This window comes from Gobius niger, assembly GCF_951799975.1.
Source record: "Gobius niger genome assembly, chromosome: 18".
NCBI lineage: Eukaryota > Metazoa > Chordata > Actinopteri > Gobiiformes > Gobiidae > Gobius > Gobius niger.
The window spans coordinates 13,985,760-14,451,590 of NC_136869.1; the positions used below are offsets into that span (position 1 = coordinate 13,985,760).

At 41.3% G+C, this 465,831-nt stretch overlaps 8 protein-coding genes across 12 annotated transcripts; 2 read left to right on the forward strand and 6 right to left on the reverse strand.

Annotated features, from left to right (window-relative positions):
* Window positions 1-70,012: 70,012 nt before the first annotated feature.
* cntnap2a (contactin associated protein 2a) lies at window positions 70,013-398,118 on the forward strand. The gene is made up of 26 exons (XM_079575788.1): window positions 70,013-70,487; window positions 187,613-187,723; window positions 206,151-206,344; window positions 225,513-225,660; window positions 232,332-232,384; window positions 232,715-232,865; window positions 233,373-233,557; window positions 236,438-236,581; window positions 238,977-239,238; window positions 256,742-256,891; window positions 267,427-267,589; window positions 272,579-272,685; window positions 274,550-274,669; window positions 278,144-278,259; window positions 279,911-279,995; window positions 328,181-328,337; window positions 329,902-330,029; window positions 345,504-345,674; window positions 356,387-356,605; window positions 362,621-362,857; window positions 370,288-370,518; window positions 371,718-371,851; window positions 382,362-382,455; window positions 395,715-395,990; window positions 396,674-396,745; window positions 396,959-398,118. The coding sequence occupies exons 1-26, from the start codon at window positions 70,394-70,396 to the stop codon at window positions 397,156-397,158; spliced, it is 4,002 nt and encodes a 1,333-aa protein (XP_079431914.1). The 5' UTR covers window positions 70,013-70,393; the 3' UTR covers window positions 397,159-398,118.
* Window positions 398,119-400,606: 2,488 nt separating this feature from the next.
* Window positions 400,607-401,865, reverse strand: ptgdsb.1 (prostaglandin D2 synthase b, tandem duplicate 1). The gene is made up of 6 exons (XM_079576387.1): window positions 401,708-401,865; window positions 401,425-401,564; window positions 401,268-401,347; window positions 401,085-401,198; window positions 400,919-401,020; window positions 400,607-400,844 (listed from the first exon to the last, which is right to left on the reverse strand). The coding sequence occupies exons 1-6, from the start codon at window positions 401,801-401,803 to the stop codon at window positions 400,825-400,827; spliced, it is 552 nt and encodes a 183-aa protein (XP_079432513.1). The 5' UTR covers window positions 401,804-401,865; the 3' UTR covers window positions 400,607-400,824.
* Window positions 401,866-403,322: 1,457 nt separating this feature from the next.
* c8g (complement component 8, gamma polypeptide) lies at window positions 403,323-405,994 on the reverse strand. The gene is made up of 7 exons (XM_079575837.1): window positions 405,811-405,994; window positions 404,184-404,332; window positions 403,958-404,028; window positions 403,756-403,893; window positions 403,559-403,663; window positions 403,438-403,473; window positions 403,323-403,358 (listed from the first exon to the last, which is right to left on the reverse strand). The coding sequence occupies exons 1-7, from the start codon at window positions 405,976-405,978 to the stop codon at window positions 403,339-403,341; spliced, it is 687 nt and encodes a 228-aa protein (XP_079431963.1). The 5' UTR covers window positions 405,979-405,994; the 3' UTR covers window positions 403,323-403,338.
* Window positions 405,995-406,045: 51 nt separating this feature from the next.
* msrb2 (methionine sulfoxide reductase B2) lies at window positions 406,046-409,017 on the reverse strand. Its single transcript, XM_079575838.1, has 5 exons — window positions 408,726-409,017; window positions 407,965-408,062; window positions 406,821-406,897; window positions 406,574-406,721; window positions 406,046-406,495 (listed from the first exon to the last, which is right to left on the reverse strand). Exons 1-5 carry the CDS (start codon window positions 408,838-408,840, stop codon window positions 406,370-406,372), a joined length of 564 nt encoding a protein of 187 aa, XP_079431964.1. The 5' UTR covers window positions 408,841-409,017; the 3' UTR covers window positions 406,046-406,369.
* A 1,522-nt stretch (window positions 409,018-410,539) lies between these two features.
* armc3 (armadillo repeat containing 3) lies at window positions 410,540-415,026 on the reverse strand. The gene is made up of 17 exons (XM_079575809.1): window positions 414,729-415,026; window positions 414,446-414,563; window positions 414,227-414,352; window positions 414,035-414,103; window positions 413,790-413,965; window positions 413,520-413,714; window positions 413,260-413,443; window positions 413,032-413,184; window positions 412,842-412,950; window positions 412,493-412,742; window positions 412,275-412,411; window positions 411,898-412,066; window positions 411,689-411,792; window positions 411,465-411,542; window positions 411,195-411,374; window positions 410,842-411,004; window positions 410,540-410,771 (listed from the first exon to the last, which is right to left on the reverse strand). Exons 1-17 carry the CDS (start codon window positions 414,774-414,776, stop codon window positions 410,592-410,594), a joined length of 2,439 nt encoding a protein of 812 aa, XP_079431935.1. The 5' UTR covers window positions 414,777-415,026; the 3' UTR covers window positions 410,540-410,591.
* Window positions 415,027-416,076: 1,050 nt separating this feature from the next.
* Window positions 416,077-432,676, forward strand: pip4k2aa (phosphatidylinositol-5-phosphate 4-kinase, type II, alpha a). Of its 5 annotated transcripts, none has more exons than XM_079575778.1 (11): window positions 416,077-417,030; window positions 422,962-423,059; window positions 423,369-423,465; window positions 425,367-425,519; window positions 425,763-425,909; window positions 426,046-426,084; window positions 428,107-428,223; window positions 429,909-430,022; window positions 430,100-430,340; window positions 430,579-430,682; window positions 431,613-432,676. In XM_079575778.1, the coding sequence occupies exons 1-11, from the start codon at window positions 416,890-416,892 to the stop codon at window positions 431,691-431,693; spliced, it is 1,332 nt and encodes a 443-aa protein (XP_079431904.1). In that variant the 5' UTR covers window positions 416,077-416,889; the 3' UTR covers window positions 431,694-432,676. The 5 variants fall into 5 exon arrangements, with proteins under 5 accessions (XP_079431904.1, XP_079431906.1, XP_079431905.1 ...); XM_079575780.1 differs by having other exon boundaries at window positions 428,107-428,214; XM_079575779.1 differs by having other exon boundaries at window positions 428,110-428,223.
* A 3,709-nt stretch (window positions 432,677-436,385) lies between these two features.
* On the reverse strand, window positions 436,386-439,702 carry spag6 (sperm associated antigen 6). Its single transcript, XM_079575849.1, has 11 exons — window positions 439,577-439,702; window positions 439,414-439,509; window positions 439,173-439,339; window positions 438,906-439,089; window positions 438,612-438,817; window positions 438,342-438,515; window positions 438,115-438,267; window positions 437,809-437,997; window positions 437,616-437,732; window positions 436,678-436,823; window positions 436,386-436,562 (listed from the first exon to the last, which is right to left on the reverse strand). Exons 1-11 carry the CDS (start codon window positions 439,599-439,601, stop codon window positions 436,499-436,501), a joined length of 1,521 nt encoding a protein of 506 aa, XP_079431975.1. The 5' UTR covers window positions 439,602-439,702; the 3' UTR covers window positions 436,386-436,498.
* Window positions 439,703-442,206: 2,504 nt separating this feature from the next.
* Window positions 442,207-452,179, reverse strand: bmi1a (bmi1 polycomb ring finger oncogene 1a; the record flags this gene model as incomplete). Its single annotated transcript, XM_079576352.1, has 18 exons — window positions 451,989-452,179; window positions 451,172-451,283; window positions 450,321-450,384; window positions 450,222-450,256; window positions 449,878-449,938; window positions 449,748-449,804; window positions 449,629-449,685; window positions 449,113-449,161; window positions 447,752-447,968; window positions 444,767-444,900; window positions 444,581-444,677; window positions 444,258-444,313; window positions 444,117-444,164; window positions 443,919-444,042; window positions 443,648-443,687; window positions 443,414-443,512; window positions 442,942-443,022; window positions 442,207-442,563 (listed from the first exon to the last, which is right to left on the reverse strand). The coding sequence occupies exons 1-18, from the start codon at window positions 452,125-452,127 to the stop codon at window positions 442,207-442,209; spliced, it is 1,827 nt and encodes a 608-aa protein (XP_079432478.1). The 5' UTR covers window positions 452,128-452,179.
* Window positions 452,180-465,831: the final 13,652 nt, after the last annotated feature.

Sequence of the window (465,831 nt, forward strand, 5' to 3'; positions counted from 1 at the left end):
AAGAATTATTCAAAGGTGTTTTGGTTATTACTTGTACCTCTATCCTCCTGTAGGTTTCAGGTCTAAATCTCATCTTTGTATGAAAACGTAATTATGTACCATGCTTTACTTCTTACATTTAAATTAGTGAGACGAAGCCTTAACAGTCAGATAATTAGTCGCTCCAGTGATTTCTCTGCTAGAATCTGCACCGGGTCCTTGCTTTGACACAAATCAGGTAGATCAGGCAGAAACTTTTGAGAGCTGGCTATGTACTTTTTCTGACATTCTGCACCGCTAAGGTTATGGCCTATGTATTATTTCAGGAACGTAGGAGTTACCGCCGCAGAGAGGATTTTTATACGCGCTGTCGATATTTTACAGGATGATTTAAGTATTTATATCAACCTTATGTAAAATGTACAGCCAATGGGGCATATACAACTTTTACGTTTACCGCAACCTCACCCCCTTATCACATTAATAGTGATACAGTGTAAGAAAAGGGTACGAACAAACAAGCACAGGCAATAAGGTCAAGCTGTGGCTTCAGAGTCTTGATGTTTTTTCGACATCTAAAGGGTCACGATCAATAATTTACAGAATTGGTGCTGGAACACACCGTTTCCTCTATAGTACCCACAAGCACTTGCCCCAAAACGCAGATATAACAATAGCTTAGAAGCCCATTCAAGCACTTAGATGGATTGTGTTGAGAGTGTGCTTTCTTGTAAGACAACTGTTGGGGTGAAAGCAAAAATATCGTCCTCAGGGAAGGGAGTTGCTCTTTAAGAGGAGCTGTTTGGGGTTTTTACGCATTTATTTACATCTCTCATGGGAAGACTGAGCGAGATTACATGTTCTTTTAAGGAAAAAAAAAGGAAAAAAATGTTTTGATAGCTGGATAAAGAGAGAAAAAAACACACACATCAACACTGTTATGTAGAAATAAAAGCACTTCTCCATACCTGGTACAGAAGGCGAAGGTGAGTCTTTAAAACAAACGCTCTCTCATCATTACGCGCCCTTTGTCGTCCCCAATAGTCGACCGACGTTCTGCTCAGATCTACAGACGCCCAATCAGTGAGCGTCAATTATAAAAATGTAAATCCCTTGGTGACTGCATTCTTCATTAGAGCGGGTTTCTACAACGCTGCACACCTGAATGCATGATCAGATCTGCGTCTCTCTCTCTCGCTCATCATGTTTGTCTGTTTGGCTTTACACTCTTTTATCTGTGTCACTGCTGATTTCCAAACTGCTCCACTGTTTGGTCGAATCAATGATATTTGTGCAGCCTGTGAGGGAACTGCTGTTGTGGTATTGGGCCACACACTAACAATTTGATTTGGTGAAAGTCAAAAAAAATCCTTTCATGTAAATTTAAACTTGACACATCTTTTTTTTAATTTGCTTTATTTAAGATATTTGCGAGCTTGACTGGATTCAATTTTGCCGTTTTAATTATGCTTCGTTTTTTTTCTGGTGCTGGAGGGAAGCGACCATCTGTGTATGTCTGTGTCATTACCGGAATCCAAACTGCCTCTGTTTGTAAATCAGTAACATGTGTACAGCCCTGTGAGGCCTCCTGTTGTGATATTGGACTATGCAAAAACAATTTGGTTTGAATTAGAAAGTGTCTTTATGAGAGAGCCATGCTTTCTGTTATTAACAAACTCAAATAATGGTACTGATGTATTTTTTCTTCTTCTTTTTAAAGCTGCAGTATGTTGTAAGGAATGTATTTTGCCGGTGTTTTAATTCATGATGATAGAGGAGACAATAGGCCGAATGCCCATCTCGACTGTGCATGCATGGTCAATCCTAATTTTGGCCCAATAGCGGACCATAGCGGACAGGGGGACAACAGGACCTGGGATCGGCCCGACACAGACATCAGTCACTTTTTAAATCATTTAAATTTGTCTTGGAATCACAGGGAAAAGTTTCAAAACGGTGTTGGTGTTAAATATAGAGGGTAAATTTCTGTCTGTCAAATTAGTGATCGATTAACTATGTTGTTCACCATCAGCTTAGTCATAAAAAATATGCAAATAAAGTACATTTAGATGGCCTAGCTTATGTGTATGTGGATCTCTCTGGTCACAATAAAAAAAAAAACATATATTGTGTTTACTGTCCACCTCCTTATGGACAAAAAAAAAAGAAGGATTCTATGTTTTTATTTCTCATTCCTGTTTAAATGTTCTGAATAACAAGGGTCAGAAATGTTTTTCTCATATACTATGTGAACAAGGACTGGTCGTCACTTTTGACAACATCTCTACATATGAACAGCCGTTCAGTTCTTCCCGTTTCTGTCCATCTCCGTACGCAGCCCTGGTTGTAGAAATAGACTTTAAGCTAATATTGTAACAAGCTCCACGGCGACGCCAAAAACACTTTAAATCATCAACTTTCCAGTGGTTAAAACGGCCCAAAATAGAGCTTTCTTCGTTGCTTTACGTTACCTATCAATATTGTTTGGTAGCCAAAAGAACCCTTACCCATAATGCAACGGGCGACCCGAGATGGGCTTACAGACATGACAGTTTTGGCTTCATCAAGGCCCAGTAACCACACAAATAAGGTCAAAGCATCAGCAGTAAACTACAATCATCCCACTTTTGTTGCCTCATATAAAAGTAACTTCAACTAATACTCTTCCTGTGGACATTTGTTCCCATTTGTGTGAGTTCTCTGTTCTTTGGACTCAACATTAGAAAAAAAAACAAAAGTGCGTAAACACAACTGCGGCACAGGCATTAATGCACAGCTTGAACATCCTCACAGCTGGCAGATGGCAACAGCACAGAGCCAACCTCAGCCGGGCACTCATCCGCTCTCCTTACTTCTCCTGTAACAGTGAAGTGTATCAAGATCTCCTGCCAATTGCTTTTTAATGATATCTTTGTGGAATATGCGGAGTCTCGAGGTTTGAAGCTTATCCACGGTGAGAAGCTAATTGCCTTCATAATTGGAAACATAAGGAATGGTGATGATTTGCCAATTCTTCACCTGCCTGAGATGCAGAGTTACAGCGAGGCTATGAACAATTAAGTCTAAATCACATGTTTAAGACTCACTCAGATAAAACACTTTAGTATATTGCATTTTCTAAAATAATACAATAAACGTTCTTTTTATTTCTTGATTTGTGAAAACTATACTGCACGTTATAGGGAAATTACAATTACAGCTCCTATGAAATGCTTATTGAATGTTTTCCCCCCCGTGTGTATCTAACTTCTGCAGAGACAAAGCACCAGCGCCGGGAATTTGCCTTTTATTTTCCTCCTCAAGGTCATTCCTCTGTGAAGCGACGGTGTTTGTCTTGCCTCAGTCTCCTTTATCAGCTCACAAACCGGGCCCAGGCATCATTATCCAGCGCAACCCCGGCAAGAATACAGCTGTTATTGTGCAAGATAATACACAAGGAACCAGACAGGTGCCGGGTGACATGCAAATTCCGCACACGCTTTTTAATCCCACCTATCATTAGCTTAACTCCTTTCTGTCACTTTTCCTTCACCTGCGCATTCTTCCGCTAATGCGATTTCTCTTTGTCTCCGCTACATTCCTTTTATCTGTCAGACTTTGCATCCCAAATGGCCCGTGCCGCTCTTTCAGCTCCTTTTAGTGGCTTTGAATGCATTTGTGCCTTTCAGTCAAAGCTGCAAACTTTTCTATTTGGGCTTTTAAGACTCGAGTTTGGATTAGTTTGGTGAACTTTCCCAAATTCAGAACCAGGTTGTAACCCCAGTAACTTATAATTACAGTGGGTATAAGGGGCTGAACACGGGAGAAGTAGGTCATTTTATTTTCTATCTGCCAATGCTGATGACCCATTTTGAATGAACAAGACATAAGGGCAGCCAAGAACAGCCCGTTTTTGTGGTTGTTTTTGAAGAAAATGTTGTTAATGTATAATGGTGCAAATGTCTTTCAATGAAGATGAAGGAGAATGAAATACTCAGCATCCAAGCTACTGCAAAAGAAAGATCCACTTAGACATGTAAATGGACCAGCCAAGCAATGAACCAGCACTACACACCTGTTCATACTACCTTAAAGAAGACATCACGCATTATCTATAGGCCTATCTATTAAAATAGACCTATCATTTGCAACATAATCATGAAATAGTAATAATGAAATACAGCCACTAGAGCAGGTGAAGCTCCTCTTGCTGGCATGAATAACTTATTAAAGGTGCACTATGTAACTTTTTATGCGGAAAAAACACCTTTTAGTGACTCAGTGGCGTTATGGGTGCAGCATGGCACCTTTGCTTTTCTCACAGTGGCCTCTATGGTGCTCCAGAATCAATCGTTTTGGGGTTTCTGGCAAGTTTCTGGTATGAACCTCGAAAAACAATTGATCCTGTAGCGTCATTAAAGCCACTGTGAGGGAAAGCAAAGGTACCGTGCTGCACCCATAATGCCACTGAGTCACTAGAAAGTCAAATATGCATAAATATCAAGTTTCTTTTTCCACATAAAAAGTTGCACCTTTAAAAATTAACTCGCAGTTTCATTTTACTTCGTGGTTTACTGTTTCAGCGCAGCTAAATAAACACACTTTGATTGCAGAACAGCACAGAACCAATATTGAATTATGGGCTTTAATCATTTTTGGTGGTTTGGGGGTTTTAACAATGATTATATCCAGGAAGTACAGAACAAAGTGCTGACACAGTAGAAGAAGAAACAGCTCAATTTAACAGCTTTGCCTGAGGATTAGTCAAAACCGTGTGAATGTCATGAAAGTGAAATACTACTCGTGGTGTGTCTTTGATGAGGGAGCAACATTATAACGCGGTATAAAGCTCGAAAGAGTCGATTTTGGATTTTATGTTCACTTTAACACTGCATGGTGACTACTCATTTAAGTTCATCACATTTAATACGTCTCAAAAGTTCTATCGAGTGGTGCTTCTCAACTGGTGGGTTGGGGACCAAAAAATATGTTTTGAAAGAATGCTTCTACTATAAGACCATCACCATCTTTTAGCATTTTTTTATGACAAGTTTTTTGAGCGTAATTCAAATTGAGAATACATTATTATAAGAGGCGTGGAGGTCACATAATAACAGGCCTTGTGGGAAAACTCTTGCGATGCTGAATGAAATCTATGTTCATATACTTGTAATACTTACTTATAATTCCATCTTGGAGCCCAGGGGTTCTCAAACTTTAAATCAAAAGGTCCAAAAATAAAATTCACAGAAGTCAAAGGTTTGTATAATTTATTCTGTGCTCATTGCACTAAAAGAATCAGAATCAGAATTGGTTTCATTGCCATGGTTAGGACAGCACAGGTTCACAAACTAGGAATTTTCTTTGGTTCAATCGTGCAACATGAAACATAAAACTTAGATCACGCAAATTAGATTAAAATAAAATATGATAAAAAAAACAAAAAAACAACAACATTTTGACATGATTTGAGTGTGGACATAAAAAAAAATCAACATTTAAGGCGAGACACTGCGCAGGTGAATGATGAGATATCAATTTGAAACTTTTGCTCTAGATTAGTGACATAATTATGAGGGAAAAAAATATTGCAAGTTTTTGGTCATTTTATGGCTCTTGAAACTACAATTTTCCATAAACCTATGGAGAAACATTGAGTGAGCAATTTGATTTTAACGCATTTCAGCCACAATCATACAGGAGCTGCGGCTTGCACTCTGTTCAGCTGAGAGGGTAAATCTTTCTTTGCAAAAGCAGATGCATAGCGAGCATCAGGTTAAAGCCTCATTAGAGATGGCTCTTTACGAGGAAAAACTTCACTCACAACGTTGACAGTGAGGCCCTGAGGGCGGGCAGAGCACAAGCCCAAGCTCTACATGCCCAAAACGAGGGCCTGCAGGAGGAGAACAACAGGCTTCAAGCGTCCGTGTCAGATATGGATGCTAAAATTTCCCTCCTTCAACAGAAAATCGATAACCAGAAAGACAGTGCAAAGATGGTTATTGAGGTCCTGAAGACAAATTATGGACAGCTCAAAGCAGCAAACGCGAGTCTTCGTGAGAAGAATATAGACCTGGAAGACCAGGTCGGACAAAAATTGCTTTTGCTTCAAAAGCAGGACCAGGAGCTGACCGAGAATCGTCTCAAGCTTGAACAGTTCGCGCTGCTTGAGATGAGCCCCACCACCCTGACGGAGGACGTCCACCAGATGGAGGGGAAAACTAAGACTCTTCTGAAAGAGCAGCTGTCCATGAAGGCGGCAAATAAAACCGCTGCAGAAGAAGCTAAGGAGACAATTTCTGCATTGACGAAAGAAATAAAAGTCCTCAATAAAGATCTGGATGCACAGCAGACAACAAACCAGACACTGCAGCTGACTCGCTACACAAAAAGGGTCTCCTGCAAGAGGCTTCAAGACAAGCTCCATCAGACGACACAAAAACTGATAAAGGAGCAACAAAAAAACCTTGCACTCCAAGATGAAGTTACCGGACATTATGACAGCATGCAGGAGAGCATGAGAGACAGACTTAATGCTCTAGAAGAGTCTAACCGTGTGTTTGAGAGGTTTCAAGTAGAGAAACAAACAATGAAAGCTGCCTGTGAGAAGGCCACAGCTGATCTGGAACAACTACAGTCAAATCTCCAGGATGAAGTCAAAATAATCTGCGAACGGAAACCGACCTGATTCTTAAGAGACTCCAAGAGGAGAAATTAGAAATGAAGGTGGACCGTGACAATGCTATGCAAGAGGCTGACAAGTTGAAAGAGGAAGCAAGCGATCTCCGGCTGACAGGTTAAGGAACTGTATGAGAAACATGGCAATTCAGAGAGGATAAATGATCCTTTTAGACAAAATCATTCAGTATGAGAAGGCATAGCAAGAGACGAACAAACTACAACCAGATCAGATGAAACCCGTGGCGACAGAGTGGAGCAGAGCATTGCAGGGCAGACGGGGCAAAAACAACGTCTGGAAAGACAACAGGACGCAGAGAGAGAAGGTCAAGAAGATCGAAGCCGACCATAAGATGCCTAACACTCAAGACCAGAAGAGGATTAATGCCTTTAACAGGAGGCGTCAGGAGAAGGAGCAGTGTTAGAGGAAAAACGGTTACCGGGTCTGAGGGCAATAGATCTGTCTCTCTTCTATTCTCTTACTCTTTCTTCTCCCCTCTTCTCTTTCATTGTTTTCAATTTCTCACCTTTATTTATTTTTTCACTCTCCTTCCCGTCACCCTTATTTCTTTTCCCCCATCTTTCTGTCCTCTCTTCTCTCCATTACTGTGTTCTCTCTTTCTCCCCAGTCCTCTCCTCTCTCCACTCCTTTCTCCATTCTCTCCTGAAGACCATCTTGTTTTACATACACAGACCTCTTCTCTCTCGCCAACAGAGCCTGTAGTCTTCTTTGTTCTCAAACCGAACCTGTGTGTCCTCATCGCTGAACATCACACTCCTCAGATGTGACTCTTAATGCCTGACTTCTCCCTTCATCCCTCATTAATCTCTCTCTTTCTCTCTCTGTTCCAGCTGGCCGGTGGTCGACAGTCTTCAGCTCTGTTTAGCAGCGTCCAACAGCGACTGGACAACAAGGACTGAAGCACCATCAACTGGACGTTCTTCCATCATGGTTAGAGGAACAGAGGGACTCCCATCAGCCCCAGTAACTTCTTCTTATTTGCTTTATAAAGAATACAAACAACTATGTTCTTCCTGCGGCAGCTGAGGAAATTTAAGCTGCCAATCAAGATGCTGGTGCGGTTCTACACGGCCATCCTCACTTCCTCCATCACTGTGTGGTATACCGGCTCCACAGACTGAGACAAGCATCGCCTCTGCAGCAGATTGCTGCGGAGAAGGTGATTGGCTGTAGGCTCCCATCTCTCAAGGACCTACACGCCTCCAGGTGTGTGTAGGTCAGATCACAGCTGACCCTTCTAACCGTAGATACGACTATTCACCCCTCTCCCCTCAGGCAGGAGGCTATGGTCCATCTGGACGAATACCTCTGCCATCAGACTAATGAATATAATACCATTTGCACTGCTCTATTGCACTATTGCAATATTTTTTATACTTTATTATTCATATAAGCTATGTGTAATAGTTGCATGATTGAATCGGAAAAAAATCCTGGTTGTGAACCTGTTCATTAACAATGGCAAATAAAAACAATTCTGATTCTGATTAGTCTAAGTGTGCTTTCTGGTCATATTAGCATAATTTTTCTCAGCTGAGGGCTTTACTTTTGTTCATTTTCTTTCAAACAGCTCATCCTGGCAACTGAGGGCCTATATTAAATGCTTGATGTCATTAAACAGGGTTGAATGAAAATCTAAACTACAGGCATACGCAGGTAACAAAATCCGCATTGAGACGGATTAGTAACTAAAAGAGACCCGCCATGACTTTTTTTAATCTGACGGACAGTTAAAAGGTTCTTCCCTGATGATCTGATGGTCTGTGAGGGTTAGATTACATCAAGGACAAATCTGATAGGTAAATAAATAGGACTAAGGCCATTAAGAGCTTTACAAACCAATAACAGAAAATCTATCCTGAAGCTCACCATAGGAGCCAGTGCAGAGACCTGAGCACTGATGTGATATGCTCACTCTTTCTGGTCCGTGTCAGTAGGCGGGCTGCAGAGTTTTGGAGCAGCTGCAAAGGTATAGCTTTATATAAGCTATAGCTTTTTTGGTAAGACCAGAAAGGAGAGGATTACAGTAATCAATACGGTTAGTGATAAATGCATGTATCAAAATCGTTTTGTTTAGTTAGACTAGAATGGTGGGACTAGTGCAATGTCTCGAGTTCATGTCTCCGGGTCCCGCACCAATGATACATAGCGATTTAATGTTATCCTCTCACACCTTACAATGATGTTTTGTCACTCATGCAACAAATTAGCCACTTTAGTAGCTCCTACAGACTCCAAACTTCCCAGTCTCAACAAGATTTCAAGTTTTTTAATATCTAACAATATCTTTACCGAGCTTTGAACCCCAAAAAACAAGGGAAATTTTGAGTTTTTACAGATTTTTCAATTAAATTAATAGCTTATTCAAAAACTAAATACGATCAAAAAATGTTCCAAATCTAAAATCCTACATTTATATCTGGGTATATCCATTATTTTGATTTTGTTGCTGAAAATATCCTCAATTTAAGTGTTTTTATGCACAAAATGCATAGATTTAATAATTTGAGATAGCCGGTGTTCATTCAGCTTCATTCATTGTAAAGGTTCCGAGTTGTCTGTGAAACTTACATGGCTGCTCGTCTCCTCCTGAAGCCTCCACAGAGCTCCAGAGTGTGATTGACAGGCTCTGGATCTAGTCAATGCACTGAAAAGGCTTGCACTTTTTAGGGCTGAAACCATGGTTAAAAAATGTCATGGCGTTGTCACATGGGTCATAGCGTTTTTAACTCTTTGGAGCCAGGCTTTTAAGCCGTCCTAGGGAGGTCTGAAGGCCCATTAGAATCCTGTTAATCAAGTGTCTTTTAGAGTCGCTCCTGACCACAAGGGGGTGGTATTACAGCAATATCTGCTCCCTGCCATGAGGACCATCGAGAAGCACCCGTCGCCCACTGACAGAATGCCTTATTATATCCCCAGTGGGGTCCGGACCAAATAACCTCGAGGTCCACATCCGGACCTGAGACTAGAGTTTGAGAAGGCCTGATGTAGCCTATTTGTGTAACACCAGGGCACACATTTAATTATCAAGCAAAGCTCTGTGTGGATTTTCCTTATTTCTCTCTTTTTTATGCGCTTGGGAACACAGCTCATGGTCACGGGCGACAGGAGACCATAGCAGCTATACTATACTTCTAGGTGAGCTACTTTTACCAAATAAAAATGGCAGAGTGCAATCTATGCAGACACTTTTAAGAGACGTAAGCAGAGTCCAAATAGAAGCTAAAATAATAGTAGAGAAATGCATATAATAATGACTTGATTTGAGTTGTTTTTTCCAAGACAGTATTTCAATTCCACTCCAATAAATGAAGAAAGTCTTTGTGAGCTACCGCTGTAAAGATGATATTGCACAATATCAAGAAACAGTGTTTCAATGATCTGAGACATAGCTGGCACAGGTCAGTGAAAACAAGGAGACATATAGAGTTAAAGTTAGAGTTGAGTTTTGGTCCTAACAGTGGACACTTCCTCCCCGTGGAGTTACTGAGCTGCTCTTAATCCCACCTCAGGCCCCAGACTCATAAATCCAGTTGGATGTGCAGCTATCACAATATCATGGCAAGGGCTAAGGGCTAACATTTTGAAACTGGAAACACCCAGGCGGCCCCAAGTTTTCCAGGTAAAATCGAAAACTTTTTAACACCACTTATGATAACAAATTTATATGAAATTTCCACTCTTAAAATGAAATGAACTGTTTTCTCATTTGATGTGTATCTTGCGTAAACGTAAGCAAAAAGTCCAATAAATAAATGAATAAATTGCAGGTGATTTTATTATTTGCACTTGTCCCACTTGAGGATTAAGGTAAGGCCATCAGTAATCACTGGTATAAAAATCACATGCACAAACTATGGAAAAGGATGTACCAAAAGTAAATATGTTAATATTGGTTTATGTCAAATGTCTGTTTAATAAATTTACAACATAGGAGAGTTGATTTACCTTGCAGTACGTACTCATATATTCAGTAAATGTCCTCTTGAAGAGAACTGAGCAAATTTTATTTCTCCAGAAGCCAAAATTGAAAGCAATGGGTATTCATGACATATTTCTCACATATTTTTCTTTGGGTTTCTCTGCTGAAGTACACATACAGTAACAGAATGGTGCAGTGTGACTTTTAGATGTGTGAGCCGTGATGTGGGAGTAGCCTGGTGTCCAAAAAAATTAATATGTTGTGATCTCAATATAGGTGTGATGGCTTTTATATCTGGGAGACTAGGGCCTTTCGTCACCTCGGGGGGACAGCGGGCTGGAGTGACCTCCCTGGGGCTTTGCTCAGGGGCTGGCAGAGGGGCAGTGCCAGACTCGGTGAGCGATGATACAGATGGTGCAGAGTGGAGCCATGGGGGCAGAGGAGGCTTAGGGGAGCCCCCACAGTGCAGTGTACCAGCGGAAAGAGGGCCTTGGCAAGGGGAAAGTGGGTGAGTCTCTGAGCGTCTCCGAACCAGAGTGTTATTTTCAACCAAGACAGAGGGGGATTGTAGCAGCGTGAAGGCAGGTCAAGAAGGCGGTACACTTTGAAGTGGAGTGATGGAAATGAGAACAAAAACTAAATACAGGATAAGATGGATGCCGTTCCTTCAGAAGCATCACTGGTGGAATGGCCTCATTAACGTAGAACACATCATGTTTAAATTTAAAGGAACAGGTCACTGTTTTTACACACGAGATATGTTCTTACCTGAGTTTAGACGAGTTGATGTGTACCTGTCTGGTCTTTGCGCCTGTGGAAGAGCTTAGTCACTTCTAACTTCACCCCGTTTGGAGCTATAGGAATATACTGGGAGAGGCCACATGCTAACAACATCTTTGGTCTTTTTGCGTGACTGAGGGCACACAGCTCTTCCATACTGTGACGAGTTGATACGTACCTCTCTGGTCTTTGTGTGTGCCCGTGGAAGAGCGTGGTAGCTTCCAACTTCACCGCCGTTTGGAGCCATAGGAATACATTGGAAGAGGCCAGATGCTAACAACATCTTTGGCCGTTTTGTTTGACTGAAGGCATGCACAAAGACCAGACAGGTACGCATCAACTTGTCTAAGCTCAGGCAAGAACATATCTCAGTATGAAAAAATGGTGGCCTGTTCCTTTAAAGAAAAAAAAATCCCTATAGCTTGATATCTTTTGTTCATTGAATGTCTTTTTTTGAACATAGGCAAAGGATGTGAGGTAAACATTGCCCCACTGTAGAAGGATCAGTACAGTACATTGTTTTATTCCAGTCAAAATGAATTATCCTATTTTAATTATTGTTACATGGAGTCTTACTGGCTTTGAAAGTGGCGATCATTATTCAAAGTAGGTTGAGTAACAAACCATGAATACAATGTCTTTTTTCTCGCTGCTGCTGCTATTGCTTTAACCAGATTGCTAAACTATTTCATTGCTTAGACAGTCTCAAGCAACTGATACGCTCTGCTCGACAAGTGCAGTATGCTTTACGTAAAAAAAAGAGGATTTCATTTTCTGTATGGGTGCCAACTTTGGGTGATGCGCAGGATAAGACTGAGTGCGTGGGTCTAGGGTGAAGCTAAAAGAGATGGTCTCAGCACGCCTCAGGGTAGAAGAGGAAATGTATTTTTCTCTTGAATTGATATCATCACTGGCCGCTGTGTTTGGACCCTGTGGACTGTTACGATACACTGGAGTGTGGGGTCGGACTGTTTGCATTCCGTTGTCAGGAACTGGTTGGCTTCTTGCTGACCCAGTGGATTCCTGCCTTCTCTAATAAGTGCTGTCATGAGAAGATGTGCGCGGGGTGAAAAATCTACCGCACACATTTGCAGCCGTGTATCAGCTTTCTCTTCCTCTCGCAGCGTGAAATAGGTCTTGGTGGTGCGGGGACTCGGCTCACTCTTACAGCTCACAAAAACAGTCATTGTGGAAAGAGTGAATGATCAATTTGCATGTCGGTACAGAAGAACAAAAACTGCACATGACAAAATGCTCTAGTTTTGAATCGGCAACACTAAGATGGATTGTGCCTTTAAATGCATCGTCAAAAAAGTGTGTTTCATCCTGCCCTCCTTCCTGTCATGGCAGCTGCACGGCTCTCTTTTGTGATGCCCTTAAAACACCATTGATCTATGGCTGCCTCGGACACACACTCTCTGGGCCAGTGTGATGTCTAAACACACAGCGACAGCAGCTCTGACGTCTGATCAATCAGTTTAATGAATGGACTGTCTGAGGTCTCACCACCGCTCTGCAAGACTTTCACACTGTATTGGAAGAAACCAGTGGAGCAGAACTCAAAATCTACAACCCTGGACTTGTCGTCGTGCTTAATGTTACATTATCTGAGTGGAAATGTGCTTGAAAGGGATGAAAGGACCTCCTCGTGGCCCTTATGTACAGTATTACTGCGCACACTGTAACTATTATGGAATGTTTTGACTCAATGAGGAAAATAAAAAATGTAAAATACTAAACATTACAAAAACATATCAAACCAGAAAAACTGTGTAAAGCTTTTGCTGAAATGAGAATCTGTTGTGTCTCAACAACAATCTGGACAGGGCCCATTTGACCGACTTTCCTGCAGCAGACCAAATCACAGACTTTTCGGTTCTTCAGAAGAGTCGAGAGTCTCGATCCATGCGAGGTCCTCCTGACTGACGAACAACTTCATCCACCAGACTCTTTCTCCTTACCTACTGTATACCTCTTCTGCCACCAATGCATTTTTGATCATGCTCTGTGAATAGTGTTCATTTCTTTTTTGTACCAAGGGTCTGAAAGCAATAACATTCTGATTCAAAATACATACATTTTGCATGCCTCCTCCTGAACTGAGCACATTTTCTCCAGTTTGGCTTTACCCAAATCTAAAATCTTCAAAATGAAAGCATCAAAAATAGCAACAAAAACGAGGATGAAAACACAGCAAAAAGCGACAAAAAAGTGACAAAAAATCTTCAAAAAAGGGACAAAAATTCATCAAAATAGTGACTCAAAAACACGACAAAAACATGACAAAAACGTGACAAAAATGTGACAAAAACGCAGCGATGTTGTAGGTCTCAGCTTTCAAATGAGGCATTACGCTGTTGCTTTCCAGTCGAGAAACTTTTAGATATGGGTAATACCGAACTGGAGAAAATGCACTCGGTTCAGATGGGGAGCAAGAGGTTAAAGCATTTGTACCATGCCACAAATACCACTGTTGCCGTATGTATCTTGTAATTCTGCAAAAAAAAAGATTCCAACTTGAAAAAGAAATTGTGCTCAAAAGCTACTTAAGGTCTTACCTTTGACTTCAATGTTCTGATCCAAAATGCCACATCGAAGCCTGTTCTTCATGTATTTTCAGTTTAAAATGGAGATTTCATATATCAGTGACTATAGCATTCTTCCTTAAAAGTTACCTATGATAAGGGGATGGACCCCAGGAAGAAAAGTCTTGCTTTGGTAAAGACAAAATAATAGGTGTATCCATTATTAGACAGGCAACATACAAACAGTAGTTGTTTTTAATTGCCTGAAGCATCTTTAAACACTTCATAGGATTTCATTCTTAAAACAGGCCTTTTCGAATTGTAAATCTGGTGTAGCATCATACTCACAAAATTATTTTCCAGGACCTGCCTTGATAAATGACCACCTTAGTGAGTTGTAATGACTTTTTAAATAAAACATAGAGCTGTAAGATGTTATTTGTATAGTATTTGAGCAAAAAATTCTTCTTAAGTAGTATGTTTTATGCTTGCTACTGTAAGTAGTACTGTAAACATCAATTCACACTGACCTTCCTGACTGCAATGAGTAATTCTTTTCATCTGAAATCAATTCACGGATAAAGTAAGAAAGCATGCATAAAGCCATAGGCATTTGTCCCTTTGGTTATATTCATTACATTCATGCAGTCTCGCGAGGAGCATTTTGCAGGTATTAACCGTATGCGCGCTGTGTAAGCACCCACCAGGGGAGCCCACTCATCTAGCCAGTGTTTGGGCTGGGGGCAGCGTGCTACAGCCACATTCAGAGCCCGGCACTCAACAGCTGCTCTGGGAATTCACTGTAAAAAGAATATCAACGCAAACAAAAGGAGTGTGAAAAGATGACACAAGGCGGGAAATGAGTTTTCTTATAAAAGGCCAGATTAAAACCACAGGAGATAGTGGACACAGAACAACACATGGATTTGGTGAATGAGCTTCGGTGTAATATCGGCCTGCTGAGATGATGCTCCTTCAAGGCACAATGTGTTCAGAGATCTATGAAAACACAAGACACATTATTAGGGTTCATAGAAATCTGGCTGCGGCTGCACACTCTACTACTTTGCACTTATGGCGTTGGTTATCAACATTTCCAACAGGTTCCTGCTCTTTAAACCCCGAACCGACTGGGGCTATGGTGCCACTTACTTTCTGAGGCTGTGCTAAATGATAGAAGGATTCTTCCCTCTGGCACATTTTACACTGCCCATCTCACACTGAAGTGACTAAGTCCCAATATACCTCCGGCTTTCACTCCCTCAGCCCCGAGTGTAGCAGATGAGGGTCAAGTGTCTCGCCCCAGGCCAATCTTAAATGACACTTTTTCAGCTTAAATAAAGAACTTCTCCTCCACACAACCCCACATTTTTACCGGCTGTCAGATGGATTCCAACTTTGTAATCTTAGGGAGCGAAGCTAATCTTCTGGTTAGCCCAAAATATGCAGTAAAAAGTCTAGACCTATGAAATTCTTAGCATTTGAGAGAAGTCGGGAAGGAAACGGAAACGTAATAACTTCTCTTCATAAAAAAAGTCCTCCGGCGATGACTTAAATCTTCGATCAGTATGTGCTGCTCACTCAGATTGAGTTTTAAAGTCTGCCTAGCGAGGTTTGTTGGGTGTTTTAACTTACATTTGGGAGCTGTGGGTTCTGAATGGTGACTCTCCAAGTCAGCGGGAGTGTCAACATATTGTACAGCGCTATGGATGGGGGTCTAAAATGTAATAGACGGTGACAGACATGATTGCATATGTGGGAACTTTGCTCAATTTAGAATAAATATGAATATCATCACTCAATGTGTCAGCTGCAAGTGTTAAAGGTGATAATTGGTGATAGACAGATGACAAGTTCTTTTAGTTCAAATGTATTTTTAAACTAGGTCTTTACACGAAACTGCTCTTTTAGTGTGAAGATGTGAAGATTTTGGTCCAAATGCTTTACTGGACAGAGCAGAATAGTATGCAAAGATGTTCTGCAGATTGTTAGACCCGGGGGAGTTGATCTCATGAGGCTGAGGCCGACATCTCTTGCATATGGGCTGCTGCTTAAGTCACTGGAGTTCTGGGCCACACCTATATTGTTCTTTTATTTATGAATCTTGGCAGTTGCTCAGGGGTAGCGTATTTGTTCATTTATATGAGGGCGGTTCAGTCTCAGCTATGAGTATTATTGTTGTGCCTTTTGACTTGACACTCCGCCTTTTCCTCCAATATCTATGGGTGGCACTGAATAAATGTGTGGGTGTGTGGGTGTGTGTGTGTGTGTGTGTGTGTGTGCGCGTGCGTGTGCGTGTGCGTGTGCGTGTGCGTGCATGCACAAATAATAACAGTCCAATCAACCTCTAACTGCAACATATAATTACAACTGATTTAAAATAAGCATTGTGAGTATATGTTTTGATTGAATTGGCATGATTTACATTATGCAGCCCTATTGTACCATACTACTCTACAATAATTGTGACAATAATGTTTATTCATACATAAGAATAGCTTCCAATCAGCAATCTGGATGCAATAGCTTCAAGCTCAGTGTAATTGGAGTGTACTGTTTGTGGTCTGAACAGATAAATATTCTTACTGTGATGTCACGATTTCTAAATCAACAGTGATCAGTATTTTGTTATGTTTGTCAAGATTTACTGCATTACAACCCAGTCCACAAGGGAAAACTGTGTCAATTTCACATTATTCTACCGAGCAAAGTGGGAGTTGGCTTTGTGAAAGAAAATCATACACACAAAATTACGACAAATCAGGACGTTTTCATAAAAGTGCCCTCAAGTCTGGTTTGCTCTGATCATTGATCATCATCAATAGCACAAGAATGATGTTATTTTGGTGACCTTTTATTACCACAAGAGGTGTGGCCAGTGTGCTCTTTGTGCCAGTGCTATTGTTTCGGGATGCTGATTAAAAAAAACTAAATAAAATCAATAAGCAAGCAAGCGGTGTAGGAGATAAATGTTAAATGTCATTGTCTGATGAACCCAGAAAGGAAAAGCCAAAAGAATTAAAGCACTTTCAGCTATAGATAAACTTTTTTACATATTGACTAAAATCCTACATAGAAAAACATTAAAAAAAAATCCCAAACTGCCTGTAGCGCTGTTGATCTTTGCCCTGGAAATCAGAATTAGTTGTATAAAGTAAAGTAAAAGCAGAGCATAAACCGCGGAGATGTTGTAAGCCCTACAGCGCTCTCTAAGCAACTGCTGTGCCAACTGCTTTATAACTGCTGCTAAGTTCAGCACATGGAGGGACAGCTCATCCTCTGCCTGGGTACCGCATCTGAGCGCTGCCTTAAAATGGGTGTCTACTAGGCATTAGAAAGTTCCATATGCATGTACTTCACAGGGAACTTTTCAGGACACACCGCTTATATCATAGATGAAGAAGTTATTTTAGTGCAGACTAAAACACTAAATTGTTAAAAAATGAAGCAATACGTTGAAGCAATGATTCTCTTTCAATCAGCATTTATATCAGAGGTGAATGCTTTTTATCTCCTCTTCAACATACTGTACCTGATCAATTTACTGATTTTGGTTTGTCAAGATGGCCTTTAAAATGAACGCAATCTGAAATAAATTACTGACCTTTCACGAAATTAAAGCTGTTGTGACGCATTGCAGCTTTTGCACAGTCCCATACAAACAACAAGTTAAAGGAACAGGCCACCGTTTTTACATACTGAGATATATTCTTACCTGAGCTTAGACGAGTTGATGCGTACCTGTCTGGTCTTTGTGCGTGCCCTCAGTCATGCAACACGACCAAGGATGTTGTTAGAATTTGGCCTCTCTCGATGTATTCCTATAGCTCCAAATGGGGGTGAAGTTGGAAGCCACCACGCTCTTCCACAGGCACACACAAAGACCAGACAGGTACGCATCAACTTGTCTCAGCTCAGGTAAGAACATATCTCAGTATGGAAGAACTGTGTGCCCTCAGTCACGCAAAACGACCAAAGATGTTGTTAGTATTTGGCTTCTCCCAATGTATTCCTATAGCTCCAAACGGGGTGCAGTTAGAAGCTACCACGCGCTTCCACGGGCACACGCACAGACCAGACAGGTACGCATCAACTCGTCTAAGCTCAGGAAAGAACATATCTCAGTATGGAAGAACGGTGGCCTGTTCCTTTAAGAGAATGGCTCATGATATTGAGAAATTGCACCAGATGAAGAAATTAAAAATGTTGATTGCAAATTAGGTTTGCTAGTTAAATCAAGCAAACTCAAAAGAGAAAATTTGTATTTGATTAAATCGACAGTCAGTTTATTACCAGAAGATTATGAAAATTAGTAACCTTTAAAAGCAACAACTGTGGCAATGATCTGAAGACAATCTCCCAAAATGTGTATTTGGTTATGAAATTGACACTTCCACTCTTCATTCAGTTACTATGAGGTTTAGAGGTACTAGTAAATGTGTCCACAACCCAACTGAAAACAGCACTTTCTCCTCACACGCACACGGAGGATCAGGTCAGTCTCAGCCCTTTAGCTATTTCCCTTTGACTTCTTCCACTAACCAGTCATGTGTTTCATCTGCCAACCTTCAGGTCATGAAACAACCCGTTAATACATATTACAGTAAATTCACCTCACACCCTTGTTAGCATCTTAGGGTCTAGATCTCACACAAATCTTAGATAACTTGGATCAGATACAGAGTCTCCAGGGGCCGTCCTTTCATCCCTCCCTTGCCTTCGCTCTCATTATTTTGAGAAAGTCACAGATGCAAAAACACACACAAATTGCAGTTGCTGTATTTGTTTGACGCTCACAAACCCCCAGGGACAATGCATTATACTCTTATTGCTGTTTGTTCACCTGCTTTTTTAATGTATGAATACCACAACAAGAATCAGAGGTCATTATATCATTATCCAGTACTCAAAGTGAAAATGTTATTAATTTATTTTAAGGGTCTTAGTCTCTCTTAAGGGTCTCAAAAAAGCAAAAAGTTATGAAAATGTGGCAAAAATGTGATGAAAATTCAACAACAAAAAAAGCAATGAAAATAAAAGCCAAAAAAATGAAAAAGCTCCTTTTAGATGTTGTGTAGGCCTTAGCTTTCAAATGAGACATTACACTATTGTTCTCCCGTCGAGAAGCTTTTAGATTTGGATAAAGTTGAACTGGAGAAAATGCACTCGGTTAATGTGGGGAGTAAGAGGTTAATGGTATAGGTTTTTGTTGTTGAATTATGTATTAAATTCCATTGTCTCTCTCTCTCTTTTGAAATGATCCTTGTTGGAGAAGAAACTGTGGTGTCCGAGAGGATAGATGAAAAATATTCAGGTCTCTGAATGTCTTATGTAGAAGTTCATTTAGCAACAGTGCGGGACCCGGAGACATAAAATCAAGACATTGCGATAGTCTGACCATTCAAGTCTGGCTATGCTTCCACATGAAGAGGGATAAATACACTCTGTTGCGTGTCACACTGACATGCCTGACAGCAAAAGCTATGGCTATTCAGCAGAGATGGTACGACTGCACAGCATGACCCAATATGATGAATAGCAGTTTCATTTCATCCTATTGCAAGTTACAAACTCCGCTCACTAGGGGTCAGCATACAAAAAATGTAGATAGATGGATAAAAGTGTCTTATCTTTGAAATTTTAAACAACTAGTGGTATCGTTTTCCTATCGTCTAATTGGTTTCAACAAATCCAACAAGATCTTTGACAATAAGGGTGGACAAAACAGGCGCTGTATGTCTTGTACAGAAAAGCAATATCTAACAGGATAATGGCCGTCCACGGTTCAGTGGAGTGGATCCTTGGTAAATTGTCTCTGCTGTAACACTTGCATCTCGCTTCTGTATGTTCATTAGCACGTGTACACTTGGCCTGAAGCACGTCACAACATCATACAGAAAAAACCTCTTTGTTTTCCAGAGAAGCACAACATGTACTGTATATCACAATGTGTACAAAGCAGTTGTTGCTTGGTTTATCCATTGGTGTGATTGACGGACACGGTGTACTTTCGGTGAGGTAGCGGAATTACAATGCTCTACATCGCGCCCAGGAAAATCCATATCTATTCAGGAAGTGTACATAAAAGCAGCTTTACTGTAATTTAACAAGTATGGATTGTTTTCTCCAGAGCTTAGTTGTACCCTGGACTCTAATTACTCAAACATATGATTGGGGTTTGGAAACATTCAAGGCTGAAAGGTTTATTATTTTACAAGACATATTATCAGGGATCAAAATGGTCGATATTTTATTAATGTTTACTCCGCTCATGGTGCCGTAAGCAATAGTTACATGAGTCCACAACAAAGCAATGTGTCCCCCATGGACCTAGATATTTTGACTTTGATATCAAGAAAAGCGTTTTTATGGACACATCTCGTACAACCTTCAAGTCAATTTAGTATTTCAAACCAAAAAGGGAACTTTCCATCAGCACAGACTATGTACATTTCTAATTTTCCCCCCAATCATTTTCCTTTTCACATTTGCCATCTCCAAGGAACCCGTACACTGCCATCTCTTAGTTCATTATTAATTGCAACCTCCAAGTTTGATCAAAGATTCCCAGTTGCAGTGAGAGAAATCAAACCCAACACTTGTTTAGCCGTTTTCCAAAGCTTTCCCAGTCGGCATATTGAGCAGTGTGGGGATTTTATTTTCTTCTGGCAGTCCATTAAACCAAATATAGAAGACAGTCTTACAATTACAGCAGAGTACTCCCAGTAAGTGCAAAGACGTGACACATGCAATTTATCCCACTAATGTGCCTTGAGCACCGCGCTGTGTCTCCTGTACATTCAATTACCGAGGAGTTGTGGCATTCTGACAGTTCTCTGAAATGTTACAGTGTGGAGCATCTTCATTGTCACCATTGGCTGGACGCAAGAGACAGTGTTGCCCAGCAAAATGTCAATATAGATCTGTAAGGCTTTGAATTAGAACAATCATGCTTCAAGGGATATTTCAGGATTTTTGACACATTGCCTCATTTAGTTATCCAGTGTTGTTGATTTCAGGATATATATTTTTTTATTTTATTCATACAAACCTTGTATTTGAAGAGTTGGTGCTAGGCTAGTGCATGTCTATGGTAACTAGTAGCCTACATTAAAAACAGTCTGACCCAAGCAAATCACTTATAACACCTACTACCGATATAAATGTCTGTGTTGACTGAATGATTTTAAAATTATGTAACCATTTTGCATTTAAAATAACTTATATTTGAGCAGCATCAGCTTTGTAAGCTACGCTGCAGCGGAGTGATCTGCTAGGTCACCGGATCTACAGTAGTTTGTTAACCTGCATTACTACACGTGGAATTCACAAAGGCGCTTTCTACAAATCAGATATGGCAATGTTTGGCGGACTACCCGATGATTTTGAAGAGGTTTTTTATACAGGCTACTAGTTACCATAGACACTCTTCAAATATATATATAAAAAAATCTCCAGAAATCAGCACCACTCTGGAAAACTAGGAAATGAGGCCCTGAGTCAAAAAATCAAATATCCCTTTAAGAGAAATGCAATTCGAGGAAATAGTATCTTCTTTTAGAAAGTGGATGCTACATTTCACTATTTTAAATCTCCTTTCTTACAGCCAAGGGGGTGGCCTTTAAGTTGAAGGAAGAACATGTTTTCTTCCTTGTTCTGTCTCTGCAGGTAACTGGGCGGGGTCTCCAGGCATCAGGTCCATGTGTGGCTCTTGAAAAGGGCCTGATTGCCGCTTCCTCTCTCTCTGCTTCACTCCTGCACTGGCCACCATTTAGTTTGATCAATCTACACATTCACTCACCACATGTACCTCAGCACAACTGCATACATACTGACCCACATGTCACTTTATTTAAATAAATATTCACTTTTGTGTGGTCTCCTCTCTTTGCTGCTGCTCATCAGAGTAGTAACACTTTAAGAATCCTTGATGTTGGTAAAACTATAACCCTATAACAAAAGTCACACCTTTGACTAAAACTCCACCCGTTGAAACTTTCACAATTTAGCATAGTCTTATAGGTAATGATGTCACTCTAACCCTGACTAATTTCAGCCCGGTCCACTCCAATGAAAAACGTTTGAGCAAAAGCGAAGAACACACTGATTCGTTTGAATTTTAATGTCACGCGTCTTCAAATTTAACACAAACACAGTAAAAGCGCCTGATACCATCTTGTTCAATATTCTTTTCGACAATGAAATGTACTTGCATATTATACAACACTGTTACATAAACTTTGCAACCCATTGAATTCAGTTTTATCACCATTTCGCAGCATCCTAACTTTGGGTTCAAAGCGGCAGTCAGCACTTATACATTTTGTCAAATTCAGCAATTCTCCCATACTTCCCTGTAGCTAAGTAAATGTGTTTTGTACCCTGGCCTGCATGGCTTTGCAAATGGTAAAATAACATTGTGACTTGTGAGGCTGCATGAGACGCTCAGAAAGGTCAGATGTCACGGCCAGTATTTATTAAAGAAGCTTGTGTTTATATTGTCTGGTATCAGAGCGGCTATGACTTCTGAATAAACCAAAGGGCACAACCATTCATCAAGTGGAATCTGGAGAAAACAGAATCTGTATTTGTCATGCAGTCCTTTCCAAAAGCACCTTTTCCCACAGGACACACACTGGCCAAGACAATTTAACCTGCTTTCAGACTTAGGTCAAGGGTTTTCAGTTAAAGATGTAATAGAATGGCTATATTGGATGCACAACTTTGTCCAGAAGCACTTGTTTGTTAGTGGCCCAAGACTGTGCACAAAAGAGACCTTACTGACTAAGGCGTGGGATGCTAAAAGGTCCCAAAGGGTTATTATTTTTTTCCCTAGAAAAGTGGATATCTGTATGAGACCTTTGGCCATTCAAATACTGTTTTCAATCGAGTCATATAACTTTTTTTTGTATTGCTTGGTGTCTGAGAATTTGTGCTTTTGTCTTTTGTGGCCTTTTCAGGTTTGGTTAGTAATTAATTATGGAAATCCCTCATAACTGTAAGAACTCAACAAACACTAGCAAATTAGATTGTTTGCACATGCAGTATTTGAGATTTCAGATTTGCTTCAAATGCGACCTTGGCCACTTTGTTATGTGGTTCTAAATCCATCCATCCATCCATCCATCCATCCATCCATCCATCCATCCATCCATCCATCCATCCATCCATCCCACTTTATCCAGGGCCGGGTCGCGGAGGCAGCAGTCTCAGCAGAGATGCCCAGACTTCCCGATCCATGCACACCTCCTCCAGCTGTTCTGGGGAGACCTCGAAACAACACCAGGCCAGCTCGGAAACATAGTCCCACCAGCGTGCCCTGGGCTTTCCACGCGGAGACCAGGAGGCATCCGAAAAACAGATGCCCTAGCCACCTCAGCTGGCTCCTTTCGACGTGAAGGAGCAGCAACTCTACTCCGAGCTCCTCCCAGGTAACTGAGACCCTCACCCGATCTCGAAGGGTGCACCCAGCCACCCTGCGAAGGAAGCTCATTTCGGCTGCTTGCATCCACGATCTTGTCCTTTCGGTCCATTCGTTCTAAATCCACTATACTTATCCAATCTTTTGCAATGCTATCCCTTCCACAAGGAGTGAGAACAAATATGGAAGGACATGACTGTAAAAAACAAACAAACTCATCAATACAGGTGCATAAAATGTAGGACACAAGACAAACCTTATTGAACACTTTCAAAACAATGCATGCTCTTTGATAGGATGGTCATGCTGCCCTTTGTCTCATGCGGTCAATCGAGATTAGGGAGGAGCTCTGAAGTGGAACATTTTGGCCTTATCATCTCCGGAGCGCCTCCTGGCAGACAACACACTATTGATCTGTTTCCATTACAGCGGTTCCACAGCAGCACGGGGCGAACACACACAGGAAAACCCAAACCGTGATCTATTGGTCGAAGCTTGCATTTACAAAACTGCAAAAAAAAAAGGCCCACGTCAGCTGATCGGAGCGAGGTCGGATTAGAAACTGCAATAACCGCATCCATTTAGCCTCGCCGCAATTGTGTAGTTTGTTCATTGCCAACCGCTGGGATATTAACTCCCCACCGACGTGCATGCGAAATGATGGTTCCTACCGCGCCGTGTAATTTACTCGGGACTTGCTTGCGTTTCTGCGAGGCACTAAACTTGATATGTATCATCAACATGACCCCGAGAGGCAAAGCGGCGCGAGATCATTAGAATACTTGGAAGATGAAAGATAAAAATGCAGAGTGATGGTTCTCTTCTCACTCGGTGCATGAAAAAAAGACGCAATATGCAAGCAATATTAGTTCAATGCGTGAAATATTACCAGAAAAAAATAGTTGTTATTGTCAGTGGGTTAATACATTTACATATACTGTATTTCAATCTGTTCACACTTTTAAGCAACTATTATGACTCTTTGTTTCTTGGATTCTAACTTTGTTCAGTCATGGGTTTTTGCATTAGAATGACAAATTTAAAACATTCTTGAGTACTTACATGAGTGCATATTCTGAATACGCCTTCCATTTCTGCTCCTTTCATACGCTGCAGTAAGTTTAATATGTCAAAAAGAAAAAAACATCTCATCTATTAATTCATATTGGTGGCAAATATTGATGGTTTTTCTCATATCACAGAATTATTATACCGAATATGTGCAAAATATGCAGTGAAAATTGGTTCTATAACCCTGTGGCGATAACAGGTGTGAGATTTACATTCATCTGGTATATAAAGAAATGAGAGGTGACATCAAGCAAGCAAGTGCAGACGAACAGTGCTCGAGACAGGACTCTATATAGTGATATCCACCTGCTTTGTGTGTGATCCCGGTATAATGGCATTGGGGAGGCTCTCCAGGAGGGCACAGTTCTCCTCACCCCAGAAACAAATCAGGTCTCAAGGAAGCTCTAATGCCAATCTTAATGATACATCTCAGTCAGGGAAATGCAATATACATGAACTTGTGGCTCTCGGACTGGGGGTGGCGGGAAAGCAGTCGGAAGGATTTTTGTCTCAGCAGTCGAAATATTACTATCTGTAGAAGGAGAGTCTGGAAGGTTACTCAGAAAGAGACGTCGGTCACAGGGAATAAAAGATGGGCTGTGCATTGCCACTCACTAAAGCCATACACAGGCTGCTTGTTATTACCACCACAGTATACGGATCGCCTTACAAGAAAACAAATTCACCTAAAACAGCCAATCCTCAAATCTATAAACAAACACAACGGTGAAACGCATATATCTCTCGAAAACCTTGAAAATCTTCTCGAAAAGCTAGTAGGTGATTATTCATTCACCCTCCATATGTCGGTGCAAAGCCTCCGCAACCACAGCTGTCCTGCGGGTGGCTAACAGATCAGAAACCACTCTGACCACCTGCAATCACTCTACACATCGCATTCATAATTCATACAGAACATAACAACATAACATGGGCAGCGTGGGTGAGATGTCTTGCCCAAGGACACTGAGACGATATTATGATAGTCGGAGCTGGGATTGAACTGTCAACTTTCCGTTAAGACTCCACCGTCTAAAACACTGTTCATTAAGTGGAGCACTGTTGTTTACGTTTGATGCCAGGTGACAGATTGTGACTAGGCCTGGCGTCAGAAAGGGCCACAGTAGGGATTTCAATTGCTAACACCCAAGTTATTGACACATTTTTGAGCTTCGCTGTTAATTACTGGCACAAATGTGATGTGAAATATTACATTTTTGTTTTTTGGAAAGGTTATCCGAGGCATTTTAGATCTTATATTTTTGTCAGCTTGTAACATCCTTCATGGCAGTGGCAGTTCTGGTACATCTTAGGAAAGTGCCTCGCCTTCAACATAATAACTAGATGCAATCCAAATCTACAGTAGAGCTCGACAATAAAAATAATTTGCAGTTCAGCAAAGCAGGATGAGTGCATGAGTCAGTCCAGATTTATAAAAGGTGCACTTTGAGGACAAAAAAAACCCATAATAAATCAGGACACAGCAGGAAAGGCCCTTTTAGGGGTGAAGCAAAGTGTTCTGAGAGAGCTAGAAAGTCCCATGATGATTAAATAAAAGTCCTTTATTGAACCAGGGCCATTTCCTGCTGTGTCCTCAAATTGCAGTTTAGCCCAGTTCTAGTGTAGTTATTATGAGAATACATGATTTAATGATTTTGAAAACATATAAAAACAGTACATTTGACTGTGATAGTAGGTAGAGGCCACTGAAACTCACTGAAAATGGTGCCGTAACCCACATTTGTGTCTTGACCCACCAGTTGTGAACCACTGCTTTATGGGTTAACTCAATCAAAGCAAGGTTTTGAGACGGTGGTTGTTTAGGTCTTTGCTCTTGGTAATCTGATGCATGGTATTTTAAAATTGTTGTTATTAACCGGATGATTTAGAGTCACAACAGAAAGACGAAAGGGTGTGATTGTCCGTTGGTAAAGTAACGTCACCGTGTAGCCAGCCTGAAATCAACAGGTGTCAAGAGCCAGAGGCCTGTTCCCGACTCTATTCGGTACAAGCTAATCCACTCTGAGAATGCCAATCTTTAAACCCGCTTCCCAAGCCCACATACGCACAGAACAATGAGGCGGATTTCAGCTTGTACCCCGGAGTGACAACCTATAACCACAGCTACTGACAGCACACCACACATGTATGCAAATCCTCAAAGATATACATTCAGTAAAACCCCGGCAAGTACCAAATACACCCACTGATGTTCACGGCTACAGCGCTGTCGCAAAGGCAGTGCAGTAACCACTCGGCTGACAGAAGCAGATGAGGCGACGGTGTGAAAACGGCTTTGTCAAAATGTCCTCGTGGCACAGGCATAGACACACATACTCATCCTAATCTGCAGTCCTATAGCGGGATTTTTATTATAACTGATGATAGCGCTGTTTTGGGAGATGTGAAGTTTCAGGCACTTTCATGAGGAAAAAACACAGTCTCTTTTAAAGTTATAAGTCAGTTAAATTGTTTGCTCGGGGGCATAAAGCAACGCTGTGTCAATCACCGAGCGAGTTTATTATCCGTACAACTCCGCTAGGCACAAGCCATTAATGAAGACAGCGCAGTTTAAAAATACACACCCTCTTTCCAGCAGTGCGCCCGCTTCAAAGCAGACCGATATGGTGATGCAACTGTGGCTTCTGTAGCTCAAAACATGAGCAAAATTTTACTTAGGTTTGAGAGTGAAAAACAATTATACGCCAGTTAATGAAGCGAGAATAATGAAGCGAGCTCATGCAGGTGAAAGCATGGTGGATTTGTGGAGTACACAAAATTATGCACCAGGGAAAGCTGGATCTTAACCGCCGATGTTTGGTGGTTCTAACCCAACCATTCCCAAAGTAAGAGCAATGTGGGCGATATTTTATGCTTTCATTCATCAGTTAGTGAGAAAATAACAATAACTCAAGGCTATACACTCATTCAAGATATTCATATTTTTACGTTTTCGACAACCTTTGAAGGCCCTCCTGCCGTACCTCTGGGTGACCTCACAGGGCCCAACCAGAGGCTAAAGCTTAAACAACATCTGCTGATATTCCCTCTCGGTCTTCTAAAGTTTTAATCAGTCATGCATGTACTGTGCTTTGTTTTGCTTTTTCTTTCTTTGTTCCATGCCCGCACAGTTTAAGTAATATCGTAGCTCTACCACTGTATGAATAATGTATTTATGTCCTCCATGTTTACAGTATGTACCGCGTAGTGTAAATGATACATACATTGATTGGCTCCCTCTTCATTCAGAATCTGGTCTCGGAGGATTGGGCCTGTTGGAGAAGCACAGTCTCTCACAACGTTACGTATCACAAGTCATTAAATCACAAAGCTGTTCGCCACTATTTAAGTCAAAGCTCGGCAGAAAAGCGGCACATATGTTGAAAAAGCAGCCACAAAGAGACCTTGGATTGGTGGGTTAAACAGAATGAAATTAGACAGAGGGTGGGTACTTTTAAAATCCCATCTGGGACTCAGTCAAGCAGTCATGACACCGAATTAGCATTTATGGCGAGGAGCAATTACCGATAGAAAAGCTAACTGTGCTCAGCGTTCTGCAACCATACCTGCCTTTAAAACCTGGGACACACAGAAGCTTAACACGCATACTCACACAAGCACGCTCACACAAGCACGCTCACACACGTCTGCTCTGTGGCTGTTTCACTCAAGCCATTTCAGGGAAAGGCTCAGTATTTTAATAATTTCTCTCTACACACTGCATATATGAATGGTGCAAATCCATGGGAAATATGGACCAGACGACATTGAGCATGCTCAGTTTGTGACGTCCCACAGGAACATAGTAGTAACTGTTTTGGTGATGTTTAATAAGGCCTACCTATAAAGCATTTACAAACACAAGTCATTAAGTAGCAATAGACTAATAATAATACATCTTGAAGTAGATATCATTAATTCCATGCTTACTAACATTTATTAATAAGTCCAAATAAGTACATTATTAAGTTGTGTTTGTAAATGCTTTTTATGAATGACTTATTCCACTACAACGCGTTACAAAACATTGTGGAAAAGTCAAAACCTTAAATGGGGACATTATGCTAAATTGACTTTTTAGCTTTTTTACCTAGTTTCGATTTTTTTCCCCCTCATTAAAGTCCTATCTGGAGTTGTGTTTTGAGCCATTCACACGTTTAATCTTCTGCAGCCACTCCTCCTCCTAAAATGCCCCTCCAGTGTCCCACAAGCTCATCTCTCAGGACTTAACCGGGAAGAGCACCACCACATTAAATAAATCTTGGATATGACGAAACAACACGCCACAACCCGCTCTAATACAATTGCTGATGTGTGACAGTAGCAGAGAAGCAGGGGAGCATGCTTTAATAGGGGGGTTAAAGGGGTGAAGGAGGGGCTTTACGGGAGGGAGACGATTTACAGCTCACGTCAAAGCAGAAACCAACTAAAGTCAAAGGAAACTTTGAATGAGTCCATTTAGATCAATGCAGCATGTTCTGATGCAACAAATGCCCCCTTTGAAAGATACAGTAAAAGATGTCAGAGGATACTGTTTGAGCTATGAGGTAAGTAAAAGACTCAGATATAGTGAGAGTGGCATCATAAAAGAAGACATGTTTTTGTAAAGAATTTCTGTTTTTTAAAATGCAAAGAGAATCTTACAGTCGCTATACCAGAAACTTTATCATCTTAACATTGGTTCTTTTGCGCCAATAAACTAACTACCTAATATTCCATTACTCAACTATTATGTATAATTCTCATTTTTATTGAGGAAAAATAATGCTTTACGGAGAAAAAGTTAATTTGTGGTGTGGTGCCGTGACCGCCTGCTTTACTGTCTCTCCACTGCAGACGTTGTGTGGGTTGAGAGCATCAACATCTTGTCAAAGCCATATGCTCCAAACTTACATGTTAATATACATGCATGCAGCAATCTTCAAAGGTTATTTTTGCAGCCGAGCAAGCAGTAATGAATTCTAAGCGTCTCAAAGCAGTACCAGATAACTTGACCTATCGGCTATGATTAGCTTATTCTGCCCCCCTCCTCTCAGTGTTGACCGCCATTGCTCCCTTATTAGCAATCTCTGTTTACCGGCTCATTTACATGCTATCCACACACATACCTTTTGCATATATATGAGTCAATTTCCTCGCCTCAACCCTTGTTTAGCGTAGAGACTGGCAATCGGAAGTGTATTGTGGAAGTTTACAGCAAACTTTATACAGACGTTATCATGTTTGTGCGTAATTCTGACAACAGCTGGTGTTTTGAACAAGCCACATCACGAGATTGAGAAGTGGAAAGAAGACAGTGTTACCTTATGGTTTGGTAGGTTTCAAATAGACGGTTTTCTGAAGCATAAAGAAAAGTGCGAAAAAAACTTGAATTTTGTTCAGTACAAAGAAAACATCCTGGTGCTTTACAGTCTGTGGTGCAAGGACACTAGGTCACGGGTAACACTACAAAAGATTCATACTTGGTTTAGTCCTGGTTTAGATCGGTGTCCACATAAAGATCTGGGTTACTCTCAAGATTTAGAGCAGCGTATCCCAACCTGTCCAGCACTGGGACCCGCCATTTTCCTAATGTGTAACACCATCAGTGTTTTATTATTTAACATGAAGACAGAAATGAACAAATTTGCTTTTTGAAAGATTTGACAGGGGATTGGTGTTCATGGCCTGTGCAAAAAAATGCGATATGAAGGGCTTACCCTGATGAAGGCCCAATAAGACTGAAACAGTTTATCAAACGTCCACACTACAATAAAAGCTTCTCATTTGCTAATCCTTGCAATGAAGAGCACCAAAGCCAGATCTTTTGAAAGTATAACCAGTGTATATATATATGTAAGTAACCAGTATGTCCAAGTAGCACTCCTGCAGGTTTTCGCTTATCCTACGGTTAACTAAATACACACTCGGCCTGCGTACCCAGCAGTGAGATAAAGCCCCGGACTGTGCCGTCTTTTTTGTTTAAAATTGTGAGACCCGAGCTCAGAGAGATGTCTTTAATCACACGGAGCGATCGACAGGATGCCACGCACCTCACTCACATGATCTCTGCACATGTGTCAGAGCTTGTCACATTCAGATGGCCATTCCCTTATACCCTCACTGGTCCAGTTAAGGCGATTAAGCGTTTTTGTCCTTGATTATTTTACATTTTCTGGTCCCGGTTCAGTCTGAGTTTAGTCCTCATGTAGTCCTTGTCAACTGATTTACTCCCTTTGTGATGGTGATGAATTGTGAACATTATCAGAACCAGCACTTTACAGGCCATAAAAATAAAACTCCTGAATGCAATCAAAATGAGCGTATCCCTTTTGCAAACAATAAAACAAATAAACAAAACAAAAACACAGAAATATTACTCTGAACTGATGCGTACACCATTGTGACGACAAGCAGCATCTGTCCTTGAGCCACATTACAATCTTTAATATCTTTTACCTCAAGGACTATAATAATACACTACTTCACCTCCCACTAAAAGCACTTATGATGCTAATGCAGCCACTCGAGTTATTTTCTTCTGCTATGACATTTGTCCACATGTGTTTTGCATTATACATCGTATTGTCTTGCTGTGGATTGTGAAAGAAAGCTTGACCTTTTAGAAAAATGCATCTCTTCCCCGTCTCAACCATGAAAACTATAGCATTATAAAGACCTCTCCAAGTAGTAATAGCTCTCCTTGCTTTGACCATTTCCGATAAGAGTGCCATTGTAATCACTTTCTGGACATGTCACACCTTCAGATTTACAACATCTGTTAAATCCCTTTGTTACCCATGGGGTTCAGACGACATTGTTATCCCAGCTCCTATGTCTATGTTCTTCAGTGCTTCCCCAGCGTCTCACAGAATCACGTCTAAAATCTCTTATTCGCCATCTTGCTGACAAAAGCAGAGAGGATCACCCAGGATTGTGCCCCCTGCCTCCGGGCGACAGTTCCACCTTCTATCCCAGATTTGCGCTGTACTTAATAGGTGCTCTGCGCTCTCTCCCCTGTGGCGACTGGACTATCAGTGTCTTGGCCATAACCACCTTCCCCCCTCTGGTTTATCATGATTCTCCTGGCAGGTGTCGCACTGCAGCCAAATGAGTTCATTTTCACCTATTAACTTGAATCTAGGCTAAGGCTGGTCCAAGACCTACTTTTGACACTTAGAATAATCAATTTATGAGGTGAAAAGATGCTCTTATAGATCAATTATCTCAATACATCACCTATTCAGAGCAGCATTAAGAACTGTAAATGATTCTCTGCACAAAAGGGAATAAATTGTGTTCTGGTATTATAATTATCTCTAAAAGCAAGACACTGAAGGTGAATAGAAAAAAATACTATTAGAAATATTGAAGTTGATATATTTTTAAAGGAACAGGCCACCGTTTTTACATCTTACCTGAGCTTAGATAAGTTGATATGTACCTGTCTGGTTTAATTTTGCTCCCGCTTTTGGGGTTACAAAGTTTACAGGTGCTTGTCATACAATTAGAATATCATGAAAAAGTATTAGCTAGAGTTATTCAACTCAAAATGTGAAACTAATATGATAGACTCATTTCATGCAAAGTGACTTATGTCAAGCCTTTGTTTGTTTATAATTTTGATGTTTATGGCCTACAGTCCTTTTTTTATTTTATTTTTTTATTTTATTAGATTTTTAATTTAGGGGTTGAGCTATAATAATCAAAATGATAATAAATAAAGGCTATAAATATCTCACTTTGCATGTAATGAGTATCATATTAGTTTCACAGTTTAAGATGAATAACAGAAGTAAATGCACTTTTTCATGTATTCTAATTATATGATGAGCACCTGTATAAAAAATCAAGCGAGAAATTTGTCAAATGTGTTTCTATGTCAGTACATACTACACATTACTGGCCACAATGTGAGAAAATACATTTTGAGTAATAGTTCTTGAGGGTATAATTTCTAATAAATACGAAGAAGAATTGAATTAGTGTAATAATGATATACTTTGTTGTGACGATTACATCATTTAGTTGTTTCCAAGTTAAAGTTTTAGGGAGCAAACTGGGCCAAAACCAGAAAAAATAAATAGATAAATGAATCCCTGGATGAGAGACTGTGAGCGTGTGAGTGGTTGGTGGTCGGAGGTCCATCGGTGTAGATCGGTGCAGCTGTGCTTCTGTCAGTCTTTTCCCAAGACATCTCTGAACTTTACCATAAACTTTTTGTGACTCTGGTAGTAATGACGTAATGATAGTGTGAGCAGTGACAGCATTGACAGTCCCATCTTTAGTTTTTATTATTTCATAACATTCCCCTGTGGGGAGAGCTCTATAGGATCTGCAGGCGTCAAATGTTTGCTGAGAACATGTCGTCCATCATAGATTATTTATAATTGTGAGTGATATTGTGTTCAGTTCATCTGCTGGCACCAAGTGACTGAATAAATGTATAATAATCAGTCAGTTTCTTCTGCTAATTCACAACAAGGGCCAGCCTAAAGGATGAACAATGGGCCTTCATGGTTGTACAAGGGCAGTGATTTACAAAAATACAACAGCATTTCCTCTGCATTGTTGTTTTTCTTACGCAACTGACAGCTTACACAAACGCTTTGCTTCAAAGTTTGGGAAAAGTGCTTTACAAGTGACACACAGATATAAATTGCAGACCAGAGGAACCTTGTGATGAAACCTTCTCAATTACAAACAGCCCAGGGAGAGCGACCACTTTTTGAGAACCTCTGAATGGACAACTCCTGAGTTTTGAGTACTTTTCCAGAAGCACGTATTGGCTGTCACAAACCCCCCTTGACTTCTCTATTTCAGACTATTAGCACTTACAGTAAGCACTATAGGTCCAGACTGTGGGATTATTCAAAGCAAGAACACCCCCCAGGTTAAATATGATCAGGCCTTCACATCCATCCGGCTCTCCCTCTATCGCGGCTGACGACGAGCGAAGTGCTGACACCACTCTCCTTTGAAAATTGAACTTGTGATATAATACAATCTCCTTTTGAAAATGAGTGCTAAATCATGTGTGAACAAGCCACGCTCGCTTACTTTTGGGCAATCCCTGTCTGTTTTTCTGGATCAGTGGCTGGATAGATAGGTGAATGAATGGTGAGTAAAAGAAAATGCATCGTCCCTTTAGACCAAATACCAGGAAGTTGCCAGTTAAAATACTGGCCCTTCTTAAGACAGGCTGTGGTCGTGTCCTTGCAAGACATTTTGGGACTAAAACCTATGGTGCTGAGGCTGGAACAATGTTCCATGTACAATCACAACCGCCTGCAAATACAGTATGTTGATTTATAGTCAGGCTTAACTTTTTGACCACTTACAAGCAAAAACATAAGAAAAAACATGTCACTTGATATCAAATCTGCAGTTCTTGTATATATTCCTGATCTGCACTTGTCAGTTTAAAAATGACCCAAAGAGAAAAAAGGAGCCAATAAATGTGATGAATATTAAGTAAGTTGTGCTGTAGTTCTTCTTTGAAATGTAAAAAGAAGCTTGCCAAAAGAAGCTGTCAGTTTTATTAGTTCATACACTTGTCATTTTCACCGAAGATCTCATTGGGTTGATTCTACTTTGTAACATTTTGTCTTGCAGTGTAACAGCCCACCAGCAGCTGAAACCAGGTCACCCGTGCTCCGTCTCCTGCATCAGTCACTATAATGCCTCTGAAGCCACATTGACAAGCTATTCTGTGGAAAGGACAAGATTTGCAATCCAAAATAATAAAGGAATTAATGCAGCATTCAATGTGCAGCTTCTCAGCACTAAATGCAGAGAGAGAGGTGATCTGAGCTGGAATGGGCAATAACAATACACACATCCACTGGAACCAGGCAACTTTAAACATATCTTTCTTAGGGGGGAAAGGAGGAAAGAAAGGATGTCTAGAACAATGGGCTCAATCAAGTCCATGGAAGCCTTTGTGCAGTGGTTTTGATCTGCTGTTAACAATAGCTATCAAATGTGGTCAAAAATATAAAGTAGGTCATGTTTGACCTAAGAATAAGTTATCCCAAAGACATTCTGCAAAGTATGGAAATGAAGGTAATACTAGCTCTGATGGCTCGAAAATATATCAATGGCTCTGCAACATTAACAGGACAGCCATGACAAAACAGTGCAGTTGCAATTGCTATTCTTTAATACAAAGTTCCTGTTTATTCCAATCCAAACATAAGACGTCCTACGAGCTCAGTTAAACAGAACCTTTTGGCAAAGCAGTGACTCTGTCCTGTGGCTGTTTGCTTGTATCTTGTAAACTGATACACATGTGTGGCTCCCAATAACAGATGCTTACACATATATCCCCCAAACTGATGCCCTACATACACATTGGCTGCAAGTCATTCCCAGCGTGGAGATAATTACTATAAGCAGAGATTCAGAGATGCCTGCGGTCTTACCTGGCTTTCACTCCTCTCAACAGGGCTTATGGAGACATTAGGCAGAAGTCATTAACTATAGCACAGACAGGACGAGATGGGCCAGTCACTCCAACGCGCTCACGGTGTTGAATTGGAGAAATAAAAAGTCGCTGGAGCATGGTGTAGCCTGCGTAAATGGTTCTGTAAGGGAGCATGCATCTTCTCTATGTGTTTGCCTGAGTGCTAAAGAGGAGCGCTCAATGGCTTTACGCTTGCATCAGTAATCCTGATTTATGATTCAAAGTAGATACGCCGCAATATTTCATTTATACAGGACGCTATGGTGGTATCTTACTAATATAGTGGTTGTAGTGGTTATTAAGTCGGCTACTTTCTGTTTGCTCAGACTTCCTTCTTGTGTAACAATGATCTAACATCACAGTTCAATCTCAAATAAGATTCCATGACTGTAAGTGTAGACGATTCGGGGCCTCATAGCCTTTTTATCAGCATTGGAAAGAGCTCAATCAGGGCTTTAAAATGAGCCCGCACAAGTTTGTACAACTATTTCATGTGTTTTATGTTGTAGACTTTTGCGTATTATTTCGGAACCCAAAGAGATGGACACTTTTTGTTTTGTTGTTTTGGAATCTACAGATTCCTCTAAAGTACCAACATGAATGTCCTAAATATATCAGCCCTGTGCCCCTCATACAGCACCCCTTGCTGTCGGTTTGCAAAAGTATCTACCCCCTGAGTCAATACTTTGTGGAACCGCCTTTTGCTGCAATTACAGCTGCAAGTCTGTTGGGGTATGAATCTACTAGTCTTGCACATCTGGACTTTGACTTGGCCTTTCTAACATACGGATATTTTTTGTTTTCAACCATTTCATTGTGACCCTGTGACATCACTGTGTCTTGCTGGAAGGTGAACCTCCGCCCCAGTTTCAAGTCTTTTACAGACTCCAATATGTTTTTGTCCAAGATTGCCCTATATTTGGCCCCATCCATCTTTCCATCAACTCGAACCATCTTCCCTGTCCCTGCTGAAGAAAAGCAGCCCCAGAGCATGACGCTACCACCACCATGTTTGACAGTGAGGATGGTGTTTTCAGGGTGATGAGCAGTGTTACTTTTACGCCAAACATAGCATTTTGCCTTTAGGCCAAAAAGTTCAGTTTTGGTCTCATCTGACCAAAGCACCTTCTTACACATGTTTGTTGTATCCCCCATGTGGCTTCTGGCAAACAGAAAACAGGACTTCTTATGGTTTTCTTTTAAAAATGTCTTCTTCTAGCCACTCTTCCATAAAGGCCAGATTTGTGCAGTGTATGACTAATAGTTGTCCTGTGTATAGTTTCCCCAATGTGAGCTGGAGCTCTCTGCAGTTCATCCAGGGTCATCATAGGCTTCTTGGTAACAGCTCTGGTCAGTGCTGTCCTTGTTCAGGCAGTAAGTTCAGGAGGACGGCTTTGAGAGATGTTCAAAGCTTTGGACATCTTTATATAACCTAACCCAGCTGTTTATTTCTCAATAACTTTATCCCGGACCTGTCTGGTGTGTTCTTGGACTTCACGATGCTGTCTGCTCCACAATAGTCTCTTTACAGACCTCTGAGACCATCACAGAGCAGCTGTATTTGAACTCAAGGCAATTGGATGCAGTAAAAGGAAAGGGCTTTAGATACTTTTGCAAACCCCACTTTTCTGTTTTTTATATATAAAAAACAAGTTAAAAATCATGTATAAATTTCATTTCACTTCGCGATTGTTTCTCACTCAATGTGTGTCTTTCACCTAACATTTCAATGAAATATATTTGTGTTTGTGGACCACAGTGTGGCAAAATGTCGAAAAATGTAAAAGGGGGGCCGATACTTATGCAACTTGCTGTATAGAAATAAAAGTATAAGCAATCCTTATCTGAGTGAAGAAAACGTCTGGTAATGTTGCATCAGTGCAACATTCTGAGTTTTTCTTGGTCTAAAGCCTATGGTATCATCTGAATAACAACTTATTCCCCATCTAACAAAATTGCAATTTCTTACTCCCTCATGTTTTGCCATAGTGCAGTTCCATCAGTAATGCTGATCTTTAGCTCGAAGTGTGTGATACAAGACACAATTTGTTTATGCAGCGATGATATTGCTCCAAGCGATGTTAGGTCGTCTAAATAAATCTGTGTTCTTATTTTTATCCCAGCAGCCTATAGACACATGCATGACTAACAATATATATGCGCGCTGACAGCGAAAACCTGACATTCAATATGTTCACATATAAATAGTGGTTAAGTCTCAATGCACATTAGCATATGCGTTCATGTTCAAATGTGTGCTATGCCTTTATAAGACAAAAACAGCCTTGCAAAGCATGTATTATAAGGATATACAGTATTGAATGCTGGATCTGGTGTTATGAATGCACTCTTCTTTGACACCAGGGGATCAGTGATGCGGCGGAAACAAAATGTATAGAACAAGCAGCATTTGTACACAACTGTTGGTGAAATGCTTTGGGGTGATAGAGTAGAGTATGTATGTGTGTGTGATGTACGTGCACTAAACTGGGCTAGAATGAGCAGGACTTGGCAGCATTTATCATGATTAGTCTCTCATCAGTCGGGCCAAAGGAGAGGCCTTTAATATCACTGGCAGTAATTTTCTGCTTTTTTCCATCTTCATTTTTTATCCTCAATGCACTCAACCCCCACTTTCCACCGACAGTTTTCATCAAAGAAGCTCAATAATCAGCTGCCATCACCCCCTGATCCACAGACCCCCACCCGCTTAAGAGCACTCATTACAGTGACCTTGTTCAGCATTGGGGTATAAGGAGATTCTATGTGAACCTCAATTTATCACGTATGTACAGCCATACAACATCAAGAAATGGGGAGTGTAAACAGTGCTCAAGCCCGGGGTGCAATAACCTCTCTCACTTTCCCTCATACATTATTTAATGTACAGTAGAGCGAAGTTGCACACAGGAATTGATCTGGTAAATTGTAATTTTAAATAAGATGCGTTACAGCAGCAGCAAAAACACTGCATGTAAAAATCATTATTCATTTGCAGATGCTATCAATACTACAACATATCACTAAAAGGATGGTATATTTTTTATTATTATGCTGATGCAGTTTTGACAAGAGAAGCACAACATGTGGGCAAACAATTGTAAAGATGTGCTCAGACTACGAAAGAAAAATGAGCCTCTTGGATTCGGTGGTGAAAGCCATTTAGCAAAACTCTGCGAAATCGGCTTGAGCGTTTATCCATGTTGTTGTTCCCTCATTAAAAACATTGAGTATTTCAAATATCTTTCGAACTTCCACTTATCATTCATGCACTCATACACACAAACACACTTCATAGTTATACGCAGGCAGCAATGTGAGTGACGTGTCTTGCCCAAAAGACACAATGACCGTATGTACTGATCAGAGTTGCCAACCTTCCAAACCTTCTAAAACCTACATGGAGATTCAGAATATAGTTATAGTCACTTAAAGGAACAGGCCACTGTTTTTTCCATACTGAGATATGTTCTTACCTGAGCTTAGATGAGTTGATGCGTACCTGTCTGGTCTTCAAACATGCGCTCATTTTTGTGTAACTATACTTGGATCGTGTAACTTTTCCTGTAACCGTAGTTAAAAAGGGAAAACGTGGAAGAGCTTGGTCACTTCTAACTTCAACCCCGTTTGACTCCATAGAGGAGAGGAGGAGAGGCTAAATGCTAACAACATCTTTGGTCTTTTTGTGTGACTGAGGGCACGCACAGTCGTCTATGTTCAGGTAAGAACATATCTCCGTATGGAAAAAACTGTGGCCCATTCCTTTAAAATTAGCTATATAGACCAAAATTACAACAAGTTGTCACGACCCCAAAGCTACTCGTCTACCTCTGTGCCACTCCCAAGTCCAAGTCCTGCTCTTTTGGCTACTTTCCTCCCCTTTCTGCGTTTTCTGGATGGGCAGGGCCCGACCGAGCTGTTATATTCGGGTTTTCAGCAACACCCGGCCTGCTTAGCCCTGCATTTCCCATTTCCCTGTTGTTTGTTTTTGTAAAGTCACCTGCCAATCCTGAGAAAAAAAGGGGGGCTTACATTGTCATATTTCATTTCTTTGTCATAACAGCTAACGTCATGTCTCATTCATATCTACTATCATTGGTTTGATCCCAGTCTGCCTCTTCTTGTATTCGCTCATCTTTCCTTAAGCACATCAGAGCACACCGAAGCTGCAAGACATCAAGCTCCCTTATCCTTCTCTTTTCAGTTCTCCTAAAGCAGTCGCTACTATTTGGCCCTTTATGTCTTTTATAACTACACTGTATCTCGTCTTCTTCTCTTCAGAGACAAAGAGGTGGCAAAGCAAATCCCTTGCAGTGGTTTTGTACCTTTCCTCCGAGGGCTGAGAAAATCAAGTGTGGTGTTAAATGTGATCCTGTCAGAGCAGTTGACGGCTAAAGGGGGCTGTGTAAGAAGCTTTAGTTCTGCTGGAGATGTGTTGTCGAAGGAATTTCTTTTTTAAAGGGAAAACGACAGAGAAGAAGAAAGAGAAAGAGTCTGGTAGCCTGATGGAAATGGCTTTGTCAGCACTGCGGAAAAAGCAAGGAAGATTTGTTTGATTTTTCCTCATGGTATTGGGATTAGGACAACAAAAGCTTAGCACCTGCTGCTTCCCCTTTGCAAAAACGAACATTTGTACACAGAAGTTTTACATCCAATTTGATGTGCCCTGTTTTCTGACATGTTGCAGCAAATGAGTGGAACGTGTTATGATAATTATTTTCAGTGAATTCCTTGCCATTGTGTGTTTTAATTGCCTTTGCAGGATTGGAACACTGCTTTAGTCGATGGCTACTTTTTATTTTTGTATTCACATTGCTTGGTTCAACTTGTCTAGGACTTTTACAGCGCATCGCATTACCATATTAACTTTCTGTGGGCTTCTTTGGCTGCTTTTGTTTGTAAAAATCTCAGTGTAGGTCTAACTAGGAAAGTCGTTAACCAGAGGCAGCCTGACAGATCGTCCGGGCAATTGGTTTTAACAAGCTGGAAGGAAAAGTAGGGCAAAAATACTAATGTCTTGCCTCAAAGATCCATTCCACTTCAATACATATTTTCACTGCGGTGGCTATAATTACCTTGACTAAGGAGCCTCTGTTTTCCTTAGCATTTGTCTGTCCAGTGGAGTGTCGAAAATGCAAAACATTGACACAGAAAACTGGGCAAAATTATAGTTTGTGCTTCCAAAAAAACAGTGGGACAAAACAAGGAAATATCAAACCTGTTATTAGAGAAACTTACCCTTAAAAGACTTTGAGCTGACACTTCGCACAAATTGGGCTTTTGTGATTTCATTGAATATGATTAAACCTTTGACATCCTTGTACAAAACATATTCTATTTTTGTTGTTGTACGTATCTGTTTCACCGTTTCCTGCCATGATTCTAATTCATATTTTGTCAAGTCCCCACTTTTCTGGAAAGTTTTGAGGCACCTCCTTAGCTGATTGTGTGTTGGGATAGCTATGTGCACTGGCTTTTTACCTTTTTTTTTTACCTGTTGCACAAACTGAATCATATTTCAACAACGGGACTCTTTTGCACATTTGCCAGGCCACATTTTTATTAACTGGCCCCTCTGAGTCATTGTTGTCATTGATGCCATACCGCCCCATTCAACTACGTCCCAATCACGTCCACTATGCCTGAGCCGTAGCCCAGCTGGTCTTACAAGTGGTCCTAACAAGCCTTTAGTTCAGAAGTGGAGACCATTGTTAACACAGTTGCACACACAGAGAGGAACACAGCAACAAATAGTTTCCAAACAGCGGGACAAGATCTTTCTCTGCTGGAGGTTGCTTAGTAAGACACAAGAACCCTTGAGGGAACACTTTGGTTACACCTCTATTTAAAGATAGTCTGCTTATCTTTCTGCAAAACTCCAGGATATAAGACCAGCCACTGAGAGCAAGGCAGTTAGAATCCAAGAGTATCCTCAACATTTTTAGCTGTGTCCTGCAACATGCCATTGGGGACACAGTCTATTAGGTAAAAAGGACTTATTAAAACAACAACAAAAAAACATAGAGAGCTGAGGTAAATCCAACTTCCTATATTGAGACAGGAGGTAGGACTCCTTTTTTGTTTGTTCTACCTGGCAGAACTGGAAAATAAGATATTGACTGTAGAATAAAGTTTTTCATTTCAGTGCAAGTCATAAAGCTCTACCTTTTCTTCACACACACATCTCTGTTCATAGAATTAATCTAAACAGTAAGTCTGTTACAGAGTTTATACTGTTTTGCCAGCATTGGTTGGGGGTTAGTTATAATGGTATAATATTCACATTGTATGGTTTGTGAGACAAGTTCTGTGCAATTCTAAACCATTGCAAGATAAGGTTGTCTCTTCACACTCCAGCCACTAGAGATCAGTGCTGTGTTCACTCTATCTCACCGGAGGAGAGTTGCGGAGACTGTCTCCACAACAATCTCACTGGCCTGGAGACTAATTGGGGACTCAAGTTGCCACTGGTCACAGAGATGTCTCAGAGACGTGCCCTGGTGAAAAGGCAAGTCGCCCGATATACAACTTCAATTTCATTGGAGTCTCCACGTGGTCTCCGAGAGGTGTCCGAGAGGTCTACGCGGTCTCAAACAACTGTGGCAACGTTGTGAACACTATTTGTTGTCCTCAACCTGTGAGACGTTTTTGTGAGATCTCAGAGATGGAGTCTCTTTGAGATCTTCTTTGCCTGTGACAGGTCTCGGAGATAATCCAGGGACGTCGCAGAAACGTCTCGCAGGCTGAGGACAACAAATAGTATTTGTGACACAAGTGCTTGAGACCGCGCACACATGGAGACTGCATGGAGACTGCATGTAGGCTTAAAAACGTCTCAAACACTGAGACTACCTGGAGATTGGTCCTTTCGAAAACTTGGACCAGTATGGCCACTTCTGTTCCATTGCAGTGAATATTGAGAGAATGAAACAAGGATAATCTTTTCTTTGTCTAAAAGGCAATTACAAGTGAAACGGCTGATGAATGCTGTCAAAAAATTGTGTACGATCAAAAGTAGCTATATTTGGAGCACATGTATGCTATGCACTATGCAACAGTAAATGCTGCATAGTTTGGATGCTAAAAATGGTTAAAAACCTATGGCTGGCAACAATAAAAGGAATGAATGAAATTGCATATTCTCACCCATAATTACCCATTTCATACTCTTTTGTGGAGTGCTTGACTAGTGCACAATGATCTTTTCTTCGTTGTACTGATAAGGACCGGAATCTCAGCTGCTGTTGCTATGGAGATCACCAGTGTGAGAGAGAGACCACCATCATTCAGTAGCCTACATCTGAAGTGAACAGGGCTTTTAGTACAATTTTCATAATTTTTACTAATTAGTCATTTCCACAAGATTCGTTAAAGCCTCTTTTCAATCCCTTGTGATAAATAACAAATTTCAGTGCATTCTCAAACAAAGCCTTCTTCTCGGAGCTGAACTTGTATATAGATCTTTATATCTAGGCCTTTTTGATCATTTCCTTTTCTTCTGTAGAACAATAAATGCATTTACAGCCCCGCAATGAGAATTTTAACAACTACTAAATGCTACTTTTGAACATAATTTGTAAAATCCAAACTCTAAAAGTTGGATCAGAAAAGTTTGAACTGTACAAAGAAGTTTGTTTTTTGAGGGGGAAATAATTCTATATTATTCATTTTCAAATTTAAAAACACAATGACCATGCAGTAAAATTAGCATTCATTCCTTCACATCTTAAAGGTTAAGTTTCCATTTTCCCTCTACGTTGACTTTTTCCACATAATTACCATTTCTTGCCCCTACTGTCCAAGGTGTGCCCAGCTAACAACCAGAGGTGGTCAGTAACAAGTAGATTTACTTGCCATTCTTAAGCAGAGTTTTAAAGGTCTGTACTTTACTTGAGTAGCGTTTTTGTTGAGAATGTATTACTTTTACTCCACCACATTAATTCTAAAAGCCTAATAAGGCAACTCTATGAACAGTAGGTGGCGCTGTGCAGATGTTCTCGGATTGTCCCCATCATGTTGCTTGCACAGGTGTGGAATTAATTTTTTTTTCATGTATTAGACTAATCTATAGCCAGTAGTACCTGTACTTTTGCTCAAGAGGTGAAATCAAATACTCTGACCACCTCTGCTATTGGCCATTACAATAGATAAGCCAGATGTTTCCTCATGGCAAAACAAATTAAAAAAAGGGACGAAAGGCTAAACAGGCCACAGTGATTAGTGCCGTGCTTCATAGCTAAAAGGTCCTGGGTTCGGTCTTTGGGTCCCACAGGACCTATTTTGCATGTTCTCCTTGTGTCTGCGTAGGTTTCCTCCAGGTACTGGTGATGTTCGAGTCCTGACCAGAACCAGGAAATACAGCGCTCTGGTCTCTGCACTGGCTGGAATAGATGCTAAAATAGCTCTGCTTGTGTACAAGTCTCTTCATGGTTGGGCACCAAATTATATTTTAATAATTATATTTTACAAGTTACAGGCGTATGAACCACCTCGGGTGCTGATCCTCAGGGAGGGGTCTCCTGGTTCCATGCAGCAAAGGTCTGGAACAGCCTCTGTGTCAATGTGAGACAGGCCTCAACTTCGACTATATTTAAAGCAGCACTGAGTAACTCTTGCCCCTAGAGGCCATAAACGCAACTGCAGGTGTTGTAGTAAGATGCGATTTTTTTAACTTATTAATTGTCCGTGAGTTGAACCTCGGATCCAGGAGGAACAATGCGGTTTTCGTCCTGGTCGTGGCACACTGGACCAACTCTATACCCTTCATCGGGTACTCGAGGGTTCGTGGGAGTTCGCCCAACCAGTCCACATGTGTTTTGTGGATCTGGAGAAAGCGTTCGACCGCGTCCCTCGTGGTGCCCTGTGGGGGGTGCTCCGGGAGTATGGGGTCCGGGGCCCTCTGCTAAGGGCTGTCCGTTCCCTGTATGACCGCAGCAGGAGCTTGGTTCGCATTGCCGGCAGTAAGTCAGACCTGTTCCCGGTGCGTGCTGCCCTTTGTCACCGGTTCTGTTCATTACTTTTATGGACAGAATTTCTAGGCGCAGCCAGGGGCCGGAGGGTGTCCGGTTTGGGAGCCTCAGAGTCTCATCTCTGCTGTTTGCGGACGATGTTGTTCTGATGGCTTCAACGAACCAGGACCTTCAGCACGCACTGGGGCGGTTTGCAGCCGAGTGTGTAGCGGCCGGGATGAGGATCAGCACCTCCAAATCCGAGGCCATGGTTCTCCACCGGAAAAAGGTGGCTTCCCCTCTGCAGGTCGGTGGGGAGTCCTTGCCTCAAGTGGAGGAGTTCAAGTATCTCGGGGTCTTGTTCACGAGTGAGGGACGGATGGAGCGTGAGAACGATAGACGGATCGGTGCGGCGTCAGCAGTGATGCGGTCGCTGTATCGGTCTGTCGTGGTGAAGAGGGAGCTGAGTCGGGGGGCAAAGCTCTCGATTTACCGATCGATCTACGTTCCCACCCTCACCTATGGTCATGAGATTTGGGTAATGACCGAAAGGACAAGATCGCGAATACAAGCGGCCGAAATGAGTTTCCTTCGCAGGGTGGCTGGGCGCACCCTCCGAGATCGGGTGAGGAGCTCAGTTACCCGGGAGGAGCTCAGAGTAGAGTCGCTGCTCCTTCACGTCGAAAGGAGCCAGCTGAGGTGGCTCGGGCATCTGTTTCGGATGCCTCCTGGTCGCCTCCCGCGGGAGGTGTTCCAGGCATGTCCTAGTGGGACAAGGCCTCGTGGAAGGCCCAGGACACGGTGGTGGGACTATGTCTCCGAGCTGGCCTGGTGTCGCCTCGGGGTCCCCCCAGAACAGCTGGAGGAGGTGTGTGTGGATCGGGAAGTTTGGGCATCTCTGTTGAGACTGCTGCCCCCTCGACCCGGCCCCGGATAAAGCGGAAGAAAATGGATGGAATTGTCCGTGAGAGTAAATACTACACTGACAGAAAAGCTGAAGGGAGAGAGGGATATTGTACATCCAATCACACAATGGAAATATTTCTTTTCACTCAAACTTGGCTGTACTGTTTAAAGTGGCACTAGCCGGCAGCTAGCTTTGCCCGTTAGCCTGTTAGCTTCTTCTTCATGATTCTATTAGTGTGTATTGGGTGCTCCGGTCTGGTGGCAGAAAAATTGCAATTGTGGTTTTCTGACCGGAGACACCAGGGGGAGATGAATGACCCCCCAATCATCCTATCAACACTTGTATTACCCCCGGAGGCACTACGAGAGGGATTTATTAAGGTAAACAAGTTACTTATTGCTTAAGTCCATGTTGAAAATGCACTTCTTTACTGCTGCCAATAGCAATTGAACCTATTTTAACTAATTTTAATATATACATATATATACAGTATGTATATATTTATATTTTGCATTGATTTTTTTAATGCTTTTTATGGTATTTTTTTATTGTGTGTTTTAGTGTTGTTGTGACGCAAATCGAGTTGTCTTGTACATGAAATGTGCCATACAAATAATTTGCCTTGTCTTGCCTACTCCGGTTTCCCCTACCACTAAAAACATGTGCAATAGGCCAATGGGATGAATGAGTGTGTTTGAGAGTGCGAGTGGTGAACAACGGATGGAAAGAGTCTTGTGTGTTCATTAACATGCACTGTCCAAATAAACCACACACAAACTTTTTAGAATTCCACCATATTATGCTTCATTTGAGAAAGAGTTGAAACATTTTGTTGTTGTTGAGTTTGTAAAACATTTATTCCGTTTGTCTTCACACCACTTTTCAAACTAAAACACAAACTCTTTTTTGTGTGTGTCAAACTTATCAAAAAAGGTTGATGACAGAGAAGCATGATATTTATGCTGATTCATCCATTATGAATGCTGTGTTATTTGAATATGTATTTGTTTATAAACATGATTATTCTTCCAATACTTTCCCATCCGTCTCCTTTTCTGCTGTTTTCTGCTCTCTTTGACTCGCCCTCCGTCCCTGGTGTGCGCCGTTGCAGCTCAGGCGAAGTATCAATCCATGCATAAATGATTAGAGAGTTTTGTTTCAAACGGATTATCATTTCTATCCCCTCTGCGCGAGTACCTTTGATCGCAGGCAGGCACGCACAATCGCTACCTCACACCTGCTTTTCCAGCACGCAGACATACATTAGAGAGGCCCGGGGCAGGCGCGAGCGATGCATTAACCCGGAGGTCCGCCTGTGTGGCAATGCGAGGGGCGACGCTGGTCATAAATAAGTGGCGATGTCTTAGGTGTCAGAGAGATTCAAAGCTTGAGTGCACTGGGAAAAGAAGCCATAATCTTTCTCCGCCATCATTTTTGCATAGATTAAAACTGTGTCCTCACATTGCTCTCCAAAGGAACTAATATGTTTTTAGTATTTAAAGATCCCTTTTGAGCCTTGCAGTGGGTTTGGTTTATTACCTTTCCATTTGTGATTATGTTGAAGTCTGTTACTGATTAATGCACAAATTACTAGTTCTATTCTTTAAACATCTACACTCAAGCCTATGAGGCTGTTTCATTCTGTATTGGGGTCAATGAATGGAGTTTAGTGAAAAAGTTTAACAAACAGCACAGCTGGTCGAGAACAATGTTTGTTTATTGTGGATCTGAATACTGAAATTTTGGCTGTTATTTCCCCCACATTTTGTCCCAAACGTTATATTTTCTATTTTGGATGTGTTATTAGAAAAGTACAGGGAGACAAAGGGAGAGAGGGATATTTTACATCCAATTACACAATGGAGATATTTTTTTCACTCAAACTTGGCTGTAAATACTGTTTAAGTGGCACTAGCTCGCAGTTAGCTTTGCCCGTTAGCCTGTTAGCTTCTTCTTCGTGATTCTATTAGTGTGTATTGGTGACTCCGTCCCGGTACAGGGAAAGTTGCAATTGTGGTTTTCTGACCAGAGACACCAGGGAGAGATGAAAGACCCTCCAATCATCCCATTAACACTTGTATTACCCCCAGAGGGACTACGAAAACAAGTTACTTAGTTCTTCTTTAAGATGATTTTCAGAAATGAGATTATTGCAGACAACTATGATCAAATACATGGTGAGGGGAGGAGAGGCCACGTGAGATCCCCACATTACGCCAGTAAAACAGTGCTTGACCACCATCAGGAAGTTCTGTCCTTGGTCTTTGGATGAGGCAAAAAAATCGTCCTATCTAGCAACTTCTTTTAAGGAACTTTTTGGTCCATAGTCATTGGATAGGGCTACACAAGGTGAAAGGGGGTGAGGCGCAGAATCACCATCAAGCAAACTTGCCGGGCTGGTGTACACTGTTTACCAATAGAAAAGAAATATGTGATTATAGTATCAGACTGCATAATGACATATAAATCAAAAGAGGTCTTAAAACTTTCTGAAGCCACTCGAGATAGGTGCTGAAATTCAAAGCTCGAGTGCACTGGAGCCATAATCCTTCTCCTCCATCATTTATGCATAGATTAAAACTGTGCCCTCGTGTTGCATTCCGACGGTAAAAGATGGCGTCTGCTCACATTACTAATATATGGATTAATTTCGAACTGCTGTATAGCAGCGAATGCAGCTCTGAAGATAAACCAACTTCAAAAACACATGGAGAAAAAACATCCAAATGGGAGCAGCATGGGGTGGTGTTTCAAATTTAACATCGCTGCGAGAGATGCGGCGTTTACGTGTCAAGTTGTCAACTGGTCCGTTTTGATATTCAGCATCAAAACATATGGATATAGAGGTCTTTTATGCAACATGAGCAATAGGTAGGACTGTATACATGCTTTCTTGGTGCCTTCTCCATCCAATGCTTCTTCCATGAGTCTTTTGAAATGGGGTAAGAATTTGATCATTTCAAGCACATTTGCAAAAAACAGTAATACACGAGTGATGTTTTTTAACACGTATTTAATTCCATCTTAATTCATCAATTTATTCATTTCAAAATATAATACGTCTTGGTTCCTTTATGGTAATTTGCTTTGGACTTTTCGCAGCTCTGCCCAATAACAACCTCATTAATTCTTCATGCGCGCCGCGGATGGTTTCCCCGGAAATTTGTGTTAATATCAAAATAGGACAGTATTTTCTGATCCCAACCTCATTTTCACTCGTACTGTGTTATATTTCGGCAAACGAGATCAGACCGAATTTTTTGATAAGAAACTTTCCAAATCCTCTCTCTCCCCACTAATGGAATGGTTTCTACTTGTGCAGAAATCTGGATCATTAGTGGGAAAACGTGTGGGCTCATAGTGGTGAGAGATTAGCGATTGCCTTAGCGCATGTGAACTGAGGTGCGAGCTTAAGTAATCGTTAAATCGTTTTAAAACGCACAAAGCTCGGTTCTGCTTTAGAGTTGGAATCGATGCATGGCAAACAAATTATGATGGAAAGCTATGCATCCATTTTAGGAGGACTGTTGTGAAAGTCCAGGGTGAAGTGGTTCAAATGTGATGATAGTCCTTGATAGAGGTTGGTAATGATCTTTTTTGTGATTGTGGTATGTGATAATCTGCCTATTAATATGATCCAACAAATCTCAAACAGTGCGTCTGCCCCCTCAACAACACAAACATATGGACTTTTATTTAATCTTACAGAACGGTGGATGAAAATGTAGGAAGGAGGGAACAACGGACAACAGGTTCAGAGCCGGAGTCAGAACAAGCGAGTGGATTTGAATATTAAAGAAAGCAGGTTAGAGCAGAGAATGGAGGGGCACGGGTGATAAAAGAGACGCAGCGAGACTGTGAAATGGAACGAGAAAGGCTGAATGGACAAGGCCAAAAAAAAAAAAAGAAAAAAAGTGCAGCATCAGGACCTTTCCATACAGCAGCAGGAGCCAGAGGTGATCAGCCTGAAATTCACATTCAGACACGTACCCACAAGTGCACCAGGACTGTGTGCAGAGACAGAGGGGGGTATTAGAGAATTTAATTGTGCAAATTAATTGAGGAGGCAAAAGCTAACTGAGCTGAAAGTTGGTGATGTTCTTCATTTTCTCTATCAAATAACACAGACTACAAAAAAAAAAAAACATACAGAATGTTACTTCAGAAGATTAAGTCATTTACATTCAAAGTCGGTTACTCAAGCATCCGATTCAACAAGACCAACTGACCACCATTAACATGCTTATAGTACAAAGGCTTAAGTTACGTTGTTACTTAAAATATGATTAACTTCATATGAAAAGAGTCTAGTGCATTGAGTACAGCTTCTCATGCCCCTAGAGGCCATAAGCGCCACTGCAGGTGTCGTAGCATGTTGCGTTTTTTTACTCATTAATTGTCCGTGAGAGTAAATACTACGCTGGATATTGTACATCCAATTACACAATGGAGACAATTTTTTTCACTCAAAATTTGCTGTAAATGCCGTTTAAGTGGTGCTAGCCCACAGTTAGCTTTGCCCGTTAGCCTGCTAGCTTCTTCTTCGTGATTCCATTAGTGTGTATTAGTGACTCTGACCCAGAGGCAAGAAAGTTGCAATTGTGGTTTTGCAGGATTTAGAGGCAGTTGTGGTGAATAGGTCTGGGCTCATTCTACATCTTAGAACATTGTTGGAACATGTAGGGGGAGGTAAATATCTAGTTTTAACATTTTTAAACTCTGCATAGTTCCTTTAAGGTAAAGGAGCTACTTACTTCTTCTTGAAAGGTGCATTCTGCAACTTTTAATGCGGAAGAATAATGTATATGTGTATTTGACCTGGTAGAAGTTGTAGTGACCCAGTGTTTGAATAAGTGGTCAGCATGGTGCCTTTACTTTCCATCACAGTGGTCTCTACAACGCTCCAGGATCAATTGTTTTATAGGTTTTCGGGTGAGAGGGTCCATCAGCAGTGAAAACCTTCCAAACATTTGATCCTGGAGCGTCCTGGAGACCACTGTGATGGAAAGTAAAGGCGCCATGCTGACCACGCATACAACCGCTGGGTCACTACAAGGAAATGTGTTATTAAAACTATTATCTGTGAACAATTATAATTTTTTCTTAGCTGATGAGTTTGCCTCCCTGTTCAACTTCCCCACTCACACTCAACAACTCTATCGAACAAACTTAGATCGTTTCCATACCGACCAAAATAAAATCAACACTAGCAATGCGTTACTGGTTGAACGCCTTTCTACGAAGTCACTTCAGCAGCAAATATTTCTTTCCCCATACACACAATATTGTACGCGTTAATAAGTGAATGTTTGTGTTGCTCCGATGGATTCATGTTCAACGTGTGCAGGGAAATTAACTGCAGCCCGTGGCAACGTGATGGCCCAGCAATCGATGTGCGGCCCTATCATCTGATTAGGCTCCGTAATGTAAGATATACCCTATGTGATTTCTATATGTGGGATAACAATATACTGCCTCTTTCTAAACAACACCAGCAGACCCGTATCTCCACGCACACAAAGATCCTGATAATCCAGTGGGCTTTCTATTCAATAGACATGTAAGCTAATACATACAGGCATCACCTGGACATAGCTGGTGTAAGATTTCTCTCGTGTCCTTGGACTTTCTCCAGGGAGTAACTGCGAAAATGGCCCTATTGTGTGCATGTGTTAGGATTTTTATATATTCTGGTCATGAGTTGCCAGTGTAAAGAATATTCAATGTAGCACGGTAAAGCCCTTATGATTTGGATGTTACCATGCTCTAAAGAAATGCTATTTACGTACTGTATATAATATTGCCTCGATCAATTTTCGCTATTTGAGAGAGTGAAATTCACATATCAGTCACGCAAAAACATATTAGAGGCTGAAGGAAAGCAAGTGATTTCTCCAAATTTTCAGCCCTCACACCTCAATCATGAGTTGATGTCTTACAATTTAATTTCATATTGTCATACAACCCCTCCCACGACGTTATTACTTTTTGTTTCGTTGTGACTTTGTTGTTTTGGGACACTGTTGGCTCGTTGTATTTAATTTTATCTTGTAACTCAGACAACATGCGGTTGAAACGGAGCCACTCGTAATTTTCGCCATGTGCTGACCCATTTGAGCCAGTGATTAATTTGTAATTATCTTCCTGGAACAGAGAGAAAACAGCTCCATCAGCAGAGTAGACCTGTGTGTGCGGGGACTGTGGTCCCAAACACAGCTACATCTGCAACACTGAATGTCGCACCCAGGTACTACACAAACGGCACAGCCCTCCACCGAGATGTTGAGAAATTTGGCCACTACAAGGGTGTTTCCTTAAAGAGGGGGTATTATGCTTTTTTCAATCACATGGCACCAGTCTATAGCACACTACAATGATGACGAAACCTTCTGTTGGTCTGTAAATGCAGTAAATTAGAATAACTGCCTTGTATAAAAATGCTCTTTCAAAATGGTTGTAGCGAATGTCTTGAAATCATGGATCTATTATAGGCCTCTGTCTCTTTAAGAACCTCTGACCCTTTCCGACACGCCCCCTCCACACACTGTCTGTGGCATCAGTGGGGAGGGGGTTCTGCTGAGGAGCAGTGGTTGGTTACTCGGCTGGTGACGAAAGGTCGGAGGCGTCTCCAGGAGGTGGGGCCGTTCCTAGGAGTAGTAGGAGGAGTAGTAGGAGGACTCAGGCAAACCTATCCCTAAAATGGCTGCCATCAGAGTTTTTACAGATTACTCAAAAATACGTGAATGTGCCAAGGCAACACTTCGGGCATGTTTTTTAATGAGGGAATGACATAATAACATGATGTAAAGCTTGAAAAAGTCGATTTTGCATAATACCCCCCCTTTAACTTTGCGAAAGGAGTGAAACAGCGCCCCCAATTTGACGCTAGCGGTGAAAAGGTGTACTGCATCTATATTTACGATTGAGAATGAATGGGAGAGAGTCGATATTAAGCAGATGCAGGCCCCACCTTGGGCACCTCTAGTTTAGTGTGAAAGGAGAGGAAGAGCAGGAGAGACATGTCAGCAATGTATTGAAGCCAGATGCTGAACGCACAACATGAAGGCAGACAAAGTGCCCAGCATATGTTCCACACCCTTAACCACTAGTCTATAGTGCAGCACACGCCTATACACAAGGTTACAATATCTTAATGTCCATTTTCTTTTCTTTATTTGATTGGTGAAACTACTGAGTGAATATTTGCATGTAAGATTTGAAGCTCACTGAACAATCTTGACTTGGCGTCTTTACGATCAAGTAGACTACGTGTCCCACATGCACAGGAAATAGTAAATATGTTAAATTAGCAGTTAGTTTACTCTGAGACATACCTGCCACTGTTACCCGCCACTGTTACCCGCCTCTCTTCCATTGTTGTGTGGATAAGTGCCAGTCACCTGCAAGCAAAAGAGAACAAACAAATGCATAATTATTGGTAAGTAGGTTGCACTATTATTAATTCAAACAAGGTGCAATTTGTTGAAAGCACAAGGTCAAGACACAGTTTGCAGCGGCGGGGCCTACACTTACAGCAACACACACACACACACACACACACACTGCTCGCAGAAGAAGGCTATTCTTTCCTGGCAGCTGTACATGAGGGCTCCCCGTGGCAGGGAGGATTTAAATGGAAAACAGATGTCTGCAGTTGGAGCCGAGATTGAAGAAAATACAGTCTGTCAAGTACAATTAATAACAACAAGCAAGCACAGGCAACGGCGTGTTATAAATGTAACCACCGACGGAGACCAATCACTTACAGTGGGAGAAAATGCGAGCAATGGTGAAGCATCGGCAAACAACGCAGCAACGTCTCGAGCTACTTCAATCAGGTGCCCATTTAGAAAATAATCACACATTGAGTACATATATGGAGAATACCACTATAAGAATATGAATATAAGAATACCACTAGTAGAAATCGGTGTGCCACTTGCATAACTGTGTGTCACCTGTATCTGTTTTATAGCCCCATTACTCAGAAGTCGGGAAGTCAAACAATACTTTACTTGTGCGGGCTTCACTGTGCTGTCTCACTTAGCTCTGTCCCTCCAAAGCCTCTACGGGGAAGTTAATTTCGTGCCACACAGCAGGCAGAAAAGTTACTTCAAGGGCAAAAAAAAAAACCTGGGAGACAGTTATGGGCTATGCGTCACAGTCCTTTCAGGTGTTCCCATTGTGACTTTAATGTCTGATGAAAATTTCCCTGGCTCCATCTGCCCCAGTGTTTGCTCTTCAAGGATAACGGCTCATCGTGCGAGACCACATCTATCCCTCCATCCAGATCAGCTGAGTGTGACGGTCTTTTATTCCAACGTTGCCCCAAAGTAAGTGCAGCAAATTAACCAACGATTTGTTTGCCGTCAGGAAATCAAAGTTATCGCCACACTGTGCGCCTGGATGTATAAGTAAGATAAACTGCAGTCAGGACTTGGGTATTTTATTTTTGTCAAGCTCCCCCGCTAGTCCGTCGCTGTTGTTTATTGCAGTTTAGCATTGAACAAGTGTAGCGCTGTGTGCCTGTGCTGCTAGCTGCTGTAGCTGGCTCATTAGCTTATTAGATCATTATACTTTAGCCTGTGGCAGCTAGTTTTTGGAAAGAAAAACAACTATGCAACGATGAGTTCCCAGGACTTTTGCCAGCGCCGGAAAAGACAGGAAAACTTCACTGTCAGAATGTCCAAACTTCCAATGTCAGTATACAGAAATACCACTGTTGAATCTATTTACCATACACGGATTATGCTCAAACAGGTCTTTAAGATTCTTATACTTCTGTTTCTTATTCTAGTTGGCATTCAAATTCACTGCTTTAAAGGTCTTAAGCTATATGTAAGAACAAAGCTATTAGTTATTTTTATTTTTTTGTGTCGGCACTTTTGTATTTATTTATATTTATCCCCACCTACTCCAGGTTTTGTGCGTCGTGTGCAGTGTGTTCGTCTCTGATAGTGTTTCCAGTCGTCTGTAGCGGCTGAAATTGTATTTGCTAATGGAGCCTTTTCGGGACAAGCCGGCTCCGAGTGAAACACAGAGATCTGACCCGAGATAACACTTTTGTTTGCTGGCATTTTTTTCCCGCTGCTGCACCTAATTCATCACACCTTCGGACTGTGCCATTTACTCTCTATTAAAGTCACACAGCATAAAAGTGCTTTGTTTCACCAGTTTTTGGCCTAGTTCTTGGATCAATATTAGCAGTGTTAACTTGGATTCCCTCGAGTCAGACATACATTTTTAACCTTACCAGCTTGGCATATCCTATGGGCCTCCTATTATTATACTATTCTATAAGTGCCTTGGTCTCGCTTCATCCGCCCAGAAAACCCGCCTTTACAGAGCATATGCTGTCACATCTGGGACTGACAAGCTGCTATATGTACACTCACACAAGAGTCATTTCATACATACTCACAATGTGTTCTGTTCAGTTCAGTTTACTTTGTTGTAATATTTCCCACTTATAGAGAATAGAATTAAAGGTTTCTAACAGTGCGCATTTATTAAGAAAGAGCTTTGCAAAATACCATTGTAATGTAAATTTACATGCTTCATCATTTATGTACTCAATTAGGAAAAGTTACACTCTGGGTTGGAAAAAAGTGAAACCTTTATCAATATGCCAGCGGTTCCCAAACCTTTTGGAGCCATTTATCCCCTGAGGCTTTGGGTGACCAGTCCTGCCCCCTACTTCGACGCAATTGACTATTGCAATGCACTTTATGTGAGTGAGAACCAGGGCACTTAAACCGGCGACAGTTGGTCTGCAGCTCGTCTGCTCACAAACACTCGCTGACGCAGTCACATCACTCCGGTGCTGCACTCCCTACACGGGCTCCCAGTACATGCGGGGGTTGTTTTTAAACTCTTAATGTTTGTTTTAAATCAATTTATGGACTTGCACCTTCCTATTTATGTGAACTGCTCGTTGCACATCAGCCGAGTAGAGCGCTGTGGTCTGCAGGACAACACCAAAAGTAAGCAGTGGGGTGATCGTTCCTTTTCAGTGGCTGGTCCAAGACTCTGACTCTCTGCCTCTGGAGTTACGAGTCATCACTGACCTGACACGGTTTAAAGCTCGGGTGAAAACATACGTGTTTAGATCTGCTTTTGACTGATAATTGCACATTGATTGATTGATTGATTGATTGATTGATTGATTGATTGATTGATTGATTGATTGATTGATTGAAAGAAAGCACATGTGTAATAAAATATCTATTTTATCCATTATTAAAATGAACTCAAGCAAGTTTTCCACATGAAACAATTTTGGCTCAACTGGGTAATAGGCTATTAAAAGTATGTAGGCCTAATTTAATACAAAATTAATTAAAGGAAATGTCAGTCTTGAATGATTTTCTAAAACAAGGCTGTTAGTGTGAAGAGGTGTAGCTGAGTGTTTCACTTTGTCCCAGTGGACCAGGGCCTGCTCAGACACTGTTATGGAGCTGGACTCTGCCCCTTCCCCTCTGCTGTACGTGAGCATCTCCGTCACTGTCAAACCGCCGGCAGCTACAGATCTGAACGCGCTGGTTTAAGTTCTTAATGCAAAGATTAGTAGAAGCTTTGCACCCATGCATCAACTTGTAACTTAAATGTGACAGATACAAAGCCGTCTCCTCTCTGTTGAGCGTCAGACGAAGGAAATGACACAACCAAAGACTCTTCTCTTTCTCCTCGCACCAGAAAGAGCGGAAAAGTCGTGTTGAAAATCAAAGTCTCCAATTAGTCTGACAGCCCACGCATTGGCTCCTCTCTTTCTATGACAGAAAGTAAAGACATTAGAACTTTGGTGCTGCATGGCAACAGGCCATCAGATTGTGAATTTTTCAGAGTTGCCCTGTAGGTACGCATACCAGAGTTTGGAAACCACTGCCATCGGTTATTGGCTTTTAATTAGTGAGCTTGTTTATGTCTCATATCATCAGACTGCATTTTTAAACTCCTGTTTTTAAAGCTAAATTTGATGCTCCAGGTTGAATTGAGACACTTCCTAAAACTAATCTAAACTTGTGCGGTTATAATGTAAATCTCCTAATCACATAGGGTAGTAATAATTCTGCAAGTTGATGCAATTCTCGCCGCTTTATCGCTCATCGGAAAAGCCCTCCCGGCGTTTCTATGAGGAAAAATAGTGCTATACATGACTGTGGCACCGTCCCAGCTCCCTGCTCCAAGATTATTATGCCGTTATTGCCATTCACACATACAGTGAAATGAGTCGTCCTCTCACCTCTGCTGTAATTGAAAAGGTCTCCATCTTTCTTGGGCCCTGGTCACTTTCCCATTAGCCCCGCTCTCCTGCACAAAAATGAGTTGTCAGGCTTCCAAACTGGAATTACCGGAGACAAGGCATTACCATTATTGTTGGAAATATCACATTGGTATATTATAGTCTGGAATGCGTGCGGCTGTGAGATAGCAGAGGTGCTCGTAATGATATTGGAAAAGGGGTGTGTGTGTGGCGCGTTTAAGTTCATGGTTAAAATAATGAGGGTCGAAGGTGAATTAATATTTTGGGGGCAGCTGCAGAAGTGAATACATGAATGTCAATGGAAAGTTGTTCTGAATTTCATACCCGCAAAATCAATGCGTGGGTCAGTAATACGTGAGAAGGCTGGAGTCATTTGCCAAAGGGAGTGGTGGCCGTAACCCGTAGCAACTTACAGTGGAAATAGACGAATTTTAATCAAGCTGTGCCAAAATGTTATGGTCAATCTTGATGATCCGCATGGACTTCATCATCATCAGCCGGCCCACAGTCAAATGTGACGGCAGCAGCTCTCATGAACTATGTAATAGCTACATGTGCTCCCTATGTGAGGTTTTCTTACCAAACAATGTAATGCTTGTGTGGCACCATTTGAATAAATACAATTTGCAATAACAAATCATTATGGTTTTGGCCACCGGCAATTAATTCATTACATGTGCTTAATATCAGTCTCTTTAAGGGGGATTTCTGTTTTTTTTTAAATGTAGTAATTAGAAAACACAATTCGCTAATAGGCTGAAGGCTAAAGTGGGTTTTCTGAGTTTTGAGTCAAGCTAGACAAGTTAGGAGTCGTGGGTACGTTCATTATAGTACCCTACATTGTGGCACCAACAAAATAAGGTAAAATAAAGTAATACTGAAAAAAAAATGCTGTTCATATAGTTTAGCAGGTAAAACTATTACATTACTATTCTTTATTGTGGTTCTAGATAAGAAAAAGAACAACACAGGCAATTTAAAGCAAAGAGATTCTGAAAGCAGGACTGCGACGGTCTGTGTGTCGCCGTTAAAAGTGACAGACCAAGAAAATATTTAAGACCTGCATCATTGAAAGGTTAAAAGGTCATTGGCCCATATTAGGGTGCAGCCATTGCCGGCCAATCATAATGGATTAGGTGGCATCACGACCTCCAGCCTCCGGGTAGAGGTAAAATCCATCAGAAATACAACACGCACGCACACACACACACCTTGGCCTCTCGGACCAGACATAAGTTGAGTGTAAGGACAGACTGGTAAAGAAAGCCTTGGATTTGCTACAATAAATCCAGCTTATGGCCAAATAGCCGCAACAAAGAGAGAAAATGCCTCAGCAGCAAAATCATAAATGCCGCAGGCTGGAAAGAGCATGGGAGTCCGTTTTGGGACTTGGGGCCGACTGATAAAGAATGCAGCTATGACAAAAGAGAGGAGGAAGTTTAAAGAACGATGAAGCGCTGAGATAGGTCCACGACAACGTCAAGTGGAGCATTACTCAACTTTACAAAATAGTGCGAAACTAACTTCATGCTGATATCAAAATAAAGAAACCTCTTTGTGATTATTTCCATTCCTCACACAAGATGGGTGCTGTATTGAGCAGCCTCGTCCCCTGCCTGCACTTAGCTATATGTAGAGCAGGACGGTAAAGTTTTGGGGAGTGTCCTCTGTGATAGCAAAAAGGTCTCACAGGTACGAAGAAGACTCAACGACCACTTTCATTCCATGTATTTCAATTGGGTTATTATGATTTTGAAGCTTTTTCAATGGATTTTCAGTCAGTTGTTAAAAACTACTGATGTCACTTTAACTATATGCAAACCCCATTGTACAACTGTTCGACTTACTTGCTGATATCATCATTCATTCATTCCCATAAATAAAGGCTTAAACCTGTATTGTGCTTTTCAGGCTTACTTTTATTTCTTTTTTTAAGGTAAAATAATTTTTGCCCCATAAAAGTATGTTGTAAAAGTAGCGTGACATTTGCGCCATATTATGATTCATTGTATCGTAGCATGTTCCGTTTTTTTACTCATTAATTATCCATGAGAGTAAATACTACGCTGACAGAAAAGTCAAAAGGAGAGAGGGATGTTGTACATCCAATTACACAATAGAGATCATTATTTCACTCAAACGTGAACTTTTAAAAGGGACTATACAGAGGCTAAAAAGTTCCAGCAATGTCCTAATGTGTAGAATGAACTCAGATCTATTCACCACAACTGCCTCTAAAATCCTGGTTTATTCGGGTCCGAAGTGCCATTATGCCAGAGACACCAGGGGGAGTTGAAAGACCCCGGAATCATCCCATCAACACTTGTATTACTTCCAGAGGGACTACGGAAAGGATTTATTAAGGCAAACAAGTTACTTAGTACTGCTTTACGAGGCTCAAAGCGCTACATTCACTTGGTGGTGGTGCGACAGCTGTTCTGGTGTAGACTGGATATGATGCTGGATATGACAACTACCAACAACTCTCACTCACACCCTATTCGAGAATAGGCAAGGTGGGCGATAGAACACCAGTCAAACCTGCAGTAAATGCTTTAACCACTGAGCCACTGTCACCACTGACCTTAAGACTCCGCATTGATAGCATCAGTTTGCTCCTTGACCTACATGCATACAGTAACATTGTCCATGAAGAGAATGCTCCATCATTTCTACCCCGGCGGCGCATCCCGCAAACATTCTTGCAGCCACACAGCGCAAGTTTATTAGTTGCACGCTCATTAATTATAAAGCTATGAGATGACTGCACTTGAGGTTGCCGTGGTCCTCGAAATAATTAAGTAAAGAACTAATGCGGTTGACTCTTAACAGTTAGCAATGGAGATTAAACACAGGGTGGAGTAAGTACTGATGTAAATGTGCAAAGTTCCGTCGGTGAAAGAAGAAAGAAGAAGCGCGATAGGGCAATGAACAATCAGAAGATCCGAGTCCACGAGGAGACAAAGCAAAGAGGTAGGTGTGTAGGAAGGTGGAGAAGTTAATGAGCCCGGCAGCCTGTTATTACTGTGGCCATACGAGGTTCTATACAGATCCCTGGCGCTTATGCAGTTGTCCTTTTTATCATGCACTGAGAACGCAATTAGTGTTTTCAATTTCCAAGGCACTTCTTCTCCACTCAGCCGGGAAAAGGCTGGCACGGGCAAGTAATGTCCCCAAATGTCCACTTCATAAATAGAATTGCCTGACCGCTTCCATAAAAAAAAAAAAAAAAAAAATAATAATAATAATGGACTTTCCCTTCATTCATTCAGAGAAGAATTCAGAACCATTTTGCTTTTGAAATAACACAGCCGAGGATAAAAATGTGGCATGAAAGATAAAATTACATCGAGTCACAAGGCCAAGTTAGCGGCAATTACAGGAGAACTGTTGAACACTTTGGGAGCCGCAGTCATCACACAGTCACAACATACTTCGTTAAGTTGATGACCTGGTCAGAACCGGACCTAGAAACGCCAAAATATGTAATCGGCAGAATAGAAAGAGGCTGTAATCTATGATTTAAGGGAATGTTAGGAGTGGAAGGGAGAGTTAGGGAAAGGCTGCAAGATGTGCTCTCGGTGGTTCAACAAAGGCACTGAAATTACAACTGAACTCGGTTTGCTGTAAGCAGAAAAATGAGAGCACAAGTTTTTAAGTAAATATGCGATTCCTTCTTTGAAAGCTAGAACCAGCAGTCACTGAGTTTATCTAGCACTTATCTGGGCTTGATTGGGGACAAGTGGGAGAAAGACGTTCAAGTTTTCTAATGTATATTCAGCCATACGACGTTCCACTTTTTCATATTGCACTGTGAGAATAACTTCATGGAGAAAGCAAAAGGAAAAGTATTAATTGATTGTGGTGAAGCTGCCAATCATATGCAAGCTATCTATTTTGTTTACACAACAGCTGCATAGTTACGTAAAATGGATAATAGTTTATGGACGGATTTTTTTTTCTCACAAGTGGTGTGACAAGAAACACGCAGCTAATTACTGGAAATATAAAGAATGTCACGCTCAAACGTCAACAAGATATAGCATCGTTGGCAGCAGCATTTCTCATACAAACATTGCATTAGATTAATATCTCGAAAAATTATACTATTTACCATTAAAAAGGAAAATGCTCTTCCTGCTAAGCTTCTGCTTGCTCTGTTTTCACATTTGGCCTCCAGCATTGAATCATGGCAGGGAAAAAAATGTAAAAAGGACTATTTTGCACTTCAATAACTTCAATTCTGTACATGGGGCCATGGTCTGACAGGGCCCTGTGCATTGGTTGTCTCAGCACCAGATTTCATTCTGATGATTGTTGCTTTCCGACATTTTACATAAACCTCTTAAACACTTACTCTTTTGAGTTCTTGAATGTTTATATGACTCAGCCACAGCCCACCGACTGGTTCGTTTAAATAGACGATGATTAGAGAGGGCAAACTGCAGTGAGATCAAGACCTCTTCATGCCCTAAATTTGTCGTACAGAAGACTGGGAAACGGCGCCATCTTTAGTTGAAAAAGTTAGCTCTGAATGATGCAAGATTTGAGAGAGATTTGAGTGACACTTTACAAATTAGCATGTGTGATTGGATCAAAAAAAAACCTTAAGGAGAAATTAATGCCTAAAATCTGACCCTCAGACACGCTTTCTTTTGAGTGGCTTGCGGCTGACCATGCTAAGTAATTGAAGTGAACAGGTATACAGTGAGGTGTTGTGGGATTAAAAAAATAATAATAAAGTAACCCTGCATATAGGGAGTGTAAAAATCTCCAACCAGAAATGCAAATGGATGAGCAAACCATTACTTCCTATTCTTCTCAACATGATTCTATGCAAGCCTTCAGTGAAGAATGGAGAAAGCCTCACCGAAGAGAGAAGCACATCAAGTGTACAGAAAGCATGTGAATATGAAGCAAATGAATTTGCTACTGAGCACATGTTAAATTAAACAATTGTATCCAGGCAGCAGACTCGAGATAGCCTATAGACACTCATATAGCGCTACTCATAGACCTTTCGTCTCACAATCTTTTTTCTTAATTTCCACCTACCTTTTTTCCTCGAGGCTCATTTTGTTAATTAATGCCATGAAATGTCTCGGAAACCAATTACTTCCTGACATTATTAAAAGCCTGTCCTGCCTCTCTCCTAAGTGCAGATTGTCTCTTTCTCTTGTCCTGCGGCCGGAACTTGCCTAACCTAAGCCACTGCGAGGAGACCTACATTCATATTGTGAATGGCAACATCTGCAACATGCAATTTGTTCTTTATGTTTCATTAATTTATTTTCCAGCTCACGTGTGTCTTGCGGTTTTACCTTACCGATAATAAGACAATCTTTGACATCCATTATAGCAGTCTTCCATTTGCGATGAGAAAGGTCGGACTCCAGATAAGACATAATGCGCTGGAGAGATAGCATCTCTGTAGCTAATATTGAGAATGAATGTATAGAATATTGAAGGATTTATATTAGACACACATGCAGCACAGCCAATTTCAGAATTATACTATCTATGACTACATTTAAGGCTAAAGTGGAACTATTATAGTAGCAACAGTAGGAGTAAAAGAAAGGTCTACAAATGACAGTGGATGTGGTCGCTGAAGTATAAGCAGCAGTGGTATTGGTAAAGATCTTGTGCCTGGTGCAAGGACAGCACAAGCTCCAAAGACAATAGTTATCTTTCCTTTGGCACAGCTGTTGGGCTGTGTGCCTGCGCCACTGATGAGAGGGCGGCGCTTATAAAAAGAGAAGAGGTCGACTGAGGTGTGGTTTATTCCGAGCAGCACTGAGAGAGGTTCTCTGACGGCAGCCTCACATTCATTTCCTCGTTTACATCACGCTGCCTTGTGTTCTTCCTTAAACATTACAGGCTCTCGCAGGTCAAACTAAAAACTTTATCAATTACATCGTGAGTAAGACAATACTCGTGTCCTGAGAGAAAGAGATGCAGCCTATACCGGTCCAGCTGTGGCGCGGATCGGCACTCGCTCGGCAGTGACTACATTCACGCAACCAAAACAAAAGTGAGTCAGTGAGTCAACTTTACAACAAATACTGTACTTTCAATTGTCATGTTTATCAAACTGTTGCTTCTAACCTATAATCTATTTTTGCTGTACTATAATACTCAAACAAAGAGTGCAAATCCAGAAAAACTAGAAAAGGAAAACGGCAAAGAAGCCATATTCCGAAACAAGTTTAGACAAGAAAAGCACCGAAAGCAAGAGCCAGAGAATGTGCTAATGACAGTGGATGTTGATTTGTTCAACATGAATAGTCATTTGTTATTGTATGTACGCAGGCAGGAAGAGCATAGAGAGAGTCCCACAGTAGTGCAGATGTTTGATTTTTCTTCTTCTGCAGCTATTTTGAGAATATGCAAATAATCCCTGGAACGATTGACACCAAAGGTCGTTAATTAACATAAGTCAATTCCTCTGTGTTTCTTTTGGGGAAGAGGAGGAGAAAGTAGCAGTATTCAGCTGTAGCTTAGGCCCACGGGCAGAGAGGGGGACAACACTTTTACTTTGCAAAGAAGTACGAGGAGTATTGTGTTCAAAAGTGGGAAAACAACTATTGCTTGAAGTGCCAGTACAAGTGGAAGAGAAAGCTGTCAATGGCAATATGAGTGACACTAATAAACAATCTAGAAAACAATCTTCCCCCCAATACATCATGTGTCTGCCTACTCAATATTGTTGCTATATCAGTCTTCTATAATGGACAGCTGAATGTATCATGCAGCTCAATGACCCCACAGACATTGTATGTAGGCTAGTTCATGTTACTTCCCCTGAGATAGTGCAGACTTTAGCAACAGTGGAAGCAAAAAGCGTAACTGTCTGGTGCTCTAGGCTTGTTAATAAGTCATAAAGAACAGCTATATAAAGAATCCTACTGCTGCCACAACAGAACATTGATCTAAGCGAACTTCACTTGAACCTGTGTCTATATTATTTAAACTGCACGGAAAGAAAGGTAAGCTATGTAGACATTGCACCAACAGTTAATTTAAAGCAAGCAAAACTTACGACGCAGATCCATGGAGCGCATGTTGTTTGGGGATGATGCTGCCCCCTAGCTTTGAGAAACGCGGAAGTGCACTTTGCCCTTTGTGCTGACGTAAAACACAGAAAAAAAACCCTGTATAAACTGGGGCTGCACGTAGATCATTATTTGTATGAGTTAAATGCCCTATTCCACAGATGACGGGCCACCAACACCGCTGCTACGGCCACGTGTTGCTGACGTCCATTGGTGCCGCCATGCGCGAAAGGTTAAGATAAACATGAGACTTTCTAGCTACTACAGGCGTTCTTAGAAAAAGGTTTGTATCATATTTTGGCTTTTATACTCATTTCTTGGGCGTCTTGTAAGAGGTTCAAGGTGGTTCAGGTTCAGCTGAAAGATCTCACAGTTATCCAACTTTCCCAAGGTAATGCTGCTGTTTTGTTTGTGTTATACTTGATATTTCAGCACATTTATCACTATAGTATTCTCGACTGTGTTTTCCAGACAGAAGTTATGTTTGGCACCATGTGACAAGACTTTAAAGGTGACTATTGTGCATTATTGAGCATCTTGTGCTCTTCACACGAGGTAGGATGTACTTAAGAAGATAAAGAAATGGATGTTTGGATGTTTTATTTAATGTGTCCATTTGGATAAATGGACAGGGCGTGGAACATGGTACATGAAAGGATTAGAATAGTTTATTTGAAAGGGGTCAGAAGACTATTTTTCACCTGTAACCCCCCCTCAGCCATGAAGCATTGAAATACAAACATAGGTTTAAAACATTTAGCACTTTTGCAAACAACAAACATTTAAGGGGGGACTAACAAACATTTAAAAATCTCATATAATGAATTAATTATTGGTAGTTTCCGGTGGTGAAAGTAATTGCAGAAGCTTCGATGACACATGGGATATTACAAGTATACACACTAGAAACATATATAGTCTAGTAAAAAAATCTGAAAAAGGGCTCCGTTAACACTTTTGTGGTTCCGGAATGTTAGGGGTTGGCAACCTTGTTTTTATGTTAATATAGGATGTTGGGAACATATTTCATGAATATGCCAATTGCGTATCGCCTTCGTTTGTTTTTTATTGAAGAAATAAGAAGAGAATGTTTACCAAAAAGTCGCACCTTAAATCATGCACTATCTGTCAGATAAAATGAAATATCTGCAATATTAAACAAGATTTTTTCATGAAATTTGCACTGTATGTGTAGTTTGACAATATCTCACTTCACAGGAAATCTTAGGTTTATAGATTTAAAAATAAACAAATTATGTCAGTTTTTTCATAGTGGAAACAAGATGGCTGCCATAACTGAACTGGCTGATAGTCAGTTCAATTGTTGTATCTTCAAAACGATACCAGATTTTCTGAAATAATTTACACAGTATATACACTATATCAGCCTCATGAAGTATGCAACATTCCATCTTCATCGGTTAATGCATCAATAAATTACATTAATTTAATCTGTGAATGTTAGCTGAAATGGCTCATTTCCATCGATGTGCTGTTGTCACATAAAATGAAATATCTTCAACATGAAATTAGATTTTCTCATGAAATTTGCACTGTATGTGTAGTTTGACATGATATCACTTCACAGGAAAGTTTTGCTTTATAGGTTTTAAAATAAACTAATTATGTCAGTTTTTTCATAGTGGAAACAAGATGGCCGCTGTAACTGAACTGGCTGTTACTCAGTTCAATTGTTGTATCTTCAGAATTATGCTAGATTTTCTGAAATAATTTACACTGTATATAGACTGTATCAACCTCATGCAGTATGCAACATTTCATCTGCATCGGTTACTGCATAAATAAATTACATGAAATTTAATGGGTGAATGTTAACCAAAATGGCTCATTATCATCATGTACTGTTGTCACATAAAATTAAATATCTTCAATATAAAATAAGATTTTCTCATGAAATCGGCATAGTGTGTGTGGTTTGATGTGATACTATCAACTCTCAGGAAATTTCGGCCTTACAGGTTTGAAAATCAACAAAATATGTGAGTTTCATTAGTTGAAGAAGCAAGATGGCCGCCGTAACTGAAACGACTGCTATTCAGTAAAAATGTAATATCTTCGAAATTATACCAGATTTTCAGATGAAAATCTTACAGTATATAGAGTCAATCAACCTAAAGCTGTGTACAAAATTTTATCTTCATACATTAATGTATATGGAAATCACATGAAATTGAGTTTGAGTCTAATTATACTATATAAAGAGAACACGGCACAGAGAAGCTTTGCCCCTCAGAAAAACTCCCTCTGTGACCAACATGTCTCACAAACATTGTTTTGGTGGTGCTGATGTTTGAATGTGTTAGTGTGAGGCTGTCTCTAAAGGTGGTCGATCGGCCATTGGCACAATATCACCAATAATCTCCCTCAGACCAGTTGTGGCTGTGTGATAGTGTATAGAGTCAAATGACCACACATCACATACAGCTTTATGCATGAACACAGCGTAAGAATTTGATCTGAACAATGGGTTCTCTAAGTAAAAATATAAAATACAGAATGCATTAAAGGATTATTCTTAATGAATACATGAAATATACAACTTATTTCTAGTCACAACAAGTATCATCAGCTTTTAGGGCATTTTGATGAATACTCCCATGGCGTCCATATCCACCTGTGCCTCTCACATGATTTGCTTCTGCATTTTGCTTTATTACAGCAGCTGCATTGGCATTGTGTTATTTTAATATATATACCAGGAATTACACTTTCATTAAACAAACATGGAACTTTATTCCCATTTTTGGACAATGGGCAAACTTTATGATGGACTAATCTCTGTCTCCAGGCGTTAACTGGCTAGAAATAAACTTTGATTTTGACCTGTCGAAAAAATTTTCTATAGTTTTGCTCCTACTCCAGACAGATAGGGAGTAGCCACACCCTTTCTGCTCAGCTCTGTAACCTGTTTGCCTTGCTTTTTGACTTATTGGACTTTGAACTTTGATTGAGTACTGTCCAAGGTTCGCACAGACTGCTAGAATCCTAATCACTCATTGTGAGCTTCCGTAGCTTAAAGGGACTAGATGCAAGTTAGCCATTTTATACTCACTACTGCCACCTCAGGTCATACATGTAACTGCACCTTCTATATTAAGCTCGTATATGATGGCAATTTGGACCCGAAGTAATACAGTTTTGGGTGACGGTGCCAGATTTTAGCAGCAGTTGTGGTGAACAGGTCTGGGCTAATTCGACACATTAGGACATTGCTGGAACATGTAGGGGGATGAAAATACATAATTTTAACATTTTTAAACTCTGCAAAAGACATCTCCTTAAAGTGACTATACAGACACTTGATTTGTGTTTGTTATGGGACACCTATCTCAATTCGTGAATGCAACAGTGTAGCGTGGTTGCGTCCCATATTGCTTATAATTGCTTCCCATAGGCCCCATATTGTGACCCCTTGTATGATGTTGCCCAGTTGGTCGTATGTGACATTTGCCGATGGTGTTCTGGGAAGTGACATCCGTGTTTACTTGTTTCACCGTCACAGAGGCTGTAACAGCAGTGAGACAGAGACTGCTTGAGAAGGTCAAGTTAGCACTGGACCAGATCTGCCAACTGCTGGAGACCTGTCTCAATATAATTTTTTTTTTTCATTTGAAAAAAGTTTTATTTTTTTCCTAGTGCATGCCAGCTAAAACCTACTACACTGTCCCATCGATCCATGTTCCTACCCTAACCTATGGCCATGACATCTGGGTAATGACCAAAAGGACATAATTGCGGATGAAGGCGGTCAAAATGAGTTTCCTCCCCAGGGTGGCTGGGCGCACCCTTAGGAGATAGGGTGAGGAGCTCAGTCACCTCGGAGGAGCTTGGAGTAGAGTTGCTGCTCCTTCATTTCAAGAGGAACCAGCTGAGGTGGCTTGAGTATCTGTCTCTGATGCCTACTGGTCGCCCCCGGGCGGTGTTCCAGGCATGTCTTATTGGGAGGAGGCCCCCAGGCACGCTGGAGGGACTATGTCTCTGTGGCTGTGTGCCGACTCGCTATCCCCCCAGAACAGCTGGAGGAAGTGCCCTGCCCAGAACAATGTAGTGTACTCAACTCAATCTAAGGAAGAGTGCAGTGAGCAATGCATGTGAAAGAAAAAGCAGCCTCTGTTCGAAAGGAGGTACCAACACCGTAGGGGGCAGCAGTGGCCCACTGTCAAGTGTTCACCCGCATCATAAAGCCACAAATACCTCGAATACTGTGCACATTGTGTGGTTTTCATCTTTGAAAGCTCAACTGTTTGCCCATTGTCCAAAAATGGGAATAAAGTTCCATGTTTGTTTAATGAAAGTGTAATTCCTGGTATATATATTAAAATAACACAATGCCAATGCAGCTGCTGTAATAAAGCAAAATGCAGAAGCAAATCATGTGAGAGGCACAGGTGGATATGGACGCCCTGGGAGTATTCATCAAAATGCCCTAAAAGCTGATGATACTTGTGACTAGAAATAAGTTGTATATTTCATGTATTCATTAAGAATAATCCTTTAATGCATTCTGTATTTTATATTTTTACTTAGAGAACCCATTGTTCAGATCAAATTCTTACGCTGTGTTCATGCATAAAGCTGTATGTGATGTGTGGTCATTTGACTCTATACACTATCACACAGCCACAACTGGTCTGAGGGAGATTATTGGTGATATTGTGCCAATGGCCGAACGACCACCTTTAGAGACAGCCTCACACTAACACATTCAAACATCAGCACCACCAAAACAATGTTTGTGAGACATGTTGGTCACAGAGGGAGTTTTTCTGAGGGGCAAAGCTTCTCTGTGCCGTGTTCTCTTTATATAGTATAATTAGACTCAAACTCAATTTCATGTGATTTCCATATACATTAATGTATGAAGATAAAATTTTGTACACAGCTTTAGGTTGATTGACTCTATATACTGTAAGATTTTCATCTGAAAATCTGGTATAATTTCGAAGATATTATATTTTTACTGAATAGCAGTCGTTTCAGTTACGGCGGCCATCTTGCTTCTTCAACTAATGAAACTCACATATTTTGTTGATTTTCAAACCTGTAAGGCCGAAATTTCCTGAGAGTTGATAGTATCACATCAAACCACACACGCTATGCCGATTTCATGAGAAAATCTTATTTTATATTGAAGATATTTAATTTTATGTGACAACAGTACATGATGATAATGAGCCATTTTGGTTAACATTCACCCATTAAATTTCATGTAATTTATTTATGCAGTAACCGATGCAGATGAAATGTTGCATACTGCATGAGGTTGATATAGTCTATATACAGTGTAAATTATTTCAGAAAATCTAGCATAATTCTGAAGATACAACAATTGAACTGAGTAACAGCCAGTTCAGTTACAGCGGCCATCTTGTTTCCACTATGAAAAAACTGACATAATTAGTTTATTTTAAAACCTATAAAGCAAAGCTTTCCTGTGAAGTGATATCATGTCAAACTACACATACAGTGCAAATTTCATGAGAAAATCTAATTTCATGTTGACAATATTTCAATTTATGTGACAACAGCACATCGATGGAAATGAGCCATTTCAGCTAACATTCACAGATTAAATTAATGTAATTTATTGATGCATTAACCGATGAAGATGGAATGTTGCATACTTCATGAGGCTGATATAGTGTATATACTGTGTAAGTTATTTCAGAAAATCTGGTATCGTTTTGAAGATACAACAATTGAACTGACTATCAGCCAGTTCAGTTATGGCAGCCATCTTGTTTCCACTATGAAAAAACTGACATAATTTGTTTATTTTTAAATCTATAAACCTAAGATTTCCTGTGAAGTGAGATATTGTCAAACTACACATACAGTGCAAATTTCATGAAAAAATCTTGTTTAATATTGCAGATATTTCATTTTATCTGACAGATAGTGCATGATTTAAGGTGCGACTTTTTGGTAAACATTCTCTTCTTATTTCTTCAATAAAAAACAAACGAAGGCGATACGCGATTGGCATATTCATGAAATATGTTCCCAACATCCTATATTAACATAAAAACAAGGTTGCCAACCCCTAACATTCCGGAACCACAAAAGTTACAATTTCAGATTTTCGTACTAGACTAATACCCGGTGATTGAGCTATAAATGACTGTTTCGATTGTATTGTTAACTTTAGCCCATTATATTAATTGCCCCTCCCAACTTTCCCTTTATTCAATCAGTCACTTCTATTTACATGCTCTGCCCACAAGGAAATGAAGTCTACAAGAACTTGTCTAGAACTCCATTTAATGATTTGCCAGGAAAGTTTTACTAAGTAATCATAAATTGTGATTAATTTAAGAGCTGTCTCATATTTGTTCATTAAGTGGTGGAATGGAAAGCATCTCTTTATGTGCTTATGTGTAATAAGCTACTTATTCATGGTGCATAACAATTATCTGATAGAACAACTTCCAGTATTGGAAGTTCAATACTGAGTTGATTCAGCCCAGCCTGAATCAGCTTTTAGAGACTGAACATTGACACCAACAGCAAACGACAAATATCTGTTTTCTTTCCTTAAAAATAAATGAGTTGCATTACACGGAGGCGCTCCGATCTAACATTTCCATTTCCTGCTTCCTGCTTCAATGAGAAGTCATTATGAACTCTCTGCATGGCCGAGGCATACCCTGAGAACATTTGTTTTGTCATGATGAATTTTATTATTGTATACTTTTTCAGGATATGATTAGGCCGAATATTGGTCTCTCATGACAATTTACTTTCAATCAGAAGACTTTAATGCAGCACATGTTTTAAAATATATATTTTTATGATCATACAGTTAATACAAAATTATTACTTCTTTTTGTATCTTTGTATTGGTTAAGCCTGTTCATATTATTGCTAATTTGGAAAACATAGATGAGTTCTTGCCCAGGTTAGAAGTAGGGGGGCAGTGTCTGTCTAGAAACAACAAAGCAATAGTAATGGGACGGGATGCCTGTGCGATCAGCACCACGGACAGCGCACCAGAGCGCGGGAGTGGATACAGCAGCTGAATGGACATCCCCGACTCCAGCGTCTGCACAGTCCTGTGCTGTAGAGAAAGGGAATAGTTTTTTGGTGGCTGTTGCTGGTTTCCCGGGCTCTCTAAAGTGAGGCATCTGCAGAGAGTGCGCTCCTCTTATTTGCACGCGCAGGGCAGTCTTCCCTCTACGCGATCCTTACATCATCTCCCCATTGGAGGGAGCGGGCAGAGACTGAGCGAGAGGGAGAGAGGCAGAGAGCCCGTGCAGCCCTGCTCCTCTCATCAGTGCTCTCCTGCGAAGCCACTCTGACGGACGGCTGCTGTCAGCGCCGCCACGCAGTGTTTCTGACTGTCTCCCCACTGCGTCCTGCGCGTCCGCACGCCGTGAAGATGCACCGGCACCAGCCTGCCCGGGGATTGACGTTGTTATTGCCGGTTGCTTTCTGGATATCCAGCGGTGTGCACGGGATTTCGCAAACAACCCGTAAGTTGTCATTTAATTCTTGGCCGGTTCCTTGGCTTACAAAGACTCGGTCATAGCGGAGGCAGTTGCAGGTACTTGCTGTGTGTTGGACTCAAAGCCGCGGTCGAAACCAGCCAAGCCCAGATTCCGTTGCATACATGTGTCAGCCCGGTGTGAGTTGTTTTCAGGTAGCCCAAGTGGAGTTCTCCAGTGCATCCATGCCTCAGCTGCTGGCAAACTTAACGCATACAATACATTTCATCAGCTTTTTGAGAGAACCGGTTATGGATAGGCTATAAGTATTCAACTTTCTTTAGTATTATGAGAGAAAACCGACTTGAGAACGCTGCGATTATCAAGTCCTTTAGGGTGTTTGTAAACGTGTTTCTTGTTAAAGGCATATCTGCCTGACTTTTGGTTTACAAACAATCAAGAGGGAGTGTGTGAATTTTTAATAGTTTGTTGTCGCCTTGACTCGTTCCTAACTTTGCATACGTACATCCCAATTCTTCACAAGGATGAGTATTACGAAGCAATACTGTCACGGTAATGGAAACAGCAATACCTCTCCTGCTCCTTCACTATCGATACATAATTAGATGTACAGCGCACAAAGGACAACGGTCTTTTATTTGCAATATGCTACTGAAAGGACAGAACCAATTGTATTCTACTACTTGGCAGATAAACAAGGTAGAATAGGGCCTTTTGTTTAAATGGTAATGATAAAGGTGCCTAAGTTTATTCCGTAATGAGCCGTGCGTAAAAGTTTAGAGGACTGAAATACGTTGTCCATTGCTACGAAAATGACCATCTTTCAAGCATCCATTCTCTTGTTGCTGCACTTTGAATTCTCTTCAGAAACGGTGCCATCATTGAATATCACATTATTTGACAGTCTGAAATATCAGGAGTGTATGTTGAAGCTCTATGTAATGTGTATACTCTGTCACGTGGACGCATCGATATCGCCGCTGCCTTCGCCTTTCCGCCGCACAGTTGTCTGTCCTGATTGTCTCATTCATCTCCGTCGTGATCGGGCATCCGTCTCGTTTTGCTGACGGCTGGGGATATTGTGAGGCGCGCCGTGCAGTGTGACTGAAATCCCGCGGTGTTAGTCGGGGCTTCTCGGGTGCCGGATGAATGTGTTCGGGGACGCACCTCATTAATCATCACCGACAGACAACAACTGATGCGCGTGAGCCGGCTGTGCGCGCGCGTCACAAAGTATGACACAGGCGAGAAACTGAGACAGAGACGAGCGCGTGGACCCTCTCGGAGCTGTGGATCATAGAGCGACTTCGGCGCTGTGTCACAGCAGTGGCACCGACTGCGTTATTTACAAAACTTCATCGATCCCCCTATAAATGACCAGCTCTTTGGCCTCTGCTGGCACAGATCCGGAGTCCGGGTCGCTCTGTCCCTACAGTCCTCAAGAGAGGTTCAGAGGGCATGCCCTGGTTCAAACGTCTTTGTTGTGAAATAGGACAAAACGTTTTTACAGTAGAAGAACTCAGCTCTCTGAAAACAACCTCAGTTTAGTCCATGAAGGCTGCTTTGGAGCACATTGTTGAACTGAATTCTCCAAAACATAAAATTCACAATACATTCATGATGTTTTCATTGTTCCAGACGTAGAGTTTTTAATCATTATTCAAATGTTCTTATGTCATATTGCCTGACCCAAAGCCTGCCTTTTCTTGTAAGAACGGGGTGCTACCATTCATACAACATACAATACCTTTAATTTAAAAAAGAAAAAAAGGGGGAAAGAAATGTGGGGACATGGCATCAGTAATGATTGACGTGTATGTAATTGTCACCGTGGGAAGCTAACTAAGCTATGCTCTGAAAACAGATTAGACTTGCTCCATTAAACATGTTCGCCATCCGTCTGCTCAACAGGGCAGGAAAAAGTGTGTCCAAGATAAGTTGTTCTGTAACATAATGACTCAAGAACATTGAAGGTTTTCTTGTAATGAGCATAAATGAATTCTCCCTTCCAGGATTCTATACAGTATATACCTGTCTGGTGACTTGATTGTGAGTGATGTCACATTAGAGGTGATCATAATTGGAGATGAGGGTTTTTCAAATCAGCTTTGTACTTGGAACTATATGTCACCTTTCTGCACTAATTTAGGTGGTATCTATATGTATCACACACAGAAGTGTTGCCTGTAAGACTTTGGAAAAGCTTTGGCTTCTGACCTAATGTGATCTATTCTTCAATGCCATGACACCAAACCTTACACAAGCTGCTTCAATTGCTTTGGAAGACTTTCTGCTCATGAATTTTGAAGTTAAAGTTTGTAATTAAAAAGATGCAACTATCACAAACTATCACATTCATTTTGAAAGCCACGACAACGACAAATGCCTGAACCCCTTAAACACAACTTGCATAACAATATTACTTACTCCCTCGAATCAGTTTTTAATATTTCATCTGGTAAGTCTTGAATATGCTCCCAACTTCTCTGCAGCTTTTTATCATAACTTTTATGTCTCATCCTGCAATGAATAATTCACTATGCTTATTAAATTAAAAAGCCACTTTAGTGTTAATTTCAGTGTCAAATGTCATGGCAAGAAGGCAAGTTGTTTATTTATTACCATGATAATAGAATAAAAAAAAACATTGAGATGCACACAGAGTCTCAAGTGTTTTGCGAAGTAAGTGAAAAATTAAAGCCACTTTCTCTTTTAAGTGGAAGCGCTGTGGGGCTATCCTTTTCATTCAGGGACCAGGCGCCGCCGTGACACAAATGTACAGTGACATGACGCGCCGCATAATTCTTTTATCATTGTCAGTAAACCCAGCTCAGCTATCACATATCCTCATGTCTATCTTTTTGCCAATACTGAAATCTGTATTTTTGATGCAATTGTAGCAACTTGTAAAGGCTGGAATTTTTACCACAATATCTTTCAATGATAAATTGTTTCCATTCCTTTAATATTGATCATTTTGTCATGATGTAGGTCCATTTGCCTTTGCGTGTGACAAGTTTGAACAGTGCACTTACTGTAAATAAGGGCATCTTGTATCAGTGCAGGTTGGTTCCACCAGTCATCCTCACCATCCTCTCAAAGCATATTTGCACACAACTTGTGAATGGAACATATACATAGAAAGGGAAACAGTTGGGTATTCCCTCCTCTTTTATGGTTAACCTATATTCCGCACCATCAACCCAGTGATCTGTAAATGCCTGCTGAGTGCCATGGTGAAACTACGGATTACACATTAGAAACATCGAGCCAGCATCTGTTCAATGTCTGTCACTCACGCGCACAGCCACAATGTAATACTGTGCAACCTCCTACCATTCATGTGTATATCTCATATAGCTATGCAGCGGGTCAGAACTAGGTCAGAGAGAAGTGTGCAGCTGTGCAATGGACTTGCGTTCAGTATTGTGTGGAAAAAGTTATAGTGAGGTAAAAGAAAGGCTGTCCACTTCCATTAGGGACGGAAAGGTTCCGGGGGGGGAAAAATCATAATTTGACTCACTTAACAATCTGCACATTTCCTCCAGATGATACAGTTTCTCCTAAATATCAAACTCCATGGCCAGAACTCCCTTTAAGCAGTATTGGAGGGTAGATCAGATATAAATGACAAAGTAACCAAAGAGAGATCAAGTTTCTTCTTATTTAAAAAAAAAAAAAAATGCTGTATTTCTTCGTTTATGCCTCACCTTCTATCATTCATATTATTTTGAGATGATAATGTATGTAAACTAGGCTATATAGTGAAAGTAGGTCAGGGTGAAGTGTTGCTGTATATCATGCCTGTACTGTATACTGTTTGTCTAGCCCGAGTGAGGAGCTGTCAAAATAGTCCCACAGCAGCTCATGTGGAAGACTTGTGAGGAAAAGAGCTTTGTACCGCTACGGCCAAGACAAATGTTGTTATTACTTTCCTGCCTTTGCATTCAATTTGTTTTTTAAGCCGCTTGAATACCCAATTTACAGGCCAAGATTAAGTGAATTAATCTTTGGGCTGGTTCGATTGAAGAAATGCACTGCCTTTTCTCCCAGGACCTCATAGTAAAGCTATTTGGCGCACCTGTGTGCATATGTTATTGTGAAAGATTATAGCTGCAAACTGCTACCTGTATTATGCATTAGTTTTAAATGTGTGTTTGTGCTCCCACTTGTAGATTCAGGAGGCTTGAGACTAGACAGGACATGCACCGTTGTCCGTATAATTGTGAAACCAAATGAGTGTGAAGCGGTCAGGGGTAAAGAGTGGTTCCGGTGCACAGTAATTGGGGAATGGCCAATTCTTGAAGTCTTGAATGCTTGCAGAGAGTGAGAAAGGCATCCTGCTGAAAAACAGGGGGTGTTTTTTTGTTGTTGTTGATGGGTTTGATTAGCTGTAGAGCCGTGGCAGTACAGAGCTGGATTAGTCAGTTAGCTTGCCCACACTTTAAGTTCCTTTGGCCATATTTTGCCATTTGTCATTTTTTGGTTTTGTTTCTCAGTGTGCCATACATTGCATTTATTAAGTTCTATTTCTGTCTGCAAAGGGTCCAAATACATCTTCAAAACTCTTAACGTCATGTTTGATAAGTTACTGTAAATAATAATAATAATAATGATAATAATAATGCATCGGTTTTATATAGCGCTTTTCTGGACAATCATAGACGCTTTACATTGCACTATTCGTTCACTCCATGCTTGGTGGCTGCCCTGGGGTAGAGTGACGGAAGCGAGGCAACCAGTCTGCGCCATCAGCCCCTCCGACCACCACCAACCATTCGCTCACACACTACATTCGCTAGGCTTCCGGGTGTTACTAAACAGTCTCCCATCCAAGTACCGACCAGGCCTTTCCCTGCTTAGAGCTTCCAAGGTCTGACGGGATTGGGCATAGCAGAGGCGGTATGGCCGGGAAAAAAATCTGTATTTACTCTATAGAGTCTGGTTTACCAATACGAGCACCAGAATTATTATAGCTGTACATGGTGGGTGAAAGGCCCAAGGGCATGTCTAGTTTTGGCAAAGTCATGGAAAGTACGGCAGCCAAATACATAGAAATCGGGGGCTTCATTTTAATATCATTACTTTTTATCATGATCATCCGGTCTGCTGGCACCACTGTCAGTCATGGAGAGATCAAACGATGGCCAAAGCGGAGATTAGCGCAGGACTGATCTCACGTCAGTTTCAGCTCTTTAATCTCTGGCGTAGACAGCGGACACAGGCTACAAAATGCATCCACAGCACACCCACACTCGAGTGGCAGACAGGAAAATCAAAAGTGTCTCATAGATTTACCTATTAGTACAGCGGCCCGAGTCCCAGCAGAAAGCTTTGTGCTAAATTACGACGGCTAGCGTGAGAATAAAATGGTTAGCACATGTGCAGCGTGATCGTCAGAATGGGTGGATATGCACATTTGCACACTGCATTGCTTTCGAAGATATTGCTTTTTAGTAAAGAGGCAGAAAAGTGAGCTATCGATCGGGAGATGGAGCAGAGAAGGCCCTGCTCTTTGGCATTATCTGAAGGACACAGTGCAGAGTGCCGCCCCAAGCTCAGCATGGGGTCCTGTGCCTTTCATAGTTTCAATACAGACAAGCTGATGTAGTCTACAAAAGGTACGCACACAATTGTATGTCTCGAATAAAGGTTGAGGATAAGTTGTACTTTATTGTCGCTGTAGGGAAATTTGCCCTCTGCATCTGATCCACTGCTGATGTCACTGCTGCGTCTGGGGGGGATCCATCTCCAGACTTCGAGCCAGGCGAATGGTTAGACCTGGCTGGAGGATAAAGCTGTTGTGCTTATTTTTGTTACACGGGGGGAAACTGGAGCACCCAGAGGAAACCCATCTAGACACGGGGAGAGACACATGCAAACAGGACCAAGGCCATTTGCCATGTGGCATCTTGCACACCAGATGGGAAGCCGATATGTCCTGTGCTTTCATTGTACAAGTTGTTCTTTTACGCTAGAAACTTGTATCATCAAGTCTGTGCCCCTTTCCCAAACCCAATCGATCCCTTCCATTCACAGAATTGTGGTTTACCCGGTCCCTTGTCTTCTCACATCTTGTCTGAAGACCCACCCATTCTGTATAGCTTGCTATTTTGATCTCTAGCAGAGAGGACACGAGGGAGAGCAGAGGCCAAGGGCAGTGGAAGTGCCATGTTTACTCAGCGCACTGTGTCTGCTGCTTAATGGACACACAGGACATGCTGGCTCCCCGAATGGCCTGCAAACGCATTAGCTGCTCTCACACTTCAAAGGCTGCTAATGGGGAATCTTGTGAAAGTGTCTCTAATGTGCGGTGTGAATTTGTGGACAAAGAAAAAAACATATATACTATCTGTGGCTGTATTCTGTCTTTTCATTTGTAAAATTAATTATAAAATGTCCCTCTGTGATAAACAGAGTAACACTTTTAAACTGCTAACAACAACAACAGCAACAACCATAATAATAATCGCACTTGTATTACGCTTTACAAGCCTGTGTTACCAAGTTTCTCAAAGCGCACTCACACTGTAGTGTAGCCACACTATTGTAGCCACACAGCTGCCCCTTGGGGCAGACTGACAGAAATGACCCCTCTAGTCTGTGCCATCGGCCCCTCCGGCCACCACCAGCCACTCTCTCACACATTACATTCATTCTGGCCTATTGTACATGTTTTTGGAGGTAGGGTAAACCGGGGAGAACATGCAAACTCCACACAGAAAGCCGCCCTCTGGCCGGGGATCGAACCTGGGACCTTCTAGCTGTGAAGCATGAGCACTAACTGCTGTACCACCATGCCGCCACGGTAAATACTACACATACTGGAATAGACTGGCGAAAGCTAGGCTGCCAATCTGCGCCATCGGCCCCTCAGACCAAACCTTGCGCTGCAAACTGGATTGACGCAAGAATTTAATTTTCAGTCTCATGTATAATCCATATTGGATGGCTGGAGCTGATACTTTGGGATTAGATCCCCAGGTGTTTAGGACCAATCATGTATTGCCATGAGTGGATGGGTGTTACAAAGTCGTCAACAGCAAGTAGTTTTATCAATACTAATTAACAACACTGGGCCGCTTTAGTGCTGTGCTTTAGTGCTTTAGCTATGTTTTGAGATTGGCTCTAACGGGTGTGCTTGATTGAATCAGCAATATACATAAATATCTTTTTAGATCTTCTGTCCATTTCTATTCTTTACTAGTCAACATTACCAGCAAGTGGCCCTTCTGCTGTCCCGTCCTACTGCACCTTTGGCACCTTTGGGACCCTTTTTCTATCTTCTTTTACTATTTCCAATACAGGAAAATCTCCACAAACATCTGTCAGCTTCACAAACGATTTAAACAGGAGCATTTTCTGACTGGTATAACTGTGTTAATGATATTTGCACTGTACTATCAATCTGGCTTTCTACTCACACGCAGGCACTGTAGGTGACGTGCCTTGCCCAACGACGCAGGGACAATAAGCACCTGCGGGAGCTGGGATTCAAACACCAACCGTCCTGTCATGAGACAATCCAATATAACAACTGAACCACTGTCGACAGTGAGAGGAGTAAATGTGTGTGTCTCTCTCCAATGTAAGACAAAGTTACAATTATGCTATTATCCATGAGGTTTTAACTGCTGATTTAAAAGCTCTTCTCACAGCACAGGTTACATAATTTAGCATATCCATTTCCGAGTTCTAGATTCAGGTTCACTACCAGAGAAAATATGAATGAAGTGAGAAAATGCACACTGTTATGAATTAGCATTACTGTGAGAGTAAAGCTCCCTAAACGCGCTCATAAGGTGAATATGTCACAATGTGTTTGGAAAAATTGGAAGTAGTTAAGGCCACAATATAAACTCATTGCTTTGCCCATTTGCCTCTCAACTGAAGTTAACCCAGGTTTCGTATTGTCTTTATAGTATTTGTATTATGGTACAATTTCCGCTGTTCATTTCAAACTAGCGACTTTGGGCTGCAAATTCTTGGAGAGCTTGTGTTTGTTCAATAATGCAGCAAGTGGGCTAATTATGAATAAAGTATCCGCTATTCTTCAAAGTTCTGCTCACCCCACATTGATTAAAATGCCCTCTGCCCGTCCTCTCATCCCTTCGCCTCGCATTTTATCTTTCATCTTGCTTTGCCGGAGATTCCTGTCCTCCTTTGTCCCGCTTCTTCTATTCTGTTGAGCGAGGATTCATCACTGTTCCTTCCCTCTAATAAGGGGGCAGAGCAATGCGGCGCCCAAAATAATTATCCCTGCCGTGATAAAAGATTTGACTACGCCATTGTCATCACCTTCTTTTTTCCCCCAAATTCCCCCCTTTTATTGCTTGGCCTTATTACGGTGTTAAAAAGCCCACACCACTTCCTTTGACTTTTTGCTTTCATTTTTTTTTTCTTTGTGATTGCGGTCCACTCATCGCCCGAGAAAGCGGCATCTCTCACAACTTGCACTAATCTTCCGTTCTTTTAATTCATCCTTGGGTTCTTCGGCTTTGTGCGCCTACCTGTGCTGCCTTCTAGTCCTTGTTACGTGCCACAATGAATACATTAAATATTCGCTTGCAATCTTTGTACTTCACTTGCTCTCGCACTTTCTCAAGGCCAGAGCTCTATAAGGAACAGACGAAGACGAGAATGACACGCTTGCTTTGAATGTGCGTACACTGTACAAATGTACTTTCGAAATGTTCATGGGTGTCAATGATCAAATAGCAAAGGCTGAAATTATTATTATTATTACAAAGTGCTATCTCCATGGGAAAAAAGTGGAAATCCTCAATGTCCAGGACATCACGGACATGTTCCGTGTTGTCTCAGTGCCTCTGTTAACCTCTTAACCCCCACCTGAACCCAACACATTATCTCCAGCTTCTTGAAAAAAGCGACAAAAACTAGAAGAAAACGAGGATGAAAACGAAATAAAAAAGTGACCGTAAATCGACACACAAAAAAATCAACAGGAGCGGACCAAGAAAGCAGTAAGAATGTGACAAAAATAGCGATGAAAGTGCAAAGACTAAACAAGAAAGTGGCAAAAAACTAGAAGAAAACAAGGATGAAAATGCAACAAAAAGTATCAAAAAGTGACAACAAAAAGCCCAACAAATGTGCAACAGTGAAATGAACACGAGCAAAAAAAAAGTGGCAAAAATGGGATGAAAAAGAAGACGACAACATGGCAACAACGCAAGGAAAAAGATCTGTTTAGATCAGTTTTGTAAGTCTTAGCTTTCAAATGTTGGCCTTATTAAGCTCTCCAGTCAAGCAGCTTTTAGATTTAAAGCTGTGTTAAAGATGTGTTTGGTTTAAGTGGGGGTTAACAGGTTAAAGTAGTGATAGAACTTTCAAAAAATCAATTACAATAATATATGATTGAACTGGAACTGGAGAAATATCTTGGAAAAAAATATATATAATGTTTCTTCTGTGTAAGGCAAGTGATAATTAATTTACAGTAGCACACAAACCATAGACTTAGCTCTACCTGGGCAGCAACATCTAATTTAGTAATTAATAACTGTTATCTGGAGTGTAGACTCTCTAAACCATGTTACCAACGCAGCAGAAAACAAGCTGAAACAGAACAATATATATTTTCTGGTTCTGAAGAAAATCTGCTTTGTCTTCTCTTCTACCAAGATGTTCCCAGATTTATCTTCATGAAGTTCAGATTCATCTACATCATTTACCCGCATCTTCTGCTATCAAACAAATAATCATAAAGGCACTGATAGTCGCAGCACTGAAGTAGAAAACTTCGGAAGAGTCATTGACTGACTCATCGTCTTGTTTATACTTGTTGTTCTTGAGGTCACTATCAGCCTCAGACCTTCACTGTGCTTATTCATCATGCAGAGGTCAGGCAGTGACAGCATCACTGTCTCCAGAGGAACGAGTGTCAACTGCAACATGCTCATGTGATGAATAAACCATATCATATACTTTCATAATGCGGCACGTAATGCGTCCTGAACAATCCTGTCGTCTGGTCTGGACTCTCTAATGAGGCGCCGCTTGAAGTATCACTGTGAGCTATTAGGCTTCACGGAATTTACCAGCAGGTTTGATATGAAAAAATGTGTATCTTATGTCATTCAATTGTGCTCTTGCTAGTCTTTAGGCTGCAGCTGTGGGTTGTGAGGTTGCAATTCTCATTTTAATGCTTGTTAGAACAAATTGAGGGTGCGGTGCCGTCAAGTGCAGAGACACCATTTTCAGAGGCGTAATCGAGAGAGGATCGATTTTATTCAAATAAAACAAAGGATTGGTCCAAAACACATTCATGCCTAAAGGGGTTGGATATAATGAAGCAGAAACGTGAGACAATTTGCAATGCATCATTTTATACTGCTTGAATTAGTTTATGATTTAAAGGCATTAGTTTATGTTTTGCATCTATACTGTTTCAAAATCACATTACAATAAAAGCAGCTGGGTTGCTATAAACCTAGGCTTATTGCCATTGAATGTGGCAACTCAAAGCATGGGGCTCTGTGGGCTGTTGGATTGGATAAATGCTTTTGTAAAGGTAATTGTGAATAAATCAGTAGAAATCAGAATGAGTATTTGATATCCACTTGTTGACTTGATATCTGGAGATACATGTCATTTCAACCTGAGAAGACTCAGAATGGCGACATGAGTGTTTTTATTCGCGAACATGAATCATTATTGGGGCTCAGACCCCAGCGGAAGATTGAACGAATAAAATGTATGCTTTATTGTCCCTGGTTGATGGTCAGAATCACCGGGCCGGAGGATTCACCTATTTCACATATTTTTAGTGTTAGTAGACATTGGAGTAGACAATAGGGAGACACACATAGGGAGAACATGCAAACTCCACAGAGAAAGGCCCTGTCCTGGTGGGAATCGAACCTTCTAGCATTGTTGCATGATAGCCAGAATCTTCCCCGGAGCTTGGACCCTGGCGGTGGTAGAAGAGGAGACCTGGGTTGGTCGGTCGATGACGAGCAGAGCCGAGGAGAGGCCAGGCGGAGAAAAGGGGTGGAGGAGGTTCGTTGCACGGGAGGGAAACAGCTGAGTGATTGACCAAAGAGCTTAAAAAGGGGATCCTGGGCGATGAGCGGCTAAAGCGGGGACGAGCCGGTGCAATGATTGGCTGTCGTGAAGGTGCGGCTTTAGCAGGGTCTATGATTGGATGATTGGAGAGAGCAGCTGGTGATGAGGTAATGAATGAATGCAGCTCGTAAGTCTTCCAGGCTGAATTTGCAAAATAAAAACAATCGTACATACCTTCCCTACCTATTACAAGGATTTAGTATGTGACATGTGAGCTCCCTTTTTGAGCTTTGTTTACATAGTTTGCAGGGGGAGCACTTTTATTCTTGCCTTTAACTTCACAACATTAAGCAACTGTGGAATAAAACGTAGAAATGCTTGTTGAAAGAAACATACGACCTGCTTTTGCGCTTTGAGCTACAACAAAGCAATATGTGTGAGATTGCACTCTATTACAGCACTGAACTTGCAAAAAGTTTCAGGTCAGACCCACACTTTGGTAAGGGGTGAAGTTTTTTGTCAACTGCAACTTTAGGTTTACTCCGACTGCAAACTATTGCCTCATGCATAGCTTTTTTTTTTTTTTTTTCCTACCACAGTGATGCCATATTTAAAACTTTGCACTACAGCAGATGAGGTGCGGCTAATTTAATCGAGTTAGCTTTACTTTACACTTAAGTTTAAAGCACACAAGGAGTTTGCTTTGGGAGTAAACGGTAAATTTAAGTGGATGGATAGCGGCCAGAGGATTCACATTATCTGGGCAGCCGGCTCATTAGCAGCGCTGCTCTCACTGCTGCACAGGCTGGACCCATCTGACCCACAGATACCATAACAACACAACCTCTCACAATGTCACCCGTAACTAGAAACAAATCAACTACTTTACAGCGCAGTAAGAACCAGAACGCCGCCAGTTCAAATCCCAGCAACTAATTATTTGCCAAACTATTTGAATAAGAAACTGTTTTTTTTTGGTGTAACTTGTCTCTCTTTGAAGCCATCCTGAACATCTCTTTAATCAATTTCCATCTTTGGACAGTGGCTGTTGTCAGAGATGTAAGCCCCAAATCTCCTCCCAACTTCAAAGGCAGTCTGTGTGTGTGAACCCATAAAGGCTGTCTAAACCCCAGCTTTATCACTTCAGCTTCAAGTCTCTCTCTCTCCCTGCGCCTCCCTCGCTGCCTCGCCGCTGACTCCGGTGCCCAATTTTATTTCCTTTTAAGATACTTGGCGGGATTTGCTTCTTTACGTGACCTGTCAGACAACCCCCCCGATTGTTTCAGCGGCATCATCTATAGCCAGTCATACGTTCACATTTCAAAAGTTATAGCTCAACTTTTGGTGAGCATCACGCTGGCTCCCAGACTGTCAGGCTTAAGCTGGGTTTGATTTGTGAGTAATGTGAGGGCAGAGCAGGTTGACGGATGATTGAAATATAACATTAAGGCTTTTCTTTTCAAAGTCTCCTTTCTATTCCCTCTTCCATGCGTTTTGTCACTCATCGACTTATCTTTCCTCTTATTAAGAACTCTTTCAAAAGAGTCTTGTCAGTGCCTTTTTGTTGAAAGAGAAGTTTCATTTCAAAAGCCAAAATGTGTATGTTATTTTAAAAGCCGCACTACGACAGAAATAAGGCAGAATGTCAGAAAGTAAAGTGTTGAAGATTTTTAGCTGAGGTTTATCGAACAGGAAAGCACAGGGTGAACAGGGGTGAAGAGCGGGGAGAGACATTCAGCAAATGTTATTATGTTATGTTTTGTTTATGCATTTTTCTCCCGCTTTGCAAATGGCTAGCTTTGTGTTGGTTGATTTTCTGTAGAACTTGGATTCCTTTACTGACTTGTGTGTTTCCAATTTCTTTGTTCCAATTAAATAACAATTGGGGAGCACTTCATGTGCATCTGAGCAGGGCTTGTCATCACTGAGACATATTGGTGCATTTTTAAAAATGAATAAGCCACATTTGAAACAAAGGCTTTCTAACATTAGACTGACAGAGTGCCTTGTAGTTCTTTGTCTGCACTTTTACAGCAGGCAGACGGCAAACTTTATTCCATTGTCATTTCATGTCATTCCGATGATTGTGCAGTGTTTCTGGCATTTTGCCATTCAGCACCACCAAGTGCCACCTAGAGTGCTTCTAGTAAGTTCTTATTCAACTAAGGCTCTGTCCACACTAGGGCTGCAACTAAAAATTATTTAGTAGATTATTTTCACGATAATCACCTGGCTATGAATAATGGAGGAAAATTTGATTTTTTTCACATAGCGCTAAATAAACAAACATTTTACAAACTAAGGCAGAGAGTGGAAAGATCTCAAAATACGTGGCTCTGTTGTTACGACGTCTCCAGAACTTTTCCTAAAACGTTGACAGCACCAGTGTTGTGTATCCATAATCTACTGACCTTATGAGTTTTACTCCACTCCTCTTTGCTCCACTGCAGTCCGCGAGTAGAAGTAGAAAGTAGAAAAACACGGCAGATTAAGCCTGCATTTAGTCTGTGCTTTTGGTCTGACAGCAAAAGTCTGGTCAGGTTTTTCTGCTTTAGTCCCGTTTTGTCTTAAGAATAAACTCGCCTCCTCATCTCCTCTGTAGATCGTAAATACTTGAATCTGTTTCATTTTCATTTTCAAAAAGTTTGAAAATGGGTCATAAACAGCTTCTGTTTCTGAAAATATAAGCGTTTAGTTTTTGTGAGGAAATAGCCTTCTAACTTACCTTCTTACTTACATTACTGTTGTCTGAAAGAAATCGTGAAACTAATGCCAAATATATAAAGATGTTTTTGCTGCTGCAGTTGGCATGAAGACACTGCTGATGTACGGCCAGAGCAGTTGAATGCAGAATTTGTCTCAGTGGAGGCTTGTCATTCAGCAGTTTGATTCACTCTCATGCCTTGAAACTCAGAGAGAGACAGCGATATCCTGCAGAGAGGACACAGTCAAGCCTTCCAAGTACGTTCTGCATGTAAACATATGTATCTGTTTTACGCTGCTTTTTCTCTATTGGTTTCAAACAAATGTGTCGTTTACAAGTGCACTGATTCATAGACAGACTGGCACGGTAATCTTTATGTATTATGCGCGAGCAAAGCCAATCATTTTGAGAAAACCTGCATTAAACGAGCACAAGTTGAGCAATTATTTTCTTTTGCTTCAGAAAAGCAGTTATTGGCTGCCGTCTCCACGGCTGGTGCCATCTCAGAATGCTCACTCTGTTATTAGGGCAGCGCGCCTTGTTAGCCCTCATTCTCTCTAAAGCACTTCATAACTGTCTCTAATAAAGTCTTCAAGTCCAATTCTCCTCACATTCTTTCCCTTCAACTCAGCACAAAAGTAATGGCTGCTGACTACAAAGAAATCAGCGCGAGCTTTTGAACGACACAAACACAATCAATCCTCTGCTCTTGTCGATTGACTAAAAACTGGACAAAGTTTTATCAAAGCCACAGAAAAGCAAAGTAAAACTGTGAAGTGTGATTTTAAGAGCAGGGACTGATAAAAAGAAAAAAAACTGTCTACAACTCAAGTCAATTTCATGTGCAGTCAAAATAACCTGAGTGCGTGTTCAAGTCTGAGATGAATCAGTTGGTAATATTGTAACTGGTGCTCTTAAGAAGATGGCACGATTAATGGTTTCAATAGACACAAGCAGGGGACGTTCTTTCCCTGGAGTTTGGTAGAGAGGCACCATGTCTTGAAGGCTTTAAGCAAAATGTTTGTGTTTTGACGCATTTTTCACAACAGCTGTTTTATAATAGCCTGTCAATGGCACAAGTAAGAAGGGCATCAATAATTTAAGCACAAAACTCAGCACTTTAGAGTCAAGCGTACGTTTTTTTCCCCACACTGACCTCTCTACATTGGGCTCTGGAGTCCTGAAAGTGCAGGTTAATTGTCTTGTCATGTGACATCTCTGCAGCAGAATGAGGCCTCACTTTTAAACCTCTCACCAGTGTGTCTCAGTGTCCCAGATGCCCTAAACGCGCTGCCTCCGGTTTGGTTATTTGAGGAAATCTGTGTCACATGTGACCTTTGCGCACATGGACTAGATAGCTGTATCATTTCCATAGATCGCCAGTGGTTTCTTGCTTTCTGTGCGGCGTCTTTGAAGTCCAGTTCACTTGTTGCATTCTTTGTGATGCTGTTGAGCTTTGTAAAAGGATGTGCATTCACAACTTGTATGAAACGTTTTTTCGTGTCGAAGACTTTATCCACTGCTGCGTTTTGTCCGTGACGTTGAGTGCTTCTCCTGGCTGTGTTCACACCAGACTAAATGGACTTCCTTGTTCACAGGTTTCTTGAGCTTCTTTGACAAAGGTGAAAGAAAGGACAGAACAATCTTATTGAGAATGGTTTGAACTGGCTCAAACCCACAAGCTATTGATGTTGTTTATGGCGTCAACTTAAGTGTTGGTTGATGGAAATTAAGAAAGTTATGAGGATTCTAACTTGTTGTGAATTACCGTACAGTTTTATATACTGTATTGAATTGAGAAGAGTATAATGTGTTTGTTTTTTTCTTTTAGAGAATGATTAAATCAATTTGCCCCCATTAAAAGCCCCAAACCAGATTATTTGTTTACATGCAATGCCATTCGGAAAATGTTAATTTAAAATCATTAGCTTTGGTGCAAACTCGATAACAACTTTCATAATGCATTTCTAACATCCCAGTCCTCACAGGGAATAGTTTTTGAGAACTTTCAAAGAACAAAACTGTCGAGCCTGCTAGTTCACGATTAGTAGAAAAGGTGCATAGCGCTCAAATGTCTGTTTTTGCAATATACTGAAGGACAAAACATTCCATAGACTATAAACAAAATCAGGTTAAGGGCCTTTTAAGTTCAGGAGGAAAATACAAGTGTTACTATATCCTGTGCAGTTAGATCAGTATAGATTCGTACAAGAAAGCCTGCTTCTTTTCAGACGACGTTTCAGTCCAAAATGGCTCTTCCTGAGTTCACACTGTGTCTGTATCCCACTCCTCTGCTCCCTGATTGGCTGACACATCCACAGGTGAGCAGCATGAGTTATGGACACACATCAACAATGATTTAAAAACGGATAATACTAATTAATTTGCTCTTATATGCGGGAAGATGTTGTCTTTGTAATGTATTTAGAGATAAACAACACAGCTTATAGAAATACTAAGTCATACATACAATAACTTGAGAGCAGAGAAGTGTGTTATTGCGGACAGCTTTTAAACTATCCTGAATCTGACCCACTGAATGAGCGGATTAAGACCATCATCTGCTTTCACTGGCCTGGATTTACCCCTCACCCCTCCCCTTTGAAGCACACACATGTAGTACTACTGCTACAGCTGTTCGCCCTCCCCCATGTACTGTATCGTCTCTGTCCGGAGCAGAGGTATTAGGATAAGGTTAGAGGTTGTAAATGATGAGGATCGGCTTTAGGATGGAGCTTCTCATGCATAATACCAGTTATTTAGGTGTGTCTTATTTGTGCTGTTTCCCCATGAAATCCTTTGTGACATGATATCATTCTATTTCTTTCGTTAACATTTAAATCCACTAAATAACTTTATGTCTGTAAGATGCCACTGGCGGCATGTTTTTTATTTCATTTTTGCGTCATAAGTGCATGCTTGAGATGGGTCATAAATCACTGGCTGTGCCCCTGTGCGTCCAGGCGCTACCATGCAGACAGCGTGATTAGATTTAAGTGGCCCGGGCTGTTCTCCTCGTGAACCCTGACAATGTGTCCTGAATAGAAGAAGCCGCACAGGCCTGAACTAGGGAGGGGGGGAGACTTTTGCAGGCTGTCGGGTCACTGGTGAGGAGGGTTCAGTGGGAGTGTGAACGCTAATGCCCTTACCTTTAACGGAAAGGTTCCCAATTGCTGTGACATCAAGTTTTTTTTTCTTTTCTTTTTTTTCTTTTTTAAGGGAGTGCGCCACATGTGAATAAAACATGTTGAGTAGGCGACTAGAGATGTGAAAAGGCAAGGAGACATTGAGATGCGCGGTCGGAGCTGGTCCCATGATACATGCAAAGTGCAATTGTGTGTGAGACGCTCCCATCATTGGAAAGGGCTTAACAGAGCACATTGTCATTCTTATAAAGCGGTGTCTTGCAACATAAATGAACGTACAGTATTCTTTTGGCGAGTGGGTTAAAGTTGTATGAATACTAATTTGTAAAGCCTCGAACTGTTAGCCAATCACAGCCTGCTCCTCCCGTCTACCACCACCTGTCAAAAATGTTGCATTTTTTTTTTTTTACTTTAAAGTACTTTAAAGAGAGAATTTAAAAATGTTAAAATTAAGTATTTGCCTCCCCCTACATGTTCCAGCAATGTCCTAATGTGTAGAATGAGCTCAAACCTGTTCACCACCACTGCCTCTAAAATCCTGCACTGTCACTCAAAACGTTTTACTTCGGGTCCGAATTGCCGTCATGCACAACCTTAATATAGAAGCTGCAGTTACACATGTGACCTGAGGTGGCAGTAGTGAGTGTAAACTGGCTAACTTGCATCTAGCCCCTTTAACAACACTTTCTCCGATACCTATACTGAAATATCTGTCATCTAGAACCTGGAAATAGAACAAAAATGTCTCCAAGATCTGCAAATTTACTGTTTTTATGTCCAGCTCCTATGTCAAGAAATGTGTGGAAAAATTGGGAATGATTTGGGGGAAATGGGGCAAAACATAGGGAAAAAATAGGGGGAGAAATTGGGAAAATAATAATTAATTAAAAATGTGCAAAAATTAAGGGGGAAAACAAGACAACATTGGGGCCAGAATAATTGATATAATAGGGGGAAAGATATATATATAAAAATTGGGCAAAAATGAATGCAGTCCCTTAACAGCATCACAACTTGGATCTAAAGATGTAAGTTTTTCTGTTTTTCCCCCATCCTGTAGTTTATGTTTATGTGCTACAAACTCCCTCTACCTTACCACAACAGCAGGAGAACTAATTGCAATTTTTCTCAACAATTTTGTAATTCCAATTCAATTTCACATTTGAAGTCAAGATTTAGTTCATAGGGGACATCTGAAACACATCCAGGAGCATTGACATTTGAGAGAATACTGTAATATTAACAGCTAAACTTATATATGAATCATGCATACATGTGAAAACGTCTTTATGCGGTTTATAAATAACTTGCCCATGAGTCTCTTGCAAATCCTACTTTTTCCCCACTGTAGACGTCTGGGCGTGGAACAGTCACGTTACAGAGGCAGCAGGCATATGACAGTGGCCCACCTCTTAATGCTGTTTAGACACTACAGTGTTCGCCGAAGCAGGGAAACGCTCCTGATGTTCCATATCAAAGGGGAGGCTGGCACACACGCTGTTACCTGTCAACTAGCAGTGCGAGCAGAGGAGACGCAAGAACAAGGGCAAGAAGTGTCAAAATACACACTTGTTTTTTGAATATTTATATGGGGAAACGTACCTCTATTTTATCCAGTGGTAGTGTAATTTATGAGCGCCAAACTTCTTGTATCACTTCGCAGCAGTGCCTTTAATGTTACATTTTTACCTTTAGACGGTTCTGGTTGGACTATCAGAGAGCGGATATGATAATCCCACTTAGCTCTGTTTTAGGGGGCCGCCTATAGCACCGCTGTAATCCGCCAGTACTTCCCCTCTCTCGTGGCCTCTTCAGCTATGGGCATTCATGCAGATCTGGAGACGGGGCATCGGCAGCTTGTAGCTAAGAAGACAGACACTGCATAAAAAAATAAAAAATAAAGAGGAAAAAAAGTGAATGAGACACAGAGATGGAGAAGAGGGGGAGACTGTGGAGGTGCAGAGGTATAAATCACTCCTGCACAATGTGTCAGACCAAGGACAAAAACATCTCCAGCAGCCCTCTGGGAGACAGACTGTTGGAGCGAGATGAGAGGGGAGCATGGACAACACGGAATACATGACTTCTAAGTTTACTACAAAACAATATGAAAAGCTGTATGGGCTGTAGCTTTCATTGAAACTTTTAAACTTTTCTGATCATGATGAGAGTGAAAATAAATATTGGTTAGAGTTGAACAGGACACCAAAAGCGAATGTAAAAGGCAAACACTTTCACACAATGTCGCCAAAAAAACAAATAACAAAAACTCAGTACTGTGCCCTAACCGTATTAATATGCCGCGTCTCACAGCCAGTCATTGTCACCGTCATGTTTTAGACTCTTAATCATTTCATTTTCATTGCTCACCTCAATGCGCTCTGATGCAACACAGAATCTGTTTGAGCAATCACTTATCACTTCCCACAGAGTTGACTCCAGCTCCAGGCTCCGTTTGTTCTTATAGCTGCAGAGGCCTGGAGACATCACTGCATTTGCTGTATGCCCAGCCTCTGAGGAAAGTCACTCACGCGTTTCAGAAAATCTCTTTAAACATTCTTTGATCTTTGGCGACATGTATTGCGTTTGATAAGTTTGCACTTTGCAAATATCTTCTTTTTTTTTCGCGAAACACCTTGACACTGCTGTTTAGAAGGGAGGAGGATAAATCGTCTCAGTGTTGTTAATGTCATAAGTGTAATGCATTCTGTATCAACACACTTTGGCAGCGAGAACGTTTTGTTTTTATTACCTTCAGAAAGACTCGATCAAAAATAAATGTGTTGGTGAAACGGCTCCAAAAAACTCAAACATTTCAGTCAAAAAATAGATTTTGATGCCCCCTGTTGATGTATCAACAAGGGGCATCAGGTTTAAATACAGTCATTATAACCCACTGTGAAACAGCATTGGCAATGTCTATTAATCATGAGCATGCAGGTTTGATATTGCCGGTGTAACGTCGAGATGCACTTCTTTGTCAAGCTGCACTGACAGTATACGCGCATGTGCACATGTCTTTGTCTCTCATTAAAAACGAGTTATTAACAGCTGGTAAACTTTGTCTTTCATAATATTACGTAACTAAAGAGCAGTTGACTCTTTCCTCAGCAACTTTTATTACATTTAAACGGTCATGCTTTCTGATTATTGACAAAACTTGTACTATTTTTTGTTTTTAAAGCCTATATTTTCAACAGACAGATATTTAAAGGCAAATTGTTTTAGCAGCTACGTCATTTACTAATTACATGTAGAATAGACTGCTTAATTCGACAGTAAAATTTATGAAATCATGTTATTTGCTGAAAAAGCGGAACTCGATGGCTGAATGTAAAATGACTCGATAGTTCTGCACATGCGCAGCAACGAGAAGTAGTGCAACTCGACAAGCCGTCTGTTTCGATTGTACACCGGCATGTTTGTTTATGCATCTGCGTCCTTTGACAGTTTAGTCTCTGGAGTAGCATAGCCGCAGTGTGGTTTTTAGTCATTCATTAAGAGTTTCTAGTCAATGTACTGTATGCACATGACCCTAGCCTGGACAAATGTTGCTTTAGCAAAAAGAACTGTACCAATGAACACTCAAATGATTTCTCGATGCAACACACTCAAACACTACTATGTCCCTGTAAAACTGGACTGTGGACTATAGGCACAACTGGCAGTGTAGTGAAAGTTTCAGAAGTTACAGTCTTAGAGGAGAGATACTCCTAATGCAGGGATGATGGAGGGCTTAGCTTGTAATTGTTGACAATGACAAACATTGATCTTCTCTTTAACACAGTGACGGGTGCCAGAAACTGTCCCGCTACTGAAGCCGAGGAAATTTCCAAGATGGTTCGATTCAATGTACTCGTATAACATTAAATAGATATCACTTTAGGAGGAGATTGTGTCAAGTCATGCTAGGGCAGTGCTTGTCAAGCTGTGGTTCAGGTACTGGAGCATTTACTTTTTTTGGTGGTACATTTAGACACTTTCAGGGGTTAAGACCACTGAACCACTACTTTTAATCCAGTTTAGTCTTGAGTTTGTCTTGATTTAGTGCTGTACGTGGTACTTGGAAAGCCAAATCTATTGTGCTGACATTTAGAGTGAAAGGTTATGACTCACCTTGAGCAAGTTGTGTTCATGGTAATGCTCTGATGTATCTGTGTACAACTGTGAGAACACTTTGCATCCAAATGCAGCCTGCTCTTATTTATGCTGCATCCTTTAGAAGTATAACTGTCCATTACCTGCTCTTATCCCGTAGTCGTTAGCACATTAGTCAATGCATTTTGGCTCGCTCCTCTCTGGCGCGGAGCCGCAGGTGCTGAGTCAGCAGTCTTTGGCCTGTGTGAGTGGGACTCTCCTCTCTCTGTTACAGGAAGTCCAGCTGTAAGCAAGTGCTCATGTTTCAGACACTGAATACACTGCTCTTACTCTGTTGTGTTTAACCGCCTGCAGTGTTTACAGTATGTCTACTATACATGGAGACCAGACCAGTGGTTCTGATAGCTGACTGTGGCTTATCACTTTAAAACTAGCTCAGCACTTTTCCCTTACTTAGGAGTGGGTGATATGACGATTTAATATGAAATCGCAATGTTTACCCTGTGATGCTCTACCAGTTCAATCCTTTTCTGTTTATCACAGCTTTATAGGAACTATCCATGCACTTTTCTCACCATACACTGAGTGAGTCACAGGCAAATTAAGTGTGAACTCTCCGGGGAAGAACATATCTATACTGTAGTTGTGGCTTAAAGACAACATAAAGCTATGAATTGTGGCCAAGAGAATTGAGATAGGACTATTTTTCTAATCAGATTACCCCAACCTTTTAATGCTTGTTTCATGTACAAGACAAAAGTCGTGACAGTGACAATGATTTAAAGCAGAACTAAATAACTCATGCCCCTAGAGGCCATAAGTGCAACTGCAGGTGTCGTAGCATGTTGCGTTTTTTTACTCATTAATTGTCCTTGAGAGTAAATACAATGCTGACAGAAAAGACAAAGGGGCATCCAATTACACAATGGAGATGAAAAAAAAAATCCACTGAAACTTAGCAGTTAGCTTTGCCCATTAGCCTGTTAGCTTCTTCTTGGTGATTCTATTATTGTGTATGGGGGCCTCCGACCCAGAGGAAGGAAAGTTGCAAATGTGGTTTTCTGACCAGAGACACTAGGGAGAGATGAAAGACCCTCCAATCATCCCATTAACTCTTGTATTACCCCCAGAGAGACTCCGAAAAGGATTTATTAAGGTAAACAAGATGGTACTTCTTTAAGAATATGAGAAATTGTGCACTGACCCAACACTGAAATGATGAATGAAATGGACCCAATCAAATTTTTGAGTCTTTACCAACTATGCCGGCGCCGGATTCTCTCTTTAAAAAATCCACTGTTTGTGGAACTATGTGCTAATAAAGCTGTAGGGTCATTGAAAATATCCAAAGAATGCTGCAAGCGGAAGGAGCAGTTTGATGAATGTGCAATTATGAGGGAAAAAAGCAAAGATAACAAGACCTTTTGAAGTTGTCTTGCTAACAAACAAAACAACCAACAAAGGACAAACGCTGTAAAAATAATAATGCTCAAAGTTGGTAACTTTTTGGCATTGTTTTGTATGGAGATTAGTTTTGGCTATTTTACAACAAAGTATGTGCTTATTAAACATGCGCCTCATTCGTGACAAAACTGTTTACCCGTGTCTCGCCGGAGTCATTAATTGGTGTTGGGGAAAGTTGAAATGCCCCCTTTCAACCTCTGCCCGAAGCAATCTGCGCGGTGCCAGGGTTCAGAGTTTAAATTTGAACTGTCTAGACGTGGAGCTTTGAACCACAGGGGCCGACGAACGAGAGGCCAAGAGGTCCTCACCCGAGAAAGGCAAACAGACCGTCTGCAAATGGGCTGAATATTAAAACGTTTGGACACATCCCCATTTTGATTGTGAGGAACTTTTAGCAAGATCAAGTCAGTGAAGAAACTAATGGGGGCTTCAGAGCACAATTTCACAGTGTCCCGCAGATGCTTAACCCGCTGCCTATCGGGGCATGATAATAAACAATTTCAGTGATAATTGGTTGTGTTAGCAGTGACAAGTCAAGACATATTAGAGTATTTTTTCATTATTGTAACTTTGGTAAAGTCATTGAGTTTGATACTTAAGATTCTTCTGTTAAGTACTTTTCCTTCTTTCCTTGGGGTTTCTCTGTTTCAAAGTCGTTGTTTGAGTTCAGGACATTCAGCCAAACCCCCTGGACGACGAAGATCTTATAAGACGGAATGAAGATTGAAACCGTTTGTTAGATGTGTTATAAGACCTACTTTCAATTGTGTGTCAGCTCCTGGTAGATCATCCTTGCGGTTCTGCTGTGATGAGAAAAGTAGAGCCAGGGAGAGAAAATGAAAGAGGCAGACAGTGAAAAATAAACAACTGCATAACAACAGTGAGATAAAAACGCAACTGAGCGGGTGGGGGGAAAAATCTGAAAGAAATACCTGTGGAATAAATCCTCTGTCCCAGGGCTGTTTGTGAAGGGAATGATGTACTGTAGAGGCCCCCTTCGCACAACACCAGCTTTGTCAATATGAACCAGTGCAGCTGGCTTCTCCACTTTCGGTTCACTTTTGTCCCTCAGCGAAATTCACCTCCAACTCATAGCTTCTCTCATGTGCAGCGAAACTCTAGAAGTTGAGTCAAAATCACAATATGCACTTATGGTCTTCTTTTATTATTCTCCTGTTCCGTCTGTGAACTCTGTAGCTGGACAGATTTGGCATGCCGTGTTTTACAGTAATGCACATACAGTATATTTGTCCCAGAAATATAATGAGTTACAGAATCCTGCCCTTTATGTATTTACACTATTATAAGAAAAAGCTTGTACTCCCACGTGGCTTCTGTTTCTGACGCCCTCTTGTGACCTTCATTAGAGCCACTTAAGAAAGTTGGCATTTCTAATCTACAGTTAATGAGGTAAAAGCTTGTACTGGAGAGTTTGCAGACACATTGTAAAAAATAATGAGAAAACAATGTCAGTGTAAGAGTGTATTGTGTTCACTCGTGTTTAAAGGTCAGGTTGATGTGAGGTTTTTTGTAAAGGTTTGAAATAATGACATTTTATTTTAGCACAAAAAACATTTTTTTTCTGATGGCTTTTGTCTTTTTTTACACTTGGTAATAGTATCTCGTTGGTGGCATGATGCAGATCCAACACCTCCACTCAGTCGGGGTGCGTAAATCCAGTTTGCATCCATGTTTGGTTGCAAACTAAATACAAACAGTCAAATGTTACAAATTCTTTTGAACAAAGCGACTCATTAGTATTATGGATCAATTAAGGAGCTGCAGTGCCCCAGACTTTGAGAAAGGCTGGCTATGTGGGTAAGGGAGATGTGTCTAACCCAAAGACCTGCTCTTCACACTCTCCACACATTTCATCCTATGCTGTCTTATCCAATAAAGCCAAAAATGGTATAAAAGTAAAACCTAAAAGTCGATCCTTCAAAAGCAAAAATTCCAAAATGCAAAAAAGTGCTCACAGGGGGTGACAACGCAGGATTTGCCTCATTTGTCCTCAGTCTTGATGTTGATTTCAAGCCTTAAAGCAGTACTAAGTAACTCATGCCCCTAGAGGCCACAAGCGCCACTGCAGGTGTGGTAGCATGTTGCATTTTTTTACTCATTAATTGTCCGTGAGAGTAAATACTACGCCAACAGAAAGACAAAGGGAGAGAGGGATATTGTGCATCTAATTACACAATGGAGTTCATTTTTTTTCACTCAAACTTGGCTGTAAATACTGTTTAAGTGACGCTAGCCCGCAGTTAGCTTTGCCCGTTAGCCTGTTAGCTTCTTCATCATGATTCTATTAGTGTGTATTGGTGACTCCTATCTGGAGGCAGGGAAGTTGCAATTCGTGGTTTTCTGGCCAGAGACACCAGGGGGACACTTGTATTACCTCCAGAGGGACCATGAAAAGTATTTATTAAGGCAAACAAGTTACTTAGTACAGCTTTAGAAGGATAGCAAAAAAAAATGAAATCACAAGTACAAGAACAGGATGATGACTATATTTTGATGAGGAATTAGCTAAAAGCAAGAGAGATGTGTTTTTTGGTTTATAAGAAAACCCCAAAAAAACACACTCCTCTCTAACATCACTCCTCTCCAGTCTCCTATTAAAGCAAGTGCTACGAAGTTTCTCTTCCGGGCCCCTACCCCACGTATTTCTTTTGTGCTGCCACACTTTTCAGCTTCGGAAAAAGAAAGGGCCCCTGATTTTGCAGCCCGCTATTTATTATGACTCACGGCTTTATCTCTAAGTACTTGTACACGCTAGCCGGCGAAGGAGCGGGCACACTTGCAGAGTTCTCCCGGGGATGCTTGCTTGTCACACTGGCACAAAAAAAAAATCAGAAAGCCATTGAGATAGAGGGCCCTGCTGATTCAGCTCACACCAAGAGCAGCGTATTGGGGAAATTGCCAGATAATACCTTCATTGTGTCAGCTTGTGTGGGAGTGAGATGGAGACAAGTGGAAGAAGTGAAGAAAGAATGGGTGTTCAAAACAACATAGGGTAAAAATGGAAACACTTACAGCCGAACCGCGCTCTCAGTTTTGGTTGTAACGTGATTGTCACCAACTGTGTTTTGAATTGTCAATCACGGATCTATATATACAGTACTCCCGTCGCTCCCTGATGCAGGTATAGCCGAACCAAAGTGCATCAGCGTAGCCAGGAATAATCTTAAAAGCCCGTGTAAAGATCTAGCTTTGTTTCTCCCTCATAGACTTTTTGTTAGCCAGTCTTTGATAATGGTGTCTTTGTAGTTACCGTTTCTGTCTCGTACCCCCATTGCTTCCTCTGCCATCCCCTCTAACTTCGATTTTGTTTTGGTTTGCGAGTTTGCAATCCACTGCGCTGGAGTCCACAGTTTATGCGAATGCGTGTGTTCATTAGCTTAGTGTTAAATTCCAACCTCCGAGGAGACAGCTGCTGAGCTGGATGCTAATTTGTGCAAATCTTTGACATTGGCTGGATGATCGCACATTGGGTAGGTTGTGTTGTATCTATGTAGCGGGAGGGGAGCTGCTCGCCCACTGCGGCACTGCTGTACTGTTATGAGCTTCCTGTGACTTAATAGATTTTGCCAGCTTTGATAGGCACTGAGGCCTCAGGGTTACAAATGAGAAGAAATGAAAGATTGAAGGAAAAAAAAGAAAAAAGAAAAAGAATCTACTCACTCAGGCTTTGACAAAATTACCATCTTTATGAAAACATCACTGAAATTTTCCACATCTTATTGCTAAGGTTATAACAATGTGTCATATTGTTTTCACTTGATAATTCAGATGTTTTTTTTTCCTGCCTGCAATTGCACCAACAGTAGCTGCCTCTCAGGGCGCAGATAGTGTGTGCTTTTGTGCCTCCGGGTTTCTTTTGCGGAGCAATAAAGAGTGATGAGAGGCCTCTGGGAGGTACTACTCCACTCACATTACAGATGATGCAGGCAGTTGGCAGGTTGCTGTCAGTCCTGTCCTGTTAAATGCTGGCAGGACAGTCAAGTACGCCGACTCACACGTCCAGGAGGCTAACATAATGACGCGGATAGTTCAGAGCCAGCAGTGGAGGGATCTTACAGTCTAAATTTAATCAATGCAAGCAATTATGTACATCAGCAGTTAGGTGTGTGGTTGCTAACTGTCTCATTATTTGGTTCACGATCTGGCTTGTTTATTGGGAAATGTTGGCCAATTAAAATGGTTTTCACCAACACATCATCTAGAACACCAGCCTGTGAAGTTTCACGATGCAGTAAGAAACTTCTTCAGTGTGTGCCCAAGTCAGACCATTTCTGAAAATGTATGTTTTAGAACATTTTAGACCAGTTGTATGTGTCTTTTTGGCGGTCTGATGTTGTTTATACAGTATTGCTTATAGGCTTTAGTTGGGCGGCACAATGTTGCTGTACAAAGTTGTGTGGGCAAAAAAAAAAAATCTGTAAATCTGATGTGATGTATGGTTGCTTCTTATAATATGGATATTGCGAAGACAAATTGTTACTATATGTTGTGCAGCGCTATATTGACTATCTTTCTGGCTCTGAGCGATAAAGTGATCACATCATAATGTTCAGTCTGTTCCAGCGTTCAAGGAGATGCCCTTTATCTCCTCTCAGCACCAAGTCCCATCTTGCCACGTTCTTTTATCTTCCCTTGATAAGAACTTTTCTAGTCAAGAAATGGAAAATGTTACTGCTCATGTGAGATTTACAAACCTGTCCTGCTGTGTTCTACTGGAGGCTGCAACTCACGCGTAGATATTGATGTTGCTTTTATGGCACACAAACATCTATAGATCTCCTTCAAAGCCAATTTACGACACTGTTAAGCTGTTGCTATGGGGAAAGGAAATAAATTTGATTGTGCAATTGCGATTAGCTTTCCAATCCTTTTTTTTGTAATCTAAAATCAGTACTTATGAACCAAAGTTACATGGAAAGTTGTATGCACTTGTGTGGACCATTGTGTTCCATTTGCAGTCAGAGGATTCCTGCTACATTCAGTGAAGGCAACCATCACCAGTTCAATCTCAGCCCTGACGAAAGAGCCAGTGGGGAGGCCTCACCGGGAGACCGCAGAGACACAGGGTTTTGTTTAGACGGCACAATGCGAGGCTGTTGAGAGTGAGAGAATGAGAGGTGAGAGGAGGAAGCAAGGAAGTTGGAGACGGGTGATGTGCGGGGATGTGCTGAAAGGCCGAGCACAAGAGGAGAATGCGTTAGAGATGCTCGACAGAGTGAGAAACAGGTGACGCCAGAAAAGAGAAAAGCACTTTCATACATAGAGGAGACAGCAGGGACCTTTCAAGCCTTGAGCTGGAGTACCTGATTCTTCCAGTCTTCAAACCATGAAAAGAGGATGCAACTGATTACAAACTAGCTAGCAAGAGCTGCAACTCATTACTAGCTTTCACAATAGATAGCGTCGGCATCTTTAGGCATGCAAACAACTTGCATTACAAGCTGCTGTGTGTGTGGACGGGAGGCAGACTATGCATTTATAAGAGCAAGAGAAGAAAATGGACCAAATGGCAAAATTTGCACATAAATAGCAGGCAATGCTAAACATGCTCACATTAGCGACTTGCTACATACGGTACGATCGGTCAAATGGAGACACGTGATTCCTGAAGGTTGTGATTGCGATTCCAAGTCATGTGACATCAGTCTCAGCCTATTGACACACATAATTGATACAGCATGCCGCGGTTGCGTCCCATATGTGTCATTGAGAGGATCCAGCATGGCATCTCCAGGCCTCGAATTTGACGTTTTTAGCTTTGAGTGCTGGTTTTCAAAATGTGGAAAAGAGTTGCTAAATATGCTTGGAGTCCACCAGAAAATGTCCAAAAAGAGAAGAAATTATCTCCGTAACAGGCAGAAATGAGAGATTTTCCCCAATGGATCATTCCGTAGAAGAGCAGTCCTTCTGCAAAGTGTCAATTGTTCATTTTCATTCCATTTTATTTATTTGTTTCATTCAAAAGTGATGTCATACAATCACAATAAAACCGCAAAGCCACCAACAAGTCTTAATAATAGAATATATATATATATATAATATCTGCCCCTTTTGTTACTTCACACTTCACCCCGTTGTTAAATAATAAAACGTCATACGCATATCATGATTCGATTACTCATTCAATTATTTAAAAAAAAATTAGTAAAAGTAAGTAAAATGGTTATGTAGTTTGTGCTTGTTTATTTACTTTGGATTGTGGCTGATCCCTATACATAACCAAACTCTTACCCACGCAAGAGGCAGATTCAAGAGCAGCAATTTAGACAACACATAATTGATTTATTTGGTTGGAATTAACCAATTCGACATGCTCTTCTCCCTTTCACTAATTCCAAACATTCATTGACTGTGAAGTTAATTGAATTTTTGGCAAGAGCAGAATATGCACTCAGTGCACACTGAAACATGCATATAATACAACGTTTGCCAAGAGATAGGCAGCCTGTTCCCAGTGCAGCTAAATGTGCACCTGCCGAGATATACATGTGCGTAATCTAATTATTCTTTCAGCTGCAGTATTTTATAAGCTCCAGTGAAATTCATTGAATATATTTTGAACTAAAAATCTTTGTATCTCACACAATTAAAACAAAATGAAATGTGTCAGGTAAATTATGGCAAACTTTGGGTGTGGGTTAAAAAGTGCACTTACACTCAAGTAGCTCTTTATGTGTTGGATGTCCAGTTTTAAAGGGGCTGGAAGCAAGTTCGCCATTTTATACTCACTACTGCCACCTCAGGCCATATGTGTAACTGCACCTTCTATATTAAGCTCGTGCATGGCGGCAATTCGGGCCGAAGTGAGACATTTTTGAGTGACCGTACAGGATTTTAGAGGCAGTTGTGGTGAACAGGTCTGAGCTCATTCTACACATTAGGACATGGCTGGAACATGTAGGGGGAGGAAAATACTTAATTTTAACATTTTTAAACTCCTTATAGTCCCTTTAAGGAGTAATGAGTAATGTATAATTTGTTTCTCATTGTGCCGAGTATACATGTGTCCTACAGCTCTTGTATGACTTTATTCACTGCTCTAAATGCGTGCACAAAGGCGCACATGGGCGACAGGGACTGTTGGATGCAAATGAGCAGCAAGAAGAAGCAAGGCACAGATAACATAACAAAGCAACTACTTCTTACAAACCTGAAGAGAGAGCAGCTTCACACGGCGTCAGGTCGGCTTCCCCTGGACCACTTTAGTTCCATGCTCCCGTTTAGTTTGACAGAAAGAGCTGTCCATGATGTGGTAAATGTAAAGCCTCTTGGTAGTTTCCTGCTCCTCGTTTCCATTAGTGATTTCAAAGATGTCCTCGGCGGCGCGGCACCAAAACAAAGCGCCATTTCGCGTTCACTTGGCGCACCCTGGTTTGAGTGACAGCCAGCTGCAGAGTGGCTCACGCTGTGGCTCTTTAATGTGTGTGGGTCACTACTTCACAGGCAAAAAGCAACCAGTAATGAAACCAGTAGTTCAAGAGAAAGTGGGTCACTCTCTATAGATGATCTTTTATCTTGCAAATCTTTATATTGTCGTTATATGAAATTCCTAAATGAAAAAGTTTAAGGCCTTACACCAGTCTTCCTTTCATTCTCCCTCCTCATCTTTGCATGCCCATGACTTCAACTTGCACCATAGACCTCTGGGGATTGCCTGCTTTTATCGGTAGGTCAAAGGTGACTGACAGCTTTTACCACCATAGACCAAATGCTATTAGCGCCGCACTCCTGCTAATGTGCCGCGGTTATTTACAGAGATAGCCTGTTTAAACTTTCAGCACTTCACCCTTTCTTTCGAAAGTTAACAGAAATGCAAGGTTACAGATAAAGCTACTACTACGGGGTTAAACGTCTTGCCCTTTCCCAAAAGACCTCCCTACCAAAATTCAATGAGCAACCCTTTTATAGGTGTCTTGGTGTTAATTTGCTGCCCATTTCACCGGCCACTTATCGCCAACGACCCGTGAAGTGGTAAAATGGTCAGAGTTTTTCTCTGCTCCGACGTCTCTGAGTTGGAAGTGTGGGGCGCAGAGAAAGTCTTGTGTACATCTTCAATGCACAGCTGCCATAACATGCTGCCTGCCTAATGAATACAATGAATCCTGATTAGGTTTGGGGCCCGGGGACTCAGTCAGTGTTCTGGAATAATAATACAGCAAATTAAAGATGGCTTCTTTTTCAAGTCAATTAAACTTTAATGGTGAGAATTTTTAACAGATTGACTATTATATCATTATATCTCTAATGCAATCGTACAGATGAAATGTATACTGCACTCGAAGGCCTGACATTTGAAATCCCCATTAGGCAAGCAATCGCAATGATTTCTGATGATTTTACACTTCGGCTAATATCTTGTAATCGAAGCAGCTGTGGTGCAAGTGCTAATAAAAAAGATTTCTTCCTTGTTTTTCACTTGTTGATCTAGTTGGCAATTATTGGTGTGGTCCGCATTCACAGGGCGCAGAAACAGCACGTATATCAGCAATATATCAAAAATAAGAATTACATCTTAAATACACGGTTAGGCTTTGGTTTGATCATATGAAATAAGTTTTCATGTTTTTGCCATCCTGCCGTAAAGTGCTACCAATAACGTCCATTATAGAATAGTGCTTTTTAATGCTAAAGTCTAGAAACAGACATATATACTGTGCTGTGACTATAGTATCATCCTGTTTTCATTCACGAAGCACATATATCCTGGTGTTCCTCTACATGTACCGCATCACCTCCTGGGTGCTGATGACTCAGGCTCCCTGCTGCTGCTCACTGAGACGTCTTCCAGATCACTGCAACCTCATAAGGGGACAGTAACACAATTTGACACCTTATGATTTGTAGAGATGTTTTCTTCTCTTTGATAATAGAAATTGTGTAACATAGTAATCTTCTATTATACAGACAAGCTTTTGTCTTGGCAGTTTATTTTTTGTCATTTATGTTCAGCAAGGACTGAGTGTAGTTATTTGGACTCCAAAAACCTACGATCAGTGGAGGATGCTTTGACTTGATTTGGCAGTTTTAAGCTCTTGTCATATTATACTGTGCATGGCAGCTCTGAAATTCTGTATAATCTTAAACAAACTGCCAAAGCCCTGACTCAACTTTATAGAACCTTTCTCACAACCCACTCACATCCAGATTTTTCACTGAATAGAGAAATAAATTAATGATAATAAGAAAAATGTGGTGAAGCTATAGAATTTTGAAAAAAACAATCTACCTTTCAAGAAAAGTAGAAGGACTGCAGATATCAAAAATGTAAAGGCTATGCTGTCTTATGCGCTTCACTTTGTTTGACAAGATGCATAACCTTGTAGTAGGCATGTCAAAAATGAAGGTATATGGAGCTCTATGCATATACATGCCTAGCGGAGGTGTGCAGGGAAAGCCCACAGGAGCTAAACTGCTACATCTTTACTTTCTGCCTCGGGCTGGGCGCACAATGCTATACATACGACAGCACCGACATACATGCAGAGTTTTATAATCATCATACACGTCGGCATCACTTGTAAAAGACACGGACGGTTTGAAATGCAAAACGCATCCACATGCTGTTGTTGTCTGGAGTAGCGGGCCATTTCGGTGTTTCCAAGCGTGATTTGAAAGGTGGGTCTGCATCTGTCTTTGCACATGTTTGGCCAAGTTTATGTTTCCCTCAAAGAGATTAATGTGCTCATGGTTTCAGGTGTCAACTCCAAAATATGAAGCTGGAATTTCAATAGGATTTCTGTTTATAGCCCTTGGCACAGAGTGTTGTTTGAAATCTCTGCCACCACCTCGCTGAATGTTGCCTCTGAACAGGACCGGTTGGATATGTTCATAAAGAAATAGAACTGATGATTTCTCAGAATTGCACCTGTACAGAAGTGTGAGATGATATTTTAGCTGCAGTTTAATAGCAGAATAAATGTGGGCAACATAATTCATTTGAGCAAGTTTTTTTTTTTCATATTTCAATATTCATTTGAGCAGCTCTTGTGGCTTGTTCCGGGTCTGTACAAAGTTGTTTGAACAGGATATACCTCAAATTACTGAAGAAATTGATTCTTATAAAAAAAAAACTGTTTTCAAAAAGTTGTCAGAATTACAGGACTGCATTGTCGACAGGTAATGTTATGCCCCGGTGATGTAATTTGCAGAGAATGTTGCATGCCAAGGTTTATTAGGAAAGATTCAGCTTATGCAAACTTTATTTTGGATGTTGTGTATTGAGGTTGTTTGTTAAATAGAGCCCTGGGGATTAGTGAACCCTTTTATGAATATAGTTACAAGCAATCTCTCCCTTGTCCACAAACCTCAGTTGGTGCTAAATTCCAATTAAGTGATTCAACATTTGTTCAGAAAACCAATTAGGACAATCTGCAGCGGGTTGTTCCGCAGGTAGTGGCTTGGCCCGGGCTTTTCAGAGTGCGGACCGTCCCACGGGACTCCACTAACTCCAGGTTACCTTTGTCTCTCAGAGCTGGGCTGCGCTCCACACTTGGTTTCCCCTCATTTAAGCGCTGTGCCAGCAGTATAAAAGCTTGGCGGGCTCCGTCGCTCTGGGGGGCGGTGCGGGGGGTGTGTGGAGGGTGAGGGGGGTGAGTGGCAGGGGTCTGAGAGCAGGTAAACATCTGTGCCAGTGGGCGCAGGGATGAGGGAATGACTGGTTTTCAAAAAAAGAGGGAACAGAAACACTCAGTTGCTCGGTGTGGAGCGTTTGTCTGACATTTTGTTCCAGCTTATTCATTAGTTTTTTCTGTTTTTGCAATACTGAAACCGATAAGGTTGAAGTTTAATTTAACTACCAACAGCCACTGTCTCTCAACACTGTATAGTAATAGGATGACTCCTTTTCACTGAATTCATTGAAATGGCCCATTTATAATCCAATATTTGTTGCGGAGGAGCAGGCAAGTCCCAAATCAATCATTTCCAAACATAAATTAACACATTTACTAAACAGTGACAATATTAAAATAAATTGTAAAAAAACAACAAAAAAAACTTTAATTCCAGAAACGCAGCAGCTGAAAACGCAAGTGCTTTTAAATCCGAAACAAGCCTGTATCTGAATAGACAAGGGGATTCTTTCATTGAATTATTGTGCCCTTGTGCTTCATCCGTGCGCCGCAATTTCCGACCTCATTCTCGGCACAATGGAACAAAAATCCTGATTTATTCTCCCGCCTGATTGTATCATTATAAATCCCACTTTTGCACCGATTCATTTAAATTTTATGAGCTGTCATCGCTGTGACTCATTTGGCCATAAATCCCACATTGAAATGATTCTGCTTTTTTTACTCCAGTGGTTCCTCTGGAGACATTTGTTTATCCCCTGTCTACGTTCACCCAATTCACACAACAAAAATGTGCAACATATCTGTGAATTTTTGTTTTTATTATTTATTTTATTATATATTAGAGTTTAAAAATGCTAAAATTATGTATTTTCCTCCCCCTACATGTTCAAGCCATGTCCTAATGTGTAGCTGTTTTCCACAACTGCCTCTAAACTCCTGCACTGTCACTCAAAAAGTTGCTACTTCAGTCCGAATTGCCGTCATGCACGAGCTATATATAGAAGGTGCAGTTACATGTTTGACCTGAGGTGGCAGTAGCGAGTATAAAATTGCCAACTTGCATCTAGCCCCTTTAAACAGAACCTCTTTCATCACAGAACTTCTCCATCTTTTCACGCTTGTTCTGCAGTGACTGTGTCTCCATGTGTGGCCTTACATGACGCCACATGTGAGCACTCGAAATCTCTAATGAGCACTCTGCCTTTGCTCCCGACTGCGCAGCAAGTGGATGATTTTTTTTTTATCCCCCCTGTGCTCAAATTCAAATTTTATTATAATTATTTTAGATGAAAAGATGAGTATTTCCTGAATTATTACTATATTCAATTTTGAAAACGTCAAGGATTTCCGTCGGTGCAAAGTAAGTAGTAGTAGCCGTCATATATAGTTACAGCAGTCACAGAAGAACTTTGAGACCAGAAAGTGTGGCTTTCCAGCTCCAGTTATGAGCAGAGTTTCAGCCTGGAGTGAAAGCACCTCAAGGTCTTGTTTGTGAGTGAAGGATAGAGACTGACAGACAGCTCAGCACAGCATTGACAATAGTTCACCACCTTTCCGTTGTACCAGGGGAAATTGTTGTGTACAGGCAGTGCGCTGGGGTGTGACCAAAATAATAGGATTTTATACCAATAGTTAAAGTTGGACACATGAGGAAGCACTGAGTTATAATGGCATTTTCTTAAACCAGTTGTTGAATGTGTCAGAGAAGAGGGAAGTCTTGCCGTAAGAAAACATTGTGATACCAAAATAATTTGCTAACTATGCGATCGTTTAAATAGTTCTGTTTGATTACTTGGGTTGACCAATTTGTGTCATGATAGATAGATGATTATATGTTGTGAAATGACAAGGAACTGCAGTCAGTTCTTAGCTGGGCAATTTTAAACAGCAGAAACAAACATGACAAGAAAATCTACGGCTCCATAGTGTTCATGAGGCATATAGTCGGGGGGAAGACGCTCTCAGTATTTGCCCTCTTTCCTGAGGGAAGCCACACTCCTCACACAGCCCTTCTGGTACAGCTCCTCAGGTGAAGCAGAGATGTCCTTGTGATGCGCTCAGCACTGCTCCTGAACGCTTTCTTGTCCCTCTCTGTGCCATTCCTGTACCGCACAGTCAGACAGTAGAAGAACTGCAGTAGAAGTTCCTCGGCATGCCTTGCTGACATGTTGAACGGCCTCAGATGGTAGAGATGTGCAGGCTCCATTTCATGTCCTCAGAAATGTTGACTGGTATTTGTAAATACTAACTCTCTCTACTAGATGTTTAAGGGAGTGTGATGGTGAGTCCCCCTTTCTCAGATTCATGTCCTCATGTCCTTGGTTTTGGAGATGTTGATGTGTTTTCTATACACCAGTTTACAAGCAGAGCGAGTGGAGGGGACTCAAAACACATCCTTGGGGGACCCCGATGTTAGTCCAACAACTGGTGTTATATGGTCCCTTTCTCACTACTGGTGGTCTTGGAATTAGCCTAGTATTAAAGGCTGAGCTATAGGCACACATACACCCACTTACCCATATGTAGATGTGAGAGCATGGAGTGCAGAACACGGGAGATGGCGTCCTCTGCGCTTTAATTCAATTCCCTTCTATTTGCTCCGATAAGCAACGGGGAGAAAAGCAGGGAGAGAAGAGCAGATCATGTTCTTTTCAATAGTGCGTTATTTTGAAATGCAATGCTGTAAAAAAAATCCTGAGTTCTGGTTCACCTGCACAAAAGCAAACTATCATGTGCAGCGCGGGGCAGGACATAAATCAAAGTTGCGGGGCCTGTCTGACAATATCATGGCGACTCATCCTCTGCTGCCTTTCTTCCCTCGTCTCCGCTTCAATCTCAGCTAATCCCCCTCTCATTTGGGCTGCACTGACACTATCACCGCTCACATCTCATCGCTCTACCCCTCGCTTCCCTTTTACTTTGGCCTGAAATTACAATCTGACAGTGCTGCTTCATGTCCAACATCTATCTATCTATCTATCTATCTATCTATCTATCTATCTATCTATCTATCTATCTATCTATCTATCTATCTATCTATCTATCTATCTATCTATCTATCTATCTATCTATCTATCTATCTATCTATCTATCTATCTATCTATCTATCTATCTATCTATCTATCTATCTATCTATCTATTTATCTATCTATCTATCTATCTATCTATCTATCTATCTATCTATCTATCTATCTATCTATCTATCTATCTATCTATCTATCTATCTATCTATCTATCTATCTATCTATCTATCTATCTATCTATCTATCTATCTATCTATCTATCTATCTATCTATCTATCTATCTATCTACTGTATCTATCTACTGTATCTATCTACCTATCTACTGTATCTATCTATTGTATCTATCTACTGTATCTATCTACCTATCTACTGTATCTATCTATCTATCTACCCATCTCTATCTATCTATCTATCTATCTATCTATCTATCTATCTATCTATCTATCTATCTATCTATCTATCTATCTATCTATCTATCTATCTATCTATCTATCTATCTATCTATCTATCTATCTATCTATCTATCTATCTATCTATCTAGCTATCTATCTATCTATTGTATCTATCTATCTATTGTATCTATCTATCTATCTATTGTATCTATCTATCTATTGTATCTATCTATCTATTGTATCTATCTATCTATCTATCTATCTATCTATCTATTGTATCTATCTATCTATCTATCTATCTATTGTATCTATCTATCTATCTATCTATCTATCTATCTATCTATCTATGTATCTATCTATTGTATCTATCTATCTATCTATCTACTGTATCTATCTATTGTATCTATCTATCTATCTATCTATCTATCTATCTATGTATCTATCTATTGTATCTATCTATCTATCTATCTACTGTATCTATCTATCTATCTATCTATCTATCTGTTGTATCTATCTATTGTATCTATCTACTGTATCTATCTACTGTATCTATCTATCTATCTATCTATCTATCTATCTATCTATCTATTGTATCTATCTATTGTATCTATCTATTGTATCTATCTATCTATCTATCTATCTATCTATCTATCTATCTGTCTGTCTACATATCTGTCTATCTACCTATCTACCTATCTACCTATCTATCTATCTATCTATCTATCTATCTATCTATCTATCTATCTATCTATCTATCTATCTATCTATCTATCTATCTACATATCTGTCTATCTATCTGTCTGTCTACATATCTGTCTATCTACCTATCTATCCCGCCCTCCCTCTCCAGTCTCTATCCAAACAACAGATGGTCACCTCATCCCTCCCACAGACACAGGGATAGACCTAGACCGAGATGCATAGGAGAGAAAGAGAGGGTGATGGGGGAGGACGCTCGGAAAAAGTAGAGCAACCAGCTGAATGCGCGCCTGACAGACAGAACAAGAGGGGATTGTGTTTTAAAGCGACATATACAGAACCTCAGGGATGGCGCAAGTGACATTTCGGCAAAACCAAGATGTGCCGCCCACTGTGAAAAAGTTTCTGGGGATTTGGGGAAGTTGCTAGTCTGCAAAAATACACAAAAAGTGAGATCTGGTAAATCAATGAGCGCTTGGATCCGACCTCTAACGTTTTTAGGGAGCAACATTTACTTGTGTTTTCTTTATCTAAGGATTTTTAGCCGCTGGTTGTTTCGTTAGGATAGTAGGGTGAAAGTGGCTGAAGAGCAGGAAGAGACATTCAGCAAATTGTTCGAGCCGGCAAATCTGTGATACTCTTTCTGCTTCCATAAACTTTATTTTTTTTGCCTGCCAAGACCATACCACTGTTGGAGGATTTTTGCCACTGAGTGATTACATCCTTCCCCCAGTGTTACTCATTCATGTGACTGTAGAGCCTGATCAGGCTTGCACAGGCTGCACACTGGTTGTGTTTGGATCTTATTTATGAGGTTTGTCTCCGTAGGCAGGAGGCAGTTTGGAGCAGGAGATGGGACATAAAACCCAGGACCTTGCTCAGGGGAGTTTGCCCCAATGGAGACTCACTTGGCTCTTGGAGTGGTTAAATGTGGTGAATAAAGCAGCACTTCCACAACAGTAACAGAACCATGATGTCCTACACGCTTTGCTTTTTTCTTCCTCTGTTTTAAAATCAATATTGCATTTTCTGGGAATTGCTATTTTTGTATTGAGGATGTTAAAAGTTTCCCTCTATTGCATAATGATGGTTGCACTGACCTGTACGGTATTGATTTGCTCTGTAAGTGCCAGTCTTTCCATTTTAGTGCCAGTTACACAGCTTGTGGAAACATACAGTATCTCAATGTTTTCCTCATGGTAGTGATATTGCACTACACCGGACATAGTTGACAGGCAGGCACTCTGAATAGTGGCCGCGAGAGTGTCAAAGATTACTTAATATGTGAGTGACTCTTGGTATGGTTTTTTACAGTCACAAAACTTCTTATATGTAGCCTACTACTGCTTTGAATGTTTTTATTTTATTGCCACTGAACAATCGCTTGTTTAGTAGTAGTAGGGATGCACAGATCCGAGACTGGTATCGGATATCGTAGCCGATGTTGGAATAAATACGATATCGGGTATCGGCTACAATACATATATCCGATACTGAACCGATACCAGTTTTGGCTCTGAACGCCTTAAAAACACAACTTTTATCTAAGTGAATATGGGCATGGTGTATGTCATTTTAAAGATAGCTGATAGCTGATTGCTGATTTCATTTGAACCACCACAAATGTGTTTTTGATCACCGCGCAAAACGCCACACTAGCAATGGCATGCTAAAGCTAGCGGGTGCATGCTAATACTAACAAAACCTAATGAAGGCTGGGTCAGAGACTATGATAGAAATACCTAGAGAAGCCTAATACAATAAAGTAACCACTGCTGAAGTCAAGTGTTTGTAGTTTAGTTTAAACGGGCTAGATGCAAGTTGGCCATTTTATACTCACTACTGCCATCTCAGGTCATACGTGTAACTGCACCTTCTATATTAAGCTCGTGCCTGACATTACTTCGGACCGAATTAACACCTTTTTGAATGACAGTTCATGATTTTAGAGGCAGTGGTGGTGAACAGGTCTGGGCTCATTCTACACATTAGGACATGGCTGGAACATGTAGGGGGAGGAAAATACATTATTTTAACATTTTTAAACTCTGTATAGTCCCTTTAAGATAAAACTGATCGAACAAATTTGTAATGATCAGATCACTTCATGTGAGTTGTTTATATCCACGTAATATGCCCAAGGATAATTAGTGTAGAAAAGTCCAGTGATCCTTGTTTAATGTTTATCCATCAGTTTGTCAATAGATGTAATTGATAATTGATCTTTAGCATCATGGCAATAAAATATGACTTTATTGATCTTGAAATTCAATTTTTCACTCAGAGAGAGCCACGTTTAAGAAAGTCTCTTGGTATAGATAAATATTGGATTACGGCAACTACTCAAACACCAGTATCGGTATCGGAAGTAAAAAGCTGGATCCTGGATTGGTACATCTCTAATAAATAGGCTCCTCTCACTTTTAGGACTAAGGTGTGAATTAGTCATTTTCTGGACCGTTTTGAGCAAAATAAAAAGTAAAGGTTAGGGTCAACTCTTTTCTTCTCGTCATATGGGCTCTAGGCTACTTGCTCTCGCCCAAAAAGAGAGAGCATGTTCATGTTCATGTTTTTTTTTTTTTTTTTACACGGTCAAGGTTCAGGTCCGGACACTTTTTCTTCATGTAACGCCTTGAGCCAAAGCAACAGTTCACAAACACACTCAAAATCTAACACCAAGTAGTCCAAAACATCCTGGCAGAGAGCGCGTCCCCATCCCACCAAAAGCCAATAGGTCACTTCATTATTTAAGCATCCTTTAACATATGAATAATGATGAATAAAGTGCCTGGGTGAAAGGGGCAGAAGGGTGAGGAAGACGTATTGACAGCGGAGTAGATGAAGAGCGACGCACGCACCAGTGGCAGATTGAAGTGCAGCGTTGTGTGGGATGAGACAGGGGTCACGCAAGGTGAACTGAACTGGCGCGGGCGGTGCAGAGGCGAAACCAGGCCAAGCTTCTGTTCTGTCCCCTCTCCATTTTCACTGTGGAGCAGGATTTAGGACCACCACCACCAGCCCCCGTCCTCTTCCCCCCCGTACCCTCATCTCCACTCCTGAAAATTGGTATTCACGCTGCTTTGTGGTCAGTCCATAATTGAGCTGCTATCAGGGCGACTGAATGATGACAGATGAGGAGGAGGAAGAGAGACGAGCGGTAGTCAATCATGGCAGAGCGTAAAATGGATCGGAACTCATATTGTAATTAAAACTGTATTTTAAAGATGTTGATGTTCACAGTCGGTCAAGGGTGTTCCATGACAAAGATCTTAAAAAAAGTGGATCTGGACTCAAAAGTAAAGGCATTTCAACTGTCATTCATTGGTATGGCACAGTTGTTAGCGCGCTATACCGTTCTGTGATTAATCCTTAGGCAGGTGAGAGTTTTCCTGCGTGGAGTTTTTATGTTCTGCACCTGATTTTATCCAGTTTTGCATTACCCAAATCCAGAAGTTTCTTGAAAAAAACATCCAAAAAGTGACAAAAAGAGATGTAATCGAAGAGGAGAACACAGCAAAAAAAAGCATCAGAAGAGCGACAAAAACGCAACAAAACAGGCGACAGAGAAGTGATGAAAAACGTGATGAAACGTGACATTAAAAGCACCAAAAATATGACGAAAAAGAGTGACGACAACATGAGGAAAAATCTTAGATCGGTTTTGTAGGTCTTAGCTTTCAAACACTGGCCTATACGCTGTAGGCTCCAGTCGAGACGCTTTTAGATGTGGGCTCGGTTTAAGGGGTTAAATAAGTTTGTGGTTGGATAAAGTTCAAGAAATAAATTCAAGAGGCAGAGAAAGGGTGGTTTAAGAGAGTCATCAAAAAGGCAATATTTCCAAGTGTTTCTGAAGGAATCGTGCGGCCGCAGGTTACTGTCATATCTCTTGGTTGTTCACTTTGCCCTCTGCTGTCGCTGTAGTGCGGTTGGTTGTGACATGGCATTTGGAAGAACCGCAAAGATCACCGTAATAAAGGCTGAAAAAAGGCGTCTCAGAAACTCAAAGGTGATTCAAAGGCCAGTGTGTTTTGCGCCCATCCCGATCTTGGATAAAATTACTTTGCCAAGGGGTCCTCTTTTTGGACAACCTAAAAGTGGAGGATTAAGACATTGTTCCCAGTAGAGCGTGGGCTGCTAATGAGTTGATTATTCATTCTGAAAGATTGGTTGTGATAAAATAAAAAGAAGCAAATAACTTTTCAAAAGACTTTAAAGAGATTGTGTAACCCTCATGGGGAACTGTACATTCCCCTCTCCGTCAAGATATAACTTCAAGCATTTCATAAAAGGAACAGCGTAACCCATAAAAATGAAGCATTTGAGCTACAATCCACACATCACTGATCCAGAATGTTTTCTTCATTATTACCAAGGCCAAGGAAGTTGCTGTCGGATTTTGGCAGCGATAGGTTTTTAACTTGTTCCCCTGTTCAAAGATAAAAACTAATGTTCTGAGTTTGATTAACTTTTCATTAAAACAGATCAGAAAGCCTTGAAATTGCAGACACGCTCCAGCCAAACGGTGTTATTGTGATATTTACATCCAGTCCAATCCTGTTCTGGAAATATGTATGTCAAATGCTTAACCTCTTAATCCCCACCTGAAACAAGAGCATTTTCTCTGGTTTAGCGTTGCCCAAATCTAAAAGCTTCTTTAAAGTAGTGACAAAAGCAAGAAGAAAACGAGGATGAAAATGCAACCAAAAAAGCATCCAAGAGTGACCAAAACAGCCACAAAAGAGCAAAGAAAAGTAACAAAAACACAACCAAAAAGTAATGAAAGTACAACAAAAAAACTGACAAAAAGCTGCTAAAGAGAAAGTGACAAAAGAGCAACAAAAAAGCAACAAAATGTGACAAAAAAGGGATGAAAGTGGAGCAAAAAGGTTTGTTTGTTTGTTTGGTTTATTTGGTCGGGACAGTGCATGTTAATGAACAAGCCGGATTCTAGTCTTGGGCTAATTTCCATCCGTTGTTTCCCATGTGCATTCTCAAACACACTTTCATTCATCCTGGCCTATTGTATATGTTTTTTAGTGGTAGTTGAAACCGGAGTACCCAAAGGAAACCTAAGCAGACACAGGGAGAACATGCAAACTACTACAAAGTAACAAAAACTCAACAAAAAAGTGGCAAAATTGTGACAAAAACGGCATAAAAAAGCAACAAAAGAGCAGCAAGAAACGGGTAAACTGGTGAAAAAATTGACGCAAACAACGACAACGCGAGGAAATAGGTCCTAGCTTCAAATGAAGCACTGGCCTATAGGCTGTAAACTCTCCAGTCAAGAAGCTTCTAGATTTGGGTAAAGGTAAACTGGAGAAAGGCAGTCAAGGCGGGTGGTAAGAGGTTAAGGCTGACATGGTGAACAATAGGGCAGTGGTTCTCAGACAGTGGTACATGTGGTCAAGTTCAGACTTTATTCATTTTAATGGTAAAATGGTTTACCGTGTTAGTCTCCTTGTATTGTCCAAATATCTGATAAGGTTGGATGGCTGTATCTATATAACTCTCTGTAGTAAAAGATAGTGACTGATATGTTGTTTTTCTGCAACAGTTTCTTTGTGAAAGTGGTCAAAACATCTCCTTGTCACTCAAACGCATGAATGCTTTGAATGATCGGTTAATGCTTCGTATAAAATGTGTAAACTTGCAATCGCTATTTAATCAAATATTACATTGAAAGTTACCTTGAAAATGCCCATGATGTCGATGGCTTCAGATCAGCAGAAATGACTTTATTGCTGATGTCAGTCTTTGAGTTATGTGCGCCTGATTGTGCTCAATAGAGAATCTATGGGGACTAATTACACGGGGCTGAGATTGAGTATTGATAATGCTGTGAGCCTAATGGTGTGTGTAAAATGGTGATTACGTGACGGCGCGTGTGGTACTTCATGCATGTGGCTGTCGAAGTTTTGTCCCTTACTTTGAAATCCCGACGTGAGGCTCCCTGATGGACAGTTGGAAATGGAAGGGTCCAGTTTTAATTTGCTGCTTGGATACCCTTCCCAGCTCTCCCAGGACACTGCGCTCACACCTACTCACTTATACCAACTCATTTTGAGATTGGGAAAGCACGCAGAAGTCCTTTTGCGTTGCGTCATCCTGCTTGTTTATGGAAATTGTCACAATATTGGATTTTTCTTGATGGAAGGGTCCTCAGAAAGCACTCCAAATTTGAGGGGATTTCAAGCGGAAGAAGAAAGAAAGAAAACTTAAAAGGACGCAGCCAGTCAATAAAACCAACCATAAGTAATACCCAAAACACTACAGTGTAATATTGCAACAGCTAAACTGTATGCCCAATAGTTTGCACTGTCACTTAAAACTGTGAAATGTTTATGCTATAAACTTTACCCATATAAAAGTAATCACCGCTCTAACTTTTCATTTCCAACATGAATCTATGAAGAAATTGAAAGCGACTTCGCCAGTAGAACAAATAAACAAAGGTCAAATTTATAAAAAATAATAATAAAAAAAACGTGTGTGAATCATTTGAGATAAAACGAATAGATAAAACAATTCCAACAGATATAAAAATGCCACAGACTCTGACACTGTCTGACAACATTATCCTCAGTAGACACATCTTCATATTTCTTTCATTATTATCACAATAACACAATTACCCTGACAGTCTTGTGGATGGGGAATAAAAAAATATTGTACAACATCACTCTAAGCTATGCACACTGCAATGTCAAATAAACTAACGCAGGAGCTTCACTCTCAGAATAATTTGATGACAGTGACAAGCATTTTTATCATCTTCAAAAACAGCCTTAGTCGCCTCCTTTCTATTATTGCGACAGGTTAAAGCACTTGACTGATTGACATGGAGACTTTTGAAAACTTTGTTGTTATGAAAACTGGTGCGTGAATAATTTTGTGTACATTTGTCTCTATTATAGTTGACCAGGTGGGAGGAGTTTATGTTTATGTTTCTAGGTAATGGAGCAACATATAGTTGAGCAGTCAGTTGGCCAGTTGCGACTGTCTGCGTCTGTATATGAGATACCAGACCTTTGTAACACATCGAAGCCACATAATACAGTCCTACAATCCTGAATATTGGTCCTTCGAGCCGGATCCGACAATCTTTAATATTGGTCCGTCAAGCCGGATCCTACAATCGCTAAAATTGGTCAGTTGAGCTGGATCCTACAATTCACAAATATTGGTCCTTCGAGCCGGATCCGACAATCTTTAATATTGGTCTGTCGAGTTGGAACCTACAGTCACTAATATTGGTCCTTTGAGCCAGAACATACAATCCCTAATATTGGTAGTTTTATTAGTACTTGAAATGGTGCTCACAGAATGACATCTAAACACACTTTTGATGAAGTTGGTTTCTCTACTTGTCTCTGACATAAGTAAGATAAAGCTTGGATTTGGTGATCTCCAATGATTCGTGTTTTTCGGTGAATGTAAGAAGACGTTGACATTATGGCTTTCTGTACAATGTTTCATTGTATAGGTGGGCTTGCTACAAAGGCTTACATTCTTTTCTATAGATACAGGTATGATTGCTTAGCTGTGTGGCGCAGTACATTTTTACTGTGTTTTTCTCTCTCTGTCTGCATGAGGAGTGTTTATGACTTGTGCTCCATAAAAAGCTTCTCGGTTGTTCACTAAAGACTCATTCACTCTGTTCCCGAGTTTCAAGTTCGTCTCATAATTATATCCCCACACCTACTCTCCATCTTCATTCATTTTTCTTCCCTTTCTCCTCAATTTCCGCGCATTTTCTCCCGTGCACCGCACTCCCCATCCCGCCGGGTTTCAGAGCGGTGGCGTAGCATTCAAAAGCAGTGTGAAGTAAGTAACACGCAGGACCCGTTTACAGTGGGGCCCAATTAAAATGCGCCGGGAGATGCAGCCGAAATACGCGGCAGCGATCAACATCACAGGCGTTTTTGGTATGCTGATTTAGGGCTGCGGAGTTTCTTGAGACACTTGCAGAGTTATATGGGAGAACGCTGGAACCACTTGAATGATTAAAACACCTGCACACAAAAAAAAGAGAGATAAACCCACCCTGTGGGAATGAGTTGCTATCTTAATCCAATCAACCATAATTGTATGAACACTTGCCAATGTGCATCACCATTTGGTACAAGACAATCATGAAATTAAGTATAAACTCCCAAAGGATGCGCTCAAACATCAAGCCTTCCTTTATGCTGTGGGTCAGAGTCCTGCGCCAACAGTTTATAGAAAGTCTTCCCCTGTTCTCCACTCTGTATACTATACTGTCCTAACTCATGAAAATTAAGTCTGTGGCTCAAATGAAAAGTGCCTTCTGTCTAGAATGCACATTGTAAACATAAATAAATGTATTTTTGTGGCAATTGCAATAACTTACTTCTAAAACTGTTCATCCCTAATCTGTGCATATTGGTATGCAACTGTCACTGCAAACCAACAACACTTCCGAAGAGTATTGGGAATGTCCTTACCTGGTTATCAGCAATTTCTATATAATCACTTACTTTAATATGTGTTTGCCCATTTATTTACTCTATTTACGCACATTTTCTCCAGTTTGGCTTTATCCAAATCTGAAAGCTTCTTGAAAAAAGTGTCAAAATATTGACAAAAAGAGGATGAAAATGCAACAAAAGAGCAACAAAAATGTGAGGAAAAAAAACAAAAGAGCAACAGAAAAGTGACACAAAAGCGTTGAAAATACAACAACAAAAAATCCATTAAAGAGTAACAGAAAAGTGACAAAAATAAGTGATGAAAATGCAACAAAGAGTGACGATAACACGGCAACAATGCGAGGAAAGAGCTCCGTCTAGATGCGTTTTGTAGGTCTTAGCTTGCAAATAAAGCGTTACACTGGCCCATAAGCTGAAACCTTTTAGATTTGGGTAAAGCTGAACTCGACACTTCGTTAAGATGGAGGTTAATAGACGGAAAATAGTTTTCCAAGTCAACTCTTTGCCAGCACTTTAGTCATGTGGCTCACATCTGTTTGACTACATGCAAATCTCTTGGTGAAAGAGGTGAGAATAGCAATAGTTTTCAGAGTGCAAAGAAGAAAAAAAAACTTATATCGCACTTTCTGCACATACTAATTTCTTTGAGGAGATGCACAGTGAAGGGGATAATTGCACACCGCTTTTAATCGGTTTAGACGAGAGAACAGATGTGAGGATTGGAGCACTGAAATTAGGAAATAGAAAGCAAAGGCAGAGCGGTGGAGGCACTAAGAGAGATGTTGTGTGAGATAATGCATACTGAGAATAAGGGAGTAGGAGATGATAACGATGAAGGTGTGTAAAGAGTTGAAAGGAAAGTCCACTGATGTTAAAAATCAGAGCTGTTTATTATTTAGTATACTATTTGTGCTGCCCCATTACGATAATCCAGTATTTCACCTCACTTGATTTGAGGTTTTAGAGTTTACGCGCCCCTTATTCCTTTATGTGCTTTCCCTTTATCCAGCAGCACCTGCAGGCATCATCGCTCTGTGTACAAAACACATACCAGTGAAAAGCCCTCCTCTGTGAAGCCCTCGCCATTTGCAGGGGACTTGCATCATGTCTTTCTTCTGCAGCCTGTAGTCTGTGGTGCACCACCTACACAGCAGGACTGCACCGATGATGAGAAACCACTGGCTTTAAAGGTGCTTAAGCACAGCGAAGAATGATGGCTAATTGGCCTGGTAAAGTCTATATATAGTTGTTTATAAGAGGGCAGATTCGTATATTGTGTATTTATTTATTTATTTCTGAGGCCAAATTCTGTTCCAGGTTTAAATTACTGGAACAACCGGGCTGGAATAGGCAATGTGGAATTTCATGCTTGATTTAAGTGTGGTCATATTGTTGAAATACATTTTTCCATCTGAGTTTTCTGTGTGTTGCGCATGCTATGCCGCTCCCGCTTGTCGTCCTCATTCATGACATTAAAAGCAGGAGCCACCAATTATTATCAATCCTTGGCAGTAATTGGCTGTTTTCAGGTTGAGTCACGGTTTGACAGAGAAATATTTTGTCACTTTTAAAATGTTATACAGCAAAAAAAAAAAAATCATGCATATCAAAGCGTCACGTTGCTGACAGAAACTACAACTCCTGCACATTTTGACACACTTTTCAAAATGGGATCGTGGGCTCATCTGGGCTCATGGGATGTGTCATACATACATTCATACAAACACTGAGCTTTAAGCTTTAACTGAGCATGAATATAGTGCCTCTATTGGTCATGTACTTCCAAGTGCATGGGGGTCAAGGTGTAAGGGCAGATGAAGTTGGCGCAAGGCGAGAATGATGGTTTGGAAGTGTATATCTGGGATGCACGGCCTCGATCTAAAGCGGGTTCAGCACATGAGCAGAAAGGCCAGGGGAAAATCAGAGCCTTTTGAAGTGTGAATCACAGCTGCAATTTTCCGGCAATTCAAACCATTAGGTCTTTTCCCTCTCATACAGGACTTGATAAAGAAGTCAGCCCCCTCGGTATCGCTGCATAATGCTTTCATCCGGACTATCCCTGCCTTAGCATTGTTCTCTCGATAATGAATGCCAACTTCAATAGAGACAGGCCATTACAGTGACACATTGGGATTGACTATTAAGCCCAAGCGGTGGAGTGTGCTGCAGGGGTGTATAGGCTACTTATGCACTCCATATGATCCACTCAGCATAGTAACCCATTCTGAACTTGTCGCCTGACCCTTCCATATAGTGGTGGAAATTTTGGACAACACTGTGACATGATAGTTTTGAGTTTTGTAGCTCAAGAGAAAGCCTACAGATAGCTGATCTTTGGATTTGACTGAGCACAAACTGTTTATCATCGTAATACCTTTTTGCTCTGAAGATTATAGTTTTACTTTATCTCACATTTTGGAGATTTTCTAACCTTCTAACCTTACAACAAACAATTTTATGAATTGATACTAGTCAGCGGAGTTTTGTATATAAATAACATTCAGCCTTTACAGCGATGTGGCTAATTTATACATTTTTACAAGCTATCGGTGTAGCGCTTAGATCTTATGCCCGAGCCTGACTGGACATTGGGCCAATATCATATGGAGGACTCGGAGTTATCATTCTTTTTCCTACTTCGACTGCTGCCAGACTGCGGTGCTGAGTGTATCGGTCACGTTTCTAAAGCATGGCGAGGCCAGCGCATTGATTATGCTGTTTACCTCACAGTTTTAACTCTCTGTGGGCTAAAAAGTAGTTTGGTGTCCATTCAGTGCATAAAAGTATGGAAAATGCTGCCCAATGTTTGTGGAAAAACGAGCGAGGAGGAGATGAGAATGGCGCTCAATAGTCTGGAATTTATGGTAATTGCCTCCTACATCACCACAAACACAAACATACTCACGCACTCACAAAACATGTAGAAAATAACTTCCTATGTCAGGTATTTTTTGCCATAAAGGCACAAGCCAACACTTTACAGACTCCACTTTGTTTTCCGGGGGTTGCCTTTTTTTTGGAAAACAACAAGACATTTTAACTCTGGCTTGAAGTTGTTTGGAGCTGTCAAAGTTTGAAGAATAGTCTTCATAAAAGTAGGTGTGCCCTCCTCACCCCGAGCCCGCCTGCTTCTGTATGTGACCCAAATGCTGCTGTGTTATTATCATCTCGAGCAGACAGTTGGACAGAGGCCTCTCAACCTAGCTCTCCATTCTGATTATGTTGACAGTGTTTTAGCGCCAGGCGGCTTTTTGAGGCATCAGCCGCCGCACGTCTGCCTGTGTGATAGTGTTAGCCTTTTTATGCACTCTACTGTATATCTCCCGTCGGCAGCTCTATACGTCTGATAGAGCCGTTATTCTGACTGCGTGCCAGACAAAGTTAAACTCACTCACTTTTGAGAGTTTACAGTTCCCACGGGCAGCGCAGTAAAAGAAAACAGCAAAACCGATTGAGCCGTTTTGTAATATTGAATTAAAGCGACGAACAGTATAGCTATCCACTGAATAGATGTATGTTTTACTTACATCTTCCTGCAGGAGATGTTTGAGAGGGACAGAGCCTACTCAAAAACACAAGGTACTGCATTATTACTGCTTTCTCTATTCCGCGATTGTTCCTATAAACCTTTTTTTACTGGACTAGTGTTGAATAGGCCCCCCAGTTCGAAATAATTGTCCTCTTTTTGTGATAAAGCAGAATCTATTTCCCCAAAAAAATGCCCGAAAGTTCCTTGTTTTGTAACTTCTTCAATTAGTTTCCCATGAAAACTCGCCTGCTTCAAATCTAATCTCCGCTCTGCATTGTTAGATTGGCCCTGAATGAAACACAATTAAGGCCTTTGATCACCTGGCTGTTGAGCAATGAAAAGATTGATGGCACTTTCAACTCATTTCCTCTCAGTATCTGAACCAGATCAAAGGGTGTATTTGTCAGCCAGACAGTGTATTAATATCACTGTCTCAACCTTTAACAAGTGTCATAAGAAATGCGCAGTCGGCGAGTGTCTTTTCCAACTCAGCTGGGAGACCGGCCCCGCGTGACTCGAGAAGTGTCTAATCTTTTGTCAAAGACGGGGCTCCATTCAGCGCTTTGTACTGCACTCCCTACATGCGCATCAGAGGTGTGCAACACTCGCTCCTACTGAAGTAAAAGTACTGCATTTTTGAAGTACTAAAGTAAATGTTGCAACAGTCGGTCAATTAATGCTGTTTCTGTTGCACATTCACAAAGCAGTTTCCAGAGTGTTGCACCAGAAACTTTCAGAGTAATTAAAATGCTTTAGTTTTTGTAAAACAATGGTGCCTGAGAGGATAGATGGAAAATAGGCAGGAGTCCGGACGTCTTATGCAGGAGGAGTTTATTTACCATCAGTGCGGGACTCAGAGACATCGTGCACTAGTCTGGCCATTCATTCTGGCTACACTTAAAGAGATAAATAACCTCTGTTGTGCGTCATACTGATATGCAAGCCAAAACATACAGTGCCTGAGCGACAAAGTTGTACGACCCAACACGATCTAACACTAAGCAAAGCACTAAAAAGTGTCAAATCGAGTTATATTGACACCAGACAATAAAAGTATGATATGGTCAGCCTCTTTGCATCATTTCCTTAGTCATATTTTAAAGAAACAGGCCACCGTTTTTTCATGCAGAGATATGTTCCAACCTAAGCTTAGACGAGTTGATGCCCTCAGTCACGCAAAGCGACCAAAGAAGTTGTTAACATTTGGCCTCTCCCAATGTATTCCTATAGCTCCAAACGGGGGTGAAGTTGGAAGCTACCACGCTCTTCCACGGGCACAAACAGGTACGTGTCAACTCGTCTAAACTCAGGTAAGAACATATCCCAGTTTGGAAAAAACGGTGGCCTGTTCCTTTAAAGAGGGGGTATTATGCTTTTTTCAGCCACATAGCACCAGTCTATGGCACACTACAATGATGACGAAACCTTCTGTTGGTCTGTAAATGCAGTAAATTAGAATAACTGCCTTGTATGAAATTGCTCTTTCAAAATGGCGGTAGCGAAAGACTTGAAATAGGCCTCTGTCTCTTTAAGAACCTCTGACCTTTTCCGACACGCCCCCTCCACACGCTGTCTGTGGCATCACAACACTGCGCTCGTTGTCTCAACTGTATTGAAACTACGATCGGTGCATTTTAATTTTTATTGTTGGAAAGGAGCTACTGTTTATCACTTTGTGAACAATGGCCACACAGGATATTATTTGGAGACGAACCCTCCACACCGGACGCTTGGAAGGGGCTCTTGCCTGAAAAATAACTGCTGTTTGGAGGCTATCTCTTTGCATCCGCCATGCCCTATGGATCTCTAACTATACCCCCATGGACGACACCAGGATCTGCAGGAGCCCATACGATTCAAAGACGGACATTATCTGTGCAAGTGGACAATGGTTTTTCGAGGTTACCCGTTAGCTTGTTATAATCGACTACAGCTCATTGTTGATGAAAAGTCTGCAATAAACCACAAATGTGTAAAGCCAGGCTCATTGTGTGATCATCGTAAAGGCTGCTTCAAGTAGTTGCCTGCTTTATTGACGTTATTTGTGCATAATATGCTGCGTATTTTCAATGAATGTTGTGAAGGTGAAGGTTGTTAGCTTGTCGTGGCTAATAGTGCCTTAGCTCCGGGAGAAAACCACTCGGCTACGACTCACTGTAGATGAAATGTGAGCAGTAAACTACGAAATCAACAAGCCAGGCTCAGTGTGTGATCATCATAAAGGCTGCTTCAAGCAGTTGCCTGTTTTAGTGACGTTTTCAATGCATAATATGCTGCTTGTATTCAGTGAATTTTCCCGTTAGCTTGTCGCGGCTAGCTTGTTAGCTCCGGGAGAAAGCCACTCGGCTATGACCCATTGTAGATGAAATGTGAGCAATAAACTTCCAAATCAACAAGCCTGGCTCCGTGTGTGATCATTGTTAAACGGTTCTTTATGTGTGTGGTGGTTTTATTATTTTATGTGTGCATATTTCTCGTTTTCACGTGATGACTCGAGGTTTAGCTTAGCATTAGCTTTCTCCGGAGGCTCTGTGCATCATCAAGGCCCAGCGCAGAACCAGACACTGAAATAAGCGTTCTTGTCACCGGTTTTAATCCTGGGTGTTTCGGTAACAGAAACACTGATGTGTGTCTTTGTAAAAGTCTGCTGTGGCTCCGGTTCACAACACATGAAGCTAATCCTCCATGATGACTCTGTTTACATCTTAGGGCTAGACACTGCGGGGAGGGGGTTCTGCTGAGGAGCAGTGGTTGGTTACTCGGCTGGTGACGAAAGGTTGGAGGCGTATCCTGGAGGTCGGAGGCGTTTCCTGAAGGAATCACGCATTTTATCCCTAAAATGGCTGCCATCGGAGTTTTTACAGATTACTCAGAAATACGTGAATGTGCTAAGGCAACACTTCAGGCATGTTTTTAATGAGGGAATGACTTAATAACATGATGTAAAGCTTGAAAAAGTCGATTTTGCATAATACCCCCCCTTTAAGGTTTTGGGAAAAAAACATGAATAAGTAAATATAAAACTTACTTGGAATCTTCAGTGAGATAGACGAGATGGCATGGCTGAGGACATAGCCAGTGATACCTTGAAATGCAGCTGTGTTTGGAGAGTCGTATGAAAACAAAATCTCAATTTGGACACAAAATGACTTCGACAATTGCGTTATGTGGATGTTTAAGGAGGATATTTAAATAAATAAGTTGTAAAAAACAAAGTAAATCTAAAAAAAAAAAAAAACAGAGAAAGACATGAGAGGATAACGCAACATATGTGGAGCCAGGGGGAAAAAGTCAGTCTCAAAACCAGACTTCAAACACTGTTCAAACGTAAGGAGGTAAACAATATACTGACTTGAGTTGCGTCATGCGAGTTTGTCCTTTGTGACGAGACCTGCAAAGGCTGTCTTGTGATTTCCCTTTGTCTGCTTTTTCTTTTTTCTGCTGATCCCTTTTCCTGTCGCAACCAGCCCCCATTACTGTGAGTGGAGAGGCGACGTCAGTGAAGGGTCTCACTCAGGAAGGCATCAACAGTGTGCGCCGTGAGAAACCAGCCTTAAACTTTAGTGAAGTTCGGTTTAAGTTTTGTTCAAAAGACAGCTGCTTCTTTCTACTTTCTACTTTCTACTACAGATCACCCAGCACTAGCATGTACTGTTCTGAGCTACGTAATTGAGTAGTTACTTCCCACCACTGGCATAGCTTTAATTCTTGCATCATCCGTCAGTCTGTGAATACTCCTTTTGTAGTCACACAGATCTACTCACAGTCCTTTACTGTTATTTCATCTGGGAAAGTTAGACACCACATCACAAGAAAACACCATATGATCTTTGACTTGTCTCTCTGTCTTCCCCTGTATCTTCCCTTCAATCCATCTTTTAAGTGTCTATGTGGCCTTTTGTCTCAGAGCGCTCTGTGGGTGTGCATACATTATGTGTAATCCTGCCTGCAATAGGAGTGATGCAAAAAGAAGCTATCCGCTTTCTTCCTCCTCCAATAAATTACTATTCATGGCTTTCTTTTGGGGAGCTCTCGTGGTGCTGTGTGGCTCCACTCGCGGCCACACTGACCTGCATACAGAAACGAGAGAGTGAATGAAAGAGACACAAGAAAATGAACTACTGGAACAGGGAGAATCGGGTGGCGCAGGAAACTTTTGAACCTGAAAGACACAAAGAGTAGTTGCAAAGGTAGATGCGAGCATTAATGAAGGGAAGAGAGGCAATGAAAGGGGCTCGAAGAAGTGGATCGGACCAATTTTGAAGCAGTTTTTGATTTGTTTTTTGGGGGTTTATTTTCTTTTTACAATGTGCTGTTTGAAGCTAAAAGGACTGCAGCCAGGAGCAGCTCTGGAGCGATAGACAGAGCCCATTCATCCCCAGTCCAATTTGTGGCCACAAATTGCATTCTTCAGTCACCTGTACAATACGAGAAATACTTTTGTTTGTTTGAAATTTAGGTCCAGATTTTTCTCTTTCATCGTCAAATTTACACTACCTTCAATAGTGCAACGGTTTTATTGGGTTGTCAGTTTTTTTTTTTTGTTCAAGCAACAATGAGCTTTCGGTAGGAAACATCATGGATACTCTGGAAGATTGTTTGTGTCATAAAAATGTGAATTTTAAATCTCTGTGAAATGTATGCTTTGAATCTTTTTAACATTGAAATAACGTTGCAATATTAAAAAGACAATATTCACTGCTTATTTTGCAAGGGTTTTAAATTTAAATTCACCTTTTAAATATACACTGTCTAAATTCAGTGTAAAGTTTGCAATAAAAAATGTAAGTTCATAAAGTCGCCCGTAAAATCTTTGAGGATGTTTCCTATTGGTTTGTGTCTTTAGTGGGCGGGACTTACAGATGAGGAAATGAGTCAAATCTGAGAATTTTGATTGGTCCCGTGCACTGTTGCTCGATTGCTCATGCCTTGGTGTTCAGGATGTTCTGTGTGAATTTTTCCCCTTCGAATTTCACTCTCTGAATCTCTACAGTTGAATTTAAGGGCTTTGATTTTTTAAACATTGAATATTTCAATTGTGAATTTTTCAATTTAAATTTTTTCTCTGAATTTAGACTGTTGAATTTGAAATATTTAAAACAATGCAGTGTATATTTTCAATGTGAATTTTTCCATTTTGAATTATGTGTTGAATATTCAGTGTCTGAAATTCGAGGACGAAAAATATTCAAAGCTGGAAATTCATGGCATTTTCCTTTTATTTGATTTGATTTATTTGAGCAACTTTTGCCGCGTATTATTCGTTGTTGTCGGCTGTAGGAGGCCATTTGCTAAAAAGCAGGCTGTGTTGATGTTTCACCAAAATGACCTTTCAAACTTGATTCAGCCTGCCTCCACCAACCTTGGCGCCTTGATCATTGATTTGAGAATGGATACAAATTCATTAAGCATTTTGCGTTTAGCAATTTTGTACACGCCAACAGCAAAATGCCTGGCCTTAAGTAAATCACGGGGAAACGGATAAATCAAAGAAAGTGCCCATAGAGCTCCTGAGTGAAACTTTATAGTCTATGTGTCCTCCTCTGCTGGCTTCTGACCTGCCTGTCTGAAAGGTGGATATGTGCGTGCAGCTCCGCCAGAGCCAGTCTCAATTCGTAATCAATATCTCTGTTAAGCACGCAATGAACGATCAATAAGGAGCGGAAATAACCAGCGCCTAATGCAATGAGGCCCCGTGCCCCATGCTGTTTTATTGTGCAGTAGCTCTTCTATAGTGCATGTGCTGACACTTTCCATTATCTGTTACACAAAGTCTCAGTTAGCACCTAGCATCACAGAAGTATGAAAGTGCTCCAGTGTCTCTCACTACGCCACACTGTTCACTCCGTTCAGTCCCACAGTAGGGAGAACACTTAATGTGAAATTTATATATTTTTTCTGTCCTTTTCACATGCTTAGTTCAACAGGCACAGATCAATTAATACATACATTGTGGGAATTTCATTTTGGAACCTGCAGCTGAAAATGTTCCACAATGCTGTCGGCAATATAGATATTTCTATGGGGATACATGAAGTGGCCTTTTGAAAAAAAATCCAATTGTGCTTAGGTGCATAAAAGATGAATGATTTTATGTGCAACAATGCGGCATACGTTGGAGTGCGTGAGCTGAGAATGGTTTGAAGTGTGCAGTGGAAGGTATAGAGGCTCTTTGTAAGGAGACGTTGTGTGGGAGACGAAGAGTAAAGACTAAAGAAACCAGCGCTGGCACTGCACTCCAATGGGCCTGCTCTTATTGCACTTTCAGGAGCACTACTTCTGGCAGAACAAGAAAGTAGTCTGGGGACCAACAGTTCCCTACAAATGGACTCTTTATTGGGTCATTTCTGTCTGTATAAAACATGGATGTGCAGCAGAATAGCAATTGTCCATTCAATAGAAGAGGCATAATGAGAATAGAGTGTAAAATTATGCTTTGTCACAGTCACAAAATGTCAAACGTTTTTTTTTGGAATATTCAGAATTTAAATGTTCCTTTCATTCATTTTATCATGTGAGAAATTATGTTATTCAATGCGCCTGCGGGCACACAATAGCACCACAAATCCCATTTCTGAAAAATTTGTGTGAAAATAGTCACTGTGCACACATGGCAGGTTTAGGGGATTAAAGTGAGAATCAGGTTCAAAGCGCTGGCTGTGAAAACTCTTATGGTGGAATTAGCGTCGACAAACCCAGAAATGGCCCGGTCAGCCCTGCACCAAACTTTTGTCAGAGGCATGCATGTTTTATGTGCCCATTTTGTACTGCTACCTGCTCCCCGTTTGATTCATCTCCTTTGGTTTAATCATTTGTTAAACGGTAATAAATTGCCTTTTAAAGATGCCTTACATATTGTCGAACAAGTGCTTGATATATTCCCAACACAGTCTGAAGGACAATAAAGAAAGAAGGAAAATTAGATATATTTCTGACTATTCCACGCAACTTGCTAATTTGGTTGGCTCACATCTCCACTCTTTGCCCTGGCATGCTGGAAGTGCTTGTTTCACTATGAGCTGTGCCCGAACAGTGTCAGTGAATTACATCATTGAGGTGGTATTCCAAAGCCCCTTTATCCTCTCATCGAATATTAACCTGGAAGAATGAAGAATGTATGACCCTGTTAATAATATATCCTTTCCAAACGTGGGAATTTGTGTCCGTAAATTCAAAGCGCGATGGGTATAATAAACAACTATCGCTTCTCCATATTACACCCGTTCTCTTACTTTTTTTTTTTACATGCATCCCGCTACATGCTTTCTGTGCCGACTCCTCCGGTGGAAATCTTCGGCGCTAATGCTCCCTCTCGCTCCGTAAAAGCATGTTGAGGCAGCAGACACACATTCACACTTTTCCCTTTGGTTTGCACTTTGCCTCCCTGCACTCGCCTGCTGTCAGCTCTATCTGTGACTGAACAGGAGGTCTGACTCTGCACACTGACTGCAGGCATTTACTGATAGAAGGAAGACCACTTAGCGAAAAGGCAAAATTGCGGTGACATTGCCATCCTACAGCTGTATATATATAATATTAAAGTGCATCTTTGAAATGTAATTCTTTTTTTTTTCAAGATCAGTGAAAACAATAGACTACTGCAAATAGGGCTATATGGGGCTGGGCAATGTTGCAAAAGAAGAAAATAAAAACTTTTCCTAATTATTATATTGATTGATCTCGATTTCGATGCAGGTGCTCACACTGTACGAGTGACATGACACGCATCACCATGGATACTAGCTTGGTCTGTCACATCATCCCCTCAAACAGCGTGTCTACATCAGTCAAAGGAACAGGCCACAGTTCTTCCATACTGAGATATGTTCCTACCTGAGCTTAGACGAGTTGATACGTACCTGTCTGGTCTTTGTGCCCGTGGAGGAGCTTGGTAGCTTCTAACTTCACCCCATTTGGAGCTATAGGAATATATTGGGAGAGGCCAAATGCTAACAACATCTTTGGTCTTTTTGCATGACTGAGAGCACACAGTTCTTCCATACTGAGATATGTTCCTACCTGAGCTTAGACGAGTTGATACGTACCTGTCTGGTCTTTGTGCGTGCCCGTGGAAGAGCGTGGTAGCTTCCAACTTCACCTCCGTTTGGAGCTATAGGAATATGCTGGGAACAACATCTTTGGTCGTTTAGCGTGACTGAGGGCACGCACAAAGACCAGACAGGTACTGAGGGCAGACAGACCAGACAGGTACGCATCAACTCGTCTAAGCTCTGGCAAGAACATATCTCAGTATGGAAAAATGGTGGCCGGCTCCTTTTAAACAGTTTTGGCGACACATGACAAGTAACCTAGCTCATACCTGACAAGTTTTGGTTTAAAATAATACGGAACATTTTCTATAGCGGCCGCTGTGAGCCCATTTGCGAGCCAAACTCCAAGACGGGTGAAATGCGGTTGTTTCCCGGCCAAAACGGGAGACTTGACAGCTATGGCCTAAGTTATAGCCACTAAACTTTAGCAGACTTTCGTGTCTGTTCGGGAAGACGTCATCAGCGTGTTTCGCCCTCGCTCACCGCTCTGTCCGCTCTGTGTCTGCTCTGCGTCTCCCCTCCATCATGTTCGCGCTGCTTTCCGCCGGCTTCAGTAGTGCTGCCACAGCGTCAGGACCGCATGACTTGCGGAAAAACAATTTTGAAGTTGCGCGATCAAAATTTCGTGCCAAAATCGTGTCTTTATTTAACTTTATCCTCGAAATAAAACTCCACTCCGAATGAGCCGAGTCGAGGGGCTGGGGAAAGTTTGGTGTTCTTGAATGCAGCGCCAAGGAGAGGGCACGGAAGGGGGAGAGTTCATCTTCCTGGCAGCCTCATAAGCTAAGATAAGTAAGAAACATCAGGCAAAGTGCAGCCGCTGGGACTCGGGTTCTTGTCCCTTAGGCAGACGTGTTGCCCTAAATGCACATTGTAGTTTCACCCTTGGCCGCCCCACAGTGCAAATGTTGGACTCTTAATTAAACCTTTCAAAATATTTTGTCTATGCTGGCTTTACTTTACCAACTCCTTCTTCGCTGAAAATCCTACAGTGTTTTGCATGTCTTACATTCTCTCCAGGCGTGAGTCTCCAGACACAGGTTTAGCAACTTACTACTGTGAATATTTCATTACCAGCCTCTCTCTGGAATATTAATCCTCTCTGAATAGGGGCTTTATTAAAGGAACATGCCAGCACTCGTCTGATAATTGTGTTTGCTCCAACAACTGCCAGATACTAAGACTCTTTCCTGTTAATCTCTTTTGTATTTTTTTTATCCTCTGCAGGGCATCACCTCCAGATCTAGAGGATTTCAGGAAATTACCAAAGCAGTTGATACAGAAAAACATTCACAAGGCAAATCTCAGTGGGCAATCCCAATTATGAATAGGTCTGGGCTCTTGTCATTGACTACAGATTACAACCATATTAGGAGAAAGGAAATGTTTGGTGCTGATCCGGACTTTTATTGCTATTTAATGACCCAATTATTTTCAACAGCAGCAATCTATTTCAAACTAGTTGGAACAAAGTCTGTTAAAAGGCCCAAGTTGTCTGAAGGTAAACGGGCAGGATTCAGTAGCAAATCTTGGCCCAAACTTGGTACAATAAATTGGCTGTCAACTTTTCGCTCTCCATCCAGAGAGCCGCCAGATATAGATGACTGTATGGATGGTGACTTTCCAGGAATGTCTGATGACATCATTGGAGTGGCCTGGAGCCAAACCTGGAGCTATCTTTTCAAAAAACTCGATTGCTATTTTTTTTTTGCAAAAGCTATAAGAGAAGAAAAAGGATATACAGCGCTCGCAATGCAAATGTGAAATCCGTATGTAACATTTGCTTTTTCAGTGCCTACTTATGGCTCTTTGAAAGAACCAAAGTCATTTTGTTGACAAGGTAACGATGTCTCCTCTGTGTTAGTGTGGGTTAGTGAAAAACCCAAACCTCAAAAAGCATTAAATGCATCCGTAGAAAATAGAAACACAGAGATGGCGCCAATGGTGAAGTCAAGGCTTTTCGCTCTCACTCTCTGACAGTAAATAATCTAATCATTTGGAGACTTGGATGCAGTGTTTTGGTGTTGCATTTGTGATGTCAGACAGGCAGGAAAAACAGTGGCCAGTGCACCAAATGGGATCGGATTTGGCCAACACCAACTCTAACTGCTCTGCTGTGTCACTCCGGCAGTCATTTAACATTTGACTGTGGCAATTTGAGCGTCCATTTGCATTGATTGATTTTTTCCACTCAACTTGGGAGCTGTCAGGGGATTAAATTTAGATGCCGTTACATGCATCCCCCAGTGTTATTGCTTTCCCATTATCGGCTCGCTTCAGCGGGCATGTACAGTGCGCGTGTGTATCGGAGATTTGAAAGCTTGTAGAGGTGCTCTGGCTTATATTTTAGCTTTGGGAGTTGTTTTTGTGTCGTTATTTGTTTGGCGAAAAGGACTTTAAAGAAAATCAAATGAGGCTATTGCTGATGAAGTTGCTTTTCCTCTGGGTCATACTTGGATCTTTGATTGACTTGGGGCCATAACAGAAACATATATTAATAGACAGAAAGCTTCAGGAAAACACATGCCAAAAGATTACAATTATTTTTCTTCAATTCCTCTGGCAACCAATGTTATGGCAAGTATTTCTCCTGATATACACAAAATAAGACTTGGTTTAACTAGCCTAATAACTAGCCTAACAATCCCGCCTTAATGGGTGACATGTTGGTCTGGCTATAAGAACATAATAGCAACACTACAAACCACTGCATGACAGGAGCAGGATGATTGTTTTCTGGAAAAGTCAATAGAAAGAAAATGCAATTTGTATTCTCATATGGATCATAACTGCAGAACATCTAGCAACAGCAGTATTAGCTTATAAAAGTTACCATTGGATTTTCTCCCCACATCGCTCCGCCTCAGAATGTGAGACTTGCTCAAATGCAGCATTTGGTGGTGGACCCCAGTCTCCCCACGATCAAAGAGCCTTTGATCAAATCATGCCCTCAGATCGCCCACTTAGTCTCTGCCGCAAACACTGTAGGTCCACATAAATACGCAGCAGTTAGGCCTCCAACTCCCCGTACACACACGCGCACACACACTCTGTCATGGCTGTGCTAAGATGCCCCGCTTCAAACAGCACATATTTGACACTTCCCTCAGAGCCTTGCTGTTCATGACACTGCCTCTTCCCCCATGTGTGCCTCATCGCTTCAGAAGTTCAGCCCAACTTTCCTTTCTTCACACTCTACAAACTTGTGTCCCCTTGCACTCACTCTCATTATCCTCTCCCCCCTCTAGACTGCCTCCGGCGTTCCTCTGTCTCTGCTAAGTCAAGGCACTAAACAGGGAATTATCTATTTGGTTTTCTCATATATGGCCTTATAGAGTCTGTCAAAAGAGACCTCCTGCTGTGAGCGCAGATTGGGTGCAGCTAACTAACTTAGCTGTACATGCCTTCGGTAATGAACATCTGAATGCATGAATGTCACAGCCTGATCCGTGTGTGCGGCGACTGCGTGGGTGTGACATTTCGGTTGGATCCTGGTTTTGAGTTTAATCTAATGGATTTTAAATGTAATCAATGGCACTGAAAGCCAAGCTGCCATTTTGATTCACATGTGTGTTACACTTTTAAAGCTGATGGAACTTAAATTGAGCAGAGCATTTTATTTAAGATGCTGTTTCTTTTATCATACACTACCTGTGTCAAGGGGAAATAGTATATAGGAAAATGTGGCACCTAAAATGTTTCAAATTCACACAGTATCTACAAATCTACTACACTGTGACACTGTTTGTACCGAACAAAAAACAAACAAACAATAAAGTATGAAAAATACAGAGAGGTGGTACTTTGAGACTTGCATAGAAAATCAACAATTTACACTTGTAACTTCAATGCAACAACATCTAATAAAAGGAGTTATATTCAGTCACCCTGTTTGACTGACCTGAAAACTCTTACAGTGCTTGGTCAAACATTTTTTGTCCTATTTTGTACAAAGGTTTCTGCAATGAAACTGATGTAACTGTTTGTTTAAACATGGAGGTTTAGCTGTGAGCGACTCAAGGCTCTAACCTGCCCACACCAGTCAATGAGAGGTGATGAGGAAAGCCTGGGGAGCTTGAGTCTGTCCCTCCATGTGTTAATGGTTCTTATGAACATTTCCTGCAAATGTCAGGCGCCTGTGGGAGAGACAGTGTAGCAGAGTCTGACAGCAGCAACGCTGCGTCTGACCTTTGTAATTACTACCTCAAACCTCCACCGCTGTCTGATGGTAACTGTCCCCTCGCCTCTGCTTTCACCTAATGATTCCTCCATCCACCATAAGTAAATTGTTAAACAGTTCAGCTGATGCCTTTGTTGTAACTTTGAACTTTGCTAATCAATGCAGATTCTTCAATATGATTCCTCCTTTCACACAACAAAAGGAACTCATTCTCTCCATTTTATGACGCAGTATTGATCTCTCAGTACAAGTATCTCGACTTCCCTGCCCGGTCCTCTTCTATTGGGAGTCTGTAGCAGCCAGAGAACAGTAAGTCAGTGAGTGAAGTCCTGTCCGAAGGGCCTTATGGGTTAAAGGCGCAGTGTCCTGTCCTGTTGTCGACATAGCAGTCTTACAGGCACGCTGCAGCTAAAAGAGTGGAAATGTCTTTTATGTCAGTGAGCGCTGCCGGTGCTAGTTTGTCTTATTAATGCAGCAGTGGTGCCCCTATTAATACTAAGACTCTATTGATCCTCGCAGCCCCTCTGGCGAGAGATGAATGGCGCTCACACATTATCACAGCTCCAGAATGGGCCCTCACACATCTTTGACATTTCCCGCTCAGACGGCTGTAATTTCCCTGCCACAGACACACCCGTCCCTCGCTCTTTTAGTTCAGCCGTTCTCTCTCTCCCCTTCACTTCTCAGCTCACCTCTCATCTCATCCTACCTCTGCCCTTTCCTGGATTTCTGCTCTGGGCGACTTCATGTTATCTCTCCTGTCGTCCTTTCCCTGTGTGTTGCCATTTCTCCTGCACTTTCTGTCACTGGGCTCTGTCTGTGTGACTTTTTTACATTAATGTCTTGTAATGCCTGTCTTTGAGTCAGCGGGCACCTCTGCTTTAATATGTATCTGTGCTCCTCTTTCATTGCCTTTAGTATTTCCCATTGAGGAATGAGGAGGAGGATATAGATGTATTTATCCATTATTCTTAAAGATTGCTGATGGTCTGTTGGTCTTACAAATTTCATACATATTTTATATTCTAATGATATCTTGATAAATTAGTTACATCGTTAATAGAGGCAATGAGGGACGTCTTTGCTTCAAAAAAATGTGAGTGCATTTGTCTCTGTGGGAAACACTGCTCTTCATTCCTGGCACCTCTCAGCCTTGACCCTTGCTTTTCATGCAAGTCTAATTTGTTTATTATTTACTTATTTATCTTTCACCATCTTGTTTTTTTCAAATTCTGTTTTTGGATTTCCCCAAGTCGCTCCGCTTTGTTTAGCACCCAGCAGACAAGGCTGATGACAAAGGTGAGCGAGAGCATATTTAAAATGTCACTGGCAAAGTGACCAAAGGTCATATGGAAACTAAGAGACTCCCAGCACAGTTTGGACTGACTGCTAAACAGGGCTGCCCGCATGTTTGTGTTTGTTTTCACACATGCGTGTGCGTGTCACTGCCCAGAGGTGTGTGCAGCACAGCCTTGTGTCTATGCGCGCCTATGTGCATGCGGTGTGAGCTGTTTATGCAGCTGCTGAGGTAAAATGTGCTCTGCCGGAGGTGAGGCCTTGAGCAGCTCCAGTGATGAATCTTCTTCTAAACAAAAGTTGCAGCTTAGACTCACTGTTGCACCAAGACATTGAGGAACCAAGGCTTCAACACCATTATTTCTGATTAAAACGCTATGACTCAAGCCCAACAAATCTTTGATCGCTTTTATTCCGTGTCATAGAGAGCTTTCAAGACTTCTTTTAATATTTATGCTGGGAAACAAATCTGTGTGTTCTCTATTTCCTGCTTTCTCTGTCAGCCTCTCCCACCCTCCGTTTTGTCAGTCAACATAGTTATATCCTAATGAACTGCATAATTACTCTGCTTACAGGGGTGTTGTATCACACTTGTACAGCTAATGGTGAGCAAGATGCCGATATAAATCATATTAGTGTGCTTTGTGAACTTGAACTGGAGTCTTCCTGCTCTCAAAATCTGTATTGCACCTCTCTCTTGAAAGAAACCTGTATATTTACACCTTATTCCTGCAAAATCAACATCAATAGTCTGATTTGAACCCCTTCAAATAAGACAAGCAAACTGTAAACTATCACCTCTTTTGTAGTAGCCCTATTAATCCAAATCTTAACATTTAATAGTAGTCCTTTACTTCTTGTGGTATTATCCCACCCGAAAATAAACAAATAAAACCAAATATTACACGAAGCATCAACAACAAACAAGTGCCATTGTGATTTCTCTCCATTTCGTTCTTACCTCTAAAGTAAGTTTGAAGGTAGCTTCTGTCTGCATGAGTCACTCCCAAATGTGCCTGTTGTTCTAAAGCACTTTGTGCCGCATTTTAGGCTGTCATTTTGAGTGTTTTTGCCACCGGCGTTAATGCGTGTGTGTCTCATTTGCACTGTGAGGCTCTCTCCTGGTGCATGTATATATAGCCATCTGTCTGCCTTCATGTTTGCAGCACTGTCTCCAGCAGCCGGTATATACTGCTTTCACAACGTCCCAAAATGAAATGGGAGCGTAATTCATTGCCAAGAGAGAAAAGTACTATATTGCTGCATTCACTCCTCAAAGGCTAGTCTGAGATTAGAATTACTTTGTGGTGTTTGCTCAAAACAAGTGCTATGCGGGACAGATAATTAGCAACTGTCTGGGCAGTCTAAGGGAAAAATATTATAATTTTCTGAAATACGGGCTAATAGTTATATCAAAAAGAAAAGTATTTCAGTCATAACTTATAATGGTTCTTGTTGTTGGGAATATACACTCCCTGAAGTCTGTTATACTGTTTATTTCATCACAATTCAAATGCTAATATTTAAAATGTCGCTCTGCTCGTCTAAGTGAAGCTCTCCTGGTATCTCACACAGCGAGCATGTTGACTGCCCCATGTCGCTGTCATGATTCATCCCCGCGCCCCTGAAGACGGATGAGCATGTCTGGGTATGGCCGCTGTACGTGGGGGTCAGTGATGGAGCAGAGAGAGATGTCAGCAGAGTGTCAGCGTTTTCACTGAGCTGATGATGACACAGCAGCAGAGGAGGCAGCCAGTGTCCACCCTCCGCTCCCCTCTGCACCCATCAGTGCGGGGCATCCAGACGTCCCCATCCCGGCCCAATCACTCACATTGTCATCTCGGGACAAGGGCGCGGTGCAACAGATGGGAGGTTAAAAGAGATTTGGGATTAAGTATTTGTATAAGACTCCAGGGAAGGCCTTTGACTTTCCCTTTTGTGTTTCACTCACTGGTTGAGTCAAAAGGGTCTTTAAGCGTAAGACTATTGACAAGTCTTGCGCTTAAAGGCCCTTTGATTTTGTTTTGTCCTTTGATATCATGTAAAGACAAAAATCTTTGTGCACCAAGATTTGTTTGTGGGGATATATGCTCAGTTTAGTTATGAAGTTATGAATAGTGATTTTGAGTTCGAGCAGGTCAGGAGGAGGATGACCTTGCTGTGCCTCATCCTTTCCAAGCCTTTTCCCCTGACGCTCCAGTCTCTGTCCAACTCCTCAAATCCCAAGAAGGCGCAGTCAGCGGAAAAAAAAGAAAGAAAAAACTTGGGAGGGCACATCCTGAGAGACCCATGTCCTCAGCGAAAACGTACAAGTGCAGCTTCAAATTTATTGGCGACATAAAATTTACCGCCTTTTGGTTGCATATTTTATACGTACTGCATTTGCATATTCTTTACAATCGTCAATATAGCTGCCTGTGTTGTTTTATGCTCTACATTTACCACCAGAGAACATTAAAAAATAACAGGAGAGCAAAGCTTCAGCAGATTGTGTGCATATCGTCTGCTGTGGTGTTGTTGCCAATATAATGTAAAACATATACAGCGCAACCTGCTGCAGGATCGGAGCCACATTGTGAGAATTCTTCTGTCGTGCCCTTGTCATCAAACTTCAGCTTCAAAATTTAGATTGATTTTGGAGTAAGTGGAGATGTTGCTGCATTGAAGTTACAAGTGTAAATTGTTGTGTAAATGCACCGTGTTGACAATGGATCCATTTTCCATGTTTGAAATCAAAGCCGTTTTCACAGCTGAAAGTCTACACTTAAAGGGACTAGATGCAAGTTGGTCATTGTTATACTCACTACTGCCACCTCAGGTCTTACACGGAACTGCAGGTTCTATACTAGGCTTGTCTATGACGGCACTTTGGATCCGAATTAACACCTTTCTGAGGCAGATGTGGTGAACAGGTCTGGGCTCATTCTACACATTAGGACATGGCTGGAACATGTAGGGGGAGGAAAATACTTGATTTTAACACTTTTTAAACTCCGTATAGTCCCTTTAAGTTCAGACTTAGAACTTTGAAAAGAAACTTTTGGTTTTACCTCATGTCCCTAACATCCATTAGACCTAGAGCCGCTTCTTCCTCTGGCATGAACATAGAGGAAACATACTGTATGTAGAAAGTTTAATGATTTTCAGAGCAGAAATCAATCTTTTTTAACCAAACAGATACAGAGATATCAGAGACATTGATGTTATCATTGAAATTATATCAATCAAATGATACCAAACATTTTCAGGCTAAAAGCCTTAGCGACTGTGAGTCTACTGTATCTTAAACCTTTCAGCGGTCTGTCTCCCTCTCCCCACCCCTCGTTTTGCTTGTCTGTGTGTTTGACTGTGTGTCACTTCCTGGATTTAATCCAAAAGACAGAACCTTTGCTTTCATCGTACAGTTGGCTGCTGAAAGAACAAAAATGATGGTCTCCAAGGGGCATGACGGCGCTGACTGGGTCTGAGTTTAGTCATTACTTTTTCAGGTTGTATTTTGAGTTTGGTTCTACAAACTGTGAATTATGTTGTACCAAAGCAGTGGCGGGACTGTGTATTGTAGAACTCTTGTATTTGTGTGACTGGACGGATGACCAGGCCAGGAAGTAATGAAGCTAACCATCTGTTAATGAGCACATCACAAAGGCGACCCATGACAATTATCTCTTACATGTGAGGCACTTTGGGCAGCCGTGGTTGTTGCAAATGTGCTACAGAAATAAAGTTGACCTTGTGATTCTGCACAATATTACGGTTTAATCTTCACCCTCTAGACCAGTGTTTCCCAAACAGCGGTACGGGGACCTGGGAGTACTTGAGCACTTAGCAGGGGGTACCTTGAATTAATTCAGATTAAAGAAGAAAGTGAAAGAGAATAGAATTTCAATGTTTTTCAGTAATTTAGCTTCATTATGAACACAACACACTATTAAATACTGAATAATCTTAGTTTAGTTGGTCACTTAGTAATAATATTGACAAGATCCTGGAGATAGGGGTACTCGTAGAACACAAGACAAAAAATGTTGGGAACCAGACCCACTGCTCTGGACTGTCAGGAAGCTAAACTCTATACCTTTGTCCCAGGCTGTCCACTCCGTATACTCTATATAGCTTGTGCTGAGGAATTGAAAGTGCCATTATGTCAAATTACTCATTTTACATGTAATGAGACTGACAATAGAGCTTAGACTTGAACTTGAACTCAGATATTAGAATGCTGATCATCTTTTTTGATATGCAGTAACTTTTTTTTTTTAAACAAATCAAAACAACAAAATGCTGTGGCACTCACATGTCCCTCCTTAAACAGCATATATGCATTTTTTCAAATGTGTATTTGTGGGCCAGAATGTAAATAGGTCGAGCTGAGACTTTGAGTCATGCCTGTTTAGTCATCAGTTACATGTGTATGTGAACAGATGGCTGGTATAGAACATTTAAAAAAATCAACTATTCGTCTACAAAGTGTCAAGGTGTAGCCCATTTTTATTCTCATAAGCAAAAATGTCTACAATAAGGAAAATAAAGTTGTGGATATCTTTGTTCGTGATTATATTGCAAAATCATAACTGATTAAGGTTTGTTTATTCTTCTGTTTCCTTCAACATGCTTTTTCGCTCTGGGATGAAGGTGTTAATAGTGAAATTCAGCTTTGAGTCACACTCTAAAATTAAATTCAAATCACAAAGTTCTGAATGTGATGCTGCATTTTGGAACTGTTTATTCATGATATTTGAATATGCAGTACAGTAAATCCTCCTTAAGCCTAACCAAATGTTTCTTCTTTTCTCTCTTTCCATGGCTGCTGTTGATCTCTGCTCCCATCTGTAGGTAAGTGACGTTTTTTTTTTTTTTTAAATAAACCCAACATGTTCGTATGACTTGGCCGCCTGCCATACAACACGTCAATAGTGTCACTTTTGCTCACACAGTCATTTACATGAAAAGAGCCCATTAAACATCGTGCTCTCACTTTAAAAGACAGGGCAGAGATGACTTCATCGCCGCTCGCTCATCTGTTGGTTGTGTGGGGGTGGTTGGCAGCTGGTTTCAGAGCTTTTTGGTGGAGTCTTTTTCTCGCTTCATTTTTAAGATATGTAATTATTAACATCAGCAGGTGTTATCTCTCTTACTTTCTAGTTCTCTCTTTGTCTGTGTCCTTTTTCAAGCTTTTGTTTTCGGGCTACTTTGTTCTTTTACTCCATAATCTCTCTCATTTCTGTACGAGCTTTTGGTAGTACAAGTTTTTTTATACTTATCTCACATTTGGACGAGTAGACCTATTGTTTGCACGAATTACTTGTCACAGTGAAGGTCTGTACGATTGTTGCTCTTATTCATTTGATGAAGCATTCATTTTCTGGTATAACAAGATATCTGGACACTTTGCTCATTTGAAGGCATTTATTCTCTCCCCAGGGCTGCACAGAATTTATCAGCAAATTACTATTATTAGACTGTGCAAATTCCATATAGGAATGATGATTTACCTCAGAATGTACAAAAGTTATTTACTCAGAGGGAAGGAGGGCATGTGTGGAGAGGAAAACTTAATTTCATACTTCCGATGGTGAACAGTAGGAAGAAAAGTGTTTGAGTTTCTGTACAAGGGGTGAAACTGTGAGAATGTATGAAGATATATGTGCTTGTGTTTTGTAAGAAACGACTAAAGCATTTGTATCAGATTGCACGCTAACTTGTTAGCATTTCTGTGACAATAAACCTGAATAGTGACCCTGTAAATGGTGAAATGTGTTCATAAACTCATCCCTGTAAAAAAAAAAATCAAGTATATGGCCTTAAAGTTTGGTCAAGACTACCTACAATAGGATTTGGTCTGTTGTGGATATTGTGGATATTGTGGATTATGATGTGGATTGTTACTATTATTAGTGTGAAACTTAACTGCAACTCTGTGTATCCTAGCAGACGGTCTTATAAATATTGTATTACATTTTTTGTGCACTCTACAAGCTATTTCTTAATATATAACTTCCCATGCCCCTCTGTAACATCTCCATCTTAATACATTCCATCCCATTTGAACTTTTGGCTTTGGCTCAACTTTCCTAAGTTATTAATGGTATTCATCGCCTCTTCTCACACTGAAGCCAGGCCGCTGTGCAAAACCACCTTGAGCGTGTCCAGATCAAGCCCCTTCTAATGCCATTATACATTTATGGCCACCTTGTAAGGACATTGCGGGCAGCGGCTTGTCAGCAAGTCATTACTGAAAAACACCAGCAAATGGAGCAGCTTGATGCCCAGCTCTGTCACCTTCCCCTCTGCAGGCCGCACCCTCCACTTTAATGAGCCACATTTGCAACGTGTGAGACGAAAGGTTCCCGCTCCATCCACATCCGCATGACGGCTATTAGGAGACTCCAACAGCTGGTGCGAGGTGGAGTTAGAGAAGAGGGCTTGGATGGGCAATGACAGCTCGGTTAAGTGCAGATACTTCAGAGGGAGAGCATTTGTGGAAGCAGCCAGACTGAACACATGAGGTGTATATTAAGATGATGTGTCCATGTTTGTCCTTCATTAGACTCTACACTGTGCAATCCAAGCAAGGGAACCTATACTTTAACTCTACTATGGGGGAAGGTAATTGCCCAGAGTAAACCCGTCAACTCAAAATGACACCATTATAAAGCTCATATAATGCTAAAGAAGAAGAATATATGTATTTATTTGACACTAAAGGGGTTGGAAATGCTTGTACTTATTCTTCCTCCAAGGAAAGCACATAAGGAGAATGGCTATCGCTGGTCATCTAAGTGTCCATACTTAATACATGGAAATATTGTGACTGACCAGAACAGGGGTGCTGTCGGAGCGAACACAAATATTGTAAAATATATAGATTTAAATTAAATGGCATTTATAATTGTGTCTTGTCTGTTAAAAGCCTTAATCAGACTAGTTGTTTTGAGAGTTTTTGGCAATTGGGCATCAGACAATAAACTTTATTAGTCGAGATGGGGCTGCATGTACTTGCCTGTGGCTCATAGATGCTGGGACAGACTATGACACATCAGGAATAAGAAGACGATGAATCTACACTCATTGTTATGAGGTAAATTTGGCACATAAAAGTGTACTAGAAAGGTTGTCATGGTTTGCTGTAACTCTAATTTTCCATCGTCGTCCCCCGTGCACACTCTCAAGCACACTCTCATTCATCCTGGCCTATTGTGCATGTTTTTAGTGCTAGGGAAAACCGGAGTACCCGGAGGAAACCTATTGAGACACAGGGAGAACATTTAAACGCCACACAGAAAGGGCTCGTCCAGGTGGGAATCGAACCCGGACCTTTTAGCTGTGAAGCACGAGCACTAACTGCTGTCCCATTACAACCAACTAGTTGTGGTTGTAATGTACTATGTTTTAAACTAAAGATCAAATGTATTGCATCTATACGATTTGCACATTTTGACCTTTACATTTTGTCGATTGTGCAGTCCTGTAACCAGCTGGCCTTCATATTGTGGAGGATGGGAGATTAAATTGTACCAGACCAAACAGTGAGGGGTCTGGAAAGAGTTAAAAAGTAGCAGCAACACTACGTATGGAATGGATCCTCTGGGCACAGACATGAATACACAATGTCCAATGCAAATACATCTGCAGTCGCTCTCACGGTGGTGTCTTTGCGGCACTGCTCTCATTAGTCCTGTCATTGGAAAGCCCGCTCAAGGCTGTTGCCATCATTAGCAATTTAGAGAGGGTTTTAAGTGCACAAAAAGAAAGCAACAAAGAGAGAGAAAGCTGGAGGAAAGATGGAACAGATGAATGAATGCAAAAATCTGTGTCCACAAACCTCAAGGCATGTTTTATCTATTTTTATAAGGGAAGTAGTGATAATTGAAAAAGCCATTCATAAGTGCACAAAAAAAAAGTAGTCAGGCAAGGTTTGAATAGGCATATTTAGCTGTAGTTTTAGTATAAACTGTTTCCAGCCTCGTCACAGGAGTGTGTGCATGTCAAGAGTAGAAGTGTTAACGGCAAAATGGTGTTCTTACTGTTGCGGTCTTTTAGAAAGGGTGACGGCCTGGGCTTGTTTGAATAGGACATGAAGGCCATTTTGTTCTGTGGGCCAGCAAGCCAGTGGATGTTAGTGTCAGTCAGCAGAGTACACGCTGTGTGCACAGAACTAGCCCCTGTCACAGAGATTGGTGCCTCTTTGTTAAAATACTGATGATTTTGTTGACTTTATGGACGTGCACTTTAATACTCCGCTTTTGGTGTCAATAATGTGAAAGTTATCCAATATTCAGTATGTAGGACTATTCATTGACAGATAGAACTCATGCGTCTTTTATTCTTAGCTGAAAGTGGTATCTTAAACTTCAGACACAAGAGCAAACAACTGGCGATGTGAACTGAAGTTTCTGTATAAAAGATATACCAAGCAACCCAAAACTGACAGACCAGTCTTGGCACTTTTGTGACATCTGTGAGAAACCTCAGATTTCACATATTTTCAAAGCAAATAACCGCGCTGTGGTACAGTCACAAACACAGCAAAGGCGAGCTCCAAGTGCTGACTTTGGCTTTCACCCCGGTGTGAAGACGTCTGTTTGACACTGAGTAAAGGAACAAGTCTCTCTGCACCCCGCTTAGAGGCGAATAATGAGCACACCGGGACACAATGTAAATCTCTCTATACATTATTACAAAAGCTGCAAACAATTACCATTACCATTCATCTAAAGTGAATTCTGCACCACAGTGACGGCTCACCTGCCTGATAGATGACAGCGCAAATAAAGTATTTACTGTAATCATTCGCGCTAAATGGAGGCGCTGCTGCATGGAGGGGGGTGAGGAGGAGTCTGCTGAACTCCACCCAGAAGTGGTGGGGATGAATGGATAGACTCAATATTCAAATTCTAAATGGCTTACATACTTTGCAGAAGGTTATTAACTTAAGGCGAGACACTGCAGGTGAATAGGGATTTTTTTTTTTATTTACAGGTATCAATTTGAAACTTTTGCTGTAGATTACTGGCATAAATGTGAGAAAAAAAATACATTGCAAGTCATTTTATCTTTTCATATAAGAACAAAAAATGCCCCAAATTTCCCATCTTTTCGGCGACGAAATCTGAATAATGGATAGAGCTACATTGAAATTTATGGTTTCATTTTATTGATGAATGAGTTACCAAGACTTTCTCTGAGGGGATTTTGGATTTCTTGTTTAGTTTTAAAATAAGCTGTTTTTTAGTGTAAAATTTTCGCCTTATTTTTTGACATTCAAAACTCAATAAATGGGGCTAGGGATTAGATGATAAAAAATCCCTCTGAAAAAATCTTCCAAATATTGTTCAGTCCAAGGCTGGAAAATTTGAAGTCTTTAGGTCCTACTGACGTGGACATAGCGTCGCCACAATGACAGAAAAATGTGTTTTGAGAAAAAGGCCCTTGAAATTGCATTGTCCCATATAAGTCTCTGGGGGAACATTGAATCAGAGCAATATTTAAACATGTTATTTTGAAGATTAGGCATATTTTCTGTTTCCGGGTGAAAGCTTATATGTCCAATTTGGCCCAAAACCTGAACACTGAAATTTTTTTGTTTTGCCTGTAGTGTCTCCCCTTAAAATCATGCTCCTCTTACTTTTCAAATATAATTCAAATGAGCCACATGCTTCCCTTAAAATTGCGGTTTTCAAAATAAATAGCGCCCTATGTCGATTCAAGCATCACTGTAGTTACTTTACTATTGTGTAACTAAAACAGGCCAAGCCCCAATGTATTGTAATGTATTATTGATATTTGACTTGGTTCGCTTCTAACTTCTCCCCCGTTTGGCCCCATAGAGGAGAGGAGGCTAAATGCTAACAACGTCTTTGGTCTTTTTGCGTGACTGAGTGCACGCGTAAAGACCAGACAGGTACGCATCAACTCGTCTAAGCTCAGGAAAGAACATATCTCAGTATGGAAAAACGGTGGCCTGGTCCTTTAGTTAGCACCCATTCATGGGCTCAAACAGATCAGCGTGAGAACTAAGAAGGTTGAGTAATAAGGGTATTTATTCAATCCATGTATATTTATGTATTACCTTTGTTTGTGCTGGGATAAGCTGAACTCATACTGAACCTTCTGAGCGGGAAAGAAAGCTCAGCAGATGAATAAAACTAAAACATTCCCATTGTAAAGTGTCACAATAAATCACATAATCCCATGCCTTTTGCTTCCATTGACGCGCAGTTGTTTTTAAATTTTTTTGAATATGAAAAGTTATGTTTCTTCTCTGTCACTTCCTGAAGCACCTTCTCTGAGGCGCCGCAGATAAAGCCGCGCTTGTCAGATGCCTGCGCTTAGATAGACATGAATGAATGAGTCGCTATAATGAATTGCCTTGGGGGATCTCATAAGATAAGGTACACCAAAATGATTTCCTTCTGCTTTGTTTGTCAGCCGTTGCACTGTTTTTGTTGTTTTTTCTTACCTGCCCAGCGTGGCTGAATTGATCTGCTCATTTAGCGCCTCTCCGTTTGAAAGGAGAGGTCACTATAAGAGAACAGTCTTTCTCTCTCTCAGATGAAAGAGGCAGGGGAAGCCGTCACTTCATCACTGTGACGCTGCTGTGTGTATGTGCGGAGCCGCTCTTCGCACATTAATTACGCTCAGAGGAAGTGCGGCTTGCGTTGGTTGACCTCGTGTCGCGCTACGGGAAAATGAATGAGAAACTTCAATGGAAATTCGTGATAAAGCCGAACGTGTGGCTTGTGGAGCTTGACGAGTAAATAAAACATGATGCAATTATGAAAGGAATATTCAAGTGAACACAGGCACGATAAGGCAAGCTTTATTTATACGAAACCATTATAACTATAATTGACACAAAGCTTTAGGCGTTTCCTGCACCTCACCTTCCAAAACATGGTGTAATCTTTAAATTTTGTGTTTCTGTCTGCTGGTTTGTATCATTTCTTGTAACAGGTACTCATTTTGAATAAACCGCGCTTTAACTTAAGTAAACATTGTGGCTGTTCCACCCACCTGTGACGTGAAGTTGAGCATGGCTTCCTCCTCGAGTTGTGGAAAGTGCTGAAGTGGACAGTATCAGCAGCTCCGAGTGTCGTCCCTCCCGTCAGCCGCTCTGTCCCATGCTGCTGAAGCTTCTGCTCGCTCGGCGGTGTGCAGTCCCGCGCCATCACTGTGATAGATCACTGTTATTACCACATGTTCTCCATTACCGCCAAACAGCAGGGGGGAGTACAGGCCACTCGCACTCACTCTCTCGCACACGCTCAGATTCATACACACAGACACAGGCATTAACCTTGTCCTGACCTCGCCGTTAACCCCCAAATGCTCTGATTCATGTGATAGGGCCCGACCATACTGAGGGACGCGTCAGATTCATGGGCCCGTAAATAAACTGAGACCCTGCTCAGTCCAGGGGAACAAAGAGTGAGTTCAGGAAGTATTTACCGTGTTGACATTTGAGACTGGCGGTGTCCATTTTTGTTATTGTGAGCAGTTCTGAGCTCAGAGAGGGCCAAGTGTTTGCTGCTTATCCACTTCTGTATGGGTGACTCGTTTTGCACATGAGCAGAGTCGTTTGCATGTGTTTTAGTCATGCGTCAGTCTCTCATTTACCCATCAGATTTGGGGCTCTAAAATTGTAATGCAGGCAATTTCAAACAACATGGTGCCAGCTTGTCTTGATAAATGACCCTCAAATCATGTTTTACACAAATGTTTTAATGCCTAAATTGTGTTTGATATGTCTACTTTAAGAGCGATACGTTTATTAAGTGTGACATCACACACAGTGATAAGCCACCTCCGGGTCCAAACTGTTGAGAATTCCATAAACACTGCAAAAAATTCAAGTTTTCTGAATCTCCTGCTGAAATAACAACAGACAAAAGGCCATCAACTGTTTTACAAAATAACAACAATAAAGCTGACTATTTCTCCAGATAAAATTAAGATATTTTTATATATATACAGTATAAATTTGCCTTCATTGTGTATGGAAAAATAATATTGATTAATAATGCCAGAAAAGCCTTACTAATGAAAATCTGTAATATAATAAATGTAATATTTCTGCAATCAGATGTTTAAAAACAGCCTTGTAGTCAGCTCTATAGCAGGTTAAAATCAGGAAAATCCCATTATAGTGAATAGGGCTAAAGTTGGACCCAGAAGTGGAGCGATGACATCATCACTTAACAAACGTATGGAATGGGTCTGCAGAATATCTAAAGTTCTGGTTTCCATCCATCAATTTTCTTCCACTTTTCTGTTGCCGGGTCCGGTCGTGGGGGCAGCTGTTGGAGCTGCCCAAATCACATTGCACCTTATGGCTCCACAGAAGGACGGCCTCATGGTTCTCAGGCCTGTTGGTCTCTCATAAGGGGCTTCTGAACCGCTCATTGTCTGACCCGTCACCTAGGACCTGTTTGCCATGGGACAACATAGCTCCATAGCATCCTTCGGGTGCTCAAACCCCTCCGCCATGTTAAGGTGGCGGTTCCAGGAGGGGAGTTCTGGTTTCCATTTCTTTCTATATTTATTTATTCATTTATTTGACAGGGACATTGCAGTTCAACATCGTGCAAAATCAGCTTGTAGCCGATGCGATGCAAAAAGTTTATAGCTAGTGCTAATTTTCAACTCCAGTCCCTTTCTACACTACATTAAAACGTACAATTTCCAAAAAAATCAAAATAAAAAAAAATAAAAAAATGTTGAACTTTTACTGACAGATGACATTTAAAAATCAGACTCCAACATATTCAACTAGAAATGTTACAACTTAAAAGCAATACTGAATGTACATTAAGGTAAAGAGAACAAAGTGACCTACCACAGCGAGGCTCACTCCTAATAGCAGCAGTCAACAGTGTTGTTTCCACTGCACTTTCCACAAAAGGCTGCATAAATCCTGCAATTACATTTCATAAGCTGTTGAGCACATAACCTTGCTCTGATTTAGTGGATGCTCGGACAAAGGGCCACACATTTATAACACAAAATTATGTACACTGATGCAGTCTGTGGGCGCAACACAGTAAATTTAGTTTGAACCTCTTCCACCCCGGTGTCCCAATAATTTACAAGCTCCTCTGACCCCGGGTCGGGACACTGTCTGCACTCGCAATGCGTCCACAGCAGGTCAATATTCAGCCAGAGGACATGCTTTATTTTCAGATCACTGTACTCAATGCTCTTTGGCACTTTCTCCTGGCACAGCTCGGCTAATAAACATAAAAGACCCATAAATAAATACAGCTCTTACTCTTTGTGCATGTGACTGTAATGTAAAACGCTTGGCTTTAGGCGCCATGTCATTTTTTTCACTGTTCTGTGACATTAACCTAGTGTCCAGCTCAGCTAAACTGTGTCCATTAGAAGTGAATGGGGCATAAAATGATACTTTGACTTGGGCGGAGGTTTTAGCATAGATCATTTAGTCTGTAAAGTTGTGTGACAGGAGCTTACGTGGGACTTTTTATTGTACAATGGAATAAGGAACCTCTATTTTATAACTTAATGATCAATATAAATCGTTTTTTTACAATATGAAAGAAATGCAGGCCTGTACGGCTTCAGAATCAGACTGCTCCTTATAAAATAGCTAGAATTTAAAGTGTCCGAGAGCTTTCTGAACCCACAGAAACTTCCGTCGTTATAAAATTCTTCCCCGGGATTGACGTTTCACCCATTTATACATCCCAAATCAGCGCTGGTTGGCCTTCACATAAACAAACTTACCACACGCAAGAAAAGCCGACTGATTTAGGCAGAGACACTGAGGGAACAGCGCAACACGTCTTACTTGGAAGTCGCTGCAGAACATGCCCGGGGCCTTGGCTTTACTGATGGAGATTTTGCGCGAACACATTTACGGCGCTGCGGGCGAGTGGCAGAGACAACTCAATGTGTTACTACAACCCACTCCGCTTTGACACAATGACTGTCCCAATTCAGCTCCCGTACATTAACAATCAAAGCATCAATATTGGTATTAGAACATGAGTCACCTTTCCTGCTGCTGGGGAGAGATAAAGCAGACAATGGCGGAGCGGTGAGTGAGCGGCGCGGCTGTCAGCGCGGAGTGGCGGATGGAGCGGGAGTCAGCCCTGTACAGTCAGCAGGAAATATAAATACAATAATGAGCTCTCGCCGTATGTGTGTGTAAGTGCTAGGGCATTACCTCAACACATTAGGGGAAAGAAATTGCTCACCGTTGTGCCGCACAGTCGAGTGTACAGGGGAAGAAAGAAGGTGTAGACTTTGATTGATTGATTATTTTTAAACTGTGGTTCTCCTGGGGCTGCCTGGGGGACCTCAGAGGCACTAAAGGGGGCCCCCAAAGCTTGTCTACAAAACAAGCGCTTTGAAAATAATTGATTTTGAAAGGAAAAAATACATCTACTTTCTATAATGTCCCATTTAAAACCAGTGTTTAGCCTACAGTCATTGCTACATATTGCTTTTTTATGCAATTTAGGCTGTAAAATAAATACAGTTCCTTTGATGATTGCAAATTATAGTTATTGGGGGGGCCCTGAGACAATTTTGGATCAATAGGAGAGCCGCAGTGTCTTTGGGAATAGGTTTTGAGTTAGTCCTCTAAATAACAATTGCAGTCACTGTTTACATCTAATTTAGCCAATGTTTTGTCCAAGTTTTGACCTGGATATAGTCCATGTTTTGATTTGGTGGCACCAGGGCAGCCGCCTGGGTCGCCTATGTCTAGGGCCGACCCTGGGAGGCACTCACAAGAGCTACATATTTTTTAAGATGTCATTGGAGTGAAATGTTTAAGAGCCAATATCCTATAAAATATGTTTTTGAGTACATATAGCATTCCTGCGTTTATGATCTTTGCCTTAATGGAATCTACTTTATTTTTCAACTAAATTCGCTTTTATTTTTGGCACTATTATAAAAGCAACAGCTGAGTAGAGCATTGCTGCCACATCTTCAAAGTAAGTGATACATCATCATCAGGTAATTTAGTGGTAACTGTCAGCTTCTAATGATTGGACTGGACTGGAAATTATGTCTTTGTATTTTGGTATTCATACTGTATCAAAGTACTCTGCAGAAAGGAGAAAAAAAGTACCTTAGCTTTTATGGGCCTTTGCAGAGTTCGGTTTCACTTTGTCCTCTTGCCACCTTTAGACCCTTTGATCTCATGGCAATTAATTTCATCTTTTCAGTGCTCCGGCCAAAAGCCGCCTCTCGCTTTGTTACAGGCTAAAGCTGCTCTCCTCTCATCTTCTTCCCCGTCAATACTGAATCTGCATAAACGCTAAAAACTTCTGGGATTCTGCACTCTTCTCTGTGCCTGTTATTTACTGCAACTTAAGGACAGTAGCGATGCATTTTTCATCATTTACCTGATAGTCTCTATTCTGTGCTGTATTCAGGCTTTTTTAATAATGCATTTGGATCTTCTGTTTTTTGTGTGTTTGGGGATGTTTTGTAGCTTAAAAGACTCTTCCTTTGCTGGCACAGAGGGGAGTGCAGCAGATAAAAAAGGCTATAAACAATTGCTGGCAGCTTGGTGAAGGTGTCTGGACAAAACACACATGGAGCACCGCCCTGTGACATAATGAAGCGGTGGAGGGCAAGTGTTTGACCCATTTAGAATTTTCTAGATGGACTGAAGACGCACGACTACTCAAAGACACCGCAGCTACATTTCAGATTGGGGTCCTCAAACTTTTTTCTCTGGGGGCCACATTATCGCTCCAGACTGTGATGGGGGGCCGGCCGGGTTGGCTATAACATAGAATTGTATTACCCAGAGCAAAATGCAGCTGGCCTCATTGTGAAGTAGAGACTACTCGCCTGGCACAGTCGTCCCCACTACTATATCCACAAGATCAACACTTGATTCCAGGCACATATTTGTTTAGCTGCCGTGGTTTGCAAAAATAGTCATCAAGTCTTCACACTTTGTTTTAATTTGAAATAGCAATAGGTATTACATTTATTTATTACATTTATTTTTATTTAAAAAAAAACAAAAAACATCATTGTGTAATGTGACTAAAGTAATAACTGCCTACACTTGTATTGTGCTTTACAAGCCTGTGTCACAAGTTTCTCAAAGTACTGTAGTCATTATTCATTCACTCCACACTCGGTGGTGGTAAGCTTCATTCACCACGTGGCTATAATGTGTTGTTTATATCCTGATCTCTTCATGTCGGTGCCCCTGCTGGACATTAAGTTGCCCCCTGGTGGCTGGAATGAGTATATTGGTTATTTAGTTTAAAAAATCTGCACAGGAATGGGCTAGATTGGGCTACATACTCAGGGATTTGTGCTCTACAGGTCAGGGGCCGGGTTAAATCTTAGTTTAAGGACCCCATTTTAGTTGAACTAATAACATTACACACCATAGTGAAAAGCTCCAGAAAGTCGGATAAGCATAATGTTCTCTGTGGATATCACGTGGTTTCAAAATCTTATGTGGCGAAGCATGTGTGACCCCAATCATGCAATTTTCCAACCAATTAGCTCCTTGTTTTACATCTAGATAGATAGATAGATAGATAGATAGATAGATAGATAGATAGATAGATAGATAGATAGATAGATAGATAGATAGATAGATAGATAGATAGATAGATAGATAGATAGATAGATAGATAGATAGATAGATAGATAGATAGATAGATTGTAACCACATTAAATGATCAAACCGTTAATCACTGTTATAGTTAATCACATGGGCTTCGGGGCCTACCTTTGACCCTCAGCGCTGCCTCAGCCGACTATAATATAAAAAGTATTTAAAGCCGTGGAGCTGTGAAGGGTTTGTTTAACTTTACAGTATTACCATGCTGATTTCCCACCTGAGAAGTCCTTACCGTAATGTCTTATCTCCGAAACCCACACCGTACCAATTAATTTCAGACCACTATACAGCCACGCGACTTACGGAGAAAGGCAATTCTCAAAGGTCGTTCACTTTTTAACCGATTGTATAGCAGGTCGAGCGTTTTGGCCAGAGCGGTTGAGCTGTAGGTTCATGGTCTTAGGACATTCTCAGAGGTGTATCCCGCCCTCTGCCTGAAGCCAATAACTGATAAAGTAGACCTCTACGACCGTTAAAGCGAGCGTCCACAGATGAGGGACTATTCCTGCTCTGCATATACCTCACCTCTTCAGCGCGCGCATGCAGAAAAATGGTCTCACTCGCAGCCAGCCATCTGACTGTGCCCGCGAGCTCCCGAGTCGACTGTTTCATCCACACTGCCAAAGGGAAGCGCCTTGCATCTTCTTCTGTCACACTGACACAACAAGAGAAATGCAGCGAGCTATAGAGCCAGAGCGAGGGAGGCAGGCAGGGGGGAGGGACTGTAGAGGCATGGGGAAGAATACAACCCAGACACCGAGGGACAGCTGGACTGAAGGGGCCCATGCCGAGATGTCTTAGTTTCTACTATAAACATTACTATAGAATGGCCACTTTCTGAGCACATAAACACAAACTTAGTGGGAACAACAGCGTCACATCCTGGAAACATAAACGTCCCGGATCATCTTAGGAAATGAACCCACAGCCTTCTTCACGGCAGCATCACGCGCACTTTTGATCATTCACTGCAGGCGGAAAGCCGCGCAAACGATTTTTCTCCTGCGTTTATCCGTTGTTTATTCAGGCTCACACTGGGCTTGCTGACACTCATAATTGTGCTTAATTGTGTTCCTTAACATGAAAATTAACAGCCTTTGTGTGCTCTGTCAATGTCATGCACGTCTGTCACGATCACAAAGCACGAGAAAACGGGGAAAGAGTTGTTAAAAGTGTTTATTTAGGGCAATTTTGTTTCTTTTGTGTCTGATGGGGCGAGAATGGCATGTTTTTTGTGGGGTTTTTTGGAAAGATCTCTGTGTGAATGTGGATCCTGTTACATCTCCGAGGGTTAGTCCTGGTTAGTCCCTGCTGGATCGGGGACCGTGAGGGAATATCAGGCAGCTTGTGTGAGCGGTTGATATGGAGTCAGGTGGTCTGTCGGCGCAGATGGGTGTGCTTCTGCCAGTCAACCCAGCTCACCATCACCAGTTTGGAATGAATGATGAATTGCCCCTGGTGAAGAGCAGTGGGTAGCTTTTTGTCCTGTGAAAAGGTGAAAGGGACTATTCAACAAATAAGACTCCCTTATCTTTGGGTCTTAAAGCACTTTCAGCTAAACTATTGAGTGTGATAGACAGGTATTTCACATTAGGTCATGTGTGTTGACAGAGAAGGCATTCTGAACTCTCTATGGTGTTTTTGCTTCATGTAGATAGCCAGTAATTACAGAAACTAATTCTGCCTTAACTCCACTTTAATACCATTGCACTCTTTAGAATGTTATGGTACTATAAGGTAAACCCAACCAAGTAATGTCTTAACCTCTTAACCCCCGCCTTAACGGAGCGCGTTTTCTCCAGTTCAGCTTTCCCCGATTCTAAAAGCTTCTTGACTGGAGCTCACAGACTGTAGGCCAGAGTAACGCCTTATTTGAAAGCTAAGATCAACAAGTCTGATATAAACTGATCTTTTCCCCTGTGTTGTTGCCGTGTTGTTGTTTTTTTGTTATTTCTCACTTAGTTGTTGAGTCTTCGTCACATTTATGCCCCTTTTTTCTTCTGCTTTGTGGTCGCTTTTTTGGTTGCATTGCTTTTGTGTTGCGTCACTTTTTTGTCACACTTTCATAGCTTTTTTTCCCCACTTTTGTTACTCTTTTGTTGCTCTTTTGTCATTTTCTTTACGCTTTTTTGTTTGGTATTCGTTTTTGTTAAGAATTGTTTTGTCATGAGCTTGAAATCTATCAGTCAATCAAATGTAATCGCGACACGGCTCTTCATATTATTGCACTCGTCCCACTCAATAACACTTGAGTAGCTGTTCTAACTTTGAGATGCCCGACAAATACTGTGTGGAATTTTCCTCCCTGCGTGTCCCCCCTCTACTTATTAACACTGAGGAGAAATATGGAGAGAAGATTCAAATGAGATGCTGATTATGCACTGGAATGTTTTAAGCCAAATAAATAGCAGCCGCCTCGCTAATGATACTTACGGAATTGGAGTTTTCCACCAGAAACAGTCTCTTTTTCCTCACAAAAACAAGTGCATTATAAAAAGAGCAACGTAAAGAGGCATGTGTTCTCTGCCTCGCTCAGTCCGCTTGTAAAATGCCAGGGATATTTTTAACAGTGGGTTGATTTGTTCTCGGAATTGCCATTGGTTTTCTAGAAGGCAGCTTTCAGTGCATGAGTGTAAAAAATGTCAAATCCTTTTTCTTGTGTGTTAATGAAAAAAGTAACAATTGGTTGCAATTCTACTTGTTTTATTGGAATCAGATTAAGCATTTTCAGTAATTTTACATAAAGCGCTAATTTAGTTGTGTATTCTATTCTACCTTTATTGTTACAGCAAAACGTATCTGCCTGTGGGCAAATTTGAATATGCAGTTTACTTGATATTATTTGTATTTAAAAGAAATAAAAGAGATTTTGAATGAATTATTTTTGTAGATTTATGTATAGATATTGACTGATATATCGTTTGGCAGCATCTGAAATGAGCATTTTTGGTTTCAGCTATCAGGCTTAAAGGGACTAGATGCAGGTTGTAATTTTTATACTTACTACTGCCACCTCAGGTCTTACGCGTAGGCTGCAGTTTCTATATTAATATAGATATTAGTAATGTATTAACATCTATATTATATTAACTCGTGCATAACGGCACTTCGGACCCGAATTAAAGGGACTATACAGAGTTTAAAGGCCTGGGCTCATTCTACACATTTGGACATTGCTGGAACATGTATATAGGGCGAGGAAAATACATAACTTTAACATTTTTAAACTCTGTGTAGCCCCTTTAAAGGACCTATACCTGACATTTTTTTCTTTTTGCCCCATAAAAGTATGTTGCAAAAGTAGTCATTAGTGAAAAAATCAGCCTGATGCGAAGTTTGTGCCATATGATGTGTTGATGTTGTGTGTGATCAACCCAAACAGTCAATATGTGACAAAAAGGGGTTTACCTTTTTCATCACATAGTAACTCCGAAGGACAGCCGTGACAGTAAAAATACCCATTTCGTCACATTTTGACTAAAAAGGTTCAAAATTAGGTATAGTCGCTCAATCATAGGCTGACACTTTCTTCAGGGGAACCGTGTGATTCACACAGATTACAGCATCATTTATGGGTTTCAGTACGTCCAGAATTTAAAAAATGTTTCAAAACTACGCTGACATGTCGGTACAGGCTTTGAGCTCTGGATATTTTTACTCCTCTGCCTCGGTGCGTTCATGTGGTCGTGTGGTGGTGGGGGTGTCTGTGGGTCCATTTCCGGGGCTGATGTGCTGTGCTGTAATAGAAAGTGTCCTGAGCACACAGTCTGGTGTTTGCAGCCGGAGAGCTGTCATAAACAATCTGCTCCGGCGTCACTTACAGCGCGGCGCGTGGGACGACTACTGCTGCTCTATAGGCTACAACCAAAGCCTCCACTCTGCAAATAGACCAACCCCATCTGCCTAATGCACTGCCTCCAAAATAAACTACCCATCTGACATCCCCACAACAACAGGGGGCTTAGGGGGTTTTCATTGACACCGGACGCCATTGCAGCACCAAGGATAGGAGACAAAAGTTCTTAATCTGCCCAGGAATAAATACAGTTTATCGGAGCGCTCGCCAGATGTCTTCAGTGATCTAGTGCTGTTCAGGGTCCCATGGGGGCAAAGATGTTCTCACAATAAAAAAAAACCTGAATGGAATCTAGATAGGCATCCATTCGGACTTAGAGGTGAAATTGGTTGAAGATGGTTCTTTCATCACAAAAAACACCCCTCTCAAACCGTCTCTCTCCCCGGCTAAAGTTTTGACATCACTGTTCTCAAAGGAGCAGTCGGTGGCTCTAAGATGTCTGTGAGTGGTGAAAGGTCCGCAACAACAAACACAGCACAGTTGACGGCTGAAGAACCTTTGTCTATACGGTGGGAAGTCCTGTGGATGGAAACTGAGAGCTGTGAATATGAATGTGAAGTGGGTCCTGCCGTAAAAGACATGAAGAGGTTGTGAATGTACGTCTCCTACAAGTCGAAATGATTTGTCACTTAAAGGCGATGAGGTGGTGGAGAAATAAAATGTAGCCCTCAAGTCAATACAGCCATACATCATTGTAAGTGCAGCCGGACACTTGCACTACGCCACATAAATAAGGCCAGTCCTTGAAGAGTGGGAGTATTCATCTGCGTGTGACCAGGGTGAGCCTGGGGTGAACACTGGGGCTTTGCAGCTTATGGTTGGACAATGTATGGCCTTTTTTCAAATAGAAAAGTGTCATCACTGGAGAGGTGTTCTAACCGCATGTGTCAGTGCTGTCCTGTATAACAAAGGGTCTCAACTGGTGGCTCTGGAACCAGGAGTGTGTCGCGGGACCATTAAACATGAAATATACATCATTGAAAATATACCCGGTTTAGTTCTGCTATTGCTATTCTCACTCATATGCCCCAAAATGCTCTATTTTATCTATTTTTCTCCAGTGAAAGTGAGTTTTTTATGACAGCACACTGATGTATTGGTGTAAAAAGGCACGAAATGGAGCGTTCTCTAGTGCAATATTTCAGCATTTGTGACTCAAAAGGAGACTGGTGCCATTTAAATGCCCGTGGCTGTGTGGAGAAGTGCCTCTCTCTTTAAAGCTACAGCTGTTGTCTTCTCTGTGACATGTTGGCGTTCGACATCTCAGAGGGTGGATTGCGGAGCATGCATTTGCACACTGGTTCAACACTGTGCCATCTGTCAAACTGTTATTCCTCCTTCTCCTGCCTGAGTCGCGCTGGTGGGAGCGCGGCTCTAAATGATGTACCCTACGACAAAATATATTACTGGCTACACGCACACATTTGCCTACATTAGTGTAATAAATTCAGCATTATTGCATTTCGATACGTCCTTGTTCAGCAGGTGTTTCTGTGGGCCCGATCCAAAATGAGGCCTGTGGTGCACGACGGCATTTGTGCATACTGTCCTTGTGTCCATGAGCATGATGCTGTACCCATATAGTCATCACAGCATCAGGAAAGAGGTCCCCCATCTTAGCTCAGAAAACAACAACTTGTTCACTTGTTCGTAAGCATTGTAGTCGGTTATGAATCTCTACAGAGGAGTGTCTGTCATTATTTGATCTCGAGTTGGCTTTTCTGTCACTGAACTCTCTTTGTTGACTCTTAAGGTGTCTCTTGTGTAATTATTTTTGTATATCTGTCTCACATAGCGGTGGTTTTACTGTCCTCTCTAATTAGGCCCCTTATTAAACCAAGTCCCTGAGCAGTTGTATTTACTTACGTGTTACCGTGTCGACTTGATTTGAAGTGATAGGAGCCCGCGCCACCCTTCTGATTGTTATTGATCGCTCGTCTCTCAAACCACACAAGAACAGACTGTTGTTTTCTTTCTTTCTTTCCTTTTCTTTCTTTGTCTTTTATTTACTTTTCCCCCTTTCTTTGCTCAATACCCTCAGTTCCTTTTGGGCGCACACCTGCTCCTCACAGCTGGATATGTGACAAACACTTCCAGATTTAGAGCTCCCTGTTGTGGTGTTGTGAAGTCTTATGGGCTTGAGTTTTACGTGACGCCGGCGAGGAAAGAACTAGCTTTCAATTTGGCTACGTTGTCTTAGACGAAGTGGACAAAATATTCTTGCTGTTTGTAGCCAGGTGTAGGTGAAAGGCATTATCGGACAGACTCAGAAGCCTTGTAACTTAAAGTGAGCCTATTTTGAGGGAAAGTTTATGATGCATCGAGACCACAACTTTACATTTTGTTTGTAAGAAAGCACTATACACACCTAAACAGTGTTTAACAGTGTTGCATGATTTCAGTTCAGATTTGCCCATGTTCTCTTTCTGACCTTTAGCGATTACCGATCATTGCAGAGCTGGTTCGGGAGGGAAGCCCTGCAGAGGTCTTCTTCCTTATACAGTGTAAACAAGGCTTTAATGATCTCTCAGTGGAGAAATTCACCATGTACGGTTTCCGCAAATGTCTGCACTATGGACTGAAAGTGAGGAAAGGTAAAACGACACCTTGAATAGCTGTTGTGGGAGATTGATCCGCTCTAGGCAAACCCTGATGCACTTCCAGGGGACAGTGCTTCTGGACCAAACTAATGGGAGCACCAAGTCCTCGAAGCAAATTGTGAATGCAAACATAATGATGGCTCTATTGAACAAAGAACACAACAGGAAGGCTTTTGATATCGAAATAACAGGACCCAATGTTAGATAAGCTCTACGTAGAAAGTTGATTTCTAAACCCCCAAGAGGTTTGGAGTTCAGCCCAACTTTATCAATCTGAGTTCCAGTCTTACATTTGTTTGTTCGGAATCAGAGAGGCCAACGGTGGACTATGTCAAGCTTCTGTCAGCTCCCTCTCTGTGCGAATGTCTGCATCCTACACTAACTGACCCATCCACAACTCTTTTCTGCATATTTAATGACGCCCTCGAGCCTTTGCATGTTCCTTCCATCCTCTCCATTCCCTGTTCCCCTGAAATGGCCATGCTAAACCTCTCACCACCGGCTCTGTTCCCATGACGGATATTTATGACAGGGATGTGATCCTCATTTTTCCGCACCCCCACGTCCGCGCAACCTACACGCGCTCTCGCACGGACAAAGTGAATGACATTCCAAAAGAGATAATTCATTGTTATGGTTTTCCGAAAGGAGCTGACGTGCCCGTTTCCCTGCGCTCCGGCCTGTGGGGATTTATAATGGGATGCTTATCGTTATGCAGCTTCGCCAAGGAAGACAGGCACATTTGGGGAATTAAATTTACACAAAAAGACAGCGAGAAACAACTAACTGTCAAGGAAGTGCATCCAGATTTGCATGTGTGTCTAGCCTTTAATCATTTGCAACACTCTATTGGTAGAAGTAGTTAGTTGTTAGTATAATTATATTTGACAAATTTAAGTCCAGTACTTCAGTCTCCCAGTTAGTAATTAACATTGAAGGAGTTGAGCAGGAAATTAGTCTTTATAAGCCAGAGGCATGGCACTGTTGCGGCACAAAATGAATGTTTAATATTTGCAGTAGAGTTTTTACTCTGTCTACTGTGACCACTGGTTCCCTGATGAAGCAACCAAAGCACAGATCGTGCACAAGGCTTTTACATTATTTTTGCCACTTCATTTTATCTCTATTGCTTCTTGTTTTCAGTGAATGTATGTGTTCAAATTGCAACTGAGCGAAAGTTTTTCATTTTGATTATTTTGATTAAGTTCAGTATGTGAGAGCATGTGATTGAAGAACCGTCATTCATCTCCTTTACTCCATTGGCATAAAAAAGTGAGTTATTTTTATCTAATTAAGATGGTTTACACGATTCATTTGATGTTTTAGGTCAAGGGTATACGCTCTTATTCCTGCAGTTGTAAAAAAAAAAAAGAAACATATAGAGAAAATAAACCTGTGCTGGATGATGTTATTAACTCTAACCCTAGACATGTAGCTTTACTGAGCCTTTCCCATTCATCATTCCACACCATCTTTTTACCATCTGTAGTCTGCTACAGGTAAAATATAAGGTGGGGGGGGGGGGTTGAAATCTTAATGCTCGTAAAGGCTGATACTATTCAGGTAATTGTTTTTGTCCCCTGCAAAGACTATAATGTACAGTTTCCATGAGGTTTTAATATGTGTAAAATCTCCTTATCCTGCAGTTAAAGCAGTACTTAGTAAATTGTTTACCTTAATAAATCCTTTTCGTAGTCCCTCTGGGGGGTAATACAAGTGTTAGTGGGATGATTGGGGGGGTCTTTCATTTCCCTCTGTTGTCTCTGTCCAGAAAACCACACTTGCAACTTTCCTGCCTACGGGTCAGAGGCCCCAATACACACTATTAGAATCACGAAGAAGAAGCTAACAGGCTAACAGGCAAAGTTAACTGCGGGCTAGCGCCACTTAAACAGTATTTACAGCCAAGTTTGAGTGAAAAAAATTATCTCTATTGTGTAATTGGATGAACAATATCCCTCTGTCTCTTTGTCTTTTCTGTCTGCGTCATATTTACTCTCACGGATAATAAATGAGTAAACAAATGCAACATGCTACGACACCTGCAGTGGCGCTAATGGCTTCTTCATGAGCTACTTAGTACTGCTTTAAGACCTCTTCAAACATGTTCTGAAAACCATGTGATTCTTGTGTTAGTCCAGAAGTTCAGACAAAACATCAACAGCTAATCAGTAGGAAACTGGAGATTTTTTTACATTCAACATAACGTTACAGTTACAGTCAGCCGTGCTCTGTCTTCTCAGTGGTGTGACTCAGGTTTACTCTCTCTGCAGCAGCACTGCAGCTCCATCACTCAGCCTCACACAGACACCAGTGCAGCAGCTCCATTGGACAAAGATGCCTCTGTGATAGACACACAGGGAGACGTCTTTGAGCTCTGATACACCACTACACACACTGTCAATTAATGAGGCTAGGAGAGGCCCAGCAGGGAATTAATTATTTTCAAATGTGGTCACATTATTTAAATGTGGGCCCATCCTTGTAGATTTCTATGGCTGACTGAAACGTATACTCAATAAAAATCTGTATTAAGGATCTATTTAAATAGTTGCGTGTTTGTTTTGTGCAAAGAAGTATATTTGGCTAAAGAGAGAGTTGCAGATAGTTGTGGGGAAATCGTGTTTTTCTAACCCTCAGGCAATTTAAAGCAACATTTGGTCACTTGGCAACACTCCTCCTCTACATTTGGGCACACTACAGTATGTTTTCTTAAGTGCTGCTTGTGTTTCCAAGAGATAAAATAACTGCACATTTGATTAAAAGCACAAATACTGAGTTCCACAAAGAGAACTAGACTTACATTCTGAAATAGAAATGGCTCGAGCTAAAAGAGGAAACAAAAACGTCTTCAATCCTCTGGTGAGCCATGATGAGTCCAGTATAGTCTGCAAATACTTAGTTCAAAACTGATTTCCGGATCGGCTGGGCCTTTCTGTGTGATGTTTGCACGTGCTATCTGTACCCTGGGTGGTACACTGCAGGATTTTGGTTGTCTGAGACGAAAGATCACCCATGGTGGGGGAAATCTTATATAGCTTAAAAACGCAGGTAGTTTGTACAGTGAGACCAACCCGGAAAAAATCCACATGAGGACAACTAAATACACTTAACATGTTTAAAGGAATAGGCCACCGTTTTTACATACTAAAATATGTTCTTACCTCACTTTAGACGTGTTAATATATCCCCGTCTGGTCTTTGTCCGCGCGCTCTGTCACGCAAACGGAGCACATACGCAGCCTCTCCCACATGTCACATAGCTCCAAAAAAGCTCACGATAGAAGCTACCAAGCTCTTCCACGTGTTCCCTATTTAAATAAAGTTACGTGAAGTGTTTTCATGCGAAGTATATTTACACAGAAATGTAACATGTCGATTTTATAAGCAAATAAAAAGGGGGACTATATTGTGAGGCGTAATGATACGAGGAGTAAAACGTCCGCGCAGTAACTCCTAAAGACTTCCCCCGCTCACTTCCGTCAATAACCTTTAGGAGTTACTGCGCGGACGTTTTACTCCTCGTATCATTACGCCTCACAATATAGTCCCCCTTTTTATTTGCTTATAAAATCGACATGTTACATTTCTGTGTAAATATACTTCGCATGAAAACACTTCACGTAACTTTATTTAAATAGGGAACACGTGGAAGAGCTTGGTAGCTTCTATCGTGAGCTTTTTCGGAGCTATGTGACATGTGGGAGAGGCTGCGTATGTGCTCCGTTTGCCTGGCAGAGCGCACGGACAAAGACCAGACGGGGATATATTAACACGTCTAAAGTGAGGTAAGAACATATTTTAGTATGTAAAAACGGTGGCCTATTCCTTTAATCACTCTGGACCGATTGCCAATAATACCTGTCATATTTATGCAGCAATGAAGCAAACAAATCAAGAATGAAGATCGATTTGTGTTAAAATAAACAAGTTTATTCATGTTGAGCCATATAAATGTACTCCCATAATAGCATCATTGCGGATTTCATTTCATGCCTGTTCCGTGCGGTAAATGCCAGGGAGAAAGAACTGTTTTCTGCGTGGTGGGACTAATTTCACATGAAAGCCAAAGCATCTCTGGACAATATTGCCGGCTAATGATACGGCATAATGCTAATTAAAAATGTGAACATTTCTCCTGTGGCGGATGACACAGCAGCAATGCAGCAATTACTGAGCACCATACTAGTGTACAGAGGATTTTTAATCTTCATAGGGAAAGGCATAATACTGTTTGGCTGTTGTTTTTTTTGTCTTTAATCGTTCAAGCCGAGGTTGTAATTACTTCCTTTTCAAATATTTGATCTTGTTGTACTTCATGGTGTCAATGTTTCATATTTCTAAGCTTGAAATGTTAATGAGTGATTAGACCGGGTGCACTTTTAGCATTTGTTCCCTTTCTGAGTTGCAAAACTGAGTTAATAGGCTTTAATTGACAAAACTGAACATAACAAGGCTTTATGTGCAAAACTACCATCTCTACAAGGCGTTATTATTGAACATTTGTTTTCCTCCTGCTCCGGTGCTGCATCACTGTGGCACTAAACCATCACACACCTACACAGGAAGCAGGAAATCAACAATTACCTGCAATAATTGGAGAAATTCTGCAGAGGTGAAAATTTGACAAACTTTTTCACCTTTCACTTGTTTTTTGTTCTGTAATCCCATTGATTTTAAATGTGAAGAAAGATGGGCGTTTATGACATTGACTCCAGGCACAGGCAGTAATATTTTATTGGTAACACTTTATGATAAGGTCACATGATGTCATGCATGAATAACATGAATAATGCATAATTTCATGATGTATTTATGCAAGACGATATAATGACTCATCTTGAGTGAATGACTTCATGTTCTTTCATAGATGACTTCGTGCATGAATTAATGAAGTAACTACTTTAATGAATTTATGAGAAAATCTTGTTGATATATCATGATCTTAGAATCATGATGAATTCACTAAAACATTTATATATTTTTCAAAAAACATGAACTTATAATAATTATGAAGTATATGCATGAATATCATGATTCATTATGATTTTTAAGCACATTTGTTTGCAGGTTTTACCTTAATACAACATTTACTGCTGTAATGAACTCATCATTAGCTAATGATTAGTTCGTTCATAAATTCATGATGATTGTGTCCCCTATACCAAAGTGATGCACTTTTATGCTTTTGACATAATCAAGGTGTTTATTGGACAAAACAAACACGGACATCATAGACATTATCATTTATAACTGTCCACATTGCATTATGTGTTTAAATGAAGTTAATGTTTTGTGGGCCAATAAATTTCACACATTTACAATAATACTGTTTTATAGTCAAGACATATTTTAAAATTTGGACAATAATATTGGTGGTACATATCGGCATTGGCCTGAGAAAAACCCATATCACTCGACCTCTTTTTGTAACAATAGGAGGTGTTTATGTTGATGTTATGGAAATCAAAGTAAGTACATTAGTTTCACTCACTGTAATGCTTTTATAACGTTTCTATCTTTGTAAAGACAGGTATGTACAGCAAATATAAACAGTTGAATATTCTCTTCTCTTCTTCTGGTTTGACTTTTTTGAAATGACTCAACAATCGGTTATTGTTTTAAGTCACCCATGTCTAAATGAACTTTTAAAACCCCAGTCTAAAGGCTGTTTTTGTGAGAAGCAGGATGGTGTTTGCTGAAGTGTGGGCAAATGTCAGTGTGTTCACGTGTCATCAAAGCAAATATCACCTTCCTTCCTGACATGTGGATAAATAGTCCAAAATGCAATCAATGAGACCTGGCAGTGCTTTGAGATAACTTTAAACAAATGGCAATAACTCTTTATATTCTGTCTCATTTTCTCACTTTTGTTTTGGAGCCTTATTATAAAACTGTAATTTCCCTGACTGACGTTGCCCCCGTTATCTATCCTGCATTCCCCACTTCCTCTCCTCTCCCTATCTGCCTTTGAGTGTCCTTTCTTCCTGGCTCTTTCAGAAGCAATCCACTTCCTCCATAGCGCTTTTCAAGACATAATTACCCAAGGATGGAAGTCGGAGCCGGGCGAAGGGGGGCGGAGGGGGGGGGAACGCATGCCAGGTTCGAAGGCAGGCGCAAAGGTAAAAAAAAAAAAAGAGTGAATCAAGCCTGAGATGAGGAAATGTTTTACTGTAAATTGGCAAGTGAACAGAAAATGAGAGATATGAAAGACGGCCGTTAGAGTTGGTGTGGTTAATGTTACATAGACGAGGCTGAAAACCACACTGCCTTTTTAACTGCGACCATTAGCAGCCACATAACCACACATTCAGATTTTTTAGTCAGTTTATTCAGTTTCAAATCCTCACCATATCAATTTCTTTCGTTATTATTATTTTTAATTCTGATGGTAGCGTGGCTGAGTGACTTTCAACCTCATCTCACAACCCTTTGCGTGTTCTTCCCATGTCTTGCTGCCTGTCCTTTGGTCGTTCTGGTTTTGTCCATTACCCTAAAATATGCTTTTGAAAACAGACGATGTGTAAAATGGCTAAATCGTGAAAACCGCGTCCGCCACTCTATGCCCCCATAGCAATTTAGAAGAGTTTTAGACGCTTTGTAATGACTGTTTTCAGAAATGACACCAGCAGAGAACCCAGCGACGTTCTGAAAAGCTCTGCTGCTTTACAAAGGCCGCATGTTGTGTTTCCGTAGTGCACGATGGAGTTTTCTTGCGCTAAAAGAAAGTTTCCCACAGTCTGGTCCTCTCTTCCCTTCTCCCACTCAGAGCGGAGACAAACATGGCGGAGCTGCAGCAGCATCAACTCCGCCCCTTTCACAACAGCGCTTGAGGCAGGAGGATAAAAAAACGCTTTTAAAAACTTGGCATATTAAGAAGTTTTACTTTTGAGAGCACAAAAGGAGTATTTAAAACAGAAAACAAACATTGAATGGGAATTGTAGGCTATATTATAAATCTAGATGTTAATGAGCTGGACTCTGAGTAGTTTTCTTTTTAAGTTTATTTCCAATAAAATCGATTTGTTTGGCCATGTTGCCCAGCCCTACTTTCTCCATAAACTTATTCGGGAAATTGTCATTTCAAGAACCATTTTCTCAAAAGGCATCTAGTATCTCCACATAAGTAGCACCTACAGACTTCAAACTGTAGCTGAAGTCTGTAGGTGCTATTTTCAGTCTTAGACTCAACAATATTTTTGAAGGTTTTTTCAGAGGGATTTTCTTTCTAATATCTAATTCCTAGCCTGATTAATTAAGTTGAGATACAAAAAATCCACCCTGAAAAAAGTTTTTTGTAACTAATATGTCAACGAAATGAAATCTTTTTGGCATGAAAGGCCTTATTTTTATATGAAAACATAAATTGACAAAAAACGTCAACTCAAACAGTATTTATGTCAGTAATCTACAGCAAAAGTTTCAAATTGATATCTCTAAATGTAAAATGTTTCCCTATTCGCCTTCACTATTATGTTTTGTGAAATAAATGAATACAATCTCAAAAGCCAATCCAGTATCATTTGTGTCAGCCCCAGATAAAGAAACAATTACTTCATGACAATATGATTAGCGATGTTGAACGCAGAAGAGCAACATTCTGAGCCCCTGAAACATTAATAAATGATAATAATAACATTAATAAGTGCTAAACAAACATTGTCAAAGGGCTTCATTGTTGCGGCACAAAAGCAAACCGTCCTAAGCCTCATTTTGAATTGGCCACGAGCAATGCATATCCCCGTTAGCGCTGCCAGGTATTAGTGACGCACAGAACAATGCAAAATCCCCGTTAGCAAACCCCAGGGGGCTTAGCCGAGCTTGGGTTTCCATTAGCCTGGCACTACAGAATGGCATACATAGGCTACACACATGTACGCAGACAAAGGCAGAAGCATTGTGCGGCGGACTCACTGGCACAGCCCCCTGATTCCCATTAACCTGTGGGAGGCCCAGCGTGGCGGGGAGAGAAAACCCTAATTTGTCAGCCTGCCGTGGGTCCGGGAACTGAAGGTCGTTAGCAAATAGAGTTCACCTCTAATTACTGCTGGACTTCCCTTAGCATGAGAGGGCATAATAGAGCATGCATTATAGATAGCCACCTATGTGCGTTACTGAGCATCCACTCTGAGGGAAATGTGCAGTATACTGTGATGCCAGCTCGTTAAAATGCCTTAGTCATTGTGTGAAAATATATATATTTAATTCATCCAGACTGTCTGAGCTTTTATATCCTCACCAAGGAAATGATGTTGGCTTGTTGTTCATTTGTTGTTAACACAGTGGGTGGGAAATACTCAAATAGTCCTGTAAATAAAACCTCTTTTTCGCAAGTTACTCCGTTACAAGTAAAAAATGATTACTGAAGTGGACTATTGGCTGTAACTGCTGAGCAATGTATGCTATTATGTTCTTATAGCCAGACCTACCGCCGCCCACTGCTCCTTACAGGTCGTCCCAGCGGCGTTGAAAGGATGGGTCAAATGCAGAGGACAAGTTTTGTTGAATAGTGACAAATAAAGCACCTCAACCTTGAAGGAATAGGCCACCGTTTTTAAATACTGATATGTGTTCTTACCTGAGCTTAGACGAGTTGATATGTAGCTGTCTGGTCTTTACGCATGCCCTCAGTCACGTAAACAGAGCACAGGCGGCGTTAGCATAATTATAGCCTCTCCTCTTCTCATCTATGGATCCAAACGGAGGGGAAGTTAGAAGCAACCAAGCTCGTCCACGTTTTCCCTATTTAAATATGGTTACATGAGCCTGTACACAATCCAAGTAGTCACACCAAATTAAACATGTCGATTTTCTAAACGAATAAAAAGGGGAACTACAATGTAGTAGTAAAATTATATTGTATCCGAAACTGTCAGGTACAAAATAACATACAGGTCTAAGAACATCATTGATAGAAGACCTAATGAACCTTATTGGACTGCTGTGCAATACACTTAAGTATTTAATGTAGATAGATAGATAGATAGATAGATAGATAGATAGATAGATAGATAGATAGATAGATAGATAGATAGATAGATAGATAGATAGATAGATAGATAGATAGATAGATAGATAGATAGATAGATAGATAGATAGATAGATAGATAGATAGATACTTTATTGATCTCACAGATGGAGAAATTACATAGAAGAAGTACAAGTTGGTATTTTCACTTATTTATCCAAAAAATATGATGTTGGGTGGTGGTCGGGGGCTCGCCAAATGACCAGCCCAGTGGCTAATGCCTTTGAATATCCCTGTGTCATAGCTTGTGAATGTTGCTGCACTGACAATGGCATATATAATAATATACTGCTTAAGTAAATGACTTTGTTACTGGGCACCTTTAGATATACAGTGGCGAGAAAAAGTAAGCACACCGTTCACATTTCTGCCTAAATTGGTCACTAAATGAGGTCTGATCGTCATAAAAATCACATTAATGATTGAACAGTGTCTGCTTAAACTAATACCACCCAAACATTTACATGTGATCATATTTTTATTGACCATAACATGTTAACATTCACATGAGAGCGTCAAGTACACCGCCTGAATCTCACTGTTTCGTCATTCCTGTGATTTTGATGAAGATCAGACCACACTTAGTGACCAATTTAGGCAGAAATGTGAGAAATTCCAAACAGTGTACTCACTTTTTCTCGCTACTGTATAACACAGCGCTTTATCAGGTAGATAAATGTGTGTATCACTTTACAACAACACAAAGAACACCAGAGTACTTGAAAGATAATAAATCGACTCCGTAACAAAGAAGAAAACTACAAATTCCTCCAGAGCTACAGTATAATGGCAGTGCTAGGTATGCAAAGCCAGTCTGAATACTTTGTATATAGTATCAAGGACTTTGTCAAACATTTTCCCCTGAACTGTCCTCAATTAAAAGAGCTTCTACCATGTCCCACCGGGGTGAACTGAGAACATGCCCAATTTTGACTGCGCCGTGTTGTAATCTGTCCTCGGAAAGGGGGAAGATGGATAGGAGATCTTGCGCATACTAAATAACATATCAGAGCATATCCAGCCTGGGCCGTGTGGTCCTGTAATGCTCTATACCTAAAGTTAAAAAGAAACATTGAATTCATCTGGTATCTCTCCACTTTTTCTGATCTTCTTCCCCTGAACTGTCCCCTCCACAGTGCAGGACACGCGGCGAGAGCAGGCTGTATTGATTACAGGATTACAGAGGCCTTAAGTCCCCTCTCCCGCTGTTCTACTGTCCCGGAGTCAGAGGAAGAGGAGACAAGTGGTACCTGTCACGTCCTGCTAATCGCCCACACTAATGTTTAGCCCCTATAATAACCGCAAAAACGATGTAATATTTAACTTTCTTTAGCGTGATTAATGAAACAGATACGAGGGCCTCAACAGCACTTGTGGGAATTCAATATTCTACTCAAGGACACTTAAAGCTGGCAGAGTTGATTGAGAATGGGGTAGAATGGGCAAAGGCAGGCACGGTGGCACTCTCTCGAATCTAAGGCACTCTTTCAGTCAGTTTTGCACCAGCTTGAGAGAATCCGCCGCACTCTGTGTCTTCTAACAACTTGCATGCATCATCCCTTCGCCCTGTTTGTCTCGTACTGTCACCCAGGACATATTGTCGCTCAGAGTGCCAGGGTTTAGGGCTGACAGAGAGTGGAAGTCAGCGGAGGAATGTGCATTACGGGCTTTGGGTGCCAGATTGGTTGTAAATCATCTTTGAGAGAATGGAGAAGGGCACATTGGAGATCACGTGTTTTGCAAGTATTTTATGAGGGGATATTAACTATTGATATGATGTTGTGACATTGTGCAGAAGAGGAACAAGTCATTTCTGAGTTTTACTGAGAGGAAATTGAGTTGAAGCTGCTTGTATTGCAGGCGTGTAGACGAAAGCTCTAAATGTGTGAATAAAATGTTGTAATTCAATATCATTGTCCGCATTTTTCTGAGCTGTTTGGTATCATTTATCTTTGAGTTTTACTACATTTCTTATATATAACCTGGAATGTTCCCCAATATGGCTTTAATGATTCCTGATGGTATTGAGAAAAAAGCAAAGCTTCATTATTACACCTTTACTATAATTTACAGTATCCATAAAAAAAAAAACAGGCAGCTGCTTTCCACTGGCTGTAGTTACTCTCCATGATGTACCAGAGACAATTTCACACATGGGATCTCGCACTACATTTGCAAATAGCATTGCGTTGCGGTGATATGTGGCACATACGCTGTTTGTTTGTATCTGTGAATAAGGAAGTCCTGAGTGCAAGAATGGATGCAGTATTGCTAAAAAAGCAAAACACTCACTTGTAATTCCTAGCATATTGGAATATTGTTGCTAATTAGATTGAATCATTTAGACATACAGATTTAAATGCAAAGCTGAAACTGGAAACTCTGTGAATAATTAGCAGTTTGTTTCAATCTGATTATTGGGTTTTGCGCGTCGTATTAATGTATTATACGTCTCTCCCTGCTTTGGGGGTTGTGTGAGGCCGGATTTGCATTAGTGGCTCCAGACCAGCTCTTAATTTGAATCCAGTAGTTTAATTGAGGGTATGTGCAGGTAAAGATTATCTATCCTTTCACTTGCTGCTCATGATACACTGTGCTTATCAAAGTAATTACAGTTGGCATTGAGAGGTTTGTCCGCGCCGCACAGCTTCTCTCAAAGACGATCCTCATAGAGCGATGCTAACTCACCGGCGCCTGTTTGCCGCTTTGTTATGAAAAGTGCTAACTGGTTATATTTAGTTCTAATGGATGCATAATTGTTGCTCATTTAACTTCACTTGTTGAAACCTTTGATATACTTTATATGCAATTATCGCTTGCAAGGTTGGAGTATCAACCTTACTCCAGTACAGAGCTATAATTAGCTCTGTACTGGAGTAAGAAAAATGAGGTCACTTCAGTCACCACTTACAATTTTTGGTACATTAGTCAAGCATTATATGTCATTTATTTTATTATTATCATTATTATTTTACCATGACAAAAGTAAGGTAAAGAAGCATGTAGTCCTCACTCAGCCAATCAGAAGAGATCACCCTACATCACAGATCCCACCTCTGTGGCATTTGACCAATCAGCAGAGACCTGTCGAGCTCTAAACTTCTGCTTTCTCTGAAGTCTGAAAAAGACCCAAGTCTAGATAAATGTATGGTACATTTATTAACATAACTATGATAAGTTGATGAAACTTACACATTTTTTTGGTGAAGTGTTGTTTTTGGAGGGTGTAGTGCAGGGGTGTCCAAAGTGCGGCACGGGGGCCAAATGCGGCCCTCAGACCAATTTATGGTGGCCCTCGGCCTCTTGCTGTATCGGTACACATCACCAGAGATGGATCTTTTTATTTGAAATGTAATAATTCTATACAATTCTAACCGAACAACTAACATTTTATTGTGAGACAGAGCTGTCATGAAGGTTTTAAGCTTAAATAGAGGTATGGGGCACAATTTAAACCTCTGCTAGTCGAAGCTTTTGCGGCACTAACTACCGATCTACGGCCCTTTACCCCGTGTACGCTTCAATATGCGGCTCCCCATGAAAAAGGTTTGGACACCCCTGGCGTAGTGAAATAATTGAAATTACAGCATGAAAAAGGCAGGCACCATATTTGATCATATGCCCCATTCACTTAAACCTATAGTTAATGAGTTTTGTCCATGACCCCTCCCACTGCACGTAAAGCACAATCACATCAGAAAAACTCTTGCCTTTGACAGTCGTGATCATTCAAACATCAATATCACAAAACACAACATCTCCTGAATACCTGAAAGTACTTTTTACACGTCTCATATATAAACTGTTTTTCAATGAGTGTCCAATAAAGGGTTAAGGCCGTCCCTCATTTTGACAAATCGACACTGATCATGCAACAAATATTGCTGCTCTCAGATTCAGCGCTGACCGCATCCATTCCTTCATTTTTCAGAGCAAACTGCGAACCTAATTACAGTCCACTGAAGCCCAGGTTTAAAATGATTTGTTCACATCACGACTAACCAACCGTAGTGCTAGTTATTGAAATAATCAATAATTGCACGGCTTTCCCTTAGACACCTGTGCAGGCACTAGCCAATAAGCCCGAGCTCCAGAGCTCCGTTTGCTTCTCTGATGGTATTTTAATGGCCTCGGAAATGAAAGCCATTCCCACCTGAGAAACCATAGGAGGTACTACTGTTATGAGCAATGTGCAGGAGCCTTTCATTCACCGCGAGAAAACACAATTGACCACGCAGTCGTTCTTCTCGCCTCCCAATATTAGCTCCAAAAACAATATTATTCACCAAGATCTCTCCCTCGGCAGGATTTGCTTAGCTGTTTACTTTTCTCAGATGTTATTTGGTTGTGAATAGGAAATGCGTGAGGTATGAGTCTGGGCGCACAAACTTAGAAGTACCATTTATGTGTTGACGTGGAATGTATGGTGTAATAATGTGTAAGTATTATTTGTTTTATGTGAAATGTGTCCAGTTTAAAATAATTTTGTAATGCTTAAGATGAAGCTAAAATTCAATACCAAATATCCATACAAAGCAATACCGTTGAATGATTTGTTCTGATGTGCTGGCAGTTTCCGTCTTCAGAAATTCCTCATTGTCATTTTTCATCTTTCTGTGCTGATCCTGTACTTTGGGTGCAGACGAGCCTCCTGACCGTATTTGCTGACTAGGTAAATTTGGTCTAATTCCATGAACTTACTTAAAGGCAGTGTGAAAATCTCGCCTTCCAGGATTATTGAGCGCTCACAATCATTTATCCTTATCATTTTTCATTTAGCGATCCCCATATTCTGCTATCCCAATGACTATGGGCTCTGTGCAAGATAGTTCCGAGAGCTGACACAGAGATATACGCTCTGATGGACGAGCTCTTTGGCCATTTTGTCATCCATGTGTTAGGAGGCAGAAAGGCCAAGCCGCTGCGTGCCCTATTTTCTTGTATTTCAGATGGACGAATTAACCTCTTAACCCCCACCTTAATTGAGCACATTTCCTCCAGTTCGGCTTTACCCAAATATAAAAGGTTCTCGAGGAGGGAAAAAAGGTGAAAGTAGTGACAAAGTGACAAAAAAGTGGTGAAAAAGTGACAGAAATGTGATGAAAAAGTGGTAAAAATGTGATAAAAAGTGACAAAATATGTATGGAAACTAAACAAAAAAAAACAGCAAAAGAGCATCAAAAAAGTGTCAAAAAAGCATTGAAAAAGTGACTGAAATGTGATGAAAAAGTGGCAAAAATTTGATCAAAACTCAACAAAAAAACAACAACAATAAAACAACAAAAAGTGACACAAATCTGATGAAAAAACCTCAAAAGTGGCAATAACTTAAGGAAAAAGATCTGTTTTGTAGGTTTTAGCTTTCAAATGAGGCGATACACTCAAGCTCCACTCAAGAAGCTTTTAGATTTGGGTAAAGCAGAACTGGAGAAAAGGTGGGTGTTAAGAGGTTAACAGTAACTGATAGTTATGACCCATCCAAGATCTGTGGATTATAAACTGTCAGTCTTGACAGTAAATGGAAAAGGTTGTGTTTGTGACGTCATGCAAAATGCTGTTTGCAAGAGCTATAAATAAATTAAGGAACCTTTTGTGCAAAGTTATTAATTATCTTGGCCAGGACTCCCTTGAAAAAAAGTTTTTTAATCTCAATGAGACTTTCCTGGTGAAATAAAATAAATTCCGAAGCTTAGCTGTGCCTGTTTGCTAAAAAGAGAATGGGTGGCTGCCTTTTATGGTGCAGAGTTTGGTGAATCAGGTAGAAGTGATGGGAGCTGGCACCGCGTAGACAGGTCAAACAGCCTACGCCACAGGGCTGAGATTCAGACAGGGCCTAAATGCTGAAAGATGGGCCGCTCATGAGGTTGTTGCTTAGAGACAAGTGGAGAAGTGCTTTCTTTCAGAAGAACTACAACTATATGAGCCAAAGGTGAAGGAGAAGGTTTATGGTTTGTCATCAGTCTGCAGTAAAGACGCGGAGATGCTTTTTTAGCACGGCGATGCTCATAGTTCAGAGTCTGTGTTTACCTTGACTGATCAGCATTCAACAGTATTTTGTTCTACGTCAGAATTTTACAGAACAAAAAAAAAAGCAGGTAACATGACACTCCTGTTTGGATCAGCCGATAGAGCTTCAGCGTAGCTTGGTCAGAGAGGCAGCTGGGTAACTTGTTGACCTTGGTGTAATGTCCCATCTCTGCTCAATGTTTTTCTCGTTTTTCTCCTACAACAAGCATCAAACAAAGGTTCATTACGGTCTGAATTTCCTACTGCACCTGATTCAGCATCACCAAAGGGTCTCCACATGGTCCGTCCTTTCCCCAGCGAACATCCATAGATCAGCGCGGGCACAGCAAATCAGTTATCCCGCGCAGACCTTTAATTACTGAATAAATAATAGATGAAGTTACACAGACACAGAAGGATTTATCGAGCTGGCCAGTCCAACTCCATGTAATGATGCCAAAGTTTCGCTCGCTCAGTGTAGTGCAGCCACACAACGTGCTCGCTCCGAGGGATGGATAAGAATGCAAGAAGCGTTGCCAGATTTAATTTTTTTCTTCTTTTGGATAGGAAAGAGAGACCACGATTGCTCCTTTAATTTGTTTCTGTTATGTAAAAGAAGTCACACACGCTGTCGCTTTTGTCAAACTTGTGAAAAATGGCGTTCGGTATTTAAAGAAGAACAAATGGTAGTTTGCACAGTGCCTTAGTTTTCCATTTTCAAGCACATTTTGTTATCTTCCTTTCGTGTTAATGTCTGCACAGAGCCTCTTTCAGCACCTTTGGGGTTTGGCTTTGAGGGTTTTCATAGAGAAGTCATCTGCAGAAAAACTGGTGATAGAAATAAAAATATGTAAGATCTGAATTGCATTATCCTCCTCCACCTGATAAAGTGGTGGAAAAGGCTGAAAACAGAATGTAAATATTGTACGTGCTTTGTCTGTCAGTTGCTAGTACATCCAAAACATCTCATTACGCACTCAATCTGCATTCACATTGGCACGAGCCGCCGCCGCTGTTGACAGAAATTGTTTGGTGAAGCTTCCTACACTGAAAAAATGACTCCAGACCAAAGTGTAGATGCACGTTTATGAAGGACAGAGCATAGGTCTTAACGTCAGACAGGGCTGGACTGGCCATCGGGAGCACCAGGAGTTTTCCCGGTGGGCCGACTTTGGGTCGGTCGGACCTGATGAGAGGTCGAGAAATACTATCTATTATAGAAAACGCTATCTCAATGGCCGCCGCCTGGGCGCCGCCATGTTTATTTCCCATACCGACTTTGAAGCTAAGCAGGAAAGGGCCTGGTTAGAACTGGGATGGGAGACCGTTCCTCCGATGCTAAGCAGGGAAAGGCCTGGTTAGGACTGGGATGGGAGACCGTTTGGGAACACCAGGAAGCCTGGCGACAGTACTGAGTGTGTGCGTGGTTGGTGTTATTACATCCGCGGCCGGCCCCCACGTGACGAGTCCCACAGCTCGCGGGCATTGGCCACGGGTCCATATGGACCGCGGTGCTGCTGTCCGAGGACAACCCGCCGTCACACAAACGCGAGTGCACGCGATCTGACTGCCGTGCGTGTGCGCGCGTACAAACAGGGCGATGTGTGTGTGCGCGCGTGTGTGTATGTATGTGTGCGCGTGCGCATCCAAACAGGGCCATGTGTGCGTGTGCGTGTGCGTGTGCGTATGTGTGTGCGTGTGCGTGCGTGCCCAAAACCTCCTCAAACACGAGCCTCTAATCACACGCGCTGCTCCGACTGATTTATCCTCCGTGTGCGTAAAAGCGAAAATGACACTACAACTTCACGAGCGCATGGCCTGCACTGCGTAGTTTTTTTTCTTTTTATCTTTTTTTTTACTTTGCTGCTGGACCATTTGTTTTCTATTTTGCTTTCACGTATTGAGCCCAGAGGTACATTTTATTCTAAAGCAGCTTGGAAAGTATTGCCAATTTTATTGTAAGGTTATAAATACTGTCTAACAACGATAATTAGGCTATTTCATTTCAAAACCTGCTCATTATTTTTTGGATTGTAAACTACCGTGATGCACCAAACCACGGGTCCTGCACCGTGAACCAAACCGTTAGAGCTGAACCCCTAATATTTATCCATAATTATTCCACTGTCTCTTGAATTCTATTCCCTGAGTTTAGCGAAAATATTGTCGTTGTAGTTTATAAGAAAGGAGCACGGGTGCATCAAACACTCCAATTGCAGTTTGTTTGACTTTTTTTTTTGCATTCATTCTTTTACTCATTTGTAGTGGCCATAGTTTTTGGAATGGGTTGGGAACCACTGGTCTACAGCTGCACTGTGTGACGGGTTGGACATTTCTTTGTAATCACTCATAATCTCAGAATATCAAATGTGGAGACTAGCGAGGCCCGGCCGAAGGCCGGGTCTCAGCTAGTACTATATATTCTATCGAGTGCTCCTCACTATATGGGTCCAATTTCATGATATGTCCACTAGTGGTTTCGAACGCTTTTTATACCCCTCTGTTGGCATGCTTTCTTGAGTTATGGTTCCCAGATAATCTCATATATGAGCAGTGGGCCTCTCGGATATAACATTACTCAAGTCCTGCCCCTCACATCATATTATTATAAGGGAAAATAGGTTATTGTATCGCCCTACAGGACACACAGAACCCCAGGCCTCTCTATTTTTATATACATTTATATTTTAGATAAATATGTGCAAAGAAGTGCATGTTGGGAGTTGTCAGGTGACTCCCTCCTGCCCCTCGTCTCAGTGCACGCAGTTTGGAAAAAAGCTTCTGGTTTTACATTGAAAGGATTTACAATGTTTGAAAAAGAACAACGATTTGCTGTCTCAGAAGAGCAATGGATATATATCTGGAGAACACAACAATCAACTGCCTCTTCGAGAATTTGGAGGGAACATTGCTGGAAAAATATAATTAGATTTTTTATCACTCCTAAAATTACAGCCAAATATGTATCCAGGGTTCAACCTTGTTGGAGAGAATGTGGAGAGGTCAATGTGAATCATGCACACGTTTTCTGGTTATGTCCAAAACTCAAACCATTTTGGGAAGATGTATATTCAACAATTGTGAAGATATTGGGCTATATAATCCCTAAAACATGTTTGCTGTTATATTTTGGTTATTTCATGGAGGGTAATGTGGAAAAAAATTATAAATATTTACTGAAAATACTGTTAGTAGCTTGTAAAAAGGCTATTACCAAGAAATGGTACAGAATGGAACCACCAACAACTAAAGACTGGCTACAAATTGTGAAAGGAATTTTGGAGATGGAGATTTTGACCCATAGACTGAGGACTCAAGAAGAGCAGTGTCAAGAAAAATGGGAGAAATGGACAATTTTCACTTCAACTTCACATTGTTAAAACCATTTTGTCGGTAAAGTTTTACTTTTAATATCCCAAGTATCCCATGTTTGAATTGTTCAAAACTTAAAAACAATAAAAAGAAAGTTAAAAAAAAAAGAAAAAAGAAAGGATTTACAATGTTTTGGCCTTTTTGGGAACTTCTATTTTCACTCCACACTTCCCCAACTCCGTGGTGAGTTTTACCATTTCTTTACCTAAATCTACAGTGGGGTGATTTGATTGGTTTTGTGAAGTTTAATTGTGTCATAGTCGCAAGAGAAACCTCCTTAACAGAACGCGCATTTTAAGATTGTTTAGAAGTGTTGCAGCAAGTTGTAACTGACCAAGATTAAAGCTCTGGTGCGTTAGGTCGAATTCGGCTGAAACAACATGCAGCTATTGTCCTCGGTTTTGTAGCTTATACTGGTTTAGTTTGAGGGCTTATTCTATTTCTAATGGATTCGACAATTGCATTACATTATCATAACATTAATTTACGTATAAAATCAGTGATGTTATAGAAGGCCGGTCTTGACCCAAAAGTCCCGGGACGATTTTTTCTGCCAGTCCAGCCCTGACGTCAGAGGAGGACGTGGATCAGGCTTACACACCGGGTCAGTCACAAACAGTGAGGATACTGTTTCACTTATGACCTGCAAACATCAAAGCTGGCCATCCACGATGTGATGCAACTGCTTTTCAGAGTTGGAAGTTTTGCTGCTAACTTTGCCTGTACTCTAACTGGAAGCAGCTATTGTTTTCACATTTCCTCAGCTTATTTTGAGCAGATTTTAAATCTAAAAAAAAAGAAAAAAAATCAAAAATTGGCCTCATGCCTAACAAGTGTAATGACCATTTTTAATTCCTGCAGGCGTATTGTGCAAATAGTAATTGAAAAGGCTCCCACCCTGGGGCCCTGCACATTTTTATTCACCACACAATCCTCTTCTATTTCACGGCACCAGGCAGTGGAAGTCATGTGCAAAAAGGTGCATAATGAGACTTTAGTGAATTTACAGTAGGGGCACAACTGCGAGCACGCTGATAGATACACAAGTTTGACGAATGCATGCCGAATATAAATGTTTTACAGTTTACACAAGACATTTTCATCTAAAACAAGCCTGGCGGGAAGGGCAAAGGATTGCAAAAACATGTGCATTATTTGATAGTCTCAGGGAATAGTTATCTGTATTCAGAGCTATGCTGAATGTTGTGCTTTGAGATCTATGTGACTCTGCCTTATCGGAAACAACCAGAGTGACTCCTGTTTTATCACTGAGGCTCAAAACCATTTATTACACGGTCTCTGTCTGTTGTCTGCTCCGGTCTGGTCCCGTCTTTGTCCCACTGAAAACGTATTTCAAATTTGGACCGCAGTGTGAAATATGCTACGTGAAAAAAGACAGAACAGGATGCTTCGTTTAAGATGCTGCTTTTTGGTCGCGTCTGCAGCACATCATCGCATGTTACTTTTTGTCATTCTTTTCTCATTTGGTGCGAAGATTCCGGGAAAATGTCAGAAGCCGCCATCTGCAATGGCAATTAGAGGAGCTTTTAGCATTCTGTGCAACATCTGTTAATCTGTGTCCTATACTTCTTCGCAAAGCCCACAGGGGACCGCTGTCACCTTACTCCAGGTGTATTCAACAACATGGATCCAATTAGGCAATGGCCGTTTGACCGCGGATTAAAACCCCCTTCCGAGTGACTTTAGGAAGTACGGACGACTTCAGATCATTTCAGAAAACATTTTGTCTCGGCATTAGAGGAGCATTAACTCGGCGAGCGCACAGCTGTGACTTTGTTGTGGCAGTTGTTCGGTGCAGAACTCTTCAGTGGAATGGGATCGCTGCGTGGAATGTTAATTTCTCTCCACAGGATGGTTGCTTCGTGACAGTGGGGATGCTAGGGTGGTTTTATTGCACAGCGCTTGTGTAAATACTGTATGTAAGATGTATATGTTGCGTTATGGCTGGACAACTTTGGTGCTGAGTTGGGTAGGAATAGGGCACTGACTGTTTGGGTTAGCTTTGTGGTCACTATTACATTTACTATTACATACAGAGACTGGAAATGCATGAAAACAATAGTTAGCATTATGGGCAACAGCAGAAGGGAATGGGTGAATTAAGCTGTCCTTCAGTTAGTTGGAACTGGCACAGATCTAGACTCCACAAGTCTTCTCCCCAAGACTGAAGAGGCTGTGATGGATTCTTCATTTTTCTTCACAAGATCTTGATTTTAAACTTCCCACAAACAAGGTTCTTGCTTTATGTTGTAAAAGGAACACTTTGTAATGTGGCTTACTTGTTGTTTTATGAATATTTGATCTTTTGTGGCCCTCAAGTTTCTAATTACTTTTATATTTTCATTATTCAACTAACGGTTTACCTGCTCCCTCTCCTTGTCGTGGGCAAGAATGGGAAACCATGCTTTGTTGTTGCATAAAATGAACATCACACATGTTATTGTATAAAAAAATAAAATGCTTGGGGCTTTAAGGCATGAAACCGGCCCTGCTGTAATCGAACACGCCTGACTCCGCACTCACTGGGCTCACAGTGCCTCGGCAACAAAGAGCAAAGTTGTACTGTATATTAAAAATGCAGTATTTGGCTGCCTTCGCTGCTCCCCCTTCATACATACAGAGTACTTGCTGAATACAGATGGCATGTACCTCTTCATGCTTAAAGTACTGTTCTCAAAACCAGCCTGAAAATCTCTGTTGGTCAGGTGCTCTAGTCGCCAAAATCCGGATGGAGATGGAGCAAATGAAGTTTATAAATAATGCAGTGCTGGGGTCACATAAGAGGAAGGCTACTGCTGCAGAAATATTGTTTGGTTATCTCTGCATGTGCACTGGCCGGACACTTCATATTCCTATACCCACACAGTTCATATAAGTAATTAGGAAATACTGTAAAACATGCTCCCAGCTGGAGCGCCGAGCAAAGACTGACTCTGGGCTTGTAGTGTGGAGAAATGCACCGCTCCCCTATGCAGCCGTGGCACTTTTGACAGCCAGAGCGTTGCATTCATGACTTGAGTCTAGAAAAAGCCCCCTAGTCCCCAAACTTCAACCTTCAGGGTTTGAGTGGACTGACAACATGAAGCTTCTCGCCGTTCATCTCTGACAAGCCAACCAACCTTATTGTTTAAACATTACAGGAGCAACACAGGCCACTCGCTCGCCTGTTTGCAGCAGAGTGGGGGATAATAGTGTAATTATTTGCACAGTCGTTGAAGCCCCATTTCCATTTGCAGTCTGTGTAGTGCCAAAATGTTAAATATTTCTATGCTCTCACCGGACATAACTTCCTCAAAGGTAAAGGAAAATTACTGAAAAGATTTTTTCAGTAATTTTGATTGATTGTTCAATCAATCAATCAATCAATCAATCAATCAATCAATCAATCAATCAATCAATCAATCAATCAATCAATCAATCAATCAATCAATCAATCAATCAATCAATCAATCAATCAATCAATCAATCACTCACTCAATCAATCAATCAATCAATCAATCAATCAATCAATCAATCAATCAATCAATCAATCAATCAATCAATCAATCAATCAATCAATCAATCAATCAATCAATCAATCAATCAATCAATCAATCAATCAATCAATCAATCAATCAATCAATCAATCAATCAATCAATCAATCAATCAATCAATCAATCAATCAATCAATCAATCAAACTTTATAAAGAGCTTTTCATACCGAAAGGTATCACAAAGTGCTTTACAGATTACAACATTTAAAACAATACTCCTGGCACAACCTCCCATATGTATTATATATTAGGACTAAATAAATAGATGTCAGTTGAAAGCTAAGCTAAAAAGGTGGGTCTTGAGCCTGCTCTCAAAGACATGAACGTTCATGTTTTTAAAAGCCTGCCAGCGAGGGCGTAATATTGGAAAGACGCCTCGCCGTGAGTCTTTTTATTGACTTTAGGAATAACTAGGAGACCCCTGCCGGAGGAGCGAAGGGGTAGTGAAAGTTCATAAGGTAAAAGCAGTTCTGAAAGATAAGAAGGACCAAGACCATTAAGACATTTAAAAACCATTAAAAGAACTTTAAAGTTGATCCTGAAACACACGGGGGGGCCAATGAAGCGATTCTAAAACCGGTGTAGTGTGGTCCCGCCTCCTGGTCTTTGTCAGGACACGAACTGCTGAATTTTGTAAAAGTTGTAAACTTGAAATAGTCTTTTTGGGAAGACCTGAAAGCAGGGCGTTACAGTAGTCGATACGACTGGTGATAAGAGAGAGGATGGCGCGGACTCTGGCTATGTTCTTTAGATGATAAAAAACTATCTTTGTGATGTTCTTAGTGTGGAATAAAAGTCAGCTCAGAGTCAAAAATCATACCCAGGTTCTTCACCGGTGAGGAAGGATTAATAGGCAGTGACTGTTGAAAAAAAGTGCATCTATGGGTCATCAGGAGACATGGAGATGTATAACTGTATCATCAGCATAACTTTGAAAGTCGACCCCGTGTCTCCTGATGACATCACCAAGAGGGAGCATATACGGATTATAAAGCACTGGGCCTAGAATCCAACTCTGGGGCACACCACATGTAATTTCATGGACCTTAGAGGAGAAGGTATCCACACTTACCATGAATGTCCTGTCTGTGAGGTAGGATGTAGAACATTGTGGACAGCACCGGAGAGGCCGATGTGTTTTAAACGAGTTAAAAGAATAGTGTGGTCAACTGTATCAAAGGCAGTTTATAGTGGTACTTGCTATTGTTATACACCGTCTGATGCTTTCGGGTTGTGTGGTTTGGTGGCCTGCAGGTGTCGTGTCCAGAGAAACTAGGGTGCATGTCTAGCTGATGAAAAAAAAAAACGCATGCTTGCCTTGTTTGTGTTTCACTCCTTTGTGTGTGTCTGTATGGTCCTTTTGTGTCTAATCTATATATACAACATACCACAGTTTTTTCTCTCTCTCTGCTTGCACTGCTTAGAGCAGGAGAATACCTGCTGTAGCAACAGAAGGCTTTTATTGAGCTTGACAAGGGCCAAATTGTGATGGCCCCAGGTCAGAGCATCTCTAAAACTGCAGGTTTTTTGTCAGTGTCTGTCAAACATGTTTCCAAGGAACAGAAAGATTGACCAAGATAGACAGGAAGTGCACGGGTACAAGTAAAGGCTGACCCTAAGAGGAACTGCAGCTCACATTTGGATTTGTTTTCTTTTATCTTGGTCACAGGGCTGCACAATATATTGTCAAATTATTGTTGTCGCAATGTGGAATAATAAGATGCCACTATATTGCAAAATCACTCATATCGTCTACCTAAATGAAACAAAAATGTTTTGTTTTTGTCATGAATAACCAACCATTGCTCCATTTTAGCCTTGTTTTTGTCCTTATTTAGTTAGTTTTGATATAATTTGATGATTGAAAACAAATCGTATAATGTTTTAGTTTACATTTAATGGAATGCACTGTGTTTATGAAATGGGTTGGTAAAATATTGCAGTAATATCATTATCTCAATATTCAAGGCTGTTATTGTTATCGTTCCGTCTTCACCATAAGTCACAACAATATGAAAACCAACAACAAGCAGATGGACTATGCTCAGTGTACAGGCATGTCTCTGTGGTTTCCAGATGTCACAACTCATGTCTGATGTTTCCCATATCCTGGTTATTTACCAGTAAATCCTTAAAGGCCACTAAGAATCTCATTTTGTTTGCTTTGTATTCCCTTTATACTGTCTACTTCTGCAGCTATCTGCTTCTCTCCCGGCCTGCCTCTGTTTCTCTTATCGTCTTGTGTAAAACCATCTGTCCGCTCTCCCCGCTGAAAAGACTGACATTTGCTCTTGGATATTGTAGTCACTTCTTGCCCTCGAGTCCCTGAACATACAACGAGACAGGGGCAAACAGCAGATGCCTCTCTCTCTGCCACACTGCTGCGCCATGTTTGCATGCGTTCATGCGGGGGCTGGGCTTTACATGAGACATTAAACACGCGTGTGGTTTTAGCACGTCTAACCAGGCATGTAACACGGTTAGGTCTTTAATGTGAATTAAAGCACTTGAACACTGTTTAGATTATTCGATTCTGTAGTTAGCTGCATACTGGTTGTTGTATTTGGTGGGAAATGTAATGAGTTCGAGCCAACAGTGGGGCATCACAATCACCTGTGCAGATCACACATAAGCACTGTATAAAAAAAATCAAGTAGCAATACTGAACGTCAAGGTCAAGGTCAAAGTTTATTCATATGGCACATTTTTATTCAGTCGACACTACCCAATGAAAAGCTGCACAAGTTTCAGACAAGAAAAAATAGACAGTATACAAAAGTACAAAATACATATAGAAGCTAAGAAACAGTAATGACAAGACCATAAGGGCCAGATGTTGTGCTTGGAGAAAGGACAGCAGCTAAAACTAAACACTTTATTAACCCTATCGTGAGCTAAACAATGTTCGTGTCTCGAGAGAAAGAGATGCCGGTCCCGCTGTGGCACGGATCGGCACTCGCTCTGCCAAAGAGACCAAAACAAAAGCCAAAACATAAACCAAAAAAAGCACACTATATCCCTTCATCACTTTATACACCTACACATCTGTAAATACAATCCCACTGTTGTTCTATGTCAAATTGTTGTCGTCTACCATATTTCACTTATTTACTTACTTATTTATTTTAATATTCTTCATGCATGCCCCTATAGCCTTATAATTTTAAAGTTGTATAGCTTATTTTTGTCTAAATTCTTTGCTATATGTTTTATGTTGCAGGAAAAACAAACAATGGCAATAAAAACTAGAAATGCAATGGCTGCGCCATTGCGATTGACTGCGGAATTGCGGGAAGCGAATGCAGAAATTGCATAAACTGTTCAAATTGCATAAATTGCTTAATTTGCATAATCTCATTTGCATAAACTGGTAAAATGCATATAATGTCATGTTGCATAAACTGTATAAACTGCATAAAGTGGTAAAATGCATAAGCTCTTTAAAATTCATAAATCCTAAATGGCATAAACTCTTAAGTTGCATAAACGGTTTAAAATGCATAAAGTGGTTAATTTGCATAAATTGTTAATATTGCATAAACTTTTAAATTCCATAAACTGGTCAAACTGTTGAAAGTGCTTGATTGGCAGAAGCTGCACAAATGGCTGAAAGGCCTGGAGTCTCCTGATTGGCTGGATTCCCCCATACACACCAATGCAAAAATTTCAAACTCTCGTATAAAAAAACTGGAAAACTGCAGAAGGCCAATTTTTTTCTCAAAACCCACAAGTTGCAGAAGCTGAACATGCACAAAGTGCAGAAATTGCATAAAATGCAGAAAAAAGTGCAGAAAAGCATGGATTTGCGGGAGCCCCATTATAAGTCAATGGGAAAAATCTCCAACATTTTGGCCGATTGCGGAAAAAACGTAAATTGCAGAAGTTCCAAAAGTAATAGCACCCTTCTCCTCAACATGCGGAACGTTTTGATGCATAACTTGCATAAATTGCACAAAGCATGAAGGTGCTGAAAGCTCTAGAAAATCGGGAAAAAGATGGAAGAGGAATAATAATAAAGAACATGAAAACCAATAATTGACTGCGGAAGAATTCCGCAGTCAATCAATAAAGAACATGAAAACCAATAATTGACTGCGGAATCAACTATTCTGATTGTGATTCTGATGTCTGGTTGGATGAAAAAGGCTGTTGGACATAACACTGCCATTAGCCATGGGTGTTTCTCCACCCCACGTACTTCCCTTAAGTGCAATAAGCACAATATGTTACGCAATAGTCTGCGTCTAGAAACACAAGATCATGCCCTGAAAGTGCAATATTCAGCTCAAATTGTGTTGAAGTCATTTTTTATGAGTGACTTAAAACTCAATGTAGGAGGCAGATTGAAAGCTCAAATGAAGGTTGTCCATTTGGTTTGGGTCCAGTGACTGCAAACGCCCTGTCACCTATTTTCTTTTCTTCTTTTTTTCAATCAGAGACTTGATTAATTCACAGTGTGGGTTTTTCTCTTGTAACAATAACCCAGACAGTTACACTTTTGTCCTTTTCACAATCCTGGATAAATTGAGTGTTCCATAATATTTTTCAGAAAACGGCTCTTTCCCTGAAAAAAAAAACACAACGACTGCAGAAATCTCCTTTCTCATCATCTCTACGCCATACATCATCCAAGTCTATTACAATTGTTGCTAAAGCAGGATTCCTCAAGGGCCTAAATAACAAAGGAAAACGGACATTGCTCAGATTTATTGCTTGTAATTTCAAAGCTGAAGCCAAACACGGATTGCAAGTCTGCTTTTAAAAGTCCGCCCATTTCGGTGGGTGTCGAGGTCACCTGATATATGGCACGACTACAGTCTTTTCATTAAGATTTCTCATAGGTTGACGTTTCTGATATATATATCCACATCAGATTTATAGGCCAAGATGCATTCTCTTTTACGGCGCCACTTAAACTAGCTTGATGGAGGCTGTTAAAGTTTAGCCCTTCAGTTTTACTCAATAGTTTCATCTGTCAACAAAGGGCTCAGGGCGTCCTAAAACACTGACGCAATGTTTTTTTTATTTGTTTGTTTGTGTTTTTGAATTAATTCATTTTGAGCCAGGGGCCATACGTGCCCTATATGGAAATGATTTATGTTAAGAAATATCAAACATATATAATACATAGGAGCCGGCCGTGACGTTGCAGCTCTGATTCATGACAGTCGACCCAGGAATAATGACCGCCATTATCAACCGTATGTATCAGAGGGAGCAGGTAATAGCGGCGATGAATTATTGGAGAGCAGTTTAGTGGCCTCATTGTTAAACCGCCACATGTGGACACTTTTACATTACCCTGTATTACATTACACCGACGCACATCACCGCGGGTGCATTTAAGCAGCCGAGGGTCTTAAATTTAACCAGTAATGTCAAGAGGTTTTCATATATTCTTATTTTAGCAGTGTAGCAGTGTGTGATACTATGATAATGTGGGTTTAGATTCTACTGGAATATTTGTACACTGATCATTACGCTACTGTGACACATCATTCATAAAAGCTCAAATACCATCTACATAGACCAGACTACTGTACATAATATACAGTATTTCAGAGCAGTGGCGGCTGGTGATGTAAACTCTAGGGCCGTTGCTACTAAAACGCATTTAACACCACGTGTCAGACTAAAAAGAAGCATGTAACCACATATCAGCAAATACCCACGGAACAAGCATTACAGACAACGCTTATTCCCAGAGCATCAGGGAATAAGCGTTGACAACAAGGCAAAAGTTCACTCTATTGGGAGGATCGCTGATTTCACAGAAGCAATGCTCTGTTTGTGAACGATGCTTAAACCCCACCATAGAACTATTATTATCTATTTAATACATTTGCCCACCAGTGCCTTGGACGTGACAGCCCTAATAGACGGCAGTCAAACAGCTCCAAAACAGTGCGTTTACCCTCAGCACAATGATATGAGAGCATAAAGGAGTCGTTTATGTCCCGCTTATGTTAACAAGAGCTGAACCCGGACAGATGTGAACTGTGGTGGACTCACCCGTAGCATTGAGGAGCATCGTGTCCTCCTTACATTTGTTTAGCCTCATTAAAACTCCGTAAACACATGACAGCTTCCTCACTTCATCTTGTGTCGCCAGTGAAAAGTCCTGTTGTGAGGAGACATCCAAAAAACGATTATCCAGTTCAATCCACCGGTATTATTAGCTAGTTTACCCATAGTGTTTACAGAGACCGCGTGCAACTTAAGTGAAAGTAACCAATGAGGACTGTTCGGCGTGGTTTGCTGCTCTGTGATTGGGTCAGGGGCTAAATCCGGCGCAGTCCCAGAGCCATGTGTATGTGTGTGTATGCGCTGTGGCCCTGCCATCTATCGATCACTGTCATATTCATGTGCGTTCTCGGGACTAATGACTAATCAGCCCTTTTTTTTTTTTTATTGTGATCAGATGTATAAAACTACAATGATTATGCACAGTAATGACATTAGACAATTAGTTATGATATAAAATTAGCTATAATAAACTGTACAGTGATGATCATTTCAACACAATTATACGGGCTGAATTGAGCGGTATCGAATTCCTTTCCCCGAAGTGCCCTCACACTGTGCCGTGTTAGCTTGTAGCATGCTAAAAGTACTTGGTGTTTTCATTTTTATTGGATGCCACGATCACAGACTCATGTCATACCCCCATGGTTGTGCTTATGAGTTTTTAAGTACGTGACAGGGGCATTAACTCACTGATTACAGGTATCACGCTTGATAATTTCATCAGTAAAATTATTCACATGGCATTTTTCCCAACACCACAACGCTTAAGAGGACCCAAAGGAAATAACCGGAGGCACGAGAGAGCGCCGCTATATTTTCCTTCACGGCTCTTTCACTCCCATTCCTCGACAATCCACTTTCTCTCCATTAACTTCTCCTCTTTTCTTATAATGTTCCCCTCCTACAGTCTGGAATTCCGGACTGGAAAGCCACAGGGACATATAAAAAAAGCAGCATGGTTCAGTAAATAAGTAAGTAGAGGCAGAGTAACTAGAGGCATTCAGACTCCAAGGTCAAGGCTCAAATTCCTACTGAAGATGAGCGGGCCTAGCCTTGAATAGGGGATAAGTTCAGGGGTAAATGCGTGCACTTAAGATGTTGTAATTGCACAGTATATTTGAAAAAGATCGTCGTTCCAAAATGGTGTGGCTGCAGGACCCACTTTTAAATGTCCTTTTAAATGTCTGTGCGACGCCCTCAAGTTTCTCCTGATACAATTAAAATCAATATTGTGTCTCTGGAGCAATAATGTGTGTCTGCCAAGCGTGCCCAAACAGAACCGAAAATTAGACATGACGGGAGACACTTAATCTGTGACTAGGTCTAAATGTATTTCTCAATAAAGCAATCGGCGCTGGGCAATTTATTTTGACAGTGCCCTCCCGTGTATTCGAGCCAGTCCAGTACCAGCGCGCCAGTCGACTAATGACTGCTCGCGGATGTGCCACAGTGCCAGCGCCAGGTCAGTGGCCAAAACGCTCATTACTTCGGGATGTTTATACAGGGGAACCAGGGTGTATCAGCTGTCAAAACACAAAATATGGGACTCAACTGCCAATGGGTGGGGGGGGGGGGGGGCAGTCTCTTCCTTCTGGCTTCTACACTCGACCGAATTCGCCCAGTAGAGGGAAAAAATGGTTTAGAAATACCAAATGAGGTGGATTTGTATGACGTCGCTTGAATTGTGCAGTGCATGGTCGTTTTCAGTTGTAGCTATTATAAAAAAGTGTGGTCCCTGTGAGTCGCTAATTTGCACACCGCATTCATACATACCGTGGACAAGGTGTGGGTGTAATGTCACGGGATACGTGGACGAACCACTGGGCAACTGCAGCCTTTGATCATGCGACATTTTCACTTGCTATGGAACAAAGTCGTATGTTTAACTAACCAATGGACCAAGAAGCCAATAGGAGGGCTTTGACTTTTCCCCACCGCGCCGGCTGCAGAACACGCACCCCACTGTTCGCAAACCTATGAAAGGATAAAAACAATCACATACCAGGGACATAGGCTTTGATAGTGCGCCCCGACATCGAGATATTGACTGCTTTGACGGACCATTCACAATTGCTCCCTGTGTGAAACCTAATGTAGTGGAAGACTTTGATGTGTTTGTGGAGTTAAAGCCTAGAGAATGGAGTGTGGCTGCTGTTTTTGATGTCTGTCAAGCAGAGATGCATGTTTGGTTGTTAGGCGAACACAAACAGAGACTCAAAAAGAACTGACCGAGGTATGATTACAATCTCAGGTCTCTGAAAAACACATTACTGGAACCAAATAATTGTGGAAGACTGCAATGAAGAGAGACAAAAATGATGTAACCAAAACAAAACGGCCATCTTTGATTGATCCTTAACAAATTCACGTTGTTTACCCTAACATTTAACTTTATGCGGTTGCGAAGTTGGACATTTTGTGTTATTTAGTGCTTTGGCTTTGTATTGCTTCCTATCTTTTGGCCAGTGCTGAATATGGTTGATGCCTCTTTTCTCTGCTTGTATTTGTGTATTTATTCATGTATTACATACAGCCCGCTACAGTTCTCCGGCCTGGGGTCTGCCGAGAGCTCCGTTCCTGGTGGGTTGGCAGCAAGGTCAGCAAGGATTGAGTGATGCAACACTGCTGAACTGCTTTCCATTTTCCCCTTGGCTACTCAATGGTTTTGCACTTCATCCATCCTGACAAGTGGAAATACTGTTTACGATAAATGTGCATACACAATCAATGCTTTATGAGACAGAATGCAGGGCTTTGACTCTATTGGGGGGAAAAAATGATACAGTCAACTTTTTGCAGCCGGTAATTTCAGCATGTATTGAGTTGTTATGGCCATCTTTAGAATTGGTTAGCGTCCAGGGGAAACCTTGGGATCAAGTGTAACCGTGTGAAAAGTAAGCCACCTCTGATTGATTTGTTCTGTGATCGGAGCTGAGGGCTGCCTCCCTCGAGCTCTCTCTGAAGTTGTGCCAAGGGGGGCCCCCTCTTTGACCCAAAACTGCTGGTGCAATGTTTTTGTTTTTTTTGTGCGGAGACTGCAGTACAATGCGTTTACGCTGAAAATCTGCAGAATGTTTAGATTTCAGTGGTGCCCTATTATTCCTTGCGTCACCACATTCTTGCCAACACAGCCATAAAAAATAAACTCATTGGAACCTGTTGGCTCACCCTGCATGTCTTTCCAGTGTTTCTTTACATTCAGGATTTGTGAATGAATGAGAAATGTCCAGTCTAGTTATTACGCATCCAAGTTGATGACTGTATAAAGCTGGTTGTACTTTGCCTTTTTATAACTACACTCATTCCACAAGGCGGTAATAATTATTTGCAAGAGTACTACTAACCAGTTTCTCATTTTCTCTCCCCCCCTCTCTGCTCCCCTCCTGTCCTTCCTCATTATTCTCTCTCCGTCTCGGCTCATAGACAAATGTGACGAGCCCCTGGCCTCCCCCTTGTCCCACACAGCCTTCACCAGCTCATCTGTGTTCTCCAACGGGTACGCCCCGGGATACGCCAAGCTCAACAGGAGAGGAGGTATTCCCACTCAAACACCGCACTTGAATAAAAAGTAACAAGTTAAAGCGCACGGGCACGCACGTTTCTGGATGATTTTTTTCTCTTTTTTTTTTTTTTTTACCAATGACACACTCAGAAGGTGAATGCCCCAGCCCTCTCCGCCTGACACGCTTTCACAGAGCCACGCAGCTGCACTCAGAACTACTTTTCTTTCGATTCTCTATTTCTCCTATTTTTCTCTCCATATAGTCATTATCTGCATGAGTCAGGCCCCGGTACAGAGAGGCAGTGCCAGGCAATTTCACCAATGCAATTAATCATTCATACATTTCTGTTGGATATAGTTGTGCTCCAGCTGCAGCGACAACGACGGCAAATAAAGGGGTAATAATCTGCTGTGAGTTTGTCTGATTCTAACTTAAATAACCCCTGATATTAAAAGGGAGCTCGGCAGCGCCGCAAATCCCATCGCAGCTCTTTATGTCAGATGGAGACGAAAGAACAATGGAATTATTTGCATTTTTTATTTCGTTCATTGTACATTGGAACTGTGGGAAAAGAATGACTTGAAAGACTGATCCTTCCACAGCAGTTTCTATACTCCTCTTGTGCTACTGTGGATTGTTATGTTCAGGCATGCTTCATAGAGCTTTTTATTGTTTGTAATCAGACACCGTTATCTAAATGCTACATCACTCCCATAGAAATAAAAAAGAACGGTCGATACTAACAGTTAGCACGAACCAAGGTGAGTTAGAAATCATTAATGAATGTACAGACCTACTAGATTTAGATAGGTTTCTGCTTTTTGCGTGGTCAGACACACATCTGAAGGCCGATAAACATCATCTTACAATATGTTTTTGATGGAGAAACCACAGAAATGAAAGAAATCCCATGAAACGTATATGTCCTACCTCACCATACATATTATAGGGCCTGGCTTCACCATTCATTTGTTTGGGGATACGCCGCTTAATTCAAACAGGCCCAGTGAACCATAGGTGTATGCATTGGTAGGACCAGGCTCAGATATCTAAAGGTATTAATATGATTTCTAAGTATCACTCCATTGTCACTGGTGTCATACTAACAATAGATAGATTTTTTGCTACCGATACTGGGTTTTGAGCATTTGCAGATTTTCGATATTTACCGATACCAAGAGACACCAGAGAAAGTGGCTTTCTCTGAGTGAAAACTTGACTAATTTCAAGATCAATAAAGTAATATTTTATTGTCATAGGATCACAGGTCAACTATATCGACTGATAAACTCTTGGATAAGGTAGGCTACATCAAGATCAACTCACATGAAGTGATCTGATTAATACAAGATCAGTTATTTCTTAAACTAAAACACAAACAGTGGACGATTTTATTTTATTAGGCTACTTTAGGTATTTCTATCATAGTTTCTGTCCTAGTCTTGATTAGTTGACATTAACATTAGCATGCTTCTGCTAGCTTTAGCATACTGATGCTAAACGAAGCATTTTGCTCAAAAATACATGTGCAGAGGTTAAAACTTAAAACTAACTCAGTGATTGATTTCTCCCGGTTCTTAGCTTTGTAATGATAGCATGGTCATATTCACTTAGATTTAGGTGGTTAAAGTTGTGTTTTGAAGGCGTTGAGAGCCAAAAATGGAATCGGTTCAGTATCGTATATTTGTAGCCGATACCCGATATCCCATTTTTTTCAGGGTCGGCTCCGGTATCCGATACCAGTATCGGATCAGTGCATCCCTAGCTGTAACATTACACTTATGTTAGCTAGTTTTCGTTTAATCCCCTTTACTTCCTGCCTCCAGCTGATCACATGATGTAAGCAGGAAAGGGTCTATTGCACTCATACGGAAATGTGACATCTGAATGTCTCCAAAACCAGCCACAGCAATTAGGACGACCTCTTCAGATCTTGAGTTTTGCTTTGGGCAGCACTACCTCGCTGGAGAATTAGCCCAGTCAAATCTCTACTATTGGAGGATGACATGCAGACGACATGCTTGCCACTCAGCCTCTGGTTTATGCTCGCAGTGTAATGATATCCTTGTAAAATGTATAGCCTCTTAATTGATGATGATCCAAAGTTGAAAGGTTGCCATTTTATTGTGGCTTCACCCTTAATTAACCAGTCAATTATTGCACGCCGTAAGTCATGATCAACCCATCCCTTTACAATAATAATTTAATAGAATACCATACAGTTTTCCATACATGTTATCCCACTCAAATCTTCTAGTTTTGGCAACTCTTGTCTCAACAGTGGTTCCAGTCACAGCAGCTCTAATGTATACTTCAACCTGTCACTGTTTCTGAATTTAGCCCTGAATATTTTTTGTCAAAACCCAAGTGCTCCGCTCTCTCCTTCCCGCACCACTTGTCACTCTCGGCTTGTAATTAGGAGCCGACATATTCCTGCGAGACCGGGGGGTTTCCTGTCTGAAAGCTGGATTCTGTGATACACTTGACATGCTGCAGACAGGGCAATGGTTAGAAGAACAACATGGCGGAGGAGTGTTTTAAATGTCACAAAAATAGTTACGCGTGAATCATGCACATAGAAATGCAGGTCGGAGCGGAAAGCAGCAAGGGTGATGATAAGACACTTCTCCTTAATGCCTTGCAGGTAATAACGCTGTGTTCAAATACGGGGTTATCACCATCGGGCCTCAGCGCATGACAGGTACAGGCTAAAATTGGATTTAACAAGGAGTGTAAAGTATTCGGAATAAATCTTGGTGTCTTAGATAGGATTCTTTAAAATATGTATAGAGAATACAGTATCATAAAACAGGAAGTAAAAAATCGCATTCCCAAAGATTAACACCAAAAGGAAACGAGTGCACGCAAATGAATAAAAAAACAAACCTGCCATATCACATCTCAATCTCACTGGATCACAAACAAGGAAAGCATTTGATATGTTTAACCTTGAGTAATAAATGCTTGACACTCTGAGTATTGGCAACACTTTCCTTGTTAAAAGCGGCACAGAGACGAGAAGAAAATAAAACTTGACAGCCTTAATTTTATTGTACAGAAACATACTAGCACGTGGTACGGGGACGTTGCTGGGGATGAGCGATAAACCAATCTACCCTGATCGTCCCGCACTATGAAACAGAGAAGACATGAAATCAATGGGACACTCGCTGTTACTGTGAATGCTGACGGTGATTACAGTTTTAGCCAGTGTAGCGTGTGCCTCTTTATGTGTGACACAGCTTCTTCCATTATGTGTTTCCAGTGTTTAGTGCACTGTCTTAGTCTGTGGTCTAGCTATCTAGCACTGACATACATTCAGTTGTATTAAGGAACATTTAGCAAAACGTGTAGACATTTTGGAGTATTAAAGACGAACTTTGAACACTTGTAACTAATAAATCTGAGTTGCTGTCAGTCACTTTATGAAAGAATCAACAACACCCTCGAGATGCCCACAGAAATGGCCAAGGGGTACATAGACAAAATAGTTGAGAACCACTAAATAATTCAACATTTGTACATTTCTCCAAAAACAATGAGACCATAGCCTTTGTTTATTGAGTTATCTGTCAAAAAACCTCAAAGCTATATGCTGGACATTGTGTGGACTGCGGTGTGATATCTTGACAGCTCGAAACGAAAGCCGTTTCCACCGGTTCAAGCGCAGGTAACTTCCACACGTCCCGTACAAGATCAACAGCTGCAGCTTTAATTTTTGATCAAAGACAGTGTCGTAACCGGGACTCGATCCTGGTGTGCACATCACAGACCTGTCTGTGGTGCACATCGCAGTGATTGAAGTTGAGCCCTGAGCAACAGGGGGTTGATGGCAACAAATAGGCGCAGCAGCACAAAAGAAGTCAAAAACTATTTCTAAAGGATGAAGAGAAGTTAATATTAAACACTACAACTATTACAGAACACATGAATATGGATGCTGTCCTTAAAGAAACAACTTTGTTAGACAGTATACAGGAAAGTCCATTCAATAGCCACTTCTCAGCGCTAAACATATAAGCTTTTAAGCCCCATGTTATTTACTTAAAAAATTGGAAACTAATGCAAGGACTAAATGTCATGACCAAACCCATTAGCTTTAACGCACTGCAGTTGTGGATTCAGTTTGTCCTTGGGGTATTTTTGTAAATAACACAAGGATGAATCAACATCTGCAGAGTGTGCAATTGTCTCCTGATTTCCATGGAAACGAAACAACATCCACTCAAAATTCTTTGAGAATTGGGAATGACTAGAAAGAAGAAAAAAAAAGTAACGTCGGACAAAGCATCGCACCTGCAGAGAACAATGAATATCTTTTGTGCAGGAAAGTGTGTGCGTTTGAAACCCTCGTGGGCAGACTTGCATGTGTTGTACCGATGTGACCAAGCATGAGATTGGGCGGCTAATCACAAACACGTGGCCACTGATCCTTATATTCCATTTTCTTGTCTCCTCCTCCTCCTCCTCCTCCTCGGTTCCCTTCTGTCAGCTCTCCGCTCACCCTCCATCACGGCCCTGTCTCCTGGCTTCTTCCCTTTCGCCGTCTCATTTTCTCTACAGTAACAATCGCAATCCCACACCCCATTTTCTCAGCCTGCCCCCTTCTTCTTCACACCAAACCTGATTATGTTTTTTTCTCCTTCTCCGCGCATGATAATATATACTTTCCCGAGTTCCCCCCCCCCAAAGTTTTCCGAATGCGCTTTCGTTCTACTCCAGAACACCCGAAGCAACACGAGATTCCGCTCTCTCTCTCTTCCAAGTTTTTGATGTTTTATCCCCCACTGCAGTCATCCATCGATAATGGCGGTCCGCTGCTAATTAAATTACTCCGTCTCTATCGGCTCTTGTTGCTTCATGACAGAAAGATGAAGCGCAGGCAGAGGGCTAACCAGCTGTTTTCTCCCCATATCCTTTTTTCCGGCAGCGCTGAGTCTCATTTATTAAGATATTTTGTCTCAGTGTTGTGTTTATTCGAAACAACCAACATATGCTGAATAGATTTGGCTAAATCATGATAGCCAGCCGCGGTCAGACACTTCACGCCCATTCCTCTCATCTATTAGATCTGGAGTCTTACTAAGCTCAACACAAAATCCACTTGAGAGCGGCATTCTGTGCCTTTTTACTTTCATGGTAGCGCATTTGAGAAGCTGGAGTCGTAGCCTAGACAACATGAGTGAGAGATGCTGTAGAGACAATTAGAGACTGCAGAACAAACGGTTGCATTGTCTTCAAATGGAGCTTTCAAGTTGGATTTTGCCCTTGTCAAAGAACATGCATTTAATGTGAAATAAAGAAACCTGGTGTGTGATAAACAGAAACATTTTCATACAGATTGCATTAGCTGACAGCGTTTACAGATACAGTTCCCAGAAGTGTCCTCCTGTTGTTTCATTGCTCTACTTATACCTATTCTATAATACTAGCTGAGACCCGGCCTTCGGCCGGGCCTCGCTAGTCTCCACATTTGATATTCTGAGATTATGAGTGATTACAAAGAAATGTCCAACCCGTCACACAGTTCAGCTGTAGACCAGTGGTTCCCAACCCATTCCAAAAACTATGGCCACTACAAAAGAGTAAAAGAATGAATGCAAAAAAAAATGTCAAACAAACTGCAATTGGAGTGTTTGATGCACCTGTACTCCTTTCTTATAAACTACAACGACAATATTTTCGCTAAACTCAGGGAATAGAATTCAAGAGACAGTGGAATAATTATGGATAAATATTAGGGGTTCAGTTCTAACGCTTTGGTTCAAAGTGCAGGACCCGTGGTTTGGTGCATCACGGTAGTTTACAATCCAAAAAATAATGAGTAGGTTTTGAAATGAAATAGCGTAATTATCGTTGTTAGACAGTATTTATAACCTTACAATAAAATTGGCAATGCGTTCAAAGCTGCTTTAGAATAAAATGTACCTCTGGGCTCACAATACGTGAAAGCAAAATAGAAAACAAATGGTACAGCAGCAAAGGAAAAAAAAGAAAAAAACTACGCAGTGCAGGCCATGCGCTCGTTAAGTTGTAGTGTCATTTTCGCTTTTACTCACACGGAGGATAAATCAGTCGGAGCAGCGCGTGTGATTAGAGGCTCGTGTTTGAGGAGGTTTTGGGCACGCACACACACGCACACACATACGCACACGCACACACACGCACACATGGCCCTGTTTGGATGCGCACGCGCACACATACACACACACACGCACGAACACACACACATCGCCCTGTTTGTACGCGCGCACACGCACGGCAGTCAGATCTCGTGCACTCGCGTTTGTGTGACAGCGGGTTGTCCTCGGACAGCAGCACCGCGGTCCATATGGACCCGTGGCCAAGGCCCGCGGCCGGTGGGACCGTCACGTGTGGGCCGGCCGCGGATGTCCACGCACACACTCAGTACTGTCGCCAGGCTTCCTGGTGTTCCCAAACGGTCTCCCATCCCAGTCCTAACCAGGCCCTTCCCTGCTTAGCTTCGGAGGAACGGTCTCCCATCCCAGTCCTAACCAGGCACTTCCCTGCTTAGCTTCAAAGGCGGTATGGGAAATAAACATGGCGGCGCCCAGGCGGCGGCCATTGAGATAGCGTTTTCTATAATAGATTCTATAAGCCCCATGTCATAATAGTAGTATCTGACAATGTACACACATTTTTTCCCCCTTAGCTGACGTGCTCACACTACCAAATAGTGTCCTTCCAAACCTTTTTTTTTTTTTTTAAGAAATATAAAAAAGGAGCCAGACCTGTGGACTGGATAAGCAAGTTCCATGGTATACTTTTACAGCCAAAAACTGACTTGACAGGCTGGTCCATTGTGGTGATGAGGGCTGCAAAGTAAGAATCAATCCCGCACAAATACGTACAAAACCTTTTTCTCCTCTGTGGTTGAAGATATGTACAATGTGTTTTTCTTCTTTTTTTGTGTGGTTATTCTGACACCTTGAAAGCATCACTACTACCTCCCGTTATTTTAGCTACAGTCGTTTTTCTGCTGGATGGGATCACAGTCCGAGCAACTATCACCTGTTGCTGGATCCCCCATGTTTCTTATATGGCCAATAATTATTAGATACCGACCACAGAAGGCCAGGAATACTCAACACAATAATACACAATATTAGGGCCGGGCAATTTTGAAAAAAAAATAAATAAATCACGGTTATTTTCCCCATATTGATCGATCTCAATTTTGATTTGATTTTTTCCATTTAAAAGGGGAAAAAAAACCTGAAAACTCCAGCTAACTCAGCAGCAAAAAGAAACTCCACACTTCTAGCGTCACAACATCTGCAAAGGAGACGCAAAAAATGTGAATGTTTGAAGAATGGAAGCACATGGTTTGTGTGCGGAGCCTCAAAAGGCCTCGATGTCACGGAATGAAGCACAAACAACTTAATATGTACATAAAGAAATGAGTTACGCATTTATTAGTAAGAAAGACGATCAAACTTACAATTCACTGTTAGCAGTCCAGCTAATCCACAACTGAAGCCTCAAAACAAACAAGTCACAAGCCAAGAAAACCATAAGAAGTCCTGTTTTCTGTTTGCCAGAAGCCTCCATGTGACTTCTGGCAAACAGCAAGCGGGACTTTTTATGGTTTTCTTTTTAAAATGTGACTCTTCCATAAGGCCAGATTTGTGCAGTGTACAATAATAGTTGCTCTGTGTACAGTTTCCCTCACCTGAGCTGTAGCTCTCTGCAGTTCATCCAGGGTCATCATAGGCTTCTTGGTAACAGCTCTGGTCAGTCCTGGCCTTGTTCGGTCAGTAAGTTTAGGAGGTCTTGGTAGGTTTGCAGTGATGCCATACTCTTTCCATTCCTGGATGGTGTATTTAACTGTACTTTGGAAATCTTTTTATAACCTTAACCCAGCTTTATACTTCTCAATAACTTTATCCCGGACCTGTCTGGTGTGTTTTTGGACATCATGATGCTGTCTGCTCCCCAATAGTCTCTTGAAACCATCACAGAGCAGCTGTATTTGAACTGTCATTTAGATTACTCACAGGTAGACTCTCTTTAGTCATTGGGTCAACATGTGATCATTCAGAAATCATCATGCAACTTATGAAGGCAATTGGTTGCACTAAAAGGAAAGGGGGCCTGTACCTTTGCACATCACATTTTTCACTTCACGATTGTGTGTGTCTTTCACATAAAATTTAAACTAAATATACTTATGCTTATGGTTCATAGTATGGCAAAATGTCGAAAAGTTAAAGGGAGGCCCATACTTATGCACACCACCGTATTATAGATGGATCACACACAACATTCACACATTGACCGACACAGTGGCAGTTTCCAGTCACAAGACGACCCGCTCTTCCATCTGTGTTATTCACCTGTAAGTCATATTCTTATTCCTGACCTTGACTTTATTTGTGTGTATATCTGCTCCACCTGAAGGAGGACATTGTTATCAGTACAGTTATTTGTTTTGGCCAGTGCCAGTGTGCAGTGGATCTCTTCACGCTGTAGCGGCAGCAGTGGCACAGTGCTGGGTTATCTGGGTCATCGTCTGTAGTGCACATCGGCCTCAGACTTGGAGCGAGTCCCGAACATTGTTGTTTTCTTTGGCTCCTTTTCCCTCAGAAGCCGCCCTGCTGTGTGTTTGTAGAGCAGACCTTTAAAGGGCACTGGGGCAGTTTCACCAAAGTAGCATTTGTGTAGCTCATTATTGTGCTTTCTGACAGCCTTTCCGGTTTGATGTCTGTCTGAGGCTTGAAGATAGAAGTTCAGCTCATCTTTCCTATAGACAGGCAAAAGCTCTTTCAGCTTTCTGTTTTTAACTCATGTTCACTTAAAGGTGCATTATGGAATATTCTACGCGGGGAAAAAAAGTTGTTAGTCGTCCGCAATTGACCTTGTAGTGACCCAGCGGCTGCATGAGGGGTCAGCATGGCGCTTTTACTTTCGATCACAGTGGTCTCTACAACACTCCAGGATCACTTGTTTTGTAAGTTTTCTGGAGACATGGTCCTTCAGCAGTGAAAACCTTCCAAACAATTGATCCTGGAGCGTCCGAGAGACCACTGTGATGGAAAGTAAAGGCGCCATGCTGACCACTCACACAGCCACTGGGTCACTACAAGGTAAAATATGCACAAAAAACAACTTCTTTTTTTTCCACACAAAAAGTTGCATAATGCACCTTTAAGGTCAAGTAGCAATCTGGACTTGGTTGTTGAGAAGTAGAATTCACAAAAAATGTGGCTGTGGTCATGCAGGACAATAGCTAGGTTAATAATTAGTCGAAACTGGCTTTGGATTAAAAACAACAGGTCAGGGCTATCTAACTTCTGCAACTAATCCAAACACACTCTAGGATGAGAGCCTAAACATGCGTTCTGAACAGTTCATGTGATTACTTTCTGAAAACATGGCTTAAAACACTGTTGCTGATTCATATTGGCTCCAACATTCAACTGGTCTGCGTGGAGTTGGACTTGGACTTTAAAAAATCATAAGCTGAGTTCTACGGCGGTGGAACAGCTTGGCTCGATGGTCAATACCAGATCATTTCCCAGGTGAAAATACTGACTGGATTCTCCACATCAGTTTCATCTGATCTGTCAGTCTAATACAACTCAGGCTGATAATAATAACATATTTATTGATCCTTTAAGTTTTAATCCAATAATACATATGTGAGATAGTGCTGCCCAGGGCGATGTACTTTTTGATTTAGTTTGCTTCTTCTCTACGCTGACAGTTGTTGGATCTGTTTGAAGCACATTTATTATTGCATTATTTATTCAAACAAAAATGAAAAATGAGAACCACGAGATGAATGGCTAAGTTCCCTGGCATACCTCTCGATGATTTATTAGACAGAGACTGGTGATTAGCGTCTTGTTGTATTTAAAAAGTTTATGCCAAATTCAGTATCAAAATCGATCTTATTATCCCTTTGCAACAGGGTCCAAATAAAGTATGCTTTACATTAGGGTTTTTAGGACCCCTTTTAGGTAAATTATGTATGTGTCTGGAAAATGCGATGATGTTTAAAACTGTAGTGATACAATACAGTCTGTAGAGGCAGCGCAACCCATTTCTGTGGTTCAGATAGAAGAAATAGCAAGGACGGAGCTTGGATGAAGCATGCTGATCTGCACAGGGAAAATAGCGTCTTTATATGATCTGTTTTGAGTTGTAGTACATGCCTGAATCCCTCTAGCCTGATAAACCACACCCACCTTCTTTCTGCGCGAAAGAAGGTGGGTCTGGCCACGCACGGTAGACAAGTTGTTATTGGCGGCTAAGGCCGAGCCGAACCAATCACGACCGTCACAGAGAAATGAGAAGGTTACGTCACTCGCTGCACCTCTATGTTTTTAGTTCAATTAACGTTAACATCAGCCAAAACTAATCATTGGATGAAGTAGTCAAGGATTTTGCCTCGCGTTCTCCGCGTGAGTTTATATTCACTTCATATTTTTTTAATTGGACACAGCTGTCGTCACGTCCGCTAATCGCTAATTGGTTTATTTCACTGACAATCTGTGCGCGTTAGGCCCGCCCGTTCAAACTGCTCCAATTGCTCCGTGACCAGACTAACTCCCTGCATGGAATGAACAGGGAAGTGTATGGCAGAGCCAGGCAAGAATCCCTCACACCTGTCTCTTCTTTGTATTTCTTGCATCTCCCTTTTTCTCGAGGTGTCTCCTTTGACCTTCCCCGCTCCCCGCTCGCCCCCTGTCCTCCCGCTGCTGCTGCTCTCCTCCCCGAACATCTGCGTGTGTGACAGCCCATAGAGCAGTGGCAGCCCCCCTGGCTCTCCCCTCTCCCCATTCAGCAACCCCACACATCTCCACTTTCTCACTCTATTCCGCCAGCTTTTTGCCGGCAACATGCTCCGGACCCACTTTACTCTGTCGTCCTCACCTCTGTGCCTTCCCTCCCTCTGGCTTTCACCTCTCGCTGCAACACTTTCTTTCTGATATCACTGCTCAGCCCCTGTCAAAGCCCTCGTCCTCCCCTTCACCTCTCATCTGTTCTTTCTCTGGTCTATGACAGCATATGCCCGTCTCACTTTGACTGCTTTGCTTGTGCTCTTGAGGTCCCCTGTTCTCTGACCTGTAACACTGCACTCTTTGGCTAATAGCTCTCTGTGCTCTTGATTTTTGTGTGAAGTCTTTACCAAGCGCCTCTGCCTGCCGTCACATCCCTGATCTTTTGAACTATAGACATCTCTGTGGTCTTTAATTTGTGTGTCTCTCTATATTCCCATCTGTCCTTTGTTCTGACCCAATAACCCCGACATGCCGTCAGTTCACCCTGACTCTCTTAGCTGTTCTCTTAGGCATGGAACTGTATATCCGCAAGCTTTAAACTGCATCAAACTTTAAATGGCACTTTTATTCTTTTTGCCACAAGCCTGGCTCATTTGGGTTTGGCAGAGATTGTAAAGAAAGCAAAGAGGAGCCATCTGTTGGTGCTTTGAATTGACCATTATAATAATGAACAAGGCTGCAATTTATGCTCAACAGTCAATTAGTCTGTGAGCTCACACACACACAAAGGTCAAAATGCACTTGCTTTCATAAATAGGACGTCATTATGATCAATCAGGAAAGTGTTTAGTTAATATGCATAGCATTGGCGCAGGCATTGAGCTTATATAGCCAACATGTTATTGACAACCAAGCTTTCTCGGAGTGTCTTTTATGCAAAAGAAAATGTGCCTTTGAAATGTATAAACATGATACAAGGGTAGCCTATATAGTCTTCTAATGTAAATACTAGAAACCTTCAAATCCAGGAAAAACAGCAATATGTTTCCATTTCAGAAACTAAACGATAGTGACATTTTGCTTTTATGACTTTTCATGTTTAACAAATCAAAAGATGAAATGGTCTACATTTTACATCACTGCGGACGTAATCAGTACAACTCAATTTAAGGTTAAATTATTGATCATTTTTTGTGGGACCAGTCACGGCAGATTGAAAGACAAAGTAAAAGTATAAAGCACTTTATTATCATTAAACATACTGCACAGCACCGTCTATGAATATGCACTTGAGTAAATTCAAAAGCGCTTTTGGAAACTTGCTTGAACTTACTCGAGGACTTGCTTTTCAACTTGTGACGACCATTGTTCTTTGGTATGACCTTAATAACATGTTCCTGTGTGCACAACTTCACTCTTGTATTTCTTTTTTTTTCTTTTTTGGCATTTTACCATTGTAATTTGGCGAAGGCACACTGCTGCAAGCTGACCTCACTCTTTTCGTAATAGACATTAAGAACTCTGCAATCACAGTAGTTCACAGTTTGAGAGAGAAATATCAAATGGCGCTTTCTTGCTTTTTTGGTCTTTATTATAGACCCGAGCACCACCCATAACTTTTCCAATCTTCACTTTCTGCTGTGTATCATTTGAGCCCACCTGCTGCCTCCCCTCACTTGATGGACCCTGGCTGCCCTGGTGAACGAATTCGCTCTACCCCTCCTCCTCCACGCTCTCCCTCTCTCCACTTCACTCCGGCTCTGAATCTCAGCGTTGGTCTCATCTATCACAGTTTTACCATAACTACATCTCTGCTTCTGCGCTGGCCTTCTCTCTCAACATCAGTATGGCATCTCATCTCCTCCCCATCACAGCCATAAAAAAAAAAAAACTTCTTCTCCACTTTTGGCCAAATCATCCATCTCTTCGATTTTTCTGTCCCATCCCTTGGCAGCGTCTTCCAGCTGTGACATTTGTCATTCTTTTAGATTTGATGCTGCTCTTTCTCATATGCATACTGTGAAACCTTTGAATACATTTGAAAGTCAAGCAATTTAATGGTCTAGCTAGGGCAGGGGTCGGCAACCTTTAACACCGAAAGAGCCATTTGATCCGGTTTCCACGGAAAAGAAAACACTGGGAGCCGCAAATACTTTTTGACATCTAATGCTGGGTTTACACATAACGACGACAAGTCACGAATGCCACGAATCCACATTCGTGGCATTCGAATCCACATTCGTGGCCACGAATCCACATTCGTGGCCGAGGATCACGAATGTGGGTGATACGGGGTAGAGGTTTCACGCACTGCCGCGAACTGTTGCGACCTGTTACTGCGTGTTACGATTAATGCACGAATTATTACGCATGGTCACGAATATGCGTCCCGCTCTGCTGCGAGCTGCTGCGAGTTATTGGGAATTGTCGCGTTCTGTCAAAAATCTGTCAAGAATTGGGCGAATGTGGACAAGATCGCCTGCCGCGCACACCGGGTTGGAGGCGGAGCAGGGACGTCTCGCTCCGCCGTGCGCCCCTGACTCGTTGGGCTCTCGCCAAATCGGGTTAAACAAAAAGCAAATACACCAGCTCCGGCCTGTCAATATACTGGAGAATAGCAATAGTTTTTCAGTCTATGGGACAGTCACACCAGTTCAACCCCGCTCCTGTCAATGTGTAACACGGGCAAACGCATCAACAAACGCACGCGCTTCATGTCAGATAAGTCCGTGCAACAGCCGCACAATTTGGGCTGACTTTACTCCACAGAAAAGCATAAAAACACTACACTCACTGTGCACTCGATCTTCTGAGGATCCGTCGAACTCGCTGCTCTTAAACCTCTTTATCCAATGATTCTCACTCGTCTGGTCAGTCATCAGCTCCAGTTGAAAAAACTTTATAATCCACAAAAACAGGCCTGTCTCCACCTGCCCCGCGCCCATTGCCGCTTGCTTTACATGTCTAAGGTTGTAAATAAGCCTTAACGTATCCATGGTGTAGCTGCTGGAACCACGCGCTGTTGTTTTGGTCAGTGGAGGCAGCGTGGGAGATGCATTCAGGGACCGCGGGAAAGGCGCTTCTTACTGTCCCTTTTTCCCCACAAACGCGGGGAAAATCGGGACAAATATACAACAGTGGGGTTCTCCAGCGGTGTGGCAATAGGGGTGGCAGGGACTGGCTCCCAAGCATCAGGAGGAACGACCGCAGGAGGAGGAAAAGGCGGCGTTTTGGCGGGTATACCGGCTTTCACGAGTATGACGTTTATTTTGAGCGACGAAAAACAATAAAATATATTTATTCTAACATGTCAAGATCACAATAATCTTCCAATTTAGAACTAAAATATTAAAGAACTAACACAAATAAAACACACTTCAATTAAATATTTAGTTTTTTTTTTTTTTTGTAATTTATTTTCCCAAGCCACTCAGAGCCGCAGTGTAAGGATGAAAGAGCCGCATGTGGCTCCGGAGCCGCGGGTTGCCGACCCCTGAGCTAGGGGAAACTGTAAATCTACACAGGTGTAGGATTCAGTTAATAACTACATTATTATTATTATTATTATTATTATTATGTATTTTATTTACTATAATTTCACTGTTGTCTTTATTCACAGCTGCTCCTTTTATGGAAGCTTGTTCCGCACCATGCTGTCATTGTCATTCTGATCCCGTTTGAATTGTCACACGGTCGTAGCTATTGCCAATTTAGCTTGCATAATCTTCATTTCGAGTTTCCTGTTTATACATCGCCACTGCCCCCACCATAACCCTGTGTTTTCATATCTTTCTTTTTTTCCCCCTCTTCTGTTTGATAGTGTTTTATACCCTGAGGGATTGGCTTTGCAGCTTTTTTTTTTTTTTTTTGAGGTATTGACGTTTCCACTGATACGGTGCTGGTTATCTGTCAAAGCCAGGGCTAGAGTGTAATGGCTCTGTAATTGGGTAAGATATAGGATTTTTGTCATGGCAGCCGGAGGGGGCGGGACCTAAAGTACAGTCATCTGTTGATCTAGATTCAGATGGAGGGCCTGGATTTCTGGCACATGACTGTTTCCTTTTATGGATACCAACTTGGGGACGCTCGGCCTTTCAAAAGATACACTATTTGTTTTATTTGTTTTTCTCTGGACCTTTCAATGGCAGAGGCACGTTGTGTTTGTTCGCTTTGTTTTTCGTGTGTGTTTTTGTGATCGTCTCATGGATTGACCTCATAGTAAGCAATCTTAACCTTAAGCTTCTGCAAGGCAACCTAGCCATTCAAGAATCATTTTTCATGAACCTTGCAGTTGCACATGTCTTACAATATCTCGTATGTTCGCCCTGTTCCTGTTTTCTTCTCCACAGTCATTTCCCTATCCGTCTTTCTCCGTCACCCATCACTTCCCTTATCTGTATTTGTGCGCTTTAAGAAAAATAAAAAACATTACGCAAACTCAAAAGACCAGCCATGACATGTCCAGGGTCCAGGCGCCGCCCGCTCGTCCCGATAATGGCTCCACTCTGGTGTCCTGTCACACGTCTTTACGATCAGACCTCAGCGGCGCAAAGGATGCAAATGTGGGCATCGCCTTCGGTAGCAAGAGCAATTTCATGCTCTATGCAAGGAGTTATCTTTGCGACGATTCTACGTAGGAGGCCTGTTTCTCAAGTAAATAAAAGAAACAACATAGTAATAATAAGTTCTATTTTCTATGCTTCCATCCTGTTTTCGTGACTATAAAGTAGCTTTTCACCATGAATGATACCATGCAAAGAGACTGTTTACCCAAGCCTGGTACACACATTCACAAAGTGTTCCCATATTCATTAATCTTACATAAGGCTAGGCAACTACTCCCAGCTGCACTTTACTTCCCTTTATAGAAAATTTAGGCAAGAAGTTGAAAAGACATTAATACCCCCAACCAAAAATGAGCTTAGCCGAGGCTTAAATGTGTTTAATTGATCACGTCGTGTCTTGTTTCCCACAGTTTGCGCTGCACCTCACATTCATTGGTTTTGTTTTATTCATCTGGCTCTTAATTGGGATGTGGATCTGGTCAGCAGGGTCTTGTGCAGTGTTTCCGCTCTTTACCCTGCAGCGCTTGGCCTCCTGCAGGGGAACCGCTGCCGCTTAACCTGAGGTGTATTTAACCTGAGAGGCTCCGTGTCCAAAGACCACAGCCCCGCCAAACACCCCCAGCAATATGCATGAGAACATTTAGACATTTGTAATATGTATTCCTAACGTGTGCAATATAATGCTGAACATTGGACAGGAATTTTAGCCAATGAAGCGCCCATATCTCAGAGCATATCTTAAAGCACTAAGTAACTTGTTAACCTTAATAAATCATTTTCGTTGTCCCTCTGGGGGTAATGAAAGTGTTAATGGGATGATTGGGGGGTCTTTCATCTCCCCATGGTGTCTCTGGCCAGAAAACTGCAATTGCAACTTCGCTGCCCCCGGGTCGGAGGCGCAATACACACTAATGAAATCACGAAGAAGAAGCTAATAGGCTAACGGGCAACGCTAGCTCCGGGCTAGCACCACTTTAACAGTATTTACAGACAAGTTTAAATGAAATTATCTCCATTGTGTAATTGGAAGTACAATATCCCCCTCTCCCTTTGTCTTTTCTATCAGCACAGTATTTACTCACGGACAATTAATGAGTAAAAAAAGCGCAACATGCTACGAGACCTGCAGTGGCGCTTATGGCCTCCAGGGTTACTTACAGTGGGGGGAATTTGTTTTATTATTTTTTTTCCCCCACTGTAGTACTGCTTTAAAGCACAAATTGTGTAAAACTTGAGATTATTATCCATACCAGTTAACTTAGACATGAAAAATATATATATATGCGTCAATCTTCTTTATGTAACTATTAGAGGAAAACTTTTTTTTTTTAGTTAGAAGTTAGACTAAAAACAAACTCTAAGAACTGTTTTATTTATCTCTCCTTGGAGTTGTGTTTGAAAGAAATGTCTGGAAAGAGCTCCAGACATAAACACGGCTTCTCTTATCCAACGCTGAAGAAATATTTGACAATAATGAACTTTATTTCAACTCGGGAGAAGATGACAGGCTTTCAAAAACAATGATTTGATTGATGTTGGGTTTAAAACAGGTTCATTTCTAGTCTGAAAACTTAGTCAGTACACGGCATAACACAACAACAGACGGCTGCGCGGCATACTGAAAGAAAAGCTGTCTCATTGTGATCTGCTCTCAAGGATGCTCTGAGTCGGGGCTTATAGAAGAGATCACGTGTAAGTCACACACAGTGCTCTCTGTTTGTGCTGAGAATATTTGCATTTCATCCACCACCCGCTTAATTACATCTGCATCTTGACAACAGAAAATCCAAACAACAAAACATTTCATCTAATAAACACAATGTAATCCAAGCATTTAAATGATTAGGCTACATGTTTGTTTTTTGTACAAGCGGAAAGGATGTTTAGTAATAGGGATGCACCGATCCGATACTGGTATTGGATATCGGAGCTGGAAAAAATACATAATCGGGTATCGGCTACAAATATCCGATACTGAACCGATACCAGTTTTGGCTCCCACCCCCTTAAACCCACAATTGGGGGGAGGGATTAACCTCTGCTAATGTATTTTTGATCGCCATGCAAAATTTTGTAGTTAGCATCAGTATGCTATAGCTAGCGGGAGCTAACACTAATGCTAACAAAAACGAATTAAGGCTGGGTCAGAAACTATGATAGAAATACCTAAAGAAGCCTAATAAAGAAATAACTCATCTGACATTTTGTAATGATCAGATCACTTTATGTGAGTTGTGTATATTGATGTAACCTAAAGTATACCCAAAGATATTTAGTGTAGAAAAGTGCAGTGATCCTTGTTAAATTGGATATAGCCAAAGTGATAATTGATCTGTAATATCATGACAATAACTTCACTGATGTTAAAATGGAGAAAAGAAAAGAGAAAGCCACTTTTAAGACAGTCTCTTGGTGTCAGTAAATATCAGATATGGGCAGATACTCAAATCCCAGTATCGGTATCGATAGCAAAAAAGCTGGATCGGTGCATCTCTCTTTAGTGAGATGTTGCATTTGTTTCCCTTTTTGGCTTCTACATTATATATAACTGTATGCTGTGTATATCTGCTGCCCCCACACTCGCTTGTAATCTCCTTAGCTGCAAAAAGTTATACACTACTATCATAAGCTGCCCTGGACATTAGAAATCTGATGCTATGATTTGTTTCATAAGAATCATGAACTCGCCCTCTAACTAATGGTATCCTTTCTTATGCTTCTGGTGTCTGCAGTGACATTTTAATTAGATGATTGTAAAGTGGAGTTTATAGCCACAGGCCGTATCTCTCTATGCAGAGCTCTTAATAAAATGCCGCTTATGCTGAACTATTTCAGCTCGTGTCTTGGGGCAAATGTCTGGGCCCCATCTCTGCTGGACACTCACCATTAGTAGCAGAATGGACCTTAACCTTGTAACCACACATTCCTTTTTATAAAATGTCATTACGGCAGCATCACGCTGCTCTCTGCCTCCTCGGCCTTGGACTTAAAGGCTATGTGCAACCACTCTGACGCCACATTTCTCACTAATAAGACCACAACACCACCTCATTGGCCGGAAATGTGCTTTATCTTATATAAGGCATCAAACTGAATTGCATTGACCTATTTAGCTTATAATAATAATCTCTGTTTTACATTCTAGGGGCTGGAGGATGGTCACCTCTGGACAGTGATCATTACCAGTGGCTACAGGTGGATTTAGGTTTGAGGAAACAGGTGAGCGCCATAGCAACGCAAGGCCGGTACAGCAGCTCTGATTGGACGACGCGGTATCGGCTCCTCTACAGCGACACAGGCAGGAACTGGAAACCCTACCACCAAGATGGAAACATATGGGTAAGTGTCAATGTATCATGTTTGTTTTTCACTGGTGGTTTGTTGCATGTGATGAAGTGCTCTGATGAAATTTTCAGCAATGGTTGAGGCATGCACTCAATAATGACCGTCGACCTGGGTTGCCACGACTTACTTAAAGGGATATTTCAGGATTTTTGACATAAGGCCTCATTTCCTAGTCATCAAGAGTGTTGTTGATTTCTGGAGATTTTTTTAATTTTATTATTCATGCAGTCCTTATTTTTGAAAAGTTTAGTGGTGCTAGGCTAGCGCATGTCTATGGTAACTAGTAGCCTGCATTTAAAACCTCTTCAAAATCATCGGGTAGTCCTCCAAACGTTGCCATATCTGATTTGTAGAAAGCTCCTTTGTGAAGTAGTGCCAACCGCAGGTAAACAAACTACTGTAGATCCGGTAACCTAGCAGATCACTCTGCCGCTACGTAGCTTACAACCAGGAAGCTAATGCTGCTCAAATATAAGTCATTCAGTCAACACAGACATTTACATCGGTAGTCTGGTGCTATAGGTGATTTGCCTCAGGTGCACTGTGCTTGGGTCAGACTGTTTTTAATGCAGGCTACTAGTTACCATAGACATGCGCTAGCCCAGCACTAGCCTAGCACCACTTAACTCTTCAAATATAAGGACTGCATGAATTCAAATGTTTATATATATATCTCCAGAAATCAACAACACTCTGGATAACTAGGGAATCAGAAGAGATGAGAACAGATTACATAACGTAACACAATTGCATTTTTTTTTTAAGTTGCCATACATTTTTTAGGCTGTGTGTTAGCAATCATAAAGTCAAGTCAAAGTGGTTGTTGCTTTATTGAACATTGTGATTTCGGAAGGTTGCCGTTGTGATTCCAAATCATGGCGTCTCCAGTCGCCGAATGTGAAGTCCCAAACATTTAACCGTTTGGGAAGAGCATTTCTTGTTTGGTTTCAGATGCCTTTGGTTTGGGTTCTCATACCGTGGTGGTGTGTGTTTACTGAGAATGACATTCATTGAGTCTTGCCAATACATTTTCACTTAATTTATTCTTTTTCATCAGTTGTATATTATCCATAGCAGAAAGAAGTGCTCTACATGATTCCGGGATCAATACAGCTTTACATTCTGACGAGCAGCAGGCATTAATAACACTTTTCAACGTCAAGTGACAGCTAGAATAAAGCGTTAGCGCTATGCCTTTTACTTTTTTTTAAAATATTTATAGCTTACAACGGAGAATAGATGGCCGCTCATTAGCTCAATTATACAAATGTGGCTGTAAGGAATCTATATGTTCTCTGTAAGTGATTCTTAGCCTTCGCCAGAAACGAGGGTTAAGATTAAGACTCATTTGTGAGATTTTGACAAGTTGCTGCATATTTCTGGCTCTGCATACTGTATATTAAGAACTAAATAGACCAGTCTTCTTCCCCTGCTGGTGGTAGAAATCCCTTCTGTTCATAAATCGTTGTCTTATCAAACCGATATTATTTGTCTAAGTCTCTAAGTTAATATTACGAGAATAGAGGCAGCTGTACTGACATAGATGTAATATATCGATCAAATAATTACTGCTAACTTACTGTTTCACGATGATATTTTTTTGTACTTGTAATTATAATTTTTCAACAATGCCTCAGTACCTGATGAAGTTTTTCTCTCTCTTTCTGCTTTGCTTGCAATACAATTACATAACACACACAAGTTTGGCAAAGGTTCACAGCCAACTGTCCGCCCACACACTCAGAAAAAGGATTTAAAAAAAGAAAAAACAACAACATCATCACAGTAAAAGCTGTAGTTAGTGCTGAGAAATTAACGCTTCTTAATGTGCTGCTGTAAAGCCTTGCGTTTGGCAGAGAGAACCTTCCCATTCTTTCTCTTTAGGACTGTGGGGAACGGCAAAGATGACAAATATGGATGTTTTACAGTAGAATTAAGCTGTTGTTTTTGGGCGCTGCATCTTAATTACTCTACAATTATTATTTATTCAGTAGTGTTTTCCTTCTGCCATTAACTTTGATTCATTGGCTTTTAGATTTCCGCAAAATTCTCCAAAACACATTCATCTCGAGGGCCTCTCTGCAACTGAGGCCGGCTGTTTTTGCGCCCAGATCTGTGACATCTATATTGCTTTTTAATTTATTGCTACTGTGATTCAGAATATTGCCTATGTAAATAAATACATAGCCAATATTTCACGAGAGGCCGTACCGTTCATAATCCCAACGTTGTAAAATGTTGTGGCTTTTAAGTTTTCTCTGGCCACTTTCATATTTAGTGCACGGTGGAAAGAGCACGGCCGTAAACAAAAGTTATTCTCGCAGGCAACATGCAGCCTCCGAGTGTCTTGTTTTATTTATTTTTTGCAGGTTAAGTTGGTTTGGGTTTTTACATAAAAAGCTGATTTTGTGATGGACTATGTTTGCTTGCACTTCCTGCAGATTTCTATGGAAACTTCTTCATTTACATCATCTCGACCTCTGTAGCTCAGCATGTAAATCTCCTCACTTTCATCATCACTCTCGACTAGTCCACTAATACCACGCCTGGGTGATTTACGACAGAGGATAATTGGTGGAGACCTGACAATGCGTTGGTGAAAAATAATGTTTTTAATGTCTCATTTAGAGCATGTACTCCTGAGGAGGCGCTCTGGCATTGACAAACGACTGCGATAATTAAAACGCAGATGCTTTGCCAGAAGATAATACTTAAGGAGCTGCCCGTGGTTCTGCTTAAGTCCACTGCAGCTGAGGCTCTTTGAACATGCAGCGTCTGATTACCAATGTATTTGAAAGTACGGAGACCTGCTTTGTTCCCCATGTTGAAGGAAATGAATGTGCCTTGTTTACAACGCCTGTAATGGGAGGTCTTTGTGCCCGAGAGCTTGTACTGTATGCAGTATTTCTATTGAGGATTTAAGTGTGGATGCACAATGGTTTGAGTGTGGGGAGTATTATTCTCGTATAAAATAGCCCAAATTAATTTACCACCTGAATCTAGGGTTGCTGCAGTTGGTCAGATCAAGGTTCAGCAACAATATGTAGCAGAAGAATGAGGTCAGCTGAACTGAATACTGAATGACCAGGGTATGCCATTAATGGATTTTTTTTGTCCTTCCCTGATGGCACGGGCATATTCCAACAATGTGAGAATTCATCAGGCTGATAATGGGAGAGTGGTCATAATTTTCACACAAGGCCAGAACTGAGAATCTTGTGCTGAAGCGTGGTGCAACTGTCCCTTCATGAATACATCATTTGGGTAAAAAAAACAAAAAACAAGTGGAATAAGATAAGATACAATAAGAAGCCAACTTTTCACTCTCCATCTTGGGAGCTTCCTTATAGCTGGTTTTAGCTTTTAACAGAAGCTAAAACGTCATGATTGTGGCTATAGTTCTAAGCAGTAAGTGTTGAGTAATTTTTGAAAGAGACTTGACATTGAAAAGAATAAAAAAAAAAAAAGGCAAGGCCAAGTTGTTTCTTTATTCTTATGCATGTTGAAAAGATACTTGAACTTATTATTTACAATTTAAAACAAAGCTTTTTAACTTCCTCACAACCCGTCTGCATGTTCTGCAACTTGAGGATTAATATTGAGAAAGAAACGCATCAAATCCTTCATTGAGACTGTGAATCCCTTCGGTGTCACGTTGTTAGTAGATCAGCCTTTAAATGTGTGAGGTTTTTCAGTCTGTTTTTCTGTACACTGTACCTCATGGGTCAATATAGAGGAAAAACGGCCCTTTCCTCCTTTCACCTCAACACTCATTTCAGAAGTATTTACAACGTTATCTGAATGGGGCATCAATAATTTTCATAAACAGCGACTTTTCTCTCCACGCTGTATATTCTGTCCTCTATAATGTTGCCGTAATGGCCCTGGGGTCAGTGATAATTCATGTGAACGAGAGCTTCAGGTCAGCTGACAGTAATGCATGTATCCAATATAAGGCGGTGTCAGGGCTGCAAATCCTCCGCTGAAACATGAGCGCACCGCCAGCAAACCTTTTATACTGCGCAAATAGCCCTATATATAACATGGGATAAGCTACTGCTGACCCCAAGCCTTCAGATTCCTCACAGAAGTTTTTTTTTGGTTTTCTTGTTTCTTTTGTTCTTTGTAGACTGTGGCTAGTCAAAGCATAGCAATGTGTGGCCAGTAAGATTTGAAAGACATTATCCAAAGAAGAAGAAGAAGAAGAAGATCTTTATTTATATAGCGCCTTTCACAGACATATAGTCACAAAGCGCTTTACATGAGACAGTTGTACATTCACTCCACACTCGGTGGTGGAAAGCTACGTTTGTAGCTTCAGTTTCCCCTGGGGGAGACTGTCAGAAGCGCTTTCGCGACTACACACGTCTGCGCCAACGGACCCTCTGACCACCACCATTCACTCACACACATCATTCATCCTGGCCTATTGTGCATGTTTTTAGTGGTAGGGGAAACCGGAGTGCCCGGAGGAAACCTACGCAGACACGGGGAGAACATGCAAACTCCACACAGAAAGGCCCCGTCTCTGGTGGGAATCGAACCCGGACCTTCTAGCTGTGAAGCGAGAGCACTAACCGCTGCGCTACCGTGCCGCCCAAAGTGGCCAGTGGGGGGGAAAAAATGTTATGTCGAGCCCTGTTGAGATAATTTACCTTTCCACAAACCAATATACCACTTGTTCTCGCCCCAAGCATGAAGAAAAACAACAACAAAGAAACTGATCATGGAAAAACATTTTTTCTTCAGCGTTAAAGCAGTGCTAAGTAACTTGTTTACCTTAATGAATCCTTTTCGTAGTCACCTCTGGGGGTGATATAAGTGTTGGTGGAATGATTGGGGGGGGTCTTTCATCTCCTTCTGGTGCCTCTGGCCAGAAAACCGTATTTGCAACTTTGCTGCCTCCGGGTCGGAGTCACCAATACACACTACTGTAATTACGAAGAAGAAGCTAACAGGCTAACGGGCAAAGCTAACTGCGGGCTAGCGCCACTTAAACATTATTTACAGCCAAGTTTGAGTGAAAAAAAATATCTCCATTGTGTAATTGGATGTACAATATTCAATATGGCCTCTAGCGGCAAGAGTTTGTCTCAGAATACATAAGGGCTGGCCACAATAACTGGTGTCATTGCATCAAGACTTTCTTTTCTTTTTCATTTACAGAAATTGTTGCATTTTCATACAAACACAAAGGTCAAATATAGGGGGACAATGAATGCTGGTACAATCTCCTTAAAGCACACACATTGTTGGACATGCTTGTAGTTGATTGCTGTGTTTTTACCAACCAACTACAGGCATGTCCAAAAAAACAAAAGATATACAACGCCCCCACATAGAAAGCCAAACAAGCAACATAAAAAGATTTCCATTTTAACAAAATTACCTTCCTAGCTAGAAGGGTCAGAAAAGCAAGAGAATCGCCATGTGAGGTGGAGAGAGAAAATGCTCCAACAAATATTCCAAACAAAGCACTCAACGGGTCTGTTGTCCTGCCAATCAGTTTAGATATAATAGCAAAAATGTAAGTCCGTTAAATAGAAGTGGACATAGCTAAAGCATGTGTATAAGATAACCTGGAGAATGTTGGCGCAACATGAGGACATACTGTTGGATGAGCAAGATTTCGCTTGTAAACTCGATGAGGAAGTTTACAATGTCTTGCACATATAGAACCTTTTGTATTTGAGACCACTCCTCATCCGATATGCTTTAATTGAGCCAAGAGTGTCGGAACGTAGTGATGACCTCCCATTATAAATAAGAAATGGACCCTTTCAAGTTAGGAGTGGGCTAAGGCAAAGAATCCCAAATGGAATCATTAAGATCATTTCGATGTGAATGTAACAAAAAATATCATCTAGATAAGTACTACTGACAACTCCTTGTACAATACTGGAGAAAATGTCAAGTCTGTGCTACTCCCACGGCAGCGCTATTAGCACTTTAGCGCAAGAGGCACAGAAAAACACATCTCTGCCCTTGTTATCTTGTCTGCTGGCTTGTGAGACTGCGGCCACACTTGAAGAAAACAGTGCATGAAGCCAGTGAAAAATAGTTAGCAGTAAGTCTCTGCCAGCCCTCCTAATCTATCATGCAGCTCTGGCTATTTAGCTATTTATCTTTCCTGGCAGTGTCATGAAAAAGTGCTGTCAAAAGCTGAGGAAGTCTGTACAAGTTTTAGGCTCATATTTCAACAAACACATGTGGCTTTTTTTAAAGTGTCATTTCTCTTCTTTTTCCACCTGCATTTTTATGAGAGCGTTTTCTGGCAACCGGGTTTAGAGCTGTAGAATTTATAGCAAATTTATAGTCCCAGTAAATAAACTCCAATATGAATGATGTGTTATAGTCACACAATTTTGAAAACACTGTTGGACACCATAACATTATTTTATGTTTTCTAACAGGTTGTGTGCTGATACTGAGGCAGCTACTTAACAACAACTGTCAGCTATTAGTATGAAATTGCATTTAAAGGCAATGTAAGTACAATGTAAAGAGTGAATGAAAGCTTACACAGCTACAAGTTTGGTCTATCACATCATCTACCTAAACAGTGCCTCTAAACACCTTAATATTCACTAAATAACATTGGCAAGGCTAACTTCAGCAACAATGACAAGTATCCTTGTTTGAATTAGAGCCGGACCTCACGCCTAACGAAAACATATCAAACATGTTAGAAAACCCTGCGGCTGTGCCATTTTCAGTCATATGTCGTGAGCAGTTAATCGCGGTTCGTAGCCCCCTGGACACTGCACGACAGGAGGCTCTCACGACTTTAAAGCAGCACTAAGTGACTTGTTTACCTTAATAAATCTTTCTCGTAGTCCCCCTGGGGGTAATACAAGTGTTAATGGGACGATTGGGGGGTCCTTCATCTCCCCCTGGTGTCTCTAGCCAGAAAACCCACAATGGCAACTTTGCCTACACCGGGGTTGGAGCCCCCAATACACACTATGGAATCACGAAGAAGAAGCTAACAGGCTAATGTGGGCTAACATCACTTAAACAGTATTTACAGCCAAGTTTGAGTGAAAAGAATTATCTCCATTGTGTAATTGGATGTACAATATCCCTCTCTCTCTTTTGTCTTTTCTGTCAGCGTAGTATTTACTCTCACGGACAATTAATGAGTAACAAAACACAACATGCATTGACACCTGCAGTGCCGCTTATGGCCTCTAGGAGCACAGTGTAAACCACCTTTACATGCATATTTGGTGGTAAAAGCGGCATTGTAATAGCTTTATAAAGAGTGGAGAAAGTATGTTAAGATGACTTTGTTAACCTAAACTCAATTTGCCTGTGATACAGACTATGTACACTGAACTTAATGGTGCTGAAGAGTGCATGGGCGAGAATGTGTGTGTGTGTGTGTGCACGATTCCCTGTTTGTCCAACTGTGTGCCTCCAGAGGTCTGAACTGCTAGACCAAGCTTCGTCAACTAAATGAATGGTGAAGCGCGTGTGTCTCAGCGGTGACGGCTAATTCAGTTTAAGAGGCTGCGGAGCGTGCTCTGATAAATCATGCACCTGGATTTATGCACCGCTGGAGCTTCTGTCTCAACCTGCTGCCGCTCTGCCAAAGTTACACTCTCAGTCATTACGCTGGCTTTTGTCATCGTGGGTCTGCTACACTGTGTCAAAGTGGCCCCTGTCAGCTAAGTAATCCTTTTCATATTGCCTCTTTGGAAAGGGAAGGGAAATCCAAAACACCCAATCAGTAACAGGTTTGACATGCACCTAAAATATGCAGCCAAGTGTAGACGCGGCAGTGGCTCTTAACCGTCCTTTCACCGGACCTGGGATTTCAATTATTGCAAGAACAAACGGTGCGAGGACTTGGATTACCTCTTCTCCTCGTGTCTGTGAAGGATGTCATGAACTGAACCAACAAGCTGTTCTTGTCGCTTAGCTGACTCCCCGCCTTATGTTTCCCTTTTGCAGTGGTCACTTAATTTACTACTCAATTCTCTCTTTAAAACATGTTTATACATTCTCCGTCTGCCGTAGCATCAAGTAGTTGTTTTAATAAAGTCAAGCCAGACATCACAAGGTTGTTTTGTCTTCGATAAATAACTGTACGGTTGACCTTTTGATCCCAGCTTTGGTCAGTGCATATAGTAGCTCCTCATATTGCTGACCACTGGGAATAAACAAAAAAGAGTGTATTTGAGTGAGAAAAATGCAATATAAATGCAATGCAGTATTATCAACCTTTAGCTGATGCTTTGTTATCTTGAAGGACATTTTTATTATCTAAAATATGTACTGTATCTACTGTATCTGTGCACAGTAGCAGCAGGAGCATGTACTTAGATGAAGGGCTAAAAAATGTTCTCTTGAAATTGTTGGGAAACCAAATAGCAGGAGGGCTTTATAATTGCCCTCCTTCTAGTCTCAGGAAAAAAACAATAATTATTTACACTATCTACAATAGAGATATAAATAGCTGCTGCAAATGCAACTGTATTAAATATTGGCCAACCAGGGTTTATCTAATTATTCCCGGTGTTTGTGCAGCTTGCAAATAGAATTATTTGAAATGTGCCGTGTTGCTTCATTGGGTAATTTATTTATTATAGTATGTCAGCTGATGCTAAAATCGTTTCCTTGGGCAGTCTGTGAATTTAAATGAGAGTGAGTGGGAGAGCGTTGGCTTGTTGCGGCGATGGGAGGAGCATAGGAGTTCTTATGTAAACAGATATATATAGCGGTCCGTCTAATAATAGAAGCCAAAGTCGTCGGCATGTCGAGAAAAGCCCCCGGAGCTTGAGAAATAATAGCCTTGCGTTATTTTGAGAGCATTTAAAGGGACTATACAGAGTTTAAAAATGTTAAAATGAAGTATTTTCCTCCCCCTACATGTTCCAGCCATGTCCTAATGTGTAGAATGAGCCCAGACCTGTTCACCACAACTGCCTCTAAAATCCTGCACTGTCACTCAAAAAGGTGTCACTTCGGCCCGAATTGCCGTCATGCACGAGCTTAATATAGAAGGTGCAGTTACACATATGGCCTGAGGTGGCAGTAGTGAGTATAAAATGGCCAACTTGCATCCAGCCCCTTTAAGAGAAATATATATATATATATTTTTTTTAATTAAGTCACTTTTGCCATTTCCAGTATCACTAAAAGACTCGATGGATTTTATTTTTTCCCCCTCAATGGACAACCTTTGATAATGTAGCCTATTTGGACATTTTAAGAAATTAATGAACTTGATGAGCAGTGTTGGGCAAGTTACTTAAAAATTGTTATATATTCTATATTAGTGATTACAGCTCTAAAAGTGTATGTTTGTATGTTCATGTTGTTTGTGTATGTTTATATTTCATTATTGTTTCCAAACAGTAGCTGAGTTACACTACTTTTAGTTACTTTTGAGTTACTTTTGGCAAAACTAAAACTTGTAATAAAGCCACTGAGCGAAAGTGCAGTGGAAGATTTCCTTTTCTTTCGTTTTCCCCCATTCTCTCGTGTTTTGTTTTGACGACATTAACTACAGACTGCAGATCTTATACACCAATGTCCAACTTGATTTGGTGTTGCATTTTATTTGGGGGAGTTTTTCGTTCATACATTTAAATGCACTTGTAACTTGAGTTACTTTAAAGGTCCTATATCATGCAAAATCGACTTTTCGGAGCTTTTAGCCATGTTGTTATGCTATTTCCTTATTAAAAAAAACACCCCCAGAGTGGTTTGTGGCTTCATTCACGCAGCTCTCAGTAATCGTCCTGAATCCTGCTCTCTGAGCAGCTGCTCCGCCCTCTCTTGGTGAACGACTGACGTGCTCAGTTGTGTCGTCACAGCGGAACGGAAGTGCTCGACGTCTGTAATGTAATGTCTTAATTCTATGCTTACGGCCTGATTTTAATTTGTGAACCACCCTTTTCATTATTTCTGTTGTAATAAATATATAAATAAAGGAAAAGGAAAAAAAAAAAAAAGAAAAAGAAAGGATGTGCCCGAGGTGCTTCCAGGTCAGCTGTGGCCAAAACAAACACATCCCTGAGCGTCTGAACAGACGTCATGTTTGCGCTGCAGCTGTGAAGATGGAGCTCGTTATTCTGGACACACCTGTTCTTCATCCTACCTAACGATCATGTCACGGAGAAAAAGAAGCGTTTGGCTACGTGGACAGGAGTATATATAGTCTATGATTCAACCTTCCTAAAGAAGAGGCCACTCCCGTCAGAAGTTGTTTTTTTCTCCGGGATTCAGCGACTTTCACCAAAATATTGTTTTTCTGTGACTGTCTCTGATGGATGTTTGGTGAACCTTCGCCTGAATCAAAGTGGATTAACTTTTATAACCAACGCGAGTCACATAATGTAAACAGCGATGGACCAGAGTGGTGAGTCAATCCAAACGCGGGTTAGCTTGTGTGTTAGCATATTAGCATGTGTGTTAGCCATTTATGAAGCTGTGTTGCAGATGTCAACTCCTTATAACTGCATTGTGAAGTATCTTCACTTATTGCTGTTTATTTATATTACGGTAAAGTTATATGTGCGGAGAGAGGGGGTGGAGTTAACTGAATTGAAGCGTTGTGTCTTCCGGATTTGAAAAATACCTCCAGAAAACACTTATATTTATCACAAAAATGAGTGCTCAATAGCGGTAGAGGTACAATCATTCATATAAATGCCTATACTTAACTTTGGAATGGCTAAAATAGCATGATACAGATCCTTTAAATGTAATGATTAATACATTCCCGTATTTTGTGTAAGAACTATGTTGTATTCCTTAGTTACTGAAAAAAGGAATACATTTTGGAACTCATTACTTTTGTAATATGTTACCCCAACACTGTTGATGAGTACAATGAGTGCAATTCAGATTTTTTCTTTTTCTTTTTGCATGCATGCATCTCCTTGTACTAAGTTCATAATGCTTAGGCACTAAAAGGATTTTTTAAAGCAGTACTAAGTAACTCATGTCCCTAGAGGCCATAAGCGCAATTGCAGGTGTCATTACAAGCTGCGATTTTTTTACTCATTAATTGTCCGTGAGAGTAAATTGGGATTTATTAAGGTACCCAAGTTACTTAGTACTGCTTTAAAGGGACTATACAGAGTTTAAAAATGTTAAAATTATGTATTTTTCTCCCCCTACATGTTCCAGCCATGTCCTAATGTGTAGAATGAGCCCAGACCTGTTCACCACAACTGCCTCTAAAATCCTGCACTGTCACTCAAAAACGTGTTGCTTCGGGTCCGAATTGCTGTCATGCACGAGCTTTATATAGATGATGCAGTTACACGTATGAAAAAATCTTGAACAGTGCTGTCCCTTCTTGAACTAAAACCTGCTGAATGTGAATTTCCTCAATGATTCAGAACATCTTCTCCTGTGGCCAGTAAATATGATATGCCTGAAATACTCTGAGTTAGCATGGACGGCTGTTTGTCCACAGGGATTTTGATCCACAGCTCGCCCGACAAACACAGGGAGGACCAGCACAGCTTCACGGGAGTTGTGGGGGGGGGGGGTTGATTTCAGAGTCAGAACAGTCCCTCCATCAGCGCTGGTCCCCGGTGAGTGGAGGAAAGAGACGGTGCCAAATGTTCACAGTCTGAGTAATGGGCTCTTAAAAGTCTATTCCGTCCCTGTGTTTGTGTGTGTGCGTGCTTGTAACATGCAAGAGAGAAAAAATGGCACAAGGAGAAATGGTTTATGGCATTGTGCGGCACAAACGCTCTTGAACAAGGTGCTACTTTGTTTTTCCAAATTAAGCGTGAAAAATTGCCATTCTTTTGCTTTGTTGCTAGTGTTTCCAATTAAAGTGAGTCTGAATGAGCCCCAAAAGTGAATTTAGCAAGTGCACATAAAGCTCCAAGACTGGATTACAGGTGAGACAAATGTTAGATTGTAAAACAAAGTAATGTGCAGTTTTGGGTTTGAAGTTATAAACAATTTTAATTTGAACACAAAGACAGTATTTTTTTGTTGTTGCATTCTTATTGATACTGAGTAAATGGTGTTAAGATATTGCAAAGGACTACCCGTGCTTGAATTTGGCTGATATCAACATTTGCATTTCTAAATGTTACTAATGGTCTGATTTGTTCCAGAAAAAGGTCAGAAATCCCCTCATCACTTCGTGCATCAGGGTGAAACCGCTTTGGCAGACGACTGTGCTTCCAGTAAATTAGGAGCAGGAACAGATGCCACGCAGAGGCAGGGGTTTAGCCCACGACCAAAAAAATAAAACTGGTTGGAGGGGCTTTAACTTCATAATGAAACTCGGTTAATGTCACGCTGTGATGTTTGCCGCAGTAACTGTTTCAGGACACAACGCCATGCACTTCCTGCTCAGCCCGTCTGGAGCTGTAGACCAAGATCAAAAATCCATTTCAGTGGTGCCTGCAGCGGGACGGGGCGGCAGCCGGCACCCCTAGTGGGAGAGTGATTGATTGCGAGGCCTGAGATTTTAATTTCATGAGCAAGTGTCAAGACGTGGTTAGCCAGAGGAGATAAAGAATCTCTTCCCATTTGTGCCACTTTTTCTGTCAGTGTACTTGCAGACTTCACTTGTATCCTGTTCAGTTTTTTGAATGAGACTGCAGAAAGTGTGAGAGTGTGTTTTGGCACTGAGTTGATATATTGCTGTTAAGAGATTTGGGGATTTTGATAAATACATTGTATTGTTTTATTGGAGAATTTCAGCAGGTTTTGATGTCTAAATCTGATTGTCAGCTGTAGCTTCTGTGGGATTTGTCGTCCATATCCAGCAAAGTTTCCCCATACAAAATAACAGGAATAAGGAAGTTAAAGACACTTGTTACATGGGACATACATATGGGTCGTAAAGGGAAGGTGGTCGGATACACTGGGTCGAAACACTGGAGTAATATTTGACTTGTGTATATGTACTTTTACTCAGTGGTGAAATAATGAATCAAATACATTGACTTTGAAACCCATGGAAAACAAATCAGTCAAAAACGTCAAATTGCATTTTTCGATTAGCTCTTACAGCCTGTTTTCTTGGCATGTTCCACCTCCCACTGAGCGGCACAGAAAAACACCTTCCTTTACAGCCCGTCTGTTTTTGCCCCACTCGCTTGTCGATAAAAACAAAAGAGCAGACCAGGCCGGACTGATTTCCCCTGCCTCCGGCCCAACGCACCGCACACGCCACACAGACGCGCAACAAAGGGCCAAACCAACTCCACTCATGGCCCAACAAAGAGTCCAGCAGCAGCAGCAGTGAGCAAACGCCAGGAAATGGATGTTGTTGCTGTTGTATCTGGAGATCTGAAGAAAAAAAGAGAAAAAACCTGTGTCTGTGCGTCAAAACAGAGGAACAAAGGCTCGCTAAATGACAAACATACTGGGAGGGGGTAAGTTTGGGACATGGCAGAGAGCAGCGTACATGTGTTGGGGCTGAGAACAGTGAAAGACCCAGCTGTAGCCGGATTTGCTGGCTGTTTCTTGAATGAAAGAGCCCAGTGATCTAAACACTCGACAAGGACACACCGGCGCCCAGCACTCTCTCATTATTCCCAGTCTTCCACAGTCAAACTGCGCGGCACGCTGCTTTTCCATGATCACATGGATTATTATAATGTGACAGTATTGTTCCAATTTACCAGGTTCATCATTCATCATCCCGTGGATACCTGAGATAAACCAAACTGTGCTGAGGAAGTGAGAGTTAAGCGAGCTGTGCATGATTTTGTTCATAATGATGGCCTCACGTAACCTGGCTAACACCAGGCTGCTGTGTGCGCTCGAATTATTTCGAACTGCACAACAGCCTGGGGACCATGGCCAAATCTCCGGTGGATTTGGGAACCAATCACAGAGCGAGGAGGGACGGCAAGACGATGACGCGCTATTCGATATACGGAAGCTTGTAGTTTATTTACGGATAATTTAAAAAAAAGTTTATTTACGGATCCAACATGACAGCAGCAGACACGATGGTATTTTTTGATCAAGCTTTAGACCTTGTTCTAAATAATTTAGCTCAAAAGTTTACAGCGGGTACGTCATACGTCATCTCATACGATGATATGATTGGCTGGGGCTACGTGCAGACGCATGAGACTTTTTTTTTTTTTTTTTCGTATCGCCCAATAAACGACTATGGACGATCGTAAACCACACCTCTCCTACGAGAAAATGAATTGGTGGTCCCCAGACTAAATATCACTTGTGATTTTAGTCTGGTGTTAGCCAGGCTAGGCCTCACGAGTAGTTGTGTTGGGCTTTTGCAAAGGCACTGACATTTTCTATAGGCTTAATAAAATGGTATAATCATATGCGATAACAGGCCTTTGTCCTACTTTCTTGTTGACAAGCCTGCTCTGTTTTACATAACCGTGAACATGCAAACCTACCTGGGTTGTGAGTATTTTCAATAAGTGATAATACAGTTGTGCTCAGTTCACATACCCCAGTTCTGTGTATTGACCCCTTTAACATCAATGACAGCTTGGAGTCTTTTGTGGTAGATGTGGAGAAGGTTCTGTATATAATCTAAGGGTAAAGCGGCCCATTCCTCTTGATCGTAAACTTTTGATCAGGGTCTTTTGATTTAAAAATAGCAAACTCAGTTGTTTCACCATAAATGGCTTCACACAACCACCAACGATGAGTGAAAAAAACTTTTTTGTGTTATCTTTCATATTCTTTGCAAAATAGTAAAAAATATATACATATATTCTGCCCGTGTAAACTTGAGCACAACTCCACTTGGGCCAGTGGTTTTCCCCGTGGTGCAAAGCGAGCAGAGCATTGGCTCAGGATATAAGAGTTTATGAAGGTAGCAGCATGTAGCAAGTTTATTTTATAATGATGATTTTCACATAGTGTCAACAACCTTTTTTTGTCTTTTAGCAGCTTGTTTCTTCTAGTTTTAGTCTTGGCACTCCTGAAAACTAAGCGAGCTTTTGTCAAGTGTTTGTCTCAAAGTCTGAAACCTATATTCTGGCTGCATTTTAGGCGGAAAAAAGCAAGCAATTAAAACCTCTTTCCGCCTTTCTGTTCAGAAAAACAATATAGAAAACCAGACTAGCCAGGAACATTCCAAGTAAAGCTCGAAGTCTACTTTGCTGAAGGGTCATAAGGTCATTTTTGTCCTGACACCTGTGGAGAACATGCTTTCTTTTTTAGAATACGTTCAAGGTATATATTTAAACTGATGCACCATGACCTTGACCCTTTTCAAACCCTCTGAAATACAGCATTCTGCTGCACAAAGCATCAATCTTTGGCTGTCGGGGAGCAAAACATATTTACAGACATGGTGTTTGCTCATAACAAAACAGAGAACGTCGCCTGCAGCAATTTGTGGCCTTTTCTGCCGTAGATTACCTCACTTCTTGATTAAACAAAACGTCAAAGTGTCTAAGCTCTTAAGTTGCCCCGCCGTTCACACACCCACATGCTCTAGACACGAGATCGCAATTACGTATTGGTTTGCTGGTTAATAATTCAACTTTTGCAGGAGAGGGAATTAAATGGTTGACTTGGCTGACTTTTCTGTTTTCTCCATCCACAACTTCATTCCTTCCACTCTCCCTCTCCCTCTCGCTCTCTCTCTTTCCAACCTTATACCTGCTGCCCTTCACTCTGCATAGTAATGTCTTTGAATTGAGTTGTTCATTCAGCCAAGCCAAGATAAGGGCAGAATAGTGGCTAGAGCACAATGGAGAAATCAAAAAGTGCTCCAAACTGGTAGGAGAGGGAAGACTTTTAGGACTAATAATAGTTTTGTTCTTTTACATCTCGGCAAGGACAGAGGAAAGCGGCAGCACCTGAACCCACACAAATGAATTCTTTTGCCTGGATTTTCTTATTAGTTTTATCTCAACCTACTATGGAATCGGCTTTAAGAAAAAGGTTTTTGTGTTGCAAATAGGTTCTATGAAAAGGTATAAGTTACCGGTATTGTGTGTCAAGTGCTGGACAGCGGATTGCTGCTGCTCTGATTAGTCGGTCTGTTGTTGTGGGTGGATACCGACGTTCCCTTATTCAGCGGATGGGGAAAAGAATCTGCCCAAAGTACTTCAAACGGGACAATTTTTATTTCACTCCATACTCGCTATCTCGTTTCACGGTCTCCCATCTACTAACCAGACTCAGACCCTGCTCAGTTTTGGGTATTCATGAAGTGGTATGGCCGACACTTATACCGAGGTGCTTTGACATTCAGAAAACTACCTACAGTATGTTCCTGGCTTGGTTTTTCACCTCCACTGAGCTCTGCCACCAAGCCTTTGATATTTTCCATAAACTTGACCCCAAAGACAGGACCCAAAGGGAGTTGGTCGCTATTTTTTGCCTCAAACTACACGTGCTGGATGCTGAATATGGTTTGTAAAGTGTCCACAATGTGAAGGTTGGAAAGGTTCATCCCACTGTTGCGCCAGATCGACAAAGCCGCGACAAACACCGCGTTTTCCAATCATGTTTCAATGTCGAGCTTAAAAAAACTGTCTTTTACGGGCGTGCGGACTGTTGCGCGCATGAATTCTTAAACCTGCCCCGGAGCGAGTCACTTAACCCAGATCTTCAGGCCTGCGGTGCACCTGCCGAGACTGGAGCCTTTAGCGTTTTAAGTCCACTCGCCGACTCCCTGGCGAGCGGGGTGGCGGTTAGCGTTTGAAGCGGCGCGCTAATACTGACAACAGTGTGTGTTTGTGAGAGCAGTTAACCTTTCCCGGACAAATAAAGATTATAAATGAAAGCAGAGGGAGGAAGACAGAGGAGAATGAAACACTTACATCATCTTGTGGAAGTTTAGTAGCTTAGGGCTTAGCGTCAACCCTTGACCATCTTCCTCTGTGCAGATAGCGTATCTTCACTGGTACATACTTAGGTCAGCATGGAGTCAACTCAAAAGTGCACTGTCTGAGAATAGATTTTTCCTTTCTTTTCTTGGCTGCACACTCGCGCTGCCCAGCTCGCATCCTGCCTTATCTGGAATAGCACATGGCGGTAGCTCCCTCGCACTGGTTTACCTGCTAAGCTATTAACAATTCTCCCCCTAATGGTTTGAGTCCAGTGTAAAGCATGGGTAGAGCAGTGAACAAGTGTAAAAAGCCTTGTTCTTACATTGTTTTGTTTTCAGCGAGGAAGACTGTGCAAAGGCAGGTAATTAGCGGGTGCAGGATGGGTTCGGAATATACTTGGCCGGGGATTTACTTATCCAGAACTCCACAACAGGTTTTCAAATAGGGTTGGGCAATGCACAATTAATTGTCAGTTGACGATGTTTCTTGGGGGACTGCGACTTCAGTCTGAATGGCCAGGTCGCATTTTTCCGACCTACACGCCATTGATGCGTTACAGATTCCACTCATTCTGTGTTAAAGTACAGGAGCCGGGAGGAAAACAACACACGCACTTGTTGTGAATAAAGTTTGAGTGAGTGAAGCCTTGCCTCCCTCTCCTCAGCGGCACATTTCCACAACAGTCCATAGTCCAAAAAGCTGTCTCTCTTCCTTCTTAAAATGGTTTGGTTATTGATGTTCTCGCTCCGTTAGCTTCCTAAAACTTTACATTGCCAGATCTGCGGTGCTTTCTTCTGTTTACTTCCTCAAACAGCAGAGCGCCGTGCCGTCTACTGCGCATGCGCGACACATTCGAGCCGAATCCCGTTCAGACAGGAGAACACATACAGGTCACATTTGAGGTACAGGGACAGTTGTATCCCAGCAGCAGTTGTTCTTCATAAGGGCAGCTCGTACTCTGCACTTTGTACTCACTTATTTATATGTCATTTTTTACATGTATTGTTTGCAGTAGTTGTTGAATGTGCGTGTGTTTGTTAGATGCCTGCCTGCCACTGCAATCTAACTTACCTATGGATACTAATAAAGAACCCTGAACCTGAACCTGAGAGTAATGTGAACTAGCTTGCAAAAGAATTAGATTTATTTTAAAAAAAAATCGGTATTGAGTATTAAATGGGCTCTAGATGCAAGTTGGCCATTTTATACTCACTACTGCCACCTCAGGTCATACATGTAACTGCACCTTCTATATTAAGCTCATGCATGACCCAAAGTAACAACTTTTTGAGCGACAGTGCAGGATTTTATAGGCAGTTGTGGTGAACAGGTCTGGGCTCATTCTACACATTGCTGGAACATGTAGGGGGAGGAAAATCCATAACTTTAACATTTTCAAACTCTGTGTAGTCCCTTTAAGCCCTGCAGTCTGCAATGCAATCCCTGCAAAAATGTTTATGTTTACAAGGCCTACAGAAGATCAGTGCGTGTTTCTGACAGGAGGGGGCGTGGCATCATGATGGTGCCATCGTGATGATGGTTCATCCATCACGATCACATCACGGAACAACCCTATTTTCAAATATCGTTAACAGTACTATGTTGATTGAGTTGGGAACGTTTCGTATCCAGAGGCTTTTCTCGCTCTAGTTAGATGTAAGATTATACACAAGCTAGAGGCCTATTTAAACTCTGGTCAGGGCTGCCAAATCCCTTATGATGATGCTTGTGCAATAAAGCATACATGGTTTTCTTCTACTGTGACTTTTTGATCTTCTCACTGTTTGATTCCTTAATTGTCCTTGATCAATGCACTTTATTTGCCCTGTCTCTTGGCTAAACTGGTGATTCAGCCCAAAATCCAAACAAATTCATGTATATTTTACCTTTAGCAACACGATTGGCGCTTTTCCTTCAAAAGAACAATCCATTAATGCATGTTTAATATTGACTAATAACTGCAGTATGCTTCAAATATGCATGCTAATGGGCTACGTGAGTAATCTGTGCTGTCCTCTTTACAGTTTTGATGAAAAGTTTTCCTACCGGCTAAGATTACAAAGTTGCACCAGCTGGAGGCTTTAAGATGGCAAACTCTAAAAAATGACTGGTTTTGAAATCCAGTGAATCTTCATTTACATACAAATGTGTAGATTTATGAACTACAGGCGAACTTGGCATTTCTTTCTTCAAGTTAAACACAGTGCATTTCCCTTTACCAGCTCCCTGCAGCGAGATTGTATCATGAAAGCTGTTAATTATTATGTATGTGTTGTGAGCGCACACCTTAAGGGCAGGATGTTACGAGTGAAACAAATCGTGCGCGTTGAAAGCCTGGCTGTAAGAACAAGGCTGTGTATTTCTTTTCATTAACGTCTTCCGGTCGGTCTTTTCTACAGGCCTTCTCCGGGAATTCCAACTCGGAGAGCTCCGTACGGCACGAGCTGCAGCAGGGAATAGTGGCCCGCTTCCTGAGACTCATCCCGCTGGACTGGAGCGAGGAGGGCCGGATCGGACTACGCATCGAAGTCTACGGCTGCTCCTACTGTGAGTGCATTTGTGTCACAGTTTTGTGTTGCCCAAGGAAGCAACAACAGTGGGTAAATATCTCCGAATAATCTAGTTCTAAATAAACTGGATAATTGTGTCTGATGTCCTTGAAAGAAGTGGTATAAAAAACTTGAACCGTTTGAACCATGCAAATTACAGTCTTAATCCCCCAAAGGTAGATATATTATGTTGTACCCTAATCTGTGATTCACACTGGCAGGGGTGGGGTAAAGTGCCTTGCTCATGGGTACAACGGTACAAAGTCTGCAGGGATTCCCTATCCATGCAACAGTTTGTAGTTTTATCAGCTGTTTTGACTATGAATGAAAGTAATCCTTGCCGACAACTCATTAACATTTTACCTCAGAGCCCAAACATTCCTCTTTTCTTTTTCTTTTTTTACCCACAAGCAACTCCATCAAACTGCACTCGTTAAAAGCATAAAGTGCTGAACTATGGTCATTTGCACAACTATTAGTTCTGCCTTTACTTGCTGTCGTCCTGTTCTATTAGTCTCTGTATAAAAAAAAATGATTTGAAAATGTTAAAACCCACTTTGTGATCACTCATGCATATTTACACCATAGATAAAGGTTTATTTTCCTTCATTACCTGCTAATGCAGTGTAGGAATCAAACACGACTGGTCATGGATATTTGTAATAGGAAAAATGTGGCGGCGCTCGTGCAGGTGGACTGTCGTCTGCTTTAGACGAATGTATCAACCAGGGAACTGACGCCGCGGCAGCCCCTTCGCTCTCATCCTATTAGACGCTGCCAAATTGATTTTGATAACAATTTTCAATTAAGGCTCTGCATAAATTAGAGTTATAAGTGACACACGTACATATTTCATTTAGCAGATGCGATTACCCTGCGCACCGATAGGTCCGGTGTGTATGTGGGTGTGCGACTACCACAAGGGCGTGAGCGGTATTCCGGTCAGCTCTCGGCACTCGGGTTGCACTTTCCTTGTTTCATTTCTCCGCGGTGGTCAAAGAGCGAGGTGTCAGCGGAGGTGACGTGTCCGATCGAAGGCAGCATGCAATCACAAAGTCTGCGTAGGCCAATATACATTCCTCTGGACTGAGATCTGAATGAAAGAAAGCGTGAGATTGGCACTAACACCTGAATGCCGCTGTAGCCTTGTATTGCATTTGTCACAATATGTCGACTTCCAATTTTAGTTTATTTCCTACGTTTAAAAGAGGACTGTCCCTGTGAAAGGGGTTAGAGCAGATATATTGTGTGACAAATCAATCTTTCTTTCCTTTTATGAACTATCATTACAAGATTAGGCATAAGGAATAATCATAAACATGCCCTAACGTTATTCTCATTCCCCATTAAGTTAAAGATGACAGGCTGACAGTGTGTGCGGCAAACATCCAGTGTTAATAGCGCATTCATTTCACTGACTTGAACATTTCCTGACAGATATGAACATTATGCGCCGCACCTTGACATCTGTTAAATAGGACATTCAATAAATACACAATCAGCGGCGGGCAGTTACCACTCAGGTAGCTGTAAAATCAAGACGCACAATGTGAATTATTTGCGTGCGTCACGTCTCAAAGTGTCTGGCAGCTGCGTTTCGAAAAACCTCGGCAATGATCGCGCTGTCACCGTCTCTGCTTTCCGCTGTTCAAAATGAGACGCCATCCCAACCAATCAACTGCACTCCTCTGCGGAAATCAAGTTCTTTATGATGCTTTCAGTTTGCAAAAGTAAGTAACTGTCAGGGGAGAAGGTCAAATTGAGTTAAAAAAAAAAAAAGAAAAGAAAAAGAGTTTCTCAAATTTTATTATCAAAACTCTTTATGGGAATTGCCTCGATTCTGGTGAAAATGGTGTCTTTTGAAAACATTCTCTGTAACAAATTTGGTAATTTCGGTAAAGATATGCACAATGTCACATCTGCTGGGGACCAAAACAATCAGTTATTAACTTACTGCTAAATGTTTTTCAGATATTTTTTTTAATTGTGATTGTTTTGGCAGCACAATTGTCCTTGAAGCCTCCCTAGGATACTGTGGATTATGTGGGAATAATCAGCCTATAATGCTTGCAAAAGATAATGTTTTTTTTGTTAATTAAATGTCTCACTTTATGATGAGTCATCTGGGCCTATAGGGCCTGACATGCTGCATATCCAATTATGACACATAAGACAGCCAGGATTCATCTCACAATGTACTGCATTTTTATTTCAGCATATTTCAGCATTTAGCATTGTGCCTGAGGGGTTATCATTGTAGCTTTTATGCAAAAAGGTTGTTGGTTAAATCCTTGAAGTTAGAGATAAGATCCTCAGAACAACTCAATTGGCTGCCTGGTAACAACTGAATACATCTTACAGCTACAGCCCGGTCAGACTACTTTTCCTTTTCTTTCCAAAGAAGTGTATTCTTGAAGTAATTTTTCTTCACGAGTTCCGATGGCTGTAATTGACGGGCAGATTAACTAATCAAAGAAATGCTTTGTCTGTCCATGGTGGCTTAAAAGAGTATGAAATCACAAAGGAAAAAAATAGTATTAATAAAAATCGCATTGGAGACGGCACAAACTTCTGCCAAATCAACAGAAAAGCCACTAAATACTTTTAATCACAGGAAAAAAGAAGTTATTAAGTTTGTTTTGAATGTTATGGTATTTGTTCATTATTCAGCTATCTGTTATTGGATCGATTGGTTTTGGTGTTTCCGACAGGCTAACACGATGTAGTGTAATGACTCCAGTATTTTACATTTTAATAATCTTCATTATTTTACTTTTTAACACACAATCCTGAGCTCTATAACCGCAGTGGCCAGTGAGAAAATGTCAAACCGTGGCTTCTTGATTGTCCCCCAGTGTCACCATGATGATGCTTGTTGCCATAGCTACTCTAAACACACATACCGTTGCGTGATCATGTGTTAAGTGGGTATTTCTCTCTGCCCTGTGGCGGAGCTGGTGTACAATCCGAGGCACTTGGTTCATACAGGCTGATTATCAGAGCAGCAGGGAGCAGCTGATGGTGGTGGCGGTAACTGAGTCAGTAATGCGTCTCTATTAAGGTGTGTCAGGGGGCACAGGGACTTCCATGCTCTATGATTAATAGAGGTGAATGAGGTGAAGTATTAAAATGGCTGCTGAAGGTCTTTCCTTTACACGTGTCTATGCATTTAAAATCATGGCATTATTGACAAGTTTCCGTTTAAATTATTTAAATATATATTAAAAAAAACCTGTGCCGACACCAAAAACAAAGAACAGAGTCGAACAGAGTCGACACACAGAGTTTTGAACCCTTGACAATAACACTTTATAATAATGATACATGAGTTCATGCATGATTTTCATGCATTACTAAATCATGACTTCTCAGGAACAAACATGATTACAAGTTGGTTCATGGAGGACTTCATCCCTGAATTAAACGTCAAACTACTGTATTGTATGTACATGAAAATCTTAATTCACATGATCATGAGGATCACATAAGAATACCATGAATTCACTAAAACTACAATGAAATGACAATAAAATAATCAACCAATCATGATCATGAGGATCATGCATGAACATCATGACTCATATGGTGGAAATCTACTTGCAAATTATAGACAAGAAGACAAAGTGTAACTTCATAGGAAAAAATGTATGGCAATCATGATCTTGTCATTTCATTATGATTATGTCCCCTCATCTAACGTCATCATGATCATGACTGGTTGATTATTTTATTGTCATTTCATTGCAGTTTTAGTGAATTCATGGTATTCTTATGTGATCCTCATGATCATGATGAATTATTACATTTTCATGTACATTCATTACAGTAGTTCGACATTTAATTTCTTAATGCATGAATATATCATGAAATCATGCATTAATTCATGCATAAGTTCATGAAAATCATGCATGAACGCATGTACCATTATTATAAAGTGTTACCCAATCGACTGAACCAAAAAATACACAGTATTGTAAGAAAATACCAGGTACTGTACAATAAATCATAAATGCGTTCTTTCCAATTCCAGAATAGGTGAAAAACATGTGATGAATTTTAATTATAAATGTATTTTTTCCCTAAGCGCAGCCAGTGTTGTCGATAATCCTGGCCAACATCTGCATTTTTGTGATTGGATTAATTAGACCACGATATAGTATTAATTTATTCCAGAATAGCCTCCTTTATGCAAATTCTCCAGATTTTTATCCACGCTACATCTGCCTTGGCTCAGTGGAACGATGTGGAGGGTCCATAAAGTCCACCCCTCAACATGTTGAGCTGGCAACCCCGTTTCCTCTCGGGACTGCACCTATATCTGCAACCAGAGATTACGAAACAATTGGAGTGAGTGAGCGCAAGTCGATGAAGACAGAGGATAAAACATTCAACAAATACAAAGATATATCAACTTATCCATGAATGCAATAAGAGTTATGTGGACAGCATGGAGACACTTAAAGAGAAAATGTCTTGTAATTTCCTCTACGCTTGCTTGGTAGGATGAGCTGGGAAAAGCATCTTATTGAGATGGAAAGAGAGCCATAGTCGGGTTGTGAAATGGCGTGACAGTGCATAAGTCAGTCCATACATGAGATGATGGGCTTCTCCCGGAGCACCGTTATCCAATCACGGCAGAGGGACATTTCACCCGCACATGGAGACGATGCTGAGATTGAGCACGTCTCCAGTGTATGGCACTTTAGCGGATCTCCTTCGCAACGCTGCCGACATTCTTTCCTGCCCTCTGTAGCACTCAACAGCTCTTTTGCAAATGGAAATGTGTCAAGGAGATGTGTTAATTTCTGCTGATATTATACTCATTGTCAATGGATTTGGGGCAAGACGCAAGCGGAGACAAAGCAGGAAGTGAAGATTGATATAAACAGAGATGCTCCTGGATGTGTATTACGAATAAATCTCAATACCTGTCGGAGAAAGTGCATTTACATGTTTAGTAAGTGTGTAGTATGTGGGTGTAGAAGTGTACAAGAAATGCTGTTGGTTTGTTTTGACTGTAGCCCATTTGCCTGCTCTTTAGTCAACTGCTACTCAGATGAATGCGAAGTTTTGGGAACAGCTGCAAAAGAGATTGCCAGTGTCATTTTCGTTAGTTTTTGTGCCGCGGCGAAAGGATGTATCGTGTTGTGTGCCGTTGTAAATGCCGCCACACTTGCGCAGGTGTCGAGCCCTGACTGTTAAACATCAGGCAGCTCAGACGGAGCCTCCTCACAGCTGCACTCAGCGAGTCATCAGCAGGAATAATGAAACACACCTGCGCGCGCCAAGCGCCGCACAAGGCACTGCCACACCAGCGCAGGAGAGGCTTGACTGTGAAAGATAAGGGGAGATTGTGGCAAATTGACTTTTTAACAGTTTTTGAGCTTGTTAGAGTTGTGTATTGAGCCACTCTCGCATGATTGTTTCTTCTTTCGATCTTCCGCGGTGGCTATTCTTAATGCCGTGGCGATTGTTTACATAATGTTCTTCCAACAGACGAAACCATCCACCAAAGCTTCACTACTACAAAGCAACACGCAGCAGCTCGCTCTGAGACTGGTTATTATTAGTTTCAGATCAATGTACAGATGTGCTCAGAAGTTTACACACCCTGGCAGTGAAAGATAAAGTTTGTGTAGTTAGTGGTTGTGTGAAGCCATTTATGGAAACAACTGAGTTTGCTATTTTTAAATCATAATGATAAAAGAAAGTACCAAAATGACCCTGATCATCAATGACAGCTTAGAGTCTTTTGTGGTAGTTGTGGATGAGGTTCTTTATTTTTTTCTGATGGTAAAGCGGCCCATTCTTTATATTTATATCCATTTCTTATAAGTTCCTGGGCTGTCTTGCATGAACTGCACGTTTGAGCTTTCCCCACAGTGGGTCAATGATATTGAGGTCAGGAGACTGACTTCAATAACCAGCTCCATTTTTCACAGTAGGTATGGTGCACTTTTTTGTTGTCAACAAGGCCTATGATGGTCTATGAAAAGTGCACCATACCTACTATGAAATATGGAGCTGGTTCGCTGATGCCACTGGCTCCAGCAGAATAAAGTGAAGGTCCTGTTAGTGCCATCTCAGTCTCCGGAACCTCAATATCATTGACCCATTGTGGGAAGAGCTCAAACGTGCAGTTCATGCAAGACAGCCCAGGAATTTACTGGAACCTTAGGCTTTTTGCCAAGAAGACTGGTCTGCTTTACCATTAGATTGTATACAGAACCTTCTCCACAACTACCACCAAAGTCTCCAAGCTGTCATTCATGTTAAAGGGACAAATACACTGTATTAAAAACTGGGGTATGTAAACTTTTGATCAGAGTCATTTTGGTACTTTCTTTTTTCATTGTGATTAAAAAAAAAAAAGCAAACTCAGTTGTTTCACCATAAATGGCTTCACAAAACCACTAACTGGGGTGAACAAAAACATTTGCATATAATAACAAACTGTGAGATGGTGATCAAGGTGTGTTTGAAATGATTACCAAATAACTGCAAAAAGCCTTTAGTAAATGCCACTGGGAATAGCACGGAATGTGCTCACACTTGATCCTATTTGTAACAGTGGATTGATCTCTCACAGAGGACTTTGTGTCATATTTTTCAGTCAAATCTCTGTTTATGCCTTGATCTGAGGTGTTAATTATGTTTCGTTGTGTTTAGGGTCTGATGTGATCAATTTCGATGGACAAGGTGTAATCTCCTATCGCTTTAAGGTATGTACGTATTATCTTTCTATTGTATCATAGAACAGTGGTATTTCAATGAAATATGCAGTATATGGCCAACCAAGCCACTTCACAGCAAAAGAGAGAAGTCTTCAGCCCAAAAGTCTTTTTTACGAAACAACCATAAGCAGTTGTCACATGCACACTTGCTATGATTCCCTTGCATTTTGTGTCCCGACCCACCAGTTGAGAACCACTGCTTGAAGTAGCACTTGAGTTTGTTAAAACCTATAGGTACCTCTGTTTTTCACTGTCGTAGAATCGAGCTGCTGCTGAATTCTAAGAGCCGCCGCGTTGCTGCTTTTCCTCTGTGTGCAGGTGAAGAAGATGAAGATCATTAAAGACGTAATTGCTCTGAGATTCAAGACTTCGGAGAGCGAGGGCGTGATTCTCCACGGGGAAGGCCAGCAGGGAGACTACATCACCCTGGAGCTACGCAAGGCGAAACTCCAGCTGCAGATAAACTTAGGTAGGCAAAAGTACATGTCATCCTTTAGACAAAATGAAACAGTCTCAGTGCCCGACTGTGGGCGTCCCTGACAGATACTTAGTTTGAGGCGGAGTTCTCCACTAGCCACAGAATCTTAATACAGATAGCAGAGGAAATAGCTTCTTTACTGTCCACTGCAGAACAGCCATAGCAGAGCACAGGGCTATGGGACATCACTGACGAAACACTAGTGCTAAAAATAATGTATTGCAGTGATACAGACAGAGAACCATTATGTACACTTCAACAGTAAACATGCTGAGCTGGAGCTACTCAAAATTGTAGATAGTATTGTACTGATAGAATGTAAATATTGTTCATTCATCCACACTGAAACTTGCTTACCTTGGGGCATAGGATTTTCATCAACCTTTTTCTTCAAACAAGAATTCTTCCTCTCTTCTGAAAGATGTGGCCTTGTCATACCTTTAATCAAGTACCGAGCATCTGTTCCTGTTGTACTCAGCTTTTCTCTGGCGATTGCAGGCAGTAACCAGTACGGCTCCATCCTGGGACACACCTCCGTCACCACAGGGAGCCTCCTGGACGACAATCACTGGCACTCGGTGGTGATTGAACGCTATAGAAGAAACGTCAACTTCACTTTGGACCGGCACACGCAGCATTTTCGAACCAATGGGGAATTTGACCACCTCGACCTGGATTACGAGGTATGTACTGTATTAGGATAACTTAAACATCCATAATACAGATGCCCTTACATGTGCTTGGGACTGTTTGCTTTAAAACATATTTGTGGCTTTTAATATATTCACCACTCTCTCAAGAAGAGGGGCCATGTGTTTGGAAAGGATGAAATTGTGCTTTTAAATGCTGTTTTGTGGGCATATACAGTATACACATTTGGCAATTCAGTCTATTATAAGTGCCGTTGCAAGCATTTTTTAATTTAATGTATAAACCCCTGAAGATACCACCACCACAGATGCATCAATTTACCGTACCAATCTGATCCACTTCTTGGCATCCTTTTTCTGCCTTCTGATATTCGCACCACTTGAATGAAAACGGAAAAGTGGAAAAAATGCAATTACGTGTCTTAGCAAGCTACCACTTGCTGCCAGGACAGCTTACATGTGCTTTGGCAGTGATTTCCCAAGCCTTTTCAGAGGAATAGTATCTCTCTGGGTACTCAGACAGCCAAAGACGTGAATGGGTGACTCTAATTTATCTATATGGAGCGGATGTAAATTTGTCAGTGTCCTGTTTATTTCTGTTTGTCTGGAAGGAACTATGCAAAGGATAAACGGAGGTCAAGTCCAACCAACCCAAAGTAGAAGGACAGGCCTGAAAGCAAAGCACAGCATACGCCCGATAGCTCTGCCTCACTGACTTATCAAGTCTAAGCTGTATTTTAAGCATTTCATCTACTTCAACACACTTATCTATTCATTGTAGCCGTATTGAAGCTGCTTTCACTTTGCAACACATTGAAAGCACACAGGAAATTAGATATTGGCTTTATAATACTCTACTGTAATGCTAATCCATGAGAGTCTCGTAATTAATGTCACTGAGTAATATGAGGCAGCGCAATCAGCTAATAATAGTTCAAACAGGAAATTGAATTTTGGTGTGTGTAATTCTCTAAATGTGCTCATGTAATTTGAGCTGTGTGCGTTAGAATCCATAGAATCCATCTATGTGTTGCTGCGATGCTGCTGTTACAGCTGAGGCTGGTTGTTAGGATGGGGAGAAGTGGAGCATGACAAGCAACTGGCCAATTAAAATGAAGCATTTGACCTAATAATTCTCCGGGCAGATCCACACCAACAAGGTTGACTGGAACGTTATGCCTCCAAGCTGAGATACTCGCTTTTATTAATGCCATCCCAGGCGTTGTTAATAAAAAAAAGTTTTCTTGAGCATTCCTCAGTTCGACAGCCGTGCAACTTTCTTTCTGTAACAAATACTAAGTACATCTTGACCGGTTTGACTCCTCGAAATACTCAACACTTTATGAGGAGTCCAAGTTTTGCAAATATTTACTGCCCTCTTAGTGTTTTTGTGCGCACTTTTTTTTTTTTTGTTTCTCGTCCCATTTAAGTCCATAGACCGAATATCCGGAGCGTTTGTGTTTCCCCACAAGCAGTAATTACTAAAACTACTGAAGCGTCGCCGCGTTCACGCACACAGATAGACAGACACGGATCTACTGGTAATTGCACACAGCGCTCTCCATCAGCCAGACTTTTCCTCGAAGCTGCAGCCGCTACTGCTATGTGGAAAGTCAATACATGCACAGACTGCAGAAGAATATGCAACACGTTTTACATTTTCATTAGTTCTGTGTCCTTGAGTGCTGCCCGCCAGATGTCTGTTTATTAGCCTCTTCGCTCTTCCCTCATTGCATCTGTTCCAACAGGTTCACAATATTTTATATTCACAGATTTGTCACAATCTATATGGTGAAAGCACGTGGCCATCTTTTTTTTTACATACCTCTTAACTATAAATGACTTCAAGAATTATCATCAATCAAGGAAGAAATGACATGAATGTACTTGAATTAAGGGATCAAATCTAAATCCTCTTATTACCAATGGAGCAAGCAAATTTTTTCTTAATTCAGAATATTTTGCACCATTTCAAGTGAAAAAGACAGTAAGAGTGAATTTGTCTAAGTGGGATTCATGCTTAAAGTGATAGTCTGGAAGTCTAAATGTTTTACAAATGTTACAAAAATGTGCTAAATGGGTCACCTGGTCTTACATTTTTATATAAACTAAGTAATAATATATATGTTCTTTTTTGTAAAGTCCCTCCTTTCCCGGATCTCAGCAAGTAATCTAGTATCCTCCCGCGTTGACCAATGAGACGAGCGTTTCCAGTGTAGCACCCTGTCAGGTCCAATCAGGAGGGAGGGGGAGGAGCTTGATCATTTACTTTTGAAAATTCTGTTATTGCTCTCCTCGTTTTGCAAACTAAGAAGGGCTTTCTGGTCGAAGAGGGGAGGATATTGATTGTTTACTTTAAAATTTCACTGCATCTCGACTCAACTTCAAGCCATTTTAAGTCATTTATCTCATAAAGATGGTCCTTTTTCCGGTATCGTTGGGTTTGCACAAGTAATTAAATCCAGATCCACGCAAGAATATATTTAATCTGTCAAAGCATTTCATCAGTTTGCTATTACAGGCCTTTCTGGAAAACATAATGAGTTGCAGACAATTAATTTGACACACTTGGGCATGACTTAATGCAACTTAATGAGAAAAAGATATGAGGAAAAAGGTCAGTTTACCTCAAGATACTGTATGTGCTTAAGAGAAAAAATAATGTCTCCTTCTCTGAGGCTTTATTAATTAAGACAGTATAATGTTAATGTAAATGTTGTGTCAAAGTAAAAGTGCAAATACGGGCAAAAGTGATGCATCTATATTTTTACACTTTATTCATTTTAATTAGGAATTGAATTAGGAATTAGTTAGGCGGTATATTCGTGATTTGATTTTGGAGGTAATTAATTTTCTGTCCATTTGTGAAACTAAATCAGAACCTCTCCTTGTCTCTCATTTATTTTTGCATAGCTGAGTTTTGGGGGGATGCCGTACAGCGGGAAGCCAGTCGGAGGAGGCAGGAAGAACTTTAAAGGCTGCATGGAGAGCATCAACTACAACGGGGACAACATCACTGACCTGGCCCGCAGGAAGAAGCTTGACACCTCCAGCTTTGTAAGACACCGGAGCACACGCACATAATCCAGAAGTCATTGAGTGGTGTACTGACGTAAACTCCTAAATGTGAACCAATCTAGTAATGGGGCCGCGCTGCTGTATAACCATGTTTGTGCTGTTGGAACTCAGTCTAAGTAAAGCACCAGGAATAGTTTGCCGGTGGCTTGAGATTCCTTGGAAATTTAGTTTGCTAAGGATATAATGGGAGGAAAATGTATGTGAATGCCTTGGAATTTCTTTTCTGCCTAAATTGGTCATAAAATGTGGTCTGATCTTCATCAAAATCATAAGAATGAGTAAACAGTGTCTGCTTAAACTAATACCACCCAAACATTTACATATTATCATATTTGTATTGGCAATAACATGTAAACATTCACAGGACAGCGAGAAAAAAGCAAGTGAACCCGGGAATCTCGCTGAACTGCAACAGTTTTGCAAAGAGGAATGATCCAAGATTCATCCTGATTGTTGTGAGCGTCTAATCTGCAACTACAGGAAAGCAGTTATTGCTGCAAAAGAAGGATCAGCCAGCTATTTAATACAAGGGTTCACTTACTTTTTCCTCCCTTTCCTATTAATGTTTATATGTTATGGCCAATAAAGATATTGGAGGAAGGGCCAAGGCGCGAAACGTTACATGTGGTGTAAGTTATAAACACTTTTTCTGGGAGCGACTTTTTTCTTTCTCATCTTCATAGTCTACTTTGGTTCTGCACACTATTAAGATTGGATGTGTGTGTTTTCCCTTTTTTTTAAACAATAAAGATATGATAACATGTAATTGTTTGGGTGCTATTGGTTTAAGCAGACACTTTTTACTCATTCTTATGATTTTGATGAATATCAGACCAATAATAGGACCAATTTCGGCAGAAATTCCAAAGTGTTCACATACATTTTCCTCCCACTGTATGGTAGTAGGGATAGCAATGGCATTGTAAGCTGCAAGTAAGATTAACATTAATATAGTCAAAATAGTATTTCATGTACAGAAGTGGCATTACTCCTGGTAGTAGCCTTTACAGCTGCCTCCATGTATTGAGCACCGCCATTATTGTCACACTTGCTCTGTGCCTGACCTGACTGAGGGTGCACAATATTCACCGCACCGAAAAATACAGCCAAACGGATTCATAATTAATCAGATGCAGCTGCCCTATCTGTGGCCCTCTGTGTGTTTACCTTCTGTACCAACTCGCTCCCTTGATATCAGCGCTGGCATTTTCCCTCCGCAACTAAAGACACGTTTTAATTGCTACACTGGCTAGAGGTTTGTTTTTGAAGCATCTTAAGCAATGTGTTTCCGTGCTCATCAAACGCTCAGCTCTCAAGACGAACCGGTGGATGTAACCTTTGCTTTGCTCTTCCTGTGGAGTGGACAGCCAGCGCGTCTTCGATCCCTTTCCAACTGATTGGACAAATGGGGACTCTAATCAAGTGCATTAAAGCCTCAGTGATGACTCACACAATTCATTTGTAATCAAAGCAGATCCCAGCGCAAATTTCACACAGCCAAGCAGACGCAATTAAGAATCATCTATAGTTCAATACTGTGCGTTTGATTTCATTGGGCGGAAGGAGCTCAACAGCAATTAGTGCCTAAAAGGCCATAACAATGTTTGTTTTTATCAACACTTATTTGTATCAAGCACGATCAGGCTTTTAACTCTGGCGTTACCAATTAATACCAACTCAAAGTCCCTTAAGCTTTTACTGTTGCATTTTATTCATCAGTTCATTCAGACGCTTCTGTCAACTCCATTTCAATAATCTTCTAATATTAGCCAGAAATCTTTCTATTTTTCATCTGTCAGGCATATAACAGACAACCGTGTTTTATTTATTTTGATCAATTCTGACCACCAAACACTCCAGAAGACTTGCATTATTTATTTTGTTTATCCTGTTATCCATTTTACACATTTCATCCAATCATTAGAACAAAATAGAGGCATTTATTTTATTACGCGTAGTATTATTATTGAAAAAAACATTTAAAAAAAACAAGACTAAACAAATGTGTCATTGCTGTGAGCGACTCACCTCTCCTAACACCTGACTGACATTTCCCTGGAGATGTTGACTTAAGGCAGCCAATATGAGATATAAAAGGGCTAGGTCCTCATCCAAATTAATTTTTTATTGCCAACTGCAAAATAACATTTTGTGTGTCTAGCTGGTCATTAGGAGCATGCTTTTATATTACTGGCAGCAGTAGAATCCAAAATGTTACGCACTGTGCCTCAAAAAAAAAAAAAATCACTCTGTCTGCATCACCCAAGAACGATATTGTGTTCTTGACTTAACACGTCGAAGGTCATAATGTACGAGCTGGTGGTCATAATGTTTTGGCTGATCTATGTATATCTATTGTTTTGTGTCCCAACAGCGTAACCTGTCCTTCTCATGCGTGGAGACCCACACCTTCCCAGTTTTCTTCAACGCGTCCAGTTTTCTGCAGCTGCCGGGACGAGCCAATCACAACGTGGTGTCAGTGGGTTTCCAGTTCCGGACGTGGAACCCTGACGGACTCCTGTTCTTCAGCAACCTCGATGACGGGATACTGGAGATTTCTCTTGAAGAGGGAAAGGTCATAGTGCACATCAACGTGACGACAGCAACCAAAAACTACAGAGTGGACTTGTCTTCAGGTAAGGCGCTGTTTTATGGGGTTTTGACATCATGAGAAAGCACAGTGCGACTCTTGCTTTTTCTTGACGGCTCAGCGAGTCTGTCAGAGTTTGCTGTTTACAGTGTCAGAGCTGCACCATTTTAAAATATTTAATTACATTTTTTTTCTCCCTTGTTTCCAGTTGTAATATCAAAATTCAGTACAAGATTCACAAGCATTTCAGAACATGTTTGTAGAGATCTAAATATGGGTCAAGTGTTAGCAGGTTTCATACATGGACTGTTTGTTCGGCAAAGAAAATAATAATTGGGCTGTTTGTGATGTGTGAAGTATTGTGATTGATTGTGCAATCTTGAAGTACATGTGCCATTGATTTGAGTAACTAATTTCAAGAAATCTGTCCATGGAGCAAGATTTTTTACTCTTAAGTCAATTAAAAAGTTTCCAGCACACTCAAAATTAGATAAAAAAAAAACGTTATTGGGTTAAAATAAAACTCTTGTAGATGTTTTTTCTTCTCAAAATCTTGCCTCACGGACAGATTTCTTGAAATCTGTTACTTAACACGATAGCTCTTTGCAGTCTAGGTGAATGCTTTTAGACCGTCTATTTTTTAACGTACTAGCACCTTAGAAAGTGCACCTCATCCTCCTTTGAATTACACAGTGCTGATCCTTGGGCATTTTAAATAGGAGTAAATGCCATGATTGAAAGATTGGAGGACGTAAATTCAGAGCAGTATACTATTCGAACGTCTCCTTCAACAGTGCTGCTCCCTCCCCAAGTCAGTCAGTGGATGCACTCACTTTCTCTGTCCACTGCTGGTTTAATCGGCCATTATGCCCTGGGGTATTGGGACTATCACCGAGTTACCCCCTGAGCTAATTGGGCTTGTGACTACGACGACTTCTGTGTTAGAATTCAAAGAACCAAAACACTGTTTTTATTTTGCTTCCGCTGTAAGTGAGTTCACCTGAAAAATGAAAGGCACACTGGAAGACTGGTTGTGGCTCTAATCAGTTGCTTATACGCTGCGTGGAGTATTCGGTGAGTGAGATTTTGTGTCCATGTTGTTAATGACTTTCCCGAGACCAAATTAATATAGCACATGCCCGATAATTCTGCGCACAGAGTTGTAATGAGATTCTTATTCATAGATCGTAGTGTTTGAGTGCCAATGATATAAAAGACGGGCAAATAAAGGAGAATGTGGTACACTACTCCCGTTTTTAGGCATTTCCTCATGTAAGCGTGGATCATCGTGAGGTAAGAAGATTTCGATGGCTAAGTGTATGGTAATAGGGATGGCGGTTATGACATTGTAAGCAAATGAGATTAGCATAAAGATTGTCGAAGTAGTATTTCATGTACAGAAGTTGCTTTATTCCTGGTGGTTAATTATTGAGCACCATCATTGTTGTCTGTATTGAGGCCATAGACTTTTTCTCTGTTGCTTGATGTGACAATCTGGACAGTTCATCTGGGCATTGAATCACAACGCGGCAGAAATGACTATGCCTCTTGTTAGTTCATCATGTGTTTTCAATGCCCCGCCCCTTTGGTCCTGCGGCAGAGGGGATCTCCTACACAGAACTATGATCTCCACACCTGCTTCAGATCGCTCTTTATGTTTTTTTCAGAAGACCAATGAGGTCAACAAGCCGACAGTTTTGTATGATCTCAGCTCTATGTTCACTTAAAACAACGTAAAACTCACAGCCAGACATTCTCAATAGTCGATGTTCTTTTCTTAAAGGAAAAGGCCACCGTTTTTCCATACTGAGATATATTCTTACCTGAGCTTAGACGAGTTGATGCGTATCTGTCTGGTCTTTGTGTGTGCCCTCAGTAACGCAAAACGACCAAAGATGTTGTTAGCATTTGGCCTCTCCCAGCATATTCCTATAGCTCCAAACGGGGGTGAAGTTGGAAGCCACCATATCTCAGTATGGAAAAATGGTGGCCTGTTCCTTTAAGCCCCCGTTTTCAGCCAAAGCCCAGTGAAGAGAGTGAAATGAGGGAGACAGTTGTGTTTCATAAAACACGCAATATCTCCGAATCTAGACAAAAAACTGTGATTTTGATCAAAACCAGCCTCTGTTAACAGGAAACGAGGCACGTAGAATTAAACCGTTTCCACATACGGAAAGCTTAGAATCTCATCTTTCAAACGAGCCATAGCATGTGTCTATAGCTATAACATAGAATACGCTGTGGTGCTACAAATATCATGAAAAATGGTCTGGATTGTTGGCACTCTACAGCTAAATCCCAAAAACGGCACTCAATGTGTTAAGATGTCGGGTTTCTAATCTAAAACATGAACTCGAAATAAAACGACTGTCATATTCCTCTTGTTTGTTTGGAAACAAGGGATGAAACTAAAGAGTCAGCTGAGCCCGTGGAGAGTGTGTAATGGATCGGTCTGTCGGAGGCGTCTCTGCGTTGTGTGCATTAGGACGAGGTACTTAGCTGAAATTCCTGTGGGGAAATCTGATTTAACTCATTAACTCTGCAACTGCCTTTTCTGTCTTCAATTCATCACCGGCGTTATTTTCCAAGCTTTTAGAAATAATAAAACAACCCTTTTAGAAAAATAATCAAACAACCAACCCACGATGTTTAGTAATTTTAGCAAAGCACAACACAAAAGAATCCAGCGCTGCATCACAATTCAAAAACATACTTTCTATTAGTTTGTATTGTTATATAGTTGTACTTTTATAGAGATGGTTATCCAAATTTAGTGAATCGTATACTTTCCCCTATACTGAGCCACTGCAGGCATGTTTGTCCAAAATTATGCAGCCGTGTGATTCCCCTATGAACTCCATTACCAGCCAGTGTGGGACATAATACAAAAAAATATATTGTCTGTAAAATACGGAAACCGCTATCTCTTATACACAAAGTTTTCATTTTCAGCTCAAAGCAACCGCATCAACCCTGGAGATCCCTGACACACATACAGTCGGGCGATTTGAACAGTCCAAACAAGAAGAATAGAGCATTATAATGATGGAAAAGCCTGAGGCGCTGGTTTGAGGTTGAAAACACACTAGCTTTTCTCTTTTATAATGTTATACTGTTTCATAGCTGTGGCTCGAGACAGGCGGTTATTGTGTATGTGCGGCCCAGGCTTAATGTGTCATATAGCCGGATTTGTGGTGGTGTGTGAAGCCGCCATTCCCAAAGCCACCGAGGAACCGGGGTTTCTGAGAGCCGGGGCCATGAGAGGGTTGCTTATGAATAACAAAAGTTCACATACATTTTTGAATTGCATAGAAGGAAAATGAGAAATTATGGGGACAGAAAATAGGTTGCATACAGACTATAGCACTGATGTGTTGTCAATTACAGAATCTGATCCTTCGAATGGCTATTTAACGTCAGCAGTTTTAACAGGTTTTATTTGGTTAAAGTGCCCAATTCATACCTGTTGAACCTGCATTTGTGGCACAAGGTACAGCAAACCAACTCATTGTTGTATAGTTTAAGATACAGATGCATAACCATAATCAAACTGTGGAAATCAGTTTACATAGTCTTCTGATGTATAGAATCAAAGTTTACAAGAATACTGTCTTACAATACATTGCACTCTATTTCCATCTTTATCCAATAGTACTAGATTATCGTTGCCATCTGATACTGCCCCGTATAGTACCATCATCACCATATTTATATATACATACACAGTGCATGTAAATACAAACACACAGTTATCTTCTTGTTTGTCTTGTATGTTTTAGCATTTGCGATTTTGTGAATACATTTCAATGTGTCCTGATCTGTGCATTTAAAGAAGCAAGGTTTGGTAAGCTGTTGCCAGAAGGGGGCACCCTTCGAGCACCAGCCCACCTCCTGCTCTGCCGATCCTTAGTTGTTTGTCACCCTAATATTGTGCTTGTATGTATTTAGTTGTATATTTATTTCGAGTTGGAGTGTGGAAGGACAAGGACATGGACAAGCAGATACGAGGCAACAACAACTGCAGCTCTGACGCTTTCGATTCTCATTGTGTTCTTGAACAAGTAGGTTTTTGTACATGCATTTTTATAGTTTAACTTAGTTGAACTTGCAAAAACTTTCTCGGCTTTTCTGATGCCCATTGTATAGATACATGCTCCATTTATAGTTTGATAGTTATTACACTGCATGGGAAAAGGATGGATTTCTCACATTGCAGACATTAACTACCTGTATATTATTCCTGCAGACAAAACTAATGACAACAAATAATCCCTAAAAGTATTTGTGTCTTTTCTTTCTTTTATGATATGTGAGTAATTGTTTTTCACCTGACCAGCTGCTCCCACACTGTTTATGAACCCGCCCCAGCTTCCCTAAAGAGCCAAACATCAAGCGAGCACCGTCCCGTGATTCATTATGAGGCATCAGCTGCTGAGCCCTCGCTTAAGGCTTTTGTGATGAATACCTTTTTTTAATGACTATTTATTCGTGTGTGCTCATTGTGGTTAAAAAGAATCAAATCCACTGAGAGATTGATCGGGAAAGCACATAAAAAATACTTCACCCAATGCTCCAGGTGTAATGAAGTTGAGATTAGCACAAATCGTGTCGCTTTTGGTTCAGTGGTCAATGTTTTTTTTTATTGAACAGCAATCAGTGTCAATTTTGTCGACCGTAGAGTTAGCCAGATATTCTCGCTCGCTAGCAAACAAATGAAATCGAGGTACAGCCTCCTGGTGACACAATATGAGTTAAATTGTCATTCCCAGCCATAACTCCCAAACCACACTGTCTTCATCCCAGGGAAAAACCCATTTAAAAAAGGCCCAAAAAATAGTGCTTGAATTTTTGTCCAAATATTAAGACTAAAGCTGTCTGCAAATGTTGTTGGGCTGGAATCTTTTACTTTTCAGGTCACTTTTGGTCATTTATGGGTCTCATGTGGCTATAGATAAACAAATCACAATAAAATAAATGACTTGTCCCCGTGCCAATGTTTTATTTTAATTTTTATTAATTTCAATGCTCTTTAATTACTATTCTGTCAGTGCTTTCATTTACACATAAACAAAGTATTTAGCCAGTCAAAGGATTTAACTGCTGTTGATGAAGTAGTGCCTCTGTACTATCAGGAGGCTATTTCTCCCGTCACCACACTCCAGCGATCTGTGATTGGCCTCTCGGTCCCTACAGTCATCTGCAGCACAGACAGCCTCTTAACAAACATGCTTTGTTAGGGCTGTGGGGAAAAGAACATTATTATATCAAAAATGTCATTATAATGGGAAGTGCTTGAGTGGAACGAGAGGGGGGAGAGTTTTGAAATCCCACGTAAAAACACGGGATTGGAATTGACGGCAAGTTATAAACGCACCGACACATAGATTTTACTGCTAATTTGGAAGCAGCAACAAATACATTTGGCGTCAATCCCTGATCAGGTGGAAATACTTTAGTGTTTTTTAAAGATTTGGAAAGATCTGAAACAGTTTTAAATGAGCCTCCATAAAGATACCAATACTGTGTCTAATCGAACAAAAGACTTTTCACACGTTATTGAGAAGGTATCAAGTTATTTCTTTGACTCCTCCCAGTGCGATCATCAGCTGTTTATAAATGGTCAAAATCAATAACATACAATGGCCTCCTGAGAAGCGAATCAGCACTAATGCACCGGTCAAATTTGAGCCTGCCCAGTCTAGACTCCAAAATATCACCTTTGGAAAAAAAGATATAGTTTTTAGACTCTTTAAAGCGTGACATAAAGCTCAACAACATACCTGAATTCACATACTTTTCTATAGAGGAGTTTTTTTTTTGCTTTTTCAACTAGTATTGAAGTTGGGCAGAGTCATCCTTGAACAGGATGCTGATCAAATATAATGAGAATATAATGTTTGGAATGAAAACATGAGCAAAAATAGATCTTTGCTGCTGAGAAATAGATGTGCATCCCTCCCATTTTCCTTTTACTGACTCAGAGAGACTATTCATGTTTAGAGCGAGATTAGCACCACCCACTAGGATACAGAGAAGCACAAAAAAATCTAAATGAATGCTGTAATTTATGGACTATAAGCCACTACTTTTTTCAAACGCTTTGAACCTTGAAGCTTGTGTAATGGTGCAGCTAATTTCTATATTTTTACACTCATACTGAATATTGTCATCAATAACAATGCACCTGGGTCCAAAAACACTATTTCTAATGAAAGAACTCCGACATGTGAAAGATGCAATAACAGTTCCAAATCCAAACATAAAGTTGTGGTTCCCTTCGCACTCATCTGCACAATAACTGGGACAGGTGGCAAACCCTATCGATGTCTTCTGCCCGTAGTGTTTACTGCTCACCGGGGCGGGGGCGAGGGGATGCCCTCCCACGCTTATAACGTGGCTTCAGGTGCAAAATAAATGCAATTCATTTTCTCACTGCTGAAATATTATGGAGGGACAAGGCTAAATTCATCAAAAGTCAGCCTCGAACCATTCACCAGGGACCCACCTCTGCCACACTCAGAGCGGCTTCGAACACCGGGAAACTCCGGAGACCGTGTGCGCAGACGAGGAGGGCAGCTCTAAATGTGACGGGAAGAGCCACTGTGCAGACAGAACTTCAGCTTGACTGAACACACGCAAGCTTAAAGAATAATATTATTGAATTTATACAGTTCTTAACACACTTTTATAAAGATCCTGTTGATCGACTGTGCTTTGTTACAATCTGACACCTGCGGCTAATAGACAAGTGCCACCTAAATATGTTTTTTAAAATGTGTTGGTGCAGCTTAAGCTCCGGCAATAGTCCAAAAAATACAGTAGTACCAAAAAATGTACATAAAAATGTCTAACATAGGAAGGATTTAACAGAGAAATGAGAATTGGTTATATATGTGTTTTTCTTCTTCTTCTTTTTTTTCTTCTTCTCATTCTGACTTCATTGCCCCCATAGGGTTATTTATCCTCTGACCCATCACTCCACCATTTCTTTATGTAGAACCAACTCTGAGTCATGATTGCAGGCCAGGCCACCTTTTTGACAGTTCCAGTACTAATAGACAGACTGCAAATGCCAAGCCTATGTTTAAACCTGTTGACACCCTTACACGGCCTGACATAATGCCTTTACAGTCGCTGCCGTAAGGATAAAAGGCTAAAGTGGGCCCTATCATCACATGTAGCATCCGTTCTCTGGCTTTCTGCCAATGATTCTGAGTGGTGTTGACACGGCGCTCCACCCTCGCACCCTCCTCTGCTCAGGACCGGCCCAGATGTCAGTATGAGAGTCGCTTGTCTTTGCTCCGTTATAACTTAAGTCTGTTTCTTATGAGACTTTCTTTGACACGCTCTATTCCCAGGCCCACTTTTGTCGCTGACTGTCGGAGGGGAAATAGTGATAGGGTCTGTTTAACCTGACGGTGACATATGGTGAGAGATGCCAGGGACTTGGATGTCATAACTCTTTTACTTTTGCCTTTCCCTTAGTGAAAAAAATCCTTAAAGTTCTGTTCAGGCTTCTTTAAATACATACAAGGTTTAGTGGGGGTCCTAGGTCCCAAAAAGTGTTGAGAAGCCGTGCTTAAATTATATAAATCAATTTAAAATGTTTATGTATCTCACAGTCCATGAAAACTGCTTAAAAAGATAATGCACTATCTTCTACCGACGCTGAGATTATGAAGCAATTTCAGATTAAAAGTTTCAAAATAATTGGCAAGCTATGCATCCGTTTATCCCCTGATAATTCTATGCTGTAACAGGCTTAATGTACATTATGCCCTGAATAATACTGTACAAGACACAAGTTTCAGAAGTAAAGGTGAACTCCATACTGTAGATAAAGCAAAAGTAATTAGCGTCCCACAATTAACATGCATATGCCACTGTACAGCACTTAATCATCTTTAATAATCCATCACAATTAAAATGGGCCTTAAGTCTGGGATTTATGCTAAGCTCCCCTGTCTTCTGAGTATTGCCCCACTGAGGGAGGCTAAAAGTGACTTTGTGGACTGTATTTTTTAAAGAACATGCAACATTTGTTCCATTACTTTTGTTTACTTTGATCAAAACATAGATTGTTTAAGTGTTTTTTGAGGAAGGGTTCATCCATCAATTTCTATATTTTCCAGAGGGCTCGCAGACGTCCAAAGCATAACTATCTATACGTACAAGAACCCCCTTTTTCTCACCATCTCATCCAATTTGTGGCTGGTTTGTCTCGGTAAGTCTCGGCTCCCCTCAGTAAGAGCTGTCATCTCCCTCTTGTGCTCCTTCTCTCCCAAGAACCGAGAGCCTGAGAGCTGCTCCACTTGTTCTCCCGGAAACATGAAAGCCCCGCGATTTCATCCCCTCTTCTCTGTTTTTTTTTTTTTTTTGTGACTTTCTCAATTCACCGGGATTTTTTGATTTGGGATAATTACGCTGTGAAGCTCCGGTCCCTCCGCATCTGCCACTTGTCCATATGAATCTACGGCTCTGTCCGAGTTGCAGCGTGCCGTGTGTAATTGCTGTCACTTTGTTTTTTTGCACCTGCCAGTCTGGGGCTTATCACTGAAATATCTCGAGGAAGGAGCTCTTTTAAGTCGGCCTGTCTCAAGTAGAAACATGACGTCTTTGAATAAATACATGGCTGCGCTGCTTCCTGACGCGCTGCTATATTTGACTGACCATAACTTTCTATTGAGCATTTTTTACGTCCTGTCATAAACATTTTACATCAGGCTATGAAAACGTCAAGCGGGTGTGTTTGAGGCTTTGTGATGCTTGCTATTTTCGGTAAATATAGAATTGAAAGTCTGCTTGATTGTGGGTGCTGTAGTAGTAGTGAAGCAGTAATAGCGTTGGTAGTAAAGCAAAGGTACATCTTCTTGATAAAATGTATGTTTCGAATAATACTTGAGCCCAGCTGTGGAAAAAAAAAAATGGCAGCCACCTCGTGTTGTTTTACCCTGTCCTGTGTCCCGGTGTCCCCTCCCCTGTGGACTTGCTCTTCAGCCTTGGTATTCTTGACTCGCCCTCTGTTCTCGCCAGTGTCTCTGGGAGCTGTCGGCTCTGTCCAGCTCTCCTCACTCGCTCGCCTGCGAACTGTCATCTGCTGCTCCCCGCTCCCCCCCCCCCCCCCCCCCCTTTCCTTGAGTCCATGTCCCAAATCACAGCAGCGCTAGTCCACTAGCCCACATACATTCTCAAATTGTACCCTTTCCCGCGCTCTACCAAATCAGATGCAATAGAGGATAGGCTTACACTGCGGAGAGAAAATATGGTTCTGACTTTGTAAGAGAGGATTCAGCGATCCCAGGGATAAGACACAATCTGAGCAAAATGTCGACAAGTGAAGGAATTTGTATTGGTGCTTTAGTCCATCCAACTCTCAGCAATACATGCTTTTAACACAAAGCATGTATTGCTGAGAGTGTTAAATGTTACATATGTAATATGTGTACTATGCTAAAAGCAAAGCATCTGTTGTAAAAACTATACCGACTGAGGGGGAACATTGCGTATATTGATAATCATGAAATATTTTCTGAGGCTATTGACATAAGTTTGAAAGAGGATAAAAGAATAACTCAATACCTGAAGTGAGTGGAACATAATGTCTCTGGCCTTGCTCTCTTCATGAGTTATCAAAAAAGGTGAATGACAACCGAGAAATACTTGCGAAATACCTTATTAGACGGCATAAATTTAAATGCAGAGATGGTTCATTGTCAATAGAGACATTGAAACTGTATTGCTCTCAAACACTGAATGAAATTTCAAAGTATTTACACATTCTACAAAATGTGGGATACGGTGGGGTTAGGCAGCAAATGGTTTGCCTTAAAGCAGAACTCAGTAACTCATGCCCCTAGAGGCCATAAACACCACTGCAGGTGTCGCAGTAATTGTCCGTGAGAGTAAATACTACGCTGACAGAAAAGACCAAGGGAGAGATGGATATTGTACATCTAATTACACAATGGAGATATATTTTTTCACTCAAACTTGGCTGTAAATACTGTTTAAGTGGCGCTGGCCCACAGTTAGCTTCTTCATCGTGATTCTATTAGTGTGTATTGGTGACTCCTACCTGGAAGCAGGGAAGTTGTAATTGTGACACCAGGGGGAGATGAAAGACCCCTCAATCATCCCATTAACACTTGTATTACACCCAGAGGGACTACGAAAAGGATTTATTAAAGGAATAGGCCACCGTTTTTACATAACAAAATATGTTCTTACCTCACTTTAGTCGAGTTAATATATCCCCGTCTGGTCTTTGTCCGTGCGCTCTGTCACGCAAACGGAGCACATACGCAGCCTCTCCCACATGTCACATAGCTCCGAAAAAGCTCACGATAGAAGCTACCAAGCTCTTCCACGTGTTCCCTATTTAAATAAAGTTACGTGAAGTGTTTTCATGCGAAGTATATTTACACAGAAATGTAACATGTCGATTTTATAAGCAAATAAAAAGGGGGACTATATTGTGAGGCGTAATGATACGAGGAGCACAGTGTCCGCGTAGTAACTCCTAAAGACTTCCCCCCGCTCACTTCCGTCAATAACCTTTAGGAGTTACTGCGCGGACGTTTTACTCCTCGTATCATTACGCCTCACAATATAGTCCCCCTTTTTATTTGCTTATAAAACATGACATGTTACATTTCTGTGTAAATATACTTTGCATGAAAACACTTCACGTAACTTTATTTAAATAGGGAACACGTGGAAGAGCTTGGTAGCTTCTATCGTGAGCTTTTTCGGAGCTATGTGACATGTGGGAGAGGGTGCGTATGTGCTCCGTTTGCGTGACAGAGCGCACGGACAAAGACCAGACGGGGATATATTAACTCGACTAAAGTGAGGTAAGAACATATTTTGTTATGTAAAAACGGTGGCCTATTCCTTTAAGGTCAACAAGTTACTTAGTACTGCTGTAATGGTGATACTGACACTGTAAATTGTGTTTTTTTTATAGTGCAGGTTGTATGTTTTTTTTTTTTTTTAATTAATTCATTTGATGGTATGGCGGTTTTATGACGAAAAGTTGGAAAAAAGTTCTTATGTTAAAAGCATTTTTGTTCAGCACACTGGTCAAATGTGGTGGTGCTATAGAAACCATTATTATTATTATAAAAATGTGCAAAGCTGCAAGGACATTTTGTTGTAATTTCATGCTACACAGACAGTGGACAAAAGTGGCCAGGCTTGTTCCAAGGCATGTGAATACAAATGACAACTCAGCGGGAGATGAAATGGTCTTGTCTTTTTCAATCTGCACTATTCTACTTCTTCATTATCAGTGCTCTTCTTTTTTTTTATCTTTACCCGGCGACTGGCACGTGTGTCGCTTGAGTGGAAAATTTCTGTGGCTTTTTTTTTTTTTTTTTTATAGCCGAGTTTTTTTGTGCTTGCTTGTGCTCGTGTGAAAGGCTTCAATGACAGCGCGCCGTCTTAGATAAGCTCATCATTCAGAGCTATTGCGGGCGATGTAAAACAGATGAGAGGACACCAGCTTATGCCGTATCTATTTTCCATTACATTGAAGAGGTTATGGAGGGGGAACAAGGGAGGGCTGGAGAAGCAGCGATTACATCAAGCCAATATGCAGTCAGTTAAGGAGCGCATCAAGGTCACTTACTAGAGCAACTGCTTATACCGGCATTCACACAAAAACGTAATGTCATTGACGGGATTGGACCGCAAAATGCAGTGCTAAGCAGAACGATGATAGGATAATAGCCATGAGGTTTCCTATGTGGTATGCAAGGGGTTTTACTAGTGGAATACAAGCTCATTCTCGTGGTATCTCGGCGATATCAAGATTTGTGAAGAGGAAACAAACAATAAAACTAAATCTTTTCATTAGACTTGGTGGCTTAAAGGTCGGACAGATACTTTAGCCTTGCACCAGAGTGTCAGCCCAACCTTCTTCAGCTTTATTCTCCTGCTCACAGCCTCCGGTCGACAGATCACTTTTCGTTAGTGGTCCCAAAGGCTAAAGGAAACTGACAGGGGACCGCTCCTTTTCAGTAGCAGGCCCAATTTTGTGGAATGCCCTGCCTTTGCATCTTAGACACATTGACAGTCACGTCATGTTTATAAGATTATCCTGTTCCTTGATTTTATTGATTCATGTCTGAGGGAAGAGGATCAAACAGTCCAGGGTGAGAAGGGTCAGCTGTAATCCGACCTGCATGCCCCCTGGTCCTGGAGACGTACAGGTCCTGGAGAGACGGAACGGAAGCCTACTGCCAAACACCTTTGCGTTATGCATAATAATCTTAAATCCACCCCTCTTGAATCCTACAGCTCAGGATCTGACTGTAGGTCCCCAAGCGCTGCACTGCTGTCAGCCACTGCAGTGACCTAGCAGCAAGAATGGGTCAACAGCAGAGGACAGATTTTTCCTATGGAGAAAACAAAGTGCCCTTAACCCTACATCAAAGTTACTTCAGTTTTATCGTAGGGCGGGAAACACTGTTGTTTTAGCCAGTATAAAGACTGGATACACCGCCTTCCAAATGAGTCTTTAACTGCTAGAGGATCATGTAAATGTGGTTGAAAAAACCTCCCAGTGATAACAGTATATTTTCAATCGTTTCAATACATTTTAAAGCTTGTAATTAACTGAAAATGGTAATTTGTTGAATTTGTAGCATTAGGAGGTCATATTTACTGAAATCAAAAGCTATTTCAATCCAAACAATCTTCTTTGATAGCAGCTTCAAGATTCTTAAATCCATTAAACATTAAACATGAATCATGTATTTCTGAGCCAATGCAGCCGTTTCTGTTCATGAGCATTCAATTGATAGTTTAGGGGAGGCTGGATAGAAGGTTTATACACAACTGCCTATGGAGGGTCCTACACCTTGATGTTCGGGAGACTCCAGAGGCACCAGCAGCTTCAAATACCTGTCTGCTGCGTTGTTGCCGCTGTTCTCTTAATCTGATGTGTTTGTCTGGCAGAAACCGTCCTTATTGTGCCTTTATCTGCACAAACGAATGTGTGCTCTGAATCAGCCGCAAATCTCTTAACAGTACAATGATTAAGCTTAATCTTTCATGAAATATCGGTTTTCATACCTAGACCAAGGCATTCAACTATTTCACGCTTTTCATCAGCAGAGAGATCCTTTTTCTTTCCCTTATTGCTTGAAAATGGTGGTCTGCTTAATAATGTGAACATCCTTTTTCAGTAGTTTTTCCTTTAACTGGGCTTAAACGACAACTAATCATCCCAGGCGTCTGAGATTGATGTCAGTGATTCAAAGAGCCCTGAGACACTATACCTTTTTCTTTTTTCTTTTTTTTACCTTTTTGACACTGAAATACAATTTGCATAATAATTTGGAACGAAGTGTATATATGGAAACCAAACCAATTGTACCTTGAGTCGGTGCATCATGTGTTTGTGGTTTGTTGTGGCAACCTCAGGCAACAAAAGCCTAAATTAAAGATGACTAGATTAATAAAGGCTAATATGCTGTTGGGTGTTTAGTCTAGCTCGAGCAATCAAGCCTCTGGACAGTGTAATAGCCAATGCAGATTTAGCAGGTGGCCATCCCCATTCTGCAAACACACAGTGGCCCTGCTGATAGAGTTTAATTAGTGTCGACCTCCCATTGAGATCCAAATCACCACCTCAGAGTGCATTTGGGGACAGAATACACAATAAATAAAGTCTCATAAATGGAGACTGCCACTCTGTTCTGTTTACCCTGGAGCCTAACCTCTTTGGCTATAGCACTGCATATTACAGAACGTTGTGCATTGATTGTGTACATATATCTACCCACAGTGGACTTCTGAGGGCGGTTTGGCCGTACCTTGAACTTTGCCACACTGTCCTCCCCATTGATGTGGTATAAGTGGCTGAAGCAATGAACTGAGCCGGATTGAAGAGATGGGCATTGCAGGAGTAGGATATAGAGAGGTAAAGGTGCATACGGGGGGTTTCAGCTAAGGAAGCCAGGGAAGGGAACAGTGCACAGAGATTGGTGTCAGTACAAAGGTGATGTATAGCGTTGCGGGTGATGAGACTGAGCGGGCTTCTCTCTTGGCTCCAGTAGTAATGTCCCCTTCCAAAACATCACTCATATTTAATGGAGAAGAGAAAAGAGACGGGAGTAGGGGGAAAAGGCAGGGAAGCTCCAAGAGTGCATGAGCAATGGCAAGCGCGAGAAGTGTCATAGACGAAGCCATGCACTTGAAAATGGTACGTACAGGGGCGCGCGCGCTCCGCCACCAGGATGCAAACAGGGTTCTCTCGGAGTTAATGGAGTTGAGACATAGGGGCCTGGAGACTGGCGAATGCACTCCCTGCTCTGAGTGAGAGGCAGAGCAACAGAGGGAGGAGTGCATATGATAATGCGTGGAGAAACTTACCAGGAGGAAACAAGTAATGCCACGATGGAAGTGGGTCTGAACAAGGACTACACCAGGTTATATCCAAACAGCACTAAATTTATATTCAAAGCCTGTGCTGCATATTGAATTCATATGCATATGAATCAATGCATTTCAAACTACTGAATTAGGTGCAAGGTTGAAACCATGGCCAAACCAGGACCGGAACTCATCCAAGAACTACTCCAGGTCTAAAAAAGGTTGATGAATATATTTGTCTCACATTGTGCAGCCCTAATAAGGACTGACTCACAGACAGAATGTGTTAGGAAAGTTTTATTGAACGTGAATCATGATGGAAGATTGCAGTAATGATATGGAATACATGACGTTGATGGATGATAGCCAGAATCTTCCCCTGGAGCCCGGACACTGGTGATGGTAGGACAAGACCCAGGGCGGCCAGTTGACGTCAACGAACAGAGGAGGGGCGGAGAAGATGCGCAGCACAGCTGGGAAGCGGCCGAGTGATTGACCAGGGAGCTTAAGAAGGGGATCCTGGGCGATGATTGGCTGAGGAGAAGGTGCGGCTTGAGCTGTGGTCTAAACCAAAGGATGAAAAATGATAATACTTGTCTTAAAGGATCTGTATCATGCTATTTTAGCCATTCCAAAGTTAAGTATAGGCATTTATATGATATATTGTACCTCTACCACTATGGAGCACTAATTTTTGTGATAAATATAAGTGTTTTCTGGAGGTATTTTTCAAAGACACAACGCTTCGATTCAGTTAACTCCGCCCCCTCTCTCCGCACATACAACTTTACCGTAATATAAATAAACAGCAATAAGTGAAGTTACTTCACAATGCAGTTAAAAGGAGTTGACATCTGCAACACAGCTTCATAAATGGCTAACACACAAGCTAATATGCTAACACATGTTTGTATTGACTCACCACTCTGGTCCATCGCTGTTTACATTATGGGACTCGCGTTGGTTATAAAAGTTAATCCACTTTGATTCAGGCGAAGGTTCACCAAACATCCATCAAAAGACAGTCACAGATAAACACTATTTTGGTGAAAGTCGCCGAATCCCGGAGAGAAAAAAACAACTTCTGACGAGTGGCCTCTACTTTAGGAAGGTTGAACAAAGTCTTCGTAGTCAAACGCGCTTCTTTTTCTCCGTGACATTATCGTTAGGTAAGAATAAAGAACAGGTGTGTCCAGAGTAGGTTATAACAAGCTCCATCTTCACAGCTGCAGCGCAAACATGACTGTTCAGACGCTCAGGGGATGTGTTTGTTTTGGCCTCAGCTGACCTGGAAGCACCTCGGGCACATCCTTTTCTTTTTCTTTTTTTTCTTTTATTTCTTTCTTACAACAGAAATAATGAAAAGGCTGGTTTACAAATCAAAATCAGGCCGTAAGCATAGAATTAAGACATTACATTACAGACGTCGAGCACTTCCGTTCCGCTTTGACGACACAACTGAGCACGTCAGTCGTTCACCAGGAGAGGGCGGAGCAGCTGCTCAGAGAGCAGGATTCAGAAGGATTGCTGAGAACTGCGTGAATGAAGCCAAAAAACACTGTGTTTTTGGCTGTGTTTTTGATAAGGAAATAGCATAACAACATGGCTAAAAGCTCCAAAAAGTCGATTTTGCATGATATAGAACCTTTAATGTCTTAAATGGGATATTCCTTTAACTATTTCCAATTAGTTGCAGAGTTGCCACATTCAGACACTGCATATCATCTGTGAGTTTGCATCTGGATTCTCTCAGAGGTAATGGAGTTGGGACACAGGAGCCAACACACAGGCAAAAAACGCTCCCCGCTCCAAATGAGAAAGAAGGAGAGGCATTCACATGAAAATATATGCAGGAAATACTCGAACCACTGAACATATTTATATTCTCTATTGACAATATAAATATGTTCTAAACTTACCCTGAAGCCAATTGCAAGCGGGAGCGGAAATACAGAAATGAAGCATGGCTGGGGATGATTCATTTCCATAAAAACAGCGATATGTCAAAGTGTAATGTAAACATGTACAGTAGAACGCACTCGACAGATTGAGAGTTTGTTTACCAGTGTCACCGCCTACTTTCTGCCCCTCAGTGATTGAAAAAGCATTTGTCCTTATTGTGATCCCGGATACAGATTCTGCACCAAATTTTTTCTCATGTTGTAGAGTGAAACGCATTACCTCTCTTGGGCTGCAATCTAAAAGCTGCAATTTGTGAAATAATGAGACTGCGTGATTTTGGTGGTGTTTCTGAGACGGTCAACCCAACGTCTCAGCCTGAATGTTATGTATTTACACATTTATGCATGTGAAATGTAGCAAGGAAGCATTTTGAAACTATTTAAAGAGGGGGTATTGTGCTGTTTTCAATCAAATAGCACCAGTCTATGGCACACTCCAATGATGACGAAACCTTCTGTTGGTCTGTAAATGCAGTAAATTAAAATAACTGCCTTGTATAAAATTGCTCTCTCGAAATGGTTGTAGCGAATGTCTTGAAATAGGCCTCTGTCTCTTTAAGAACCTCTGACTCTTTCCGACCCGCCCCCTCCACACGCTGTCTGTGGCATCAGTGGGGAGGGGGTTCTGCTGAGGAGCAGTTGTTGGTTACTTGGCTGGTGACGAAAGGTCTGAGGCGTGTCCAGGAGGTGGGGGTGTTCCTAGGAGGACTCAGGCAAACCTATCCCTAAAATGGCTGCCATCAAAGTTTTTACAAATTACTCAAAAATACGTGAATGTGCCAAGGCAACACTTCAGGCATGTTTTTAATGAGGAATGACATAATAACATGATGTAAAGCTTCAAAAGTCGATTTTGCATAATACCCCCCCTTTAAATTCATCGTCCTTCCTGTTGTTGTTTTTTAATACAGTATTTTCTAGGATAACTTGAAATACTGTGTCTAGAAAATACCGCGACTTCAGATATTATCATATGTAGTAATGCATTATGCCAGCAGAGGGCGTGATGCTACTTCAGTCTTCTGTCGTGGAAAGGCAGGTGTCTCAAATTGATGCAAATGTCAACACAGCAACCTGTAAGCATGCTCGTGTTTTGATGTGGATATAACATAATAACATGACTAAAAGCTCAAAAATAAGCTGTGGATGTAAGATCTATTTCTTTGCTCCCTTGACTCGTGTTTCATCGAGTGTTTTGCTTGTGTGCAGGTTCGGGGCTTAACGACGGACAGTGGCACGCGATCCGTTTGGTGGTCAAGGAGAACTTTGCCATGCTGACTATAAACGGAGAGGAGGCGTCAGCGGTGCGCTCTACCTCGCCGCTCAGCATCACCACAGGAGGAACCTATCACCTCGGAGGTAAGGGTCACATAAAACCGCAACACTTCCTTTAATCTGCAATCCCCAAAAGTCTGTCCCAAACTGCTGCGTTGCAACCTGAGATCTAGAGTAACTGTGTTGCTATGAATAAGGCATTATATCTTTTATGTCTGTTGTTGTGTCCTGTGGCCCCGAGTTTTGAGTCTCAAGTTGTTTTGATCAAAAGGCTCGGTTAAAATTAGCACTGAGCTATACACGTTCAAGGTAGTTTTGTACAGCTATCACATTATATTATACATAGTTCTTTGCATTTGCTGAAATAACCCTATTGTTTGGTTTAGTCTAGTCTGAGGTGTGATTTTTATTACCAAAATGTCCTTGAGCAAGAACTCAATCTTGCCTCTAATGTCGGTGTATCTGTTGAGCGAGAGAGTTTGTGAAAGCAGATGGGTAAATGAATGCTTGATGCAGAGCAGTTTGAGAGGCAGCGATGGGAAAAACTGTTAAATAAATTCATCCATTTAACAGATGTTTATAGTCCTAAGATTGAGGCTGTGTCTTGAGTCAGTACTTTCTGAATGAATTGCATTGCAACGCTTCTCAGCACTCCTGTAAACACAAGCAGAAGTTTTTGATTATAAAAGAAATGATTACAGAAAATATACAGCTGAATTTGTTACGTAGCTGTGGAGAAGAGTTTTTCCAAAGAGGAACAAAAGGCTTCACCTCCCTGTATAGTCTCAGAATAAGCAGTTTAATTATCTACAAAAAGCGAAGGCGCATCACAAAAGGAAAACACAGGCTCAAACTGTTGAAAGCCTCAATCTATCAGAATTAGGAGGATGGTGGGTTAATGATGCCAGACAGTATGTGTCTGAGTCTGGTGTGTGTCTGGCACCTGTATGAAATTACAGAAACTGAGTGAGACAGATAACTGAGGCAGGTTTATCCCCCTTCACTCACTCATCCCTTCAATCAGCCACCCCGCACCACCACCCACCAGCCCACCAGCCCACCCTCACTCTCTTGCGCTCTACACCAGTGGTTCCCAGCCTTTTTGTCTCATGCACCCTCTATTCCTTGTGATGTGCTCAAGGTGCATCCACATCCATTCTGATTTTATTTATGTTGCATATTTAAAGTAGCCTCACAAGACATTCTGTAAGTCACCTTCCTTTATAATCTGAAATAACTCCAAGGAACCTCCCGTAAGTACCCCCAGGGGTCCGCTGAACACTGCTCTCTCACCATCCTAACTCGTTGTCGTCATAACCCTCTAACCCCCTCACCCCCCTCGCTCTCCCAGTGTCTAAACTGAATCTCCTCCATCAAGTCAAACCATTTCCCTGGGCCGGTCAATAAGGATCAGAGCATCGCACGCACACATCCAGACTGCTTCATTTCGTTGTCCATCTTAATTTAGTCCTCAGTGCTGAGTGAAAATCCCTTATGCTTCTCATAACTGTGTGCTTCATATTTATGAATCACGTCTGACTGGTCTGCGCCGCATGCAATCCTAACCAGATGAAGACAAAGACTGTTCTAGAATGAGTTAAGCAATTACACAAGACTCACTAGGCATGTCACCATAATTACTGGATCACTCAATGTTAAAAAGTGTATTATAATTGCACAAGTGGGGAAACATTTTATATTGACTAGTGGTTGTGGCAGCTGCAGAGGATTGAATCATGAATATGCATCAATTTCAATATTTGCACGGATTTCTTTTCACGTTGTGAGGTCAATAAGCAAACGCATGATATTGCTGGAGTCATTAAATCCTAAAGTGTAGCTTCTTTTTCGAAACTCCAACTTTCTTTCCAATCTGCCATATCGGTTTTCTTCACTTCCCTCTTCTCCTGTCTCGCCTCCATTTTGATCCGATTGATGATTTATTGATTTGTGTAAGCGGAGTGGGGAGTCAATAGCGGCTGGTAGGAAATTTTCTCGACAGTGTTTACCCCTTATAGATGGCAGGATAGAGAGCCCCAGACAAACAAGCAGTAATTAAAGACCGGTGGGATTTAAAGACATTTGCAGAACTTAAATGCATTGATAATGAGTGAATGGAAGATGTGCTTGATGACTTACATTTTAGATGTATTTGAACATGCTGAACGATCTGCAAACATTTTGGTTAATATACTAAATGATGCAATGGAAACTCATGTCCTTTTGTTGAAATATCCGCTTATACTAACTTTACCTGAGTCTAGTTACTGTGTCTTTGAAGCACAAGTAGCTCTCTGCATTTCCTGTTACATAAATATATCCCACAGGGTAAAGAAAGTTTGGAAACCTCTGCTCGTTGGAACCTGAATAAGTGTTTTTTACAATGTGGTGCTGAACCTGGCAGTGTGTGAGCTGGACTGGCAGCTATAGTGCAGCGGTACATTTACCTGGAGTCAACAAATGCCAAGAAACAGAGAACAAGTGACTGCTGTAAACAAGAGGCTAAAGGCAAAAGCGTCGGTGCAGAGTTCAGAATAAAGTTATATTGAAATATTGCACTTTCACTTCTGTGAAAGCTGACTTGATTCTATTACTGTTTTACATAACGTTAACCACCCCTGCCTTAAAGCAGTACTAAGTAACTTGTTTACCTTAATAAATCCTTTCCGTAGTCCCTCTGGGGGTAATACAAGTAAGATAAGGGATGATTGGGAGTCTTTCATCTCCCCCTGTTGTCTCTGGCCAGAAAACTGCAACTTGACTGCCACCAGACCGGAGTCACCAATACACACTAATGGAATCATGAAGAAGAAGCTAACAGGCTAACGTGCAAAGCTATCTGTGGGCTAGTGCCACCTAAACAGTATTTACAACCAAGTTTGAGTGAAAAAAATGGTGTACAATATCCCTCTTTCCCTTCGCCTTTTCTGGCAGTGTAGTATTTACTCTCACAGACAATTAATAAGTAAAAATCGCAACTTGCTACGACACCTGCAGTTGTGCTTATGGCCTCAAGGGGCAACAGTTATTTAGCACTGCTTTAACCAAGGGCATTTTCTCCAGTTAAGCTTTCCCCAAATCTAAAAGTTTTTGTCATTCTTGAAACGTTTTCATCTCGTTTTTGTCTGGTTTTCGTAGTATTTTTTTGTGTGGATTTTCTGCTGCTTTCTTCAGCTTTTTTCTTCTTGCTTTTTGATGCTTTTTTGTCATGTTTCCATCACATTTTTGTCACTTTTTTATTGTGTTATTGATGCTTTTCCGTCACTTTTTTGTGGCTCTATTTTCAGCTTTTTCATCACTTTATAATCATGTTTAGCTTTTTTTATTGAGTTTTTGTTGCTTTTTTGGTCACTTTTTCGTTGTATTTTCATCCTCATTTTTGATTAAAAAAACCTGTCATATGCACTTTAAATGGATGAACCGCACTTTCAAATAAGTATAACCAGAGCCGTGGGAACATATTTTCATTGTGGCTTTCCACACAGATTTCCACCAAAAATGCTTTTTCTGTGCTTATTTCCTATTTATTATCATGGCCTGCGATGTGCAAATCATCCACCGGGGGTTGCAGCAGCACCCTCAGCACCCTGGGTTCCCTCGGCCTTGAGTAAAACAACGAAACTATAACTGCTTTTTAATGCTCTACCAATCCACTATTCATGTTCATCTTTTTTCTTAGCCTTGGCTTCTTATCATTCTGCTACATCTAAATGCGCAGGCGTTTTACCATCTGGACATACATTCAATTAGATCTTATTTCATGCAGCTATTTTTCCCTATTCATGGGCCATGTCAAATTGAGAAGCTAATTCCATCCATGTGCAGGGGTAACATAATAATATAGTGAGTGTACAAAAGATAGTTTAGCCTTTAGCTTGCCCTCAATTACTCTGTGTGATGGCTCAGCCTGATGAGTCAGAGAGGCCAAGCGCATTAAGCTCTCCACTGTGCTCCATCAGCAGCTTTATGTATGTAAGTAAATCTACCCGGCAGTGCTCTAATTAGTGAATATTCAAATGATTTACATGTTTTATTTGAAAAACAAGCGTTCAGATTGTTGCTTAGAGCTATTCTACAATGAGTTCGTATCCATCTGCCTGAGCTCTCGTTGCCGCGGGGCATTGGTCTGTTGTTTTTCTGCTGGAAAAAGTCCTGATTATGGTTCGCATTGTGGATAACAATTCATAAACGCAGAGAATGGGTTGGTGAATTTCGGCATTTTGACTGTTTTTTTGAAATTCGTGTTGAGTTATATTATTTCTGACATTAATGTGCTAATGTGTTTTAATTAGGACACTCAGTAACTAACTTTTCTTATTGCTCTCCTTTCAAAGTGCTTTTCAGGGAGTCTTTGTTATGGACATTAGAAAACCTCATTATTCAATCAACACAAGTTTAAAGTAATGCATAAATGCACATGCTGTGGAAGTCTGACTCACAGCTTCTCTTGGCATGTGAATAATGAGAATTAAAAGCAGTCAGCATGGGAGAAATGGGTAATTTTGCGTCGGCCATTGTGTGTATTAAGAATGATAAAAGAGAATGGACTGGATGCGTTGCCGGCGGGGGGGTTGATTGCCTCTTTTAGAGTAAATATATTATCAAAGGGGCTGATTTACTGTTAATGGGCTTTGTGCTTGCTTTTAGCATTAAGTTATGGCCAAGGTTTTACGCCAGATGCCCTGCCGGACACCAATAGGGTTTGTAAACCGCTTCTTGACTGGAGAGCAACATTTTAACGCCTCGTTTGAAAGAAAGCTGCCTGTAACATTTTTGTTGTGTTGTTGCCGCGGTTTTGTCACATTTTTGAAGACTTTTGGCGTGTTTTTGTCACTTTTTTGTCACTTTTTTGTTGCTCTGTCGTTGCAGCTTTGTTGTCTTTTGTCGCTTTTTGGTCGCTTTTTGGTCGTGTTTCTGTCAGGTTTTTATACATTTTTTGTTGCTCTTTTGTCACTTTTGTGTTGTGTTGTTGCTGCTTTTCTTGCACGTTTTTGTTGCTGCTTTGTTGACTTCTGTCGCTCTTATGAGGCTTTTTTTGTTGCTTTTTTTCCTCACATTTTTGTCACTTTTTTGTTGCTTTTTTGTCACTTTTTTGCTGCGATTATGTCACTATTTGTTGCTTCATTGTTGCTTTTCCGGCACCTTTTTGGATGCATTTTCATCCTCGTTTTCGTCTCTATTTTTGACACAAAACAGTGGTAAAATGTGCTCTGTTCAGCTGGAGGTTAAGAGGTTGAAGTGATCAGCACCTGGTAGCCCCCATGTGGCTTCTTTTTCTGCTCCTAAAAAAACAGTTTCAATTCTGGGTTCACAGTTAATCAGCCAGAGTGAGATGGCCACCCATTTCAAAATACAAAATTGTCTGTCTCCATCATTATGTACAAAACCCGCTAACCCCGGAGCCGCACGCTGGCCGAGGGGTTTTCATGTTTTTTTTGTGAGTTTAGCAGTTCATATTTCAGCCTTCTCTCAAATGTCAGTGCTCTTGGACATGAACACTGTGAACCGAATCTTAAGCATAATAAAACTTGCAGTGCTATAAAATGTATCCTTTCCTTCCCGTGGCTTATTTTCTCTTCGTCTCCGCCCCTCTCCCCTTCTCTCTCAAACACCACGCCCGCGGAAACCCATTTAACGGAGAATGCTCCCCAAAATGTGACACCGAGCTTAAAGAAATTAATAAGTGACTGATACGTGACAGATTGGATTTTTCATTCACGCTAACAGGGCACGGAGTCACACAGTTCTTGCGCAAATAAACAGAAAGTTCCCCCTAACAAGCAGCAGGAATTGATTAGACTTTGCACAATAAAGCATGTTGAGATTTAATAAACGTGAAAGTGCATCGTTAGTGTTGCTGCGTTTGCCTCATTAGCTATTTTAACTTGATTTGATGCTTCAAGACCCCAAATTTTAATTGGATTTTTCCCCACGGTTTTGACTTGTTATTCATTTTTTTCGTATTTATTCCAAATGCTGGCAAATTAACTGTACACATTGCTATTTGTCTTAAAGGAATGTAACCAGGAACTGTTTTGAATACAGATTAATGAAGTGTTTTCGGGAAGCGCATCGGACGTATTGGAGATACTGGCTTGGTTGTTTTAGAGACTGTGACTCTTAGTTTAAAGCAGGAGACAGTGAGATGAAGTCTAAGAGAGAAGATTGCGTGGTTTGTTTAGAGATACTGAAATAGAGCAGTGTTGATAAAAACAAACAGAAGTAAGTAAAGATAAATAAATAGAATGCTATGGATACTTTTTCCTTCCTTGTCAGTCAAAGCCAAACCTAATACATCTTAACTCCCACCTGAACTGGGCACATTTTCTCCAGTTCAACACAATAAAAAAGTGTCAAAAACACACGACCCAAGAGTGATGAAAAAGCGACAAAAAAGTGACAAAAATGTGATGAAGAAGAGATGAGGAACAGGACAAAAATGTGACAAAAACGCAGCAGAAGAGCAACTAAAACAAGACGAAAGAGTGATGAAAAAACACGAAAGAGCGACAACAAATTAAAAATAATAATAATAATAATAATAATGCATCGGTTTTATATAGCGCTTTTCTGGACACTCAAAGACGCTTTACATTGCATTATTCATTCACTCCATACTTGGTGGTGGTAAGCTACTATTGTAGCCACAGCTGCCCTGAGGTAGACTGACGGAAGCGAGGCAACCAGTCTGCGCCATCGGCCCCTCCGACCACCACCAACCACTCACTCACGCACTTCATTCGCTAGGCTTCCTGGTGTTACTAAACGGTCTCCGATCCAAGTACCGACCAGGCCCTTCCCTGCTTAGCCTCCAAGGTCTGATGGGATCGGGCAGAGCAAAGGCAGTATGATTGACCACTATACGAAAATACGTTTGTTTTGTAGGTTTTAGCTTTCAAATGAAGCGTACCACTGGCCTAACGGCTGTAAGCTCCAGTTGAAAAGCTTTAGATTTGCGTTAATCTGAACTGGAGAAAATGCACACGGTTAAGACAGGGGGTAAGAGGTTAAGGGGACTATACTGAGTTTAAAAATGTTAAAACTAAGTATTTTCCTCCCCCTACATGTTCCAGCCATGTCCTAATGCGTAGAATGAGCCCAGACCTTTTCACCACAACTGCCTCTAAAATCCTACACTGTCACTCAAAAAGTTGTTACTTTGGGTCCGAAGTGCCGTCATGCACGAGCTTAATATAGAGACTGCAGTTACACGTAAGACCTGAGGTGGCGGTAGTGAGTATAAAATTACCAACTTGCATCAAGTCTCTTTAACCTCCCAGGAAATGTGTATATTTACCAAAAGATCAATAAAGCTGTGCAATTGGGCAGTGCAATAAGTGGAAAATATAGCTACTATACTGATATTACTGCAATATTTTACTAAACCCTTTAAGCACAGTACATTCCATAATTAACAAAAACATAAGCAATAGTTTGTCATCGAATTGTGTCATAGCAAGACTTACAAAAACAAGATGGATGAAACTTGCCAATAAATTATATTGTGCAACATTTTTACTCAGCATGTTTGTTATAAAGGTTGAAATCTCTTGGTCGGTCGGTTGAGTCGGAAAGAGGTGCAGGACAGGGTTAGAAGGAGGCAGACGATTCACCAAAAAAGAGGAGAATGTGTAACTCATTGTTCAGACTTGGCATTAATAAAATGCACCTTCCCGATTGAAATGTCACAGTGCTCCTTTTTACCCCTCTGCAATAATAGAATAAATGTGAATCATATAGTTCAGATTCAACACCCACGCAGCCCTAATGGTGCCGCTCGCCGTATCCAACCCGTACCCGGCCCGGCCTCCACATACGGGGCCGCTCCAGCTCTTAAAGGTTCTGATGAATTAGACATGAGACACTGAAAGGCACATTTATCACACAGCAGCCCGTGTTCCCTTGGAAAGGAGAAGAGTGTTTTTTTGTGTGTGCGTTTGATGCATGTACTTCAGCCTTCGGCGCTACAAGGTGTCCGTGACTGTGCGCACCGCAATGCCTCACATGTCGTCACGCGTTCTTAAAAGCGCTTTTCATGGTTATGGCACAGGAATGGAAGAAAGCTGGGAAAGATAAGAGGCGCTTTACATAAGACCCTTTTGGTCTTCAGATGAATATGTCACAAGACTTCATTTTCCAGGAACTGCCGTCAACATTCAAACACTGTATACATTCATACAGATGATTAACTATGATGTTTTGGCGGACTTTTGATTGAAACTTTAAAAGAGTGTGCTTTGTTTTTGGCCCATAGCGCACTATACAAACACCCCCCTGCTATCATTGGCAACTGTTCTCTCATTTACAGATGTGGCAATGTTCCTCCTGTATTTAATTTTTTATTTTTTTTACCTTCGGGTGCTTTTGGCTGAATTCCAGTCCAGCCTCTAAACACGCTCAGCGATACAGTGTGAGGAGAATACTGCCCACCTCCTGTGCAGACAGTGAGAGAGGCTTTTTGGACCAACGGGGGGACTGTGAGCGTGCCAGGACCACTGCAGGGGGAGTCATGGGTACATGCATACACAGACTGCTTTCATCAGGCAGCGTAAATGACACCCCTACAGTGCCATTATGCCTCTCGTCAGTAGGAATTATGCCACAGGTTTATGGTTACTGAACGTGGAAATGATTTGTGCAGAAAAAAAAGTTTACTCATTTCAAACAAGACACGCATTTGAGCCACCACAGTATGTTGGTTTCATTTGTTATTGTGTCACCCCATAGTAAATATTAGTAAGAATATTGAATCAATGAGCAGGAGGAAGTTGTTCCATAAAAAAAAAAAAGTTGCAACATTCGTCAAAAGATTATGATTTGATGCACAAATTTGAATCTTCCACATCTCCCCTGATTTCCGCGCAGTTCCTCCGCTTAATGCCGCTCAGTAGAAAGTGTCGAGGAAGCTGTATTTCCTGTGGATCCGTGGGTTTCTCTTCGGGCAGAGAGCGTTGCCAGCTTGCCGCGTTGCATGTCCCATCTCTCTCCCCATTCCCTGCTCCTGTGTGGAGACAGCAGACAGGTGTACTGCGGAACAGGCAGATGGCAGGGATGACAGGGGGAACTTCTCGGGAGGAAATTCAAATCAGAGCAGCTAAAGCACAGCCGCATTTTACTTATCAGCTCCCCTCATTTTTTGCTATCGCGTCACCCAGGCATATAAACTACAATTATGTCCCCCCGTACACACACGCGGGTGGCGCATATGCCCTCTATAATAAGCCTCTTTGATGGTTTGGCCTTGCGGCTGATAGCCACGCTCCTGCGGTGTGACAGCTTATAACATCCCCATGATGGAGATGTCATTGAGCTGTAGTGTTTTATGGCCGACCTGCACGCTTGAGGCAAAGATTGAATTCCGAATGCCCGTATCCTACATCCTATAGTGGCGTGTGATGTGACTTTTGTGCCTTGCTGCAATGTACATGTGCAAAGGTCCACTGTAGCTACTTTTAAGCCCCTTTGCGGATATGAGTTGTAATTTATCTCATCAGTATTCCCTCGTTGTGTACCGTTGTCCCATTGATGCAGCATAAAAAGGCAATCCGCTGTGACCTTTTAAAAGTGTGGCAGCCGTGCATTCATAACTAGTCTTATGCGAAAGCCATTTTGGAGTCACTGGCCTCCCCCTGGTCATAGAATGATACGATGGTAAAACTGTAGATCTGATCTCAAAGATAAGAGCTGGTTCAGAGTTAAGGAGCTTGTTGCACAGAGCTTTGTTGCTTTATCATATTTACCTCCTCTTCTATTCTGCGGCCATGAAAGTGTACCATGGTTAGAGTTTGCTCGCACATGTCGATCAAGCAGACATGGACTGTGCTGCAATACATTCTGGAGGCCAGTGATATACTGTAGTGTTTGCACAGTTGTGTCCTCTCCTTGTCCCTGCTGCATGTGGATGGCCCATTGACTCTTGTATCACGTGTATAAAGGGCATATAGTGAAACCCTCTGTGCCCTCTGTGTGTTATGGCCTCAAGTCTCGTATGAGGCTAATGGGCCTTGTGGATCAGCTCTAAAACACAGGCGGATGAAGGTTCACGGCTGTAAAGAGCCTCCATGATGCTGCGTGGCTCAGCCCTGTTGTGCTCTTTCAAGGTCGATGTCTTAAAGTGCTCCAAGTTGTCGGATTAAAATCTTTTTTTTCTTTGAACTAGCATTTTGGAAATCTACTTTCTTTGTATTTTTGTTTAAAGATGCCTGATGGAACATTTTATGGCAGAAAAAATAAAAAAGATATTTGTGCGTAATTTACCTTTTTTTTACCCAATGGCTGCTGTATGAGTGGTCAGCATAGTGCTTTCACTTTCGATCACGGTGGCCTTTACAACACTCCAGGATCAATTGTTTTGTAGGTTTTCTGGTGAGAGGGTCCGACAGCAGTGAAAACCTTTCATAGAGTTGATCCTGGAGTGTCCTAGAGAGCACTGTGATGGGAAGTAAAGGTGCCATGCTAATCACATGCCACCGCTGGGTCACATTAAGGTCACATGCACACTAATCTCAACTCTTTTTTTCTCGCATCAGAGTGGTTGGAAAGACCTTTTGACACCATCTACATGTTTAAGCCTTTGTTCTCCACACTATTGTCATTGTTCTGTTCTCTGTATCTTTCAGGATACTTCCTTCAAACCCTGTACCCGCCCACCCAGAGATCCTTCCAGGGCTGCATGCAAGCCATCCTAGTGGACGACCAGCCGGCAGACCTGCACGCCGTGGAGAAAGGCACAGTGGGGGCTTTTGAGAACATCAGTCTGGACATGTGCGCAATTATCGACAGGTAAAATCCATACAACATTTACAAGCCTCCGTTAACAAGTAACAAGGCCTTCCTCATATGCACTATTAACAATACACCAGACTGCATTTGCACTGTACATAAATAAAACATAGTGAATCAAAGGCTCAACGTTTGCAGCATTCACTTATTCAAGGTAGATGTTTGGTCCGTGAATTTCTGCACAAAAATCAACAAATTGGTGTGTCTGTTTTGAAGAATGTGACTGCCTTTATACACAGAAATACAACACTGGAAGTAAACGTCCCTTAAAATGAGATCTGAACCTTCTTATCCATGTAATAAATTCATCTGCCTGCACAGCCACTTATTTGTCACATTGGACCACATCTGTTTTGTTGTCAAGGTATAGCTTATCCTTTTTCGATCTCTCTCAAATCCTTATGCTATACACAAACAGACGGCATCTCTGTTTGTGTTCTCTGTTTGAAAACAGTTAAAGGGGAAAACAATTTGCAATTTGGAGAAAAATCTAAACTTTCTGTAATTATTCAAAAACTACCTTGACAAATGCTGAATTTTGAATGCAGTTTTCTACTAAATAAAGATACAGGAGACATAGAGAGGAGCAAAGTTCTTCAACAGCCCATAAATACATATGGGCTGTTGAAAAACGGAGAATGCTTACACGATGCCGCATGTTAGCATCGTGCTAATGCCGTTTTTCTGCTTCTACTGAACAATCTGCTGTGAATAAACATCCATATGGACCCAATTTAGACTTGACTTTATTTGTATGTGATAAATATGTTTATATTTCGCCAGAAATTGGCTAAAAAGAGTGAAAAATTGTGTTTCCCAAAGATTCTGCTTTCCCCCTCGGTGAGGCCACGCCCCCTTCTAAGACGCGATGCCGTCGGTATATGCGTAGATTTCAATTTTGAATGGAGAAATCCTTGCCACTGAATCCCGTGATACAGATGCTATGATAAAGATACATATCGCCTCCCTATTCTTATCAGTGGTCATAATGTTATGCCGGATCAATATCACTGACAAGTACAAACGGTTATCCATGAACAACTCGTGGCTAGCATGACTAAAAGCCATAATTAAGACGTGACCTTGCTCTCTTGAAAGCTTCCGTCTCATTGAATCGAACAATCGGTTTTCCAGTCAGCACCATCGGTTACATTTATCCTTATACCTATCTGATAAGGACACGAGAGCGTGCTAACTTTTTAAAGCGAATAGTACGAGATAGTTTTATATAAATGACAATTGAAAAAAAAGGTCTGTATGTGAAACGAATGTGCTCATTTTAAAGTATAATTTTTAAACCTTTCCTGTCTCAGAAGCTTCACCCGATTTTTTCAAAGCTACATTAGTTTTCATGGCTTTGTGTAATTAATGGAATTGCCTGCAGCCTTCTGTTATCATTTGTGTTGCTATGCTAGTGTGAGGTAATGTAGTATGAAATTATTATTATTGTAGATTGGCGTGCATTAGCCTTGCACACAAATGACTCCTGTTGGAAGCTTTTGTCAAGGTCCACCGCTGTGGATACAATGCTACACTTTACCATTGTTCATTTTGCTATAGTGCCAATCTTTACTGTGTTAAAATGTTGTCTATATGAGAATTATAGCTCATTTTCGGTCCATGGAATCCATTCAAAAGGCCCATTTATTTTGAGAAACCTTGATAACTGACCTTTACCCTCTGACATGTGTGAAAATGGAACTTCGTGTCAAGATTCAATACTGATTAAAGAACCCATTTCTACAGAAGTTCAACGTTTCGTGTAGAATAGTTTTCATGTCGCAGAACCAACATTCTCTGCAGATACAGACTTCCCTCTTCATGAACTTTTTCCCCAGCTCTTTCAGGGATGTCCCATGTTGTTCCCAAGTCAGCCAAGAGATACACTGTAGTCCGTAGCGTGGGTTCGAAAGAAAGAAAGGCGAAAGTTCCTTGGAACATTCTCCCTATGAGTGTGTTTACAAGGCCTCGAGATTACCGGTTATGGCAGTTTTCGAGATATGGTGAAATATTGGGAAACATACATGATCAAATAAGGAAACTCGGCTTTTTGTATTTAAGCTCTTGCCACACAGGAGCATACATTATATTATTGAGAACAATATGGTGAAAATATTAAAAGCATAAATGTGTGGCTGGTTCTTTTGAATGCCCACTTTGGGATAATTGTTTTGCTCATCCTCTACATCCTGAGCGACGGCTGATTGTGGTTAGTTCTTTACCTTAAAGGAATAGGCCACCGTTTTTACATACTGAGATATGTTCTTACCTTAGCTTTGACGAGTTCTTTAGGACCTGTCTGGTCTTCACCCGTGCCTTCAATCACGTAAACACAGCGCAAACGGCGTTAGCATTTAGCCGCTCCCCCTCTCCTGTAGCTCTAAACGAGGTCAAGATAGAAGCTATCAGGCTCTTCCACATTTTCCCTATTTAAATATGGTTACGTGAAGTGTTACACTACAAAAGTATAATTACACAAAATTAAACAATGTGGATTTTCTAAGCGGATAAAAGGGGGAATTATATTGTAAGGCGTAATAATACCAGGAGCAGTTTGAAATCCGCGCAGTAATATTTTCACTTTACTGTGCGAGGTATCCTGGGTGAGTCTTTCTCACCGACGGACCAGGAAGCACTGGGAGAAGGTTTGAGAGAGTGAGAGAGTGGAGCTGATGGAGTTCACCGATGGTTTGTGGAGGAAAAACTTTATCCAGCTCTGTGTTGTGGCCGACTCCTCCCGAGGAAACCCGTCCGCCTTGAAACGGTCACCGACACTTTCGCATAAATCCGAATTACGATGCTTTTCTTAAGTATTCACTACTTTTAGTTATTTCATGTTTAAAATATAAAACTCAGTCTCTTCTTGACTCCAGAAACGGGAACTCTTCAGACAAGCCACCGCCATGTTTGTTTACAATTAACAGCGTATGCACAAGAAATGGGAAGTTTCTTAAAACCGGAAAATAGCGTATACATGGCGTTATATTCTGATTACTGACGGAAAATCCCAGCCAGAAAATCCTTGTTTCTCAAAACTGGAAACTGCTATTTTCGTGTTTTTATAATCGGGAATATTAAAAACTCCTGATAATAACCGGGAAACTCGAGCCCTTGTAAACACACTCTTTTCTTCTTACCACTTCACTTGTGTAAAACTATGATTATTACTTACCACAGACATTATCCCATCAAATTAAGTAATGATCACTCAGCGTACACTGTGTAAAACGGCAAAACAAATCAGAAATAACAAAGATCCGTCTCTTTCCACATTCGAGAGCCGTGCATGTTAAAGATCCTATTGGCTCCTGAACGTCACATCACTTGTATCCATAGGGCAGGCGCAGAGGCGGGGCCCTGACCTGCGCTGCCATGGGAAGATGAATGTGTGCACTGTTACCGTCTAAGTAATCAGAGTGTCTTTGAAGGCGGCTCGATATCCCTGTCTGACCCGTTTTTGATCAATGCCGCTGCACAGTGGGATGTTGTGATGGAGAGAGGCGCATGGGGCTAAACACACACAAACTCCAACTCGCAGCTCGCATGCAAATAACATCGCACTGTCCTCTCTCCTTAAGGGCAAGCGGCCGATCGCAATGATACACGAAACCGAATTTAAACGTGCCCCGGTCTCGTAATTGATTTTTCTTTCTTCACGCACAAAAGCCGGGGCGAGAAGTCAGTGTCCTTTTAATCCTCTCGACGTGATCTCGGGTGATTGCGGCCGCTCATCAATTGCGGGCCTTTGTCGTCGCACAATACCTTTTATCTACCCCTTGTTACCTCACTGGAGCTGCGGGACATTTTGACATTTCAATACAATGCAGTTCTTTAATTACATTGATTTCCCATTTTCTTAAACTACTGCTTCTTATCATATTGAGTTCGTTGCCCATTTTTTTTCCTAGTGTGGCGGAGACCTTTGGAGAATACAGTTGAACTAGACGTTTATTATATAATACCATAAATCAAATCTCCTTCGAACCTTTTCCAATCAGCTCAAATATCTGAAAACTACATGGGATCTGAGCATTGCATACTCCCATGTAACATTCGAACAGAGACAAAGTAAAAAAAGCTACAAAACGTTTATTTCAGTGGAAGTAAACCATCAATAGGAGAGGTGACATAGAGCAACTGTACTAGCACAGGGAGCTGAACAAGAGTAAGCCGGAGAAGCCTCAAATACACTTTTTGTTAGCGCACCACTTACTGTAAATGTGACAACTGTGTCCCTCTTGGATCGTAGCATCTTTGCTTTGCTAACAGCACAACCGCTCAGCTTTTTAAAGAGCCCCTGCAGCTACTATGTGACAGTTTCTCTCTCCGCCAAATACTATTGTGACTAACACGTCTTTGATACGTACAAGAAGGCTGATATTTTTTAATCAAAACGCTGTATGTCGCTGGTTGTACTGTATTTTCGAAGAGTAGCAGTACATGCTGTGTCTTGGGATTCATCCCCAGTGGACCTAGAGGCAAACAAAACACGTATTTTGTGTATTCACTCAGAAACTACGAAGGAAATCAAACAAGAGAAATTCTATATCCCAAAACAGCGGCAACAGCTTTGTCAAAACCTTGTCTTGTCTGTACTAGCATTATCATTGAATCACTCATTTTGGAAATGTATGGCCAACTATACATCTACGGATCAGTAGTTAAAGCTCTTTGCCCTTAACCAAATGAGGACCATTGACATCGCAAGTAAGAATAAGTATTCATTCTAACTAATGGCAAAAAAATCAGGTCATGAGACTAAAACATATCCCTACACACAGTATTTCCTCCATAGAGTTAATGTAATACATTTAACGTTAACACAGAAATCTGACAACTTCATTAGCTGCCGGGTCACTGCTGGTAATTACGTAGTCCAAACATTTCACACATCTCTTCATTGCGAGACAAATCCCTTGTAAAGATGTGCTTTGTTCTGTTCATGTGTTGAAACACTTACTTATTGATCCTTATATTTGATGTTTGCAGGTGTATGCCGAATCACTGTGAGCACGGCGGTGGCTGCAGACAGACGTGGGACAGTTTCAGCTGCACGTGCGATGGGACTGGGTACACCGGAGCGACCTGCCACACTTGTACGTATCCTTTTCTGTAGCACTTTCCTTTTTTTTCTTCTTCTTTCGGCTTCCCCTTCGCTTCACTTTTGACTTACGACACTGTTTCTGCCACAGTCTCAATTCTCAGCAGAGGGACAGATGAACTTTGGAAATGCTCGGAAACCCGACGCGGGTCCTTCTGCTTCGTGTGTTGTTGGTTTGAAAAAGAGGCGAAGCACCAGAGCGCGGTGTCAGGGAGCAGGGGGAAACCGCATTTTGACATTCAATGGCCTCTCTTCAGTCCCGTACTACATTAAGAGCAGTGCTTTCTCTTAGCCATACGCACACAATAGCAAGTAAAATATGAACTCATAAAAGAAAATGCAAGTTTGTGGAGGAAAGTTTTATGGTTTATACAAAACTACAAGGCCACAAGTCTCTTAAATGGAGCACAAGATATAACATTATAACCTCCCGCTGGTGCAATAAAGAAGCCGAACTACTTTATATTAGTTTGGGAGGAAAGTATTGTTCAGGGCCAGTGGTTTGTATGAATTTTTAGATAGACTTTTATATGTTTTGTCTGAATGCTTCTACAAAGGTTGCTCTGAAGTGATGCTGGGAAATTATTTAGCCTCTGAAATTTCTGTTCTGCTGTTTTCATTAAGCCAGAGCCATGAATCAGTCTTTCCATACTTCCTAATACAACCCTCTCTATTAGGACACATTGGTTTAAGCTCTCACTCATCCAGAAGTGGAAACGTTCTTAGCATAAACAACAGGCCAGACCCACACACTTTCGTGGTATCTCAGCAAATGTCCTGACCCGTGACTTTGAAGGCAGACAAATCTTCCCGATTTCCCGGAGTTTAGTGCCGCTCTTTTGAAAGTGGTTGTGCAGGGTCAGTCTCACCAAACACAGTTTCCTTGAGGAACGTGCTTTCACAGCAAGTAACTCCATCACTAGAATCGAATGAGCCGAGCCACACAACACAGAAAGAAAACTGTAATCAAGCCGTCCAAGGATACAATGAAAAAGAATAGTGAAGTTTTAAGGGAAGACAATAAAAAGGCCTAAATCAAAGGCTGCGATGAAAAGGAAGGTGCTGCCAAGGGAGTAGAGGAGATTTTTTTCTTTTCTTTTTTTTTTTCAGTTTAAAGCTTCATCGATTTTCTTTTTGATCAAAACAGTCACACACATTTCTCTTTTCAAGTACCTCTTCCCTCTGTGCACTTAAGGTCAAGGGTTTACGTCAGCCTTGTGCAATCCATTCGCTTCTGTTCAGGAGAGATTCAGTCGACGAAAAAAATAAACACTGATTTTACCCACACTCACACACTCATCAGTCAGGGAAAGCAGGCACACATTTTTTTTTAACCTAAATACAGAGGAAGGAAAAAGCATATGATTCTGCCTAAATTAGTCATAAAATGTGGTCTGATCTTGTTGCAGCTCGGGCAACATCAATGCGATAAGAGACTTCCTCCCAGGCGAACATGACAATCCACTTAATTGATCGCTGTTTTTATTCGATCTTTCAGCAGCCATTCAAAACATAGAAAATTCCTCTTTCAAATGGCAAGCAACGTGTTATTGGTTCACTTTGATGTTACAGCCTTATCATTTGACAATAATACAAATGGCTAGAGTTGTTTTTTATGTTTATTTAATGAAACATAAGATGCTGAAATGGTGTAGGTAAAAGTGCACTGTCATTATAATGTATCTTGGTTAGTTGTAAGGATGACATATTTTTTTATGATGAACTGATAAAGTGCTCGACAATGATGTGTTATAATTCATGTAATAGACAGAGTACTAATTATTTTGTTGTATCTGTCTGAACATTATCCTTTAGTATTAACCCTTAATTTCCTTGTGCTTATTCCCGACTGATTGCAGCGATCTACGAGCCGTCCTGTGAAGCCTATAAGCATCTGGGCAGGTCCTCCGACACTTACTGGATTGACCCCGATGGCAGTGGGCCCCTCAGCCCCTTCAAAGTCAATTGCAACATGACAGGTGTGTGCTTTGTGTCATATGGGGGAATCCTTGACCACTGTTGATCCCTTTTTCGAAGAAGAATCGGAGTAGTAAAGTAAAGTACTCTGCTATCTTAAACGCCGCCACTCTTAACCTGCTATACCTTGCGTTTCCATGACAACTGGGAGACAAGGGCAACACAAGATACAAGATACATGCATACATACATGCAATCTTTACTCAACTGGAGGTCGTGGCTTTTGCAAAGAACTGTGAACTAAAGCTGTGTTCACATTTGGTCAACTTGAAGTGAATCTCGGTGCAAAATCTTGATTCTAGACTGACTCTGGTGTTCATGAACAATTACCAATCAAACAAGAAACCAATGGAAGCAAATATAGACTAAAATCACAGTTTTAAATTGTAAGACATAAAAACATATGTGTATCTGACAGAAGCGTCCTTCTAAAAGTCTGAATGAAACAAGTGGGCGAAGTGCAGATTAAATATAGCTAAGATGTGTGACTAGCATCGCATCAATGATCTGTGAAGAGTGTCAACTTAACAACATACAGCGGGAACCATATGTTTACATACACTTTATAAGAAGATACATTTGCATTTTTTTTCTCACTGTCTGACATGAAACCAGAAACCAGAAAAAAATATTTCTATTTGTCAAATTCCAGAAGAGTGAGAGATAGATAGATAGATTTCCAACCATTTTTTTTGTTATATTTTACAAAATCAGAAGTTTACATACACTAAGATTACTATACCTTTAAAGAATTTGGGGAGAGCCCAGATGACGATGTGATGTCCTTGGAAGCACAAGTCTGGTTCAGCCTTGGATGCAATTTCAAAACGCTTGAAGTTGCCAGGTTCATTGGTTAAAGAATGATGGAAATGACCAGTCATCATACAGATCAGAAAGAAGGCGGGTTCTTTGTCCCAGAGATGAACGTGCTGTGTCTGAAATGTGAATATCAACCCAAGAACAAATGCAAAAGACCTGGTGAAGATGCTGAACCTGGTAAGAGTTTGTCATTATCCAGAGTAAAACAAGTCCTGTTCCGACATGGGTTGAGAGGGAGCTCTGCCAGGAAGAAGCTCTTACTCCAAAAGAAACACAAAAAGCCACTTTGAAGTTTGCAAATAGAAAAAGGATAAAGACAAGAAAGTAGATTTTTTTTTTTTTGACATATACTGTGAACTGATGGAAAAAAAGAAATGAAAATTTGGCCATAATGACCATCGTCACATTTTGTGGATACCATCCCAACTGTGAAATACGGGGGTGGCAGCATCATGCTGTGGGGTTGTTTTGCTGCGGGAGGGACTGGTGCACTTCACAGAATAGATGACATCATGAAGAAAGTAACACTATGTGGAAATATTGAAGTAACATCTCAAGACATCAGCCAGGAAGTGAAAGCTTGGGCACAGATGGGTCTTTCAAATGGACAATTCCCAAAGCATATGGCCAATACTGGTTACAAAGTGGCTGAAGGATTACAAAGTCAATGTTTTGAAGTGGTCATCACAAAGTCCTGATGTCAGTCCAGTTGAAAATATGTGAGCAAAGCTGAAAAGGCATGTGCACGCAGGTGGCTGACAAATTTGGCTCAGCTACACCAGTTCTGTTTGGTGGAATGGACCAAAATTCCTGCCAACTATTGTGAGAAGCTTGTGAAAGGAAATCCAATACGTTTGACCTAAAATATACAGTTTAAAGGCAATGCTACCAAATATTAATGAAATGTGCACACAGTAGGACAGCGGTTAGCGCTTGTGCTTCACTGCTTGAAGGACCAGGTTCGTGTCCCACCAGGGATGGGGCCTTTCTATGTGGAGTTTGCATGTTCTCCCCATGTCTGCGTAGGTTTCCTCCGGGTACTCTGGTTTCCCCTACCACTAAAAACATGTACAATAGGTCTGGATGAATGAGAGTGTGTTTGAGAGTGCACATGGGGGACGACGGATGGAAATTAGACCAAGGCTACAATCCGGTGTGGCTTGTTCATTAACTTGCACTGTCCCGACCAAAAAAAACAATAACTAAATAAATAAAAATAAATAAAAAATAATGTTGTGAAAAACTTTCATTCTTCTGGAATTTGACAAATAGAAACATTTTCAATTCTAAATGACGTTGAAGTTTATTCTGGTTTCAAGTCATTTGTCTCTATCCAAGGCCAATATGTTCCCCCTTTTTTGCTCATGCTGCTGTTACAATGCAGACTGATGCGGATTAACCAAGTAGACCATGTACTAATTGTAACATGCCCTAAGTGGAGTACAATATGCAGAAATGAAAGAGGATGAGTAACCAACAGACCAGAAGTAAGAGCACTTGTTTATATTTCGAAAAGGTAGTACATATGTTTATAGTGCTCAATGTATTATCAACAATCCCATGAACTGCAATAAGTTGTTCTCAAGGCCCTGGGTATGACTGCACAGCACTTACTTAAGCTGGAAACATGAAACACATGGCAACTTAATTACAGTATTATTCAAGCCAGGGAACAACAACAGTTCTAGACCAGATGAGAAAAGTATGTCCTTCAACTGTATGTAAAAAAATAAAAAAATGCGTAAAATGCATTGCAGAAAGCTGTTATTTGAAGTGTGTTGTCTCTTAGTTGTGTTTTTTTAGCTAGCGGAATAAGCTACTTAACTTTCTAGCAACCAATGATGATTCAGATCTTGACTGAAAATCGTCACTCCCATTTATTGGCGCATCCGGTTGCATACAAACACACACTCACACACGCATACAGTACATGGGATAAGTGGGTTGGAACAGGGGAAGCGTGCGGGCATAGCAAAGGCGACACCTTTAATGAAATGTCACTGCACTCCGCTGGCTTGGCCCTTTAGTCACGCTGAATAGTCCACACTCACTTCACCACACACACCTGAGGAGCCTGAGGAGTGTCTCTCAGCCTGCTCCTCTGAGCCTGCACACGCTCCAACACACACCTGTCTGACTGTGTGAACGACAGGCTCCTGTTATGACACCACAAAGTGTCTATTAGGCCCTGGAGTCTTGAAGCTGAAATTCACATGATAAAAAATTCCTCCTGTGTGATAGAGAAAACATTTTGTCATTGTATCCGCTGTGAAATGATGTCAGATGCAAACTTTACTTATTTACTTAACTCATTTTTGTACTTTGAGTGCCTAAGTGGAAGTGCACATGAGACAATTTACTATTTTTTACTTAAAGTGTACTTTATTAATGGACTAACTGTGGTTACTTTATTTGTGCTATAAACTATTGGACAAGGTTCAGGCAATATTGCAAAATGCTAGAGCTTCCGCCGTACAGGTTCATGTCAGTTGCCGGTAAGTGGCCAAAAAGCTATTTACAGCCAAAGAATTGATTTTGTGTATAAACCACACTTCAGTCTAAGTCCAGCCCTGTGAGATCCACGAGTCTGGCTTAATGGACAATAATTGTTAGATGCATTTTGCATCATACTGACCTAAATAGTTTTTGTTTTTCAGAAGACAATGTGTGGACGACAGTCATGAACAACCTGCCTCCCAGGACTCCCGTGACCGGCTCGAGTCGAGAGAAGCGTACGGTTTTACAGGTGAACTACAGCGCCACTATAGACCAGGTAAGTGCCAGCACAGACACTGGCAACGGTGCAATACAGACGCTCCTATCTGTAACTACAGTATCCTATGTCATGGACTGTAATTCACAATTTTCAATTCTTTGCATAATCAGTGCTGGATATAAGTTGGAGTATAGGTGTTCAAAGTGCCTTATTTCATTAAATCAAATGTATTCATATAGAACAACTGTTGACCAAAGTGCTACAGTGTCTACTGTACAAAAATATACAAGCAGCAAACTTTATTTCTTAACCCCTTATCTGAGCGCATTTTACCCAAATCTTAAAGCAGTACTAAGTAACTTGTTTGCCTTAATAAATCCTTTTCGTAGTCCCTCTGGGGGTAATACAAGTGTTAATGGGATGATTGGGGGTCTTTCATCTCCCCCTGGTGTCTCTGGCCAGAAAACCACAATTGCAACCTCACTGCCTCCGGGTCGGATCCACCAATACACACTAATGGAATCACAAAGAAGAAGCTAACAGGCTAACAGACAAAGCTAACTGCAGGCTAGCACCACTTTAACACTATTTACAGCCAAGTTTTAGTGAGAAAAATGATCTCCATTGTGTAATTGGATGTGCAATATCCCGCTCTCCCTTTGTCTTTTCTGTCAGCGTAGCATTTACTCTCACGGACAATTAATAAGTAAAAAACGCAACATGCTACGACACTTGCAGTGGCGCTTATGGCCTCTAGGGGTGTGAGTTACTTAGTACTGCTTTACAGCTTCTCAACGGGAGCGCAACAGTGTGATGCCTCATTTGTCACGTTGTCACCGCATTTTTTAAATGTTTTCGTAGATTTTTTTTTGTCGTGTTCCTGTTGCTTTTTCATTGTTTTCTATGTTGCTTTTTTGTCACTCTTTAGTAACTTTTTAGTTGTACTATTGTTGCTTTTCCGGCACGTTTTTGTCACTTTTTTGTTGCGTTTTAATCCTTGTTTTCGCTATATTGCCAAACTGTAGAAAATGTGCTCGGTTCAGGTGGAGGTTAAGAGGTTCAAATGTTCTTCACACTCACTTTGGCAACTTGGTCATCAAGCTGGAGGAGTCAGGCCTGCCATAGCTCCACCTAGTTCTTGTTTACCTTTAGCCTGTTTCAGTGTTTACTACACCCGGATGACTGAGATTTACTCAACACCTCCTTCCTGTAACATTAATTTTACGTGGCACATTTTCCACAGTCTTGTAAAGTTGATCTTGATGCGCTGCGGCTTGACCTGTGTATGTCGGTACTGCCATTACCTTTCATGTGCTTTCTCACAGTCTAGAGTCAATACTTTAATCTTTTTTGGCGAGCGTTTATAGATTGCACTTGTCACCCTCACCCAATAGCAAACTATGTCAACTTTTACAAAATTCAATAGCGCAGTGAAAACCAGCGTTCACCTGCGATGTGCAGCAGCCAACCAGATGTCGCACTCCATCTCGTATATGATGATGATGTCCCTTTGTGATTTTACACGGTTGGCTTGGTCCATTCTCCTCAACCTGTAAATTAAAAAAGGTTTAATTAAGAACAACATTACCGTACACTTTGTTTTAATTTTCTGCTCGATAATTTGTCCCTTACATGAAATTGACCTGTCCGCCTGAATAAGATAAAGTGCAGAAACATTATGGCGCGTCTTGCTTTGTGTGTTTTGCAGATGACAGCCATCACCACCAGCGCGGAGTACTGTGAGCAGCACATCGCCTACAGCTGCCGCACGTCCAGGCTGCTCAACACTCCAGGTAAGGGCTTCATCACTCACGGTGGTACTCAAATTATTCACGTGTACGATGGGCCGCCCTAGAGATGTTATTTCGACACTTTTTAGTCATAAGTCATGCAAGTGTTTCACGCTCCAGCTTGAATATAGTACGTAGATGTTGTTGAAGACATTTTGGCGACATTCGGCTGCCGTGCTTTTTCTCAAGCTTGGAACTTTTTGGATTGTCGTTAGTGTTGCCGCAAAAGCACCTTTCTATGTGGGCCCTGATCTTGATCTATGTGTCTATCTATGTGAAGATTAACAGAGCTTAAGTTTATTGCTTACTGGCCTTTATGAATAGTACTATAGCCACTTAAAGAGACTAAACAGAGTTTAAAAATGTTAAAATTACGTATTTTCCTCCCCCTACATGTTCCAGCAATGTCCTACTGTGTAGAATGAGCTCAGACCTGTTCACCACAACTGCCTCTAAAATCCTACACTTTCACTCAAAAAGTTGTTACTTCGGGTCCGAAGTGCCGCCATGCACGAGCTTAAAGGGGCTTGATGCAAGTCGGTCATTTTATACTCACTACTGCCACCTCAGGTCAGCTTTTTGAGTGACAGTGCAGGATTTTAGAGACAGTTGTGGTGAATAGGTCTGGGCTCATGCTACACCTTAGGACAGAACATGTAGGGGGAGGAAAATACTTACTAGTTTTATTGTTTTTAAACTCTGTATAGTCCCTTTCATATAGAAGGTGCAGTTACACCTATGACCTGAGGTGGCAGTAGTGAGTATAAATGGCCAACTTGCATCTAGTCTCTTTAACTTTGTTGAACCCATTACCCCGCCTGAACCAACAGCATTTTTTATAGTTCGGCTTTACCCAAATCTAATAGCTTCTCGACTGGAGAGCAATAGTGCAACGCCTTATTTGAAAACTAAGACCGACCAAAAGTGATCATAACTTTTTTGTTACGTTGTCGGCGCGTTTTTGTGTCACTTTTTAATCCCTTTTTTCGTTACTTTTTATCAGGTTTTTGTTGAGTTTTTGTTCTGTTTTGATGCTTTTTTTAAGCTTTTAGGTTTGGGTAAAGCCCAACTGGAGAAAATGAGGGTTAAAAAGTTAAAGAAAAGTTACCAGTGTTTGGCTAGTGTTAAAGCCCTAGTCACATGGGATTACCCCCTGAATGTGTCATATCGTAGGTAATTTTGAGGTGAATAATTACCCCAATTATTACCTCGGGTTAATTGGAAAATTCAAAGGTCCTCAGATAATTCTAGTCCTGTGCGAATAAGGATTTAGGCCAGATCTGAACATGAAGTGTTGTTTGTTCTGTCTTGGCAAATGTCATCAAAGAAAGTGGACACATTTAATTAGCCAAAGAGTTGAACTTCAGTGTAAAGTAATCCAGGGAAATATCATGCTGCCATATATATGAACATCTGAATTAGCCCCAAGCGTAATTTCCTTTTCACAGCTTAAAGGTGGTGAATGTTACTGAAAACTGGATGGATTTTGGCATTGACGTGCGGGCCAGTTATTTGCCTCAGTTTTGTGTTAATTAGTCAGCCATCTGCACATTGAACTGTTGCCTGTGTCTCCCCCTCTCTCTCTGTTTCTTTTTGCCAACACTAATCTGCAGAAAGTAGTATTGAGAGGGACCACTGGAACCGAGCAGGCAGTGGTCTGGCTCAGCCCGTGCGGAGTAGATTACCTTGGATTAAATTCATTTGCATTACATTTGTTTGGACTTGTACTCAGGCTGTGATGTAATGGGCGAGACGCTGGGAGGGGTCTGTGTCCGTTTGGTTTGGAAAGTGCTGGAATTGTGGGAGGTTTGCACCGGATTAGGCTCATTCGGGTTTACTTTACAGATGTTTGAACAGGGATTTCAGTTATGCATAAAGCCTGCTATAGCAAGGAATACACTGTGCCCTCCTTTTTTACATCATGTTAGAGTAATGGGGAAGGCTGTGTTTTGGACAGTGACAAACAAACAATGCCAAGAGGGATTTGAACAGCCAGGCCTCTTATTAGACCAGCTTAACCGAGAAGTAATCAAAATACACATCTCTTCATTCTCGTGTCCTCCCCTTTGAGGATACATAATTTAACCTTTGTTCCTGTTTGAGAAAGTTCCTCTTTGCTTATGTGTGTGTGTCCATTTCACAGCTAAAATAACAAGCTCGCTGTCACTTTCTAAGGTTCTGCCTGCCATTTCCCCCTCAGTTTCTCGGAGCAACACACACTGATTGCGCACATGCAAAAAAGAAAGCGCCCACCTTTGGGAATAGCTTCATAAAGACACGACACTCGAGGCAATTAGACGCGGTGAGAGGAGAGAGGGAAGGAGAGCAGAGAGAGCGCTCAGAGTTTGTTAGTTTGTGAACAAGTGTGCAGTTGTGTTCCCCGGCAATGTGTGGCTGTTGCTCTTGATTGACTGAAAAGGAATGAAATAGGTTGTTAGTAATAGCTGGGTATTAGAGCAGCCAACCACAGCTTTGCAATTACCATTTTGCTGCTTTAAGAGCTGGCACCTGAGCGCAAAATGAGGGTGAAAAGTATAAAAAAATAAAATAAAATTCCGCTCTCTAAAAAAGTCACACATTTTCACTCTTTTTCACCACTTTGCTTCAGTGCTCCTCCGCTCCACCGCTTGGCTTCGTGTTTATTATGATAAATATTAGAACGCCAATGCACAGCAAATCTATTTTGGAAGATTCAAGCATTTTCACTTCAGTTTGCCCATAATTCTACCTATAATGTAACCTCGAACACCTTTTCATGGATAAATCACACAGTCTGGGATGTTGACTGTATTTTTGATTTGTTTACAAGAGGATTTGTTGACAGCCTTTCTTTTTACACCTAAAAAGTGTTTGGTTTTTTTTCTGCCAAATTTCTCAAGCGCATTCTCAAAAAGCTTCCAGAAATGTACCTTTTCGAAATATTTAACATGTCAACAAGTGGACATCAAGATACAGCAAACTCGCAATGCATTTTTCTCTTCTGAACCGGGAATCAATTTAACCCGTTTTCAATGATATTTTTGTTGAAAGGGTTGTCCCATTTACACATATTTACTTCCTACTCTCAGTGCCAAAAGTGCACACACACATTTTGTCAACAAGTCTTCTATTAGCTAGTTTATTTGTGCGGTGCAACTTAGAGGAAATCCAATTATCACGAATGGCGCAGAAAGTCAAAGCAGGGAAAAAAATGATTTACACCAAAATATGCTCGATAAATTAGCTGTCAGCTTTCGTCAAAATGACACAGTCAACAGCATTTCCACTACAGAGACTCGCGGGCAGCCACACACTCCCCACTCGCCTTTGTTCTCCCCAATCTCATCTATTACACCAGGGCGGCCATTTTGAGCCAAATGAAGCGTTAAATGGGAATTATGCTCTGCCACAAGTGACATCCCAAATTTGGAAGTTGGGCCCGTAATTGCCCTAATTGTGCGACTCAGTCCTCACCTCTTCTAATTTGCAGTGAACTTTGTCCCACTGCGACACATCCTGCACCTGTAGTCAAGTGCGAGGGAGTGGATAATGAACTTGCTCACTTTCAAACAAACAATACACTTTAGTTTGACCATTTTTTTTAGAAAGGAAAGGGACTTTGTGCTGGTGCAACAGTGGTGGCAGTAGTAATGCTTTAGTGTCTCCATATTCGGTAGTCTAGCCAGCCACTACAACTTTTCCTACTTTCTGTTCAAAAGCATGAGCGTCTGGAACAAAAGTGATTTTCATTGGTTCTTTTTATTTCTTCTAATATAAGCCACTATGTTTGTTTGGGTACGGATGAACCATGACTCCCTCTGATTGGTTAATTTGCCTGTCAATCATGCCGATCAGAACTCGCTAAGATAAACCATGTCTTTGTAAAGAATTTATTCTTTAAAGCAGAACTAAGTAGCTTAGACCCTACAGGCCATAAGCGTTGATAGCCTGATAGCTTCTTCTTTGTGATTCTATTAGTGTGTATTGCGCCTCCGACCTGGAGGCAGGGAAATTGCAAGGGTGGTTTTCTGACAGAGACAGAGACACCAGGAAGAGATGAACTCCCCCCCCAATCATCCCATTAACACTTGTATTACCCCCAGAGGGACTACGAAAACGCTTTATTAAGGTAAGTTAGTTGGTGGCAAGTTAAATTTGTAGCCACAGCTGTCCTGGGGTAGACTGATTCAAGCAAGGCTACCAATCTGTGGCATTAGCCCCCACCAAAAACAATGAGAGAGCAGCATGGATGGAAACTAAAGTTGTAACGCTGTTGTTGGTAGACATCAAAGAGTAGAGAATATTTTGTTATTTTGAGGTTCATTTCCTACTTCTCCCACCTGTGTCCTAATACACACACGCCTCCCTCTTCTCTCTCCACTGTCGGTCCTGTTCGTCTAATGTGGCTGTTTGATGCTGATCCATGTGGCTTTATACTCACCAAACGAGCTAACACTTCCCCTTTCTCTCCCCCATCGAGCGCGTCGTCTCTCCCCCGCTCCCCCTGTCCACCTCTGCATTCACATTTATCAATTTAGGCCCATCTACTCCGCCTGCTTACTCCTCCATTGGCTCCTTTGCACTGCTGTAGTTCCAGCTTCCAGCCAATTTAGCATTTCCATTTTGCAACACCCATTTTTCACCTTGAAAATACACCGTGCATTATGTTTTCCTCTGCTATCTGTCTTTTATCTGCTTCCAGTACAATAGCTGTGACATTAGTGTTATTAAGAACGAATAAGTCAAAGATCTCACATTTCTCCCTTTTCCACATTAAATTCTTACCTTTAACTTGCTTGTTACCCTCCAGTATATGTACTTTCCGTCAATACAGAGATTTAAGCTTTTAAAAGAGAGTGGGTTCCAGTTGCCAATGATTAATCTTAACCTTTCAAACAAACTCTGAAACATCTCTATACAACAATCCGACTGAATTCTTGACTTGGAACTTTCTTGTGCAGTATATTCCACGTATGGACAAAGAAGCGAGTGTACCTTTTTCCATCAAGAATTTATGAAGAGAAGAGAAAAAACATGTTTCTATCAACTAAGCCAATTATTGTGAATATTGTGCAGAACCAAGCAATTCTGTGAGCTTGACCTCAGCATTTAAAAGAAAGTTTGTGGCATGTTCAGTCATCACCCTCTGCGTGTTCCTAAAGGCACACAATACTCCATTTTTACATACCTGGTTTTAAAAATGCTTCTCTTCTTTGAACAAAAGTTGTAAAAGTGTTGCTTTTTACCCAAGGCTGTGGTTTAAAATGCACTTTATTCATTCACTGCTCTTGCCAATTCTGTGGGAGACAGAGAGTTCTAGAAATTCTATGACTACTATAAGGATTTTTTGTTACATTCGCCAAGTATCTTGCCTTCGTTGGTTTATTTACTGAACTTGTGGGTATGTGTGTATTGTAAAAAGTGATGAACATTAAATGTTTTATAAAGATTGGCAGCAAATGTGGGTTTTATAAACATTTAGCAGTTCTAACACACAGAATATGTTTGTATTGCAACTGTTCGAGACCGACAGCAGATTCAAAGTTTAAAGTGGATATGAGGTTTTAAAGCTTTTGAAAATATGACTTATTTAGAAAGACAACATCAGTTGCAGGTTCATCAGTTGCGTAATTATCCATTTTATTACATTTTTTAAGCTGCTGACAGGATGTGAAATAGATAAAGGTAAAACACCATAGCAGTTGGACTCATTTCCCATTGACATAACATGGTCGGCACGGCAACAGTTTAAAATGGTTTGTCTTCATCTACGTCACTTCCTGTTGATGTCCAATAAGGAAGTGAAACTACTGTATAAACATCACAAAAAATGGCCAAACGGAAGAAAGCTGGTGCAATCTTTTGCAAAAATCTTAAACATAATTGTGTTGAATATGTTTTAGCAAAAATTGTGTCTTAATGTGTCATATGCACTTTAAAGGGACATTTCAGGATTTTTAACATAGGGCCTCATTTCCTAGTTATTCAGTGTGTTGTTGATTTCTTGATATAACATATATACTGTATACATATATATATATATATATATATATATATATATATATATAAAAATATATATATATATATATATATATAACTATGTGTGTTTTAATGCAGGCTACCATAGACATGCGCTAGCCTAGCACCACTAAACTCTTCAAGTATAAGGACTGTTGTTGATTTCTCCAGAATCAACAACACAAACAAAACAAACAACAAAAATCCTGAAAGTAATTGGGCTCATAAAAGAGGTCAAAGTAACTGTAATGTAACTCCTAACGTAACAAAAAAAAAAAAAGTCATGATAATAATATGATTAATTAGCAGAAAACTCATTTAACATATAGAAAATAAAGCTAACCAACCCTGCCTGCCTTAGTTCATGGCCAGGTTGAATCCTGGAGGTCACGCCCAGGGCAGGTTGAGTGACTCCAGGCTCTTCATGTTTGTCATGGTTATCACAGCAACTTATATCAATAACGACAGGATTATTGTCTTCTTTCTATTACAAAACAGGACAAAGTGTGATGTTATGCCTATATACTCCCATCCGCTACATCAAAGTAAGCTGTTTGTGTTTATGTCCACACACATAACCTTCTTTAGATGATGTTCTTTTGCAGACATACCTGGAGGACAATTATAAGCTCATTTATAGCTTCCAGACTAATGATGAGAGAAATGTGTGTATCACATACTGAAAATGGGCTCATTAAACCAGTGAGCTGTTTAGAAGCCTGTGGCTACTGTGGGGCTCGTTTTCGCACTTGAATCAAAAGGCACTTTGACATTTACAGAAATCTTCCTCAGAATGTAATTTGTCTTGATTTATCCGAACCTGCCGCCTGAATGCTCCTAATGAATGACGGTAATGTAATTAATAAAAGCGCAATCAAGTCGGTAGCAAAACAGTGTGATGAGTTTATCAATTAGGATCTGCAGATGTGCCACATGTACCCACCAAACTCGTCCCGTCGTGAGAGAGTAGTCGGCACAGAACTGTTCCTGTAATGGGACAGTGGCTGGGGTAATAGCAGTTGTAGTTCTATGGCTGTATAGCAATGGTGGGTATTCATCACATTGATTGTCTCTTAAATTTTAACAGGCAGCTGAGGGGGAAGATGATCAGAGCAGATGATATAGGATTTGTCCAGGCAGCTTCAGAGAGAGGAATTTGCAGGCGAGTGATGTTCCCTTCACACTCGGCGGCTCTCAAGGCTGAGCGCTGGGTTAAAGGCCTGGCCTGTATCCAGCAGTTAGACAGCAGCCCTAATATCACAGTGTAAGTGCCCAGAGCTGTGGGTCACTCAGTCTTCCACCACTGCTGGGAGAGGCGCAAACACAAGAAACCCAAGCATCTGCCAGCATTTCAGGCATGCTTGGAATTGTTTCCATATACTGTATGTTGTCTGGTTATGTTGTTATAAATAAACAAATGTGGCGCTGGCCTGTTTTTCCCCATAGCTTTTGAGTGCTCAGTTGGTGTTTTCAAAGGATTATGGCAATGTTACTGTATACTACAATACAACTTGTTTCAATCTCCAGTTGTCAGTCAATCTCTCGACAGGGGTCTCCTATTGTTTGATTGTTTTTGTGTTAGAGGGAATGCAATTGGTAGCAACAGCAAATGAGTGGCAAGTTTGTTTTTTTCTTGGTGGTTTTTCCCCTGTTGCGGGGGTTCTGTTTAGAATAATTATATCGGATGTAGACAGACACTATAAACAAGGCCAGTGAATTAATGGCAAAGTGTATATAAAAGAATTGGTGTAGGAGAGAAGAAGAAGATGGAGGAGGTGTGGTGCTCCTCGTCGGCCGGTGGATAATGAGCCTTTGTGGAAGCACGTGTCAATTCTCCCTTGAACATTTCCGGACTCAATTATTGCCCAAACAGCTGCAGCGTGGCAGCGGCGCTAACGCGGCGAGCTAACACGTAGCGCTATACGCTGGCGTATGCATCAAAGCTAATGACTATATTCTGCCCCACCGGCTAAAGCGCTTGTTTGTTGGGGCGCTCCGTTTCTGCACTCAGATATTCATCATTAACCTTTACAAACGCAACAGCAGCCCACGTTTTCCTCTCATCATTCTCGCCTTCACCTCTCTTCTCCAGGCTGCGCTAACAAGTGCTACCTGTGTGATAGCAGCAGGTGTAACCAGGGCTGAGGGAAGATTCAGATACACTGGAACAAATTGTAAGCTTAATTTCTGTCTGATACCATTTCCAACCCGTGCATGCTGTCATTGTGTCTCATTTCCATCAGTCAGTCCCAGGGCATATTAGAATACACAATAATAATAAACCCCCCTACTGTTTATATAGGCAACTTCAGCACAAGGTTTCCAGCGAGCATTGACATGTTTCCATCTATACACATGCTTCTTTTGTATGCTATGTTTTGTTTTGTTTTCTGTAAATGGCCTCCCACACAGCGCTCAATTGCTCTTACATTACGGCACTAATGCTCTGGGTACAGTGCCATTAATTCGCTGAAACACTCGAGGCAATGAGTCAGAGAACAAGACCTAATATATCGAAAAGACAAGAGAACGAGGAACTATCAGGAGCGTCCCGGGGCGCATCCTCACCCCTGTGCCACCCCCCACTTTCCATTCTCTCTCCCTCTCTAATTAATGTTCAGTTCAGTTCAGTTCAGTTCAAGTTTTTTATTCAGCCATGGTGTTATTACAGACACAATAATAACAACAACAGCAAAAGCAAAATATTCAATGCTGAATAGGAGCATGAGGAAGACATTGTCTTATAAATTTCATGCCCCTTTTTTTTTTTTTCTCCAAAATCTGAGCTGACTCTGAACAGATGGCTCACCGGTTTTTGGTGTGTGTTAGCCTATATCAAGGTACAAATAATACTTTACATCTAAATCAATAACTGTTTCAAATTCAACATTGGTTCTTATGTTTCGTTGCTTTCGTATTTTCCAAGTACTTTTTTTTTATACATTTGATTGAATTGAGTGATTGTGTTACATGATTTTTGAACAATGTCCAAAGAATTCCATAAACTGATCCCTTTTACAAGAAACCCCTTTTGTTTTTGTGAAGTGTGTGAAAATGGAACCCAGAAATTGCCCTTTCTTCTGTTGTTACTATCTGTAATTAACACAAATTTGTTTTGAATATGTATTGGCACCAACTTATTTTTCACTCTCCACATAATTTGTAGTATTTTAAATTTGACCAATTCATTAAATTTCAAGGTCTGCAGTTTTATAAACAGTTTGTTTGTGTGATCTCGTGGACCTTTGAGAGTCACAATTCTTATAGCTTTCTTCTGGAGTAAGAACAACCTTTCTGTATAACTGGTGCATGCATTTCCCCACACTTCAATACAGTATGTTATATAAGGAACTATTAAGGCTGAGTATAAAAGCTGTAATGAAGCCTCATCCAACGTGTGTTTAACCTTATATAGGATACCAATATTTTTACTAACTTTACCTTTGATGTGGTCAATATGAGGCTTCCAGCTAAGTTTGCTGTCTAGGATAACCCCCAAAAATTTGATTTCTGAGACACATTCAATATTTACATCTTCAATAACTAGTTTTGTACATGCATTTTTCTTATTTCCAAACACCATATAATTTGTCTTATCCCAGTTTAAGAACAATTTATTATAATCAAACCATGTCTTTAATACTGTCATTTCCCTTTCGATATTGGCCATTAATTCATTTAAATCTGTTCCAGACTTGTAATGTTAAAGTATCTCCTCTCTCTTGTTCTATTTTAAAAGCACTGATGGCGCGAGGACTGAAAGCTGCAGGTGACTTTCAAGACGAATATTCGCGGCTGATCTGTGAACGACAACCACTCAAACAGGAGGGTTTCTGGAAGTTTTCGGGGTCGGATTGTTTTTAGTGACATTTAACTGGAGACACTTTCGGTGACTGTGATCCGTCAAAGAGGTGCCCGGGACATTTACATCCCAGTAATGGCGGCTGCCGCGCTTGCCGTTACTGTCGTGATGCGTCATTGCCCGGGATAATGCCGTCATATGTTGAGCTGACAGTGCCGTGCGTCTTTCCCCACTCCTGTCTGTGTACCTACAGCTTAGATCACACAGGTGTCAGGGCCCCCGCCACAAAGACCAGCACACTTCACACTACATTAGGCTGAAGTAATAAGGTTTTTTACAAGCATCTCTCTCTTTCCCCCGCAACACTCCTATAGAGATCATGTTTCTTTTCTGTTTCTCGCTCTGTCTTTTTTACGGATCAGACCTGGTGGCAAGAATGAGGTGTGCAGCCCTTCACTCTGCAAATTCATTTAAATTCCAGTCTGGGATATATTCTGGAAAAATAGTTGCAAATGAGAAGGGCAGTTGCATGTTGCTCGCAATTACCATACTTGCTGTCGGCAAATCTAAAGCCCGACGGTAGTTTAGAAGCGCATGCCCAAATGAAATGAGCTTTAACCAGGGAAGATTATTCTTTTGAGAGATTGTGGACTTGCAAACTAACTTTGGAAACAGCTAAAGGTAACGTTGGACCTTTTGACATATCGATGTGGTCTGAACAGATATTCAAAGTTTGGAGAGTTTTGTAATGTTCATTCAAATTAGGAAAATGTAACGTTACACACAAAGCTTTTCGACTCTGCAGCTGCAAAAAAAAAAATGTCGTTATTGTGGGATTGTGTGTGAACTCTGTGTAAAGTTTTCTCAAGTTCCGCCTTCTCAATCGAGATTTGTATTTCATCATGCGTCTGTGCACTGGAGCACCGTCAGGACCAGCTGCTGCTAATGCTGCGGCTGTCTGTCTGCTCTGGGTGTGCTGTTTCTTAGGCCATATGGTTTACAAAGGGTCTATTTCTCTTTGTAACTTCATGTTTATTAGCATTGCCTCAGAGTACACAGTGTGGCTGCCCGCTGCCCACTGGAGCACTCCCTCAGCATTTCAAATACCCTGGCTCCACTTCTTATAGTGCGGACGTGCTGTAAATCAAATAGTCCTTTTACATTTATACAGTCTCATACAGCTTTATCAATTATTAATGCACAAGATCATCCAGATGCATTTTAAATTCTCCCAAAAGTCATTCTCGACAGTAGTTTATACATTTTTATAGTTCAATTTTCCTCTAATATTTCCTTTTCCGAGCAGTGAGCCAGAACTCAAATAGTCCAGGGCTATTCTATCTTTCTTTGCTTTTGATAATTTGTGCAGAGTACTTTTACGAAGTCGTAAAGGCACTTTTATGTTGACTTGATGCCCGCACTTGTCTGGAACAAGAACAGATTGAATGCTGGTGAGTGACTTCTAATGAAATTCAGCAATTATAAATCTTTTGGATCTTTAAAGTGGTTGTCAAATTGGTAAATCACTTTTCCACCTATTAGCAGGTTCGGGAACATCTTAGGGCTCTTAAAACTATTAACATTGAAACTGAAACTGGCACCGAAGAAATTAATGGAATATTATTTTTTGTCACAGTGATATTTCTGTTTTACGATGACGCCTCTCATCTCGATGATCCTCTGCTGTTTGAGCAATTCCAAATGACACATGCAACATTTTACTATCTTCCACATTTCTTCAAAATTACACATCAGTCAATGGAAAGAGTCTACCTCTATTATCATTGCACAAAGGACAGCCCACAGTTTGCTAATGGTTTTGCTACTGCCCATTGTGTGCAGTACATTTCAGCATAGGACATTAAACTTGTTAATTATCTTCTGGGACTGCAGTGCAGGCTGAAGGACAAAATAGGGCAATTTACTCTTTGTATTTGCACTTTTTTGAGCAAATAGTTTACTCCAAATTCGTGAAGTTAACAACATCACATGGGGAGAAATGTTGCAAATGTTTTAGTTTTTCCCTTCACATACATTAAATGGGAAACCACAGTGACCTTGTTCGTCATGTCAGACAGTATTTTGTGCATCGATGGCACATGCAAGTTCACCCCTTTCCTTGTCCTTACATTGTAAAAGAAACATATTGAAAGATGCTGCAAGCACCATTTCATAATCCATGATTCCCTTTGCACCCAGCACACACGAATGTGTTTGAAATTTCTCCTAGTATTGAACCAGCTCCACATATTTAAGGGAAAAGTGTCATCTCGTCCTAAATGAATGTGCTGTGTGGCCCTTCTAAGGTGGCGCTGTATTGGATTTTGATGTCTTCATTTGAGCCGGTGTTGATATGTTAAGGGAGAATGGATTTGTGAGTGGGAGAGAGGGACAGGGTCCCAGTGGAGTCCAGGCTCCTGATACAGTATTACTGTGTGGAGATTGCCATCAGCACCAACATTAAGTAAAGCCTCCAGAGAGAAGGCTGTGCATGCTTAGTGCCCAAACGGACGAGGTTCAGATGTATGAAAAGTGCCTGATGATAAAATGATAGTTTATCGATCCCTGGTGGGAAATTCTGAGTTTCAAAGCACAGTGGGACTCTGCGCTGCAGGAGAAATGTGCTTTAGTTTAAGATATCTGCCAGTTGCAGTTCTTAGGCGTTAATTGAAAGTGCAGGAAAGGTCAGGCATGGATCCCTGGATACGATTTTATAACTTTATCACACACTTTGTGCGCACACAGAAATGACCTTTTATCTTCGCACACGGTTCATTTGTTCTGTCTTCATGTCACATAGTCACAGGAAGTCATGGCCACTCTACATGTTTGAGTATTCAAAATATAGCGTATTTTTCATTTTTCACCACTTGTTTAAGAGCTTTCCTCAATTTTTCACTCTTACTCCGACTTTTTCCACTGACGTTTATGTATAGTTGGTTTCATCACTGTCCATCTATAGTTACTGAAATAAGTAAAGTATAGTGTGTGTCCAAATAAGATATTGTCTGGCTATTCAATATATTTCAATTATGTACTAAACGGTATGTAACTGACCTGTCAATGGTATGTATATTTAGCTGCTCGAACACTCGTCAAGCATTGCGAGACCTGTTTTTCTTCTGTGTGTGAGTCCGCATGAGTTTGTTGGTTTTGAACTTATCCGCTGAGAACAAAGCAAGCACCTGAATCTCCGTGTACACAGCGCATAATTGCGCCTAATCCTTTGTGTACTCCTGTCAGACTCCGACACATTCAAGTAGGCTGCGCAGTGTTGAGGATTTGATTGTAGGAAAACAAAGTTGATCAAGTATTGTCTGAATACTTTTTACCACCTTTCTCACAGATTGACAGCCCGAGTTGTCTCTCTCTCTAAGTAAACTGAAAGCTAATTACTGTAAATGCACTCATAGATAGAAACAACAAAAGAATGCGGACAAAGGCGGAGTGCGCCAGTCTCGCAAGAGATTGAGAGAGAAACGATGGAGAGAATTGAAAGAAGGCTATATGTGGGACAGTGATTGATGCGGAGTGACATAGAGGGAAGAAAACACATAAAAAAGAGAAAGGGAGTAGAAGGAGAAGAGATTAGTTTGTTTTCTCGCCGCTTGCTTTGACATTGAAAGATATGTCACCACTAATGTCCCACAAAGCCTTGAATAACAGCACAAACCAATACATATCCTTTGTAATGGGTTTTTCCTTCCCTATATACACCCACAAGCAGAGCATTAGCAGCATCCCATATGGCTCGTGCCGCCTCGGAGAAGATAAAACGGCCATTGAAGAAAAATGCAAGTCTCACGTGAGGAGTAATTATAACATTGTCATGTTATTTGCAAGAAGTTAAAGGGTGACCATTTCATTCGTTCTACTCAAGGTTGCCGGCGACATCCAACCAATCTGTAGACGGCAAACATCAAGCTTTGATGGAGATGCCAGACCATTATGAAGACACACATCCGTGCATTTGCATATAGATATACTAATGGAGCTGGGGAAGTGCTACCTGTCCCCTCCCCGCTGATGTATTTGCACTATAGTTTATGCATGCAGCTAAAATCTCTTGGAAGGCAAGAGTGTGCCGTGTATGTAGGGATCACTGACGGCATGTTCCAAAGCAGCCCGTGGATTACAGCTGGATATGGGGGCACGCAGAGATTAGGCCAATTGCAAAAACAACGGGAGAAAAGACGCAGGAAATTTCACTCAGCGGCGCTAATGAAGCAACACAGGGAGGAGAGCTGATTATCCAGCCTGACCTTGAGGGGCTCAGAGCACACCCACGGAAAGTTGGAGAGAAAGAAAGTTAGAGATGCTTCTAGTGCTGGAGCTGAGTGTGACTGTGGTTTACAATAGTTAACAATTACGTAATTACAGGAGTCTGGCCACTATATTTGTAATGCATACAAAGATTCTAACTTATATTTTTGTTATGCAATAATAGCTCACAGGGTGAAAAAGTTTGCCCTATGGAAACAATAAAGAAAGCGTGGGTGATTAGCCAAACACGTATCACCATTTTCTAAGAGCCTATTTTCCAAATTAGTGCATTTCATCACAATTCATGTACCTTTCTTTGTACCGATCGTAACATTTTAGACTCTTCTGTTGGCAGCAATACAAATCATGCTCCTAATGAACTATTGAACTAAACTAAACTATTTTTGTCTTTTTTTTTTTTTTTTTTTTTTTTATATAATATATTTATTGGATTTTAGTTTACATAAAGCAAAACAAAAATAACATAAAATATAAAATAACTAAACAAAACCAAAACAGAACATTCCGACTCCATTCAAAGACAAGTGGAAAGCTCGCCATGTGAGTTCACATGATGCCTCTATGAAGTATAGATGATATGTCCATGCCGATGTACAACATAAAAGGGTCCCATATTTTGTAAAACACATCGTCTCTACAGTGCAATTTGCTGGTTAAATAATCCAAGGACACATATTCAAGTATGGTACGATGCCATTGACTTTTGCAGGGTGCTTTATCTGTAATCCAGTTGAGAAGGATACATTTCCTTGCACAAAATGTAAGCATCCTGTGAAGTTGCCTCCCATACTTCCCAGTGATAGTGACATCTGTTACACCAAGTAACATGGTCAGTGGATTGCACTCTTTAGTAGAAAGAATGGGGAATATTTTACTAAGTTCACCTTTTATAATATGCCAAAAATGTTGTACTTTTCTGCAGGACCAGTAGCAATGAGTGAGAGTAGCCACTTCGGTTTTACATTTTAGGCATAACGGAGAAAGGTCTGAATTAAATTTATGACGTTGGGAAGGGGAAATGTGAACACGATGTAAGATTTTGAGTTGTAAAGCTTTTACCCGATTACAGACACTTAGAGAATTTGCATTTTTCCATGCAAGATCCCAATCATCATCATTAATTTCCAGCTCTAATTCCCGTTCCCAAAGCCGTTTTAAATGAGAAGTGTTACTAAACTATTGAAATGTCATATTTGGCTGCCTTTAGTCAATATCTCCATGGAGACGAGCTGGAGACGTCCCCACTCACAGCAAAGTCACATGTTTTTTTTTGTTTGTTTTTTCAACAATAAAAAGTATTTGTAATGAAATAAATGCTTTCATTTTAATCTATTAATTGGGTGAAATGTGTGGCTCACAGCTCACTATAAACGGATAAATTGGCGAGCTGCTCACTCATAGCAAAACAAGGCTGGTCATATGAGGAGTGAGTGGAGAACAGTGTCTGCGTTTGATCATAGAAAGATGCACTGACTCACAATATAATGATCTCTCCAGTTTGGAAGATCATCACTGGGGTCAGTTCAGCACTTAATTTTTATTCTCACATCGCCCTACAATAAAAGGCCATTATTGCTACATTGTAACTTTCCTTTTCAGAAGTTTGAACTAATAATTCATACTGCAAGGATGTTTTAGCTTCTTCTTTATTACAAAGAGATTACGGGGTGCATGTCCTTTGCTGCATGGTCTTTATTAAGATTTGAAATACGTGAAATGTGTGCTGTTTTCATTTTGCTGATGTGCGGAGTTAATATCACCCGAAGACAAAAGACTGTGCCGCACAAAGCGATGACACATCTTGTATTTGCTCTCATCTGTCACACGGGGAACATAAACAAACTGATGAATATTCACGCCGTGCGCCTTATCAAATGGTGATGTAGCGTGCGACTTTGGCTTGTAATTACTGCGCACCGATTGTTTGTGTGGGCGCGTCTCCAGCTGAAGCCTTTGATTTCTGAGCGAGGTACAATGACAGCTTTGTGATCAGCTGACATAGGCCTAATATCTGAGTCGCTCTGGAACCTCCCTTAATTAATATGCCTTGGGAAAACAATAACAAGTGCAGGGGAGTGGTGGAGCTGCTACTATCTGTTTTATGAGCGCAGACAGTTTGGAAAAGTTTTACGAAAGTCAGTAGCCTCAGCGTCATATCTATGGTCAGCTAAAGACTGTGTTTAATGGATTTACAGTAAATCAGCAAAACAAAACAAAGAGCATACGTTGTAAAGCTTTCATCAAGTCACTCATACTTCTTCTCTATCTTAATGGCCACATGCAAAAGTGTTTCTTATTTTTAATCTGACCTGGAAATGTTGTATGTAATATCATTTTGTTTTACTAAAGTGCTTCACAAATTCAAGGTTTTATTTTTAGGCGTGTGCCTTTTTCTGCTGTTGACAAATGCATAAAATACAGTAGATTTCCTGTCCAGCGTCTGCTAAAAGTTTTCATGTAATTTGTCTCATTCTTCACAAATTCAGTTTGTTTGTTTTTTTTACAAGAACTTTTGAATGACCTTTTCTTAAGGTGGAGAGAACTTTTGGCTTATTTTTCTATATTAGAAGCTTTTTCTGTTTGTTTGGCTTCCACTGATGGAGAGCTGGCACCGGGCTTGCAGCCCTGTTCCCGGCTCGGGATGACAGAAAAGAGCTGGATCAAGTTTAAGCACATATTCAGTCTTACAGGTAGATTCTGACGGGATCCGGGGCTTGGCAAAATGCTGCGGCGAGAGACACGGCTATACCAAACTGAATAAAAAAGTGGAACAGGGACATAACAGATTCTCTTTGAGCCACTGCTCATGTTAAGATGCTTTACACGATGGAGAGCTGCTCCTCGGCCAAAACGCACTTAACACAAAGAGTAAAAGTCAACAGACGAGAGAAATGTTCTGATCTGGGTCGTGTATGACAAGTTGTCCAAGCTGATATAGTTTTTTTTACATTTTTGACTGGAAAGGTCTAACAAAACACAATGGGAGTTGATTTTGTGTGGTTAAAGGTAAATAAAAGATTAAATACTATTGTTTTTATACTACTGTTAATGGGATGATTGGGGGGTCTTTCATCTCCCCCCTGGTGTCTCTGGCCAGAAAACCACAATTGCAACTTGACTGCCACCGGACCGGAGCAACCAAAACACACTAATAGAATCACAAAGAAGAAGCTAACAGGTTAACGGGCAAAGCTAACTGCAGGCTAGCACCACTTTAAACAGTATTTACTGCCAAGTTTGAGTGGAAAAAAATATTTTCTTTGTGTAATAGGATGTACAATATCCCTTTCTCCCTTTGTCTCTTCTGTCAGCGTAGTATTTACTCTCACGGACAATTAATACGTTAAAAAATCGCAGCATGCTATGACCTCTGCAGTTGTGCTTTTGACCTCTAGGGGCATGAGTGACTTAGTTCTGCTTTAAAACGGCCCTGCAACTTACTTTTGGGTCCCAGCACCAACTGAGAACCACTGGACTAAAATTGTAATCATAATAATTGTGAAATAAAGCAGCTCTGAAAATTATTTTATTACATTCATTGTGTCTTCTTGAGTAATAAACTTTTTCTGGTTTCTTTTTAAAAGACACTAGGTTGGAAACAACAAAAGCTGTTCAATTACCTTACTCATGCACGTCGGGAGACGCCTCTGACGAAGACGGAAGTGGTTCCTTGTCCGTCGAAACGCGTAAGGTAATTGAACAGCTTTTGTTTGTTTCAACCTAGTGTCTTTTAAAAAGAAACCAGAAAAAGCTCTGAAAATTCTTGACATCCTGGGGTTAGAGCTAAAAATGAGGTAAAAATGAAGCACTCTTCCACGATGCTTCTTTCAGTGTGTTTACATGCGCTTGAGTAAACTGGATATTAAGCTTATCCAATATGTGTCAGAGGAACCAGGACACTCATATCCCTGTTTACATGAGCAACTAATGTATCCGGGAAATTTAGGCTATAAAGAGGGGCGGAGCTAATGACAAATATGGTAAGGAGCTAAATGCTTTAGCTACGTTTGGCTTTTTCGGACATGGACAATAACTATCTCGAGCACAGGGACAATAACTATCCAAGGGAGCACTTATAACAGTAGAGCTCTGTCCCAGTTTCAGCGACAGATGTGAGAAATGAAGAAAAGAAATAAAATTGATTTGATCTGAGAGCAGTGCTGACTTCCACCTGAGATACCACAGAGCAAAAAAGTAGTTGTTTTTTTAAGGTTTCTTCAATATTATGTTGGAAAGTTTTTGCTCCTGCCATATCTGTTTCAAAAGTTTGCACATGCTCAGTTCCTCAGCAATGGTGAAAAACCAGGATGCTGTGTTTACATGGTATCCAGGAGACCAAGTGAGAATATCCTGGTTTCTAATAACCTGGAAATTGGCATGATTCTGTGTTTACGTGAACGAGACGAAACCAGGAAACTTAAAAATCCCCATTAACAACCTGGATACTGGAGTGCATGTAAACACTTCCTCCTGAAACCTAAACCAGGTTAAGGAGTTCTTATAGAGGCCATAGTTATTGGTGTCTATGAAGTAACTTTCTTTTCTTTCAAATTATGATTAAAAAACATATTGAGAAGCGGTATTCTCAAAGGCGTTTGAGGAAAGATCCGCTCAGTCCCAGAGGGCTTTCGATTTGGATTGTGATCAAAGAACAGCAGCACCTGGGCAGCAGCTTCCTAGTCGTATTTTCAATTCAAATAAACAACAGTTGATGTTTGGCTGTGCACATGCATCAAGCGAGTGTTTTAATGTGGTGGAGATTGCTCGGATTTAGTGCCAGCTTAGTAATGCAGAAGAGACAGAGAGGAGATAGGTGTTTGGATAGATGCTGGGGTAGTCATTAACCTGTTATATCGACAAACAGCTGGGAGCCACTACCATCTGCGCGTTTTTTCAGCTTTAATATTGTATAACTTTAAGTGTAGAATTGTGGGTTTGTGTATGGTTAAGTAATTCCTAAAAAATGTTTAGCGATTTGGACATATTGCTGGTAATTTTGTGACTGAAAATGGCAGATGTGTAATGTCATTATTATCAGCAGCCTGTATTCTGCCTCTAAACCCCTACAAGCAGCGCCTCAGTTTATGAATAGCGGTTGTGGACACGCTAATGTGCACACACACAGTCACGTTGAACTCGCTGCCCTCACAAGTCCTTAATTTTCCAGCTGTGTAGGCAAGCAGCGGTGGGCAGTTTGTCCCCGCGTCAAGGGTCACCAGCCTGGGGTAGCGAGCTCTCTCCGTCTCTCCCCTCCCTCCGACTGCCTGGAAGTCTGGAGCACAGCCAGCGAGATAAACAGCGGGTGAGGGATAGGGCAGGCAGGGAAAAAGGCGGATGGGCGGATGGCACTTTATAGCGGGAGGCAAAAGGAGAGGGTCAGTCTTTACGGGAAGGTGAGCGGGAACATGGCGTCAGGGTCTTCCACTGATCCACAGCATGATGGATTACAATGTGGACTACAGCGAAGGGGCTGGCCGGGCAGGTCGAGAGCTGCTTTTGTCAAGACATGCAGATGCACACTGTCACATCAGAGAGCAGAGAACAGGAGAGAGTTTTTTTGGTTTTGTTTATTTATTTTGGTTTATTATATTGGGATGGGCCAATCTGGGACTGCAGCGGTTGATCAGGTTTAGGTTGTTACGGCTCAAAATGGAGAACCCAAAAAATAGACACAAGAGCTCAAAAATACAACTGATTTATTTAAAGCTGGACTGGAGTCTTCAGTGCGGAGCAGGTGGTGAACTAAAAAAACAAGAAACGAAGGTAAGTATCTCAAACAGGTAAGTATTCAGAATATCTTAAAGTAGCCGATCAAAAATCACCATCTCACAGGACGGAACAATCTGGCAGAGTCTTGCTGGAGAGCATGGTCTTTGAATCAGCTTGATTGCAGATCTTACGCAGGTGCTATCCAGAAAACTCCGCCCATGCACACACACACTCGGAGGGAGGAAAACTCAGCCCCAGAGGGAGGTGTGACATAGGTTCAGTAACACTGGCTGTTTCTCAATTGCGAGGATCCGTCCTCCGTTTGGCCACTTCATTGACGTCCTCGGTGGTGGCTCCTCCAAAACGGAGCGGAGTGTCCTCTCCCTGCCGCCTTTGAGCTCAAATGGAACGGCCTCCGGAGCGAGCGGCTGCGTCAGGTCACGTGTCAATCTATGCTCATTAAAACAACTGTTTTATGAATAGCAGAGGCCAGGAAACTGTTTATGTGGAACACAACTTTGTTTAAAGTGAGTTCAAACTAATAAAGTTTTGCGAGAAAAGAAAAAAGAAACTATGCTGCAATGCATCATGGGTAATTTCAGCTCTCCGAGGCAGCGGAGGATCCACTGCTGTATCCTTCGTAAATGAGCCAAACGGAGGAGTCGAGCTGCGAGGGGGCGAGTGGTCCAGGTGAAATGGAACACCACTTGGCGGCGCCGTGATGACGCAAATGACGTCCGAAGTGGTCGAGACGCCGAGGATCCTGGCAATTGGGAAACAGCCATCATGTGCCCCAAGAATGAGATCAGATGAACATGGCCAGGTTATTCCATCAATGGGACAACCTGGTCATTCAGATTATGAAAGAGTGGTTCTGGGAGCATTAAACATTATTTTCACACATAGGTTGACCATCCCAGAGTCCAGATCTTAATCCCATTGACAAACATTTAGTGCAGTGGTCACACTCTCCCATCATCAATACAAAATCTTGGTGAAACATTGATGCAAAATTGGATTTTCTGACATTGCAGAAGCTTATTGCAAACGGTGCCAGTCATTAAAGCAAAAGGAGGTCCAATGAAAGAAAATATTGTAGCCTGTTTTTCATTTTATGGTCAGGGGGTGTATTTTGGTCTGCCTTGTGATCAATGTTTGAATCGACTGAACTCTTGTGAATATTCTAACAAAAACTATAGTAAAAACTTCAAAATTAATATGACAAATTACTCTGGGAGAGAAAGGCTGCAAGGCGTAGTCTGATTTATGTTCCATCGTGAAAGGCATATTTTGTATCTAAAACATTCAACACATTTGGGAGATTTGAACCTCTAAGCCTTCCACGTTTTCCAGCGCTTGAGAAAGCACATTTCCCGTCCCTGTGTTTCAGTTAAAAGTCACGCGCATAGATCGTTGACCTGACAAAAGGCGCGAGCCATTTTCAATTTAGTTTTTCATTCGGTTTGTGCCGGAGTGATGCATTGCGGTGGGTGCTCCTTGCGTACCTTTCGCTCAACCTCAGCCTTGGCAACAAAAGCTGGTTAATAGAGCTGAGGTGAAGGACGGTGAAGACAGTGAGTGATTAAGCCTTGTACAGCGGTGCAGTCGATGGAAGCAGCTGTTAAAGGTTCACATGAGCACACAGATGATGGATCGGACAGAGAGCCGAGCTTTCCAGGGTTGAGTTCTGTGATTTTCTTTCTGTGATTCTTCTTTCACAGGTTCTTTGTATCCTTCGCCTTTGTATAATGTGCCTACTAATTAAATAATAGCTTACAACATATGCAACAGTTTCTTAGTTCTATATGTCCAAGCTATGGAAGACTTTTGGTTGTCTCTATATTTTCCAGAGCCGCAGCCTGTTTTGTGTAGAGAAACTGACTGACTTTCTTACCCCTTTCCTCTGGAGTATAAATTAACACAGTCAAATCTGCCTGACCATGACTCGCAGTCCTCATCCTCCGCCGCCTTGATTACCTGGGCCTTCTACCTATAACCAAATCCCCTCCGCTCCGTCTTTGTACTGTCTCGTTACAAACCCCCGCGGTTTTAAATTATGTAAATTTTGCAGTGGCTCGCGCCGTGTTTGGGGGTGCCTTTTCTCCCGCTAATCCAGTCCAATTACAGAGGAGAAGGGCCCGCATCATTCGCGACTGTGTCTTTTACTCACTCAGGTGCGTGGAGCCCGGCCCGCAGCCCAGATTAGGCACCGTATCGGAGTCCCACGTCCAAACGACCGCCTCAAGGAGAAACTCACAAATAACAACACAGTGTGCACCCAGAATGTGTAGACATTAAATGCAGATCAAGGTGGACACAATTAGAGATACAGTTTATAGCAACAAATACCTTGACTTGCATGTACTCACATGTGTGTGCTCGCATGTGTGTGCTCGCATGTGTGTGCTCGCATGTGTGTGCTCGCATGTGTGTGCTCGCATGTGTGTGCTCGCATGTGTGTGCTCGCATGTGTGTGCTCGCATGTGCTCACGTGGCGTTTGGTACAATGTTAAAGTAAGTATTGATTTCTGCATCTGTTGTAGGTCGATGATAGTTTATGTCGATATTATCCAAAGTACTTAGTATTTCATTTACATAAATCAATTAATCCAATAAACAGCTAGAGGAAAGAAAGGACTTTATTTGAATAATAAATATTTATGTATATTTCCTTTCTTTTAATAAAGTTGAATACATCCACTACATTTCTACAAAGTGGATTAGAAGCACATCCATGGTTTTTCAATCTGAGATCATTGCTCAAATCTCCACTTAATGCAGTTCAACGTGGGTAGACTCAGAGACAAAAGCAGAGATTAGAAAGATTTATTGACATAAATATTTTGGCGATCAGAACCCGGGCAGTAGACATCGATATACGGATTATGGTTAGTATGGATGGGTAGGTTAGAGCTACAAATATCTTCCCCCTGAGCCTGGACACTGGTGGTGGTATGGGAGACCGGTGAAGGATATAGCAGCTGAAGTCATGAACAGAAGAGGCAGGGAAGGAGCTGGAGGTGGGTTGCAGCACAGCTGGGAAGCTGATGAACCATGAACGCTGGAGCTTAAACACAGGACCGTGGTCAATGATTGGCTGCAAACGAAGGTGTGGCTCTGGGTTGGTAGACTGAGGTAGAGGTGGCACCCTCGCAGACACGATCATTAGCAGGAAGGTGATACTGGAATTTGTCTTCCAGGTTGAATTTATGCTTAGGCTTCATGTGTAAGATCATTTTCAAAACGTCGTAATAATATGCTTTTGGTGCTCTTCAATGCAGGGATCATTCTTAAAGAAGAAGGCCTGTGAGCCGTAAGGGTTGGCTTTTAATTCAGTTAGTCTTTTAAAATAAAGGCTTTGTAACTTTTCTAACCATTATAAGTGTCTCCATGTTTTATTTTTTTTTGCTTTTTCGCAAGTACAAGATCATTTGCATACAGGTGTTCTTCAAAATAATCATTGTTTTATATTTGAAGTGATTTGTTTTATTCTAATGGTATTCCATTATGATAAAAATAGACAGTACCTTCTTTCTGAACATGACAAATACATAATTCACTCACACTGTACTGCATGCATATTCCCTGCAGACTAATGTCCCCTCCATTTGCTCCATGTGTCATTGCCTGGCTATTGAAGAGACGATGATTGCCTACAGTAACTACATTTTTGTGATTTCTTTTTGAGTTTGTTGTCATTCGAGGAGAGTGCACTGTTGATTGTGTGTTGGGCTCAAAGAGCCTTGTGGAGTAGAAAATAGCGTGGCATCACAGAACACTTGTACAAACATTACAGCCACACAGCCAGAGATGCCACGACGCTCTCTCCATCCGTTCTGCCTCAATGTGAAGTCATGGGCTTTTTATTGTCCCTGTTGCCAGCGACATTGCACTCTCACAAAAGCCGCCGCTACAGGACTCAATGTCGTCACCAAGCTTTCAAAAGAAGCGATGACTGTGTGTTTAAAAGTGTCTCCTGAAAGAAGCCCAGCGAAGATTAGAAACAATGAGTAAGACCGTGCGAATGAGAGGGATAGCGGAGCACAAAAGTGAGTGGAGTAACAAAGGCAAAGGCGAGTGGGGAGCGTGCGTGTTATTGAATGTCTCCGATGCCTCTGCCTGCTGCGCACCTCTGCGGGAGGGTGCACCGACTCCACTGATCCCTGCGCCAAACTCCTCTGACTCTCCTGCCGACGCCGTTTTGGAATTATCATAATCCATTTTCAGGGTGCGCTGAAGACTGGAGCCGTGCGGTGGGCTGTAAACTGAGATTAGATTCGCAGCGTGATAGCGAGACACCTCTGCGCCTGAAAATGTAGATGGGATGTCATCATTGTCCCATTTCAGAAGCCGCATCCTAGGACTTCACACTGGCGCCGCGGCCCTAAGCTCCATTCTAATTCATGGCGGGAGTCGCGGCTAATGGTGGCTATAGGCTGGTCCTGTCAGCGTGGAAAGGCGCAGAGCTCTTGCCTTACATGCGGGGGTCACACTTCATAGATGGTGGAAATACTTAGGCACGATCCAGCATTTGTCCTCTACTTTGAGACTAAACAGCTTCTAAACAGTGAGGGCCAGCGTGATTGTGTGCGTGGCAGGATGTATAGCACGAGTTGATCTCTGAATATGCTTCGGCGCAGCTTGCACTCCCATATAAGGGTACTTGTCTGTGGCTCCCAGCGTGCCTTGGGCCATCCTGTGATGTTTAAATCTGTGTATCATCTGTCATTTAGCCGTCTACCCTCGCGGCTCTTTGAAGCTTTGGAACCTCCTCTTCTCTCAACGCCCCACAATGCTTCAAGTACAATAACTCGGGCGAGCTAACAGGATCATAACGTAGCATGACGATTCCGCAGCCCTGACAGTCGCATTAGCTTTTGTTGTTCAGCCTCGCTGCGTTTCCACCTGCCATTTCCTGTTCATAGTTGTTCCACATCAAACTTTGTGCATGAATGTTTTTCCTCTTTTATGCAAACACTGCTATTCATCTTGTCCTACACAGTTTTCAGGACGTACAGTATTGTTGTTAGTAGCAAACTCCACCGTTATTGAAGTCAATAAGGAGTTTGTAAACTGATCATTTTGCACTCAAACTTACTTTCTGATACCTTTTGTCTACTTATATTTAGTTTGACAAGCGTTTAAGCGATAAGTGTTACATTTATAAAAGGCGTCACACAGGATGAGGATCACAGTTGCTGATTCCTGTGTTATTTGCTTAATGCTGTTACATGCTTCTGAGCAAAGGGTGTAAATGTCGCCAGATGCCATTTTCCCGAAAGATCTCTTTGTATTTATTTATACATTTATTTCCCTATGTAGCGGGATGGGTTTGTCTGTCCTGCAAACCCACCTATAAAAGCAGCAGAGAGGACGATTATGCTCACTAGGGCCATTGTGTAAAGCCATCAAGGCCAGTGACTGGGCAGTGCTGTGGGGAATCGTCGCATGTTGGTGACTCCTACTACGTGCATTAGGTTGGCCACACTTGATGCTGACACCAACTATCGGTATGTGACGGCGGTCGATGCATTATGCAGGTTATTTCCGAGTCTATGCAGATTACCAATTATGAATTGACTGAACTTTATCCTAGGCTCCTGCAAGCGGTGAGCCTTTCCTTATTCCACGTCTCTACCTGCACCTCTTTCACGTCGTCTGATACTAAAGGGCGCTCATGTTTGCTTCAGGCGCACGGTCCAGTTTCCCCACAGAGTTGTGTGGAGGTGGATTGATAGGCGTTCGTTTGGTGGTCTACCGACTGGAAAGCAGTTGGGAAACAGGAATGGACACTTAACATCACGGACAATTAAAGCGTTTATTCTGGATGTATGGACTGATTTGTGCAAATGCATTGTTTTCCATCCATCCATCCATCCATCCATCCATCCATTTTCTTCCGCTTTATCCGGGGCCGGGTCGCGGGGGCAGCAGTCTCAGCAGAGATGCCCAAACTTCCCGGTCCACACACACCTCCTCCAGCTGTTCTGGGGGGACCCCGAGGCGACACCAGGCCAGCTCGGAGACATAGTCCCACCACCGTGTCCTGGGTCTTCCACGAGGCCTTGTCCCACTAGGACATGCCTGGAACACCTCCCGCGGGAGGCGACCAGGAGGCATCCGGAACAGATCCCGAGCCACCTCAGCTGGCTACTTTCGACGTGAAGGAGCAGCGACTCTACTCCGAGCTCCTCCCGGGTAACTGAGCTCCTTACCCGATCTCGAAGGGTGCGCCCAGCCACCCTGCGAAGGAAACTCATTTCGGCCGCTTGTATTCGCGATCTCGTCCTTTCGGTCATTACCCAAATCTCATGACCAGAGGTCATCCGTCTGTCGATCTCACGCTCCATCCGTCCCTCACTCGTGAACAAGACCCCGAGATACTTGAACTCCTCCACTTGAGGTAAGGACTCCCCACCGACCTGAAGAGGGGAAACCACCTTTTTCCGGTGGAGAACCATGGCCTCGGATTTGGAGGTGCTGATCCTCATCCCGGCCGCTACACACTCGGCTGCAAACCGCCCCAGAGCGTGCTGAAGGTCCTGGTTCGTTGAAGCCATCAGAACAACATCATCTGCAAACAGCAGAGATGAGATCCTGAGGCTCCCAAACCTGCGCCTAGAAATTCTGTCCATAAAAGTAATGAACAGAACCGGTGACAAAGGGCAGCCCTGGCGGAGACCAACACGCACCGGGAACAGGTCTGACTTACTGCCGGCAATGCGAACCAAGCTCCTGCTGCGGTCATACAGGGAACGGACAGCCCTTAGCAGAGGGCCCCTCTACACAAATGCATTGTTTTGATTTTTTTATTGTTTTGAAATATCTCTGTCAGTCAGTTAAACGTATCTGTGTTGCCTTGTTTTGTCTTGGGGCATTGGTTTTGTTTATTTAAATCAAACTAATTTAAGTTAATTCTCCTACCCCTTCTGTTGGTCACACCTGTTTTCTTGAAAGTCTTTGAATTTACTCTGATGGAAACAGTTGTAAAATGTGCAAGGCCTGGCCAATAATGCATTTGGACTGACATTTGCTTCATGTATCGAAAACTATGGTTGACAGTGACATTAGTTATGTCAAAGACTAGGGTGTTTATGGCTGTTTTATTACTTTAACATGTGGTGTTGAAACATATGGTCATGAAATTGTGTTTGTTAAAGTCAATTTTAGTGACTTAAGTGCATTATTCTGATTGAGCTTTTTTAGTAACTTTCAGGTGAAGAAAAATCCCACTTTAAGATTAAAAGTGATGGGTCTTTCAATTGGGGCGTAAAACACTTCTCTGGGCTCCAACTTATGTGTACACCTCACTCCTACCTGCTCTATAACATGCCTCATGTCTCGGGGCTCCACAATGTCTCATTCTGTCAGAGTAACACAAGTTGAGTTAACCAGCAACTTACTTTGTTGGACAGCTTGATTGAAGAAGCCCCGTTTTTTTTTCCTTCCAGGGAGCGATAGCTTAACTGCCCCGCCTGCCGCACGGAGTCGGGTGATGAATTGCAAAAGGCAGAGAATTGAAATACCGCCTGCGCTTCCCCCCCCTCTGCTTCCCTGGTGGTTAGCCGCGGCCGCTAGTGGGGTTTAGCTGCTGCTGTGGAGGTGGCTCGCGGAGCAGACAATCAAGCCCACGGCGTCACCCCCAAAGGCCCACAGCGTCGTCTCAATAAGCCCCTCTCCTTTTCAGCAGCTGGAGAGAGGCGAGCGTTTGGGATTTGCGCGGCATTCAGAGGTGTGTGGGGCGCCAAGACAACAAAGATTTCAGGGATTTGAGCCGCAGCAAAAGGTCATGTTTCATACTGTCGGGGAGACTACAGCGGATAGGAAGAAAAATAGACCAATGTAAAGACAAATAAAGAGCAAGGTGAGGATATTATCAGACTGCACCAGAGAGATGGGGGAGAAGGAAACATCTGAAACCTTTTAGATCTGGTACAGTTTACCATAGTTAGATCTGGCAACCCACTGATCTTGTTTGCATGTCCACTGCTGTGTGTGTGCTGCATGAAAACATCACAACATAGTTAAGAAAATATCATTTTGGCTGAACTTTTTTGTTGTAAATGTACATTTTCTAAGTAAATCAAAGGGGTAGATTGTTAAAAGGTGAAGGAAGGAAGGGACAATGCTGCAAGAAAAACGCTGACAATGCTGAATGTGCAGGAGATGTTGGGAGAGCACTGGGTTGATCGTCTAAAAATTGCAGACTGACGTGACTTGATTCTTGGCAATGCTCTCCAAACTAGCCTCCATCTGTACGCAATAACAACAAATAGCAAACCAGTAGAATAGCACACCCCTCTTTTAGCCTTTAAAGTTTGGACAAAGGAACTCCATCGCAAAGTAAAGACGTGAACCAAACTGTGCTAACGAAAGTAGTTGTTGCCTAGAGGAGCTCAGAATCGCAGGGCCACGGCACAGAGGAGGAGACAGTGACAGCAAAGTCATGCCACTAAAGGCCTTAAACTTCTACATTTTCCTCCCACAGTTTCCCCAGATCCTTTCCCATGTTAGAGGTCACTTGTGCACAAATGAAAAGAATGCGCTGTGGAGGTTATATAAGAGGCACAGCTCTATAAAAGGCACAAAAACAACAGGCGGAACGGCTGTGTGCTGTCCAGGCTTGTTAGTGAGGAGGCTGTGTTGTTTGATGGCTTTAGACCCTTTACCGGTTTAAAAGATGTTTTTCTCACAACCCATCAGGCCAATTGCCTCTGTAGACGAGAAATTCGTGTTCCCTTAAAGTTATAACCAAGCTTTAGGTTTTGCCAATCGTCCAAAAATTGTCGTCCATTTCCAAAACAAGACTTAGAACAATACAAAAACATGAACAAAACAAGGCTAAAAAACAGGAGAATCGTGACAAAAAATGAACGTGTGCACCTTTTGATGTTACTGTGCGTCTTTGTTTTAGAAAAAAAATAACTCAAGACAGATGGAAGACCGTTGTGATTTTTCGATACTATATTGTGGCTTCTTGCAATATGGAGATTCCACCGCCTAATTCTGATAATGATCATTTTGCAAGAATCCATTCATTCAAATTCAGCCTTGCGAGGGTACACTTTTGAATACTCCCTGTTCTTCGTTGATGTACTGCACTGATTTTTCATTTCCCCCTCAATGCGTTGCTGAGACAAATAGGCTTTTTCAATATAGACAAGGGATATTAATTCAATTTTCGGCACAAATGATCCTATTAAAGACAGTATTGTGTGGTAAGAAATGTGATCACAGTATCTGAAACGCTTTGCTTGCTCTCACCGCGCCCTTCCATCTTTCTCAAAGTGATTGTAATCAGCCGACGCTTATTACATTCATTTTCACATCAGCAGCGCATTGTCTCTAACCAGCAGTGGACTCAGCTTTATAAAGAAAGACCTTTTAGCTTATCAAGATGTTTCGTGCAATAATGCAGATTTTGAGAGGGCATGATGAAAAGTGTAGTGAAGGAATAACGTCAAACTTGTCATTTATGAACATAAACAATGAGGCAAGGGTAGCACAAGCCACTCCTGGAATCAGACTTGCCCTCTCTGCTGAGGCAGTATATTATTGAGTTCAATAAAAAAAAAATCAATTGTCCTAATCATATATAACCTGGGTATATCAATCAAAATCGACCGCTATTCGTTGTTCCGTTATTTACATTATTAACATGGAGTCGAGAGATGGCACTGGTGCCATCATGGATCTTTATTTATGACAAACGACTTGACTGAGGACAGGGGCTGGGATTTTTGTCACAAGCAATTTTACTGGGATATCATTTTAAAGCAGTACTAAGTAACTCATGCCCCTAGTGGCCATAATTGCCACTGCAGGTGTCGTAGCATGTTGCGTTTTTTTCACTTATTAATTGTCCGTGTGATACTACGCTGACAGAATAGACAAAGGGAGAGAGGGATATTGTACGTCCAATTACACAATGAAGATATTTATTTTTACTCAAACTTGGCTGTAAATACCGTTTAAGTGGCGCTGGCCCATAATTAGCTTTGCCCGTTAGCCTGTTAGCTTCTTCTTCGTGATTCCATTTGTGTGCATTGGGGCCTCCGGGTCGGAGCTGGGAAAGCTGCAATTGCGTTTTTTCTGGCCAGAGACACCAGGGGTAGATGAAAGACCCCCCCAATCATCTTCCAATCAACTTGTATTACTCCCAGAGGGACTACGAAAAGGATTTAAGGTAGACAAGTTACTTAGTGCTGCTTTAAAATTTTAAAATGTAAACAAACATTTTTTTATACTCTACCATGCAATACCGATTCAAAACTTAAATCGTATTTGACAAAATTCTTTTCTCATGTGGATTCATTGCTTGATATATAATAGAAATAGTATATAATAGTGGCTGAATTAAGGTTATTAAACATCAACATAGTTTTTCAAGGGCAGGTGAGTATTTTCAAACACTTTAAGGAATATGTGTTCCTGTCCCGCGTCATATGTCAAGGTAGCCAATTCACCGAGTAGTGTATTTTGCATTACAATCAGGTCGACTCCTTCCACGTCCTTTGCTGTCTACACGAGTTAACCTTGTCCACTATATAACATTTACAATCACTGTCATGTCCGCATGTGTGCCCTTATCTCACGTATGATGTTAATGTGTTTGGCCATGTCAGTTTATCCATGCATTTAGTAAAGCTTGATTGAAATATGCACACAAATCCACGATCTGTATTCTACGTATGTGCGAGGAAACGCACCAAATCCATCACGCTTATTCTCGAGAAGTGGCAAAAGACCTGCGGGACTTATGATGTTTTTTTTTTTGCCATTTGGGAATGTCACCGCCTCGAGATAACTTCCTCTTAGCGGTTGGTTGGTGATCATGTCCCAATAAGCAATCATTCCTACCTTCTCCTTGCACTATTCCCCTCAAGCGCAGAGAGAATTGCATTTTCATTTTGCAGCAAGCGCCCTGATGCATTGGTGTAATCTGCCAAGTGGCTGAAGTGCAACCCACGCAAAGGCTACATCCAAACATCATAGGCGCCTAACTCCCTCTTTTATCACCGTAAGCTTCTCAATATGGGACAATGAAATCCTGTCTTGCATATATTTTAGTGGGTAGCATCTTGTTTACTCCTAGTCTATGTGGCTATGATCATTTCCAGCCAAGGAGGTACATTTTGAACACAATGAGTGGTAGAAAATATAGTAAAGTTGACCTATGCCCTTACTGGATCCATGGATATATATTTTATAGTAACTCCATTATGCTTTTTCTATGCTTTGTAAGAGGCGAGCATTTCGTAGAATCTGCTCAACAAATATGTTTCATAATGTGTTCATGTACCTCTTGTTCTTCAAAGCACTTGGCATTACTTTGTGTTCGTGCTACAAATAAACTTGCATTTGCCTGAACATCTCTTCGCAAAATCAAAAGTAGCATTGAAGCCGTTCCCTTTCCCAAGTCTTATTTACAAACTTATAGCGTTTTCATTTTGTATTGCTTATGTTAAATTTCCAGACCAGTGCCTGCACTCGATTCCTTTTACATTTTACCGCAAAACAGCACAGTACGAATCACTCTGGAGCCGCTGTTCAAAGCGGAGTACACCTCTCTAAAAACAAAGAAATGGGTTGTCCAAAAAGCTGTCTATTACGGTAGAGAGCGGAACAGAAGAAGGAGAACATTACTTTTAAGAGGAAAGAGGAAAAACATTGGTGTGTGGAAAATAGTGTATTACTATTGTGACAAGGAAAGTAACAGTCGTGAGTGAGGGGCCGGGGGAGCTGGCTGGGTACCGCGAGTAAAGTGGCTGAACAGCAAGTCCGGAGTCGTTAATTGGAAACACACATGACTGACCAAGGTTATAGCTGTGCTCCTGCACGCTAATAAGTGCATGGTGAGACACAAGTGGCAAAGTCTAGCTCCCAGAGGCTCCACTCAAACTGACAGCAAACTTGACAAGTGAATATTGTTTTTATGTTTTCTTGCCAGAATTTGAGATCCCTCTCTACAGGTTTGTGATGAATCTGTGGATATTTATCAGGCAATCTGTGTGGGGCGGCCAATCAAAAGAGTGGCCTGCGCTACCTGTCCAGCTCCTACACCCACCCCTGTTCTTCCAAAACTTTGTGTTTTTCAGTTGTTAGTGCTATATTCAAACTCTGTTTTGTTTGGAAGTTGGCCTTTTTTACCTGTTTTACCTTAATGGGATTATACAGTCAGAGTTTAAAAATGTTAAAGTTAAGTATTTTCCTCACCCTACATGTTCCAGCCATGTCCTAATGTGTAGAATGAGCTCAGACCTGTTCACCACAACTGCCTCTAAAATCCTGCACTGTCGCTCAAAATGGTGTTAATTCGGGTTCGTCATGCACAAGCTTAATATAGAGACTGCAGTTACACATAAGACCAGAGGTGGCAGTAGTGAGCATAAAATGACCAGCCCCTTTAAAGTGAGATGTTCTTAACTGAGCTTAACTGTCTGGTCTTTGTGCATGCTCTCTGTCACGCAAAAAGACTAAAGATGTAGTTAGCATTTAGCCTCTCCCAGCATATAAATGGACCCAAACGGGGGAGCACTTCGACGTCCGTGCAGTATTATCATCACTCCTGAAGAATTCTGAAGATATTACTGCACGTACATCGAAGTACTCCTAAGGTGTTATTGCACCTTACAATATAGTTCCCCTTATATCTGCTTAGAAAATCGTCATGTTTAATTTTGAGTAACTATACTTGGATTGTGTATCTACTCACGTAACCGTATTTAAATAGGGGAAAGTGTGGAAGAGCTTGGTCGCTTCGAACTTCACGCCCCCGTTTGGCCCCATAGAGGAGAGGAGGAGAGGCTAAAAGCTCACAACATGTTTGGTCTTTTTGCGTGACTGAGGGCACGCACAAAGACCAGACAGGTACGCATCAACTCGTCTAAGCTCAGGTAAGAACATATCTCAGTATGGATAAACGGTGGCTTGTTCCTTTAATTTCGACTTGATTCCCGGTTGATAATGATGTTTTGTCAAGATTAGACAAGTGAATCTTTAACGATTTGTGCTTCAGTCCACTTTTCCCGTTTTCTTTTCTGTGTCTCCTCCGCTAAAGTTGGTTCTGACCAAGGTTAGAGCTGTTCTCCAAGGCTGTAATAAGTTCGCGCTCAAACTTCTACTTCCAGGAGGGATCTCAAACTGACAGCTTCTTGACAACTCTAGATTTTTTTTGTTTTTGATGTGTTTCTATTGTTATTTTGGCTGAAGTTGCCCCGCACTCTCCACAGGTTCGTCATGTAAATATAGCCCCATACGGAGTGACGGCTTGGATTGTTCTGTCACTCATTACCGTATTTGACTGACAAGCGCTCCTCATCTCGGGGACTCTGCTCCCTGGAGTTGGCTAGTGTGACCTCGGTACGGCATTGTTCCCCTCCAGCTATAAATGAAACATTACGGAAATAGATAAAGCTTTGAGGCTGTGCCAAATAAGAATCAAAGACATGTCCACTTATTATTTCATGAGATTCCCAAACTGCTTTATACACCAACTAAAGAATGGGGTTTTTCACACTCTAGAAAGGCAAAACCAATGTTAATTTTAAGATACAAACTACTCCATTGTGGTCTGTCAGTGTCATCTGAAACCCAGCCGTTGTAATTACACATAACGTTTGCACCATACCATAGTTGTTTTCCCATTAATCATTTGTATATAAGGTTACACCTGCGAGTGCTCTTCATGTACACTAAACGTGTATAAGGGCACATGCGCGAGAGTGCGCGGCCCCCTGGGAAGGTCAGGGACATTAGTGCGATCAGTAAAGCAGTCTTGTTCATTTTATTAACAGTCTTCCTGATTACATGTGGCCCTGGGGTACGGAGCCTCCATTAGCAGGGTCACAGCATGATTGCAGCAGAATAGATTAGCGCTCTATTTTGCCCATGCCCAAACCACGACGGACTCACAGGACCTTGGCCATTGAGACTTAAAGGTGAATGCATGCATGCTGTGGTTCTCGTACAGAAGGTTAATTTGTCTTGGTTTACGCTTAGGTTAGGGAAGGGGAAGGGAATTTTATGGTGAGACATTAGATTTTATATGTTTAAGACTTGGCTTTCCCTGACTTATCCATAATACTATGAGTCATGGCCTTGACCTGAGCAATCTGCAATGTTCATGAAATTTTATGAAGCATTTTGTAAACATTTCCTATCTGTGTCCCCGGAGCAAATCCGAGATTAACTTTACTCATTACACTTATACATTCTCAGTTAAAAAACAACAGAAATATATTTTTAACGATTTTGATATTTGGGTTTTTATTGCTTTTGAATTTCTTAATATAGCCACCAATGAAAAATAACAGGGGCTAAATAAAGGTGAAAATGTCCCTATTAAAAGTTTACTAGGTTTAATAACAACATTTGAAAAAAATACTACTCCAAGGTCCAACTCGGGTATTGCTTTTATTACCTCGAAGCAAAGACAGTCCCACTGAGTGGATGTTAGAGCGTTGTGCCCGAAGCCTACTCCTGTCCAACATTTCTCTCATTAAAAATTAACTAATCCCCATCTGGCGGTCGTCGCTATTGACTAAAATGCTGAACTTTTGGATTGATAGACACACTGTCAGTCCAGAACATGCTTCGACCCAATAGGGATTTCCTTCGCATTGAAATTCAGATGGACAGATACATGTGACATTTCCAAACTCAATTTTCAATTATGGAGGAGGCCGGCGGTGAGGCGGCCTACAGCTCGCCCTGATAAGTGCTTGACAGGTCGAACAAATGATGAAGGCCTGTCCTCTAGTGATTGAAGTCTCGTCATGATTTGCACCAAAAACTGGGCCTGCAAAGTGCCTCCTATTAACCAGCACACAAACACGCGCTGTGGAGGCTCTTACAGGAATACATATGAACTGCTCTCTGCAGATATGAAAAAGAAAATGCTCCATATTCTAATCACTTTTTAATGGACTCTGTTTAAGCCAGACATTAAGGCAGTAAATACAGAGCTTTAATATTACAGTAATGATAATGCACAACTGTATGGATCAATGGGTATGTTCATTACCACCAAACCACGCTTATTAAGATGGTAAGTTTAGTGGTCATAAGACTGCATTTGAATCTGCAAAAGCCTGTTACATTAGAAAGGGCATCTGACGTTCAACTGCTGCTAAATGAGTTAACATTCTTCAACCTGGATAGACTCGAGCAGACAAAAGCAGCGATTAGGACGATTTTTTGACATGTATATTAGTTTTGGCGATCAGACCCCGGCGGGAAACATCGGTGTATGAAAGCCAGTATGGATGAACATCTTGGAGTTAGGGATGTCTTCCCCGGAGCCTGGACACTGGTGGTGATATGGAAGACCCGTGAAGATGTAGCAGGTATAAGCCGTGGACGGTAGAGGTAGAGATGGGGTGGAGGCGGGTCGCAGCGCACGATCTATGATTGCTGGGGCTTCAAAGCGGGACCGAGGGCGAGGATGATTGGCTACTACGGAAGTGCGGCTCTTATGCTGAAGTGGAAGTGTGGCCCTCTCGGAAGCGACCATAGCCTGGAGGTCGATGATGCTGAAATTAGTCTAGCAGGTTGAATTAACGCCTCGGCTTCATATCTTCTTAAAGCAGAAAATCAAGTTGCAGACTTATTAGCACTCTCCACTAATAATGACTGCATTACTTTGAGTTAAACTATATCTTGCTATAGAGATTCTGGGCAACACACCGCTGTAATGTTGAGGCTAGTATCTTGACTAGCTTGATGATCTGCTGTATAATAAAAATAATGGTTTGCACTTGTATTGCGCTTTTCACAGCCATCCATTGGGGTTGACTGATAGACGTGAGCCACCAGTCACACTCTGTCCTATTCTGTCCTGTTGTACATGTTTTTAATGGTAGAAACTAGAGTACCCAGAGGAAACCTACGCACCCCGGGACCTTCTAGCTGTGAAATCCAAGCACTGCATTGCCACTCAATCAAGAACCTAAAATAGTTCATTTCTGATACTCCAGTGCCGTACTCTTCCATCTTGTAAGTTTCTGCTTGGCCAAAATAAATTATAGAACAAAAATCTATTTCATTGCAAGAACCTTCCTCCTGGTCTTCCTTGCAACCTTTTATCATCTCGTCTCTGTCTCTCCGTGAAAACTCCTGCGGACTCCATCGCTGGCAGATCCTATGAGCGCTGCCCAGATCTCACTCAGCACAGTACGCGTTATACTGTCAAATCAAACCGGAGTCCTCTCGCTGCCCTCGGCTTACGCAGCATCCAAACACGCAGAGAGACTGGACCGAGAGCTAAAAAAGTTTCCTAATTATGGACATCATTAAGGTGTTGAGATGCTGTTTCACCTGTCAGACCCGCACTCATTACGCCCGTGGTCGCCGCGTCCCCAGAACTTCACGGACGGGTTATTATAGTTGATGGGCAGGTGGGCTACAATTACTATAGTGCCAAAGTGGGATAAATTGGCAATTTGTTGTGAAACGCTTTAAAATGTATTCAACCTGACGAGGACAAAGGGACATGTTTGACGATACATGATTAGATTTTCTAGATCGTCATGTCAATAAAAGAAGGCTGATGTATTCAAATAAAGATTTTGGAGAAAATGTTGTCTCCCAACTCTGCTTCTTTCGTCTTTGTCATCTCGTTGTTTAGTCATAACAAAGCAGTGTGGAGCAGAAAAGTACTTTTATGAAAACATTTCATTTTCCTTTGCGCACACTACGCTGGTTTATTTGCAATTTTTCTTAGTCTTTTCAAACATATTTTAGGGCATGTTTTACGGTCTGAAAACCCACTTTGGTGCACCTTCAGGGACTGTGCTTCTTAAGTTAGAGCGAGTTAATTCTCTGTTGAAGTCTGGCTGTTTCTTTTGTTTCCATTCTCACTGTTGAAATCCCCTGCTGCGCTGTAGGAATAGGATTAAATTTTGTTTTTTAAACAACTACATTAGTTTCGTGAGACATTTGCGCCTGGCCTACAAACAGTTCAAAGAAAATACGGATTTGTATTCTCATTGTTATTGTTGAGCAGTGCGTGGTTGAACAATGCAGCCGACTATTACTGTTCATTAGTATTCTGTTGTATAAATGTTTCATCTATTGTTTTACTTATTGGTGGATATAAAATCAAATTCATCAGACCAGTTAAAAAATGTTAAAATTATGTATTTTCCTCCCCCTACATGTTCCAGCCGTGTCCTAATGTGTAGAGCCCAGACCCATTCACCACAACTGCTAGATGCATTTGCCAGCAGTAACTCAGCAGCTAATGGAGTTGTTCCACAGCTTTATTTCTCCACTTTTTTATACTGTTTTTAGCTAGTGTTAGTTGATGGAAAATGTATGCTGCACAAACATGGCGGATCTCCACGGTTACTGTGGATTTTCCTGAGCTCTATAGGGTGTGGCTCGATGCATCACAGGACGCCGTCATAAAGGTCTATGGCAAACGTAGGCAGCATATACGTATACAACATACTGTACATCCAAAACAAAAGCAAGCCAGGATATAGTGACACTTAAGTGAGTAAAGAAAATATACGTATACAATAAAGCATTTAGTAGCACATGCTATACATATGGGAAATGGATATACAAGATAGACAAAAAACACATAAATAGAGAAGATCTGCCTCATATGCAAATCAATTTGTACACCAAAGAGGTTAAACACAGCCTGAGAACATTACATGACATTGGGACCTCTACAGAAAAATATTTAAAACAAAGTCATAATTTAATCCCTTGGGTGCTTCGAGTCTGCAAAGTTTCAATCCAGTAGGCATGAATAAATAAAATTAATTGAGTTTTATCTTTTCGACATTAATTTTACAGTTTGTGTAAAACTTGGAAAGAGCTAGGAAGCTACTGGCAGCTCCCAACCTATGACTCGTGTTCCCCTGCGTTACAGTTTGTACGGAGGAATTAATAATGTCAAAGAGTTGGCATAGATCGTGTTAAAAAAGCTTTCACATTGGCAATAACAGCTGAGAGAGAATTCTCTGTGGTTAAATGGCTTTACTGAGTGGCTGAGTTTCCATTCTTATTTTAAAACCATAGCCACTTTCACACAGGGAGAACTGTACTCTCAGCCCAAAGTTTTTTAGTATCCCCAGAGTGAAATGGGAAAGATAAAGCAGGAAATAGTGGGCCTCCATTAGTGAGAAAGTGAACTTAAAAGTCTATCGGACTGGGCGAAGGTGCGAGGCCTGAATGATCGCGAAAACAAGGGAGAGGAAAGCAAGAGCCGCAGTCAAAGTTTAGAAAAATCAATAAGTCAAGCCGAGGCGGAGACAGCGGGGCCAGAAAAGGGAATGGGAATACCAGGAGGTGAAGGTGGGGGTTCGGGTCCCGAATCAGATAGAAAAGGTTTGTGAGGTTTTTTTCTTAGTGTCGAGGGAGAAGCCCAGTGGACTCACGTATGCTTCGTTTGGGTCAACCTCAGCACCTGTGGAACAGCGGCGAACAAAGGAGCCGAGCGAGGGAGGAGAATGCAGCGGGCCGGATGAGAGGCGAAGTCATAGGTCACGTTTTGTACTGCTTTCAGGCTGGACAATGCGCACCTCTAAATGTCTTCTCGGGGGGAAAAAGGAAGAGCTTTTGTCACGGGGGCTCTTTCAGGGGGAATAGCAGACAGTTTAAGATGTTTCCGAGGCCTGCGTGGCGCCGCAGTAGAGAACTTTTAAGTAAAATCGCTTTCAGGAGGGACAAGGCAAACCGCACTGTACCCAACACCCCCCCGAGGCGTGAGCGTTTGCATTTCGCCAGTGTCAGGGATTCACATGCAAACAAGCAGTAGTTTACCTGAAGATTTAGGAGAGCACTGACAAGCAACAAGTGCAATCCAGGCATAAAACACAGAGCTAAAAAGGTTTGTCCACTCAAGGAAATGACGATAAACGGACTCAAGATAGAGGTGTTTGTTTCAATATGTTAAACACTGGTGCAAGTTGCTGTAACCGGGTACTACTTTTGCGATTTATTTGAGGAACTTTGATGTAACTTTATGGCTAGTTCTCTGGGTGAAAGATTCCGCTAAAGTGCACATCTTTCACAGACTTTAACTTGAGTTCTTCCTGTATTTCTGCTAAACCTATATTTCTGACAATGCTCCTAAGATAATGAGAGATGATGAATCACAGCGCTGAAGCTCATTAAGAATGTCTATAAGGAACCCGCAAAGAAGCGCAGTGATGAACGTCGAGGTCTTGTCAGCCGAAGCCAGCCCTTTCAGCAGCGAGACTAAAAGGAGGATACTTCGTGACATTGATCGACACTTGAGAGAGACTTTCTGTTGTTTCTGCGGTTTGCAACATGAAACACATTTAAATTTGTGAGTTGTGGGTGTATGCGTTGTGTGGGAGCAGATTATAGCTGTTTATTCGCCGCCATCTTGAGCTGGGTTAAACCTTGTCAATGTCATTTCTTTCTTAAATAAATTATGCGAGCCGGTGTTCACTGCACATAAAAGTAGAGGCGCGTTACAGCCTGTGTTCATGATTTATGTCGATTACAAATGCTGGAAAACGGCATCAAAATAAGGCTTAGGGAATCTGCAAGGTTTTTTCCATAACAACGGTACAAATTGAATCTTCGTGCCTTGCATAATCCTAATCCTCTTAACTTAGTCTTTATTAAAAACAGACAGCATAGCGCTGCATTGGAGAACTAGTCATGTGTCTAGATAAATTAAAAAGGTTTAATAAAAAAAAATTCAAGGGTGAGGTGATGAAGACGATTCCTTTTTTTCCAGTTGAAAAACACATGGTAATAAAGACGACACACTGGACAAGAATCATTTCAAGACCTGTTTTACTGATATACATTTATTTCCCTCAGTCAAGACGGTCTTGCTCTAATTATTGAAGTCGCATTCGACAGTGAAATATTAATTACCACAGATATTCACACCTTATCTGTGAGTTTTCGCACAGTCTGTTTGTTACTTCAGCAGTACGATGTTTTTCTCAGGTCTTGCATAAAAGTTAAACTTGAAGTTTATTAATGTCACGCTGTTGCAAAGTTCCCTCTAGTTTTATTGACTTTTCGCTCATGTTAGCTCTGAATAATGCAACATTATCATTTCTACAATATGTTCAAAGTAAGTGGCACTTGGGAGTATTTTTGGGGTGATATAGCTTTATTCTGGCTCTCATCAAGTGATGGTCCAATGCGTTGGTGGAGGTCTGTATTCTTTGCTCGCCTCTTGTGTTACTTTTAAAGCAGTACTAAGTAACTTGTTTACCTTAATAAATCCTTTTCGTAGTCCCTCTGGGGGTAATGCAAGTGTTGATGGAATGATTGGAGGGTCTTTCATCTCCCCCTGGTGTCTCTGGCCAGAAATCCACAATTGCAAGTTCGCTGCACCGGGTCGGAGTCACCAATACACACTAATAGAATCACGAAGAAGAAGCTACCAGGCTAATGAGAAAAGCTAACAGTGAGCTATCACCACTTTAGCAGTATCTCCATTGTGTAATTGGATGTACAAAATCCGTCTCTCCCTTTGTCTTTTCTGTCAGTGTAGTATTTACTCTCACGGACAATTAATGAGTAAAAAACTTAACTTGCTATGACACCTGCAGTGGCGCTTATGACCTCTATAGGGGCATGAATTACTTAGTTCTGCTTTAATGTAGTAGGTATGGTGTTTGGACACAAATGACACAACAGAATTAAAAAAGAACTTGCCAATGCTAGAAAGTATGCGCGTATGCTTAGTGTGAGCATGTGGCAGTAAGACTCGCTGGTTTGCCCCGTCCCATCGGCAAACCAGTGCAATCACTTTTCACTTTGTTTCCTCTTGTAATATATTTCATGGCCTGTTCTCTATCCTCTGCGTGATTAGTGTTATCTACAGCGTGTGTCCATATCTTTATGATCACCGTTGACAGATTTACGCCAGAAGACAGCAGCCACGCCACAGACCCAAGTGAAAAACGATTTAGCTTTTATCCACAGAAGCCATTTTTCCCCACGCCACATCTGTCCATTGGCCTTGACCGGAGGAGACGCTGCTCTCAATCTGACTTATGGCTTTGAAACAAGACACGCTAATGATGATTATTGTTGTTTACGGCCCTCAGCCCACTCTCCTGTCACGGCGGCGGTGGAAGGTGCGGTTGTATTTGTAAATTTAATGCGTGCCAAGTCAAGTGCATATTTTAAAGAGGCAGGCACAGAGGGGGTAATTGCCATGGAGTTGGGTTATTGTGTCCTTTATCAAGCAGACAAGCCAATTAGGCCCACAACCATTGATATTAATTTCCCCCCTCCTACTCTCCCTTCTTCTCTCCCCTCCAACGCTCTACCCTTTTGAGGTGTTTTTCATTAAATGGCTCGGTGATGACCTGTGAAGACTTAAGATGCGTGGAAGGTATGCTGAGTGAATTTACTGGAGCGTGAGAGAGCAGGTCGGGACGGGGGGGGTAGAGAGGTAGCTTCAGACTGTGTTATGGAGGCTCTCGAGTAGAAAGTGTAGAAATAACTCATTATCTGGATGTGGACAGTGGGGATGTCTCGGGTGACATTGGGCGAGCCACGGGGCATCCAAAACTCACTGCGGTGGCGCTTTTAACTCCGCTAATGACAGTGAAATGAGCAATAGAAAGAGGTTGGTGTTTGGACTCCAAGCAACGGATGACTTACAACGGCCCTGTTTGAACCCCAGCAAGGCATGGGACAGCTGGGACCTGCGGTTTGCTCTACTTCACTTCACAGGGCACACAAGTGGTATTTGCACAAAGATTATGGCCTCAAGCCTTTCAGTGTGGTATTGTATATTCCACTTGTTTTGTGGTTGTAACATTCTTTGAATTACCATTATTAGGTGCTCTTATCTTATCTTATCTTATCTAAGTTAAGACAGTTAAGTTAAGGTGTTAGCAAGTGTTAGTCCTGAGCCACTGTGACTGAGCGTGCTGCCATTGTGGGCCAACCTGGAGGTAGAGGGTATCTGTGGGAAACCTGGCTGCCTTCAGCGATCCTCTGAAACAGTGCACCGCCTCCTGGGTTTGTCCCTGTTTCAGAGCGTGGTGTCCTGCACTGGTCAGCTGCTCCATCTTCTCCTTCCGCGACTGCTCAGCTCCCTTCGCTCCACAACAGTCTTTCGCCATCTTCTGGGATGAGCTTAGCAGTTTGTTGTTTTTTTCTCCAGTGAACGTCCATCAACCAGAACGATAGTGACGGAAGGCATGTGTGGCTTAGCTGGGAGTCTTGCCTGGATACCTCCTTCTTTGTCCCTTCCTTGTTTCCAGTAGCTCCTCTTGTGACGCCTTCTCTTGTACTGCAGGTGTGGGGTGCTCATAAACTAGCTTTTATTTACTTTTAAAAAGCTGCTTTCTTCAGGACGAGTATTGTTTGTTTGTTTGTTGATTGATTGATTGTTAACACGTCGCCATGACCCCAATTCTATTAATAATGAATGGTTTTAGGCTGTGTTTGCAAGAAGTGTGTAAAATCTCTATCAGATGGAGGACCTCAACAATTTTATTATATGGATATTGGGTCACCTAATATTGTTGGCAACATTTTGTGCAGCATTTTGCTTTCACCAAATTCTTATCGAGTCTTTCTCCTTTCCCTGTAATATTCTCAATCTGACCACGTAGACCTCAAACACTTCTGTTATATTTACCTATCAACATGTACAAGGCGGATCCGATGTGTTATCCTGAGATGCGGATCAGAGCAAAGGGGGAGGTTGCAATTAACATGGATTAGAGGCCAGATTATTGTGCTTCTAATGAGAGCATAAAGAGATAAGATGAAAGAGAAGCTCAGAAGATAGATAGAGGGAGCAAGCAGCAAAAGGCCACTGGGACCGACAGGGATCAGAGCTTTTTCTGAAGGTGAAGATATCCGAGAGGAGAGGGGGGGGGAGTGGAGAGATCTAGGAATACAAGGAGAAGGGCGACATAATAGGGCATGAGATAAAGCAAAGATGCAAGTGAGACCGGCTGATACTAGAGAGGGAGGGAGAGAGAGAGGGTACTAAATATGTGGCTTATAGGAGAAGGAAAGGTGTCAAGGAGAGATGGGTCAGCAGTTGATTGACAAGTAGGTGACCTGATGAGAGATGAGATGAGATAGCAGTCACAAAGGTGGTACAGTGTAACTTTCTAACCTTTTTAACTCAAGCAGGTGATGATAACCTTGCAACCTTCTCAGAACGCTGTCTAATTTGCACCTGAAGGATAATATGATTGTTAATTGTGTCGCTCTTTCACACATTCTAGATGCAACAGCTGTAAATATGACGGATTCAGATCAGAGTGCTTCGCCACAATCACGTTTAACTATGCTGGACACATTTGGTTAGCTCATTCAAGTCTAACGATTTAAACTTTTATTTAAGGTCTATATGTGCAAAGTATTTTCAAAACACAAGATAATTAGTTTTTGCACCAGGCTCGAGGCCCAGTTTATAAATGAGTACATTACTGGAAAAGTACCTTCTTTAATCTTTTATTCCTTGAGAAAAGGGCTATAACACTTGCTGTATTGTTGTGGTTCCCCAGTGAGATTTTGCAGCATGGCTAATATGCTTCTCTTTACTGCAGCGATGTTAAGAGGATATAGAAGGCGAAAAGTGCACTTCCTAAGACCACAAACAAACAAACAGCAAATGGCCCAAGCGAACCGTGCCCTGACAAAGTCCAATTGATCCACGATGGGGGAGAAAAAATCTTGGGTGACTATACTTGTAAAGTTCCGGCACACCATGTGACAAGTTTGTGGCAAGTATTTGACCATGGTGGTAGATGAGATGCAGTTTACCTGGATTAAGGAATGCGCTAAAGTACTCTGTGGCAAATAGTATTGGTGTGTATGGTGTCCAGTAGAATGAAATGTTAGTTGTGGGACAAGCATTTCTGACATTTTGGAATCTCCCGACTCTTCAAAGCCATCGCATGCCAGACCCGGGGTGAGAAGCAACTGAGCATGTCGGCTGCCATTTTGGATCTAGTGACATTTTATTTCATGGTCTGACTGGCATGATATTGACGAGGTGGCGTTGTCTATGGCAATGGTTCCTAACCTTTTTTTTGTTGTCTCGAGCATCCTCTAACCTTTGTGTTTAACTTCCCAGAGTGTTTTCTAGAATGCTAGTAAGGGCAATTATTATAATGCTTTCTTGTTTGATTCGTTTTTAATTGCTCAAAATCAAAGTCACTTTCATCCTCTTTTTTTAATCCTGAAATAATCCCTAAGACCCCCAGTTTAGTGCTTGCATACCCTCAGGGGTCCTTATACTTCTGGTTGGGGAACACTAGAGAAAAACTGTAAAAGTAGGCGCTAAATACACTGACAATATCAGTTGTGCATTGCTAGATTTCCCCTATCTCGAGGATTTGTTGCCCTCCTCGAATTCAAAATATTCACCTGTCTACAATTTGTGTTTTTTCACTTGGGGATTTGTCTTTTAGAATATTATAGTCACTGTCCCATCTATTTCCGAGTTAGTATGAACATGAACCACAGTTTGCTTTGAAGTGACAGTGTCTGATGTAAAAGGTCTATAATACAACACAGATACTCTCCTGTCTGATCGAACTTTATGGATGGCACCGATAGAGCCTTTTGTGTTCACAGACACTTGTACAGCGCCATTTTGATTGAATATCTCTTATGAAGCTTTGAGAGGATAAAACTGTCACAAGCCTTATCACAACAAAGACACTGTCTCACTCCATACCCTCCGTTTTTTTGTCCTTTTGACTTTTGCGATCCCTCTTATCTCACGGTCTCCTCCCTGTATCTCTCTCGCGGCTCTTTCTCTTTGCTGCCACTCTGTCTTTGCTCAGAGTGTGTGTGGGTTATGGGGGGGTGCGTGTGACATGATGAAGATTTGAGCGTTAGCCTCCTTTTATATGAGAGAAGAAAGATAGGTGCCTGCCTGTGTGTGTCTGAAATAAAGACAGATAAAGCTATTGTGATAAGTGCCGCTGCTTATGTCCCCCATGACATGAGTGTTTATCACGTCGCCTCTCCTTTTTCTCTCCACTGAACGTTTAATAACTTTGAGAAGAGATCACACTTCAATGGCGGCTTGTGCGAACTTAGGCTTTTATAACTTTATGCACCTTAGCCATGGTAATTAAATGTAGAAAATATCTCTAGTAATACAAATGTGGTTAAATGTAGTTATACATGAGGCCAGCAGAGGGAAGGCGCATTCCTGTGACCTTTGCCAAGCAGCTTCCTAAAAGTGCTTTTGTTTTGTAATTCAGACATACACTTTCCTAATGTCCACTGTCTAAGGCCCACTGTTGTTGCCTCATAAACGGAGGAGACTACGCTGAAATCATTGCTCAACGTTTGACCATATTTGTGTGACATATGTTGGAGTGTGGGCTGGTGTTTTGAGCATGGAAAGAGGAAGGATGTAACATGATAACTTTGCATGATATCGGCCTGTCAAAAATAAAAGATATTGCTGGGAACATGCCTGTTAGAGAAAAATAAAATATTGTAAACATGGAAACCGAAGTTGATTCAGCTTAATAAAGTGGGTGTGGCCAAAGGTCAATTTACTATGTATAGTCCTTGGAAAAAATCTTCTCCAGAATTTACCATAATTTCAAAAACACAGTGGGCCAGATCTTGTGCTGTTCACCCCCCACTCGCCCACAACCTCTCCCACGACCACGGAGTCGATCTGGTTGGAGGAAAAAAAGTGTCTCCACCCCAGTACTTCCCACTTAAATGCGCTAAGTCTGGAGTGGCAAGATCACAAAGTGCGCTCCTACTGAGTGCAGAACGTTATACTATCATCTGCGTTTTCGGGGATCGGGCCCAGTCAGTTTATTCAGGCAGCACCTGTAATGGAAATAGAACGATTTCACAGCAGTTTGGAGTAACTCTTGAGTTTGGAACGCAGGTTCAAAACTCATTATACCATAGAGCTCAAAGACTTTTTTTTTGTTACTATTCCATTGCATAAAATGTAGCTCCTTTGGGAAAAAGAAGTGAAAACAGCTCCCATCTGTAGTCCAAGCTGTTGTCCAGACATCTTCATGAGCTGTCCTCAATCATTTCTTTACAATGCTTTACTACCTTGTCCAAATAAAAAATCATTCAAAGTGCTTTATTTACCATGTCTTAGCGGCAATCAGTAATTGAAACAAGCATAAACACAGGAAAATGTCCAAATGTTCCTTTTCCCCCCGCAACCTTATAAACTGTGAGCTTCTTGTGCTTGTATTTTTGTGTTACCTGACTTGCCCCTTATGAGTGCTGTGATAATAAGTGCACCTGTTTCTCCAGCCCGTGGTCTCTTTTCTCTCACACATTTAGCCCAGACTCCACAGTGGCTGGTCAACCGCTGAGCCTGCTCTTGGCACTGGCCTGCGTCTCCATGTGAACTCAGTGCCAGTGCGATGCTATCTCTCCTCCGTCACATCTCCATCCATCCTCCAGCCTCTCATCTTCTCCTGCTGCTCCTCACTATCCACTCTTGTTTGTTTTGGCAGGGCTTAAGCCCAAAGTGCGCTGGAGACTTGGGGTTGGCACACAACAGCTGTCCTATTCCAGCTAATACCACTTAAAAACCTCCCCCCTTTCTGTCCTCTTAGTCCTTTGCTCCTTGTATTTCAGGGGAATGTGAAATGAATGGATTTATCAGGCAAAGGTGTAGGTAACAATTATAGCAAAGCAACAAAGATTATGTTTTGGCGGGACAATAGGTGAGCGGTTAACATTCCTGCCTCATATAAGATAGTCCCCGGTTCAATAGCCAGGTTGTGTGGGACATTTGCTCCAGTTTTCAATCAATCTGAAAAACTTGGCCATGGATAAGATAAGAAAAGATATTAGGATGGGTTAATTGAAAAGTGCCTTACAAGTTAAAGTATGTAGCATGGGTGTTGCGATTTTCCCGACTATAAGTGAGTGAGTATAAGTCGCACCAGCCAAAAAATGCAAAATGAAGAAGAAAAAAAAACATATATATGTCGCTCCCGAGTATAAGTTTCACCAGCCTTGGCAACTACCTGGACATGGAGGCACTGTTGACAAGCCTCTCCCGGCAGCACGTGGTTCAAGCACCCGTTGGGGAACCCGTTCCTCTAGCTGCTAGCCCGCGATTAGCTTTTTTGTTTTCCTCATTACAGTGAGATTAACCTCCGCTTTTCAGAAGTCCATTGCAAGTTTCTCGCTCACTCCACGCTTCATTTCTGCTGCTCTGTTACCAGGTTTTAAATCTTCATTGGTACAGGAGTAGCAGATACTGGTACACAAGCCTAGAGCGACCTCTAGTGGCTGTCAGTGTGAAAATATCTAACATTGTGAGATTATATATTTTGATATATAAGTTGCACCTGAGTATAAGTCAGGTGCGACTGACTTATACTTGCCAAACTATGAAAAAAGTGCGACTTATAGTCCGGAAAATACAGTACATACATTTTGACTTTTTGTATGTGTACGTTTATTTTACAGTCAGTAATAGGCTTTATCTTCTCAATTCTAACACAATAAACTCACTAAGCTCTCCACAAAAAGAAAGCGCATTGTTAAATCTCTGGAGGTTCTTGTAACACTGTTAGCGATTGTTTGTCTGAATGCTGGCCTTTAGAGAAATGGGGCTAATTGTCTTTATGAGCACAATAATCCCTGAGGTCAGCCAGGCCAATCACATCTCTGTGCTCACTCTGGATAGGACAATAGCGTGCCCTTTTCTCACCCACTCCATCAAAAGTCAAGTCAGCTCCGATTTCCGCCAGTAACTCCATTGTCTTTGATTGAAGTCTGCAGAATGGTGTTGACGGCACAGTCCTGCTCTAAAAATAAAGTCAGGAAACTCAATTTATTTCCAATTTTGATGTAATATATTTAAACCCTTCCCTCTCTTTACTGTACCTATCGCGTCATCTCTGAAGGGATTAAAGAATACAGCATTCTGGATTGAGTGGAGCAGTTTTTCACCTTCCGTTCAGTCTTTAGGAAAGTGTCGTTGCTTGTGTGTTGACAGATGTGTGAGGAAAAAGAAGCCGACATGCCGTATTGCAAAAGATGGATTCCAGTGTGTTTATAGATGTCTTAAAATCACAGGTGTGATCGGTGACAAAGTGCGCCTCACCATACCGCCGCACGCTAACCAAGTAAATTAGATTCAATGCGCATCTGCTGCTTGTCAATATAAATCACCGTGTTTCAAACAGTTAATGATTTAGCAATTAATCACTCCTAATGGGCTCAATACGGTTAATTTAGCACCACGAAATATTGTGTGAATAAAAGCTAGAGTTTTACTTTTTCGAACAGAAGACATAATCCTACGCCTTTCCGTTCTGAATAGAAAACAAAATGGCTGTTTTAAGGGATATTGTGGTTTTAGAGCCACGACTAACATCTGAGTCAGAATTCCATACAGGCCTTTCACTTTGCATAACCCCGCCTTTGTGTCTGTTTTTTTCCTCAGATGGGACGCCCTACACCTGGTGGGTGGGCCGGGGTAGCGAGAAGCACTTCTACTGGGGCGGCTCTGGGCCCGGGATTCAGAAATGCGCCTGTGGCATCGACCGGAACTGCACCGACCCCAAGTACGACTGCAACTGCGACGCCGATCACAAAGTCTGGTAAGAGAAATTTGACAGATGTCCGAAAACTCACTATATGGCTCCACTTACAGTAGAATCAGTTATTGTTGTTGAGCCTTTTCAAAGAGGGTTGTAAGTATTGATTGTGGTACTTAATTCAGACGGGACATATTAATGAGGACACTGTCTTTAATACATCACTGTACGCAGACACAAAATGCTTGCCCAAAGACACAATGGCATCATGGTTAGAACTGGGATGAACCTGTTATCCTTCTAAGGGAGACCTCTCTAATATGTATCATCTTACAAGTCCAGATAGTAGGCCTAGTGGTAGTGATAGTTAATAGGACAGAAATTACTAAACTGGGGATCAAAACTTCAAATATCGGTTCAAACTAGATATAATTTGTGTTGATTATTATGATATAACTTTATTAAAGCAGAACTAAGTAACTCATGCCCCTAGAGGCCATAAGCGCCACTTCAGGTGTCGTAGCATGTTTCGGTTTTTACTCATTAATTGTCCGTGAGAGTAAATACTACGCTGACAGAAAAGACAAAGGGAGAGAGGGATATTGTACATCCAATTACACAATGGAGATCATTTTTTTGACTCAAACTTGGCTGTAAATACTGTTTAAGTGGCGCTAGCCCACAGTTAGCGTTGCCCGTTAGCCTGTTAGCCTCTTCATCGTGATTCTATTAGTGTGTATTGGGCAGGAAAAGTTAGAATTGTGGTTTTCTGGCCAGAGACACCAAGAGGAGATGAAAGACCCCCCAATCATCCCATTAACACTTGTATTACCCCCAGAGGGACTACGAGAAGGATTTATTAAGGTAAACAAGTTACTTAGTTCTTCTTTAACATTTATATAAATGACTTTTCCCAGAATAAACTAGTTTGCTCTGTTCTGTAAAAGGATGTTAGGATCGCTCATGTATCCTCTGGTAAAATAGGGAGACAAAAGGGTTGGGAAGCACTGGTCTAGTAGATCAAAGAATATGTTTGATCATATGAACAAAGCTCAACATCAGCGTACAGTTTACCAACTCTCAATTACTTCACTGACAAAGACATGATTTGCCTAAAATTAAGTAATCTGTAATTCCATACCATTTCAAATGTTACTGTCTCGTTTAAATGTCCACCCTTTATGTGTAATTGGACCCTGTGACATGTTGCTACATTTACAAGGAACACAACGTTACGCCGTAAAATTGTATCATTTATTTACAGGCATACTCGCCTCAAGAACAAACAGTCTCTGCTTCAGAGCCCTTTAAGCGCCTGATGGATATTGCCATTAAAGCAGCTGTTGTGTTGGCTGTGCGTGCGCATGTGTGTAGCCGTGAGTGACTGATGCTGCACATTAGAGAAGACACACTGTTCCTGAAAATTATGGGATTGCAATTAATTATCATTAAATGTTATGTTTTTATATGTCTCTTTGCAATTAAATTTGTTGTAGCTATGCAACACCTTACTTTAAACCTACTTTACATTTGACCTGTTGCAGTCTTATTATTATTATTATTATCAGATTGAGCGGATATTTAAATGAGTGCTTATTTCATGTCCCTCTGCGTGTTTTTCCCATAGGAGAGAAGACTCGGGCCCGTTGGTTTATAAGGACCACCTGCCGGTCAGCCAGGTTGCCGTGGGCGACACTAACAGACCGGGATCGGAGGCCAAGCTCACCGTGGGACCTCTCCGGTGCCAAGGGGACAGTAAGTGAAGCGTATGGATGCATATGTATAGGGAACATTTGGCAGGACAGCAAGAATAAACTCCAAGGATATCAAAACATGTTTACGCGGCTCTCGCACATGAGGATTATTTTTGTTTTGTTAAGGTTAATACGCAAAACCCTACACAAGTCTATTGAGGCCATATTGACCGATTGTCAATTATGTTGCTGCAGTATCTATAGCTTTTTAATAAAAGAACTGAGGCTGCTATAATTTTGACAAAGGCAGCTGTAGATTGGCAAACTTGTCAAGGTAAAAACTACTATTATCGATTACGACACTAAATACCATTCACCGCACAAAGTCACGGACTGATTGAACTCATTTCACAAAAACACGACTCTTGTTAAAACCTTGAATTCACGGTTAGCGCACGGTTCCCAACACTCTCCTCCTTCTTTGTCTGAGCTTGTGGCGCATTTTCACTCTATTTGCCTTTGCGGTTTCATGTGAAATGATTGAAGATTGATTGAACAGTGTTTAGTGTGCTGTGCAGCGTTGTGCTAAATGATGTGTGTGTGTGTGCAGATTTGAGGAGAAATTCATGGTTCACAACGAATTCACGCTTTTCACCGAAGACTGGCTGTGCTTTGTGAATCGGGTCCTAATGAAGAAAACAGTGTGTGGTGTTTCGGGAAACGTTTGCCATGTGTCCTATCACTCAATTACACAAAAGCTGTAGAAATGTTCTCTTGTTGGACATAAATGTGACTTCCAAGCCAGCTGTGTGTTGCCTTTTGTTAAAACCATTGTATTGCTAATATTTGAACAGCCATCTTCCGTGAGCAGTGTCCTGTTATCAGTGAATTAGCACTGGCTCACTACTGCTGATAGCCTTACAATGATCTAGTATAATCTCCCCCATTATTGGCATGGAATAGACTTGCTCATGGGCTCGTAGTAGGCCACGATGGAGACGGGGCGCCTTTAGGGGTGGTGGGCGCCGCTAAAGGTTCGTTAATGTAGCCGGGGGCCAATTCAAGTTTCAAATTATCTCTGAAGATCTTCAAAAAAGAACTTGCGTGCACTGATAGGCAGCCGGCGTCTGGATAATGAAAGGTGAGCTGGGTTTGCTGCAGGTGCTAAAGAGAGAGCTTTGAGAGACGCAGGAGCACTGGCCTAATTGAGAGGAAATATGTCCGATAATGACCTTCTAGCTGTGAGGGGCTCGAAATAATCTCAGCTGGTTGTAGGAGCGCGGCAGAGGTATAACCCCTTTTTGGATGGCTCATCAAAGGCGGCATCAAAAGAACCGCTTTGGTCTGTGTATTGGAGCGCTTAGGCAAAACCGCTTGTTGACAGCGGGTGTAGCCTCTGAACAGTCCGGGGCAGAGAAAGGGCGTGTCTGAGTGTGATAAGTTGTCAGAATGCTTCAAACTATAAAAAGTTAATGTTGATGATAATTGATTCAGTGCTAAGTGCAAGAGACTCCTTACAAGTATCTTTTCAGCCTGTGTGGTTTGATGTTGTGTTGTATTTCTTGTCACACCTTTTATCAGTTCCTTCAGTCTGTATCCCAAGATGTATAGTTATTTTGGTGTTGCAGTTTTTCTTATCAGTATAATTTAGCCAGAAATCATGCTGTGTTGAAAGTATGAATTGCCACAGTGCAAAAGCAATATGTGAAGAAAATAGGAGAGCTGCTTCCTATACTATAAGCTGTCCACAGAAAATCATTGGGACCCCTCTGGGCCACAGTCTCCGATGCAGCAAAGGAGCATAGATGCAGGCCAGATCTCTCTCCAGTGCAGTTTCCAGGGGTTAAATTAGCTTTGAGAATATTGGATTCTCAGTAAAGCATGATAGCAAAGGGTCCACAGAGTAATGCTGTTGACTCCGGACCTGTCTGTGTTTTGCTGTGCTGCGTCGCCCTTAAAACGCGCACGCTTTCACGAACTATACTCTCCTGTTTCGCTCAAGGAAGATTTCTTTATGCCCATTTAGGGAATAAAATCTTATTTTCCAAAACATGTCTCCAATTTGAATTTTGTGTTTGTAGGAGAGTGGGTTTTGAATAAAGCAGAAAGGAGCTAAGTGTTAGTCCTGCAGGAATGATTGCTAGCTACACGCACAAGCCTCCTTTTGACTCATGAATTGGTGGTATTAAGAGCAAAGCGCATCAAGTACAAATCACTTTCACTGTGCCAAAATCTGAAGAGGCAGCAAAAAGGTAATCATGTTATTTCGAAATCCTAATATTCATTCTCTTTGACGTTCTCTTTTGTACTGGAGCAAATTGTGAAGTCGTACTTAATCAGCTTCTTGAATTTGAAAGAGTGCAGATCTTTTGTTTCATGAACTTTACAAGACAAACTTTTTGTCTATTATTATTGCCACCGATAGCTTTTTTTTTTAATGTATACATTTTGTTCTCGTTTATAGCATTAACATAATTTCTTTCTTATCTTGTCTAATGGTGTCCAATGCACCTGGTATTCGCATTTGTAAAGACACAAAATTCTTCTATTAAAATGATTGGTTTTCCATTCAAATATAATTACATTGCGGAGCACTCTTCAGAGTGAGCTATACCGAGTCAAAATAACTCATTGCTCATATTTATGTCAAGCAGATCATTTGGAAGACCGTCTCTTTATCTCTGCTTTCCTTTGGCGGCAGAAAATGCCTTTGTGTTTCTTCCTTTGACTGAATTGTGTTTAGGCATACCAAAGGACGGCGGAGATAAACGCTGCATTTGTAGACTTCCCATCTCCGCTTGTTTTACATTATGTCTGTCGATGTCATGGGGTCCCAGACATTTCAGCACAAACATACTGAAGCAAACACATTTACAATGCATTCCAAAATAAATGTAGGCAGAATCTGAACTTATGCTTTCAAAATGTAGATGATTATTTGGTCTAGGGATATTACTGAGCCTGTCTACATGAAATTATGTTAAATGTCTCTTCTGTCAGTAGAAATGGTGAGGTATTTCTATTAAAGTGGACATAGCATATATAATAGTGGCTTTTTATTCTTGACATGATTTTTATATAGACATTATCACCCAGAGCTATGTAGCTTTGTGTCTTAAAGTAGTGTTTGAGCGCCCTCCGCTGGCAGTACGGTGAACCGAACAGGCCAAAAAAACGGTATACGAGCCTCGCTTTTTTAACCAATGGCATGTTAACAAATCCATGGGACTGAGATAACTGCATTTTGAGTGCAGAAAGGGTTCAGTGATGGTTTTTGGGATATAAAAATACACTTTTGGATATTATCTATGACTAATTATAACCCAGGAAGATATGTTTGAGAAGGCTCTCATTCCTGGGAGTGTCCATCATAAAAAAGGCTGAGTCATCGTTTTGCTTCTAGTGGGCGGCATGGTGGTGCAGCGGTTAGTGCTCTCGCTTTGCAGTTAGAAGGTCCAGGGTTCAATTCCCACCTGGGCAGGCCCTTTCTGTTTTGCATGTTCTCCCCGTGTCTGCGTAGCTTTCCTCCGGGTACTCCGGTTTTCCCTACCACTAAAAACATGTACAATTGGCCAGGATGAATGATGTGTGTGAGTGAATGTATGGTGGTGGTCAGAGGGACCGTTGGCGCAGATGTGTGCCATCACGACAGCGCTTCTGACTGTCTCCCCCAGGGGAAAGTGAAGCTACAAACGTTGCACCACCGAGTATGGAGTGAATGTACAATTGTGTCATGTAAGGCGCTATGTGACTATGTCCGAGAAAGCCGCTATATAAATAAAGATCTTCTTCTTCAAGTGGAGGATGTTTCGCTTCTAGTCACAGAAGCTTCTTCTTAGCTCTTTAGGGCAGAAAAGACACTTTTCCCCACTTTTATAGAACGCTCCAGTTTGGGTAAAAGTGTCTTTTGTGACCTAAAGAGCAAAGAAGAAGCTTCTGTGACTAGAAACAAAACTTTACCAAACCCAGGAAGTATGTGTTTCAGTAGTAGAAGAGGACACAACCAGATGAAAGCTGCATAAATTAAGTAAAACATGAGTGAAGTGACTATGTTTTTGAAGAGGGACTGTTCAAAGGTTATTAAAGCTTAAAAAGATTGATATGAGGAAATCCCTCTACAAATAGTGATGGGACTCAACTATAATGCATTGTTTGTATTCAAAAACAGTGAATCTAAGCCTCACCCCTCTAACCCAACCTTTTATAAACTCAATCTCTCTCATAGAAATAGCAGTGTGTATTTGTGGGTGTTTTTGAGAATTATTTACCCATAAGGATGTGTGTTTTCCGGTCTTGAGATAGCAGCCATATTCACCGATTCCCTCATCTCCGCCTTTTATTCCTGTCCATTCAGTCCCAGTTGTTTTGCTCTCTTCCAAAGTAAACACCCTGATATCTGCAGACACACACACTGTGGCGCGCTGAGGGCCAGTTAAATCCACTGGTGTTTGTCTATCTGTCCACTCTTCTAATCAGTGCTGGCACATTGCTCTCCACGGGGTTTCAGGTCATCAGGAAGACGCACGCAGTCTCACCCCTGTTTCTGTCTCATTCATAATGCTGTCTGCGGCGCTGCGGTACCGCCTGCAACCTGCCGCGTTGTCTTCCTGTCAGGTCGCATAGGATTAATTGCCGCAAGTCATGCATCTGCAAATCAAAGCGTTTCTCATTTTCAGACCCAACGGTGCCGTTCGCGCAAACACATAAATGTCATCCGGATAACACCAACACCATGCTAATGATATGCAGCTTAACTAGGGGTTTGCTCTGGTGGAAGTCGAGGTTTCTTTCTGTGGGATCACTACTGTGTGTAATGGTTGCTTTAACAGCAGGGGTAGGCAAGTTTGCGTCGTTGAGGGCAGATTTTCTATTTTCCCAGTATAGTATAGCATATAACCTAATGAGGTGTTTTGCCTGCAGGGAAATATAAATATTGCAAGTTTTTTAGATTGTTTTAAATCTAGACACAGATATCCAAGTGCCATTGCCAGGAAATATTCTTGAGCTGGGTGATATCACCATTTTTTTGGACATATTTTTTACACATCTTCAACAATTACATTTCTACTTTAATTTAATTTAATAAAAGCACAAACTTAACAGTTGGGTCTGCCAGTCTAATTGGAATCTAGGAAAACATCTTTGGTGTGACATGTCGAGTATTCTCTCACAATCCTTTTTTATCAGTGAATACCAAATGGATTAATATAGCAGTGAGAACTTGCTATCTTTGTCTAAGCAACCACCGGGGAGGTTTTATGGGAAATAAAATCCTGTAGAGAGGAAAAGCAAACATGGATTTAATCTTCAGCCGAGCAGCAGCATTATTACAATAATAATGTTTCATGTATTATCTGCTGACTGCTCATTTGTCATACAGGGGAGTAACGTAGCAGCCATTCTGCTGTGCAACTGCTTTTTTTTTCCTGTTTTCAGATTAAATGGAGAGTGGCATTAAAAGAGTTGCATGAAGTCAGAAGGGAAAGCTGCACTCAAGGAAATGTACTTCTACGATTCATATGCTTCTTTTAGGGGACACCAGGCTTCTTTTTGCCAGTACAACCTCTGTACTTATACTCCATTGTGTTTAGTTGGAATCACTCTTGCCTTCAAACTAATTAAACTTTAGTTCATCTTTCACCGTCTGTTGTCCATTTGGCAAAAGAGGAAGTGACCTTGTTCTGTTGGGGGTTCAAAACATGACAAAACACCTGCCTCGACTTTTCAAACTGGTGTCGCGCTCATTACGGTCCCCCCCATCAACAATCTGGTGCTACTTCCTCTAATGTCCCTCCATCACGGAGCTGCCAACATACAAACAAACCATGATTTAATGACCCGCGACATCACATCTGGTCATGCAGCACGATGGCAGGAACATTTACTACAGATGAAGCTGAGGCGTCTCTCTTCATTCTCCATTGTAGGTGATGGAGACAAACAGGAAGTCATTATAGCCTTGATAGCTATTGACCAGCAGTGGGCGGGTCAAGCAGTCTGTAATTGTGTCAAATCAAGATTTAATTCTGAATGTTGGAAGTAATTATCATCAAGGAGAAGTTAAGTAGTTATTTAAATTCATGTTTGATTAACAGTGTCATTAAAGAGTAATATGTGTTTTTGCTGTTGGTCGTTTCAAACACATCTCGATCATTATGTTACGCTTTGTTGGTTGGACAATGCTGTACTGGCCTGGATGGAGGGATAAGAGTTGCCAGAGAACGTGAGGTAAGAAAAGAGCCGTTGGAGGAGCTTGAGGTAAACAGGAAGAGCATTGTATATGAATGGTCACCACAGAGGATTAAAAGAGTTCAAAAACATGCGCGAGGGGCTAACAACACAACTCCAAGTATGTTTTTTGATGAGAGAGAGTCAATATTGCATGATACGCCTCATTAAAAGTACAGTATGATTATTACTTTTGTGAGTATAGTGTGGCTCAGATCGTCCATGACAAATGAAGCTTCGGCACAAATTCCACCTGGAAGACCTACCCGCAGCATTCATTTATTACCTCATCACTGGCAGCTCTTCACCAATCATCCAATCACAGCCCCATCTCAAGCCGCACCTCCGCGACAGCCAATCACCGCTGCTGCTCATCTCTGCTCCAGCCATTCATCGCCCTGGATCCCCTTCTTAAGCTTCCTCGTCCATCGCCCGTTTCCCAGCCGTGCTGCGACCCTCCTCCGCCTGGCCTCTCCTCGGCTCCACTCGTCGTTGTCAACTGGCCGCCCCGGGTCTCATCCTCTACCACCGTCAAACTGTCCAAACTCTGGGGGAAGATTCTGTCAATCATTCATCATCGCCATGTATTTCATTTCGTTTATTCAATCATCCGCCGAGGTCTGAGCCCCATAATGATTCATGTCCAATAAAACGTTCCTAACGCCACTCTGTTTCTGTGAGTCTTCTCAAGTTCAATTACACTTACCCGGTGGAGTTTGCAGTAGGTCTAGCACGGAGACTTCCCTCTCAGTCTTGACACTTCATCCAAATCCTCCACAATTAGAGAGCAGCTATAAACAAATCTAAAGTAGCAAAAAACAAAAGTAAAAGATGCTGTTAAAAGATTATACAAAGCTACACAAGTAAATTCATTTGTAAGTTTCTGATATTTTGTGGCCGAATGAACAAGCCGACTCCCAACTGAAGATGACATTGAGCTATGTTGCGCCTACGAAGACAATGGAAGCGAGCGAATATATTATACATCGGCCCATTAAGGCATATTAGGCATATATTAAAAATTTCACACGTGGATAGGTACCCCGTCAATGATTGATGCTCCTCACGCCGCGAATGGAGCACTGTCTTAGTAAGAGCAATGATGATTGGCTGCCACATAATGGGTTTTCATAAGGCAATGAATAATGTCTGGGCAGTCACGAGAAAGTTTTAGCTACTTGTGTAAGCAGTGGTGAATTTGAACAGGTTTTCTTGTCTCTCTTGTGGCTAAGTCTCGGTGTGCGTGCCTCGGCTTTAATGAAGCTGGTTTAATGGTAGTCTGTACAGTGGCAGGCAGACAGAGAAGAATTAGTCCCATTTATAGATGTTGAAAGGCTTTGGACATTATAATAGATTGGAATTATAATAGAAGGCAGTAAATTGAAGCTGGAGCAGCAGATATTATAGTATTGTTAAGAATGTGCCTTATGAAAGTATTGCGTGGCATCATGACTGAAAGAGAACATGGGTCAGATCTTATTATTCAGAGTTATTACATTTCCCTTTGTAAAAATGAATTGATTGCACCTTTTTATTTGAATCACATAATTGCATCGGTATTCAATTAATATTGAAGAGAGTTTTTTTTAGTATATTTTAAGTCATTCTATTCTCCTAAATTTCAAATTGGGGTTAGTGCCTGGAGACAATGGCCAAGTTCTCAGATAAACATGAGCAGAAACAAATCCACTCATTCATCCACTGTACTTTAGACTTTAATCTAAATCAAGTCAGTATCTTCTCTGTCTGACTCTAAAGTTAAATGGAGAATGTGATAATCAGAATTTATCTATCTCTATTTATGTTTTTATCTTCAGCAACAGACCATAACCTGAACACACACGTCAGAAGTACTAGTTACACTGCATCAGCGTTTATACAATATTTACACAAATGACCTGCAAGTCTTGATCAATATATGAAAACTGTGTTAGTTAAAGTCATATGAAATCTTGCCAGTTCAGTAACAAAGTTTATAAAGTCAAAGTACAGAAACTTTTGTATCTGACATTTCTAAAAATGGAAATATTTCTCCTAATTACTCCTCATCTTTCTTTAATGAACATATTTTCTGATCTTTGGCAACTTTTTGTGAATATGTGATCGCTGACTTAATTGGAAAGCAAACCAACGGAGACTTTGTGACTGTGAAATAACACATCATTAATTAGTTTTAAATACTATGTTTGCTGTGAAAATTCAGATGAGGAAAGCCACATTAGGCATATGTCAATTTGTCGGCAGGTCTTGGAGGAATTTTTGATGAAGATATTATATTAACTGATAGCATAAGAACTGTCATTTATTATGACATGTGACTGTAATTAAACTGCTCTGCCCTGAAGGAATCACTAAAGTCACAAAAGAAACTAGATTGTTTTAGCCGTCAGACCTGTTAAAATGTTTTTGAACTGAAAACATCTAGTGTCTGTGTAGGCTCTCAGTCGGACAGGAGTTGTCCATCTTCAATGATCGTTCTTGAGTCATCTTCTGTACTGCGCCCCAGGCCTGGAGAGCTCTGTCATGCTAATGAGGCTGAAACTCAGCCCAGGTCAGATCAATAAGATCAGCTGAGATTAGGGTTGTTAGGACTTAGAACTACAAAGACCTAGAACTACAAAGTTGTTTACTCACAGGTGAGAGTAGCTGAACTCCTCCCAGTGGTCTATATATAGTCTGCGGGCTGAGCTTAAACTTCAGTGTTGCTGACGAAGCCGTTTGGATGAGGGGCGAAACGTTCTGCACTTCTACTACAGAGAACAGAAGATGACTCAAGAATCTTCAATGAACTTGTAATCTAGTGTGTGTTTTTTTCTTTTACTCACATTATATTGTGTTGCTAGAAGACTTTATTACAAATATAAATATAAATGAGTCACCAAATTCATAAAGTAGAATTTCCAACATGTCACAATGTACTTTTCTGCTCTCTCTGCTTGTGTAATAAGAAATTATTGATATTTCATCACATACATGGTGATTTATGGTGTAGTCAGTGGAAGTACTACAATTGTAATGTAACCGGCTTCAGCTAAGTCAGGACATAAACATCCATGTATCACTGGGGGAAAATGGCTTAAGACTGAGAGAAACAGAACAATAATTAAAGTAATGTTAGTAAAGACGGAAGTGTGGCCAAGCGCCGTCTCCTGGCCATGACCATGAATGCTAATGGCCATGCTAATGTGCCCCGTGTATTTGAGTGGAGAGTGCTTGTTTGTCCTGGTAATGACCGCAGACAGTCAGTCATCCTTGCCATCTGCCCGAGCTGGCACTTGACCCATCTGCTCGAGCGGGTGCACATGAATCATCTCGTTGATCCAGGACCCTAACCTGACCTTTAGCCCCTGTCTCTGTGGCGACTTCCTGCACAGTTTTCATACAAATCCCCCGGGGCTGCGCATGGGTCAACATCTGTTCACACCTCAGATCAGCTAGTTCGTTTTGTCCATGTGAAAGGGAAGGGCAGCCCCGTAATGTGCTGATTATGGAGAGGGAGAGAAGCTGAGATTTGTCCATTGTAGCAAAGCTTTAATACTGTAGTCAGCAGGTTCTTCATTAATGTTGGTTTGTTGATGCATCAGGGCTTCAACTGAATCAAAATCACAGAGGCTGCATTTATTTAGATCATAAAATGGGCTCTTATATATAAAAGCCTGTACTGTAGACTTCAGCAAACATGACCTGAAATCTATGTCATTCTCGTGTACAGTATTAGTTTAGCTGCAGTTATTTAAATTTAAAGAAGAACTAAGTAACTTGTTTACCTTAAAGGGACTATAGGGAGTTTATAAATGTTAAAATTATGTATTTTCCTCCCCCTACATGTCCTAATGTATATAATGAGCCCAGACGTGTTCACCACAACTGCCTCTAAAATCCTGCACTGTCACTTAAAAAGATGTCACTTCGGGTCCGAATTGCCGTCATGCACGAGCTTAATATAGAAGGTGCAGTTACACATATGGCCTGAGGTGGCAGTAGTGAGTATTAAATGGCCAACTTGCATCCAGCCCCTTTAGCAAATCCTTTTCGTAGACCCTCTGGAGGTAATACAAGTGTTAAGGGGATGATTGTGGGGTCCACCTTAACGTAGCCATAGGCCCCGGGGCTTAAATAGAATTGTAGCCCGTCCCCCCTCAGAGTAAAAAAGAAAAAAAACCTAAATCCCTCAAAAACCCTAACCCTGCTATTACTACATGTATCCCTCTGGGCCAGGTAGGGCGGGCCTACTCCAGGTACACACATAGGAGCGCAGCGCAATCATCGCATATGGTTAGTCAAGTGATGGACATGAAAATCAACGAATCACCTTTTTTTTTCTTAATTCTGATAGGCCCTTGACTATGGTAGGCCCCTGGGCTCCAGCCCCTGCTAGTTGAATAAGGTGGCTCTGGCAATAAACACTAATGGAATCACGAAGAAGAAGCTAACAGGCTAAATGGCAACGCTAACTGCGGGCTAGCACCACTTAAACAGTATTTACAGCCAAAAACAAACGCAATTTGCTACGACACTTGCAGTCGCACTTATGGCCTCTGGGGGCATTAATTAGTTGTGCTTTAAGGGTGGCTTGTGAACTGAATCGACAAAGAAACCAAGAAAAAATTACAAATATTCACTCACTTTTGCCACTTACATTAGAAATGGGAAATGATCTCAACTTATATAGCATTTTTCTACCTACATCAGGCCCAAAGAGCTTTACAGCAGGAACCAGTCACCCACTTGCTCTCTCATTCATACACCAATGTACACAGACACTGGAGGCAAAGTGGGAGAAGTGTTTTGCCCAAGGACAGTGTGCATCTTCAGGAGCTGGGATTTGAACCCCTGACCTTCCGATTATGAGACGACCCCTCTACCGACTGCGCCACAAAGTCAAGGTTAAAGATCAAGGTTTTATTTGACAGTACAGACTGAACCAATAACAAGAACGCTCTCCTAAATGCGAATTATTTACAACCACAAAAGAAATGAAGTCAGTCTATTCACCAACTTGTTTTGCTGTATTTTGTTTTTCTCGCACTTACAAATGTTTGTTGTGAATAATGTTAATCGGGTTTTTTCGTCATTAAATGCTGTTAACTGATTGTGCGTCTTTCATTCAGACAGCAGTGGGCCTTCGACTGCGCCAGGGTCAGTGACTTCTTTGTTTCTGTAGATGTTTCTGTAATCATGTGGCATTGTGAGAAAAAAACACAGTTTGTTTCGGCACAGTTTGTCACGAATGGCAATTAGGTTTTAGGGACATAATAGTATAACTAGCTGAGAACAAACTGCAGCCTTCAAGTGCTTTGTTTTTATGTTATTTCAGTTCAGTTCAGTTAGATTTATTATCAATTCTTATCACAAGTAAAGTACAGTGCATCAAATGTGGTTTTGCAAATACACAACATAATGGAGGCAAACAAAGTATTTCTCCTCATGGTGTGTGTAAAAGAATTTCATCTTCCAATTTAGCTTCTTGTCTGTGTCCTTTTTTTATCTTTGAACCGATACACGAAACATGCTAAACACTCAAAGCCGATTGGAACAAGAACCAGGCATTAACAAGTAGACCAGATCAACATTTGCTTTATTACAAACTGAACTTTATTGTCGTCCATAAACAAACTGGCTAAGAAGACCGGCCGCCATGTTATGCCGAGGAGCAGGTGGCGTCACATAAAATTTATCTGGCCGAACTTGGATGATTAATTTTGAGGGATAAAACTAATTTGAATCGCCTCGGTACATCAAGGCATCACTGGGTTTACTGGGACGTTGAGTTTTTTGGGGGGAAACATTTGCTTGATAAACATTTCAATATGGGGGTGATAAATGTGGAGCCAAACCAAGCCAAACCGGTTACATCTGCGGATCTGGCAAGCGCCGTGGCCCGGGGTTTACGATCTGAAACGCCTGTCTCCTCGCCCAACTCTCTGGGCTCACGCTCAAGCCTTAATTTTTGGAGCTGTCCACTAGACCCTTTTCCCCTGCCCCTCTTATCACTCTGTGGTCCAGCAATTTAGAGCAGATATCTCCAAAAACCTTCCCTAATTTCTTAAGTCATAGGAGAGGGCTGCTGCTGCTTGTAGTGCCACCACCAACTGTTGACATCTTTAATTGCACCGCGGAGACCTGGCAACGGATCTTTGGAGCATCTATTGTCTGAAATTTTACACTATATCTACTTGTCAAGCTTAGATTTTTTTAAAGAATATCCAAGAAAAGTTCATAATTTGCCATGAATGTAAGTATGAGCTGAGTCTTTGGGATTTATTCATTCAGCTCTTTTTAACGAATGAGATCTAATTCCAGAGAGCTGGTCAGGATGTCGGATTTGATCATGAATGCCAATAGCGGGTCACAGAAACATTTCTGATGGGTTGCAAGGCTTTCATAGAATATATTTCAATATTTATGAACAGGAAAAAGTATTGAAGCACCATATGAATCTGTCAATATGTCTTGTTGTTGGGTCATTTGTATGAGTGTTTCAGGGTTTTATGCTGATTTAAAGCTAATTCAGCAAATCAATTATATGTGGAGAAATACAGCATTATCCTGGGGTGATCGTGTGTCATTACACCATACCAGTTGAGAACCACTGGTCTAGATGAAGGATCGAACGGCAAATCCTTGTAGGATTGATCCAAAAAACATTATTACTACCAGAGTTCAATTTAAGGTGTTAATTATTGTCAGATATACAGTTGTGCTCAAAACAAAAATGTTTGATTTTTGACTATTTTTCAAAGATTATGGAAGATAACACAAACTGTTTTTTCACTCATAGTTAGTGATTGTGTGAAGCCATATTCTCCATATTTCACAGTAGGTATGGTGCACTTTTTATCATAGGCCTTCATTGGCCTTGTTGACAACACAAAAAGTGCACTACTACTGTGCACTTTACCTACCATATCAATATCAATGATATTACTGTTCAATATCATTGAACCACTGTGGAGTGAGCTCAAACGTGCAGTTCATGCAAGCCCAGGAATTTATAGGAACAGGAGGCTTTTTGCCAAGAAGAATGGGCCGCTTTACCATAAAAAATAAAGAACCTCAACCAAAACTACCACTAAAGACTCCGAGCTGTCATTGATGCTAATTCACAGTATTAAAAACTGTGGAATGTAAACTTTAGATTAGGGTCATTTTGGTACTTTCTTTTTCATTGTACTTTCTTTTTCATTAAAGTCAGTTGTTTCACCATAAATGGCTTGTATCACTCATCACTAAAAAACGTTGTGTCAAATAGATATTGAGAGACATAGATGTAGATATGAACTTCTCCAATTATTTCTGCAATGCTTTATGTGCTCCATTGCAATGTAAAGCGTCATGTTTGTTCATATACAGGTAAAGAAGAACATAAGATTTGCATGGAGTTCTTAATTTATTATTGCTCCACCTCAGCGGTCTTTGTTTCTTGCTCCCCGAGGCTTAACAATATGTCACTTTACACTGTGCTCAACAGCATTATCGGACCGTGCACATTTCACTTCTAATGAACCTGTCTTTTCCACTCCTCTGTAGCCGACCTCCAATAAAGAAATGAAGTTCAAACAGTATTCTCAAAGTAACCTTCAGCCGGTGTCGGTCACGCGTGTGTGTGTGTTCTTGGCCTGTATCTGCTCTTGCCCCCGGTGACAGTGACTGTGAGGCAGGAGCTGGGAGCTATCATTAGGGAGCTCTTATCTCCTCCAACCAGCAAACCAACACACATGCACTGCCCCTTCCTTTGGTCACGCCACATACTTGGACACCGCATACCTCACATTACAGGCTACAAAGACCGTGGACGTGTGGACATACTGTACATGAAAGCCACTTTGAAATGCTCTTCTATAGACTGTTTTTAAGCCTTTTCATGCTTTTTGAAGCAATCTATATTGACCGAGCGCTGCTTAATTTATGCTTGGCTCAATTATTAAAACAGTCTTGCGTATGATGTATATTTTGAAGTTCTCCTGTGGAAAAGATCCGTGTTTATTGCTCTGACCTTTGGAGGATTTCTATATTGACATCACTTACATCTCCACATTGCCCTGTACTTGCCCCCAGCTCCTCCTCAAGAAATGTATAGACTCTGCTACTCAGTTAAAGCGAGTTCATTAAAGCTAGTATTGGGGGGGAAAGTCTTCAGATTTAAATGTCGATATCAACACATGCACGTGTAATATAATTATGAAGATTCACATTGATTTTGAAGCACCGTCCTCTGGCAGTCATCCACAATTCATACAACCATAGTTACAAAGTTCTTAATAGAAACCTGCTTCTCCGGGATGTGCTTTAATTTACTGTTTCTGCTCTGTTTTATAAAGCTTTGTGTTGAGTTTAGAAATGGTTTCGATTGGCCTTTTATTCTATAATTAGACACACTTACACGTGTGTTCCTGAATTCCAAATGAGATATTTGTTGCTTTGACCTTTAAGGGAGATCATATCGATTTCAGAACCACTTACCACCTCCACATCTTCCACATCTTCCACATCTTACACATTGCCCTGCACTTGCCCCCAGCTCCTCCGCCTCCTCCGGTGCTAACTGCCCTCCGTGAGACTTTACACTTCTCCCTCTACGGCACGCTTTCAATATTCGGTTCAACGATTTGGCCTTTTCTTTCCTCGTCCCGCGCGCTTTCTCTCCTGGCTCTCGATCATTCTTGAGTGATGGCGGAGACGCAGCGAGGGGATGGAGGAGACAGCGCAGGAGCCACAGTCTGATAATTCATCTGCAGCTGTTTAGCATGCACTCACTTTGTCTTCATTAGGAAAACGCCAGTCGCGCTTCATTCAAAAGTCATTAGAAAAGTTGTTCGCGGGGAAAAAAAACACTACATTTTCCGCCCTTGTCCCCTTATAAAGTGAAATAGATGGATTTGAAGATTTCAACTTAGTATTAGAGAGGTGTGGAGAGTAACTTATTGCTGCAACATGGTTATGAATGTTCTTGTGGCTTGGCTTGGGGCAGCTAAAGGTATAGTAGTTGGGTTGGAAAGTAGAAGTAGAAGTTTTGCAGTAATGTTGAATGCCTCTACTCCAGACGCTATAGACCTTTATATAAGTTTGACGCATGAGTGATGTGGTTCATTTCTTTTTTATCGAGCCATTTATATGAGACTGGAGATGGCCATATTTTATCCAGATGAGATAGTGCCCCTTTCATATCAAATCATAAAGCCTGCATAGTCATTTATAACAATATTCAGCCAAATGTAATCTCTCTCATCATTGATTGTACTGTTTGGATGTTTTCTTTGTAATAACGGAGTCCATTTGTCTTTGTTTTTTTGTTTTTTTTCCGCAGCCGATTACTGGAACGCAGCATCGTTCACCACTCCGTCCTCGTACCTGCACTTCGCCACTTTCCAGGGAGAGACCAGCGCCGACATCTCCTTCTATTTCAAGACCAGCGCGCCTTACGGGGTGTTTCTGGAAAACCTCGGCAACACAGACTTCATACGACTGGAACTCAAATGTAAGTTTTCACTTTTTTTTAGATAAGATACTAGAGAGATCATCTTTAGCAGTTCCATGGATCTCAAGTGATGACAATCAGGACCATGGCTATTAAATATTCAAAACAAAATATTAATGGTTAGAGGGGAAAGTAATGTGTGTGAAATCCATGACAGATACACACTGAATGCACTGGTCAATTCTGCTCTTTCTGAGGATTGTTGGTTGTTACATAGTCCACACAAGTCACCATAACGGTTGGTCATTCAGGAGTTTTTCATTTAATAACCCTTCAGTACGGAGGAGCTAGACATGCCTTGTTCACCCTCAGATCACTCAATTTGTATAGTCAGTGCTTACTTAATAGGAAGGAATACTTGCGCAATAAACCCTATATTTGAGTACATATATATATAGTTGTATAAAAGTGGTATTCATTTATGTCTCGGCCGCGGTGCCGAGGAGTATTTCAAGCTCAAATATAAAGCTAAGATTCTTGTTTGCACAAGAACATAAGCCAATTTCTCATTCACTCTTGTATGAGGTTTGCTAAATGCTAATAGTATTTGTAGTGCAAATACACACTGTGAGATGACAGCACATAGACAGCCATGTGCTAACCACTTACCTGGGTGATTATAGTGCTCTACTGCAGGTGATTGCAGCAAAGAGAGCAATAATTTATTTAAGGTAATTGGTGTATGTATAATCATTATGTCCTTTATGACACTCTATTTACCAAATCACAATTTTAATAGATCCCAAAATGCAGCCTGGCACACACACATAAGGTCTTAATCATGTTAGTATGGACATTGTGAGATGCATTGTAATACATGTTAAATGTTTAATACATTTTATTTAAGTTCAGTACTTAAGAAAAATAAGAAAAGAATCTGTACTTTTGATACTTTCCAACCCACTACATTTCTATGAAAGCTCCAAAGTAAATGATCTCTTTTAAAAGCCTTGGACTGACAGGAGAAAGTCCCCATTGTGTTGCTGTACAGCTGGTGAATTCAGGCACAATCGTCATGTTATTATTCATGGTGCTTATTGAAAATGATTTGTACTTGTTTCTTTGAATACCTAAGTGCTTTTCAGCAAATGCTAAAACAGTGCTTTGTACTTAGTACAATCATCAAGTACCTTTTACTTTGAGCCATTTTATGACCCCTATTTGAATGAATACTTTGCGTTCTTGACCCACTTAAGAGAAAAGGATAAAACAATTAAAATATATAAAAGCTGTTACTTATCTTGCATAACTACACAGAACCATTTCTTCTAACTTTCTTTGTCAAAGTTGCCCAAAATTCAACAGAGCGTATCAGTGAAGTTCAGCAGTTCATTTCTTATAAAGAGTAGTTGTTCGAATCTCTTCATTCCTTTTTACCACCGGACTTAGCCTTCTTATTATATGTGACTTTATTTGCTCCACAGGCCTTCCTCGACTTATCTACATTGCTAGGATATTGTGCCTCCTCCTAATCTCTTTAGAGACAGATAATTTCTAATCTACTTTGGTTGCTTTTCTAAACTGAGCTCTTTAGATTGTGCTATAATGTGGTTTAGTGTGATTGGTCTTTGGGAGGCAGCGTTATTGGAAGACAGGCCTGAGATGAGCCAGGGAGGAGACATAAACAAACCTTAATTATGTATCTGTATTCGAGAGGAAGTTCACTAAAGTGATTTTAATGTGAAGGCGGACTATGGACTCACTGTACACCAGTGGGCTCCAACCTTTTCTCCCTGGAGCCTGGAGATCGCTGCCATAGAGAGAAAGCTAAATAAAGATGTACATTTTCCTAATGTCGGAATTGAATGCAAAAGTTTGTAATAAGTGCCATGTTATTCATCCTTAGCTTTGCATCATCATCTATTAATCTCCTATTTGTATTTGCTGTGAGTATTCCCTCTTTTCATATTCTGTCTGCTTCATAACATGAACCGTAATGTAAGTTAATATGTAAGCCTGAAGCCGAAAGACAACCTCAGCATTTATCTGCTTCCTCAGTATAAGGACCAATCTAATTACACTAAGATATATAAGACATAAAAAAGGGATATTTCCAGAGACTCCATTTACTTTGATTTATGACAAAAATATGTTCTTTTATGACATTATGGTTTTCAAATGAATATGCTGTCAAAAACGAGATTTGAGCCATCTGACAAGCCTAAAGTAGCCATCTGCTATCAAAATACTTGTGGCTCATTTGGCTGATTGACAATGTAATTCATCCATTAATTAGATGCAATGTTTTATTTACTATTTACAAGTGCACATTAAATTTTGCATCAGCCAGAAAACATACAGGAAAGACAATTGGAAGTGGTAAAATAGCTCAATTTCGGAGATGGTTGCACAAACATCAATATTGGCTGCGATTTTAAGTGCCAGTTTCTTATTGTGGGCCTTTTCACCGCCGTATGATTGACATGTCATTCAGGGAGCGCCGTGTGATCATGGTCCAGCGGTTCAGATGAAGGTCCCCGCGGCCCGGGCTGGCCGCTCTCTGACGAAGAATGTTAAAATCTCAACGACTCAATTTAAAGACTGAGCGGCTTTGTGGAGAGGGTCCCCGGCGCGACGCGGCTGTCACTCGTAATTGCATTTCATTTGGATTGAAAAGGATTTGAGCATTTGGTGTCAAAGGGGCCTCGCTGACCATTTCCTGCTGCGACAGAACCAGTAAATAGACGCAGCATCGACAGGCGGTTTTAGAGCCAAATTGGTTTCTGAAGGCATTGCTCTGAGGAATGCGCGCTGGTTTGCAAACTGCTTAAAAGTTTCATCAAAGTTTCTTCACACTGTCAGCTCTGTTGCTATAGGCCTATACATCATTTATGACCACAATCCAAAAGATACGAGCCTAAAGCCACCTGGTGATACTTGAGAACCTCTCTTTCCGAACCAGCATTTACTTTTTTATCAATTTGAGGGTCAGCAGATGACAAGAGCCAGTCTTTTCTCTTCACATATGCACGGTATATATGACTAGCATAAAAGCTATGGCCTTACATAGAGATGTTGGTGATCAAATTGACAAAGTTTGAGCCCACTCAACTTATCTAAGGATGCACCGATCCAATACTGGTATCAGATATCGGAGCCAATACTGGAAAAAATACAATATCGGGTAGCGGCTACAAACATCTGATACTGAACCGATAACAGTTTTGGCTCTCACCACCTTAAAAACACAACTTTTACCGCCTAATTTTCTTCAATTCAATCCCAGGTTTGTTAGTTTTAACCATTGATATCATATAAAGGTAGCTGTCTTGTATGCGGATCATTCAGTCGCTCAAACTCCTCCACCAGGGTGACGATTCCAGGAGGGGGTATCAATAGATATAATTGATAATTGGTCTGTAACATCATGACAATAAAATATGACTTTATTGATCTTAAATGGAGAAAAGAGTCAATAAAATGTTTCACTCCAGTATCGGTATCGGTATCGGTAGCAAAAAACAAAAATAATGGATTGGTGCATCTCTAAACTGATCAACTGCATTTCTGTTTTGCCAGCTCCAAACTCTGAAAATAAAACGCCGCCTTCTGCTTGACAAAACAACTTCTCCACATGAGTCATAATGAAGAAATAATCTGTTCTTTAAATGAGCCGTCATAATGGGTTGGCATATACGACGGGCGACACCAGACAATTGAAAAGTAATGTTGGACAGTTTCCAAAGGACGATTGTCTTTCAAACTTCCAAAACTAAAACACATTTTCGGACACAGTGTGCTCTCCGTTTGGTCACAGCTACAGCCGGAGCGGAAAGATACGCCGCCACGCTTGTTCCAGAAAGTGTCCCTGGGCCTCCACAATGCCCCCACATCAATTTCCGCTGTCCTCTGTCCCTTGCTATTTTCTTGCATTTTGCCCCTCAGCGCACATATAAACACACACATAATCTGTGCCCTCTTGCCGGAGCAGAAACTGTATCCGCTGCAATCCAGTCAGCCCATGAAATGACTAGCATTAGCCTCGGAATAGCAGACTGGAGCAAAAAAAAAAAAAAAACACTCCTGCGCACTATCACCTTTGTAGAGTGACCTTAGTTGTCTGACCTTACGCGACTCGAAGCTATCAAGTTTGTCTTTGAATCTTAAAAGGATAAATTAGCGTTGGATTGAGAAGCAGCATTAGCCATGCCAAAAAGAGGCTACCCCACTAACAGGATTGACGACCGATGAAACGGGCCATGAGCTCGTCTTCTGGGGTGCTCTGAGTGTCATTTGGAGCATTTGCAGGGTGCATTTTTACTCAAAGTCTCGCCTCGAAGCTTATAAATATTTTTCAGTCTGGCAAACCGGCTAAAAGGAAATGTCCTGTCCCCATCCTGGTTTTAAGTCCCTGGTCTATTAAATTGTATCCCTGTCATCCCAAAGTGAACACCGCAAAACTTAATATGGAGTTTACTTGGGTTTTCTAGCTCAGAAAACTTCTGTCAGTAGAAATGTGAAGAAGAACACATTTTCATTCCCAGTAATCTTAAACAATAATTTCACCGAGATGGAGGATCAACCTATTGTGCATATTTTGAGCTGATGGGGGAAACTGACCCCTCCTGGAACCACCGCAGTGGAGGGGTTTGATCCTGGGAGCTCTGTTGTCGGGGGCTTCGTGCCCTTGGTAGGGTCTCCCATGGCAAACAGGTCCTAGGTGACGGGTCAGACAAAGAATCCCCTTATGAGAGACCAACAGGCCCAGTTAATCGTGAGGCCGTCCTTCTGTGGACCCAACACCTGCAGAAGGAGCCATAAGGGGCTGGTGCAATGTGATTTGGGCAGCTCCAACAGCTGCCCCCACGTCCCGGAAACAGAAAAGAAAATGGATGGATGGGGGAAACTGAAGCACCATCATGAAACTCATCTCGACACAGGGAGAACATCGCAAACTTCACGCAGAGTCTTTTGAATACAGCCTCCTCTAAAGAAACTGTTAGTTGGTGATAAGCGTGAAAAATTAATTTTGAACAACCTTTTTTATCATAGTAACGCTTTTGTCTTCACAAGATGTTTTAAACGCTGTTTGAAACACAGCAGCAGGTGTCGGCTGGCGCATTAACTTTGTCTTGTGTTTAAATAGACTTTTGCTCTTTAAAAGTGGCTGGCTCCCTGAGGATTGAGGGGCTTTGAGCAAAAGGGTAAAAGCAAATGAGATGAACAACAGAGAGGTGTCGCGGTTGAGAGAAGATTGCAACTTTGACAACGGATCAGGGACCCGGATCCTAACATTAAAGCACCGCACACGTTCATATGTAAAGAAATGCACGCCCACAACGACATGCAATCTCCTCCACGTTTCATCACTGTAGGCGCCTGTGTGCAGACGCATAATTTAAGATGTGGCTCTTTCAGCCTGTGTTATAAGATTAATAAGAGGACAAACGTGAAATAAGGAAGAAAAATACTGGGGTTTCTTCAGGTTAACGTGCACTATAGGCAAAATCACTAAGTTTACTTTTCCCAAAGTCTTCTGTGGCTTCTAAACCAATCTTGATGCTTTCACCTTAGTTTATTTGTACCTACAAAGAGGTCTCTGAACTTTGTACTAGTTTGTGTTTCATGTGTAAAAGTAATTACTGTAAACACATGACAGGTGTATGAGTGTGACATTCTCTGCCCTTCTACCTCTGTTCTATATTTATTTCAGACCTGCACATATTTCTGTACAATTCACATGACAACACTAATAGGTACTGATAGATGATGACAGATGAAGCAACTACTAACAGCTGTCTGTTTTTAAAATGTACCATGTAAGACGTGTCCTATTGTACCATACTCTTAAAGGGGCTAGATGCAAGTTGGCCACTTTATACTCACTACTGCCCCCTCAGGTCATATGTGTAACTGTTGTGAATAGGTCTGGGCTCATTCGACACATAAGAACATGGCTGGAACATGTAGGGGGAGGAAAATACTTAATTTTAACATTTTCAAACTCTGTATAGTCCCTTTAAAGCAGTACTAAGTAACGTGTTTACCTTAATAAATCCTTTTCGTAGTCCCTGTGGGGGTAATACAAGTGTTTATGGGATGATTGGAGGGTCTTTCATCTCCCCCTGGTGTCTCTGGACAGAAAACCATGTTTGCAACTTGACTGCCACCGGTCCGGAGAAAGCAATACACACTAGTGGAATCACGAAGAAGAAGCTAACATGCTAACGGGCAAAGCTAACTGCGGGCTAACGTCACTTTAAACAGTATTTACAGCAAAGTTTGAGTGAAAAAAAAATTTCCATTGTATAATTGGATGCACAGTAACCCTCTCTCACTTCGCCTTTTCTGTCAGCGCAGTATTTACTCTCCAAGACAATTAATAAGTTTGTAACTTGCTACTACACCTGCAGTTGCGCTTATGGCCTCTGGGGGGAAGAGTTACTTAGTACTGCTTTAAAGGTACACTGCATAACATTTTGGACTACACTGTTGCCATCAATACAAAACATGCTCAGAATGACCAGCTCGACGCATAAAATGCTATTCTCGCAAAGAATTGATTTAGATGTGGACATAACTTATTGAACTATCAAATTCTACTGACTTTAATCGACATCTCCATGGAGACGAGCTGGAGATGTACCCACTCTCGGTAAAGCTACAGTCGTGTCTTATGAGAGCTGAGCCGCTCACAGCAAAAGCACATGTTTGTTTGTACATTTATGAGGTATTTTTCAATGAAGAAAATATCTGACCTAAAATAAATGCTTGTTTTTCAATTTTGTTTATTGGGTAAAATTCTATGCGGCGTTGCTTTAATTTATGTATGATTGTCAGTTATGGACGCTGCTGCAGACAATCATTCTGCGGTTTTCTACACTATTATACTGCAAACCACATCTAATAAACACTTAACCTTTGCTTTCACCTCAGTCTCGGCCTATTTAACTCTGCAAAACAGAGACTAAACGTCCCTAAAATCCCCTGGCATTGTCTCTCCCAATGCAAAAAGAAATTCTCTCCTCTCACAAACGCAGCATCGCATTAGCGCTCGCATTCACACTCATGACATCCATCATGCCTATGCAAATCGGCGAGGCACTCTGCATGCTCCAAGGGCACTTTAGTTTCCATCCGCGCCCATGGACACCAAAAAAAGCGAGCAAAGTTGCCAGGTATCCATCTTGTTTTATAGAGCTGCTAACTTGACACACAGACGCGCGCTTCCGATTGCTTGTTGCTTTGTTTCTACGGCTCTGCGGTGAAATATGTTTGCCGTTCGTGGAGCATTTAGAATAAGCGATGTCAGTCCTCCCTGCCCCGAGGAGCTGAGGCGGCGTCAGCGTCATTAATTCAAGGTGCTAGAGCTTGTCAGAACGGCTTATGGTGTGTATACGTCTGCACCTGTAACCATCCGTCTGTCTTCTTAAGTGCTTTTAGTGTTGGGCTATAGGTATTGGATTTGTCACGGTGTTAAAGAAAAGAAGGTTTAGGAGTTGTTTTGCACCAGCATCAGGATTTCTATTTTGAGGACACAGTGGAGAAAGTATTAAAAAAGTATTATTCAGGCTTTATGGAAATACCTTTGCACCCTTGTGTAATTTGTGTGTTGTAACTTAAAGCGATTAGCATACGTATTTTGGCAAGAAACAAGAGCAGCCATTTTTTTTTTACCGGAAAATGCCTGGAGTGGACTTTAAAGTGGCTAGATGCAAGTTAGCCATTTTCTCCTCACTACTGCCACCTCAGGTCATACGTGTAACTGCATCTTCTATATTAAGCTTGTGCATGAAGGCACTTTGGACCCGAAGTAAAATCTTTTTGAGTGACAGTGCAGGATTGTGCAGTTGTGGTGAATAGATCTGAGCTCATTCTACACCTTAGGACATTGTTGGAACATGTAGGGAGGAAAACATTGTTAAACTGTATAGTCCCTTTAAAACAGAGGAGCAGGTGTGGGACAAGAGTTTGTGCTCTTGCAAGTGTAAATGAAACAAAAATTCAAGTTCCCATGGGAACGTAACACAGTTGAAAGCTCAAAAAAGTTAATTGAGGCCCTTTTACATTGTGTCAACCATTTTAAAACTTGCGGTAACGCTTTAAATTAAGGTGTGCTCATTAAGTGTTAATAAGGTATTAATAAGCATTAATAACATGCTTGTAAAGTATTAACACACTGCTTATTGTACTTTTATCTGTTAATATACTAATAGGCCATTAATAATACGCTTATTCATAGCCAACCCTTAACCTAACCCTGACCTTAACCCTTACCCTAACCCTAAAATACTAATACTTAATGAGCACACCTTAATCTAAAGCGATACCAAACTTGCTTTGGCCGTTGCCCTCACAACCCCACTATTAACCTGACTTTGATATAATAATTACTTGTAGGACATTAAAATCCTGATATATCTTTCCTATTACCACATACGCTCCGCTCATTCTCATCATGCGTGTACATTTGATGTGGCTCCATCGCAGTAAGAGATCAAACAAAGTGTCGGACCGAATTTAAATTTGAGAGCTGCAAACGAGCCCCGCTTCTGCTGCTAAAAATAAATCTCTTCATTGTTTCCTCGCTGATGCTCCGCTCATGGTTTATAGCATGAACATTTCCTTGACATTTAGCTGCTGAATATTCAAAGAGCATCCCTCCAATAAAACATGAGAGATGATGTACAACCAGGACTGACCTTGTAAAAGCATCATCGCACTAGTTATTTTCACATAAGGCTGTTAATTGCAAAGTATTTCACCATAATAAAACCAATTGTCCATATTTAAGATGATTTATAGAAGACTGATTTTAGGTCGTCAAAGGGTAAAGACTCATGGCTTCAGCATAACAAATAGTGCATTTATAACTTTTCCCCAAAAGTCAATGACGGCCAAGGAAGGTTTATGTTATACTTCTCTGGATCTAAAAGAGAGTGAAAATTTTGAGACAGTGCCAACTTCATCACTAAATCCATGAAGTGCAGTGGTTCTCAAACTTCTAACAAAGAACCACTTGGCCTAGATCAAAATCAAAGCAGGACCAAACTGGGTTAAAAAATATATGCTATAAATAATAGGAATTGGACTAAATTGTGCAAACCATGTCTAAACCAGAATAAACACCTACTGAATCAAAGAAATTATGTGTAAAATGAATGAAATTGCAGATGACCTCAGTACCACTCGAAGAGGTTTAAGTAAACGTGCCGCAGTTTGAGAATCACTGGCCGAGTTTTAGTACCCTGACAGAGTTCATGTTTAAACCAGACAACAATGACATTTTTTCAGGCCCCTTTTTTTCTCAACGTTAATGTATCGGTGACGAGCTAAACCCAATGGCCGCTGGCTGCTCTGCTTTTTGGCGACAACACTCGGGGCTGCCATTGCATATCGCCGCTAGTCTCCCTTTGAAATGCATTGGACTTTAGACACGTGAAAAACAACTTTAGAGCCTGGTCCCTAATTTTCTTAAACTTTCTACAGCTAGATATTCCTCCTGTGATAATGCTGGGTTAGTTACAATTAAAGAAACCAGGCTGGTTTTCGTACTAATGAGGGCCGGACTGCTGGCATTGAAGCGGCGCGAACTACAAGGACCGGGTCTACAGTGAAGATCCCGCCCTTTTGCCCTTTTTAGGCACATGCTTCGTCAGAGCTGGGGAGGGGGGGTAATTAAACCTGCCATGATTTCCCCCGTATGAGCGTAGTCATTGTGGCAAACGGGGAGGAGTGAGGAGGAGACGTCTTTTCTTTTTAACGGTCTATGGCTAAACCTGGTGCTTTGGTGACGAAAACACGGCGATGAAGTGATGATCAAAGGATGAGGAGGGCAGCCATTATAGGGAATGGGGCAAGCACTGTTCAATACATGACATTTGTGCCTATTGTGCGTGTAATCTGCCTGTTTTCGTCACATTTCTATAATCACATATAGAAATGTGACTAAGACTAGGAAACATTTTCGTCTAAAAGATAGATAAAGAAAGTTACCCAAGCCACAAGAGGGCAGTAAAGAACAAAACTGACTCTGACTGGCATCTCTAAAACCTTTCCCTTCTCCCACTCCTTATCTTGCTTCCTTCCACCTCTATGAGAAGTTTGAAGTATTTTAAGTAATTACAGCTGAGAGGGCAGTGAGTGCAGCAGCAAGAGTTTATATCACGCAAAGCCAAACGGTTCCTGGCACCTATCGACTGTGTGTGAGATTAGTGCTGTCCAGAGCTTTGAGTCGTCATGTATTTCAAAGCTGAAATCTATACAATCCAAACAGAAAGCCCTGAAACAAATGAGCCATTAGATTAGAAATTGAACACATATTTAGTACCTGCAGTGTGGGCCATGGTTGAACAAAATACAGTATTATGCCTTCTCCTTTGAAAGTTCAATATTTTTCTTGAAATTGGATAGGAAAATCCAAGGCTAAGGCTTCTATGTTCATACCACTATTGACAAACTTTCCCAGTTTCTCTAATTAAACTCTGCAGCCAAACTAAATTTCAAGCACAACAACAACAACAGAGAAAGGAAGCCCCATCTGGCATTAAAAAAACAAAACAAAAAAGCTGATTAGTCAAAAGTTCACAACTGATCCGCCAAAGGTGAAAAATAAAGATAAGATAGCTAGAATATTTTGCTCTCTGTGGGGAAGGGGACCATATGTATCTAACTCTAAAGATAATCATATTTATACCAGTAATATATTCTTGTAGCCAGAGTCAGTTGTGTTTCGTATTTCTCATTGTTATTATTCTCTTTTGCACACGCAGCTCCTAAAGTGGTCTCCTTCTCTTTCGACGTCGGAAATGGGCCCGTGGAGCTGAGCGTCCACTCGACCACGCCCCTCAACGACGACCAGTGGCATCGAGTCGTCGCCGAGAGGAACGTCAAGGAGGCGGTCCTTCAGCTGGACCAGACGTACAGGGTTTCCCGCGTGGCCCCGGCGCAGGGGCACACGCGGCTGGAGCTGTTCAGCCAACTCTACGTGGGTAAGAGTCCGGCCAGTCCACACACAACATGAGGCAACGAGACAGAGCTTAAATATTGAGTCAAGTATGGGTAGCGCTTTTTTCCTCTTTGCTCTCCCCTTCTTTTTGCAGCCTCGCCTATCTTATAAGCGACACAGGACAAGTACAAACTATTTCTCCCACTGTGAGTTAAACACTGTCCAGCTCCAGATTATATCAATGGTCAGGCTTTAGCGCCAGTATTAAAGAGCGTTGCAGAAATGTGATCAAAACACCAGCACATGCAGCCACGCCCCACCAACCCACTGCCACCTACAGGAGCGGAAAATATTCCAGTATTCAAGCTTGGGGAGGGACCACTGCTGTGCAAAACATCATCATGGGAGTGTGTCCAGCCCACTTACTGTGCCAAGTATGAAGCTGAAGATATGACATAGCACCCCCTGCGCAAAAGTCTTCTCTGTTTAGATAGGGTTGATACATGAAAATAATGTTCTGATGAAAATACTCTAAGCTCATGACCCTCCTCTCCCGGATGACCCGCTTTAGACAACTACATTTTGACTTTTGAGTGTGAAAAGGCCTCTGAGAAGAGAGAGGCGAGACGTCCTCAACTCAAACCCAGTTGACAATGCTTTTGAAGAAGTACAGATACTGAAGTAACTGTAACGCCTCTGCACGCACGAGGTAGAATTACTGTGCACATTTGCAATTTGATTGCAATTTGAACATAATGACTGCCTTTTGAGCGAGAGACGAACGGAGCATAATTGTGGAGCTCTGAGGTCGCCGTCCTCACAATTAGAGTGAACAGCTAATTTAACAAACTTCCTGTGTTCCTTTGCCTAGATAAAGACATCTATAATAAAGACTGTTTAGAATATAATCTTTCAGGCTCAGCCGCCGTGATTGCCTATTAACTCAATGTTAATCGAGGACAGCCACATCTATACTGACACAGGCGCTCGCTCCTCTGTTACTGATCTGCCTTTTAATGAGAGCCTACACCGACTACGGGCGCGTGATTTGAACCAACTTAATTCACTTAGCGAGGTCATTTTCTCTGAATCTTTAATACCTTAAACTCACCAATCATTTTCCGCAGATTAAGTCCATGATTGTGCGAAGAGGATTTTAAGCGTAATTTCTCTATATCGTTCGTTAAACCGCCTCATATCACTTTTTCAGACGGACAGGTTTTCGCATTGGGTTTGAGAGGATACCAATTATGATCACTGAAAGGAGACAGGCAGAAGACTTTTTGTTGGTGGTGTTGTAGAGCTAAGTAGTCGAAGGAAGAAGCTTTGGGGTGCAGGGAATGCTATGTCCAAAGTATGAAACTTCAGATGATTACACCTAATGGCCTAATATTTTGGGTGTCATATATTGTACAGTATGCAACTTTCACTCAGCAGGTGGTATGGTCTTTTTTTTTCTTTTTTTCTATCTTAGTCTCATTCTGTCTTTTGTGCTGAGCTGCCGACAGCCGCTCAACCAAACTTTTGAGCTGAAATGCTTTTAGGGATTTAGGATAGAAAGGAAAGTGCTGAGGCGGATCACAGACTCGCTGCTATCTCATGGGGAGCAAAGGAAAAAGTTTCAGCCCAAAGGAGATTGCTCCAAATTCCAATCAGGCCCGCAGATGTGATAACCCCTATGTTTCCTAATATAATTTGCTGATTCGAACCCCCCTAACCTCACCATTTATTTTTTGCACTGTATCCCCGCACCTTCATTTAGTCCAGGGGCGCCCGGTGCAGTGCCGCCGTTGTTAGAGGAAGCGGGAGACTTAATGGCCGCCTGATAGTGCTGTCAGCTCATTTGCATATGTGTATTTCGTGTCAAGTGCAGGCGAGGGAAGGCTTAGCCGCGCGTGCTTTAGAAATGCAACAACAGTGCAAGTGTCAGGGTGGTGACAAGGACGATTCATATCTGATCTGTAATCCCAGAATAATCCACGTCCCGAAAATTACTTGGGGGGGAAAAAAATGTGACACAATAAGTCTCCAGAGGAAAAGTAATGGTCACACTTATAAGGCACAATCTGAAGCACTGGTGGTTGTGTAATAGAAGTTAATTGCATGTCAGTAATCCTTCAGTAATGGATGACAACTCAGGGTTACCATTTAGTTATTCATGTGTTTAATGAAAAAAAACAAGAAGCACAGGCGCATCCTTGTTTTGTCCCTTTTCTGACCCCATGTGGCCGGAGTTAGTATCTTCGTACAAGTTATCATTCCAACTTTACTTGGAGTTACTTTATGACCTATTGTGAAAAAAGACCATGTCCAGGGGCGAGCGTAGAATCACCTCAGCATCTTTCCTGTGATTTTTCTTCTTAATGCACCGTCTCTTTGCCTCTTTTACAACTTCCCCCTGATTGATATTGATGCAGTTGTTTGAAGAACAAGGAACGCCGGCCTGGAAACCTAACAGGGAATACAACTTTGAATTCATCTTTGTTTGTAATATTTGACAGAAGAGGCGCAGGGGAAAGCAAACTAGCCCTCGAAATTGCCTCTTTGAACGGCGCCGCTTGTAGATTTCACATAACATACTCGGCAGGGGTGGGCAACGGGGAGCGGTGTTTTGGCTTACCTTGTTCTCATAAGAGTCTTCGTACCATCCACTTGTCTACGTCTCAATCAATGTGCCCCTTATCAAGCTGGTGATTGCTTTAGTGTTTACTGCACAGTGCCTCATTTGCTCTAATGGCCTTCGGAGTAAATGTTGCCCCATCACTCTTCACTCAGTTAACTTTGTGCTCAGTGCATACATGAATGTAGGTATAAATCTTTCTTCCATACCGTGCTGCTCATAAAACGGACCATCTGTTCTTTGCGAATGTTTCTTTGATTAACGAGTGTCATGTTTTATCATTTTGCATGGCCTTGCTTTGATCTCACCACTGCATAATGCTCTGCTTTTCATTTTTGCATGCTTTTGTCTCTGTGGATCAACACCAATCCTCTCTGCATGTTATATCGCTCTCTGCAGGGAAACCGGCCGCCATCATCTGCCAAGACAGTAGGTAACATTTAATGAGTACGATAATGAGCGCATAAATATCACAGGTGTGAAAACACACTGTAATGGCCCCAAAACTGGACCCCTGTGTGCATTGCCCCCTTGGCTTTGCGGTGCGTAAAGTTTTTATACGAGTGTCAGTACTCAGTCTTAAGAGGCCATTACAGGGTTGGACTCTTGCTGTTTGTATACCAGCAGCATCTCCCACTTTGTACTTTCCTCTGGTGAAGATGATGTCCTACCTTGACTCCTGTCCCACACATAAAGGACTTCCTTCAAAGAGGTGAAGACTGCTGTTTCTGCAGTCATTATTCTACTTGGTTTGGTTTGAATTAAAGTAATTGGTTGCATGGGAAAAACACCACCCAAAAATTCTGTCTGATTTAAATTCAAACTATGTTTTTTCTTTGACTTTGTGCAAGCTCATCAGTTCTTATTTTTTATGCACACAGTAAAGGTCTTAAGGTCATATTTAGTGTCATTAACTTCCTGAATGCTCAGCACTAACAGGACGCATTAATTAGTAACTGCATATGTGTCCTGTGTGTATTTAAACACTAATGTGTGAATGTGTAATGTAATGAATGCAAAATGTTGCTCATTAGCACATAATTTCAGGGTAATGTACCCTTGGATCCCCTTACGTTTCATGCATGTAAGTAGGTGCTAGCCCTGGTCTAGTTTGCAGCAATACTGTAGCTTACAGAGAAGCTTTTTCTGTGCATACTTTTTAATCTTGCTATAATGCTCATAATACATTTGTATCACAGAGTTGGAGATTATCACTGGGAAAAATTGCTCTTGTCTACACACAAAACTCTTTTCAACTTGCAATGGCAGAGACCTGTTACAATAATACAATAAAACTTCCCGGTCCATTATGTGTCATTTACGTGCATTTAGCCCGTGTGTTGCAAGATTGTGTTTTGTTCAGTCGCTGCCAAACTTCACTTGTCAAATCAACAGTTAGACTCAAGTATATTTGCTTCATTGTGATTTTCAATGTATGCATGCCAGCACAATACACTCTGAGATATCTGAGACGCCTTAGTGCATGTTCAGGTGTATGCGTCCATCTGTGTCTCCCCGAGCCCCCACGCCTGCTGTCCATCTAATCACACACTGATTTAGACCTAAGTAAACAGGTGGCGGAAACCTCCATCCAATCAGCACGACAAAATAGATTAATTAGGCGCTCTCCGAAAAGTCATTGTGGGGCTTAGAAGTGGAGAAAAAGCACGAGAAACCTCAGCTGGGTTTCTGCATATAATTAAAATATTGGCAGGAGAGAAGTGCACATTATGTACGATATTAGGGTCGTGTCCTCATCACTAGGTTAAACGCAAAGGCAGTGACCGTGAAGCTCTTTAAAGAAAGCTATTAACATCGCATATTACAAACAAATGAATTTAAATAGGCTCTGAACAGCGCTATTAAAAGCTTTGAGCAGCTAAGGTGTGCCGTCAGATTGTCCATGGGGATTCATATTTGCATCTCCACTCAGTGTCCTCCATTCACATCAAGATCTATACCTGTGGGTGTGTGTTTACGCGCATCTTTATTGCTGGGGTCGTTTAGACGGGCATTAATCAATTTTACGCCCAGTTTCTGTCTAAGTTAATGGTAGTTAGCCCGTAATGGTGCGGGGCCAGAATGACGATGGCAGCACTTTAGGGGAACGCTTATTGACACCCCAAGGCTAAAGCTTAATGCATATATTGACCCGTTGTGTGGTATCCATCCCGTTATGTGTCGTTTACATGCGTGCTCTGCCCCTACATACGTTTAGTTCATTAAGAGGTGCAATTAGGGGGAAAAAGTCTAACAAGTTTGAAGGTTGCATCAAGAACAATGACGCAGTCAGAGCTGTTACTGTGGTGTCTGTTGCCTGAACAATGAACAAGACAAAAAAAAAAGAGTTCTCTTCCCCGACTTACTCCTATAGAATGTTGATGCTTTTCATATTTGTTTGTACTTTTCAAAACACATTAATGATTTTAATATCAAACTGCTAGATAGTAATGGAAATAAATGTCTAAATGTAGAGATGTAGATGACGTCGACTGGACTGGGTTGATTGAGTTATGGACGTTTCTCACCTATAGTAAGGTTTAGATTTCCACAGATTTTCGTGAAGAATGTGAAAACTATTTTTGTAAACCTTATGGCAGGAGTAGGCTAGTTTGCCCGGTGGAGGGCCGATTGTCTTCATAGTCAAAAGACCAGAGGGCCAGACCCTCCAACTGAAGCCCAAAGTAAAGCATCACTTTCTGCAAATGCCAGTGTTGTCATCATGTCTGGCCCAAATGGGTGTTCTGCTAAGAGATTTTAAAAGAATTGACAGTATTTTTTATTTTTCAACAGGCAGTTTAGCTCTGATTCGTGTAAACGTATTCCTCAAAATACTCATAAGGGCCAGAGGTTCCACGCTGAAGGGCCGGTTTTGGTCCCCGGCCTGAAGTTGCCTACCCCTGATTTATGTTATAAGCAATGAGAAAAACAATGTTTCCATTTGCCCTTGTCATTTAGTAAAATTGTGCAAGTTTCATTGACTTTTTTGATTGGAATGACCAAATGGAATTTTCTTTTACATTTTTCTGATTGCTTATTTAATAAAGTTTTCAAAAATGTATAGTTTTGATACTCTCCACAAAAATCTGGCGAAATTACATAGGGAACCGGACTACAGTACTATCTTGACGTGCTTCTTTTCACTCTTGTAACTTTCTTTAAAGGCCAGCCATAGCCACTACTCATTTACAGCATCTCCCCTTTGTACAAGCTGGAAGTGTTTTCCCAAAAAGTTGAAACATTTCGGAATCATGTCTGATTTAATCTTAGTTGCCGAACACATTATACACTGGCTATTCCTCTCCGGTATGGCCACCGCTTAAATGACTACGAGAGCGAGGAGAAGCTTTCGTGAATCGAAATGTCCACAACTCAATCAGTCCAGTCGACAATATTGAAATCTCACACTGTACACTGACACTCCTCCCCCCCTCTTAGGTGCGGCAGGGGGGCAGAGGGGCTTTCTGGGCTGCATACGGGGCCTGCGGATGAACGGCATCACGCTCGACCTGGAGGAGAGGGCGAAGGTGACGCCGGGGGTCAAGCCAGGCTGCCAGGGACACTGCACCAGTTACGGGATGTACTGCCGCAACGGGGGCAAGTGTGTGGAGAAGTACAACGGATACCTGTGCGACTGCTCCAAGACGGCCTACGACGGGCCCTTCTGTACTAAAGGTCAGTAACGTACCGGTAGTCTCCCTGGTTTTTGTGCTTCAGGCGCAATAAAGTGGCGTGTTACATACAGAAGTGATATTCCTGATGAGTCAAATAAGCCAAATTGAGTTGCGATTCACCAGCCCACTGCCGGATCGCATGACACTTTACTTTGTTTGAGGCTTTTATATATTTGTACAGTCCCTCTTGGCTCCAAATTCCTTTGTTGAATGGAGACTAAATTGCTGTTTGAGCGTTTGTGTTTCAATGTTATGCCTTTACAACTCTGTGACTTTTTTTTTTCCTTTTTTTTCCGCCCGTGCTCGCTGATTGTTCTCACTTCCAATTCCGTTTGAAGCCGCCAGCGTTAAAGTGTTTGGGCTTATGATAAAAGCCATCGATTGAGAGTGATATTGTGCTTACACACCGATTCTGCCTGACTGTGGAGGACACCTGCCGAATACTAAAACTGCGATACCGAGCGAGCTGTACACTGATATCAGACTGAGAAAACATGTGTATGGCCACTGACAGCCCACAAGCAGAGGGATGAACTAGAAGGACTAGAATGACTAGACTAGTGTGCTTGCTGCTAATATTACTCGTCTACTACCAGTGACAATACAACACTGCTCTTTTAGGGAAGGGAATCTTATTTGTGTCGAACTTTTCACATCACATTTTAAAGGAACAGGCCACCGTTTTCCCATACTGAGATATGTTCTTACCTGAGCTTAGACGAGTTGATGCGTACCTGTCTGGTCTTCATGCGCTCAGTCATGCAAATAGACCGCAGATGTTGTTAGCATTTAGCCTCTCCTCCTCTCCTCTATGGACCCAAACGGGAGTGAAGAACATATCTCAGTATGGAAAAACTGTGGCCTAGGTGTTCAGTCATGGTTTATACTCAGTTTAGACATGATTTAGTGCAAGTTAGATCCGTCTGAGACCCATTTAAGACCCGGTATTGATCGAGGCATGAAGGGACTTAACCTCTTAAAGCAATACTAAGTAACTCATGCCCCTAGAGGCCATAAGCGGCACTGCAGGTGTCATAGCACGTTGCGTTTCTTTGCTCATTAATTGTCCGTGAGAGTAAATACTACGCTGACAGAAAAGACAAAGGGAGTGAGAGATATTGTACATCAAATCACACAATGGAGATAATTTTTTTCACTCAAACTTGGCTGTAAATACTGTTTAAGTGGCGCTAGCCCACAATTAGCTTTGCCCGTTAGCCTGTTAGCTTCTTCGTGATTCCATTAATGTGTATTGGGGCCTCTGACAACTGTAATTGTAGTTTTCTGGACACCAGGGGGAGATGAAAGACCCCCCGATCATCCCATTAACACTTGTATTATCCCCAGGGGGACTACGGAAAGGATTTAATCAGGTAAAAGAGTTACTTAGTACTGCTATAACCGAGCACTTTGTCTCCATGTTTGGCTTTACCCAAATCTGAAAGCTTCTCGAGGTTCACAGCCTATGGGCTTATCATTTGAAAGCTAATACAGTGTTACTGTGTCGTCACTTTTTTATTGTACATTTGTTTCATTTTTGCTTTTTTTGTTTTGTCATGTTATTGTTAAGGTTCAACTTGAGTATTGTCCCAAAGGAAATTATAAAGTCACTTTTTATACTTTTTTGCCATGTTTTTGCCACATTTTTATTTTGCGTTTATGTCTTGTTTTCATCATTATTTTGGCGCTTATTTTCAAGAAGAAGAAGCCAAACTGGAGATAATGTGCTTGGTTCAGGTGGGAGTTAAGTGGTTAAAAAGTCTGTTAAGAGCCGTTATATTTACGATGAGTAATCTACCTTAGTGCCACATGAAAAGAAATTTGGTTTGTTTGTTTCTCTGGGATTCATTAGATAAAGAATTAAACTTCCTCCCGAAAAACAAGTTTTGGGTAAGCGCTCAGGGGAGGAGGAGCTGCCGTGCCATCAGTGACTCTCTGCTCCCTCACAGTCTGAGTGTTGATTCCCGACACGGGAATTAATTTGTTTCCTAAAGCAGAGTATTTTTTTTTCCCGGGTGCTCTTGGCAGGAGGGTGACAAGTTGACAGAAAAGCGGGTGGAGGGGTGGGGGAGGGGGGCCTTGCATTGGTCTGGAGTGTTTGTGAGGAGGTGGTGGATGGTAATGAGCAACTTTACAACACGCAAATAGCTCGTCTAAATGCTGTCATCGACAATCAGGCGGTTCAGGATTCACAATCAGAGGTTAGCGACACGGGGGGAACTTGTTTTGTTGCTGTCAGTGCAGCTCTTGCCGAAGGACAGAGGCGGAAGAAGTTGCTGAACACCGCGAGATACTGTTTCTTCAAAAATAATGACTCGTACTATGCTCTGTGACCTGTACTTTACTTTCTACTGGAATTACTACAGCACTTTCTGTGTTCTATTGCAGTTGTTGCTGCTACTGCTGCAATGTTTAGCTACACTGGTTAGTGCGTTCTCCTCACAGCAGAAAGTCCTGGTTCCGATCCTGGGTCTGCTGGGGTTTTTCTGTGTGGACTTTGCATGCTCTCCCCGTGTCTCATTGCTCTGTTTTCCGAGGAGGTAAACATGTACATACTACCACAACTTTAACCTCTTAACCCCCAACTAAACCGAGCGCATTTTCTCCAGTTCCGCTCAGTAGTGGAAGAAGTACTCAACATTCCTACTTAAAGGGACTATACAGAGTTTAAATTGTTAAAACTAAGTATTTTCATCCCCCTACATATTCCAGCCATGTCCTAATGTGTAGAATGAGCTCAGACCTGTTCACCACATCTACCACTAGAATCCTGCACTGTCACTGAAAAAGTTGTTGCTTCGGGTCTGAAGTGACGTCATGCACGAGCTTAATATAGAAGCTGCAGCTACACATAAGACCTGAGGTGGCAGTAGCGAGTGCAAAATGCCCAACTTCATGTTCAGTCTCTGATAACACTTTACTTTTACTTTTTTTAAAGCAAGAGTTTAATATGCAGGATTCTTTTATTACATATTTTGAATCAAACCAGGTCTAAGCAAGTAAACCACTAACTCAGGAACTGAACCAGGTCTAAATCAGATCTAAACAAGGTCTAAAGGAGTAAACCACTAAACCAAGTCTAAACTGGGACTAAACCAGTTAATCGTAGAGAGGCCACTTTAAAATACTTTTAACCCAATTTAAAAATGTAGTGTAGTTGAAAGTAAAATGTCTTCATCGTAAGATTGACTTAAGTAAAGTAAAAGTACCTATAATTTGTACATTTTACTTTGTTACTTTCCACCACTGGTTCTGCTTTACCCAAATCTAAAAGCTTCTCGGCTGGAGAGCCACAGTGCAATGCCTCATCTGAAAGCTTAGGCCGCATTTCGTTTTTTTGTGGCTTTTTCGTCGCATTTTCGTCACATCTTTGTTGCGTTTTCATCCTCGCTATTTTGACACTTTTTATCAAGAAGTAAAGCAAAGCTGGAGAAAATGTCCTCGGTTCAGGCGGGGGTTCAGAGGTGAACAGCTGATATATATATTGATAACATTTTGCTGATTGGTGATATTTTTGTTTTGGACCTGAAGTACAGGCTTAACAGCAGCTTCACTGTTGTAGGTCGCCCTTGTGTCTTCACTTTCCTAGTGAGGATCTTTATCTTTATTTTCTGTGTTTACATTGATGCACTTTCCTCTGTATCGCTCTGAAGTTGCTTATAAAGATCCAGTTCCTCTCGCTCTGTTCAGGAAGAGGGCACTTGTTTATCTGTATGCATTACCTCGGCCTCCCTCTCATATTATGCTTCCATTACAGTTTTTAGCCGTGTTTCTTCTCTCGATCTCCCTGTTGCCTTCCTCAAAATCACATCTTTTCTGCTTTTAATCTCCCCCGTCCTCTCCTCCTCCTCCTCCTCCTCCCAGAGAGTGAAAAATGCATGAAGCCCGCTATAATTGCACAGTGCATTTCCATTGTACTCATATTTGTGCTCCGCTCATGGGACGCCACGGTATTATTATTACACATTCTTCCCCGTTTCTGCCCTCGAGGGTCACACGCAACCGCTCTTACATTTATAAAACCCGCAAAGCTCACACCTGAAGAAGAAGCCGCATGCCAATTCACACCTCGAAATTCGTGCGTGTTCGGCAAAATAAAAAAGCGCCACACAAAAAAAGAGAGAGTGCATGCCCCGGAGCATGGATTTTCTCATTCGCTCTTTTTGGCTCCCAGACATGTGCGTGTGCGGGGCTATAAAGCTCTCGGCACTTTTCCTCAGCAGGAGAGCAGAAAGCCGGAATAGGGCTACAACACGGTCCACAGTTTGAATAGAGCCAAAACAAAGCAGTGGCTGTAAACAGCAGAGACGGTGAGATTAAAACCCGCCAGTTACGTAAGGCCTGGTTTACACAAGGGAGCAATCCATCAATGAGAAATTACAGCACGCTGAAAAGCATTAACCTCTTACCCCTGCCTGAACCGAGCGCATTGGCTTTACCCAAATCTAAAAGCTTCTTCTGGGGGTAATACAAGTGTTAATGGGATGATTTGGGCAAAAAATGCAATTGCAGCTTTTCCTGCTCTGACCCGGAGGCCCCAATACACACTAATGGAATCACAAAAGAAGCTAACAGACTAACGGGCAAAGCTAACTGTGGGCTAGCACCACTCAAACAGTATTTACAGCCAAGTTTGAGTGAAAAAAATTATCTCCATTGTGTAATTGGATGTACAATATCCCTCTCTCCCTGTGTCTTTTCTGTCAACGTAGTATTTACTCTCACGGACAATTAATGAGTTAACAACCGCAACATGCTACGACACCTGCAGTGGCACTTGTGGCCTCTAGGGGCATGAGTTACTGCTTTAAGTCCTTTTTTATTGTAGTGTTTTGGTTGCTTCATAGTTTTCTTTTTATTGCTTTTTTATCGCCTTTTCACCATATTTTTGTCCCTTTTTTAATTGAGTTTTTGTCACTTTTTGTTGCTTTTTCATTGATTTTATTTTCCTTTGCTTTTACATCATGTTTTCACCACATTTTTGTCACTCTGTTTCTTTCTTCATCCTCACTTTCATCGTTATATATTGACATAAGCTTTTAGATTTGGGTAAAGCCAAACTAGAGAAAACGTGCTCAATATAGGTGGGGGTTAAGAGGGGAATGAACTCTTAATTTCAATCTCTTTTCACTGAAGAATGAGAAGTCTTTGTCATACAGCGAGCGGAAAGCAAATCTTTCAAACCACATGTAAAATGTATGTTGCCTATTCTCTATTTATGGATTATTAATAATGGAAACACTGCCTAATACATTTCACATCATCGCATTGACACACATGCCCTTGGGCTCTCTACTTCACCTGTAAGCATTTATTTTAATTTCATGGACATTATGTTTTGTCTCTCCGCACTGGGCGAGCGTACACTCATTTGGACACAGTGCAAGAGAGGAATGGTAATAGGTTCCCTACCTTTTTACACTTGATTGGGGGAATCAATAAGCCTGCAGAACTGAGAAGAATATGCTATTTGTATTGTTAATGTACTGATAAAATAAATGTGTTTTGTTTTGTTGGACCATTAGCCATTAGACCCACCAAACAAAGTCATTTCATTGTCTTTTATTCTTCTTAGCCAAGTAATAACTCGACTACCGGTACATTCAGCAAGTTTATTATGGGGATGTTGTGCGCTTACCTACCTCTGCCCATATCTTTTCGCCCTTTGTTTGCTTTTGTATTGATTAAATTCACACGCACGTATAAACACTCTGCTTTAGGAGCCCAAGGCCTTATAGGAAATGACTTCTGGTTAATGGGCCGTCTCATTATCTCATCTTTGTGCTGTTAAGAGAGCTGTGCATAACTTTGTATTATTCAGTGGTTCAGTCTGATTTATGTAGCCTAGGAGTGTGACTATAAACTGGCTTTCAGCAATCTTCCCGTGGGCAGCTGTGGCTACAAGCGCACCTTACCGCCACCGAATGTGGAGCGAATGAATATTGCATGTGAAGTGTCTTTGAGAGTGCAGATAAGCGCTGTTTAAAACCAGTATATTTTGTATATTTTATATTTTTGATGTACTCGCGCCTGGCTAAAGTAAACAGTAACCTCTCCATATTAAAATTACTATTAAAACAACATACTTTGTCCAAATTGCTTATGTGAACCATCAGTGGAACCAGAACAAAACCTAGCTTCTATGTAAATTTAGGAGGACATTGTGACAAAAACATGTAAAAAGGTTCTGCAGTTCTAGAATGAATAAAAATATGTCTGTATCTTACTAGCATTGGCAAAAATATAAAATATATATATAAAGCAAAATGGAGTGGGTAGTTTTTTCCCCCATATTTACCTACAGCAGTGTTTTTCAACCACTGTGCCGTGGCACACTAGTGTGCCGTGAGATATTATCTGGTGTGCCTTGAGAAATTATCCAATTTCACCTAGTTGTTTTTTTTTTTAAACAAATGCATTATTATCCACAAATGTACCGTTTTCGAGTGTCTGTGCTGTCTAGTGATCGGCAGAGTAACCATATAATACTCATTTAATTAGTGAGGCATTGGGGCATTGTGGCTAGCGAGACTATACAGTGTTCCTATTCAAGACACTTTGATGAGAACGACTGAATATAGGCTACAGAGTTAAATTTTTTAACATTTTATGCTGGTGGTGTGCCCCGTGATATTTTCAATGAATAAAATGTGCCTTGGCTCAAAAAAGGTTGAAAAACACTGACCTACAGTATGTGCACAAAGGTGCGTCATTCAAACCCTTCCCCCATAGCAAAATGGCCGCCTTGTTTATTCAGAAAAGAGCCCTTTACATGTCTTCATTCACTGTTGATATGGACTATGGCATATTGTTGGACAGAGACAATGGACCTCTACTCAGATGTACCACTGTCAACTACGAAATCAATGGCCCTGTGGACATTTTCAACAAGTTTGTGCCTAAATGCTAATGTGGCTAACACGTGGCTAACATGTGCTTCTGGCATGCACTGAGCACTTCCAGCACAAATATCAATGGATTTCTCTGGGTAATGGCTCATCTTGAAGAGAATAGTCATTAGGGAAAAAGGGAACAGAACTGGAATTGCCTAAAAGTTTGTTCACATGAAGATTTTCTCATTTGTGGTAATTTCTAACAGTGAAAATTGATATCATTAGCCACATTTTCCCAGGGCAAGGGTTAAGAAATTTTTGTTGAATTACATTTTTCTTGATTATTTTAGCCAATCCAGTCAGCTAATTTTAATGTTTTGATTTATGTGATGGTGTTCTATGACTGGAATTGGTGTTTTGGGGAGAAGGGCCTGTTTAAAACCTGTGCCATAGGTCCATATTGGTTGAAGTATAATATTGCTGAATACTGTATGCAAATAAATGGAACTGGCGTCAGTCCCTGATCGGGGATAACGGTCCTGAACAGATCTATATTACTTTATTGTGAATGACATTTTTCGTTCACCTTCATTCTCAGACGTGGGCGGTTTCTTCGAGGCGGGCACTCTGATCAAGTACAGCCTGGCCCCGGAGCCCGTCTCCTCCAGCAGAGATTCCAGGCTGCAGTCCCACCAGCTCTGGCCTCAGGAGGTGAACTTGACCCGCGAGGAGCTGAGCCTGAGCTTCAGCACCTCCAACGCCCCCGCGGTGCTCCTCTATGTCAGCTCCAAAACTCAGGACTACCTGGCGCTGCTGCTCCGGCACAATGGTGAGGACAACAGGGCATGAGAGTAGCCACACATGCAGCGATTCAGTAAAAAAGGGATTTCACTAGTTTAAACACCTTTTAGTAAGGAATTGATTACAACAAGGTCCTTCGGGTGCTCCGGTTTCCCCCATCAACCAAAAAAACATGCACTAGGTCAGGGGTGTCCAAACCTTTTTCACTGAGGGCCACATACAGAAAAATATACAAACAACTGGGCCACACTCAGTACAGGTGAGATATATAACCTCACCTCTATTGTATTAATAAGTTAGAAAATTCAACAAAATGTTAATGTTGCATTTGCTTAAAGTCAAGTCTTCATCACAGCTTTCTATAAATGGATTTTCATTTATTTTTAGCAAAAGAAAAAAGGTAATCCACAGCGAAATAACACAATTACTCACCTGCACAGACTGAGATGTATAGCTCACAGTAACTAAACATGAATCCCTTCAAAGAAATATTAGCATCAACTTATTGGGATTCTTAACACATGAATACTGTGTTCGTGTTTGTTTAATCTGCAACAGTATCATGGCAGATTAAACAAACACATCTCCTATTTACCTCTTTGAAGAAATTATCATTTCCCCACTGTGGCTGAAATTTTCGGCCCTCATGTTCAATCTTGCGTTTCTTTCTCACTGCCATCTTTTGTTTGTCTTTTGGATTTTTTCTTTTCTTTGATTGCTCTGCGCCACTGCCTTCTTCAAGACTGCAGCGCCACAGAGTTTTAAGACTGAGAATTACATGCAGTCAAACGCTTGTTTCATATGTGGGACATATTCAATCATATAAAAACATTTTTTTGCAGTGGGCCAATTAAAGTGGGCCGTGGGCCACAGTTGACCCGCGGGCCGTAGTTTGGACACCCCTGCCCTAGGTGAATCCTGATTCCCATATGTCATATCCCATTATTTCTCAAAGATTACCCCCCAAGATTAAGCCCCAAAATCCTACTCCATATTATATTAAAGTTCATTGACTCCACAATGATAACTTGTTTATTTAGTAATGTTATTTATTCCACCGTGGAGGCTATCACTGAGCACGAGATTTGCAGAGAAATAGAAAGATGACGTGATGTAAATTACCTTTGAGAAGTGACCATCATCATTATTATTTAATCATGTTTAGACAAGCCTTTTTAAGTCAAGATGCATAATTTAATAACGCATTACCATCCTCTGTATGCCAAGGCTCTTTGCAGGTGCGCTACAACCTGGGCGGTCTGAGGGAGCCCTTTGCTATTGACGTGGACCAGCGCAACTTGGCCAACGGACAGCCCCACAACATCAACATGTCCCGAGTGGACCGGCGCATTACCATACAGGTGCGGAGCTCTCACACACACAGAACTCTCCTAATAACCAAAGAAATTCTCCTCGGCCTTCAGCTGACACTCGAGGAAGATGAAAAATTTAAGCCCCTTCTTACAAACGGCTAAGAACTTAAAGGGATGCACTCACGCACTCAAAGCAATGCACAATTGTCAAACTCAGCACTAGCTCTTGCAGTGAGTCTGAGGGGAGAGTGGTTGTCCTCTTTTGCCACTGTTAATGCTCTCCAGTTTCCAGGCTTGCACTAAGTATTGATCCATCTGCGTTTAGCATGTAGTCGCATAATTAGACAGCTGCACACTTCTGTTAGAACTGTAACAGGTGAATGTTTGTTTGTCGTAAAACAGCTTAGCGCAGATCAATGCTGCCAAGACTCTGGAGCTGTCAGGGATGGAGGGGAAATTCAGCCAAACATTTACCGTCTGCGTTTTGGGTTAAAGTGCTCCGATCTGGCTGCAGGGTTGGCTTTGAAAAGGCAAAAACCTGGAAGCAGTCTGTGAAACAGGGAATAAACCTGAAGTGTTTTATTTACTTGGAGATTTAAATTGTGTGTGTTTGTGGAGAGTTTCACTAATCAGCATAAACTTACCGTACAATTAGTGTAGTGTTGTTTTCAAATAATTACGCGGAAGATCAGATTAAAAGTGGGGCTCTGTGCAATGCTTTATATCAAGATCTTTTCGGCTGTTGTCATCTCCTGTTTATTGTCTGTGCTCAGCTGTCTTTGTACATGTCCTGTGCATATAGTCTGTGTATATAATGTCTTTGTACAGTTTGTGATTTCTTTAAACATCAACCTGCCAGGGGGTCTGCAGATGGAAATCAGCCCAAGGCTATAATCTGGCATGTTTACATTTAACGAAATGTCTATTAATATGCACTGTTCCCCTTTTATCTTAAATAAATAAATACATTTCATAACTCAAAGAGCTTTCAGTTGTGCTGATATTCTCTTGAAGATCTCCCCCTAGTGGCTATTAATGGGTTTAATTTGTATTCAGAAGCTCAGGAGTACAGTAATTTATTGCTCAATAACCTTTGCTGGATGAGAAAGCCTTTTCTTGCTGCCGTCCTTCCTAAGAACGGGGAGATTTCTTTGCACGGATTGAATCACTAAACTAGAAATGGCTACATAATTAAGATGAAAATACCTGATTTTGAGTAATGAGAAAATTAAATACCATTTATAATACAGTACCGTCAAAGGTTTTCTTACAGTTTCTTATCAACATTTGTGAATATTAACATTTTCAAGTATCACAATTAAATAAACATGCAAACAATATAATCGTCTGCAGAAAGATTGAGCCTTCGAGATTGTAGCTCTCCCTGTATCTCCCTTCAGAACAAATTAACATAATGATGTTCGCCTTATGTGCCCCATAAGCCGTGCTTCACTTTGGTGGCATCTACGCGCAGCAGTGCACCATCAAAAGCTGGATCTCATCAACGACCTGGCTACATTTGCACCCTGAGTGAAAAAACTCAGACAGCTGGAGAGTTAAACTGAAATATCTGGCCTCAGTCTTTCTCATTTTCAGAACAAATCACGGCCCGCGGCTCCAGATCACTCCGCTGGGACCACTTTACTGACACGGGAACGTATTGGAGTCAATAGCATCCCTTCCTCTCCATGGACTTATAGATAGCAGATGCAGACGCCTGGTACCAGCTAATGTTGACAGCCTCGCTATTGATGTTGGACCAAGTTTGAGGATGCAACTTTTAGGAGATATCCTGCAGGTAGACGGAAATTGGTGCAAAATCTGGCCTCTGAATGTTAAACTCACTTGCAGTATCTTTGCCCTAGTTAAATCCTCTCCTCTCTCGCTCTCTGAATGTTTTTGTGTACAACTAAATGATTAAAAGACCCCTGCGACTTTCAGTGAAAACCCCCTTGACTTGTGTTGACTGGGCTTATTCATGAAAGGTGAAGTAAAAAGGAGTCGAGATGTGGTCCAAGCTTTGAAGAGTTAAAACCTTTCTGCCATGTTGTAGCCCCAGGGAATTTATTTGAAACAAGCTCTGTATGTGCTGGTAAACACCCCCAAAAAGATATAAAGCCTTAAAAGACTGTGAAATATTGAGACGTCCTAAGTTTTAAGTGCAAAGCTATCTGAAAAATTGCATGCGCTTTCACACATGAATCTAGATGAAGTTTCTTGAATGAGGGTCAGCTGGAGGATTAGCCTATTGAGATTGTTTTTGGTAGATGATGGAAAACAGAGGAGCACACAGAGGGAATCCATAAGCAGAAAACAAGCAAAATCCACACAGAAAGGAAGATGAACCGGGGATATTCTTTTGTGCATTTTCTCCAGTTTGGCATTACCCAAATCTGAAAGCTTAACCTCTTAACTCCCACCTGAACGGATCCCATTTTCTCTAGTTTGGCTTGACCCTAATCAAAAAGCTTCTTGGGAAAAAAAGCACCAAGACAGCCACAAAAAATGAGAAGAAAACAAGGATGTAAACGCAACAAAAAAGTGACAAAAACTCAACAAAAAAAACGTTTTTTTTGTTTTTTTAAATGTGATAAAAATTCAACAAAGATTTGACAAAAATGTGACAAGAACTCAACAAAAAAATGACAAAAACTCAAACAAAAAGTGACAAAAAATCAACAAAAAAATGTGACAAAAATTCAACAAAAATTCAACAAAAATGTGACAAAAATTCAACAAAAAAATGAAAAAAAAATAATTAAAATGTGACAAAAATTCAACAAAGATTTGACAAAAATGTGACAAGAACTCAACCAAAAAATAACAAAAACTCAACCAAAAAGTGACAAAAAATCAACAAAAAATGTGACAAAAATTCAACAAAAATGTGACAGAAATTCTACAAAAATTCTACAAAAATTCTACAAAAATTCTACAAAAAAATTACAAAAATTCAACAAAAATCTGACAAAAATTCAACAAAAAAATGAAAAAAAATAAATAAAATGTGACAAAAATTCAACAAAGATATGACAAGAACTCAACAAAAAAAATGACAAAAACTCAACCAAAAAGTGACAAAAAATCAACAAAAAATGTGACAAAAATTCAACAAAAATGTGACAAAAATTCAACAAAAATTCAACAAAAATTCAACAAAAAAATTACAAAAATTCAACAAAAAAATAACAAAAATTCAACAAAAATGTGACAAAAATTCAACAAAAAAATGAAAAAAAAAAATTAAAATGTGACAAAAATTCAACAAAGATTTGACAAAAATATGACAAGAACTCAACAAAGAAAATGACAAAAACTCAACCAAAAAGTGACAAAAATTCAACACAAAATGTGACAAAAATTCAATAAAAATGTGACAAAAATTCAACAAAAATTCAACAAAAATTCAACAAAAAAATTACAAAAATTCAACAAAAAAATAACAAAAATTCAACAAAAATGTGACAAAAACTCAACAAAAGTGACCAAAATGAAAAAAAACAACAACACACAAAATAAGGTGACAACACAGCAACAACGCGAGGAAAAAGATCAGTTTTGTGGGTCTTAGCTTTCAAATGAGGTGTTACACAGGCCTATATAATAGCTAAAGAGGACAGAATGCATTTGGTTTGGGTTGGTGGTAAGAGGTTAAAAAGAAAGCATCAAAATAGCGACAAAAAAAACGTCCCGGAAAAGCCGCAAAAATGTGGCGAAAACACAACAAAAAAGCAATGTTTTGATCATCAGCTCTGGTATCATGAAAGAAAGACAATATGTATGTATTTTGAAGCATCCTGTCCAGCTTCTAACAACTTTGCACTTATAATTTTAATGCAGGCCTTCCGGCTGTGTAATCATAGTGTTTGGAGTCGCATTCACTATAGTTTACATTAAAAGGGAGGCCACCCCATAATTTTATTCTATCTGAAATTGTCGAAAAGAGTTTTGTGCTTAACCTGCTTTGCTCTGACATGCAAATTTGATCGCAAAAAAACCCCGCACTCGTTTTCATAATGTAACCCTCTATTAAAGCTTTGATAATGTTGTCCTGGGCTTCGTTTATGGAAAGCTCTTTCAGTCAGATCGAATGTGCATATCTCTGCCCAAATGCCCAGGCCCATTTGCTTTTAGACATTGAAGCGAATCATTAGTGACTGGAGTGCACCCCGGCTAATTCCTCCCAAATTGTTGCATTATGCATTAAAGCCTAGAGCTGTTTGAGCCGACCGTCAGCATTTAAAATTTAACCAAGCCATTATTATTTTGTTTACACCGTACAAAAACCCTGACGACTGCATTGGTGATGTACACACCGGTCAGGCAAAACATTAAGACCACTGACCATTCTATATTGTAGACTTGGATCATTGTAAAGGGATCTGTTAATTCACTTGTTTGTTTGTTGTCGGATTTCTCACTTTGAGTTAAAAGTAATCAATGAAATTCCTCATGAGGGTCAACTCGACCTGTGGTTTATATTCACAGAGGAAAAAGTATGTGAACCCTTTGGAAATCCTTACATTTCTGCCTGAATTGGTCATAAAATGTGGTCTGAACTTCATTCAAATCACAAGAATGAGTAAACTGTGTCTGCTTAAACTATATTTGTATTGACCATAGCATGTAAACATTCACAGGACAACTTGGAATAAGTAAGTGAACCCAGGAATCTCGCTCAACTGCAAGAGGAATAGTCCAAGATTCAACCTGACTGTTTTGCAACTACAGGAAACGCAGTTATTGCTGCCAAAGAAGGGGTCAGCCAGCTTTAATGCAAGAGTTCACTTACTTATTCCACATTGTCCTGTGAATGTTTACATGTTATGGCAAATTTTAATAGATCAGACCACATCAGAATCAGAATTGAATTTATTTTTCTCAGTACAATCGTGCAACATAAAACATATAACACAGAATATAGATAAAAATAAACTATAAAAACTTTAAACATATAGGGCTATAAGGGCATGCATAAAGAAGATTCAAATAAATAACGAAATGACAGACATGTTAGCTGATGTGCTAGCTCACTGCTTCATTCATTCTTCGAGTGTCATAGACGTCTCCGAGGCAAGATTATCGTTGAAAGCTTTCCTTTATTGTAACAAATAGTCTATGATCAGTCCATGCGGTCAACAAACATAGGCGGGTTTCACAGCTAGAAGGTCCGGGTTCGATTCCCACCAGGGACGGGGCCTTTCTGTGTGGAGTTTGCATGTTCTCCCCGTGTCTACGTAGGTTTCCTCCGGGTTCTCCGGTTTCCCCTACCACTAAAAACATGTACAATAGGCCAGGGTGAATGAGAGTGTGTTTGGGGGACGACGGATGGAAATTAGCCCGGTGTGGCGTTTTCACATGCATGAGACTCATGTATGTTCATTAACATGCACTGTCCCGACCACATAAGCCAATGAATAAACGAGCACGTCCGTCTAGCAACTCTATGAAGGTTACCGCCTACATCCTGTGCGCCCTTGTCCTGCAGTGACCCCTAGCGGACGTTTACTTGGAGACTATTGGCTCCTACAACATATGATGAAGACAACAACAATTTGACATAGAACAACAGCGGGTTGTATTCACAGATGTGCAGGTGTATTAAGTGATAGCAGCGGATCTAAGTGTGGTCATACCACAGTGCAATAGAGCAAATGGCTGGAACAGTTTATTTCGTTTCGAGTCTGATACATAGTTATTGTGTCTTGTTATTGTTCATGAGTCTGATGGCGGAGGGGGAAAACTGTTCAAGTGGCGGGAGGTATGGGTCTGTGTGGACTATAGCCTCCTGCCTGAGGCTAAATTATGAGCAATTTAGGCAGAAATGAGAGCAATTCTAAAGGGTTCACAGACTTTTTCCTCCCACTGTAGTTTTTATTTGTCAGCAAAAATATATGATTCAGTTCTATGCGTTTTTATTTCGTCTCTGTTTAGTATTAGCCAAATTATTACATTATGTCAGTCAAGGAAATAAACACGGACAGAACTGGTAGGTCTTGCACACAGACTAGTGAATGTAGGGATATCGGCGCTAACTTTTGGGTTCATGTGCGCCTCCTCTACCAACTGAGCTACTGCTGTGACGGGGCTCCAAACAGATTTGGTCAACGTCTATATTTAGGACCACTAATTAAGCAAGTGGTCGTAATGTTTTCCCTGATCAGTGCATGAGCGCGATTTTTCAGCGCAATGTTCTGAAACTCCAGTCTTCAGCCGCCCGCGGATTCACTCCTGCAATCGAATCAGGAAGTCAAGTGCTTGCCAGTGGTTGTTTAGGTCTCACTTCGCCGCTATCGGGTGCAAATCTTAAAAGCTTTTAGACGTGTGACGGTTAAAGCCGCGGCCCCTGTGCAAGTAGGAGAAGTATTGGTGGGTGGTAAGTGGTATCGGAGCGACAAAGCAGCGAGATAGACTGAATAGAAAGATAAAGATGGGGAAAAATACAGTGCAACAAAAACACTCGAGGTTATCTGACTGCAGCAACAGCCCGCAGGCAAGTTCAAGGCTTTAGATTTACATGTGTGCCCAGACGCTTAGCCAAATGTCTATACTCCAAGCTTTGTCTTTCGTTTTACTATTTTTTTTTTCTTTCCTAGGGAGGTCTTGTCAGGTTAGTTCGCTATCAAAGGCAGGCCAAGATCAAAATATGCTCCCATCTATCCATCTGCAGCGATACACCATTCTCCTGAACAGTGAAAAGTTTGGAGATGAAAGTGAGCCGCCCCCCCAGGCACCAGACAGTTTCACCGCAGCTGCTCCGTCCTCTCCCCGCTGCACCGCTCCATCCGACACTTTGTTCAGAAATCCGCAATCATAACTCGGATTACGGAGTCAAAACTTCAAAAATGGTTAGATTAATTTGTCATTGATCATGAGTCGTGCTGCTCCTGTATATCACCGGCTCCTCAAAGGCTTTCCACTTTTCCACATGAGCCTGATGAGTCAACTTTCATTACTATCTTTCCAGCTCATATGTATTAGCCTCTTAACCCCCACCATTTTTTCCAGTTTTACTTCTTTTTTTTTGTGTGTGTTTTTGTCATTTTTCATTGTTGCTTTTCTGACACTTTTTTGTCATCTTTTTGTCACTTTTTCGTGGCTCTTTCATACATTTTTTAATTGTGTTTTTGTCACTTGTTTATCGTGTTATTGTTGCTTTTTGTGACACGTTTTGTCACTAGATTTGGGTAATGCCAAACTGGAGAAAACATGCTCAGTTCAGGTGGGAGTTAAGAGGTTAAGTCACATTCATACACATGTGCACCAAATGATTAAGTTACGGGCGCGTTGAAAACATCTAGGTAAATGAGGTAAAGTATTGAGAAAAAAACTAAATTCATTTTCTTTCTTTCTGTCAAAACACCATCTTGGTTGCAAAATGTACTCTGCTTTTTGACCCGCAGTTACTCAAGTATCCTCACAGCCATTTTTATTTCATGACGTGAGCTTATGTGGGGGAAAGTTTGGAGACATCTGTGCTATGGAATAAGTTGTCAGTGAGTTTGCACGAAAGACAACTATATAAGAAAGTTAGGAAGTTAGTAAGGGAGAAGGAGATCTATCCAGATTTAAACAATCCACTGTCTCTCAGGAATATAACTACTAACAGTAGGGATGCACCGATTAAATACTGGCATCAGATATCGGAGCCGATACTGGAAAAAATACGATATCGGATATCAGATACAAATTTCCAATACTGAACCGATACTAGTTTTGGCTCTCAACGCCTTAAAAACACAACCTTAAAGGGGCTAGATGCAAGTTAGCCATTTTATACTCACTACTGCCACCCTCTATATTAAGCTCATGCATGACGGCACTTCGGACCCGAATTAACACCTTTTTGAGCGACAGTGCAGGATTTTAGAGGCAGTTGTGGTGAACAGGTCTGAGCTCATTCTACACATTAGGACATGGCTGGAACATGTAGGGGGAGGAAAATACTCTTAAACTCTGTATAGTCCCTTTAACCACCTAAATTTAAGTGAATATGAGCATGCTGTATGTCATTTAAAAGCTAAGAACCTGTTGAATCAAATCGCAGAGTTAGTTTTAACCCCCACAAAGGTATGTTTGATCGCCGCGCACAATGCCGAGGTTAGCATCAACATGCTAAAGCTAGCAGGCTGGGACAGAAACTGACATAGAAATACCTAAAGTCGCCTAATAAAATAAAACAACCACTGCTGAAGCCAAGTGTTTGCATTTTAGTTTAAGAAATAACTGATTGAACATATTTGTAATGATGAGATCACTTCATGCGAGTTAATGTAACCTACAGCCTGTCATATACCCAAGGATATTTAGTGTAGAAAAGTCATCCTTGTTAAATGTTTATCACTAGAGATAATTGATCTGTAACATCATGACCATAAAGTATGCCTTTATTGATCTTTAAATGGAGATAAGAAGAAAACCACTTTTAAGAATCTCTTGGTATCGGTAAATATCGGATATCGGCAGATACTCAAACCCCAGTATCGGTAGCAAAAAAAGCTGTATCGGTGCATCTCTAACTGACTAACTCTACATCCGATCTGTTAGTTAGTTGATTATGTAATAACGTTACTGAATGCATTCTTTATTAGTTCGTCTGCTTGTAATGCGATTGAAACAGAAAGGGCTGTAGTGTTACTGCTAAATACCAGATTGAACTCTCAAAGCTAAGGAATTATTAGCCGTTTGTCGCTTTCCGAGTAAACCTGATAATGAGTTTACCCGTTTTTATCAGGCAAGTCTGACTCAACTAATTTTAAGGCATCATAAATTCAGGATATGTGACTCATTTTCATGGTCTCTTGTAAAAGCCTATTGCTCCGTTAATGGCTGTTTGTACCATTGACTGGATTAGATTGCATGTATAGTGAGAAAACTAGATTTCACCCATTGTTAATTTTCAATTTGTATAGTACTGGTTGAGGGCTGGATGCACCCTCTGAGACTCCCTTTGGTATAAACAGCAAATAGTCTTTTTTGTTAACAGCGCAATGAATTTGAATAAGGGGGATCCAAATAATTGAGGTTGTAATTGACAAAGTTTGGTGAAAATGTTTCTTGTCTTGCCCCGGCCTTTCTTTCCCCTCCGCCTCTCCATCCGTGGACCTTTTTCCTTTCCCGCGTGAGCCCTGGGTTGCTTTTGCATCACACGGCCCCCTCTCTGACTGCGCAGCCAATTTGTTTTCCCAGATAAAAGTAAATAAGCTGAGCGCGATTTAATTGTGCCCCATTATCCCACCCTCCAGTCACTCCGCAAAACAAAACCCCGTGCCTCGCTCCTCCGAGACCCGGCTTTTGGAGTGAATCAAATTAGGATATTGCCGCGTGTAAATAGAAACAGCGGGGAGGAGGAAGAGGTGGGGAAGGGGGGAAAGAAATCTCACTCGAAAAAAAAACATTAAAATCCGAAATGGCTCTGGCAACCTTTTAGCACGAGGCCCAAACAGCCGTTCAGCAAATCAATGCAACAAATTTCCAATAAACGCAAGTCATTGCTTTCAATCAACCTTGCCACGACTATAGGCCGCGCACGGGGATTGAGTTATCCCGTAGAACAAAACAGAAAAGAAAAAATAAAGGGACAAGATCTTTTATTTTCTACCAGTGCACGAGCAGAAAGCCATTTGGATTCATTCTCGTCATTGGCTGAAGCCTTCAAGCTAATTAGAATCTTCAGTGGAACAGCAATAACAAGTTAATTATGTAGAAGGGATATTAGCGCCGTGTATTCCCTCTCCTCCCCTCACATCTCGATAAAAACACGGTCTGGCTCGCCTCTGTCTCGGCTTAGGTTATGCGGCTTCACACAGCACATATTGTTTTAATTAATGCCGGGTTGTTCGTCAGCCCGCTTCAAATGTCTGTTGTCTGGGCCATTACAGATGATGGTTTTGGGTTTGAACGGCGCATAAGAGGCCCATTTTTTTCTGGTGTAGGGATGCGAGAGGTGTTGATTGTTATTCCAAACAATGTGTCAAAGTCGGTGAGTTGTTGTGAGGGAGAAGATTAGAAAGCCTGCAGAATATTGTGGAAGAGTTGAAGACATTACACAAGGATCACAATTATATTAAAAAATGTACTTAAAACCTATTCAAAAGTGCATGCAGCTAATGGAAATAATAGCAAAACACACAATGCATTACATACTACCATCTCTTTTTGACATTATGGTTGCATTATTCATTCTCTCTCCTCACAGCTGCCATGAGACGCCACAATCCCTCCACCACCTGATCAACTGTCACCTCCATACTAGAAAAGTTTCCGTTTTCGTAGCTCTGCTCTGTAAAGAATGTTTCAAACTTTTTTTTTTTCCTGCTTTAAAATGCTATTCAGATTCACACCAGAAGAGGGCGACATTGCTCTTGCTTGTAGACGTTGTGAAGAATGAAGAATGTGCCACCCTGCTCCCTCCTGTTTATCAAACCGGCCGCTCCGCTTAAATGTGCTGATGCGGGCCTTGAAGCGGCTCTCTCCAAACTGCTGCCCTCAGTGTTTTAGGCGGTGATTTAAAATGCACTGAAACTGATCGTGTGCCCGTGATGTGTGTCTGTCCCAGATGGACCACTACCCTCCGGTGAGCTACACTCTGCCCGACGCCTCGGACACGCAGCTCAACCTGGTCAAGACGCTGTTCCTCGGCAAGGTCTACGGTGAGTGTGCGCCGCCCACTACACATACACCGAGAATTAAGCAGGGATATTATGCAAACTGATTTGGTTTTGGATTCAGTAAAGCTGCCAGAGGTGAGTACTCAGTTTCATTTACTCAAGCACACAGCTGCACAGTGGGTTGAGCTTGTTCTTCACAGCTAGAAGGTCCTGGGTTCGATCACCGGCCAGAGGAAGGCTTTCAGTGTGGAGTTTGCATGTTCTCCCTGAGTCTGTGTAAGTTTCCTCTGGGTACTCCGCTTTCCCCTACCACTAAAAACATGTACAATAGGCCAGAATGAATGAGAGTGTGAGTGAGTGGTTGATGGTGCAGATTGTCAGCCTCGCTTCTGTCAGTCTACCCCAAGGGACGGCTGTGGCCATGATAGTGAGTAATATTGTATCAAAATATCTGTACTCTTGAGTTAAAAAAAGCCCTGGCAAATCTTCATTTTGATGTGTAAAATAGATGTATTTTGGGTTTTGTTTACGGAAACTCTTGCCACCCGCTTTAGCTTATTTCCTTCTTTCTGCTCCTTTTCATTCATGTTAAATGTTGTTGTTGAATCTAAAAGCTTCTCGACTGGAGCTTAAAGACTGTAGGCCCATGTAGCGCCTCATTGACAGCTAAGACCTACAAGAACCTGATAGTGGCTTTTTTGTTGTTCTTTTGTAGCTATTTTGTTGCTTTTATATCGCTCTTTAGTCATGTTTTTGTTGCTTTATTTTAATTGTGTCATTGTTGCTCTTCCGGCACATTTTTGTGACTCTTTTGTTGCTTTTGCATCGTCGTTTTGTTGCTATTTTGACACTTTTTTCAAGAAGCCTTTAGATTTGGGTAAAGCCAAACTGGAGAAAAGGTGGGGGTTAAGAGGTTAATTCTTCGTAATGATTTATTTTCTCTATGTTTATATATCATTTTAAATAGTATAAAAATGTTTTCATGTTTTGTTTCTTATCATTTATGTCAAAACTGAAACTTGAATCAGACTTTTATGCAGTTTCTCACACTACTCAAGTAAACTTTTTTACTGTTACTTGATTTTGGCTACTCTACCCACCTCTGAGAGTACATAGTACATACCTAAGTACATGTATCATTTTTATGGTGTATATTTTGGAAATATCTGCAGATTTGTCACTTTATGTCTTGTAACCAAACTGTCCACACATAGAATAAAGAATACACCATGATAATAGATTTAAGGGGGAAAAACACATTTAGGGCTGTTGCATGAGATTGTGTGTCATGAGTACAATCCGTTTTGATGGGCTCATACTGCAAATCTTCAATGTGACTTAACGCAATGATTAAGGTTTTTGAGGGCCTCTCAGGCTCTTGATCCTGGAAAAACAGTAGCTTACTCTTATCAGTATCACTCAAACCGGCTCAGTCTTGAAATCCCCTAAAATCCTCCAAAGTAACTTATAAGGCCGAGATGTTTACTTGTCCAGTTTTGTATTTTATTGATTCTTTAATTTCTCATCTGAACATCCTGAATCAAAGGCTTATTTTGTCTCATAGTGGACAGTGCTGTATTTCCCTGTCCACTGGGTGTACAAGCAACAGTTTGTAATTTTCCTTATGGCCACAAGAGGGCTCTAGCACACCATCTTTAGATTAAAAGCCACACGCGTATTAGGCCTATTGTAGATTGCACTGAGTTTTTTTTGTACCTATCACTCCAATGATAATAATAATTTGATCTGTTTTGTGTTTGTGGTGCATAGTAGATTTGTTTTATTTTACGCATTCCTTAATTTACCACATCTCGTCCCTCATTAGGCCGGCAGAACCACACTTCTATTCACTCTGCCTCCTGCCTGCTTCTTTCACTTGTCTCCTTTGTCCTCTAACTTAACAGAAAGTCAGTGAGGCTCAAGTAATGGCTGCCTTTGCTCCGCACTTCACATGCCACAACTAGTATCGACTCTCTCTGTCTCTCCCTCTCTCTCCCCCCGACCCACGGGGAATAAAGCACAAACACATAGGAACACACGCCGAATAGGGCCATCCATCTCTGTCCAACTAACTCTGTACATGCCCTCAAATCAATGTCAGCAGTTGAAAATTAACAAGTAACTTCAATTGCAAATTAACTCGGATTTATATTTATATTTCAGGGTTTCTGGGCACATAGTATTTTTTCCACTAAAACCTATAATTTGTGCCTTTAATGACACTTTGTGGTTCAAGTTAGTGTCTCAAATTGTGTTTTACATTATTGAAAGCCAATTTCACCGTGTTACAAAAAAAATACTTTTTGTGATGTGTTTTTATATTGGGGGTTGCTTTAGTTGAGTAGCTGTCATTTGAAATAACATTTTGTATACCTAAATACATGCAAAAAATGCTAATTATGCTATGAACAACCCCAGTCTCTGCCTAATTGTGGACAGAAAAAAAATTACCGAATTGAGCAAAAAACAAATTTGTTGTAAACCGGTGTTTTTATTTATCCTCATCTGTGAGATATCTTCAAAATCATCATTCAAATCCAACCATTGCCTTAGTAACTTGTCTACCTTGATAAATCCTTTTCGTAGGCCCTCTGGGGGTAATACAAGTGTTAATGGGATGATTGGGGGGTCTTTCATTTCCCCCTGGTGTCTCTGGCCAGAAAACCGCAATTGCAACTTCACTGCCTACGGGTCAGACGCCCCAATGCACACTAATGGAATCACGAAGAAGAAGCTAGCAGGCTAACAGGCAAAGCTAACTGTGGGGTAGCGCCACTTAAACAGTATTTACAGCCAAGTTTTAGTGAAAAAAATTATCTCCATTGTGTAATTGGATGTACAATATCCCGCTCTACCTTTGTCTTTTCTGTCAGAGTAGTATTTACTCTCACGGACAATTAATGAGTAAAAAAAAAAAACACAACATTCCACGACATCTGCAGTGGCGCTTATGGCCTCTAGGGGCATGAGTTACTTAATTCTGCTTTAAGTTCTTGACCTACACGACAAATAAAATAAAATGTAAGTATTAGATTACTGTGCCCATATAAAGCAATGGACATTGTATCATTTTGCAGATCAAATGCATGTTGCAATACAAGCTAGTGCTGACACAACACTTGGCTGAAAAAGTGCAGACAAGCAAATATATTTATGACTGATTGTTTCCAGGCATGGCAAAACTCTGATAACTTTATGTGAATATTTTGCAAGCTTTGTAACATTTAATAGTAAGAACAAAATTATGCACGTAATTGTACGCAGTGGAAAGGGGTGCATTTACGAGAACTCCGCGTCCATTTGAAGCTCTCATATAGTGTTGTCCAGGTCAGGTACCCATCTATTATAACCATCTATTTTAAGCGTAGCCTCCAGCTTTACGTCGGGTAATTGTTCTGAGCATACGGGGAAAGAACAATGCAGAAGAACAAACAAATTCCCTGCACACAGCGAGCGGACAAACAGAGCAGTCAGAACAAAAGCGTCCATTGGAGAGAGTTGAATCTCATCAGGTCAGTTCCAGCTGGTTGTTGACACCGCAGAGCCGCGCTACGCTGAAAACACAGAGGCGCTTGTTTGGGACTGAGACGACGGAAGGTGTGTGGTTGCTTTGTTGCAGTTTTGTTTGTTAATCTCCACTGTACTTTGTGTGAATGAGGAGTGTTGAGGGAGGCCCGTTCAATCCATTGTCCAAGCACTATAGTGTCACTGTCAACAGGACACTTTCCCCACATTACACTGGACACTCCAGACGCAATATATCAAGCTGGTTGTGTTTGTCAGCTGTTTTGCAATTGATGAAGGGATAAAAGCCTTATTGGATAACATTTCACCCAGGAAACAGAATAGAATGGATGGATGGGCATTTTGGTATGTTTTTGTGAGCGGGCTTGTATCTCCTCAAACCTGACTCGTAATTTTGCTTGTTTCCATGGAGATGTTGCTGCCGTGTTGCTTTGACTACAGGTACCCAAACATAAGGTCAAATATGCTAGGTCGTCTATCACAGTGATTCCCAACGTTTTTTGTCTTTCGTACACCTTTGGCCTTTCAGTGGTCAACCGTGTACCCCCTACCTCAAGGGTGTTACAGTTTTTTTAGAAAGTAATTACTTAAAAGTGGTATTTGTAAGAAAAAGGACAATGTTGCAATCAAAATAAACCTAACATTTTACTGAAAAATATAGCTTTTCTTATAAAAATTAGGCTATGTTACATTTTCCCCTTTTTTCAATCTGAAATAGTTCATTACCCCCTGCTAGGTCCTCGAGTACCCCCAGGGGTCCCCGTACTCCTGGTTGGGAAACACTGGTCTATCACATGCTTTATTTTGATATACAGACGGCATCTCTGGAATCGCCCATACATGGTCATGTTTGAAAACAGTTAAAGGGACTATACGGAGTTTAAAAATGTTAAAACTAAGTATTTTCCTCCCCCTACATGTTCCAGCCATGTCCTAATGTGTAGCCTGAGCTCAGACCTGTTCACCACAACTGCCTCTAAAATCCTCCACTCAAAAAGGTGTTCGGTCCGAAGTACCGTCATGCACAGCTTAATATAGAAGCTGCAGGTACGCATAAGACCTGAGGTGGCAGTAGTGAGCATAAAATTACTAACTTGCATCTAGCCTCTAAAAAACAATTTTGAAAAAATCTAAACTTTCTCTAATTATTCAAAAATAAACAAATGCTGAATTGTGAATGTAATTTCCACTAAATAAAGATGTAAAGACATGGAGAGGAGCAAAGTGGTTCAACAGCCCATAAATGCATTAAAAAAAACGGAGCTACATGTTAATGCTAATGCTAACACTTAGCTAGCGCTAGCTACAACTGCTGTTTTTTCACTTCTACAGAACAATCTGCTGTGAGAAAATATCCATATGGACCCGATTTACACTTGATTTTATTATTTGTATGTATGTGATAAATAAGTTCATATTCCACCAGAAAATGGCTAAAAAGAGTGGAAAATTGTGTTTCCCAAAAGATTCTATTTTCCCCCTCAACGAGGCCACGCCCCCTTCTATGACGATCCTGTCTGTATCTATAACCCAAGAGAAGGTAAACAACAGAAACAGCATGACAAAACAACAACAAAACCCACAATCCTTTTGACATGACAATAAACCAGAGGGATATATGAAAACATGCACACAATTTACACCCTTTTGCCCTTTATTACTTGAATTAAACTTCCACTATATTACTTTCCTCATTTAAAAAACATATATGGGATCCTACCCCATGAATTTTAAAAACTCATTTTGAGTCCAAACATTGCTCTAAACTCTCAACCTCCCACCCTTTTGAATCCAGTGATGCATAGCAAAAACCCCAGGCTGCATATCGTTGCATTTATTAGCATAAATCTCCCCCAATGCTTTACCGCTCTGCTGTCGTATTGAACCGCAACACTGAAATATTAATGGTGTGTGTTGCGGGCCTTGTTTTGGAGAAACAAAGCTGCCTGGCTGCTGAACTGTGTTGGACTAATACAGATCCTTTAGCGTGTTTGTCGTAAGCTGTCGGCACAGTTATCATGGCCAGGGTCATGTAGGATTGACTGTGCATTTGCTGCCAAGGGTAATCGCGCTAAAGTGGTATCGATCGACGGAGCGTGTGGATGATTCAGCACATGCTCCGCCGCTGGAACCACTGCAGTCTGATGCTTGATAGGCAAATGTACCGTGTATGTAATAGAAACCATGTCATTACTTTGCTTTGTCTTGTAGCTTTGGTTGCAAAACATAATCTATGGGCTAATGTTTTCTACTCTTCTACTTCATGAAGTCAGGGTTTTATCTCAGCTAAGAATGTTCCCTTGCAGGGTCATTGTGGCTGTAGGTAATGTTTTCCTCCCACTGTTTGTGCTCTCAGTCATCCAGGAAGTATTCATCATGGTGAAGCCTAATTTGTCGACTGGACTGTGTTGATTGAGTTGAGGATGTTTCGTGTCTATCCACAGAAATGTCTGTCCAGTCGGCAAATCAAGCTCCACTACAGTTTTCCCGCCACTTTAAAAAAAAATAGGTGTAGTGCCTAGGGCTGGGTACTGTGAAACAAACAAAAAAAAGGGATACCGTTACTTGGTTTTCAATATCAATTACTAAATTATTATTATCATTATCATTATCATAATAACCATAAAACAAATTAATATAGTTAATCTATTCCTTTTCCACCCATTTATTTTCTTGTGAATTTGTATCATTTGTTTGACGTGAAGCAACCAAGAAACTTGCTTTAAGTTTTTCTTATTTTTTTCCCCGATTTTTAACTTTTTTTTGTTTTTTTGTTTTTTGCCCAAATTTCCCATATTTTAATTTCACACAAAAAATCAAAACATTTTCCAGATTGTTCCACGTTTTCCGCACATTATTCTTAGTGTTTTCCCCCAATTTCTGTGAAACTTTTAATATTTTTTACATTTTTCCAAAATGTTTTCTACTTTTTTTTCTCCCCAATTTTTCTTTGTGTTTTTTCCCAATTTCCCAAAAAGTTTTTTCAATGTTTCCCCTTTTTTCAAATTTTTTTTTTCAACTTGTCTTTAATTCTTTTTTTTTATTGTTTTATTTTTTTTTTACGTTTTGATGACCAATAGCATCAAAACTTGAATATAAAGATTTTATATTTCTTTTAGGTACCTTCCTTCTTTTTTTAAAACCATTAGTAAACCTTTTAAGATTCTTTCAGTCAAAAAATACTGCTAAAACTAGGACCGCTTGTTTATTTGTTTAAGTTTCTCAACTTTCAGTGAGCAATTCTGTCTTAAGAAATAACAAATAGCCTGTTTCTTCACCATTAACCAAAAGGCTTTACAATCAGATGCACAAAGGTTTGTTCACAATGACAAAAAAGGTCAAAACCAATTTCATTCCTGGACTAGAAATCAAATCTGATATAGGACCTTCAAATACAATTCCCTCACAGATCAAGGGAGGCTAATATATTGCATTAGCCTCCCAGTGCACAGCTGTGTGTGTGTGTAATCCTAACCATATCCCTGCTCTGTCTTGTAAGCATGCACGTCAACATTAGCTTTAGTTACGCTGTACTTCCTGTATGTGCGGTGTTATATATGGCCTCAGAGCTCCTTATAGATCACTGTATCCTGTTATAATAGATGGGGCACATCGGTCGTTCATCAGCCGCGGCACGCTCCCACTCAGACCAGCGCCACAAATCAAACCCAGGAACGTACAGTCTGTGTGTCGGAGAGAGAGCTATGGAGACTGTAAACCTGCTATTACAGACAGATGATAGTAACCCCTGTCCTCGTTGTAGGACGTACACCCTGCACATGGGAGTTCACTTTATTGTTCGCCTAAGTCTGTGTCTACCTGAGCAACATGGAGCTATTTTAGACTGATTCTGACTTTCACAGTTAGCTGTACTTAGTGCTGTTTGTTCACTGCAACATTACCCCAGGTGAGACGATGCATGTTGTTCTTGCGGATCCAGAACTTTTGAGGTGCCCTGGTATTGAAGAATGGACATGTGAGAAAAGATTTAGTTTTCATCTCTTAACCCCCACCTGAACCGAGCACATTTTCTCCAGTTTGGCTTCACAGAAATCTAAAAGCTTCTTGAAAAAGGCGTCAAAATAGCGTCAAAAATGAGGACGAAAATGCAACAAAAACGTGACAAAAAAGCAACAAAAAAGTGACAAAAAAGTGACAAAAAAGTGACAAAGAAACGACAAAAGAGCAACAAAAACCTGACAGAAAAGCAACAATAATACAACAAAAAAGTGACTAAAGAGCGAGAAAAAGGTGATAAACACGTGGCGAAAACACAACAAAAAAGGTGACCAAAAAATAGATGAAAAGCCAATGGGCCAAAAGCACATATTTTGTCGGCTCTCCATCGCCCATGCATTTCCATCATAGTGCTGATATTCAAATAGTACATCGACTGGACTGGGTTGATTCTGCGAAGGCTTCTTGACTGACACATGAATTGGACGCCAATTCAAACTCTGGCTCATCCTGAGACGAGGAGTTGCCATATCCAAATCTATTTCTTCTATTCATTCATTAAAGAAGTCTTTGTTTTGGACTGGGGCAAGTTTTAAACCTGAAACCTGTGAAGCTTCAAAACGTATGGAAATTGGAGATGGATGTACGTTACGTGAATTTCTCAATTGTGAGCTCAATAAAGGATTATCTTATCTTATGCCTCTACTGACTGCCTCTGAATTGTCTGTTTGAACTTCTGGTTGCTGTCATCAATAAATCTGGCTCTAAACCGAGTACTAGAAGTTGAAGACTCTGTTGGTTTGAGTCTTCAACTTCGACAAACGTCCTGAACCCAATCACCCCAGTCCAGTTGATTATATCTGAAACTTTCTTCTACGTCTTCAAACAGAGCCGGAGTTTAGCTCATAACACAAGTATCATTTTAACTGCAGTGATTTTAATCGCTGTAACTTCGGGGAAAACAAGCTGATCAATGATGCACTCCGTGAAGAATGTTGCATTAACCACAAAAACGTGGCCCAGGCTCCAGATAATGTTTCATGTTTCAATGAGAAAGATGTCAAAAGTTCTGTGTTGCATTACCTTTCTACTCTGATGACCATTAAAATAGCAAGCAGCATTAAAGGCCCTACAAACAGACTCTCTTTTTTTAGTTTGAAAATGTGTCACACATCCAGTCACCACAATGACAGAAAGAAAGGGTGGGTCACTTACATTTTCTTCTTATAATAAATAATTTAATACCACATTTTAAATATTTGAGAAGATAATGTTTCCCTCTCTGATTGTTAAACATGCCCGGGGTGCGGGTTGCAATGACAGTGAACTTGCTGCCAACTCCTATCTACATAACGGCTTAATTTCCTGGGTCAATACATGTCCATTGTGGAGTGACCTTTGGGGCTGAAGCAATCAGACCTCCTGACAGTGATTAAAAGCCTTTTTGTTGATTGCCCCGATAGCAACAAAGTAGATTTTCTCCCTTATCTCTCCCCTCTGCCTTTGTACCTCTTTTGTAATCCGCTCCATCTGCTTGTGCCTTTCAGACGTACCTGTGGGTCACGGCTGATCTGAGCTAAGATGACATCATGCTTTTATTTTTCCTGCCTTTGATTAGCGCCATAGGCACCTCAGTGAGTCCGGATCCGCTGCTCGCTGCCGTGTCCTCCGCTCTCCGGGTTTTCTCCAGCTGCTGCGCTGGAGCGGGGGGTGGGACCGCAGTGCAGAGGCAGGGATGGGTAGAAGGGAGGCAGACCAACACTGAGCGATCCACTGTTTCTGTGTAGCTAACAGAGGTAACATTTGACACTGCAGCTTTATCGCACGGCTCTCACCAGGTAACTCCAAATGCATTTTCCCTTTCCTATCTTACTTAGTAATGGTGCATTTGTAGCTTGTAGCAGGAATTGATCGATTTATGTGAAATGCCACAAATATTTCTGCATGTATCTGAGCTAAATCATGCTTGTTTTGTACATATTGCAAAAGGCGATGCGTATGGGAAGTGTGAAAGCCACCATATGTCAATGTTTGTGTGGAATCTGCTTGTTTGTCTGCTTGTAGCTGTGTCTGTTCTTTCTAATGCTTTGGCTTGAGTCCAAATCGAGGTCCTATGTCGGGACGCTGTGTTGATGATACACCTGTGGGGCTGTGTTTGCTAATTCCAATCATGTACTACTATACTCCTGTGTCTAAGCTTCTCTGCTATTGGGCTTTTCATCTCTTGTTTTGCAGACTGTTCTTTTTGTAATAACAGATCTTATTCACCCTGTCATCCTTCAAAGTGTGGAATGATGTTGATGTTATTTATTTTGATGTGCATTACCTTGTTTTTCCACTCTTGGTTCAGATCTCTCCAGGATATAGTCACGTCAATACATTTTTGTAGCTGTTATTACCTGTTAATACTTACCAACACGCGTTCAAATCCACCTATATTTCTCATTGCAGCTACTATAACATAACTATTCCGGTTCTCAGATTTATTTTAGTAGCTCAACACCTAATTTCTCCTTTGCTCTTTTTCCAGTCGCCCCGCATCCATTTGTTACCATGGCAACCCCGTTTCAACCCCCCTCTGCCCTGCCCCTCCGTTCAGACGCCCCTCTCTTGTACTTTCCACCAAAACCAACCCCCCACCCACCCACTCCACCCCTGCGTCTGTCCTCGAAGGCTTTTATCGCGTCCCGCACCTTTTCCATCCCTCGACAGGCCATTTTATTTCATGACTGTGCACACCTTCAGGATTTGTAAGGCACAGCCACACCCGTATATATTCAGAAGTGCGGTCCTGCTGAAGGAAATGACACCCCTCAAAAATAATTTCTTTTGTGCCGCTGATTATAGCTGGTGATATCTTTTATGCGGCGCCACAGCTACTGAATTATTCATGGCTTCGGTGGTGAATCAACATGCTGACCTTGTCACTGATGTTTTCGCACGCAGGAGGCTGCATGGTTACAATAATACTGATGCTTGGGCTGATAACAGCGCGGTCATTTCTGAATAGCCGTTATCTTGGTTTTCCTATAACGATGTGGAGATCGTTTGGTTAGATATTCTGCCCACGGGTGATTGATTTGTCAGGAAATAGCAGCTTTTGAAGCACGGTGAAGCTATGGATGGTAAACATGTACCACCAGCAGGAATATGGATGCTTTAAAACAAACCCGATTTGTGTTATATTGAGGGGCTATTGGGAACATAATCCTGGACCTAAATATTGAGTCTCCATGTTTTGTTTTGTTTTGTTTTGTTGCATTTCATTATTGATAATTCAATGCTCTGCAGCTGTACAGAATGATTAAAGAGCAATGTGGAGCAAGACAATTGATTTGTCTGTGAATAAACAAAACCTTATGGCTCTGGATGGTAAGCATGTGGAGCTATTATTAGAAGGTACACACTGTAGATGTAAAGAGCAATGTATGCTCCCCCTTTTGGTTTGCATAGTGTTGAATTTCATTAATGCGGTGTGTAATTCACGTGCATGATTTCATTATGTTCAGAGACAGACAATAGGTCGATAGCTTATTGATGTAGGAAACATAGAGTACTCTTAAAAAGGGGAAAGAAATGCATCCAGCCATTGTTCAGGAAAGTGCTTCCTATGCTGATTTTCTGTCCCTGATTCTGTTTGCACGTCAATCCTCAAGTGCAATACTTTGATTAACATTGAAAAGTGGCTTCACACTCACAGCCCTCATTATATAACATGTATATTTATGAGAATGCGCACCGCCAGTCTAAGTGACAAGCCGCCGTTTTCTAACAACTCTTCCCCGATGAAATCAACAGAAAAATCAGGAGCAGAGGGGGACGCCCATCACGCCGGTTTCATGCTCGGTGCCATTGTGTGTAAACGAGGGCTGTGATGCGCGCAGTGGAAAGCCTCATTAGTATGCAGACTGTGGCGCAGAAGTAATCAACACTTGTTCCTATTCAGATTCATACAGTGGAGTCTGTGGATATCAATATTCTGCACGCTGTTCTAACTGTAGCGCTCGTCTCCCCGTGCTCTGCCTAATCCTACACCCCACGCATATGCAAATACAGGCTCACACGGGCAGCGCGGGAAGAGCTGACCGCTGCCAGTGACGTGTTCAGTTTGAGTCTGCACTTTTTTAGGCTTTTTCACAGCTTGAAGTGCAAAAATCTCAACGTGAGAGACACAGAGGTGAAAAACCCAAAGTGAAATTAAACACTTTTTTAATTGTTTTCCTCACATAAGAAAGGGGTTCTGAGCTTGAAGTTGTATTGTGTGTTACATTTACCTTTTAACATTTGTGGTATATACTTTCACAGCTCCAGTGTTTGTAGTTCTCGTCAAGACTCGGACAGCACTGCGCTCTCTATTCCTGGCAGTTTAATCAATAGTCCAGCAGCAGCTTAGACAGACAGACCCTTATGTTGAACCATCAAAATGGAATAAGGTCTGATTAGGACATTATAAACCATGCACCGGAGACTCATAACATAATTTATTAAGTTAATGCACGCAGCCACGCACGCACACTGCAGATGCCTTGTTAATAACCCTCTTTTTTTGTGTGCAACAGCATTGTCCAAAGCGTTCCTCTGGGTGTGGTCAAATAGACAGCAGCTGCGAAGTAGTTTGGTTGCAAATCACTGCACCATAGATTGTTATTATGGATAGCATTTGTGTTTACATAGTGGGTCTGCGTGCGTGGAAAATGCAGACAGAAACCCATAAGACAAGCTCATCAAAAATACTGACTGCAGAAGCACGCAATATGGACTTGTTTTTTTTTTGTGTCATCACCACTGAGATCTTTCGCACAAAATAGAAGAGTCAGGCTTGATCACAAGAGGAGGCTGCCGGTGTTGGGAGAAGCAGTCTTGTTTCATAATTCATCTCCAAGTTTTGACGGCAGAGTTCAGGGACATTGGATGTTCCCGCTTTAAGTCCTTGGTGTTCTTCTGTTTCTATTAGAGGAATGGAGCAGCCGTGATGCCTGATAGTGTTCTGCTTTTGTGTGAGATGCATTTTAGGAGATTTTTGATTCATTTTGACATTATCCCTGGAACAAAGATTTCTACCTTGTTGTGATCTATACCAGTGGTTTTAACTGCTGCTTCAGGGCCCTCTTTCTGCTTATCATGAGCAAACCAAACAAAAATATGTAAATACGTTTTATCTTAAAGGTGCATTATGCTACTTTTTCTGCAAGGAAAAAAAAGTTGATATTTGTGCATATTTTACCTTGTAGTGCTGTATGCGTGGTCAGCATGGCACCTTTACTTTCCGTCACAGTGGTCTCTACAACACTCCAGGATCAATTGTTTTGTAGGTGTTCGGGGTGAGAAGGTCCTTCAGCAGAGAAAACCCTACAGGGTCCTAGAGACCACTGTGAATGAGAAAGGTACCATGCTGAGCACTCATACAGCTGCTGAGTGACTACGAGGTCAAATACACACAAATATCAACTTTCTTTTTCACATTAAAAGCTGTATAGTGCACCTTTAAGATTGTAGATTTTCATATAAATGTATTTCCTCACAGTTCTGTTGATTCCAGCAGTGATCACTTTTGGGTCCCGGCCCACGAGTTGAGAACTATTGATTCATACCAAGGGCGGAACTAATTAAACTTCTGTATTTTCCATCAAACTTTTTTGCTGATCCTGTTTATCACTTTAATAACACACATGGTAAAAATATATATTTTTTCAATGTATTTGTTGGGGTTTGTTCTTGATCATTTCCTGGAACGTTCATGTGTCATTGATTCACTTTCTCCAAATGTGTCTTGTTCAAAAATGCCACTACAAGTCTCCAATGCATTCTTTTCTCCATAGAAACCGGGCACTTGGATCCAGCGGTGATCGAGCGCCACAACTCTCCCGGTTTCGTCGGCTGTTTGTCCCGGGTCCGGTTTAACGGCGTCGCCCCGCTCAAAGCAGCCCTCAGAGCCGCGGCCCAGTCCAAAGCCAGGTCCACAGACTCGCTGAGCGACAGGCCGCTCACTCCAGTGTCCCACCAGGGCAAGCTGCTCGAGTCCAACTGCGGGGCGTCTCCTCTCACCATCCCGCCAATGTCTGCGGCAACGGACCCCTGGCATCTGGACAACACAGGTAACCCCTGCTGTCAAGGTCAAATATGATGACGCACTGAACATCTGATCATCTGTTGCTTTGTCATTTAAACCATCTACTGCTTTAACACTTGACAGACAACTGAATATTGACACTAAACGAATACAAGAATCACATTTAGGACATAGATATCCCTATTCTATAACTCAACCATTTTATCTGCCTTTTTTTTTTGCTTTGTCAGCTTGGGTTTCAGTATTATTGGAGTGCACAGTCAGTAACCACACACAAACATCCTCTTTGTGTCTTCTGTTACATTACATCGAGGCGTGCTGGTTTTCATTAGACGGGATGCATTGGGCTCCGTGCCAGCCGAGCCTTTGGGAGTGATGAGCTGCCCTGGCAATTGATCGAGCGTTTTGAGCTCCCAACTTTTGCGCAGCTTTCAACACTGCCGTCCGATAAACAGATTAGCCTTTCTCCCTCCTTTACATTTGTACACAGAGAAGGATCTATATTTCATACAACACTCAAGCACTGTCTGTCTGGCATGGATTTTCCTGTCGACTATGTGATTGATGTGTTTATTTACCCAATGTCTTTCAAATTCACTGCGCAATTCCATATTGACATCCTGCGCATGTATTTCAGCTTTGTAAGTACAGAAGCAAAGGGCGCGTAATGAGTTTTTTTTTCTGTATGCTCTGTTGTTAACCTTTTAGATGCAGAGTTCCCCTTCAATGAGGAGCGAGTGATTCCCGATGGGGTCAACAGAGACTCGGCCATTATAGGAGGTACGCCAAGGAAATGTAACTAAATAACTACAGGCACAGAGGAGCTGGACGCGCATTTCATTTCTGATGCGATTGTAGTCCAACTTGTATTATTGAATAATAATATAACAATCTTCTGTACCATTTTCAGGTATAGGTTTCAAAATGTAAATGCTACATATTACCCTATCCTCTTACTGATATGGCTAACTACCGCTTCTCGTCACTGTGCAGGGATCATCGCGGTCGTGATCTTCACCATCCTGTGCACGCTGGTCTTCCTGATCCGCTACATGTTCCGCCACAAAGGCACGTACCACACCAACGAGGCCAAGGGCAGCGCGGAGTCGGCGGCAGAATCGGCAGACACGGCGATCATCGGCACGGACAACCCAGAAACCATCGACGAGTCAAAGAAAGAGTGGTTCATATAACAGCGACTCACATACCGAGACCTTTGTACGAGAAGGGGTCCGCCAGACTGTCCCGCGGGCGGATGGAGTTTTAATTCAATTACGGGAGACGAGGAAGAGGCCACTCACTGAGACTCTCCCAGAGACGCAGTGCTGTATAGGATTTCCCTTTTGGTTTGTTTGTTCGGATTTTTTTTATATGTATATCCAGTAATAGAGGAAGAAGAGGGGCCAGTGGAGCACGGCTATGTGACTGTCTGTACATACTAAACTGGCTTGTTCTTCTTTGTATTGTGCTTGGGAGTTTTCAGTACTTTGAATACTGTACATGACAAATACTTACTCTAACTGGGTGTGATAGCGCAGGTTTTTATCACAAAATCTCTGTTGCGAATTGATTAGATTTTTTTTTCAAATACTGTTCTATTATTGAACACTTAAAACCAGAATCTTATTTAGTTCAGTTTGCGTCACCAATTCATGTCCATACAATGCAACAGATGCGCCACTTTGTACTGTGGTGATATAGTTTAAGAATGCCAAAAGTCACTTTGTAAATATTGTTTGTTGTTTTTATCTCAAAGCATTTATTCAGAGATTTAGTTCCAAATCACTATTAAGATTTATATCAAATCATGTGTCTATTGTGTCGAGAATATATTTATGTTTAGAGGTGGGGCGGGGACAGGAGAGGAGATGTCCTAAGGGTTGATGGGAAATGAAGTTGCACTGTGGTTGTGTTGGCTTAGCTCAGCATGGCAGCTTTTTTACTTTCGCACTGAGTGATAAAGACAGGCTTTACTCACTCGGCGGCCATGTTTTTGCCAAATACTTGAGTCCGTTCACATTCAGCAGCCATTTACCTGTCCATATCTGCACACAGACGCATATCAGGTGGACTAGAGTGTTTTTACGTAGTTCAATTTAATACTCACTGGGGATAGGAATAGGTTTTGTACACAGACTGTGAACAATTTCAGACCAATTTTGACCTAGTCCTAGGCCCAAGTTTGCCATGTATTTTTCATTTGATAGATCACTTGACATAAAACTAAAACCTTTTATCCATACGCTTTTATCATATGAAAGATTATAAGCAAAAACTGGCATCACTATTTCAGTTGTAGCTAGTAGAAAACACTAATGGACCTGTTACATTTGATAAGGAGAAGCCGCAGTGGCCACCGAGGTAAAGAGTTATTGTCCAGCCCTGTTTGCAACCCATTGTAGCATCATCTTCAATATAAAACTGAATAAATGAATCGATTGAGCAAATGCTAGTACCGTATTTTCCGGACTAGAAGTCGCTCTCAAGTATAAGTCGCACCAGCCAAAAATGCATAATGAAGAAGAAAGAAACATATATAAGTTGCTCTGTAGTATCGCACCAGCCTTGGCAACTACCTGGGTATTGAGGCTTAACTGCACCGTTGACAAGCCTCTCCCAGCATCACATTGTTCAGGCTCTCATTTGCGAACTTGTTCCTCTACAATGAGCATTTTTTTTCCTCTTCATTACAAGTAACCTCCGCTTTTCGCCAATCCCTCACAAGTTTCTCACTCACTACAAACTTTCTTTCTGCTGCTCGATTACCGTCGGCTGTCAATGTGATTACAACAAGCATGTGAAATGATGTATTTTTGATATATGAATCGCACCTGAGTATAAGTCGCACCCCCAGCCAACTATGAAAAAAAAGTGCGACTCATATTCCGGAAAATACGGTAATATCACACACTGCAGTTTGTGTACAAAAGCAATTGAGATGTTGTACTTTATTGTGACATCTACTGTAATATTTCCGTGACCTAATGTTAAGAGTGTGTGCTCGCAGCCATTATAAGGGCAGACAGTCAGCCAGTTGTACTAAACGACCATCGCAATTCATTAAGTGGTTTCAGCGGCATGAAATACAAATCCTCTGACAAATGTAATCATTCAAAAGGTCTGGGAAGAGGCGCGGACGATAATTGGCTTATTGTTAACTTTACTGTGCCTTGAAGCTGTTGAGCCGTTTCGCCTTGCCCCAGATTACTGAGCCAAACCTGCTGCATGAATCCACAATGGTAAGAACTCTGAACATGTCTTATGATTTCATTGGTGCTCTGTGTAATCCCTCTCAACAGGATTTCATTTCCAAAAAGTGGGTGGCCAGTCTGTGTGATACAATCTGCATGGCCAATAGTGCACGCATGAGTCAAGGGTCATGTCCAAATAAGGAACACAGGCGACGAAGGGCATAAAGAACATGTACCGGTACTAGGTCCATGTGTTATATTCTGTCATTGACTTCATACAGGCTGCCAACATTATGTGCAATTGCTTTTTGTCTGCCCATTGGTTTGTACATCACTGTTTTGCATCATGGGTAAACTGTCAACATGACTGACGATTGGACATTGGTGAGCTCAGCCTGCCTTCAACCGGAGCCTCAAAAGACTTCATCCATCCTCGAAGGCAAACAAGTGATTTTACGTTGTTTTTTTTGTTTTGTTTTAAACTGCGGTATGTTAACCACACAGCCCTCGGTGTGTGTTTAAGTACTATCGGATAAAGCGACCCAACATTTTGCTTTCAGTTTTGTTGAGTTCAATAAAGAGTGTTTTATCCTGGTTAAACCTTTTTTTCAAATCAAGTTTCATACAATAGGATCCATAGCATATTAAAGTTCACAACAAACAATAGCAACCTTGTCAACCTTGAGATATGAAGTATTTGTTTTGAGGGTTCTGTTTAGAAGGAAAGTTATGTAAATGCAAATCCTCGAGCACAGTGGTTTTCAAACTGTAGTACGTTCTCAGGGTCACCTACAATTTTAGACTCATTCATTCTAATTGGAGACAGTTTCATATATATGTGCTTTAGATGGTTTATACACAGTTTAGACCTAATGTAGTCATTGTTCAATTCAAGTTTATTTGCACATTTAAACTCAACTAGCTAGTATCAAAGGCCCTGGGGAAGAGGTGTGTTTCCAACTTTCCAGTCTAGACTTGAACTGTCCAACAGGACCTGACAGACAGAGGGAGCCTGTGCCACAGAGAAGGCTTTATCCCCTCTTGTTTTTGTCTAGTTTAAGGAACAGCCAACAGGAGATGGTCAGCTGATCTCAAGGTCGCAACAGCTCACTTAAATACGGTGGAGAGTGAAGCCATTTAAAAACAAACTAAACCTTAATTTTATAATGAGAGCTGACAGGTGCACAAAACAGGGGTAATGTGGATTCTGAACACTCTGCAGGCACTCCAATATATAAGGCATTGCGATCATCCAAACGCGAGGTTACAAAAGCAGGGATAGCCTTTTCAGCATCGTCTCGAGGAAGATAGGGTTTATTGGGTTTCATTTTGGCAAGAGTCCATCACTGAAAGAATCTGGACTTTATGACAGCATTTATTCGAGTGAAACGTTTGAAAATCACGGCTCTAAAATATATTTTTTGTTTGATTATATACACGCACAAGAAAGTGATTTTTTTATAGATTTTATTTGATTTTACAGAATTGTCAGCACATTAAAAAAAATACATTCACGTGGTACAAAAGAGGCTTCCCGAGCCCATGAAATCTCTCACTTTGAAACGCCCTTGAGTCATAGGTTTGTGGTTTGGTCTTTGGGTATAAACTTGCTGCTGTGTATGGTTGAAACAGGCTGAATGCAGTCTGAGGTGAAATGGAGCGGACCTCTTAGGCGGCTGGACACTCCGCTGTGGTCACAAACACGAGGTTAGTTCAGACGATTCAATACGATGATCACCTACAACGCCTAAACAAGTGTTACCGTTTAGAGGCAGCATCACAATGTTGTCGGCCAGAATCCCAGTGGCCAGAGAGAACTGCGTGAACTTCTGCTGCAAATCTGCACTGGCCTCAGTTGAGCGGCCTAGCAAACAATAAGGTCAGTAAACACCTGACACGGAAATGCTGAAATGCTGAAGTGAACTTACTGTAAAGTTTATTGAGGACCTCAGACACTCCGTCCTTTGTCTTAATGGTGTGGACCAGAGCGTAGTTATCATACACAACATCAACAATACGCATGTCATTGTCATTGTTCCACCCTTAAAACACAGAAAAGAAAGTTAGAGACCATGAAAAATAGAGACTTTTCAGAATTTTTGGAGGCTTACTTTGACTGCGGAAGGTGAAGCGTCCAGGAGTCTCTGTTTTCTTGGCCAGGTGTGTCATCCTCCAGCATGTGCCATCGGAACTAAATTACAACACGTTTTATTGTAAGATTCCTCTCAGTGGGGGATCTACACTACCAATAAGGCCACATTTACTTACTTGAGGCTGGAATAGGTAAGGTCCATGTCTCCTCCCTCTGTCGGGGTGATGATAGCTGTGCCCATTTTCATTGTGTCTTTATGGTTTACAAACCACTGAGCGTTAGTGGCAAACCCAACGTTGAACCATTTCCCAGCCATCTAAAAAAGACACAGAAAGAAGATTAAATAAGTAGCAATTTTTTACTTTTAGACCGAACCCGCTCCGGTTACACTCCAGAGAGTAGAATTCGTTAGTTAGAATTAAGTTAACATTTGAAAATATGTTAATATAATCTTGTTACCTTCTCCAAATTGAAGTCAGCCACAGGGGGGATGTCTGCGCAGGCGGCCAGTGCGCACATCAGCACCCCCATCATCCTCAGCAGCATGTTCCTCATGGTCTCCCGGCGGTCTTGTTGCAAATAAACTGAGAAACAGCAGAAGGATGCAGGACAAAAGCGGGTAGACCGGGGCTCCTTATATTGTCCCAGATCAGCAAACTCCACCCCATCCCTCCTCCTTTGTCCCACCCACTGAGTCCCCCCCCCAAAAAAACAAAAACCCACTGGCCCAGGATCCAGGCATGCAATGACGGCCTGTTGCACAACAAGCTGGAGTTGAGGAATGGAGGCGGGGGAAGGCACGTGAGAGAAGAAAGAAGTGGAGGCTACATAATGCCCCTCACAGCAGGTCCTCCCTCTATCACAAATGCTCAGACATGCCTGGACTGTCAAAACAGCCGTTTGGTAACACTCTCAGATTGAATAACAAATTTGGTGTGCGTGCCAGGAGCAATGCAAGGGAGAGGTTCTTAAAGAGAAAGCCACAAACTAATATCACAAACAACTATAAAGCACATTTCATAAGATGCGATTTAGTGTGTAGTTTGCATGATTTAGCTAATATCACAAACAACTATAAAGCACATTTCATAAGATGCGTTTTAGTGTGTAGTTTGCATGATTTAGCTATAGTGTAGCAACTCTCAAAATGGTAGATGAACCACTGAGGGCTCAGATGGTTGGGATCATCTTAATACATTTACAGTGAGCTATGTGCTGCTTTAGACATGGTTTACACTGCACATAGTTTGGTAAGTTAAGATTTAGTCCTGATTTGATCTTGATCTTGGCCTACTGGTATTTGGTCCCAATTTATGTTTGGAGGTGGTACTTTATGGTTTCTTCTGGCTCCAAGTTCTCAGACATGGTGGGTTCTCAAAGGGAATCCTGCACAAAACCAACATGGAAGCACTGTAGATGAGAATGTTGCGAACGGAAAGAAATTCAACTTGCTGTAACCTTTTCGTAACTGTGTATCGTTTGCCGCCTCTTGGCCAGGACTCCCTTGAAAAAGGACTCCCAGGAATGTCCCATCGGGGTTTTTAATCTCAACGGGACATTCCCTGGTTTAATAAAGGTAAATCATTCTTTCTGATTTCAGGGGGGGGAAAAAACATCTCAATGCGGCTGGATTCTTTTTTGGTAAATTTCGAAAGAGCATCCTCCTATTGAAATGTCTTTGAAACTCATGTGTCACGTGTTATTTGCGACTTGCATTGATTGATCAATTTGCCTCTGTCTTCAGGGCCTGGCTTGACCCAACGTGCTTCTCCTTATGTAACAGCTTCCTCATGTAATGCTGAGATGTGAGGAGGAGGAGGAGGAGGAGGAGGAGGAGGAGGAGGAGGGAGGAGCAGAAGTGGGGGTTGCCTGCATAAGCACATTTGGTAATTCCTTTCGTTTTGTAACCAAACTCTGTCAACCCCAGTTGGCCCCTGCACATCTGGCTTCGTTTTGTGCACTCCATTAACACTCGAACTACATGCAGCAAGACAACACAAAAAAAACAAGGGCCGCTTTAAAAGTTTGTATTTCAGGAACCGTCTTATTTATTTTTGATTTGGTGATTTCTGCAGGACTATACTATGGCTTCAACATGTTGGAATGCAATCTGTAAAACAAAAGAGGTTGCATTTCTTAGCACATTGCATCACCGGGGTGTCAATTTAAATGGCTCTTTCAAGACTTACTGATGATATGGTCTTGGTCCACTGTGTCACAATGACCTAGGCACAGAAGATTCATTGATTTTAATCATTTCATCATTGGTGAATAATTCTGAAGATGTGCTTATTTCTAATGGTTACATACTAGTGACATGAGGTGGAAACATATAAGCCAGTCCAAAATTCTTTGTTGCTGCAATGTCCTCAAACTTCTTTAACGTTGGCTCGTGCAGTTTTTGTACGCTCCTTGCTGTGTGTAAAGCAGGGACAATTAGACAAATCTATCTATCTATCTATCTATCTATCTATCTATCTATCTATCTATCTATCTATCTATCTTACCATAGAGCTTCATGGTGATCTTCTTCGGTGCAGAAGTTTTTCTCGCAGTCTTCCTCTGCCTCTCATAGGCTAAGATTGCATAAGAAGTGTAGTCTGTGTCCAGCACGATCACTTTGGTGTCCAGATTTGGGTTTTGTCCTGATGCAGAAAAGGCCGTCAGTGCTATTCTATTCACTGAGCACAATTCAAATCTAACGGTTACCTTTGAGGATGAAGTGGCCGCCGGCTTGTGTGAGCTCGTAGACCTGGTGGATCTCCCAACACTGATGATTACTGCATGACAATAATAAATAAAGGGTCAACTAACTGAGTTGTTCTCACCTCAAAGGCTTCACAAACAACTGCAATAAAGATCAATATAGTCTATACTTTACAAGACTTCGAACCAATTTCTGTTACTCATTAGCGAACACAGAGCACATACTTACTGTCTGGTAGTTGTTTTGACAGACAGCTTCTGCTCTTCTCCAGATGTGATCAGGTCCAGCTCCATGGTGGTGGCCTCTACCCTGTTCCCAGGGGTCATGAGGTAAGAGCATTTGGACGCGACGTTTAGGAGGTACCACTTCCCCAGCATCTGTCTCACATAAAACAACGGAAATGTTGTACTGACGCTTTCTTTTGTAGTAATTAGCAGTATAGCGACAGGACGGCTGAGGGATTCCACACACACTCACACACAGGCTGTGGGGTCCTCTGCAGTTACAGTTTTATCTCATTTATTGCTTCTCATTATAGTCCTCTTTGGGGTTGGGTTCAGCTACACATGATTTAGATCAGATGATACTTGGAAAACCAAACCTTTTTTCTAAGTTGTAACCTGATCTAGAGGTTTTGTTTTGTTTACTTTGGAAAAAAATGTGCAATACTCGGGAAAGCAGAACAGCAAATGAAAAAGTTGTAATGTTTCAGCAGCGGTTCTCAACTAAAAAAAAAACAAACACAATCAAGGCCAAACAGCAAATTTCTTGCTTTATAAGTTTGAATGAATATATACATTTGGATCGCAGCTTGTCAGAAGGCGTTGAGTTGTGAAGGCTACACCAGTTGAGAACCACTGTCTAATAGCAACATTACACACAGAGGAAAAGGTTTTGCACATGTTGATGTAGATTTGAAGGATATTTGGATCCACGGTGAAAGTGCAAAACCTTTGTCGAGGTGTGCGCAGACGCTTCTAGTTATAAATTGTTTATGTCTTCAAATTGCCTCTGTAATTACTGTCTGTTTTGTGGCCTTCTATTTGGTCTACCTCTTAGCATCTGTAGCTTCACAGTTCTTTTGTGCAAACCACTTCTAAAAAACTCTCTTATGTTATCATGCATCACGTCTCACTTGTCACATTCTACTTTTAAAGCCACACTGCGTAACATTTTACCCAATAACAAATATTGAAATACAAGCATTTATTTTATGTCAAATATTTTCCTAATTGAAAAAAACCTCATGAATGTACAAAGAAACATGTGCCTTTGCTGTGAGCGGCTCAACTCTCTTACGACATGACTGTAGCTTTACCGGGAGTGGGTGCGTCTCCGGCTCGTTTCCATGGAGATGTGACTTAAGTCAGTAGAATTTGAGATTTAATCAGGTTTGGTTCTCATCCTAATCAATTCATTTATTACCCACTGCATTTTCTGTGTTGAGTTGGTCACAGTGAGCATATTTTGTACTGATGGCAACAGTATAGTTCAAAAAGTTACGCAGTGTACCTTTAACTAAATGTTCTGTATTTCTGAAAAATTGCTGGAGGGGCAGGCGAGTGTTGTAATCTCTCTCATTTCCAGTCATCTGTGTTTGTCCATTGAGACTGAACAGTTGCAGACCAAACAGTGTGCAAAGGTCAGACAGCTCAAATTCTTATCTATAATGTTTTTCTAATCAAATCTTTAAAGTACAACATGTATACTTATCAATGAGTTTGTGTAGTTGTTGCACTTGAATTAAAATGCAATCAGTTACAGCCATAGAATTATTTACAGCTGATTTGGATATTGATTACATTGACAGATACTCCATAGTTATAGATGATTAAGTTCTTGCATTATCTTTTACCTGATCGTTGATTATGTTAGACTCGGGTGGCGGGGTGGGTTCCACTTCTTCTCCCTTTCTTTTCCTCTTTGGTGTACGTGGTCGACTCATTTGTCCATCAGAAACTTCACTGAAAGCCCACATTATCACCAAAACCACGGCAACCACGCACCACAGTCGTCCAGCCATCGTTCCTCTAATACAGACACTTGTTAATCCAAGTGTCGGTAACTTCTATTTCATACAAAGCACTCCCCAAAAGTCCAGGAGGCGCAGTGTTTGACAAACCCCTTGCAGTTATATATTAACACGCACAGCAGAGGCCACGCTGCTGTAAATGCATCGTACCTACAGGGGGCGACAGTGAACACAACCTTTCACACTACAAACTTTTATTTCCTTCTGGCTGAAATGAGTGGACACCATATTTTTGTTGCGTCACGATAATGATATTGTTATAATGCCATCATGAAAAGCTGCAAGTTTATTTATAAAGTTCTGTGTAAGTTTATGTGAAAATGTACAGAAATAAAAAGGAAATATTAACATTGTCTCTTGCTGATTGAGTCCAGTTCTTTTTTTAGTCTTCTTCAGGTTTCTTCAGGACGTCTCTGGGTTTAAACTTTAGAGCCACACTGTTGATGCAGAAGCGGTGTCCTGTCGGGTCGGGTCCGTCATCGAATACATGTCCCAGGTGAGCATCGCACTGCACAACATGACACAAAAAGATGGATTTATTTACTTTGTATTCATGACAATAGAAGAGCTTTTTCCCACGACTTACATGTTTACATATTACTTCTGTGCCAGCGCTGCCCAGGCTGTTGTCAGGTCGACGGATGATAGAGGCGAGGCCCTCGTCCCCCTCCCATGTCCCATGAGCCTCTTTGAATGAGGGCCAGCCGGTGCCAGAATCATACTTTGCCTCTGAGCTGAAAAAGAAGACACTTATTTCAGGGCATCCTTACAGACAGTGTAAGAAGTTGTAATCAAAATGAATACGACTGACGTGATGTTTGATTGGGTGGTACCTGAAGAGTGGAGACTCACAGCAGACACAGTGGTACATCCCGACTTCATTATGGTGGAGGTAGAGACCACTGAAGGGCTGAAATGATGAAACAAGGAGAGTTCACACACAAAAAGTAACGGCAATTATCATCTAGCACAAGAAAACTATTCTCTCATAGGTTTATTTAGAGACTTTGTGGACAACAGCTACCAAATACCTCATTCATAAATTTCCTTCCTTAAAGGTGCATTATGGAACTTTTTGTGCCCCCCAAAAAGTTGATCATTGTGTGTATTCGACCTTTTAGTGACCCAGCGGCTGTGTGAGTGGTCAGCATGGCGCCTTTACTTTTCATCATGGTGGTCTCTACAACGCTCCAGGATCAATTGTTTTGTAGGTTTTCTGGTGAGAGGGTCCATCGGCAGTGAAAACCTTCCAATCAACTGATCCTGGAGCGTCTTAAAGACCACTGTGATGGAAAATAAAGCCATGTTGACCACGCATACAGCTGCTGGGTCACTACAGGGTCAAATACACACAAATATCAACTTTTTTTTCCACAAAAAAAGTTGCATAATGCACAATTAAAGGCCCTATATCTGTTTTTTTTATTGCAAACAATGAAAGAGGAAACGTTGTGGGGGTACAACCTAATCACTAATCTTCCTAACATATAGCCTCCCAATTCTTCCCAGGGACATGTTTATAGGCACATTGCAGGGTCACTTTTCAGGGTCCCTTGCACAAAAATGCTAGAAAAGTACTCATGAAATTGACACAAATGCTTTATAATTAGATCTATAGTGTTTTCCCCACAAACGTCTGAGTTTACAATATACTAAAGGAGGACAAAGCAATTTCATTCCATAACTAGAGAAAAAAAGGTATAGCTCCTGTAGGGTTTGATAAACTTGACATGGATTGAATTTTATTACATTAAAAACAGCTTAGTGTGCAACATTGTGGACAGGCTACACCTTTGTTGATTTTTTCTTGCTACAAACCTAGCTGAAAATGACATGGGTCAAAGGGTCAAAGTCCACCAAGTGTTCGCTTTATGGAAGAGTTGGGTTGGACATGAAATACTAGGCACAGTACAGCCACATGGGCAGGTAGTGGCCTGCAGTGGACTACTACTCGCAGTTGCAGTAGCTTGTACTTACCTCCTCAGTCCCCTTTTCTCTGGTCACCACATACTCCTCCGGGCTCAGCTTCTTTTTCCAGTCAGTGGTCTCATTATAGCGAGTGAGAGAGTGGATGGCTTAAAACACAGAACACACTGCATTCAACATCACAGGCGAGGTTGCCATCGTTTCACGTAACAATGTTCCAGTACTATGATTCTGAGGGACTGTAGAGAAACATTGTCAGTGTGGAAACTTTTGACCAATTCCTTTAACCTCTTAACTCCCACCTGAACGGACCCCATTTTATCCAGTTTGGCTTTACCCTAATCAAAAAGCTTCTTGGGAAAAAAACACACCAAAATAGCCACAAAAAATGAGAAGAAAACAAGGATGTAAACGTAAGAAAGATGTGACAAAGATGTGACAAAAATGAGACAAAAACTCAACCAAAGAGTGACAAAAATTCAACAAAAATGTGACAAAAAATCGACAAAAATGTGACAAAAATTCAACCAAAAAATGACAAAAATTCAGCAAAAATGTCACAAAAACTCAACAAAAATGGAAAAAAAAAAATAGGAAAAAAAACATACAAAAGGTGACACAACACAGCAACAACGCGAGGAAAAAGTCTTAGCTTTCAAATGAGGTGTTACACAGCCAAAAGAGGACAGAATGCATTTGGTTTAGGCGGGTGGTAAGAGGTTAAAATGAAGGGCCCAAAGCATAGTATGGGGACCGAATAGATGCCAATTGTCGCGCTGCAACAAAGAAGGACGCTGTGCTGTTACACGTACCTTCACTTGTGCTGAAGAGACGCACAAACCCGGGGGTCCGTCTCGGTAACACTGCGCTTCTGGCCGCCGCGTGGTGAGAAACGACCGCGAAAAGACGAGCAGCGAAACGGGACATTTTGTTAGTGTCGCCTGTGCAGGGAGGCGCGCGGGCTGCTGCAGAGTCAAGTGCAGGGTCGACTGTGCCAAGTGCGCCTGCTGCCTGGAGTGCATAACGCGGCTAGTTCGCGCTGGATCTAATGGTACTAGGGTCAAAAAACACTCCACATGTAGATGTAGGTCAAAGTGGATTGAGGTCCCACTTTACGGGCTTTTAGGTCTTTCAAGTATGTTAATTGCTGTACATTTAGGCTACTGATAAGCTATATGCGTAAAACTATAAATCATTGACCAGGTTTATCATCTCAGAAGCAGTAGTTTAGCACTTTAAGGTATCTTTGAAATGTAAAATGCAAAATAAATAGAAAAAATATTGTTGGCCAACATGTCAAAAGTAGTGACCCAGATAAATACTCAAAAACAAAAAGTAGCCTATTGAAAATGTTTCTGTGAGTCCTGTGAGCACTGAGTACTGGTGACTGAAGTCTGATTTATGTTTCAGCTGTTACAGTAAAATGTACAAGTAGCTTTTTTGTTTCTCATGTAAGAGTAAAGATACTTCATTACAATATTAAAGAAGTACAATTAAAAAGTAATAAGTACAGTTCAAAAAGTTACTCTAGTACTTGTACTAGCCAATCATTTATTGTTTGAAGAGATCATGCCGGTGCGTGTTGATCTCCGCCAGGGCTGCCCTTTGTCACCGGTTCTGTTCATTAGTTTTATGGACAGAATTTCTCGGCGCAGCCAGGGGCCGGAGGGTGTCCGGTTTGGGAGCCTCAGGATCTCATCTCTGCTGTTTGCGGATGATGTTGTTCTGTTGGCTTCAACGAACCGGGACCTTCAGCTGCTCTGGGGCGGTTTGCAGCCGAGTGTGTAGCGGCCGGGATGAGGATCAGCACCTCCAAATCTGAGGCCATGGTTCTTCACCGGAAAAAGGTGGTTTCCCCTCTTCAGGTCGGTGGGGAGTCCTTACCTCAAGTGGAGGAGTTCAAGTATCTCGGGGTCTTGTTCACGAGTGAGGGACGGATGGAGCGTGAGATCGACAGACGGATCGGTGCGGCATCAGCAGTGATGCGGTCGCTGTATCGGTCTGTCGTGGTGAAGAGGGAGCTGAGTCGGGGCAAAGCTCTCGATTTACCGATCGATCTACGTTCCCACCCTCACCTATGGTCATGAGATTTGGGTAATGACCGAAAGAACAAGATCGCGAATACAAGCGGCCGAAATGAGTTTCCTTCGAGGGTGGCTGGGCGCACCCTTCAGTCGAGTCGCTGCTCCTTCACGTCGAAAGGAGCCAGCTGAGGTGGCTAGGGCATCTGTTTCGGATGCCTCCTGGTCGCCTCCCGCGGGAGGTGTTCCAGGCATGTCCTAGTGGGACAAGGCCTCGTGGAAGACCCAGGACACGGTGGTGGGACTATGTCTCCGAGCTGGCCTGGTGTCGCCTCGGGGTCCCCCCAGAACAGCTGGCGGAGGTGTGCGTGGACCGGGAAGTTTGGGCATCTCTGCTGAGACTGCTGCCCCCGCGACCCGGCCCCGGATAAAGCGGAAGAAAATGGATGGATGGATGGAGATCATGCCTGTGGTGTTAATCAAAGTTTTTAACCTTTGAAGTGGCAATAATGGTGTAAAAACATGAATGACATTGGAAAAGGGACACAATATAAATGCTCCATGTGTGTTTTACAAATAGTAAGCTGAATAAACATAAAACTGGCATTAAAATTAAATGACTGGATGAGTTTTTTGCCACTATATTGTTGTTATTGTTCATATGCTTTGATAATGTTCTGCAGCCGGTGTATTGACTTTCAGGAGACTCCCGGGATTGTGCATGAGGTCCACAATATATCGCTGTGCTTGTCCACTCAACACTAGCACCTCATTCCAGGCCCGGTTATACTCGCCCCTGACAAGAGAACAGCTCAGCCCCATGCAGTCTGCCAAACACTGAAACAAAATGTGGATTGAGAGAATAGAAACGCACATTGTTTGTTTACTTTTTGTTAGAGGACCTCACCTTGAAGAGAAGCGCCCTGTGGTAATAGGTCCCTTTGCTTATCATGCCGATAGGAACAACATTTGACTGAAGTTGAAATTTGAGCTTGCTGATGTGAAGGGTCCATTCAAATGTGTGCATCTTTTCCATGTCCACTTCTCCTCCCATGGCCTGACTGACCATTCTGACACAGGAATAGGTCAGGAATCAGAGAAGGTAACAGCATGACAAACTATATAACGCCTGTATTATGAGTAAGTAAAATGAAGTGAAGGCTGACACTCGCATATGCAGCTAAATCTGTGACAGCCAGGATGCACTACACACCTAAGTTTATGTTTATCAATGTGTTAACAAATGTTTGAGCTATTAACCTGGCCAGAGCAGAGTATTGCTCCTTTTCATCATGCAGTTCTAGGACAGTTTCTTTGGCCTCCTGAACCAAAGCCTGCAGCTCCGAATCATTCAACATCATAAAATGCTTCTCAATGGGAGACTGGGAAACTGTGTGATCCAGGTCCTTGGCTTTTGGTTTGTTCTCCTCCTTTTTTTTCCTTTTAGTATAAAAAACAGCATACATTCATTTATACACCTACTGTTTAGAGTGCACTTTATGAAACAGGCCTTCAGAGACGGACTCTAACCTTGGTGTTTCACTCTTCACACTGATGTCTTTTCCAGATAAATGGGGCTGCTTCTCTTCTGTGCAAACAACCGTCTCTCTATGTAGGACCACAGAGAGAAAAGGTCATTCAGAGATAAGGACAGAATATGTAAAATGACATTGTTAAATCAATAAGAAAGACTAATAAAACTTTAGGAATACAGTGTAATGTGGATAAATAAAGATGGTTTATTGAGGCCTTACTCAGCTACTTGATTTGCGGTGTTAATGACAATAATAGCCCGGTGCTGGTTGACAGGCTGACCGTAGTATTCCTCAAGAGACAGGACTCGTTGACCGGCCACAACCTGGAGACAAAATAGAGGCATTACAGAGTAATTCTCCGAAAGTGTTGGGAAAGCAAGACTAAGATTTTTGAAAGCCAGCACAAGAAAATAATCAAATACTCAAACCTTTCCAGCGTCATAAAATCCATCAGTGATGTGGTCAGTGGGGGACAAAATGCCCATCAGGCTATATTTAACTGGCAGGTTGAAGTTCAGCAGGGCTGTCATGGCCTTCTCACTCAAGATAGTTCTTTGTTTTTCTAATTGGTTGATATTTTGAAGCTTTTCCAGAGCTCTAGAAACAAGTTCAGATATGTGGAAAAGCATACACACTGCTTTACACTGTCCAATGCTGACATCCAGTGGTTATTTGGAGAATTACACTAATCTGCCACACAATATTGTATTCTGAGAATATAACAATGAACCAAATTCATTGTTATATTCTCAGAATACAATATTGTATTGCATTTTACTTATGACTAATTATAATAGAGTCTTACCCCAAAACACACATCTCCACAGCAGAGTGCTCATCAGAGGCACACGCCTCCACAGCTAAGCAAGCCGTCTTCTGCACTTCTTTATATTTGGAATCAAGTAAATTGACCAGTGGTGTAAGGCCACCAGCATTTTTAAACTTTAAAAAAGGGGGATAAGCTTAGAATCCATAAAATCCTGAATGCAATATTGTTTTCAAATTAACAAGTGAACAGCTTACTTCTGTTCTCGATGCGGTGTCACAAGCCAGTGCTCTCACACAGACCGCGGTGCTGATCTGGACTTTAGTATCTGTGGACTTCAAAGGCTCTACTAGTGCTGGCAGAGCATTTTGGAACAGAATGCTGTAACGGATGTCGTCCTGCACAGCCATGTTGCTCAGTGTGGCAGCAGAGCAGGCCACAGTTACGGGACATTCTTCTTTGAGCAGCTGGATGAGCTGCTCATGCCCTCCAGCCTCATACACTGCCCTAGAAGATGAACAAAACAACACTGATTTATGCAGGACAAACCAAGCTGTGTGAAATGGATTGTTTAGTATGGCATTGTCATTTTAACTTTTGACTTACGTTACATTAAGCTGGTTGTTATATGTAAGAGCAGAGAGTGCTCTTGATGCTTCCCTTTTCACAGTCACAGCATCACTGCACAGCAACTGCACCAGAGCAGAAATACCATCTACAATGGACAGAATCAGTCAATTAGACATTTGATTGTAATGTGTTTTAATAATATGTTTGTTTGTAATTGCATTAGCACCAAGTTCTCTGAGGATTTCTTTACTGGCCAGGTTGGCACTCATTTCAACCACTGCTTGGCTTGCTGCTGCTTTTACTCCATCATCATTCACAGAGAGAAGCTCTACCAATACCTTCTCAACATTTTGCTCATGAAGCATGTTACGATTCTCAGCTACAAATTAAAGTTCATTTAGTTACATTATAAACATGATTTAGCAATGACTACAATTGTGAAAGACTTGCTTACAGCTCTGAGCCACTCTGGCAATACATGTTACAGCATTGGCTTGGATTTCTGGCAGCGGTGGACTGAGGATAAACTCCATCAGCTGAGCCAGACCCCCTCCTTTGTGAATAAGCTGGAAACACTCGCAATCATTTAAACAGTTAGCAATAACCTGCAAAGAGCCAGCATGAAGGTCGTGCAGGTCCTGTGAAAAGAGCATGTACAAAACCAAATTGTCATTGAATATTTAATATTCTAAAAGAAGAAAATGTTTCACTTACTGGGTTTTTAAGAACCTCTATGAGTATTTCAAATCCATGCTCTTCTCTAAATGTAGTGCGTGTGTCTTTGTCCATTGTGATATTCTGCAGTATTTTCAAAACCAATTGTTGAATTACAGGAAATTCAGACTTTAGCTGTGCCAGTAGGAGAGGTATTGCACCAAGTTCATGTATAACCACACGACTTGGGTAATCCTTTACACACACACAAAAAAGCAATGATTAGAAATATTACAAATTGTGCATTTTATGTGTTGAATGCAAAGTCACCTGAATTTGATTAAAAATGATCTCTAGTGAGTTTTTCACAACATCTGGATCCGGACTGGACAGAAGCTGAATCACTGGTGGCAAACCATTGTTATCAAGGATCAGTGCTTTACTGATTAAATCCACAGACAGAGAAGCCAAACATAGGGTCCCAAACTCATGAATCACCGTCTCCTCTGCAAATTAATTACAATTAGTCCATATATAAAATATTGGCTTACACAGTGCTATACTGTATAACTCACCTTGTGGAGAGAGCTTGTCAATAATGGAGGGAATTACATTCAGTTTCATCAAGGCATTTTTCACTTCAGCTTTGATTGAAAACAAAGATGGATTACCTTAAGCTGTGAGTACTCATTATCTCAGACAGGCAAAAGCGAGAAAATTCCTTGCTGTGAGTGAGTGTTTACAGATGACATTAGTTTCTTACGCACCGTGGGTGGACATGATGCCCAAAGTCATAAATGCATGGCGTCTGATCAGCTTATTGCAGTGACTGATGAGCTGACACAAAGGTTCCAGGGCCCCAAGTCCCATGAGTGAGACCTTGTTTTCATCTCCTGACAACAGATGGAGACAGTGAGCAAAAAATAGCCAGTAACGTTTCCTTATATGATTATAAAATATCTTAAAGTAACAGGGTAAAATGCCACCTCTATCAGCAAATGCATAAATTGCTTCACACGCTTTTATGAGGATATCTTCTTCAGGGGAGCTCAACAGAAGGACCACTGTTGCTGGAGTTTTGCCTTCGACTGACAGTGGATCAAACTGTGCAGAAGAAATAAAAACACTGGTCTAGCACAGTAGTTATTATTATGTAAAGCCAGAGTTTGGCCTTGCTTCACACAGCAGGGGGCAAAGTTGGATACTGTTGATTTTACAACTTATTCTTTTCGTTAGTCTGTTTAGTTCACGTTACTTGGCTTGACTCACCGTCTCTTTTGTTGGAGTTGCGTTGTCTTTTTTACCTTTCTTTACCATTGCGCAAGTTATGCTAGCCTAAAAAAACGTAGAAGCTCTTGCAGATATATTCAGGCTAAATTTGATCTGCTACAAGAGGAAAAAAAAGTAGCCTGTCGTTAACGTCAGCTAGCAAACTAAACTGAGTCCTACACAGACAACAACACAGCGCAAGAACCTTGGTAACAGTCGCTGTTATTCTCTTTGCGCTGTCCTCTAAAATAAATGTCAAGCATAACGAGAAGTTAAGGAATAAATGGATGCTAACACTTTCCTTCGCCCACAGCTAATGTTGACGAGGACATGCCACGTTGCTAGGCAACCCTCAGCTGTGGAGCGAAGTGAAAGTGCTGGTTCGATTCCGACTGCTTTACAGGCTAAACTTATAATACATAAACATTACTCAAAAAAACTGATTAACTAGTTTAAAAAAACAGATTTTAATCAAACAGAGAGGAGACAACTGGAACGCAGCAAGCACAGAGAAGATGGCAGACTTCAACGCGAGGTGGTCTGTCCGTACCATCAAAGTGCTGCCAATGAACCAAAATACATAGGCTATGTGTCTTAGTTCGGACCATGTGCTCAAAATAAAGCTACAGTCCATAATAAATGTATAAAATAAAATAAAATAAAATACATTGCTCATACATAGATATACATACATACATAGCTAACAGGTTTCCGAGGTATGGGCATCTAAGAGTGTCAGGCCATAATGTACCACAAACTAACAGTAATAGTTGAATATATATTAAAAAAAAAAAAAAAGATAATAATAATAGTATGAAACCATAAATAGGGGGATGTAAAACAATGTAAAGCTTGAACAAGAGGTGGACTAGATGTAATAATGGTCAAACCTACTTCTCAAATCAATTGTTCTCCCACCTCATAAAATAATTAGACTGCCATCAGACCAAGATCAAAATCAGGACTAAACCAAGTCTAAGGGTCTATAATAAACCTGTCTACATTAGCATTTGTCATAGGCCTACCTGAGGCTACTGTGGAGGTCATACCTGTATGTGCAAAGCTTATGACGGTATGTGTATTAATATACTCAGGTATTGGGATATATGTGCACATTCAGAAACATTTATTTCTTCGTATTGAAAATAGATAATTAAATAAAAAACTATAACTGAAGTCTGGAGTACAGCACAATGAACAATATTTAAAAAATACAATAATCGGTGAATAATGATATAGAAATATATTTTTCACATTGTCTATAATATAATAATATTTTTGATGAATATTTAAAAGATTCGGGAGAGCATACGCCCCACATGGGGAGGGAGGGGTGCAGCGAATCAGCGCAGACTGTCACCTCCCCTCCGCCGAGCTGTCAGTGACAGCGGCACACATGAGCCTTGGCACTGCCCCACGACTCCTCTGATCCTCCGTGTTCTACCATCAGAGGAACAGGGACATGACGGGACAGGAGAGGACAGCCATCTCTGCCGACTGAGGACTATGCGTAGATGGAGTCGTCTGTTGTAAGCTGCTAACTGTGAGCTAGGCTTGATGCTAGCCGATGCTAGCCTCTGAACGGAGCTCTCTCTGCATTGTGCGGTGGACTTAGCTGAAGCTAGCGAAGGTCGGGAGGACTCACGGTTAGCTACGGGTTAGAAGTCTGTCTCTCGCCTCGGAGCATCATCATTCAATTCAGATATTTCAACCAGACCTGGCAGCATTTTATGGGAATTCCTATATATTTTTGTTCACACCAGCAAACGGACTTCTAATACAACCAGCGGAACCAAAGTGAGCCATTTAAAACATTATCGTTACTATTAGCTATGTTGCTAAAGCTAACGCCAGCTCAGTGACTCCTGCCGTGGCAAGGAAGGAAGAGAAGTGACTTATGATGTGGTGTGAGAGAAGTGGCAGTCTGCCAGGCAAGGGAGAACAGCAGTGTTAGCTTAAAACTGTTCCCACATCATTTACTCCGTGCCTGGCCCACACAACAAAGCCTGGATGAAGAAGGGAACTTGGACACTTAAATTGCGTGAAGGCTAAATGCTTTTGGTAATAACGTAGTCGTGAACTGGTGGCCTCTGTGAGCCGCTTTGGAGAAATACTGTCTTGGCTTTTACATTGAGTTCAGTCATCCTTGTCTTCTGTAATAATGGCATCGGCGAGCAGCATTGCAGCAAATATTGCCAGCAAAACGAAGACCAAGAAGAAACACTTCGTTGCACAGAAAGTGAAGCTCTTCCGCGCCAGCGACCCTCTGCTCAGTGTGCTTATGTGGGGAGTCAACCACTCGGTAAGCCATCACCTTTAATACCTATGATCGCCTAAACCCCATCATTATAATGTACCACATTAAGCCTGTGCCTGTCGGTCGGAGTCCAGCTCTTTTATTATTACAGATCATGATTGACCATGATCACAAATGACAGCTGTCCAGTGTTTTTTACAACAACTGTAACATCAAATAACTACATTTACCAAGTGGGAGAATCTGTTTCTGCTTATAGATGAACACCATCATGAATGACATGTTGTGTTATTTTGAACAGCTTTCTCTGTGTGTGGTGCTGAGAGCAGAAACAGTGTTCTTCAGTTTCCTGTTGTGCAGGAGGATAAGCTCCAAGGGCTCCATGTCATGAGAGAGCACATCTTCCCATGCAAGAAGGCTTATCTTTGCTCTGGTTTCCTTTCCTGTGCTAAGTATTTGCCCTGGGACTCTTGTCATATGTTCAAATGAAGTGAGAGCCAGGCCCGCATTCGTCTAATTGTAACTGTAAACCTGCAATGACAGTAGCCACTGGCCATGTTTATATGGTCAGAGAAATATAACCCGAGTAATCAGATTTGACCCAATAATCAAGTCTAATGTTCACATTCAAATCTGATCAAATCCAAGTGTCAGAGTCAATTTTAGAGCCATTGTTCTGCTGAACTATCTGCTCATCCCTTCCTGCGATCATCTCTGCCTGGTGTGGTGTTTGACTCCAAATCCAAATATAAAGAGTGCAAAGAGCTCCCTGTGCCGTCACTCCCCCTTGGGCACAATAGCTCAGTGGACACATAAACATTCAGGGTTGAAGCCCAGTTTGTACCATTAGAAAATCTAGTAGCACAGCTGATGATGAGTCCTAGACTCAGACTCACCTTCACATCAGCAGCACATTACTTTAAAAAATCAAATCAAATCCTTTCTCTCTTGCTCCAGTTTCGACATTGCACATGTTCCAACAATTCTTGAGTTGCACAACTCGCAGCCATTGGTGAATTTGTGACGCCTCAGGCCACATTTATGTTATTCCGTTTTCTTTTTGACTCTACGCTACTGTAGCTGGGGGGGTCAAGTTTCCAGATTGGGCCCACTGGACAGTAAAAGGTGTGAGGGTTGTAGTAGTGTCAAATATAAAGAGTTCACTCAAATTCCAAACTTGAAACAGTTTGTTTTGTGCTGTAAATAATTGGACTGAAGGAGTCAATGGAGGGTTAGCTGAAGAATGCAGCAGTGCAGGCTGTTCCCTCAACCTTCTGCACCAGGCCACTGATCTTTCTTGTAGTGATGCAAAAAACATCTGTTCCATGTTTTTAGGCCAATGGTTCGCTTTCAATGCTGTGTCTTGTTGGAAAAGATTATGTCTGTCCTGATATTATCAAAAGTCAGTGTTTATCTGTTAAGTGAATCACAACATAAACACTTTAACAGGTATCCAAAAAGAGAGGGTTTTGTCCTGGCAATGTCTTACATTAACTTGCTTTTTTATTCATTTTAGTAGTAATTAATTAAAATCAAACTGTACTACATAGTAACCAATGTATGACCTTTCAGTTCCCTTCGACAGAATTCAAGGTCAAATCAGGACTAAGCCAGATTTTATTAAATCTACTAACCTTGTAGTTTAACGTCTAACAAACATGAACAGAAATGCATGTGATTCTTGTATCATTTTAGCAATTTCATTCGTCTCTCAAATATGAATTACCCTGGACTTGTTTAAAATGTCCACAAAGAGTTTCACCTTGATATTAAAACATGTCACAAATCTGATCACATGTGCAAAACTAAACCAAAAATGCACTTCGATATCTTTTCCTACATTGTGCAGGCCTCATCTTTAGTTGATAAAAAAGTAGTGACGTTGAATCGGCTTGGATTGTGCCATATGCTGAGGTGTAAATTCATGGGAAGAGAATGTGGTCCTGTCTATTCCTGTCCTGTGGTGTCTGATTGCACTATGGAGGAAGAAATGCCTGTCACAATGTTTTCTTACAAAATCAATACTGCATTTGCTGGCCATGATTTGATATCGTCGACACCTTTGATGTGCTCCCTCCTTGAGCACTGTTGGCTATACGACTGACGAAACACTCGCGTACATCTGATACTAAAACACATATAGTTCTTTTATCCACTACAAATGCATGATAGCGAAAGATACAGCCTCTTTAAGTACCTGTGTGTTAAATGTCTGCATAAAAAAACCTGGGAGTGAATAAATGAATATGAATACCTCCTGAAGAAGCCACTGTTTACAGTCCAGCTCCATCCTGCGCTTCCTTCACTGTCTGGGCCTCCGTCTGACTCAGAAGCAGTGCCAGGTTTGTGGAAACTATAAATACCTCAGAGTAAGCACAACGCTTAATATATAATGACTGTGAGTTGAAGACTTGTGTGCCCACATCCATCACTGCTCCCTCTGCGCAGGAGAACATGTTGAGGAGCAGCTTGACTCGGCGGGTCATCATGAGCTTGTTTGTATCCTGCAGTAGCCTTCATTCACAAGGGGATGCTCATGCAAACTTTCATCTACTGTATTTGGCGGTAAATTATCATAGGTTTTATTGAGGGCTTTTTCGCTGCTGTTTCCCTGCTCTCATTTTGCAAATTGTTCCGTCATCTCCTAAAAAATAACAAAATGGCTCGTCTTCGTAGGGTCTAATTGTGCACTAAATGGGGCTGAACTTGCAAATCGCTAATGGCATTAGCTTGTCAGAAAGACACGCGTAGTTTCATCCCAAACTTTACCATTCTGTTTGCACTTCTCACTTTGGCTCTACACAAATACATCTATAGGAATCAGGAAACAAATCAAACAAATATAATGTAGCAGTTGGAGCTAAATCCAGAGTAAAAGCTAGAATGCTGTTAGAGAATTGACCTAGATATAGAAGTTCCACTGAACCACGAGTTGTTAAAAATGGAAATGGATATTAGTGTTCTTCCTGACCAAAGAGAAGTCAGCAGTGAGTCAGTCTGTCAAGTTTCACTTGTCTATTGTAAATAATAGTCAACTTGACATGCTTATGAGATAATGGGAAATTGGTGTGAGCAGAATAAACAAAATGTATGTCTCAAACAACTGCTGCGCAGTTAATTTTCGTTGCCATGGCCAAATGATTGTTATTGCAATGTCCATGACACAATATCCATGTCGCAAGCATCCAAAAATATGACTCAGAATCAGAGGTCGTCCATCCGACTACTTTAGTTCAGTTTTAGTTTTCATTTTCGTTATTTGCTTCGGTTTCTGATTTGTTTTGGTTCTGATTTAGAAGTTCTTTTACACAATTTGATTAAAAAAAAAAAATGCTTAAATGATATTTGTTCAAATTGAATGAAACTTACCTTGTAGAAATGGTTCAGTAAAATATTGCAATAATATCATTATCACAATATTGACAATAGTTTTCTCATTTTGTGCAGCACTATCTCAAACTATCAGAAAGGATAATGTCATTTAGGTTAATATGTAAATATCACTTAATACCCTTTTTTTCAAGCTTCTTTACACTTTTCACCGACAGCTTTTGTGTCTTTTTTGCACGATCTTCCAAACAAACATTGATTTTTTCTAAGTTGAACAGATTCCTCTCTCTTCCCTCTCCTGTCTCTTCTCATCGCTGTGTCCTTATTCCAGCTGACCCCTCTCTGCAGTGTCTCCACATGAGTAACACAATAAGAGCTGGTGCTGACACTTTAGCTGAGAGCTCCTCCTCTAAATTAGGTTACACTGCGTCCACCTGCCATTGACATCAGCGGAGTCCTGCCCCATCAGCTCAACGCAACTTCTCTTTAAATACAGAGATTAGCCTGGACTCCACTCGGCTGCGGTAGTTTCAGTTCGGCCTGTTTGGCTTCAGTAAACAGCGCTTTCAGGAAAGTGTTTTTGCCCCTCCGTTGTCACGTCTTTTACCAATAAAAAGGACAATAACATCATTAAATAGAAGTACATAAAAATTAAGAGTTCTCAAACGCGCTGGGTGTCCTTTATAGGCTGTTTCTCCACACGCCCAAGGCATTGTCTTACCGGTATGATTCATCTACACATTTGGGTCACGCTTTTGTGTAAATGGTGAATGGGCCTTAGAGGTCAAGGGAATAATATCACATTTCTGCTAAAGGTTAAATGAAGTCAGTTTGTACTAAGAGAAGAACGTGGCATTCTAAGCTCCCTAACTCCACATGGGCGTGTGCGTAATGGGTAATAATAAGCATGACTAATGCATGTAGCGTTACGTAAACATCGGTCGTCGGTTTAAGGGATGAGGACATTGTGGTCGGCTCCTGGAAAGGTGCGCAATCAACCAAAAAGATTTTCATTTTGTCTCCTCAAAGATGCTGCGGTTTTGCCCTTAAGGCCTGGTGTCTGTCTCTCTCCAACCTGGATGTTTATGACTCATTTTCTACTCATCTTGGTTGATCTCATTTGCCTTTGTAATTCCATCATTATTGTTGGAGATGCAGTATGTAATTCGTGCCTGCAACTTTCCACTAAAGTGAATTCCTAGTGTGTGATCGGGTATCTGTAAAGAACTACTTGTATTGAAGAGTCCCAGCGAGGACGCGGAGTGGCGGACTAGCATGTTGCGGTCTCCTGTGATGCAGCTGTGAGAGCGTGCGTGACTCCGGTGCGTTGTAAGTGAGCAGTCAGCGGCAACAACATCATCCGTCTGTAACTTGTTCTCTGAGATAACGTTAAGCCACGCTGCTGCTGCTGCTGCTGCTGTTGCTGCTGCTGCTGACTGTGCACTCTCTCCTCAACTGTTTCCTGTCCAACAGAAACACAGCACAGCGCACTTCACTACGGCCCGGAAAACCAGTCCGCGTCACCATGGAGACGCTCAGGAAGTGGTGGTGCGACTGTGAACATTTGTCGGCAAAGTGATAGGAGAGTGATATTGGCTGAATGGGCGAGGAGAGACACTTGCACATTACACAGTAGAAATGATAGTTTTCCGACTAGTGTAGAAAAAAAGTAGCATTGAGGAAGTCAGTGCTGCACCGGTTTCCCCTACCACTAAAACAACATGCACAGTAGGTTCCCCTCCTGAAAGAGAACTGATTAATCTGTGGGACTTTCAGACAGTATTAGGATAATCAACGTGGTTCTTTTTTCAGCAAACTTACTATAGTTTTTTTCTACGTTGGACTTTCAGATGATTCCTTTGAGGTTTTCTTGGTTAGTTGCAACATGTGGAAACGTACTGTACTCTGCAGACCTACTGTATATGTTCTAATATTGCCTGGCGTGGCTTGTTGAATTCACTTTTCGCCATTCTGTACTTGAAAGGATGAGGCATTGTGCCGGGGCCCTTGTGTGAAACCCAGCTTTGTTAATGAGGTGACATCTCCTCTGCTACTCTGCAGATACCCAGCATGCATCAGTGCCGTAGCACCCGCGTGACGTCAACGCTTGTCGCAGCGTTGCACTGAATGGCGCTCAGATGTGTGGACTTGCATTTTTTTTTTGTGCAGCTGCTGCCGCTGACCCGCTTTAGTCTCTTTTTCCGAGCGACGTTTACATGTGCACGTGGTCGTCTTCACAGCTCCCTGAACTGTTTGAGGTTTCCAGGCTGTGTTTTTCTCTTGTTTTGTTGGAAATCACATTCAAATGAGTTAAATATTATGCATGATCACACCTCCGCTGCATTGACCTTGGCGAAACGCAAGTCTATTAATAGCCACGCAACCTGCCAGGACAGAGAAGCGACAAACACACAAACAGTCATAGTTGTTTTTGTGACTCACGGCAAACATCTGCCATGAAGAGCCGTGAAACTACAGGCTCAGCATTTACCTCAGCTGACCAGGGCCACTCACTTTAATCATTTATCATCTATGTACCATCATTATAGGAGGGTTACTGAGGCACATAACCAAACCTTTTGGACTTTGCTTTAAAATGTCTTTCAAAATCATAATGAAACCATTTCTTCTTCTGTTCTTTTTCAGATAAATGAATTGAGCCATGTTCAGATTCCCATTATGCTGATGCCAGATGACTTCAAGGCCTATTCGAAGATAAAAGTGGACAACCACCTCTTTAACAAGTGAGCACACACAACTTTAGGTTTGATACAATCAAGCTAAGATGCCGGCAGATTCTGAGCTTTACACATTTTTAACCAAGTTAGTCTCAGTTTAGTACTGGTTTGGTCTTCATTTTCATCGTAGATTATAATAAATGCAAATTATTCTACTTTTGTTGCACTTCCTTATTTTACTATGTTACCATGGGTACCAGGTTTGGGAGACAAGCTTCTCCCAACACTGCATCAAATTGTGTTATGCATACAATTCACTTCTCCAGTCAAATGCCATGATGTTTATTTTGCTGACTGTGTTTCCCCTCCACACAGGGAGAACATGCCCAGCCATTTCAAGTTCAAGGAATACTGCCCCCTGGTGTTTCGAAACCTCAGAGAGAGGTTTGGCATCGACGACCAGGATTTCTCGGTAAGCGCCCGTTCACTTTGCATAACGGTCCGAATTATGAGACAATACGAGCTACTGCGCAGAATGATCTACTCTGTCTGTGTCAGTGCCCAACCGTCCTGTCTTCAGTTTCTATTCATTTATTCCAAACCCCGGCTCCCGGCAGTGACTTGGCAGTATTTGGAGGTCGCGGCGTCCCGGCTCAGTGCAGCTGTCCTTCTCACGTGTTTACCTTGGCCTTGGCCCGGCCGCAGTCACTGGGCAGTTGGCGGTGCTAAGACAGTGGCCAGTTCAAAGACGTGCCTCGGTGTCGGCTTCTCATTGACTGATGAGGGGTGGACAGAAATACGCAAGGCGGCACAGTATACCGGCTAATTAATGTTATTGCAGTTATTAGTTAATTCAATATCTACAACAAGCTACGATATATCGCAATATCACTGGTGGCTTCTATCTGACTGAGATTTATTATTTTTTAGCCAATACAGCCTGAAAAAACAAAAGTGTGCAAAAGTTAACACTTAAATATGATTTCTCTGACCTGGTTCTGTTTTGACCTTGTTTTAATCCTGATTTACTATTTTTACACTATTTTGAGAAATTATAGCAGCTCATAATATGCAGTATTCAGTCCTTTTTTCCTCAATTTGTAGGAAAAGTTCAGGCCAAAACAGTACACTGCACACTGATTCATTGGGTCATGCAAAGGTAATTTCAATTTTTTACATGAATAAGTGGATATATAGTATATATTTTTTTAAATTTCTTTATTTTGTATTTTCTAATTTAGCTTATCTTCAAAACACCTTGTGCAGTGTGCTGTCGACAAATGCATCTCACACCAATATTATTGACCCAAAATGCTTGGCCTGAATCAGCACAGCTTAACTTCTTATTTATTTTGGCTTTATTTGAAAAATGTCAAACTATATTCATCATTAAAATAGTATAATACTCGTATACTCTTCTGAAGCTACTCCAATTAATAGTGTTACCATTAGTACCTATTCAGTACTTTTCCGAGTGTATTGTGATACTACACCAGTACTTGCTTCTTGTACTTCTGTTACCATGGTGAACTCTGGGTGGAAACGCAGCAGTGTCTCCCAGACTTCTTCAGAGGCTGCACATGCGCCGCAGTGATAGCGGGACAAAGCGAGGAGCAGAGGACATGAGGAATGCCTTGAGAATGGGGCACGGAGCCAGGTCTGTGGCTCGTGTTACTGGAGCTAAAGTCTGTGCAGCAGCTGTTAGTGTCTGCGTGCGCAGGTCTGGACACACTTTAGGCGTAAGGTCACATCCCCATATGCTTAGGCTGAGGAGCAGAAGGCACGCCGACTTTGATAACAAAGTTGGAGGTGTGTGACAGGTCGGGCCATTGGTGATCACTTATTGATTGGTTTTAATTGGTGAAAATAATTTAAGCTGCTCTGGCTGTGCATCATAACCATAAACAGCTAATATTGTTGTTTTGGCTGGGGGGAAAATCTTGAAAGTCAAAAAAGTTGTCAAAATGGGGGCCCACTCTGGTTCCAGAAGTTAAATTTCCAATATTTGTTTCATGTTTACAAAAACTTTTGAGAAATTGTAATGTAATGTTGTAAAGAGTTTAAAGGCTTGGCGGAGGCAGATTAGCTGCTACACTACTGTCCTTATTGTGAAATGCTTTTACAACTAAAGTTTCATGTTTTATGGTCGTCATGGGTTACCACATCAAAAACAATGGAAATGTGTCCATATATTTCAGACACTTACTACACAAATTTGCACTTTTTAATCCCTCATTTTAAAGTTGCTCCATGGCAGTAGTCGACTGCTGAGATTAAGGTGTTAAGATACTTAAGATACTGCTCTTCAAAATGGTTGTTAATATCATATTTTTTACCTCCTGCTGAATACTATCATGTATTTTGTTTGTGCAGAACTCTTTGACCCGCAGCGCCCCCCTGAACAGTGAGGCGCAGGGCAGGAGCGGGGCTCGTTTCCACACGTCCTACGACAAACGCTACGTCATCAAAATCATCAGCAGCGAAGACGTGGCCGAGATGCACAATATCCTCAAGAAGTACCACCAGGTGACCCTCCATGCTTTTTAAAAAAAAAAATCAGATATTATGAGTGAACGAGGGTTTTTTGGCTTTTCTCAACCCATCAACCTCATTGAAGTAATTTCATCTCAGCTATACTATAGTATATAGTTCACCAGTATTTAAAACTATGAGCAATACACACTCAACACCATCATTATCCCATCAAACGAATTTGTCAAATGCACAAGGTTAAGGATTTTTCTTGCATTTTCGTGCTCTCTTTTGTAGTTTATTGTTGAATGCCATGGCAACACCCTGCTGCCTCAGTTCCTCGGGATGTACAGGCTCACTGTCGACGGAGATGAGACCTACATGATTGTCACACGAAATGTCTTCTCACATCGCCTTTCCGTCTACAAAAAATATGACCTGAAGGTAGGAGGCCAGTGCAGTTTTACAGTAATGGTTTTCTTCCTTGCATTTATCCCGGTGCTGTCGGCCTGGGGCACGAGGTGTTTGGACACTTATTATTAAGGCTTTGGTTTTGTAACGTTTTTCTTGCTTTCTCTAGGGTTCAACTGTGGCAAGAGAGGCCAGCGACAAGGAGAAGGTATGGTCAAGGTTCAAAGCACTTCATATTTTAGATTGGGTTCATTTGTTAAAATCTGATTTTCATAAACAAAGTGGAGTAAGCTAGCGAGCGCACCGTTTAGGGTCACACAAAATATCCTCCTCCATGATTGGTGATTACTGCCCTCCCAGTGGTGTTAGTGAAAGCTATAATCGACGCTAGTTAGAGAAGTTCATTGGGCCTGTAGAAGATGATGGAGAAAGAACAAACTGTTTCCCGCCCGGACCCGCTCACACAGCTCTGTTGCCTTCGGGTTTGGATGACAGTAGCGAGTGTCCATCTCTTTCATTTAGCACCTCCTTCATCGCCTCGCTCCCCTCCAGCCCCTGCACGCTATTTCAGTCTCTTCATTTGCCGCTCTGTCCCTCTAACCCAGCTTCAGCTCCCGTCAGTCCCGCTTTGGTGAGAGTGAGGCGGCTGAATGGGCTGTGTTTAATCAGATATGGTCATAATGTGTCGCTCTGTGTGTCCCCGTGTCTCTGTGTCGGTGTGCATGTGTGGGTGTGCGAGAGATTTCCTGTGTAGTGTTTGTGATAAAATGTGGGCTGTTTTTGGCTGTTGGGACAGTGTCATTGTCCCGTGTTACATTTTGCCGAACATCCTTTAAAGTGAAATGATGCTTATTTGCAGTGGTGTCTGGCTCCTGAGCAGTTTTGGTGCATATTTCCCGCTCGATTGACCGAAGGAGGTCCTCACTGTTGTATGAGAGAGTCCACTTTGGCCTTTGTCCAGATTCAAGGAAGTTCAGACGCGGCGTCCTGTGCAGTCGACCGTCAAAAACTTAGAACATATATATGACTATAAATGGTAGAAGAAAGAACACATTAATGGGATTAGAGGAGATCACTGGGAAAACAAAGCAGTGGAGGATTTGACACACACATGTGGGCCGACTGTGTGACCTCTTTCTGACAACGGCTCAGCTTTTGGTTCAAGTCTAAACCCACAGAGGCACCACATGGCCGAAGGAGAAATTTAAAAACACTAGGTATGAGGAGATTAGTCGTGTCACTGTGAACTCTATTGTATTATTAAAGGCTGATGTTTTTACATTCTGCCTGAAACATGACTTAATGGGGACAAAGTATTTTGGTGTGGTAATGTGTTTGAATGAAGTGATGTGCACCGTGACACCAGGAAAGCACATTTACCAAATGGTTTTACACAAACAAAAGTAAAGTTGTTCCCTGACTGCATGACCATATCCCTCATGCATGCACCTGCATGGTAAACAATGTTCTCTATGCACCTCAGAGACTATTATTCTAATCCGCAGCTCCTTCATACCCATATATTGTTGTTCTGTCTGACCTGTATACAGCATGTGTATTTAGTTTTTACTCCCCAAATATTTTTAATTCTGCTGTTTTCGTTGTGGTTTTTGGATCAGAGCAGCTGTATTTCCCAGACAGTGGCTTTTTTCTCAGATCAAAACTAAAGCCCAAATGATGTTGAAACTCTGCTTTGTGTACTGTACCAGGTTTACAAAAATAATGTTGCTGTTTTACAACGATGTTTTTGAATGGCTTCATTTGTCAGTTTGAATGTGATGCTTTGATGCTTTACTGTACAGCTGGCTACTTGACTTCTTAGTTCTTTGCACACAGTTTCAGATCCTGCCACTATTTTGTATATTACAAATATATCTGCGCCTCATATCGTTTTGTTCCTTGTTTTCCCTTCCAGTTCCTGCTTGTCTTAAAACTACATATCCCGCAACTGCATGAAAGCACAGAATTAAATTAATTTCAAGATGTAACTGCTCAAGCGTCTGACGTAGTAAAACACATACTGTACTTTAAACAGGTCAATGCAGTTGCCAAAGTAATTAATTGAGCACACTTAGAAAAGTGACATATCTAAATAATCTACCTCAACACTTGGCTGCGCCGTTACAGACTGTCGACTTTTCCATTTGCCACAGTTTGTCTTTACTTCCAACTGCCTTCCTCTCTTCTCTCCTCCTCTTTCCTGCGTCTCCCCTAACTCCTCCTCTTCTAGCAGCCGCCCCCACCAGAGGATGTGCCCCCGCGGCCCAAATCTGGTAACGTTCAGCAAAGGCTGCAAACACTGCGGATTGCCACGCGCTTTTACTGCGCCATGAAACACGTAAGAGAAGTAAGAACCCAGGGCTCATATACCAGGCATGATCTATCAAACCAATTCTTTTATTTCTGTGCCACAAGTCATTTTCTGTTCACATCTTCCAGAAGGTGATATGCCGTTGTTCACAGTCCACATTTAACACATTTGTTTAGAAAAGGCAACACTTTAGTGAGTTATTTCACAAGTACACATTTGAATACTTGCTGTTTGTCAGGATGGCCACAGAATGGACCTTAAGCTGAGTTGGAAAAGGATTGTATAGTTTTATTTTCTGTGAAACGCGAACAGCATGCATGGCTTTTTCCTAAAGGTTTACACAATGAAAGACTAAACTACCTGCTTACGAGCTAAAATAAAGAATGGCCCCCATACAACACAAGAGACGTGTTTTTGATACATCTTTACATGTTTCTGCCACTAAAACCCATCTCATTGTACTGTAATGGAGGAGAGGCGCCTGTGGCTCTGAGTGTCGGCAGTGTGCGGTGTGTGAATGTGGAGATGCGAGGTGTTGGCACAGGTGAAAGACCGGCTGATGCTGTTGCTAGACGTCACTAGGTTCACATTTGTTTTATTGCCGTTCTTTTGTTTGGAACCAAATGCCCATCTCATTTCTGGAGATCGATGTCTGTATATGTGCTGGGATGTTTCCTGTCTGATGTTGTGAGTGGTCACGCTGCCAAGTGCCATTGTGTGTGGCTTGTCCTGCTGCCATAGAAACGCTCTGTAGTTGTAGCGCTGCTCCGTTACCTCACTCCTCCCTCTTGTTCCTCAGTGACCTGACACCAGGCACCGTCCCGCTTCATGTAACATTTCCTGTAGGCTGTCGGTGGTACTGCAGCAAAGCCAAATATTAATTTCAACTTAACCTGGTTATCTCTTTATTTTGAGTGTATGCCCAAAGATTTGCCATAAAGCTTTAGCACTAATGCTAGTAAAGGTAAAGGTAAAGGTAAAGGTTACTTGTTTTTTGGTATCCAGCACAAACAGAATTATATATGTTTGCATTTTGTGTTTTTCTGCCACAACTCCCAGTGTATGGATCCATCACATGTATTTTAAACAGTGGACGCTCTCGGGCCTGTGTCTAGCTGCTGCCTGTGCTACATGTTAAATTGGATCTGACTGGTAAAACGGTTATGTGGAAAAAAGTGGCTGGAATAGTCTCCTCTTCTGGCTCTAGAATCTAGATGGCTCCTGCTGTTTGAAGCATTGGGTGGATCTTTACACTGGGGTGAGCATGCTGCATGAGGTGTAGACTACAGTGAAAACAGAGGCCTAAAGCCTGTATGTTATTGGCCAACCTCCTTGAGCAATCATTTATTTGAGATTATATTTGGCCGAGACGGGCTTGTCTAATCACAGGTAAGAGGCCTCGCTGCAGATGGGGTGTTTCAACATGCTGCTGAGTGTGCTATTATAAGCAGCAGTTGCATTTTGAAATACCCTTTAATGCTTCTTGTTCCTGTGACCGATAATAAGTGTAATATACAAGCATTAAGAATATGCTTTTAGACTGAGGCTCTGGGGTAAAACAGTGATACTGCAAATTGGACAATGTTAAATGTAAAATGAATAAGTAAAAATGAAGCATTATTTTTCCCTTTAAACATATCACATGCTTACCCCAGGACCACATGACAGTTTGTTGGATATACATGTGTTTCTGGTTACTCATTTCTCACACTGACGGACAGGCGAAAGAGTTGCCCACGTACAAAGACAATGACTTCATCAACGACGGCATGAAAATCTGCATCGATGGAGAAAACAAGAAGATGTTCCTGGAGAAGCTAAAGAAGGATGTGGAGGTCAGAGGCTTTGAAGTTTAGTTCTCCATTTCCTGGTATAATTAGCTGTAATGTCTCTGTGCGTTTGCCCCGTGCAGTTCCTGGCCCAGCTGAAGCTCATGGACTACAGCCTGCTGGTGGGCATCCATGACGTGGAGCGGGCCGAGCAGGAGGAGGTGGAGAGCGAGGACAACGAGCCCGAGGAGGAGGGAGAGAGCGACGGAGGGGGCATCGGGACGCCCCCCGACAGTCCCAGCAACACCCTGGACAGCACCAAGCCACTGGGCCCAGGGGAGTTCGACCCAGCCATAGATGTTTATGCCATCAAAAGCAACGATAGTGAGTACACTTAAGCCCACATCACAGTTTGAATGGTTTATATGAGAAGCATTATTTAGGTCAAATAAATAATAGTTTGGATTTATCATGAAATTACTGAATAAATCGCACATGTAGTCACAATATTTCAGTCATATTTCAGCTCTGGACAATGCACAATGGTTTTAACTTTAGTTCATTTTAGTCTTAAGAGCTCCCTCTGCTGGACACAAAGTAATTAATCTTTTGTTCTTTGCAGATGCTACTAAGAAGGAGATTTATTTCATGGCTATCATTGATATCCTACAACATTATGATGCCAAGAAGAAAGCTGCGCATGCTGCAAAGACTGTCAAACATGGGGTAAGTGACGGGAAACTGCTGTGTGTGCATTCCTGTAATATAATTAGAAAAATGCTTCTACTCGCTTGGTTTCCCATTAATCAGGCTTTCTTTCCCCATCATTTTACCCGACTTTTTTTCTTTGAGTAAAGCACTTGAACTTTATGGAGCACAAACTTGACCAACTTTGTAAAAGAATGAAGAGTGAGAATTATTGTTGTTACCCAGTGGTTGGAAGTACTCAAATTGTAAAAGAACCAACACAAGAGCAAAGAACTGAAGTAAAAGTATCTGATGAAAGTTCTTCTCAAGTAAAAAGTTGAAAAGTAACCACTTTCAAATGTTCTTCAAGTTAAAAAAGTAAAAGTATTAGGCACAGATTTTAAAGCTATGCCAAGAGTTGAATGTGTATTTCTTTGATGAAAAGTTGTGCTGTCCTTAAACTTCAGACGCAATGTCTTTTCTGACATTATTGTGATGTTTCTGATCAGTGAATTTAAATGTAGGTATACTGAAATCACAACACAATAAAAAAAAAAAAAAGCCTTTCTTATTTTCAATACAACACATTTTTTATTTTAGTTTTAGTTTTTTTTTTTATTCAACAGACCTGAGTTTTTGAATATATTCACTACATCCTACATCCATTCCTGCTCAAATATTTTTTGAAAGTTTTCAATAATGAGAGTGAAGTGCTCGTCATATTAAAAGTGTAGTTTTAGTCACGATTTTCTAAAGAACATATTTATTATTTTAACCGTTTTAGTCATGATTTTTATTTTTTTATTTTTTTTTTAAGCAATTTTTTTTTTTTTTTTCAAATTGAATGAAGCATGATATTTTGAAATGGTTCAGTAAAAACACTCCCGACAGTTTCTTTTCTCATATTGTGCAGGCCCAGTGAGATTACGGTAAATCTTGAAACTTTTCTGTGCGTGTGTCCCTGTGCAGGCCGGAGCAGAGATCTCCACCGTGAACCCCGAGCAGTACTCCAAGAGGTTTTACGATTTCATCACCACTATCCTCTCATAGCCCCGAGGTCCACAGCAGGCACAGAGGCACACGGGGCACACGGGGAGGGGGAGACGAGCGGGGAAAAGGAAGGGGGCCTCGGAGAGAGGAGGTATCCAGGAGCTTTGGGCATAAGCCGCCTTGAAACTCGCCTCTCTTCAAGGGTTCACAGTCTGCAGCTAAAATCACCATTCGTTTACATGTAACCTGCCCTCAGTTTGTTCATGTTACTTTGGATAATAAGGGTGTTACAAGCAAGTGTCCAAGTCATTGTTTTGTTGTTTATTTGTATGCAATTTCATAGTTCCCGTTCAAGTGGGAATATAGCTTTCTATTTCTAACATCCAGCACCGTGCGTTTTATTGTAGTACAGAGTGTTAATGTCTTTCCGTTGTGTTCACGGGAGGTTGTTTATAGACGTTTCGCACACGTGAGACGAGGCTCGAGCGCGATATTATCAAAACGTTTACAGGATGCAAACGCTTCATTTCAGGGAGTGGGAAGCAGTCTTCCAATAGGCCAACAGCCAGTTCCCCCAAAATACTCAAAGAGCTCAGCCAAAACAAGTCCTTCCATTTTAGTCTTTTGCGATTAAGCCTCCCATTTCATCTTGCCACATTCACTCTCAATAGACGGTTTTCGTTCCAATTGTAATTTATTTGCGAGCACCAATTGTTTACATCAGTCAAAGAGGGATTTTGAGTGCACAAAATAGTAAAAAAAAGAAAAAAAATGTGTTCAGTTTTACACGGTTTGTTCAGTAGTTCGGTAGTTGTCAAATGTCGTGTCGTGTGGCAGATGTCCCAGGCTTTCCGTGGCGACGTCCTCGTTTTGACGGATATCACATTCGATCATCAGCAGCCCTTGTCGTTCTGTTGCCATCAGCACCTTATGAATAAACATGTTTGCACTTTTATTTCATGTTTTGGGGGGGGGGTTAGGAGTGTTTGTTCTGTTACATGCGCCGCAACAAAAAGGCAAACGAGTACAGCTCTTAGGAAAAACTGTGGAAGTCGAGGGAGGGGTCACAGAAGGAAAGGCCAATAATAACAAAAATCTCCAGGGTTCACAATATCGAGTGACCCGACAAAATCACCTTGCCCTTTTGTTGTTTTTGGCGTTCTTCCCCTCCTCCCTAAGCTTTTGCGCAGCCCTCTTAGTATGTTACAAGCCTGATTTTTTTTTGGGAAATTGTTGACTTTGACACCAGGCTGCAGTGACTATGCATGTGATTTTCAGGGCATACGTTTACCTCCGCATCGTACCAGCGCACGCAGTAACTGCTCTGGGTGTGTGCGCGTCAGTGTTCAAAAAAAAAAAAAAAAAAGGAGGGAAGAAGATTGTTTGAAAAATAAACTAACAGGTCACGTGACTAACGCCGTAAATCGTCTCTAACCTCTCGCGTCTTTTCGGTTTTCATCGTGTGTCGTTATCGTGGATGTTTTTTTTTTTATCCGCGGTTTTTACCTGTGTTTTGAAATTCGGCAGTTTTATGAATTTATATAGTAATACTTTCTTTTTGTTTTTTTTTCTGTTCGATGTATTTGTATGTATATTTTGCACAAGAGGAAAAACGGAACCAAATGTTACGAATAAGATCCCGGCAAGTTGATATATTACGGTCTTAACAAGGGAAATGCAATATTTTACCTGTGTGTTGAAAATGTGTGTGCGCGAGTGACGTTGTGTATCAATCCCCTGATAACCAACTAAAACAAATCCTCTTCTTTTTTTTTGTCCCTCCCCCCTCTCCATCGACGGTTCCTTCTAAAAGCTTCCATTACGATATGCTTCGATGTATAAAAAACAAACAAAAAAAGAATTATATCCACATTTATATTTTTACATTGGTCATTGATATAAATCTATTTAAAAATGAGCCACTTTGACGGATGAGTGTTTGTGCCGTGCTAAATGAAGTTTGAATTTTTACAGCTTAATATAGATGTAAAAGAAGAAAAAAAGCAAAAAAAAAAAGCATGTTGCCGATGTTTCCGATTATCCCGGTCGTCCCCCCTGTGTCGTTAGTCAAACCCTACCACGCTTTAAATTACCGTTTTCATTGTATACACTGTGCAACATGTGTGCCTTTATACTCCAAAACTATTTAATTTTATACTTCTTTTTTTTAAAAACAAAGATAAATGTTATTTTACTAAAGGGGTGTTTATTTCCCACCCTTTTTTTTTTTGTGTGTGTGTGTGTGTGTGTGTGTGTGTCGTCTTTTATTTCTCTCCTTCGCTGTTGTGTCAGTGGAATAATACCATACTGATGATGATTGTTCAAACGAAAATTGCTCGTTGGAGATTTGCCGGTTCTGTTTTGTAAAAATGGAAATGTTCGATGTGCTCAGGCCCCCCCTCTGTAACGACGTATTAGTGATTTTTTTTTTTTTTTGCTTTTTTTTTTATGTTGATGCTAGTCCTGCCTTTAGTGTGTGGAGCTGTGGAGTGTGTGAGTGCTGTGGTTATTTTAATGTGCTCCTATTTGCTTAAACTAACCACCATTTTAAGGGATCTATCGCCATTGCTTTTACCCCCCCCTGACTAAGAACACACGCAGCCACGATTTCACTTTTTTGTTGTTGTTGTTGATGTTTTCTTCCCTTTTTTGTTCATGTCTTACCTTTTACGTGAATGTATTTTTTGTCCCGCCCTCCCCCCCTCCTCTCTTTATGTCTGTTTTCAAAATAATATCGTGGAATATTCGTGGTCACTTCACTGCATTACTGGTTGTAAAACTTCTCACTTAGTATGAAGTGCATGAAGTAGAAAAAAAAACACACACACTCACCTTTGTTCTGTTTTTGGGAGCGCGCACTCTCGGCAAACTCTTTTTAAGGAGGCAAAAAAACCATACGATACTGATGCAAGTTCAATGCTATACGTGTTCTGCTGCTGTACATACCAAAACAGAAGCTTTTGTGACTTCTCTGTGCTCTTCCACATACACTCTATGGTCTCTGTTGTCAACCTGCTGCCACAAAAACCTGCCAAAAGTATCTAGAAAATGTCCCATTACGAGCCAGATGAACAATGTGTAATTTATATTTCAATGGGCAAATTCTTTGTTTTTTTGTTTTTACTTTATGGGGAAAAAATAGCTTATAACTTCTGTATCCCTCTCATGTGAAGGCATCTACAGTAACAAGCTTCTCACAAACAGCCATTCAGTTTAATGGAAATGCAAAAAAAATATAATTAGTGGACGTCTCATAGGATCTGCATGGCCTTACGTTGAACAACTTTGTAGCAGAGAAATAACAGTCTGTGGGATGCAGGTCTAATCCAGCGGTCCTGTGGGGTTTCTTTTAAAGAAAAAGAAAAAAAATCACAGGTTATGTTGTTGCATCGTTTGTGCGCGTGTGTATGTGCGAGTGTTTGGTGTTGCTGTCTGACAATGGCTGGTGTTGAGAGAATTCCGTTCTGTGGCAAAGAGGCCAAAATGATGTATTTATTAATGTTCATCACATCTAATGCAAACGATAATACTCTCCATTCCATCAGTTTTCTCTCAAACCAATAAAGCACTTGTTCAGCTTAAATAACTCTCGCCTTGGCTTTTATTTATTTTTATTTTTTTCCCACTGACATTCGAGTCGGACGTATTTTTTGTCCGTACAATCCCGTTGTGTAAAATACTCTAATTATAGATATTGCTTGTAAATATAAAGTGCGAGGGAGTGGGTTAACGTTTGTACAATAAGCGGGGTATGAAGATTTGAGAAAGTTTTAAATCTGTGTCGGCTGTTTTCTTTTTTACTTTTGGGCAAGATACAATAATTTTATCGTACATAAAAATGGGGGGATTTAAGTTTTAGATTCGATGGATCTTGTAAACTATATGATGCAGACATAAAACGTCAGCTTGTTCGGGGAGTAATTACGCACGCGTAACTAACGCGATAGCTCAAGCGACGTAAAACTCAAAACGACGTAGACATTTCGGTAATTTCCTATTTCACCTCTTTGTTAATTTTGTGAGGGACTCTGCGGGCACACAAAGGCAGCGCCATGTGCACGGCAGCTGCTGCGAGCGCGCGCCTCTTTATGAAGCGCAGAACTGCAGTATCGCAATGCAGCCGCCGGGGGGCAGTGCAGATCGTACAATGAAATCTCAGCTACTACTGTATTTAGGGATGTTTTATCAACTCATTCAGTGGTTTGACTGGTGGGCTGATAATACAAAGGAAGCAGTAGGTTTTCAATGCTTTTATATTGTTTATATCCAAACAAGTCATATTTATTTAAACTCCACATTAAACGCTTTTTCACATATATGGTAAAAAACAATATCTGAAAAGGATTCTCTGTAATTTACAATGTGGCCATTTTAGCTGATCATATTTTAATCACTGCTGCTACATGAAACCATTACTGAATTATTATTCTTTACGAAGGGTCTTGTGCTGTCTCTGAACTTGACCTTTGATCTTTCACCTCTTTATGGCAGGCAGCCGAGCACTTCATTGTGATGGTGCCGAATGGCACTGGGCTGTTAACAAGGACACCGGTAGTTGTTTAAAACAGATCATTAAATCCATGTCCATCGTTGTCCCAAAGCTTTTCAGTTTTACAGAAGCTGTTTTAGTAGAAAGTGTAAAAATGTACAAAAATTAATAATTTAACCTAAAAAAAAAATCCTGCGTGGAAACAAAACAAAACAATACATGAATGATTTGGCTATGTATAGATTTTATTTCATTATGGCTTACAGGCACTTTTAATATATTAATGATGTAAAAAAAACTAATGGTTAGAAATACAAAATAAATCCACGCTTCTTTTTTGCTAAGAGTAAAACATTTACTGATATTTTTCCGACATTCAGGCTGGTTGATAGTCCTCTAAACGCTCCAGTAACACTTCTGAGTATCCAGGGGAGTAGTATCTGAAACCACAGAAACAAAACAAGCCTTATGTATGACAACTGTTGTTCCAGCTAAATGTCATAGTCAAATATATTCTGACTTATGATTGAAAGGGTCCACAGCAGTGACACGCACCTGACTATCTCCTCCGGGAAGCAGCTGTTGATGGCGTTGATGTGTTCCTGCAGCTGTGACCCCGGCTCCGCGTCGATCTCCTGCACTTTCTTCAGCCCTCCGCTGGTGACAAAGAGCCGCCGTGCGTTACTGTCATGAGGCAGGATCTGAGGACAGAGAGGGACCGAGTGGTAAGTTATTATTTTGTTTCACACAAGAAAATAACATTATATTATACTATTTTTATTTATTTGTGTATTTGTTATAATTTATTTGATAGGAACAAATTACACATTTCACATATCTCAGCTAGGCATGAACATTCAATCATTAATCTTTGCCACTGGCGCCTAGAGGTGCATTAGCATTGTTATATTTTTCAAACTTTTCAAAACCTGCTACAAATATTTATGTCTGCTAGTACTATTTTAAGATTAATTTTGGTTAGATTAAAAAACATTAGATTAAAAAAAAAATAAACATGAAAACTGGCTTATTCCAAGACTGATAGCATGAAATATTGTATTTCATGTATTTAGTCTTTTTCCAATATTAAACTCTTAACTCCCATCTTAACCGAGCGCATTTTCTTCAGTTTGGCTTTACCCAAATCTAAAAGCTTCTTGACTGGAGTTCACAGCCTATAGGCCAGGGCAACGCCTTTTTCTCTCGCTGTTGCTGTGTTGTCGCCACTCTTTCGACATATTTTGGACCCTTTATGGAAGTTACTTTGACGCTTTTTTTTTTTAACCCTTTTTTGACAAATTTTTGACATTTTTTTAAACAATTTTTGACGCTTTTTTGTCACTTTTTTATGCGTTTTTGCTGCTGTTTTCATCCTTGTTATTGTCTTACATTTGTCGATATTTTGACTCTTTTTTTCAATAAGCTTTTAGATTTGGGTAAAGCCAAACTGGATTAGGTCAACATTAACAGGTTAACATTTTTATGCATGTTACCTTGCTGAACTGGCCGACCACATGTTTGAGGATGTTGGTGGGGGCATCGTAGAGGAGGGACTGTAAGGCTGGGAGGTAAGTGCATATCTGGAGGATACTCTTCAATGCCTTCTTACACTGTTGAATAAAAGTAAATAAAACAATCAAAAAGATGTTATTTTTTCCCTCTGGGCTCACTGTGAGATGGCCTTACCTTGGTCTGCAGGTCCTCACTCTTGGCTTCCATGTAGAGCTGCAGAAGTGTTGGGAGCAGGCCGCATATGGCCACAGCTTTGGCATGCTCAGGAGTGTGGTGTCCGATCTGGTTTATGGACCACACAGTTGCGGCTTTGATGTGGGGCTCAACTTCCTCTGACAGGCACAAGGCGAGCTGAGGCACCCCCTAGAGGAGATGGCAGGTACGCACCGTGAGGCTCAATGACCTACATACCAAACCCGAAAGAATGTCTCCGCTTTTAGATGCTGCTGGCCTTAGCACAATTAGGAGATTTAAACACACCTTAGAAAGAATCACAGCCATAGCTAGACTCTCATTGTGTGCTGCGATGTATCCCAGCATCATGATTCCTGGAAGACGCAAGTGTCCACGGCAGACGCCTAAGTAGTCTATGACTGCTACTAGACCACCACAGTTCACAATTAGCTGAGCCAGCTGGAAATCAACAAAAACGCATTACATTTCACCATTGCAAACAGTACACAGTATTCCTTTGCATATCGCTGTACCTCTGGTGTATGCTTGACCACCTCCCTCATAAGCGTAATGACGTTTTTCCTCACATATTCGTCTGGGTCTCTGAGGCAGGCGATTGCTGCAGGGAAAATCTCCGCCTCTATCACCATCTCAGCCAAACTGTAGGAGTGCTTACTGATCTGACTCATTGCTGAGAACACCTGCCTCTGGAATAAAAACGCACAACATTGTCAAGAGTGAAATATACGTTTTGCACATTTATCAAATTCAGCACACAATGATATAGTGCCCATACTCCATACCTTCAGTTTGGCATCTGGGTTGAGAATCATTTGTGCCAAATGTGCAATGGCACCGGTGTCCACCACAGTCTGGGCCAGCTGTGGTGTGTGTTTGCAGATGTCACTCAATGTAGAGGCAGCAATACGTTTCAGGGCAATTTCAGGCTCTTGAATACACAAAACTAGCACAGGGGCGGCACCTGCATCCAACACGGCCTGAGATAAAGCTGTACAGACCAATAAAAACACAATAGATATGTGCTTAAAAGGGTGTAACATAACTTAACAAACACATAGATATATCATCGTTATTACATTCATTGTGCCGTGCAATGTAGCCCAGAGCCCAGGCAGCAGCCTCCTTTACCCCCGGGTCAAAGTCCTCGAGGCAGAGCACCAGAGCGTTGGCACCTCCAGACAGCACGACTGCCTCAGCTAGCTCAGGAGAGTGCTTGGCCACAGCCCGCAAGACAAAAGCTGCTGCTTTTTTATAAAACCTCTGCAGGAAAAACAACACATTTTTGGTCACTTGTGATATACTGGTGATATTCACATTACAATTGTTTTAAATAGTTTACTGACATTCTGTGAATCAAGAGATTTGACAAGCTGAGGCAGGATGTCTGCCTGCACCACAGCTAGAGCCAGGTCATTACTGTGGTCTGCCAGGCGACCCACAGCCAAGGCTGCTGTCTGCTGGACACTGGGCACAACGTCCAGCATCAAAGGGCGCAACAAAGACATGACACCTATGGGGGGATGTGTGTTAAAAGAAGTATTAATGGAAAAGTCCAAGTCTTTGCAAAAGGTTACTCTTCCTTACCGGCAGTTTGTAGAAGTTCAATGTTTTGTGGCCTGTTTGCGAGATCAGCCACAGTCTGAACAAACTGCAATCGTGATTTCTGATACTGTTCGAACACTAGCAACACAACAAGTTAAGTACTCGGTATCTAGCATTGTTATACGATTGTTGTAATGTTTCTTACCTTGAATTATCTGTCGTTGACTCATTATCAGCTACAGATTGAATGTTATCCACGCGCTGTCTGAAGCGGTTGGCGCAGCTCGGTTTGCGTTGGGTTGTGTTGTTATGTGTTGCCACGGTAACAGCCCAGCCGCTGCCGCAGAGAAATGAAGAAAGATCGTCTCTTGTTACGATGAGTGCTGTTCTTCTGAGGCATTAGCTAATTATTGGGATTTAATTATTGCTTCGATCTCACCCCGGTTTCTCCATCAACTCTTTTTTGTGTGGCTTGTTTCTTTGCACATTTTCTATTTGCACCCCCTTGAATGTTACCTGATGTAACAAGGGAATTTCATTGCTGAGAGATCAATAAAGTTTTACTAATCTTGTCTAAACCGCAAAAATGAAAAATGGTGACATCGTCATGGAAACGTATCACGGACAAAGAGATGATAATTTATAAAACTTTATTAGTAAGTTTTTCTTCCCCTCCATTTCTTATGGTGAGGAGCTTAATGTAACTTGGACATTTGTGATTTGTGTATTGTTGGCAGCCCATGCCCATTCACAAATGCCCCTTACACTAGCTAACTCGCCATGTTTCAGTCATTAATCCAGCGCCAAAGACTGAGTGTACGCGCGTGGCGACCTTCTGATCCAGCGCGAGCTCCGCGTGTCTCTGTCGGTAGACGTAACCCACTGTGTGCCATGAGTTAATTAGCTACTCCTTTGCCTCTGGCCTATGCAAATGTAAACCCGGCTCGTTAGCATGTTGTTAGCACGTGTGTTTGGAATTTCCAGCTTCGCGCGCGCACGTTTCGGCGTAGAGAAACGTCACCCCATCACAAAGGTCAGGTTTTATGCTAACTAGTCTGCGTAATGTTGTATTACTCACCCGTGTATTTGTATTTTCTGGAAAAATCTCACTTTGAAAAGCCCATTGTTTATTTATTTATTTTGGAGTGTTTTTTTTTTTTAGGGTTAGGTTGCGTTAATGGACCTTTTTCAGTCATCACTTAACGTTAGCTATGCTAACTAACTACGGTTTAATTTGGAAACGTTACAGTGTTTCACCGTTTAGTTGGTTTTACATTACGCGTTTATTTAAGATTTTACATTTACATTTTACAAGATTTTCACATTGCAAAAATGTTAGTGTCGTTATAAAGGTGATGATGGCTTTTATTTTGATGAATCTATAAAATAAAACGGACTTGTGGTATTTATTTTCGTATAGGCGATATTTTAATTTCATATTCTGTGTGTACACAAGTAGAAACCGTCTTTCTGATTTTCTCATAGACTATATGAATAAACCTCAGTGGTTTGTGAGAATTTCATGTATCTTTTAGCCTTATTATGCACTTTAATTCATTGATTTTGTAGCGTTAGTTTTATGGTAAAACCTGAACTTGCAAAGAAGGCACAACTTCACTGAAACGATAACACTTTCTAATTTCTTTTTTTTTTGCAGTCGTAGGTTCTGGAAAACTCCTGTCCGTCCGAGAGATTACCGAGCTCGGATAAAACATACTCCCCATGTAAGAACAGCTTATTGAAACTCCCACATATACGTCGTTTTGCTAAAAAAAGAAAGAAAAAAAAATCATCCATGAAGGACAATGGCCATTGAAAAGTTTGCTATGGGAAAATTACATGAAAAATGTTATTTAAGAAATATATATTTTTACTTGTTATTTCACAGGAGCCACATTCCCTTTCTGGTGCCACGGTGCCTTTTAACAAGTAAGCCTTTTGAATCCTTTTTGTACTGAATGCTATAAAATGTAATGAGTATATATATATATATATATATCAGCAGTTATGAGTAAAATGTTTTATTTAGATGTTTTTATACTGTGCAACAGTAACAATACAATAGGTTGTCCATACAATCGAGCGAATAATACAAACACGGGAGACATTAAAACATCAGTGAACATGAAGATGAACAGCAACACCAGTCTTTGAGAGTAAAGGAAATGAATAATATGGTTCTTGATTAAATATGCTTTTTTACAGCTGAACTTTGAAAAACAGCTAAAATAATTTTGATAAAAATACCATTATACAAAACATTTGTGTTTGTGAAAGACAAAAAAATATTTTCTTTAACAAAACCCTTTTTTGCCTTACTGTCTGAAACAAACCACCCTGTACAACTTCTTTCCTGGTACATTAACCTCAATGGCTTTCCACTACGTTTAAGATGTTTAAAAAGTTACTTAAAAAGCGCATTAATAGTAGGCTATAAAAATGTAGAATCCTTTAAAACTGAGATATACGAAAAGCATGCAGGTTTCATCTTATGTTTGTAAAGCACGTGAATGAATTAGCAATGACACACACGTATAATTTGAACAAAACAAATACAAGTTCAGTCACTGTAAAATAACATGTAGCTTTTAAAAAGTATAAATGCTCATCATCGATTCCATCTTTTTTCCAACTTTACACATTCTTTCATTACAAAATTCCAACAGCAAACTTCCTTAATCCTTTATTTGGAAATGTCTCTGATCCCACTACGTATAAACTTAGGATAGGATAATATCAACAACATATGTAGCAAAAAGAAAGAACATTGTCTACTTGACAGAACTACGTTGGCATAACAGTATAGGCTGGATCTGGCAGTGACGGCCCGGGACATCATCCAGAGGACGATCCGTTCAATGTGACCTTTCTCGGTTTGTTGGCGCCGCTGATGCCGCTAGAAAACTGTGTAAAGGAGCGGCTGGGAGTCGGTGGAGCAGTTACCGATGCCCCGTTAACGTTACTACTGCCATGCGTGGTCTGCTGGGGACGTGGAGACTGCGCTGGTGTGGTGGGGCTTGGAAGAGAAGAGGACGTGGATGGAGCCCCAGCGGGACTGCCCACTTTATCGCTGGCTGAGTCACTCTCTGGCCCGGACCGGGCCGTGCTCTTCTGCCCGTCCGGCTCCGAGTGACTCACCTTTATCTTCTTGCAGCTGGGTCGGACGCGGTACTTCAGTGGCAGAGGGCCATTCTGCAGAGGTGAGGGAGGACGTTTAGAAAAGGGCTTTAAATAAAACTCAATACAATTATTTTATTTATTAGTTTTGCAGTCATGAAATACTTCTTTTTTTCAGTCAGAATGTCTTCAGTGCTTACCCAATTAATATTTATTCACAGAATATTTTTTTTGTTTTGACACTACTATCTGAAAATGTGTTGAAGTATCCAGCAACAATGCCACCTTGTGTTTCACTGTTGCTTGAGAACTGTTTGGATACATACATAAAAACAACACACAGGATCTTTCTAATAAGACATAGTAATAAAACATAAGAATCCACCACATTACACATTTTTATTTACAGCGTAATATTTAACCTCATATTTGGTGTTGATAAAAGATTCTTACCCTTCTCCACGTGTAGATGTAGGCTATGTCCATTAATGTGTAGTAATCTTTAAGAGGTTCGTCTTCATACATTACATCCACCTGGCAAGAATAAATACATTTTTGTTTTTGTTATTTGTTTCTGGTTATGAATAAATGACAAATGGCAGAAGAGACATTTTTGATACCGAGAGAACCAATAATATAAAATAAAAAATTATAAACATGCTGGTCAGGTCAGCCCACAGTGAAGGCGCCCTCAGTCACAGCGGCTCAGGACTAACACCTGAGCACAATTTCGTTGTATGCTTGTACAATGACAAATAAAGCACTTGTTAATATTAATATTTTAGACCATTATTTAACCAGAAAATTGCCATTGAGATCTGTACATCCAAGAGTCCTGGCCAAGAGGCAATTTGCCACACAACACCAGACATTTACAAAAGGCTATGACACAAATCTTTATTTTCTAGATGATATTCTTTCTAACCTGATAGGAGTTAGGGATGTCCATTTTACTGCGAAGAAACTTCCTCAGGTGCATCACTGTCATTGCGGCTGGACACTGTAGGTACCTCTTATTAGCCAACTGAAAGATCAAAGAATCATAGGTTATGCCAATAATGTTAGAGTAAAAAAATAACTGTTTACACAATTTCTCCCCAAATGATTGCATATTATTAACAAAAATATATTTTTTCAACAAAAATCTGAAGTAATATACCTGTTCTTTAACCTGCTTTCCTTCAGGTCCTACACCCATTCTGTTCAGAAAAACAAACAAATATATATATATTTTTTTGGCATTTTATGTAGTTGTAACTCCTGAAAACTTGTGAAATTGTCATGTTGGTACAAAAGGTTTTCACATCTCATCTGTACGGGGTTGTCGTTAATTGAAAAAAAAAAAAAAAAAATGTCTTGAAACCTTTTCTACAATGGACGTTAAATGGGTTATATCAATACATTGTTTTAATAATATTATTGCTACTAACATAGTGTAAGTGTACCTAGTTGGATCAAAAAATTCGATGGAAAGGCTGATGATCTCATCGTCTGTGATAATTCGTTTTTCTTCGTCCGCCACTTCTCCACGGTCCTCATTTGTTCCATTTGAAGCTTTGAAAACAAAATTATATTTATATACAGTTCAACTCCCAGGGATTGCGGGTTTTTTTAGCTTACAAACTCACCATCTACAGGATGGTCTGCATAAAAGTCTCTTCTTCTCTTCATTTCATCTAAAGACATTAAAAAATGGACATTATGTTTTTTGCATTTATCATGCTTAACTTTTGCTACAATAAATATGCTACACAACATAAAACACTTACTTTTGAACAGTCCTGGGACCAGTTTGTACACTATGTCCTGTAGAGTCTTGTCAGACCTTGAAAACAGAAAAACAGTACTCTCACTTGCATTGCCTTTATTTATCAGTCAGAGATTTCTGTTTTTGAACAAAACAAATACAGAAAGTAGCTCAACAAGTTGAATATAATGTGGCCGGATAAAATCCTGGTTGTACAAGAAACACCAACAATTACAATAGACAGTTAAAAAAAAAGGGAATAGAAAAGGAACATGAATATCAGGAACAGTATAATCAAAGTGCTCCATTTGTGAAATAAATAAATAAATCACTTATTTATTTTACCTTATGTTCAGTAAGGGTTTTGTTTTGTGCACCTGCACGTCACAGATGGGACAGTATTTGCTGGTTTCCAAGTAGCGCACAATGCACATTTTGCAAACTATAACCAAGAAAAAGTCACTTTCATTAAACAGAATACCAGAAAATATAACGGGATCGACAGCTTAACATTAAATTTCGTTTGCTTACAGGAGTGAAGACATTCAATAATGGTCGTCGCATCGATGAAATATCCACCGCACAACACGCACATCAGGTGAGGGTTGAGCTCCGTAATCTTTATCCGCGTCGTGCGATGCATTTTGAACAGAAACGCAACAATCCTGTGGAAACAAAAGCAAGGTGCGCATTAGCTGTGAAAATCAATATGGGAGCACAAGTGTAGACCATTTGGAAAAGCTGTTTGCTCTTAAAAAACACACTCTTTGTGCTAATTCAACAAGCCAAAGGGAGTCGAATATGGGGCGACTTTACTGGGAGCTCAATAAATGTCCATAAATCATCCCCATGACTCCGAGCAATCTGACAGGTCAGTGCGCGCATCTGTGCGTTAAATCACCGATAAGGTAAACAAAAACAAGTAAGTGTAAAGTAAGTAGTCTAAATCAGTGTTGCTGTCTGAATGTGTGACCGAATCATCGTGACCATCTAAATATATTGTCAAAGATTAAACCGCCAAGTGAGAACAGAAAACTATAGTGTTATTTGAGATAAATATTTATACATGTCATCCCTTTAGCATAAAACTTACAACAGGAGGATTTATTGGATGGGTGGTATGCATAGCTCCAGTTGAAAGGGATCGTTTAGGGACGCGGTGTCAGGTGTCTGCGCTACGGACACAGCGGAATATCAGCGGGTTTCTATGGCAACTCGTTTGCTTTTTGTCACATGCGCACGGCTGTAGCTGCGGCCAGCGGACAACAGCGAGCACCGCTATCCAAAACAACAGCACTACGAGGAGCTGCTCCGTGCTGCGTGCAAGAGCACGGAGCCATGGATCGCCCTCCTCGGTGAGCACACCAGCGGTGGGCTGCCAGGCAGCCGACAACACAGCTGCCATTTTGTGGCGGAGAGATGAAGCAGTTTGTCGGGCTGTACGCTTTCCTTCTAAACAAGGGGTGAATAAACACTTACGACTGGCAAACGTGTCCTTGCTCGCACACGAGCGAAGGGCTGGTCATATCCAGCTCGCAGGATAAGCGCTCCGTTTTATTTTCGTTCGCGCTGTTCTTTATGGCGAGTTGAGCTGCAGCCAACACTGTGCAGCAGAACAAGCAACATGGCTAGCAGAGACTGCACATATTGGAAGCGCACGTTTCCATCTTCTTTGCTCTGAACAAAAGCGCACATGGGCATCTAGTGAATGTTATGATATTCTGCAGCGCGAATAATAGGTTAGCCAGGCACAACAGGCATAATCCAAAAACGACAAGAAACGTCGCAAGTATGTCCATAATCAAGGCGATTTCAATTATCCGGTGTAATAATGAAAATGAAGAAGGCAAACTAATTGTTCTACATGTGCATGACATTGTCGCCAGAAGGAAAACCTCTTACAATAACTCTTGGTATGTATGTAGGTACTCCTTCGTTTGGGCAGGAGGATTTCCCTCGTTAAGCTGGTTGACACAAAGTCAAAAGTTCAACCCTATTGCAGTATATGGCACTGTAGTATGTTTTGTTTTTGTATGTATTTTTTATTATTATTTTTCTGAGAGATGCTGGCTGCTCACTTAGGTCATATGCAACTAACGGACAGATGGACGGCAAGAAAACATGCAAAGACTCCATGACTTGATGAATTTATTTACGCTTTTGGAGTTATAATGGTTGATATTTAACCAAATAAGGCAATGAGCTACATCAACAATATGTCAATCAGCAAAGGAGAAAGACAAAAGATACGTTTTTGGTATGATGGTGTTTGACAAATTCTTATGTATTGTGTTTTTGTTACAACTGCATCCCATCATAAACCACGTTTGACACTGTCTGAAGTGTGAGCATGGGTTGTTATTTGTGGCTCTTCTGAGACGGACTCAGATGATGTTTATTGCAAGAAAAAGAACAGCAGCTTGAAGCAGAGCCCTGTTCACAAAACCTTGACTTAATTCAGTGCAAAATAAAGCAGTAGTGGCTGTCAAAGCCAGAAGAGGATTGCATTTAACTACATTTCACTGAATGAGATAAAGAACAGTGTTTTGGCACATGTCTGTGGGAAGTGTTGTTGCCAATCTTACAGACATAAAAATCTTATACACTGTGTCCAATTTTCAGCGGGTGCCGAGCACGGAGTCCGAGCAGAAAGCAAGTTTTTCAATCAAGAGGATAAGCGGGACATTGATGGACGGCAGATGATGACTGTAGATTCACTGAGCCCCGTAAAAAAAATAAAAAATAAAAAAGGTAACAGAAAGACAGCAACTAAATTAAATGCAAACTTAGGAGTTTTCAGCTGTGGGGAAACTCCAAGCTTTAATATTTCACGCGTCTACACTCCCTCGCCTAAAAATGTCAAAAAAGGCGATCATCAACCGTATTCTTGTCATAAAGAACAGGCTCATAGGCACGGCCTCATTGTCTTCAAAAGTCTATGATTTAAACCAATGATTCTCTTGTGAAATATTTTACATGCAATCATCGTATGTCCTTTGTCACATTTGTGATAGCCGCCAAGTTTAGTTAAAAAATCCAGCATGTAGCTAGAAAAACTCAAAATTAAGGATCAAACCTTGTGAGTAACAACACGTACTTTAGGATTCTATAAAATGACAACATTCAATTAGATTGTATTGAAATAAAGGGGGTTTAAAGTTCTTGGAGTTGCCTAATCCGACACAATTCAGCTCTGTCCACTCGGGATCGTTCATTTACTTAAATCCTAGCAATGCGGTAGCAATTTCACCTTAGCCCAAACTTAAGCGAATGCATCTTCAGACCCTGACCTAAGTCACAACAAAGGTCGTGGATCAAAATATGCAGTTATGCTCCCGTGTGAACGTGTTGAGCTGAAGCGGTGCAGACACAGAGATCCACGTCGGTAATAGCTGCAGCCGCCTCAAAGCTCTTGCAGCCTCCGCTGAATCGAGGCGTTGAAAAACACAATAGCTTCGACCTAAACCATCGCGTTTTCCACCGAAGAGGAGGGGAAGGCTAACCGAAAAGGCTTACCTGGTGGTTGGTCTAAAGATCGGAGTCTGTGGGCGAATAGACAATGAAAGTTGGGACTCGATCAGCAGCAAATGAATAGAAACCGAGCCGCCATCTTGAAGGCTGCAGACGCTGTCAGCGGCGGAGAGCGCACCGCGGAGCGGAGCGCATTTCAGATGCGTGAATAAAAGTCCCTTCTTGCTGCTTACGTGCCTTATGCGTATCCGACTCTTGACCTCTCAAGCACTCGAAATTGAGTTTCGTTTCAATAAGTTTTTCGCTAAGGTGCCGTCAACTTTGCCTCCAAAATAACCGCTTCACCCCCAGTAAAATGCAGCAGTGTGTGCTCCGTGGAAACTGACACCGTCCCCAAAATGGCTTGTAGTTCGACCGCCCCGCTGTGGTCACGTGGTTTTGCTGCTTAAGGGTGCCTTGGAATTACTGTCGGTGTATGCTGCGCATTTTTACAACACGTAAATATACCTTTGTGCGTCTTTTGCTTGATTAACAGTATTTTGAAGGGTGTCCAAACACCTGACATCGTTTACGCCTGCGAACTGCTGAAGACAAATGTTCATAGGCTCGTTTATGATGGTTGTTTTTTTGATTATGTTATGGTTGAACCCGTGATCAACAGCGCAAAGTAAGAGTAATCAGTTGCATTAACTTAAGTACACGTACTTGAGTAACTATTTGAAGTAACTGTACTCTCGAAGTGGTTTTGTCGGACGGTAATTTACAGATAACTGAATATTATAATTTTGAAGTTACAGTATCCATGCTTGAGTACAGCATTTGGTTACTCTTTCAAGTAGGCTATGAAATCTTTAAGTGACAAAATATTCATGTAGACATGAAAAAATACTTAAATCTTTATTGATATAAATGTCAATTGATTTATTTAAGAATAATTGATTTAGTCCCATTGTAGCTGTGCACTCTTTGTAAATATTACATGCTCACAGTGTTTTACTGTACTTTTTTTTTTCCTTTTAACTTTTATAATTATTTGGGTCACCACTTGTTGTACTTTTGGCTTGTCTACCCACTAGGTGATCAATTGGATATTTACCAAACCCGTGTCACGAATAAAGACATGTATGGGGTTTTACTAACTTGGATCATCACTATGCAGCCATTGGCGATGTTAGACGCCAATGAATAGTTCTGGCAATCCCAACATTTGTTTTTATAGGATTATCAACATCATCAAAATTAACTCACTTTAAATAAATGTGACAAAAGACACATAATGCAAGATATCAAAGAGTTTTATTGAAATTTTCCAAAATGTGAACCAATCTAAGCAACACAAAGCCACATAATGAATGCCACTGGGAATGTTGAGTGCGTGGTATATGCCAGCATCGCTTACATCTGACTGGCTCTCTCCATACTCTTTGCTGCGTCTTTCAGTTTTCCAACCAAATCCTGCAAGCATAGGAATTTAATGTTATGTGCATCCATGGTCTGTAACAAATGAAAATAAATATCCTTATCCTTTGGACCCAGTGTACATCTAAAACTAAACCAACAAATTCACCTTAATGTTGGCAAAATAAATGAACATGCAAGTGTCACTAAAAGCCGAATAGCTCAGGCGCTAGAGAATTGTAATGCTTTGGCAGATTAGAAATACACTGCCTACAGAATTATTAGGTAAGTGTTTGTTTTGTTTTAACAATGATTTAAAAACGAAGAATAAATCCTAATTCCTTGGCAAAGGTTGGGTGCACTACCTGATGCGTTCAAGAGTGTTGCATCACCTCTTTATATGCCCACTTTGGATGGCAAAAAGAAGCTTCGATAATTGTACACCCAATATAGATGTGAACCTCCTTCAGACACACCTCCCTCCCACTGCACAGTAGCTCATCACCCCAGAGATGCTTCAATACCTGTAGCTGTTCCACTGTACAGGTGAAGTTGACGTCTTCGGGGAGTCCACCTTCATTCTAGTATCAAAACACAATTACATTTCAAGTCATAAAAAGTCCCCAAAACTCTGCACGTTTACCTCAGTGTTCAGTGTTATCAAGTAGAAAGGCTCATCCACTTTATCAACCTGTGCACTCTGTAGAAAAAAAAAAAACAATAGTTTACTTTTTTGAATAAATGAAACTGAACTGCTGTGTCACTGGAGCTACCTTTATCTGGTACTGTAGACGCCACGAAACATCATTGATCTCAGGTAGTCGCCTCCCTATGCTTAACACAGATATTGAAATCATGTAAGTTAATGACTGGTCAGAATAATAAGAAATAATGTGTTTGACCTTAACTATATTTCTCACACAAATTCTGTTAAAGCATTTCTATAAATTTGCTGACCATATAGTTTCAGTTTAGTTTGTATGACCAGGACCATGTACAATATACATTAATCTTAAAGAAAAGATGCTTTGTGCCAGATTTAGCTAATGCTTATTTCCTTCTGCCTTCTCTGGGGAGGAACATGAGGAATGTAGGAGAAATTACTACTTCAACTTACCACGACAACAACTTGACTAGGACTGTTTTATGTTTCTGTAAAACAACAACATCAATATTACACTGTGGACAATCCTGGTTAAATTAACATTTCCCCCACCTCATATGCACTGTAAAAGACATCTATTCTCTCAGCACTGAAAGATACTTCCTCGAGACACGAGCTGCAACAAATTATACAAATACATAAATGTTCAATTCAACACAACAACAGGGGATATTTTGTCCCTATTTGTGCCAATTTACATAGAATGGTTTAATAATTCATCAAATGTTTAGCAATTAACATTCACCTAACATCAGCCAAAGCAATAAGAAATAGTGTAAAGAGCCATGGAACAACTCTGTTAGTTCACAGGTGAATACATCGCATAGACTATAGAGTGCTTTTGTGTGAATCAGAATTTTACATTTTAAAATCTCCATTAGTTTATTATGTGCCAAAATGTGTCAGAAATCTAGAAAATCTTTGCACTTTTGACAATACAATCCGAACTCTAGAAGCTTTGAATTCAGCTGTTAAGATTTAACAGATAGCAACAGTGCTTAATTTGTAAATTAGTTGTTTCAGGAAAACTTTTGGTCTGATGTGATGGATTCAGGGAACAGGCCAAAACATTTGCCAGAACACTCTCATTAAACACCATTATATCAGATACAGTTTTTGCTGGATCCTCCTTAATATTTCCCAGATCCTTTACACTGAAAAACTGAAAATTGGGGGAATGCGTTCCCCCAAATGGAGGATCAAATTAAGCACTGGATAGCAACCACCCAAAAAAAAAAAAGATCACTTTGAAACTTTTATTGATTTAACTTGCCAGGATTTTTTTTTTTCTTCCTTTCCACAATATGTATTCTTGTACTAAAAGCGTTTCAATCGATTCCGACTTTGACTCCAATGTTTTTGCTTTATTCTTTCTGGTAAGAGATCAAGTCCAGTAGAGTCACCTCAGCGTTGACTTGTCGCAGTTGTGTTTGACTGACTCCAGGATAAACGTGACTACGGCGGTGTGACTCTGTTTCACATGAATCTGGTCGATGTTTTTCAGCTCGGGGTGATCTACAGCCAAAACATAAGCACAAAGTGAGGCGCATAAAAACTGACACATACCATTTGAATAAATGATGCGGGATCGCGATCCATACGTGTGCGCTCATATTGGGGTTTCCAATGGGAATCAATGATCATTTGCATGTGAATTGGCTCTTTAACTGTTGCAGGCAGGCAGGCAGCTTTCCTTTGTCTATTTGTGTGTAGCAAAACAGCGCTTGAAATATGATTTACTTTTATTTGTACTTGCAGAAAAAAAAAAAACATTGTTCAGCTTTCAACATTTACGAAAAAGCAACGAAATGATAAATTACCCGCTTTCATCTTTGCAGAGTGTTTTCCAGATTGCATTATTTCATGTGTATTCAATGTAAATTTGACTAATGGTAGTTAAGCAAAAAGAATAACATTGCCGAGCACCCCGTTTAAATGACAAAAGGCATGATAGTGTCCGACAGCTCGTGACTGCAAAGCTTCTGAAAAGGCTAACATAGCTCACAGCTAATGAGCAGACGTGCGCACGTGTGGACAAACAACCAGTTTATATCCAGTCTAGAAGGATCCCGTGTCCACACCGCACTACGTTTAGCCTGACTATGCGCGTAATGTAGAAACAAACAGACAAGGCAGCCGAGCAAAACGCTAATGCTAGATTCAAGCCCGGAAGCTGCGGAAGACAAAGCAGCCGCCACGAACACAGATGACGCAGCTCACCGAGGACTGTCGGGTCGCCGTGAGCCGCGTGCAGACTGCGGAAAGACGCGTCCACGAGCGCCGCGAAGCTGCGCTGATCAAAAACGGTGGGATCGGCGAGGATCTTGAGTCCTCTCTGCACGGATTCAGACAACTCCATTTTGCAGAGTGACCCATGACACCGAACACGTGACGAATCAGCTGACGCGGATCGCACAGAAAGCACGGAGCTCGAGCTATGGAAAAATAAGGATATAGTTGTGTGACTGCAACTTATTTTCATTGATCATGTCCATAGTATACAAGCACATCCCCTGTACCAAACAAAAAAACAGTCTCTACAATAAACTGGGAACTCTTAGGCAGCATATTTCAAGATGTAATGCACCTTTGTGGAAACTGTATTTCAAAACCAGCCGAATGTTTTTATACTTTAGGTTGTTGTTTACAGACGATTTGCAAGGCTTAGTAAAAATATGTTCAGACTTTGAAGTTGGGCAAATTATTGTTTGCTGATTATTTTCCCAATTGGTTTGTGTTACTGTCTCAAATACTTACTATTGCTGTCGGTGGTGTTTCTACAGGTTTGATCCATAAGAAACTGCAGTTATCCCTGTGACCTCTGGTTCCCCGTGCTCTCTGGCCAAAGTCCATCGTCTTTCCTCTAATTCGACTTGCGCAACAGAATTGGCGCTCGAGGCATCTCATAGTGACATGTATGCACATATGACCCATCGACAGTCTAATCGATGTACTGTCAATGATAGCACCGCGTGTTGCCCAGATTCTGTTCGAGGCTCGGTAGAAGACGGCAGATATGCTCCCAGGTCACTTCACGAGATTGCTTCAGATACAGAAATTCAATTTAGACAATTATTACACTGACTATGGTTATCTGAATATTGGAAATTCTTGTATTCGTGGTGCAATAGTCCAAGTCCACAGTTCTCAAACTTTCACCTCATATTTGACCTTTCAAGTACCACCCGAATTTGATCAAGATTAAATCAGAACTTTACTTGGTTTAACAAATAAAAGGGTCTAAAATAAACCTGAATTTGATTAGAATATGTTAATTTAAACTGGGTGTACACCATGTCTAAGCCACCCACTTACAAAGCATTGATTCAGTTATAATAATTAAAATTAACAAAGTCTAAAATTGCAGATGAACCCGAGTGCCACCTGAAGCTTGGATTTATGTGTGTGGTTCTCTCTTCTCTCTTCTATAATTCTCTATTCTGTGTTGATCCAGTTTTATTTGTTCGACTTATTTGAATGCATTAAATGTTATTTGAGTTTGTCTAATTAATCTATGTACATTCATTATGTCCAGTCATGGCCATTTTAACCTGACACTTAGTTTGGGAGTTCTTTGTTAAGCAATTTTTATTTAGTTTAATGGCTCTCCTTTTCACATTGAAGAATACAGTTGGTCATGTTTGTTTCAGTGAAAAAATGACACAATCTGATCACCGTTTTTGCAAGGGAAGTGTGTATGAGAGCCGAAAAATAATAATACATATAGCGCAGTGATTTTTACACTTGCACAGTCACTGTTTTGTGCAAAATACAGATTATGTTCACCAAAAGAAACAAAGATTTGTGACACAACGTTATACTAGAATTCCTGATGTAGTTTGTTTCTTTGTATTATTGGGGGGAAATAAGGCTATTTCAAAATAATACAATTATAGTGACAAAGAAAGCCCTGTGAGGCAACTCCTGTTGTGATATCGGGCTATGCCAAACCATTGATTGATTGAATGAAAGATTATATTACTATTGCAGGCAAAGTTTATCCATCACCTTTCACAGACAATAATTTAAAATCACACTTGCAATTATGTTAAGATCAACATAACGGTCATATGACAACCCCTAATCTCCTGAACGCTTGGAGAAACAAGACTTTTTTTCTTTTCTTTTTCCCAGTTTAGCAGCCCCCAATGAGGGGCTTTAACAATTGGGGTGAAATGATAATGGAACATTGAAAATATTGTCCATGATTTTCACTCAGTGTAGCGTTAAAGATGATTTAATTCACGGATCATAAGACAGATGCACTGAAAGCACTTTATTGAAATTAATAATGTATAGCCTAAGCCAGAGCAGGACATCCTTATCCATAGCACAAGTCATATTATAGTGGAAAAACACTTCCTAGTTGAAGACAGTGTGTGTGTGTGTGTGTGTGTGTGTGTGTGTGTGTGTGTGTGTGTGTGTGTGTGTGTGTGTGTGTGTGTGTGTGTGTGTGTGTGTGTGTGTGTGTGTGTGTGTGTGTGTGTGTGTGTGTGTGTGTGCGCGTGCGTGTGCGTAACGCGCTGTCTAATTGAGGACACTGCAGTCAAGATATAAAGTTGAGCAGTGTTTTTGATAGTAAAATCGTTTGGTTTGATTGTATTTTTCAATGGCACTCATGCATGTTGGTCCGAGGAGCAGCAGAGCGTTAGTGTCTTGCTTAAAGGAGCTTTACCTGATTTTCTTCTAGAAATGGAATGACATTTATTTTGTCCTCCTTTAGTATATTGTAAACTCAAACGCTTGGGGGGAAACAGAGTGCATCAAATTATATGAAACATTTATCAATTTTATGATCATTCAGGCTATTTTCTCACATTTTTGTGAAAGTGACCCCGAACTGAAGTGACCCTAAGTTGTGAAATGTACATATAAACTTGTCCCAGTACAGAATTTGGATGCTACACATATCATAGGAAAGTTACGAATGCGTTTGGACCACAACTAACATTTTAATTTAGTGGCTTCCCCTTTCCTTGTTTGCAATTAAAAACAAATTTAATACAGGATGCAACAACAGCAGTGTTTTATCGTTTACATATTATATACTTACTACAGATTATTAACTTTGCGTGCTGAATACGCTGTATGTCTTTCATCGAGCGGGTCCTGAAGACTCCTGCTTGGCGCTCGTTCGACACGCACACACTGGCGCTCTGCAGTGGCCGCTGGGTGGCAGTGGTGTGGTTTCTGAGGGTGTTGTCATGTGGGGGACGCAGAGGGACTCATCAGAGAGGGGAACAAAGACCGGGGGAGGGAGAGCGTTTGTGAGAAAAGGAGGAAAGGGGGGCACCCAGTGTAAGGACTTGTGGGGAAGTAACACGCATTCACCTCATCGGCCCTCGCCCCTAATGGTCTTGTGTGTGAGATATAGGCTGTAGGCAACTTCTGTAAACAACTTCTGCAGGCCTACAAGGTGAATGCCCCACAGATCTGACTAGAGGCTTTATGACAGGCCCTGCATATATGACCTGGCCGGAAAATACAGGCCTACAAAGTGACGTATTTAAGAAATGTTCTCTGCGCTCGAGCTTTGAGCTGGGTAGCGTATTCCAATCACAGCACTGGCGTGTTACCCAGATTTGCCGCGCTTCGTTTATATTAAATGCAAATGTCACGACGTCAAATTTAATAATGGAACAATAATCGTTCTTTGTGCGTCGCTCTAAATCTTTTTTTTTTTTTTTTTTTTTTTAGCCTACCTCATTGGTGTTTTTGAGTCAGCCAAGTTATTGTGTGGCTGGCTGCCGAGTGCGCGCACGCTTCGTTGTTGCTTCATAGCAAACAACAATAAAAGTTAACATGTAGCTTAATTCAGGTTATGGATTTCAATCCATAAAAGTTATTTTTTGGCCAAATAAAGACTGCCGGAAAGTGTATTTCTCATGCCTTATTGCGGCAGCTGGTCTCCTCACTGTTGCTCGGTGTGCACTTCTTGCTCTGCTTATTTGACTATATTTTATAAAGATTTTCCGGTCAGTGGTTCAGGAGCTCCGTGTGTTTGTGCAGGACATTTAACACTTCAATTAAGGACATGGGTCTGCATGAAAGTAAGCCAGGGGAGTATTTGAAATCAGTGGTTAGAAAGGTTATGTTTCTTGGATCTATTATAACCGATCTAAACACAGGGTCTTTGTCTGGTCAGTGGAAATAACCAAATGAAGAAAAAAAAATGTGTTCAAAAGTTAAGCAGGTTCAGGGCTAGAATTTACAGGTAGCCTGTAAATGGTATCCATGGAAGCCAGCCCATATGCTTTCCTTGTATCTCTCTGATAATAGCATTGAAAAGCATCAGTAATTATGGTAAATACGTTTTTCTCAGACTTACTCACAAAATAACTATCTTTAATTTGATTCCAAGTAAGTATTGATTAGTGATGCAAAACCCTGCAGAAATGCCGTCCCTCCAATTGGCTGCTTTGGAGTTGTAAAGAATGAATGCAATGTTGAACACAAAAGGAGCACAGCAGAAAGCAAAGTGTCAGTCTTCACCTGACTCAGAGCCCATTATAGGCTGAGAGGAGGCAGACACACTGTATGCTCTGTGTGTTTGTGCTTGTGTGGGTGAGTGGAGAGGTACTGGGGAAAAGGATGCCTAAAGGTGTATTAATCGTGTATATTCATTGTAATGATTAGTGGCCATTATTTGCTGCCCAAGAGGATGCCAATCAGCAAGAATTACTCTGCTGTGAATTGACCAGCAGACAGTTGACCAGCAACTGTTTCTATACACAGAGGCAAACACTAACCTTGGCTAGTCACATTTCATTTCCCTTCCTGTCACTGCGTTCATTGATTTGCCCCAGCATCTGTTTTTTCAAACTAAACTTTCTTATTTTAATCGACTTAGAGTTTCTGTTACAACCTGTGCATCCTGTTTCTTGGGTGAGCAGTGGTGAAGCATGGGATCCCCATGACGTGTGTGTGTGTGTGTGTGTGTGTGTGTGTGTGTTTGGAGTTTGTGTATGTATGAAGGTTTAGGGGGCAGGGCAGTGAAAGCTGCAGGCTGATCCATACTAATGTTCATTGATAGGAAAATCAATGGTGCATTGATCTGAGACTTGACTCACAGAGGAGATGCGGAGAAGTGTGAGGACTGGTGAAATGGCAGGAGAAAAAGGGGAAAATGAGCAGAGTGAACAGCAGAGGGGAGAAAAAAAGGAGTGTTAAAAAGTGGCTGGGATGACTGCAGGTCCCTATTCGCGGAAGACAGGGGTGAGATTGGAGCCATGCTGGTTGCTATTGGGGGTGGGTAAGTATATGTGTGAACAACCTGTCGTGGCCAAACTATTCTCTTTTCCCTTTCTGTCTCACAGAACTGCTCTTGAGAGTGGATGAACAAGCCTCAAATGGAACCTGAGAAGAAAAAACAGAGGAGAAGAGGGGAGGGAGAAAATCAATTTTCCCAGACTGAGGCAGGCTGGTCTAATGGAGGGCTAAGAGAAGAGGAGGAGGAGATGACATATTTTCCTCTGATTACCTCCTGTAGCCATCCTGGCAAACCTTCAAAGCTGGCATCGCAACAACGCTCCCACTCATCCAACCTTTCTGCCGAAGGTATGGAGTCTTGTTGTTTCGTTCACTCTACATCACCGAGTGGACAAAATATGACCACTGGTGCCCACATGCAAAGGCATAATCTGCCAAGAAGTGGTAGATGGCATTCGTGAAGTGAACACAGTGACCTGGTGACTCAGAGAGCTCTTGGAAACATGGCACAGTTATATAACCAGCTATTACTTCTCTATGATTGATAATAAACAGGGGACTGAATTAATTGATATTGAGATAAAAAAATAATAATAATCAGAATACAAGAAGAAATTCTGTGATTAGTGCCTCAATCAAGTCAAAGAGAACTTCTTTCCTCTGCTTGCCTGTTCACATGGCCTGTGACCAGGTCGCTCTGTTGTTGTTACAGACTTGAATTAACTGGTGGTGAGCCACGCAAACATCTTTGTAATGCCTTAAAAAATTGCAACCTTTTGTCCCTGCTCTGCCTTAGTGAATTTTAAAAAGTGTTTTTGACTTTTTTTTTGCTACTTGTGATGTGAGAAAACACACTTTGACTGCACCGAAACTAGTGTTACTGTACACCAGTGATCATACTATTTTATACATTTATTATCTGCTTGGATTAATGACCAAAGGCAAGGAAAAAACTTAAAAGTAAATATGCAACTAGAGGCCTGCTTGCGACTGTCTAATGGCCAGATGGGAGCTCTGGGGGGCCGGCAATGGCCTTCAGGCCGGCCACCTATTGGTGATCACTGCTGTGTGGATGGAGTGTGTGAGGATTGTATCCCACATGCTGCACTAAATGCAGTGAGTACAGCTCAGAGTGTCTTGAGAAAGGTATCTGAGGCATTTGTGTCCCTGTCTGTCCCTCTGCACTCATGTCTTTGGTGGTTCTTTGTGTTTCTGTCTCTCGGCCTGTCTCTCTCCAGCCTGTGAGGTGAAAGTGGCTTCCATGGTAACGGCACACTCTGTTTATGCCACGACGTCTCACTTCATCACAAGCTGTTGATGGCTTTGATTTGCATGCCTGCCTGTGTGGGTGCTGGAGCGTGTGGGTCCCCTGGCTCTATGAAATACTCCTAGGACACAACACACAGGTGTTTGTGTTATTAACAGGACAGTTTAAATCTAGGATAATCAGCAGAGATTGTATTTATTTTTTCATTTAAAGAAAATATTCCCTGGATACTTTGTTGCAAAACTGTACTCCAAATTTTCTTCATGTGAATATGTTAAAGTCAGCTTTGATAGAACTCCAAGTATACAAGCGAGGAAATTGTCACTTTAGACATTGTTAAGATTAAAAATGTAAATTTAATCTCTCTAATTTCCACATTGAGCTGGTCCCGTACACTTAACCACTTAAATTAGCAGCAGAAACAATGATTATGACTTCTTTTCTCCAAAACCAGGCGTCCCCAATTAGTAGAGAGGGGGGCTTGTGCGTGGTGCGGGAGCTGAGGGAATGAGGATGGGAGGGGTGAGAGCAGAGGAGGGCCCGCTCGCCGGACCCCTGCAGGGCAGAGAGGGGGGAAAAATGGATTCCATACCAGGAAATCCATTAGAGCAGGGAACGCCGCGAAGCTGGCAGCACAGAGCAGCCACCGCATTTAAAAAAAAATCCTCATTAGGTGTAATTTCTAAATTACAATCAGCATGGGCAGAATGTGAAGCCGTGGATCTGACCAACTCATCAGGATAATCAGGGTAATGGCACAACTCGATGTGACTGCGAGCTGGAGCAGAGATAAAAAGCACAGAGCAGAGATGGAGGCTGAATTTTAATTCCGCTGCTGGACACACCAGAGCATGTTTACTCGCTTTGCTGTACGCTTTCTTTCTGCCTTTTTCGTGACAAACTGATCTGATAATTGCAGTGGGGGTTGGGTCGAGATGAACCAGTGACTGAAGCAACAAGCTAATCAGCTCCTCCTTTTTCTACTGCTCCCACCTCTAAATATGACAGAGCCGGAAAATTGGCAAAAGTAAAGCTTGCTGAAAGAAACGGCGAGAGACGACAGAAAGAAGCGCAGGGAGAGAGAGTTGAGAGGCCGCTGCAAGGGGGAAAAGGAGGGGAAACACAGGAGGGGTGGAGGGAGGGAGGAGAAGAGGTTAATTTGCACATATTAGAGAGGGCAGGATTTTTCATTAAAAAGAGATTGAAGTTGATATATGCCTGTGCGCTCCTGACACACTGTACACTCTGATTGTGTTAAGTCCTTGACAGAACAAAGGATTGCCCCCCTCACGCTCTCTCTTTCCTCTCCCTCCTTCTATCTCCAACAGCTATTGCTGCTGGATCCAGGTCTGGCAGCATTTTGAAGCATTATGGACTGCTTCATGGTGTCATATCACTTCTGGAGTAACCCACCACACTTTACATACACTTAAAGGTGCCTGTATGCAGGAATTGTTTTGCATCTGGACACTTGTATTGAGTCACTTTGTCACACGGACCATCCCTTTTTTTCCCCCCCTCTGCAAACAGGGAGTTAAGCATTGCCCATTTGAAATACACATGCGTCTGAACATACAGGCAGAGGAGCTCATTAGCTGGCTTCCACTACATTGTTCAAGGCTGAATTTCAGACAGGTGAGATGGCGCCCGCAGCAAACCTCCAACATAGGCGACTCAATGGCTTTCTTTTTTTGATCTCTTGTTTAGGACACATGCAACTGGTCTAAAGCCTTTCCATTCTTGCCTCTCTCTCTCCTTCTTTTATCTTGTTTACCTCAGGCCACATCTGTCATTCCACACTGCTGGGTTATACCTGATCTTTGACCTTAGTTAGCGCAGCCCTAGAGACCTGTTTGGCGCTCACACATACAAGCCGACGCACATTGAATTGAAGATATTGATTGGTGATAGATAGCACGGGCCTGGCCTGATAAGGTGGCCATATTTGATGTTTGTTCTACCAGCGGAGAGACAGAGACACAGAGATTAAATCACAATAAGCACCCTGCCCCGTCCTTGGCTTTGTCCCCACTTTGGCTTTACTGGAGTTTAGAGGTCGAGCTTAAGGGATGAAGGTGAGGGATTGTGGACGAGGGACACCCGGTCAGTCTAAATCCACTGTGCTAAGAACAATTGATTAACATGGTCTGTAATGTTACTCAAACTGGATTCTTGACCCTCACATCTTGGACACTATAGAGGACATGTAGTTATACTTTCTTTAAATGATGTGGTTGAAACAGCTTGATTCAGGAATGGCAGAACCATAGCGTATTGTCTTGATGTTTTGTCAGTAAATGAAGAAACCGTTTTGGTTACGTTTTGGCAAAATATTGTTAAAGGGGCTGGATGCAAGTTGGCCATTTTATACTCACTACTGCCACCTCAGGTCATATGTGTAACTGCACCTTAGCTCGTGCATGATGGCACTTCGGACCGAATTAACACCTTTTTGAGCGACAGTGCAGGATCTTAGAGGCAGGTGTGGTGAACAGGTCTAGGCTCATTCTAGACATTAGGACATTGTTGAAACATGTAGGGGGAGGAAAATACATAATTTTAACATTTTTAAACTCTCTATAGTCCCTTTAAATGGAACAGATGACACTTCCTAATTATAATCTTTATTATTTGGGATAAGATTTGAAGGAGTGTATCCCTGAAATGGCAAAACTTGGTGACATGTTAAGAACAAACATACACGAGAATGGTTCACACATGAGAACACTTGTCTGCGAGGGGCACAGTGCTCTGCATTGACATGAGCTTTGAACAAGTGAGCCAGCTGCAGACCTCAGGATGTCCAAATCTTGTTGTTGTGCACAGGTATCTCTTATGTACAAGATTTTATGTATTCATCTTCTGCCTTAATACAATGAAAAGTTCTGCAATGCTAAATTCCCGGTCCAAGATCAGTATGTGTACGTATGAAATGTTGGCCAGAGCCAGGTCTCAAGGGTTGGGAGATTATGTTGACAAAAGGTGCACCTGGTGCTTTAGATTGAGTTTCTCTCCTCCCCTCTGTTTTTTTTTTTTTTATCGCTCTTTCAGCCCCCTCTCCCTCGTCTCTACCCATCTTCAATGTTACCCTGGGACTTTTAAAAGATTAGACCTGAGCTTTATTAATTGTGCCACTAATGTGTGTCTACCACTTCAAAATAGACACATTAAAAACATAACATTGTATTACAACTAACCTTAGTGTAAAGCTTTGATAAACAGATCATATTTACATACTAAAACGACTCCATACTTTACAAGATTATTTATGTGACTGAATATATTAAACATTTTAGCTGCATGTCAAAGTCAATCATGTTGATTTGAATAATTTTGGAAAAGCTCTGGTATTCATCGTTTTGATGAAAGCCAGCTGCCATGTGCTGTCAAGTTGTCACTTTAATGGAAAAAACAATCAAATGTCTTATACAATGCTGATTTGTGTCCAAACACAGGCTCAAGCGTGTTTACAGTTCTCCAGTAGAGGCCTTGGGGGTTCTTTCTCTTCAGAGTCGACAAGAGGAGCCAACAGCACGGACGCAGCCCCCTTTGTATCTGCTTCTCAAGGTCTGATACGCACAAAGCTCATTTAGTCAGTCACACCGTAAAACAATTCAAAGGCCTACTTATTGGGGTAACGCTGTATTTCAGCCTCCCGGCGCTGGAGCCAAAGCAACAAGTCCTTCACTCAATGACATTGTAATTTTGTACATGCTATTATATACTGTATGTCCACACAATCTGCTCTGCTGCGCTCACAGTACAGATTAAAACTAAATCAGCTGTTTTTGTATCCCATATTTACAAAATACACAAAAAAGCACACACAGCCTTCACTCCCAGCCAAAGGGTCTCCAGTCTGCATAATAAATGAGTTTTGCTGATAGGTAGATGAGGTGGGGAGGGGGAGGGCTTTTCATCCCGCACACAAGCACACTGTGCGGAGTGTACCATTATGCAGCAGGGTCTATACCATTCAACAGCTGTTGCAGTTAGAGAAATCCCAGGTCTCTTTACTCGCCTGTTGTGGGCTCATTTATCCTAGTCGCTTGCTCATCTCTTGATTTGAATGTTAAAAATCACAGAGGGATGGCCTCTAAAATTGCCTGCACTGTCCTTGAGCAAGGCACTTGACTTATCATTCGATTTGCAGCGTAGAGCTTCTCACGGTAGCTTTGAGGTGTGAGTGTTAAAAACCAGCGCTCCCTCTGGTTTCTGGTTTAAAAGAAAGAAAGAAACTAATTTGTAGAGACACTGTTTTGCACAAGAAGTGCTGCAGTATTTTCAATAGTTTCATATTAAATAAAACCAAATGTGTTGTCATTGACTGCCATGTGTAACCCCATCATCTGGCTGTCCCGAGCCAGGTGCAAGGACATGTGATAAAGCTGAGCTCCTACAGGCCGTTAGTCATTATCAGTAATGATCTTCAGTGACTGATCTATTTTTACCTGATGATCAAACCAGATTCATCTCACAACTATATCCTGTCACATTCATTAGAGCCCCACCAGATCACATTCATTTTCTGCCAACACCAGCTGTCCACGGTCCCGGCTGCGACCGGTTCCCCTTTTCACTAGGACTTACTCTCTAAATACAAAAAACAACACACACATATAAAAGCACTGTGTTTGGATGTGGGTAAGGTCTGAAATGCATTTGTAATTTTATGCATAAATCAGGAGATTTCTGTGTAGGTTATGAGTCTTCCCTCAGTGGTCTTCAAAACAACAGCGTGGCCCAATGCGTTAACATGTTTTATGCCATATTGTGTTCTATACCATGATTATTTTTGAATTAATGCAGGACAGAGATAATGGCCAATTGAATAATTAAAAAACGACTGCAAAACGCTAGGCTATAGTTTTGAATGTCCACAATTGATCTCAAGAGACTATTGCAAAGAGTCAAAGATTTCAAAAATCAACATTTTTTGTAAATTTCTGGCATCTAAATAACCCCAATCCATCCTGCTGTTAAACGCAACTTTAGCTGTGCCATGCTTCATGGTTTACTATTCTCTATGTTGCCAACATAATTAGTATCTAAATAAATAACTGTCATTTTAAAAGATACCGCATGGATATGAAGTGGTTATGCATTTAACCAGCAGATCTGGTTTTATTATATTTAGTGTAGTTTCCATACCGCCATTAACACAAAGCACTGAGCGCCAGGCTGTGGCTGCTGGAGCTGCTGGAGCTGCTGTGGCTGTGCTGCTGCTGCTGCTGCTGCTGCTGCATTTCCCCTCGCGAGGACAAAGGGGAAAAGCAGAAAGCGTTAAAGCACGCGCTTTCAAACACTCCTGGTTCTCGCAAAATCATCAGCGGACATGTTCGACCGCGGTAACCGTCCCCCCAGCCCGGCCCAGGCTCTGGGGGGGAAATGTTTTAGAGGTTTCTCTGTCGCGCGTGGACCCGAGGCCAGCGGTAGCAACACGGATGTGTGCCCGACTAGCTCTGCACTAGAGTCGGCTGAGGAGCAGCGCAGGAGCCGCTGACTCCCGAGCGCAGCGCAGCCTGTCGAGCCAAGCGGTTACAAAGCCCCGTCACACAGCGCTCCCATCACTACCAACACAAGACTATTGTACAAATAACTCACATTTTGTACATTTTAACACAAATTGAAAAACTCCTTTTCCTCTACGTTATTGCGGGTTATTAATTTATGAAGCGCCGTCACAATCACAGCTGCTGCACAAATGAAGCAAACACAATCCGGCGTGTAGCCTCTGCCTAAGTAGATAAACAAATGCTTAACATTATGATAAATATATTTCACATTTACACAAAACAGGATTTTAGAAAGTCATGTTATTAACTTATTTTAGGAATTGACCGCCGTCACTGCAGTGTCTGTTATTCGTAGGTTTATTGGACTTGGTGCCTGTACATATGGAGATGCTGTGGCTGTGGTGCTGTGACAGTGACAGAGCAGTGTCACTTAGCAGAAGAATATGAGCTGTCCGGCAATGAAGAGCAATGAGGCGGTGTCCTGCTGCTCGTGCACCCCGCTATTATCCCGCCCCTTGAGCTGTGCGCGGACAATATTCACATACAGACCAGCTATATGAATGTACACAGGACATGCTGCAGTCTGTACTGGGAGCCCTGGGAACTTCCTCAGCTGTCCCCCTGCTCTGCTTCCTGGTCTTAAACACCTCTGAAGCCCTGATCCGGTTCCTCTGGGCTGCGCCTGGCAGCTGACTGCAGGTTTCTTTTCAGGATTAGGCTTCCTAATGGCAACCATGATTTACACTGCATTACTGTACACACAGCGGCTGCCTCCTGCTAATGGTTTATTACACCACAGCTTTATTGCCCTCTGTGTCTTTGAAGCTCTCTGCAATTAAATGATTCCTCTCTATTACTTGAACATATCCTTACAACTGAACTCCGGTTCTGCAAGTGGCCAATATGTTTTAAACATAGGCCTCCCACCAGGGGGGAAATGGTCTCATCCAATGACATCATATTCCTATTTTTTGTGTAAACTGAATTAGACGCACGTTTGACAAACAAGGGTCAGTTTATTTATTTATTTTATTGTAGTTTCGTTTGGCTTTACATTTTGTTAGTCAGGTGTTATAGCCTACACTTTATGTTTTTCTTGTTGCTCTTTGCAAAAAAAAAAAATCTACAACTGTGCGCTTTGCATGAATGCATACGCGTCACCTCTTTAAGTTAAAATAATAGAGTTTTCAATTCAGGGGCAAGAGAATTACCTCTGTCCGAGGGCAGGACCCTGACATTTCTGATCTGGAATTATTAAAAGCTGTAGAGTTTTAAATATTGCGGGAGTAACATTTCATTGACGCTCGCTTTTGGCCGACCCTCAAAATCATGTCACCAACATTTTACGTTATAATTTTCATCTTGCCCAACAATAAAGAACAAACACTCATGACTGTCCTTTTTAACAGTACACGTGCCTAATGTTTCATCTGTCCTTATTCACTTAAAACTGACTAAGACCGACTTTTAGCTGCCCTACAATGATCGTCCCCTCACTTCTAAAAACCCCGGAGGCGGCAGGTAACTCTGCACTGCCAAACATTCCTCTGTGACAGCGGCTCCGCGCGCCTCTAAAGCCACAAATATCTGCCCTACATTTGTGTGATCATCCCGGGCTTAACCCCTCCGCCGACCCGCCATCTACCCACGGCGCGTGTTTTTCTCTGAGCTGACTCAGTGGTGTCGTCTTGACTTTTGATCAGGCACCTGGTCCGGCCGTATACACGGGTCCTTCATCAGCTGTGGCACTCCCTCTCTTTCCTCCGCGCTCGCAGCCCTTTGGGAGGCTTTCTGGGGGAGCGTGATCGATGATGGACACGGCGCTACCCCGTGTGTGTGCGTGCTCGTGTGTGCGCGCGCGCTTTCTAAAAGGGAAGGTGGAGGCAGAGGGGCAGGGGTGTAACTGCCTTTGATTGACAGCTCTGATAGTGAGCGGATGGGGGAGGTGGGGTGGATGTTGTGAATGCAAGAAAAGGGGCTCAGCGAAGTCCTAAAGGGGCGATTGGGGGCTGTTTGGGGGTGGGGGGGTGCAGGAGGAAAGTGAGCTTTTAATTACTAGGGCAGAAGCAGA

What these genes read in the sequence shown, in the direction of transcription:
- cntnap2a (XM_079575788.1), top strand. Translation starts at nt 70,394, where the DNA reads ATGCACCGGCACCAGCCTGCCCGGGGATTGACGTTGTTATTGCCGGTT. An exon ending in ATGTGCGCAATTATCGACAG is followed by an intron (nt 267,590 to 272,578) that starts GTAAAATCCATA and finishes TGATGTTTGCAG; the next exon opens with GTGTATGCCGAATCACTGTG. An exon ending in CGGAGCGACCTGCCACACTT is followed by an intron (nt 272,686 to 274,549) that starts GTACGTATCCTT and finishes GACTGATTGCAG; the next exon opens with CGATCTACGAGCCGTCCTGT.
- ptgdsb.1 (XM_079576387.1), bottom strand. Translation starts at nt 401,803, where the DNA reads ATGAGGAACATGCTGCTGAGGATGATGGGGGTGCTGATGTGCGCACTG. An exon ending in CTTACCTATTCCAGCCTCAA is followed by an intron (nt 401,348 to 401,424) that starts GTAAGTAAATGT and finishes GTTGTAATTTAG; the next exon opens with TTCCGATGGCACATGCTGGA. An exon ending in GGTCCTCAATAAACTTTACA is followed by an intron (nt 401,021 to 401,084) that starts GTAAGTTCACTT and finishes ATTGTTTGCTAG; the next exon opens with GCCGCTCAACTGAGGCCAGT.
- c8g (XM_079575837.1), bottom strand. Translation starts at nt 405,978, where the DNA reads ATGGCTGGACGACTGTGGTGCGTGGTTGCCGTGGTTTTGGTGATAATG. An exon ending in GATCACCATGAAGCTCTATG is followed by an intron (nt 403,664 to 403,755) that starts GTAAGATAGATA and finishes CTTTACACACAG; the next exon opens with CAAGGAGCGTACAAAAACTG. An exon ending in GTTTCCACCTCATGTCACTA is followed by an intron (nt 403,474 to 403,558) that starts GTATGTAACCAT and finishes TTCTGTGCCTAG; the next exon opens with GTCATTGTGACACAGTGGAC.
- msrb2 (XM_079575838.1), bottom strand. Translation starts at nt 408,840, where the DNA reads ATGTCCCGTTTCGCTGCTCGTCTTTTCGCGGTCGTTTCTCACCACGCG. An exon ending in GAGAAAAGGGGACTGAGGAG is followed by an intron (nt 406,898 to 407,964) that starts GTAAGTACAAGC and finishes TCATCATTTCAG; the next exon opens with CCCTTCAGTGGTCTCTACCT. An exon ending in CAGAAGTAATATGTAAACAT is followed by an intron (nt 406,496 to 406,573) that starts GTAAGTCGTGGG and finishes CATGTTGTGCAG; the next exon opens with TGCGATGCTCACCTGGGACA.
- armc3 (XM_079575809.1), bottom strand. Translation starts at nt 414,776, where the DNA reads ATGGTAAAGAAAGGTAAAAAAGACAACGCAACTCCAACAAAAGAGACG. An exon ending in TGACAAGCTCTCTCCACAAG is followed by an intron (nt 413,966 to 414,034) that starts GTGAGTTATACA and finishes ATTAATTTGCAG; the next exon opens with AGGAGACGGTGATTCATGAG. An exon ending in GTGGAGATGTGTGTTTTGGG is followed by an intron (nt 412,067 to 412,274) that starts GTAAGACTCTAT and finishes ACTTGTTTCTAG; the next exon opens with AGCTCTGGAAAAGCTTCAAA.
- pip4k2aa (XM_079575778.1), top strand. Translation starts at nt 416,890, where the DNA reads ATGGCATCGGCGAGCAGCATTGCAGCAAATATTGCCAGCAAAACGAAG. An exon ending in AGCTAAAGAAGGATGTGGAG is followed by an intron (nt 430,023 to 430,099) that starts GTCAGAGGCTTT and finishes TGCCCCGTGCAG; the next exon opens with TTCCTGGCCCAGCTGAAGCT. An exon ending in CAAAGACTGTCAAACATGGG is followed by an intron (nt 430,683 to 431,612) that starts GTAAGTGACGGG and finishes GTCCCTGTGCAG; the next exon opens with GCCGGAGCAGAGATCTCCAC.
- spag6 (XM_079575849.1), bottom strand. Translation starts at nt 439,601, where the DNA reads ATGAGTCAACGACAGATAATTCAAG. An exon ending in GTGAGGACCTGCAGACCAAG is followed by an intron (nt 437,733 to 437,808) that starts GTAAGGCCATCT and finishes TTTATTCAACAG; the next exon opens with TGTAAGAAGGCATTGAAGAG. An exon ending in TTCCCGGAGGAGATAGTCAG is followed by an intron (nt 436,563 to 436,677) that starts GTGCGTGTCACT and finishes CTGTGGTTTCAG; the next exon opens with ATACTACTCCCCTGGATACT.